Genomic DNA, 576,716 nt, shown 5'->3' with positions numbered 1-576,716 from the left:
TCTATATAATACTAATAATATCAGTGAGGAATGTTGGACTATAATGTATGTACAGATGTATTTTATCCAAATTGTTGTAGCAATCTTAAAAAAATATTTATTTTCAAAAGCATTCTTACATTTGCGTCTTTATTTTACGTGTCTACAAATATCTTAACACCTACTCACCCAGTTTGCATATGCAGTCAGTAATTCTTTTTGTAAGTATGCAAATTACATATGGATTGTGAGCCTTCCTTTTCGAAAATGTGGCTATTGAAGTCTAACGATTAGAGTTATAATTATCAGACTTCTGGGACTCAAACTTCTGTGTGATATAGAACGTTCAGCTATTACTAAGTAGAGGAAAAAGGCATGGCTCAGCTTCTAAATCTGTCATATGTAAAGGTAATAAATAGAATGAGCAAATGCAGCTACTTTAGAGAACAATTTCAGCTGCTGAAAAGCAGGTCAGATGGAGAAATTATTAATTTTTTATATGGCTGGATTACTGACTGACTTGATTTACAAACTGGGTATTAAAATGCTATTACACGATGTGAATTAGTCCCTCTTAATTTAAATCACAAGTTGATTAATAGTCCTAATCAGCCTGGAAACATCTTAAACCTAATCCAGATGCAATAATAGACTCCATAGCCCACCTTTATTTAAAATCTTTTTAATTTCTATGGACTGTAGCATATTGCAGCAGTTCTCAACCAGGGGTCCACAGCCCCATAAGAGTCCGCGAGCCCATTTAGTAGGGCCGTGGGGCCCGCGGCTGAAACCCAGTACCCCGAGCTCCAGCGCTGAAGCTGGGAGTGGTGTGGGGCTGAAGCTGGCACCTCTTGCCCCCTGCCAGGAGTGGCGCGGGGCTGAAGGTGGCACCCACACGAAGCTGGGAGTGGCGCAGGGCTGAAGGCAGCTGAAGCCCCAGCCTCCCCCTCCCCCGCCGCTGAAGCTGGGATCCGCACTGGGAGTCCCACCGCCTGTACACAGCCCCTAGCTACCCACCTTCCTGCACCCTGAGCTACATGCCTGCCCGCGCACAGCTTCTAGCTAGCCCCAGCCTGCACCCTGACCTACCCCCTGCCTGCACACAGCCCGTAGCTATCGCTTCCCTGCACACTGAGATACACCCCTCACTTCACACAGCCTCTAGCTACTCCCTCCCTGCACCCTGAGCAGTTTTCAAACTTTTTGAACTGAGTCCCCACTTTGAGTTATATTTTTTGATTGCGTCCCCCCTCAATCCCCTGTCCCACACACACAGCCCAGACAGGCTGGGTGGCCTCCTAAGTGAGTCAGGGGGTGGAGGTGGTGCTACCTCCCGAGACCTCGCTGTGCAGGGCTGGCTCGAGCCCCGCCAGCCTTTGCCCCCCCGCCAAATAGAAGTAAAACTATGACTATGCCCAAGGGTTCCCCCCCGGCCCGGAGCCCCGAGTTGCCTCCCCACCCCTGCTGGGCCCTGGAGTTTTTATAGCATGTTGAGGTGGGGCCTCAGAAAGAAACAGGTTGAGAACCCCTGGCGTATTGCATATTTGGATCATATGGCAACATCTTTAAAGTCTTTTTAAAATCAAAATGAAATTTCTACGTTGCAGATACAATCTTGACTTTCCCATATAGTCTTATAAGCTAGTACAGGGTTTTTTACAGCATAACTTCAATAATTTTAATAGTATGCAAGTTTTTGCTGTACTTCTGCACTTCAACATTTATAAGAAAATGGTAGAGACTACAAATGAAAAATATTTACCTTTCATCAATACCATAATTTAATAAAGGATTATCTGCTCTGTTTTGAGATTTTGTGTGTGTGTGTGGATGTGGGTGGGGGAGATGGGAACGGGACACAGGTGTAAGGCTCTGTGGTGTCAGAGCTGGGAAGGAGGATACTAAGGAAGGAAACTGGAATCATGCTTGCTGGAAGTTCACCCCAATAAACATCGAATTGTTTGCACCTTTGGACTTTGGGTATTGTTGCTCTCTGTTCATGCGAGAAGGACCAGGGAAGTAAGTGGATGAAGGAATAAGCCCCCTAACATCTTGGTGCCGGTGACTCGGATGTATCGCATTGGATAGGTGAGTGGCAGCCTGCAAGTCCCCCTCCCCAACAGTCCGCACAGCTGCTTGGAGGGGGTATCGCGAACTCTCGTGATGGTAGCTGCGGGTTCTGGCAAGCCAGGGTAAAGGATTTTTTGGATAAATGGATAAGGAAGAACCAGGGCCCATACAGGTGCAGGGGTCAACCTGGGATGAGATTAAAAAGGAAATCGGAGCAGTGTTAGGGGACCCAGAGGGGTGGGGGGTAGCTGTGGAGCCCACCCTCCTTGGTATATGGGTAGTGGAAGAAGGTCCCTGCCCATGGGGACTGAATGCCCTCCAGGGAAAGGAGGCACTTCAGTCTGCTTGTGAGAGGTTTGAAGTAAGGGCAGCATTATGGGAAGCTGCCAGGAATCTTTCAAGTTTGGTGCTGCTTCAGCAAGGGCTGCTGAAGGGTTGTAAGTTAGTTAGGGGTAGTGAAAGATGATTTGGCACAACAGGGTTTAAAGTCAAAAGCAGGGTTAACAGACCACCTTTAGAGACTGGAGCTGGGACTTGGTGCTGGGGGAGTGGAGAGAAAGAAGGGGAAGAAAAAAAAAGTTTCAAAGTGCAACCTGCCTTTCCACTCTTTTGTTTTTCTGAAGTTTTAATGGAGGGTACTTTGGATACTTATGTGAGATGTCAAGCAGGAAGTTTTTGTTTAATGATAAAACCCAGTTATATAAATGTAACTGTATGTGCAACTCTGTGCAGTCACATTGGATGGAAGCTTGGTAATTAAATTATCCAAGGGGGTCAGGTCGAGTGGCTACTACCACCGCTATGCTTCTGTCCCCAGAAGCCTTTACAGCTATTCTGAGGGAAAATGGGCCCTTTTCCCACAGACATGGTCTATAAGGGACTGCTGCAAGCAGAGAGAGAATCTGATCAAAATTATTTGACTATTGGGTAATGTAATCAAAATCACTAAAGGATGTAAGGGGTTTCTATTGGAACTTAACTTGGCTGCCCCTGGTTGTGTCTAGTTGTACAAGATGGAAGTGTAATCAGGGTACAGTTGTGTAAAAAAGAATAATCACAGTGCAAGAAATGTTAGGCAAAAGAGAATTTTGTGTGGTAAAAGGAAAAGGGGAGGAATGATGGGAACACTGAGCCTTGGGGTGGCTCTGGGGGATCAGATTGTTGCTTTGGTGGGTGTGCATGAAAACTCTGTGGGCATGGGGAGGCAGTTACACCTTGTGTAAAATTAATATGGCTAATATAATGTTATGGAGGTTAAACTATATGGAAGGAATGTGCATTTTCCCAGGATGTGTGCAGTGTATATTGGAGAAGGGGTAAAAGAAATGCAAATAAAACATGGTACTTAATTAAAATCCTATTAGAGCTCCAAAAGGGGCCACAATAGGTTGTGCTTTCTTTTTCACATCTCTGTGTGTTTTGGAGCAGGAGATGAAAGTGGAAAGTAATCAGAACTCTAGTGGAAGTGGAATGTTTCCCTTTTAAGACACTCTCTAAACTGCTAACAGCTTTGGATCCAAAAGCAAGCTAGTAAGCCTCTGTGTGTAAATGCAAATTACCTAGCTGATGGGCACAAAGGAGCTGCAAATAATGAATACATCTGGTCAGCAAACAAGCTACTAGAAGACTCAGATTATGGCCCTCCAGGAAAGGGAGGTAAAAAAACAAGTCAAGCCTGAAAATAAGGGGGACAGGTTAACCTTAAGGGGTGTGTGTGTGTACAGTGCTAAAGTCTGAAGCTGTGTCTCAGCTATTACCTGAGAATAAACTTAAAGCTTGGTACAGCAGAGAAACTATTGCAAACATGGTCTGTTGTACAAGAGGGCAAACTGAGGTACACCACCTCATGAATTTCATAAATGACCAGTGAGTGGGGTAATTCACTAGCCTGACTATAGAACAAAATAAGGACAGCCTGGAGGTAATTCTGTTTTTCCTGCAATTAGCAAGGAAATTTGTAAAAGAAAGTGGTATTATTATTAAGCAATAGTCTGTCCCCACCATGGGGGTGGAAATTGTTTCTTTTGTTTTTCAGACACTCTACAAGCAAGCTGGCGCCAGCGGGAAAAATAAACCAGAATACCATGGATCTGTGTTTTGTGTTTGTCTGTGGTGTTTGTCTTGTTGCTAGCATTGTCGTGTTTTAATGAACAGAAAACCTCATGACATGGGTGGGGGATGGCTTCAAAAGGCTGACCTTGGGGGGGAAGATGTGTATGGGAATGCAAAATGCTCAACTAGGAGGCTAGCACCTGTGTAATAGCTACCGTGGTACCTGGAAATGGAATGGCAACTAAGGTGGCCCCCACAAACCCTATGGAAATAATGAGAAGGGGAGGAGCTCACTGGGAGTCAATGGAGGGGTGTGTAAAATAGTGTAAATCAATAGAAGATGTTTGGATGTGCCCCTCTCCTATGACTATAGAGGAGCAGGATCAATGGCCTATGCAAGGGGTGGACAATTGGGTGTACTGTGTATAAGGTGCTTTGCTGGGAATGTACATATTACTGGGGGCACAATTACACCAGCCCATAACCAAACTACACACATCTACATGCTGCTATATGGACTTTGGTGCACAAATGGATCTGTGAATCTTATTGCTGTAAATAAGCCAGGGCCCACTGCCTGATTCCATACCAAGTGGTCAAGCTGGTTTGGACAATATCCTATTTCTCTGTGAACATTCAATGGATTTATGATATGGACAAAAGCAAGGAAAACCTGCAGGGGCAGCTTGTTGCAACTGCCAGCAACTGGACACATAAGATCGTGACCTTGTCGAAGGAGGAGAGGCAGTGTTTTGGGGGTTTCTCGGATGTTGGACCATACTGCAGTGGTCAGGACTCGGTGTTGCTGTGGATTTTGTATTGTTAACTGTACTTGTGTTACGGTGCATAGGGAGATAACCTATAAGTAATGTAATAAGCCCTCCAAACCCTGCAGTGTACTAGACAACCCGGACCCAACCTTCTCGGGCCCACTCTAATGGGAAGTCTGGAACACTAATTGGAATAGGTGTGGTATGCCCGTTCAAGAGAAGGTGCAGGGCACTATACTACACAAGGGGCAGTGCGACAAATGGAATATCGACACCTTCCACCTTGATGCCTGGCCCTATCAGGAAATGTGTCGCCATATGTCTTATGCTTTTCCAGGGATACCTAGGCAGGAGGATCCCAAAAGAAAAAGGGAAAAAAAGGGATGGAGTGTTAGGATATAGATATTCAGGCCTGTCTGTGAAGGCCTATACTCTAAGAATTTAGGTGTATTCTTATCACTTGGCTAGTTATAGAGATACAAAAGAAAGAATCAAAATCACTGTCTGCCGGTGTAAGGGCCTTCTCTTACTGTGACAGTTTGAGGCCCTGTGCTTAGGCTAAGGCCTTTGGCTAAGCAGCAGAGGCAGCCATAAGCTGGGAAGCGAATGGTCACATCCTCACATTCCAAACTAGTCACATTGAAATAATCGGGGGGAGGGATAGCTCAGTGGTTTGAGCATTGGCCTGCTAAACCCAGGGTTGTGAACTCAATCCTTGAGGGGGCCATTTAGGGATCTGGGGCAAAAACTGGGGACTGGTCCTGCTTTGAGCAGGGGGTTGGACTAGATGACCTCCGTCCCTTCCAACCCTGATATTCTATGATTAACCATGTATTCTATGATAAGGTGCTATTGGGCTGTTAGGAATACAATCCTGTCCTGATAATGCCTGTCACCTCCAGAGAAAGGGAAGTGCCTAGAAAATATAAAAGGAAACTTAGTTTGATAGCATCCTGTCTGGCAAGAACTCACTTATCAATAGCTGGGATGTGAAATCCTCACTTCTGTATTGTTTTGTCATTATAGTTCCCACTTTGCTATTGTTTGTCTGTATAATCTCTGTCTGGTTCTGTAATTGTTTCTGTCTGCTGTATAATTAATTTTGCTGGGTGTAAACTAATTAAGGTGGTGGGATATAATTGGTTACATAATCATGTTACAATATGTTAGGATTGATTAGTTAAATTTCAGGAAAATGATTGGTTAAGGTATAGCTAAGCAGAACTCAAGTTTTACTATATAGTCTGCAGTCAATCAGGAAGTGGGTGGGGGGGTGGAAATGGGAACAGAGAATGGGGGTCAGGAAATTGGAATCATGTTTTGCTAAAGGGGGAAATGGGAACAAGGAATGGGAGTAAGGAAATTGGAATCATGTTTTGCTAAGGGCAGGAATGGGAACAGGGACACAGGTGTAAGGCTCTGTGGTGTCAGAGCTGGGAAGGAGGATACTAAGGAAGGAAACTGGAATCATGCTTGCTGGAAGTTCACCCCAATAAACATCGAATTGTTTGCACCTTTGGACTTTGGGTATTGTTGCTCTCTGTTCATGCGAGAAGGACCAGGGAAGTAAGTGGGTGAAGGAATAAGCCCCCTAACAACTGCCGTATCTTCTAATGTGAGTTTTAACTGTATTGTCTCTTTATTAGGATGTAGGCTACTTTGGATAAGAACCATGCTTTGTTCAATGCTAAGCACACTGGCAGCAGCACTAATAATTACGGCATGTCGACACTGGCAGAGTTACAGCGCCACTCAGAGAGCACTGAAGGGAAACCGCTGTTGTGTGGTCACACAGTCAGCTGCCTACGCAATAGCGTGTTCACACTCGCAGCGGTATTCGGAGCGGTGCGCTCTGGGGAGCTGTCCCACAGAGCACCTTTTCCTCATCTGCTGATAAGAGTTGTGGGAAGACAGAGGGGGTCACGGGGCATCCTGGGTCCTGTCCCAATGCCCTGTGATGCATTGCTTCGTAGCCTAGCAAGCCGTGGCTTCCGCCCACATTTGGCACCATCTTTCCACGGTTTGTGTACTGCGTGCTCTGCCTCTTCAATCTGCAGGAATGGATCCTGAACTGTTGACCAATATTCTGCTCGCTCTGACCAACACGTCACAAGTGGCAGTGGACTTATTCCTTAAACGACAAAGGCAAGAGGAGTGCGACATTGATCTCGCCACGAGTACTAGCTATGACAAGAAAATTCTAGTGGCATTCACGGAGGTACTGAACACAGTGGAACACCGCTTTTGGGCTCAGGAAACAAGCACTGAGTGGTGGGATCACATCATCATTCCTGTCTGGGATGATGAGCAATGGCTGCAGAAATTTCACATGACGAAAGCCATATTCATGGGACTGTGTGATGAGCTCGCCGCAGCCCTGCGGCGCAAGGACACGAGAATGAGAGCTGTCCTGCCATTGGAAAGGTGTGTGGCGATTGCACTGTGGAAGCTGGCTACTCCAGACTGCTACCGATCAGTCGCTGACCAGTTCGGAGTGGGAAAGTCGACTGTTGAACTCGTGTTGACAGAAGTGTGCAGGGCCATTAATTGCATCCTGCTCCAAAAGACCGTGACTCTGGGCAACATGCGTAACATTGTGGATAGCTTTGCACAAATGGGCTTCCCTAACTGCGGAGGGGCAATAGATGGCACGTATATTCCAATTCTGGTACCAGACCACCTAACCACTGAGTACATTAATCACAAGGGGTATTTCTCAATGGTTCTCCAGGCACTTGCGGATCACCGTGGGCGTTTCACAGACATTAACGCAGGCTGGTCCGGAAAGATGCATGACGCATGTCTCTTTCAGAACACTGGCCTGTTCAGGAAGCTGCAAGCAGGGACTTTCTTCCCGGACTAGAAGATCACAGTAGGGGAAGTCAAAATGCCCACTGTGATCCTGGGAGACCCTGCCTACCCCTTAATGCTGTGGCTTATGAAGCCATACACGGGGCAACTTGACAGCAGCAAGGAGAGTTCAACAACAGGCTGGGCAAGTGCAGAATGACTGTTAAGTGTGCTTTTGTCCATTTAAAGGCCTGCTGGCTCTGCCGTTATGGGAAGCTGGACCTGGCCGATGACAATATTCCTATGCTTATACCCACATGCTGTATGCTCCGTAATATTTGTGAAGGGAATGGTGAAAGCTTCACTCAGGGCTGGACCACTGGGGCACAGCGCCTGGAGGCTGAGTTTGAACAACCAGAGACCAGGACTATTAGAGGGGTGCAGCGCAGGGCCATAAGGATCAGGGATTCCTTGAGGCAGCAATTTGAATCTGAAAGCCACTAATATTTGTTGCTATGCTCGGGAGTGCAGTGCTTGTAATGCTAGGAGGTGATTGTGATTGGTGCAGACAATGCAATATGAAGGTTTAACATAATTGTCTGTTGCTTTGCAGGGCTCTTTTTGCTTTCAATTAATAGAATAAAGATTGCTTTCAAACAAACACAATTCTTTTATTAAAAAACAACAACAACAAACAAACAAACAAAAAAACCCATCAACAGTGAGGGGGATGGGGGAAGGGAAGGTTCCAGGAGGAGGTAGGGACGCAGGACAGCTAAAGATTTGTGTATGGCCAGCGATTATATCCAATCTCCTCCTTTGGAGTACAATGCAGCGGGTACTGTACTTCAGCAGGGCCAAACTGCAGAGGGATGGGTGTTGAGTGCAGTAGGTAGTGGGAGTCCACAGTGCTGGACTGTGACAGGGAGGAGTGGAATGCCATGGGTACAGACTGGAGCCAGGAGGTTGATAACAGTGTGTTGGCGGTGTCTGGGGGAAGCATGAGAAAAGATTTTGCAACAGCAGCTGCAGGGGAGGGCGGGCGCGGAGCTGCTCAGTTTGAAGAGCTAGTATCACCTGGATTGTGTCCCTTGGCGCTCCATAACGTTTAAGAGCTGCTCCGTGGCTTCATTCTGGCATGCCACATTCTCCTTTCGGTCCTTCTTCTTGCTGTCCTGCCACTCCTTCAGTTTCCATTGTTTGGCCGCAGAGTGCATCATAACATCATGCAGAAAGCCCTCCTTAGTTCTTCCTGGCCACTTTCTAATTCTGCGCAGCCGTTGAGCCGGCGACAACAAAGAGGGAGGCTGGGCTCCCAAGGTAATCTCTGTGAAGTTTAAATGCAATATTTTACAGAAGCAGTATTGTTTGCAACACACAAAACACTGATTCGGTGGTTTAAAACAGCCAGTATTCACACACCTGTCACTAACTGGCTGACCCCAGGCAAGCACACATGAGCCAGAAGACCCACAAAATGGTGAGTAGCTGCAGGGGCCTGTGTACATCAATAGTCTCCGCCCCACCCACCCCGCCCTCCCCTCCTGGTGATGACACAGTGGCACGGGAAAGTTACCGTTAATAGGGCAAGAAACAAAGCAGCTCTGCCGAAGAACCTGTGCCAGCGGATTTCTCAGTATCTCCATGAGACTTTCCTGGAGATCTCTGAGCCCTGTTCTACACTAGGAGTTGAGGTCGAATTTGGCAGCGTTAAATCGATTTAACCCTGCACCCGTCCACACGACGAAGCTCTTTTTTCGACTTAAAGGGCTCTTAAAATTGATTTCCTTACTCCACCCCCAACAAGGGGATTAGCGCTGAAATCGGCCTTGCTGGGTCGAATTTAGGGTACTGTGGACACAATGAGACGGTATTGGCCTTTGTGAGCTATCCCAGAGTGCTCCATTGTGACCGCTCTGGACAGCACTCTCAACTCAGATGCACTGGCCACGTAGACAGGAAAAGGCCCGCAAACTTTTGAATTTCAATTTCCTGTTTGGCCAGCGTCACAAGCTGCAGGTGACCATGCAGAGCTCATCAGCAGAGGTGACCATGATGGAGTCCCAGAATCGCAAAAGAGCTCCAGCATGGATCAAACAGGAGGTACGGGATCTGATTGCTGTATGGGGAGAGGAATCTGTGCTATCAGAATGGCGTTCCAGTTTTCGAAATGCCAAAACATTTGTCAAAATCTCCCAGGTCATGAAGGACAGAGGCCATAACAGGGACCCGAAGCAGTGCCGCGTGAAACTTAAGGAGCTGAGGCAAGCCTACCAGAAAACCAGAGAGGCGAACGGCCGCTCCAGGTCAGAGCCCAAAACATGCTGCTTCTAGGATGAGCTGCATGCCATTTTAGGGGATTCAGCCACCACTACCCCAGCTGTGTTGTTTGACTCCTTCAATGGAGATGGAGGCAACACGGAAGCAGGTTTTGGGGACAAAGAAGATGTAGATAGTTCACAGCAAGCAAGCGGAGAAACCGGTTTTCCCGACAGCCAGGAACTGTTTCTCACCCTGGACCTGGAGCCAGTACCCCCCGAACCCACCCAAGGCTGCCTCCCGGACCCGCCAGGCGGAGAAGGGACCTCCGCTGAGTGTACCTTTTAAAATACTATACATGGTTTAAAAGCAAGCATGATTAATTTGCCCTGGCATTCGCGGCTCTCCTGGATGTACTCCCAAAGCCTTTGCAAAAGGTTTCTGGGGAGGGCAATCTTATTCCATCCACCATGGTAGGACACTTTACCACTCCAGGGCAGTAGCATGTACTCGGGAATCATTGTACAACAAAGCATTGCAGCGTATGTTCAGACAACATCCGTTCTTTATCTCTCTGTGTTATTCTCAGGAGAGTGATATCGTTCATGGTCACCTGGTTGAAATAGGATGCTTTTCTTAAGGGGACATTCAGAGGTGCCCGTTCCTGCTGGGCTGTTTGCCTGTGGCTGAACAGAAATGTTCCCCACTGTTAGCCACGGGGAGGGGGGAGGGGCTAGCCACGCGGTGGGGGGAGGCAAAATGCGACCTTGTAACGAAAGCACATGTGCTATGTATGTAATGTTAACAGCAAGGTTTACCGTGAAAGAGTGTACCCATTGTTCTATAAAATGTGTGTTTTTAAATACCATTGTCCCTTTTTTTTTTTCTCCACCAGCTGCATGTATTTCAAGGATCACAGGAGGTTCTCCTTCCCAGAGGCTAGTGAAGATTAGAAGGCAAAAAAAAAACGCACTCACAATGAAATGTTCTCTGAGCTCATGCTCACACTGACAGAGCACAGATGAATGCATGGAGGCAGACAATGTCAGAGTGCAGGAAAGCACAAAATGACCAGCAGGAGAGGTGGCGGGCTGAAAAGAGGGCTGAGGCGGAAAGGCGGCAGCGTGATGAGAGGAGGCAGGATTCAATGCTGAGGCTGCTGGAGGATCAAACTAATATGCTCCAGCGTATGGGTGAGCTGCAGGAAAGGCAGCTGGAGCACAGACCGCCACTACAGCCCTTGTGTAACCAACCGCCCTCCTTCCCAAGTTCCATAGCCTCCTCACCCAGATGCCCAAGAATGCAGTGGGGGGCCTCCGGCCACCCAGCCACTCCACCCCAGAGGATTGCCCAAGCAACAGAAGGCTGGCATTCAATAAGTTTTAAAGTTTTAAACTTTTGAAGTGCTGTGTGGCCTTGTCCTTCCCTCCTCCACCACCCCTCCTGGTGCTTCTCTCCTCCACCACCCCTCCTGGGCTACCTTGGTAGTTATCCCCTATTTGTGTGATGAATTAATAAAGAATGCATGAATGTGAAGCAACAATGACTTTATTGCTTCTGCAAGCGGTGTTCGAAGGGAGGAAGGGAGGGTGGTTAGCTTACAGGGAAGTAGAGTGAACCAAGGGGTGGGGGGGTTTCATCAAGCAGAAACAAACAGAACTGTCACACCGTAGCCTGGCCAGTCATGAAACTGGTTTTCAAAGCTTCTCTGATGCGCACCTCGCCCTCCTGTTCTCTTCTAACCGACCTGGTGTCTGGCTGTGCGTAACCAGCAGCCAGGCGATTTGCCTCAACCTCCCACCCCACCATAAATGTCTCCCCCTTACTCTCACAGATATTGTGGAGCGCACAGCAAGCAGTAACAATAGTAGGAATATTGGTTTTGCTGAGGTCTAACCGAGTCAGTAAACTGCGCCAGCGAGCTTTTAAACGTCCAAATGCACATTCTACCACCATTCTGCACTTGCTCAGCCTGTAGTTGAACAGCTCCTGACTACTGTCCAGTCTGCCTGTGTATGGCTTCATGAGCCATGGCATTAAGGGGTAGGCTGGGTCCCCAAGGATAACTATAGGCATTTCAACATCCCCAATGGTTATTTTCTGGTCTGGGAATAAAGTCCCTTCCTGCAGCTTTTGAAACAGACCAGAGTTCCTGAAGATGCGAGCGTCATGTACCTTTCCCGGCCATCCCACGTTGATGTTGGTGAAATGTCCCTTGTGATCCATCAGAGCTTGCAGCACTATTGAAAAGTACCCCTTGCGGTTTATGTACTCGCCGGCTTGGTGCTCCGGTGCCAAGATAGGGATATGGGTTCCCTCCATGGCCCCACTACAGTTAGGGAATCCCATTGCAGCAAAGCCATCCACTATGACCTGCGCATTTCCCAGGGTCACTACCCTTGATATCAGCAGATCTTTGATTGCATTGGCTACTTGCATCACAGCAGCCCCCACAGTAGATTTGCCCACTCCAAATTGATTCCCAACTGACCGGTAGCTGTCTGGCGTTGCAAGCTTCCACAGGGCTATCACCACTCGCTCCTCAACTGTGAGGGCTGCTCTCATCTTGGTATTATTGCACCTCAGGGCAGGGGAAAGCAAGTCACGAAGTTCCATGAAAGTGCCCTTACGCATGCGAAAGTTTCGCAGCCACTGGGAATCATCCCAGACCTGCAACACTGTGTGGTCCCACCAGTCTGTGCTTGTTTCCCGAGCCCAGAATCGGAGTTCCACTGCATGAAGCTGCCCCATTAGCACCATGATGCCCACATTGCCAGGGCCTGTGCTTTGAGAGAAGTCTGTGTCCATGTCCTCATAACTCTCATCACTGCGCTGACTTTCGCCTACTCGCCCGGTTTCGCTTTGCCAGGTTCTGGTGCTGCATATACTGCTGGATAATGCGCGTGATGTTTAATGTGCTCCTAATTGCCAAAGTGATCTGAGCGGGCTCCATGCTTGCAGTGGTATGGCGTCTGCACAGAAAAAAGGCGCGGAACGATTGTCTGCCGTTGCTATGACGGAGGGAGGGGCAACTGACAACATGGCTTACAGGGTTGGCTTACAGGGAATTAAAATCAACAAAGGGGGTGGCTTTGCGAGAAACTGAATGGCCCCCTCAAGGATAGAACTCAACACTGGGTTTAGCAGGCCGTTGATTTCACGGAGGGAGGAAGGAGAAAAAGAATACAAAAGAAATCTGGTCTATTTCTTGTGTTGAGCCACTTCATCTATCTTTCTACATCTTGCTGGCAGCAGACTGTGCAGTACGACCGCTAGCCATCGTCATCTCCTGGGTGCTCAGCAGAAGATGGTGCAGTATGACTGCTGGCCATCATCTTCTGCTGGCTGCTGATTAAAAGACAGTGCACTGCCGGTAGGACTGAATCACCATGAGACGAAACTTAAAAGGGAAATGACCTGGCTGAGTCACTCCCATGTTTGCCCAGGTGCCCCAACCTCATCGAGGTTGGTTAAAAGAGCACCCAGGACTACGTCGACAATGGCTACCAGTCATACTGCACTGTCTGCTGCCAAAAGGCAATAAACTGCTGCTGTGTAGCAATGCCGTACCGTGTCTGCCAGCACCCAGGAGACATACGGTGACGGTTAGCTGAGCGGGCTCCATGCTTGCGGTGATATGGCGTCTGCACAGGTAACTCAAGAAAAAAGGTGCAAAACGATTGTCTGCCCTTGCTTTCACGGAAGGAGGGAGGGAAGGGGGGCCTGACAATATGTACCCAGAACCACCCGCGACAATGTTTTAGCCCCATCAGGCACTGGGATTTCTACTCAGAATTCAAATGGGCGGCAGAGACTGCAGGAACTGTGGGATAGCTACCCACAGTGCAACGCTCCAGAAGTCGATGGTTGCCTCAGTAGTGTGGACACACTCCGCCGACTACATGCACTTAGAGCATTTGTGTGGGGACACACACAATCGACTGTATAAAAACGCTTTCTACAAAACCGACTTCTATAAATTTGACCTAATTTCATAGTGTAGACATACCCTCAGTCAGATTCCTGTGAAGTGAGGGAGTCAGGGAGTCAATCAACAGCCTGTTCCGCCACGCATAGTAGGCATATTGTGGGAGGCAAGCCTGCTTTCTGCAACCCTCCTGCCCCCCAACAACTCACTTCAGTGATTCCCAAAATCAAATCCACTTACTGGTGCCTCCTCTTCTGTTTGTGCTTGCCCAACATCGGACAGCTGTGACTGGCTAGGCTCCTCCAAGGCAGAAAAGAGCTCTTGGCTGCATGCATCTCTGACCTCTGAGTCATCTTCTGCCTCTGGTCCCCCTCCCCCTCCAAGATTTCCTCCTCCTGGCTTGCTTCACTCTCGACTGGCATGTGAACCAACGAAGTATCCAAAGGGACCTTCGCAGTGGAGGTGGGGTTGCCACCGAGTATCGCATCCAGCTCTTTGTAGAACCGGCAGCTCATGGTCGCAGCACCTGAGCGGCCGTTTACCTCCTGCGCCTTGTGGTAGGCGTTCCACAGCTCCTTCACTTTGACCCTGCACTGCAGTGTATCCTGGTCATGGCCTCTTTCTGTCATGCATCGTGAAATCTGTCCATAGGTATCATAATTCCTACAGCTGGAGCGCAGCTGTGAGTGAATAGCCTCCTCTCCCCAAATGCTGATGAGGTCCAGCACCTTGGCATTGCTCCAAGTGGGGAATAGCTTGGTGTGTGGAGCAGGCATGGCCACCTGGAAAGATGCGCTGAGACTACTGCAAGCATCACTGAGCAAACAGGAAGGGGACTTTCAAAATTCCAAAAGCAATTTACGGGGTGGGGATGACAGGATGACAGTTTGTCAAGTGAGGGCAGGGCAGTAGAGTTCAAACTGGTGACCAGAGAGGCGAGAGCAGGCATCGTGGGTCATCTCCCGGAGGCCAATCGCAGCGCTGTAACCAACCAGTGTACACTGGCACCGCAGCACTGTACCCCGGTGCAGAAAGCTGTATTTCTATTGTTGGGGTGGGTTTTTTTACAGCGCTGCAACTGTGCAGTTTCTGTGCACCAAGTGGCTTGGCAGGGTGTACACCTCAGGAGTTACAGCGCAGAAAGCTGCTTTACTGGGCAGAAACTTACCAGTGTAGACAGGGCCTATGAAGGCATCCTTTCTTTAAAGGGACTTAATCAGTTTAAAGTCAGCTGAAAATATTTACCTAAAATGACTGGAACTTTTTAAAAATAGGAAAAGATAAACTGAAAAAACAATAACTTTCTCTAATTTTTTTAGGCAAATGAAAAATGAGCAAGGTACTCTTATTCTGTGTGTCCACACATAACTGCTATTCCTGAATACTTCTAATTCCACATGTAGACATGTGTGAAAATTTAAGGTTCCAGGTTCAGACCCAGACAGAACCTTCTGGCAGGGCTGAATGTTATGGCACCTTTGTAGTTTCTTTTTTAAAAAAGTAACTTCATGCCTAAATTTACTAATTCCTTTCAACAAGAAACAAAGAGCAGGGCAGTTGGTTGCTTGTCCATGTGGGTATGTCTGAGATCTGGGAGTTTCAAGTCTTGGACAAGTATTTACACTGGTGGTAAAGATAAGAGTGTCTTTAAATACCGTGATACCTCCTCAGATTGTTTTGATACAAACTGCAACCCCAGTCAATTCAATCTGCCTTAGACAGCATCCAGAACAGGTATTACAAGTCATAGCTATGCATTTTGTGCACTTATTAGAAAGCTTAGGTTCTTTCCCTACTGGTAAGGCTGCTATTTTGTGGACTTTAAATTGTTCTGAGCTTTCAGAACAATGAACCTGACTAGATATGCATTGATATACACACACACAAAATAAAATGACATATATAGAAAAAGTAGCAAGGAGTTTCTCTCTTCTCATGGGATGGTAAATGATCACTTATCTCTAAGTGCAGATTTGTTTAAAAAACAAACCAACACCAACGTATAGAAACCAGGAATGAGAAAGAAATAGGAAGGAAGGAACACATAGTGAAAATGGACTTTCTATACAATAGAGTCCTCTTTTTTACTTGCTAACTGATTTCACCTAGTGCAGGAAAATTAAGATTCTCATTTATCAGTTTTTCTGTAGCCTGAAAGTTAATCTTTAATGAACTACATATTCACCAAGGCTAGAGTCCAAATCTTTAATGGTGGCAGAGATTATTACTTCTAGTGATGGAGGATTTTGGGAGAGGGGGGAACATAGAAGTGAATTTTAATGACTTGACCTCACAGCCTTAAAACCCCACAACATGAGTCCATAACGCCAGGTGTCCATGGCCATATTGTATGGCTTTATTTCATTCTAAAAGCCCCACATGGTTATTACTGGTCTGGTGCAACCAGGTTTATCACAGATGACGACATGACCACCACTAGTCAGTTCTTTTTGTATTATGTATAGACAGAGAAAGAGCCAGGGGTCCTCTCTCAGTAACTCAGATTAATTTCTTTGGTGGCTATTTTCCTCTCCCTTCCTCTCAGAGCCCTTCCCAGATCCATCCTCTTGTACTATCCCAGAGCACATGGACATTCGATTTCCACAGACTCATATGAGACCTCATGAATTTTTAAAGTGTGCACAAAACCTTTTGAGTTTTCACAAAAATAGACCTATTACATTAGATTAGTGGAAGGTGGGTGTGTAAGACAAAATTAAGCCACATTTGGGGTTTCTAGGTCTGAATAACAAGGGATATCTGTTATGAATATGATGTGTATCCATATGTGATTACTATAATGCTGTTTGCTACAAGGGTGCAGAGTTAACTCAGTCCAGGGTTGCTTTGCACATCTGTAGGAATGCAGACAATGCTTTAGATAACCCCAATTACTTATGTACTTAATACAGGGATCAATTGCTTTGAAAGTTTATCCCCACCACACTCTGACCAACAATCTGGCTGATAACTTGGGGCAGGGTGGAGAATCCAAGCAGGGAAACCTTAAAACAAAAAAATTTAGTAACTGTTAAACTCAGAGACAATCTGCAAAAAAGCAGACAGAACTCCAGTTCCATGAAGCAGCAGGGTACCTGGGACCTACCTAAACCTTGAGGGAAATGTCTAAACTTTCAATGAAGACAATAGACTTTTTGTTATTTTAACCCTTCTCTCCCTTGGATGTCTGTGTTCACACTGATAAACAGAACACTTTCTTTTGAAACTATTCAGTATCATTGTGTTTACCTCCTGTTTACAGTTCCTGAAGGGAAGCCTATAGCAGGGACCAAGCCCAGTTGGATGTACTGAGGAAAGAGTTGGTAAAGAGGGGTGCTGTAACTCAGGTCGTCTAAAAGTGGGGTGGAATGGAAGAATTCCATTCAGAAAAATGCAGGTGCTGGATGTGGCACTTGGAAGGGTGCCCACAGGGAGAGAGCATGAGGGGGTCAAAGATACAGTTTACCTTGGGATAATGACACTAGGCCAAGCTATTTTTTGAGATACAGTGTTAAAAAAAAAATGTTATTTTCAAAGTATGAAATACCTCTGATATTTCAAACTCCTCTCTTTACCACCAAACTGTCTCTAAAACTTTCCCCTTCTGAAGAGGAGCACAGAAGAATTCAAGTGGACTGGTTCAATGTTAAAAAAAAGTCAGGTAAGTCAAATGTAACTTTTAAACTAGTTACAACTAACTATGGAGATACTACAAAACAATGAGGAGTCCTTGTGGAACCTTAGAGACCAACACATTTATTTGGACATAAGCTTTTGTGGGCTAAAACCCACTTCATCAGATGCATGGAGTGAAAAATATAGTAAGCAGATATATATATGTATGTATCACAGAAAATGAAAAGATGGGAGTTGCCTTACCAAGTGCAGGAGTCAGTGCCAAGGAGGTCAATTAAATTAAGGTGGAAGTGGCCCATTCCCAACAGTTGACAAGAAGGTGTGAGTATCAGTGGAGGGAAAATTACTCTTTGTAGTGACCCATCCACTCCCAGTCTTTATTCAGGCCTAATTTAATGGTGTCCAGTTTTCAAATTAATTCCAGTTCTGCAGTTTCTCGTTGAAGTCTGATTTTAAGTTTTTTTGTTGAAGAATTGCCACTTTTAAATCGGTTATTGAGTGTCCAGGGAGATTGAAGTGCTCTCCCACTGGTTTCTGAATGTTACAATTCTTGATGTCTGATTTGTGTCCATTTATTCTTTTGCACAGAGACTGTCCGGTTTGGCCAATGTACGTGTCAGAGGGGCATTGCTGGCACATATCACATTGGTAGATGTGCAGGTGAACGAGCCCCTGATGGTGTGGCTGATGTGGTTAGGTCCCTTGAATAGATACGCAGACAGACTTGGCAACGGGGTGTGTTGCAAGGAGCGGTTCCTGGGCTAGTGTTTTTGTTGTGTAGTTGCTGGTGAGTATTTGCTAGTCCTCGCTTACAGACAGCCTCCCAACCTGAAGCAAATACTCACCAGCAATGTTACAGATTGTACGTTACAATTGATCTTGAACAAATGCAAGTTTAGTTACAAATATCCATAAAACATGAGACTCAAAAGTCAAGACCATACTTGCATAGTTCACCATTGGGAAATCCCAAGGACTTTGCTCCCTAATCCCAAATGTCTGCCAAGCTTCTTGACTGTTTTCAAAGTGTTCCCAGCTGGTATTGTGTGCAACTAAGCTTTGCAATATGTTCATGTAAGATCATGTGCCCTTTATAGCAATAAGGTAATACAGACCAGCAACTTAGGATACGTTAGGTTTAGCAAGAACAAGGAAGCAACTTACATTTTGGCAATAGCAAGACATCGGCAAACTTCAAAAAAGTTGATTTTTTTTGTATGACTTTTATTAAGTTAATATTTACAAAATATTGTAAATGCATAACATTCATTTAGTTTACACATATCAATGTTAAAAAACCCTGTCATGTCAGTGTTGAATTACAAAAACTTAATTACATAAAAGCATACCCTTTTGTCCAGTATACTTTCATTCAAGTAAATATACATATTACCTCAAAAAAACCCCCAAAAACTAGGTATTTGGTCCCCTTACTGTTCATGGATAAAAGGGACCACAATACATTTATCTCCATTTAGTTGCAGGGCACAACTCCTGTAGTGAGCGGTTTGATCTGACAGCTACAGAGCCTTTTATGTTTCCAAATTAAGTGTTTTTGGAGTGTTAAGAAACAATATTTTAAGAGACAGAGAAACAGCCCCTCTCTACAGAACAGGATGGAAGGGGAGCAGGAACATGAAAATGATCACAATTCAGGAATTGTGTCATTGCTGAAAAATAAAGATTCCTCCTCGAGGATGTTCTATATATTAAGAACTGCACACATTCTACTTATCTAATGTGGTTCTATACGCACCATTTAAGTTTTTTCCTATTGAGATTCTTACTGACCACTATATTTTAAAAAAAATGAAGGCAGTATTTAATGTGGTGTTGACAACATGATACACTAAAAATTTTACAAACGTGCATGGTATTATACAGCTATCCTCATAGAAAAGAGGATAAAATCGAGGTTTCTGCCATTTGACAAAAACTTTATAAAAATGTTACACACTTAAAACAAAAAAAAAAAATTTAATATTGTACACATTAATTACTGGTGGCATTTGCAGGTTCAGGAGATTGAAGAAATTCATAGGGGTCATGTACCATGTCTTGCTGTTCTCCTACACTCAGATGAGAAGGACTTCCTGTAGTAGAAGGAAAAAACCCAAACATTTAATAAGAGAAAAATCTAGCAGGTGGGCCTTAAAGACATAAAACAGCACTGGTATTTAATATGTTCTTTCCACCCTTGCTCCATGTCCTAGGGCAGGGGTAGGCAAACTTTTTGGCCCGAGGGCCACATCTGGGTGGGGAAATTGTATGCAGGGCCATGAATGTAGGGCTGGGGCAGAGGGTTGGGATATGGGAGAGAGTGCGGGGTGTGGGAGGGAGTGTGGTGTGCAGGAAGGGGCTCAGGGCAAGGGGTTAGGGCTCAGGGCATGGGGTGCAGCAGGGGGCTGAGGGCAGGGGGCTCAAGGCAAGGGTTCAGGGTGTAGGAGGGGTTTGAAGTGCGGGCTCCAGCCTGGCACCGCTTACCTCAAGTGGCTCCGGGGTGGCAGTGGCACGCAGTGGGGCTAAGGCAGGCTCCCTGCCTGCTCTGGCCCCACACTGCTCCGAGAAGTGGCCAGCATGTCCAGCAGCAGCTCCTGGGGGTGGGGTGGGGCGGGGCAGTCGGCCCCGGTGCGCGCTGCCTTTGCCTGCGGGTACCACCCCCAAAGCTCCCACTGGCCGGGAATAGGGAACCGCTGCCAATGGGAGCTTCGGGGGGGGGTGGGGTGGGGGGAGAGAGAATGCCTGCAGGCAAGGGCAGTGCATGGAGCCCTCTGCTCCCAGTCACCCAGGGGCCACAGGGACATGGTGCTGGCCGCTTCCAGGAGCGGCGCGGGGCTGGCAATCCCACAGGCCGGACTGAAAGCCCTGACGGGCCAGATCCAGCCCGTAGTTTGCCCTCCCCTGTCCTAGGGTAATATTTTCAAAAGTACCTAAGTCCTATTTTTAAAAGTGATTCAGTCTCTTAAAAGAATAAGTCACATCAAAAGTCAATGGGACTACAGTCTCCTTAACTTGTGAAATCAGAACTTAGGTGTTTTAGAAAAATATGCCTCTGTTCTATTACTCTAAATTGCTAAAATGATGTAATAAAATTATCCATGGAAGGTTCCTTATCCTCTTTTAAATAAAACTGCAGAAATGTATTAAAATGCTGTATCAGCATATGGCTCTCTGTCTTACCCCCTTGACCTTTAAAACTAACAATGGGGAGGTTATTACAGGGACCCAGCAGAAGTGAATTTCCTATGGACTAATGCTTAACTCAATGGAGGGACATGTAGCTGAAGGGAATGCTTGTCTGGTTTATGCTTATTTTGTTGCTAGCAGAGGCAATAAGAAATGACGTTTTGAGTGTTTGATAAAACATCACAAAAAGGAAGAAAATTAAAAATTAATATGCTGATGATTTGCAGTGGAAATGATGGTGGTAACGTGCAATATATTTAAGATTATTCTTGCTTAACTGAGGAAGTAAACAACATCAGCTCTGCTTCTTTAGCACTTGATGTAACCAAGTTATTTAAATAGTTAGTGCCTCGTCAAGTCTGATTTTTATTTTGTTTTTATTCAAGGGATTTTGCAAACTAGTGTGTGTTTAATTAGGTTTGATTATTTCACTTCCCATTACATACAATCAGATTCTGTTTTACGTACAAAACATTTTGGTTTGTCTGAGGGTGATTTGATTAATGTATCTCATTCATTAATAATAATTCCCCTTCCATTTCAATTCTAAAATGTCCATTTCTTATATGCATTTAATTGAAAACCACATATATAAATATTTTAATACTATGCACGCTATCATAAAAAGTTAAGTTTCTGTGTATGAGTCAAAATCCTGCGTTTGTGAACAACACAGGTCTAGACAATAAAAAAAGTTTTATTTGGATTCAGGTAGTATATTTTCTTAATTGTAATCTTATAAAACACTTTGCTTCAGCACAGTCCATTAGGTATGTAAAGAATCTATGTCATACCATTTTTAAAGACATAAAATTCAGGGGCGTGCTGTGAACGTTATTCAAACATCAGTTTGATCTATAGGTCATTCCACTCATGCTTAATCTGAAACTTGAGTAAGCAGAATTAATAAACTATTTTTAACCCTCAAGAATCCATAGGTTAATAAGAAGTATTTTAATATTCAGATACATATATAGACATTTTAGGATTAAACACAGTTATTGCAGTCTGCACACTGTGTGTTATCCAAGTCATATTTAAATAGCAATTTACATAATTAGAACACACATTTCCTGTAAGGGAGTCTCTTTTGTCCTAAAATTAGGAAATTTAAAATTAGAATGGTGATGTTGCAACTGTTGAAGTACAGTTAATGTTACCTAGGTGATGCTGATCTCTTTCAGAGGTGTTGGAGAGGGAGCTGAGGTTGGATGAAGGCCTGGATCCCACTCTGTCAGTTTGAGCCTCATGAAGGTCCTGCAATAGTTTAGTTGTCTCATCCAAATGTAAATGATTATCATCATGATCAAGCTCCTTCTTCACTTTCCCTAGGAACACCAAATACCCAAAATGAACAACAGGTACAGATTAAGCATATTCCCAAATGAACGGTCAGAAAAAGGTTAATTTTTAAGAAAAGAACCATTTCCCAGTTAAACTCATTTTTACAATAAAGCTAAAGAAAGTCACACTCTGAACCTGTTGAAAGAATAAGGCAATGAGTGTTCTATTTTTATCTGAGGGTTTCAAAGAGATTCCTGTTACACATTAAATAGGAGAAAATGAACTCACTCACTTCTCGTAAAACTGTGGACTGATACATTAGACTGACAACTTCCCCTATAAATGAGAAATGTGACACCAAAATCTCTGTACAGTTGGTAGATACTCTAGGACTACTGCACTTGACAGCAAGATAAACATCCAGAGGCCTTGAGACAAAAAAATTTTTCACTAGTTTAAGTTATGCAAAAAATACAGTTGTGTTAGAATAGGAGTGTATGTTGTTAAACTACTAGAAAAACGTTTAAATCTGTGGAGCAGTTATGATCAGAACTTGTCATTGCTTTCCCAAAGGCTATATCTTCTATAGAAAAAAACAGCAAAAGTCTGTAGGAAAGCATTCAGTCTACTTTTCTGGCCTTCTGCAGCCTTGATCCCACTTTTAATTATGAAACACAGGTAATCTTCTCATATTTAATTAACAGAACCTTAAAATTATAAACAGGACTTGTTTCAGTGACAATGATATGTTGGAAGAGATTCTACAGTCATTCTTTCAAAATATTTCATTTGTGGTCAACAGTAATGTACCTTGTTCATTTTTATATTTCTGTGGCATTTACTAAAGAATGGCTGTGAGCCATGCTTACAAGGAACTACATCCCTACACCCTGTGCAATTTTCCTACAAGAGAGACTGAATTATTTTTTATGCTACGTGGAAGTCTTTTAGATTCATCCTTGAACTCGAATCAGCATGAATATGTAATAACCAAAACCTTCTAACTTGTTAAGTATATATATTTTGTTTGATAAAGTGCAATAAAAAAAAAGCTGGGCCAGTGTGGGGTGAAGAAATGTCCAAACAAAAGGAAGATCAAGGCTGGATGAATCTCCTGTGCTGGACTAAGACCTCGTCTATGTAGACCACATTTTTAAAACTTTTCAAACACTTCAGCAAACCATGGTGTTACCCCAGCTAAATGGTTAGCTAAAACACCACAGAACGCTTAAATGACAATGGTATTAGATCACTTACCCAGTGAACTTAACATGGAAATATCAAGAGACACATCTGAATATGGTTTCACAGACAAAAAATCCAAAACAGAAGTGTTACTGTCTCCAATTGATTCTCCAACCTGATTAAAAATACAGTAAAGAGGAGAAAAAGGCTCAAATGAACTGTAGACGATATCATGACTAATTATCACAAGTGTGATTCTTCAAAGTGACTGCTTGCATGGATCCTCACTCTAGAAGTGTGCACTAATGTATGAGCGTAGCGCTTTCTGGACTGTCAGTCCGGTCTGGCCACACACCCTTTGTGTTGCCATGACTCCTTCACCTGAGGATATCCCCAGGGTGCAGCCTCAACCACCACCTTGTCCCTTCCATTACAAAATAATGGGGGAAGAAGGGCAGGGAACGTGGTTTCCAGGCAACCAATCATCCCAGACAACTGAAGTTACTATTGACGGTGACAGTTTTTTCTTCATTAAGCATCGTATACATGGATCCCCAACTTTAAGTGATTAACATGCAGCCCTAAAACCCAATAAAGGTTGATTTGAGAAGTCTCAATTGAAGAATTATCGCAGGCCTGCTCTCTCAAATTCAACATCTTATCTAGAAGCTAAGGGCTAGGCTACACTTTTGAGTTACAGCGCAATAAAGGAGCCCCAGGCGCACTAGCTCACTACCCGTCCACACTGGCAAGGCTCGTAGAGCGCCCTGACTCTGCGGCTACAGTGCTGCTGGTACTCCACCTCGGTGAGTGGAGTAACGTTTGCTGTGCCCCCGCTGGAGTGCCGCTGTGAACGAGGTGTTGCATTATTGCGCTCTGATTGACCTCTGGAAACGTCCCATAAGTCAAGTGGCCACTCTTGTCATTGTTTTGAACTCACTGTAGGAATGCGGATATGCCCTTTCAAAGCTCAGTTTCTGACAGCTGGCTGCTTATCTGCTCTGGGACAAAGGAACCATTACTGAGGAATGCTGCTTGCTTAGAGAGAGAGAGAGAGAGCGCGAGCGTGAGCGAGAGCGCGAGGGGAGGGGGATCTGCTGCTGTCTGAACTTACAAGACAGCCATGCTGACATGTTCTCAGCCCCCCCAAAACCCACTCACTCTCCCTCCACATACACACGCACACTCCCCATCACACTCCACCCCACCCTCCGCATTTGAAAAGCACGTTGCAGCCACTTGCATGCTGGGATAGCTATCACAATGCACTGCTCTTTGTGGCCTTGCAAGAGCGGCTAATGTGGCCACGCCAGTGTGCTTCCAACGGAGAGCGTAAACACTCGGCAGCGTTTTCCCTGCTGCAGTCTCCGAAGGCTGGTTTAGCTCCCAGCGCTCTACAACTGTAAGTGTAGCCATGCCCTAAGTTCAGGTACTAATGCTGTGTGAAGGCACAAACAGAATTCTTTGAGGTAGCAGTTTTGTATCTCACAATGACAAATGTTTCTGACACACAGTTGAGGCCATTTTAGGCTATGTCTACACTAGAAACTTCAAAGCACTGCCGCGAGAGCACTCCTGCAGCAGCCCTTTGAAGTGTGAGTGTGGTCACACATGAGTGCGGTCACATGTGAGCACTGGGAGAGAGCTCTCCCAGTGCTCCTGGTAATCCACCTCCGTGAGGGGAATAGCTCCCAGCGCTTGGAGCCTGTCCACACTAGCGCTTTAAAGTACTCAAACTTGCTGCGCTCAGGAGGCTGATTTTTCACACCCCTGAGCCAGCAAGGTACAGTGCTATGAAATGTAAGTGTAGACAAGCCCTTAGACTCAACAATATTGGAATCCCTGCTAGTTCATAGCAAGAGAGAATACATATAGTCTAAATCCACTTAAGCAACCTTTGAGTGGAAACTGACTGCCACCTTGTATTATCCCTGTGTGCTATGAACAACCTAAGAGTCCTACAGAATGGCTTAGTCCAGTTGAAATAGTAATTAAAAGCTATTTTTTAATATTCACAGAAGGCAGATCAGACTCCCTTGGTAACAAATGAATTCTAGTAAAAAATACAAGTGGGCAGATGGACTGACAGAGAAACCACTTTTGCTAAGAACTTGGGCTTCTAAGCACATCGTCACCTTATCTTTATGGCATTGTATACAGTGGATCAGCCATGAGTGTTCCTTCTGCATCCTCAGAAGGGAGATGAAAGGAAAAGGAGTGGAGCCCCAATGAACATTTATATCAGGAAAGCTCTGAGAGTGCACATTTCACCTACTCTGGGAATCATGGCATACAGCATTTCAAGACAGCCATTTCAACATTAATTTTGCAAATCTAATTAACAGGCAAGACTTGTATGAATTATATCGAGTGATCACAAGTGCAAACCTGTACATAGAATACATTCTAAAATTGATTACAGAAACTATTACCCTCAAATGAAATCCTTAGCCATGTCCTTCAGTGCTGACTGCCAAGGAATACAGCAATATTATTTGCTGTCACCATGGGTATGTCTACACTGCAACTGCGAACATGCTTCCCAGCATGTGCAGACAGACATGTGCTAGCTCTGCTTGAGCTAGCACGCTTGAAGTGAGCTGTAGCTCACGAAAGCTCATGCTCAAATAAACTGGTTAGTCTCTAAGGTGCCACAAGTACTCCTTTTCTTTTTTCTTTTTAAAAATAGCTGTGTGGCTGTTGGCATAACAGGCAGCAGCTTGAACTAGCCACCCGAGTACGTACCCAGGGGGTTGGGCTGCTGCTGCAGCCACACTGCTATTTTTTAAGCACGCTAGCTCAAACAGAACTAGCGTGTGTCTGGTCACGAGTGTTGGTCTGCAAACGTTGATTTTTTTAAAAAGGAAAATACACTTAGGCATGTGTTTGGAAAACACAAAGAATTACATGGATCCATTAGAAACTAAGGAACACATTACTGCAATTCCTGTTCCATTGATCCTTTTGACTGTTCTAAGTTTTCAAAAGCTAAAACAATTCAGTTCCCACTTTACTACAGCCCATGCACAACCCATACTGTCAGAACAGGTTAAGTACAGTGTTGCAAAGCTTGATTCTAATGCTGCTCTCTGGGAAGAGCTTTCACTGACTTCAGGCCAACGGGAGTACTGAGCCCAAAGCAGCTTCAGCATCTGGACCTCACAGAAGGTATGGGAATTATATATAGAAAGAGTCAAGTCCACATCTGAGTCTCCCATGTATAGTGCAATCAATCAAAAACTGCCAAAACATATTACAGGGTTTTGTGCAAATTTTTGGAGATCATAGAATCATAGAATATCAGGGTTGGAAGGGACCTCAGGAGGTCATCTAGTCCAACCCCCTGCTCAAAGCAGGACCAATCCCCAATTTTTGCCCCAGATCCCTAAATGGCCCCCTCAAGGATTAAACTCACAACCCTACATTTAGCAGGCCAATGCTCAAACCACTGAGCTATCCCTCCCCCGCCATCCTAGATAACCTCCTATGTAATTTAGAAAACCTACAATGCAAATTAATATATTAAAAGTTCAGCACACTTTTCAGCTGATGATCATGTATCAAATTCAAGATTTGGAGTTTATGTTCATATTGCATTTATCTGGTAAAGACTATGTTCTCTAATCTACCAAGCATATTCAATATTTCCACAAGATATTTAAAAAAAAAATATCATGATCCACAGTGTGAAAACTAAAATATCTACATGTTTTCATTGCTATAATGGGATGGAAACTCCATCATCATCCATCAGTGGCTGACCACCAAGATTTAAGTGCACAGACCAACAATCTTTATGAATGTAGTATTTGTGCTTATGGAATGTAAATTACATAACCATGATGTAAGTTTGGATGTTATTTATTGCATTCTTCTTATAGTAATTTCAGATGCCATAAATCTGAATTATAAAGTAAAGGCAGAATTGTAAGATATGACTGAAGTGAAACCAATCAAAATTCTCCCCCATTGAAGGGGTTTGGATTTTCTTATTTGCAAATACCTAGAATGTAATATAAATAATATATTTAAATCCCCTAAACACACAAACACACACACACACACACACACGGCATGGAGTAGAGAGAGTACTTAGCCCCACTCTCTTCTGCCCATATAAAATTTATAAAAGGGAAATGTAATCTTACCATAATCTGTTTGGAGGAATCTGGGCAGGTATTGCGCAATCTATGTTCTTCCTTTATGAGAACTGGCAGAACCTAAATCATCAAATCACAGTCAAGATGTTAACACTTTACAATTTAGCATTCTACTTCTTAAGCAGTCCATCAACTAGTCAATAACTTCACAGGGGTCAGGACTTGTGCCCCCACATAACATTCTAGCATTTTGTGATTTCGTTGGTAGGCACAATTTTTTAAAATCGTCAGGCTTCAACATTGCTCTAATAAGCGCGTACACACACGGCAAATGTAAGCCACTTTAGCAACAGCAGCAGCGTATAATAGCCCCTCCTCACAAAACACACTTTCCCTTTCTAGCTTGCTGTATATGGTTTGTTCAGCTTTATATTTATCAAAGAATGAATTTTGGGAGACAGGGGAATATTCCATTAAGTACTTTTCTAAATTACAGGTTGGAAATAACTGTTCTAAGGCCCCTACTATATAGTCTTCCAATAAATGTTTTTTAGCTGATTTCCCTGTAAGCTGCACAGCAGCCAATTTTTAGCACTGCTCAGGTGCTCGGGGGACCTGCCACATCCAGGGGAGGGGCGCCCCTCCCCTGGCCCCAAATCAGCCTTGGACCTGCTGTGGCCAGTGAGAGGGGGGGCGGGGGGGGCCAGCCCGAACCCAGCCCCGGCCCGGACCTGCCACAGCACCCCTCCCCTGGCCTGCCGCATCCCGGGGAGGGGCCCTATCTTCCCGCCATAGCCCTGGAGCCCCCTCCTGCACCCCAAACTCCTCATCCCCAGCCCCACCCCAAAGCCTGCACCCTGAGCCGAAGCCCTCACCCCCTGCACTCCAACCCTCTGCCACAGACCTAAGCTCCTCATCCCCAGCCCCACCCCAGAGCCTGCATCCCCACCAGAGACCTCACACCCCTGCACCCCAATCCTCTGCCCTAGCCCTGAGCCCCCTCCCACACTCGAAACCCCTCGGCCACACCCCCACCCCATAAATTTTGTTATGTGCATCAATATGAAGGAAATGTGTGTCACATCACCTCCATTTTGGTCCACATAAAATTCATTCTGCACATGTGTGGGGAAAAATTAGAGGGAACACTGGTTTTCACCTGTATCTCAGTATAACTTACTTTAACATCATCTGGTGGTTTCACTGGAATGTTTCTCCTCTGCAAACAAAGTTAAAAATTACATTCAGCACAGGCAGAGATTTTAGTGTACAATATTAGGTATGTCTAAACCCTTCAAAGAAAATGCGGATTAAGTAGTTTTAACGAGTATTTTTCACACACCTGCCGTAGCAGCTGGGTGCTTTACAATTTGTTAGTTTAATTATGATTGAATTCTTTTTATACCATTTCTCCTCCTCATATACAACTTCCATATGTATTTACATTTTATCCAATAATAAATCAGTCTGACTTTTGTAGTGTTAAACTGGAAAGAACTTCCTTCTTTTGTAATGCACAATAGCTACAACAGACTATTATATTAACATTTTTAAAGATATTAGTAGTATTAAAGCCGAATCCACTTGCACCAACATAGCTGAACTGTGTTTATAATGTAAACTGACCATTAAGAATAAGGGTTTAGCAATTCCAATTTGCAACAAGATTTCAACTTGATGTACAAGTTAATAGCTCAAAAGGACTTTTAAAGGCTTATATTGAACAGTTTCTTTTTATATGTAGAGAAAACATTTCTGGTCGGCTTTGCTTTAAAAAAATTGTTTCAGAAGCTAATTTTAAAAAATATTTGTATTTCCTCCCTCCTGGAGATCACGATCTATACATATACTAACTTTTCATAAGAGCTTTCTAGAATAGACAACACAAAGATATACAAAAAGATTCCTATGTCATACATTGGCAGACAGCCCCAGAAAAAAAGTTCTGTTTACCATTGTAATTATGGTTCTTTGAGAGGATTACCCACATGGATCCACAGTCTTGGGAAACGCACCCACAACGTGCAACCTGGGAAGCTTCGAACAAATAGTGCCCAGTATTGCCACTTGCCTCAATCCCCTCCCAGTTGGGTTCCAAGACAATGAATGGCAACGTGGCTCTAACCACCCTTCAATCACGTACAGTAATTCAGAAATCTTTAACTTGGGATTCAGAAGTAGGAAAGTTGGGCATGGAGTGTGGATCCATATGGTCAAGTCAGCTGAGAGAACAACAGATCCTATGATGTCTAACTGCTTTTCTTGTTCAAGAATTGTCTAAATAAATCCCCACTCTTGCAGGTTCTTATTATCTGTTGTACACATCTGCAGTGGTGTAGGCATCAAAACTGGGCGTTGTTTGTTTTTGCTTGTTCGTTAAAAAAACCCACACGCGCTATTACTCCTGAGGGAATTCTGTGCCACTACGCAATACAGAATTTGCACAGAATTAATGCTGTAGAGCTATTAGCCATCACTAGGGGCCACTGGACCCAGCAGAGCCCGGCTCTCCAGCTTGCAAATACAGGACACTGTCAGGGAGAAGTGGGAACAGGTGCTGGAGGGTTCCGGGCAACTGCGGTTTCTAGCATGTCCTGAAGGAAGGAGGCGGCGTGTAGGAAACTGCGTACAAGCCCAGGATCCAACATCTGGCTGTTTCTCTCTCTGTATCCCTGGGCTCGGGGGATGGGTGTCTGAGACTGGAGGGGCTCCAAGATGTGTTCAAGCTGGCACGTATGATACACCCAGACTGTAGGAGCAGGATTTTATAATTGCACTATAAGAATTAATGTATGATTTGATTTCATCCTGCTAGCCACCCTTTTTGAATAGCAGAAAGGAATGACCCTCTGGGACTATGAGATTCTGTTTTCCCATATGCATTACAAATTGGGCCCTCTTTAGTTTTTTGTTTTAAGGTTTAGTTAGTAAGAGACAGGATTCTGTACTGTGTCTATGTTAATGTAGATTAGAGGAACACTGAAGGCCTGGATCTCAATATAAATTGTCTTGGTTATAAAACTTAGCAAGGTTTTGCCTTTTTGCTCGATATAAAATACTACTGTTTGTATTCTCAAAGTGTCTGTAAAAGACTGTTTGGTCTCTGTAAAAGACTGGGTGAATGAGGAATGCATGCATCAGGAAAAGATAAGGTGTGAAGGCCATTGTTAACCAGAAGGTCAAGAAAGGAGGAGCGAAGACACTTATCGAGATTGGTTGACGCCAAAGAACCATCAATGCGCATCCATGACTGAGGAAGGGCAGATTGATGACCCTGAGGTGGAAGCTGGCACCCCTAAAGACAACTGATTAAACTGAAACCAGGAAAGGATGACCCTCTCAGAGGTGTTTTTGGAATGTTAATGACAAAAGATACACCACTTAAGGAGTAACCGGTCACAAACTAATACAGCAAAATCCATAGACTTCAATAGAGGAAAAAAAAAAACTATAAGAACAGGGTGCTTGGCCATGGGACTTTGGGTTCGTCTTGCCACACTCCAGGAGCATCGGATAGCGACCAGAGCCCTGCTCCCCTCTGCGACCAATCTGGCTGGCCACTAGATTGATCCAGACTCTGGACTGGTAACTATAAACATCACCTGGCAGGACTCTGGCTGTCTGTGTGTGACTGAAAAACATATGCTAACTGTTGTATTCTCAATAAATGTGGTGTGCTGCCTTCTTCCCTATAAAGATCCCGTGTGCTTCTTATAAGTATAACAAGACTGAGGCCCCAACAAAAGCATAACAGAGAAACAAGAGCTGGCTGTCATAGGGGTTTCTTTCACTCTACTCCTGGGGGAAACTTTTTTGTTGTCTGTATTGTTAAAGACATACTTGCTGACAGGCATTTTGAAATTGATCATCAAAATAACTGAAACCCGGGTGGATAAAAATCAATTTTTTTAAAATAAAAAAGTAGTATTTTTTTATTTAAATCAGATTTTTTTGATAAAATACTTTTTGAGGAAAAACCCATCTAAAGGTCGTTTTAATTAAGATACACTATAGCTCAAAGATATCCCATCATTGAATAGGGATTATAAATTCTAATTCTATAGTATGAGACAATATATTAAAGTAATGTTAAAGAAGTGTTTTGTAAATGAGTCCCAATAGGATTAGCAACCCAATCTTATGGGGTTCCAGGGGCTTCTGTATAAATTATTTAGGTTAATCTTTCTATCTACCCAATGGGACTCAGTGCTCAATCTAGAAGATACCATCAGAGATGCTTAGGTTTTGCAGTTTTCAAACTGTGGATTCTATGGATCTGTGTCTCCAGAGAGAACATGCTTGATAACAGCAAAAATGTTTTAAAATAAAATAAAATATATGGAGGTGAGAAACAACAGACCTCAACCGTATTGTCACTCTGCAAATTTGGGTACACAGAGTCAATCCCTTACCTCTCTCTAAAAGTCCAAAGTTTCAAAAAGTTCAATGAATAGAAGATTGTTGGGAGTGGAATAGATCTGGACAAGGAGAAGAAGTCTGGAGATAAATGTGAGAAGGGAGGGACAGGCAGTAGAAACAAAAGTGAAACTGTTTCAGCAGCATATTCCAGAAGTCTTGAGGTCTTTCTGAGTGTAGCCTTCATTGATTTGAGATCTACCATACCATTCTCTCACTAGAAGGAAAAACCTATAATGGCAGCAGGCCGTAAGAGACCCAGTTTGGGAATATTTTAAGGAAGTTCCTCTACCTGTGGGTAAGAGAGGCATGCGTGCAAAATGCAAGGCCTGGTTGCCCAAATGAAACAACACCATGAGAAATGTTCCTTCTTAGGAGGAAGCTGCGTTGAAGATGATGAAAAGAACATGTCTGAACATGCAGGATCTTCAGGTTGGTAAACTTTTTAATAACATACTTCTTTCTTAAGCACGGCCTGTCTTCCTTCTGGACTATTCTTGAATTCTCATGTTTGAGCAAAAAATATAGTTGTTACTCTATAGTACTATCATTTTAGATGCAGTTGTGATAAAAAATAAATAGCTGAAATAGGCAGGTCTTTCTTTTACAATTTCACCTTTGAAGTAGTACTGAGTGTCAGTGAATGCAATGAGTAATACTAAATGAGCAGTATTATGGTAATAATAATTAAATAACTGCATTGACTTATTTTGTTTCGGAGAATCCATCCTCAACATACAGGATTCTGAAAACTCTCCACCTTCAAGAGCACCATCATTTTCAGTAGTTTCAGAGTTATCTGTCAATGATACGGTTTCAGTCACATTATGTATGTCACATAGCCACAGTCTATCACCTGTAGCAAAAAGAAAAAAAAAACTCCATCATCCAGAAATAACCACAGATAAGTTTGTGATAAGAACCAGCAGATTACAAAAAGAGGTAATTGAAAAAATTGCCCTGTTTGCTTATACAACTTACTCTCCTTTCCGTATGATTGAGAACCCACACTTCATTAACATGGTTCAGTCATTATGACCAGGATACAGTCCACCCAACAGAGCAGATGTCATAGGCAAACTGCTTGGTAAAGTGTATGGAAGAGAAATTGGGCAGTGTGCAAAAGGTTTAGAAGGTAAAATTGTTAACCTGACTCTTGATGGGTGGAGCAATGTCCACAATGATTCTGTTGTATGTGCTTGTGTGACAACAGAAGAAGAGAATGTCTTCCTTACAGAAACAAATCGATACATCAGGAAATGCACACACAGCAGAATACTTACAAGAAGTAGCAGTAAAAGCTCTAACACTAAAAAAAAAGTCAAATGTCTATTATGCAGCTTGGTCACAGAAAATGCTGAAAATGTATCCAAGATGAGAAGAAATTATTTAGAAAAGGGTGAAGAGAGTCCCAAGCTAATAACATATGGCTGAAGTGCTCATTTGATGCACCCCCTAGCCAAAGACTTCAGTGTTCCAGAAAGAAAGGCTAATGTTGTTGAAATTGCAAAATACTTCCATAACAACCACTTTGTAGCAGCTGATCTGAAAAAAGCGGGAGGAACCAAGCTAACTCTCCCACAAGACGTGCGATGGAACTCAGCAGTGGACTGTTTTGAGCACTATAGCGAGAAATGGCCTAATCTGATGACAGTTTGTAAACAAAATGGAGAAAAAATAGATGGCACTGTCACAGCCAAAGTTCTCAACACTGGGCTTAAGAGAAATGTTGAACACATGCTGAGTACCCTGAAGCCTATTTCTGTAGCTTTGAACAAAATGCAGGGAAATTGCTGACGCTGTTGAAATTTGGAAAGAACTGAGTGAGATCTTAAAACGAGAAATAGGCAATGACAGAGATAAATTACAAGCATTAAAAATGAATGGGACAAGCACTATCTCCAGCTCATTTTCTTGCAAATATTCTCGATACTCGGTACCAGGGTCAAACCTTAACTGCTGAAGAAGAGAAGAGGAGTTGGCTATGACATGGACATCCAGCAATCATCCCTCCATAATGCCAACTACAATAAACTTTAGAGCTAAGGGTGAAACATTCAAGAAATATATGTTGGCTGATGATGTTTTAAAGAAAAAGTCACCAGTGAACTGGTGGAAGTCACTTAAGCACTTGGATTCAGAGACTGTTGAAGTGATAATCTCACTTTTAACAGCAGTAGCTTCTTCTGCTGGTGTAGAAAAAATATGTTCTTCCTTTGGATTAATTCATTCCAAATTGAGAAATCGTTTGGGACCTGAAAAAGCAGGAAAGCTTGTTTTTCTTTTCCAGATTATGAACAAACAGGAAAATGAAGGTGAAGATGACTGAGTTAGCCGTAGAAACCAATGTTTTACATTTTTCACGGTGACCTGTGTCGACCTGACACATTCATTTTTAAAAAATATTTCATTTAAATATTTTAATTAAAAACAATTTTCAGAAAAACAAGACTGAATGTAAAAAAACTTGAATGTTTAACTAAATTCAAAAATTCATATGCTTGTTTTGTTAAAATATTATATGTTTGCTGTTGAAGAAAAAAAATCCAGAATACATAATGTTGTTGTTTTAGTTAAATAAAGCAATTTAAACATCTGTCTGGTGATATTCTCTTTCTAATACAGCATGGCAAGAAAATCCTCCAAATATTAATGATTAACCTGTTGAATTGGAGATAGTTTACCTCCCAAAGACTTCATAAATATCTGCTTCAATTACCTTTGGTAAATGAAATAATCAAACAATCATTCATTTTCTGATATAGCTGTAAAACGAATCTGAAAAGTTTTCAAAATAAATCACTTTAAAAACATACAGTATGTACCTTCTAAAAATGAAACCTAAATCTATCTCTGAGTTGTGAAGAATATGTATTAAGGTTATAACAACCAACAAGAATGCACTTTTATGTAGAAATCCATGATTAAATCAAGTCTTCCTGACTAGTGATTTAAACCATGATTTAAATCAAATCCACCGTGTTTGAAACTGATGTGATTATTTAGTGTTATTTTGACAAATATATGCAAATTTTTAAAATACTGTGCACATAATTTTTAGTGCAGAATTCCCCCAGGAGTACAATATATACTATAGAGAAAACCAATGCTCAAATGAGCACAAAAGGGGAAGGAGGGGAGGAGAGAGAGATTAAAAAAAAAAAGAAAGAAATGATCAGGGAAGCATTGAAATCACTGCACTGGTTTTTCTGTGGCCAGGCAGGAATTGAAGGGTGTTTCAAGCCACACCTCTTTTTCAGTAGAGGGTCTCACACTTTATTACTTCTGTAGGCCAAACTCATTGCACATACTAGGGGCTCCTTACATTCCTCCATTCCCCCTGCCCCACCCTGCAAAAAAGCTCCCTGTGTGCTACCCTCCCACCTCCCTCTATTTCAGGGACTTTGTCTGCCCGCCACATACAGACACCCCTCCTCATGCCAGGAGGCTCTGTGTGCCCCCACATGCCAGGGTCCCCCATTTACTATCCCCATGCCAGGGGCTCTGTATGATCCCCCACTTCCCTGTTCTCATTTTCACCAAAAATCAACAGGGTTCTGCCCACTGACACCCAGAACGTTGTGTGAAATTTTGGAATTGATTAGATGCTGTGTTCAAAAGTTAGTACTTTACAGACCAATGAAGAAGTGCTCACTTTGTTTGGTCAATAACCTCAGATCTGGTGCTAGGAGTACGAGAGAGGAGGATTTCAATAAAGGCTGCTTGCTGGAAACATCTGTGCTTGCACACTAAAGATGTGCCTTTCTTAGAACACTGCATCCATATGGGCAATTCTTGAAAGCAGAGTGATTTTTAGAGTGTAGATAACAGGAAACAGTTTTGCAATTCCCTGTTAGACTGTTTTCTCATGGTTGTGTGACTGTTACTTCCTATTAATGTTATATGCACACAAAGAAAGAAGTGATCCCCAAATATGGTGAATTTGGAAGACAGCTGAAATTTCTTTAGACATTTCATGTTGCTTAAATATGGACATTGTAACCCTGGTAATACAGAGCCCAGCATTAACATGGTAATTTGTTTTCCAAACAGTTCCTTATACTGTTTTAACACTATGAATAACTAATTTTTCCCCAAAATATTATGTGTTTAAAACAGTTAAAAAATTTCCTGATCAATTAGAAACCTTATAATGATACTCAGAAGTGAATGTTTAGGGATGAGAATAGGACTATTCTTATGCTGATTAAACTGTTTGATTAACTTCACTTCTGCATAACCAGGACCTACCTGTTTTAGCTGATAAATGGTTTTGGAATGATCACCACCAGTAATCTGATCCAGAAGATCATCCACTATTTTCTTACTGTAACTTCCAGAATCTTTCACAAATTCCTGTAAGCTAAAGGAAATGAAGATAACGAATATTTAATCAGAAACTCAACATGGTTGCATTTACTAAGCTGAAGCTTGTGGCTTTTAAAAGGATTGTTTAATTGAAAGTAGCAGTTTCCCTCTCCAGAAAGTGATGGCTTTGCCACTGCTTCCCACGCAGACCATACAAACTTGAAATAAGAGTTTATCAAAAGATAAAAAAATTATAATTTGCTGTAACAGCATCAGAAACCTGATTAGGTCTGAGAGTAACATGCAATATTTTACATTTGGCTTCATTAAAGAAATATGCAAAACTGACTCACAACATATTTTCTGTATTTTTTTCTATGTACTTTTCTAGTAATAGAAGAAAGAACGAACAGTGATATTTAATGAATTATACCATTACTTTGCAAGATCACATGTACTACCACAGAATACATACGCCAGGCATTATTGACACCATGGGCTCAGAAATTTTGCCGTGATCTCTGGATGTTAGACGCTTCTCCCCAGCTACACAGGATTTACCAACCTTTAGTACAAACTGTTGTTAGAACTTTAAATATTTGTTCACTGAAAAATAATTTCTAGACCCCATTATTTTTGTCACAGAATTACCTGTCAGTTTGACCCTGTAAAGCTTTTTATATCTCAGCACCCAAACTAGCAAACTTTAACAATCTTTATCACTTTACATCTTCAAAATGTGGTCAAACCTTAAGTAAGCAGGCCTTCTAACAGCCCTGTAATGTAGGTTAATAATACCACCACTTTAAACTTGGGAAAATTTAGGCAGAGAGGCTTGCTCAAAGTTGCACAGTAAGCCAGTTTCAGAGCAATTACCAGAAATCCAGGAGTTCTGAGCTCCTACTTCTATGAATTAGTCTGCATTACCTCTCTGTAATTTGCTGTGAAAAAGCAATATGGAATATTATCTCTGCTAATCTAAGGAAAAATCTCTTTTCACAAAGGAAATAAGACAGGCTTAGATTTCCCTGTTAAAGAAATGCTTACCTTAAGGCACATTGTATCCCAGTTTCATCACCATATGCTGAATATAGCAGTTCCATTTCATCTGATTTCAGATCATGAAAGATAGAGTTGTTTTGCATTGAAAGTGCTGTACTAGCACTTGTAAGAAATGTGACTAGAATGAAAAAAAGGAGAAAAAGAAAAAGTTATCTTGAGTGTAAAAGCTCATCTGGAAAGAAAATAAATCCTGTTTCTTTCCTGAAGAAGGTATAGAATGTTACACTGGTCCAAGGTCCAGTTCTTTTATATCAAGTTCTGACCTAGACCAATGCCAAAAGGACAGTGTAAGACCACAGAACCAGTGTGACGATTTTAAAGTTTGATTTTTATGAACCACTGAGAAATCACAATTATGCCACTAGAAAGCAGGACATTTCTTACTATCCACGGGGATAAAACATTTATATTTAGGACTGGCCATTCATAAAATATACCACCTTAAAACCACATTCTGTTGATCACCTTGCTTTCTTTTGCGAATTTAATTCCAATATGATTTAGCTGAAACCAGTGTTTTTATTTAACAACCACAACTTCAATTCCAGACTTCAGCAAGAAAACAAAATATTATGAGGTGTTAGTTGCCAAATCATGGGAGACCGAAAACTATTGACAGGTTTTACAAAATTAACTTAAACAATAAACACTGAACCACCCCCACTTCTATACAGATTTAATAAACTGACACTTACATGTTGAATCCAATCTCCTATGATCTGTTGGGGCTAAACATTTTGGCAGACCACTACACATTTTTTCAGCATCAGTACATTTTATCCAAGCAATGCTATTTGCCAAATCATCAGAAAGAAGTTATTCATTTGGTGCAGTAATGATGGTTCTTCGAGATTTGTGTCCCCGTCGGTGCTCCACTGTAGGTGTGTCTGCGTCCCTGCGCTGCTGATCGGGAAACTCTGGTAGCAGTGTCTGCTGGGCTCGTGCATGCACCGTCTCTCCTTGTGCCTTGCCACGAGGCTAGCCAGCGCGTGGGCTAACCATCCTCAGTTCCTTCTCTACTGCTGAGTCATAAACGAGAACTCAGAAATAGAGGGGAGGAAGGCAGATTGTGGAGCACGCATAGGGACACACATCTCAAAGAATCATCACTACTGCACAAAGTGAGGAACTTCTTTGAGTAGGGTCCTTATGAATGCTCCACCGTAGGTGACTCCCGAGCAGTATGCCTTCTGGAGGGCTGGGACTTCTGAGTCGGGTCCGTTACAGATGACAGCACTGCAGAGCTGAAGGTGGCATCAGAGGCAGAGTCCCCAGTGATCACATAGCATTCTGCAAAGGTGTGGACTGACAGTCATTTTGCCGCTCTGCAGATCTCTCAGATAGGGACATCCTTAAGGGAAGCGACAGATGAGGAGATCAATCTTGTGGAACATGTACGTATCAAGTCTGGAGGGATCATGTTATGCAATTTGGTAGCACTATATGAATTAGAGACCGACTTGGAGAGTCTTTGGGCTAATATTGCTGAGCCCTTAGATCTTTCTGCCATAGAAAGGAAGAGCCTAGGGGACTTCCTGAAGGCTCTTGTCCTATCGAGTAGAATGCTAGATTTTAAGAGATCCCTAAGGTATGTAGCATGGCCTCCCTCTTGTCTTGGTGATGCTTGGGGTAGAAGATGGGAAGGTGAATTGACTGATTCATATGAAAAGAGGAGATTACCTTAAGAATAAACTTTGGATGCAGTCTGAGTGTAATCTTGTCTAGGAAAAATGCTGTGTTGGGGGGGATGTGCCATCAGAGCTGCTATCTCCTCTATTCTTCTAGCTGAGGTAATTGCTATCAGAAAGGCCATTTTTATTGATAGGTACGCAGCAAACAGGTGGCCATAAGTTTGAAGGGGATCTGGTCAGCCGTTTCAGTACCAGGTTTAGGTCCCTGCCTCCTCGTGGAAGTGGAGGTTGAAGGATGAGGTTTTATACCCTTAAAGAACCTTTTGGTGGTTGAATGCAATGGTACTGAATACCTCTCTACGGGTTGGTGAAACGCTGTAATGACTGCTAGGTTGACCCTGGGAGAGCTCAGGGACAACCCCAATTTTTTAAGGGTCAGAGCATAACACTGGAGAGATGTGCACCAAATCTGAAGCTGGACTACTTCCACAGATAAGTGTGTCATGTGGAGGACTTTCTACTGTGTAATAGAACTTCTTGTACTTCCTTTGAGCATGAGCTTTCTAGGTGCTGGAAACATGTGGGAGCCATGCTTTGATGCAGAGAATCCCCAAGTTGGGATGTATGGTTTGTCCTTTGTCCTGTGAGAGGTGGTGAGGAATGGTCAGAAGGAAGATCAGCAGACACATTGCGAGCTGCATCAGGTAAGGGTACCAGGTCTGCCTTGGCCATGTAAGAGCAAATCAGGATTATGTGAGCTCTGTCCCGCTTTACCTTTAGCAGGACCTTCAGCAGAAGAGGAAACAGAGGAAAGGCATAAAAACGGTCCTTGTCCTTGGGGAAAAGGAGTGCATGGCCCAGAGAGTGCTCTCCCATCTTGTTCTTGTAAATGCCGATCAGGTCTGTGGATGGTATTCCCCACCATATGAACAAGTCGTGAAGTACTGACAGGTGCATCTCCCACTCATGGTTGTGTGGGAATTTGCAGCTGAGCTTGTCCTGTATCCAGTTCTGCATACTCAGGAGGTAAGCGGCAGACAAGGTGACGTTATGAGAGATGCAGCAGTTCCATAGCTTCACTGCTTCTGTGCACAGAGAGGACGACTTGGTCCCTCCCTGGCAGTTGATATAGTACATATAGGTTATGTTGTCTGTTAGGATTTTCATATGTGATCCTGCTATCTGCGGAAGGAAATGGGCACTGGCATTCCAGACCACTCAACTCGAGGAGGTGGATGTGTAGGGATCTCTCTCAGCAGGTGATCATCTGCCTTGCGTCATGAGGCTGTTTAAATGTGTGCCCCATTCTATGATCGATGCATCAGGAGTAAGCAGCAACGATGGGGATGCCTGCAAGAAGGGAATCCCCTTTGCAAGCATTGGCTGGGTTCTTCCACTAGTCCAGGAAGTTTTTGATCCTGGTAGGTAATGACAGGGGTTTGTCCAGACTGTCCCTTTTCGGTCTGTAAAACAAACTGAACCATAGTTGTGGGCATCGCATGTGGAGTCTGGTGTGTGGTATCTCAGCTGTGCTCGCTGCCATATGCCACAGGACTTGGAGGCAAGAGTCTGGATGGTATTTGAAGACTGCATTTAGCTATGAGTAAGACCAGGGATAGGAACCTGTCTTGAGGTAGGAAGGCTTTGGCCTGTAGTATGTCTAGGTTGGCCTTGAGGGTTGACTTTTGGGTGTTGATCTGAATGCCTAGTTCTGTCAACAAGTGTATTGTGGCATCAGTGGGTCGCTCAGCCTCCTAGAGCGACCGGGCTCCGAGGAGACAATTGTCCAGGTAGATCATTATCTCTTGTGAGTGTAGATAAGCAGTTACCACAGAGAGAACTCTGGAAAATACTTTTGGGGTTAATGAAAGTCCAAAGGGGAGGACTCTCTAATGGTCATGTCCCAGAGTAAATCTGAAAAATCATCTGAGACCTGGTAGCATTGAAATATGAAAAGTAGGTGTCCTGTAGGTCGAGGGCCATTCTGTTCCAATGATGGAATGATTGCCAGTAAAGTGACAATCTTGAATTTCTGAGCCTTGACAAACTTGTTAAGAGCTCTGGGGGCCAGAATAAGCCTCCAACCTCCCTTCCTTTTGAGTATTAGTAAGTAACAAGAGAAGAATCCCTTGCCTCGTAGATATTGAGGTAATGGTTATATAGCTCCTAACTGCAGGAGTCCATCTATTTCATAACATAGTAGACTCTCGTGAGAAGGGTCCCGGAAGAGGGACAGGGAAGAGTATTGTGGAGGGGGTAGAAAGGTGAAGTGGATGGAGTATCCAGATAGGATAATCTCTAGGATCCATCTGTCCAATATTGTGTGCTCCAAGGCACTACGGAACGCTGCCAAATGGGTTCATGGTCACAGACAGTAGTGTGGAGTGGTGTTGCAGCACCACAACTTGCCTGTCAAAAGTGGTGTTTAGGGGCAGGGGGTTGGATGAAGATTGAGAACGAGAAGGTTGACATTTAGTAAATTCTCTCTTTCCTCTGGTGCTCATAGTGGCGCTGTGATGGGAATTGAGACAAATAGGGCCTCTGTTGGGATTGGGGGCTAAAACATCTCTTTTGCCCTGGTGTGTAGATTCCCAGTGACCTGAGGGTGGCCCTGGAATCCTTCAAGATGTGAAGAAAGGAGTCAGTCTTCTCAGAGGAGAGTTTCACACCCTCAAAAGGGATGTCCTCCACTGTCGTCTGCACCTCCTTTGGGAATCCCGACAGGTTGAGCCATGACACCAGTCTCCTCACCCCAGCCATGGAGATGGATCTGGCAGCTGTGCTGGTGGTATCAAGGGCCGACTGCAACAATGTTTTTGTCACCAGTTTTCCCTCCTGAATGATGGCCTTAAAAGGATTCCTGAGAACTCTCCAGCAACTTGTCAATAAAGTCATGTAATTTATTGTAATCCATGTAGTCATATTTTGTCCTGAGTGTCTGGTAACTGGCAATATGAAATTGTAAGATAAATGAGGAATACGCCTTCCTATCAAAGAGATCAAGGTGCTTCCAGTCTCTGTCATAGGGCAGGAATGGCCAACCTGTGGCTCCGGAGCCACATGCGGCTCTTCAGAAGTCAATATGTGGCTCCTTGTACAGGCACTACTCCGGGGCTGGAGCTACAGGCACCAACTTTCCAATATGCCAGGGGGAGCTCACTGCTCAACCCCTGGCTCTGCCATAGGCCCTGCCCCCACTCCTCCCCTTCCCGGCCCCTCCCCTGAGCCTGCTGTGCCCTCGCTCCTCCGCCTCCCCTCCCAGAGCCTCCTGCACGCCACGAAACAGCTGATCGGGAGGTGCAGGGAGGGAGAGGGAGGCGCTGATCGGCAGGCTGATGGGGGGCTGCTGTATACTGAATACTGTGGCTTTCTGGCAATGTACATTGGTAAATTCTGGCTCCTTCTCAGGCTCAGGTTGGCCACTCCTGTCATAGGGTGTTGTCCTGGAATGATGTTGTCAGCCATGACAGTTTAGAGCATCTACCACGATGGAACTGGATGGCGGGTAGGAGAAAAAGTAACTCTGATTCCTTTGTGGGGACATAATATTTCTTGTCTGCCCTTTTGTACGCTGGGGCTACAGATGCTGGGGTTTGCCACATCGTTTTAGCCGGGTCTAAGATCGCTTCGTTGATTGGGAGGGCAATTTTCAAGTAGGGCTAAGAGTGGAGTATGTTGATGAGCTGGTGATGCATGTCTTTGACCTGACCTTCTCAAATGGTATGTGGAGGGTATCCACTACACTTTTCACCAGCTCCTGAAACAGGCAGAAATAGTCTGCCATGGATGGTGGTGAAAGCATGACCTCTTCGTCCGGGGAAGAGGAAGATATGGCTTCAAGTGTTCTCATCCTCTGTGTCCTCTTCTTGCTCCTCAGTTTCTCAAGGCGCTAAGGCCCTTGATGCTGCAGATGAGGGGGCGTGCCTGGGGGGTTGTCAGGTGATGCTTGATGCTTGCAAGGCAGGCTATTGTGCCACCCAGGGGTCCCAGTATGGCCATTGTGGTGGCATATGGCCTGTGGAGGTGCCCAGGGGTGGCCATACCAAGATAGTGGTGGTGCCATCTGCTGGTACATTCCCGGACACTGTTGATCGTGGGTCCCATATGGAGCTTGAGAGGAGTACTGTTAAACTGCATCTGGCTCACTATCTGATCCCTCACTTGATAGTGAACGGGTATGACATGATTGCAGGGATATACCCTGTGCTACCAAAGTTACCTGATCAGCAGTGCAGGGATACAAACACCTACAGTGGACCACCCATAGGGACACTACTTGAAGAAGAAAAAATTTTTTAACTCCAAGAAAGCATCCAAATGTATGCAGCTTTAGAAACAAATTTCTATTGCAGAGGTTACAGTCAACTGAACAATAATGAAATCAACATAGCATTTTCATTAAGTTTGCTTTTTGTTTTGATAATTAACATTTGTATTCAGTTGCAAATGCAAATACTATAATTTCTAAAAATAGCTAACCGTACCAGACATTTGGAGACAGAAATAATCGGGAATTTGCTTTCTATAGTTTGATCAAGCACTTACTCTAAAGTTAAGCTATTTTCTTTCTACACATTTACCTTTGTTTCGTCGTTCATCTTTAAAGCCCAGTGTAGTGAAGCCAGGTAATAATTTGCTTGACAAAGAACTCAGATCCACTGGGTGAGTTTCTTCCTCTATAATAATTTGATTAAATAAAAAAATTCATATTATACATTTAACGATCTTTTCAAAATATCTTCGTATAAATTTCGTATGTTCCTACTTATGGAATTAAGATTAAATAATCTTATTGAGTATTTGGATACTTGTCACAATGATGGAAGATGCCACAAAGCTAAATAAAAGTAAAACATAATATTAAATGATATGCATGAAGTACAGCCACGACAATCCAAGTTCTTGTTCTAATTTTCAAATACATTCAATTCACTATAGCTAAATTTTAATCTTTTAACCAGAAGTTTGTTTTGTTTTATTGGGTTTTTTTAAGTGCACAGTATCATTTTAACACTTCCTCTTGCCACAAGAGCTGTAACAGCAAGGTATTACATCATGCTTCAACTTTTGCATGCGTCCAAAAAAAATAGAACCTGTAGAATGAATCATGTAAACAGTAATATGTTTATAGAGAACAAGGCTACAATGAAAAAAGAAGAATCCTAAATTAATGTACAAATTGTAACTGTGATTATGGGGACTTTACTTTATGCTAAAGTTGCATAAAAACTACTTCAACATCTCTTGTGCGGACTATTTTAATAAATGTGCACTGTTTCCATACTTCATGAAAAAACACATTATTATACTTACAATGACCTCACTTCAGATTAAGAGATTGGGACATTTGTCTGACTCGTCAGAGACGTGCTGCCCCTTTAAGGACTAGAGATTTACCAGAGTTACCAGCTACAACAGCTCCATACCACATCAGCATGGGTACCCTAACCCATCCTCCCCATCTATTCCAGTCACTTGGCGGGTGGATATTTATGCCCACATCTGTGCAGTAAAAGTCCTCTTTTTTACTTGGACCAGGCTGAGCAGCACCCATCCTCCTGCCCTCAGAAGTAGTTATCATAATCCACTGTGGGCAATTGCTAGTTGATCCTTTTTCAAAGAGGGGGTGGAAGAGGGCTGGGCAGGAATTTTTCCCTCACCACCAGATTGGCCAAGGTGAGGTGGGTTTTTTTTAACCTTCCTCACCGCAGGCTGGGGGTTTAGTGGGCAAAAATCAAAACGTTAGGCGATGACGACGCAACTTATTATGTAAGCTTGGGGCAGGAGTCCAATGCAGGTACTCCATAGGGTATGGATATGGTGATCAGATAGCATGGAGTGGGAAAGGATTTAAAGGAGGTATTCTTTAAAAGAACAGAAAAGGTGGTGGGGGGAGTTCAGGACTCCTATGATTGGTATGGCAGGGAAACCCCCTACCTTATACTTAATCCTCATTTGGAGTGTAGGGACAAGGTCCCAGCAGTGGCTTGGCTGGGGACCAGGATCAGTAAGGGGGGGGGGGGGGAAGAGGAGGAGGAGGAGGGCCTGCCAGCAACCTCCTGGGTATATGTAAATGATTATGGAATTACCTGCACTGTACAATTCTATCTGCTGGGTACTCCCAGATACTTAGGAATAAAGCTACAGCCTAATTAAACCACATTCAGTGTCTTCTGTCATTCCAGCACTGCCGGACAATGGCATTCTCCTTTACAGTGTCACAAAGATGTACAATAACGTATGGTCAATATTAGATTTTATAACCCATCAAACTACTGTAAGCAACTGTAAAATGTAGAATTTTTTGTAATAATTACAATGAGGAAAGATGAACTAAGTCACAGACTAACCAACGTAGCTATGCCATTCAACTTTTAAGTGCAGACCAGGACTAAGTCCCAAAACTAAAATCCAGATTTCCCCAGCACAGTCCAAACAGTAGATTCACTCTGAAGTCCCAACAGTCCATCAACACACCAAGTAAAGCTTTAGCCTCTCTCACCACACCTCACCCCTCAGGTACACTCCAGTGTCACTCACCACGGCTCATCAGTCAGGAATAATTCCAGCATCTCTCACCGTGCCTCATCTCAGCCCCTCTAGCTGTGGTACTTCTCCACCCTGCTTCCTTCCCACGTATGGTTCCAGCTCTTGCCTGGAGACATCAGTGAGCTCACCCCTCCATCATTCCCCAGCTGTCACCCCTCTCTGGCTTCATCTCTCCAGCTCACAGAGGCAGGAGGCATCTCCCTCTGTTGCTCTCAGCCTTCAGCCCTCTCTGGCCTCAGCTCTCTGTCTAGGGAAAGTTAGCAGATGACTCCCCGAATGCCTTCCTGCCTCCTGCTTTCACCAGTAGCCTGATCTGGCTCCACTGCTCACTAGCAAACTCTCACAGCTCCCTCCTTCTGGAGCTTCCCTTTCCTGAAGCTCTCAATCCAGCTCTGCTCTTCTGAGCTCTCTCCCCATTTCTGGACCCTGGATTCTGAACTCTCCCCAACCTTTGGGCTGTATCTCATTTATAACGCTCAAAGGCAGCTCTGCCCTTCTCATTGCACCAAACTAGGGTGCACCTGGACTGAAACAGGAAAGAGCTGGACCCTGTTTCATTTGAGAGGCCAGCTACCCTGTTACACCATAGTTATTAGAAATACACCGTTAAAAGAACAAAACACTTACCTTCTGCTTCCGGATCTGATGAATTAACCACACTGAATAATAAAGATCCATCTCCATTCTTTTTCAGATAACCCATCTGTAAATAGAAGCATATGGATAAAGGAGTGGCCCTTATAGTCACGGTTATAGCTCAGAAGAATCCAAATTTAAAACACCAAGATTTTAGTTTACACAGGCTTCTTTGAAAAAATTTCCTAGCTGACCTTGACTTCTCTTATACTGCACTTCTATAGTCCTTTTTCAGTCAAAAGGAATGTAGAGTCCTGGCTGTATAGTAATTTCCTTCTAATGAATGCTTCCAAGATTGAAGACTTCCTTTGGAACAAATGATCCTTTGTCCCTTATCTGACTTCTTATTCTTAACTCAGACCTAAAACTTGCTCCCCATGCAGGAAATCCCATATTAATTCTGGACCTCAGTTTCATTCGTTCCATTTTCTAACAATAAGGATTTTTAACTGTCAGCAAGAGAATGTAACTCCCTCCTTCAAAGAGCAGGGATTTAGAAAGCTCATGAAGTGTAAGAGTGAAATCCTGGCCCCACTGCAGACAATGGGAGTTTCACTAATGACTCCACAGGAGCCAAGATTTCACCCCATGCTGTCATGTCCATGCTGCCAAGGCTAGACTGCTCTTTGTTCCAGTAAAAGCGACCATCGTGCCCATCCTCCATCACATCCATTTCCAACCCAGTGTGAACTGCTTGTTTTCACATCTTTCCAACACTTGCTTCATCCTGTATCTGGGACATTACATCTTCCTGCTCCCTTGCCACTCACTTCACCCAACCTCTACAGAATCACAGGAATCAGATGAACTAATTCATCTTTGTGTCTCTAAGTCTACCCGCCCTGTAAATTTAGGACTTAAGTTCTCCTTCGGTTAAAGGAAACAGCAAACTTTCAATTACTTCAATGGGTGCTATATCAAGCCCTTAGGAAAAAAAACTCTAATCAGAGGATCAGGACTACTTGATCGCACATGTCTGACTGTCTAAAGACAAGCTATGATCAGGAAGAGGACTGAAATAGGATTTGCAGAGACACCACCACATTCTGATAACAGAGTAAAGCAGAAATTAAAGTACTACGCTCGATCTGAGCCAAAAGGCCAAAAAGCTGCCTCTTCCCAATATCTGAGGAATGGGTGCTCTTTCATTCTTCTACTTGGAACTTACCTGCTGCTATTACTTTAAATCTCACATTAAATATCCCTCTCTTTCTAGTTCATGATTTTCTTTCTTAAAGCACTTGACACTTCTCTTAAGAAGTGCCAAAGAGAAAATTACTTCTAAATAGTTTATTAAACTCCATATTACACACAATAAAATGGGTGATGCACATCTGGAAGGGGGAATGCACAAGAATGCAATACCTCCAGATCACAAAAGAGCAGCAACCAACACCAAGAGAGGGTTTGAGGGCGGGCCATCACTGGCTGCAGCCACCGGGTCTGTACTAGCCTGCATTAAAGCCTGGGCCTTAAAAGCTGCACATATGGAGCAATTTACTCCTTCTCCACAAGCTCATCCTCTCTTCTTGTGAGCTGGTTACATTCTGCATCAACTAGCCCTCTTCAGAGTTTGGCAACTGGCTGTTTCACACAGGACTGCTGCTGCATGTGGCTTTCAAAGGTCTGTTTGGAAGCTTCCAAAAGAGCCTCAATTCCCAGTATGCCCTTGTAGTGACACAATGAAGCAGAAGGTCCAGTAGGAAACTAAAGCTTCTCTCCTTTCCCCCCCCCTTGCTGAATCAACTGTGCTTACTGCAATTCCTCTTAACAGTCAGGGAGGTAAGATGCAGGAAAGTAAGCAGTTAAAGTTGCCAATTATGCCCTGATCCCCGCCATCCAAGCTCTCCAGCAAACCTTTCCCTTGCAATGACCACCAAATGCAGAGGAGCAAGACGGACTGGGACAGGGGATGGGGAATGCACATGCATCCTGGGCCTTTTCAGCTAAAGCAGTCTCTAGGAACTCCTGCCATCCTCCGACACGAGAGATGGGGGTGTGGAACGGAAAATGAAAATGAAGCTTTATTACAATGTTAAGTCTGCACATGATAAAATTAAACAGTTTCTGTAAACCTCAATGTCTGCCTCAATGGAGGACTGGAGCTACTCAGGACTCTGCTATAAGCAGAGAGTCCCGCAGACTTCAAAATTTCCCCAAGTTGCTATTTCCTACAGCACCCACACAACTCACAGCACAACCTTGAATAGTACAGCCCCCCCCCCCCCCAAAAACAGCTTGTCACACCTACTCCACCATCGATGGCTGTGGAAACTTGTCAAGGTCACAAAGCTGGGCTCACCATTTATGCTGGGCTTAGTGGCAGCTAATAAAGGAGACCCCCTAAATGATGTAGTTGACAACTATGCAGCCTGTAAGCGTACCCATGTATCCACATCTATGTTATAACTGAACCTTCTCTGGAGCCATGTTCAAGACAGTTTAGCCTGCTGTTAGTGCCCCAGGCTCACCAACACCCAGGTGCAGATGGCAGGGTATCTGTCTTCTTTATGTAGCATCACTCAAGAATGTGTTGTGTGGTGAGCAGTAGTCAGCAACTAGAGAACCAAAAAGAGTTGGGGGGCGGCGCACTGGGATCTCTACCTAAAGTACGAAGTCAGGAAAATGTAAAGATGAACTCCAAAGAGGGAAAAGAATTCCTAATAACCCTCAAATACATACATATGCAAATTTACCACCAGCTACCTGTTAACGTGGTAAACAAGAAGAGAATCCTGCCACTCTGTCACAGTCATCTCTAAGGGCAAGGACTCCAAGGCAGCTAACCTAACTACCTGACTATTTTCTCGTGGTGAAATTCCGCAGAGCTCTGACATGAGACCTACATGCCACTTAAGAGTCATAGATATTAAAGTCAGAAGGGACCATTATGATCATCTAGTCTGACCTCCTGCACAATGCAGGCCACAGAATCTCACCCACCCACTCCTGCGATAAACCTCTCACCTATGTCTGAGCTATTGAAGTCCTCAAATCATGGTTTAAAGACTTCAAGGAGCAGAGAATCCTCCAGCAAGTGACCGTGCCCCATGCTACAGAGGAAGGCGAAAAACCTCCAGGGCCTCTTCCAATCTGCCCTGGAGGAAAATTCCTTCCTGACCCCAAATATGGCGATCAGCTGAACCCTGAACATATGGACAAGATTCACCAGCCAAATACCCAGGAAAGAATTCTCTGTAGTAACTCAGATCCCACCCCATCTAACAGGCCATTGGGCCTATTTACCATGAATATTTAAAGATCAATTAATTGCCAAAATCATATTATCCCATCATACATCTCCTCCAGAAACTTATCGAGTTTAGTCTTAAGAGACACTGAACCCCTAATTAAATGGCTTAAATGGGACTTAAGTAATACAGTCCTTTTGCTGGCCTTCCATAAAAAGATGAATTTGACCCGCCATAGACTTCATGACACTCTGGAAATATAAGTAATATCCATAGAACTTATTTCCTGTGATGTGACAAATATTTACAAGTCAGACACTATATAAAATGGTAGACTTGACCATGTTGTAGACCTTGCTGTTTGGTAGATATCTGTTGATCCGGTCTCGAGCTTCATCTGCTGCATGCTCCACCAAGGCCAGGACATGTTCTTCAGCAGTGCTGTCTGTTAGACTGCATGCATTTCCTTCAGGTTCAAATATGCAACTAAAACAAAGTACAAGTTGTTCAAATAAAAATGGAACCAAACCCATTTTCAAAACAATAGCAAATTGAGTTTTGTGACTGCTAGCTAAGTAGTACCAACATTTTAAAAATCCACTCTTCTTCGTAGCGTCAATTTGTCTATATGTTTAAGTCTCGCATGTGATAAAAGTCCTACCATAACTCTGAAGTACTGAAACGACAACTGAGTAGACAAAAAACCAACTTCCTTCACGATTTTAGTCATTTCTATATTACTACGAACAAGTGAAACATCTAATGTTTCATATTAATCAACATCCATCACACATTCTTGTTTCTGATGGCAAGTGTGAATTTTAAACTTTACTTTTCAGTTGAACCCTTTTAACTAAAATAGCTACAAGCAGCTAAATACAAATGGAATCACAAACCATACATTAATGGAACAGGACACACAGTTTGAGCTACTTCATACATAAATGCAAAAAAGTATAGAAAGGGAATGTTGTGGAAGAACAGACAGAATGCATCATCTCTGTATTATATACATTTTAAAAGAATAATTTTCGGTCTAAGAGGCTTATGAATTATAAGGTCACTAGGCACCATGAGCCACTTCTCAGGTGCTATGTAAATTAGATTTCAGGGTGGATAAAAATAAATGATTTTTTAAAACAAATAAATCAATAAAATTGAATTTTTTAAATTTAAATTGGATTTTTTTGATAAAATGCTTTTTGAGGAAAAAACCTTATGAGGTACCAGGGGCTCCTGTGTAGATTATTTAGGTTAATCTTTTTATCTACCCAATGGGACTCAGTGCTCAGTCTAGAAGATACCAGAGATGCTTAGTTTTGCAGTTTTCAAATTGTGGATTTGTGTCTCCAGAGAGAACATACTTGTTAACAGCAAAAATGTTTGTTTGTTTATAAATAAACAAACAAATAAATAAGTAGAGGTGAGAAATAACAGACCTCAACCCTATTGTCCCTATGTAAATTTGGATACACAGAGTCAATCCCTTACCTCTCTCTAGAAGTCCAAAGTTTCAAAAAGTTCAATGAATAGAAGATTGTTGGGGACAGAACAGATCTGGATAAGGAGAAGAAGTCTGGAGATAAATGTGAGAAGGAAGGGACAGGCAGTTGAAACAAAAATGAAACTTGTTTCAGCAGCATATTCCAGAAGTCTTTCTGAGTGTAGCATTCATTGATTTGAGATCTACCATACCATCCTGTCACTAGAATGGAAAACCTATAATGGCAGCCAGCTGTAAGAGACCCAGTTTGGGAATACTTTAATGAAGTTCCTCTACCTGTGGGCAAGCCAGGCATGTGTGCAAAGTGAAAAGAGAGCAACAAAGAAATGCAAGGCCTGTTTACCCAAATGAAACAACATCATGAGAAGCGCTCCTTCGAGAGAAAGCTGTGTTGAAGATGATGAAAAGAACATGTCTGAACATGCAGGATCTTCAGGTTGGTAAATTTTTTTATTTCACACTTTTTTCTGAAGGACTGCCTGTCTTCCTTCTGGACTATTCTTGAATTCTCATGTTTGAGCAAAAAATATAGTTGTTACTCTATAGTACTATCATTTTAGATGCAGTTGTGATAAAAAATAAATAGCTGAAATAGGCAGATCTTCCTTTTATAATTTCACCTTTGAAGCAGTACTGAGTGTCAGTGAATGCAATGAGTAATACTAAATGGAGTAGTGTGGTAATAATAATTAAATAACTGCATTGACTTATTTTGTTTCGGAGAATCCATCCTCAACATACAGGATTCTGAAAACTATCCACCTTCAAGATCATCATCATTTTCTACAGTTTCAGAGTTATCTGCCAATGATAGTGTTTCAGTCACATCCTGTATGCCACATAGCCACAGTCTATCACCTGTAGCAAAAATAAATAAATAAATAAATAAAATAATAAAAAAAAAAATCTCCATCATCCAGAAACCACTAAAAGGTAAGTTTGTGATAAGAACCAGCAAATTACAAAAAGAGGTCATTGATGAAAAAATTGCCCAGTTTGTTTATGCAACTTACTCTCCTTTCCATATGATTGAGAACCCATACTTCATTAACATGGTTCAGTCATTAAGACCAGGATACAGTTCACCCAACAGAGCAGATGTCGCAGGCAAATTGCTGGATAAAGTGTATGAAAGAGAAACTGAGCAGTGTGCAAAAGGTTTAGAGGGTAAAGTTGTTAACATGAGTCTTGATGGGTGGAGCAATGTCCACAATGATCCTGTTGTAAGTGCTTGTGCTGTGTGTGCATTTCCTGATGTATCAGTTGTTTCTGTAAGGAAGACAACAGAAGAAGGAAATGTCTTCCTCACAGAAACAATTGATACATCAGGAAATGCACACACAGCAGAATACTTACAAGTAGCAGCAGTAAAAGCTCTAACAAACTGTGGAAAAAAATGTCAAATGTCTATTACGCAGCTTGGTCACAGAAAATGCTGCAAATGTGTCTAAGATGTGAAGAAATTTAGGAGAGAGTAAAGAGTCCTAAGCTAATAACATATGGTTGCAGTGCTCATTTGGTGCACCACCTAGCCAAAGACTTCAGTGTTCCGGAAAGAAAGGCTAATGTTGTTGAAATTGCAAAATACTTCCGTAACAACCACTTTGCAGCAGCTGCTCTGAAAAAAGCGGGAGGAACCAAGCTAACTCTCCCACAAGACGTGCGATGGAACTCAGCAGTGGACTGTTTTGAGCACTATAGCGAGAAATGGCCTAATCTGATGACAGTTTGTAAACAAACCGGAGAAAAAATAGATGGCACTGTCACAGCCAAAGTTCTCAACACTGGGCTTAAGAGAAACGTCGAACACATGCTGAGTACCCTAAAGCCTATTTCTGTAGCTTTGAACAAAATGCAGGGAAATTGCTGTTTTATTGCCGACGCTGTTGAAATTTGGAAGGAACTGAGTGAGGTCTTAAAACTAGAAATATGCAATGACAGAGATAAATTACAAGCATTACAAAAATGAATGGGACAAGCACTATCTCCAGCTCATTTTCTTACAAATATTCTCAATACTTGATACCAGGGCCAAACCTTAACTGCTGAAGAGGAGTTGGCTATGACATGGACATCCAGCAATCATCCCTCCATAATGCCAACTACAATAAACTTCAGAGCTAAGGGTGAACCATTCAAGAAATATATGTTGCCTGATGATGTTTTAAAGAAAGTCACACCAGTGAACTGGTGGAAGTCACTTAAACACTTGGATTCAGAGACTGTTCAAGTGATGATCTCACTTTTAACAGAAGTAGCTTCTTTTGCCGGTGTAGAAAGAGTAATTTCTTCCTTTGGACTAATTCATTCCAAATTGAGAAACTGTTTGGGACCTAGGAAAGCTTGTTTTTCTTTTCCAAATTATTAACAAACAGGAAAATGAAGGTGAAGACGACTGAGTTAGCTGCAGAAGCCAGTATTTTAAATTTCTCATGTTAACCTGGCTGACACAGTCGATTTGTTTTTTTTAAAAATATATTTCATTTAAATATTTTAGTTTAAAAGATTTTTAACAAAAACCTGATTTTAAAAAAAAACTTGAATGTTTAACTAAATTCAAAAATTCAGATGCTTGTTTTGTTAAAATATTATGTTTGCGATTGAAGAAAAAAAATCAAGAATACATAATGTTGTTGTTTTAGGTCAATTACCTTTGGTAAATGAAATAACCAAACAATCATTCATTTTCTGATATAGCTGTAAAACTAATCTGAAAAGTTTTCAAAATAAATCACTTTAAAAATGTATAGTGTGTTCCTTCTAAAAATGAAACCTACATCTGAGTTGTGAAGAATATGTATTAAGGTTATAACAAGAATGTACTTTTATGAAGAAATTCATGATTAAATAGAGTCTTACTGACTAGAGATTTAAATCATGATTTAAATCAAATCCACAGTTAGATTTCCTTACACCAATATTCATGTCATCCTACTTACACCAATCTTTTCTCCCTTCTGTGATCCTTCCAATCACTCAGCATGCAAGTTACATCAGTAGAGAATCCCTTAAACCTAGTGGCCCAAATTCAGATGGGATGTATAAAAGGCAAATATTCCAGAAGTCCCATTTATAGAAAAATGCAAAAGTTCACAGGTTCATACAATATTGAGCAAAATATCCTCGATTGTCTGATGATAATTAGGGCTGTCCATTAATTGCAGTTAACTCACGCGATTAACTCAAAAAAATTAATCGCAATTTTAATCGCACTGTTAAACAATAAAATACCAAATGAAATTTATTAAACATGTTGGATGTTTTTCTACATTTTTAATTATATTGATTTCAATTACAACACAGAATACAAAGTGTACAGTGCTCACTTTATTATTTTTATTACAAATGTTTGAACTGTAAAAATGATAGAAACAGTATTTTTCAATTCCCCTCATGCAAGTACCGTAGTGCAATCTCTTTATCATGAAAGTGCAACTTACAAATGTAAATTTTTTTGTTACATTGCTGCACTCAAAAACAAAGCCATGTAAAACTTTAGAGCCTTACAAGTCCACTCAGTCCTACTTCTTGTTCAGCCAATAGCTAAGAGAAACAAGTTTGTTTACATTTATAGGAGATAATGCTGCCCACTTCTTATTTACGTCACCTGAAAGTGAGAACAGACGTTCACATGGCACTTTTGTAGCCAGCATTGCAAGGTATTTACGTGCCAGACATGCTAAACATTCGTATTCCCCTTTATGCTTTGGCCACCATTCCAGAGGACAGGCTTCCATGCTGATGACACTCATTGAAAAAATAATGCGTTAATTAAATCTGTGACTGAACTCCTTCGGGGAGAATTATACGTCTCCTGCTCTGTGCTTTACCCACATTCTGCCATATATTTCCTTTTATAGCAGTTTCGGACGACGACCCAGCACATGTTGTTCGTTTTAAGAACACTTTCACTACAGATTTGACAAAATGCTACAAAGGTACCAATGTGAGATTTCTAAAGATAGCCACAGCATTTGACCCAAGATTTAAGAGTCTGAAGTGCCTTCAAAAATCTGATTGGGACGGGGTGTGGAGCTTTCAGAAGTCTTAAAAGAGCAACACTCCGATGCGGAAACTACAGAAGCCAAACCACCACGAAAAAAAAACAAAAAAAACAAACCATCAACCTTCTGCCAGTAGCATCTAACTCAGATGATGAAAATGAACATGCATTGGATCATTATTGAGCAGAACCCATCATCAGCATGGACGCTTGTCCTCTGGAATGGTGGCTGAAGCAAGAAGGGACATATGAATCTTTAGTGCATCTGGCACATAAATATCTTGCAATGTCAGCTACAACAGTGCCATGCGAATGCCTGTTCTCACTTTCAGGTGACACTGTAAACAAGAAGCGGGCAGCATTATCCCCTGCAAATGTAAACAAACTTGTTTGTCTCAGCGATTAGCTGAACCAGAAGTAGGACTGAGTGGGCTTGAAGGTTCTAAAGTTTTAAATTGTTTTATGTTTGAATGCAGGGGTTTTTTTGCACATAATTCTAGATTTGTAGGTTCAAATTTCATGATAAAGAGACTGCACTTCAGTACTTGTCCTGAGTGAATTGAAAAATTCTATTTTTTTTTATTTTTATAGTGCAAATATTAATAAAAAAAATAAATATAAAGTGAGCACAGTATCCTTTGTATCCTGTGTTGTAACGGAAATCAATATATTTGAAAAAATGGAAAACATCCAAAAATATTCATATAAATAGTATTCTATTATTGTTATCTTTTGTTATCTTGATATTGTATTCTTTTTAATCACTTGATAGCCCTAATGATGATAATATATCCCATTAACTAATAGTTTAAAAACATTAAAAGCTTAGGTCTCTCCGACTCCGTCCAATGTTGAGTGTGTCAAATTTCTACACTTCTGTTCAGGAAACTTGATCAGTGACATTTTCAAAAGTGACTCAGGCACTTAGGATTCTAAATGCTTAAATTACTTTTGAAAAATGGAACTTAAACTCCAAAGTAACTTACATTTTTTTAAAAAATTTTACTTCACAACATTCTACTGGAAAAAACCTAAAGGGTTCCCTCTCCCCTTTTTTATCATGAGTCATGGCTGTACAAACATGTACCTTTAGGTTCCGGTTTTGCTCCCATTGCAGAACTCCTGCTGACCTTAATGGTACACGATCAAGCCCTTCAGGTTGTGCAAGATGTAAGTTGGTAAATGAGTGTGAATCTAAGTAATTAAGCCCAAGGGAGTTATATAAACATTGAGGGGACCAGGAGAAGGTGCAAACCCACTTCAGAATTTGATCTCCTGGATGGAATTTGAGACTAGTAATTCAGTTATCTGAGTTTATACTTTGGTAGAGCACCAAAAGGAAGGATGGTCCAGTAGTCAAGGCATTAGCCTGGAACCTGGGAGACTCAATGCCCTGCTCTGCCATAGACTGCCTGTGTTTTGAGAAAAAGTAAATTAAAGACTACGAAGTCCTCAGATACTATGGTAATGGGGGCCGTAAGAATTAATCAGTATTTGGGCCCTATTGTGCCGGGCACTGTACAAACCTAAATGAAGGTGCTCCTCCTTATTTTGTATGTAAATGTTGAGTTTGTATTCCCATTAACAGAATTCTACTTCCCGTTTATTCTCCTCAATTCCATCAAGAAGCCCATGAAAAATAAACCAGTTTTATGAATGAAAGCACTAGCACTTACACTGTTGTACAACTCTCTCCCACTACAGTAGAACCTCAGAGTTACAAACACCTTGGGAATGGAGGTTGTTAATAACTATGAAATTTTCATAACTTTGAGCAAAACTTTATGGTAGTTCTTTTAAAAGTCTACAACTGAACATTAACTTAATACAGCTTTGAAACTTTACTAGGCAGAAGAAAAATGCTGCTTTTAACCATCTTAATTTAAATGAAACAAGCACAAAAACTGTTTCCTTACCTTGTCAAATCTTTTTTTAAAACTTTGCCTTTATTTTTTAGTAATTTACATTTAACACAGTTCTGTACAGCACTGAATTTGCTTTTTTTTTTTTTGTCTTGGCTGCTGCCTGATTGCATACTTCTGGTTCCAAAAGAGGTGTGTGGTTGATCGATCAGTTCGTAGCTCAGGTGCTCAGAACTCTGAGGTTCTACTGTATAATAATTCCAATCAATGCAAACACTCAAACATTTGAAGAGGTCTATTTTTAACCCCACACCTCTGTCTCTCTCTCAAACGCACACAGACAGAACTGCTAAATTAATCTCCTGTTTCTTCCATTAGACACTAACGATGATTATCAGAGCTGTCAATCACCAGGTCTGTTCCAAAAATCGCTGTGGCAGATTATATTCTAAATTTTTTTATATTTAAAGGGACACCATAAGCTTGGAAAAAAAGCAATAGTTGACTGGAAATTTTGAACCTAGTATAGTTACTAATCATAATAGGTAAGATTACCTTAACTGAAAAATGTTTGCAAAAAAGTTTACTATTTTTTCTAGTGTGTTTACTCTGATCATTTGACAAAACTGCTAGTTTTACTGTTTCCTTTGATAAAAAGACCCTTATAAACAACAAGAGGGGAAAAGAAAAAACCCTCATAAAACATGTTTAAAGGGATACACAAACCTTCAGTTTCAAAAAAACTGTACTATTTACTAATTTTGGACTTTTGTTTGCAACATCTATTTCATAACGTTGGTGTCAAAACAGTCATTTTAAAACTTTAAAAACTCACTTTAAAACTTGAAGTTCAAAATTTCTCAGTAGGTTTGACATTACTCACAGGAACTATTTCTGCAACTTCAAGAACTCTTGGGAAATGTGATGATAAAAAGTGACATAGGCTTTAAGCCACCATTAAAATAAAGTCAGATCTCAAATTTTAGAGCACGTAAAAGAGGAGGAGAAAATATTTATCTATGCATCAACAGCCACGTCAGGTTAGTTTGCAGAGGGAGGTATATTCAGCCTTAGAAGCAGTGTGGTTTGTTATAGATTTGGAATCATCAAGCTGTGAAACTACTGCATGATCAAATTTCATGTTAACATTGTATTACTTCAAGTATCAAAACACAAAACTGCAAAACCCTACTCCTTACCCAAGCCTGGCCTGCTGCATTGATCGAGAGTACAACAGCTGCCACAAAGCAGTATGCATTTCCATTAAGACCTTTACCTAATAACTTCTTTACTTGGCTTTTTGGATTTCTTGGTAGTCTCTACTTGTACAGGAACGACTTCAGGAACAGGTTCCTCAACAGCTGTGTCTTCATCACCCAAAAGAGCTGCCTGCTGAGAAAAATCCATGTCCTGCATAAACGACATGCTGCGCTTCAAAGCTAACAGCCGTTCCTAGAATCAGAAAGGACAGAGCGGCAGGGACTTTACCTTTCCCTCATAGCCAAGATGCTATGATAATGGGATGGGATGGGAATGGCCATGGCCTTATTTTGCTCCTATTGTCCAACTTCCAATGGTGATGCAACATGATTTGGTCATGGTAGCATGGCACCAGAATTTCTCAGCCCAACTATCAAGAAACAAGTAAGACCTACACATGTAGATACAGCTGCCTATTTTACATATAGACTTACCATAATTGAACTGCAACACACATGCAAGGTAGCCTATAAACACTAGTCCACATTAGCAACTATTTTAGAGTAATAGACATGGGAAAATTCCCTCAAATCCACTATCTTTTTACAGTCAAAACTTTTTAAAAAAGCTCAGCTCCTTTAAAATCAATAGGGTAAATGAAATTTGTTTCTCAAGTGAAACCTTGTGTCCAAAGTTTCAGCCTGAAACAAATTTTTATAGTTGGGTTATATAGATTTAGGCCCTGTTTCTGCTCCCATTAAAGTTAGTGGCAAAGCTCCCACTGATTTCAGTGGTGCATAATCAGGACCTAAAAGAAAGGGGGGTTATAATGGAAATGCCAACAAGCCCTTAAATATAGCAGCACAGGTGGGCACTGCTATAATTAATGACAGATGGATGAAATAATGTTTATCACTATGACTGATTATAGTCCTTGTCAGTTTAACCAATCTTTTCTGCTTTTTGTTTTTAATAGATCTCTTACTTTGCTCATCATCTTAAAGCCTGTGTGGAGTATCTTCTTGGCTAGCTTGTAGTACACAGTATCTGGTCTGTTGTACGTCATTGCATTATCACACATCAGTTTAAAATCTGCCTGAAAAACACAACACACAAGAGTTGCTAAAACTTCATACCTCCTTCAATAACTGAACATAAAAAAGAGCTCCAGATAACATCCTGTGAAGACAGCCACATTAAGAAGCATTCAATGCAAAGACATTTTGAGAACACCAAGAAGTGTTCAAGGACATTAAGTGAATATGAAGTAAAAGTGACTTGCAAAGGGTTGCACCTTTTTTGCTTCCTTATGATGTTCAGTGAAGTCCCAAAAGGTTAAATTTTATTTATTTTATGCACACACAACTTTTTCCTTGTTCATTTTTTAAACTCAGAAGCAGCTGGAATATAAAGTCTAGTTTTACTTGATTTTCCAGGTGGACTCACTGAGGGAATGGAGTAGTCACAGATCTGTATTGTGAGCTCTCTCACTCCTTAACTGAAGGTTTTTGTGTCACTGAATCTTTAAGACAGACATTTTTCCCCTCCCAATCATTTATTCCAATTTAAATGAAAACGATGTAAACAAAAGCATGCGACGAGGAATTTTAGAACAGCCTGAATAAAAATCACTTCTCTTAATCTGGTTTAATTGCATGACATCTCGGATGTTACTATTCCAGTTTTATAGTGTCTTTCGAGAGAAATAGGGTACAGAAGAACACAATTTCTAAAGTAAAAGCATTTTTGAAACTACCTTTCAGACATCCTTTAAACATAAAAATAAAAAAAAAGTAGAAAAGGCATAAACAAATTTTCTTCTTTTGCTTTCCATGTCCCCTTTAAAATCTGCTACTTCTTACTGCAGGACTGCTCTACAGGCATCAGTAACAAAGCCATATTCTGATATAAATTGGATAAGCCTTTTAAGTGTGCAATTCCTTTTCATGCACATTAAAAAAAGAATACTATTCATTATTATTCTCTCACAATAACCCAATGGAAAGTATTACTAACAGTTTTACATGAGATCCATGAACTATTTAAAAAAAATTCTTCTGTAGACTTGAAATGGATATGAAAGTTTCACAATTTTGCAAAGCAAGAATCAAAGCAAACACTGAAGTCCCTTGGCCCTCATTAAATTAGATCACGACATGATAAATTAGAGCTAGCTTGATAGCACTGGTTCCCAAAGGTGACTGTAACTCCCACTAACACTTAAATACTTAAAGGGTGGCTGTACAAACAACTAGATTTGAATGAGTCTCTGCACACAAATCAGGTAGCTACTCATGCAAATCATAATTTCTTGGTTTCAGAGTAACAGCCGTGTTAGTCTGCATTTGCAAAAAGAAAAGGAGTACTTGTGGCACCTTAGAGACTAATTTATTTGAGCATAAGCTTTCGTGAGCTACAGCTCGGTCACTTGTGCATGAACATACCCTATCTGTGCGTGCACTTTTGTGCAAGGAATTCTATGCGCCTCTCGAAAAACAAGCCTTTGGAGTTTATAGTCTCACGGCCAGATTTTCAAAGGTGTTTAGGCATTTTTAAATGCAGATTGGAGCCTAATGGGATTTAAAAAAGCCCCTAGGTGCCTATAATTGGAGTTAGGCATTTAGGTGCTTTTGAAAATCTCATTAAGTGCCTAACTGCATCTTTAAGTGGCTAAAGACCTTTGAAAATCTGGGCCTAAACTCCTAACCAGATTCTGATCTCGGAAGAAACTCTTTAAATTAGAATAAATCTTTCTTTTCTTAATTTCCTGTTTCAAGGCAGGGATTGGGAAAGTCCTGCTCTGATACCTAGGGCAAAAGCCATCAATACAATGCTAAAGAAGCAGAGGGGCACAGTCACAGCTGCTGTGACTACTTGAGGTTAAGTGATTTGCCTCAAGCCTCTTTGATTAAAGAGACAATTTGAGGGACAGAAATGGGGGACCGTGAACAAAGGCACGAGTGAAGGAGCAAACAAGGTAGGGAGTCTGGGATCTATGTGACATGACTCCTTCTGAAGAGCTGTATAGGGAGGACAAAAATCTTTTCCTAAGCTACTGGCCTTGGAATAAGCGCCACTCCTTGGCAACAAAGCTATCGCAGGCTCCCTCACCCATTCCCTTTCCTTAGTTGACGCGTATGTTTCTGAATGACTCTTGTCTTACACGGAAATATTTATTCAGGTCAAGTACCTCAGATAATCATAACTGGTGTAGCAGCAGTTAGAGATCACTCCTGTAAACAGAACTAGAATGAACATTTATGGCTTTACAGGTAAATCCCAACAGCACAAACGTCATCTCAAAATCAAATACGAGTCAGGGCTTATCATGGAATATTGGCGTAATGTGCTTTCTGTACACTTAATAAGGGAACCATCACATTTTGCACCAGCTACAATTTCCATTGGGACTATGCCCATAAGAAATATAGAATGCACTGCAACAAGCAACCTTCAGATGACAAAGTATGAACCACAGTGATGAAACCCACATCTGAAAGAAAAAGATGCAAACTCTTTGTCAAGTACAGGAGATGAGACACTTGGCAACCTCTACTCCCAGAGTATTCAGTAGAAACTGGAGCTACAAAAAGAAACACAGGTGAAGACTTCAGAAACAAACGAGACACAATCCTGTTAATAGGGGGCCATGATATAATTGCCATAATTTCTGGGGTGGCTTCCCCCCTGCCGACAACCACTATTTCAGTCTTGCCTGTGTTGAAACTCAGCCTTCCAACTCTCACCCACGTCTTGCTGTTAAGATTCTGAATAGCTCATTCCAATGAACCAGTGGAGTTGGGAGAGATAGAAACAAAAGGTAAGTGTTAGTACACTGAAAACACTGCAACCCAGACCTTTCTTACCAACTCCCATAATGGTCTCATACTTCACTGAACAAGAGAATACTTGTGCAACCCTGAATGAGAGCACCTTTGTGAAAGACAAGTAATTGTTTGCCCAATACCACCCTGACCTCTCAAAGCAAGGAACAGAACCACTCAACAGCCACACCACCAACCTCTATTAAGTTCTAAAGATGCATCAATACCACCTTATGAACAATGATATTTAAGGCAGTTGATGGATCTAAAAGAATCACTATGAACATCTTGTTTTCATCCATCACCAGTGGAGCAAGCAATCCCACCAATGTAGTTCCCGGTAACTAGAACCAAAATACACCCAATGGGAGTGAAACAGGCCATTTCCTCAAATCCCCTAAAACAAGCCATCAATAACCAAGAAACTGGTCCAATGCTAGCCGGCAATTTCAAACTGTAAATCCCTTGGAAAAGGCAATAATCAAAGAAAGAAACACTAACTGTACAAAAAGATTATACAAACTAAAAAATTATTCTTTGTCAGAGGGCAGGTCTACATTACTGCTTAAATCGACCTAACTTAAAAAAAAAGCCAGCCCCCTGAGCAACGCAAGTTACAGCACCCTAAGCGCTGTCCACACTAGCGCTGTGTTGGCAGATGCTCTCCCCCAACATAGGTTCTGCTTCTTGCAGAGTTGGAGAAATTATGCCAAAGGGAGAGCACTCTGCCGTCGGCATAGAGCGTCTTCATCAGACACGCTACAGCAGCGCAGCTGCACTGATGTAGCGCTTCTAGCGTAGACCTGCCCTTACATAAAGTATCTGCCAAAGAATTATGGAGATGCTAATAGCAGCTCTCTAGTTAAAGCGGAGCTGAAATTTTCACATACAGCACATTTCATTTCATTTATGTCAGAACATCACGATCATTTAACATAAGTCAAAGTGCCTCCAAAGGGCACCATCACCTTTTGGTCACTAATGAACGAATCTAGATTTAAACAAATCTAGAGTTCTCTAAAACGAGTCCTTCTCGAATGTTTTTTCTGAATGTTATCTCCTTGTAGCACTGAACTGCATACCACAGTAAGTTTATCGGTAGTACACATTCTTGGTCTGCAATAATCTTAGCAGTTGCCCTAGGACAGCAGGACAGATTATAGAGTATACAGTATACTCCCACTCCTACCAACAGGATATAAAAAAGTGTGATGAATTATTTATAAGTGAATGACATGTTAGAAGCCTGACTGACATGAATTAATTTCACCTAAAAATCTCACTCAAATTAAAGTTTTTTTATTGAAAATGTTTTGAAGGAACTAAATTCTTATCACTTCACCTTGAATTCAGTAACTGATTTGTACTCATTTGCTGCTATTTTGTCCTTCATAGTGCCAAAATCCATGGGATGTTTTATTATCATGGAATATCCAGGAGCAATGGCATCTGTGACTGGAAAAGCAAAAAACCCATGAGGATCTTTCCTAAAAATGGAATAAAAAGTATATATAATTATGCTAGGAAAGAAAATGATCACTACTCCTTATAACATATCATTTTATGTCATTAACACCAGTTGTCACTTAAAAAAAAAAAAGTATCTGCATCCATCTGCTGATATGGGAGAGAGAATTTTGACTTGATTTAAGAATATTTAGTCTGTTTGGAAATATTTTTATTAGGGCTGTCAATTAATTGCAGTTAACTCAAGCAATTAACAAAAAAATCAATCACAATTAAAGATATGTATCGCGATTAATCGCAGTTTTAATAGTACTGTTAAACAATTGAAATTTATTAAATATTTTTGGATGTTTTTCTTCATTATTAAATATATTGATTTCAATTACAACACAGTATACAAAGTTGACAGTGCTCACTTTATATCATCATTTTTATTACCAATATTTGCACTGTAAAAATGGCAAACAAAAGAAAGTATTTTTCAATTCACCTCATACAAGTACTGTACTGCAATCTCTTTACCCTGTAAATGCAACTTACAAATGTAGATTTTTATTTGTTACATAGCTGCACTCAAAAACAAAACAATGTAAAACTTTAGAGCTTACAAGTCCACTTAGTCCAACTTCTTGTTCAGCCAACCACTAAGACATCAAGTTTGTTTACATTTATGGGAGATAATGCTGCCCACTTCTTATTTACAAAGTCACCTGAAAGTGAGAATAGGCGTTCACATGGCACTTTTGTAGCTGGCATTGCAAAGTATTTATATGCCAGTTTTTCTAAACATTCGTACGCTCCTTCATGCTTTGGCCACAGTTCCAGAGGACATGCTTCCATGCTGATGCTTTTTAAAAAAATAATGCATTAATTAAATTTGTGACTGAGCTCCTTGGCGGACAATTGTATGTCTCCTGTTCTGTTTTACCAACATTCTGCCATATATTTCATGTTATAGCAGTCTTGGATGATGACCCAGCACATGTTGTTCGTTTTAAGAACACTTTCACTGCAGATTTGACAAAATGCAAAGAAGGTATCAAAGTGAGATTTCTAAGGATAGCTACAGCACTCGACCCAATGTTTTAGAATCTGAAGTGCCTTCCAAAATCTGATTGGAACGGGGTGTGGAGCATGATTTCAGAAGTCTTAAAAGAGTAACACTCCAATGCGGAAACTACAGAATCCAAACCACCAAAACGGAAAATCAAACTTCTGTTGGTGGCATCTGACTCAGATGATGAAAATGAACATGCGTCCGTCTACAGTGCTTTGGATGGTTATTGAGCAGAACATGTTATCAGCATGGACGCATGTCCTCTGGAATGGTGGCTGAAGTATGAAGGGACATATGAATCTTTAGCGTATCTGGCACATAAATATCTTGCAACGACGGCTACAACAGTGCCATGCAAATGCCTGTTCTCTCTTTCAGGTGACATTGTAAACAAGAAGCGGGCAGCATTATCTCCCGTAAATGTAAACAAACTTGTTTCTCTTAGCAATTGGCTGAACAAGAAGTAGGACTTAATGGATTTGTAGGCTCTAAAGTTTTAGATTGTTTTGTTTTTGAATGCAGGGGTTTTTTGTACATAATTCTACATTCGTAAGTTCAACTTTCATGATAAAGAGATTGCACTACAGTACTTGTATTAGGTGAATTGAAAAATACGATTTCTTTTGTTTTTTACAGTACAAATATTTGTAATAAAAAATATAAAGCGAGCACTGTACACTTTGTATTCTGTGTTGTAACTGAAATCAACTATATTTAAAAATGTAGAAAATATCCAAAACTCTTTAAATAAATGGTATTCTATTATTGTTTAACAGTGTGATTAATCGCAATTAATTTTTTTAATCGCTTGACAGCCCTAATTTTTATTTATAAGCCAGCGCTTGAAACTGTTTGTTTATTGATTTACTGGTATGCATTCTGCACTTCACTTGTATTAGTTTCCCTTAAACAACAAAAGATCAGTAGAAATTGTGGTCACAACACCTTGCAGGAGTAACTCTGGTTTTCATCTTTTTGATTAGGATTTTTCTTCTTTCTACTAAAGCAGTTAATTCAGAGTGGTGTTCCTGATCAACTAGTTTTAGAATTAATAGCTGATTAATAGTCTCAAATTTAAAATGTATAGTTTTATTACGAAGGAAGAAAAAAATAGGTTCTACTAGTGATTTTTCAAAGACTTGGACTGTACAGAGCTGATATCTTCCAAAAAAAATTATAAAATGAAAAAACCTCCCCCAACCAGTGAGTTATCAGCTCATTAATTATGAACTTTTATTTGAATCAAATAGAGAATAAACCATAAGATTTGACCAGAGATTATTCCATTTTATGGAACAAAAGTTTGCGGTTGGTTTCCGATCCCTAAAATAAGTAATTAATGTACATAAAGGGCCCTAGAGCAAAAATCAAATTACAAATGACAACGGAAACTTTAGTTCCTACTTTTCTAAATGCAATCAATCATGAATAGTTTCTCTTACTGGCTCCAGTAAGGTAGCAATGGCGATAAACCAAATTATAAATCAGTCTGAAATGATTCATCCCAAAATGAAGACCAAATTAGAAGATTCTAAAGCAGCATGTTAATAAGCATCAGTTACCATCTACCTATATAACATGTAGACCTACCTTTGCAACTGACGAAGGAAATGCTCTAATAATTGTTGGATGGGTGTGCTCTCATTTTCAGCTGCAATTTGAGAGTGAAATATATTTATAAAGTTCAGTTGAATGAAAGTATTTACTTCAGAACAAAGTTCATGTTTTATACCTAACCAAGTCTTTAATACGTAGCCCTACGGCCCGAACTCGCTCCAGAAGTCACTCAGTCTTTCATTTCAAGGGCAGCAAAAGCACATACAATAAATCTATTCCTGACATGCAATAAAGCTTTATTTCCTTATATGTTAGTTATTTAATTATATTAAATGAGAAATGTTCATGCAGAATAGAAGTAAAAGAAATACACACACTATGGTGCGTACAGCTACATCATCGTACATGCACACAACCTGCATATTTTAATGGCAAGTATTTAACAACAAGAAGTAATATATTCAGGCATCTGTGTAACAAGAAAATGATTTCATATGTGACACCTGACTGTGCAGATATTGCTGCAGAAGTGCTTATTTCTGCATTTCCTCACTTCATTTTATCAGTGCAACCTTAGTGTTCCATTTACAAAAATTTTTGCATTCAGTTTTCCTAAGATTTGGGTTAATTTTTAAAAAATTAAGACAAAGAACAAACACAGGAGCTAGAGACACAAGTATATTTTAATTACCGCACAGATGAATCTATGAAGTGCACACTGATCCCTTAATGATCGTGCACTTCAAGGAGGGTGCACAGATTTAGCAGTTGTAAGAATTAAACAAGCAATATTCTGAATTCTCCTGGAAAGCAGATTAAGACCCACTTCTCACCTGCGTAACAGAGACCCTCTCCCTTTTCCTCAACCAGAACAGGAAGGACAAATGAAATGTTTGGGGAAGCCACATCTCTAGACAGGTGAAAAAGAGCAGCCTACAGGACACATATCACAGTCATCTATTTCAAATTTGCCAGGCTTTCAGTGCCCCAGCGTGTTCAGAGGCAGTCAGTGTGAATTACCTGTAGGATTATGGCCCATCCTGACAGTAGGCTTACACCGTCAATTTAGGGAGCACCTATAACCTGCCAATTCCTCAATATTGATTTGCTCAGTTGATAAGTATAGTTCCAGTCTTTAATTTGCCCTGTCAACAACCATCGTTCTAATCTTATGAAGACTGAAATGAAGCCTACTAATTTTCATACAGGTCCAGATTTCTGCTAGACATTTACTGAAGTATCTTTCAAGGAAGCGGCCTAAGCAAAGTTAACAGGACACTCAGGAGTGAGATTCCTTTGTCCTGAAGTTTTTGTTAGTAAAGGATTTCAAAGAATTTAGAAGTCTGAAAGAATTTTAAAAAATGACTTATAAGAATTATCTAAATTTAATATTGAGCATTGGCTCCAGGATCTAATGGAATTTGTATAGTGAGAAGGGATAAAAACCACACATTACATGTGCATGCACTAGCTGCCTGTTGGCACCTGAAAAGGTTTTAAGGCGATATAAGCCAAATTAACAACTTAATGACTTAAGACCTGTGTACTTGAGAGCCTGCCACAAATAATATCAGGTAGGTGCTGAGCTGAAGCGTGACAATTTAGAAAAGAAAGCTTGCTGTTGGAGAGGCATTCTCCCTTACCTGTGGATTTGCTCCTGTACCGGTCCAAAATAGTGTGAATTTTCTGACACTTAGGGCATATTGCAAAGACCAATTTTTGTACAGGACACTGAGGGAAGGGTATGATTTAGAGGTGGAAGAGGGACTTGGGGAGAGCTTACAGACAGGGATTTTGTTATGTTTCCCGCTGAATCACTGCTTTAGTGTGGGATCTCTGGCTCTTTTGCTCCTCTTTGCATTTTGTTATTATAGGTTATATTTTCATGTCATGTTAGGAAGTTAGAGAAATGCACAGGTCCTTTATATGTTCAATCTAAATAATTAGATGTATCTGCAGTTCACCTTATTCTGGTGCACATACTGCAAACAGCAATACAGGAATGAAACTTAAATATCTTTTTTTAATACTTCAAACAGGCAAATGCGCTCTGATGTGAACTTGTGAAGAATTAACTGAAAATTTACTTCTAACTGGCACCTGGGAATGTACCCATCAAGCCCCAAAGGTGTTAAGAGCAATAACTGCTTTTCACAGAGCATCTTTCCAACCTGGAAAATCTGCTGAAATCCAAGGATTTCAGCAGAAATCTCTACATACTGCTTGAAAGCTTAATATCCTAGTATATTATCAGAAGTATTATTTTAACACTCAGTTATGAAAAATTTTAAAGAACATACTAGGAAATTTAAATTTTCCAGTTTTCCCATCTAGTCTTGGTCACTTACCTGGCTGAGTTCTGCAAGCTCTGACTGGGCGATCTGGAGGTGGCTCAACTTCCACTTTTTTCCCAGGATCAAAGTCATCCATTTCTCCCTCAGTGTCACACTGCTCTTTCTCCCTCTTTCTCTTCTTTTCTTCCTAATATAGCAATGATAGGAGATAGTTAAAACAAGATATTCACAAACGGCAGTTCGGGTTCAGATAAAATATTCATACAAAAGCCTTTTATTAAAATAAATACTAAGTATCCAAGTGACACCTATGAAAGTCAAGAAATTTAAAGAAAAATATATAGTTTCTTCAAATCCCCATGGGAAAAAAAACAAACAGACTTCTAGTGCTGAACTGTAAGGTGGACAATTATGGTTTAAAGCATAACCTTATACATACTTTCTTTAAAATGATTTCTGTTACTTACACCACCTGCCTGCAAATCATTTCCATTTCTGTATCTAGTCATCTACTTTTTTTGGTTGGTAGTTACTATGCTTCTGCTGAAAAAAATGGCATTAAAATGTGTACAAATAATTGCACAATGAAAGAGCACAGTTAACTGTAAAGTTCTGTAAGCCTTAACTGGTCAGCTGTGATACTTCATTCATAGTAACTATAAGATGAAGCAAGAAGCACGTAGCTTTGCCTTGTTCATTGCACATTTATTGTCTGGTGCAGTAAGTAGAAGACAGTATGCACTGATATGGAGTAAGTATGCTGAAACTCAAACTCCACAGTAGAGGCAACTGTTAGGATATAGATATTCAGGCCTGTCTGTAAAGGCCTGTACTTTAAGAATTTAGGGGTATTCTTATCACTTGGCTAGTTCTAGAAGTATAAAAGAAAGAATCAAAATCACTGTCTGCTGGTGTAAGGGCCTTCTCTTACTGTGACAGTCTGAGGCCCTGTGCTTAGGCTAAGGCCTTTGGCTAAGCAGCAGAGGCAGCCATAAGCTAGGAAGCGAACGGTCACATCCTCACATTCCAAACTAGTCACATTGAAATAAGGTGCTATTGGGCTGTTAGGAATACAATCCTGTCCTGAATACAATCCTGTCCTGATAATGCCTATCACCTCCAGAGAAAGGGAAGTGCCTAGAAAATGTAAAAGGAAACAGCATCCTGTCTGGCAAGAACTCACTTATCAATACTGGGATGTGAAATCCTCACTTCTGTATTGTTTTGTCATTATAGTTCCCAATTTGCTATTGTTTGTCTGTATAATCTCTGTCTGGTTCTGTGATTGTTCCTGTCTGCTGTATAATTAATTTTGCTGGGTGTAAACTAATTAAGGTGGTGGGATATAATTGGTTACATAATCATGTTACAATATGTTAGGATTGGTTAGTTAAATTTCAGGAAAATGATTGGTTAAGGTATAGCTAAGCAGAACTGAAGTTTTACTATATAATCTATAGTCAATGAGGAAGTGAGGGGGCCTTGGTGGGAGGGGGTGGGTGTGTGTGAGGGAGAGATGGGAACAGGGTATGGGGGTGGAGAAATTGGAACCATGTTTTGCTAAAGGGGGAAATGGGAACAGGGAATGAGGGTAAGGAAATTGGAACCATGTTTTGCTAAAGGGGGAAATGGGAACAGGGAATGGGAGTAAGGAAATTGGAACCATGTTTGGCTAAGGGCAGGAATGGGAACAGGGACACAGGTGTAAGACTCTGTGGTGTCAGAGCTGGGAAGGAGGATACTAAGGAAGGAAACTGGAATCATGCTTGCTGGAAGTTCACCCCAATAAACATCGAATTGTTTGCACCTTTGGACTTCGGGTATTGTTGCTCTCTGTTCATGCGAGAAGGACCAGGGAAGTGAGTGGGTGAAGGAATAAGCCCCCTAACAGCAACTACAAATGCTTTGCAAGATTGGAGACATTTGACAGATCTTCTCCTGTAAGCCTCCATAGCACATGAGCAATCTTGTATTGAATTAGGCGGCCTCACTCCCATTTTTTACTACAGTGCTTACCGATGCATGCTCAGTGCAGCCCTCTTTCATTTACAACATTTGGATCTATCACTGTTAAAAGGTTCTATAATTTTAGACTGCACATCTGCTAATTATGAAGGTCTGAAAATAGTGATTTAGCAAAGTAAAAAAAAACAAAAAACATTACAGAACACAACAACATACTTTTCTTCCCTAATGGCTGTTATTCTGTGCAATTTCAGTTTTTTAGTCCCAGGTAATTAGTGGTAACAGATGTTCAAAAATAAGTTGCAAAAATGTTTCTACAACAGAAACCATTTTTTCCCATTGCCTTGTTCAAGAATTTCTGACCCATTTTTGACCAAACTTTCCAGAAAAATTCACTCTCAGGCAGAAAACAAACGCTGAAGATAATTCAAGTCACCTTGCCTAATGCACTACTGGAAGGTTTTCAAATACTACAGGGATGAAGGCCCTATAAGAATCTAGGGAGAATGGAACTGAAAGGTAAAAGATTCAGAAAGATTTTAAGCAAATAAAAGAAGAATGCTTTGACACTACTTAACTACAGATGTTACTAACTTCACGCCCGTTTATGGAATACAGGACAGTCTCATCTTCTACAACATATACAGCTTTCAGTAGCACAAGTCTGGGGAAACCACAGTATTTACAACTAGCAAAGAAACAACTGAGAAATGCAGGTTATTGCAAATGAGGGCCAATAAAATCTTTATATCACACCAAACCATGGACTTTATGTACATTATAAAAGAGCTATTTTAGGAATGCTTTAAGGCGTTTTACAAAAAGTTATAATTTTTTTTTTTTTTTTAAATTCCTCTCCTTTTGGTAAAGCCAAGCGCCTTAGTTATCAAGGGTATCTGTGCAGGTCTCAAAGGGAGCCACAGAAACCTTTAAACATGATCTAAAATAGATTTTCTATATCTAAGGATGTTAGTTTTGAAGTCCGACATATCAGGAACTTCCAGGACAAGAATCACATGCTGGGTTCAGTTCAGAAGCTGGGACTCTCCCATTCTTAATGTAATAAAGCACCTGTTTCTAATTCCAATGAGATGTAACATATCAGATTTTAAAAATGCAACATTTTCAATTGTAGACAAGCTGTCATGAAGACTGATTAGTGGGTAATACAGTAAAAGATTTATAATAAAATCATTACGTTGTTCTGCAAATTATCATATGAATACCTTCCATATATGTGAGGAGCACACAGATGTTTCACAAGTTGTAAGAACACGCCCCTTCCTGTTGTCTCAGGGAACATTAAGATACTGGGAGCCTCTGGAAGGGTAATTAAATCTAAGGACTGTTAGCTGACCACATCACATATTTTGGCAAAGAACAGAAAGAACAGCAGTCACTAGGACCCAAACCACAAAGGTAGGCTTGGAAGGATTAGATTTTTTTAAACCAGTAAATATTTGTAAATGTTGATTTCATCATAAACAAACCAACAACAACAAAAAAAAAAGAGTCCATAAAAATAACTGAAATTTTCACATAGACAAAGAAAGATATATGCAGCTTGAGGACTTAAATCAAACTCTAATAAGGATATTTACTTTGTATATTTTGACATGTGATGTTGACAATTTATTTTTTAACAGTTTATAAAGTTAACTTTCTGAATCTCAATGTCTACTGTCATTAGTTATTGTCTGACTCCTCCCATAATTTCCTATAAATGTGAAAATTTAAACTGATAAAAATTGAAAAAATGGTGAAAAACAAACATTGATATCTGTCAAAACTATCAAACATTGAATTCTGCCAAACCCACATATATGGCGTTGTAGATGAAGAAACATCTTGAACTGCCCTCAGATGTTAACAGGGAGACAATGCAGTATCTGAAACTGTGGCTTAACAAGTATCCTGCACAACATTGTGCTAAGCAAGAGGGCTGTCCTATTCTGCACCAACTGAAGTGGTCTTTAAAGACAGTCCCACATACAACATATTAACTCATCCGACATGGAGGTGACAAAGACACAGATGATGATGGCAAGTGAAGAAATCAAAAAATAGTTACACTAGTTGTAGAGGACTTCAATGGGGCTACTCACATGAGTAAATTTAAAAACACATGCATAAGTATTTGCATAATTAGAGATTGAGTGATTATAAAATTTAGTCCTACTCCAACTTCCAAATGCAATTAATTTGGTGAAACAGAGCCCTCTCTTATTTAAGACAACAGAAAATTTGGACAAAAAACAAAAAAAAAGATTTTTTTTTTTAAGAATGAGATGAAAATGTACAAAAAGGACCCTCGTTGGATTAGAAGTGGTGGAAAGGAAGAAATAATACTGCTATGTTTTAGTTATGCAGCTCAGTCAACTGTATCTTAAACTGAAATGTGCATTTTCATGTGAGAAAGAGACACTTTTCAGATATGACAAGCAAATGTGAAAAGAATTTGTATCCCTGCATTCTCGAGCCATTGCTTACCTTTCTCTTCCTTCTCTCTTCATCATCAAGATGCTTTTCTTTCTCAGACTTTTTTTTCTTTTTCTTCTTCTTTTCTTTGTGTCGCTCTCGCTCATGGTCTGACCTGTCATCGTAATAACTTGAATCATGCCCTGATCCTGAGAGTTCAGTGACCTCGCTTCCTCCAACTTTAAGAACTAGCTTCAAGGGCTTTTCCAGGGGTTTATCCACATAATCTAAAATTAAAGCATAGTAAAAAAAATTCATAACACACACACAAAAGTTACACAGTGAACAATAATAGTTATCAGACCGTATCATTCTACTGAAAATTCCATTTGCAAACTCGCATATAGCGTAATTACTGTGAAACGTATATGAAGGAGTTTTAAAAGAAAAAATCCTAAATTGACAGATCTGAGGTAGGAAACAGCTGTACTAAACAGACAAAAATTTTGGTTTCCTTAAACTTGATCTTAGCCACTTTAACTTTATGATTTTTTATGAATCCTTATTCAAGAAAATAATCTGCTATGTTCTAGAAAACATCAGAAAAATTGTGTAATTGGGTACCAATCCTGAAAACACATTCACATATGCTTAGCTTTACTCACTTGAGTAAGGTAAAGTACAGGTATAAATGTTTGCAGGATCCAGGAATTTAACAGTTTCTAAAGTAAGAATCCCCACAATTCATTGTCTGACAAGAAATCAAATCAATCTTTTATATTAAAAACAAATATTGTGGCAACTATTTACAGACTGTTTTTTAGATCAGCATTTCAACTATTTGCTTAAGTAATTTCCTCTTGAACCACTAAACAGACAATATTTCATTATTCCTTTTTGTGCTATTGATGCCTGCCCCATAGATTATAACTTTCTAACAAATAAACTATGTTCATGTGAGGCCAAAAGAATTGAAAACATTTTTAAAGAACCAAGACTGTAAACTGCAGTTACCTGATTCTTTGTCAGATTAATTCAATTCACCATCTTATTTAAACTGACTCAGGACAGCAGAAATGAAAATGGTTCAGTTAATAACCCAAGAGAGAACTGGATAAAAAAGACTGGTGTCAAAAGCGTTTATATATCTTTAGTTTGTGCATTCCAGAGTTTTTATGGCTGTGTTCAATGGTCCATCTTCTCTTGAATCGCACATAATCATAACTCTAACACTTATGAAGTTTTTTGTTTTGAACTAATTGAAATCGATGACTTAAAAATAAAAAAAAAAACACTACATTTAATTTTGTTTTTAAAAATAAATTTAAAATTAAATTTGAAACTTTGATTACCTATATTAGGGCCTAAACTTACGATCTTATATTAATTTAAAATTAAATAAAATTAATATTAGGCAGCACATGTTTGCTACCAAAGTTTTAAAGAAAGTCAGCTCACTGAACTGCTGGAAGTGATTGGCTAAGCACCTAGAACCAGAGTTTGCTAAAGTGCTAAACCAGCTTTTGACAGCAAATATCCTTTTCTGCAGGTGCCAAGAGAATATTTTCCTTTCAGATTATTCAACTAGTTCAGTTAAATGACCAGTTCACTGAAACTTGAGAAACCAATTGGGAATTGAAAAAGCAGGAAAGCTTGTTTTCCTCTTCCAACCTATGAAAAAAAATTAAGTGAGAGAAGAGGAGAACTACTAGGACTTATCTACACTTAAAACGCTGCCGCTGTGCCACTGTAGCATTTAAGCATAGACACTACCTATACAGATGGGAGGATTTTACTATCAATGTAGGTAATCCACCTCCCCAAGAGGAGGTAGCTAGGTCAACAGAAGAAGTATTCCATTGCCTAGCACTGTTTACATGTAGATTTTCACACCTCTGACTGATGTAGTTAAACGGACCTAATTTTTTAGAGTAGACCAGGCCTTACTTCTAAAACAGTAGTTCTCAAACTTTTGTACTGGTGACCCCTTTCACATCGCAAGCCTCTGAGTGCGACCCCCCACCATAAATTAAAAACACTTTTTAGTATATTTAACACCATTATAAATGCGGGAGGCAAAGTGGGGGGGGGGGGGGAGGCTGACAGCTCGCGACCCCCAAGAGGTCCCGACCCCCAGGTTGAGAACCCCTGTTGTAAAATCTCGAAGAACAGTGACCAGACACAACCAGCTCAATTTACTAATTACTTCCTTTGTTTAATAAATAAGTGTTAAACGCAAAACATGTTTTACTAAAACATTTTTTCTTATATAATCAGCACATTTAAGACAATTTTTAAAATTAAAAAAATAAGATGCTTTTTGCGCATTTTAAAATGAATTCCAATATACATACCAGTATAGCCGGTCACAAATCACAAGTAAAAAGTTAATTTAGTAAATAAGAAATGCAACATTCACCATTTTCTAATAGAAAAAATGAAAAATCTGATTAAATGTATGCTAACCTATATGATTGCTTAAATATGAAAAGATGTAGCATGTTGTCCTAGCTAGCAAAACAAAGTACCAACTTTAGCGCAGAGCTATCTTTAGCTGTAAATCCATGTTTTAGTGGTTACCAAACCATGAGAATCAACATTTCTTCAGAAAAAGAACTAAAATTACCAATGCAAAAACACAATTAAGACCGATGATTTAAGCCGAGGTTCCTGCTTTCTGATGTAAAGCATGATTAAAATTGGTGATTTAAACTGCTCTGATTTAAATCAATCTACTTTGGAGTAATGCTACCCAATCTCTCCTTCCTTTCTTCAGGCTCTATCACCAATTAGTGCACCTGTTCTTTTAAATATAAAAGAATCCAAATATTTTATGAGAAACTATTTTTCTTTGACCGGTGCAGGTAACTCATCAGCTCCCGGCAGAGCTATGTATGGGCATCGAACACAGAGGGAAGCTGGGCTAAGCACCTGAATACACGAAGACAGGTTTCAGAGTAACAGTCCTGTTAGTCTGTATTCGCAAAAAGAAAACACAGCTCAGGAAAGCTTATGCTCAAATAAATCGGTTAGTCTCTAAGGTGCCACAAGTACTCCTTTTCTGAATGCACGAAGGCTTCACTTTGCCATGTTTGCGCTGAACCCGGGATGTTAGAGAGAGAGAAGGCGGGTGAGAAGAGGTTGCAGGGACACTCCGAAGAGTGCGTGCATGGGGTGCTGGGCTCTGCTAGGGCAGGGCGATGCAGGGCCCCGCGGGGCTCTCTCCCTAGCGCACCTGGTACCTGGGGAAGGTACAGTATTAGTCAGGCAGCTGAAGGCGACGCTCACCGCTTGGCTCCGCAGCCTGACGCGTGAGCTGGGCTCGGGGCTAGCGCCGGGGTCTTCAGCCCCGCCCGCCAGCTGCTGCCCTTCATCTGGCCCGTTTCTAGCCCTCCGTTTTCAGCCGCAAACCGCCCCCGGCGAGCAGGGCCGGCCAGCCTCCGCGCAGTCAGGGGAGAGCCCCAGCACCACCCGCTCGCCCCCGCCTCGGCCCGACCCCGCCATAAAACAGGCGCCGCGAGTCCCCGCCCGCCCCGGCGGGCAGCGACAACCGGGGCCGAACCCGCCGCGCCGCCCGCGGGCTGAGGGGGCAGCGAGGGGCCCCGCCACCGCTCCGTGCCGCCGGCTCTCACCGCTGTAGGCGGGGGGCGCGGCGGCCGATCGCCATTCCGCCTTCTCCGTCTTGTGCTTTTTGTGCTTCTTGCCCATGGCGGCCCCGCCGCGGCCGGACACAGCCGCCGCCGCCGCTCGGCCCCGCCGGAAGCGAGCCAGGAGAGGCACTTCCGGGGGGGGGCTGTTGGCCGGGAGCATGAACGTCCGGGGCAGGGGGCGGGGTTCCCCTCCCCGCGTTTTTCCAAAAGTAGCGACGACAGCTGCTTTTCCTGCCCCAGCCCCTCCTCGCAGCGGCGCGCGGCGCGGTACGTTGGGGGAGCGGGCGCCGGGGGATGGTCCGGGACGGTGGCTCCGGCTGCTGCCAGGCGCTCTCCGCGCTGGGGCCCGAACGGGCCCCCCGGAGCCGAGCGGCCCGGGGCCTATGGCGGGGCAGGGCAGCCCGGGCCGGCGCCTCCCTGAGAGAGCGGGTCAGGGGTGCGCGCAGGGTGGCGTGGCTCGGCTCGGCTGGGCCCGGCCCGGCTCGTCCCTACAGCGGCCTGTGCGGTGTCCTCAGGACCCGCCTGTGTAACCTGCCTCCGCGCCAGGCCCTGGGGCAGAGAGAGCATCGGGTTCGCACGTGGTGGTGCCTGGTCGGGTCAGCCCTAGCTTCCCGGCCAGGTAAGGCCGTCACTGCGTTGGCATGAAGGTCCTTGAGACTGGTACAGCTGGCCCAATAGAGGAGCTAACGCGGATTAAATAATAACCGATGTCTAAAGGCTGTAAAGCAACATTTTGCTGTTATAAGTGTGCCCACACAGGGGCTTTTAACGGGTTAATTATTTCAGTGAAAACCACACCCCTAACCATATTAGCTGTGCTGGTAAAACTGTTAAGCGTAGGCCAAGTTTCACACGGATTACAGTGCAGATTGTCCTGTTAAGGGAGGCAGAGATTAACATGTTAGCTAAATCGTTTGTAAATCGTCTTTTCCTTAATGCAGACAAGGCCAAAGGTGTCGCCTTTCTCGAGTTAATGGGCAATCTGTTCACTCAAGATGTAAAATCTAGGGAAGACAAAGACCTGAGTGGGTGTGAGTTCTACAGCAGAGTCTCCTGGTATCTGCTTCAAGCTGTGTCGTCTGACTGCTTTATTTGTAAGATATTCAGGGTTGTTTGTAGCCATGTTGGCCCCAAGGTATTAGAGAGACAAGGTGGGTGAGATAATATCTTTTATTGGATTCAGAGTAACAGCCGTGTTAGTCTGTATTCGCAAAAAGATAAGGAGTACTTGTGGCACCTTAGAGACTAACCAATTTATTTGAGCATAAGCTTTTGTGAGCTACAGCTCACTTCATCGGATGCATACTGTGGAAACTGTATGCATCCGATGAAGTGAGCTGTAGCTCACAAAAGCTTATGCTCAAATAAATTGGTTAGTCTCTAAGGTGCCACAAGTACTCCTTATCTTTTATTGGAGCAACTTCTGTTGGTGAAAGAGACAAGCTTTTGAGCTTACACAGACCTGAAGAAGAGCACTGGGGAAGCTCACAAGCTTCTCTTTCACCAACAGAAGTTGATCCAATAAAAGATTACCTCGTCCACCTAGTGTCTCATTTGTAAATCACCACAGAGTCCACGCCTGCATTGATTCAGTCTCACTGGGTGAGTCTACGCTGCATTTTAAAACCTCCGGCAGCGCGTCTACAGGGATAGACCAAGGAGCCCAAACTCCTGCCAGAGCCTGAATATCTACACTGCTGTTTTTTTAGCCTGAGCACAAGTCTACGGACTGTAGACTTGGACTCTGACATTCACTGATGTGAGTTTTACACAACAGTGTAGATGTACTCTCAGTACTGTTCTCAGATGTCCTCTTGCCAGATGCCATAGTTGGATTGTGCAGGGGTATGTCGTGGTGCTCTGAGTAGGAGCACAGGTATGGTATGCTTCAGCCGCAGCTGCTGGATGGGGCAGGTTATTTCCTCTTTCAACAACAGGGAGCAGCTTCTGTATTTGAAGAAGCTGCGGGTACTTGATGAGTCTGACAGAGGACACTGCTTGTCAGTGTAGATACAAATTGATAACCTAAAAAAATTGTCATTTTTATTTACACTTTTCCTTTTAAAAATTCATCTGTTTAAATCTGAAGTTATGACAATTTATGTTAAGGCCTAAACTTACTATAAGCTGTTACATTCATACAGAATATTTATTTAAATGATTTTATAAATTCTAATGAGTCCTAGGATACCGCTTTTAAATTATCTACAGCATCGGGGGGGAAACTTTTGAATTCAACCGAAGCTTTGTGTTAGTATCAACTTCTGCCTTAAGTATGTATCTCTATTATTTTTTAGTCTTTACAACAGAGCAAATGCTGGTATTTACGTTTTTCCATGTGTAAGAATTTTCAGTTTCTGTTGTGCAAAAAACAGTAACAAATGTTGATGGGAAAAGGTATGAAAGGGAGACAGACTAAATTAGTCGTACAAAAGGGCATACTGATCTAATTCAAGGACTGTGTTAAGATCATGCAAGGTAAACAAGAAAAGTGTAGAACCAGAAACTAGTGAACCGAAATTAACATGTTGTGAACTAGGCCTAATTGGTGGACAAAATAATGAGGGGATGGACTGTTCCACCCACCGCTCCGTTTTTGGGTCCTTAAAGAAAGAGACTTTAGTGGGGCCGGGGAGGAGGGATTCTGGCTACTGGAGCTGCATCTTGGCTGCATCCCCACCATCTCCTGGGACTCCGAACCTTCATCCTAATCCCGAGAGATGTCCTGGCTAGACTGGGCCAGAGAAACCTGATGACATCAACCTCAGCTGATTCCAACTGAATCACAAACACCACCTGGGATGAAACAGGATCAGACTTTAACAAAAGTTCCAGCCCATCTCAACTGACTTCTTTTCTCTTCCCTAATAGGACAGTTGTTACCATTTTTTTTTATATACCATCTTACAAGACTGTCAAACAATGGGAGTTTTCCTTCTGAAGGCATGGCTACACTGGAAACTTCAAAGCGCTGCCGCGGGAATGTTCCTGCAGCAGTGCTTTGAAGTGTGAGTGTGGTTTCGTGCGAGCGCTGGGAGAGAATTATCCCAGCGCTCCTGGTATTCCACCTCCACGAGGGGATTAGCTCCGAGCGTTGGGAGCGTGGCTCCCAGCACTCTGAGTCTGTCTACACTAGCACTTTAAAGTGCTCAGACTTGGTGCGCTCAGGGGGGTGATTTTTCACACCCCCTGAGCCAGCAAGGTAGAGAACTATAAAATGTAAGTGTAGACAAGCCCTAAAATTCCTTTCCAAATAAAGGGAAAGAGAACAAAAAAATGTTGTTAAATATGAAACCGTCACTTAATAATTTATATTTCAAATGCTTTAACTGTTTTTTTCTTTATCTTTAATAAAAGGTTAAAAGAATGTTAATGGTGTGTTTGCCATGGTACTAAGCAGGCTGAGGTGTCTGTTTCCTGAACCCCGTTTAACACTGTTTAATGTTGGACAGTGACTGGGTTATGCTAATATCTTTAACCCATATATTTCATCTAAATTAATGCAACAGAATGAGTTTATAGAGCAGTTTGTAGATGTGAATTGCTGAAAGCTAACGTAATTCACGTAGAGGTGTGGACTGTGGTATAGAAGTTTGTATATGTTTGCCTGAATTTGAGTATCACTGCTTGAACTGTTACCCCTCTGAAAACTGTTTCAGCTGTTGTTACAAAACCCCTGTATTTTTTAAACTTTCCATCACTTTTTTCAATTTATGATAAACAGCCCTCCTCCAGAAAGCATTATAGCCACAGATCCACATTCCCACTGGCGTTCCATAAGTATTAACTTGGCCTAATTATTATTAGAACGGGGGGCAAATTCTTTATCATTCTGATGTTTTCACAACTCTTCAAAGTAAAGGCCATTGGGGACACTTCTTTAGTAAACACTGTTGTATATTTTCTTTTTAGGATTGAATAAAATGGATGAGGCAGCTGGTGATTTAAAACAGGCACTTCCAAATTTGTGTGATTCTGTGCAGTTACATGTAGAAGTTCATCAGAAATCAAACAGGTTTGTTTTATAGTGTGACCATTTCAGAGGTATATGAATGAAGTCTAACATACGTCACAAGAACTTAGTAGGTTTTCCAAAACACAAACTTCATTTCAAAAACTAGTTAAAGGTGGTTAAATACGTGTGCTTACCTATCACACCACTAACAAAACCAATTCACTAACGAAAAATAAAAACTTGCACCAGCCGTATACAAAACTTCTTATTCTTTTCAAGAAATGTGCATTTCACCGACACAAACTTAACTTTGACCTTGGATTTTATTTAATATATTTTTATCTTGATATTACTGTCTGAATATTGACAGTATTGTGATCAGCTGCTAAATATCAACTATTAAGGATGTAAGTATTTTTTCATGAGAATAATATACATGTCTAATAACAAAAATCATGACATTGTCAGGGTGGTAAAATTACATATATGTAAACTTGCGTGTGAGGCTCGTTGTCTAAAGTGTTCATATATAATTTGATGGCTTTTTTTCTGGAAGAATGTTGTTTATTTTTTTAGAATAGTTATGATAGTCTATTTATTTTGGGTCAGAGTTAGTCTTAAATTGTGTTGAAATAGAACTTGGTTACCAAATAATATATTGTGTGGTCTGTGCAAGATTTATGCAGTCTATAACTATTCATTTCCTAGCTTTTAAGTGCTTTGGACTTAAGTTATGGGACAGAACATTGTTGCTTAATAACTTTAAAGGTTTTTTGAAACCAAGTGTTTTGGCATTCCAGTTTTTACAGCTTTCACTTTTTCTTGTGAAGGCAAATTAAGGTTATTTTCATTTTAAATAAAATGGGTTAACGGGTCATTAGATTATTAAATGAAAGGAGTAAGTAGTGTTGGGCAAGATAATTTCTGGAAACAGACATCCGTATTCCCTTAATTGTTCTGAAATTAGTGTTTTTAAAATCAATGAAAATGTACTGTCTACAAGGGAGACATCACCTTACTATGTTTATAAAGGACATGAAAGCAGTCCTTTGTTATGTACAAGCAATACATTATCTTAGTCTCTTTGCACTGATTTTTGAAGAATTTTTCTGTTCAGTATTGAAGAATTAATGTATGACTGGCTTCTAGACTACATTCACTGGCTTTTCATATTCTCAATCAGCTTCAGTAATGGAGAATCATGCTATGAATAATAACAGTTTAAAAAAATATTTTACTAGCCCTGCCCTGAAAAACTGCTTGTGTACAAGCAAATGTAATAACAAACCCAGAATTCTATATGAACAGACAGGAAGGGGCCAGATTGGATCTCCCGTGCCAAGAGGCAGTACTGCTTTTTTTTGTATCGCCAGTGCAATTCACCTTAAAGCCTCCCACATTCTCGGTGTCCAGATCAACCTGCTAGATTGTTTGAGCAGGTCTTTCACCAGTGACCACGAGTTGTCTCTGGCCAGATATAGACTTATTTTTCAAGCCTGTGGGGTTCACCCCGTAAACCTGTTTGCAACTCGACACAACAGGAATTGTCCTCAGTTTTGTTCATGTGCTGGTCATAGTCCAGGGTCTCTGGCGGATGCTTTCCTGTTGTCCTCGGAAGATAATCTCATGTATGCATCCTCTCTGGTTCTGCTCCTACCCAGAGTGTTGTTGAAAATCAAACGGGGTCATGCTTGCATGATCCTCGTAGCACTGGCATGGCCTCATCAGTGTTGATTTTCCACTCCGCTGATTCTCTCAAGCAGGGCTCCAGAACCAGACCTGATCTCCTTAGACCATGGTGCCCCTCCTTCATCACAATCCATGTGCTCTTAGCCGTATAGTGTGGATGCTCCATCATTAATAATTTGGAGGAGGTCTGTTCAAGGGATATTCAAAACATTCTCTTGAATAGCAGAAAACCTTCTTCTAGATGTATTTACCCATGAAGTGAAAATTATTTTCTTTGTGGTCTCAACAAAAAAGTGTTTGTCTCCTCCAGGCTCCAATATAACATGTGCTGGACTATTTGTTATACCTGAAACAGCAAGGTCTTGCCATTTGTTCCATCAGGGTGTACCTAGCTGCTCACTCTGCTTTCTACCTTCCATTTGATAATTATCCACTTTTCTCCAGTCCTACTTCACTCAGGTTTTTGAAGGGTTATATCTGGGCCAAGTTTATATCCCCAAGTAGAGGATCCTTGCCCCCCATGAACTTAAACATGGTGTTAACAAAACTAATGGATCCACCTTTGAACCTCTGTCTACCTGTTTTTTGCTGCATCTTTCAGTAAAGGTAGTCTTTTGGGTGGCAATTACCTTAGCAAGGAGAGTAGGAGAATTGATACCCCTGGTGTCTGATCGACCATATACAGTCTCTTACAAGGACAGGGTATACTTACACCTTCATCCAAAGTCCCTAACCTAAGTGGTTTCTCATTTCCACATTAATCAGGCAATGTATTTATCAACTTTCTTTCCTAACCCTCTTCCTCATCATGATGAAGAGAGATGCCACACAGATGTTAGGGAGTATTTGTATTTTTCTTGCATAAGACTAAACCATTTAGGTCATTCTCATAACTGTTCATAGCAACTGTGGACAGGATGTAGGGCCTTCCAGTCTCATCCCAAAGAACTTTGTTGTGCATTTCCTCCTGGATGTGTTTGTGCTACAGTATGGCCAGTGTAATTCCGACAAGCAGGGAGCTAGAATATTCAACAAGATCGCATGCAGCCTCTGTTGCTTTTCTCGCTAAAGTGCCTATACTGGACATTTGTAGAACTGCAACTTGGTCATCAGTACATATTTTTGCATGTCATGGTGCTATTTTTTTAAACAGTCTAGAGAGAGTGCCAGATTTGGATGCGTGTGTAGTCCTTCCATCATTATTTCGGTAAACTGTGATTCCCACCTTTTGGACTGAACTGCTTGTGAGTCACCTGAAGTGGAATGGATGTGGGCAATCACTCAAAGAAAACACGTTTACTAACCTGTAATTGATGCTCTTTGAGATGTGTTGTGTATGACCATTCCATGACCCACCCTCCTTCCCCTCTATATTGGAGTCTCTCCGGTAAGAAGGAACTCGGGAGGAGGGCGCGCGTGCGCTTTGGCCTTTATACCATTGTGTAGCAGCACGAGGCAGCAGAGAGCTCAGGAAGTGCCCTGATGGGTACTGGGAACAGAAAAATCTCCGGTGCTAGTGCACTGGGTGTGAATATACCTTAAGTGGAATAAACGTGAAACATAACTCAAAGAACAATAGTTACAGAACCGGTTATAGCAGTTTTTCTGTGGTATATGACCATTAAGTTTCACACAAAAGTGTAAACATGTGCTTGAAACCTGACTCATTACTCCTGGGGGAATTCTGTGCCACTGCACATACAGAATTTGTGCAGAAATTAATACCTTTGCACAGAATTTCCTTTTCCTCCTCAGAAATGGGCTGGAAAGCTGCTGGCCGCCACGAGGGGCCACTGGACTTGGCAGAGCACAGCTCGCAAATAGAAGACACTGCCAGGGGGTGTGGAAGGGAGCTGGAGGGTTCCTGTCAGCTGCAGTTTTTTAGTACATCCTGTATGGAGATTCCTGCATGCAGCCTACTTCCTTCAAGCCTGGGACTCGGCCTCAGGCTGTTGCTCCCTCTGGATTCTGGGGTGGAGGTGTGGGGGGCAAATGTCTTGGTTGGGGGGGGGGGGCGGCTGGGGTCTGGGTACCCCGTAGCTGGGCTCTGAGGGGTAGGTGGTGTGTGCAAGTGTCTAGGCTGGGGGTGCCCTGCAGCTGGGCTCTGGGGAGAGAGGGTATGGGTGTCTGGCTAGATTCTGGGAGGTGGGGGCAGAGAAACGAGAACTGGGTTGTCGTAAGGGTTTCCTTAACTCTCTCCTGGAGGAAGTTTTTTTTTTTTGTGTCCGTACTGCTACAGACATAGTTGCTGAAAGGTATTTTGAAATAAATTACCACAATAATTTAAACTGGTGTGATTATATAGTTAGTTTGACAAATGAAATATGCAGAATTTTAAAATATTGTGCACAGAATTCCCCCAGGAGTAACTCTTAGGTCAAGCTGTTTCAGTGTAGCTTCTGCTAGTACTTCCTGACAACTGATAGCTTAATTTTTGGCAAGTATTAGAACTAGGGCTGTCAAGCGATTAAAAAAATTGTGTGATCGCTCAATTAAACAATGATAGAATACTACTTATTTAAATATTTTTGGCTGTTTTCTACATTTTCAAATATATTGATTTCAATTAGAACACAGAATACCAAGTGTATAGTGCTCACTTTATATTTATTTTGGATTACAAATATTTGCACTGTTAAAAACAAAAGAAATAGTATTTTTCAATTTATCTCATACAAATACTGTAGTAGAGTTTCTTTATCATGAAAGTTGAATTTACAAATGTAGAATTATATACAAAAAACTGCATTGAAAAATAAAACAGTGTAAAACTTTAGAGACTACAAGTCCGCTCAGACAAACAAACTTGGTTACAATTTGCAGGCGATAATACTGCCTGCTTCTTGTTTACAGTGTCACCTGAAAGTGAGAACAGACATTTGCATGGCACTGTTGTAGCTGGCGTCACAAGATATTTATGTGCCAGATGTGCTAAAAATTCATATGTCGCTTCATCTTCAACCACCATTCCATAGGACATGCGTCCATGCTGATGAGGGGTTCTGCTCGATTACAATCCAAAGCACAGCGAACCAATGCAAGTTCATTTTCATTATCTGAGTCAGATGCCACCAGCAGAAGGTTGATTTACTTTTTTGGTCTTTCGGATTCCGTAATTTCTGCATCGGGGTGTTGCTCTTTTAAGACTTCTGAAAGCATGCTCCACACCTTATCCCTCTCAGATTTTGGAAGGCACTTCAGATTCTTAAACCTTGGATCGAGCGCTGTAGCTATTTTTGGAAATCTCACATTGGTATCTTCTTTGCGTTTCGTCAAATCTGCTGTGAAAGTGTTCTTAAAACAAACATGCTGGGTCATCATCTGAGACTGCTATAACATGAAATATATGGCAGAATGTGGATAAAACAGAGCCGAAGACGTACAGTTCTCCCCAAAGGAGTTCAGTCATAAGTTTAATTAACGCATTATTTTTAATGAGCATCATCAGCATGGAAGTATGTCCTCTGGAATGGTGGCTGAAGCACGAAGGGGCATACAAATATTTAGCATATCTGGCTCGTAAATACCTTGCAATGCTGGCTACGAAAGTGCCATGCAAATGCCTGTTCTCACTTTCAAGTGACATTGTAAATAAGAAGCCGGCAGCATTATCTCCCATAAATGTAAACAAACTTGTTTCTCTTAGCGATTGGCTGAATAAGAAGTAAGACTGAGTGGACTTGTAGGCTCTAAAGTTTTACATTGTTTTGTTTGTGAGAGCAGTTATGTAACAAAATCTACGTTTGTAAATTGCACTTTTATGATAGAGATTGCACTACAGTACTTGTATGAGGTGAACTGAAAAATATTATTTCTTTTATAATTTTTGCAGTGCAAATATTTGTAATAATATAAAGTGAGCAGTGTACATTGGTATTCTGTGTTGTAATAGAAATCAATATATTTGAAAATGTAGAAAAACATCTGAAAATATTTAATAAATTTCAATTGGCATTCTATTTAACAGTACAATTAATCACGATTAATTTTTTTTAGTTAATCGTGTGAGTTAACTGTGATTAATTGACAATCGTAATTAGTACACTTTTTATTCTAGAAAAAGTCAGTATTTTCCATGTTCTGTTTATAAGCCCTTTCGGGGAAAGACCTTTTAAAAAAAATATAAATAAAATCTCTTTGTAGGTGTATTAACCTTGCATGCTGCCAGGCATATCACTGGTGCTTAATAAATAATGTTGCTTCTCTTTTATTAGCACCTCAAAGAAAGAAGATATCAGGCTGAGTGTCCTAAAGCTGCTAAACAGACATAACATCGTTTTTGGTGATTACACATGGACTGAGTTTGATGATGGTTTTCTGAACAACAATGTGCAGTCAGTGTCAATTGTGGACACAGAGCTAAAACTGAAAGAAAGACAGGTAACCAAATTTTTGTAAAGATAAAAAGGATAAGATTTTTATAGAAAAATGTTTTCAATTTGCTATTAAATCAGATTAAATTATAGTAATCTGTTTAATCAACCTTACTCTTAGCTTTAGCCTCCTGTATTCTCAGTCAATTATTTCTCATATTGTATGTTTTATTTTTGTTTCTTTCAAAATGGTCATAATCTTGCATGCGTAAAACGTAAGTCAGGAACCAGTACAGCAGCAATCACTGCACTGCAAAAGATGGATACAAATTTCCAAGAATTGTTTCTTTTCTTCTTCACAATGTGGCAAACAAGTGTGTGTGCTGTTTTTACATAGGAGGTATATATCAACAGGCAAAAGACAGACATTGAGAGAAACTAGCAGAAAACCACACATTTTAGTTCATCTCCTGGTGATGCAGTATCAAGCGCTCATATTTTCAATTAAACAAATCTCTCTCTTTTGCTATGTAACACAAAATATAAGTGTTGCATGGCACAGCTGTTTTCAACATTTTCATTGGAGCAAAAATATGGGGAAAAATATGGAGTAATAAAAATAAATGTGTAATAAAAAGTGTAGTAACAAATCCTGAAAATACCCACACTTACAACCTGTTTTCCAAATTTAATTCTATGTGTCTGATTCTTTCATGAATTGACCAAAAAGTAGTATGATTCTTCAGGTGACAGACAAAATGTCTGATTTCAATAGGCAAAACTATATTTACCCTGTCACATAATACTAGAACAATGGAACACTAACAAAAATTAAAAGGCTGCCAAATTTAAAACTGGTAAATGGAAATACTTTTTATGCAATAGGTATTTAGCCTGTATAACTTATTTTCATAGGATGTTGTTGAGGGTAAAATGTGATGAGGATTCAAAAGAGTAGACATGTATATGAACAAGACTATTCATGATTACGATAGGTAGTATAAATCTTCCAAGGAGTCTAACCATCCTGCTGGAGCGTACGAGACAACCACTCTGCTTGGGGAGTCTCCTCCATTTAAGACTCTTTAGACTTTTTAAAATGTCATCTGTAGAAATTTAATATTTAAGTCAGGAGTGGGGAACCTACAGCCCACAGGCTGGATTAGATACCCTGCTTCATTTCATCTGGCCCACGGCAAGTCTCTGTGCTGCGAGCCAGAAGCCCCGAGCCTCGTCCCCCTGCAGTGCAGGAGCCGCGAGTGCTGGCTCGTCCCTCTGTGTGGGGAAGCTGGGGTTGCCAGGCCATTAAAAGTCCGGTCAGCTCCCAGAAGTGACCGACTTGTCCCTGCGGCCCCTAGGAGCAAGGGCGATCAGGGAAGCTCCACATGCTGCCCCTGCCCCAGTGCTGGCTTGGCAGCTTCCATTAGCTGGGAACCGTGGCTAATAGGAGCTGTGGGGGTGGCATCTGCGGGCAGCAGGTACTGTGCAGAGCCCACTGACATGGCGGCTGCTTCTGGGAGCCTCAGCGTCCTCCCCTGCTTCCTGCCCCCATTGCTCCTCAGCTGCGGAGGGGAGGGGTCACTGTACAGGGAGCTGCTCCCCCATCGGCCCATCCCCCATGCATCCGGACCTCCTATACCCAGACAACCCTGCCACGCCTCACCCCATACACCCAGAAACCCCCTAGTCCACCAGACCCCCTGCCTCCGGATCCTCACCCCTGCACCTAGACCAACGCCCACTGAGCTCCCTACACTCAAACCCCCCCACCCTTTGCATCACTCTAAGCCCACACATCCAGACCCCCACCTCCCCAAGTAGCTGCACCGAGACCCCCCCCGACACTCATATCCCTCTGCTGAGCCCCAACCATTTTCACCTGGAGCCCCTGCAGAGTCCCATTGCCCCTGTACCTGGAACCCCATTTCCCCCCCCCAACAAGCCTCTGTGCATCCAGATCCCCCCCACACCTAGACCCTCCCCCCCCAAGCTGCTTGCACCCAGATTGTCCCACGCAGAATGCTCTCACCCCACACCTGGGAAGTTGTATAACCCAATATAGAATAACTGTTCATTTAATGTTCATAGAATTGTTACAGATTACATATTAGTTCCATTTCTGTCACAGTTCCCCTTTAGCATTTCAAAAAGTTTGTTTCTCTGTGCAGTAAAGTTGCACCAAAATTAAAGACTAATAACCAAGTGGGATTTTACTAAGAAATAATTTGCCAAGAATTGAAGGGAAGTGCATCTAGCTTTGCAAACAGTGTAAAGGGGTAGGGGGAGCAACTGGTGAATTTACTTTCAGTGTTTTACTTTGTTTCATGTTTTTCCTAGTGTCTGTGATTTATAATTAGCTGCAGTAGTTTAAGGGTTTAAACTGGAAAATAAACTAAAAACCCTGGGCTTGGTAAGCTGGTCAGGTGACTGCCTATTTGACCACGGTCAGATATTGCTGTATGTTCAGCAAGAATACTCTAATTTAGGCATTGTCATACCTTTTTGATTTCATCATGGTACCATCTGTTTGCAAGTGTACTTCTATGTCTTGATCACTCACTTTACTACATATTAATAGCATCTGTTGGGAAAAAGGTGAGCTAATTGAAAGTTGAGCATCTTGATTGGCTGGAATCTTCTAGAACAGTGATACTCCAACTGTCTCCTGCAGCTCTTTGCAGCACAATATTAATATTCTCTGTGATTTTAATTATTAACCAACCAGGATGCTTTTACTATGTTACTAAGCGATTAAGTTGTCAGCTTACACTAAGTTATTAACTTATTTGCTGTGAGAATAATATAAACCAAATATTTCCCCTCACATTCACGCTACTGTGGCTCTTTTGGATAGTGCTGGTAGCTAATTTGGCTCCTGAACAACTCAGGTCTGAATATCACTGTTCTAGAACAAACATTGTAAATTTGCATATATTTGTATACAGGTCCTCAATGTACTTGGTGGTTTAAAAAGCACATTAAAGAAGTGTAAAAGTTATGGTCCCTGCTGTGAAGAGCTTATAGTCTAAAGTGACTAGACAAACATACCGCAATTAACTCAGAAGGAAGTGGTAGAGGGAGAGGAGGGTTCATGGTGGTTAAACCTCTTCCCCCGAACACAGAGAAAAGATGCACAGCCAGTAAGCCTCTCTCTTACAAACAAAAGTATCATGGCTGCTAACTCCTTCCATACTTCCCCCACCCTCAACCAAACAAACAACCCACATTTAATGCCCAAGTAGATAAACCCCCTCTCAAACATCCCTCTCATAACCTCTCCCCTGCCCACATGTATTACCAGCCAAACCTTGCTGATAATATTAAAAGTTCTATGCTAATGATGTGTGTGACATCATTTCTCTGTAGCGGTCCCTCCCTGACTCTTCTGTTCCCCCTCCTTGTGCTATTTATGAGTCCATTGTGTTTGATGCAGGGAGGAGGGGCTGCCAAAGCCCCTCCTCATCCGTGAGACTTGAGAGTCTGTATGGGTCCTGGGAGGAAGAGGGCAGCATGTCCAAAAATATTTTGATTGGCTGGAATCTTCTCGAACAGCAGCAGTTAGAAATAGAACTGAATGGCCACTGATTGATGGAAATAAAAGAGATACTTCATAACCTAGAGAGCATTCCATAAGTAGTAATCCATGAATAAAAGGGACCATAATACATTATGCAGAGTTAGGGAAAGCCAAAATCACTTTTATGGCAATTTTTTATTATACGTGAATGTGGAAAAACTGTTAAAGCAAAGAGCAAGTTCTTTTCTTTTGAGTATGTGACACATAGATGAAATGGTTGTGATGTCCAGCTACTGTCAAAGATAGATTATTGCAGTCAAACAGCAGGAAAGGGAAAACTGGTCTGGTTTAAAAAAAAAAAAAAAAAAAATTCTCTGAATTCTGCTTTCTTTGGCGACATCGTCAGGAAGCATAGAATTTTTTTGATGAAGATAGTTTTACTTTCACTGCCATTCATCTCACTAATTACATTTCTTCATCTTCTAATAAGAATTTTGGTACTCCGTCTGCTTCAGCATTGAAAACTCCTACTTCCTGAAAGTCTTCAGATGTTAATCAGACTCATCTGATGAAAGAGGATTGAGGATAGAATATCATGGTCAGAAAAAAAAACTTGACCATACGTTTGCTAGCAGTATTTATGCTAGCAGTACATTATTTCATATAATTAAAAATCCATATATGCTAGAATTTTTTCATAAATCATAGCCAATTTATAAAGGGCTAAATAGGAAACAGCTTGCAGAAAGTCTTCTGAATGCTGAAGCAGATGCCATGAAAGAGAGTTGGTGTGTTCTTATGTAAACTCCTCATGTGTGTCTACTGTCTGATGAATGGAGCGATACTCATAATGAGGGTGTTATCAATGTCATGGGAACAACTCTACAACTAGTGTTTTATTCCAATGCACAACTGAGCATTACCACACAGCCCAATATATTGCTGACCTGCTTAAAAATGTAACCAATGAATTGGGTCCTGGGCGGATTATTTTGGTTGACTGACAATGCAGCTAATATGAAAGCTGCTTGGTATGTGTTGATGAATGAATAGCCACCCTGTCTGTATATGGATATGCTGCCCATATGATGCAGCTTTATATTGGTGATGTTGGAGATCTGACAGCTTTCTCATCATGTGAAAAATGAAAAGCATTGTCAAGTTTTTCAAAAACAAAAGTCCCAAGAACCATTTTTCAGCATCATTTGGCACAGCACTTGGCTTCATCCACACTGAGTAAGCCTCATTGTACTTGATGGGCATCTTCCATTAAATATCTTCAGAGATCTTTAAAGATATGCAAAAATCTTCAGATATGCAACAAGGCTCTTCAATCAGCTGCTGTTGAAGAAGAGGTGGCCAGGTGTTGCCCCTAAGTAATCTTCACTGATATTCTTGATTGCTGTCTTTGGGTGCAAAATTCATTCCACTACTTGAAACTATAGTTCAGTCTTTTCAGAATGTGGAAAGTGATAATTCTACATTGTCTGATGCCAAGAACGAGTTCCTAAATACTAAGAAACATTTGTAAAAAGGCTGAATACAGTCCATTTGCAAAAGCTGAAGAGAAAGATAATGGACAAAATAATACCATGGAAAAATCAAGTGACCGCTCCCACACATCAGTGCTGCCTACATTCTTGAGCCCGGACTTTTCTGATAACTAACTTGATTCGGCTTGTGAACTCATAGTGGCTGTTGCAAATTTTAAGGGATATACAAATGAACAAATCTGACAGAGGCAGCAAATTATAAAGCAAGAAGCAGCCTGTTCAGTCATAAAACAATGTAGAGTAAAATACCAGTTTGCAGAGTACAAAACCGCTTGCTTTATCATGATGGAAAGCGTTGTCCTTGCACTGTAGTTACAATGGCAAAATTTACATCACTTCTGTGCACTAAATAAAATTGGTCAGCTTGGGGAATGGTCCAATCAGAAATAGACCGAAGACTTCCACTGCTGGGAAGCTAGTGACTGTCTCTAAGATTAGAGAAGAAAATTGCAGGTGAAAAACTTAGTGAGTATTCATCAGATTAAGAAGAAGAGGGAGATACTGATGAATTTGGTGACGACGACAAAGATCATAGATGAAGTGGTTGAAGCTGATAAAGAAAAAGATAATGTAAAGCGAGATGCTGCCTGTGACTGTGCCCCCCCCCATATGGCTTTATGGAAATATACTTATGAATGTATATATGGCATAACTAGAATGTGTTTTATGCTACATATGCCATGTAACATATCTCTGTAAAGGTAATGATATACCGAATCTATTAATCCTATTTATATGCATGTATCATTTTTGTATTTGAAGTTATGAATATTGGCTGCATACTTGTTTGATTCTGAGTAGGTTTTAGTGAAGCAGTTGGTCAGCTTCCTGAGAAAAGACTATTCTCAGTAAGTGCCCAATCAAGAAGCCCTTAAGCCAACACTGAACTTGGAGATTCCAATCCATATCTGAGCTTTCCCAGGAATGTGGTTTGGCTGGTAAGGAACTCAGCCATGCATGGACATGTGACTTGCCCAGGTGACTCCAAAACTCCATTTTGTAGCTGGACTTTGCATAGGAGAGAGGAGGGGGTGTCCACCCACAAGAGAGAGTCTATTTAAATCCCTGGGAGAGCCCTCCATTTTGTCTTCAGCTGGCTAAAGAGAGAGCCTCTCCACCCCCAAAGATACCTGAAAGAAACTGGAACTACATTTAACTACAGGGGGTGTGAGTGATTGCTGGACCCAGACTAGAAGGAGACTAGACTGTAAGAGAGCTTACTGGGTGAGGATTTTATCTGTATTCGGTTTTATTACTGTACTAAACTTAGACTTGCGTGTTTTATTTTATTTTGCTTGGTAGTTCACTTTGTTCTGTTTGTTGCTACTTAGAACCACCTAAATCCAACTTTTTGTATTTAATAAAATCACTTTTTAATTAACCCAGAGTATGTATTGATACCTGGAGGGGGCAAACAGCTGTGCATATCTCTCTATCAATGTTATAGAGGGCGAACAATTTGAGTTTACCCTGTATAAGCGTTATACAAGGTCAGACAGATTTATTTGGGGTTTGGACCCCACTGGGAGTTGGGCATCTGAGTGTTAAAGACAGGAACACTTCCGTAAGCTGCTCTCAGTTAAGCTTGCAGTTGGTGGGACGTGGTTCAGACTGGTGTGGGTTTGCAGCAGGCTAGTAGGTGTGGCTCAAACCAGGCAGGGCACTGAAGCCCTAAGGTGCCAGGGCAAGAAAGCAGGAGCAGAAGTAGTCTTGGCACATCAGGTGGCAGCCCCAAGGGGGTTTCTGTGATCCAACCCATCACACTGCCTACCTAACATAAGTTTATTAAATAACTTTTGTGAGTTTTTCTGTTTAATTTCATTTTTTCTCTTGTAACTGTTAAGTCTTGAATAAAGTTCACATTTAAATGCTAACCTAACATTGTTAAAAAAGGTAATTATTTTTTCATTATTGAACTTCATTTAATTTTCACATTTTTCTTAGTTAAAATAACTGAATTAAGTTTTTGTAATTGGGCATAAGTATCTATCTAAGGGTAAGCCTATTGTTAACCATCTTTTTTTGTTACTATTGTTCTAATAAATTAGTGCTTTGATACATATTTGACCATTTTTTATTTTGACCATATTTAATCAATATTTGATTGGACAATTGGGCCAGTAAAATGCCCAACCACATAAATCCCCCAAAAGTAAACTTCAGAATTCAGGTTGAGATTGATTGATTTTTGATTTTGATTTTCTTCAGGCAGGCTACTTCTTGATGATTTCATTGAAGAGCTGAATGAATATTTAGAAGAGGTTCGCGGGCAATAGACATCCTAATATCTTTGTTCCAGAGAGCTCTGCAGCTTCTAGTTTCTCTGATAAATAGTAGAAATGTGGAACGTTCAGTCTTCCATCTGCCACATTCAAAACAACCAAATGAATTGAAATAATGTAAGATGCACAGAAGGTGCCTGAATACCATCGCCTTCTCAGTATGATTTATTAGTGTGGGGGGGAATAATTGGACTAAAATTCAATCACTGGTTCTAAAAATACATAGCTCTTTACCCAAAAACCTCAGATTGCTTCTGTTTTTAGCTTAATTCTTAAACTTGTGCTAAAAAGAGAGCTTATTTAATACAAGCTACCAAAATGAGTTATTTGACTTATCAACTTATTTACTTATTTTATCAACTTATTGAAGCTGACTTTTTTTCTATCCATTGTAGCCCATTAACTTGAGCAAATGCAATCTCTCTATTCATATTTTTCATCTGAATGACGAAGGACCAAGCACTGAAAATCTAGAGGAAGAGAATGAGAACATTGTTGCAGCCAACCACTGGGTGCTGCCTACAGGTACTCTTCTTTGGTAGCCAGCTGGGATGGTCAGTGGGGGGTCCAGAGGAAAATCCGTGAATGGGAGGGGCCATGGTTGTTTGGCTATAGCTATAGGGCTGCTTGTTAAAGTTAATCTGTGTATGGGATGAAGCTTGGTTCCCAACAGGTGTGAGGAAGCAATGAATTAACAAATATTTTTGTTAGTCATCTCTTTTTTTGACTGAAACAATGCAAAAGATTCTGGGATATGGCACACAATTTTGAAGTACTAGGATGTGGAGGAAGTAAGTGTTTTTGTGGCCATGAGTGAAAATGCATGGTCTAAATGAATACTTATTTTACAAGAACATTTCACAGACTAAAAGCCTTCTGCTCTGGTACTTATAGTACATTCTAATTAACTTTTGGGCACCTATTCTTGCTCATACACTTAATATAATCTTATGTATGCTCACTCTTGTCTCACTGTATGTAGTGGACATAGGCAATATTAAATGGTGGTGTAATTAAGGGCTCTCAGGATGGCAGGCTTAATGAAAATATGCCATATTTTCAAGATCTGTTGGAGAGTTCTGACAGTCATCCAAATTACTGAAAAGGAGTAATTCATTGAATTCTTACTCTGGAAAAGTGAGGATCAGGGCCAGTAATTGGATCAGACAGTTATTATCCCATCTTGTCAAGTCATTCATTTAAGAAGGGGAAAAAAAATAAAACTGGGAGGAGGAGAGGAGTGTAGGGGCCTTGTTCGCAAAACAGGAGCAAGATTTGCCCCGGATGTATTGAAATAGGGCCTGATCCTCTCTGCTACTACCATGACTTCCAGGGAACCAGATTGGGCACTCGTGGGTTGGGGGAGACAGCAGTTCCATGGCATACGCTCCCTTTGACCAATCCTGTGGGAAAACCTGAGTACACCACATAGTTCCAGCTCCACTTCTTGGAAAGGGTTATGGATGGGAAGGTGGCTGTTCATTTTGGCATCATTTTGCCATGTATGGTAATATATTAGGGTGGTTCTTTCCCAGTCACCTTCTTAGCTTTCAGTTCCTACCTATGAAGATCTCCTGCTATGATTAAGAGGAAACTCGGCTTTTAAAACCTTTTAGTTTCCTTTCTAAAAGCTCTGAAACTTTTATTTATAAGATTTTAATTTTCCTATTTAAAAAAACACCACATAAATACAAACCAAAATCAAGCAGTTGATTTTTCACTTATTTTCTACAACTCCTTGTTTTTTGTGCCTTTCTCTCTTACATGCCGACAATAGTCTTGTAAACAAATTGAATTGTAAAACTGGCTTTTTTTAAGAAACAAATGTCCTGGCTTCCAATAGATTTTACTCTTAGGAAACTTGACATCTCGCTTTGACATTGTTAACATGGAAAATAAAATGATTGGGAATAAATTCTATTCAATTAATTTTTTTCCTGCCTATAGGTAAATGTTACTGGAAGTTGAAACCAGGAAATAATTTAACCCATACTTAACGTTGTTGAACAAATAGTGTTATGCGGTAGAAGTTGTAAAACTGTCTGATTCACTAATGAGTAAAGAACTTTCCTTTCAGGGCAACAAAATTAATGTTGGTTAATTTTTATCGTTCATAACTGCCTGCTGTTTGTTCCATATCTCTAATTATGGTTAAGCATTTTTCTTATTGCTGAAAATCTGTCCGCGTTACAATGTACTGTTAGATAACAGATCACTGGGTTTAACTGAGAGTTCTTAATTATTAATGCCATAGAATCATATATAATGGCTATAATATTGTTTTGCAGTTGAATTCCATGGTCTTTGGGAGAGCCTTGTATATGACACTGAAGTAAAATCGCATGTAAGTTGAATGACTGACCACTCTGTGGGCAGGGAGGTCTTGACAGGTAACCTATAGAAAGTGCTGCAGCTTGGGGAGAATCAGTCTTCAGAAATGAAACTTATTTTACATGGAATTGTATAAAGCCTTATTAAACTTTTGTGTTTGAGGAGAAATATGCTTACCTTCTTAGTATATTTCTAGTCAGCTAAAACAAAGACAAAACTTAGCAAAATGAGATTTATTTTTTGTTTGTTTATATATTTTACACAACAAAACGTTCTGGTAATCTCTGGATAAAAATAGATGAAAATGGGTATATTAAATGATGCACCCAAATAAGAGTTGTTTTTTAGCAGCCCTGCGCACTTGCATCTTGCATTGACTTCTGCAAAAGTGGTAGGTACTCTCAATTTCTGAAAAATAGGCACCCAGCATAAATTACTTTATTTCCAGGTACCCAAACTCAAGTTTTGTCCATAACACTTCATACAAAATAAAACTTTTTGTTTTACATTTTATGTGAATGAAAGGAGATCCTGAGGGATTGTGACTTAGCATATTCTTGGAAGCTGTATTGTGGACTATAGTAACTGCTCCATTGTTTGGCTTCATTGTTGGAGTTGTATTCAGATCTTGGGTGAAAGCAGGACTAAAACTCATTGATTTTACCATTTGTAGTTTGAATTTAGTCTGCAAAGTTTAGTGATGTTCTCATGTAAATGTTACAGAAAATACATAGCCCAGCTGACTTTTCCATAACATTTCATGATGATGATACACTGTCATAGTAACTATTTAAAGCTCAGACTTCAAAAAATGATCGTCGAACATTTTTTGAACTCCTCTAGCGGAAAAAACACAGCCTTAAGAAACTCAGAATTCTTCCATTGACCTAATTGTGTCTACAGTGGGGGTTAGGTCAACCTAACTTTGTTGCAAAAGGTGTGAAATTATTCAAAGCCCTTGAACGATGTTGTTAGTTTGACCTAAATTTTAGGTGTAGGCCAGAATTAAGGCATCTACATGCTTATTCTCTAATGCATTTCTTCATTAATGGTCCCCCGACCATGAGTGTCTGTTGTAGGAACTGAAGTCTGCTGGAGCAGCATTCTCCAGTAATGAAATAAAAGATCTTACAAGGGAGAAGCTCTTAGAGCTGAGTTAGTAGCTGTTAGGGCTGTCGATTAATCGCAGTTAACTCATGTGGTTAACTCAAAAAAATTAATTGCAGTTTTAATTGCACTGTTAAACAATAGAAATTTATTAATTATTTTGGATGTTTTTCTACATTTTCATATATATTATATTCTGTACTGTAATTGAATTCAAAATGTGTATTTTTTAGTACAAATATTTACACCGTAAAAATGATAAATAAAAGAAATAGTATTTTTCAATTCACTTCATACAAGTACCGTAGTGCAATGTCTTTGTCGTGAAAGTGCAGCTTAAAATGTAGATTTTTTTTTTTTCTTTTTTTGGTTACATAACTGCACTCAAAACCAAAATACTGTCAAACTGCAAAGCCCACAAGTCCACTCAGTCCTACTTCTTTTTCGGCCAATTGCTAAAACAAACAATTTGTTTCTATTTACAGGAGATAATGCTGCCCTCTTATTTACAATGTCACTATAAAATGAGAACAGGCATTTGCATGGCACTGTTGCAGCCGGCATTGCAAGGGACTTACGTGCCTGATATGCAAAACATTCATATGCCCCTTCGTGCTTCGGCCACAATTCCAGAGGACATGCTTCCATGTTGATGACGGTTGTTAAAAAAAAAAAAATGTGTTAATGAAATTTGTGACTGAACTCGTTGGGGGAGAATTGTATGTCCCCTGCTCTGTTTTACCTGCATTCTGCCGTATATTTCATGTTCTAGCAATCTTGGATGATGATCAGCATATGTTGTTCTTTTTTAAGAACGCTCACTGCAGATTTGACAAAATGCAACAAAAGTACCAATGTGAGATTTCTAAAGATAGCTACAGCACTCGACCCAGGGTTTAAGAATCTGAAGTGCCTTCCAAAATCTGAGAAGGATGAGGTGTGGAGCATGCTTTCAGAAGTCTTAAAAGAGCAACACTCTGATGCAGAAACTACAGAACTTAAACCACCAAAAAAGAAAATTTGCCTTCTGCTGGTGACATCTAATTCAGATATGAAAATGAACGTGCGTTGGCCCACACTGTTTTGGATTGTTATCAAGCAGAACCTGTCATCAGCATGGAATGGTGGTTGAAGCATGAAGAGGCATATGAATCTTTAGCTCATCTGGCATGCAAATATCTTGCAACGCCAGCTGCAACAGTGCCATGAGAATGCCTGTTTTCACTTTCAGATGACATTGTGAACAAGAAGCAGGCAGCATTATCTCCTGCAATTGTAAACAAACTTGTTTGTCTGAGCAATTGGCTGAACAAGAAGTAGGACTGAGTGGACTTGCAGGCTTTACAATTTTACATTGTTCTATTTTTGAATGCGTTTTTTTGTACATAATTCTACATTTGTAAGTTCAACTTTCATGATAGAGATTTCACTACAGTACTTGTATTAGGTGAATTGAAAAATGTTATTGCTTTTGGTTTTTACAGTGCAAATACTTGTATTAAAAATAAAGTGAGCACTGCACACTTTGTATTCTGTGTTATAATTGAAATCAATATATTTGAAAATATAGAAAACATCCAAAATATTTAAATAAATGATATTCTATTATTGTTTAACAGTGCAATTTTTTTTAATTGTAATTGGTTTTTGTTTAATTGTTTGATCTCCCTAGTAGCTGTGCTATTTAGAAGTAATCTTCAGGTGGGGTGAGAGGGTAGGGAAGGCTGATGGCCATTGTACTGATGAGTCCAGGTTAGAAGAGCTTATGTCTTCGGGTCAGCCATAGGGCAGTATACCTTACCTCCTAGTGTGCTTGCTTTTTAACTCGTTCCCCTATAATAAAACACAACCCCTGCTTTCCCATAAACTCAGCACAGAACAAGTGGTCTGATGAACTTTCCTTATTGTATTGCTCTCAAACAAAACAGTGATTTTAGCAGATGCCAGGGCTGCTTTGGTAACATAGCTCATAACTCCACTTTTCAGGGGACTTTAAATCTTCTCCCTCTACTTGTCGTGTTCAAGCCAGTCCATACTAATGAAAAACAACATGGGGCAAGACTGGGTTAGGAAGGGGTTGAAAATATAACTTCATATAAAACTATTAATGCCCTCTAGGCCATTGAAAGGTTTGCAACTTATCTTATGGGAGACATAGAATGTGACTAAGTTTTCCTGTTTTTCTAGAGGGCGAACTGGAAAAACAGTGGAAATTTGACACTCATAGGCTGGCTTAGTAACAAGAGCCTTTGAGTGCAGTTTTCAGTCTCTTGGTTCCCCATCTCATCTCATGAAAAATCAACTTTAGGGAGGAGTTGAAAATTGCAATAAACGTCCATTATTGAGGATGGCGCTCTGTGTGACAAATGTCTGGTTTGTCGTGAGGGTTGTCAAGTAAGTCACACCATTAGTGTTCACCAAAATAATGCGAAATGTGTCCCACGGTAATACACTCCTACCTTTTAATGGGCTCCCAGCATCTGAGAGAGGTGCTTAGAATAGCAGAGCTCCACACAAGCAATTGCCCCGTTACGAAGGTCCCATGCTTCATCAGAAGCTTGTAAAACGACAAAACCCTGCGCTACAGAGCATGCTCATTGAGACCATGGTAACGATTAGATGTTTAACTATAGAATTATTGGCGCTAAGTTAATCACTTTTTAAAAAAATGTTTCTTATTAATACTTTCAAAGAAAAACTTAAATATTTTCATAATTAAGTGAGCTAGTCCATGGATAACAAAACAGCATGTTGATAACATTTCAGATTGTCTTAGTTCCTGAGGAAAAGTGGAAATGTTCTTTAAGCCCTGATGCAGTTTCATTTAGAAACTGCACAGCGTCAATAAACGTATTAAAAGTATTATGCGTCTTTTAGAATTGTCTTCTGGTGGCTTGTTCACTTTCAGTAATGTCCCTTCTCTCTGCTACTGGGTCATCAATTGATTGTTCCTCTTATCCAGAGTGAAACTCATTCTAAAATCTTATGGTTTCTCCTTGACCCAATTCAGGCTACCCCTCCAGTGCTTTTCTCTACTGCATGCACTTCCTGTTGGTGATAGATATTCACCTCTGAAATGACCGTACTTTTAATCTAAATTAAAATTAGGCTATTGCATGGTACGTGAACTGTAAACTGGTATACTGAAAATAACAATAGGCACATGGACCAAACAGAATATTGAAAAATAAATATACATTATTATTGGTAAGAAGAGAGACACTAAATAATAACCATCAAACTAAACTTAACGACTAGAAAAATATTACTTTTCACTTACATGCCTATTTAAACTACGGATAGATGAATTGAAACTACTTCTCAGTGTTAGAAAACTAAAACACTTTGAAAAGCTGGAAAATACAAACAGTACTACTGTGTAATTGCAGAAATTCATAGATACTCCTGTTCACACACTCATTCCAATTTTAGAAAAGGAGTCCCGAAGAGAACTGTTGCAGAATAACAATATTGAGGACGTAATCAAGAGTGAAAAGACAGCTCAAGAATTAATATGTAATATGTGTTAAGAACATTTTCAAGTTCTCATAGTTTTTTTTTTTTTTTTTTAAAGTTTTGGTACAACATAAACTTTTTTGTTCTGTATAAAGACTGTACCTACAGGACTTATGGCGTGCAATATTGCAGGAATGTTACATTGACTTCTCGGTGAAAATTTAACATAAACGGAAATTGAGATATAGAAATTAAAGTATACTATTGGGTATTCCTATTCTAATTATAGATGAAGTCAGTATAAAGTTAAACCTCTTACCTTCAAGCAGGAAACTAAAAACTGAGGACAGTATTCTTTTTTGGAAGCAAACATTCTTTTGTCTGGAGAATTCCTACTATTTACATATGTCCTGAGTAAAGCAATTTACAAATTGCTTACAGTAGCAAATAAGCAGTTCCATAGGATGTGAAGAAAATTTGACTGGAAGTATTTACATATGATGGACTATCAGTATATATCAGAAGATACAGCATATGGTTAAATGTCAAATAGCATCAGGCATTATGACTAAGAAAAATATACATCTTCTAGAACATCTGAAAGTAAATATAATATGGATGTGATTGAAGCAGCTTTGTCATTATTCCAGACCAGCAACAAAATCCAGTTTTTGGTGTCAAAAATTAAATTATAAATACGAAAAGAACAATGACCAGTTTTCATCTAAAACATAGATTGGACAGCAACCCATTTTCAGAATGTATGATGCAAGTAGTTTTAAAAAAAGAGTTCATATTGAATTTGACAGTATAGAACAATATCACCAATTAAACACAGGTTCAATTGCATATCTTATGAGACCTTTTGGTAATTGGAAATCCATTTCCAATATTTGTGTCTATGCAATTTCCAATAATATTGGTAAAAATATTTTCAGAGGGAACTATGCTTATTTTATCTAGAGTAAAGGCACTAAAAATAAATGTCAGTTTGAGAAGCAAAAGCAGACCAGAATTTAATTTAAAAATGTTTTCACACCTCATTTAACCATGGTTTGTATCAAAGTGAGAAAAATATATAAAAGAAGAAAAAAGAAAAATTAATAGTACTAAGATAAGTAGAGGTTGTCAAAAAATGCAGCTTCGATGGGGCCTAGATGTTTGCCTTGTTCTATTCACTTCATAGTAGTGATGATGTTGTGTTATGTTCGCTCATTAATAATTTTGTTATAGTTTGTGTGTTAACTGTTCTTCTTTCCCTCCTCTTCTTGAACTAGCTACTTGACTATGTGATGACAACTTTACTGTTTTCTGACAAAAATGTTGACAGCAACCTGATATCCTGGAACAGAGTTGTCTTGCTGCATGGTAAAGTTTACAACTTCTAAATAAAGAGTAAATGTATTGATAATGAAGCCATTCTCTTGACTAAACTGTACTGCACTTCTGTGTGGTAGAATGTGGGTTCCTTTTCCCACTGGTTCTCTTGCCATATTCCCAGTACTGGAAGTAATCCCCCAGTGGCAGGAAATGCTTTGTCATTGAATGATGATCCCTCCGGATCAGGGGTTCTCAACCTGGGGGTTGGGACCCCTCAGGGGGTCGCAAGGTTATTACATGGGGGGTCGCGAGCTGTCAGCCTCTACCTCAAACCCCGCTTTGCCTCCAGCATTTATAATGGTGTTAAGATTTTTTAAAAAGTGTTTTTAATTGATAAGGGGGGGTCGCACTCAGAGATTTGCTATGTGAAAGGGGTCACCAGTACAAAAGTTTGAGAACTAGTGCTCTGGATAATCAGGGAGCAGCATTGACAGAGTTTCTCTAGGAGCTGTATCTAGTCTTCTTTGGGAAGAATGTAGTGGAACTCAAGGGAGCAGAGAAATAACCAAGCAATAACTAATTTTAAACAGATTAAATTGATTAATTTTTTAATAAACTAAGCAGTATAATTCCCTCCAAATACAATAACCATTATGTTTTCAGTTGTTAAGTGAATACTTATTGTGGTGTTTTCTTGTACAACGTACAAGATGGTTTTTGGACCGTCACTTAGTTGCTTTGGAAGGAATTATGCCATAAACAGGATTATGACTTCAACTGAACCATTATGTACCAAGTGGCAGTCCAGAATGAACTTCTGTGACCAATAGATGTTCTTAATGGAAATGCTGATTAATGGACATTCACTTAACCTTAGTAGAGCTACCATGAGATTTGCTAATAAATAGAGCAAATTAATAGAGAGCTCTCTTCTCCTCTTGGTTTATTTATAGGTCTAAATATAAAATGTTGTTGAAAGCTTCAAAACAATTCTGAAGAGAGAAATGGATCCTTTATATCGCTGGAATACTTGAGTCATAATGGATTTATTTAATGTTAGAATAGGAAAAAAGCAAAGAATATCAGAATCTGAAGGTTGGGGGTTTTTTGTTTTTGTTTTTTTTAAAGTAGCCACATTACAACGACAACATTGACTTTATGACCCATTGGAAGCATTGTCATCTTAGTTGGTTACAAATAACACAGTTAAGTTAGTGTCCACATATGAACTTTTTTGATGACGTTTGCATATTCACACTTCTCAGACTGGTTAAGCATGTTTGTGTTGGTGGATTCTTGGAAAATCTGGGCAGCTATCCTGGATGGGGTGGAGTGCCTGAAAGGCAAACCCAGAGTGTGTCATCAGTTGCACGCTGAGCAGAGCGCTCTGTGATGTCTTAATGTACAGATTGCTGGAAGGAAGGAGGGACTGGCCAAATGCAAGCGTGTTTAGCATTTCTGTTTATACAGTAGAAAACAAATATGCTGGATCAGGTGCAGGAAGACAACAATATGCCATCTTAAGCTAGCAATCTACATTATTTAAATAAAGAAAAAAGCACCGTTTGGGCAGTCTCACTGGTGGGAATGCTTGCATATGGGGGAGGGTGCAGGCATTTTAACCACCATGATGTCTGGATGTACTCCAAACAGGGTTAGATGGCATAGTAATAAAACACCTACTCCCAGTGCTTCCACTGTTAGTTGGTGGAGGTGCATTAGTGGTAATGCAGTTCTGATAGATTTTTTAAAATAATGCTAGTGCCCAGGGAGAAATGCTGTTCGCTGCCATGGGTTACTGAGAGTTTAACCATCTATCTGTGTGCAGACCACGTTTAGAGTCAACCGTGCCAGTAGCTGGTTACAATCTCCATTAACAGTTGCAGTGTAGACAGGGTGCAATTCTAGCACTAATGAAGATTTGGACCCAGTGAACAATCTGTATAACTGTGCAGAATTGGCAGCTATGGTAGTGTAGTGTGTTATTTTATACTGTTAAATGTAATTAGTGTTGTTTTTGGAATTCAGTAGCTAAGGAGATGTCAGGCCATATTAGCTATTATGTGTTCCTGTGTAAAGTATTATATGGATATGGTTTGAATATAGGTCCTCCAGGAACTGGTAAAACATCACTCTGCAAAGCATTGGCTCAGAAGCTGACCATTAGACTTTCATACAGGTAATTTTTGTTAATATTTTGGTTTAAAATACAGTTTACTTTGTTAAACATCTGTAACCCATTAAGGGTTTCTAAAATCTGCTACAAGTATGGCGGGTTTTCTTTCAGGCAGAGATTAGGTGCTGAGTGTTGTTCCTTATGTATCATCCCTGGCTTGTTGAATGGCAAATGCTCACATTTGTCATATCTGATACTGAAGACACTGGGCTCGATTCACCAATACCTTTCACTGTAGGCAGCTACTTACGCCAGTAGATGTAAAACACTACACATTTAGAATGATAGTGTATTTTGACTCCTTTGTACACTCATAAACTACTACAGAAGATAAGAGCAAGGCTGAATCAGGCCCATTGTTTTGCCTGCATACAAAATAGCCCACATTTTTAAGAATTAAACAAACAGCTTTAGAGCCAGATGTATTTGTTTTGTGGTGTTTGTGTTATAGATCAACACATCCTCCCTTACTCACCTTGTATATTCAGACAGACAAGTAATAACATTCAATTTAACACTGCAAATCTTAGTAAACTAGGTAACTTACTATTTTATAAATATTCAATTATAAATCATTATTACTCCAAGTAATGCAGTTTTTCGCACATAAGTGTGTAATAGACATGGATTATATACTCTTAAACTGAAATATTAACACATTTAATTCTAGGGTCAGCCATACATAATTTAGCATTCCTGGCAATGTCTTAAGAACTGATGAGAATTAGCTTGATACTTGTATTACTTTGGATTGTAAACAATTACCTGAAAATAAGAATGAGGTTACTGGCATGGTAGTCTATCCCTGAATTGTGCCTAAATAGAAGCCAGTGTCAAATCTTAGCTTTCTTTGACAAATTTGTGGAGAAGGTTAAGAGCAGTCATATGCTGACATAAAACTGAGATTGAAATTTAGTTTGCAATAGTTACATTTTATAATCAGATACTTGTTTTAGTAAGTACAAAGCACTAATGTTGAAAGAATTCTGACTCAGTTATGCTATAATGCCACAGTTCACAAAATTCTTTTTTTAAATATGAGAATGTAAGCTGTAGTTATTGATTCCTTTGCAATCAACAGTAGAATTAATTTTATAATATAATTGTTGATGATTTCTCCCATATTTTAGGTACAGGTATGGACAATTAATTGAGATAAACAGTCATAGCCTCTTCTCTAAGTGGTTTTCTGAGGTATGTGTTATCTAACTCATTACACAATTTTAGCTTTGTGGTACAGATAAACAAGATTTACTATGATCTACAACAGGTGTATCAGTTCGGGGAACCAACTTATATGTGGATACAATTAGAGTTGTAAACAGTAAACTAAGACTTGGAAAACTATGTAAAAATAGCCTAATATATTTGTATTTTCTTTTCAGAGTGGCAAACTTGTAACCAAGATGTTCCAGAAGATTCAAGAGTTAATTGACGATAAAGATGCTCTTGTATTTGTACTGATTGATGAGGTATGATTTCAATGACATTAAGATGTGCTATTCCTTTAATTTATGGGACTGTAAACTGGAATAAAAGATGATCACTTACAATTTTAGAGAAAATGTATAAGCATATTATGTGGCTCTACTGTGAGTAATCTAATTATATTTAACTGTGTGTATAAGAGTGGTGGAGGATATTTGAATTGCATCACTACAGCAGAGTGAGAGAAACATAGTTCGAATTCTCAGACAAAAATTTCCAGCTGCAGATGGAAGGGGAAGGAAAGTTCAGCTTCCTGTATTGGGCTCTGCTTTTGGTGACTGCTCCCTGCACACTTTTACATGTACATATTGTACCATTTTCTAAACTTTGAGCCCTAATTTTGTCTTACCAGTAAGAGAAGAATTTAGTAATAGAAATGGAAATTCTATTAATTTAGTAATAAGAATTTAGTAATAGAAATGGAAATGTGGTCTTAATCTGGTTTCACTATTAGATTTAGCTTACTACCTATATGATCTTTTGATAGACTTCTTATATGGGCAACTTAAGAGTTTGCACCTTATTAGAACTTTGTAATATTGAAGTCACATTCCTAAAGAATGTTTGCTTAGCTGTTCAATTTACTGATTATTCTAATACTCAGAATCATCACTTTCTAAAAAGAAATGTTTTCTCTGTGGAACTGATAAAAGACTGTCTTAGGCCTGGTCTACACTACCAAGTTAGATTGACATAAGCTGCTTGGCATGTGTCCACACTTAAATATGTTTCATGGTGATATAAGTTCTCTATTACACCAACACCACCTCTCCAAGCAGAGTTCAGCCATGGTCAATACTGAAGCCGATGTAGCGTGAGTGTAGACACTGTTATCTATGTTGATCCTAACGGTCCTCCAGCTTTTCCACCATGCCTGACACTGACCACTGTGGTCACAATTATGAACTCCACTGCCAAAGGATCATGTAGACCAGAAGCCCACCCCCTTAAAACCTCATGAATTCTTGAAATGCCTTTTCCTGATTGTCCAGCTTGGTGAGCACAGCTAGCAGATCTCCATTGTTGTGTGCAACTGCCCAGCTGACCATGCTGGCTATACACTCCAGACATACTCCTGCCTGGATTAGACAGGAGATATTGGATTTCCTGGGCCTGTTAGGAGAAGAGGTTATGCAAGCACAGCTATGGACCAGACTTAGAAACATGGACATCTACGAGCAGATTGCACTGGGGATGCAGGAGACGGGGTACGACAGGTCAGCAGCAGTGCCACGCAAAGGTAAAGGAACTGCATCAGGCATATCAGAAGGCTAGGGAGGCCAACAGTCAATCCAGTGCCAAGCCACAGACCTGAGGCTTTTACAAAGAGCTGTTAGACATGCTTCGCCGAGACCCTCACGACCACCCTGCAGACCACTGGGGATACCTCTGAGCCTGAGTTAGAGGTCTCTGGCATAAACAGCGAGGAGGAGGAGGGACAAGAGATGCGGAGGTCCAACTCTGCCACCAGACAGGACCTGTTTGAGACTCCACTGCAGTCCAGTCAGTCCCAGCAGTTGAGCATGGGCAAGCCTGATGTAGGATTTTCTTGTCCTAGGAGAGGTAGCAGTACAACAAAGAGAGAGAAGACGATCTGCTTTTCATTCCCCTGTGGAGTGAGGTGGGACAGCTATGTGGAGCAATTTGTTAATGTAAACAGGAATGTGCCTTGAATCCTCCTGAGATCTTGATGAAACTTTCATGGAGGTTCTTGGCTGTCCTCTCTCAAAGGTTTCTAGGGATAGCAGACTTACTGCTTCCTCTGCGTTAGGACACTTTTCCATGCCAGTTGGTGATAATTTCAGCAGACTCCATTCCAGTACACAGGCTAGCAGGCTATCGGCGGCTTTGGTACTCTTGCAGCAGCTGTGGTCTCTGAGCCTTTGTCAGTCTCAGGAGTAAGATATCAGCTAAGATCACTGCTGCTTGTGGGAAATGGTGCCAACATTCATTGCTATTGCCCTATACTCAGTTTCATGCAACCAAGCAATTCCCTTCTCATTTCCCTCGCCCCTAGTGGGCCACACTCACCAGGGCTGGGGCTGTGAGTGGCGCTGTGCGCGAGCATTCCCAAGCAGAAGTGTCAATAAGCAGATCTTGTTTAAAACTTTAGGGGAGCAAGTGAAAGGAGTTCTGAATCTTAACTTTTGCTTTCTGTTGTGACTACACTGAAAATGGTATCTGTGTTTTTTGCTGTCTTTGTGGCCTTAAGGACACCTGAGACAGATAAAGAGCAGAAAGTTGAGGACTAGGGAAGACCTGTTCAATGAGATCCTGCAAGACATTGCTGCTGCATCAGACCACGAACAGAGGGCTTGGAGGATGACTATTACAGACTGTATGGAGAAGGAACGAGCAGACGAGAGAGTCCCAGCAGGAAAAGGAGGGTTACATACCAGGACATAATGGGGCTTCTCCAGCAGTGAACACAAATGCTGCAGACTCTTGTGGATCTACAGGCTCGTCTCCCTTTATAGTTCATAGAGAGCGACATTACAGCTATTTCTTTGCACTGGTTTTGTTTGAACAATAATCTATTTGGAAAATAATTCATCTATTAGTTCACAACATACACTGCAGAGTGCCTAGCAGTTCAGGAAGCACCTGCCTACTTGTTACCGTGCAGTGTGACACAACTCACAGGATCAGTGACAAATAATGTAGTAATCATAAATGTACAGCAAGCACCTCAAAATTCATAGGTGCATTGACAGGGTTATATTCATAGATTTACATCAAGCACTACACAATTACTAACCGGTCCCAAAACATCAGGCCAAGGCAGAGCACAATGCATTATTGTGGCTCACTGTTCAAATGCTCTTTCAAAGCCTCCCTGGGCTGTATCGCTCTGCATAGAGCTCTTCTAATAGCCCCTGTATCTGGCTGTTCAAACTCAGCAAACGGCTGCTCCATCTCCACCCTCCACTCCAACAGCAACTTTCCCCCTTTGCTTCACAGATATGCAGGACACAGCAAGCAGCTATAATCATTGGGATTTTTTTTCCACTGAGATCCAATCTTATGAGTAAACAATTCCAGCATCCCTTCAATCTACCAAAAGTGCATTCAACTGTCATCCTGCACCTGCTGAGCCACTAGTTGAGTCTTTTCTTGGTGTTGTCGAGGTGGCTGGTATATGGCTTTGTGAGCCAGCAGAGCAAAAGGTGAGCTGGGTCACCTGAGATCACTTGGCATTTCAACATTGCTAATGGTAATCCACTGATCAAGAAAGTAAGTTTCTGCTTGTAGCTTTCTGAATAGTCCTGAGCTCCTAAAGATGAAAATATCATGCACCTTCTCTGACCAGCCAACATTGATGTCAATGAATTATCCCAAGTGATCCACCAACACTTGCATAACCATAGAAAAATAGCCCTTTCTGTTGTGTCAGGGTTGTCTGGTGCCAAAATGTACCATTTGTTGCTCCACCACAGTTTGGGAACCCCATTGCTGCAAATATATCTGCTATGTCCTGTGCATTGTTGAGAACCACAGACCTGCGTAGCAGGAGATGATTGATGTCTCTGCACACTTGCATGACAGTGGCCCCCCACAGTGGACTTTACATCTCAAAAGTGATTTCCCACGGACCGATAGTAATCTGGTGTTGCAAGTTTCCACAGAACAATCACCACTTGCTTCTCCACTGTCAGAGCATCTCTGATTTTGGTGTCCCTGCCCTGGAGGCCTGGGGCAAGCTTGGCCCACGGATTCAGGAATGTGGCCTTGCGCATCCAAAAGTTCTGCAGATGCTGCTCATCATCCCAAGCCTACATTGTGGTGTGAGCCCACCAGTCAGTGCTCATTTCTCGGGCCCAGAAGTGGTTCTCCATCATCTGCAACTGCTCTTTGAACTCCAACAACATCCTTGACTTGGCTCTCACTATGTCCCAAAGCAGTCTGCTCTCTAGGAAATGGTCATGTTCCCCGCGACTCTTGCTGCTCCGCAAATACTGGAGGATCCTGTGCTTGCAACAGTCCATGGCAATATGCAGAGCTGTGCAGGCTCTACGATTCTGTCAGAGATGGCAGACAGTGACAGGTCTCTCATTGGTTCGTGGGATTTTAAAAATAGGCGATGGCATTACGTGGTGGAGAAAGTTGCATGATGGGAACTTGACCCAATAGTCCCAATCACCCCTGTATGAGTCATTTTGTCCCATCATGCATTGCTGATGCTTCCCAAAAGGCAGTGTGCTGGATAGTGGTGAGTTGCATCCTGGGACATCTACCCATAGTACACTGCACTGTGCATTGAAACAAGCACTCCTGGTGAGTACACAGTGCAAATACAAGGAGTCTAGTGTGCCTGCACAGTGGAAATATACTAACTGCAGCGGCTTTATGCTGATGTAACTTTTGTTCATGAAATTTTGTAGTATAGACATGCTTTAGGCTGTGAGACAAAGGTTGGGGACAGTAATTATCATCTCTGCAGGTATTTCGGGCTAATTCTATTTTTGGACAGTTATATACCCCATTGGCATTCATACTTGCATTTCCAAGACTAAATAAAGAGTTGCTATAGAATAGAACAAGGTGGTGTAACTGGGCAAGGCCAGATGGCTATAGAAAAGTAGTGGGAGATAAATATATTCGCTCCAGGATAAACAAATCCCTGGTATCAGGTTAAGTGAAATGGAAGCTGCTCCAGGTCAATTAAGACAGGTTGACTGGGACACCTGAAGCCAATCAGGGGCTGGCTGAAACTAGTTAAAAGCCTACCAGTCAGTCAGGTGGGTGGGCATGTCAGGAGCTGTGGGAGGAAGTTGCGCTGTTGGAGAGGCTGAGTAGTACACACCATATCAGGCACAAGGAAGGAGGCCCTGAGGTAAGGGTGAAGTGGAGCTTGAGGAAGTGAGGGCTGCTGTGGGGGAAGTAGCCCAGGGAATTAGTACATGTCATGTTTCTAAAAGGTCAGCTACCATAGCTGATACTATTAGGGTCCCTGTGCTGGAGCCCAGAGTAGAGGGTGGGCCCGGGCTCCCCCCGCCCCCACCCACCTTTGCCCCCTGATTAATCACTGAGACTGGGAGACAACAGAGACTGTGCAAGGAAGGATAACTTCTCCTCACCTCCCTTGCTGGCTTATGATGAAAATGGCTCAGTAGACTGACCCTTGTCTCTAGAGAGAGAAGGGTTACGTGGAGGGTCACAGTGAGCCTCTGAGGCTAGTGAAATCCGCCAGGAAACGCGGGACCCACGGAGGCAAGGACAGAGCTTTGTCACAGTGGATAGAACAGATTTAACACAGAAGGCATAGTTCAGATTTTCTTCATAAATAAATTTAAATTAGTTTAGTCTTAACATGTTTGATAGGATGGTATATTTCAATTGATGTTGAGACTGTCTAGCCACAAGGTGGTGAACAGAGAGGTGGAAAAGTTTGTGGATGACCAGTTATTTACTAGTCAAGGCTAGAGAAGACAATGAGGTATTCTAGAGAGACAGGCAAATTACTTATTTGTATTCTAACAGTGCCTAGGAGACTCAGTCAGAATCGGAGGGAGAGGGGGTGTGCCCATTATTTATGGGGGTGTCAGAGGACAGGTGCTCAGTACCCTTGGGGAGAGAAGTACTGACCACATGGCAGCTGAAGAAGCCTTTTGCTCCCTGCAGCAGTTGGCTGGTCCGGTTGCTGGTATCCAGCTCCCTGCCTGTTTCACTCCCCACCTGTGCAGGTGAAGTAAATGGGTCTGTGTTGCAGGGCTTGGATCAGGAGGCGAGTGGAAGGCTGCACCCCATGAATACTGGCTCCCGCCCTCACCAGACAGAGCCCCCTCCTGGCCCCAGCCCTTCAGCGTGGTCCTGTGTGCTTCCCCTGTGCAGGTTCTGTCTGTCAGGGGAAGCCAGATGGGCTCTGTGTCCTGGGGTTGTGCTGAACAGTCAGCAGGAGGTTCTGTCCAGCAAGGAGTCAGTTATTGCAGGGTGCAGCCTTCAGCTCCACACTCCCTACTAGCCTCCCCAGCAGAGTAGAGTAACCCAACTAGCAGTTACATCTGTGGCAGTGGGGGAATGAGCGGGCAAGAAACTTGGTTCCAGCAGCCAAGACTGCCTGCATAGTCCCATCCACTTCCCTTGCTAAACAGCCCCTCTAAATCCCAGTCCTTCATTGTGCCCTAATAACCTCATTGAGCCCAACACTTTGAACATGTCTCTACCAGGACTGCACTGTCAAAACTTAGATTTTCAGGACAGATTGTCTTTTAATGTTACATTCTGAAATGCTAAATTATTGGGCAGCATGATGTCTACATTGACGTTTCTATATTAGTGCAAGGTAGAGGAAATTTGAAGGAGTATATTGAACTAATTTTATAATAGGCTGCCCAGAAGGAGGGATGAACGGGACAGTTTGCCCTGGGTGCCCCATTTGAGAGGGACCCCAAACTGCCATTGTGACCTGCACAAAGGGTTACAGCACTACTCAGGTTTGGCCCAGCCACCCATCCATCATGATGGAGGGGCAGCTGAGCCGAGCCTGAGTGTTACCATGACGTGCTGCGCTGGATCACAATACCCGGAGTGTGGGGCCAGGCCCAGCCCAGTGAGACATCGGTTGCTACTGTGGGGTGAGTGTAGGGCAGGCTCACTTTCAAAGTACCCTTCTCTCAGAGGTAACTTTTTTTGGAAGGATGGGGGGCGCCTTATTTTCAGATTTTTATCTCTGGCTCCCAAAAACCTCTGTACAGCCCTGATTGTACACCTTGATGGATTCTAAATTACACTAATAACTCAGTGCGAAGACCTAAGCATTGTTGTAGACAACTCAATGAAAACTTCTACGCAGTGCACAGTAGTGATAAATTGAAAGCCGAATGTTAAATATATAAGAACTTGGATAGTAAATAATTTTGAAATATCTTGCCATTATACAAATTGATTGTATGCCTCAAATACTTGTTCAGTTCTGGTCACCCCATCACAAAAATAACAGACATAAAGGCATTCGAAGCAAACATTAGAGACCTGGAGAAACTTTCATGCAGTGGGGAATTGAAAATATTAGCAGTTAGTTAAGGGAGGAGATGACTAACAGGGCTTATGATAGACGTGTATTATGAATGGTGTAGAGAATCTATCAGGGACTCTTATTTACTTTTTCTCATAGCCCAAACACAAGGGGGACATCCAATGAAACAAAGGTAATACATTTAAAAATGTCAAAAAGAAATGTTTCCTCATATAATGCACCTGTTGAATTCACTGCCACAAGGTATCAGTAAGACTAAGGCCACAATTATGTCAGGGAGGTCATGGAATCTGTGACTTCCAGAGACCTCCATGACATTTTCTGCTTCAGCCCTGAGGCAGCTCTCAGCTGCAGCTGGCTGTGGGCCCCCGCAGCTCCCAGCCGCTGTGCAGCAGGGGGCCCTGGAGCTCCCAGCTGCAATGGGAGGTGGGGGTCCACTGGAGTTCCCAGCTTCTGGGAAACAGGGACCCTGCAGCGCCCAGCTGCTGCAGGTGGCAGGGGGACCCCCCAAAGTTGCCTAGCCATGCCCCCGGAGATCCTAGCTGCTGCAGGCGGTGCCTCCCCTCCCCCCCCCCGAGCACAGCAGGGGGCTTCAGCAGGCAGTGGAGAGGGGGGACCCCAGAGCTCCCAGCCCCTGTAGGTGCTGGACCCTCCTCCCTCCCCATTTTGTCAGGGATATTTGTATTAAAAGTAAGGGACAGATCATGGGCTTCTGTGAATTTTTGGTTATTGCCTGTGACCTGTCCGTGACTTTTTTACTAAAAATATCCATGCTAAAATCTTAGCCTTAATTAAGACCAATGGCTTAATAGGGTTAAAAAAAAATAGTTGTATGGATAAGAATGTCTACAGTTAAATTTGGGAGGTTAAAAATTTAAACCTAAGTGCTTGAGAGCATGAATTAACCCACTAACTGAGCAGGATTAAGAAGAAACACTTAGGTTTAGCAGAAGAAACTACATCATTTGCTCAAGAAACTCCCTGAAAAAGCACAAGAACAAATCTGCACAGACACACTCCTAGAACCCCGACCAGGGGTATTTTATCTGCTATCCAAGATCCATAAACCTGGAAATCCTGGACGCCCCATCATCTCAGGCATTGGCACCCTGACAGCAGGATTGTCTGGCTATGTAGACTCCCTCCTCAGGCCCTACGCTACCAGCACTCCCAGCTATCTTTGAGACACCACTGACTTCCTGAGGAAACTACAATCCATCGGTGATCTTCCTGAAAACACCATCCTGGCCACTATGGATGTAGAAGCCCTCTACACCAACATTCCACACAAAGATGGACTACAAGCCGTCAGGAACAGTATCCCTGATAATGTCACGGCAAACCTGATGGCTGAACTTTGTGACTTTGTCCTCACCCATAACTATTTCACATTTGGGGACAATGTATACCTTCAAATCAGCAGCACTGCCATGGGTACCTCCATGCCCCCACAGTATGCCAACATTTTTATCGCTGACTTAGAATAACGCTTCCTCAGCTCTCGTCCCCTAATGTCTCTACTCGCGCTACATTGATGACATCATCATCTGGACCCATGGAAAAGAATCCCTTGAGGAATTCCACCTTGATTTCAACAATTTCCATCCCACCATCAACCTCCGCCTGAACCAGTCCATACGAGAGATCCACTTCCTGGGCACTAAGGCACTAATAAGCGATGGTCACATAAACACCACCCTATACCGGAAACCTACTGACCGCTATGCCTACCTACATGCCTCCAGCTTTCATCCAGACCACACCACAAGATCCATTGTCTACATCCAAGCTCTATGATACAACCGCATTTGCTCCAACCCCTCAGACAGAGACAAACACCTACAAGATCTCTATCAAGCGTTCTTACAACTACAGTACCCATCTCCTGAAGTGAAGAAACAGATGGACAGAGCCAGAAGAGTACCCAGAAGTTACCTACTACAGGACAGGCCCAACAAAGAAAATAACAGAACGCCACTAGCCATCACCTTCAGCCCCCAACTAAAACCTCTCCAACGCATCATCAAGGATCTACAACCTATCCTGAAGGACGACCCATCACTCTCACAGATCCTGGGAGACAGGCCAGTCCTTGCTTACAGGCAGCCCCCCAACCTGAAGCAAATACTCACCAGCAATCACACACCACACCACAGAACCACTAACCCAGGAACCTATCCTTGCAACAAAGCCCGTTGCCAACTGTGTCCACATATCTATTCAGGGGACACCATCATAGGGCCTAATCACATCAGCCACACTATCAGAGGCTCGTTCACTTGCACATCTACCAATGTGATATATGCCATCATGTGCCAGCAATGCCTCTCTGCCATGTACATTGGCCAAACTGGACAGTCTCTACGCAAAAGAATAAATGGACACAAATCTGACATCAGGAATCATAACATTCAAAAACCAGTCGGAGAACACTTCAGTCTCTTTGGTCAATCGATTACAGACCTAAAAGTGGCAATTCTTCAACAAAAAAAATTTCAAAACCAGACTCCAGCGAGAGACTGCTGAATTGGAATTTAATTTGCAAACTGGATACAATTAACTTAGGCTTGAATAAAGACTGGGAGTGGATGGGTCATTACACAAAGTAAAACTATTCCCCCCTCCGCCCCCCCCCCCACTGTTCCTCAGACATTCTTGTCAACTGCTGGAAATGGCCCACCTTGATTATCACTACAAAAGGTCCCCCCCCGCTCTCCTCCTGGTATTAGCTCATCTTAAGTGATCACTCTCCTTACAGTGTGTATAATAACACCCATTGGTTCATGTTCTCTGTGTATATAAATCTCTCCACTGTATTTTCCACTGCATGCATCCGATGAAGTGAGCTGTAGCTCACAAAAGCTTATGCTCAGATAAATTTGTTAGTCTCTGAGGTGCCACAAGTACTCCTTTTCTTTTTGCGGATACAGATTAACATGGCTGCTACTCTGAAACCTGTCATAAAATTCCAAGTTACTCCATGATTGTCCATTAATGGGTGTCTTGCACCTTCCTTGGAAAGTCTGGTACTCACCATTTCGACAGGATACTTAACTAGACAGAGCAGGGATCTCATTCAGTATGGCAATATCTATGTCCTAAGTACATTTCTCTGATGTCCTTCCTCCTTGATCCAATCTCCCTGAAAGCAGTGATCTCCGCAGCTTCCTTTCCCACATTCTACCCAGACCTCCCTGTTAACAGTCATCCTCCCTCTGCACAAGTTCTTATCCACAAAGAAAATTTCAGAGAAACTACTCCTGATGTCAGAGTAGATTCCCAGCGATTTTAAAATGTATTGCCTGGATCATTTCACCACCTCCTTATCACCAAAGTGCATTATAACAGCTCTCTAACGCTAACATTTTTTTTTTTTTTTGTGGGGCAGGTTGAAAGTCTCACAGCAGCTCGTAGTGCTTTCCGAGCAGGCACAGAGCCTTCAGATGCTATCCGTGTGGTGAATGCTGTATTGACACAAATAGATCAAATTAAAAGGTAACATTCATAGTAGCCATATTACCACAGCAAAACACCACTAGGAATTACCAAGTTGGGGTCTAATTTCAAAAATATTGAACATATGTAGATAAATGATTACAGATTCCGATATCTGGCTTTACGCAATTCTCATTCAGAACCTTAATCCAAAAATCTTTGACTAGTTAAATTGTGCTGAATTTTAAATTAGCCATGCCTACTGAGAAGAGGAGGAGTTGTGATGGACAGAACTAAGTGAGTAAAGCGTGGGTAGACAGTTAACTCCCATGAAAGTTAAGAGAAACAACTTCTGTTTGATGGTGACAACTGCTGCTTTAACTGAGAAAAAGTGCTTTTTTTTCTTGCTCTGAGACTTTGTCATTGGGTCATATTTTTGGATCCATAGCAGTTTCTGGTTGTAGATCTAAAAAACAGCCATAGCCAAGAATGCTTTTTCAATATTTCTTTGGCAAGACAAAGAGATGCTGACCTTTCCTGATTGATGTAGACACTGCCACACTTATCCTTGCATTTGCCAGCTATAGATTGGCTTATTGAGACTGCTTTTGAGACCACTCGCAGGTCTGCTAGTGCCTGCTTATTTAGCAGCTTATCCTATATAGAGCATATTGCACCAGTACTCTTTGATTGCACAGGCTTTCAGTTAGTTCCCAGGGTCGGTTCACATTCCTTTATGGTTTGGGCCCTGCTATTGTAGAGAGTGATTCTTATCCACACTCTGATTCAAAACCTGGGATGCTGACAGTCCCTAGATGTACATCCGGGAATAGGACAACCTTGATTTGCTAGTGAATCTTAGTTTGGGGGGGGGGGCACATCTACTTAGGTCCACCACAGTCCAACTTTGAGCTTGAGGTCAAGGAGCAAGCCCTATCTATACCTGCAGGATTTTTCTCTGTGGCTTGAGTGGAAGGAGAGTTTTTCCTTTTGGTAGAGTCATTAAGTAATTCTGACCTTTCCCATTTAGATTTTTTTTTTAAATGTCTGTTTCCTAGGGCTTATGAATAAATTTGAAGGACAAAAATGAATGGAAATGCAGAACATCTTGGGTGTTTGTATTGTGTGCTAGCCAAGTGAAGTATTTCAGTATTGTGTTTTTACTTGGGTTTAATAAAAACAGACATGCATAATTTTAAAACACAAATTCTATATTTGTGTGCATCCATGAGAAGTTGAGTAATTTTAATTATTATAATATAGAGCCGATTATAATCCATTTTTTGTTACTGCCTTACACTGTCTTACATGTGCAAGGCACCTTAAAACATGCTCAGGAGTGCTTAATTACCTTAAATTATTATTAATTGCTTTAAATTCTTTAAAAATGGAAAGGGTTTTTGGTGGTATCTGCATGAGTTCATGAGAAAGAAGGACGAAATATGCAGTAGCTAATTTTCTTATTTCACTATTAACTAAATTTAATCAATGGGTTTTGGATTAATACGCTGAGAATTGTGTAAAAGTAGATATCTCTATTCCATATTTCCTCAGCCTACCTGTGCTTTAGAAATCCTGGCTGGGCTGTGGAAGGAACATGGTATATGGAAGCAGCTGTCTTCCTTACCCAACAAATTAAAAACAAAATAAAAAAAAAAATCTAAATACATTTTTATTAAGAAATTCACTGAAAGTGGGAATTCTTTGTGGTAAAATTAACTAAAATATTACATAAGTCTAAATTTTTAAAAAGTTCATTATTCAATGTGGAGGCAAATTAGGGTAATTACCACTGGACTAAAAACAGAATATATACTAGAGAAAAAGTGCAAATTAAAAAGACTTGATTTTTTCTTTTCCAAGGAAAATTAGTATTTATAAAAATAGGCTTGATTCGATAGTACTGGAAACTGAAGTCCTGTCCCCCAAGCACAAGACAATGTGGGCAGCAGCAGTCCAAACTTCATCCCACCCGACTCTACCTCAGCACTATTTTGGAAGAGGTTCCTTTCCAGGCTAACATTCAATTCAGTCTTCAGGGGATCTCTAGAAAAATTGCTGACAAAGGTGGTTTTGTGTGGAATATGTTCACTATAAATTGAGACCTCCAGATCATTTCACTTAACATCTATCCAACAGTAACAACTTGGCCACTTCTGATATGGACCATATTTACAGTCATGACATAAAAGAGAAACACTCACTTTGCCGTGTCCCTGAGGAATGATTCTTATGTGTACATGATAGAAATGTCTCTTTTTTTCTGTGTTTTAAAGGTATCCCAATGTTGTTATCTTGACTACTTCAAATATTACAGAGAAAATTGACACGGCTTTTGTAGATAGGGCTGATATAAAGCAATATATTGGACCTCCGTCTGCTGCAGCAGTATTCAGAATATATTTTTCTTGCTTGGAAGAACTGATGAAGGTAAAATTTTGCAAGTAAGATTCTTAACTTAGATGTCCTATTTTAATAACTGCATAAATGCTAATGATAATAGTACACAAATGTTATCTTATTTCTCCTTCTTGAGACCACCTCTACTGAGCCACTCTGTAGTTCACACAGCCACATAACATTTTAAAGCCGTATCTATAGACACAGGGGCACATACAGACCCACTGCACTGACCACAGGTATAAATGCCACCCTTGGCCCCCATAATAGTTCCTCAGTCTGACTCTGCCAGCCAGTGTGGTAAACGAACTGTAACACACTCTGCTTTTCTGGTTCTGTGTTACTGCTGAAATCTGTAAGCAGTTATAAATCATTTAAAATTAAGGGTTGAGCTAGGATTAGTTAGGGAAAGTTGTTTGAAGTGTCCTTCTCTTAGCAGTGTAAAACACACAGAATTTGTCACTGTAGTCAGCAGTTATTCTGAAAACATACAGAGAGCAGAACTGTTGAGTAAGAAGTTGCCATTTTCATAGTCTCATTTCAGAATAGAACTGCAGTTTCTCCTTTAAAATATCATTTTTCTTTTTATTAGCGTCAGATAATATATCCTCGACAACAGCTGCTGACACTCAGAGAGTTAGAGATGATTGGTTATGTAGAAAATAATGTGTCACGGCTGAGTCTTGTATTAAAAGAAATTGCCAGGTAAGATTTATTGATTCATCCATTTTATGTACAAAGTGACCAACTCTGCTCAAGTGTGTGTGTGTAAAAGTACTTTTTGGAACTATTTCTAAAGGGAGTTGGATATATTAGCAACAGCTAGAGTTCTGAAACCTCCCAGTTTCTTAATTGTTGCAAATTCTCAAATTTGGTCAATTGTAAAATTTTTCAGTGTTCACCAATGACCGTGGGAATTTTTTTGCAAGTGCCATTTGCTTCTATCATCTGGGATCTCAAAATTTATCAAAAATTTGCATGATCTTTATGCCATCGCTGCCTCCTGCTTTGCTCTTTTAAGTTCCCATCGAATCCCCCTCTTGGGGTAGTGAGGTTCCTGAGGCTGTAGTGGCCACAGTTCAGCATGAACAGCTCTGGCCTTCATCCCATCTGAGGATGTTGAGAGATCGCAGTAGTTCAGGAAGTCACCTTTTGGAAGCACAAGTTAAGAAATGGGCAGAGGTGTGGGAGAGAAAGATGATGGATAGTTTTTTGCATTTACTTTGGTTTGATTTTTATTTCTTTTTTTGCTAAGAGGACTATAATGGGACAGATTTCACAACAATATGAAAATCTGTGGAATAATAAAAAGCAGATTAGTGTTTTCACACTAAGCAATTTTTGTCTGATTTTTTGGGGGGTCTTAACAGAGCTCAAACAAAATATCAGAGCAATAAAAGAGTTTGAAAGTGTACCCTTGCAGAAAGGTCAGAAAAGTGTTCCTTAAAGCAACAGTATATCTAGTATATAATGAATAGTGCCCTCTCAAACAGTGAACTATGGTGTTCAGAACACAATGGACTTGTCTGGGTTATTCCATAAAATGATAGACACAGTAACAGAAATTACCATTAACAAATGACAGCCTCTTGGTGTATGTCAACTGGGCATTTTTGAATAGCTGTTTGTGTGTTTAAGTAATACCCATGAAAGTAAAATATTTTGTAGGATTGTTAGATATAACAGGTAAAGAATGGATGAAAGATTTGTATTTTCCCTCTCAGTGGTACATAGTGCTAACTAGCAATAATTTGAGTTTATCTGTAGAGAGATTCCTGGCAGGACTACAGAAAGCAAACCTCTTAATTTCTGGAAGGGAGATCTAGCATTTAGCAAAATAATAGTATGCACATCTCTGCTTCATTGTAGGAAAAGTGAAGGACTTAGTGGCCGAGTCCTCAGGAAACTTCCTTTTCTAGCACATGCACTTTATATTCAAGTAAGTTTATTTTGCTTTCTATTTGGGTGTGTTGGGAAGCCACTTGGGTGGAAGCTCCTGACTGGGCCTATTTAAAAAAACATACAAACAAAAACCCTCTTAATTTGAAATACATTGGGTCTGCTCCTGGCTGGACTGCAATAATTTTGTGCTACCTCATTATTTAAAAAGAGGTTAAGAGAAACTATATATTTGCATATTTTGCAATTACGAAGGCAGGATTGATGTGGCCAGTAACTCCTATATCATGACACAACATCAATATTGCTTCTTTGTAACTTAATTTCCTTTAGTTGTTCTGTACGTTTTGATGCGTCTGTCACATTTTCATTCAATAATGTTGTTTGTTGGATTTTGGTGAAGTGAATTTACAGTCATGATATTGATTAAACCTCAAGAATTTTGCTCAGATTGGCCTACATTCCCATATGCTAACTGGTGCAGAATCCCATAGCTGTTGTACAGCATTTGGAAAATGCTAATAAACGTGGAGCTAATTTTTTCTCTCCTCTCAGGTGTTTTTGTCTGTAGAGCATTATGCCACCTACTGTTCTTTGAGACATCTGACAAAAAAAATTTTCTTTTTCACTTCTAGTGTCCTAACGTTACAATGGCAGTGTTTCTTCAGGCTCTTTCGCTTGTAGTGGATAAACAGTTTGAAGAAAGAAAGAAACTTGCAGACTGCTTTTGACATTCTTGTTACTGTTCCACAACTGTCTAGTTTCTATGATGTGTTTCTTGTTACCACCGAAAACCACATTCTTCACCACATCCCACGTACCTTTTGTTCCATGTATAAAGATTGACTGAATTTGGATTAAGAAACTCAGATCTAGTATTTTTTCAAAAACTTGATTTGTAAATATCAAGAATGTTTACAGTGCACCTGTTCAAAAGCTTTATTTCAAACTCCAGTCTTGGATACACTTCAAAATTGTTTAATTTCAAGAATGACCTTTTTACTCCTCCTTGTAATTATTAAAAATGTTTATCACAATTCTGTTTTGTTTCTTAACCATAAAAACTTTTATATGTGTGTATTCAGCATTCTTTTTCAGTTTTAATTCTTCTTTTTTTCAAACATAAAGAACGTAAATTATCAGGTCTCTGATTCTAATATGTAATGCAAAAATTTTTATTACTTGTACCTCTTTAAAAAAAAAAAAAAAAAAAAAGGGAACAGGAAAAATTTATGGGTAGGATTTTGAAAGCACTCAGTGGCAGCCATTGCTCACATTGAAACTGGCAACTATTCACATTGAAACAGCCATTGAGTTTTACCATTGACTTCATGAGAACAGAGACAAAACTTTTGAAAATCCTACTCTAAACGTTTTTTTTAAGATCATATATGGCAAGTTTTCATAGTTAGCCTATATCAGTGCAAAGAAGCTAATATTCTAAAAGACAACTAAAGTACACTGTATTTGCTGAAGACCACCTCGTGTGGAACTTAAGCAGATAGTTGTTTATAAACATGTAAAGGATTTGTTTTATGTACCTAAATCCCAAAATTTATGGGAAAGACATTTTGTTGTGCAAAAGCTAAGAAAAACATTGACTCCCTTTAGAAAGTGAAAAAATGTAAGAATTCTGTTTACCAAGTCGCTACATGTAATCTCTAATATTACTTTAATAGAGAAAAAAGTTCTTTTTTCAGTTCATTTTATGTATTTGTCAACACTTTAACTGATGTCGGGTGAAACAAATAATTTATTTGCAACTTTCACATAACAGGTGGAACAGGGAAACAAGGGCAGCTTTAGTACCTGGAAATTATTTTTAACTTTTTTAATTGACTAGATTTTAAGTTGACATTACCACTTTAACATACTTCATAACTACTGCTACCACAATATGGTTTGTTAATGACTGTATGTCATTCGTTTGTTTGTACATGTTTAATCAATGTTATACATTTCTCATGAGATGGATGAGTTACTCCATTGTCATGAATTGTTCATAATGATGAATGCTGTATGATGTAAACTCTGCATTAAACAATTGTACAGAACTTTTCAACCCAGGCTATATAAGAATTCAAAGTTGACTTTTTTTTGTTGATTAATGAGGATCACTACCCAGCTCAGGGTCTTCTGCATTTTCACAGATCATTGAGCAGTCAGACTGCAGGAAGAAGTCCTCTTTCCATCCTGGGTGTAGTTACCTTTGTTATCTCCCAAGCAGCTTTCTTACACTGTACTTGGACATTTCCCCCCCGGGGTGGCTATTATAGATCTGGCAGTGTACCACATCTGCTTTAGTGTCCCTACATCTGGCTGGAGTCTCAGCCATCGCTGCACTCTGTTCTGCTTCTGGGCCTTTGATAAGGGTAGTCAGAGAGCTTATTTCTCTGTTCAGGGCTTTAGAACGCAGAGAATTTCCTTTCAAGTCAATAGATCTTGTCCCATTCCTGGCTAAGGAGGTAGTTTCATCACTTCTTGCCTCAGGTAGTTGTCGGTATACACTGGGGATGTAACCTGATTTGTGCATAGGGGAGTTGCCACCCCTCCCTGTTAGCCCATGAGGTAATGCAAGGCTTAGTTGTCTACCATTGCCCCATCACAGAACTGTCAATGGAAAAGCATCAAAGACAACTGCAAACAATCAAAACCACTCTGGTTTAAAAAAACAAACCATTATAACAGATGGAATTGTTCTGTCTCTGAATAGACAAGACTGTTTCAGTATAATGCGGATTGGGGAAAGGCACTTTAGATCCATTCATGGAGGAACCAACTTGTTGAAGAGGGGTGTTTTTCCATGAAATATTGGATCCTGGTCTCTGGGAAGCCAGCCAGATCTGCAACTCACCTGGGAGAAACCTACTTTATTAGATTACTTTTCCTATTAACAAGTGTAGGCCCTAGTTCACATTTTCTGATATATATTTTTGTTGTTGTAATTATTGTATTGTTTCTATCCCTAGGGTGCCAGATGTCCTGTTTTTAAAGAGACAGTCCCGTATTTAAGCCGTCTTGCAGGTGTCCCAACTTTTTCTTTAAAACATGCAAATTGTCCTGTATTTTCTGTCTCTCTTCCCTGCTGTTTCTCCCATCAGTACTGGCAGGTTCTGTTGCTGGCTGGATCCCTGCTCACCAACTGCCCGCCCACCAGCAGTGAATGGGGGTTCAGTGGCCGCTGATGAGTGTGGGTGTACAAGGTTGGTGGCAGGGCAAAGACGCAGCGCGCAGGGCCGGCCGCTCTCCCTGCTGGTCCGTCAGCGCAGCCCCTGCTGCGTGCCGGCTCTTGAGCAGCAGGGCTCCATCCCCTGTCCCGTTTTTGGCTGGTGCTGGCTGCGAGCTGCAGAGGCTACTGTGTGTGGGAAGGTGCCAGGCAGCAGATGGTTTCATGTCGCCTCTGCTGTCCACTGATTATCCCTTTACATGCTCCCCCTCTTGTTGTCCTCTCCCTGCTTTGCCCCTTTGGTCTCCCAGCCCTGCTGTTCCTCTGTATTCTCTTTCTCCCCGACCCACCCCCGTGGGGCTCATCCCACTCCCAGCACGGTATGGAGAACCAGCCGCTGCTCAGAGCGCTCAGCTCACTAACAGCTTGGCCAGCAGGCTCCTTCCTTCCCCAATTGCCTCTGGCTGGGATGGCACTGCAAGAAAGCCCAAGACCCTCCAGGTTGGGGCACTGGTTAGGAGGAGTCGAGCCCTGCATCTGCCAAAGCCCCGCACAGCACTGGCATGGGGAAGCCACTCTACCCCTCAGCTAAGCTCTGGAGTGGTGAGGGGAGGGGGGGAAAAGCGATTTCCAGCCTATTCACACCCAACCCTGCAGGCTCCACAGCAGTCCTGCAGGCTCCATTAGCATCCTCTTCACCCATCCTGCCCTCCCCTTGCCCTGGGTCCTGCTCCCAGGGAGCACAGGGCTGCTCTGTCCCCACCTTCTGCTGAGCCACCTCTCTGACTGGGTTTGCTGAAGCCCCTGCAGTCAGGTTCCCTGGGCCCTGGTGTACAATGCATCCTTAGGGCTTAACCCCTTCCTACCCACTCTAGCCCAGGGACAGAAGGCCACTGGGTTATGTCAGTGGTCAGCAGCAGCCTGGAGGTGTTACCTGCTTTTCAACACTGTGCAGGCAGGAAGGAACAAGCTACTTCCAGCTGCACGGGTTCAGGGCGGTGGCTGGGGTGGGGGGGGAGGAGGGGGAGAGATGAGCTCTGCAATGACAGGGAGCAGGTCATACCTTCCCCCCATTCCCTGCGGCTGGAAGCAGCTCCTGTTACTTCCCTTCCACATAGAGCCAAAAGGCTGCTGCTGGCCACATTTTGGTGTGAACCCTGACAGAAATACGGGAAGTGGGGCATGTGATCTTGCATGCCCCCCTTCACATGTTACCTGGCAGTGCGTCTTCCCAAGGCAACAGGAGAGGCAGGTCCATCCCAGGGGTCCAGTCAGGCATGGAGGGCAGAGAGCACCGGACAAGGAGTGTCCAGTTGGTCAGTCATCCCCCCTGTGTGAAAGAGGTATACAGGAGTGTGTGTGGCGGATAGGGGTGCGCATCACACCTCCCCATATGAACCCTAAAGCCTTAAAGATAAGAAGGTAAATAAAAAGAAATACTGTGTAGTTGGATTCTTTTTAAGAGGGGCTCAGTCAACTTGATGTTAATTTGTACTGCATAGTTCTGATCAATTGCCATTGACCTTGCTTGAATACAAGTAATTTCACCATATGTCCCATATTCAGCATAGGGAAATATGCTCATACTCCCATGGAACCTAGGGGCTGTGGCCTGCGGCAGAAAGGAGCCAGGTGGTTGTTGGAGTGACTCTAGGAGGAATGCTATGGGATGGCTCTCTGATCACCTCTTCACTCTGCTTCTTCCCACCCCCACCTTAGGGGTAAGTCCATCACCTCCTCCTTAGCCCTCAGCTGCTGCATGTGGGCTGGAAACCAGATAGGGCAGTAGAGAGGTTGCCCACTCAGCCCACGTGCAGGAGAATCCATTGCAGCTCAAGTCCTCCTGATTGTCACAGCCCAGAGAAATGCATGACACTGAGCCTGGAATCTGTGACTGCATTAGTCTCCCACGAGAGCGTGGCAGGAGAGGACACGTGACATGTCTGCAAACACCTTCTTTTTGACTGCTGAGGTGGGGGAAGAGCGGCCAGATTCCATCAGGCTCCTTAGGAGCTCCCAGCCAGAGCAGGAGGTGGAAGTGCCCAGCCTTCTGGCGGAGGAAACCCACGCCCGGCGCAGGCGCTGAGGGGGAGAGGCCCCAGCCCGGCCAAAATGGAGCTTCCCAGGGTGCGGATGGGCAGGCAGGACCCAGCCCAGGAGGGGAGCCGGGCAAAGTGGCTCTGGGGCTTGTTGTGTGGGCAGCACCGGCCCCAGGAGCCCACCCCTGATTTCCAGCAGGAGGCATCGCCCTGCCCGGTCACTGGGGACCTTTCAGCCTCCCCAGGGCAGGAGGTGGAGGATCCCTGTCCCAGCACCAGCAGCTCGGCTGGGCTCAGGGAGGCGTGAGGAGGGGGCTGTGAACACCCTGGGCCCAGGCTGTCGACCAGTGCTATGGGGGCAGGTCCCCAACCCAGGTGTCTGGCCTGAGCCATGTGAACCCCACTGACACTAGATGCTGCCACTTTGGTCCTTGGTGCTCACAGGGAGTCCAGGACAGTGTGTGGGTGGGGGGGTCTCTTTGCTATGGGCTCCTGAAGGAGTTGGGGGCTGAAGGCATCACTGAGAGGCGGGAATGTGGGGCCCGATCTGCCCTAGATCCTGGAGGTGGGAAGGGGGCACATTGCCCCACCATGCCCCTGTCCTTCCCCCAAGTGTCAGCAGGAGTCACCCTGTCCCCTTCTCTCCCTGGTGCAGGGACCCCCAGGGACTCCGAGGAGGAGGAATGGGTGGATGTGGCCACAGAGGAAGCTGCTCTTGAAAACATCCGAGAACAACTCCAGGACTGAGAAAAGGTACAAATGTTCCTCAGCTGTCCTGGAACTGAGATTGTCCTTTCCTTTCCCAGCATCCCAATCCGCTGCAGAGGGTCTTGTCCCTCATGATCCACCACCCCTAATGGGGACCTTTCTCCTCCATGATCTGGGACCCCAAGATGGGGGTGTTTGTCACACACCAGCTGGGGTCTCCTCCCCCCACAGGCACTGTCCCAGTTCCTGACCATGCTTGTGTAGGAGTTGTGGGTGATTCGGACAGTGGGCGGGTCCCCACTATCCCCCATTCAGGCCTGTGTCCTGCAGCTGGTGTGGGTGGGGCAGGGAAGTCCCTAGCTAACTGGCTCTCTCTCCCCTAACCCCACTATTGGTGGGTGCAGGATGAGGCCCAGCAGCTCACGTTCCTGCATGCCATCCACCCTGCGTGTCTTGCTGCACAGCAGAGAGGGCAGGACACATTGGAGCCGCAGTGCTGCAAGGCGGCTGTGGTGGAAAGGATTGTGGTGAGCGAGACATGGCGGCCGGCAGCTGGAGGGAGGACAGAGACATGGGAGGGGCCGGGGTCTCCCTGGGCCAATGAATGGGGGGTGGCTGGTGCTGGAGGGGCAGCTGAGGACAGGGATTGCTGGGGCTGAAGATTGGGGAGAAGAGACAGGAGAAATTCTGAGATTGGTCACTAGTGGGCAGGAATGGGAGGAGCGGGAGGCAGGTGGGGGGATCCTGCTGGCTGTGTGGGGAGCTGGCTGTGTAATCTCCTCACTGGGAAGTGTCAGCGAGGCCCGAATCTCACACGCTCCTTTGGGTCTCACAGGAGCTCATTGAGGAGCTGCCTGATAACTCTCCACCCGGCGCTATCCTCGCTAACTTCCTGATTGCTGTGGGCAACCTCAGGTACCGAGACCCTCTTGCCCGGTTCCCCTAACCCCGGTGCTGCTCAGGCCCAGGGCTGGGAGTCACTGCCCCTCCCACTCCCAGGTCAACTCTCAAGGGTGGCTCCTCCAGCAGAGGTGATGGGAAGGTTCCCTCTCTCCTGCTGCACTGTACTTTTCACTCCCGTAACATTGCAATGGCTTTGGGGAGAGTTTCACTCCCAGGATCAGATACAGGAGGGGCAACAGGGGCCAGGGAACAGGCGCTATTCCTGCCCTGCCACTGTCTGTCTGGGAAACCTTGGCCTTATCATTCCCTGGCTCGGTGCCTCAGTTTCCATTCTCGCCAGCCTCTGCCTATTTCCCTGCAGTTTCACCTCCATGTTGGTGCCAGTCCCACCCCTGCACCTGCACTGCACAGTCTAATAATGGTTCCTCTCTGTTGTCAGCACCATGAAACCTGCCCTGGAGCCAGAGCCAGAGACCCACCTCCTGCGAGCTGCCCTCCATACAGTCTTCACCCTGGGCACGGAGAAGGATACCACCCAAGTCCAGGTAGATCATGCTAAAATCATGGATTGAAGAGCCAGCTGTCATCCTGCCATGAATCTTTGCTAATTGCCTGCAGTGGGATGTGAATGAGAGAGGCCAGGATATGAGTTTGGGGGTCTCACTGGTGCTTCCCAGAGACCCCTCTTCCCATCTTGTGGCAGGTGTAGCCCCAGTTTCCCTAACTCTGACCCATGGCTCTCCCTTGCTTTGCAGGATCTGCATAGGATCTTGCCAGACCTCCTGGATGCCATGCTGGGGAACCTGCCGGCAGAGTCCCCAGACACAGCCAGGCTCCACTACATCTTGGAGGTGAGCCCCATAAGAGAGGTGGGGGCAATTTTATCTTAACTCTTAGATCCATTTTCCAGTCGTTCTGCCTCTCTGGGCCCCCAGTGGGCCGTCCTTGGTCAGGGCAGTCAGTGCAATGCAGTGTCAGGTCCTTCCTCCTTGAAGGACAGAGGAAGGAGCTGGGACTTGAAGCCAGAGCTCTGCCTGGTTCTGTTGAGCACTAACCACAGGGCCCCTGGCCAGCCTGGGGAGTGAGAGTCTGAACCCCTCCTATGAGATCCAGAAAATGGTCCTCAGAAAAGACTCACAGGCTCCTTCCAAGAGAAACAGGAGGACCCCAGAGAATCAGCCCTTCTCTCCGATGGGCCCTGAGATTCCTGGGGGGATTGTGCTCACACTCAGTCCCTTCACCCAACCAAGGACTAGAGAGCCAAGGAGGGGTGAGGGGTCTGTCTCCTTCCTGGTGAGCTGTTCAGGAATCAGGAGTTCAGGGAGGATGGGACCAGCCCCGACACTGAGCACTGTCCCAATCTAGAGAGACAATAACAAGCTGTGACCTGCAGGGTACAAACATCGTCCTGGGGGCAACAATCCCCTTCTAAAGCTCTGCGATCAGTGAATCAGATATTCCACCCCCCACACAATGTCTCAGCCCCCTGGGGATGGGGAGGGGCTCATTTGCACAGCAAGTGCACCTGCCTATTGATTCTGACCTGCCTCCTTCCCCCACAGCACATTAACTACTGGATTGTGTCCAGGGTGCTGCAAGAGAGAGCCATTAGGAGCAGCATGGCCCTGCTCAGATCCACCATCACCCTCCCTGAGTTTGACATAAGTGGCCTCTGACCCCAGCTTCCTGACTCCAGGCGTGGGTGGACTGGCTCCGAGGGGCTGTAGGATCTGCTGCTGCAGGGGCTGTGGGTTAGGAGTGTTCCTCTTGGGGAGACAGAGTCAGAGCAGGGAATGAGCTAGGCTTGACTCAAGTTCTTCTTGTCCTGGTTAAGTGGTGACTCTGGGCTTTGAAGGGGACTATGCTCCAGGTTCATGCCTTCCTGTCATCCTGGAGCAGCTGGGGAAGCAAATCCAGGAGGGCTCTGCCCACATCCCTGTGCTTCAGGCTCCCTTGCGGGCAGACAAAATTAAGGGTCTAGCTCTAGCTCCTATCCTCTAGCATCTCCTGCAGAGGGGCTATGGGGAAGGAGAGTCCTGGCCCAGGGGGGACTGGGAGCTGACAGGAAAATGCTGATGGAGTCCCCTCTCCCTCTCCCTTCCATTAGAGCTCAGCAGAATTCCCCAGGATGGGTCACCTTGTGGCACAGCTGGTTGTGTTCATCAGTGACCCAGCCAATGACATCAGCAGGCAGGTCAGGGAGGGGGTTTACTGGCTCTACCAGCTGCTGCTGTAGCAGAGGGGTAAGGAACCCAGCTGGGAAATGGCACCCGATAGAAGAGTGAGACTGGGACCCCAGCCAATTTCTCTCAGACTGACCCTGGCTGGAGGATGAGTCTCTCTCTCTCTCTCTTTCTGTGTTCTGCACCACCCCCTGCAATTCTGTTGGGCCAGGCACGCAGCAAGGACTCTGCCCACTGTGCAGCCACCAATGGGATTGGAAGGACACAAGCACTGCAACTAGAATGACAAGTGTGTGTGTGTGCGCGCGCGCGCATGTGTCTCTTTCCCAAGGCTGACCATCCATGAGGCTGAAGACTTGTGGTGCTGGGACTGGTGCTGGGACTGGTACTGGGACAGCAGGCTCCATGGTGGGGGAGGTAAGGACACTCTGCCAGGGCATGAGACAGCTCAGGGAGTGGGGGTGGCTGGGTCCCCTGCAAGTGGCTGCCTCCTGGGGCCACTAGACGGAGATACCATTCTAGCCCCACAATTTGGAGCCTGGTTCTGGACAATCTGCTAATGCCTCACGTCCTGTTGGTTTGAGGTCTTCAGAAAGTTTTTCTCAGAGGGGCAAAGAAGATCCTTCCTCCGGATGGCAGTGCTGGCCATCCACAACCCCCTACTGTGTGTCTGCCAGGCAGGGCTGCTCCTCACCTACTCCTTCCTGGGGGAAGCCCAGCAGCTGATGGGGGACAAGGTAAGCAGCTGCATTAGACTCAGGAGGTTGAGGCGGGGCTCAGGCCTCATTCCCATCCAATGGCCATTGGCTGGCCTGGCAGCAAGGCGCCTGGTGGGGAATGAGAGTCAGAGCAGGTGCTACTGGGCAGGGATTTGAATTCCCCTCCATGAGCAGGAGGGAGCCAGCTTGTCCCCGGAGCAGGACCAATCCAGCTCTTTAGCAAGGCTAATTAATGACAAGCGTTACCTCCTCATGGACTTATGTTATTAGGACACGGTGCTATTGCTCTTGGGAAGGGCAGCAGAGTCTCCTAAATGCCCTCTGTGGGCCTCTCCTGTCCCACAGGATCGCACCCAGTTCCCGGTGGCCTAGTGTCCATGTCACCCAAGCCACCACCCAGAGTTGCTCCCATCACTGGCAGCCTGGGAGGCCAAGGACTGAGGGGTGATGGCGACTGACCAAGCAGGGCTGAGGCACATGGGCGGGGGAAGCTTGTCCTGCTGCTGGAAGGTCTGGACCCCCTCTAGAGAGATCGGGAGGATTCAGTGAGCAGGGGCTACTGATCTGTCCCATTCACCAGGGCTGCCATCCTGCAGCTTCAGCATTAGTGGCTGGGATGGCTTGGGAAGAGGTCTTAACTGCCCCACATCCCACTTCACTGCTGCCAGAATCCCTCCTGCTCCCCCTGCTAGAGCCCCCTCCCTGCCCAACTGGGGTGGGGGTGGAGGAGAAGGTTCTGAGAACTTGAGCTGTGGATTGGAGGTGGAACAGCTGTCAGGAGCACTGAGGGGGAGGTGGCAGGAGCTCACCCTACAAGGAGGAGGGTTGGCACTGGAGGTCACTAGAAAGGATAACAAGACTCCATTCTGGGGGTCAGGAGGGTGAATCCATTCCTCAGAGGTGGGCAGGTGCTGGGTGGAAATGCTGCTGGTTCCAGGTGCCCTTAATTCCTCCTGATTCCTCGGGGGCATCTGAGTCTCTCACAGGTTCTCCTTCCCTTGCAGCAGGAGGACGTCACGGCCAATGTGATGCGCCAGCTCCGCATCATCCGTCACTTGTACCAGGTGCCTGAGGCGCTGCCGGGGCTGTGCCTCTGAAGACACCAGCAACTCCTGCTCCCTGCTGCAGGTACTGCTCTGGCTCACTGTACATGGGGAGCTGGTGGAAGGGGGAATGGAGCCCCCTAGCACTCACAGAAACTCTCTCCCCTCTCTGTGGAGCAGGGTCCTTCCCTCTGCCCCCCAGATTCCTTCATCTAGGGCAGGAGCTCTTTCCTTCACACCCGTTGCCCTCCCCCCTTTCATGGTCTACCCCCATCCCATTCCCCCTGCCCCCAGGCAGAACTCTCACTGCCCCATATGGTGCAGAAGGGCTGTTGTGTCAGGGCCACAGCCCCTAGCCCCACTGAAGCTTGGGAAGCTCCACTTTTGAGGAGTGGGGGGGGGGTGGTGGAACAGGGCTAGCTTCCCCTCTGCTGTTTATTCTCCCTTTGGCCCTTCTATGGGGTCTCTGGGTGTGAAATGAATAGGAGCCTCCTTCCCAGCTGTCTTCCAGGCCCTGGGATCTGGCCCAGCCTCCCAGATGGGTGCATCCTGCAGCTGAGCCACCTCAGGGAGCAGTGGGGACAGGTCAGCTCGTCCCATTGAAGCAAGCCATGCTGGCTCCCAAAGAGGCTGAGATGGAAGACCCCGCTCCCTCCTGGAGGTAAGAGCCATTTACTCCTTGGGGCGTGTGAGTTTCCTCAGGGAGAAATGGGATCCCCGGTGTGTAGCCTGGCTGGGAGCTTCCCCCGTCCCTGGCTCCCAGCTCTGGGAAAGAGACGTCTCCATCATCGTACCACCCTGGTATTTTTCCTAGGAAGGGAATGTCCTCGAACCTGGACTTCTGAGAGCGTTTCCGAAAGGGGGCTCCAGCCCCGCGGGCATGAAGAGAGCATCAGGTTGTCTTGTTGACATGGCATCTCCAGTCTCCAGTTCCACTTCCCGTAGCAGGGCAAATGAACCCATCAGCTCCCAGAATCTCAACTCTTTGACCTCCTTCTGTTCAGTGGTGGGGTTTCTCCAGCCCCCTCACCACACCTGTCAGCCTCTGAATGATGAAGGGGCTGAATGTCAGAGTCACCAGAACAAACAAACTCCAGTTCCAGGCAGTGTGTACTCAGCCCCTCTGGAAACCAGGTCTGAAATGGGGAGCAAGGACCCCAGCCCAGTAACAGTAGGAGTGGACAGAGCAGGCCTGTAACAGGGTGCTTTCCCCTGGGCTGCACAGCCTGGGGCTTAGCCAAGCTGATTACAGAATGAGCCCGAACTGAGAGGCACCATGTACCTCCCCTTAAAGAGCCAGACTTCAGTGGTGATCCAGCCCAGCTGGGGTATCAACAGGAATGAGAATGAGGTAGGAAGTTCAGAGCAGCAAGGAAAGCCTAGAGGGGAACTTGAGAAGAGAGGTAGGAAGTGCCCAGGGAAAACTGCAGCAAAGAGAAAGGAGCAGACCAAGGACCTGGGCTGTTACCAACGTCAGGTTGGGACTGGGTTTCCCTACTGGCTCCAAAGAAGGGGGTGTACACACACCCAGAGAGGGTTACCAAGCCCAGGAGGGGGGCTGCAGGCTGAGCGAGAGCCCCAGCGATGGCAGAAGGACTTCTTTCTGTGGAAAGACCTCTTTGGACTTTTAGTGTGAGACAAGCTGGGCCCCAGAAGGGTGGACTAAAGGTGGTGACCTGGCTGGAGGGCTGAGTTACCAGGCAGAGAACCTGCCATGGTGCTGGAGTGACCATGGATGGGGGACGCTAGCCCAGTGAGAGGGCTGTGATGCTATGCCTGGCTTCCAGGGGGACACGTAATGATGAGTAGATTCATTTATGATTGGCAGCAGGGACGGAGGGGCTGCTCTGCTCCTTGGGAAGATGGCAGCTGCTTTCCTCAGGCTCTGGGGCCACCTGCAGAGCCTTCTTCCTGAACATCCTCAGGAGCCTGGCGATCCTGGAACCAAGTGGGGAGCAGGCATGAGTTTGGGGTCAAGGCAACCTCTCACTAACCAGCCTTTTTGGTCCCTCCCCATCCCTGCCCCAGCCAGAGCAGCTCCTCCTCCTCCCCCCACAGGGGTGCAGGGAGTGCAAGCTACACACACTGGCAGGAGTTCATTGCATGATCTGCTCCCAATGTTCCCCCTCGTCATCCCTTTAAATCACCCCCGAACTACCAGCTGCAGAGGCTGCTGGGAACCCCGGGGCTCGGGGGCGATTTAAAGGGCCCCTGGCTCCAACTGCCGCTACCGCAGTGGAGCCCCAGGCCCTTTAAATCACTGAGGAGCCCTGGGGGCTCCCGGCTGTCACTGCTACCCCAGTGCTCTGGGCTCTGGCAGAGCTTTAAAGGGCCTGAGGCTCTGCTGTGGTAGCGGCTGCTGGAGCCCCGAGCCTTTTACATTCCCGCCTGAGCCCTGTTGCCTGAGCCCTGGGGCTCCAGCTGCCGTTACTGCCCCGACCCTTTAAATCCAGTCTGGAGCCCTGCCACTGCTACCCGAGCACAAAAATATAAAAGCCATTAAGTGGCATAAACCAGTATGCGCTCTGCCACCTCACTGGCTTTGGAGACAGGGGTACATCTCTTGGAGAGAGGGGTTAGAGGATCCTGCTCTGAGACACAAAACTGTCTATCGTTGGGAACAGAAACCCCATCTGTAATTTTGCTCACTGGCCCTGCTGCAAACTCCACCCTCCAACCATTGTGAGCCAGGACCAGGAACACCATTCCACTGTCATAGTTACATGGACCTGCAGACATTGCAGCTGGCACATGCGCTGGTGCTGGCACTGTGATATGAGGTGGATGAACCACCCTGCTGGCTCCCATATCCAACATTCTCTCCCTGAGCAATGGGTCCTGCCAGGGGCGGCGAGTTATATACACTCATGGTGCCCGGGCTCCAGCAATATTCAGGGGCCAGGTCCCTCCCCCGGCCCTGCCTGCCGCACCTCCCCCGAATGTCCTCCGGCCCCCACTTGCTGCCCCCGCTCACCTCCCCCTGCCCTGGAGCCTGCAGCTCATGCTGACTCTGCTCTGCCAACTCCCCGCACCAACTGCTGCCGCAGGGTCCTAGTGTCCCCCATTCACTAATGGCAGGGCAGGCTGCCTTTACCCTGCCCTTCCGCCCTAGCCCTGAGCCTCTCCAATGCCCCAAACCCCTCAACCCCAGCCTCAGCGAGAACCCACATCCCCCCACACCCTAAACCTCTGCCCCAGCCCTGAGCCCCCTCCCACACCCCAAACCTCTCATCCTTAGCCCCACAGCCCTCACCCCTGCACCCCCTCCTATTCCCAAACTCCATCCCAGAGCCTGCACCCCCTTCCTCTGCACCCTCTCTGCCTCCAAACTCCCTCCCAGAGCCTGCACCCCTCACCTCCTCCTGCACCCCCACCCCTTGCCCCAGCCCAGAGCCTACACCCAAACTCCATCCCAGAGCCTGCACTCCTCATTCCCTCCTGCACCCCCACCCCCTGCCCCAGCCTGGAGTCTGCACCCAGCACCCAAAATCCATCCCAGAGCCTGCACCACAGACCCCCTCCCCAATTCAAACTCCCTCCCAGAGCCTGCACCCCTCCTGCACCCTAATCCCCAGCCCAGGGCCTGCACCCCAGACCTCCTCCCCCCACCCAAACTCCCTCCCAGAGCCTTAGGCAGGTGGGGGGGTGGAGTCTGGGGGCGGGAAGGTTCTGGGCACCACCAAAATTTCTACAAACCTGCCACCCCTGGGTCCTGCTCCCTGCTCTTCCGCCAGGAATCCCTGGAGCAGTTTCTCTTCATGGACCGTGTCCCTTTCCTCCTTGGCTCTTTTGAAAGCAAGGTGCTCCTTGTTCCTCCTTGCCCCTATCTCCAAAAGCTCCTGCATGGTCCTCCTCCTTCTGGCCCACTGCTGGCCACTTGTAGCACCCGCAGTCCCAGGCAGCAAGCTTGGCCCAGCAGGTGTGGAAGTGTCTTCCAATGGGATGAAACAGAGGCTATAGTCATTTTATTACCATGGGGAGGGGGAGAGAGAATCCCCCACTTTGCTTTCTGTCTGTCCACAAGGCCATGATTTGCAACATTGCTTCTATATCACTCTTTCAGAAATTCTCGTGTACAGTCCATCTCACTTCTGTCCTTGGAAGATTCAGACACGCACACCCTATGCAGGTGTGTGAGTAACACTGATTTTACTTTAAAACAGCACAAAAGAAATTTAGAGGCTAGATCTGGCTGATGCAGGATAGGCTGAAGTCATGTTTTGGGGGCATTTACCTATACTAACTTTGACTTTGTTTCATGCTCCATGAAAAACTTCCAAACATCGCCTTCCAGGAATGGAAGGAAATCAGGACCCAAAGTAACAAATGTTTGGATTAGCATGCAGCCTTCTGCAGGCAGCAGAGTGGATTCTCAACAATGCTTCTCCCAAATCCAGCAACAGAAAAGCCAGGACCACACAGGGCAAAAGAATGCCTGCTGCACAAAGCATCATCTAAAGTCACCTTCCAAGGAGTTAAGGAGAAGCCAGGATAAAAAAGGATTCAAAATTCACATTGTCACTGCTGGATGAGATGATAATTCAATACTGAAAATATGTATCTGTAGCATTAGATTGGCGTACCCAAGATAACAATAAGCTCCCCTTGCAAAAACAGACCCTCAGGCCTGCTGGGCCTGTTAGCCATTAACAGTATGGAAAGCTGTATCTTCAAGCTTTCCCCCCCTCTGTTTGGACATGTGATGGGGAATACAAACCCCACACTGGGGAACAAGAGGTTAAGGAGGTGCTCTGGCCTCAGCCAGCCCAGCTGCACCACACCTGCAGGGGATGCACAGACTGGACGAGGACTTGTGGGCAGACCAGGCAAGAGGAAGGACCTCTACCTTGCAGGTCCTGAGGGAAAGCAGGAGCTCTCCCTCAGCAACTGCCTGAAGGTCCCTCCCTGAGGGAAGGGGGGACCTGCTTCTTTTATATCCAGAGAGGGAGGCATTTTTCCTCTCATGCCTACTCACCAGTTTTTTGGTGACAGGTTTCAGAGTGGTAGCCATGTTAGTCTATATCAGCAAAAACAGTGAGGAGTCCTTGTGGCACCTTAGAGACTAACAAATTTATTTGGGCATAAGCTTTCATGGGCTAGAATGCACTTTACCAGATGCATGGAGTGGAAAATACAGGAGCAGGTATAAATACATGAAAAAATGGGAGTTGCCTTATCAAGTGTGAGGTCAGTCTAGCAAGATAATTCAATTAACAGCAGGATACCAAGGGAGGAAAAATAACGTTTGTAGTGATAATGAGAGTGGCCCATTTCAAACAGTTGACAAGAAGGTGTGAGTAACAGTAGGGGGAAATGACCCAACCACTCCCAATATTTATTCAGGCCTAATTTGATGATGTCCAGTTTTCAAATTAATTCCAGTTCAACAGTTTCACCTTGGAGTCTGTTTTTGAAGTATTTTTGTTAAAGAATTGCCACTTTTAAGTCTGTTATTGAGTGACCAGGTAGATTGAAGTGTTCTCCTACTGGTTTTTAAATGTTATAATTCCTGATGTCAAATTTGTTTCCATTTATTCTTTTGCGTAGAGACTGTCCGGTTTGGCCAATGTACATGGGAGAGGGGCATTGCTGGCACATGATGGCATATATCACATTGGTAGATGTGCAGGTGAATGAATCCCTGATGGTGTGTCTAGGTCCTACGATGGTGTCCCTTAAATAGATATGTGGACAGAGTTGGCACCTGGGTTTGTTGCAGGGTTTGGTTCCTGGGTTCGTGTTGTGTTGATTCCCTGGCTTTTGTTTATGGACTACCCCAGAAGGGGAGAGGCTTGGAACTGACCTGGCTGGAGGGCCAAGTCATGAGAGGAGGCAGCTACCACCCCAAGAGGGAGAAAGCTGCCATGCCCTGCCTGGCCATGAAGAGGTGCCAAGCAGTGAGTTGACACCCTCAGAGCCTCCTGTGATAGACTGTAAACTTTGGACAACAGCAGTGTGGTATGAAGTGGCCAGGGAGGGCAGCCTTATGGCACTCCTGGGCATCAGACCCTTGTGTTGCCCTCCGAGTGGCCTGGATCAGAGCCCAGTGGGAGGCCCTGGGCTCCTCTCCCATACCCCTCCCCCCCCATGTTGAAGGGCCAAAACCCTGACCACTAGCCAACAACCCCATGAGCAAAGACCATCACCAGCCATCCATCTTTGAAAATTTGCAGAGGATGAGGGAGCAGAAAGTGGAGAGAGGATGAGGGTGGCTCTTGGGGAGAGAGAGGGAGGAAGGGAGCCCTATGGGAATCTCTAGTGTACTGCCATCAACCCAATGATCACACCATTGAGGCCTAGAATGTTCCTTGAAATTTTGTAATTGATTGGATCTACAGTTTAAAATTGTTATCACATTTACAGATGGAGAAATGCCAGCGAGTTGAGTGGAAGGCCATTGCAAGCTCAGCTAAATATGCAATGTGGCTTTTGCCCCCATTTAACGAGCTCTTTAAACAATACTCCTAATTTTCATTCACATTGTTCTGTTTAGCGTTTTTCTCCAAAACACTTTCACTAATCATTTTGTTCAGCATTGGAAAGTTAGCCCTTTCAGTGCATCAAATATAAATATTGCTGGTTCGGACTGCCCTCTATTGGTCATGAGAACAGCCATACTGGGTCAGACCATTGGTCCATCCACCCCAGAGTCTTATCCTCCACAGTGGCCAATGCCAGGTGCTCCAGAGGTAATGAACAGAACAGGTAATCATCAAATGATCCATCCCCTGTTGCCCATTCCCAGCTTCTGGGAAGCAGAGGCTAGGGACACTTCAGAACATAGTTTTGTATCCCTGCCCATCTTGGCTAATAGCTATTGATGGACCTATTCACCATGAACTTATCTTGTTCTTTGTTCCATCATGTTTTAGTCTTCGCCTTCACAACATCCACTGGCGAAGTGTTTCCCCAGGTTGACTGTGCATTGTGTGAAGAAATACTTCCTTTTGTTTGTTTTAAACCTGCTGCCTATTAATTTCATTTGGTGACCCCTAATTCTTGTGTTATGAGAAAGAGTAAATAACACTTCGTTATTTACTTTCTCCACACCTGTCATGATTTTATAGCCGTCTACCGTGCCCCCCTTAGTCATCTCTTTTCCAAGTTGAAAACTCCCAGTTTTATTAATTTCTCCTCATATGGAAGCTGTTCCGTCCCCTTAATCATTTTGGTTGCCCTTTTCTGTACCTTTTCTAATTCCAATATATCTTTTTGAGATGGGGAGACCAGCACCAGTATTCAAGATGTGGGCATACCATGGATTTATAGAGAGGCAATATTATATTTCTGTCTTATTATCTATCCCTTTCCTAATAATTTCCCAACATTTTGTTAGCTTTTTTTACTGCCACTGCACATTGAGTGGATGTTTTCAGAGAACTATCCACAGTGACTCCAAGATCTCGTTCTTGAGTGGTAGCAGCTAATTTAGATTCCATCATTTTATATGTAGACTTGGGATTATGTTTTTCAATGTGCATTACTTTGCATTTATCAACATTGAATTTCATCTGCCATTTTGTTGCCCAGTCACCCAGTTTGGTGAGATCCCTTTGTCACACTTTGCACTCTCTTTGGGATTTAACTATCTTGAGTAGATTTGTATCATCTGCAAATTTTGCCACGTCACTGTTTTACCCCCTTTTCCAGATCACTTATGAATACGTTGAACAGTACTGGTCCCACTACAGACCCCTGGGGACACCACTATTTACCTCTCTCCATTCTGAAAACTGACCATTTAGTCAGACCCTTTCTTTCTTGCCTTTGAACCAGTTACGTATCCCAGAGAGGACCTTTCATCTTATCCCATTTTGCTTCAGAGCCTTTGAGAAGAGACCTTGTCAAAGGCTTTCTGAAAATCTAAGTACACTATATTCACTGGATGCCCTTTGTCCACATGCTTGTTGACACCGTCAAAGAATTCTAGTGGATTTGTGAGGCATGATTTCCCTTTACAAAAACCATGTTCACTCTTCCCCTACAAATTGTGTTTATCTGTGTGTCTAATAATTCTGCTCTTTACTATAATTTCACCCAATTTACCTGGTACTGTAGTTAGGCTTACTGGCCTGTAATTGCGGGGAGCATCTCTGGAAACTTTTTAAAAAATTGGTGTCATATTAGGTATCATCCAGTTATTTGTACAGAAGCTGATTTAAAGGAGAGGTTACATAGCACAGTTAGTTAGTAGGACTGCAATTTCACATTTGAGTTCCTTCAGAACTCTTGGGTGAATACCATCTGGTTCTGGTGACTTATTGCTGTTTAATTTATTAATTTGTTCCAAAACCTCCTTACTGGTCCTTACTGATTACAGTCAAGTCATGATCACTGGCCCCAGAGAAACCACAAACATGCAGTCCAGTGATCAGTTCATCTTTATCCACCACAAGAAGGCCCACAATAGAGTCACCCCTAGTTGGGTACAAAACTTTGTGTTAGAAAAATATCTATAATTTTTCAGAATCTCCAAGGATGATTTACTGCTGGCTACGTGAGACCTCCCTCGTCTGTCTGTCAATAGGAAGTCCCCCGTGCTAACCTACTTGTCTTCCCAAAAGTCACAGACAGGTGCTAAAGGAGAAACATCCCGTGCTCCCCGGGTTGGATTCAGCGAACTGTACCAGCCCCACATTGGTTCCCCTGCTGGGCTGTGTTAGTTAGCAGATTGATCCCCGTCCGTTCGAGGTCCTGGGGTTCTCAATAATCAAGAACATTAAACAGGTAATGATGTGTCTAATGCAGGGGTTCTCAAACTTCATTGCCGTCCAACCCTCTTCTGATAACAAAAATTATTACACGACCCCCGGAGGGGGGACCGAAACCTGAGCCTGCCCAAGCCCCACCACCCTGGGTGAGGGTGGGAGTGCCAAAGCCGAAGTCCGAGCCCCACTGCCCCAGGTGGGGAGGCCAAAAGTCTAAGCCAGCCCTGGCGACCCCATTAAAATGGGGTTGCAACCCACTTTTGGGTCCTGACCCACAGTTTGAGAACTGCTGGTCTAATGTAAAGTGCCACCCTGCCCACCAATTTTACTCTCTCTCCCATACCTAAATGGATTGTAACAGTGACACTAACGTTCCAGTCATACACATCGTCCCACCAGGTTCCCGCATTTTCCATCCTCAGTGAGAATTTCCAACTCCTCTTCCTTATTGCCCAGACTCCAGTGCTAATAGCAGTGTTGCTTCTCTTTACGTGTGAGTATCTTGCAAGGCACATACACCGCAGCACAGCATTCCCCTGAGTCCACACTTGTGTTACTGCAAGGATGGGTTATCTGTAAGCCAGGGAGAAACTCCAACTCACATGTCATGTTCTTCCCTCCACTGGAAGGTGCCATGGGAGAAAGATAATGTGTTCCTAGAGCCGCGGCAGCATGGGATTGCTGGTGTTGCAGCATGCTCTCCAGGAACCCTCAGGCCTTCCATATCAGCTCTGCAGCATCAGAACAACAGAGACTGGATTGGAGCAAGGGAAAGGCCTGTTTTCCCCAGAAACCTTCCCTCAGGGCCGGAGCATTTAGAGCAGAAATCCCCGTGAGAGTTAATGTTGCTCTAAACAGACCTGCCAAGGGGTGTGCAGCTTCTTGAAACACCATAGGAAGTGATCAGTTTGTAGAGAGGCACAAAGCCCTACACGGATTGCTCTGAGAGTATCCCCCAAGCAGCTGGGGGAGGCAGGACCTTATTCCTTACCTCTCATGACAGGGCTGTGTGAGAGCTTGTAGAGAGCCAGAGGCAGCTTTCTAGAGGGTTAATTCAGAAATTCCCATATCACTCAAGTGCTGTGTGCTACACAGGAGTAGTGGTTTGAGGTAAAACTGGTAAACTGGGGTAGGCTGCTTCGCTGGGAGCAAAGAATCTGGGATTCAGTGAGTAGCTAGTGCCAGGGGCTGGATATCACAGGAGAGTGCCTCAAGGGGACTCAGAAAGTGTGGTACACCTATTGCTATCCTGGAAGGCAAAGACAGGGCTGGTGTAGCCCAGAGGAGAGTGTTTGAGTGGCTGGAAGCCTGGTGGTGTTAGAGAATTCACACCCAGTTACTATAAACAAGATTCCCTCACACTGTAAGTGTGTGGGGGGGATAACAAGGTGATTCACAGGTCTGGGTATCTGTAAGTCTGTCACAATATCTACATTCCCCCCCAGTGGTTGCTTCACACACTGAGGCTTTTCCCACCATCTGCTGGGTATCATGAATTTGGCACTCTTTACTACCCAACATCTCCCTTGTTCAAGGGGAGGTCTGACACACATCACCTTTCCATTGTGACTCATTTTCCTTGCTCCCAGTGGAGTTCTGGCTCACAGCCTCTCCCAGCTGTACCAGCAGATTCTGGGTCACAGACACACTCAGCACTGACTTAGTTTTCCCTGGTGAGGATAGACAGCAAACTTATTACTGTGTCATGGAAAATCTCCCAGTACCCAAGAGGAATAGCCATCACTAAGTAAATCACACTGTGGTGACTCCATTTAACATTAAGACCAAAAGGGCATAGACTTAAATATAGTTATATTATTCCTTAAATATTACCCGTATTCCCATCACACCATGGTTATAAAGATTGATAAGTTGCAAGCTTTGGGTGTAGCCTGTTCCCCATTGCATGGAGGGGGAAGGGCCATGGTCCTGGATCTTCTTCACTCCCTCTAGAGCAGTATGCATCCCCTATGCAGTACTTGTACTTCTCTGTGCCCAGGAGCTGTGACTGTGACTGGCCTTTGCACATGGGTGTGGGAGAGTGTTCCTGCATCTTTCCCTTTCCCTCCATGTTCCTGCACAAAGTCCAGTCACAATCCAGTCATAAAGTACATCAAACAAATAGTACTTTCCCCAGGTGTGGAAGCAACTAATTAATTCCCAAATATAACGACAAAATGATAGACGTCAGCATTAAATCACAGCAAGCTCTTCACTGCCATCTGTAAATTGCTTCCGTTTCCGGTAGTAGCCACTAGGTGGCAAGCATGCATCCCCAAGTGCCAATGAGTGAACTAGCTGGGGGAAAAAAAGGCTAATTCTCAGCTCAAACATTGTTACAAAGACAGGTTACGTGGTTTGCTGTTGTGAAGCTGCCTCCAGGTGTATCCTGTTTGCTGTGCTGCAGAATGTATTTCTCTACAATTTACACTGGTGACCTTGGGAAATGTATATTTTGGGATAGAAAATTGTTTGACAAAATGCCTGTAGACATGTTATCCCCCACAAAGTATTTTTTTAAAAATTTTAATACAAGAAATGTTTTATAATATTTGATTGAAAGAAGCAAATTGGTCATGCCTTCCATATTACAACAACTGGGTATTAATCAGTTTTTATTACATAGTTTTGCCATCTAGTCCAACAAACTAGAGTCCCCTGGGTAACTTCTTGGTAAATTGGTGTGAGTTTGGTCAATATAAACATAGATCGTGAAATCCTGGCCCCACTGATGTCAATGAGAGTTTTGTCATTGGCTTCTATGAGGCAGGATTCCACTCGGAGTCCTTGTCTTTTTAACTGAGAGTGAGAGGTGGCCTTTCTTTATTTTTTAGGGATTATGTTTCATGTGCCCTGCTATAATAATAACAATCCCAAAATATGAGAGCCTTTTCTACTATGAAGATTAAATAAATAGATATATAGAGATATATATATTTAAATTGTGCTTTGCCCTAACAGTCAGCCAGTTATCTCACTACTTGATGGTTTTCTATCTACCTAGCTGAGTATATATTTGTTGTGTTCACTTTTCCATGGAACATTTTTTCTAGATTTTGTTATACCATGTGGATATAGAGGAGATCCTAGCAGCTATACGTTAAGGCAGGGGTGGGCAAACTTTTTGGCCCGAGGGCCACATCAGGGTGGTGAAACTGTATGGAGGGCCGGGTAGGGAAGGCTGTGCCTCCCCAAAGAGCCTGGCCCCCGCCCCCTATCCGCCCCCTCCCACTTCCCGCCCCCTGACTACCTCCCTGAGAACTCCCAACCCATCCAACCCCCCTGCTCCTTGTCCCCTAACCGCCCCCCGGGACCCCACCCCCTATCCAATCCCCCCTGCTCCCTGTCCCCTGACTGCACCGACCCCTGTCCACACCCCCACCCCCTGACAGCCCCCCCAGAACTCCCACGCCCATCCAACCGCCCCCTGCTCCCTGTCCCCGGACTGCCCCCCGGGACCCCATGCCCCTTATCCAACCTCCCCGCTCCCCACCCCCTTACCATGCTGCTCAGAGCAGCAGGAGCTTGCAGCCCCGCCGGAGCCAGCCCCCCTGCCTGTGCTGCCTGGCAGGAGTGGCGGGCCAGAGCGCTGGCAGCGCAGTGGCAGCGCTGCGGGGGAGGGGCCAGGCGAGAGCCTCCCTGGCTGGGAGCTCAGGGCCCAGGCAGGACAGTCCCGCGGGCTGGATGTGGCCCGCAGGCCGTAGTTTGCCCATCTCTGCATTAGGGTATTAAAGATTTGTGTTCTCTAAATGCTGAATCAATAAATGTCAATTCTAGTAAATTCACTAGGGTGTCTTTAGGTGAAATACACCATGTTATATTTCCTCATCTGGTTGGAAATTTTGATCCAAAATCTTTGTGCTGCTGGGCATCCGCACCAGATGTGTATAAAATATGGGTAAAATTTCCTTTCTCTCCAGGTTCCTTGAAACAGGGAACATTTGTGTTTTGGACATGTTTTGAGTCTTATCAGAGTTAAATTCCACTGATATAGCAATGTAAAAATAATTTAAATCTGAAATCCAAGGAAGCAAAGCCACTGGGTCAAAATCATACTCTGTTCATTCTCTGAGGTATTTCCATTGATATTATTTCTCCAGGTGACATAAATTAAGATCTCTGATCTTGAACTTTTATGTCATGGTTTGAGGGGAAAATGCTTTTATTATCCAATTCACCAGTTGCTAATGGGTCAAATGTAGTCATTTTTCTAAAATAATGTTGTTAAAAAGAACCTTTTAATTCATTTCAGCAAACTTAACCCTCCTTCACTGTCTATCTTCCTGCAGATACAAGCTATTTATCTTTCAGAAATAATTGCATACACATAGCACCTCTACAGTCCTTGTTGGGTGGGAGCCAGTTTTATCAGTCCAAATCCCACCCTGCACAAGGACTATAAAACTGTAACTTTGGGAGCCCAGGAGTAGCACAAATTTGACCTAAAAACTGGGACAGGAGATCATAACCTGTGATTGTTTTCCCCTTTGAAGGTAGAGTCCTGCTGGCCTGGAAGTGCAAGGATTGTGTAGAGGTCATGTGGACCAGGATTAGATTAGATGCTGTCATGCCTTGTGACACATGAGACAACCCAGTGTTTCCACCTCCGTCTGTTAAGTGCCACATTTCTTGCTCCATGATAGCAATATCTTTCTCAGTTTTCTTATGTCATCTGCTGTCCTCTTCTTTTCAGTCTTCCACTAAGCAGTATCCAGTAAAAAGTTTGTCTACGAATACCATTTTTTTCACAACAGTATGACATGACCAAACAACTTCAGTCTTCTTTCTCAAATCATTGCCTCTACAATCTGTTGGCCAGTCCTTTACAACACATCAGCATTAGTTACTTTAGTTACTTTCTCTCACCAGTGGAGACCAAATATTTTCCGCAAGCATTATGTTTCCTGTTGTGAGCTTCTAGCATTTGCAAATTTTCAGAAGCCTGAGATCTAGGTGTCCTTGCTGAGGGAAATACAGATGCAGTTGCCCTGAACAGTGACAACTAGTTTGATTCTAGTCTATTCTATAGCATCATGCAGAACGCTTTTTGGGTACAGAAAGTAATGTTATTCCTCATCAATTATCACACAGCAGTTGGTTGCCTTTCTTTGGTAATTTACAGATCACACCTTTCTTCCAAACCTCTGGGCAGAGTTCTTTCTCCCAAACTATATTACCAAGTTTATGTATTTCATGACCTCTCACTTCCTCATCAGCTTTAAACAGTTCAGCAGTGATCTTGTGTTCACCAGGCACTTTACCATTTTGTAGCTGCTTAATTGCTTTCCCTATTTCTGCTTCCAGAATGTCTAGAAGTTTAATTCTTCACCTTCTTTGCATCCATCAGTTGGAATTGTGGGATCTGACTGGTTGAGTACCTCATTAAAAATGTTCTCGCTATTGTTCCTTTTGCATTGCTTGTATTGTTAACAGTCTTCCATTTTTTTCTTTTATGATACCACTGTGACTCTGGAGCCATGCTGACAATTGTGTGGCTCTGGTTGGTTGAGTACTGCATTAAAATGTTCTCATCATCATTCGTTTTGCTCTGCTTCCATTGTTAACAGTCTTCCATTTTTTGCTTTTACAATACCACTTTGACTCTGGAACCATGATAACAGTTGCTTACACACCTGAAATTGTTCCTTAGTCACCTTTCACTGTTGCTTCTTTGGCTTCTCTTGTTTCTTTATCAAACCATTCTCTCTCATCTTTCCAAATCATTTCTTTACTTCTTTATCTTTCTCTATATGCTCCTGCTGCAGCGTGCATTGTTTTTGTCATGCCACTTCTGCTTGCCTCTTTTTTAAGGCTTTTCTTTCCTCAATCAATTTCTATATTTACGACTCTATCCACTCTTCTTTCCTTGATCCACTTGGTACAAGTGAAGTTGTGGCCATTTCTTGGCAGACATCTCTAAAGCAAGTCCATTTTTTCTCTATAGCATCATTCATTATCTGCCACTTTTGAAATCTATTTTAGAGCTGGATTTTAAAATATTGGCCAGGATGGGAAAGGTGAGATGGTGATGGTGCAGAACTTGTCTGAGAGGGGAGGGTTGGAGAGTATAGCTGGATGACTGAGAACAGGAGTATTGTTATGTAGCTGATATGAAAGGGATGTTTCATGGATGGAAAGGGAGCCAAGTCACGTGACTCTCTTGGTTGGGTAAGAGGAAAGAAAGGGCAAAACTCATGTGGACCTAGTGGGAAAGATGGGATCTGCGAAGATTGGAGTAAGCTTTGGATACATAACCATAGCCAGATTCTGGTCTCATTTACATCGGTTTAAATTTGGAATAGCTTTAAATCTGCAGTAACTCTACTGCTGTCAATATTATTGCTAATTATCTTTATAGTATGGCAATTTCCAGCACTGATAAAGATGTATTTCTTACCCCCAAAGAGTTGACAATCTAAATAAACAAAAATAAACCGGAAGAGTTGACAACACAGGAAGAGGTGGAAGAAGGAAAAGATGAGAGAGAATACAATATGAGTCTGTGTCTCTCAGGAAGCTAATGAAGGTTCTTCAAGATAGCAAAGATGTTTTTCTGTATTTTAGTTTTTATTTTTATGATTTGCATTTATTTATTTAAAGTCTATAAGGGCCAGATTTTTAAAGGTATATTGGTGCTAGTGGTCTTTTCAAAAGCATCTAATTGCTTAAAACACATTGATTTCAATGGGTGTTGGGTGTCTAGATGTATTTCAAAATCTGGTCCTAAAAGATAAATAAGATACTTGCATATTTAGGTGAGACAAGATGGACTGAAGTACCTAACTTGATGCAGCTAAATTTAAAAATTTGGAGCTATGTGTTTGTGAACTGGGTGTCATTCCTGCTACGTCTCTTTGCTAATATATCACCTCCAAAACTTAATGTTGATATTTACCAGCCAGTTATCTTGGGTTCCCTGAGGATGATCGTGGATGTTAAATGACAGAAAGGATGGAAAGTTAATTTGGGGAAGAATTTGTTTGCTCAATTTTGAGCCAGCTGATGTTATGCTTAGGATGCTACCAGTCCTTATTATAACAAAGATTGACGGCCTAGGGAAGGCATTTGAGGTCTGTCAACTTAACCCCGCCAAGCCACTTGAGCAGAAATAAGTATTTTATGTTACAATGTGGCTTTTTGCCCTTTAAGAGCAAGGAAATAAATACTTTGGTAAGATGATCTCTCTCTTTTTACCCGAAACCAGAAGGAATCATTTATGGTGTACAGAGAATTTGTGGAATCACACCAAAGTTTTAGCACTGATATTATCCCAGGCCATGTAAGGAAACTCTGAATGCTTAGCCTTGCTCTATCAAACCACTTAAGCTTTCTTTGCTGCAGTTTCCCCATCTACAGCAGACTTACCTACTCTTAAAGGTAATCAGCAGATTGGATAATCTGTGTCTATAAAGTGCTAACTGTTGCTATTATTTCCATCCCTTCTCTGCTGTCCCACATGGCTGCTTTTTAATTGTTAATAATTTCTTTACTTCTTTGGCTTTCTCTACATTCTCCTGTTGCAGCATGCAACATTTCTTTTTCTACGTTCTATCCTTCTGGTTTTGTTTTCAGCGTGGATTTGAAATAACCTTCTTGCATTGGCATCATGCCTTCTTTTTGGAGACCTTAGATATATATTCAAAGAGAACTGAACCATTTATGACAAGGAGTTGGATAGATCTGCCACTACTATAGCCACGATGAATTACAGCTTTAACCTCAGTCAATGGTGTCTTATTTGACGTAGCAAATCAGCATGAATTGAAAGTCCTGGATTCTGAAGTTTTGGACAAATAACCTCAGAATTAGCCAGATGTTTGCAATTTACAAATTCTCTTTCAGTGTGGAATTCTGAACTTGAGGAGGATTTGAGCAGGTCAATGGACTCATGCGCCCAACAGCAGATTAATTTGCCGTGCTGGAGGGGGGAGCCTCCTGTGTCTACCTCTCTTTCCCAGGATGGAGGTGGATGTCTATTTGTTCCTCTGCCTGCCAGGTAATAGAGGGAATGGGAGCCATGATGGGAGCCATTCTTGTCCCTCTTTGCAGCAAGACATTGGGGTGGGGCGGATACTTGATTTGACCCACCTGTCCTTAAACTGTCCTTAGGGGGCTTCTGTAGTACTGGTCCTCCCTGCCACTTCATCAGCTAGGCCGCCTCCTGCTGCTGCTGAGAGAGCCCTACAGCAGTGCAACTTTATAGTATCATATGCCATCCTTGTTCAGAGCAAGTGAGCTAAGGCTTTACCTTGACATGTGCTAGCTGATCATATGAATAGAGTTCCCATTAATGAATTAGTAGAATAGCTTTTTCTCCTTCACAAGTCTCATTGAGATGGATGAGTTTAAATGGAAAGTGGAATGCAATCTGTGATTTCCCTCCCCAGGGGCTCTCAAGTGAACAGGGAGGGTAGGCAGAAGCTCAAGGGAAGCTTCTGTTTTCTGCTAGCCACTTGCTGGCTCCTCCCTGGCTGCTCCCTAGTGGCTGGGCACAAGCAGGGGAGCACTGGGCATGTGGAGGAGATAGTTCCCTGCCCTCAGTGCCTGCACCACTGTAGCCCTGCTGATTCACGAACGTGATGTTAGCCGGAACTGGAGGGGGCTGCAAAAGGCAATCCCATTCAGTGTGGCATTTTCTTATTTTCCACACTGTAAATACAAATCTAGATGAGCACTGCAGACTCCATCCAGACACCATTCAGATCTCACCATTTTGCTCATGCCTTAAAAAATATCACTTTGAGCCAGACACCAACCCTGGAAAATTGTAGCCCAAAAGGTGACCGTGTCAAAAAGCAACAAGGAACTGAAACCAGTGGAGCCAGACACACGACTGAACTCTCGTTGCCTCTCCATGCATAATTCTCTTTGGCTGCAGTTAATGTGACAGGAGTTCACCTCTTGAAAGCATGTTACTAAAGTCCAATCACAATGGGCAGATCTGTTCACTCTCAGTAGCGGGCAAAACAAAAGCACGTTTGAATTGAAGCATGAGCTTCACTTCAAGTGGTTTCCTGCTTAACATTAAAAATGCACCAAGCAGTTTGTACCACTGTAAACTTGGGCATCCAGATTGCTGGACAAAGGAGTCAGGGAGTATGATAAGGGCAAGTGCTGAACGTATTTATGGGTCCTGAGAGAGAAACCCGTGAGAAGTGGGCTTACTGCAGAGAAAGTTTGTGGTCTAAGCCCAGCTTGTAGTGGCCTGATGGTCACATCACCAATCCACCTTCCCATTTGCCTGACAGTCTTGTTAACTGTCTCACAAGAGAGTCTAGAAATGCATGGAAACTGAAATGCTCAGCCATCTGTAGAAGTGGTCTCTCTGTTTCAAGAACATTCCTACAGCTATGTGGGGAAGTATGCACTGATGCTGCCCGTTTTGTTCCTGTTCTACAGATAAATGGAGGGCTTCATTTTAAAGGGCTATCAATTCAGTACCTTTTGTGAGCACTACATTCAATAAAAATTGAAGGAAAAAATGTAATCCTCCCCCAGTGTTTCAAAATAAATAAGCCCTGACAAATAGTGGTTAGCCTGAGGTTGGAGGAAAGTGCCATTTGGAGCCATTCTTAACAACCACTGAATTAGCAATCCATCAGGGGCAAGTGACATGTTAAAATCTGGTTCTGTGATCATTTCTCCACCCCTGGTAGATTATACCAATTGTTTTTCTCAGCACTTCTCCCCACTAGAGTATCCTAGATCCTATTCAATTTCATTTTTAATGGTTAGGTATGTATCCAAATCAATGTGTAAGCTCCAGAACTGCTTCACATTCCAATTCCAGTTCCATTCCAGCTGTGCCCCTCAGGCTTCCAACACACAGGAGCATCCTGATATGAGTCATCTGGATGTGAAAAGGACTGCATTGTTCTGTGGGAAACACAGACTCATAGCTAGAAAAGAAAATCTTCCTAATAATACACTTACACAATAACTAGTATACATAGATTTTAAAGCTCATGAAATTTCAGTTTCAAATCATATTAAGTTTTTGCATTTACAGTAAGTTTCTAAGCAAATACGAAAATTACAGTGTAGAGCAGCTCAGCTTGTAAATTTGAAATAAACAAATGTATGGTTAGGAAAGCAGAGCCTGAGGGCAAGTCTCCACTACTGCGCTACATCGGTGCAGCTGCCCTGGTGAAGATGCTCTATGCTGATGGGAGAGCGTCTCCCACCGACATAGAGCGGTGTGGACACTGCTTTAAGTTGACATAACTTATGTCATTCAGGGTGGTATCATTTTCACACCTCTGAACATAGGTGCTGGAACTAGGGGTGCTGTTACACCCCCTGGCTTGAAGTGGTTTCCATTATATACAGGGTTTACAGTTTGGTTCAATGGCTCTCAGCACCCCTATTATAAAAACTGTTCCAGCACCCCTGCCCCTGACCATCATCAGTTACATCAACTTAAGTCGTTGTGTAGATCAGGCCTGAAAAGCAAGTCAACATCACTCAGACGTGTACAAGCATATTGCAGAAAGGACTCCTAAAACTTGTGTAATGGGACTAGTAACATCTCACCATTGTTGTTAATAAACAACACATTGTTGTTGCATAAAGCCTGCATGTTGGGCATTTGAAATATTTGATAAAAAGATCAGAGGTTGCAAACGACTGCATCTTTTTAATTCTACAGGGCTGGCCTGAAGTCTTCTTGATTTCACAGGACGTTGAAAATCTGATATCTTCTCCTGCTTTGTTGATTTATTTTTCTATTACAGATAAAACAGTTTCCTGCTGATCTCAGTAGTGGAGCTTAGCCCTCACACCGTGCTTTTTATTCTTAAGGATGTAAATTGTCAAACAAAATCGGCCTTTTTGATTTTTGCATTGCTAATTTTATGGTGAGTCCCTCATGACTCAAAATATTTGCAACATCTTCTCAAACAAACAAAAAAGGATATTTCCCATGGCACAATATATGATCTTTTTGTTATACTATATTTAGAAAGAGTGGACATTCAATACCTCCCAGATAGCTTCCAAGCTATTAACCCCCTGAGTTAATCTTAAAAAACTATCAGAAGAAGTTATTTTTGTTTCCCTGTTTGAGGCCTTGAAAGCCAGTTGGGGATGTATGCTGTAATCTGTCAGAGTAACAGTCTGAATTTTGCAGCAAACTAATACAATCTGTAGTATATAGCAACCACAAATTATTCTTATTAAAGAACTGTAGGATTGGATCATGGATTTATGGCACAATCCTGCATTTTGAGCAGTGCAGGACCCCTGGCTCCTGAGGCAGGTGGAGGAGTGGTTACATTTCAGGAAGGTAGAACCCCTCTCCACGCTCTCTAATGTATATGGGAAGAATGCAGGCTGCACCAGCCTTGCAGGGGCTCTGTGAGGTATAGTTAAAATGTATATAATTTCTTTGAAAACATGTAGTGCTACATAAGTATTAATAGCATTGGGCCAGATTCTGCAACACTTACCTTGGCTAGCACTTTCTCACATGAGTAGTCCAATTCATTCCAGTGGCACTATTTGCATAAGAACTACTCAGCATGAATAAGGGCTACATAATTAGGTTGATTATTAGGGCTCCCATAGCCAACATTTGCTGCCATTCCTCAATCTAAACTCCACTGTGCCTTCCAGAGAGCACAGCGGTTCCAAAATAAAGGGGATGTGGATTGACAAAGGGAGTGTGGATGGGCAGGACCCGCTTCTGGTGGGTTAAACCAGGGATTTCCCTAGACCCCCCCTATGGGGGTGTTTACTCCCCCCCCGAATTTCCCCAACCCCCACCCCCCCAGTTTTGTGAACTAGTTACATGCAGTGTTGCCAATTTAGTGATTGCTTGGAAATTTGAATTGAACTTGAAACATATATAAAGTGTATCATTAAATATGTGTATCTGAAAAAGTATAATAGATTTGAAAAGTACGAACATAGGCTGGCTTCCTTATACAGCTGTTTATGACAATGTAAGTGCATTCATTTCGGTGATGTTGGCCAACCTAATAATTTCAAATTATGATTTGTAAGCAAAGTCTAAATGAGCTCTCCCTGACAGCTAGTGATGACCTGGGGCTGGGGGGAAAGGCTTCAGGACCAGATCGTATTTACATTCACACCTAATCTACCTAGGTATCCCACAAATAGAGCTGTGTTGCCCAAGTGATAGATTTTGGCTGGGGTTGGGTTACAAATCACTTGAATGCGGGGGGTAAAGAAATGTTGTTATTCTTATTGTATGAGTAAAGGGCAGTAGAACTGTATTTAGCCTCTGCTGATTGAAGGCATCGAGAGAGGGTGGGGACAGGTCTGCCTGAGTCACAAGTACTATTTGACCTGCCCCTCTCCACTGTTTAAAGACAGAGCTGATTAGGCTCCATAGATAGTCTTTTGTTGTGTTAAGTGATCACTGCAGCTGAAATCACTGAGAATCAGGTCTAAGTGCTTAGACCTGCTGTGGGACAGTGTTTCTGTGGAAGAGATGGCCCAGTCTGCTCAAGCAGTGAGGTTCCCCCACTGAGAGCTCAGCTGAAATCACTGAGACCTGGGTGGAACCTCAAGAGACCAACTTGCAGAGGTCACAGTGGCAGGTGGCAGCAGAAGGTGATGGCACAGGGCCATTGGCAACAGAGTGATGGAGTGAACGGTGGCACAATGAACAACGGTGGCCAGAGCGAACAGTGAGCAGCTGGAGGAACGAGCAAGGTGCTTTCTTGTCCCCCACCTGGGAGGTGAACTCATGTGAAAGCACCTCTGAACTCTGAGTCTCCACTGACCAAGGACAACACTGGTGAGTGTTAATGAGGCAGTTACACAACACAGTTCATGCGAACAAACATGTCTGTGGCATCATAGTTTCTATTTAGGCAAGAGATACCACACACTACAAACTGGAGGCCAATGTTAAGGGCATTGTCACTTGTTCATCCTGAAGTTGAACACTGGTTCCGAACAAGACCAGCAAATGCTCACTATCTTTCTGCAAGAAACTCAACTGACTGGCTACATGCATGTGGTGCAACAGTGAAAGACGCAACAGTTGAAAAAGTGAAGAACTCTCTTACCACATTCAAAAAGTTTGCATACATGGCTGATGAATGCACCAATGCAAATGGTCATCAAGTATTAAGTCATTATGTACGTTATCTTGATGTCAGTGGTAGGCCAGTACGTACATTTCTAGATGTTCAAGTTATAGAAGACAGATTGGCTGCATCTGTGACAACCCACATCTTAAAAGAGTTAAATGCTGGTCAATTGGACCCCAAACAGATGGCTGCTTGTGCATTTGATGGAGCTGCAAACTTCTCTGGAAGACATGGTGGAGCACAAGCTTTGCTCAGAGAAAAGTGTAACCCTAGTCTCTCCTATACACACTGCAGATGCCATCTATTCCAACTAGCACTAGTACGAGCTGCAGACTCTTCAAAAGACATTTAAAAAGCTACACATTTAATGTCTTCATTATATTCTTTTTTCAGCAAGAGTCCAAAAAGACTGAACATCTTGGAAAATATAGAAGATACACTGGGACTGAAGTTCAAATTAGTCCAACCTGGGAAAACCCTCTGGCTTTCTCAGAGCGATCCTTGGCTGTTGTCTTAAAATTACTCAAGACATTATTACTGGCTTTGGAAAGTATTTACCAAGATGGGACGGATCTAAGTAGTGAGGCTGGTGGATTACTTTTGCTACTACGTTCAGAGAAGACTATTGCCATTCTCTCTCTTGTAAGTCTACTGTTGAAACCACTTGGGTCATTAAACAATGCCATCCAGGCATCTGCTGCAACAGTAGTAGATCTTTGTCCAGCAATGGAAGCTATATTTGGACCAATCAGAGAGCTATCCATTGAAAAAGTACTGGAAGAAGCAAAGACTTCAGTCCAGAAGTTGAGTAATGAAGGCATTTATACTGAATCCTTAAGTGAAGAGGACAAGAAGTGTTTGTTAAGACAACTGAAAAAGTACACAGACTTGATTCTTAAAAATCTACAACAGCGACTTCTAGATTCTACTCAACCTCTACGCAGCTTTTACTGATCCCTGTCTTATAAAACACCGACAGTTCAGTGAAGTGAGGCACTACCAGCAATGGGGCTGCCATGTGCTCAGGACACAACAGAGAATTTGAACACAGAGTGGAATATCATACGACGAATGAATGAAGATTTGACTTCAACTTCTTTTTTATCATCACTAGTGGCTCGACCCGATCTTTGTGCTATGTTTCCTGGGATGAAAGAAGTAGAAATTCACCTCTTGCTACTCTCAGTCACAACAGCTACAGTTGAGCGTTCTTTTTAATAATTGAATAGAATTTTGTGTTTTGAAAGAAGTCGCCTTCTTCCTGATCATGTGAATGAACTAATGAGCATATCAGTTGAAGGAATGGAAGTACCGGACACACGAGAAGCTACCAAAGATGAATGCATTGCATTCAAGAAGTTCATTAACAGAGTTGTGCAAAATTATAACAAGAAACCAAGAAGGATGTAGATGTAGTGCTTCATAGAAGGCTTGAGTAGCCAACTTTAATTTGTGTGTTGATTTTAAAATCTAATGAAATGGTCATGAAACATTTTTCAGTTTTTACTGTGGTGCCATACAGCCCACCTTCACCCTCACAGTCTCACCCCTCATCGGCCCTGATCCCACCCCTGTAAATTTGAACACCCCTCCTAATTTCAATTCCTGGGGAAAACACTGGTTAAGGAAGAGGGTTTATTTTGGCGGTTGACTGACCAGAAGTCAGCAACCCTGAAACATTCTGATCTCTTTTTCTGAGGCCACAAAGCCAGGGAAGAAAGAAGAACTTGCCAGCTACTTGGTTATCACTTCCTTCAGCTTGTGCAGCAGCAGATTTTACACAATACTCCAAAATGTCAACTTGGGGGGGCTAAAGTAAATCTGTAGATAGCCATCTAATGAAGTGCCTGATTTTCAGTAGTGCTGAGCACCCAGAGCTTCCAAATGGAGTTATATATCTGAAAATCAAACCTCTTATTTAGATGCCTCATTTTAGGCACCTAAGTTGGCAACTGTTGGCCCTAAATGTCCCTCATCTTATGACCCGATAACCACAAACTAGACAAAGGATTAAAAATATTAGCTGACTTTTATCTTGGTTTTCAACATTCTTTGGACTCTGGATTGCCTTGGAAGAATCTTCCTTGTTTGTTGTTCAAATACGTACAAATTAAGATCTTTAGTATATCACATGTAGGCATAATCACATAAGATTAGGGTTGAAAGAGACCTCAGGAGGTCATCTAGTCCAACCCCCTGCTCAAAGCAGGACCAACCCCAACTACATCATCCCAGCCAGGGCTTTGTCAAGCCTGGCCTTAAAAACCTCTAAGGATGGAGGTTCTACCACCTCCCTAGGTAACCCATTCCAGTGCTTCATCACTCGCGTAGTGAAATAGTTTTTCCTTATATCCAACCTAGACCTCCCCCACTGCAACTTGAGACCATTGCTTCTTGTTCTGTTAAGATACAAACCTAGAAAAAACTCTTTACTTGGGGCCTGATCTTGTCCCACTGAAGACAAGGAAAGCTTTTACCAATGGAAGTCTCTTACAGACACTATGTCCATATGCTTTAATAAATAGGCAGCTTATTTACTGCATGTACACATAACTTATGAATATAATTGTTGGAAAAAAGATATGTAGCTGAAATAGGCAATCCTCTGAAGTATCTGAATACAATATAGCGATTACATATGCCTCTAAAATAACTGATATCTGCATCTACATGTATATGCAACAATGAATCCTGGCATAGATCCTCAATCTATATCAGCCCCATTTTAAAATGTTCATCTCTCAGACACTTTTGGAATCAGGTGCTTGATTTTGACCCTCACTCTCTGGGCATTCTCCAGGAGACTGAATTGCTGGTGATTATTCAAGTCTGGGGACTCGTGGATGTCATTAAAGTGGTTTTCAAGTCAGTTGCTCTCACAGACAAATGCCGAACTATAGTTCATTGGCTCATGCCACGACCTCCCTCCTGAGGATCTTACTTTGAGCCGTCCTTAAAACAGGAGCACATGAAAAATGGGACCACATCTATGGAAATGAAGAATAGGTTTTACACAAACGTGTCCATCATTTTAGAGTCTCTACCATCAATTTGCCAATATGTCGTGTTCAGGGCATGCTGTCTCATGGGCGAACAGCAGGGAGAAGCAGGTAGGGCCATGGCACTGGCATTCCCCCCTCTTCTCACCAGCCCATGGTGGAGTAAGCAAGCCTAGAGAGTGGGGAAGCCTGTGCAATTACTCTAGGTACTGGGTACTTCGGAGAGATTGTGCCTCTGAGACACACTCCTGTAGGACAGTGCATCTCAACCCTTCCCCCTCCTTGGGCCACTGCCTAAATGGCATGGTTTGGCCCTATATCTGTGTGAATATATTGCCCTCTATTGGCTAACTGTGGTTCATTAAGAGCATAAGGGTCTCTCTGTAGCTGACAATAACAATGCTGTTTTAGATAGAGAGGAGGGCTGGCTCAGAGGCAGATAGCAAGAGGGAACAGATAAAGGAGATATGGAGAAGTAAAATAATCATGGTACGAGCAAGGCATGCCAAACTTCACCTCAGTCATTTTGCTTATATGTTGTAACCTTTCTTAACCTCTGTCAGGGATCTGCCTTATTCTATGTCTGTGAGGCACCTAGCAAACTTATGGGCTCTAGAATAATATATAACTAGAGGGCACACACTTTATTGCTTCTGTAGACCGAGTTCATAGTACACACCAGGAGTTTCTTGCATCTCACCATTCCCACACAAAAGTTCTCTGTGTGCCACTCTCCCATCCCCCCTCTATTTCAGGGACTCCCTGAGTTCCTCATGCCAGGGATTCTGTGTGTCACCCAGCTCCTCCCATCTATAGACAATTACAGAGGTGGCTGACGGTGCTGGGTCTGCTAACCAGATGTCAAGGGCTCCATGTATCCTCCATTCCCCCGTTCTGGTTTTCCAGTTTTCATCCAGATCAACTGGGCTGTGTGTTCAGACCTAGAACTTGGGTCCTAGGGCCCGATCCAAAGCCCATAGAAGTCAACTCAAACACTCCCATTGACTTCAATGGGTTTTGGATGACACTGCAAGTTCTAACTTTGCATATATATGTGGTTTACTACAAAAAGGTGATAGTCTTTTCATAATGAAGGTTGAAACCTTGATCCTATTATAAGGTGATTTTGATTTCCCCACTAGCTTAAAAAAACCCTCATGCTTTCACTGTTTAGTGTTAGGTCTCAATGGCATTGGATAGTGTTCTGAACCTTGTAAATAAATTTGAGATGACAAGACTTTAAGATGGCTCCTTGTTAAAATGTTTGCAGTTTAATGTTTGTTTCTGTCCCTTGATCTATCCGACAAAATCACATTAAATCATGAAATTGTAAACAGATTTTGATATTGGCTTATGTAAGAGGCACCTTTCAAGGGCAAGTACAGGGCAATATTTAAGAAAGTACCATTATTTTATAAAAAGAGTAAAAACATGAAGGAAAAATATTTTCATCATCATTACTGAAATGACCTACTATAGAAAAGTCAAAGGAAGCTCTAAGGTTTGGTAAATGAAGCCTCCTTCTGACCAGCACAGAGGACTGCTCTGAAAGCAATGTGTACAAATTCTGAGTTCTCTTGCCCTGAGCTCACACACCCCTGAGCTATAAATCCCTGATCTCACACATTTCCACTCTCAGGTGTTAATCTGACCCCCGCCCTCCCAATTTCCTACATGAAATAATGGGCACAGATAATCTTCAGTTAGTGTAAATGAGCACATGTGCTAGCATAAATGAGCAAAGGGAGCTGCCTCAGTTTATAGAAGCTGAGGATCAGTTACAGAAAGTTTATGTGATTTGCTAAGGTAGCTTGCGGCAGAGTCATGAACAGGACACTAATTTATGCAGTACTAGACTCCATACTTTCCCCCACTAAGCCACGGTGCCTCTTACAAGCTGTTAAAATCTCTGTATTTAGGCCAACTGTAAAATTGAGTTAATGTTTATCCATCTCCGCAAAGTTCTGATGACAAAACAAGTATGTAAGAACAAAGAATCATAAACATTTCTTTCAGATGATGTAAATAATGCACAAAGCCTTCAGTGACCTGGTTGGGAGGCACTTGGGGTGAGTGGGTTAGTCATTGACTAAGGAACAAAAAGGTGTGAATTATAGTCTTGTGGAACCAGCGGTATTGTGATACCACTTTCTATCAGTGTTTGGGGTGAAGTGAGGTTGTGCAGTGAATGCATGTGAGGCTAAGTTAGTGTTGCCCCTTTTTGACCTGAGCAGCTCATCAAAGGTTGGGGTCTTGGGGATGTTCCAGTTGGGAGTGGAAATGGATGATGTTGACTAGTAGTTTCTTTTATGCACTCTTGTTTATTTACAAGCAATATACAAAGACCTGCTTCTCCAAATGCAGGAGGAACCAAAAAACAAAGGGGAGAGCTTCTTTGTGTACAGCCCCAATCCTCTTTCACCAGCACCAGACCCAGATCCTTCTTCTAGGCAGGTTTCTCAGGGTCACACTGCTCACAGGCTCAGGCTGCTGCTTGGCTTTCTTTCTGCCTCTGAGTCTTTCTCAGTTGTAAAAAGAAAAGGAGTACTTGTGGCACCTTAGAGACTAACCAATTTATTTGAGCATAAGCTTTCGTGAGCTACAGCTCACTTCATCGGATGCATACTGTGGAAAGTGTAGAAGATCTTTTTATACATACAAAGCATGAAAAAATACCTCCCCGCACCCCACTCTCCTTCTGGTAATAGCTTATCTAAAGTGACCACTCTCCTTACAATGTGTATGATAATCAAGGTGGGCCATTTCCAGCACAAATCCAGGGTTTAACAAGAACGTCTGGGGGTGGGGGGTAGGAAAAAACAAGGGGAAATAGGTTACCTTGCATAATGACTTAGCCACTCCCAGTCTCTATTTAAGCCTAAGTTAATTGTATCCAATTTGCAAATGAATTCCAATTCAACAGTTTCTCGCTGAAGTCTGGATTTGAAGTTTTTTTGTTGTAATATCGCAACTTTCATGTCTGTAATCGCGTGACCAGAGATTGAAGTGTTCTCCGACTGGTTTATGAATGTTATAATTCTTGACATCTGATTTGTGTCCATTTATTCTTTTACGTAGAGACTGTCCAGTTTGACCAATGTACATGGCAGAGGGGCATTGCTGGCACATGATGGCATATATCACATTGGTGGATGTGCAGGTGAACGAGCCTCTGATAGTGTGGCTGATGTTATTAGGCCCTGTGATGGTGTCCCCTGAATAGATATGTGGGCACAGTTGGCAACGGGCTTTGTTGCAAGGATAGGTTCCTGGGTTAGTGGTTCTGTTGTGTGGTATGTGGTTACTGGTGAGTATTTGCTTCAGGTTGGGGGGTTGTCTGTAGGCAAGGACTGGCCTGTCTCCCAAGATTTGTGAGAGTGTTGGGTCATCCTTTAGGGTACCCGCATGGCCCCACAGTATGCCAACATTTTTATGGCTGACTTAGAACAACGCTTCCTCAGCTCTCGTCCCCTAACGCCCCTACTCTACTTGCGCTATATTGATGACATCTTCATCATCTGGACCCATGGAAAAGAAGCCCTTGAGGAATTCCACCATGATTTCAACAATTTCCATCCCACCATCAACCTCAGCCCGGTCCAGTCCACACAAAAGATCCACTTCCTGGACACTACAGTGCTAATAAACGATGGTCACATAAACACCACCCTATACCGGAAACCTACTGACCGCTATTCCTACCTACATGCCTCCAGCTTTCACTCTGACCACACCACATGATCCATTGTCTACAGCCAAGCTCTGCGATACAACCGTATTTGCTCCAAGCCCTCAGACAGAGACAAACACCTACAAGATCTCTATCAAGCATTCTTACAACTATAATACCCACTTGCGGAAGTGAAGAAACAGACTGATAGAGCCAGAAGAGTTCCCAGAAGTCACCTACTACAGGACAGGCCTAACAAAGAAAATAACACCTTCAGCCCCCAACTAAAACCCCTCCAACGCATTATTAAGGATCTACAACCTATCCTGAAGGATGACCCAACACTCTCATAAATCTTGTGAGACAGGCCAGTCCTTGCCTACAGACAACCCCCCAACCTGAAGCAAATACTCACCAGTAACCACATACCACACAACAGAACCACTAACCCAGGAACCTATCCTTGCAACAAAGCCCGTTGCCAACTGTGTCCACATATCTATTCAGGGGACACCATCACAGGGCCTAATAACATCAGCCACACTATCAGAGGCTCGTTCACCTGCACATCCACCAATGTGATATATGCCATCATGTGCCAGCAATGCCCCTCTGCCATGTACATAGGTCAAACTGGACAGTCTCTACGTAAAAGAATAAATGGACACAAATCAGATGTCAAAAATTATAACATTCATAAACCAGTTGGAGAACACTTCAATCTCTCTGGTCACGCGATTACAGACATGAAAGTTGCGATATTACAACAAAAAAACTTCAAATCCAGACTCCAGCGAGAGACTGCTGAATTGGAATTCATTTGCAAATTGGATACAATTAACTTAGGTTACCTTGCATAATGACTTAGCCACTCCCAGTCTCTATTCAAGCCTATTTCCCCTTGTTTTTTCCTACCCCCCCCCCCAGACGTTCTTGTTAAACCCTGGATTTGTGCTGGAAATGGCCCACCTTGATTATCATACACATTGTAAGGAGAGTGGTCACTTTAGATAAGCTATTACCAACAGGAGAGTGGGTTTGTGTGTGTGTGTGTGGGGGGGGGGGGAGAAAACCTGGATTTGTGCTGGAAATGGCCCAACTTGATTATCATACACATTGTAAGGAGAGTGATCACTTTAGATAAGCTATTACCAGCAGGAGAGTGGGGTGGGGAGAGGTATTTTTTCATGCTTTGTGTGTATAAAAAGATCTTCTACACTTTCCACAGTATGCATCCGATGAAGTGAGCTGTAGCTCACGAAAGCTTATGCTCAAATAAATTGGTTAGTCTCTAAGGTGCCACAAGTACTCCTTTTCTTTTTGCGAATACAGACTAACACGGCTGTTACTCTGAAACCTTTCTCAGTTGTGTGTGTTCTGCATTCCCTCACCACCCACAGCCTTACCCAAACGACACTCAGCAAAACCCCTTGTCGAAATCATAGCCTCTTTGGTCTTCGGGGGTGGGGGGTTGTGATTAATTTATTCTGTCAGTTATATTAATTGAAGGGTATGTTCACACGCAGTCTCAAAGAGCTCTGTGACCTATGCAGTCACCAGTGCCACTCAGCATAAAATTAGCTATGGAGTGGATGTGTGTATCTCTTCAGGTCCCTACTGAAAGAGGCAAATTTCCACAGGAGATATGACCTGAGTCACTGCACACTTCACAAAGGGGTATGTCTACACTGGCAAAGTTACAGCGCTGGCAGTTTCAGAGAGCACTGAAGGGAAACCACTGTTGTGTTCACACTGTCAGCTGCCTGCGCAATAGCGTGTTCACACTCACGACACTTGCAGTGGTATTCAGAGCGGTGCACTCTGAGCAGCTATCCCACAGAGCACCTCTTTCTCTTCTGCCGCTAAGCATTGTGGGAAGGCAGAGGGGGGTTGCGGGGCATCCTGGATCTTGTCCCAATGCCCCATGATGCATTGCTTCGCATCCCAGCAATCTCTGTGCTTCCGTCCGCATTTAGTGCCATCTTTCAACAGTTTGTGTACTGCGGGCTCTGCATCTTTGGGCTGCAGGGATGGATCCCGAACTGCTGACCAGTCTGCTGCTCACTCTGACCAACACGTCAGAAGTAGCGGTGGAGTTATTCCTTAAACTACAAAGGCAAGAGGAGTGCGACACTGATCTCACTGCATGTAGTAGCTATGACACGAGATTGCTTGTGGCATTCATGGAGGTGCTGACCACAGTGGAAAGCTCCGGAAACAAGGCTCGGGAAACAAGCACTGAGTGGTGGGATCACATCATGGTGCATGTCTGGGATGACGAGCAGTGGCTGCAGAACTTTCGCATGAGGAAAGCCACATTCATGGGACTGTGTGATGAGCTCATCCCTGTTCTGCGGTGCAAGGACACGAGAATCAGAGCTGCCCTGCCGTTGGAGAAGCACGTGGCAATTACACTGTGGAAGCTGGCTACTCCAGACTGCTACCGATCGGTCGCTAACCAGTTCGGAGTGGGAAAGTCGACCATTGGACTCGTGTTGACAGAAGTGTGCAGGACCATTAATCGCATCCTGCTCCGAAAGACCGTGACTCTGGGCAACATGCGTAACATTGTGGATGGCTTTGCACAAATGGGCTTCCCTAATTGCGGGGGGGGGCGATAGATGACATTCATATTCCAATTCTGGCACCAGACCACCTAGTCACCGAGTACATTAATCGCAAGGAGTATTTCTCAGTGTTTCTCCAGGCACATATGGGTCACCGTGGGCATTTCACAGACATTAACACAGGCTGGTCTGGAAAGGTGCATGATGCATGCGTCTTTTGGAACACTGGCCTGTTCAGGAAGCTGAAAGCAGGGACTTTCTTCCCAGACTAGAAGATCACTGTAGGGCAAGGGTGGGCAAACTATGGCCCGTGGGCCAGATCTGGCCTGCCAGCCGTTTTAAGCCAGCCCTCGAGCTCCCTCTGGGGGGCAGGGTCTGGGGCTTGCCCCGCTGCAGCTGGGGAGCAGGTTCGGGGGGCCGCTCCATGCGGTTCTCAGAAGCCGTGGCATGGCCCCCCTCCAACTCCTACATGCTCCAATGGCCCTCTCTGGAGCTCCAACGGAGAAGGGACATGCCACTGCTTCTGGGAACCACTTGAGGTAAGCGCCGCCTGGAGCCTGCACCCCTGAGCTGCTCCCCTTGTCCCAAACCTCCTGCCCAAGCTCTGATCCCCCTCCAGGCTTACAAACCCCTTGATCCCAGCCTGGAGCATCCTCCTGCATCCCAAACCCCGAATCCCCAGCCCCAACCCAACCAGAGACCTCACCCCCCCTGCACCTCACTTCCCCACCCCAGGCTGGAGCCCCCTCCCACACCCTGAACTCCTCATTTCTGGCTCCAGCCTGGAGCCCGCAGCCCCAGCCAGAGCCCTCACCCCCTCCCGCACACCAACCCCAATTTTGTGAGCAGTCATGGCCCGCCATACAATTTCTATTCCGAGATGTGGCCCCCAGGCCAAAAAGTTTGCCCACCCCTGCTGTAGGGGAAGTTGATCCTGGGAGACCCCGCCTACCCATTAATGCTGTGGCTTATGAAGCCATACATGGGGCACCTTGACAGCAGCCAGGAGGCTGAACAAGTGCAGAATGACTGTTAAGTGTGCTTTTGGCCATTTAAAGGCCTGCTGGTGCTGCCTATATGGGAAGATGGCCTGGCCGATGACAATATTCCTTTGTTTATAGCCGCGTGCTGTACGCTCCACAATATTTGTGAAGGGAAGGGTGAAAGCTTCACTCAGGGCTGGACTGCTGAGGCTCAGCACCTGGAGGCTGAATTTGAACAGCCAGAGACCAGGGCTATTAGAGGGGCACAGCACAGGGCGATAAGGATCAGGGATCTCTTGAGGCAGCAATTTGAAGCTGAAAGCCACTAATATTTTTTGCTATGCTCAGGAGTGCAGTGCTTGTAACGCTAGGTGGCGACTATGATTGGTGCAGGCGATGCAATACGAAGGTTTAAGATAATTGTCTGTTGCTTTGCAGGGCTCTGTTTGCTTTCAATTAATAGAATAAAGATTGCTTTCAAAGCAACACAATTCTTTTATTAAAAAACAGCAACCAGAGGAGAGAGTAAAACAAAAAAACACATCAGCACTGACAGGGATGGGGGAAGGGAAGGTCCCAGGAGGAGGTGGGGTCCCGGGCTCGGTTAAAGATTTGTGTATGTCCAGGGAGCATATCCAACCTTCTCCTTTGGAGTATGATGCAGTGGGTGCTGTACTTCAGCAGGGCCAAACTGCAGAGGGATGGGTGTTGAGTGCAGTGGGTAGTGGGAGTCCGCAGTGCTGGACTGTGAGGAGGGAGGAGTGGAATGCAGTGGGTACAGACTGGAACCAGGAGGTTGATAAGGTGTTGGCAGTGTCTGGGGGGCGCATGGGAAAGAGTTTTGCAACAGCGGCTGCAGAGAAGGGCAGGCGTGGAGCTGCTCAGTTTGCAGTGCTAGTATCGCCTGGAGCCTGTCCGCTTGATGCTTCATAACATTTAAGAGCCACTCTGTGGCTTCATTCTGGTGTGCCATGTTCTCCTTTCGGTCCCTCTTCTCACTGTCCTGCCATTCCTTCAATTCCTGTTTTTCGGCGGTGGAGTACATCATAACGTCACGCAGAAAGTCATCCTTATTTCTCTGTGGCTGCTTTCTAATTCTGCGCAACCATTCAGCCGGCGATAACAACGAGGGAGGCTGGGCTCCCAAGGTCATCTCTGTGAAGCCAAAACGCAACATTTTACAGAAACAGTATTGTTTGCAACACACAGAACACTGATTCAGGGATTTAAAACAGCCACTATTCACATACCTGCCACTCACTGGCTGACCCCAGGCAAGCACAGATGAGCCACAAGACCCTCAAAATGGTGAGCAGCTGCAAGGGCAGGGTAAATCAGTGTTCCTGGACCTTACTGGAGAGAGCCAGCACTGTAGGGGGGACCTGATAATCATTCCTGTCCCCACATTTTCCACAGGCTGTGTTCATTATGGAAGATATCTCGCTGCTGAGGGTGAGCAGGGAATCAAGGGAGGATCTTCTCCAAGTCTGGTGCTTCCACCCTGGCCCTTATGCGGCTCACCTGTGTGCAGCAATTGCCCAATATCTCCACAAGAGTTTCCTGGAGATCTCGGAGGCAGATTCCTGTGAAGTGAGGGAGTCAATCAACAGCCTGTTCCACTGCTCAGACTAGGCATGTGGTGGTACACGCATCATACAGACACAAGCCTACTTTCTGCAACCCTCCTGCCACAACAACTTGCCTCAGCGATTCCCAAAATCAAATCCACTTACCAGGGGCCTCCTCTCCTGTTTGCGCTTTGCCAATATCTGACAGCTGTGACTAGCCAACCTCTTCCGGGGTAGAAAAGAGCTCCTGGCTGCATGCATCTCTGACCTCTGAGTCATCTTCTGCCCCTGTGTCCCCCACCTGCTCCACATCCTCATTCAATATTTCCTCTGTGATGGGTTGGGTCACAGAAACCCCCTTGGAACTGCCACCTGATGTGCTGAGACTACCTCTGACTCCATTTTCCCTGCCAACTTGGGACTTCAGGACCTTGTCTTGTTGAGCCAGACACTCTAGCCTGCTGCAAACACAGACCCATGTCTGGACCATGTCCCCCAAAAGCTGCAGACTTAACTAAAAACAGCTTAAGAAGTGCTCCTGTCTCTAGCACCCAGATACCTAGTTCCCAATGGGATCCAAACCCCAGAAAAATCCATTTTACTCTTTATAAAGGTTATACAGGGTAAACTCATAAATTGTCCACCCTCTATAACACTGATAGAGAGATATGCACAGCTGTTTGCTCCCCCAGATACTAATTACTTGCTCTGGGTCAATTAATAAGCAAAAAGCGATTTTATTAAGTATAAAAAGTAGGATTTCAGTGGTTCCAAGTAATAACAGACAGAACAAAGAAAATTACTAAGCAAAATAAGACAAAAACATGCAAGTCTAAGCCTAATACAGTAAGAAACTGATTACAGATGAAACCTCACCCTCAGAGATGTTCCAATAAGCTTCTTTCACAGACAAGGCTTCTTTCTAGTCTGGGCCCAATCCTTTCCCCGGTACAGTCCTTGTTCCAGCTCAGGTGGTAGCTAGGGGATTTCTCATGACTGCAGCCTCCTTTGTTCTGTTCCACCCCCTTTTATAGCTTTGGCACAAGGTGGGAATCTTTTATCTCTCTGGGTCTCCACCCCTCCTTCTAAATGGAAAAGCACCAGGTTTAAGATGGATTCCAGTACCAGGTGACATTGTCACATGTCCTGTGAGACCCCCCAAGCCTTCATTCTTCCTGGCCTGACTCACAGGAAGGCTTGCAAGTAAACAGAGCCATTACAACCAATTGTCCTAGTTGATGGGAGCCATCAAGATTCCAAACCGCCATTAATGGCCCACACTTTGCATAATTACAATAGGACCTCAGAGTTATATTTCATATTTCCAGTTTCAGATACAAGAATGATACATTTATACAAATAGGATGACCACAGTAAGTAGATTATAAGCTTTGTAATGATACCTTACAAAAGACCTTTTGTATAAAGCATATTCCAGTTACATTATATTCACACTTATTAGCAGATTTTCATAAAATCATATGGAGTGTAACGTCACATCCTCCTCCTGGCTTGATCCATTCTAGATTGGCACATGAGCCACCAAAGTATCCACAGTGGTCTTCACAGTGGAGGTGGCTTTGCCACTGAGTATCGCGTCCAGCTCTTTGTAGAACTGGCAGCTCATGGGTGCAGCACCGGAGTGGCGGTTTGCCTCCCACGCCTTGTGGTAGGTGTTCCGCAGCTCCTTCACTTTGACCCTGTACTACAGAGTGTGCTGGTCATGGCCTCTTTCTGTCATGCTTCATGAAATATGTCCATAGGTATCATAATTCCTACAGCTGGAGCGCAGCTGGGAGTGGACAACCTCCTCTCCCCAAATGCTAATGAGGTCCAGCAGCTCGGCATTGCTCCAAGCGGGGGATCGCCTGGTGCATGGAGCAGGCATGGCCACCTGAAAAGATGCGCTGAGACCACTGTACACATCACCGAGCAAACAGGAAGGGGACTTTCAAAATTCCAAAGGAATTTACGGGGTGGATGGGGATGACGGTTGGTCACCTGAGGGCAGGGCAGTAGCGTTCAAACCGATGACCAGAGAGGCAACAACAGGTATTGTGGGACACCTCCTGGAGGCCAGTAACAGCACTGTGATCGACCAGGGTGTCTATACTGGCACCGCGGTGTACAGCCTCTTGTCGGGGTGGTTTTTTTTACAGCGCTGCAACTGTGCAGTTTCTGCTCTCTAAGTGGCTTGGCAGTGTGTACACCTCAGGAGTTACAACCCAGAAAGCTGCTTTACTGCCCAGAAACTTGCCAGTGTAGGCAAAGCCTAAGGTATGTACGAAAAAGCATGTTGAGAAGCAATTCCAGAATATGGAATTTCTATTTTCTCTTTACTTTTTTTTTTTTTTTAAATAGGAGATTTAATACAAAATATATGTTAGGAGAACATTCTGGTATGGATAACCTTCTGGTATGGAACCTGAAACCTTCATCATAGAAAATATTTTCTTCTACGCTTGAGTTAAAAGAATTAGCTGGAAATGAATGGGAGAGTCCTATTTTCTGTGTGGAACACACGCTACACAGGATGACATTATTGCAAACAGTCAGCCAGTGGGTTACTAATTTAACCTGCGAGAGGAAGCTTGACCAAGTGACTGAAGTCCACAGGAGTTTAAGACCCCATAAGCACCACTATTTTGTAATGAACCTGCGCGAGGATATTAATGCAGCTAGAACTTGGGAGGATCTTCAGCAACCAAAAGTCACAAAGTCTTACCACTTGATCTTAAGGATCACCCTTACCCAAAGAAAGGAAGCAGCAGGCTCTTACAATCCAGGTGGTGCAGCCACTAAAGGGATACATGATCACACACAATTAGCCAGTGCGTTATGTTCAATAGTGGAGGACAGCTAATATAGTAGCATAATGAAAAGGAAACTAAAGATACACATTATCTGAGCTAAGGTATCCACAAGCAGCCCTTGTCTCAGTCTCCCTGCTTATCTTTCAAGCTGTACAACAGAGGCATGGCCTTTCCCATGTACCATTTAACGTCTCTGCAGGCAAGGAGCTCTGCTACTGCATACCTCCAAAAGTTGTACAAAAACCAGTGTCATATTATGGAGAGGCACCAGTCCCTCTACAGTTAAAATTGCAATCATTAAAGACATATTTTCATTCTTCTTATAAGGAAAAAAAGTTCTCATCTGATTCTGAGTTGAGTCTCATTGGCAAACAGAATTTGTTTGAATCCATTTATGAAATAAAAAGACAAAAATAGCTCCTTTTATTCCTGTTAAGTGGCTGATGTTTCTATGTGCCCCTCCTCTGGCCCAACAATACCACAAAACATACCTAGATTTTATACTACTGGCACTTAGCAACTTTAACTACTTTTTGAAATGCAGTGTTCTTTTGGTTGTAGATATGGCTGGGATAGAACTTAATGTGTTTTGAAAATCCAAATCTCAATAAAAAGATCAAACAAAAGAAGAAAGGATTCAGGAGTTCTTGGTTTATGGTCCTGTGCCTTCCCAGTAGGCTATGCTGCCTGTCATGAGAAACAGAAATGGGATTAGCCATGGGGGAGGTTAAAAGAGAGAAGAGTTAAGGGAAGAGGAGCAGAACTGAAAGGTAAAAAGGGTTAGAGGGAAGAAGATAAGAAAGAAGGATATCAGGGAAACAGAAAGTAGATTCTGATAGATTTAAGATCAGTTTTAGCAGCAATTATATTCTTAAAGCATTGACAATAAATTAATCTACTTGCAGCATTGCATTTTATGGCCCAATACTGCACCCACTGAAGTCAGCGGGAGTTTTGGCATTGATTTCAAAAGAGGCAAGAGCAGGCTGTAAATCTTCTTAAATGAGATTGCTTTAATTAGGTACTTACAGAAACTGTAAAAGACTACCCTTTGTTCATTCTTTTGTTGATATAACTGTAAACAGTTTGCTTAAAATGAGAAAAACATGGCACTGCAGAGACTCTGCAGGGAGGCCAGAGGTGATATTTGGTACTATCTGCCTGCAGGGTTGGGAATCAATTTGCTAACATCACAAAGAGGTTTGTAAACTGAGATATTCGAGGGCCGAGGAGGACAATTCATACCTAAAACATCACTCGTTCCACTTTTTTCTTACTAGGGCTGCACAAATGATTTTCAACAAATGACTTAATCAACAAATTTTAGCCTCCTTTTTCTGCCCATGGAATAAGCACTAGTTGCTGGTGATTTCTTCAGAAGTATTCTACTAATTATTATTTATTTATGTTGTGATTTTGTTTGAACTCAGTCAGTCAATTGCATTTGATATTTGTTCTTTGAGCTGAGTGGTTAGTTGTCAGATAAATCACATGTTGTTGTTTAAATGATTTTCTGAATTAGCGCCTCAGAGAAGAAAAACCAGTGTTTAATTTTAGTCGCATGTTTAAGTCCACAGGAAGTGATTAAGCAAACATTTTGTCTCAAAGTAAAGCACGTAAGTGTTTGAAGGACTTGGGCCTAAATTAGCATGTGGCTGTCATATCCCTGCAGCAAACTCTTTTCTCTGACCCATCTCAGTGTTTTGTGCACTTAAATCCTGATCTGGTGAAGTACTGAGTGCCTCCTGCGAACCTCTGAACATGCTTGTCCACCATTGAAGTCAAAGGGAGGAGTGAGAGCTCAGTGGAATGCTTTCCATACACAAAGAACCAAGAAGTAGTTTAAGTCTTGATGACTTTAATTTAAGACAACAACCACTAAAGATGGACCATATGTCTCCACAGGAGAATGCAAATTGTGAGTGTCTCCCTTCTTAAACTGTCTCACTTACACCCCTTTCGTCCTTACCAGAGAAGGATAGTGATAATTGGGGCCTGGGAGGCCTACCCTTCTTGTGAACCTAACTGTGGAAAAGTGGATAAAAGTTTATAAAATGTCAAAGTAACCTATAACAACAAATGCTGCTGGGAAAAGGGGCAAAAGGGAGACAGACAAACTGAATTCGTCTAAACAAAAAGGTTTATTGATATAATTCAAGGACTGTGTTGAGATCATGCCTGGTACACAAGAAAAATGTGGGACTGGAAATCAATGAACCAAAATTGGTGTGTCAGAAATTAGGTCTAATTGGTGGACGAAATAATGAAGGGCTGGGCTATTCCACTCATCACTCCCGTTTTGGGGTCTTCACGAAGAGATTTGGAGGGAAATTCGTGGATGTGGACAGGAATGCTGGCTGACTGAAAAGCAGGAGATCAGGAAGGAACAAACTTCACCAATATGACTTCCACCCCCACCATCTCTTGGGACCCAGCATAACATCCTGATCCTGAGAGATGACCAGACCAGGCCAGAGAGAGAGACTCAGATAGCACCACCTCCACCAGCTCTGGCTAAATCCCAACTGCCACCTGGGATGTGAGAGTCTGTCACATCCCCCTCCCCCAGCCCTTTTCTGTCCTTTTCCTTCCCCACCTTATTTTTTCTCTTTCCTATCTCACTCCTTTTTCCTTCTGTCTAATAAAAGTTTGGCTCAGCCGGCCAAGACTGTGAGCCTGTGACCAAAAGAGGCAGCTAAATGTAAAGCCCTAAACAGCCTGATGCTGGTAGGAGTTTTCCAGGTCTTGGAGTGGCTGATGGGACCACGTGCTATGACGATGTTTTCTAGCAGTGAGAGTGCTAGTGTAAGTCAACACTATAGACAGAAGCTGCATTTTCTATTTGCTGTTCTTTTCTTTCCCCTTTTGTGTGTTTTTTGTCTTATCTTTTAGAGATTAGACTTTAATAACAAGAGCTCCAGCCCACCTCAGCTAATCTTTTCTCTTTCCCCCCAACAGGACAGTTATTACAATTTTTGTACCACCTAAGACTGTCAAATGGGAGCAGGAGTGGGTGGGCAGTGTCCTAAGAATTCTTTCCATCTCAAGGGAAAGGAATAAGGGATGTTGTTAAGATAAAAGCCTTATTTAATACTTTACATTCTAAATGCTTTAACTTCTTTTTCTGTATCTTTAATAAAAGGTTAAAAGAATGTTTAATGATGTTGGCCATGGCAGTAAGGTGACCAGGTGACTGAAACACCCGGTCAAAAAAGGATTCTGGCCACTCCAGTTAGCACCGCTCACTGGACTATTGACTGTCCTGTTGGTGGCACTGCGTAGTGGGGCTGGCAGGCTCCCTGCTAGCCTCCGCTCTGCGCAGCTCCCAGGAAGCAGCTGCCATGCCCCCCTTCCAGCTCCTACGTGTAGGGGCAGCCAGAGGGCTATACACACTGCCCCTGCCCCAAACACCGGCCCCGCAGCTCCCATGGCTGGGAAATGTGGCCAATGGGAGCTGCAGGGTCGGCGCCTGCGGATGGAGCAACACGCAGAGCCGCCTGGTTGCGCCTCTGCATAGGGAGCTGCTTGAAGTAAGCGCCGTCCGGAGTCTGCACCTCTGAGCCCCCCCCACACCCCAACCCCTTGCCCCACCCCTGATCCCCCTCCCTCCCTGTGAACTCCTCGATCCCAGCCCGGAGCACCTTCCTGCATCTCAAACCCCTCATCCCCAACTTGACCTCAGAGTCTTCACCCCCAACCAGAGCCCCAGCCCACCCCAACCCCCTGCTCCAGCCAGAGCCTCCTCCTGCACCCTGAACCCCTCATTTCTGGCCCCACCCCAGAACCCGCACCCCCAGCTGGAGCCCTCACCCTCATCCCCTCCCACACCCCAGCCTCCTGAGCCAGCCTGGTGAAAATGAGCGAGTGAGGGAGGGGGGCATGGAGTGAGTGGGGGGAGGCCCCTCGGAGAAGGGGTGGGCATGGGCGGGGCCTTGGAGGAGGGGCGGGGTAGGGGGCAGGACAAGGGTGTTCAGTTTTTTGAGAGTAGAAAGTTGGCAACCCTAGTAAGCGGTCTGGGTTCTATGGATAGCGAACAAGAAACCCTTGTTTAAAACTGTTTAATGTTATACAGTTTCAGGGTCATGATAACATCTTTAACTCTTTTTGGGCCCATCTAAATTAGTACTACAGAAGTCACATAGTATTACATCAGTTCCTTTTTAGGACAAGAGTGTAAGCACTTCTTGTATTCCAATTTAAAATTCTGTTTTCAGCAATATTTGGGCCTGCAACTTTGAAGTTCAATTAGTGTGAACATTTTTGCCAGTAAACGTGATCACAGGAACATTCAAGGGAAGCCAATACAAAAAGGGCATGAGCATGGCTGAAGTGAAATCATTTAAATGTGTGTGAATATTTCCTGAGCACTTTTTGCAGTATTTGCTAAACTTTTGTGATTATACAGATTACACACCTAAACCAGACTGCAGGGAACTACATATCTAAGAAAAACTATGTACCACATCCCTGAAGACCACAGGCCAGATTTTAAAAATAATGCCTACACAATTCTCTCTCTGACTGGTGCAGATAAATACTTTGATTGCCTGTGCAAATCAGGAATTTGCACATGTAAATAGCCAGCTATGCAACCAACTGTCCATTTATATAAGCACCTACCTAATTTGCATGGTATCTGTGTTAACACAAATCAGACACACACATGTTCAGTGCTCCTTCCAACAACAAAGAGAATACAGCTAATTTGTTTAGGTTACTACTCATTGCTCTAAGCTTTAGATAATTATAACAGTTATCATGTCTGACTAAAGGCACTTGGAGACTTGACAGAAAACCAGCTGGACAGCAGGGCCAGAGTATTAGGAGAGATGATGTTATTACTTTGAGAGTTTTGTGTGGGTGTTTTCACATTTGTTCTGCCTTCCTCCTCTCTCTCAGGAACATAAAACTCTGAAATATTGGGTTGGTGCCCATGGGAACCAGAACAGCATTTGCTTCTCTGAAATACGGTTTTCACTGTTAACCTGTTGCCAATTATTGTTCTAACATTAAATTCTTGTTAGTAGATCCATGTAATAAATATAATGCACAGGGACATCTCTGAAACAAACGTAAAATTAACCAGGATATTCCACCCTCAATTAAATCATTGAATATTTGTTTGGGAGATATAGTTACAGTCCTCAGTCCAATAAATGACTGATATTTACTCATGCTTCTTACAAGCAGAGGAGTCATCAGCTTTGGCTTAACGACTGCTTAAATTTTTACCTAGGAAAGTTGCATCTCATCATGCAGGTCAGATGCTGCTATATACTAAAGAAAATAACTCTGCACAGGTGGTTTTTCTAACGAGAATACATAAAATAAGATATGCACAATTGATAGGTTAGCTTAAGATGTATTGATTTTCTACTAGTGGTGTTTGCATCATTCATACAGATAAGATAAAGTCAGCTACCAGCTTTAATTTACAAAATTTGCATTGTTACTATCTTCTTCTGAGAGGAGGATCTTTGTCCATTTTAATATGCTGCTTGCTTACTTCAATAGAGCAAACACACAGTATTAAGTACAGCATAATATGTGTGCCACAGCATGGCTAGCCCTTTTAAAGGGAGATGGGTCTCCGCTCACCTGTGCCAGAGCTGATTTGCCTCCCCAGATGAAGAGAATGTATCAAGAGAATCATGTGACAGATGGTCGTACGACTAGACCAGGCCTCTGTGTGTGTATGTATGTTTATGTAAAGAGCTCTGTAGCCAGCCAGGAGGAGATCACAGAGAGAAATTGTACAAGGGGGAGTCTTTTGCAACGCTTTGCGTGGAAGGGAGACTCAAGTTGGGAGTTCTGGCTGGGTAGAAAGGCCCATTGGGAAGTTTTGTTTTGTTTTCCTTTGGGGGAGAAGGTAAAGAAGGCAGGGCTGGCCTTGCATCATCTCCGACTGCTCAGAGAGCAGGAAGAGGCAGCACTCAGGTAGGAGGAGCTACGCCCAGCATAAAGCCAGGGTGGATGTCTATTTTTTGTTTACTTTAAACTTTGGGTTAATAAACCAGGTCCTAAAAAGGGCTGCTGTTGTTGAAGTGGTGAAAACCTTTTGTGTGGGGAATTTGGCGAAGAGCCTGGAAGAGGGGAAACTGAGGAAGGGTGCTACACAGGCACCCCTGGCTACCAGGGGGTGCCCAGGAGATGTCTGGACCTTTTACAATATGCCTGCCCATGACAGAGTATGTTAGAGGACTTCTAATTTGGTGAGATCTCTTATGGATTCTATTCTGGATTCTGCTATTCACTGCAGTGTAATATTTGACAAATAACTCCTCCATTGTGTGCATCGGTTTCCCCATCTGAAAAAGAGGATAGGCCTTGCCCCACTTTGTGCACTTGATCTGAAGCTAATACTTTTTCAGCTACCCACTGTTGAGATCTTTAGCTGAAAGGCTCTTTATAAGTACAAAATAGAACTGAGTCCAAAGGAATGCTGTGGTTTTGACACCCAGTTCAGAAGTTTGCAGTTCAAACCAGTCTCTAGGGCCAAGTATTCATTCCAAGTATTACTTTCTGAAGACCCATCTGAGCTCCTTTAGAATAAGGTAGAAGTAAGGGTTTAGGTCAAGAACCCCAAAGAGGTTTAGGTGCCTAATTGCCAGTTTGGACACCTAAGTCCAAAAATTAGAGACTCAAAACACCTGCTCAGCTGCAGCCTAACTTTGTAGGGGCCTAAGTTTCTGCCAGTAAAGTTGCCATGTCACCTAAATTTCTGCCAGTGGGCAGCTGCAGAGCTGCCCAGCACCTAAGCCCTAGCAGGAGTTCCAACACAGAAATCCCCCAGCGAATCTCCCCTGCAGGGCCTAGTCCAGTAGGTGTTCTCGGAGCGTTCCTGTGTTGCACAAAACATTGCACCAGCTGCACTGTCACACATTTAATAGCCCAGCGGCTAGGGCAGTCACTGGGAAGGTGGAAAACCCACCTTTAAATCCTGACTTGGCCTGATGTGGAATAGGGATTTGAAAGCAGGTCTCTTAGCATCTAGCCGAGTGCTCTAACCAGCTGGGCTACAAGTCATCCCCTGTCGAAGCTGTCCCACTTTACATCAAATACTCGGATGTTAATTTGAGTGGGGACTGGACCCTGGGTCTTGCAGATGAGTGGGCTAAGCACTTGGCTAGAGAGTCACTCTCTGGCCCAGTGAATAAAAGTGAAACATCATCAGCAGGAGTGAGTCCACACCAGAATACTGTGGAGCCCAGTGGTTAGGGTACCTCTGGTAGATGGTGGGAGACCTGGCTTCAAATTCCTGTTCCACTTCACGCAGAGGGAGGACTGTGAACCAGCATTGTTCCATCTCCTGAGTGCTCTAACTAGGGGGCTATTTGCATACAGGGGCCAGCTCTTCTTCAGCTGTCGCTGAGAGAGTCAGGCTAGGTGAGCTCTTTAACTCCAGGAGAGGATTCATGGTTGTGAATCCCAAAGGAAGCTAAGCGCCTCCCTCTAGCCCAGAGTTGGATGCTTAGCTCCCTTTGAAGGGCAGAGCTTAGGCCACTTCCCTTTTCTTGGTATTCGCAATTGGCTAGCATAGGTGGCTCCCTGCCTAGGGTGCTGGCTTTTGTGAATCCTGTCCACAGGTGCTCAGCTCTCCCTGTGTATTGATTGTATAGGGAGCCTCAGATGCCTAACTCCAGGCTGTGAATTCCACTGGGTAGCAGCGTGCCTACCCAATAAGCTTTGTAAGCCCCCGGGGTGGATCTAGCCCTTAATGTTAAAGTAAGTTTGATTTTTGGATATGCGAGCCTTGACAATGTCCCTTTAAATTCTTTTTATTAATTTATATTCAGCCAACGGTGCGCAACACACATAAGCGAAAGTTACTGCTAAGGGGCCAGACTAATCCCTGTAACTTCCCCCTAACAACAGGTATCCCTGAGACCCCCTCTCTTGGATGACAGTGCCCCACTGCAGGGTATCCTACAGAAAAAGGAAAGAGCTGGGGGCTGTATTATTTTTCCCAGGTAATCTCTACCAAAATTGTGGTGGGGGCAATGTGTTTCTCCTAGCTCTGGTCCTACCAGGCAGGAGCCAACTAATTTTCTGTCACTGGCAACTCTCAACCTGAAGGTGCTGGGAAAATGAGGAAATAGCTGTCTCCCTCCTCCTGTGTGGGAGGAGTATGATCTGCACATGGATCTAGGGTGCAAACTCTATCCTGAAATATCTATGATCCTTTCTAGTTCAAAGTATATTGGAAGCTCAGTACATTGCAGAATGGACTGTATCCCATCTAATGGCACATCCTCATTATAACCCATCAGTTTAATGGATTCTTCGATGTACTTTACATTACATTCAGATGCTGCATTTCAAAACGAAATCAAACATCCTAAATGTATTATTGTTTGCAAACTTGTGAACCCTGCAGCTTTGCAGCTGTTACAATAGTTTGAATAGTTTGACCTCTCTCCAATTTTAAAACTCCTCCACATATCTAACTGGATTTTGAAACTGCTGAATGGATTTAAAAGTGCTCACAAAAATGAGAGAAGCCAGGACTCCTTATCTTGTACGTGCCAGCTACAGTCATTTCACAGGAAGGATATTTTTCCCCTCCTACTTGCAATTTTACTTTTTCTTCCCTTCTCTAGGTTTTTTTTCTTCTTTTTTTTTCCCTCCTAGCTCAATCAATGTTGTTCCTTTACTTCAACATTATTTGTAACATGATTATTTGATATCTGGATGGACGTTCCATTACTTTTCTATCTTTTTGTTTACTCACATCCTTTAAATGGGGGAGGGTTAGGTTGGTATAGCTACATCTCTTAGGGAGGTGGATTTTTCACATATCTATGCAAACGTAATGGGCCCTCAGTGTTTTCCAAGTGCTTAGCGATCCTCCGATATAAGGTGCTAAATAAGTGCCAGTTACTATTGATATGGGCTGGGCATAACCACCACCCTTCCTTGTAGATAGTTTTAAGACGCCATTAAGCTCCTTTATGGAACCAGGTAGCTGAAACAATAGGACCCTCCACTCTAACACATGTACCTATCACCATCCAAAACAAAGGCACAAGGAGGTGGAGGGGTTTTACTAGATATTGTATTAGTAGGTGAGAGAGAGAGAGAGACAAAAACAGACTGAGGCCTGGTCTACACCAAAAACGTAGGTTAACCTAAGTACATGTCACTCAGGGGTGTGAGAAATGCACTGACCTAAGCCCTGGTGTGGACAGCTCTGTCTCCTGGGGAGGTGGGTTTACTACAGCAATGGAAGAACCCCTCCTGTTGCTGTACTACGGCTACACCGCTGTATTTCGAGTGCAGAGATACCCACAGAGAAGGAGCAGAAAGCCAAGGAAGCAGCCGAAACAAATGTGACCCTGAGAAAAGCCTAGGGATAAAGAGCTTTGGAGTAAAGTGCTGGTTGAAGGAAGCTTGAACCTGGGAGCAAAGAAATTGTCTCCTGCTGTTTGATTCCTCTTGTGTTCAGGGAAACAGGACTTTGTACATTCCTTGTAAATAAACAGGATTGCACCAAAGAAATACATGACTCATCATCAGTTTTTCCTTCTAATGGAAAAAGGTTGCAGGCCCCTACTTTTGGCTAGCTGCTCAGGTCAAAAAGCGGTAAAATGACAGTATTATTAAATATTGTTCCACTGTGGGTTTATGTATTAAAGACAAAAGCCCCATCAATAGAGATGAAAGCTGGACAGTTACAGCAGCTTCAATTCTACCTAGACCGCTAAATTGTATTTTGAGACCTACAAAGCTGATCTGTGCCTTTGCTTTCTTTGGTTTATTTTTCAAACATAAATTTGTTTTGGAATTTTTTTGTTTTCCTTTCTTTCCGGAAAGAAGCCAGCCATTCCACATGATGTTGCTTATGAACGTTTTTGTTGCTTTTGGAAATTCTTTTGCAATTCTGCAAGCAGGATATATTGTAGTAACATTTGCCTGCTGCTGCTTACCTTCCCCTTAGTCCTTTTTGTTGTTTGGCTGTGTTGAGAACTTTTCTATGCCCAATTTCTGTGACTGTGCTTCATTAAGAAAAGAGTTTGTCCAAATGCCTGTCTTTATTTTGCTTTTCGTGATTGCAAACATCTGTCGTAACTTTATTTTCTTAATCATGGGAAAATAATTTTTTCTCCGGGGTAATACAGTACAGAAGAAGGAAAAAGCTCAACTGTCTTTAATGTCTTTTTTTAAATTTATTATTATTGTTATTATTTTTTAAGTGTTGGCCCCTTCTTTATGCACAAGAGAACATGGGGTCAGCTATTGCTTTCTTCAAGACAAAATCCAATATCCATTCTCAGTAGTCACTGAGTTGGATAGACTGGGAGCTTTATTTCATTCTTAAACCAAATCTTATCCAGGTATTGGAGAGTTTGATTGACTGACTAGGAGTAGATTTTTTGGGTCAGTTTCGTCATCACCTTATCTTAGAACAGTGGTTCCCAACCATGGGTATGTTTGCCAGGACTTCAAGTTTTTTACCTGGTATCAGTCTTGACTGCAATTTCCCTCATTACTAGCACATTAAAGGAAACTGTAAGGAAAAAAATTCAGTTTGTGCCCCGCGTTTCTTTAGAATATAAAGAAAAACACACAAAAACGGTTTTGTTCTGCTTTTTGTTTACGTTGGAAATTCAGGTCCTGCAAGACTGTAAAGCAACTGAGACGTGATAGAATATTTGGAATTCACTTTTCCAACTTTGTGAGTGGTCACCTAGGACATATGGTGTTGATTCTGTTTTCTTGGTTGGATGGACTAGTCTATATAAATTATTTTTGCTGCTGTCGGAAATGACTGTGGTTTTGTCACTGAATTAATTTCATTTCTTGATTGAATGAATCTTACTCATGAGCCTGAAATTTTCTATTTGCAACTATGTGTAGGGACAAAACTCTGGTTGTCTGCAATTTGCTCGCTTGGTTTAGCCAATAGATAGCACTGCACAGAGGAAAGGGATGTAACCACACCAGCCTAGGAATAGCTGCCAAGTGTTTTTTTGGAGCTCCGTGTGTGGCATTCTTATACAAATTGTCTAACAGGTTAATTTGCATATTTGCAACTACTTCGCATATAACCCTGAACTGCAGCTAAAAACATTGTGTGGCTTAGTGCTTGGGAGCCCTGGTGAAAGAAGCCCTCTGTTTATTTACATGGCAGAAGCAGGGCAAGCTTCCCACACACATCGCCCCAACAGGAGCAGCTCATTCTCCATGGCTCATGGAGTTCTTGCCCTCTTTCGAGAGCCTGCCAGTTAGTGCGAAGAGTGGTGATGTTGGAGCTGGAACTGAGAGTCACTAAGCTCCTCTCAGAAGAGACCACCAAGAATCCATTGGATCAGAATAACTTGTAACTCCTATGGAGATGGGCTGGATTCAGATTGGTGATCTACAGGTAAAGGTCTCTGAGGCCCATTAGCAGTGCCCTAAGGCATTCAGCATCCGCTAAGAGCTAATGTTACACCCTTCAGAATGAGACTGTTCTTCTGGAAAGGCAAATTTTGACTTTTTTTGGAGTGTCCACATCCATTCTCTGCACACAGTGGCAACATCTCCCACACAATATTCTTCATCTTCTTCAGACAAACTCTATTATTAGCAGTAAGTAGAGTTGGTTGGGAATTCTTTGACTCAATTTGTTTTGTCAAAAAATGATGATTCATCAAAACTAAAACATCTTTGCGGGTTAGGTCTCTCACCTGGCTGTTGGCTATTCTTGGGGAGGTGTCTCTCTCTTACTCTTGTTTTTTCACAGCATTTTTTTGAAAGGTCTTGATTTTGTTCCAGTTAGAACAACACTCCTGCTAATACTGCCTAGAATGATGTTGCAAAGAAAAAAATGGAACAGTATTACATTGTTGACTCATTTAGTTTGTGATCCACTATAACCCCCAGAGCCTTTCCTGTAATACTTCCTTAGGTAGTCATTTTCCACTTTGTGTTTTTGCAATTGATCATTCCTTTCTAAAAGTAATACTTTACATTTGTCCTTTCTCAATTTCATCTTATTTATTTCAGATCACTTCTCCAGTTTGTCAAGATCATTTTGAATTCTAATACTGTCCTCCAAAGAGCTTGTAACCCCTCCCAGCTTGGTATTGCTTGCAAATTTTATAAGTTCTCTTTATGCCATTATCCAAATAACTTATGAAGATCTTGAACAGAACTAGACCCAGGACAGATCACTGCAGTACTCCACTCAATATACCCTTCCAGTGTGGCTGTGAACCACTGATAACTACTCTCTGAGTATGATTTTCCAACCAGTTGTGCACTACCTTATAATAGATTCATCTAAGCTATGTTTCCCTAGTTTGCTTATGAGAAGGTCGTGTGAGACAGTATCAAAAGCCCACTAAAGTCAAGTATATCACATCTGCATCCCTTCACCCACAAGGCTTGTTACCCTGTCCAGAAGAGTATCAGGTTGGTTTGACGTGATTTGCCCTTGACAAATCCATGTTGACTGTTACCTAGATACTTTAAAAATTGATTAATTTGCTCCATTGTCTTTCTGCGTATTGAAGTTAATCTGATTGGTCTGTAATCCCTGCTTATTCCCCTTTTGATAGGTGCTATATTGGCCCTTTTCAAGCCCTCTGGGATCTGTCCTGTCCTCCACAAGTTCTCAAAGATCATGGCTAATGGCTCAGAGATGGGTACGCTGCCGTTAAAAACCTGCAGCTGGCCCATGGCCGCTGTCTCAGGCTTGTGGGGCTTTGGCAGCGGGGCTGTTTTATTGATGTGTAGACTTCTGGGCTTGGGCTTCAGCCCAAGCTTTGGGACTCTCCCACCTCACAGGGTCCCAGAGCCTGGACTCCAGCCTGAGTCAGCTGGCTGGAACCAGCCAAGGGTTTTTAACTGCAGGGTAGACATACTCACAGAGATCTCCTCAGCCAGTTTCTTAAGCATTCTAGGGTGTATTTCATCAGGCCCTGCTGACTTGAAGACCTCTAACTTGTCTAAATAATTCTTAACTTGTTCTTTCCCCATTTTAGTCTCAGATCCTGCCCCATTTGCACTGATGTTCACTGTGTTAGTCGTCTGATCGCAGCTAACCTTTTTAGTGAAAACAAACACAAAAGGCATTTTAACACTTTGAACATTGCTGCGTTTTCTCCTTTCTTCCTCATTGAGTAACAGATCCTACCCTGTTCTTAGTTTTCTTCTTGCTTCTAATGTATTTGTAAAATCTTTTTTTGTTACCCTTTATGTCCCTACATAATTTAATCTTGTTTTGTGCCTTGGCCTCTCTAATTTTGTCCCTCCATGCTTGTATTGTGGTTTTATATTCATCCTTTGTAATTGGACCTAGTGTCCAGTTTTCATTTGGGTTTTGAGTTTCAGGTTGTTGAAGATCTCTGTTAATCTTGTCATACTTCCTATCTTTTCTATGTATTGGGATCATTTGCCAGGGTGGTCTCTTGTCATACTTCCTATCTTTTCTATGTATTGGGATCATTTGCTCTTGTGCCTGTAATAATGCCTCTTTAACAAACAACTGCCAACACTCCTGAACTCTTCTTTCCCTTAGAATTACTTCTAATATTACCCCCGGCTTCACACTCTTGACAACTGGAATGCAGGTACCTTCAGTTGAGGATATGGTCTGGGCCCCGGCTAGTGCTCCAAAGGGCTTTCCAATTCCTATCAGCATCAGCTCTATCTTCCCTAGGTTAAGTTTCAGCCAACTGTTTTTCAGCTCTCTGCTTATGGCTTGCAGGCACTGGGACATCTGCATGGCTGCTTTCATGGCACCAGCAGAGAATGAGATGTAAAGTTGGGTTTCCTCAGTGTATTGGTTACACTGCAGCCCACAGCATCCCATGAACTCTTCTAGGAATCTCTTGTATGTTACAAAGGTGAAGGCGACAGCATTAAACTTCACAGGGTTTTTCATATGGAGGCCCCTGAGGACTAGGTGTAGATGACCATTACCACTCTAACAGAGGTTCTGCTGACCTGTGTACAGGACCTAAAGACAAACATCAGCAGACCACAAGTCTTCTCTTTCCCTGAATAAGCTATGCAAGTCCTTGGCTCCTAATTTTTTTTTTTTTTTTAATCTGTCAGTAGGGAGTTTTGTGGCACTCCTGGATTCTGTTTGTATCTGGACTCCCCATCCCTCCATGCTCTAGAAGTTTTTGGGATTAATGGTGACTCAACACATCCTGGGTAGTTAAATGTCTATGGAGTATGGTTTCCCTCTGCGTGGCATCTGGGTCCTTGCTGCCCCCGTGGCTGGTCAGGAGAGGGTTGACCAGCTTCCATTAATCCCTAGAATTTTAATCTGAGCCTTTTCTGCCTAAATAGACTGTAGGCACAAACATGAATCTTGCTTGGGAAGATGGCAAAAACTAACTATTCGAAGCTGCATTCATGGAAAAATGTAATGGGATTTTTTATTCGAGATGGGTAAATCCAAAGTCACTCTGGGCCTTGTGAAGCCACTGACCATAGGCCCCTGGATTTGAGGGGACTAGAATCTCAGCTTTCATTTAAAACAAAGGAGGCTCACTTGCACCCAGAGTTGCTTAGTAGAGAAGAGAGGGTGAGTTGTCAGGGAGTCTGTTATGGGTCCCTAATTCTCTGCCCTGCACAACTGTACCCCCAGCTAGGCTATTCTAACCTGTGGGCTACAAGAGACCATCTGTCACACTCTGCTCTGGCAAGTCTCAGCTATTTCTGGCTGCCCCCTCTCCTGCCTCATGCTAGGGCCAGGAGCAGGTGCCACAGAAGCTGGCCTTGTCAGTTCTGTGCCAACGGAGAGAATTTCCAACTGGCCTCATATGGCCATATCTGGCGCTCTTGTGCTGCCTGAGTGGTACATAGGGAGTCAATCCAAGGAGAGGATCTAGCTCTGCATTTCTAGCTCCCTTCTCCTAGGCAATAGCATTGAAAACACAGAGCAGTCACCAGCAGCTTGGCTCTACTTCTGCAGCAAGAGGCTGAGGAGGGAGTGGAATCTAAAGATCCTTCCTACTCATTTAAAACAAAATAAATCAGGCAGTTAATTGCACACCGTTACTGCCCTCGCCCCCATCCTCCAAATCCTTAGGCTGACCATGTGGATAGTAGTGGTATGATGGCGGTGGACTGGAATTGGTTCCATTTTGGGGGAGAGAGGAGGAAGAAAAATGTTTCTGCCCAAAATGCTAGAGCTGGCTCTGCCACCTAATTTCTGTCTCCTGCAGACTTTGCTTAAATCTTTTTTGTTGTTTTCCTTAGTCAAAAATAGAGAGGCAGACTGAAAGCACAGGGCTGTTTATGTATAGAAAACAAACCAAATTCCCTAGTCCATCTCTTTGCCAATGCAAGTTAGTTCCCAACAGCACATTGTCTAATGTTTATTCAGGTTCTCCAATCATTTAAATAAAATTATAAGCTTATCAGGATTCCAACCCCCTACTTTTGAAATGCAAACCAGACAATTTTATCCACTAATTAATTAGCAGCCAAGAAAATGTAGAGCTCTTGAGCCAGATTTCTCTTCCAGCCAAGCTGTACTCAGTGCAGGGCAAGAAGAGGGGCCTGAGGGATTACCTGTAACTGGCTCTCTGATTCCAAGGTTTGGTCTGTGCTAGCTCAGCTCCAGCCCTGACATGAATTAGAGCAGCCTAGGAGCTGTGCCAATTACACCACTCGTCCCTTCCACATCCATAATATATCCTGTCTCTGTCAGCCCTCCACCCACAAGTGTGGTGAGGAGCAGGCACAGGAGGCAACTCGACATGGGGAGAGCTCCCTTTCACCAAGGGAATTCTCTGCTGGGTACTTACAGACTCTGGCCCCTTTGTGCTGACTGTGAACATACCAACAAAGAATTTGAAGAATACAGTGATGAACCAAGCCCATTAATTAATAACGTGGAATAGTCCAAGGTTAGTGCTGAAAATATCTGTTTGGTCTGTTAAACCTTGACAAGACACTCAAAAATGCATTCTAGAGACTGAGAGGGGACTCAATGGTATAAGAGCTTTGTCCTTGTCATAAACCTACAGCTAAGGGTAGCAGAAAATCCCTACTTTACCTGTAAAGGGTTTAGAAGCTCAGATAACCTGGTTGGTACTTGACCAAAAGGACCAATAAGGGGAGAAGATACTTTCAAATCTGTGGGGGAAGGTTTTGTTTTGGGTTTTGGTGTTCTCTCAGGAGACAAAGAGAGAGACCAAGCAAGTAATCTAGCTCCTACTGAATGATACATCTAAACTTACAGAAATGTTAAGTAATAGCAAGGAAATGCGTTAGAGTATCTTTTGTTTTAGCTTGTGAATTTTCCCTGTGCTGAGAGGGAGGTTTATCCCTGTTTTTGTAACTTTAAAGTTTTCCCTAGAGTGGAATCCTCTGTGTTTTGAATCTGATTACCCTGTAAAATTATCTTCCATCCTGATTTTACAGAGGTGCTTCTTTTATTTTGTTTTTATAATAAAGTTCTGTTTTTAAGAACCTGATTGGTTTTTAGTATCCTAAAAACCAAGGGTCTGGTCTGTGCTCACCTTGTTAACCTATTTGTTTTGGTATATTATTCTCAAGCCTCCCCAGGAAAGGGAGTGAAGGAGCTTGGGGGGATATTTTAGGGAAACAGGAACTCCAAGTGGTCCTTCTCCTGAATCTTTGTCTAACTCACTTGGTGGTGGCAGCAGTACCCATCCAAGGACAAGGAAGGATTTGTACCTTGGGGAAGTTTTTAACCTAAGTTGGTAGAAATAAGCTGAGGGGATCTTTCATGCGGGTCCCCACATCTGTACCCTAGAGTTCAGAGTGGGAAGGGAACTCTGACAGTCCTATTAATCTTCTACCAGAGGACTAAAATGAACTTTCCCTGAATTTCATTAAAAAAATTGAATACATCAGTTGGCAGGCAAACAAATTGAGAACCATTATTTTGTCCCTTCAAGGGTTCTTATTATATTAACTCAACAGAAATATTAGGCCTAGTTCATCACTGAATTGCCGATTATAAAACCAAAGTCGTTCCTCTAAAATCAGTGGAGTTGTGTAACCATAGAATTTCACTAATGCAGTAATGAAAAAAGCCAATTGGTTGACTGCTCCACAGTATAATAGCTAAGATTACTGGTAAAAACCTCAACCTTGGGACATTTTCAAGTTCTCTTTTTGTGTTTTTGAAATGTATTGTAGAGAGTGGATAGGGAGATGGATGAATGGGTCAAAAACTTTCTCATCTCTAATTTTGTCATGTACAAGTAAAACTAACTATGCCTTAATTTAATAGCAAAAAGTTGACTATGTGGGATAGAAAGTTCAAACAAAGTTCTCCCTAATTTATACCAAAATCTACATGCATGTTACATTACAATAAAATTAAACCTAGTGTTGTGGAAACATTGGTAGCAAATCCCTAATTAAGCTTGAATCTAGACTTCCATTCTAAGCCTTGTTTGCAATCTCCTCTAATTTTTGACCGAAATAAGCAATTTATTTGCAAATTGGGATGCCTTCAATAGTGCATGAGAATATTTTGTTTTTTTATAATTTAGGGAGTGACAGACTAAAGATGTTTGTATATGTAATCAAAAGACTCTGTGATGAAGCAGAGAAACTGCCCACCAGCATAGGAGAGGTCAAAGAGAGGCTTTGGGCCCAGGTAGCCCCTCCCCATTATACTTGCAGCCAGTGCTAGGCCTGGACTGGAGAGAACCTGGCTCAGTTCAGGGCTGGCTGGCGAAGAGGCGGGAGCTAGCTGCCTCCCTACCTGATGGGAAGGACCACTAGCCTTGGCACCAGCCAAGGCAACCACCAGAGCAGACTGAGGAAGAGACCTTGGAGCATGTGGCCGAAGCACTGAGATCTTGTGGGGTTCCGACCCTGCCAAAGATATGGCTGCCTATTTCAGAGGAACCTGCCATTGTAACGTTTCACTCCATATTCTTTATGAAAATATGCTTATGATATGAATACGACATAACTGAGATATACTTTATGCAAGATGGGTCTTGTAAGATATCATTGGAAAGGTTATGATTTACTGAATGTGATTATCCAATTTGCATGCCTGTACCATTTCTGTATCTAAAGTTAGAAATATGGACACTGTAACAATTACAACTGGGTGTGTATTGGGAAGACACCCACCAGACGACAGACCATCAAATTTGATGATCCATCAGGAAGGAACAACAGAACCATGAAGATACTAATCTCTCTCCCCTCCTGGGAGGTGTCCGGGGACCTAACTGTGATACTACTTGGTCAGGTGGTCTTGTCACCTGATACTAAACATTACCTGGGACTTCTTGAAACTTTCCACTGGAAGGGGGGGGGGGTCAAGTTTGGAAAACAAAGGATTCCCGCCTTATGTAAATCCTATTTAAGGGTGGGGTGGAAGGCAAATGAGACTCCTCCTCTACATGGCTTGTCTGCCCAAGAAGAAAGATGCAAAAGCTACCTGAAGGGAAGGCAAGGGGGGAGTCAAGATTGAGACAGGCATCCAGTCTGAAAAGGAATATAACTGGAACTCTGAACCACAGAAACTTTGCAACCTGCCTTAAGTCACATTTAGGGTGAGAAGTTACGTTTTGTAACCTGTTTCTTAAATCTATTGAGCTTTGCTTGCGTATTTTCCTTTATTTGGTCAGTAATCTGCTTTGTTCTGTCTGTTCTCTCTTATATTCACTTAGAATTCATTTTATGTAGTTGTTACTTATTTCTTGTTTATAATATAACCCAGTTCATGTAATTTCTAACTGGGGGGATGGGGAAGGGTAAGAAGTTGTGTGCATCTCCCTTCACATTGAGGGAGGGGGTAAATTTCATAAAACCTTTGGGTTTGTACCACTTAAAGGGAGTGGGCACTAGAGTGTTGGGGCAAGCCCCTAAGGCTGAATCTTTCCAGGGCGGATCTCTGTCTCTCTCTGCAGTTGGGTGTGGCCCTGCCTGTTTGTGTGTGCTGCAAGAGGCTGGAGAGCCTAATTCAGCAATGCAGGGAGCGGGAACCCAGGCTGATTGAGCACGGGAGGCTCAGTTAAACCCAGCACATCAGGTGGCATCCCAGAAGGTGGCATCCCATCACAGCCACCCAGGGTCCACGAGGGGGCACTACTGGAGAGAAGCCACCACCGCAACTTGGACTATAGGGGCCATGCCCCAAACCGAAGGGACAGTGATAGCAAGTAGCCGAAGGCAATGGATGTAGACTCCCCGCTGCCAGGTCCCCTACTCAGGGGATGACTTACACAGGGCCCTGGGCTGGGACCCGGGGGAGTGGAAGGGTTTGGGTCCGCCTGCCTACCCACCCCACCACCTAGCTTTAAAGACAAAGGCACTTCAAACAAGTAGGGGGCCTGAAATCAAGCACTCCGCTCACTAGGCTGCCTGGTCCTCCAAGCCCCCTGTTACAGACCCACAGTTTAATATTTTGTCTAGTGCTGCGTGCTTATTGGGCCCACATATTCTCACACTGGTAAACTTTTAGAGCGTTCTACTTTACACCCACGTTTTAATATGACCGCTTAGTATTACATGGCATTTTCCAAGAAGGAATTATTTAGGAATTTTAATTTTATAGACTGGAGCGAGACCCCTTATCCTGGAAAGCATTATGCCTCTCCTAGTGTGCTCTAGGATGCTTGAGGACTATAGGATGTGTGGATGCATATATAAAGGGACAGAAAAATAAGGCCTTCTCTCCATACCAACTTGCACTGGTTTTACTGAAGATATTTTTAAAAACAGATTTAGTTAAACCACTTTAAATCTCTGTGAGAGCACTCTTAAATCAATTCAAACCTGGGTTGTAATTAATTTGGTTACTGCTGCAACAGCCTTAACCATAACAGAGTTTCATGTCTGCGATCACAGGCTCTACTTTAGTTTACATTTAATTGTACGTTGGTCACATAAACTCTGGACATTGTACAGCCATACAATATCTGCCAAAAAAAATTGTACTTCCCAGCATGCTTTAGTAAGAGGAGCTTGACAGACAGGCTTCCTTCCCCCACTCTTCCAGAGGAGCCAGCCTGCTCTGCACCGACATCATGAGCCTATCTTTCAGTTATGGACAATATTTTCTGGGGGTTTGCTTCCTGTGGTTTTTTTTCTGCCTGAAATCAGACTACCCTAGTTTGGTAGCACTGGAAAAGCGAAAAAGGGAAGGGCTGATACACCCTCCTCATGAGGCATCAGCTTCGGCTCCTAACATACAAATAGAGAGAAGAAGTCTAACTTGTTCAAAAGTGTTCATTGACTGTTCTTTCCTCAGGCCCTTTTGTAACTTCTAAAGACAGCTTGCCATGTCTCAGCATCCTATATATGAGTCTATGCAAGCTGTACAAGTACAGTGTCTTCTGCCTGGATGGGCTGCCTCAGAGCCAGGTCTCCCAGATTCCCTGGCTCTGGGGCAGCCCAGGAGCTTTGGGGGCTTCTGCTCAAGAAGATTGAAACAATGTCATTTTTGACCTTTTTCTGAAGGAAAATTTTGGAACTCCTATACTATGACAAATTCTGAAACTTCAGTTTTTGTTCTGTTTCAGAACTTTTTTTTTTTTCTAATTTCAGAACTTCTCATGGAACGGGAGTTCCAGTTTCCAGCCAGCTCTAACAGTGGCTTTCCCAAAATGTTCACAGCACACTCTGTAAACTTCTTCAATCTCGTAGGAAAAATCCTAGAAGTCCAAAAAAAGGGCCTGATCCTGAAACCCTCAATTGTATGAATAAGAGTCTGAATGAGGTCCTAGACAAGAAAAATACAAAGCAGGAAAGACTGGAAACTGAGGGAAGAGTTAAGGTTGTTTGGGTGATCTTATTTTACACTTTCAAATATTTAAAGGTTCTTAAATTTAATTTTGAATTTCCTGGGTTTATAATGCTTTTTGGAAACTTATTTTTGTAAGATTTTTCTCTCCTTACATTGCTGATATATATATATTCAACCCCTACTCCCATTTAACAATTTTTTTTTTTAAATCTAGGATTATATTCTTGTTATATTTCATGATACTTTAGGGACCAAATTCAGGCCTCGTTTTTTCCAGTAGGTACATAGAAGAGAGAATGCAAAAGGGAGATACAACTTGTGCATTCTGCTCCCATTCCCTTCTATGCACTCCACTCTTTACAGTTTTCCTTGTCTTGAATGGCCTACTACTAGGTACAGGGGCTGTGCATAATTCCCAGTCCTCCGTGCACCTCCCTTGCTGGGATTAAATGTTCCTGAGATGAGTAATCTGTGCAAATGGTTGCACTTACACTGGGGAGTACTTTCACCATCGTAAATTTAAAAGAATGCTTTTTTTTTTAAAAAGGGGATTTAGGCCCTGATCCAGCAAAGCACTTAAGTGTGTATTTAACTTTTAAGCACATGAGCAGTCAATGAGACTACTAGTGTGCTTAAACAGAGATTTAGTGCTTTGCTGGATCAGGGCCTTCAGTGCTAGAAAAGTTAAGCTTTGATATTTAGGGTGGATCCCTATGTTACCACTAAATGAAAAGTTCATGGAAGATTCTTGTAGTACTGACAAAAGTGGTACTTTACTACCCATATATTGGTCTTTTTGCTTGTTGTTGTTGTTGTTGTTTGTTAAAAATATTGATTAAAATTCCTGCCAGGGACTGAGCCATTAGCTGTTTCATGGGATTAGCTTTGCAGAATAAGAACAGCATTCATGCCTAGATATCTAACTACATTCTTCAAAATTAAATAAAGGCTTTTAAATAGTTGATTTACATCATTGTATTAATATAATATTTTTGTGCATATTTTATTATCTCATACCATAGCAATGCCTGAGAAGAATGGAGCCCCTGTATGCAAAAATGTGATCTTCCTCCCCTTCTTGAGCAGCCCTGGGTGCTGCTGACATGTTTTCATGAAGCAATTCGTATCCAATCATGTGAATCCTCTCATGTGTCTGTGACAGTTATTTGCTCAGTACAGTTGTAACACTGTTGCTGCTGATAGGCGAAACATAATTATTTAGCAAATTTTCCATTTTAACCAACAGCATGCCATTTTCCACAGAAAATTGTAATTTAATCTGTAAACAAATATGTCAGCCTTCAGCAGCATATGGTGGGTTGCTTTTTGGGTCTTCACAGCAGTACGCTGTCTGAATCCTCCTGGACTGACCAAAATTAGTTGAGTTTACAAGACACTTCAAGTTCGCATCTGAATGTCAACATTTGATTGTTTATTTTCAGTGTCATTCCAAATGAGGAATATCCTTCTAAGTTTTTTGTTGGGAAATCAAAACCTAGTAAACGGAATCAAATTTTCATACAGTCTGCATTTATATAGGCTTTGGTATGACTAAGGCTGCGAGTCTGTCACGGATTCCATGACTTTCCGTGACTTCTGCAGCAGCTGGTGCTGGCTCAGGGGCTGCCCGAGCAGTTTGGGTGTGTGGAAGGGGGCTAGGGGCAGGAGGCTGGGGGGTGGCGTTTACCTGGGGGGCGGGCTCCCCGGCTCCCACTGGCATGGCTCCCCTGCAGCTCCTAGGCGGCAGAGGGGCCAGTGGGGTTCTCTGCGCCTTCAGGGCCTGCCCCCTCAGTTCCCATTGGCTGCGGTTCCCATCCAATGGGAGCTTCAGCATCCAGCACTTGTGCCGGGAGCAGCGGAGGAGCCCCTGCCTCCACGGCCTAGGAGCTGCAGGGATGTGGAACTGGGTAGGAAGCACCTGCCAGCCCTGCCGTGCCCCCCCAAAGCACCCGCGGCATCGCCGCCCAAGTTTTAGTCACAGCGGGTGTTTTTAGTAAAAGTCATGGACTGGTCACGGGTCTGTGAATTTTTGTTTATGGCCCGTGTCAAGGTTCCTCCCCCACTCTGAACTCTAGGGTACAGATGTGGGGACCTGCATGAAAAACCTCCTAAGCTTATCTTTACCAGCTTAGGTCAAAACTTCCCCAAGGTACAAAATATTCCACCCTTTTGTCCTTGGATTGGCCGCTACCACCACCAAACAAATACTGGTTACTGGGGAAGAGCTGTTTGGACACGTCTTTCCCCCCAAAATACTTCCCAAAAACCTTGCACCCTACTTCCTGGACAAGGTTTGGTAAAAAGCCTCACCAATTTGCCTAGGTGACTACAGACCCAGACCCTTGGATCTTAAGAACAATGAACAATCCTCCCAACACTTGCACCCTCCCTTTCCTGGGAAATGTTGGATAAAAAGCCTCACCAATTTGCATAGGTGACCACAGACCCAAACCCCTGGATCTGAGAACAATGAAAAAGCATTCAGTTTTCTTACAAGAAGACTTTTAATAAAAATAGAATTAGAAATAAGAAATCCCCCCTGTAAAATCAGGATGGTAAATACCTTACAGGGTAATTAGATTCAAAACATAGAGAACCCCTCTAGGCAAAAACCTTAAGTTACAAAAAAGATACACAGACAGAAATAGTTATTCTATTCAGCACAATTCTTTTCTCAGCCATTTAAAGAAATCATAATCTAACACATACCTAGCTAGATTACTTACTAAAAGTTCTAAGGCTTCATTCCTGGTCTATCCCCGGCAAAGACAAAATGTAGACAGACACACAAACCCTTTGTTTCTCTCCCTCCTACCAGCTTTTGAAAGTATCTTGTCTCCTCATTGGTCATGTTGGTCAGGTGCCAGCGAGGTTACCTTTAGCTTCTTAACCCTTTACAGGTGAGAGGAGATTTCCTCTGGCCAGGAGGGATTTTAAAGGGGTTTACCCTTCCCTTTCTATTTATGACACGCCCCCCAAATCTCAGCTAGGGTGAAACACTGGCTGGGATTTCTTCCTGGAGCTCTAGGAAAACAGAGTTAATAAGACACATGCATCTCTAAATATGCTACCAAGTACATAAAGACTAACAATATTTTCCACATCTCAAGGACGATTTTAACCAGTTGAGTCTGGGAAACTTTCACGTGAGAGTGCATCAGCCACTTTGTTAGAAGCTCCTGAGATGTGTTGGATGTCGAAATCAAAATCTTGGAGAGCTAAACTCCACCGAAGAAGTTTTTTGTTATTTTCTTTGACGGTGTGAAGCCACTTCAGTGCAGCATGGTCGGTTTGCAGGTGGAAACGCCGTCCCCAAACATATGGGCGTAGCTTTTCCAGAGCGTAGACAATGGCGTAACATTCTTTTTCAGTGATTGACCAGTTGCTTTCCCTCTCAGACAGTTTTTTGCTGAGGAAAACTACAGGGTGGAATTCTTGATCAGGTCCTTTCTGCATTAAAACTGCTCCCACACCACGCTCGGACGCATCTGTGGTTACTAGGAACGGTTTGTCAAAGTCTGGGGCCCTTAGTACAGGGTCAGACATGAGGGTCGCTTTTAGCTTGTTAAAGGCCTTCTGACACTTTTCGGTCCACTGAACAGCATTTGGCTGTTTCTTTTTGGTTAGGTCTGTCAGTGGGGCGGCGATTTGGCTGTAGTGCGGTACAAATCGTCTGTAATAACCGGCCAAGCCTAAGAAGGATTGAACCTGTTTCTTTGACTTTGGGACAGGCCACTTTTGGATAGCATCCACTTTGGCCTGTAGGGGGCTGATAGTTCCTTGACCCACCTGGTGTCCAAGGTAAGTCACTCTGTTTAGGCCTATTTGACACTTCTTAGCCTTAACAGTTAGTCCTGCCTCCCTTATGCGCTCAAGGACTTTTTGTAGATGTTCCAGGTGGTCTGCCCAGGAATCCGAAAATATGGCCACATCGTCAAGGTAGGCGACTGCATATTCTCCTAATCCCGCTAGGAGACCATCTACAAGTCTTTGGAAGGTGGCGGGTGCATTTCGCAGCCCGAAAGGGAGTACATTAAATTCATACAGCCCGAGATGTGTGGTGAAGGCTGACCTTTCCTTGGCAGATTCATCTAGCGGTACCTGCCAGTACCCCTTGGTTAAGTCCAAGGTAGAGATGAACTGGGCCCGTCCCAGTTTCTCTAATAGTTCATCTGTGCGTGGCATTGGATAGTTGTCTGGGCGAGTTACAGCATTTAGCTTACGGTAGTCCACGCAAAAACGTATTTCCCCATCTGGTTTGGGAACTAGAACCACTGGAGATGCCCATGCACTTTCAGAGGGGCGGATTACCCCCATCTGTAACATATCCCGGATCTCCCGTTCTATAGCAGTTTTAGCTTGAGGAGACACCCGGTAAGGTTGGACTCTAATTGGGCGAGCATTACCTGTGTCAATGGAGTGATATGCCCGTTCAGTCAGTCCTGGGGTGGCTGAGAACGTTGGCGCGTAGCTAGTGCACAGCTCCTGGATCTGCTGTCGCTGCATACGCCCAAGGGTCATGGAGAGGTTCACCTCTTCCACACCACCAGCACATTTCCCTTCGTAGTAGACACCTTCAGGCCACTCAGCGTCGTCTCCTCCCTGGGCTGTAAACTGACAAACCTTTAATTCTCTGGAATAAAAGGGCTTTAGAGAATTAATATGGTACACCTTAGGCTTTCGGTTGGAGGTGGGGAATGCTATGAGATAATTAACAGCTCCCAGGCGCTCCTGGACCGTGAATGGCCCTTCCCACGATGCTTCCATTTTATGGGGCTGGAGCGCCTTTAAGACCATGACCTGGTCCCCTACTTTGAAGGAACGCTCTCTGGCATGTTTATCATACCAGGCTTTTTGCTCTTTTTGAGCATCCTGTAAGTTTTCTTTAGCAAGGGCTAAAGAAGTTCGGAGGGTGTTTTGTAGGTTGGTTACAAAGTCCAGAATGTTAGTTCCTGGTGAAGGTGTAAATCCCTCCCATTGCTGCTTCACCAACTGCAATGGCCCCTTAACCTCACGGCCATATACAAGTTCAAATGGGGAAAACCCTAAACTGGGGTGTGGTACAGCTCTGTAGGCAAAGAGCAACTGCTGCAACACTAGGTCCCAATCATTGGAGTGCTCATTTACGAATTTACGTATCATGGCCCCCAAAGTTCCATTAAACTTCTCCACCATACCATTTGTTTGATGGTGGTAAGGAGTGGCAACCAAGTGATTTACCCCATGAGCTTCCCAAAGGTTTTTCATAGTTCCTGCCAGGAAATTAGTCCCTGCATCTGTGAGGATGTCGGAGGGCCAACCTACCCTGGCAAAAATGTCTGCTAGTGCCTGGCACACACTGTTAGCCCTGGTGTTGCTTAGAGCTACTGCTTCCGGCCATCGGGTGGCAAAATCCATGAAAGTCAGTATGTACTGCTTTCCTCTGGGTGTCTTTTTCGGAAAAGGACCCAGAATATCCACAGCTACTCGCTGAAATGGAACTTCAATGATGGGGAGTGGCTGGAGAGGGGCTTTGACCTGGTCTTGGGGCTTTCCCACTCTTTGGCACACCTCACAAGACTGGACATAGGTAGAAACATCCTTGCCCATTCCCTCCCAGTGGAATGACCCCCCCAAACGGTCTTTGGTCCTGTTCACCCCAGCATGGCCACTAGGGTGATCATGGGCTAAGCTCAAGAGCTTGGCCCGGTATTTAGTTGGAACTACCAACTGTCTCTGAGGATGCCAGTCTTCCTGGTGTCCACCAGAAAGAGTTTCCTTGTATAAAAGTCCTCTTTCTACAACAAACCTGGATCGATTAGAAGAGCTGAGAGGCGGTGGGTTGCTCCGTGCCGCCGTCCAAGCTCTCTGGAGGCTTTCATCTGCTTCCTGTTCGGTCTGGAACTGTTCCCTTGATGCTGGAGACATCAGTTCCTCATTGGATTGTGGACCTAGGCTTGGTCCCTCTGGAAGCGATATAGGGGATGGAGCTGTTTCTGTTGACTGTGAACCGCTCTCCGCTGGTGCACTATGTTGGGATTCAGGCTCCGGCTGAGCCTCTTGTGTCGGGTTATCGGCTGCTGCCAGTTCAGGGTCGGTGGGGCCCTCTGGTGTTGAGGTTGCAAGTACTGGATTCAGTGCTGGCAATGGGTCTGGTGTTGGTTGTTCGGCTGGTTCCGGTTCTGGGACTGGTTCCTTCTGGGTCTCTGGGACTGGATCCACTACTGCTGTTGCAGACATTGGTCTGGGGTCCGGGTCCATCACCTCTGACCGGGTCCCGATAGAAGTTTCCGGAACAGAGCCAGGCCTCACGGCTTGTTTAGCCTGGCTGCGGGTGACCGTTCCCACCCTCTTGGCCTGCTTCACATGATTGGCCAAGTCTTCCCCCAACAGCATGGGGATGGGATAATCATCATAGACTGCAAAAGTCCACGTTCCTGACCAGCCCTTGTACTGGACAGGCAACTTGGCTGTAGGCAAATCGAAAGAGTTGGACTTGAAGGGTTGAATCGTCACTTGGATCTCTGGGTTGATTAAATTGGGGTCCACTAAGGAAGCATGGATAGCTGACACTTGTGCTCCGGTGTCCCTCCACGCGGTGACCTTCTTCCCGCCCACACTCACAGTTTCCCTCCGCTCCAAGGGTATCTGGGAGGTATCTGGGCCTGTGGACCTCTGGTGTGATTCCAGTGCAATGAACTGTAATCTGTTGGGGTTCTTGGGGCAGTTGGCCTTTACATGCCCCAGCTCGTTACATTTAAAACATCGTCCAGCTGACGGGTCACTGGGGCGAGGAGGGTTGCTGGAGAACGGGGTGGTGGGACGATAAGGGGTCTGGAGGGTTCTTTGGGAGGTAGGTGGGGCTTTGGGCGGCCCCCGGTAATAGGGTGTGGCCTGGGGTTGTCCCTTCTGGTCTCCGCTCCAACTGCGACCAGTTTTTTTCTTCTCTGCCAACTCCACCCATCTGGCTCCAATCTCTCCTGCCTCGATTACAGTTTTGGGCTTCCCATCTAGGATGTACCTTTCTATTTCTTCAGGAACACCCTCTAAGAATTGTTCCATTTGCATTAGGAAGGGCAAATTTACTGGAGATTCAACACTTGCTCCGGATATCCAGGCATCCCAATGTTTCACAATGTGGTAGGCATGTCGGGTAAATGACACGTCTGGTTTCCACCTTAGGGCTCTGAACCTCTGACGAGACTGCTCGGGTGTTATCCCCATTCTGACTCTTGCCTTGGATTTAAACAGTTCATACTTGTTCATGTGTTCTTTAGGCATTTCAGCTGCCACCTCAGCTAAGGGTCCACTGAGCTGTGGCCTCAGCTCTACCATGTATTGGTCAGTAGAGATGTTGTACCCAAGGCAGGCCCTTTCGAAGTTTTCTAGGAAGGCCTCAGTATCATCGCCTGCCTTGTAGGTGGGGAACTTTCTGGGATGGGAAGTGGTACTTGGAGAAGGATTGCTAGGGTTTGTTGGGATATTCTGCTGAGCCTTTATCTTCTCTATCTCCTCCACATACTTCCTCTCTTTTTCCTTCTCCTCCAGTTCTTTGTCCCTTGCTTCCATAGCTCTCCTGTGAGCAGCCGCTTGGTGTTGTTCAGCCTCTTTTGCTGCCTCTTTCGCTGCCTCCCTTTCTTGTTCCTTCTCCTCCTTCTTCAGCCGCATGAGTTCTATCTGTCTTTCATGTTCCCTTTGTCTTTCCTCAGCCTGAAATCTGGCTAATTCCAGCTGTAGTCGAGCCGCGGATTTGGTCATTCTAACCTCTCTGTTTTTAACTAACTTTACACCCAAAGTTTAGAAATAAACAAACAAAACTTGGCTGTAAAATTTTGCTGTGCTGGAATAGAATACCTATTCTCTGATAGTGATTGTCAGCCTACAGAAAAAGACAATTCCCTTGTCTCTGCTCTGGGCCCAAATCAAAGCAAAAAACTTCCAACTACTTGGAAACCTGTTTACCCAGCCCAAAGAAAAAACAAGTTTCCTTTTTAAACTTGTGCTCCTTGTAAAAACTCAAAATCCAAAAAAAAAACAAAACCCTGCCACTTTTGTCTCCAGGCAAATGGGTAGAACACCCCCCCTTCTATTTACTTTTAGGGAAAAAAAAAAACTCTGGGTTGGAAGACTGTGAATTTCCCTGCAGGAGTTAAGTACCCTGCCTCCAGGCAAAGAAAACCTGCAATTCACAAAGATAATCCCCTTTTGTCTCTGCTTGGCCACAAAGCAGAGAAAAACAAGCTGCTTTCAGTTTCAGCTGCTTCTGGACTTCCTTTTTTTTAAAATCTGTATTTCTAGTTCAAAAAAATCTCAACTGGATCTCAAAATGATTTCAGGTTAATCCCACCACGCTGCCACCATGTCAAGGTTCCTCCCCCACTCTGAACTCTAGGGTACAGATGTGGGGACCTGCATGAAAAACCTCCTAAGCTTATCTTTACCAGCTTAGGTCAAAACTTCCCCAAGGTACAAAATATTCCACCCTTTTGTCCTTGGATTGGCCGCTACCACCACCAAACAAATACTGGTTACTGGGGAAGAGCTGTTTGGACACGTCTTTCCCCCCAAAATACTTCCCAAAAACCTTGCACCCTACTTCCTGGACAAGGTTTGGTAAAAAGCCTCACCAATTTGCCTAGGTGACTACAGACCCAGACCCTTGGATCTTAAGAACAATGAACAATCCTCCCAACACTTGCACCCTCCCTTTCCTGGGAAATGTTGGATAAAAAGCCTCACCAATTTGCATAGGTGACCACAGACCCAAACCCCTGGATCTGAGAACAATGAAAAAGCATTCAGTTTTCTTACAAGAAGACTTTTAATAAAAATAGAATTAGAAATAAGAAATCCCCCCTGTAAAATCAGGATGGTAAATACCTTACAGGGTAATTAGATTCAAAACATAGAGAACCCCTCTAGGCAAAAACCTTAAGTTACAAAAAAGATACACAGACAGAAATAGTTATTCTATTCAGCACAATTCTTTTCTCAGCCATTTAAAGAAATCATAATCTAACACATACCTAGCTAGATTACTTACTAAAAGTTCTAAGGCTTCATTCCTGGTCTATCCCCGGCAAAGACAAAATGTAGACAGACACACAAACCCTTTGTTTCTCTCCCTCCTACCAGCTTTTGAAAGTATCTTGTCTCCTCATTGGTCATGTTGGTCAGGTGCCAGCGAGGTTACCTTTAGCTTCTTAACCCTTTACAGGTGAGAGGAGATTTCCTCTGGCCAGGAGGGATTTTAAAGGGGTTTACCCTTCCCTTTCTATTTATGACAGCCCGTGACCTGTCCATGACTTTTACTAAAAATACCTGTGACTAAAATGTAGCCTTAGGTATGACCTATGGAATATGTTTACTGGCGTTTATAGCTGACTTTTTTTAATTGTCAAAATATTTCTAGTGCATCCATTGGACAACATGGCCAAAATAATGATCTAAATCTTCCAAAAGGAATCATCAATTGTATTTTATATCCTCAACTATTTTTGTGCTTCCAATTCAGTTGCAGGCACTGATCAGAATGCTGGCATATGTAAGTAACCCTTTATTTTTAAAAAAAAGTTCCTTGGATTGTTAAAACTTAAATTTAAAAAAAAATTTATTCAAGTTACTTATCACCATTTATGTTCTTTCTTTATTTTTGTCATTACATTCACTTTTCGCATTGAATCACAATGATTAGAATGAGTAGCATTCCCTAAATCTAGTCTCCATCTCTCTGGGCTTCACTGCAAAGCTTCTATTCAGAACCCACCCTATTCTATCCAGTGAACTTCCTACCACAGTTCTAAAGAAACAGTATGTATATCTTATATGGTCTGAAGCAAACTAAGGAGGAAGTAGACTTTGGGGCAAAGGATTTGTCAAATATTCTAGTCACATTTCATTTGTATATAAATGGAGCCATTTCCAAGTGATCCATGAATCAGTACGAATAAGGAGAGGTCTTACCCTGGCAGAAGAGAGAGGCCCTTGTGAAACCAGGGTTTTATCAGGACTGTCCCTCCAAAATGAGACAAATGCAGTAAATCATGTCCGGTCCATACACTGACTAACGCTGGCTGGGGATTTTATTTTTACCCTTTCCTCTCTTTTACTACTTCCATGTCAATTAGTGTGCATCATGTTGCCAACTCTTCTGATTTCATTGCGAGTCTCATAAATTTGATGCTTTTCTTAAAGTCTCGAATCCTGGAGTCATGTGATTGGGTGAGAATCTCAGCTGCTTTGAGTGCCGGTCCCTATGGGTATTCCATGTGGGTGGTGTGACGTTGCACTCTATATGATTTTATGAAATATGCTAATGAATGTGAATATAATGTAACTGGAATATGTTTCATGCAGAAGGTCTTCCTTGTAAGGTATCATTACAAAGCTTATAATCTACTGAGTGTGGTCATCCAATTTGTATGTATGTATGTATGTATCATTCTTGTATCTGAAACTAGAAATATGAAATATAACTCTGAGGGCCTATTGTAATTATGCAAAGTGTGGGCCATTAATGGTGGTCTGAAATTTTGATGGCTCCCATTAACCAGGACAATTGACAGTAGATGGCTCTGTTTACTTGTAACTATTCCTGTATACCTGTGTGCTGACAAGTGGGTAATGATCATGTCACCTGAACTGAAATCCATCTTTAACCTAGTGCTTTTCCATTTAGAAGGAGGGGTGGGAACCCAGAGAGGGATGAAGGATTCTCGCCTTGTGCAAAAGATATATAATGGGGTGGAACAGAACAAAGGAGGCTGCAGTCATGAGAAATCCTCTAGCTACTACCTGAGCTGGAACAAGGACTATATAGGGGAAAGGATTGCGCCCAGGCTAGGAAGGCATCCAGTCTGTGATAGAAGCTTATTGGAACATCTCTGAGGGTGAGATTTTATCTGTATTCAGTTTTCTTACTGTATTAGGCATAGGCTTGCGTGTTTTATTTTATTTGGCTTGGTAATTCACTTTGTTCTGTCTGTTATTACTTTGAACCACTTAAATCCTTCTTTTTGTATTTAATAAAATCACTTCTTACTTATTAATTAACCCAGAGTATGTATTAATACCTCGGGGGGCAAACAGCTGTACTTATCTCTCTATCAGTGGTATAGAGGGCAAACAATTTATGAGTTTACCCTGTATAAGCTTTATACAAACCTGATATAAGGATTTTGCAATCATTTGTATGCATATAATCTATTTATAACTCTCTTCTTTTTATCATTAAATCTTTAGTTAGTTACTAAGGAGTGGCTGACAGTGTGCTATTTGGGTAAGATCTGAGATTCATATTGACATGGGGATATGTGTCCGATCCTTTTGGATTAGAAAGAACCTCACATATGGGGAAATGGCTCCCATCCAGACAATCAAGTCCAATATAGTGAGCCATTACTGAAAACCCAAGGGCTGGAATGCCAAAAGGATTTGGCTGCTTGTTAACCAGTGTGGTGCTACAGAAGCTCTTTTGCTACTGGCTTGGTGAATCTAATTATAGAATAAACTATCAGCTTTGGGGATTGTCTGCCCTATTTCGTGCAGTCTGCCCTGAGTGAGGCATTCTTAGGGTGGCCCATCCCAAGCATCTGGTCACAGCCCCTTTGAGGGCTCCGCTCCTCAGCACGCATTCAGTTTCTAAGCCCAAAGTCTCTTCCTCCAGGGCTTACCATGAGAGGAAGGGACACACTCATGGGTCCAAGGTCAGATCCCCATCAAGGACTATCCATAAGAGACGTGTTACTTCCCTGAGCCCATCGAGATTGAGCAAGCCCTTACACACAGACCCTAAGGAACTGGATTCACAAAAACTCCCAGGGTGGAGGTTAAAGTGCATAGAAAGAAGGATCTGCCGCTTCCATCCACAAGTGTAGCTCTGAATTCTGCAGTACCAATGCATCCGCCAAAGAACTTATCACAACCAGGGATGCGCTGGTGCCATCGGCACTCCCAGCACACCAGGGCACACAGAGACCTACATGGTACTGGAGGATAACTTCCTCCCCTACCCGCAGTCTCTCCTCTTCTCTGGCCCAGCCAGAGGGACTGCTTTGGTGTCCCAAGAACCATCCCACTTACAACCCTCAGGCTGGATTGCCCTGGTACCAACAGCTCCGCCATTCCAACAGGAGCAATTTTAGGATTTGGAAAAATCCGATGAACTGTTGCCTCCATCATCCCCATAGAGAGAGCCAAACCTTGGACTGGTGACCCAGGACTTATGGTCACTACCTTTATGAACATGACCTCCCTAGGAACTGATGGTTTCCCCTGCCATGGGGTCCCTCTCAAACAGTTGGCCCCTCTTCTTGGCCCTGTTGGGGACCATGGGACCCCTATATCGCACATGCACAACCCACCCAGGAATCTTTCCACTCCTCTTGCTTGTGCCAACAGCTGGTTCCATTGGTGTATGAGGAGGAGCAGGATGTTGAACTGGAACTGCAGGTACGACGAGAATCTCCTCCTCTTCCCTGGATGAGGCAGTCTTTCCTTCTTCCTCATCCCCACCAGATTACCATAGGCAATACTGGAACTGATTATGAAGAGTAGGTAGTGATCTCCAGAGATCTTCTGAGGAAGTTCAAGACCCACACCACCAACTGTTACACATTCTGCAACTTTGGGGCCCAAGTAAGGTAGCTTTCCCAGTTACTGGAACCAGTGAGATTGGTCCTGCACCCCCACACCTAAGGGGGCTAAGAAGTGCTATTTCGTTTCAGTAAAGGGACCTGAATTCCTGTTCTCCCATCCTACTCCCTAGTGGTAAAGAATGTAATAAGTTTCTCAATACCTAAGGATCACCGCATCAGACAAAGGCTCCAACAGACTAGAACTTTTCTCCCCTGTGGGCTTGCAATTCCGCATTGCCAATTACTAGGCTCTGCTAGTTAAGTATGACTTTTTAATAACTACTCTCACCTGAAAGGCCACCAGCCTAAACTTTCCTCTGAGGACAGAGCCCCATTCTTCTCCCTTCTAGAGGAGGGCAAACTGGTGGGGAAAATGGCTCTTCAGGCTGCAGTTGATACAGCAACCAGAAGCTTGGCCACTGGTATTACTATGAGGAGGAATTCATGGTTGCAGTCCCTGGGCTTCTGTGGGGAGATACAAAATATTATCCAAGACCTTCCCTTTGAGTCCAACCTCTTTAGCGAAAAGACTGGTGATTCTCTCCACTTGTTAAAGGACTCAGTCTACCCTCTGCTCGCTGGGCATCTACACCCAAGCCCCAAACAGGAAGCAGAACTATAAACCAGAACTGCTGCCTCCTCATGTGTTCTTTTACCAGTGCCGGGAGGGGGGGTGCTCCCCTCTGGCCCCGGCCCCACCCCCACTCTGCCTCCTCCCACCCTGTTCCGCCCTCTCCCTTGAGCACGCTCTGCCCTTGCTCCTCCCCCTCAGCACCTCCTCCATGCTGCGGAACAGCTGATCGAAGTGGGCATGAAGGGGGGAGGAAGGGGGAGGTTCTGATCAGTGGGGCTGCTGGTCGGAGGCACTGCGGGGAGGGGGAGAAGCTGATGGGGGGCTGCTGGTGGGTGCTAAGCACCCACCATTTTTTTTTCCTGTGGGTGCTCTAGCCCTGGAGCACCCATGGAGTTGGTGCCTATGCTACCAGTGTCCTGCCAAGGCTCTTTGCAAGTGACAGCTCACGGGCCCTGCTTTTCAGCCCCCTCTTCCAACACAGCCACAACCCACTTCCAGCCCACTGCTAGGAGCCACCTTTTGATGTTTCAGTCAAGACATGCTTACCATCTCTGATGCCACCTGCCCCGTCTTCTGTCCCCCTTGGAGGTCATCTAACTCTGTTAGCCTACAAGTGGGAGCTAATCACGATGCATGGTTAGATCTTGGAAATTATCCATCAGGGTTACTACACAGAGTTCATCTCCCTCCTTCCCCACATACGCCATTCCCAGTACCCCTTTGGGGACCACTCTCCTGAGGCGATTGAAAGGAAGTGAAATCCCTATTGCATCAAGAGGAAACAGAGTGCGTCCTGCCTCAGTATCGAGGAAGGAGGGTTCTAGTCTTCATATTGCCTAATCCCCAAAAAAGGCACAGGTGGAGCCCATTCTGGATCTTCAGCAACTCCACATCTTTGTTCAGAAGTCAAAATTCCGAATGGTCATGTTGGCATCAATAATCCTCTCTTTCCAAGAAGGGATGTGTTTTGTGGCTCTTAACATGAAGACTGTATATTTTCATATTGACATTCACCCCTCCTACAGGAAGTTCCTGCAGTTTATGGTGGGCCAGGAGAACTTCCAATTAAGAGTCCTTCCTCTCTTCCCCCTTTTTAAAAAAAAAAAAAAAACCCTCATGATTTTAGGCCCGATTTCATGATTTTTGAATGCTCAGGGTTGGTAATACTGGGACATATTGTCTCATGTGACTATTGCTTGGTTGCCCGTGTGTCAGTACTAGTCAGACTGATGAGTACTGCTTCCATTTTTTCTCTCTTGGGTGGCACTGCAGAGGGGTTCTCCTTGTCTTACCAGCCAGGAGAGGGGCAGGGAAAGAGAGAACACCACAGCACAGGTGCCAGTCAGTGGCACTATTTTAGCCTGCAACAGGAAAATGAAATGCCTCTGAGCTGATCCCTCGTCGCCTCTAATTAAAGTCTTATAAAGTCAGGAAAGCAAAATAGTTTTCAGCTGCTCTAAATGAAGCTGCCTCCAAAACTCAAACAATACTGTCTTTATGGCCTGCCTGGATCAGATCCTTAATACTGTGTGGAAGCAAACCCAGGTACAGAGGTAAGGGGCTATTGCTGTTTATATGCTGACCTCCAGTTTAGTGGACTGATGTATTAATGAGAGGGTTACCCAGGGTATTATCGGATGGTGTCATGCTCCATCCCCCCCACCTCTTACTTCTTGTTTTTGGAGTAAATTCATCACTGCAGGAAGTGCAGTCAGCTGAATTCAGTTCTAGTGCATGCAATGTGGATGCTTAGAGGACTGCAGATGAAGTCCTGTTTGTTGACCCCTCCTGAGCTATGCCATTGTGTTAGCTCCCTGTGTGTATGATTAAATCAAATCAATGTCTTACATTCAGGATTCTCTCTTCCACCTGAGTTGCAGCAAAGAAGTCTGCTGGCAACCCAGTGGGGGGCGACACTCAGCTCTGCACTGTGAGTTGGGCCGGAAACTGGAGCAAAGCCACAAAAGAAAAGACAGGAGATGTAGGCCAAACTTCCCACAGGGAGAGGGTAGGAGCAAGGTACTGAGATGCAGACATGAAGAAGGGAAAACATCAACAAATAAGGGCGGTGAGGTGGAAGGGCAAAATGCATTTATCTGAGGGTGGGTGAATCTATTGATTATAGGTGGTGGGCTATAAAGGGACTACTGAGTGCAGGAAAAATAACACTTCAGTCACAGGACTGCAGGCTGGGAAACTTGCTGCTTTATTCAGCTGCATCACAACAAACTGAGTGGGTGGGGAATAAGTCCCCACAGCGAAACAGGAGGTAGGGAGGGGCAGAGCATAGCTCCATCCCCTAATTCTCTGGGTAATCCAATTAAACTCCTGATGACCACTGTACTACAAGGGGTGGGGAGAATGTTGACAAGGGCTTTCACGGTAGCAATGACAGGCAGCAATAGTGATTTCAAAAATATGGTCCTTACACCTGCCACCTATGTTTGAAGAGAAGATATAAGAGGCCAGGGAAGGCTGAGCCTCCCCTGGCGTCGCTGTGACCGCCGGTTGTGGGTTTGGCGGGGGAAGTTTTTGCTTATTATTTTGCCCCATGCAGGTTTGGAGGGGGGGCTGAAGAGGTGGTATGTGCTCCCTGGACTCCAGGGAGATTACTGATGAACCCAGGAAGCTGAGTAATACATACCGCCTCCTGAGCTGCCTTGGAACCTGCATAGGGGGGCATATCAGAAGCTCAGGTTCTTTGGCAAGAGACAAGCTTTTCCTGTGGGATGGCTTGGGATCTCAGGATGGGAGGTGCGGCGTGGCTGGGCAGGCTCTGGTGGCCTGGGGCTCCTCCAGCTATGGGAGGGCAGGGGGGATTTGGGGCTCCAGCTGGCTTGGGAGTCCTCCTGCCGTGCCGGGGGAGGAGGGGAGACTTAGGGCTCCAGCCATGTGTGTGTGGGGGGGTGTCACCATGCCTCCATGGTTCACAGCTGAGAATACCAAATTCAGGACAAACTGCTGAGAAATAGGGAAGACACACCCCAAAACTGGTGTTTATTCTTTTATAAGATATACCAAACCAGCAACAAAAGTAAACGTCTGTCTTGCCACATTGGCTAACATGAAGTCAGGAAAGTGGTCTCCTTAGGTATTCCAGCCCTTGTATTGCCACCAAAAATACTGACTTAATGAGTGGTTATTTAAAACCAGTTTCATCAACTAAAGGGTTCTTCTGATTCCCAAAGGACCAGCTACATACCCAGGTCATTATATAACTCAGATCTTACCCAATAATCACGCTGTTGCCAATTCTTTAGTATCTACTATCTGAAAGTTTATTTATAAAAAGAAAGAGAATTAAAATTTTATTTATTTATAAAAAGAAAGAGTTAAAATTGGTTAAAGGAATCAAATACATACAATAATTGCAAAGTTCTTGGATCAGGCTTGTAGCAGTGATGGAATAAACTGCTGGCTTGTTAAGTCTCTGGTTGCTTCCAAATCATTGGAAGGTCCTCAGTCCCTTGGTTAGAATGCTCCCATTAGTATAAGTCCATAGTCCAGAAGTTTGAGCAGAAAGAGGCAAGACGGAGATGTTTCCAGGGCCTTTTATAGCTTCTGCCAAGTGAAGGGAAACTCGTTCTAATTTGTGGAAAATTACAGGTAACAAAATGGGGTTTGGAGTCACATGAGCAAGTCACGTGCCCATGCATGCTTGGCTAAGTCATAGCAGAGGCCATTACCCAGACGTTAGTTAGAAAGTTCACATGAAAGTTCATTAGGTGTGGATAGGCTTCTTCCAGGGTCCATTGTGTTTGTTGATGAGCCATCAACTTGAATACTCCATTCACAATGTGCTGGCTAAATACCCTGTGGGTGTTACCACAGGAGCAAACATTTGAAATACAAGTACATAGTTAATATTCATAACTTTAGCTACAAAAATGATGCATGCATACAAATAGGATTGTCCTCTTCAGCACATCATAACTTTTCCGTAGACACCTTACTTGACACACTTCGTATAAGATTTATATTATGTAACATTATATAAGATTATATAACAGTGGTAGCATCAATGCTCTACATGGTCATATTTTAATCAAGTCACATGGGGGCTTGGGGCTTTTATGGGGGGGCCTCTGGCCATGGTGGAGTGGGGAGGAGCACAGGGGGGCTTCTCCTGCAGCCCATGTGTTCAGTACTACTTTCACTGTTTGTGGCAGTCATGGCTATGGCATAGTTAAGTCCTAAGACGGCCCTGAGGGCTTGAGAAATCTGCCTCAAAACCTGAATCTTGGGCCTAAATCTTGAGGTTTAGGCAGATCTGTTCCTTCTGCACATTTTTACAGATTGTTAGGATTCTAAGAAGCCTTCACAGAATTCTACTTCCCTCTCAGTTGTCCTCCTAGCCTTTAAAAGACCAGAAATTTTATTTTCTAACATAGTAGCAAGCAACTCTTGGTATCATAACACATAGCTGTTTGTTGTTATCTTGTAAATTAATCCTGCAACTACGATTGCATGAGTCAGTGTCAGATACTTTAATAAATTCTAATAATATTGCAGGACATCATTTTTATTCTATTTGTAAGCCATCTATTTATCAAAAGAAGGATGCACAGCAAGCTGGTCTCTTGGAAAAATCTAACTGTGTCATTTTCCACAAATTGAAAGAGGGGTGAGAAGGGAATTGGGATTTCCCCTCTCTCCCAATGGTAGAATACTAATGATACTGCTTTAGTCAGCTCCTACAAAATGAATCTCTTGTGACAGGGAGTGAACTGCCTTCAGTATCCTTTGGGGCTCTTAAAATGTTGGAAACTGAATTTGGTTCATATGTTCATGGTTCTCTCATTTAGAAGGTAATTTTTATTCTGCTCAAATCCCAAAATGTCAGATTCAGAGTGATACTGTAGGTCAAAGCCCCTAGTCAGTGTTTCCAAGAAGGATATTGTGATCTTGGAAAATTGATCTGGGAAGTCTAATTTAAGAGCTTTTAGACTTCAAGAGGGAGCGGAAGAAGGAAATAGAATTGAAAAAGTTCCCTCTTTCTGAATCAGTCTGAGATACAAAATTTGACATACTTTGAAATACTTGTTTATTTCTTTAAAATGTATTGCTCTGTGAAGTTCCCTGGAGGAGTCAAAAGAAAAGCTTTACAGGTATAGTTATGCGCTAATGATAACCTTTACCATAGACTATGTCTTCACTAGGAGCTGTGTACATTTCTACACCAGGAGGATGTGATTCTCATCTCCAGCAGACATGCTTGCACTAGCTCTCCTCGAACTAGTGTGCTAAGAATAATAGTATAGCCATGGCAGCCTGGGCCGTGGTGAATGGGCTACCTGCCCAGACCACATGGGTACATCCTCAGGCTGGCTAGCTGATGCCACCACTCACGGTAGCCCATGTTGTCTTTGCTATATTATTATTTTTAGCGTAGTGAGAGCTAGCATGAGAATGTCTGTGAGCTAGGAATCATACCCCTAGCTCCAAGGGTAGACATAGCCTTAGTTTTGGATCAGGAGGATGTTACACACAGAGTAGCCAAAGGAGTTACTTTCATTTCAAGGTCACATCAGGTTTGAATTTTTCAGAACCATAGAAGGAAATGCTTACCTTTGAAGGAAGAACTGACTGAACTTGGTGTGGGTAGTGTAGTATTGTTTCTTGAAAGTTTTCATGTGATCTAGAAAGATCAAAAATATATTGGATGTGATTTTTGATCATTATTATTTCCCACTTTAGAGAGATCCCTAACCTAAATGATACCACTACAGAATGTGTGTGTCTGGGTACATTTGGATTTCTTCTGTTTATATTCAACAGTGGGAAATTCTCCACGAGAATGCTGAAAATGATAACTGTGTGTCTAATTAACCTTTCAGTCCAAGGATACAGCTGTCCTGCTTGAGCCCCTACCCCCATTCTGGCTTCCCGGGGGTCTTCATGATCAAGGAGCAAAGTGGAATAACTGAAATTACACTTCTATCAGGGTAACAGGAAGAACTGAGTAGCAGGTCTGGCAAGGTTCCCTCCCCACTCTGAACTCTAGGGTACAGATGTGGGGAACCTGCATGAAAGACCCCCTAAGCTTATTTCTACCAACTTAGGTTAAAAACTTCCCCAAGGTACAAATCCTTCCTTGTCCTTGGATGGGTACTGCTGCCACCACCAAGTGAGTTAGACAAAGATTCAGGAAAAGGACCACTTGGAGTTCCTGTTTCCCTAAAATATCCCCCCAAGCCCCTTTACCCCATTTCCTGGGGAGGCTTGAGAATAATCTACCAACCAAATAGGTAAACCAGGTGGGAACAGACCAGACCCTTGGTTTTTAGGATACTAAAAACCAATCAGATTCTTAAACAGAACTTTATTATAAAGAAAAAAAAAAGTAGAAAAAACACCTCTGTAAAATCAGGATGGAAGGTAATTTTACAGGGTAATAAGATTCAAAATACAGAGGATTCCCCTCTAGGCAAAACTTTAAAGTTACAAAAAACAGGGATAAACCTCCCTCTTAGCACAGGGAAAATTCACAGGCTAAAACAAAAGATACTCCAATGCATTTCCTTGCTATTACTTACCATTTCTGTAAGTTTAGATGTATCATTCAGTAGGAGCTAGATTACTTGCTTGGTCTCTCTCTTTGTCTCAGAGAGAACACACACAAAGAGACAAAGCAAAAACCTCCCCCCCCCACAGATTTGAAAGTATCTTCTCCCCTTATTGGTCCTTTTGGTCAGGTGCCAACCAGGTTATCTGAGCTTCTTAACCCTTTACAGCTAAAGGAGGGATTTTCTGCTACCCTTAGCTGTAGGTTTATGACAAGGTCTGTGCGAGGACAGGCAAAGCCTAAGAGATAACAAGAAATTTTGAAGGCAAGGAAATGCCAGATTTCCCTTACTTTGACCTGATGAGCTTTTATAATGTATATTCACTCACACTTTTTTTCCTAAAAGTGCATTTGTAAATAGCCTATGAAGGGTTAATACATAATTAATAGAGGTTATAAGCATGTTGTAGATTTGAGTGATGCATTATAAACTCATGAGCAACCTATTGACCTGTGACTGTAACCATTAATAGTTTATTAAAACATCTATTCATTTATTCATCCTTTATGAAATATCTATCAATGTTCCCCATGTAAAATAATAAATGTGACCATATATTTCCAGGTTTTTGGAGTGCTGGAGAGATGTATTTTTACAACACAGCATAACTACTAGCCCTTAGGATGCTGGCTTTTTCCAGACTGCCAACCAATTGAGGGCCTAACCTTAACAAATTTGGACCCAGTGTGAATTTCCTGAAGATACTTTCCTGAAGAAATGTACATAATAATTGAGGCTAGCTGTCGATTTGCAAGTTTGAAGTTACTATCTTTAGCTGCCTCTGCATTGCAGGGTAGGCTTCACTATGGCCTGATCTACACTACAAAGTTATGTTGACCTAAGTCAACTTGTGTTGACTTAATTTTGCATGTGTTCCCACCTAAATTTGTCGTCTCCCAATATAGGCACCTCATTACACTGGCACAATAATATCACCTCCCCAGATGATGTAGGGTCAAAGTGACCTACTTCCATTGACTTAGTGCAAGTGTTGGCACTGTGTTGCCTTTGTCAACCCTAACAGTCCTCCAGGGGCTGTCCAGCAATGTCCTCGTTCCCATGACCGTGGGCATGCTGGTCATAATTTTTTGAACACTGTCCAGGTATCTAGATACTGGAAGCCTGCCCCCCCAGAACACCCAACCCTCCAGGATGTCTTGGAAGTGTCTTGTCATGGTTGCCTACCTTGGTGAGCATCCAGTCATGCCAGCTCAGCACTTACAGAGAGCTAAACCTAGACCTTGTGCTCCTGTCTGGAGCAGGACAAAGGGAAAGAGGCTGTGCAAGCTCAGCTAAGGGGCAGCTGAAGGAATATAAGATGCTATGTGTAGATTGCACAGGGGATGCTAAACCTGGGACAGGACATGGATGAGAATCAATGCCAGGGGAAAGCCAAGGAACTTCAGAAAGTGAGAGAGGGCAACAACAAATCTGGGGCATACAACATGAAGCAGTAACGATAGGAATGTTTTTGCCTTGCTGAGATCCAGCCTACCCATTAAGCACCACCAGGGAGCTTTGAGTCTACTAAATGCATTGAGAGTCACCCTGCACCTGCTCAACTGGTATTTGAATCTTTCTCTGGTTCTGTTGAGGTGGCAAGTGTACAGTTTAATGAGGCAGGGGTAGGCTGGGTCCCCCAGAATCACTGTTGGCATTTCAACATCACCACTGTAAATGTGCCAGTCAGGGAAGAATATCCCTGTTTGCAGCTTTTGAAAAAGTCCTGTATTCTTAAAGATGACTGTCATGCATTAGTTTGAGAGACGCAGCCCCAGTGATCTACTAGCACTTACATAACCATGGAAAAATACCCATTTTGGCTTATGTACTTGCTGGCAAGGTGGAGTGTTGCCAGAAGAGGGATATTCATGCCATCTATCACCCCACTGCAGTTTGTGCAGCCCAATGCTTCAGAACTATCCACTATTTCCCTGCACATTGCTGAGAGTCACAGTTCTGTGCAGAAGGAGAAGTTTAATGGCCCGCATACTTGGATGATAACCGCCTCCACTATGGATTTTCTAATTCTGAACTGATTCCTCACTGATGGATAGCAATCTGGCATTGCAAGCTTCCAGAGCGTGATTTCTACTGTCAATTAAGCTCTTATTCTGGTGTTCGTGCACTGGAAGTCCGGGGTGAGCTCAGCTGACTGATCCAGGAATGTGGTCTTTTGCATCCACTGCTCGTCATCCCAAATCTGCATGATGATGAGATCCCACTATTCGGTGTGCATTTCTTGAGCTCAGAAGCACCTATCTACCTTGTGGAATTGCTCCTTGAATGCCTGCAACTACCTGATATTTTTGTTCACCGGGTCCATCATCCATCCCTCATCCTTGGAAATGTCTCTCATTGTACCACCAGTTGTAGTAGACATTGAAATTATGCAGCTACCGGAGAACTGTGCATCCTGTATTAGCAACAGACATGAGAATTGCACTAAGTTGTGCAAGGTCTGTGCTTCTGCCAGAGCCTGAAAAATGGCATGTGGAACTGAGGGAATTTTTAAAAGGGCATAAAAATTTATCGGACAGAATAAGCATGATGGGATGGGGGAAATGGCATTGTGGAACTTGACCCCTCCTTCTCAGAAATCCTGTGCAAATTTCTGGTTTTATTTTGACTTCCCGCTTTTAGTTTGAGCTTTATTTTAGGCAAGTGCTACTTGCCTTTCCACAGGCCATTATGTTCTGCTGAATGACTGAGAAGAATATTTCATGACCTCAACTGGCACAACAATGTCCCACCACAGAGAATAAGTGGTGTTCATCTCCTAAGCCCCCGAAAATGCCATTTACCAGCTGGGAACACTCCACACTCATAACTAAGTACAGTCTACAAATGTAAGGGGACTGTTGGCCCCTTACTAAAACTCGGTGAGGGTTTTTGGTTGGCTAGGTCCCAGTACCAAAAGGAAGGGGAAGGGTCGATGGGAAACCAGGACCCTGAGACTGACAGTCCCCAGGGGCAATGGGGAGAGGCCAATGCTCCAAGTCAGCCTGATTGACAGGACAGACAGGTTAATGACAGTCAGGGGGTCAGAAAGGTTCAGGTGTGAGCTGGAATCACCCTGGGTCGGTCAGACAGAGTGGGGACGAGCTAAGGAGAGAGTAGACCCTGTGCTTGGAGCAGGGCTGAAGCCACAGAGCCAGAGGGGCCAGAGAAGCAGCCCAGAGGGCTGGAGGCAGAGCAGCAGCATCAGTGCTGAGGCAGAGTGGAGCTGGAGCTAAAACAGTGGAGCTGGAGCAGTCTGGAGCCGGGTGCGATGAGCAACTGGGGCCAGCCCAGGGGGAACCCTGGGCAAAGGGCCCAGCACAGAAAGACACCCCCAGCCAAGTGTCCTTGCAGGCCAGACTAGGAGGGGGATCTTAACCTGACTGGGGGCTGATGCTGGGAAGAAGGGTCCCACCACCCAAAGGTGGGAGGTGTGTGGCCACCACTAGAGCAAGTGTCCAACCCACAGCATCCCTGCAACACAGCCAGGGCCTGAGAAGGAGGCCTGGGACCTATAAGGAACAGACTGAACTGCCCTGACATTCCAGAGACACTGTTTGTGATGTTCCCTGCCACAGAGTGGGGTAATGTGTTTTCCTTTAACTATTCCCATTTTTCCTTATTCCTTCTTAAATTAATTGCTGATTAAATAAATTGTGTTTGCTTTAAATTGTATGTAATAATCAGTGGGTCAGGGAAGTATCCAGTGCAGAGAGAGCACCCCAGAGTGGGGACACCCTAGCTCCTGTCCTAGGTGACCACAGCAAGGTTGGGGGGTCAAGCCCCCCCAGGAATCCTGGGCCCAGCTTTGTTGGGGTTACAAGGACTCTGCCAGACAGGAGAGCGGAAGGAAAGTCCTCGAGGGCAGGAAGGCCTCTGGGTAAAGGGAGTGGGAGCGAGGACTCAGATCCTTCCACTAGCCTATTTCACTGGGGTAGTGCAGAAGCCAGGAAAGTTCCCCACAATAGCGAGACCATTACCCCGCTTACACAAAGGAAGCAAAATGATGTGAATTAAGGAGTCATTTAATTACCTTTGGAAAAGTCTACTCAGTAGTCTTTGTTGTAAAAGCCACACAAATGTCTTCATAACACCACCCTAAGGATTGATTGACATGCACATTCTGAAAAACGATGTAAAAGTTTCTTAAGGGAGCCAGAAAAACCTTGTTTTTACTGTTTAAAAATCAAATGTACAGAAATGTCTTGGATTCTGCTCAGAAATTCTCAGTTCTAACTATGTAAATCCAGAGTAACTTATTGAAATCAATAGTTAAGTTTTTTATCCGTGTAATTATGAACAGAATTTGGCTCTTAATGCTTAACAATTTCATTTGTTGTTCATTTGTTTTTTCTGTGGGGGGAGGGAATGTAAAATTTGGGGCCTTAAATTAGTTGACAGGATCCCTCTAGTACAGTTAACATTGAAGAGGGTCTCCTCCTAGACATTGGCATTAGCACTTCAGTGAGGACAATGGGGATGGAAGGCAGTGCCCATTTCTTTGCTACTGAAGTGGTCTGGCTGGAGACTTTTTTGCATGGCTTAGTTAACAATACATGTGGTTACTGTGGGAAGATTCATAATTTATATAATCATGTCTGCCCCTTTTTTGAAACTTACTGAGCTATTTACTTCATTCATACCCTGAGGCACTGAGTTCTGCGCATTACAAAATTATTGTCTTGTCTCTGTTTTTAATTTGTTGCCTTTTCATTCCATTGAGTACCCCTTTTGTTTTTGTACTATAGGACTGCTGGTTTGGCCTTCACTATGGCATTCGTTATTTTACATATCTTAATATTTTATAGTCTTCTGCTATTTGAGGTAAATGGCCAGCATCAATACAACTCTTGTACGTTTCTCTGTTCTCATTCCACCCATATATAACTCTAATCATGTCGATTGCTCTTCTCTGGAGTTCTACTTCTGCAAAAAAAAAGAAAAAAAATCCAGATCAAGGAGCAAAAGATTCAGTCAGCAAGGATTGATTGAAAAAAAAAAGTATTTTAAATTAACAACAATGCTTTAGAGTTAATATAGCACCTTACATCTTCAAATCATTTTACAGTTTAACTGATGGACTAACTAGTGCCCCCTAGTGGTGACTATCATGTGATCTATTGTGAAACTTACTAAAGGCAGCACATGGCTACTTTGCTGTATCCAAAATTCATGTACAGTAAAGACATTCTTAAGGCTGGTCTGGGGCCTTTTCAGACAGATTGTTCTGACTGTTATAGTAACTTTACTGGCAAAACAAAGTATACATTATACAAGTGTTGTCAAAGTTAATAAATCAAGTATCTCCATCTAGGAACAGATTTTGCATTGGTTGTACAGTTTTATTGTGTACCTCCATCTTCCATTGCTTGTCTGATTTGGTGGAAAATGATTCAATACAGGTTTTTCTTTTAAGTAGCAAATCTTTTTACTCTATCATGAGGAGTAAATTTCTTGTACCTTGAAGCTTGGGCAGTGATGAGAGAAATTTTCTCATACAATGTGAGAATAATAGCAGAGATTGGAGTTATTTGGTTTATAGCATGCCTTGTATTTCCCGGTTTCTATTTCCAGGTTGTGAGCATTGGTTTTTATACCCGAGAAGAGTCTATCTTTGTTTTCTCTAATTTGCTGCATCAAGTTGTCCTTCTAGAGAAAATTCTGTGCAGGGGGCTGGAGTACTCTAGCTTAAGTTTTTAATCTTTTTCTCCCAGTAAGTATACTACCTATTTTAAGTGTGATCTAGTGTCTTCACATTTATACCTGTTTTGAAGGTGGGTTTTTTTTTCTTTGTTTTGTTTTTTTTTAAACCATGGAGTTGATATTAATGTTAAGACCTTGAAGTGGTGACATTTAGGAGTGTATCTTGTTCAAGCTCTTTAAGGAATAGCTGGCATAGCTGGGCTAGGATCTTCTAGTCCTGACATCTTGGTTTTAAGATTTCCTTGTTAATTTGGGCTTTCAAGAGGGAATTGAGGAGGTTGAGATAGATTCATGAGATGCTTGAGGGAGCTCCTTGGAACCTCTTAAAATTTTGCACCAAGTGGAAGGGGAGGTTTGGATTTTTTTTTTTAATTTTTATTAAAGCTTAAATTCTACAGAAGTTGAAGGCATTGGTCTGTCCACTTACCAGAGGAAGCTTCCTACTCAGCAGCAGCAAATTGGAAAGTTGCCCTTGTTGCATAGGAAGTTCTGAAGCTACTCATGCAAAGTAGTCCTGTTGAAACCAATGGGAATATTCACATAACGAAGGATTACTCCTAGGAGTATGGGTTAACGGTATCAGGCCAGAATAAGTATAATCATTTCCAGCAATCTGCATTTAGTGGAAGTCGGTTTGTTTGACCAGTGGTGCTGCCCCTTCCTTAGCTATGATTAGGAGAAAACATTTTTCTTGAAATGGGAAAATAAATGAACAGAGTTTCATGGCTCGCCCCTCCCCTCTGCAGCCACATACACACTTGGAACGTGGGGTTTAATTCCAGGCTAAGGGAAAACATTTGGGGCGGAAGTCTCTTGTTAAAATCTTGGCAGCATATTACAGACAATGAAATACAAAGATGTTACAATTAGCCCACTGAAACAGCAATTTGCTTTGCTCGTGTACAGTATGTTCTATATTTTTATTTGCTATATAATTATTCATTTTACTTGAACTTACTGCAGTCAATGCTGAATATTATACACGTTTACATATGGGGTATATCCACATTTGAGCATTTGCCTGACACACAGCCCACTTCTTCATCGAGTCTGGGATTTCACTGTCTCATGAAAGGAACGAGCAAATTAGCTACAGACCAGCAAATGGATAATAAATGTCTGAGAAAAATGTTACTGTCAAAAGGAAGTTCATCAAAACACAGCTGGCAAGAGTGGAAAATAAAAATAAAGAAACATCTGTATTGGGTTACAGTGTTGCAGGAAAGCAAAAAGGGAAAAAGTAGCCTTTGCACTAAAGGCACTTTCGGTTAATCCAAGCTCTTCTGTTTCTTCCGGGCTTATACTTTCTTAGATCCAAAGACTCAAAGAACCCTCCATCTTCTTACTGCCTTCTTATTAGTAACCACAAATCAGTGCGCACACAGTCCCATTTTCTGTGTACAAATACGAAGGCTTCGCGACAGAAAAAAAGTGCAACACTACAGGTGTACACTTAGATGTCACTTTTTTGTCAACTTTGGACTTCGTATGTTGCTGCAGTGCTCCCCAGACAAGTTTACCAGAGTGGTCTCTGCAGACTCATCCTCTTCTGAAAGAGATGTCTTTGGTCACTTTTATATAAATTCATTTAAGACGATTGAGCCAAAAACTGATGGCCTTATTCAAAATAAAAAATTTTTTAAAAAGGATTCTTCAAACTGTGACTGACTGAAAACTTAAAGAAGTTTCTACTTCAACCTTTGTCTTCCACATGATTCCTAATATGCCCATCACTATGGTACGGTATCTGAGTGCAGTAAAAATCATAGTGTACACAAAGATATATTTCTCTTTCTTCCTGTCTGCAGGGACTGTACTGTGTGGTTCCCGCTCCCTTTTTTTATTTTTTTGGGTTTGTGTTATTGAGGGAAGGCTAAGCCAAAGAAGTGGCTTTTAGGCAGTTGGCTCTGTAAGTTGTGGTTTGTGGTCATTCTGGTCTCTTCTACAAGTGAGTGCAGATATGTAGGTCAGTCACCAAAAAAGCTCTGGAGAAATCTGTCTCCTGCATATGCAAGTCTCACTCTTGAGGATGGCAAACTTGTAAAGCAAATTTAGGTTTGTTGATTAAGAAAATGACTTAAATTAGAATTTCTTGAAAAATTATTCTGAGCAAAGAATCCGCATAGGAGCTCTCAGATGAAGGCTTGGAGTGGCCAGAGTTTTAGACAAAATATTGGATTTTAATTTCTATCACCCTTATCGGTAGAGAGCTTTTCCAGATAGAAGATTCAGTTTCTGCCAAATTGAAATTTTCCATGGGAAATTTTGATTTTTTTTGAGTGTGTGTGTGCTAGACTTATTTTTCTAGCAAAATAAAAAATTTCCCATGGAAAATTTCAGTTTGGCAGAAATTGAATTTTCTGTTGGAAAATCATTCCAACAGAAAATTCCTGACCAGGTCCTGAAATATTCTTTTCCCCACACAACACACAATTATCCTGTGGAACTCATTGCCACAGTGTAGCATAGTAGCCAAGGTTTAGCAGGATTCAAAAAGAGATTAGACATTTATTATATGTAGGGCATGTAGCACTGCCTAACACTTCCCATTATTAAGACTTGGAGCCAGTGAAGATGTGGTACATGGGGTCTGATTTGCAGAAGTGCTGAGCACTCAAAGCTACAACTGATGTCAGCAGTAACTGAGCTTTGAACATATGAAGTGCTATATACTGCTAAGAACTCTGACAAATCAGGTCCTAGGCATCTCCAAAATTAATGGAGATTTTTTTAAACTAATTTCTCTCTGCCTCGGTTCCCCACCTGTAAAATGGGTATAATACCACCCTTAGTTCACATGGGTGTTGTGGAAATAGATATTAAAGTGATGAGCACCATAAAAAAGCCCATGAGGAAATTGCTGATTCTGTCTACAAAGAAGGGTTTGAGTAGTGTGCAGTAAATAACACACATTGAACATTGTTGTAGTTAAAAATATTACACAAAGGGGCCCGAATTAAGGGTGCACAGATAACGTTAGTTTGGCATTTCCTAACTTTTGAGTGCTTCACTTTGCAACGTTAATAGTGTTCTAATTGTTTATATCACACACACAAAAACTACATTAAAAGAGCATCCAGAGTTATAATAGTAAATATTAAAAAAAAAAAAAAGAAGGATTTTAGAAAGGCTCATGCTTCAGGGTTAAGTCAACTCTAACTAATGGGGGTTAGGAAGAAACTTTCTGTGGGGACCGGTTATCCCAAGACTGCCTACTGGAGGGTCTTTAGCACCTTTCTGCAAAGCAGCTGGTCCTGGCCACTGTCTGTGACAGAATACTGGACTAGGTGGACCACAGGTCTGATACGTCATGGCAATGCCTATGTTACTTTTGGATACCAAGCACTGCATCCAGCAGTACGGTTTGCGGTGTCAGGATCTAAATTAAACCTTAATTGGTATCTCTTCCCTGCTTGATGAATTAAGTCTTGCTGTATCTCAAATGGCAAAGAGAATGGGCATTTTTTTCAGAAAAACAGTTTCCTGATATCTGGGGATAATCAGAGAAAGGTTTAAATATTATTTATTAATGCTTGCATTTGTAATGCTCAGAGCTGATGTATCCATAGTTTTCCGTACAAAGCTCTGAATTATTTTGGATGGCAATAAGTATGTTTCCTTAGCCTGTGAATAGGAGATTTTTGAACTGTACAATTCTACCATTCTAGGAACAAGAAGTTGAAGAGGATCCTCTGGTTGCACTGTTTGAGGGCAGTGGTGATGATGATGCACCTAGAGGGCCTGATCAGTGTTGAAAGCACTGTTGTGCAAGGCACTGTATGTACACATAATTAAGAGTCTCTGCTCCAAAGATATTCCCATCTTAGCGTATGATGAGAGACAACAGATGGCTCTTACAAACAAGTGGGAGTCTAGGGTTGGAGAAGCTAAGACAAAGTAACAGCAAAATGACTGTATTTGACGCAGCAGTCACAGCGCAGCAACTGTGATTTAACAAAAAGTGTATACCTCCCTCTCTCATGGGTAACGCTACGTGAACCTGCTCTGCCTCATCAGGTTTATTATTCATCTATTTTCTCCAATTCACAGAATGTGACCTTCAGACCATGTGATTATGCTATGGTTGCCATCCACAGATGCAAAGCTGGTCATGTTGGACCAAATCCTGGTTCCACTTAATTCAATGACAAATTTACTTGATTTAAAGAAAAGGAGGACTTGTGGCACCTTAGAGACTAACCAATTTATTTGAGCATGAGCTTTCGTGAGCTACAGCTCACTTCATCGAATGCATACTGTGGAAATTGCAGAAGACATTATATACACAGACACCATGAAACAATACCTCCTCCCACCCCACTCTCCTGCTGGTAATAGCTTATCTAAAGTGATCATCAAGTTGGGCCATTTCCAGCACAAATCCAGGTTTTCTCACCCTCCGCCCCCCCACAGACAAACTCACTCTCTTGCTGGTAATAGCCCATCCAAAGTGACCACTCTCTTCACAATGTGTATGATAATCAAGGTGGGCCATTTCCTGCAGAAATCCAGGTTCTCTCACCCCCTCACCCCCCTCCAAAAACCACACACACAAACTCACTCTCCTGCTGGTAATAGCCTATCCAAAGTGACCACTCTCCTTACAACCTGCATGAAAATCAAGGTGGGCCATTTCCAGCACAAATCCAGGTTTTCTCACTCCCCCACCCCCATACCCACACAAACTCACTCTCCTGCTGGTAATAGCTCATCCGAAGTGACCACTCCCCCTACAATGTGCATGATAATCAAGGTGGGCCATTTCCAGCACAAATCTAGGTTTTCTCACACACTCCCCCCCCCCCACACACACACAAACTGACTCTCCTGCTGGCAATAGCTCATCCAAACTGACCACTCTCCCCACACTGTGCATGACAATCAAGGTGGGCCACTTCCAGCATAAATCCAAGTTTAACCAGAACGTCTGGGGGGGGGGAAGGAAAAAACAAGGGGAAATAGGCTACCTTGCATAATGACTTAGCCACTCCCAGTCTCTATTTAAGCCTAAATTAATAGTATCCAATTTGCAAATGAATTCCAATTCAGCAGTTTCTCGCTGGACTCTGGATTTGAAGTTTTTTTGTTGTAAGATAGCGACCTTCATGTCTCTGATTGCGTGACCAGAGAGATTGAAGTGTTCTCCGACTGGTTTATGAATGTTATAATTCTTGACATCTGATTTGTGTCCATTTATTCTTTTACGTAGAGACTGTCCAGTTTGACCAATGTACATGGCAGAGGGGCATTGCTGGCACATGATGGCATATATCACATTGGTGGATGTGCAGGTGAACGAGCCTCTGATAGTGTGGCTGATGTTATTAGGCCCTGTGATGGTGTCCTCTGAATAGATATGTGGGCACAGTTGGCAACGGGCTTTGTTGCAAGGATAGGTTCCTGGGTTAGTGGTTCTGTTGTGTGGTATGTGGTTGTTGGTGAGTATTCGCTTCAGGTTGGGGGGTTGTCTGTAGGCAAGGACTGGCCTGTCTCCCAAGATTTGTGAGAGTGTTGGGTCATCCTTCAGGATAGGTTGTAGATCCTTAATAATGCGTTGGAGGGGTTTTAGTTGGGGGCTGAAGGTGACGGCTAGTGGCATTCTGTTATTTTCTTTGTTAGGCCTGTCCTGTAGTAGGTGACTTCTGGGAACTCTTCTGGCTCTATCAATCTGTTTCTTCACTTCACAGGTGGGTATTGTAGTTGTAAGACTGCTTGATAGAGATCTTGTAGGTGTTTGTCTCTGTCTGAGGGATTGGAGCAAATGCGGTTGTATCGCAGAGCTTGGCTGTAGACGATGGATCGTGTGGTGTGGTCAGGGTGAAAGCTGGAGGCATGTAGGTAGGAATAGCGGTCAGTAGGTTTCCGGTATAGGGTGGTGTTTATGTGACCATTGTTTATTAGCACTGTAGTGTCCAGGAAGTGGATCTCTTGTGTGGACTGGACCAGGCTGAGGTTGATGGTGGGATGGAAATTGTTGAAATCATGGTGGAATTCCTCACGGGCTTCTTTTCCATGGGTCCAGATGATGAAGATGTCATCAATATAGCGCAAGTAGAGTAGGGGCGTTAGGGGACGAGAGCTGAGGAAGCATTGTTCTAAATCAGCCATAAAAATGTTGGCATACTGTGGGGCCATGCGGGTACCCATAGCAGTGCCGCTGATCTGAAGGTATACATTGTCCCCAAATGTAAAATAGTTATGGGTAAGGACAAAGTCACAAAGTTCAGCCACCAGGTTAGCCGTGACAAGAACACTATCCCCGAAAATGTCACGGGGGAGTGTGTGAGAAAACCTAGATTTGTGCTGGAAATGGCCCACCTTGATTATCATGCACATTGTAGGGGGAGTGGTCACTTCGGATGAGCTATTACCAGCAGGAGAGTGAGTTTGTGTGGGTATGGGGGTGGGGGAGTGAGAACACCTGGATTTGTGCTGGAAATGGCCCACTTTGATTTTCATGCAGGTTGTAAGGAGAGTGGTCACTTTGGATAGGCTATTACCAGCAGGAGAGTGAGTTTGTGTGTGTGGTTTTTGGAGGGGGGTGAGGGGGTGAGAGAACCTGGATTTCTGCAGGAAATGGCCCACCTTGATTATCATACACATTGTGAAGAGAGTGGTCACTTTGGATGGGCTATTACCAGCAAGAGAGTGAGTTTGTCTGTGGGGGGGCGGAGGGTGAGAAAACCTGGATTTGTGCTGGAAATGGCCCAACTTGATGATCACTTTAGATAAGCTATTACCAGCAGGAGAGCGGGGTGGGAGGAGGTATTGTTTCATGGTGTCTGTGTATATAATAATGTCTTCTGCAATTTCCACAGTATGCATCCGATGAAGTGAGCTGTAGCTCACGAAAGCTCATGCTCAAATAAATTGGTTAGTCTCTCAGGTGCCACAAGTCCTCCTTTTCTTTTTGCGAATACAGACTAACACGGCTGTTACTCTGAAACCTTACTTGATTTAGTTTGTAAATAAATGGTGAAATTTTGGCTTCACTGAAGTCAAGGGCAAAACTCCCATTGACTTCAGTGGAGCTAGGAATTCACCCTTAGCGTTTCTAATGTTTCCTCTCCTTCCCTCTTCTCTTCTTTTACACCACAAACTGTGGACTGATGTGGTCTAGTGCAGGCGGACAGACTGTATGCTATTTGTTAAAAATGTATCAATAAAACTAGCACCAAAACCATTCAAACAAAATCGAAGCCCAAGAAGGTTTTAAAATAAATGAAAAAGTGGCATTAAAACACCTGTTAATATGGAATCTAACTGCTGCTGATGGTAGGAACAATTTTTCCCTACCTTTGTCCTCCACAAACCGAATGACTCCAAGGCAGCCCCACGTTCCTCCTTCCCCCAATGTGTCTGTAGCTTTAAAAGCCAAAATGTAGTGCCGATAGTGGAAATGAGGCTGGCATTGGTGTCTCTGAGAGCGTAGTGTTAGAAGGAAAACGCCTGGAGTGCCTTTGTGAATGCCATAGCAAGGTTAAGCCACTCATGCCAGTTTATTAAAAGTGATATTTTTTCCATCTGCTACAATTTTTTAAAAATGCATTGTGCAGTACGTTAGAAAAATATTGGGGTTTACTGTTAAGTCACACAATTTTGCTCAAGGTTTTTCTTTTCTTTTGCATGAAAAACTCAGTCTGACCTAAAAATCTGAACCCTGCAGATGCTCAGCGCTTGTTCTCTTTTATTTATAAGATGCACACTAACTGCGTTTTTAGGTTTTAGAATAAAAAAAAATCAGTTATGCTTTTGTTCACTAAGCCTCTATTCTTTCCACCTGGCCACTGTCATGCCTGTTGGTAAAATGTTTATTTCTGCTCTGTAGCTAGGTGGGTTCTAGCCTCTAGCAGGCCTGGGCAGCACATGCAGATTAAAGCTCTCTTTACTGCTGCCAGCATTGTTTGTGTGTTAGGGCATTATTAAAAAAGCATTAAGTTTGTTTATTAAATAACAGGTCACAGTACCTGTGGGTGATAGTTTTATTTTGGTCCTATGCTGAATCCTTCCTGAATAGACATTCCATGGTTCCTGGCCAGAAAATGGATGAAGGGAGGTTTGCGGGGGGGAGAAACAAAAACTTGTTTTGTAAAATAGGAAGGGAGCAGGTTGTGATGGGTTCCCCCTGGGGTGCCACCTGGAACTGAGGTAGCACTGAGCCCCCCTGACCCACCAGCCAGGGCTCCCTTTTACACTCTACTGCTGTGACAAGCTGCCAAGCCCTCCAGGCTTCCTCCTGTACTTTCACCAGCATACGTACTGGTAGGGACACACCCAGCTGCAGTTACATGCAGGCTCTCTGAACAGCCCCTGCATGGGAAGGCTACAGCTAGGGCAACTACCAGCTCCTCAGGCACGAAGCCCCTCTGGAGTATAAACCCAAAATTATACCGTCTTGTGCTGCACAGGGAACTGTACAGCATAAGCTCATAAAATTCGTCTCCTCCCTCAATGTGGAGAGGAATATGCAACAGCTTTTGCCCCTGAGTTATGATACCACACGCTGGCTTAGATAAAGCAAAAACAAGTTTATTAACTACAAAAGAGAGATTTTTTAAGTGATTATAAGTAATAGCAAACAGATCAAAGCAGATTACCTAGCAAATAAACAAAAACCGTAAACTTAATATACTAAACAGATTGGATATTGTGACAAAGTTCCTCCTCTGCCTTGGTGGGTCCTGCACTTACTGGCAGATTTGCTTGCCTCAGAGATTCACAGCAGCCCTCAGTTTGGGCACCTTTTGCTAGTGGCTCAAACCTGCCATTCACTCACCTAACCTCATCACTGGCCAGCATGGGGAAAATGAAGAACAATCCCCGCAGTCTCTGATGATCCACCTAGTGGGTCGGGGGACAGGCCAGGGACCTTCCCCTCTGGTGGGACCCACAGTCCAGTTCAACGCCTCCTGTATCCAATAGGGAGTTGGGGCTTGGGGGTGGAACCCAGGCCCGCCCTCTACTCTGGGTTCCAGCCCAGGGCCCTGTGGATCACAGCTGTCTACAGTGTTTCAGGTAACACCTGTGTGACAGCTACTGTGAGAAAGTAAATGCTACCCCTCTAAAGAGATACTTCATGAGTAAACTCTATGAAGGGAACTTTGTGGAGTTTTGCTTCCTTGTAGCCTCCTTCTTTGAGGTGTGGGAATCTGGCTTGAATTCTATTAGGAACAAACCTAAGGACAAACCTAAGGACAAGTTGAGTAATGAAACATACATCTTTGCTTACAGGATACAAAACAGTCAGGAAATCATGACTTTTCTTTTCAAATTGTAAAACAAAACAAAAAGAAGATGAACTTGTGTTAACAGACTGTTTAGGTCACTAAAGATTTAGGGTTGTAGACATTGTAAAAATGCAATTTATTTGCATCTTTTCTTCAGTATAGTAATCTGGAGGAAAGGCAGTTGGATTTATTCACTGTTAGGAGTTTTTCAAAGACAAAGTTTGAAGGTATGTAAGTGTGACTGTGTACTGGCCCTTCACTGGCCTCTGTTGGAGGCATCACTGCCTTGACACACCGACCCAAAGGGAAAGTATCACCTGGTAAAGAAGGGCAGTAAATGTAGACCTTCAAGCACTTCCTAGAGAGGTCACTCAGGTTCTGGTACTGGAAGAACCACCAAAACTTGGTCCTCCAGGGGGTTAGAAAGGCTGGGAGGAGGCAACAGTCAATCAGGTGAGACCATAGAATCATAGAATATCAGGGTTGGAAGGGACCTCAGGAGGTCATCTAGTCCAACCCCCTGCTCAAATCAGGACCAATCCCCAACTAAATCATCAGGTGAGATAAGAAGGCTTTCCTGCTTCTTCTAAGGGAGAGTGCTGGTTGAAGCTAGGGTTGCCAGTTTTGGTTGGATGTATTCCTGGAGGTTTCATCACATGACAATCTTTAATTAAAGATTAATCTTCAATTCCTGGAGACTCCAGGACAATTCCAGAGGGTTGGCAACTCTGGCTGAAGGTGGGGCAGGAGAGGAGCATAGTGGTCTTGACCAAAAACACCCAGGCCAGGTCAGGGCCTAAAAACCCAGTTGCACCTTCAGTTAAAGTGTGCAGCAAACTGTAATGTGGTGTGAGCAGTTTAAAAGCCCAGGTGGCCATTTTGAGTTGAATTTCAATTAACTATTACAGGACTAGCAAGGGGCATGCAGCATGAGATGCTTGCCAGGAGCCAGGCAGTGATAGTAAGTAACAAATGACTCATTCCACTCTCAGATGATGCTAGTTTTCCTTGATTATAACAAAATGTCCCCCAACATTAGGACAACTGGACCATTTTATTTTGGACTAGTCATGAAATACAGTCACTGAGTTTTAGACTGAATGAGTAATGTTGCTGGGTAACAATTATTTCAGAGTGATTCATGATACTGCCCTATGCAAGACGGCTTCTCTGAGAAGTGTAGGTTTTGTAGCATTTCTGAAGCAAACTTATCACAAGTATACTTGTGGCTATGCTGCCAACACCAGCAGCTTGTGCTCTCACTCCCAGGATCAGATCGCCAGCTGGTATAAAGTGGCATAGCTCTGTTGCAGTCAATGCAATAATGTCAGTTGACCCCAACTGAAGATCTGGTGCAGTATGTTTTTGAAGTTCAAGTGCTGCTGGCAGTGTGACTACCATTTCTCTCAGCTTGAATATGTGGGCATCTCCTGATAATACGTAACACTCTTTTTAGTTAAAGTCACCTGAATGCAGAATGGTTTTTAGTTTGACGTATTTGAATTTTCATCCTGATTTTCCATATTAGAAATGTTCTTAAAAATTTAAGAAGTCACTGCAAGTGCCCTCCTAGTATTATAACAAGGCAGAATTTTTTTCTTTGGTTATGTATATTTCTCATCTCAACATCAAATAAATAATATGAAGTAAAGCATTTAGATGACATAAATCCAGTTGTACAGGGTCCCACAATTATTGTGTCTAAAATAGGTGCACCAAGTCCTTTTTATAATGTTAAAAAGGTTTGGGAAAAAATCCTAGAATTTTTCTGATGCAATATATTTAAATATTCCGTGTAACAACTATGCTGGTATAAAACCGCTGTTTTAATTCAGAGTCTAGATTGATGCTTAGTTCACAGTCAAATATTTGACAATAAGTCTTTTGTTGCTTCACGGGAGCTCCAACAGCATCAGTCTTTCTAGCCACCAGCTTCTGGTATGAATGGTGCTTCTCTCTTTGGTTGTCTCAGAGCTGCATACTGCAGCCCACATACTCCATCATGTCCTTCATGCCCAAACCAAAAGAAAAACTATTCCCTGCAGCAAATCTGGCTGAGAGCTGTTACAATATGTAAGATTTTATAAGGTGCTTGAGCAGCTCCTTGCAGTCTGTGAATGTAAGCCACAATCATGACTGAAAACGGTTACTGTTCACTAGAGGAGGGAGCCATACTGCGCTCATATTATTCAGAAGTTACTGTGACCCCTTTTGACTTGAGCACTTAGGCAAAAATTCAGTGTCTTGGGCGTTGTTTCCGTTAAGAGGAGAAATTGGTGATGGAATCAAGCATTTCTTTGGTGCAATCCTGTTTATTTACAAAGAATGTACAAAGTTCTGTTTCCCTCAGTACAGCAGGAATCAAATAAAAAGAGAGAGAGAGAGAGAGCAGCATGTCTTTGCTTGTAGCTCAAAGCCCTTTTCCAGCCAGCACTCAGCCTAAAAGCTCTCTCTCTCAGCTTTTTCTGGGGGCCATGGTTCTGTGGCTGTGACCTGGGCTTTCTGATTTGTCTTTCTCTGTGTCTGTGGTGTTTCTCTCTCACATCCCCACATGTCTACCAAAGGAATACCCAGAGAAACACCCCTGCCCTATGCCTTGCACAGGTCTTTGTTTTGGGTGGAGGTGCCTATTGTTTCAGCTACCTGATTCCATACAATGGCTTCTTACAAGTATCTTCAATGAAGTGCTTTGGTTATGCCCAACTCATGACGAACCCCTCTCTTCCTTCAAATCCCTCCTCATGATCCACTTCTACTGTTATTCCTGAAGAGACTGCTAACTGATAATGGTTAGGTGGAGGCCTACTGAGGTTTGTGTTTATTTATTTCACCATTCATATAAGCTAAAAGTGTTGAAATTATCAATTTGTACACATAGCTAGCCTATGTAACAGCCTGTTCTTATTGCTGGAATCCTTATCCTCCTTTTTCCCTCCCACTTTTGTTTGTTATACCCACTTGTAGGTCATCTTTCATTTGATTACAAGATCTTTGGGATGGGGGCTGTATCTTCTTTTGGGTTTTATTGTGCCCAACCCAATGGAGCTCTGTTTCTGATTGGGACTCTTTGGGCACTACCATAATACAACTGCTAAATAATATGTTCATGAGTGAAAGAGTTTATAAATACTAGGTCTGGAGGAAAACAAGAACACTGTTTGGTACTACTGCCTAGCAATCAGGTGGCATGGCTGTGGCAGGCATTAGACTGGTATTAGTGATGGCCTAAATAAAATCTGTGAAAGAGTTGTATAGGGTTAAATCCTGTCCCCACTGGAGTCTGTGGGAGTTCAATGGGGCCAGGATTTCACCCATTATCTTTGTTGAAGCATTGGCACATATGATATATTTTTAATAAAGTATGAATATAGAGTCTGTCAACATTAAGTCATCCTGGGAAAATAAACATTTCACATCATTCTCATTAACTTAATGATGTTACTGAAGGTTTGACATCATAATGTTGTCTTGTCAGTGCTATGATTCTCCACTTTAAGAGATCCATAAATTAAGGTGTTAATCCTGCTAACCCTAACTTCCTTTAAGTCAAAAGGACTGCTCAAGAAAATAGGGACTACTTTCTGCTGTTTGCAGGATTGTGCCTTAAAGAGGCACAGTCATCCTGAGGCAGTTTGTAGAGACTGCCAATTGGGTCATTCCTTACGCTAAATTATATAAATGTTTTAAATAGAATTTGAAACCATATGAGTCAGATGATAGTGGAAAGAGGCATTCTGACGAAGTTGTCTTGTTTTCTAGACTCTGTGGCAAGCACCTTATGAGGAAGAAACTGGTTCTTCACCTCAGCTGAATATGTACATAGGCAGTGAAATTACTGCCTATTACCCTCTGTGGGTTTATTCATGCAGCAGGAATGTGTGACGTTTAGTCTGAATAGAGCCTTTCAATGTAATAAATGTTCTTAATACAGCAAAGATTTATATTCTAAGTCTATTTTAATGTGCCTTGTTAACAATTATTTTCCTATTTTTAATAGAGCTACACTGTCCATATTAAAATGTATGCATTTTCAGTTGCTTATAACTTTGCCAAACTAACTGTGCAAGTTGAAATTTTCTATGCCAGGAGTCTGCCTGAAGCTGAATTTTTCTGGAAAATTTCAGCCGAAATGGTAATGCTATTTCTGAGAACAAGGATGGGAAAATATCTTTTGTCCTTTTTAAAAAAATTCTTGAACCTTTTCTTTGAACTGCTCTAATGGCCACACGCGTCCAAGGAGGCCCTTGAAATTTGGCAGGGGGATGGGGGGATAGCTTTTGTGTCGGGTCTTTGTCCCTGGGGAAATCTGTCCACATGTGGCCAAGTTATAAAGCTTTGAAAAATCCAAGTTTGCACATGCTCAGTAGGTACTTCTTCAATGTTATCTCTGAGGATAAAATCTAAAATCTCTGAGGAGTCGAAGTGTGCTCCTGCCTCTCAGAGCCTCTAGTGCTGACCAGACTATGCAGGTTTCATCCCCACAGAGAGAATGAGCATGCTTCAGCCCAGGGCTACAGGGGTGAAACCAAATTTTCCCTGGAATGGCTGCTCTGGTGGGGCTGGACATCAGAACTTAACCCATGGAGCCTGTCTCTCCTGTGCTGTCACTGACCCTTGTGGCACCTGGGCAGCATGGAGGAGGAGGCAGTCTAATTTGAATGCAGTGGGGCCTGAATCTAGATGGGGGAGGTACAGGAGTAGATTGGGACAAGGAGTCTGGTGATACTGGGACTGGAGAGTGGGAGAGAGGGACTGGGACTGGTTTGGCAAAGAGACTGGGAGATGGGGGGTGGGGAAGTGGAGGCTGGGACTAGGAGTTGAGTAGGTGTTTGAATGGTTGGGACTGGTTGGGTGAGGAGACTGGAAGTGGAAGCCAGTGACGGAAATGGTGCTGCAGGGGGCACTGAGATTGGTTGAGGAGTCTGGGAGGGAGACTACGACTGGGAGCCAATGGAAGGGGGAGGAAAGAGACAAATTGGATGAGGACTCGGGAGGTTGAGCTGGGACAGGGACTGGCTGTGGGGAGGAGGAGAGACTGTGGACTGAGTGGAGAAGAAGACTGGGATGGGAATGAGAGTCCTGGGGAGTGGAGACTGGGACAGGACAGGTGTCGACCTACAAACCCCTCATGCCAACTGATAAGGTGGGTTACAAAAATATCCTGATCGTGGCACATACATTCTAGTTCACCAAAGGGGGACTTGTGAGGTCTCTAATAAAAGCTTGTATCATACTGATCCTCATAATTGTGATGTTTAAGAAGTTGTGTATATGTATTGACAATATGTTTTAAAGTCTGTCGCCAATCCAAAGAGAAAAACAGGTTTCTTCCAGACAGGAGGTAAGATGTGTATCTTTCTGTCAAATGTACATTAAACATTATAAGCGAACACTACGGAAGCCCCATTCACATATGGAGTCAACAGGAAAGGAGCACACAGGGGAAAAAAACAAGCCATAGGGGTTAGCCTTGCTCTGTGCAAGGCCAATGAACTTTGGGGTGGGGTATATGTCAGAGACAAAGAAGGCACCTCTTTATCCTACACCTAGGAGGTAATCGTGCAGTGTGATTACATTAATGAGGACAGGATCTCAGCCAGGTTGGCTGAAAACGCTGCCAGATAAGAACTTTAACAGACTACTGTCTGGAGCATTAAGTTTAATCTCTCGAAAGTGTGCATGGATTTTGTTTTATATATAACTCTTCTATTTCCATTATTATCTTCTTATCCTACCTCACTATCTCTTAAATCTTGATCTTTGATAATAACCTTATGATTGTTTTCAGTATACATTATCTCAGCACAGTGGTGCTATATCAGGACCTGGTTCTGAGTTGAATCAAACAAGCTGTTCCCGTAGGACAGCAGACCCAGTATTGCTGTGAGTGGTCAGTGGATAAGAGGCTGAACACTGTAGAGAAGTGCTTCAAAGGGGCTCAGGGACTGGGGTGCACCCATTTATTGTTAACCTGCATGGCAAAATCAGGGCTGGCATAGCCCAGAGGAGAATGGGTGGCTAACAGACTGGAGATGTCAGGGAGCTGACACTCAGTTATGCACAAGCAGGTCTTCCTCTTGTTGGAGGCGGGGGGGTAACAAGATGATTCACTGTCCTGGGTAGCCTGAGAACCATTATAGTAGGAAAGAAGAATGGGACTGGAGCAAGGATCTTGGAGGAGAAGGAAGAGGCTGGATTGAGACAGGGACACGTTGGAGACTAGAGTATGGAACAGAGGGGGTCAAGCTTGCAGGGAACAGGGAGTTGAGCTTCAGTCCACAGAGCACACTCCCCATGAGAGCCTGGAATAGAATCACAGAGTATTAGGGTTGAAAGGGACCTCAGGAGGTCATCTAGTCCAACCCCCTGCTCAAAGCAGGACCAATCCCCAACTAAATCATCCCTGCCAGGGCTTTGTCAAGCCTGACCTTAAAAACTTCAAAGGAAGGAGATTCCATCACCTCCCTAGGTAACGCATTTGAGTGCTTCACCACCCTCCTAGTGAAAAAGTTTTTTCCTAACATCCAACCTAAACCTCCCCCACTACAAGTTGAGACCATTACTCCACATTCTGTCATCTGCTACCACTGAGAACAGTCGAGATCCATCCTCTTTGGAGCCCCGTTTCAGGTAGTTGAAGGCTGCTATGAAATCCCCCCTCATTCTTCTCTTCTGCAGACTGAACAATCCCAGTTCCCTCAGCCTCTCTTCATAAGTCATGTGTTCCAGTCCCCTAATCATTTTTGTTCCCCTCTGCTGGACGCTTTCCAATTTTTTTCACATCCTTCTTGCAGCGTGGGACCCAAAACTGGACACAGTACTCCAGATGAGGCCTCACCAATGTCGAATAGTGGGGAACAATCACGTCCCTCGATCTGCTGGCAATGCCCCTACTTACACATGCCAAAATGCCATTGGCCTTCTTGGCAACAAGGGCACACTATTGACTCATATCCAGCTTCTCGTCCACTGTAACGCCTAGGTCCTTTTCTGCAGAACGGCTGCCTAGCCATTCGGTCCCTAGTCTGTAGCGGTGCATGGGATTGTTCCGTCCTAAGTGCAGGACTCTGCACTTGTCCTTATTGAACCTCATCAGATTTCAGATGGCCCAATCCTCTCATTTGTCTAGGTCCCTCTGTATCCTATCCCTACCCTCCAGCGTATCTACCTCTCCCCCCAGTTTAGTGTCATCGGCAAACTTGCTGAGGGTGCAATCCACGCCATTAATGAAGATATTGAACAAAACTGGCCCCAGGACCGATCCTTAGGGCACTCCGCTTGACTGGCTGCCAACTAGACATGAAGCCATTGATCACTACCTGTTGAGCCCGATGATCTATCCACCTTATAGTCCATTCATCCAGCCCATACTTCTTTAACTTGCTGGCAAGAATACTGTGGGAGCCCGTGTCAAAAGCTTTGCTAAAGTCAAGGAATAACACATCCACTGCTTTCCCCTCATCCACAGAGCCAGTTATCTCGTCCTAGAAGGCAATTAGATTAATCAGGCATGACTTGCCCTTGGTGAATCCATGCTGACTGTTCCTGATCACTTTCCTCTCCTCTAAGTGCTTCAGAATTGATTCCTTGAGGACCTGCTCCATGATTTTCCAAAGTGAGGTGAGACTGACTGGCCTGTAGTTCCCCGGTTCCTCCTTCTTCCCTTTTTTAAAGATGGGCACTACATTAGCCTTTTTCCAGTCGTCCGGGACTTCCCCCGATTGCCATGAGTTTTCAAAGATAATGGCCAATGGCTCTGCAATCACATCCGCCAACTCCTTTAGCACTCTCGGATTCAGCGCATCTGGCCCCATGGACTTGTGCTCATCCAGCTTTTCTAAATGGTCCCGAAGCACTTCTTTCTCCACAGAGGGCTGGTCACCTCCTCCCCATGCTGTGCTGCCCAGTGCAGTAGTCTGGGAGCTGACCTCGTTCGTGAAGACGGAGGCAAAAAAAGCATTGAGCACATTAGCTTTTTTCTACATCCTCTGTCACTGCCTCCCTCATTCAGTAAGGGGCCCATACTTTCCTTGACTTTCTTCTTGTTGCTAACATACCTGAAGAAACCCTTCTTGTTGCTCTTAACATCTCTTGCTAGCTGCAACTCCAAGTGTGATTTGACCTTCCTGATTTCACTCCTGCATGCCTGAGCAATATTTTTATACTCCTCCCTGGTCATCTGTCCAATCTTCCACTTCTTGTAAGCTTCTTTTTTGTGTTTAAGATCAGCAAGGATTTCACTGTTAAGCCAAGCTGGTCACCTGCCATATTTACAAAAAGAAAAGGAGTACTTGTGGCACCTTAGAGACTAACCAATTTATTTGAGCATGAGCTTTCGTGAGCTACAGCTCACTTCATCGGATGCATACTGTGGAAATTGCAGAAGACATTATATACACAGACACCATGAAACAATACCTCCTCCCACCCCACTCTCCTGCTGGTAATAGCTTATCTAAAGTGATCATCAAGTTGGGCCATTTCCAGCACAAATCCAGGTTTTCTCACCCTCCGCCCCCCCACAGACAAACTCACTCTCTTGCTGGTAATAGCCCATCCAAAGTGACCACTCTCTTCACAATGTGTATGATAATCAAGGTGGGCCATTTCCTGCAGAAATCCAGGTTCTCTCACCCCCTCACCCCCCTCCAAAAACCACACACACAAACTCACTCTCCTGCTGGTAATAGCCTATCCAAAGTGACCACTCTCCTTACAACCTGCATGAAAATCAAGGTGGGCCATTTCCAGCACAAATACAGGTTTTCTCACTCCCCCACCCCCATACACACACAAACTCACTCTCCTGCTGGCAATAGCTCATCCAAACTGACCACTCTCCCCACAATGTGCATGACAATCAAGGTGGGCCACTTCCAGCATAAATCCAAGTTTAACCCCTTGTTTTTTCCTACCCCCCCCCCAGACGTTCTGGTTATACTTGGATTTATGCTGGAAGTGGTCCACCTTGATTGTCTTTGCCCTGCCTATCCTTCCTGAACAGTTTATATCCATCCGTGACAGTACTCCAGTCATGTGAGTTATCCCACCAAGTCTCTGTTATTCCAATCACATCATAATTCCTTGACTGTGCCAGGACTTCCAGTTCTCCCTGCTTGTTTCCCAGGCTTCTTGCATTTGTGTATAGGCACTTGAGATAACTCGCTGATCATCCCTTTTTCTCAGTATGAGGCAGGAGCCCTCCCCTCTTGCACTTTCCTGCTTGTGCTTCCTCCCAGTATCCCACTTCCCCACTTACTTCAGGGCTTTGGTCTCCTTCCCCCAGTGAACCTAGTTTAAAGCCCTCCTCACTAGGTTAGCTAGCCTGCTTGCGAAGATGCTCTTCCCTCTCTTCATTAGGTGGAGCCCGTCTCTGCCTGGCACTCCTCTTTCTTGGAACACCATCCCATGGTCAAAGAATCCAAAGCCTTATCCAAATAGAAACCAAGATTCTTGAGTCTTGCTATTCCTCTGCTGGTAATGTGTGTGACCCATCCCCTTCTATGTGCTGGTCCACAAAGAGAACGATACCCAACCACTGCTTTCACTAACTCTGTTAGCTCAAGCGGCAGAGGTCTGTGTGCTGAATCTGTGTTCCAACCCTGTTGATGACCCACGTGCGTGACTGTGATGGGGTGGAGTAGGCCCAAAAGCTCCCTTGCTGGAGGCCTCAAGGTTCCACCATATCCATCCCAGGAAAGGAGCAGTGGAGAGGTCCTGCAAGTGGCCTAGAGTGGTTGCGAGGAAGCAATCAATCAGAGGGGCTGCTGGATTGGCCAGTCAGGGCCAGGAGCTGGAGCTGGCAAAGAAAGGACCGTGTGCCTGGTTGAAAGAGCAGCAGGATCAAAGACAGTCTGCTGGCTGGGACTGGGAGAGCGAGAGGCTTCTGGCTGCTAGGACTGAGCCTAAGACAGTTTTCTGGCAGGGACCAGGGAACATTGGGGGAGCTGCTGGCTGGCTGTAGGTACTGAGCCCAGGGAGGGCTGCAGAAAGATAGTGTCTCCAGGGAGGAAGCCCTGGAGATATGGGCCTATACCAGGGCTGGGACTACTTACTGAAAGTATGCAAATACACCCAGCCAGAAGGAGCGCTTGTGAGAGGTGGATGCTGACCACATTACAGTGACAATCTGATGCTATGTGATGAAATTTCTTGTTTTTCAGTTTGCTTTGTTTGAAAACCTACAGAATTACTTACACATGCATGCACACAAACTATTTTAAAAGAACATTATTACACTGGCAAAGTCAAATACTCAAAAGTTAGGAAATGCCAGAATCAAGACATTAAGAATTTGTGTATGCATTATGATACAGTCTTCAATTACATGACCACATACTGTTTTTTTTCCACAGAGCTATGTATATCATAAAAACAAGGCAGCATTTATAATTAGGCTGCCTTCTTTTTATGGGTGTTTGATTACATTTTTCTGAATGCCACTTTTGTTTAAAAACAAATAGGAAAAAAAAAACATTCAGAGCATGGGCAAGGTTGTATTTTCAGAGGATCCAGAGTTAAAAATGGGGAAAACATATTGAAAACACATCCTATAACTGTTAAATATCAGCAAAACTGTCTGAAATTAAATAGTGAGAGGAGTACAGCAGTCAGCCAAAGACTTTTCAGCTAACGTTCTACCACTATGGTGGAAGGGGACCATGGAGCAGCATGGCATCATTTTAAAAAAAAAGTTAGTCAGAATGATTTCAGTAACTATGTAACAAATATGCGTCCAGACCTGAATCCTGCCCTGACACAATGGCATGATTGTGATTCTATATGCAGGGCAGAAGTCTGCACCCCCGGTGTACCATAAAGAAAACTTCCATGGGGACTCCCAGCACAGCTGGGCGCTGTAGATCTTTGGGAGTGGGGACAGAAATAGGACCAGAAGGGATGTGTGGTACAAGGGCCACTGATACTTCTGTAGCCTTTAGGCTGGAGTAGTAGCAGCGCCCAGCCTGGGCAGGGAGAGGATTTCTCTCTCCTTGCCTTTACACAGAGCTTCAGATCCCAGCCTAACTCATCCAGTTCCTTGGGCTGGATTGGGCGGGGAGGGGGCAGGATCTAAGGCTAGATGAGTTATATGGCATCAACGATAATTGGTCCAGTTTTGCTCTTGGTTACACTAAGGTAAATTCCATTAAAGTGAATGAGTCAAATTAATCCCTGGTTTAACTTCACTGAAGTCAATACAGTTTACACCAGGGATGAATTTGACTTATTGGAGTTACTGAGCATTGACCACACCAGTGTACTTCAGAGCAGAATTGGATCCATAACAATTAAACTTGAGTTACACTATGATATGCAGTTTTTAATAAAGCAGTATTTAGTGTATCCCAAAATCTAATAACGCCTGTGACAGGGTACTGGGCAAAGGGTTGCAAATTCAGCCCTCTGCTGTGCCCGCTCCTCATTAGAGGAACAAATTAGAGCGGGTTGGAGGTAACTTGGCCCTAACTGGGGAGGTGGAGACAGCTGCTACCTAATTAGCCTGGGGCTACGTAAAAGCCTCAGGGGATGGAAGCCAGCCAGGGGAGAGCAGGAGGAAAGGGAAAAAGCAGGGAATGGAAGCAGGGAGGTAGCTCTCCCCGCCCGCCCGCAAACGGTGAAGGGTTACTTGTATGGTGAAACAGTGGTGGGAACGAGCCTGAGAAAAAAGCGCACCAGTGGTTACTAAACCCAGGGTCTCCGAGTGACTTTGTGAACCTAGCAGAGGCAGAAGCCAAGGGGAGTCCTGCCACACTCTGCTAGACACTTAAGTAATCAAACACTTTTCCTGTAGACTGTAGATCAAAGCACATGATATTCTGTATCTTAGAAAACCAGGACAGTCCATATTGCTCTTCTTCCCCTATTTCTACATCGAGAGAGATCAGCCAACTGGTCTCTTGAACAATATGGTATTTGCTTTTTTTTTTTTTAATTTAAAGGCACAGTACTTGTGAGAAGCTTTTATCATCTCCTCTGGGCAGATCCTGATCTTAAAACCATATTGTGCCTTAACAGCATAGGTGGTGAGTTTTAAAGGCCAGGGGAGGCTAAGCCCAGGGGCGGCCGCCGAATTGCCGCTGTGGGACACAGACTGCCGCCCCATTCTAATTGTCGCCCCAAGCACCTGCTTGGAAAGCTGGTGCCTGGAGCCGGCCCTGACTAAGCCTCTCCAAACAGCTGCCAACCCACTACCTTTGAGAGTGCAGACACCTGGGCTATTGCTCCACCTGGGCTGTGCCCCAAAGTCCCACTCCCACTCTTCCCCGTGGCCCTGCCCTCGCTCTGCCCCTTCCCATCCCCACTCCGCCCCCTTCCCCAGGGACTCCACCACCTGCCGAGTCGCTCCTCTCCTTCCCCCTCACAGCAGAGAAGAGGAGCAAGGATGAGCGGCCAGTGGCGGGGGGGGGGGAGCTGAGTGGGAGGGGGGCTTGGGTTGGCGTGTGGGAGGAGCATGGGCAGGGCCTCGGGTGGGGGAGGCTAAGCAGGGGTGGGCGTCGGGGTGAAGCCACGGTCCAGGGCAGGCACCGGGGGAGCTTCTGATGCTCATGCCAGCCTCCCCAAATGCCCGAGCCATGCGCCACCCTTGCTTAACTGTATATAACATTTCTTCTTCATAAAATGTTCTCCAATCTTAAAGGCTGTTTTTATGGTAGATGAATGCATTGACCATTCTTTATATATATAAAATTGCCTCTATCCATCACTAAATTCCATTTGCTTTTCCTGTTATGAATCTAACTCTGCATTTCACTGTACAGAGAAGTTTGAGTGTCTGTCAGACTTCATAATGAACATACAATTACTAGGTAATACTGAAAAAAAGTCAAGTGATTATAGGTATTACAGGTAGCAACACCTATCGTTAAGCTTCCTTGAAACTTCCCGTTATAAAACTCTGTTTTCAGTTGAGGGGCACATGGGCAGAAGTTAGGGGGAAGGAACAGGAATAGAAGGGAGGAGGGAAATGACAGGAATAGAGGAGGGGACAGGAGTCAGGGGCAGAGAGACTGGGGCAGGAGCTGAGGAGGAGGGGATAAGGACTGAAGGGTCTGTAACCATTGGAGAACACTTCCCTACAGAACCTGGAATTGAACCCAGGAGTCCTGAGACTCAAAAGGTCTTTGCTGTCTAGGAAATAGCGATGAAACCTACTGGTAAAGTGTCTGTCTCCTTCCTCCCTCCCCAGTGGCTGGTTTACATATTCTTTGACAAACTGTTGTTGTTATCAGTTACTCCATTAGCTCGGGTGGCGGAAGACTGTGCTGTGGATCTAAACATCCTAACCCTGCTGATGACCCAAGTTGGGGATTATTGTGATTCCAGATGATGAAATTTGTTTTTCCAGCTTGCTTTTTAAACCATTTAGGAAATTACATCCCAAAAAATGATGAAAAGGTTGCAAAGTCAAGCCCTCAAAAATTAGGAAATGCCAGAGTAAAGTTGCATGTGTACCCTTAATTCAGCTCCCATATGATAGTCTTTAATTGCATGATTACATGGTTTCATTACATCCTATCAGTCTACAGTAATTCAGTCTGGTCAGTCTGGTTTTCCGAGGTGACGAGATACCTGACGGGGTTAGTAGTTTGTAGCTGTAGTTCCCATTCGCCCTCCCGTTCTTTTTTTTTTTTTTTCTATTAGTGTGAATTATGTGCACTTTGGCAGTGGCAGGAATAGGCCATTGCCAGAAGTTTGTGCAAAAGCTGGTAACACCATGCACACACACAAAGAAAACATCACAGAGCCCCAATCCTGCATTAAAGTTCATGTAAGCAGACCCTGACACTTGCGTGGAATACCACTGAAGTTAACGGCTCAGTGCAGGTAACAGGTGTGTTTCTGTGCAGAGCCAGTTGCAGGATTAGGGACTCAAAAATGGTAACTGCATCACAAGAGTCAGAGAACACTGATGATGAGTTGTTTACCTTACAGATATGCAGGACAGTCGGAGCAGAAATTACCAGACACTGTACAACTATTTTGGACTCAAAGTTTCCCAAACTGGAAGCTAAAATGGATAATACATTGGGAGAAATAAGCACTGCAATAGCAGTATTAAGGTTGCTGGCTCAGAGATGAAAACAGATCACTACCCTGGAAGATTGGTCAAAAGAGACAGATAATCAGCAGAGTAAATAAAAGTATTGCCTGACAAACTGCGAGACCTTGAGAACCATGGCAGGAGGAAAAATCTAATCGAGATTGGACTTTGAGAAAGAATGGAAGGAAAGAAATCTGTATCCTCCTCCAAACAATGAATTCCTGCTGGGTTTAAAATGGAAGTGAAAAATGGCCACACTAAAAGTGAGTGGACACACAGAATTGGATTATTGCCCTCAGGGGAGATTGAGAGACTCAGAAGAGCTATTTATATTCCATAGTCATGGAGACCACTAAAGAACCCGAAGCTGCAAGAAATCCCAAGGTCCTACAGGAAGGAGATAATAAGCTATTCATATTTACAAATTTCTCCATTGTCACTAGTGAAGGCCAGTGGAATTCACAGAGGTCGGGAGAATGCTTCACTGAAAACAATTTTAGATTCACTTTCCTCTACCTGGCAACTCTAAAAACAATCAGCATTGGTTAGACGTCCACCTTTAAACGTCCAACAGAAATTAAAGACATTCTCAGCAGTATTTCATATAGTTCATTGATGTGAACTATGCTGCTGCTATGTAAGAAGTAGATCTGTATATTCCCTATTGTATAGACTTTCTGTAAAATAACCTCCTGGCATATTGGATATTAACTTACAAAATTGGCTACTAATGCCATATAATTAATTTTTTTTTAACCTCTTCCCCACTTGATTTGAAATTGTCTGTCTGATTTAACAGAAGCAGGAGGTTTAGGGAACTTAAAAAGTAAAGAGAACTCAATCGCTTGTGCTTGTTTTACTCTGCTGGAATGGAGATTCCCTAGACATGGTTTATCACATAATCTGTGTATTTACTTTTTGCCCTTCTGAACGTATACCATTGAGGATTGCTTCCCCTCCCCGTATGCCAAGCATTTTACAGATATGGAGAGTCACTAAAAAAAAAAATCAAACAAAATGTTCTCTTTCAGGCTATCAACACTATTTAATTCATTTCCCTGTAAAAAATATTTCATAAAAGAAAAACCCAGAGGACCATACCCAACAGAGAAAATGATAGAGTATTGGGGAAAATTGTTTGTTATAGCATTTTTTAAAAAGAAATTACCTAACCAGTATATACACTTGATTAAAAAAGGCAAAAACTCTCATTATACTAATAATGCTAGAAAAAAAGAGAAACTATTTAAAGCAACATATACTTTTATAATAAATGACAATATTTAGTAAATAGTTATGAACAGTCTAGAATGTGTACATAGACTATATATCTCTCCATATCTTTAATACTTTTCACTTAGTTATACTCATCATATGCAAGAAACATAATGCAGAGATACCAAACTTGATGCACTCAATATGGCAAGCTGCATGATCCATTTATACTAGACAAAAAATCTCCCCATTATGGTGTATATTTTTAGGTAGTCTTTCCTCCGGGTAAAAAAAAAGGTTGCACAAACTTTTTTATTTCCTAATATGCATTAGTAAAGAAGGATTTTAAAAAGGTATAACAACACTATCAATAATTCCTATTAGCTACTGCCAAAGATATATTGCAGAACGGAGTGACTGACCCAGGCTCCTGTACAGTATCTGGCTCTTTTTAAAAGCAATATTAACCTGTGGATAGCAGGGAGAAGTACTACTGTCGCACTACTGGTGGCAGGAACAGTGGGAAATCTAAAGGGTGGGAAAAGTAGTGTAGACAATCCCATAGGAGGGTGAATGAAGAGGGGGGATGTGCTCTCTCTAGCCCAGTGTTGTATCATGGATCAAGGGGGATGTGGTCTCTAGACCACATGTGAAGGGTGAAAACAAAGTGAGAGTGAGTGTGTGGTTTGTAGTGGGAACATAGACTGAAAAGAAAATTAAGTCTCTGGCCTATAAGCTGGTGGATGTTTCTCTTGCCAATGCATGAAAAGTGGATGGGGGATAGTGATGATCTTTGGCTATATTAAAAATGCAGGGCAGGCGAAATGGGCAAGGTAAACCTGCTAGCCTGTAAATGGAGTCTGGGGCAGATTTAAGGTGGTGGTGGTGATTGAAAGCGTATCTGTGAATTTCTGGTTTTTTCCAGCACATCGGTTATCCAAAAACTAATTATTAATGCCTGTTGATGTATAGTTGTTTTTAAGGTTTAGAATACACAGCACTTAACTCTGTCTAAAGAATGTTTGACTGGGATTGTCCCTAACTTTCATTTAAGTGGAAAAAAATTACTTCTTTTGGGGTAAAATTATGTTCACATCCCAGCTCAGGTCTTCCCAAGCCCCCATCAGCTCCTTCCAGCCTAACCTCCACACGACACTTTTCAGACTCAGAATACTCATCCCCGGGGCGGGTCAGGGCCCTTCTCCCTCCTACCCTTTTCAAACCAGGACAAGCGAGCCCTTTTTTCAAAGTTTTATAACTCGGAACAAGTTTTATAACTCTGATTAACTTCCAACTTTTTTCAAATAATTTTTCTTTGGGGAGGGACCTACACATAAGAAACTGTGTGGAAAAAGCATTTTTCAGAAAGTTAGACGGGTGGGGCAAATTCACACTTATAATGGAAACTTAAAAACCCTTAGCTATGGAGTCACTATTGTAAATACATACACATGTATTATAGACATGGATATAGACACAGACTCTGAACTATATACTGTGGGTGTAAATCTTTATAAACAGGAATATTATAAATACAGGACATGCCAGAGATAAGAATGTGATTAGAAATTTCTCTGTGATGACCATACCACTTATAGTCCTGTTAACTTGGACATATATTGCAGTTGATGGTGGGGGGGGGCTTCCTGTTTTGTTATTTGCTTTAAAACTTGCTTATTTATAGGTTGGCTAATCTTATCTGGTTGGAGAAGTGTTGAATACCATACAAAGATGCCTAGTTTTGGCTATACTGGATGGAAGGATGTTGGAAGTAATATTTTATTGGGTAAGGGAGTGGAGGTGGTGAGTGGTGGAAGGGAGAGGGTGTGGAGAAACTCTACTGATATGTGTTAGTGTATGTATGCTGTAGTTAGAGGCAAGAGTGGATAATGATAGTAATGGAAGGAGGTGCAGCAAAAGAGGGTCTCCGTTAATAAGGTAGGGAATAAGGTTAAGGAGTTTAAGGCAGTGGTCTGAAAGGAAAATCTAGAAGGAGTCAGATTTCAGTGTTGGAGCACTCATTGCAATGAGTCACTGAGAGAGCCTGAGAGCTGCCTTTGTTTCACTCGTGTCTGAACGTTGGAGGAGACAACAGACTCCAATTTTTAGTAACTTTTTCTTTTCAGAAGTAAAAATTCATGTTCTCCGAACATTTTTCCCACTTAAGGTCTTTCAACAAACTTTAAAAAAAAAATGCTCTCAAGGTAAGAGTGCTAACTTTTTACTTTTTTCTTGTATTTCTGCCTTTTAACTTTTAGTCTTATCTTTTTTCTTTTTTTTTTCTCCCTCTTCTTGGCAAATTTGCTCCAGGCATTGCTGGTGGCCCTGGAATTTGCTACTACTGCACTGGGGTTCATTTCTCCCTGTTGTTTTAGCGGCTCAGGTCATAGAAGGTAAGAAACTCCCCAGATCACTTATTTAACTTGAGGTGAAGGGTTTCTTTTGAAAGCCACATTCCTAATATGGAAAGTAGTTGTGCACTTCAAATTTCTAATGTATTTGCTGACTGCTGTTCTCAGCTTCACTTGGAGAGGTTGCTGCTAGTTAAGAGCTATAATTGCCATTCATTCTGGAAGGGTGGGGGGCTAAAATACATCAATTGGTCCCCAAAAGTAAGAGAGCATATGATGTGTTCTCTCGACATTATTTGAGAGTGCAATAAGAAAAAAATAACTTCATGTGTTATATGGTGTATATAAACTACACTTGGATTTACAGAGATGCAGAAGGGTAGTAGGAAGCAGTTAGATGGGTATAGAGCTGTCATTCTGGTGTTAACAGGAGCAAGTGCTAAGTGTGGTGTGATCTCTAAGGCATTATGTGATGCTGCTTCTGGGTGTTATGAATTTGTGCTCCAGAATGCCTGAGCACATTGTGCCTTTCAGATCTCTTCAGTTATTTTTGACTAGCATGCTGAAATGAAAATCTAACCAGTTTACTTTTGTGAATGAAAATCCCGCCCCCCTATAAATATAATGCATGCTTTGTAACCTGGTCAATACCAGTCAATACCTTGCAGTTTGTACAGATGATATAACTTTCCAGCATATTTTAAAAGATACTGTATTGATTTAGAAGTTTACATACTATTGAAGAAAAAGCAAATAGAGATTGAAATGTTAGGTTTGCAGCACGGACGATAATATACCTTAAAAAGAGTTTAGCTCCTTCTTCAAATGGAATTAATTGTGGATCTTAATTATGTAGGCAGCACCTAGATTCTATAGTTATGGGAGCATTAAAAAGGTACTGCATAGAAAAATACAGACTGGAGATAGAGATTTGAGTATTCTTCAAACCCCCCCTCCCCTTTTTTTTTTCTTTTTTTTTCCTTTTCAACTGCAGCATGCTGCCCAATGTGTGGCAATGTCACAGCCAAAACTCCAGCTAGTTATTCCTTTCATTTCACTGGGAGGTATGCCACATGTCAGCAAATGCTAACTGCAAGATTTTTACATATTGGCCAAGTATGTTACATTGCTGGACTACGTGTAATTTATGAATGCTACCGTTAGGAACAAGCTATGAGAAAGAGGGGCAAACATTACATGTATTTCATTTTCTGACCGTACAGAGTACGATGCGTATACTATTTGGATCAAACTTGCAGCATCATATGAAGATTTATTTCTCATGTAAAGCTAAATACAGCAATACAATGACGAAAATGTTTATCTTGGACTGGACAGTCAAATGAAGACCTATAGTACATAAAAACACAAGTAGAAACCCACATGTGGCCATAACTATATGGGTCATACATTGGTAATACTTCGAATAAGCATGAAGCTCTTGCAAGAGATCGATCTAGCACACAGATCTGCCACCAGAGACAGAGCAGTCAATGATATAAATTACATTCAGTCCTGTAAGATGCTGATTGTCTTCACCTACAACTGACTTGAACGTGAGTTCAGAGTGCCCAGTATCTTGGAGGTTTGAGCCCATAGATCTTTGACTACTTATCTCATTTTTTTGCACATATATCTTTGTGCAAAACGGTAGGCTGATATAGACCAGTAGTTCAGCAAACTGGAAACTACTCTCCCATTAATGTGTAGAGTATTTTTGCAGGTAATTCAGTAATTATCCGGATAAATGCACATCTTCCCATGTGTGATTTTACTGCTTGTTTCTGAAAGGAGATTAGAGTTCTGTCAATTTTTAAGCTTTCTAACTAGCTGCTACTGCTGACACCATACCTGTGGTCAGTCAACCCAAGAAATATATTGGCCTGACTTTTTTGTTCTCTTTAATATTTCCATTTCCTAAACACTAATAAACTCTAAGCAGACTATGTCTACAAGTCTCTTTCATCATTATTGATTTCCAGGTTTCTCCTAGCCTTTGATTATCTGGGTATTGCTTCCTACTGCTACTTGGCTTCTCCTCTCTCTCCCCCCACCAGGCAGCCGTGGCTTACAGCTACAATTTGGCCCTGTCTCAAGTACTTTATTTTACAAGCTGCTGTGTTATATCTTATTTCTTAGTGGTGATTTGTCACCCTGTAGCTGTAAATGTGTATCTTTTCTTTGCTACAAATTACTCTGTATAAAGTGATTCTGCCCAAGGAGATGAAAGAAGGTAAAGCTTGGAAATATTGGCATTGCCTGCCCATCTATTGGAGGGCACTGAACTTTCAAATGAGTAATGTAGAGCCCAGTGCAGGGGGGCTACCAGTGGTGGTGGGGCGAATGCTACTCCAGCTGAGTAAGGGTGACAGAATAAGCCCCATATAAGTATTCTTGTTAATCAGGGAAGACTTAGTAGATTATGAAAGTCTCCACATATTGTAAGCAAGATATGAAACATCGTTTGGTGGCATCAATAATTGGGAGGATAAATATGTCATCCTTCCATGATACTAGTAATTGGTCAGTCCTGCTACTTGTCTGTCCAGCCAGCCTGTGCCTGGACCTTATGCAGATACACAGGGGAAAGTGTAAGTTGCCTTCCCCATTTGCATGATCCATGGAAGGGCCAAGTAAAGTTGCAGCCTCTGGTCCAGATCCACAAAAAGACTTAAGATCCCAACCTCCCACATTAGGTGCCTAAGTTAAAAATTTAGGTGTCACTGAGCCTCAAAACCTCCACTTGGCTGCTTTCTAACCCTGGAGGTGCCTAGAATCACTCAGTGCCGATATTTTTTGCTGTAGAAGTCCCCTAGCCTAGATGCTTGTTTCTCCCTCCAGGCATGCACAGTGCTGCCTTAGACAGGAGTCCTGCTGCCTAACTCCCACTGAAGCCACAGTGTGGTCCTCGAACCAGGTACAAATCGGCGTTCTCCCAGCTATCTCCCCAGCATGCCTAACTCCACACAAAATCAGGCTTTGAGCATGCCTAACTCCACACAAAATCATTGGGGGACAGCAGCAGCCTCCCATATAGCCTTTAGCCCTATGTACTCACCCCCCGATAAGGAGAAGGGATTTGAACAGGGGTCTCTCACCTCTCAGGTGAGTGGCCTAATCACTGAACTATAGATAGTCTGATGTGGGCTCTCTGTCTCTGCAGCTGAAGTTGTTCCACTGTGTATAGATAATTAAATTTGCATTGGGCCAAAGAGAGAGTGTGAGTGACTCTATAGTCCAGTTACCTTAGGGTACTGGTCAGGTGACCGGGACAAGGGAAGTCTAGCCTGGTGGTCAGAGCAGTCGTCGGGAACTAAGGACTAGGGTCAGAGCTGGAATCGGTTGTCAAAAGCTGGAGCCAAGGGTTAGACCGGAGGGCAGGAACTGGATACAAGAGCCAGACTAGCATCTGTAGTCAGAAGAAGCAGAGCTGGAGGTCAGGACCTGGGTCGAGCAGTGTATCAGGCAAGGTGGAGTTCAAGGTAGGTGCAGGATAGAGGCAAAGCTGGGGGCAAAGCAGGAGCAGCAGGACCAAGGTAACACAGGAGCAGTCACAGGGGTGGGTATGAGCACTGAGCAGCCAGCAGAACTGCTGCTGCTGGCCCCTGCAGCCACTCAGGTGCTGTGGCTCATCAGACAGCCTGCTGCAGGCCAGCTGTACTGATGAGGTTGCCTGGAGACTAGCTCTGCTCCAGAACCTGATTCCTAGTAGCACCTTACCTGAGAGGTGGGAAACTCAAGTTCAAATCCCTGCTCATCAGATAGAGAGTGGAACTGAACCAGAATCTCTGCAATTGCAGGTGAGTTCCCTAAGCACTGGGTGAAAGATAATAAGGGAAGTGACCACCCCCTGGCCATTTTGTGTGGAGTCAAGTGTGCACTGGCACTGTTGCAAGAAACAACACAGGTGCCTGGCTCCAGGAATGGAGTTCCCAGCTGTGGATTCCAGGCTCTGGGTTCCAAGCAGAGTTAGGATCTTCTCTCTAGCCTGGACCTAGGTGCCTAAATCCCAGTGAGGGGTGGGGCTTAGGACACACCCTTCTATTGGCTATCTTAGGTGGCTCCTTGCTTAGCATCCTGGCTTTTTTAGCTCCATTCTTGGGCACCTATCTCTCTCCATACATTATACCGAGAGCCTAGGCATCTAACGCAGGCTTCATAGATTCCACGGGGTGGCAAGGCACCTAAAATTTAGGCACTGCAATGCTAAGAATAAATCCACAAAATGCCTCTGTGGATTTGTGTCTCTGTTCTTTGGGGACTGCAGGAATGACTCCCTTCCCCACCCACCCCCATGCTCCATCCCTATGCCCCTGTAGGCTTATGTCACCTCAAAGTGGGTGGAGAGAAGATGAGGCCACGCCAGAGGGGGGAGTATGCTATACCCCACAAAGGGGTATAGCAGTGAGTATGCAGCCCATGTGTGCCCAGGAATTCCAGGAAGTATTCTGCCCTGCTAAGCCAGAAAGCCTGCAGTGTTCTTCCTGACATGGTGGCCTGTATCCCCTCATTGTGGACTCTGCTTAAATGGCATAATCAAGTCCCTAATGATCAAGCAACTGTTTTTAACACACCAGCAAATCCAACTGCTCTGTTTTGTTGTCCAGCCAAAATACAGAATTAGTCGCTGTTATATACATTGCATTTCACAATTGCACGGTTTTCCACGTGACACATTGCCTTATTTTAATTTAGCAACTAGAGCATGTGGTTATAATACCTCCAGAGCTGTTTTCATTGTTCCAGGAGCTAAGGGTCAGTCAAAAGTGTTTTTTGACGGGTAGTGTAGATCGTTTCCCTGGATCATAACACAGAGTGTATGCAAGGCAGCTGAGTGTCTGATTAAACTTGGGATATTTGGCAGCTAGTTAAATAGATTAAATTGTTCACCAATTCATGGAAAAAAACCTCACCTCCAGTGAATGATTTATTTGGGGCTAGATTGTGCCACACAGACAAAGCCCTGGTGCTCAGAGGCACCCCCTTCTGCATCACTCTGCTTGTTGGTACATGGGTGGGTCAACCATGGCCCTTCCCCCTCTTTGCCCCCGACAGGTGATATGCACCCAAGAGGGAGCAGAGTGGGAGAAATCCCTGCACTCCCCAGAGTGGGCTCATAAGGGGTGGGAAGATCCTTAGCCCTTTCCACTGCACCCTCCCACTGCACACCCTCAAAAGGGGCAGGCAGAATCTGGCCACTGAACGTTATGGAGCCTGTCTAATTGTGGAAACCTTTGTAATTACAATAGATGAAAATTGCATCAAATAGTACCTTATTCTGTTTGTACAGAGAGGTGTCAGAGCCTATTAAGGGGAAGTGATGGAGCTGATTTACTTACATTAGTGATTGTCATTTGAACTATTTAGGTGCACATTGTTAGAATTTCTTCCTCTAGTTGTGATAATGCCTCATGTTTGGCCATTTAATAATTAGGTCCCCTACCTTCTCTTTGATGTCAGTGCATGGCATTGGTTACTAAAGGCCTCATTGTGCAAGGTGCTGAGCACCTTCCACTGCTCTTAAAGTCAATGGGAGTTGAGGGTGCCTGTCATTCTCCAGGACTGTGATGTATTCCCAATTGTGGCATCAGATTTGGAATTGTAGAGTGTGAGTGCTGAAGCTGAGGCGGGGTGAAACTTGGAACGGTGGGAGCCTCTTTGATGATCATCTTGCTCTCAAAATGTCCCATTCATTCTTCTAGATGTCAAAATATCTCAACGCTTATTAGTGTGGGCTGCAGTTCTTGACAGCCAGAGCAACGCTGTTGCACGTTTTCATACTTTGTTCCAAAAGAAGGTGGGCTTGTTTAAATTATCTATGTGACTTGCAAACGTGGAACCATATACTGTATCTAAATATTTTAGGTCTGAGTCCTCTTACTTTTAAAGAGCTTTAAAGCTTTCCCATCAACATCTGGGTTCTATTATTAGCAAAGCTACCCAGTGCCGGGTCTGCTGTAAATAATATGCTCAGCAACAGTTCACAGAAAGTAAATATTTGTCTTTTTTCCTTGAATCTGTGTGTACAGAATGGCTGTCATTAGGTTGTTGACACAAACTTTGTGCTTAGTGGCCCCTTGGTTCTAATGAAACCGTTCCAAATTATTGACTCACATTGACTGTTGGCCACCTTCCTGGAATTCAGATATGTAGGCAGATTTGTATTTCTACTCACAATGTGCCAATGCAGTGGGTGTAGAAAAGAATGCACGTAAATAGTAATTATATGTGTGAAACAGGCTCATTATCCACCACGATGGTGATGGCAATGTTGACAGGAATGGTCTGTTCCTTTCAATTCTCTTCCAAGAAAGGAAACAATGACTACAGTAAAGCTTGACTGTACAGAGCACAATGTTTCGCAGATAATGCAGATGCCTCTAATCTTGTTACAGCTCCAAAGTGAACATTTGGACATTGTCAAATTGCACTGCAGTCTAAATTAAACAAGTCACTTCATATCTTTAAAATGTGTCTTCAGGGTGTTAGCAGCTGTGCAAGTTCTTAATATACAGTCTGTCCTGATTTCATAGCTGTTAAAATGCCTTCGTTATCAAAACAGAGCCAGTTTACTTAGAGAAAATTGATGAGGGTAATCTGTATAAATAGTTGAAGGATCTGGTAACACCTGTGGAACAAATTTGCTACCTCAGACTTGTCCTATCATTTGCTGTTCTAAATAGATTAGTGTACCTGGTGCTGCATTTTGTCCAATAGCTCTTCAGGACAATAACTGGCTATTTGGTAACTTGCTCTGCTGAGCAGCTAAAGGTTCCCAAGGCCTCTTGAGGGGAAACAAGTAGGGGTGCAAGTGTCTATAATTAGTATAGTGGCTGTGTTCATTTCCACTCGTCTCCACAGTTACCAGAATGGATACGCTTCAGATGGAAAGTCATTTTAATGTTCCAAGCTAAATTTCATGATTTTGTAAGTGATATCTTTATATGTATGCCACTGATGCTGCTTCGGTGAGTTGCTGTGCTAGAATAGATTGAAATCTTCATCGCAATGGACTGGCAGAGCTGCAGGCACTGCAACACAGGAAATGTCATTTAAGCAGCCTGAGTGGTGCAACATCCTTTGAGTGTTTAAGTACATGTGCATCTGCTCATGCACTCATGAGTTTGTCAGGGCTTTACGCTAAAGCGAGGGTTCCACTGTGAGGTGGAGATCCTCCGCAAGAAATACCTCCTGTGTGCCAGCACTGACACTTTTACACCACATACCAAATGACAACTCCTCACTGCTCCTACCATGGATAAATTGGTAGAAACGTGCCTGTTATGGAGGAAAGGGAAGTACAGGCAAAGGATTTGCAAGAGGTATGAATTTGGCCCACTGTATTGCCGTGCTCTTCTGGCAAAACCAGAGGATCTCTTGAGGAGCCAGAATTCATGCATGAGAAAGGCACTGCCACAGGCCTGGTGTGCAAAGAAGGTAACAGAATGGCACAAGGGAGCATGGGATCAGGAATTGTCTGTAAATCACAAATGAGGCCAAAACAGAAACTTCGGATTTGCTTCATGCAGTGACCCACCATTTGAAAGGACTGAATCCATGTTGTCAGTAATATGGTCTGGCATGAGGCACAAAAACAAAGACTTTGTATACATTCGTTTTGCCTGAGCTTAATGCAAAATAAGAGAGTGACACTGGTAGACCAGGTACCAGCTCATGCCAAAGCCCCAGGCCTCACTGAACACTTACAAATGCTGGAAGAAGAGCTCTGTGTGGCTCGAAAGCTTCTCTTTCTCACCAGCAGAAGTTGGTCCAATAAAAAAATATTACCTCACCCACTTTGTCTCTCTAATATCCTGGGACTGACACAGCTACAGTTACATTGCACATATGAGGAAGCCAGGCCAATTCCCTTGTGGATTAGTATAGATCAAAGAGATAGCTAAATGTATAAGAATGTATTTGGTGTTTAAACTCCATGCAAACTAATGGGATGCTGCATGCATTGTTTTCACTTATCTGTATCCTGTTATAATGTAATTGCAAACATTTAATCAGTGCAGGGGACTGGACTAGATGACCTCTCAAGGTCCCTTCGAGTTCTATGATTTACATTGTATATACCCTGTTACTAAATAACCCATCAAATAAGAAAGAAGTTAGAATTTTAACAGGGAAGTGCTAATTCTTGCACATTTCAAAGCAAGAGGGTAATGATTGGAGATGAAAGACTCTAAACGCATTCCTTTCTCCATCCTCAAAGAAATAGCCTGTGTGAGTAGTGACACTGTCAACTTGTTTTCTGTGAGAAAAAGAAGCTAGAAGTATGGATGCAAAGAAAAATTCTTCATCTCTGGACAGTGTGGATTTAACAGAGCAGAATAACTGAATGAGAAGACGGAGATCCCCAGAGTTTTTCTGGGTAGCCCTGAGAGACTTTTGGGAAACTGGCAGAACACTACATCTCTGCTACCATTTGGAATTGTAGACTGTGACTCACCCGTACATATAATTTTACCTGCTTTAACCTCTCAATAACGCTCATTCTTTTTTTGTTAGCTAATAAACCTTTAGTTAGTTCACTGTAGAACTGGCTACCAGTGTTGTTGTCTTTGGTGTGAGATCTAGGATGCAAATCGACTTGGGTGAGTGACTGGTCTCTTGGGACTGGGTGTAACCTGGAATATTTTTGTGATTTTTGGTATAAGTGACCATTTATCACATAGCCCAGCTTGCCTGGGTGACCAGATAGACTGGAGTGTCTAACGGGTCTGTCTGTGATTCCATTATAAGACTACTGCTGCAGTACTTGGGGAGTTCACATGTCGTACAGGGGTGGTGAAATCTAATTATAGAACATACCATCAGTTTGGGGTGTCTGCCCTGCTTTTGACAGTTTGCCCTGAGGTTGGTACTCATGGTTGTGAGCCACTCTGGATAGTGTGACAAAGAGTACCTGAATTAACACCATGAGAAGAAATATATTGGAGCCATCCTAATCGGTAAGCTTGAACAAGTGGGACAGTATAAGTGACTGGCCGGAAAAGGGGGATGCCAAAAATGCATTGGGTTTGGCACAGGTAATCTCAGAGATCCTTCACCTGTGTTGTGCTCTCTGAGCATATTTAATTGAGTAGTTCTGAGGTCTGCAGTCTATTGGCAAGAGAGTAGCTGTGGCTTCATCAGGACACACAGATGAAGGCAGACAGACACACCAGGATGGATTTAAATGGCAGGTTGCACCTTTGCTAATGTAACACTGAGGACTGGCGCTATAGGCCCAATCCACCTCTCACATAACAGCCATTCAGATATGTGGGGCGACATGGGCTCCCACCATATAACCAATACCTCAGGGTAGACCTTCCTCAGGCTACCCCTAGAACTCAGCTCACTTCTGAATCCTCTTCGCCTCCCACCCCACGAGGGGGTAGAGGGTGCCAAGGGAGTACCTTGGTCTGCAAGGTCTTCAGGTCTCCCCTTCTTACAGGAACAGGGTCCACCAGTGAAATCTTGGGTCTCATTTACATCTGGGAGCTGGGCCTTTTTAGCCTTTATCTGCACTGGATTCTTGCTGCAAGTTGCAACGCAATGAACTAACGTTCCTGTATATTTCTAGTATTATACTTCCAAGCCATGCCCCTTTCAACTTCACTGTATCTCCACCATGCTGTGAGGAAGGTGAGAAAACCCACCAGATCTCTGCCAGTTGGGTCTAGTGGAAAAAATTCCTTCCAGACGCCCAAATAGACAATTAGTTAGACCCACAGTGCCCTGAAAAAACCCAGCTCCTACACTACAACTACAATGAGGAGGGGGCAGGGGAGCTAAAGAGAATAGGAGGTCCCTAAAGTGTGGGAAAAGGTTTAAATTAATGGGAGAGTGAAAGGCAGGGGGTGGGAATCAATCCTTTTTTGCTCTCTCTGGCAGAGAGCCAGAGAAGGAGGGGCCCAGGCTGGGCATCTTCAGGCAGGCTCTCTCCTCCTCACCTCTGGGCAGCTGTTCAACTCTGCTGCCCTCCCAGCCCTACCCCGCCCCGTAAAGCAAGGAAGCATTCTTCACCTTAAAAAGAAAAGGAGTACTTGTGGCACCTTAGAGACTAACCAATTTATTTGAGCATGAGCTTTCGTGAGCTACAGCTCACTTCATCGGATGCATACTGTGGAAACTGCAGAAGACATTAGGTGCCACAAGTACTCCTTTTCTTTTTGCGAATACAGACTAACACGGCTGTTACTCTGAAACCATTCTTCACCTTGTGAGCGCCAAGGAGCAGTAATGAGTGGGCTTCTGAGTGAGGATCATGCTAAATACGATGGCAGCCAGAGAAGCCCACATAGACTCCACCACTGAAACCATTGAAATGGAATTTTAGTGAGGCTAGAATCCTTGGAAAGAGAGAGAGGCACTTTTCCCATCTTGTTATAATTCTGTGGTATGGTCAATTCTACCTAAAATATAATCAGCTTGGATAAAAATTAGTCAGCAGGTCCAAAATCCTTTGACTAGGATGTGAGTCATTTGCACTTTATTTATTTATTCGTTTGCTTGCAGCATAAAACATTTTAATACAACTTTTCCAGTGTTCTTGGCAGAGTTCACAGGAAGACCTTTATCTTGTGAGCTTTTTCCGGCTACATTAGAACAAAAAAAGTCCCTGGCTGTGCATTACTCTAATCCAGGCTGTTTAATACCAAGTTTGTGTTTTGGTCCCTGGTTCAGTGTTTACTAAAATGTGTATTGTAACACATTTGTAAATATATTGTAACACCGTCAAAGACTCCTCCAATAGACACTGATGCCCATTGATGTACGAGCATGCTAACGTATGGTTTAAGTTGCGTCTTTTCACATATTAGTGTATACATCTCCATGAGATTTAAAAACTCGTTTAATTAAGACATTGGCACACACAGCTTTAAAAAAGAGTGTTCTAATCTCTGTAGTCTGTATGTTTGGAGTCCAGATCCTCAACAGTATGATTTCAATGGGGTTTAGGTGCCTAAATACCTTTATGGATCTGGGCCAGGATGACTATTCAAGATTTTTTTTTTTTTTAATTCAAAGCAGCATACCTCTTCCTGCCATAAACATTCTGGAAGCAAAATATTCATGTTTTGATTCAATTTACATAGTAAGGCTTTACTTTTTATATCTAGCTACATAACTATAACATAGAAAAAGTAAGATAAATAACACTTAAACTCTGACTCACATTCAATGGAACTTCAGCAAATTCACAGTTAAAGGATTTGTTTTCTCCACCCACTGTTTGCAGCATTAGTATTGCCAAATGCTTGTACTAGTTTTCTCCAGCTCTCCAGGCTCGTCAAGTATACTATGGAGGACTGAGCAGGGGTCACAAGTTCCTGCCAAGTGCTCCAGGGCGTGTAGGCTTTTTGCGGGGAGGGATAGCTCAGTGGTTTGAGCATTGGCCTGCTAAACCCAGGGCTGTGAGTTCAATCCTTGAGGGGGTCATTTAGGGATCTGGGGCAACTATGGGGGATTGGTCCTGCTTTGAGCAGGAGGTTGGACTAGATGACCTCCTGAGGTCCCTTCCAACCCTGATATTCTATGATTCTAAGATATATTCAGTAATGCTGAACTCTAATCATTTCCGAGAGGATTCTTACAAATCATTCAATGCTTTAATGTGAGAGTAGGGAAAACCGACTCAGTAATAGACAAGCACTGAGCAAGTGCATATTTGTGACTCAAAAAGCAATCTTTGGCCTATTAAAGCAATTGACAGAATCCCTTAAAGTGAAATCAGGTTAAATGTTTTAAAATACTTAAGCAAATTTTATTTTAAAAATTATTAATTCCTTGCAAGTGCCTTAGTGATCCTTGTCCATTGGCTGTGTTTGTTGGTGTGGAAAAGTCACTGATTTCTTAAAAGAGAGAATCAACAAACAGTACTCATCCTCAGAGAAATTAATCACAGAGGGCCATCTATTATGCTGTATGCATAAAATCACACCGAATATCTGGGAGCAGGAAATTCCATGAGTTAAAACCCACAGACTTTCCTTCAGATTCCCCTGTCAGGAGGTGATCTCCTTAATCCTTAATCATACTGCTGCTCTACTGGGGACCCAGATCATCCAAACCCAGGTAGGGAACAGTAAGAATATCCTTTTAAAGGTCTTATAGTGGAATTGTTGCATCCCTGGTAACTTCCTATGCTGGAATGTGGAAAAGTCAGAGAGATTACTTAAAACAAATTGGAGGAAAAACAGAGTTCTGATTAAGGATGAATGGATTCGTTTTGTGTACTTTTTGAAGGGCTCACACAGCATGGGTATCAAAGTTTGACTCTGACACAAAATCCAGTATTATTTGGTTCCCATTCTGGCAGAGCTACCTGGGGGGGGGATGTGCAAAAGAGGCAGTTTGCCCTGTCTCCATGGTAATTGTTTTGGAAGGGCATGGGGGGGAAGGATTAAAAAGGGAGAAGAAAGAGGGTACATATGCATGGCTGTTAAGGGAATGTCTGTCATTAGATGAATTTTGAATTACAATCTGATAACTGCAAAACTTGGGCTCAGCCTGGTCTCCGGAGCTAATGAAGTGCCTTCCATTCAGTCAGCAGGCTCTCTGAGTTTGAAAAGTGCAATGTACATGAGATACCTCAGATGGTTCATTCTGGCCTTTGAAGATAAGGGCTGTGACTTGTCCCTGGGATCAGTTAGGCAATCAGTGCAGAGGATGGAATATTGGCATTATATTGCTCCTGTCTGTTCATTCTGCAGAGCTGGCAGGCTGACACACATTGGAGTTGCAGGAAAATACCCTGGGGCCTTGTACGGTTAACGCTCCACTGCCTGTTGGCTGGATAGGAAGTACTTAATAAGATTCAGCCATGTAATCACCTTCTTACCAGCAGCTTTATCCTTAGAAAAAAGAAAAGGAGTACTTGTGGCACCTTAGAGACTAACCAATTTATTTGAGCATAAGCTTTCGTGAGCTACAGCTCACTTCATTGGATGCATACTGTGGAAAATACAGAAGATGTTTTTATACACACAGACCATGAAAAAATGGGTGTTTATCACTACAAAAGGTTTTCTCTCCCCCCACCCCACTCTCCTGCTGGTAACAGCTTATCTAAAGTGATCACTCTCCTTACAATGTGTATGATAATCAAGGTGGGCCATTTCCAGCACAAATCCAGGGTTTAACAAGAACGTCTGAGGAACAGTGGCGGGGGGGGGGGGAGGAATAAACAAGGGGAAATAGGTTACTTTTTATAATGAATCAACCATTCCCAGTCTCTATTCAAGCCTAAGTTAATTGTATCCAATTTGCAAATTAATTCCAATTCAGCAGTCTCTCGTTGGAGTCTGTTTTTGAAGTTTTTTTGTTGAAGGATAGTCACTTTGAGATCAGAAATCGAGTGACCAGAGAGATTGAAGTGTTCTCCGACTGGTTTATGAATGTTATCATTCTTGTCTGTGTGTATAAAAACATCTTCTGTATTTTCCACAGTATGCATCATATGAAGTGAGCTGTAGCTCACGAAAGCTTATGCTCAAATAAATTGGTTAGTCTCTAAGGTGCCACAAGTACTCCTTTTCTTTTTGCGAATACAGCCTAACACAGCTGTTACTCTGAAATTTATCCTTAGAGTTCTCTTTTTCTGGACAGGTCTGTAAGCATGTGATCCAGCTCATTTTATGCCATACCCCATGCTGCCTTTTCACATACATACACACAGAATGGGAGAATGTACTTGTCAAAACCCATTGCCCTCTTGATTCAGTTTTACCACATCCTTCCCCTGGAACTGCAGACTCAGACATTGCAGAACTGGCAAGGGATTGGATATCACATCTACATTTAGGATGGAATGCCACAGAAAATGAAGATAAACCCCTGTAGATCTCAGGCCATATACTGGTGTATCAGCTGCTGCCACCCATTCCCCAGCCACCCACTCCCAAAGCATTGGCAATATAGTTCCAGGGTTTTCTGCATTTGGCTTCTCCTCTCCATTCAATTCACTCTTGATAGGATCACAGAGTGGTAGGTAATGGTGCTCAGAGTAGCAGTAATTTACAGTCCTATTTTGGCATAGTTTACAATGAATTGCAAGATACTTATGTTCTAGAAGTAGAACATTTCCCGATTTTTTTTTCTTTGCTCTTTTGCCAAACCAAATACCTCCTTCTGCTGCATTAGTGGCTCTGATGGGTAAATTCTGCAGAGGGGCCAGTGGTGCCATGGGGTCACCTGTGAATAGCCTAGGCCCACCACATTTTACGACCATCTTACTCTTGGCACACCAACTAATGTAAGGAGAACAGAACACACTTAGAACTCAATTTCTTTTTCATTGCCAGCTATGTGTATGTTAATGAAACTCAGGAGGAAAGAACCCAGTCGAATTTGTCAACAACTCCAAGCAATGCTTCAAACATCCTTGTATGTGGTGGCTGTATTGTGATAGTTTTCTGAAGAGCTGCAACTGTAGTTTGCTGCAAAAACTATTCCAGAACCATGGTTTGTCTAGCTGTTCTGGTGTGACTCATTTCTGGTGATGTAATTCTGATAATTTCAAATGACTGAACCCAGATTCAGTGGAGGTCTTGTTCCACAAACGGAAAGTATCCCCATAAAATTGAGAACAGTCTTAGCAAACTATAAACACCACATGGCTGGACTATTTTTTTTCTTTTTTCCTCTAATAATGACAAACTAAGTACCTGGCCTGCCTTGTAGAGAGATGTTTGTGCAAGACTATAATTGAAAGAGGTTTCCTCATAAGCGACAGTATAATGAATATAGGATTTTTGAGATGTGCCCTGGAAGCAGGGGTTGAGAACACACTGTAGCTGTGTCCAACAGTTCACCGCAGAGGCTCTCTAGTTTGTTTTTAATAAATGTTTTATTCATTTCTCACTCACTGCTTTGTTGTTTAATGAACCCCAAGATTATTAATCTCCTGTGCAGGAAATTGTGGGGTGAGATGTTGGTGAGTCCCTGACATTTAAAAACAAAAGCCTCACAAAGTTCTGATGCCCTAATCCAAGCCCCTTGGTTACTTCTTCGTCTCAGATTTGATAAATGTTGCTAGGTACAATTGAGGTTTTCAAAATCAAGAAAAGGAAGTATAAGGGAAGTTGCCTTATGATTATTCCAAATTATAATTGCTTACGATGCAGTGTTTGGGGGGAAAAAACGCCAGTTAAAACAGTTCAAGAATAATGGAAAAAGGAATTAATAGTAGGGATGGGTCAAGAATACCATTTTTGGATTCGACTGGGTAACTGTAGGTTTCAGTGCCATCGCATACTTAATAGATTTTATATTACTGGGGTAGGAGTGCCCTGCATCCAGGGCCAGGTAGCAGATGACAGACTGCATTAGGAGGAAATGGATGGGAGAAATCTGGGCTTTGGAAGTGTGTAGTGGGAAAGACCTGGTGGGAAGACTTTGGGGCTAGGCTGGGGTTGCAAGAGGCAGGCCCTAGCAGGTGGTTGTGGGTGGGGAATTTGGGGGTTGGAGTGGAAGGGGTAGGCTGGGCAGCAGCAAGGATGCATCCCAGGTGTGTCTGCCTAGGTAGGCAGGCCAGGCATACTGTATTTTTCTCTTCCTGCCACACACACAGCCCTCTGCTGGGCTGATGTTGGTGGGGTGCCAGAACAGTAGTTCTTGGCATTAACAATCATTGCGATAAGTGAGGCAGTTCACACTTCTCAGAGGCATTATTTCAGGCTGTCAGCAGACTCAGGATGAGGTTGTTGCATAAGTCAGGTCAGGTTGTCAAACTTTTCTTGGGGGACTAGAAGCTATCAGAGATTCTGCCATAATCACAGGACTCCAGGAGCTGTGGCCCTAGCTATAATATGGCAGCTACTTCTGAAGTAGAAAGCAACAGGAGGTGGTGGGCCAAAAAAGGCCCAGAATTTGTAACATGCAGAATAATGACCAACTACTGTACAGTAAAGCCAGTTCCTGCTCTTCCCCAAAATGCCATGTGATATTGTATGCCCACACAGAGTAGACCAGATGGCAGTTTGTAAAGTGTCATCTCAAAGACAGACAGACAGACAGACACAGACACACATCCACCTGGAACTCAGTTTGTCAAAGGATGAGAGGTCAAATCAACACTACCGTCTAACTACTCCAAACCTAACGATCATAGACCACAAGATATGTACTGTTTCAGAGTAGCAGCCGTGTTAGTCTGTATCCGCAAAAAGAAAAGGAGGACTTGTAGCACCTTGGAGACTAACAAATTTATTGGAGCATAAGCTTTCGTGAGCTACAGCTCACTTCATCGGATGCATTCAGTGGAAAATACAGTGGGGAGATTTATATACACAGAGAACATGAAACAAAGGGTGTTACCATATACATTGTAATGAGAGTGATCAGGTAAGGTGAGCTATTACCAGCAGGAGAGTGGAGGAGAAACCTTTTGTAGTGATAGTCAAGGTGGGCCATTACCAGCAGTTGACAAGAACGTCTGAGGAACAGTGGGGGGGGGGGGGGGCGGAGGGGGGAGGAATAAACATGGGGAAATAGTTTTACTTTCTGTAATGACCCATCCACTCCCAGTCTTTATTCAAGCCTAAGTTAATTGTATCCAGTTTGCAAATTAATTCCAATTCAGCAGTCTCTCATTGGAGTCTGTTTTTGAAGTTTTTTTGTTGAAGAATTGCCACTTTTAGGTCTGTAATCGAGTGACCAAAGAGATTGAAGTGTTCTCCGACTGGTTTTTGAATGTTAATTCTTGACGTCTGATTTGTGTCCATTTATTCTTTTACGTAGAGACTGTCCAGTTTGGCCAATGTACATGGCAGAGGGGCACTGCTGGCACAATTGCCTGACCAGGGGTATTCTATCTGCTACCCAAGATCCATAAACCTGGAAATCCTGGACGCCCCATCATCTCAGGCATTGGCACCCTGACAGCAGGATTGTCTGTCTATGTAGACTCCCTCCTCAGGCCCTACGCTACCAGCACTCCCAGCTATCTTCGAGACACCACTGACTTCCTGAGGAAACTATAATCCATCGGTGATCTTCCTGAAAACACCATCCTAGCCCCTATGGATGTAGAAGCCCTCTACACCAACATTCCACACAAAGATGGACTACAAGCCGTCAGGAACAGTATTCCCAATAATGTCACGGCAAACCTGGTGGCTGAACTTTGTGACTTTCTCCTCACCCATAACTATTTCACATTTGGGGACAATGTATACCTTCAAATCAGCGGCACTGCTATGGGTACCCGCATGGCCCCACAGTATGCCAACATTTTTATGGCTGACTTAGAACAACGCTTCCTCAGCTCTCGTCCCCTAATGCCCCTACTCTACTTGTGCTACATTGATGACGTCTTCATCATCATCTGGACCCATGGAAAAGAAGCCCTTGAGGAATTCCACCATGATTTCAACAATTTCCATCCCACCATCAACCTCTGCATGGACCAGTCCACACGAGAGATCACTTCCTGGACACTAAGGCGCTAATAAGCGATGGTCACATAAACACCACCCTATACCGGAAACCTACGGACCACTATGCCTACCTACACGCCTCCAGCTTTCATCCAGACCACACCACATGATCCATTGTCTACATCCAAGCTCTACGATACAATCGCATTTGCTCCAACCCCTCAGACAGAGACAAACACCTACAAGATCTCTATCAAGCGTTCTTACAACTACAGTACAAATCTCCTGAAGTGAAGAAACAGACTGACAGAGCCAGAAGAGTACCCAGAAGTTACCTACTACAGGACAGGCCCAACAAAGAAAATAACAGAATGCCACTAGTCATCACCTTCAGCCCCCAACTAAAACCTCTCCAAGGCATCATCAAGGATCTACAACCTATCCCGAAGGACGACCCATCACTCTCACAGATCCTGGGAGACAGGCCAGTCTTTGCTTACAGACAGCCCCCCAACTTGAAGCAAATACTCACCAGCAACCACACAACAGAACCACTAACCCAGGAACCTATTCTTGCAACAAAGCCTGTTGCCAACTGTGTCCATATATCTATTCAGGGGACACCATCATAGGGCCTAATCACATCAGCCACACTATCAGAGGCTCGTTTAGTTGCACGTCTACCAATGTGATATATGCCATCGTGTGCCAGCAATGCCCCTCTGCCATGTACATTGGCCAAACTGGACAGTCCCTACGTAAAAGAATAAATGGACACAAATCAGTCCTCAAGAATTATAACATTCAAAAACCAGTCGGAGAACACTTCAATCTCTTTGGTCACTCGATTACAGACCTAAAAGTGGCAATTCTTCAACAAAAAAACTTCAAAAACAGACTCCAACGAGAGACTGCTGAATTGGAATTAATTTGCAAACTGGATACAATTAACTTAGGCTTGAATAAAGACTGGGAGTGGATGGGTCATTACACAAAGTAAAACTATTTCCCCATGTTTATTCCCTCCCCCTCCCCCACTGTTCCTCAGACGTTCTTGTCAACTGCTAGAAATGGCCCACCTTGATTATCACTACAAGAGGGTTCCCCTCCCCCCACCCCCACTCCTCTCCTGCTCGTAATAACTCACCTTACCTGATCACTCTCGTTACAGTATGTATGGTAACACCCATTGGTTCATGTTCTCTGTGTATATAAATCTCCCCACTGTGTTTTCCACTGAATGCATCCGATGAAGTGAGCTGTAGCTCACGAAAGCTTATGCTCAAATAAATTTGTTAGTCTCTAAGGTGCCACAAGTCCTCCTTTTCTTTTTGAAGATATGTACTGTCTTCTTCAACAACTTTCTTATACCCTGCTATTGAGCCTGAACGTGTGAGGTGATGAGTCATCCCTGAACTAGAGCCTGATTAAGCCACATGTGGTGATGACTCATTCCTGTGGTAGGCTTCAACCAATCCACAAGGAGCTGGTCTGGTGACTCTCAGGGCCGGTATATAAGCTTCACAGGAAGAACTGCAGCTTAGACTGCACAATGTCACTTCATGGCTTAGAACTCTCCCAGCCGTAATAGCGATGACAGACTATACAGGCTTTAGTCTGCTCCAGCCTTGTTCCCAGTCCTGCTCTGTGCCCGGCCCTTGCACCAGACCAGCTCCCAGCCCTATGCTTGCCACCTTCTGACCGTGCTTTTGACTCCTGATTCTGGCTTTGACCTCTGGTTCCTGGCCTAACTGCCACTGCACAAACTATTAGATCTGACCATCCACACATTGGTTTCTGTTAGTGCAGGCCCAAGCATAAGACCATAGTTACTCAGTCAGCCACTTACCCTGGGTAAAATGTACCTCTGTTTAAAAACTGCCTGTACTGATGCTGAATATAGAGATTCAGAAGCATTCTTGTGTGATGTTCAGTGTTCTCCTAGGCATGACAATAGCCAGAAAGCTCTTCTGGCAATAGGGGCTGAGCTCCAGGACAGACTGAAAGCTGTGCTTTTGGATGCATGGAATTCTTTTGTGTTTCTAAGTAACTGCAAATGTTAACAGCTGAAAACAGTTTAAACAAGCTAGTCTCGGCAGCTGGGACGTGGGGATGGCTAGTGAACTGCTCTGTGACATCATCACCTGCATTTCTATTTTAGGAAAGCTGTGTTAAATTGTTCCACCAGTGGAGTGAGCCCAATGAACTAACAGGCTTGTGTGATTCTTAGGGCCTCATCCCACAAGCCGTTACTCGTGGCAGTAATCTTATTGACATCAGTGGAGCTATTTGCGCTAGTAAAGACAACTTGCATGAGTAAGATTTTCCAGGATTGGGCCTTTAATTTCTATGGTAGCACAAGTCCCCAGATAGAATACAGGACTTCTGTTGAAACAGGTTCATTTTTATCATTGTAGGAACTTGGTGCAGAAGGTTACCTGATCTAGCCCAAGTGGTGAGCTGGAGCCAGTTCACACCGGTTCGCACGAACTGGTTGTTAAATTTTGAAGCCAGTTTAGAACCGGTTGTTAAAGGGGTGGGCAAACTCCGGCTCGCGGGCCACATCCGGCCCATGGGACCGATCTGTCCGTCCCACCTGAGCTCTCGGCTGGGGAGGCTCCCCTGTGAATTTTTACTCACCAGGCAGCACTTTGGCGGTGGGTCCTTCAGTGCCGCTGAAGACCCAGAGCGACTGAAGGAACCGGTTCTTCAGCTTCTGGCAGCTCATCACTGTCTAGCTCCATACCAAAACCTTGAGTCACCTATGTTACGCTTCTGTCTGCATCAACAATTGCTTCATGCACAGAGGAAGGTTGTATGTTCAGTGCTAGACTGTACCCAGCCTTACGTCAGCGTGCAAATGGAGCAAGGACTAAATACAATCTGGACCTTGTGCTCTTCTGAGTGAAAGGCTCTGTGGCTAGTGCCACTGTCACCACTGTCTTCTGAGGTGGGCTGGGGCCATGGTCCAGTCCCCCTCCTCACCTATCTACAGAGCTAGCTCTGTGTAGTGGGAAGGACACATTGCACCTGTCAAGACACAGGGCCTGCATCACAGCCAGTCTCCAAGCAACCTGATAAGTGCAGCTGGCCTCAGGTAGGCTGCCTGATTGGCTACACTGCCTAACTGGTGGGAAGAGTCAGCAGAACGGCTGTTAAGCACTAGCACTACTACTCCTTCAGTGGCTGCTCAAAGCATTTATCCATGGCTGTGACAGCGCCTACTTGTGCTGGTCCTGCTCCCGCCTTGTTCATCAAGGTAACATGGATCTGACCCACGGCGCTGACTCCTGATCTCTGACTGGCTCGGACCCTTGGCTTTGGCACCTGGGGTCTGACTCCAGCTTTGGCCTTGGGCTCTGATTCCTGACTACTGACTCAGATTCTAACCACTAAGCCAGACATCTGCTCTGATCATTAGGCCTGACTCCTGCTGTAACCACTAGGAATGGCCAGCCATGGCCCAGTCACGTGACAGCACCATGGCAAAGTGTGGCACAAGGTCAGTGCTCCCCCTCGCTCCATGTAACTCCAGGAAGTTGTGGGTCTGCTTCAAGCACAATACTCTGGGAGCTCCTGCTGGGCTGGTGTGGCGGTGTACCACCCTTAGTGCAGCATTGTGACTTAAAGATAAAATATACCCCTTATTATTTGTATTACCGTAGTGCCTAGGCATGCCATTGATAGCCCAGGACCCCACTGTGCTAGGTGCTGTACAAAAGCAGAGCAAAAAGATGGTCCTTGCCTCCAATGTGCTTGCAGTCTGAGATGAGATGACAGATGGATGAGACAGACCAATAGGCAAGTACAAGGAAACAGTGAGACAGCATTGCTCAGCATGACAGGCAGTGGGCTCAGCACCAGCAGCCTAACCATTGTCAAGCTTTTTGTAGGCATTACAGCAAAGGAGAGCTTTGGGATTGACTGTCAGGGGCCTTGAAAGTGATAGAGAAGCAGGAGCTAGTGGAGGGATTCCAAGAGCGGAGTGACATGGTCAAGTGATGGGCTTGTAAAATGATCTTTGCAGCATTCTGAATGAAGTGCGCAGGGCCAGAGTTCATTCGTCAAGGCCGGAGAGAAGGATGTTGCAGTAATCAAGATGTGAGATGAGGAGGGGAGAGTTTAGCTGTGTGGATGGTAGGAAACATCATATCATAGAGATGTGATGCAGAAAGAATCAGCAAGATTTAGGCCTCATCTACACTACAGAATTTTGTTGACAAAAGTTATGACACTTTACTTAAAGCGCTGTTGCATGTCCACACTATGCTCCTTGTGTTGGCAGGGCACATCCACGCTAGCAACTCCTGCATCAACACTGAGATTAGTGCACTGTGGGTAGCTATCCCACTGTGCAACTGGCTTCAGGGTGCTTTGGGAAGGGTTTGCAATCCTCATTGGCGGGTACAGCGTCACATGATGCAGGTTTTTCAGTCCCATATTTCCTACTAGATTGCCAGCCGCTTTTCAACTGAAGTGTAAGGGGTGGTGGGAGAGGACAGGAGCGTGTGTGATAGGGAGTGTGTGTATGTGGGAGAGACAGAAACAGTCTGTGTTTGGGGGGAGTATGTGAAAGATTGTGTATGGGTGCAGTGTTTTCCCCAGGAATTGAAATTGGAGGGAGGGTGTTCAAATTTACAGGGGGGGCGGGTCAGGGCCAATGAGAGGGGAGAGCATGAGGGTGAAGGTGGGCTTTATGGCACCATAGTAAAAACTGAAAAATGTTTCATGACCATTTTATTAGATTTTAAAATCATCACACAAATTAAAGTTGGCTACTCAAGCCTTCTATGAAGCACTACATCTACATCCTTCTTGGTTTCTTGTTATAATTTTGCACAACTCTGTTAATGAACTTCTTGAATGCAATGCATTCATCTTTGGTGGCTTCTCGTGTGTCCGGTACTTCCATTCCTTCAACTGATATGCTCATTAGTTCACTCACATGATCAGGAAGAAGGCGACTTCTTTCAAAACACAAAATTCTATTCATTTATGAAAAAGAACGCTCAACTGTAGCTGTTGTGACTGAGAGTAGAAAGAGGTGAATTTCTACTTCTTTCATCCCAGGAAACATAGCACAAAGATCAGGTCGAGCCACTAGTGATGATAAAAAAGAAGCTGAAGTCAAATCTTCATTCATTCGTTGTATGATATTCCACTCTGTGTTCAAATTCTCTATTCTGTCCTGAGCACATGGCAGCCCCATTGCTGGTAGTGCCTCACTCCACTCAACTGTCGGTATTTTATAAGACAGGGATCAGTAAAAGCAGCGTAGAGGTTGAGTAAAATCTAGAAGTCGCTGTTGTAGATTTTTAAGAATCAAGTCTGTGTACTTTTTCAGTTGTCTTAACAAACACTTCTTGTCCTCTTCACTTAAGGATTCAATATAAATGCCTTCATTAGACAACTTCTGGACTGAAATCTTTGCTTCTTCTAGTACTTTTTGAATGGATAGCTCTCTGATTGGTCCAAATGTAGCTTCTATTGCTAGACAAAAATCTACTACTGTTGAAGCAGATGCCTGGATGGCATTGTTTAATGACCCAAGTGGTTTCAACAGTAGACTTACAAGAGAGAGAATGGCAATAGTCTTCTCTGAACGTAGTAGCAAAAGTAATCCACCAGCCTCACTACTTAGATCCGTCCCATCTTGGTAAATACTTTCCAAAGCCAGTAATAATGTCTTGAGTAATTTTAAGACAACAGCCAAGGATCGCTCTGAGAAAGCCAGAGGGTTTTCCCAGGTTGGACTAATTTGAACTTCAGTCCCAGTGTATCTTCTATATTTTCCAAGATGTTCAGTCTTTTTGGACTCTTGCTGAAAAAAGAATATAATGAAGACATTAAATGTGTAGCTTTTTAAATGTCTTTTGAAGAGTCTGCAGCTCGTACTAGTGCTAGTTGGAATAGATGGCCTCTGCAGTGTGTATAGGAGAGACTAGGGTTACACTTTTCTCTGAGCAAAGCTTGTGCTCCACCATGTCTTCCAGAGAAGTTTGCAGCTCCATCAAATGCACAAGCAGCCATCTGTTTGGGGTCCAATTGACCAGCATTTAACTCTTTTAAGATGTGGGTTGTCACAGATGCAGCTGATGTGTCTTCTATAACTTGAACATCTAGAAATGCATGTACTGGCCTACCACTGACATCAAGATAATTTACATAATGACTTAATACTCGATGACCATTTGCATTGGTGCATTCATCAGCCATGTATGCAAACTTTTTGAATGTGGTAAGAGAGTTCTTCACTTTTTCAACTGTTGCGTCTTTCACTGTTGCACCACATGCATGTAGCCAGTCAGTTGAGTTTCTTGCAGAAAGAGAGTGAGCATTTGCTGGTCTTGTTCGGAACGAGTGTTCAACTTCAGGATGAACAAGTGACAATGCCCTTAACATTGGCCTCCAGTTTGTAGTGTGTGGTATCTCTTGCCTAAATAGAAACTATGATGCCACAGACATGTTTGTTCGCATGAACTGTGTTGTGTCTCCAGCATTCTTAACAGCCTCATAAACACTCATCGGTGTTGTCCTTGGTGAGTGGAGACTCAGAGTTCAGAGGTGCTTTCACATGAGTTCACCTCCCAGGTGGGGGACAAGAAGGCACCTTGCTCGTTCCTCCAGCTGCTCACTGTTCGCTCTGGCCACCGTTGTTCATTGTGCCACCGTTCACTCCATCACTCTGTTGCCAATGGCCCTGTGCCATCACCTTCTGCTGCCACCTGCCACTGTGTCCTCTGCAAGTTGGTCTCTTGAGGTTCCACCCAGCTCTCAGTGATTTCAGCTGAGCTCTCAGTGGGGGAACCTCACTGCTAGTGCAGGCTGGGCCATCTCTTCCACAGAAACACTGTCCCACAGCAGGTCTAAGCACTTAGACCTGATTCTCAGTGATTTCAGCTGTAGTGGTCATTTAACACAACAAAAGACTATCTATGGAGCCTAATCAGCTCTGTCTTTAAACGGTGGAGAGGGGCAGGTCAAATAGTACTTGTGACTCAGGCAGACCTGTCCCCACCCTCTCTCTCTTGATGCCTTCAATCAGCAGAGGCTAAGTACAGTTCTTTTGCCCTTTACTCATACAATAAGAATAACAGCATTTCTTTACCCCCCGCATTCAAGTGTTTTGTAGCCCAACCCCAGCCAAAATCTATCACTTGGGCAACACAGCTCATCACTAGCTGTCAGGGAGAGCTCATTTAGACTTTGCTTACAAATCATAATTTGAAATTATTAGGTTGGCCAACATCACCGAAATGAATGCACTGACATGGTCATAAAAACAACAGCTGTATAAGGAAGCTAGTCTCTGTTCGTACTTTTCAAATCTATTATACTTTTTCAGATACACATATTTAATGATACACTTTATATGCTTTTAAAGTGTGTATTAATGTTTCAAGTTCAATTCAAATTTCCAAGCAATCACTAAATTGGCAACATTGCATGTAACTAGTTCACAAAACTGGGCGGGGGGAGGGGTTGGGGAAATTCAGGGGGGGGTAAACACCCCTATAGGGGGGTGTAGGGAAATCCCTGTGAGCGTATATATAAGAGAGACAGAGCGTGTGTTGGGGGAAGTGTGTGTGTTGGGGGAGAGTGTGTCGGCATGCTGTGTGTCAGACAGCAGCCTGAACAACCAATGCTGGGGGAGGGGGACATTCCCCCCCCACATCAGCCCCCGGCTCTGCACAGCAGTCTCTTCCTCCATCCCCCTTGCAGCAGCAGTCCACTCTGCCTGCCTCCCTATGGTTCTGTGATTCCCTCTGAGTTCTCCCACAGCCGTCTCTGCTACCGGGAGCAGCATCCTCAGCAGCTCTGTGAGCTCTCGGTGCTGAGAGATGTCAAAGCTTCCAGGAGCTGTGAAAGGGGAGGGGCGCTTGCGTGCAGGGAAGCCGAGTTCAAAACAGTGAGCAGAGTGGTCATGGTGGGCATTGTGGGATACTGGGGGAGGCCAGTTATGTCACTGATGCTTTGTCGCTTTACCTTTGCCACAAAAAGCTCTCTGCCTCTCATCGAGGTGGTTTTATTTTGTCGGCAAAACAGCAGAGTTTTGCCGTCAAAAGTAGCTTTGTAGTGTGTACACCTCCCCTGTTTTGTCAGCAAAAGCTCCCTTGGGGAGGGGGAGAATTAGGAGCTCTGCTTTGCCCTTGTTTAGCTTAAACTGGTGGCTACACTCCCACTAGGAGATGTCAGAGAGACATGAGGCTTGGTCTTTTGGTGCCTGTTTAAGAGGACTTTACAACCCTGCTGCTTCCCCGCCTCCAGGGTGCCCCTACGAGGATGTCTGACTAAGCCAGATTGTGTTTTGAAAGTCAGTTCCCAGTTCAAGTACAAGAATTGGCTAAAAGGAGCCAGTCTGGGAGCTAATTAGGTGCATCTGAGTCTATTCAGGCTCAGCACCCTAAGTAAAGAAGGGTTAGTCTTAAAAGCAATCAGGGAGCTTGAGAGAAATAGAAGAACTACCTCACTTCCTTGGTATGTTTATGATTTTGTGAAGGGTTTGGGGTGTTTACTGCAGTGGTTTTCAAACTTTTTTTTTCCGGTGACCCAGGTGCAGGACGGGGGTCCGGGTGGGGGCGCGCTCAGGGATGGGGCAGGGGACTGTGGCATGGACTTACCTCTGGCAGCTCCTGGTCAGGGGTGCAGCTGGGGTGCAGAGGCAGGTTTCCTGGCTGTCCTGGCACCGCAGACTGCCCTGCGGCCCGCCCCAGAAGTGGCCAGCAGGTCCAGCTCCTAGGCAGAGGCACGCAAAGAGCTCCATGCAGCTCTTGCTCGCAGGCAAGCCCCCCCAGCTCAGCCAATGGGAGTGTGGAGCCAGTGCTTGGGGTGGGGGCAGCGCACAGAGCCCCATCGCCCCCCTGCTTATGAGCTGAACCTGCTGCTGGCCGCTTCCGGGGCAGCGCGGTGTCAGAACAGGTAGGGACTACTAATTTTTACTGGCTAGGTCCCTGGGTGCTGAGCAAGGTGACCCAGTGCCTTGCATTCCGTGACCCAGTACTGGGTGGCAACCCAAACTTTGAAAAGCTACTGGTTTACTGCATGTAAAGATGCATGTGAGGAACACAGCTAGAGACCGTTGCAAACTGTGTAGCATTTTGGTTAAACCAGAACCCTTGAAATAAACCCAAACCTCCAAAGAGGGTTGTTTGTGTTTCAACCTAATTTTCCAGAGACCCCACAAGAAAGTTTAAATTCAAATAAAGCCGATATTAGAAAGACTTTCCTTTACAGACAAGGGGCCAGTGTGGAGAACACCAGAGAGACTTGTTTAATTATTATGTATACAGCCCTGTGTGCATCGTGTTTTATAGCCCAAAATATGTAGGACAGAAATCTGGGGATAACTGGAAAAAAGTCCTACAAAATCTGCCTGTTTCTAGGAATACTCTGAGATTTGAAGTTGTCAGGAACTATAACCCTGCACACCTGCCACATTGGTGCATATTGTAGTATGCCATATATCTTCCTTCCTAACTTTGTCACCTGTGAGCCAGCCTGCTACATTGAACTGCTTCTGTTGAACATAGTGCTTTGCTTTCACAGATGGATGAGCTCTTTTGAACCTCCTTGATTTTCTTCCTTCCACCTGCTATGCCAAATAATATTTGTCTTCATCTGCTAGGGCTTTGTCACTCTTAAATATGGATTGCAATGACAAACCATTGACCTACAGTGAATGCTCCACACAAGTGCTGACCTGCCAGTTTGGATATTTTCCCCCCAAAATCCTGACAGGATAGCGCTGCAGAAAGATTTTAGAGATGTTGTTGTGACAACTTTTGAATGCCTGTTGTATGGAAATGCCATGTTATGGAGAACTGTCTTCATGCCTTCTGGGATTGTCCCAAATTGAAAGCCTTCTGGTGGGATGTTAGAAATTTGAAGCCAGAGTTATTTCAGGGATCTTTACTTCAATTGCCTGTTGTTGTTGTTACGGACTTAATGATAAGTAACTACTATAGGTTTTAAAACCTATTTTAACTCATTTTCCTCCCTCTGTTCTGCTCTTTCTTTTACTCTTCATGTACTTCTGTACCAACCACTTGCCAAAATAATCTGGAATCAACAGTACTTAAACATAAAGAAGTCAGTGACGCTCATTAACAATGTAATCAAGTAACTTCTGCTTCTCTGGACAGGTTGCATAAACCCTAAGCCATTACCAAGGGTGATTCCTAAAGTTTGTTAGAACTGACTTCGATAGTACTGGGTTATTTTACAATAATTCTGTCATTTGGACTAGAACAAAGCTATTCAATTAAAATAACTGTATTAATAACTGGTATTGCACAATCTCAGAGCACATTGTCTCTTCACTCTATTCCGTGAGAGAGGAGTGTCCTGTGAGAATGGAGAAGTCTCATTTTGAGGATTCTGAGTACATTCTAAGCTTCTAGCTGATACACCAGGGCAGGGCAACAGGCCATCCCAGAGGGAGATTGCTGAGTGAGAACGGGCCATCTGGAACGGATGTTTGATCCAGTGTCCACTGAAGTCAAGATAAGTCTTTCTATTGACTCCAGTGAGCTTGAGTCAAGCCCTCTTTAGCAGGTGGATTATTGTTTTTTGTTTCATTCAATTAATATTTGTATTCATAGAATCATAGAATATCAGGGTTGGAAGGGACCTCAGGAGACCATCTAGTCCAACCCCCTGCTCAAAGCAGGGCTGATCCCCAATTAAATCATCCCAGCCAGGGCTTTGTCAAGCCTGACCTTAAAAACTTCTAAGGAAGGAGATTCCACCACCTCCCTAGATAACACATTCCAGTGTTTCACCGCCCTCCTAGTGAAAAAGTTTTTCCTAATATCCAACCTAAATCTCCCCTACTGCAACTTGAGACCATTACTCCTTGTTCTGTCATCTGCTACCACTGAGAACAGTCTAGAGCCATCCTTTTTGGAACCCCCTTTCAGATAGTTGAAAGCAGCTATCAAATCCCCCCTCATTCTTCTCTTCCGTAGACTAAACATCCCCAGTTCCCTCAGCCTCTCCTCATAACTCATGTGTTCCAGTCCCCTAATAATTTTTGTTGCCCTTCGCTGGATTCTTTCCAATTTTTCCACATCCTTCTTGTAGTGTGGGGCCCAAAACTGGACACAGTACTCCAGATGAGGCCTCACCAGTGTCAAATAGAGGGGAACGATCACGTCCCTCAATCTGCTGGCAATGCCCCTACTTATACATTCCAAAATGCCATTGGCCTTCTTGGCAACAAGGGCACACTGTTGACTCATATCCAGCTTCTTGTCCACTGTAACCCCTAGGTCCTTTTCTGCAGAACTGCTGCCTAGCCATTCGGTCCCTAGTCCGTAGCGGTGCATTGGATTCTTCACTCTGCCCTTGTCCTTGTTGAACCTCATCAGATTTCTTTTGGCCCAATCCTCCAATTTGTCTAGGTCCCTCTGTATCCTATCCCTACCCTCCAGCGTATCCACCTCTCCTCCCAGTTTAGTGTCATCTGCAAACTTGCTGAGGGTGCAATCCACACCATCCTCCAGATCATTTATGAAGATATTGAACAAAACTGGCCCCAGGATCGACCCTTGGGGCACTTCACTTGATACCGGCTGCCAACTAGACATGGAGCCATTGATCACTACCCGTTGAGCCCGACAATCTAGCCAGCTTTCTATCCACCTTAGAGTCCATTCATCCAGCCCATACTTCTTTAACTTGCTGGCAAGAATAGTGTGGGAGACAGTGTCAAAAGCTTTGCTAAAGTCAAGGAACAACATGTCCACTGCTTTCCCTTCATCCACAGAACCAGTTATCTCGTCATATTTCATATTCACTGAAATAACACTATAAGCTCATGGGAGAGCTTATACTCAGTCTCTGCCCATGTATAGCATCCATGATAAAGAAGGCCCCTGTCTTAACTGGAGCCTCTGGGTGCTGCAATAATATAAATATTAAGTAACACGAAGACTGAAGTAGTTGATTAAAAATATTTGTTGTAAAAACAGATGTCACCATGGAAAATTGGATAAATCTTCTATGCAGAGTCAACAATATTGATGATATATTCTTCGATATAGTACATACAGTATGCACAACTCATGAAAGCATGATTGTATTTATTTTATTTTTTTGCGTTGTCTAGGGGCGTGGTGAAAGAATATCATCTTTGTCCAATTCAAAGATAGCTTGTTAGTGGGAAGTACTTCAGGTTTCGTGATTGCTGCTGCTATTTTTCTTTCTGCCACTTTGATCAAACCAAACTGAGTTGCTACATAACAAATGTGGAGGGTGTTTCCATGAGCCTTATGGTCTGGCTTGACTTTCTGTCCTACATGTGGCCTGGCACAGAGTATGCCACATCTGCTAACTCTTGTTATATTTCTGTATTGTTCCTCCTACATGTTGAAGCCTGTCATGGAAAATAAATAGCACATTAGGGTTGAAATTATTTGTATTTTTCAGACTAAATTTGAGGAAATATTGTTCAAGGCTCTGATCCTGCTAGCACTGATGTCCATGCTTAGTTTCCAGCAGGTGAGCAGTCCCACTGAGCTTAGCAGGACTATTCATCTGCTTAAAATTAAGTGCAGGCTTGGGGGTCAGGCTAGCCAGGCACAATGCTAGAGATGACAAGAATATACTTCAAGTATCAGAAGGGTAGCCGTATTAGTCTGGATCTGTAAAAGCGGCAAAGAGTCCTGTGGCACCTTATAGACAAACAGACGTATTGGAGCATAAGCTTTCGTGGGTGAATACCCACTTTGTTGGATGCAAGAATATACTTGCTCTTCAGTTGACTACAAGTTCACATCCTCTAAATATGGATAGCACAGGTGCTCACTTATAGTTCAAACTGATAAAAAATTAGCAATACACACAGTTTGATGTAGCTTTACATGGCCAATTTAAAATATGTTGCCTAATCTAAACATTAACAGAGAGGTCTTGTGTTAATCTTATTTGTGTTATTCAATTTACTCTGATACAGTCCCCTCGTGTGTAGGGCTTTATTAGGCATATTTACATTTTTTAAAAGTGTGCAAAAATTGTATTAATAATTTAGTGTGCGTGTGTGTGTGTGTGTATATATATCACCTAGTGCTTGCCACCTATACTTAGACTCCGCAACTATGTTGAAAACTGAATTTAAAAAAAACAACAATGCCATGAACAGTCACTTACTGTATCAGTGTACTAAGATATGATACAGTTCAGATTTTTTTTATATAAACTGGATTTTCTGACATCTAATACACAGAGGTATTTTTTCCTTTTCTCCACTTAGAAATCTTTTGGTTAATAGGTCCTTCTGCAGAGCGCTTATGTTAAGAAAATTCCATGATGACTGACTTTGAAACATCTGATGTTTATAAAGTAATGGATTTGGTCTTGTTCTATTTGAATGGACATACTGTGGCTACAATCTTTAGGGTAAGAATAGTCATGTTTAGGCAGTAGACTGGGGCTCAGGAGTTTGGGGTTAAGTCCAGGCCCGGCCACAGACTCCCTGTGCCCTTTGGCCAAATCATTAAGGCCCCCAACTTGTAAACACTTAATGCAAGTGCTTAACTTTATGCAAGTAAGTAGCCCCATTGAATTCAATGACATTTCTTGTATATTTAAAGTTAAGCACTTGCATTAAGTGTTTGCAAGAGGTGGGGTTCAGTCATCTGTGCCTCTATCCCCATTTTACCGATGGAGAATCATAATACTTCCCAACCCTGTTGTGGGGATAAATACCTAAATAAATAAAAGGTGCTCAGATTCTAATATTCTATGGTGAACTGTGGCTTGATCTTTTATTTGGAGGTAGTATTGTGCCTAGCTGGCCTGGTGACGTAGATTTATGAGCATCCCCTGGTCACTTTTACTGCAGTCAAGGAGATTGCATCGCCTAATGATAAGGCTATGCACTGAAAAGAAAATAAGTTATTTGGTATCATTTTTTTCAAATGGGATTGAAATCCTGGCTTACTTTGCCATTGTGTGTACCTATTCTATCAGTTGCACACAAAATGATAATGCAAATGAATTGTGTGTGCAAATACTTGAATACAAAGTTAAAGACCATGTTCTTAGGAGCTGGCTCTTAGCACTAAATCTCTAGCAGGAGGGTGTGAGGTCAGTGGAACTGATGCAGTACAGGTGTGCTAAGTGGGGACAGGATGCTAGGTGGCCACAAAAGGGTTATACGCCTGTATGGCACAAACAGAGCTCCATGGCAGCAAGTATATGTTATTCTCCAGACCCTATTTAAGCTATTCGTACAAAAACTAAAATGGCAAAATAAATTATGGTGTATAGAAAATAGGAATCTGGCTCCCACGGGTATTTTCAACAAAATAGGCTGGTAATGATATTGGGGTGATGACTGGGCTTCAGAACATGAACTGTTGTCTACCATGAGAATACCATTTTGCTTTCTCATTAGCATAGATTCTCCTTGATTCTTGCTATAATTTTGGCTACTTTAAGGTTGTCACTTTGATATGGTCAGTAGAGAAAATTCAAGGAACGGAATGGCTTGTCCTTACTGCTGCTTTCCTTCCTGGACAGTGGGTTTTATATTTTCATGGCTGTGCACCTGATAGAGCCCAGCAGCTCTGAGTGTGCAAATCCTGAAGTTGTTCAGAGGTCAGTGTCTTCTGTGTGACAACAGAATGTGTTGGTTCTGTGCCAAAGGACTGACCAGATCCACTATAATTTTCACGTACTAAATTCTAAGTTTAAAAATCACTTGTTATGACGTCCAAATTTTTATCGTTTATACCAGTGCGTTCCCAAACTTGTTCCGCCGCTTGTGCGGGGAAAGCCCCTGGCGGGCCGGGCCAGTTGGTTTACCTGCCGCCTCTGCAGGTTCGGCCGATCACGGCTCCCAGTGGCCGCAATTTGCTGCTCCAGGCCAATAGGAGCTGCTGGAAGGAGCAGCCAGTATGTCCCTCGGCCTAGCAGCTCCCATTGGCCTGGAGCAGCGAACCGCAGACACTGGGAGCCGTGATCGGCCGAACCCGCGGACGTGGCAGGTAAACAAACCGGCCTGGCCCGCCAGGGGCTTTCCCTGCACAAGCGGCGGAATAAGTCTGGGAACCACCTGGTTTATACAATAGTCAGCTCCAGCCTGCTTCTTTACATTTGAGCTTAAACGCATAGACCAGCTGTTTAAACATTTGTGTATAAGCTGTAACGCTTCTGTGCAACATTTGGTTTTAAAGTTTGGATCATTTCAAAAGAGACTACTTCCTCCACCTACTGAATGCCATGCCAACGCAGATACGTTTTTCTTTTGATCGTTTTCAATGACAACCTGATGTAATATGGCCAATATAAATTTATATATATATGCATATCCCCATATGTCCAACAGCTTATAATTATTTTTGGTTACAGTAAATAGTAGTCTCTAACTATAGCTGGCTGGAAATGCATACTGTACATTAATGGCTGCTTAGTTTCTAAACCTCATCCATATTAAAACCTCACCATTTCATTTTAAAATGCATGTATATTGAATACTAACATGAATGAATAAATTGAGGTAAAGGTTTGGATAGAGTAGGTCAAAAAAGGATTGGATGATTATATGGCTGCTGAGAATATAGCCAGTTTGTTAGGTGGGAACAACTTAAACTAAAATCTAGTGACAATGTTTGGGAGGTACACACACCCCACAAGCCAGCCTGGTATAGCTACACTTACAGTGGAGTACAGGCACTGTATGCCCCCTTGGCACCGGTATAAATAGCAGTTTAGACAGTGAAATGCTGCTTAGGCAAGCAAGAACATGCCAGAATCTTAGGGTACATACCCTACATAGCTCTCCACATTCCCAAGCAGTGCCTCCTATGTCTATGATGCTATTTTGAGTAGTATAGTATCCCACGGCCGGAGCCTTTCCCTGCCACAGTGAAAGACTCCCACAGCCAGGAAAGGCTCCAGCAATTCCCTGCTGCCAGAATGGTTCCTTACTGCTTCCCCCTTCCTGGAGCCTGTCACTGCGGCGTGTAGCTACACGTACCCTGCAGGCCGCAGCAAGTGTAGACCGGGCCTGAGGGACAGTTAGGAAGATGTTAGGTTCCCCTATGGGCAGGTTATTCCATAAATGCCTACTACAGCAATTCTTGCACCTTCCTTGGAAACATCAGGTTCTAGCCACTTTTGGAGACAAGATACTGGATTGATGGATCGCTGGTTGGGTCTGGTATGGCAATTCCTATGTAAGTGATAAAGAATGATTAGGGGTTTGTGGGGATGATCTAGGAGAAAGTTGCTGTTTGCTTAGGATTTTTGTTTGCTTTCTTTCCCCATCCTTTCCAACTGAGATGGGTCTATAATTACTGCTGGATATATCCCTGTGACGTGTTAGCCTCTGAAGTAATGCCAAGGCCCAGAAAAGTCTGCTGTGATTAAATATCTTTTCTTTAGCTTTGCATCTGAGACTTTGTCTTGAAAGGCACAGGCTTGCCTCACTAAAGGTCTGACACCAGCCCAAGATTCCAGTGGGAGAGATTACAGAAGAGATACGGCCATAGAGCTAGCCGTCTAAATTGGAGTTGTGCATTTGTAGAACTTGGGCTCTTACATATGGTGATACGCTCTCTGCCTTGACAAAGTTATAAATATTATAATAAAAATGGAGAATCAAGAACTTGGGCTGGACTGAGTGCAAACTCTATGCCACTCTCTGTTGGAGTGGTCCCTAGTGCAGTGCCCAGCAGTGACAAGCCTGCAAGGGATAGAGCAGTACAAGGTAGCCAAAAAAACCCATTCTTCATCAGAGAGAACCTATAGAGACCCAGTACAGCCCCCCCACAATGGGCAGCGATGGCTGAGAAGGGGACCTGGTCAGCTGGCGGGGGATGTGCTGATTCAGTGCATTCTTACAACTGCTTCCATCCCTGCCAGACAGAAATCCTGGGGTAGGGTGATTTTTGTAGTCTCATTGCTTGCTCTCTGAGAATGAGTCTTACGAGGGCGCACAGGGTCAGGCTGGTGCAGGGAGGTGTAAACTGTAGCTTACTAATGGATCAGCCCTTTTTGGCTTTTATTGGGAATGTTTAAGGGACCTACTACTGGGAATGTCAAGAAATTGCTTGAAAGATGGCTGGAGACCTTATTGGAGTGAAGACTGTTTCTATATGTTCCTCCAGAAGATTTGCAAGTACTGCATAAAGTCTGTTGATATGGTAGCTGAAATAATATTACTTGTATGTGAATCATTTGGTGCACAAAACAAATTTTGAAGATGGTTAGATCTGTGAGAAATCTGTCTACTTCAAAGAAAGATATTGGAATATAATGGATTACACTCCCCTGCAGTCCTGTTGAAGTGAAAATGGGTTTTGCAGAGGCTCTGTGCCACAGGAATTAATTTTCCATGGTTTATGCAGTAATACTGTGCAGTGGATTCAGGTCACATTTGTATCTTCAGAAGTCCTGATAGAGTGGACAATGTTTTTTCACCAAATAAAAACATATTCTGTAGAAAAAGGCTGGGAATGTAAATATTGAAGGGGATTATAACTCACATTTGATTTGGGAATAGAATGGGGTCAGGCTTAATTATTTCTATTCGTTACCTACAGTGAAGAGCAAAAGGTTTTATTCAAGTTGCCCTTTAAGTGCGCTTGTTGTGGTTGACTCCCCTTACATGATGATCAAGAGACACTTAGGTGGTGATTGTGGTAATTTGCTTGACTGGGGTAATAGTGTGGAAATTGTTTGCACATCAGCGAGTTTACATTTTGTTTTGATTATTAAACTTGAATAACAGGGAAAGTTCTATGTACCCGTCACTCCAAATAGACAATATTTATTGTTATTTTATTTATTATAGTTGTGACCAAATATCCCAATCAAAATTTGGGGCCCCATTGTGTTTGGTACTGGACAAGCACATTCAAGTAAATAGTTCCTGGAAGAGGGCACAATCTATTAATACAAGTGACATACAAATAGTGGACGAAGAGAAATATAATAAGAATTTAGATATATCTAGAGAGAGAGATTAATATATATAAGCTTTACATATTAATATACATAAGCAGATTAATATACATAAGCTTTCTTGAGCTACAGCTCACTTCATCGGATGCATCCGATGAAGTGAGCTGTAGCTCAAGAAAGCTTATGCTCAAATAAATTGGTTAGTCTCTAAGGTGCCACAAGTACTCCTTTTCTTTTTGCGACTACAGACTAACACGGCTGCTGCTCTGAAACCTTTAATATCTCTGTATCCCTTGCTCGCTCTTGTCTTTTTGGGAAGGTTTAGCCTCTGATCCACTAAGGGTAACTTCTTTTCAATTAAATTGTATTAATATCTGGTCTTATGTGGAGTGACGGATTGGGGAGGAAGTTGGAAATTGATGTAGCTGGGCACCAGTTAATCAAAGCACAAGGATTTGCATAATCTATTTACAGTAAGTGAAACACACAATGACTTGCAATTCTCTGTGCCAACTGTCTAATGATGGCCTTCTGGCCATCAGAGTACTGGGAATTGAATAATTAAGACATATGTGTGCAGTTGTGGGTTCGTAATTGTCTCAGCCAGAGTGCAGGGATTTTGTACAGTCTCATTTCAGAACAATAACAATTACCGATAAACTTTCTTAGAAGTTTCACATATTGTATGGCTTCCCTCAGGGATTGAGGCCATTGGTGATGGGTCTTGCAGACTGTTTGCCAGGCCCAATCTTTACTTTGTAAAATGATTGGTACGCTTAACTCATATACTGTGAAAGTACTTCTGATTCTTGAGTATCTGGTATACGTAATTGTTCACAGCAGCATTATACTGGGCTTTTAAATTTGGGACTTGCAAATTGCAAATTTAACAGTATATTTTGTAAGGCCATTGCCTTTCTAGAATCCTTGTCTTCAGCTCCTCCCCTTACACTTTCCCCACCTCATTCAACCTTGTTTCCAATAACTAAACTTGTAGAGGTCTCAGGAATTTTTAACTGTATATTAAGTTTGTTACAAAACTCTCTTATCCTTTGAGAGGTGGTAGAACTTTCTAAATTTTGCAGCTTGAGACTGTTTCTGTAAATCATTGCTCAGATGGTGATTTATGGTATGTTTTTTTTTATACTGATCCAGGGAAAAAATGTACTATACATAGCAAATGAGTCACTGACTCCGAAAGGTTACCAATAACATAGAATAACACTAAATTTTACTTTTAGTCCTTCCAGAACAGTTGTATCTGCAAGAGAGAAAAGTTAACAAAAGTGCTTTTAGTATCCATCATTAATTCCTCTGCATCATTCTGTATTCTGTTATTAACATTGCTTATAATTAGTATATTTTATGACTGAAAAGGTAAGAACATCCTTGTTCATACCCTAATATTGAATTGCAATGGAATCACTGATACTAATTGTTCATACCATAATTACACTTCCTAAACTATATGATCACTGATAATAGCACACTTGCAGAACTTGTCTTGTCTGTTGATTTTGGTTAAGTCTCCATCTGCATGAAGACTCTGGATAAATAGTCTGTAGGAAGCAGACTACAGGGTACTCTGATTATTTCTATTCTGCAGAAATAGACAAACTAGCTGTGTGTAAGTAACATCTGTCCTAGTAACTCTTCATACAAAGATGTTTTGTCTTTCTGTTCACACAAATAACCTTTTAGTCAGCAGGCTTACTTTGCAGGCATCTGACATTACCTTTCAGTAAAACTTTTGTTGACTTTACACTGATACTATTGTGCAGGACTATTTTCAAAGCCCATCAAAAGATGTGGGGAGATGTAAATTCAGCATGGTCTTCAAGCAAACAGCATGCTGCCATGAGTGGTGTATAGTGCACCATTTAATAGAGATGCATCTTTTCTCATTTTCCTACAGGCAGAGAAAGATTTGGCTATCCAAACTATATTATTTTGATTATATTTATCACACTAGCTCACTGACAAAGGTTTTTGTTTCACACTACTTCATTAATACTGAGATGCTTGGGTTGAAGGTGCTATGACCACTATTCAGGACCACTATTTATTGCTGTATAGTGCCCTGAGTGCTTTTGGTGGAGTAATGAGGGGAAGGTGCTTTTAAGATAAAATTATTAGTGTTTTTGGAGAGAGAGAGCAATATCTAGTTTTAAGTTACTGCTGTATGAATAAAAACACACTCTGATATTGTCATTGGTACCCTAAAACAATTATTCTTCTGTGATAGAATGTCTTGAAGGTATACTGAAGTGTAGCATTTAGAATAGAACATATTGTAACATAGTTGATAAAATCCACATCACATAAATATAGCATAGTTATTAGATAATAAATCTAAAAAGCTGTTTTGCCCTCTTATTTGCACATGCCCTCTTATTACCCCTGTCATGCTGGAGATAAATGAAGAGGCACACACAAAACATTGTAGAAACACTGCAGTTATTGAAATTCTTAGGCTTGCACCTAGACAAACATCTTTTCACAAGCTCAGAATCCAAACGGCTTCATTTCAAACAGTGACGCCATTGATCAATGTATGGAGTGAAACACATTCCTATGGAATATAGGAAAACCTGCAAAGTGAACAGGAGTAATTAGAGCTGTCTATGTGAAGAAAATAGGCAGTGGGTGCTTGGAAACTCTTTGAATTCTTTAATAACTCTCTTTCTCCAGACCCTGCCATTTTTTGTTGTCTCTACCAGACTCCTATTTTGAAGGCTGCTGCACATATCTTGTCAAAAAATGAATTTGATACAGAAGGCCAAGTGGTAACTTTTTCATTTTCTGCTCTGAGACAGAGTCTAAAATGGAAATATTCACACTACTGGGCAAACTTTTCTGCTGTACTGTTATAAATATGTATGATAGAAGTATAAAGGCATGAAAGCTAAAGTGGAGAAGGGTCATGTTGGGCATACTCAGTGAAATGAATTTGCTCCCTTTTCCAACTAGAGATTTTTATGGAAATTAGATAGAAAATCATGACAAACACTTAAACGTATTTCCATTTCCATTTTCCTGCCCTCAGAGTTCCAAAAGTTAAAGTACACATTGTTACAGTTTTACTTCTGCTTTAGAATGGAAGAAATTTAATTCTCTTAGAGTGGCTCTTACATTTAAACAGCATCAACAGGTAAATGATGGATGGGTGTGTACCATATGTGTGTAAAAAGAAAAGGAGTACTTGTGGCACTTTAGAGACTAACAAATTTATTTGAGCATGAAAGCGTATGCTCAAATAAAATTGTTAGTCTCTAAGGTGCCACAAGTACTCCTTTTCTTTTTGCGGATACAGACTAACACGGCTGCTACTCTGAAACCTGTCGTGTGTAGTTTCTCTCGACTGATTTAGGCTTTACTGTTTTCCACATCATAATGATAAAGATGAAATGAAAGATTAAAAGAATATCAACTGGTTAAATAACGTCTGCAAGTAGGATCCAATCCTGCCTCCACTGAAGTCAATGACAAAACTCCCATTGATTTTAGTAGGAGTTGACTCTTGGGTAACATAAAATATGATTGTGAAAATGAGGACTAACAAAAGTATGTTTGCACAGCTGAAAAAATTCTATATAATAAAGATGGTTTACTCAAAATGCTTGAAACTATACAGAACCCTAACATCAAATTGAGAACAATAGTGGTCTTATCTTGGAGATGTATAAATTCCACCTCTGTATGAATTAAAGCACGTCATACGGGCGTTTCTGATATCGAATGAATGGTCTGCAAAGAGAAACTCAGTAAATGTGGCACCCACTTGTTCTGGCAGAATTGAACAACTTATGCAATCTTGTAAAGTATCTTAAAAATAAACCTTAGAAGCACGATAATTAAAGATACCATCTTCACTCTTTCCCTCCCTCCCACAAATATGTTTCATCTTCTCTCTTGTCACAAAGGAATAGTTGATTACATTTGCAATGCTACAGTCCAAATTGGAAGGCTAAAATGTTTCAGCTGCTAAGATGATTTAACTAGCTATGCCTTCACTGGTATGATAACTAAACCATCAGCTTAGACTGCTTACTTGTAAAGGTCAGTCGGGGACAAGTATTTGGATTGCTGCATGGTTGGTATTTGGACTAAACCTGGTATATTTCAAATGGTTTATAATATGGGATTGAGAAATCAAGGGCATTATACATTGTTGCATTATTTAAATGTTTATTATGAAAGGGGGAATCCGATTGGCTTGTGAGGATTCAGTTTGACTGGTTTGGTTACACCAGATAGCAGCAAAATTGGAAGGACTGATGGATCTGGGAGAAGAGGAAGAATGCCGAATTATTTTGTTTTTAAATGGGGGAGTAGACTGAGTATGAAATTGATAGATCTTTTTGGGGTGGGAAGAGTATTTGACCCAGGAAGGTCATATGTATCAATAAGTGTGATTGAAAAAATGTTTGAGGGAGTCCCTTTGTTAAAATTCTGGCAGCGCATTTCTGGCCTCTTAATAGTGTAGTAGGGATGTTGCCATGTAATTAGAATAGAGCAGCACAGGGGATTGTTACTGCAGGAACTTCTAACCATCATCAAGGATAGTTATCCAAACAGGCACATTTGTATAACACCATAGGAATAAGCGCAGTACCAGCTATCTAATCTCTAAGATAACGCATATTGGCACACATTTTACCTGTCTGAAGTATGCACTTCTGTTAACAGAAATAATTGACCTCCCTAATAATTCTGTTAGTGTTTTCAAGGGTTATTCATAAGAATTAAGTGCATGTAAGTTTCTAATATTAAAGAATCATCATGGAGCAAACACATTTTGAATACACTAAAAGAACTAGAATGTTCTCATGCAGTTCGACGCACTTGTGACATAACTTAGTCCTTGGTCCATACAAAGTGTTCTTTCTGTTTTAACGTGGCTCAGTGTTATTTCATTAGGGATCAGTTATGGGTGGTAAGCAAATATCATGGAGTCTAGTCCGTGATCAGTCAGTAAAATAAACTTACATCCCCGAAGGGAAATGCACTATTTTTCTTTTGCCCAGATATAGGCCAGGGCTTCCTCTTCTGAGGGCCCAACGCTACTGCTTTGATCCTTTGTGTAGTCATTTATATCCATGCAAAGGGGATGTAGAACACTTTCATTCTGATTTGGTAGGGTTTTACACCCACTTTACACTCTGTTTGCTTGGATGAACAAGTTGGAGGAGAATTAGACCTATACTACTACTATTCTATCTCAATTAGCGTCCTTAATACAAATACAACTGTTTGTTTCAGCCTTGTGATGATGAGTGATCGGTGCACCCAAGGTATTGTCTGAAACAGCTGTGGTTCCTATCATAAGCAAAGTAGGAACAAACAGTGAAAGGTCTAGCTTTCTGCAAACAGTTCTTTAACGGCGTCAAAACTAAACTGAGCAGCATTTGTCCAGGAAAAACCAGTTACCACATACTGTTAGAATCCCCCTGGACATTATACAATGGTTGCATAATTTTGGAATTAATTTGGCATGCTTTTTCATCTCTGCTCACATAGCCTCAGAAAGAAAAGTTTTGCCATTCTAAAGAGACACTTTGAAAAATTTCAGTTTGAAAATAAAATATCTTTTTAGCACTAACTGACAACAGAGTATGTATTTGTAGATTAATGGTGCATCTGTTCAGGATAATGTTTAACAACCTGAGGAATTTACCAGTAACCAATTAATGCGTACACTGCTTATTGGTTTTAGGCTCTGTCTCCTTTAATTTTATATTTCACATAAAAATAAAACAGTTGTGTGGAGGTACAGCCAATGTATCTTTCCACTTTGAAAAGTATTTTCTAGTAAAAGGATAGGAAAAGATTATATATTTTCCCTATTAACACTTTTCTCTACCATTGGGAATGTAGTCACAGATCATTTTTTCTGACCATCTCTCTCTCTCGCATGGGACTTCATAAGAACTTTGGTCTGACCGACTATGAGCATTTTTATGTTCCATTTAGCCCAGTATCTTCCAACAGTGGCCAGTGCCAGATGCTTCAGAGGGAATGAACAGAACAGGGCAATTATCGAGTGATCCATCCCCTGTCTTCCAGTCCCAACTGCTGGCAGTTAGAGGTTCAGGGATGCCCAGGGCATGGGGTGACAATTTTGGCTAATAGCCATTGATGGACCTATCCTCCATGAACTTAGATCTAATTTTTTTTCTTTGAACCCAGTTATAGTTTTGGCTTTCACAACATCCCTTGGCAATGAGTTCCACAGGTTGACAGTGTGTTGTGCATACTTAAGCCAGTTTTACCCTTTACTGGCTCCTGAAAATATAGCTGTCCTTTCTGCATAAACTTTTGACTCAGACACTTTCAATTTATTTTCTTCTGTAAAAGCTAAGGCCTAGATTGTACCCTTAAAACTAGGCCTATCAAGCCATTAAAAAAAATTGTGTTTAATCGCACTGTTAAACAATAATAGAATACCATTTATTTAAATAGTTTTGGATGTTTTCTACATTTTCAAATATATTGATTTCAATTACAACACAGAATACAAAGTGTACAGTGCTCACTTTTTATATTTTTTATTACAAATATTTGCACTGTAAAAAACAAAAGAAATACTATATTTCAGTTCACCTAATACAAGTACTATAGTTCAATCTCTTTATAATGAAAGTTGAACTTATAAATATAGAATTATGTACAAAAAATAACTGCATTCAAAAATAAAATAATGTAAAATTTTAGAACTTACAAGTCCACTCAGTCCTACTTCAGCCAATCGCTCAGACAAATAAGTTTGGTTACAATTTGTAGGAGCTAATGCTGCCCACGTCTCGTTTACAATGTCACCTGAAAGTGAGAACAGGCATTCGCATGGCACTGTTGTAGCCGGCATTGCAAGATATTTATGTATCAGATGCGCTAAAAATTCATACATCCCTTCATGCTTCAACCACCATTCCAGAGGACATGCGTCCATGCTGATGACGGGTTCTGCTCGATAATAATCCAAAGCAGAGCAGACCGACACATGTTCATTTTCATCATCTGAGTCAGATGCCACCAGCAGAAGGTTGATTTTCTTTTTTTGGTGGTTCAGGTTCTGTAGTTTCTGCATCGGAGTGTTGCTCTTTTAAGACATCTGAAAGCATTCACCACACCTCGTCCCTCTCAGATTTTGGTACCTTCTTTGTGTTTTGTCAAACCTGCTGTTAAACCTGTTCTTAAAATGAACATGTGCTGGGTCATCATCCGAGACTGCTATAACACGAAATATATAGCAGAATGCAGGTAAAACAGAACAGGAGACATACAATTCTCCCCCAAGGAGTTCAGTCAAAATTTAATTAACGCATTATTTTTTTAATGAGCACCATCAGCATGGAAGCATGTCCTCTGGAATGGTGGCCGAAGCATGAAGGTGCATATGAATGTTTAGCATAACTGGCATGTAAATACCTTGCAACACCGGCTACAAAAGTGCCATGTTGAATGCCTGTTCTCACTTTCAGGTGACATTATAAATAAGAGGAGGGCAGCATTATCTCCTGTAAATGTAAACAAACTTGTTTGTCTTAGCAATTGGCTGAACAAGAAGTAGGACTGAGTGGACTTGTAGGCTCTGAAATTTTACATTGTTTTGTTTTTGAGTGCAGTTATATAACAAAAAAAAATCTACATTTCTAAGTTACACTTTCACAATAAAGAGATTGCACTACAGTACTTATATGAGGTGAATTGAAAAATACTATTTCTTCTGTTTATCATTTTTACAGTGCAAATATTTGTAATCAAATAATATAAAGTACACTTTCTATTCTGTGTTGTAATAGAAATCAATATATTTGAAAATGTAGAAAAACATCCACAAATATTTAATAAATTTCAATTGGCATTCTATTGTTTAACAGTGTGATTAATCATAATTAATTTTTTTAATTGCCGTTAATTTTTTTGAGTTAATTGCACGAGTTAACTGTGATTAATTGACAGCCCTACTTAAAACCTGTCTTGAGTGCAGGAGAGGGGTTAAAAAGGTAGCTTTGTCATTGTTGTGGTCCGCTCTCCTCATGGGGCCTCACAGGTCTTGTTGTCCAAGCAACATCTAACAGCCTTTACAGGCTGCTCTAAACTGCATTAGATGCAGTAGCCCCAAGAGGCTGTTCCTGAAGTCAGGGATCACAAATGGTATAAGGGAGTCTCTAGCCATGTTCTCTTTTCTCCAGTGATGACATCTGTGCCTGCAGGTATGGGGAGAGGTGGAGTAGGACCTAATGCAGCTGCTGTTTGGAAGCCAGGGATCCTCCTACACAGGACGAATCCTCTGGAAACTGGATCCACTGAGTTAAGGGCAGAATGGTGCAAAGTAGCCTTAAAGGAGCTGATTTGGGGGCTCAAGTTTATAAAGGGCAGTACAGGCACATCAGGGCAAGGCAGAAATGCAAGAGGAGGTAAAGTATGAAATCAGCCATCCTATCTGTCAGAATGTAATACATTGTCATTCAAATATTACAGCACCTTAAACAGGCTTTTTGTTCTTTATTAGCTACTATTGGGGCTGTTAATTTATTATTGAGACATTCAATTTAATAACCACTAAAAATAATTCTAAATTACAAAACCTAGTTAGGCACGTTTCTTGACAGGGACATGAATTCGGTGACAGACTAACTTTTCTGCTAAATAGTTCAGATCTTGGCTTAGAGGAAAGGTGTAGGCTTCTAATGTTCACCTTTAGACTGGACACTTTCGTCCAATGGTGCTGGAACAATTTGTATAGTGAAGGGCCTGAGAGCCGTTGAACCAAACTGTAAACCCTGTATGTGATGGAAACCACGTCAAGCTGGGGGGTGCAGCAGCACCCGTAGTTTCAGCATCTATGCTTTCGTCTGGATTGAGCACTAAATCTATAGGGACAGATTTTCAGACACTTGCCTCAATTTTTGTGCTTGTCTTTATTTGCAGGCTCAGTATAAGGTCGCTTAGATGTCCAAACACCTGATCTGAGCACACAGTAAGATATTTAGATGGCTAAGTGGCCTAACTTGTGTCTACATAATAATTGGACCACAAAATTTCAGTTTCAGAAAGAGGTGTCCAGTTAAGCCTGAGCTGAACAACTAGCCTATTAAAATCTAAAATCAAATTGCTGTTGCATTTTGTAAATAAAAAGCACTTGATGATTATTTTCTTTACTTTAAAATAACATAACAAACCCAGACAGGACCCCCAAACTGTTTCAGGCTACAGTTCACCATCATTCCAAACCAAGATGTGCAGACTGCCGAACGGATCACTGGAAATTGACCTCGCTCAGGAAGAGGCTAATCTTTACAGAAAACTGACATTCTGGAAAAGAGGCCAAGTTTTTTTTCTGATGAGTGAAGCACTGAAAACGTAAATCGCTGGGTAAACTCAAGGGAGAAGCAGCTTTATAATTGTATATTCAGTTACAATAAATACACAACGTTATAATTTAAATGATAAATATGTTCTGTAAACATGAGTAGGATGGATGAATCCCAAGAAGTGGAGTTTGCATTCTGCTCTTGACCACAAGTTTCCACAGTTGTAGGATCCAGGTCCAGACTGTGGGGCACCTTAGCTGGTGTAAATTGCCATGGTTCTATTGAAGTCTGTGGGGCTATGACCATTTATTCCAGTGGAAGATTTGCTCCTTTTTCTGACAACTCTAGAGGGTCAGGGCTGGCTTTTGAGACCTGAGAAACCAATGAATGACAGGCGTGCCCCTCCCTCAGCCCCAAATTGCACAACAGCCTCAGATTTAATTTAAGGCTCGATTGCTGTTTGAGCGTTATTGATTGATGCTCTGTTAGCTCTGCCTAGTCTCTGGGTATGTCTGTACTGCAATCCAGAGGTGTGACTGAAGGATGTGTAGACATAGCTAGATCAAACCTAGTTCAGGTAACTCAAAAAACAATAGCTGTGAAACTGGCAGTCCGGGCTATACAGCCCCCCTGCCCCTTCTATCCCTGGGTACGTATTTGAACAGCTAACCTGTGCTGCTACTTATGCTGTCGTGGCTTCAGTGCTGCTGCTGTTCAAACTAGATACCCAAACTAGCTTTGACTTAAGTCTACACGTGCTGCAGTCACATCTCTGATTGCAGTGTAGCCATATCCTTAGCTAATTAGGAGGCAAGGTTGAAGGGATGATGGCCATAAATATCCATAAATAAGCTTGTTGGGCACCTGTAACTTTCCTAAAACTAGCCCTTCTGGGGGATGAAGCCCCTGAATGCTGGGCTCTCCCTGGCCAGCTGCTTCACATTCCAACAAGGCCTTGTAACCTGGGCCTGACTCTTATCTCTCACTGCTGTAATGAAACTATCCTAGCATAAACACAATGTGAAATAGTAATGAGGCTCAAATATCTGGGGCACTAGCCCTGTTTAGTTTTGGTTCAGCAGATTCCAATAGGATGGATTCAGGCAAACTTAGAGTTTTCCACTTGCCTGACTCTGGTCATAATCTTTTTCCTATTCCTAACCTTTCATTAGAGGTACATTTTCCAAGCAATTTGGTGATTTGAGCATGCAGTTCACATTAAAGTAGTTAATCTGACCAGATCCAGTTATCATTGTTTGTATTTTTTTTTTAAAAGACAAATCCTCTTCCATCCTCCTCCTGCAGAAGTCAGGCTTTCAATATTACCTTAATTCAATCTACTTCAAATCGCATAACACTGTTTCCCCCCGCCCCTAAAGTAAGTTTTTATTTTAAACAATACAAATCCCATATTATGAAGCAGGGGAACCTACTCCAGGTATGAAATGGAAATGTACTTCTCAGGTGCTGAAAAAACTTGGGGCCAGATCATCAGTTCTTGTAAATCAGTTTTGCTCCATTGATTTCAATGAAGTTATGCCTGTTTACAGCTGCTGAGAATCTGGTCCATGAGCTTCACCAACAAACAGTGGTCAGTATCTCCCTTACTCCCTCCTGCCCCTGCCCCGGCCCCGCTAAAGTGAGCAACAAGATAATGAAAGAATGATCAGTGATGAGGGGGAACCGTTAGAGCCTTGAACCCTTTATCTCTCCTTGCTCACAGATGTTCTGTACTGTTAGAGAACGAGGACAGGAGGGGACAAGGGTGTGGGAGATTACTGCAGCATTTTCTTATTGGGGCTAACAAGGAAGAATGACAACATGGAGTCAGGAGGAGAAAGGGAGAACCTGATCCCCCATCTCTAGTCTCAAGTCTTGCAGCAGTTTGATGCACAACATATGCCTCCAAACAATGCCCTGCCCTCCAGGTGGGATTAAGGTACAGGCAACGTAGGGCCTAATTTGTTGGCGGTGGGGTGGAAAGCAACCTGAGTGTACCAAGTCACAATGCTGTTCATGCTAATTTGGCCCTGCTGCCCCACTGTCATGACTGAGTAGCAGCAGGGCCAAACCTGAGTGGGCAGTGGGGTGGCCAGTGCTGCTTCCCCTCACCACTGCTATGGGGCTAGCTCCTGCACTAATACCTTAGCTAGACCAGCTGGAGCTTTTCTGCCATCATCCTATTACTAGATGGGGAGCTGTGATGAATGCTTGCATGGGGAAGCCAGCCAAGAGAGAGGTGTTGGGGAACCTATGGGGGTAGGCAGGAGGGAGTTAATAAGGGCAGTGTCTGTGAAGCAGGAGCCAGTCAGACTGACCTGGATAGGAGAGGGTTAACTTAACCCTCTCCTATCCAGGTCAGCCAACGTCTGGGTCCCACTGCCTGGAACTAAGCAACATGTGGATGTGCTGGAGTGAATCGATAGTAGCATAGCTATGTTGTTCAGGACAGAGTTAATATAAATACCACGGCACTGTGGGAACATCTAGTTTAGCTGGTCAGTAGAGGGGCCCAGAAGTGTATGTTTGCCTAGGGCCTAGTGATGGGTTGATCTGGTGTTGCCTGCCTGGCCCTGCCAGAAAAGGACTGCAACGGTAGAGAGGATATTTTCAAAAGTGCCTCTAGGATTTTGAGGAGTCCTTCCTGCAGTTGCAACATTGTGCAGCAGATAGCCAGTGCTTAGTTTTGAATGAAGGAGGTGCCGGAGCTCAAGCAATATTTCTTACTTTCTTACTTACTGATGCAGCAAGTCCCAAGGTACTGGGGCTATGAACTGCCAAGCGTAGATGTGCTGGGGCTCAGCCCTGGCAAACCCTGGCAAAATTAAGCACTGCAGGTAGCATACTTTTGTGTGCCTCATACAGGAAGCTGCTGTGGGACTTCAGAGGAGATCATGCGGCAGAGGAAAAGAGCGCAAAAGGGTGAGGGGAAAACAAGTGGCTGATAACTGAATTTTGAGGATGTTGGGTTCTACAGCTGCAATCATAGATGGGGAGGCTTAGCCCGTGTAACTTGCACAGTGCTCATAATTCCCATGACCCAAAGACTTCTGCTTCATAGCCACAGCACGTCAAAATGTCTGCTTGGACTTTAACTCATGTCCTGTTATGCGGGGTTAATAATACAGATCTAAGTTTTACATAAGATGTCATCAATCCTTCTTTTACAGCATGAATATGGGGGGGAGGGTTGAAGCAGAGAGTAAGGCTGTGTGCAACAGTATGATGAGAGCAGAATGAACATATTATTTACTGTTTGTATTGCATAGCTTTTTAGTTTGATTGTTAAATGGTTAAGTCCAAAGAATATTAGCTAAAGGCACAATAACTTGAATGGTTTTTTGTCACAAAGAAGATGATCAAAGTAGGAAAATAGCCTTTGAAATTCCTGCCAAAAGACCACTTGAGTAACAAAGCAAGATTTGTCAGCTACCCTCTTAAGATGAGCAACTGAATACAATGTTGCTTTAAACATTTAGAAACATCTAGACCCCTGTAAAGCTGCCATGTACTTCAAGTAAGGTCTAAAGTGTATTTAAAATTTAATGAAGAAAGTCGTTCAATCCATAAATCCAGCATTCTGATTAGAAACTGAGTATAGTAGTATTTACTTTTAATCTGCCTTTCGACAGTGTGATCAAGTGCTATTTGGCTGAAATAAAAGAATGCCACATCACCAAATAAAATACTGCACTTAACATCCAAGCACTCCGGGGAAAAAAACCTGTTCTTTTCCTGTACAAAGTGTCATGTTCTATTCATAATCACATTGGATTTATTCCAGATTTATGCCAATGTAGGCAATTAAATTATTCCATATTAATAATCTAGGATTATTAAGAGCAGCATTAGGCCATGTTGTAGCTAACTAATGAAGAGCTTTTCCTGGGTACTCAGAAATGGCAATACAATGACTAGATGAAACACTTAATTTGCTTAATAATTAAATGCAGCAATGTGTCAGTTAAAATGATTGTTAGCATGTTGGAAAATATGTTGTATACTATTTTCTTTATGGAACTGGTGAGTCAGTGACGAAAGTCATGGTGATTAATTTATAACAGTTGCTTTGGCATATATTATATAATATTTGCTTTGCATTCTATCCAACATGATGTACATCCTGATTAAATATTTTATCTGCACTGGACCTCCAGGATCATTATTTTTGTTTCTTTGGAACAAACTGCCAAAGGCAGCAATAGAAGCTGTAGCTGTGAATCTATTAAAAATGAGAGGGCGGGGGAATGAAGAAGAAGAAAATCTTTGAAGATCTAGAGGTTACGAGCACCACATTAGTTCAGCTCTGCCTAACTAGACAGGCATTATGAAACAGTTCAGGTAGCCAAGTCATTTCCTCTTTCTGAAAGGAACTCTACAATAGTGTTAACTTCTACACAAAACTGCTGCATTATTGAAGCTAGTTTGAGAATCACTGTGTAAACTTACAAAAGTTAAAAAATGCAAAACTGAGGTTCCAGAGTAACAGTAACCCACCCACACGGAAGACCCGTAACATTCTGTGTTACCATATATACCCAAGTACAGTAAGTGGCTTGTGTGCTCTAGTGGCTAGAGCAGTGGACTAGGATGGTGGTGACCTGGGTTTTACTCCCAGTTCTGCTACTGGTTAGCTGGATAACATTGGGTGAGTCACTTCAGTTAGTTTCAATAAGTGCTAGGTGGTGGTATTCTTCTTCTTCTGTTGACTGGAATTAGAATTTCTCATGTGTGTGTCAGAGGACTTATTCTGTTAAAAACCAGTTGCAGTTCTACCTGAGCTCAAGTGCTCTGTGTGTGGGGGGGGGAGGGAGGGGAGAGGAGGGAGAGATGATTTCAGAATTGGAAGATATTAGTTCTGTCCACACTGAAGCCATAAGATGTTGATTACTCTTGGTGTGAAGCATAATGAAAACCATGAAGTCCTACAATAGTGCCCAGATGACTTTTCACAATATTAACTCTGAGGCCTTAATATAGACGCTGTATAAAATTAGGTGTTCAGATTGCTTCGACTGTTTTAAATTTAATGAGTTTCGTGCATTTAATTGTTGAACTGTAAGTTGCATTAGCACGGTTCTTTTACATGGAGTTCCCTTTGCTTTCAACTTATCTGAGAAAAAAATTGAACTTGCTCACACCTTTAGTTTTACATTTTTGCAATAGGAGGCCTGACTGCACTAAGCCTCCTTCACACAGCTCTGGCAGTGTAAAGGTACATTAGGTGTGTCTACACGGCCGTCTGAGGCGTGATTGCAGGTTGGGTAGATATACCTGTGCTAGCTTTAAACTAGCTGGCACAGACTTCAGTGTGGGCTGTATAAACCCACTCAGGACCCTGGGTACATACGTGTGTCACTAGGCTGTACTGAAGCCTCTGCTGCTGCGCCTTCTCTGCTATTTTAGTGCGCTAGGAGATTACAACTAGCGAGTGTGTGCATGCGTGTGTGCGCGCACACGCCTACCTAAGCTGCAATCACATCACTAATGTGTGGCCTTTTTAATAATAATAATAATAATAAACTTATTGCACACTTGAGCCAGTGCACTACAGGTAGGATTCATTCATGGTGTGACAGTCTTCAAATGGTTGGATTTATTTCAGTGATGAATGTGACCATAAGTGTTTGTTTCAGTAATGTTCTTATGTGCGTATGCAAGATGATGTTCAAATAAACACATTTGAATATGGAAGCATTGAAATAAATGCAGCTGTGTTTTTCAGTGTGCATGTTTATACATGAAAGGGCACACTTGATAACCTACATTTTCCTGTGCAAGTACAAAGAAAAAGTAATACAAGCTTACTAATAGGTAGTTGTTAGATCAGCTTTTATGCAGGTCAAACAACTAATTCATTGAAACCAAAAGGTAGCAGCAATCAAGTATTTTATAAACTGCCATGTGAGCCTCAGTACTGTATACTGGAAAGTCAAATGAGTCAGCATAAACAAGAACTTATTTTACAATGCAACGTTTAAGCTACATACAAGAAAGTTTAGCAAAGACAACCAACAATTCATTAGTGTGTCTAGGGAAAAGCATGTGTGGGATTCGATGAGGAAAAAATAAATGACAAAACTTGCTAGTAACTGTCATGTCTATTCTCCAATTCCACAGCCATGAAATTTTCCGCATTTACTGCCTTGTGCCAGAAACGTGCTCCAAAATCTAATCTTTCATTTTAAAAAGGATTTGGGGGATGAGGGGAAGAGCCTCAGCTGGTATAACTTCTTGTAGCATAGTTGGCTTCAGTGGAGCTACCCAATGGAGCTTAAATTGTGTTTACGGGTGCTTTTGTCACTGGAGTGCACAAAACAGTCAGAACATAGTGGTGAGTCTGGCCTAGAATTTCTAAATCCAGGAGAACATTGTAAACAAGATCTGTAGTGCATGACTGGCTGCAGCCTTCCCTTCCCCCATTGTGTTTTTTGCACAGGGACCAAGGATAACTGCAGTCTCTGTGTGTTCTATCTTTGCACCAAGGGGGTGAAGAGGAGTAAAGTGCAGACTTTCAACCCCATTGTGCAGGTGGTATTTTGTACTTTGGAGGGTGGGACTAAAATTCTCTGACTTCTCCACAAGCAGGGCAGTGTTGGTGACATAGTTTTAGTCAGTAAACGCTTCTTGACCAACCTTGATTCAAGTGGATCTCCATCTAGCAAATTAACAAGACCTATCATATTAAGAACAGAGATGTGGCAATTTTGTATAAGGAAATAGTTTGTATTTCACCTCTAAAGGTTTGTAGCTCAGATAATCTGTTATGGAAGTATACGCGGTACCAAAGAAAGATAGAGATTTGAGTTTCCTCCTCTTTTAATGTGTGGATCCACCTATCAGTCTTCTGTCTTTATACTTTGACATTATTTCCTTGTTCCTCTCTTTCTGGCTTTGGCTCTTTACTTTGTTTTGATTCTTCTTTTCCCATTTCTTTTATCTGGGGCTGGATTCTGTTCCTTCTTTAGGATCAGACTGCCCATAGTAGAAGAGCAGCACTATGCTCCAGCACTGACACTCTGCATCCTTGGCTTGTGTTGCGAGTCAGTCTAGATAAAATGCTTCAATGCTAATGCATGCTGCTACTCTTCTTTTCCAGCCATTAGCATGGGCAGACATCTGGTGGGAAAAAATGTGGGTGGAGATTAGTGTGTGGCCCTACTTTACAAATCTCTGGTGACTCTCTGCCTAAGAGCCACTGCTGTGGAAGCATTAGCTAAGCCAGATATCTCATACATGATATCCAGTTACTGCTCCTTAGTTTTATGGTAAACAAAGAGTGTGGGTGTTACTTAAATTCCCTTTCTATTGTTATATATATTTCTTTTGAAGAGTTCTTCAAGTTTGAGTTAATGAAGATAATTGCTAAGAGTTCTGCTAACAAGTGTATGTGTTTGACAGAGTATATAGAACCTACTTCATGTACTTATCTTAATTAGTTCCATACTACATGTCTGCCAGTTTGAACCTCATCTGTGGTGGCTTATAGTTACACCTGGGAAACCAAAAGAGATCCTCCTCAGGGGCTATGACTGCCTCAGCTGGAAGCACGTTAGGTATGTGTAGAGGTTTTTTGGAATGAGGCCACCAGCGGTCTTCCCCTCCCATGGAGGTAAGATCATGGCAGAAAGTGGCTGGTGGGCCTCTCCCTTGCAAACAGAGCAAGGTGGTGAGGGAGGATGCTGGACAGTTCCCGCCTCTGGAAATAATAGACTCAGGGGGACTTCCCTCTTTTCACTGCCAGCCTAATTTAGGACTAAATTGAACTAAACTCAAAATAACAGTATTTGAAGTGATGTCAAAACATAACAGAAGCTTTACCAATTGTGATCTGAATAATGGCCCTTTTATATTTCTTTGTTTGGGAGGGATTTCCTCTTAAGGTGAAAGAACAGTTACAAAGGAATCAGTCCTGAGGTGACATGCACAATAAGCAGCACTTCTTACCTCTGTCCTAGGTACCAGTTTTAATAGCCAATGTAGAGTGATTTTTGAAGTACCTACATAATAAGATGTATAGTTTTTGTTTTATAGTGATTTTCTTACCTCTCTAATAAGGGGCAGCATTATTTGAAGCCTAAAGGATAGAAAAGGAGTACTTGTGGCACCTTAGAGACTAACCAATTTATTTGAGCATAAGCTTTCGTGAGCTACAGCTCACTTCATCGGATGCATACTGTGGAAAGTGTAGAAGATCTTATTATATACACACAAAGCATGAAAAAATGCAGGAGAGTGGGGTGGGAGGAGGTATTTTTTCATGCTTTGTGTGTATATAATAAGATCTTCTACACTTTCCACAGTATGCATCCGATGAAGTGAGCTGTAGCTCACGAAAGCTTATGCTCAAATAAATTGGTTAGTCTCTAAGGTGCCACAAGTACTCCTTTTCTTTTTGCCAATACAGACTAACATGGCTGTTACTCTGAAACCTAAAGGATAGAGTTTCAAGTTATGATCAGAAAGATTGTTCCAGGGCAGGTTATGCTAGTCACTAGTTAGAAAAAACGTCCTATACCATAAATAGAAGCAAATGTTATATAATGGGAAGCCTGCTTCATATTGTATGAAAGCACTCATAGAAAAATCTAGCAGAAGCATGTCAGTCTTTTTTGCCAAGAGTGTTTAAGACTGCTCTTTGCTTTCCAGATTAAGTCCCAGTATCTGAAACTTTTTATTTCGTGATTGTTATACAATCTGGCAAGAATCTTATGCAGAGGTATAATAAGCAGAGCTGATTCATGGACTCAGAGAATCAGAAATTAGAAAAGGAAAAGACAACTGAATATTTATGAATAAGGTCCACTCTGCTCTTTCATGTGAGGAGAAAAACATGTCTAAAAAAGCTGTGTGAGAACTTAGTGATAGTGCTGTCAGTCCCCTCCTGAATAGCACTGATAAGGGTCAGAAACAGAGAGTGGATGGAAAACTACATACAAGCTTCTCTACAAACTCCACTAATGCACATCATGCCTGTCCTTGAACACTCAGTACAGTCTTGGAACTCTGTGTAACAGTGTGGTGTGGAGAACAACCATCTATACGAAGGAGTAGGTTGAAAACAAGAAGTTCTTTCACTTGTGACTTGAGCCAAGATTTTTACCCATTTTTTTTAAACCAAAGGTGAAAGGCTAGTGCATTAATATCCCCATCTAGTCCCCAGAGAATAAAAGAATTTGAATGTAATGAAAGCTTGTATGATTTGCGCCAACCAGCACCCAGAATATGAAGAATATAAATCATGAGAGGGAAGAGAAAAATTAACAGAATCCATTTACAAAAATTCAACAGGGCTCTGAAGCCATAAAACTTTTTATTTAGATAATAGAAACATTGCCAACCAAATGCACAAGAAATAGTAATCAATATGAAATGGATTCCATAGTCTTTATTGTTGTTTCCTCTACCTCACTTTTTGTTCCAGCCTTTTTGGAATCTGAAACCTACCAGATATTAAAGATACCTATAAAATAGGTGAGAAATAAAAAAGGAAGACTCCACAGACCAATAAAAATCAATACAAAGTGTTACATGAACTGGAAGGCATTAACAAAGACAATGGTGCTTTGGAGTGACAGCATAATGACTTATTCTGGCTTGGTGTCGGGGTGGCTGGGTTGCGTTCAGTGGTCTGTGGTATGGAGGCGGTCAGATTAGATGATCTGGTGGCATCAGAGTCTGGGATGTGGGTGGTCATGCCTAGTAGTTGGAGCAGGAGTTGGTAGCCAAGAGTAGGAGCCCAGGGCCAGAGTCGGAAGTCAGGAATCAGAGCCAAGGTTTAAAACCAGGTTAGGCAGAGGAAGGCAAGGCTGGGAACAGGTAGGCACAAGAGCTATCACAGCCCTGGCTGAATGCTACAAGCAGCCCCTGAACTGTTGCTGGGTTTAAGGGTCTGTCTGCTGACTCTTAAAACTGGCTACAGCCCCTGACTAATCAGGCAGCCTACTATAGGCCAGCTGTGCTCATTAGGCTGCCTGGAGATTGGCTCTGCTGCAGGCCCTGATTCCTGACAGTTCCTTCTGGCCTTAACTCTGACTCTCCTCGTGGGTCATCAGGATTTGAACCCAGGACCTTTAGCATCTGACCGCTATCGCTTGAGCTAAAAGAATGTGAGACAATGGAAAATAAGTCTATTCCTGCTCTGTCGATTCTCCACTATAGGAGGAGGCCACACCTATTTTTACAAGAATGTCACAATGGTACGAGTCATTTAGTAACAGGAGGGGTAGATACTGTTAATTTCCTTGTATTCAGTTTATGAAAAAGCTGTTAAGAATTCTCAAATTTCATGCTAAGGCCTATTGCTCCAAACATTTGCTGTTTGTTACGTTATCCCTGTTAGAAACTGGAATCATGAAATTACTCTCTCTCTGTATGAGCCAGGTCTCAGATTGCCATGTTATAGTCAAGGATCCACCAACAGGCTCATTGCCCAAAGTCAAACCGAATAGAAAGGAAACCTTTTGCTACACTATTCTTATGCTGCTCACCTGACCCACCCAGAAATTAAGCAGGATTTACCATTCAGATTGCGAGAGTAAAAAGGCTCATGAGTTCAGATAAGATTTACGTAAAGTTTTGAGGTTATCAGAAACACACTGCTGAACAAATAGTGTCCAGTTAGTGGAGACTGAGGGGCAAATCTGACCCCCTTGTGTGAGCACACAAACCTGCTGTGCTTCCATTGCATGGACAATGTGTCAGACCATGAGGGAGCCACGCAGACCCACGCTGCCTCCTTGCCTTGCACTGGATTTGCGAGCCTGGTGTCTACCTCGGCACAATTATACAGAGGCTGGTCATAAGAGCAGTGAGTCCATGAACTATAAAGTTCTACAGGACAAAATCCTGTGGTGCACATAAGCTGCTAGCACAGATCGAAGGCAGCAGTGGTAATTTGAGAGTAGCTGGGCGGCTGCTCTGTATCCTGGCTTTCTCTCAGTCCCTTTATATGGGATGAGAATGTGTATATAGGTCAGTGTGCCAAGTTGTTTTCAACGTTTGTAAGTAGGCCTCAGTTTTTCCACATTTGGGCAGGGTTTCTCTGCTTGCGTATACAACCATTAAATCTGGGAGGCTGTCTGAGTTCTTCTCCAACATTCTAAAATAAAACTGGCTTCAGCAGTTTAGGAATACGTATTCTAGCAATGAGGAAGTTTATAATGAACCTGCTAACATCTTGTGAGACTTTATTGCTTTTAGAGTTCACACCCACAAAAAAAAAAAGGGAAATGTAACAAAAATACAATTTCTAGGGGAGATGGAAGATATATTTAGTTTTTCAAGTATTCTTCCAAGAAAATCCCACTGAGCTGTAGCATCTGATTTCCAAGGGTGGCATGCAACAGAAAAGAGTAGGTAATAATTCACATTTTTATCACAGAAGTCCTCTAAATTCAAATATATGCTGTATTAAAAACAGTAATCACACACAGCAGCTCTGATGCTGGTGATCCAATAAGTGGCATTCTTTCCTCTGAACCAATGTTCCAGCCTGACTTGCGAAAAGAGTGATGCTGCCTTTTGGCTGAGATGTGAAACCAAGGTCTTGACCACTTGTGCTAATTAAAGATCCCATGGCACTCTTTTCTAGAATGGTGATGCTAACCCCTGTGTATCCTTGCTATATTTCACTTGATGTAATTACATTCCGCAGACCTACATTCCCAAGTTGTTAAAACGTGCTGGTGCATGCTATTAAACAGCTGCTCTGCTTTTGTGCCGGCACAGCAATTCTTATATATTCTCGCCCCTTTGGGTTGGCTACAATTCTGGGCTTTGCAGGTTTGTTTCTGTTGGGAAGAGAAATTGATTATGCGAGTCAGGTGTGTTCTTTGATGCAGTCCTATTTTATTTAGAAACTATAGGTACACACAGAGTCCTGGTTTCCTGAGCACAGTAGAAAACAGCAGCAGGCCGTTTCTTTGCTCTGAAATCTCCCCAAGCCTCTCTTTCCAGAACGTTCAGTACCTCAGTAAGCTCTGTTCGTTTGCTTCCTGTCAGTCATGCTTGTGGTTGCTTCTCTTGCTGCATGCTGGCTTTTTGCTGTGTGTTTTGTTTGTTTTTTGGCTCTCTCACACACAGCTTGCCAAACAATTCCTTTCCCCCTACATTTGCAATCAGGCAACCCCTTGATCCACATGGTATAACTTTGGATCAGGCCTTGCCATGCAGCTCATTGCCTTGGGCAGCAGCTTCTATTGTTTCCATCTATCTCATGGCATAAGAAGCTTAATTGCTCGTTCCACTGAGCCCAAAAGAAGGGTCTTAGTGCACCCAGCAGCTTTAACCAGATCTGCAATTGTTGATACATTAGAGATCCTCTTGGTGGAAGCCATTCACACCTTCCAATACAATAATATATAAACAGCTCAGTTTTGCCCAGCCCTTTCTGGGAGGGTAGGTGAGGAAGAGGATTCCAGAAGCCTGCCTCCCGTCTTTGTGAATCTGAACAGGGGCTGGCTACAATAGCAATCTTCATGTTCTTTGGAGTATAAGGACTGTTCCTGTTTAGTGCTGGTGCTAAAGTTAACTTCCCCAGAGGGAGTGGGAAGTGGTGGCAAGTAACATTAGGCCAGTCTGTGCCACCCCTTCCATGCTAGATAGTGGAGCTGGTTATGTGTCAGGGAACTTGAGCTGCACCCAGGAGATGTAGTACAGGAGCCATACTTCCCCTCCACTCCTGGAGGTGAGAGTATGTGTGGCTTATGCATATGCTGCCAGGAGTTCCAGTTTGCAGGGTTCACGCTGTCTCCTACCCCTGGCTGTGGTAGAATACACAGTTGAGCCACAGTTTGTTCTGTTGGTAAACTTTTTAAAGCACTTTGGGTCCATATATCTCAAAGGAACTATATAAATATAAGATCAGTACAGGCAAACTTGAATTTTACAAGACTCGGGAGAAAAGCAAAACCTTCAGAAAATCAGGCCAAGGGATCTTAAAATAATTGAAACTAGTTATTTTACAATTGCTGTAACTATTGTGACAAATGCAGCAATGATTTTCTACAGGTCTCTACAAACTGTGCTTCGTGGATTTCTCTTTGCATGCTAGCCTGTTGCATAGAAAGTATTATAAACAATATCATGCTTTTAAAGGTAAGGTTAAGATGCAATGAGAATAACCAGTAACTCAGAAAAATGTACGAATGGTTGATGGAGCTTTACTCTCAATGTCCTGTAACAAGGAAAAGGCATAAAGCTCAAGTGTCAGGAAAATTTCTCAGCTATTAACAAAAATCTAAAAGTAACTTGGGAACTTAACCATAAATCCAGGTACTTAAATTCATCAGTCATCTCAAAGAATCATCAAAGGAAAAATGTTTTAGAAGATCATGTTATGCTTGCCAGACTTGGTCTAGGGCCAAAAAGCACTGCACTTGTTTTCCTTCATGCTTCTTAAAGGTAATTTGTTATCTGTAAAACAATACTGTATATATGTAAGTTAGGTAAATCTCACAAAGCACTGTTGCTACTCTAGTAAGCAATATTTGAGTAAAAATGGAAATTAGACTATTTAAAAGCAGGATGCCCATGAAAATTAATCCTACCTATTACAGTCAATTCAATCCCTCTCAGGCCAGTTGCCAAGAATGTCAGAGGTTTGTCTAATTACTGAGCAAATTGCTTTCTTTTGGATGGGGGGAAAAAACCTAAGAGGAGATGTCCAAGACTGTGGTCATGATCATGCAAGATGCTAAGTGTGGGTTCTTGCAAAAGGGACATAGGGGCTGTGATACCCAGCGTTGCATAGCCTAACTTTTAGATGGTTAGGCAATCACAGGAACAATACTGCAACCCACCAAGTTAAGTGGGAGACCCAGGTTCAATTCCTCCCTCTCCACCGTGGGGGAGAGGGGATTTGAATAGGCATCTCTGACATCTCAGGAGAGTGCTGTAACCACTGAGCTATGGGATATCCCGATAGGGGTTGGAGGCTCCTCCTGTCTCTCTGGTTGAAGCTGTTCCACTCAGGGTTGCCAACCCTCCAGGATTGGCCTGGCGTCTCCCAGAATTGGCATCAATCTCCCAGTGACTATTGAAAGCAATCCAGGAGATTTTAATAGGATATTTTAAGAAAATATTACATCATGTTGGGGAAAAAAAATCTCCTGGAATAGCTTCATCAGAGTTGGTAAGCCTAGTTTCACTGTGGCTAAACAATGAAAGAGGGACTGGAGCAGGGGGATGGGACCTAGGGTCTCCCACCTCCCAGGTAGGTTCCCTAATAACTGGATTATGGAATCATTCCCACTCGTTCACTCTCTCTCTCCAGCCCAGTGGCTATTTTAGTAGTTATCTACAGGGAAGCAGCTCCAACAGGGGAGACTGAGGGAGCGTCCCCCCCATCAGAATATTCCATAGCTCAGTGGTCACAGCACTCTCCTGAGAGGTAGGAGACCCCAGTTCAAACCCTTTTCCCCGCCTCTGGCAGAGAGTTGGGAATTGAATCTGGGTCTCCCACATCCCAGTCAAGCATCTACGCACAGGACTCAAAGTTATGAGGGTGGCTGCGGTTGTTTCTGGATTTTGAATGGGGTACGATCTGATAGACAACCTCTGAGCACACCTGTCAGGTCTGGTCCCGCATGCAACCTAGGCGGCTGAATGTCTATCTTCCCCAGCTTTGTGAATTACCGTGGGGCTTTGGCAGGATGTCCAGGTGCCTAGAAGGAGCCAGGGGTGCACATGCTCAGAGGCTGAAATGTAGGCACCGAGTCAGTTTAGGGGGCTACAGGGTTCATGGGAGTTTTGTGGGATCACAGTGAAGCCAAATCTGGAATATAGGTGCATAAGGCTAAGAATTAGCACCTAAGTCTGGGATTTAGTCATTTATGCATCTTTATGGATCTCTCTCTGAGTGCCTACGAAGAGGTGCTGGGTATCCTCAACCCCCAACATTAATGGCACTCAGCACCTTTTAGAATCAGGCCTCAGATGTCAAAGATTTTTCCAGAATCTTTGAATGGCTAGATACCACAGTGGTGAATGGGCACAATATAAAAACTACAGAAACTGGTAAAGTAGCAAAACAAATTGAGAGAGAATTCCAGGAGAGATTTGGCCCAGTATATATTGGTGTATACTGATGCTATACAGTACAGCAGTAGTGATTGGGTCTTAAACCTGTGTGGAACTGTAGCAGAAAACTGAGACAGGTACTGCATATTCTATGGAGTCTATTTGTATGTATTCCTTTAGTTGCTCAGAGACATATTTCTGAGGGATTTTTGGCAGCAAGGTTAAATGGAAATAAGGTTTTAATGTGAGGTTGGATTCTGCACTCTCTTCATTGGCTTCAAAGGCATCCAGAATCAGGCCTTGGTGGAAGATCTAACAGTCCCATATTTTAATAGAGTATTTGTAGTGATTTTTTTCATAAATTTGTTGTCCTGCCAGTCAGTATCTATTGAAAATTTAAACAGTGAAAGCAACACATTTATTACAGGCAAGCATAGCTAATGGATCAATGCTGGTTCCTTAAAGATCTGTATGGGTTTATCAGTGAAATGTGTGTTTTTTCAGTACTGAAATAGCATGGACAGTAACAGCATGGACCTAAGCACATTTAAGCCATTAGGCTAGGGAATTGGCAGTAGTGATGTGCTGCCAATATTTTGACAAGGAGCTTACACACAATCTTTCAGTTGCCAATGATAAACAATGCACCTCAGCAGTGCAGGTCTGGAGCATCTAATAATCTGTTTTCTCATTTAAACAAAAATCCTAGCCAAAAAGTGGGCAATAGCACTGGACAAACTAACTCACCTGTGCTAATTTCCATCCCCCGAAAACTATTCTGAGTGTTAGAGCTGAAAAGATGATTAACAACTAATAACTCAAGCTGATGGAATGTCCCTGTGCAGATTGAAATTTCCTCATATTAGATACATTTTTAAAGTGCTTTTTAATTCTGTGAGTTTGTTGTTTGCAAATTGCTGCAAACATTTAATACGCAATATTTAAAACTCAAACTGTGAAACATTGGTGCATGGGGCAGAGAGAGTTGAGGTGCACTCCCTATGGTCTCTTCACTCTCTGTGGTGCCTGTTATGAGAGAGATTGCTGTATATAAATAGTCTGCTAACAGATGAAGTCCTAGTAGCTGGTATTCAAGAACACCTAGCATCGTTCCTAGTTTTTGTAGGATCAAGAGAACTTGTCATGCACTGCAAATGACTGTGTGTGCAGTTGTTTACATGGAATTCTTAGCAATGCCTGTATAACAGTGCCAAAATGGTCTCACTGGGGTTCAGGCTTTGTCCACATAGAGGGAAGGAAGGGGTGTGTGGAATTGCACCTTAAGAAAATATAGGGTGAATATTTGCACAGAGTTTGGTTACTATATAGACATAGAGCATAAGTAAAAGCCATTCTTCTATATAGTTTCAGAAAGAAATTCTGGTTGATAGAAAATATATTGTGGTATAAACTGCATGCTAATTCAAAGTGGGATTGACCTAAATATAATTAACTTCTCTTTATATGCGATGTGTCCCTCTGATACAAGATATTTGCACAGCAAGCATTCTTTAAACTTGCAATGGTATGTTTTAGTTTTTGTCCTTGGAGGATTTACTGACCTAATTACCCTGCTTTTCTTCTGCTGTCTGTGCTGGGTGCACAGCTGGATAATGCTCATGCTGTGGACAGACACAGCATGGGATGCACAGCTGCAGACTGTCCAGCTGCACTGGCTGGCCAAGTACAGGCAAATTGAGAAAAATAAAGGATCTTCCCCAACCCCCCAGTCCTTGTAGGAAACAGAAGGCCAATTGATAAAGCCAAGGGGTTGCAGACACCATCAGCTTGAAAGCTAAGGTCAGTTAGAAAGACAAGAATCAGAGCCAAAGTAATTAAAATGATAAACTCATGATGTGACAGGCGGAAAATATTTGAGCAGGCCTCTTGTTAGGGCACTGGCAGCGGTTCACAAAGTATGTCATACCAATGGACAGAGAATCAATAGCAAACATAGGCCAAACACAGAGTGCTCAGGCATACAAAAATCTCCCCTGGGAGAGAAGTAGGGTTGTTAACCTCCTCTGCCCTGCTCTTCCCCCCAAGGTCCTGCCCTGCCCATCTCTTCCCCCGAGACCCTGCCCCATCCAATCCTCTTCTCCCCTCTACCTGTTGCTCACTGCTTTCCCCCTCCCTTCCCCCCTGCAACCCCTGCTGCCTGGATCAGGAGGGGCTTGCTTGCAGAGCCAGGGCTGGGAGCTGCAGCTGCCTGATGAAGGTAAGAGGTGGCCCCGGCTGAGTAGGGGCAGGAGTGGGCAATGACCTGGCACCTCCCCTGCTTCTTTTCCCTTCCCTCCCCACCTCACTGTAACTGGACTTTGGGTGTCTAGTCATTTGATCTGACTAGACACTGTCAGGTCCCTTTTCAATCAGACTTTCCGGTTGAAAACCAGGCACCTGGCCACCCTAGAGAGGGTCATTGAAATCCCTGTCAGTTCTTAGATCTCTATTGTTCCTAATCTTTTAAAATGTAATGAACAAAGGAATCAGCTGTGTGGCTAAGATGCAAACAGTGCGAGGACAGTGACCCTAGCTCCCAGTTATACCATACTATGTCCCAGTGTCTGAGGAACTTCTTTCAGGACACCTGAAATGTCCCAGTTTTTCAAACATTTAATCAAAATGTTATTTTGTAATTTTATATCTGTTCAAGATGACTTGCTATACTAAAGATAATTTGTTCTGTGTTTACCAGAAACAAAAAGTCCAGTGGAATGAATGTTTGGTGTGATGAACAGTGAAGAGAAAAGCTGAATGAATGTAGAAACAGCTGTTCATCTGCTCAACGTGAATTTTAATTATGATAAACTCATTCAGAACATAAATTACTGGAAAAAATCCTCCATTTTGAGAATATGCACATGTTGTTGTTGAGTAAGAAACTGGCAACAGTGACACCATCACACATTAAAAGAAAAAAGGGTACTTCTGCCTTTGTCTTATCGTTCTGTGACCCTAAAAAATGCATCACAAAAGTGTCCTAATGATTTACTTTGAAAATATGGTCACCGTCATTTAAGAGCATATGGAAAGTGCCATCACACTGAGAGGTCTCCATTGTCCAAAGCGTTCAGTTGTCTGTAACCTCTTCACAAAAAAGAGGAAATAAAAACTGCCTCTTCCTTTCTTCTGTGACCAAACTGTTCTGCTGGCATAATGAAATGACATAGTATATGGTATGCCGCATGAAACGGTCTGACTGCATACGTCTCCAAATTATTAAGTACATCCTAGGAAGTGAGATAACTGACTATCTGGCAAGCAAAAGACTTTGATGCTAATACCATATGCTGACAAAATGAACTATAAATGGTTGATGTGTTTAATTTCTATGATTAAGATACTGAGATGCTATTACGCTTTGGGTGCCTAGAATAATGGTATGACTTCTGTAGTAACGGGCTGTTTCAAAGTCACTTATTTTGGGAGTGCAAGCAGCAACTATTGCAACATTGCAGATATATTTGAAGACTTTTTAATGTTTAATTCCAGAGTAACTTATGCTCTAATGGCTGTTTGTTTTTTTACTTGGGATAAGAATTCCTGTGAGTCTGTCTTTCCTCTCCTCTCTGCACCCCACTCTACTTGCAGGTCTTTGGAACTACAAAGCTTTCCACTGGATCTTTCACCTTATGCAAAGATGCTTTTTGTGTAAAGCCTTAGGCACATCTCTTTCTAAATGTGTACTACTGTAGCACCTACAAAAGTGCACTATTTCTAGACCCGAAGGAGGAAGGACCTTAATAGGAAATTAGTTCAGCATCTGTGCTATATTTGAATTTCCTGATTTCTGTGGGTAATACATTTTATACATAAGCATAAATTTTTGTAGTTGAGTAGTGATACAGTGGAAGCCACATAAAAGACGACTTGCTTAATACATTGAAATGAGCATCCTAACTACAGTGTGCACAAAATATATGGAAGCCCTTCTATGTAAACAGCTGGCAAAGAAATCAACCTGATAAAAGGACAAGTCATGATTCCACTGGCGGGGGGGGGGACTGGACAATTAAGCTGTTCCATGAAGAGATCTGTTAAATGATTTTATTTTCTGTTTTCTAGCCTGAATGTATGTAAGGAAATAATGGAGCCCTCCAATGATGCACATAAACACACTAAGTGAAAGAACATGGTTTTCTGCATCATATATGTTATAGAAGGTAGTAACTGTATTCTGCTATGTAAATGAAATATATTTCTGTCCAGCAGAGGGTAGGCTAATAATGATGAAAAAGGCATTAGCAAAAAAAAAAAAAAAAAAAAGAAAAATTAGAAAACAGTTATAAAAAAGTTAGACCTGATTTTCAGAAGAGGCAAACACCTGCAGTATCATTTTGTGGGTGTGCAGCACTGCTGAAATGAAGTCCCTTGTGTATTAGATCTTCCTTTGGCTTTGGGGAAAAGACTACAGGTTCTTGCTTCTTTCTCTTATTTCAAAGAATATCTTGGTTGCCGTTTCAAACTGGGTACATGGAGCAGATGCTGTTTTTGCTGGGAATTGCAGCAACAGGGAAATCACTTTCTACTTTATTCACCTAGCTCAGTGGTTCCCAGCCAGGGGTATGTGTACCCCCGGGGATATGCAGAGATGTTCCAGGGGGTACAGCAACTCATCTAGTTTTGCTGAGTTTTACAACAGGCTACATAAAAAGCACTAGTGAAATCAGTACAAAGTAAAATTTCATTGTTTATATACTGATCTATATATTATAGACTGACATGCAAATACAATATTTATATTTCAATTGATTTATTTTATAATTAGATGGTAAAAATGAGAAAGTGAGTGATTTCTCAGTACTAGTGTGCTGTGACACTTCTTTGTATTTTTGTAAGCAAGTAGTTTTTAGTGAGGTGAAACTTGGGATATGTAAGACTCCTGAAAGGGACACAGTAGTCTGGAAAGGTTGAGAGCCACTGACCTAGCCAATTCAGTACTATGTGGACTTCAAAGCAGGCCATTTCCCTTGTGATTCTCTTTAGATGATTTACTTACATTTTGGGGAGTGAAGGAAGGCCCTGGCTGTGCTCTTTGGCTGCAGCTACAGAGAGCTGTGGGAAACCTTTGCACTGTGCTAAGGTAAACATCTTTGTTGAAGAAGAAGAAATTTCTGACTGCACATCAAAGGTAACAGCTGAGTTTTATTTGTGAAGTGATGGGGTACAGCAGTTATGAAATCCCATGGAATACAGAATTACTGTGTTTTGAAATAATGGAGATTGCGTAAGATTTGCATCACATGCATTGTAGTATATGGTTTACCTGCTCCCATATAAAGGGAGCGCTGAGTCTTATTTGTCTTGGTTACGTGAGCTGGGAATGGGCAAAGGAGGAAAGAATGTTGCTTGGTAATGATGTAAGGCGAGGAAGAGCCTGACGTCAACTGTTTTTGAAGCCATTAGCTTGTTATTTTTAATGTCTTTGTCGGATGTGGTTCCTGTCATCTAACTAGGTCTGTCTCAGTGGGCATCTAAAGAGCCATTGAAAGGCTGCTCTTTAGCCCTTCCACTAGAGCACAAACTGAAAACAATGGATGTGTTCTATATTAGCAAGGCATTCATGGACAGACAAAAGAGCGAGCTACTCGGAAACATATTTGGCAATGGAGATACAAGCATGGGCTGTCATTGTGAACATTAGATGGTGCAGGGGGGAGAAGAGAGAGTGAGAAAACAAATAAATAAAGCTGAGTTATGAATACAAAGCAGTGTGAAAATAATTTCATGCAAGGAAGATCTAATACATCATAACTTCATCCAAGCTTTCCTTTCTCTCTGCTGCAAGGACTCCAGGCCCTTTCCTCAGCTTGAGAACTGTGACGATGGGTATGTCTCTACTCTCACTGACAGGTGGAATTTCCACCTCAAGCAGACATTTGTGCTAGCTCTGCTTAAACTAACACATTAAAAATAGAAATGTAGCCCCAGCAGCATGGGCAGCAAGAAGGGCTAGTTGCCAGAGTATGGACCTATGGTCTCGGATGGGATTGTACTTGGGGCGGGTAGCTCTTCCTGCTGCTTGCACCACCGTGGCTACCCTTCTATTTTTTAGTGTGCTAGCTCAATTAGAGCTGGCATGGGTATGTCTCCTGCTCCAGTGTAGACATACTCTGTCAGATTTGGTGCAGAATGTTGGGTTTCCTGTGTTGCTGTTTAACAATTATCTGTTTGTTTGGTTACAGGACTATTAATATATGCTATATGGACAGTTTAATGTACAGCAGGGGCCTCCCTCTCCTCTCATTGAGTTAAATTGGAACAGAATCTTCATATTGAGCTAATGAGTAAACAAATAATCATGTCATCAAAAACCATTTGGTTTAAAAAAATAAAAGGAGGTGGGGAGTTGACTAAACCAGTCAGCCCTATATAACATTTGTGCTTAAATAGTTGTAAAGCTTTCAAAGCTCAAGTTGCATTATGTATCATCCTCCAGACCTAGCCTCTCGTAGTAGCCCAACAGAGAACAGCAATACATTTGTTCTGCTGTCATGGCAGTGATTAGCTTCACATCACATGGAGCAAATCTTACTCCCCTTTACCAGAAAGAAATTCCAGCAATATTTCTTCTCTCATGTCCCAAATTTGGGCCTTTGCAATTGTGTTTCATGGAGTCAGGCTAAAAGAATTTGGTCTTTAAAGTCATTCTCTCGGCATGCTGGAGGCATATTTTGCTCATTTTCAAGAGATGAAACAGTTGGCAGGAAGAAGCTGCTGCACAGTCTCTTTGTCAGTAGCCCAGCTGTCTCTGCCTGTGCGGGGCAGGTTTCTGAAGTCTATCGATTTATACAATCTTTTCCCCCCTTAGAAGAGCAGTGTAGCAAGGCAAAGACGCACCGGTGCACACCTCCTGCTGGTAGTCTTGGGACTTAGCTCTCCAGCATACAGAGCGCCTCCTCCTGGCCATTGTCTCGCCTGCCACTGGAACCCGTGTCCCTCCCAGACCCCAGTGCCCTTTACCTCAGGATTCTGCCCCAGCAGTACCCCCTTGCTCTGGGTCTCCCCACCTTGCCTCAGTGGTTACTGCTAGTCATCATCTAGCCCCCACTCACTGGGGCAGACTGCAGTCTGTCATGGCCACTCATCATTGGCAAGGAGGTTGGACCAGCTGCCTCTGCCTATCTCTGAGCTGCACCTCCCTGCCCCAGTACCTGCACAGGCCTTTACTTAGGTCTCAGCCTGGGGAGCTGCCAGGCTGGAGCTCCCCAGCCCTGCTCCACTCCAGGTACCATTTTCTCCCAGGCAGCTAAGTCCTTCTCTCTCTACAGCTAGCAAAAGACTGACTCAGCTCCTGGCTCACAGCCCTTTTATAGGGCCAGCTGTGGCCTGATTGGGGTGTGGCCCCAGCTGTGGCTGCTTCTCTAATCAGCCTAGCCTTTCATAGGAGCAGGGATGGGGGGGTGGGGGGGGGAACTGCCCCACTACAAGCAGCTCCAATGGAGTGCTTTATAATAGTTGGAAAATGGTTGCTTGAACTCAGGATTTTATCCGATTTTCTTTCTGTGCACATACTAAACAGTGGGAAAGTACAAATGCTTTAATCCAGATGTCTGAATATTATTGGTTCTGCTGTTCCTAGTTTAATTTTAAACTGCTATCCAGAGTCCACTCAAAAGTTTCCAGAAAAGCTGTGTGTATTCACCATTGAGCTATATGCAGTTAAAAACAGGGAAACAAATGCAGCCCTGGTAATGGAGTTGCATCCACTTACACCAGGGCTACCTTTGGCCCACCAATATTATTAGGAATGGATGAATTAGCAAGATTAAGACTGGTGTGGTTAAGGTACTGGTCACCTGATCCAAAGCCCACTGAAGTCACTGGAAGTTGTTGAGGCAGAGTTAGGCTCAGGCTGTATTTTTCCACACGGTCAACTCCATCCCAGATCACCTACCTTTCTCTTGGGTTACTGGTGCAATCCCAATAAACAGTGGTCTAAAAAAAGCTTGACGTTTAAGGCATCACTAATTTGCTTCACATAAGTAGAGACATCTTAATAATAACTTAAATTTCTATTCACAGCCGCTTCCAAAGCAGTTCAAACCCCCTGTGTACAGTACACTCAAGATCTGCTAAAGATCTTGGATGAAACTCCAGCTTTTTTTGGAAATCACTCTCCCATTCCTGCATCCCAGCGGTGACATTTTTAGAGGAAATCTCCCATTGAAACAATTTGCCCAATCCGGAAAGTCCCATGGTTTTTACTCAGGTTACGTCTTTTAAGAAAGAGCACTCCCGTCAAAACACATGCAGCTGCAATGACATTACACGCGCAGTGGTTATATTATTTTTAATCGGGTGTTCACTGTGGTTTTAATCAGATATTTAACCAACTCACAGCCCTAATTACAAGTTTTTAGGTGAGGGCTCACAAGTGAACACTTCAAACGCCTCTCAGAGGTGATGAAATTCACTGTTGCACATTTACAAGTGAGAATATGTGCACATATCCAAAGAGTTTTATGGGTGCCATCCATGACTCTAGATATGTGCTATAGAGCCATAAAACAGTGAAGGGATTCATTAGTCTGGAGGAGAGCAGGTCTGAGAGAACCTACTTTAGGAACTAAAAATATGAAAACAAGTGAACCCTACCCACCCCAAACCCAAAGTAGTCTGAGTCCAGAAACAAGTTGTAAATTGATGTGTAGGTACATGCCTTACAACATGTTATTTCCAGATGGGTCTCAGAAGGTAGACTGCAACCAAAGACTGGAATTAGACAGGAAGAGAGCACATGAAGGGAAGTTTGTCAACATATTTACTGTCGTTTTTGTACCCATTATGTATTTATTTTGCCCATCTGTTCAACAGTGGTATGGTTCAAATGTTAGATGTCACGTTGTTTCCAGTTTATAAAGACAGTCTTATGTAGTGTAGGACCAAAATCTAAATGGACCCAAAGTGGAACCCAGAACTGGAACACACTTATATTTCAGTTCCAGATCAGTACTTTGCAGTTTGGACAGATCTCTACTTTAAACTATTACAGTCTGGTAGAAAATCATCTCTGGATTGTTTTGGCCAACAACTGTTCTTTTAGATAAACACATGCATCTCCCAAGAAATCAGTGAGCGTTGCATCTGAATATTTAAAGGCAGAATTTGGCCCTATGCATGCATATAATAAACTCATTCCTGTCACTGAAGGGGAGGGGTGAAACCCTGACCTTTAAAACAATAAACCACAATTTTTGTGTGGCCAGTGATGTGATTCTCCCTGCTGTTTTTTCAGCACAATAAGTAGTAACTGTCTTCCAAAGCCTCTTATGGCATGGTAGGTAATTATAAAGCTCAAGCAAGGTGGGGAAGAGAGCCCTGATCCTCTGAGTTCCATTTAGAAGCAGGGATGGGGAGGGAGGTTTATTTACCAGATGGAAAAGAAGAAAATGGGGAAAAGAAGAAACTTTATTTTGTAGATTTTATTGTATGCAATGGGGAGTTGCTATACAAAACTTAAAATTTAAATCTATTTTAAAGTACATAACCATTTTCTTTTGAGGTAGGATATAGCTAGTAAAGGAAATTAGAAGAGAGAGCCCCAAACTGAAGTTTCAGAGTAGCAGCCATGTTAGTCTGTATCTGCAAAAAGAACAGGAGTACTTGTGGCACCTTAGAGACAAACACATTTATTAGAGCATAAGCTTTCGTGAGCTGCAGCTCACTTCATCGGATGCATAGAATGGAACATATAGTAAGATATATATATATACAGATAAGTTGGAAGTTACCATACAAACTGTGAGAGGCTAATTAGTTAAGATGAGCTATTATCTCTATCAAGCATTCTTAAAACTACAATACCTACCTGCTGAAGTGAAAAAACAGATTGACAGAGCCAGAAGAGTACCCAGAAGTCACCTACTACAGGACAGGCCCAACAAAGAAAATAACAGAACGCCACTAGCCATCACCTTCAGCCCCCAACTAAAACCTCTCCAGCGCATCATCAAAGATTTACAACCTATTCTGAAAAATGATCCCTCTCTCTCACAGATCTTGGGAGACAGACCAGTCTTCGCTTACAGACAGCCCCCCCAACCTGAAGCAAATACTCACCAGCAACCACACAACAAAAACACTAACCCAGGAACCTATCCTTGCAACAAAGCCCGATGCCAGCTCTGTCCACATATTTATTCAAGTGACACCATCATAGGACCTAATCATATTAGCCACGCCATCAGGGGCTCGTTCACCTGCACATTTACTGATGTGATATATGCCATCATGTGCCAGCAATGCTCCTCTGCCATGTACATTGGCCAAACTGGACAGTCTCTACGCAAAAGAATAAATGGACACAAATCTGACATCAGGAATCATAACATTCAAAAACCGGTAGGAGAACACTTCAACCTCTGGCCACTCAGTAAAAGATCTAAGGGTGGCAATTTTGCAACAGAAAAGCTTCAAAAACAGACTCCAAGGAGAAACTGCTGAGCTTGAATTAATATGCAAACTAGATACCATTAACTTGGGTTTGAATAGAGACTGGGAGTGGCTGGGTCATTACACATATTGAATCTATTTCCTTAAGCTAAGTATCCTCACACCTTCTTGTCAACTGTCTAAATGGACCATCTTGATTATCACTACAAAAGTTTTTTTCTCCTGCTGATAATAGCTCATCTTAACTAATTAGCCTCTCACAGTTTGTATGGTAACTTCCAACTTACCTGTATGTGTGTGTATATATATCTATATCTATATCTTACTATATGTTCCATTCTATGCATCCGATGAAGTGAGCTGTAGCTCACGAAAGCTTATGCTCTAATAAATTTGTTAGTCTCTAAGGTGCCACAAGTCCTCCTGTTCTTTTTCCAAACTGAAGTGCAAGAATAGCATTAGGAGGCATAATGAAGGAAACAAATGCTTAGGGCTTGTTTACAAACTGTGTTTATACTGCTTTAGCTATATGGCTATGAAACCAGTATACTTAAAGAGAAGTAACCCCCTAATGTGGACACAATTATACTGGTATACCAGTTTAAGCACTGGTGTAGCTTATTCACATAAATTTGGGAGAATACACTGGACCAGTGGGAAGCTTTATACTGGTATAACTGCATCTACATTAGGGAGTATACTGATATAAATATTTTAGTTTAAAAAAATGTTTTGGTTAGAGATGTGTTTTTTTAAAAATGTGGATACACTATGCCTAAGTTCCATGTACAGTTCTTGGGTATACGTGCCCAAGATTCTAATGAGATTCTTCAGATTCTAATGAGCCTGATGGGAGCTGGATGGGAGCATCTATGGACAGAATTTGGCCTGAAGTCTCTTGCATTGCTCTTCTGCAGTAGACGTGTATGTCTAGCAAAGACAGAATTCTGCCCTAGCATCAGTAGAGTTCTGACATTTGCTCAGCTTTCACATTTCTGTTTTACCAGCATGGCAGTTATTACATGCTTTCTTGCAGTGTTTTCCCAACACCACTTCTATATAGTTGAATACGTTTAAATGTATATGTGGAAAACAGCTAATAATTCTGGTCTCAGTATGCTGCAGCTTGATTAACTGTGCTTCAGTTAGGCTGTCCTGCAATTCCACACGTTGTTTCTCCAGAGCACATACTAAACATACTTTTAATGTGTAACTGCCCATCTGAAGTAGTGCCGTTATGTCCCAGAAAGCTCTGCTTCTGTCAGTTACAACAGGAAATGTTGTCTGTACTGTTTCTTTCAAACTGTAGCAGGAAGCCAGGTATCATGGTGCTGGGGAGGTTCTAGGTGGCAGCTCCACCATAGTGAAGTAGTAAAAGAAACAGAGTTGCTTTTGGGATAATACTGTTTTCCTTATACTAACAAAGTTCCTTGTTCAGTGTGGAAGTGATGCTTTTTGTGATTCTTTCCCATTGTTGAAATTCATCTCCACTGCACAAGGATCTTTGCAGTCTTTAGCCTCATTTCAGATTTTAATGTGGGCTTAAGGGGTGCAGAGAGAGTGAAGCAGGCTTTTGGCTCCAGAATTAATTTTAGCTCAAATATTCTGTGGAGCGTAACAGGATATTTGTAGACAAATTCAGAATGGGAACCCGTTCAGGAGCAATGGAGACATAAACAGAAGGTCTGGACCGTGGAGGACTTGAGGGTTGTAGACAAATCTGTTTGGAGCTTGGTGGGATTTGATGTATGCTCTAAGGAAATAAGAGTTGCACTGGGAAGAGGTAAACTCTCTCCCATGAGATGATTACAGCTGGGTCACTTTCTTATTTAGATGTTCATGCAAATTAGAAAATTGAGTTTCTACTTCTTTATGCTTAGATTCTGCAGATGCTAATGAAGCTCATGTGGGGAAGTCATCCCTCTACCCCAGCTTGCTTGGATCCATGGCAATCTAGAAAGCCCCTGCTTCATCCCATGACCTTCCTCCCTTTGATCTTCCCAGAACACCCTTTGTACATTTGTTCATCCTATTGCAGCAGCTCTTCTGCCACTACTCAGTCCAAGTGTTGCGCTCTTCAGGAGCTCATAATCCTGGGGCTTGCAGGAGTTTATTAAAGGCTTATTGTTTCGGAAAACAAGGATCTGGTTGAGGGCTGCAGTCAAACTGGGGAGTTACTGCATAGGTTTCCCTTGCTTTTCTCTAGTCTATAAAATGTTACAAGAAAGATGAATATGCAGAAACATTGACCTTTGGTATGAGAGCTCCATAAAAAACATGGTGTGGTTCTCCCTCCCCCCCCCCCCCCGCCGCTGCAAACTCCTTGCAATATTTTAAAAATATATGACTCGCAGTACAGAAAAATGGAATAAAACTATAAACAAGTTTGTGTTCTGTTCACATCACAAGCCACTCTGGGTTTGTTTAATTAGAACCACAGTATTAGTCATTGCACAAGGATTAATTTTTAACACAGCACTGAACCTATCACCAGGGAGATCTATGTAACAAAAGATTCTTCATTTGTTGTAGCTGCTTATGAGACAAGGGTTTTTGTTGTATGTGTTTGGTTTTTTTTTTTTTTTTTAGGGAAGGGGGGTGTCTAGTACTTTGATTGGTGTAGATGAGAAACTTCTCCTAAAGCTTGCTCGTATGCACTTCTTTTCCATTAGAAAAGAAGTCTGGTAACTAACTGGCTTCAGAGCTACATTACATAAGGACACAAATGGTTAGTAAGAAATATTTAGGCTGTAAGTTAGACACCTAAGATCACAAAACACGTTTGAAGGTGGCTTATGAAGTCTGGCAGCAATGTAAAACAACTTTCAACAGTTTTTAGGATGACGTCATTTCTTCTTCACTTTTACTAGCTGTAAAAATTGGAGCCAGCAATCAAGCAATTGGAGAGGGAAGTTTGAGGCTTGATTTGTTGTCTGCAGCACTGAAAGATGTTCAGCAAACTAGCCTGGATTATTTTCCTAATGCAGTCTGGGTTTATAGAAGGGCAATGGTGGTGGCAACAGCTGTGGGGCACCACACAAACAACTACTTCTCCTGTAGCCACAACTGTCAACACTATCACTTTAAACGTAAGTGTGCCTAAGGGCTACGTAACAAAAGGAGTTTCACGGAGTCGGACTACAGTTAGCACAAGGGCTCCTGCAGGGAGCATCACTTCTACTGTATCTTCAGGTGCCACTGGAGTTTCTTCTGAATCTACTTTGCCAGGTGGAGAAGCAGTAACTAATTTTTCCAAGGAAAAAGCTCTCTCAGAACTGGAGTTAAAGACAGGAAAGAAAATAAGTCAGGGGAAACAAAAGAAAACAGGTAATACTAGCTATAAAATAATAAACTACTACAACAAAGCAAATTTCAGTGTTGTGTTTTTTAACACTTCATATGGCAGAAAAATATGAGTGTGTGTTTATATATCCTTAGAGAGTAACTGCCAGAGCATATCACAGGGGCTTCTGTAATCATCTTAAAATTGAAATGATACCACGCAGAGACAGTTGGAAATAATTGCCATGTGATTGTAGTATCTTTCCTTGTGCATGCTGGAAGTGGATGTTGGCAGTAACAAAGCAGTATCTATCTTTAGTGTCACACTGCTGCAAATGAAAGTCAAGATTTTAGTTCATGATATTGACTTTCACTGTAAGTAGTCGGTACTTAACAGCAAGAAAAATGTCAGAAGACTGTATCTGCTGGGACTAGACTGTACACCTACAACTCTGCATGTAAAAGTATCAAAACTCTTCATGCTGTCTAAATGTATTTGACTTTAGCAAGTAACTGGCAGAAGCACTGACCAAAAAATGCTGTCATAATTGAGGTATTAGTTTTTTTCTTGAATAGATAAGACACCAATTCCCTGATGATTTCCCACCAAAAATAGGGAGAAATCAGAAATCTGTTAATGACTCTCCCATACAGTACAAGGTTGTATGACTATCACACAAATATAGATATGAGCAAAACAATAAAGGGGCATGTTTTCGCCTTATAGAGACTTGTGCAGCTAAAACTCCATAGACGAGTTTGAAAATGTAAGGATTAGCAGCATTGCAATGTGAAATTCCTTTGTTGCAAATTAAAATTTTATGCTGGTAATTAATAAGGCACATTTGGGACTGTCTCCTGGGGATCTTAAGTTAATTGTTATATTCATCCTGTTATATAATATCAGACAGACACACACTGGAGAGCTGCTTTCAAAAGGAAAGAAAGTGAAAACAGAGATGTTAGAAACCAACATGCACAGAAAGTAAATAGACTTATTTTGCTTTTTATTTATTTGAGCTGTGTCCTTGAATTCTGGGCTTAATGGACTTCTCTGACTGAGTCTAAGCTAACTATCACCGCAAATAGCACAGTGCAGACATGAATACAACACACTGAGCATGGGGCTGGCAGGCATTGTCAAAATTTATACACCATTTACCACTAGTAGAAATGGAAATAATAGCAGCTATCTCTGTGAAATATCAGCAACATACGTGAATACAGTTAGATAATTAGTCAGGGACTTGAGGCCAAATTATCCTCTCAGAATTGACACCAGAAACACTCCTCTGAAATCAAGAGGGTTACACAGGTGTGTCAGAAGGAGAATTTGGCCACCAGTCTTGAATCCATTGGCCAAATTCTCCTTCTCCTCCTGATGCAAGTAATCCCACTGGCACAGGAGGTGGTCTGTTTTACTTTACAGTACCTTGTACTTTCCAGTTACATTTTCTGCTACATCCCTTTCGTCCAGTTGCTCAATACAGGTATTGTACATGTTTAGACTCTTTAGACTCGGAAGGTCAAATTCAGCAGTGCTGTTGTAAAGGGTGCAAGTCAGACATCTGCAAAAGGATGTGAGTCTAAAGAGAATCTGGGTCTAAATCTGAGTCTAAACTGGTGGAATTTACATGCTGAGGATAAGCAGGTACATTTTATGATTTTAAACTCCCCTTTGAATCTGGCCCATTGAATCAGGTTGGAGGAAGGTGTGAACATGAGAATCACTGAACCTTAAATGTTTGGGTACCTAATTGGAATGGAGTTGGACCACTTTGTCTTGTATTATCTCCTCTATCCCAGGTACTAAGTATTAGAGGTAAATTTAAGCAGCGTTAGTTTCGGTTCTGCAACTGTGGGATTAACCGCCTGACATGCAAAAAGGTTAATTTACAGCTGACTATATATGAGTGAAATCCTGGCTCCACTGAAGTCAATGGCAGAACTCCCATTGGCGTCACTGGGGCCAGGATTTCACCCTAGGAGTCTAGGTTAAAGAATAGTTCCTCCACTGTCACGTATCCTCAGACTTCAGCTCTGTTTTCCAGGCCATAGAAGTGAAGTACAATGAGCCCTGCTATTATTATTTTTTTATTTGGTTTGGCTAACTTTCAGTACTTTTTTTTCCCCTTAAAAATGTAATCTCCTGCCAGACAGCTGAACAACATAGAAAAAAGAAAAATTAGGGATGCATACCAGAACCAACATTGGGCCCCAAATATTATTTGGATAGAGCTGCTCTCCACCACCCCAAACCTACATTTTCTCTTCTTTATCCCCTCCCTAGTGTGAGGGGCATCGCCCCTCTTCTCTCCAGTCTTGACAGAGAAGGCCAGCACGCCATAATCCTCTACCCCTACCATGTATAGGTTCTGGGGGTTAGCACTAGCATCCTATTCTCATGCGTTGCTAGCGTGTTGGCTGGCCCTTCACGCTGTTTTTAGCTGCACTAGCTAGATTAAAGCTAGCATGGGTATGCCAACCTGAGGTGCAATCATACCTCAGATTGCAGCATGGTCATACCCTGAGGCAGTGGTTCCCAAACTTTAACAACCTGTGAACCCCTTTCACTAAAATGTCAAGTCTTGTGAACCTCGTCCTAAAAATGAATATTTCCAGGGATTTTCTCCTTTTTCTGAGTATAAATTATAAAAGCGGTGATCTTGGAAATATAAAATTTGTTTTTATGACATGCTTATTACACACTATTTATTATTATTATTTATCATTACAGTATTTTTATTACATTATGAAAATGGCAACACTCTTCCAAGATCTCACTTTCGTAGCTTGTATCACTTTGAATAAGCCAGTTATAAGACAAGGCTCCTATGTTTCATCAAGGCATATCAAATGTAAAACAGCATGAAGGTATTTAAGAAGCCAACTCAAAGCTTCTTAAACTCGTACACAAGCATTCAAGTCTTGAGCAGTCCAGGCAAACTAACAAAGCTTAAACTTGTTCATAATAATTTAAAAACAACACTAGCAGCCTATTTAACTTTAAAAACAGCAAAAAATATCCACCTCCATTTCCATTTCTTATAAGGAGTCCTGAAGTTTAAATCTCCTTAGTGTGATAGGTATGCTTGCTTTGATCAGCTTAGCTCTTGGAAGTCCAGGGGCTCCAGGCTGCTGGCCCCATGCTGCCGGCCCCATGCTGCCTGGGGTCCCTTGGGACGGCTCTGTCCGCCATTAGGGAATTTTTTCCCCAAGAAACCCCTGTAACATTTTGCGAACCCTCAGGGGTTCACAAACCCCAGTTTGGGAACCACTGCCCTGAGGGAAGCCCTTGCAAGCCTTTTTGTTCTGACTTAGCTGTGGCAAGAAGCCTGAGGAATTGGTATGTGATCCTGGAATCTTTCTCTGGAAGGGGATCTTCACTCTAACTCCCTCTGACCAACCACCCCAAAGACTAGGCAAGGGATGTAGAAGATTCAGTGCCCGAATAGCAGCATCTTTTGTGCTAACAGGCATTCAAAGATTCAGGATTTGCGCATCCTTAGAAAAGAGGTATAGGTCATATTGTCCATTTCTCCCTTCTTCTCCTCAGTTTAAACTGCAAGTTGCCCGTTTAAGTTGTGTTTTTTGTTCGTTTGGTTTTTTTTGGTTTAAAATGGCACTGGGTAAAATTAGAAGGTTTGTTTCTTTTAAAGTCAACGATTTTTTTGGTTGTTTCAAAACTGTTGGCATAAAGGAAGGGGTGCAGGGAGTGACACTGGAAAATCCGTCCTGTAATTTCCTGCTCCTCCGAATAGTCCATGTTCATCACAGCTTGTCTAGAGTACTGGCTTCTTTTTTGTTTGTGTATATAGAAATAGTGCGTGATAACATACTTGACCCTATTTTTAAACGCCAGTTAGCATATATAAGTGCCTGGAGTTGTTTTTGCTTTGGAGCTGGGGGGGTCTCTGATGCTTCTTTACTCCTCCTTATCCCAGAGGGGAGAAATTGCCCATCTACCATGTTGAACCAGCAGAATGTAAAAAAAGATTTTTGTTTTTCGTTTTTTTTGGTCAGACCTCTTATAGCTAATTTCATGATAAATTTCCCTACAATGACTATAGTATTCTTGGAATAAATTCCAGAAATTAAGTCACTCCGTCAAAATTCTGTACAGGAATCAGCTTTTAATGAAACTACTGTAATTCCACAAATTTCATTTTCGCAAACATCTTACAGAGTAAACCCATACAATTTTCACAGAGCTTCATATCAAAACTTATATCTAAAATCAAAATCTCACTTACTGTTTTCATTATTTTTCTTAAAACATCTGTATTAATTTATGGGCTAAATGAAACTCATTTAAAGTAACAATCTGGAATGAAAACTTTCTTTTGTTCTTTGCCTGACAGCTTGTACTTTCATTATTTTGAAACTATGCAGGCAATCTAGATCACATGTTCAGAAGATTAAGAAAAATCCCTTCTATAGAGTCAAAGAGATTAGCCTCTGCTTTAGTGTATTGTGGTCTCTGTAAATTTAAAGAAAGGAAACACTGTAATTATTGTATATGACAAATCATACACAAGAATGTGATAGCAACTGATTTAGGGCCAGTTTCAATAGAAACTCCATCCAATGTTTTGTTTAAGGCCATTCAAATTCCCCTAAATCATTTTTTTACAGGGCTTGTACAAGATTATACATCACTAAAGCTAATGAGTTTGTATAATAAAATTGGACTTTATATAATTTAAAATTAATAGGGCTGTTTTCCTTCCTGTTTGGTACAGTAGGTTTTTGACTCTTACGGTGTAAATTAATTATGTGTTTATCTGTTGGTCTTTCTAGGTATTTATGTAGCACTCACCATTATGGTATTTGAGTTGTGGGTGCATTTGTGACCATAGTGATTATATATAGCTAAGTTTTGGTTTATAAGCTATTTGTTGTTAAAAATTGTAACAAAGACTTAATATTAAAAGAAATGTGAGTTGCTGGATAACATGGCAGTTGCTGCTGTTGGTATATCATAGAATCATAGAATCATAGAATATCAGGGTTGGAAGGGACCTCAGGAGGTCATCTAGTCCAACCTCCTGCTCAAAGCAGGACCAATCCCCAATCAAATCATCCCAGCCAAGGCTTTGTCAAGCCGGGCCTTAAAAACTTCTAAGGAAGGAGATTCTACCACCTCCCTAGGTAACGCATTCCAGTGTTTCACCACCCTCCTGGTGAAAAAGTTTTTCCTAATATCCAACCTAAACCTCCCCCACTGCAACTTGAGACCATTACTCCTTGTCCTGTCCTCTTCTACCACTGAGAATAGTCTAGAACCATCCTCTCTGGAACCACCTCTCAGGTAGTTGAAAGCAGCTATCAAATCCCCCCTCATTCTTCTCTTCTGCAGACTAAACAATCCCAGTTCCCTCAGCCTCTCCTCATAAGTCATGTGTTCCAGACCCCTAATCATTTTTGTTGCCCTTCGCTGGACTCTCTCCAATTTATCCACATCCTTCTTGTAGTGTGGGGCCCAAAACTGGACACAGTACTCCAGATGAGGCCTCACCAATGTCGAATAGAGGGGAACGATCACGTCCCTCGATCTGCTCGCTATGCCCCTACTTATACATCCCAAAATGCCATTGGCCTTCTTGGCAACAAGGGCACACTGCTGACTCATATCCAGCTTCTCGTCCACTGTAACCCCTAGGTCCTTTTCCGCAGAATTGCTGCCTAGCCATTCGGTCCCTAGTCTGTAGCTGTGCATTGGGTTCTTCCGTCCTAAGTGCAGGACCCTGCACTTATCCTTATTGAATCTCATCAGATTTCTTTTGGCCCAATCCTCCAATTTGTCTAGGTCCCTCTGTATCCTATCTCTGCCCTCCAGCGTATCTACCACTCCTCCCAGTTTAGTATCATCCGCAAATTTGCTGAGAGTGCAATCCACACCATCCTCCAGATCATTTACCATGGTGTGGTGCTTGCAGGTACGAGGGCAGTGTGCCGAGCCTCCCTGGAGACCCATGTATCTAGGGGCCTCAGGGACCTGGCGGCTGCTTCCTGGGAGCCATGGTAAGTGCCACCAGGACCCCGCACCCCAACCTCCTGCCCCATCCTGGAGTCCCCTCCTGCACCCAAACTCCCTCCCGGAGCTTGCACTCCCCCACATCCCAATCCCCTGCCCCCTCCTGCATATACTTAATCCTGCCTCAGCATGTGGGGATGGACTAGATCAGTGCTACTCAAAGTGGTGGTCCGTGAACCGGTGCCAGTCCACGAGCCATCGGCTGCCAGTCTGTGCGCACATTGGAAAAAAAATTACTCGTCCCCCACATCAGATAGCTTGAGAAGCACTGGACTAGATTACCTCTCAAGGTCACTTCCAGCCCCACATTTCTAGGACTCTATGGACATGCATTTTCTTTCAGGAGCAGACAATCAGTTTTGAGTCACACTGAAGCTTAGTGCTAGGGTTGACAGGCATCCGGTTTTCGACTGGAACACCTGGTTGAAAAGGGACCCTGGCAGCTCCGGTCAGCAGCGCAGTGGGGGCCCGGGCTAAGGCAGGCTTCCTGCTTGCCCTGACTCCCCGCAACTCCCAGAAGTGGCTCTCAGGTCCCTGCAGCCCCATGGCACACGGGCAGCCAGGGAGGCTTCGTGTGCTGCCCCCTCCATGAGTGCCGGCTCTGCAGCTCCCATTGGCCAGGAACTGCGACCAATGGGAGCTGCGGGTGTGGTGCCTGCAGGTACGAGGGCAGTGTGCCGAGCCTCCCTGGAGACCCATGTATCTAGGGGCCTCAGGGACCTGGCGGCCGCTTCCTGGGAGCCATGGTAAGTGCCACCAGGACCCCGCACCCCAACCTCCTGCCCCATCCTGGAGTCCCCTCCTGCACCCAAACTCCCTCCCGGAGCTTGCACTCCCCCACATCCCAATCCCCTGCCCCCTCCTGCACCCCCAGCCGGACCCCTCACCCCCCCTCATCCCAACCTCCTGCCACAGCCCTGAGCTCCCTCTTGCACCCCAAACCCCTCATCCCCAGCCCCACACCAGAGCCTGCACCCCCAGCCAGAACCCTGACCCCCTCCCACACCCCAACTCCCTGCCCCAGCCCAGTGAAAGTGAGTAAGGGTGGGAGAGAGTGAGCAACAGACGGAGAGGGTATGGAGCGAGCAGGGATAGGGCCTCGGAGAAGGGGTGGGACGGGGCAGTGCCTTGGGGAGGGGGCGGAGCAAGGGTGTTCAGTTTTGTGCGATTAGAAAGTTGGCAACCCTATTTGGTCCATGCTTATATAGTGCCTGGTCTAGCGCCCACTGAATTCTATTGGAGTTTTGCCATTGGCTTCCATGGCTGGAGGATCAGGCCCAAAGTCTGTTAAACTCCGAATAGCTACATAGGTTTGCAGCTACATAGGTTTGCAGCTACAGGATGTTATGAATCCACTTTTCTGTGGGCTTGGATAACATGTATTGTCTATTACATATATCAGACACCAGCTACGACAATAACGGAATAAAGACACAAGTGAGGCATTTTGTATGGAGTCACTGAAAGTTGTATAATCTTGACTGATTCCTTACAAAATGCCTCACTTGCCTCCATGTACAAAATAACCCTCTGCATTATTTAGGTTGTACAGTCACGCACTTGAAAGTTGGGGAATGTCAGATTTACAGTTGCCCATCCATACGCATCTTTCCTGTGTGTTGACCGAGATATGCGTATCTGTGTGTTGACTGGATATGGTGGGTGAGGTAAAACCTTTTATTGGACCAATTTCTGTTGGTGAGAGAGAGAGAGAAGCTTTTGAGCTACACAGAGCTCTCTCAGCTCTGGGAAAAGTACTCAGAGTGTGTCAGCTGAAACAAATTGTTAAGCATAGGTAGCTAACACATATGCTAAGGGACCATTCTAGGGGAAGTGTCCTGTTAACAGTCTTTCAGTTGTAAGACAAAAAAAGGGGATGGTGTGTGGGTTACATATTGTTGTAATAAGCCATAAAACCAGTGTCTTGATTAAGTCCATGATTTTTAGTATCTAGCAAAGTATCTAGCAAAGTATCTAGTATCTCCCAAGCTTATCTTTTGAAGGTATTGTTCAGATTTCCTTTGAAATTGAGAATTGAGAGGTCAGATATGGAGTGATCCGTTTGTGAGAAGTAATATGGTGTGATACGGTGTTTTTTGTCTTATTTTTCTGTGTGAGCTCGTTTGAGATCATAGTAATTGTCTATCTGGTCTCACCTACGTAGTTGTTGTTGGGGCATTTAGTGCACTGGATGAGGTACACCACATGTTGTGATAGGCATGAATAGGACCTATGGATCTTGAAAGGTATGTTGTGGGGCGTGTTGATCATTGTAGCAGTGGAGATATGTTTACAGGTTTTGCATCTGGTGCTGCTTAAAATTGGATGTGTCCTGCTCTGTGGGGAGCTTTCTTCTGCGGATGAGTGTGGCAAGTTTGGGAGGGTTCAGGAAAGATTTTTTTTTCTTTTCAGGATGTGGTCCCCATAAAGTATGGACTGTAGTTGTATTAACTACTTTTGCTGAATAATCTGTTCCACCTTGTACTTAACTCTGACACTCGTAGGATCTTTCCCAGATGTGAAGAAGAGCTCTGTGTAGCTCCAAAGCTTGTCTCTTTCACCAACAGAAGTTTGGTCCAATTACCTTACCCATCTTGTCTCTCTTATCCTGGGATCAACATGGCTACAACAACACTGCAAGCAGAGAAGAATACTCTAAGAACCCATATATTTTTTTCATCACATAAAGGTAGCAACTGGAAAACCCAATTCCACCTGCTCATGATCTTCCAGCGAGGCCTAATTCCACTTGTGAGCTGTAGAGTTTGACAATAGTGCAAAAGGAATGTTGAAAATGGCTGACTGCTTTCTGGTTGATGGCAATCAAGAGGGCCACAGATGTTGTTTTAACAAAGTGGTGTTAGTGCAGAGCATGATCAGGACACCCCGAACTGACACACTAGTCACTGAAAACTTTCATTATGTTAAAAGCATTGTTCTGGAACACTATGTCAACACTTTCCTTGGCAACCTGCCATTTACAGAACATGTTCAGAAAAGCATTTGATGGTAGTCCTGTTTGCAAAATGAGAAAACCCTCACAAAAGAGAATCACCATTCTGCCTCTGAGACACTTGCTGATTCAGTAGTTATTGAGACCAAGAAAAGACTAGGTAATGTGACTCCAGATCAATGTTTCTGCTGTAAAATCAATACTGATAATGAGTTTTCAACATCATTATACTCTGGAAGTAAACTTGGTGACCTGGCTCAGGGATTCACAGGGAGCTTGCATTCCAAAATATTTCCTTCAGGATAATATCGATTTTACTAGTCTCTGGAGAATATTTTCCCTCGCCCCTGTGGCCTCTTCTGGGCCGAACACTTTGTAATTCTCAATGAGGCACAAGGACAAGATTTTGAAAATTAGGGCCTAACCGGGCCACACATTGAATAGTGCTGAACAATAAAACTAATCATTTTATTGATAAAGCACACTCCCCTCTGAAAAAACTCTTGGGGTACTGAACAAAAATAGTAAAAACAATTTCTCCTTCATTTATAAAAGAACACCTCGACCTCAACAAAATTAGAGACCAGAGGGGTGAACAAAACAACAGTAGCGCTGATTTCAAAACACCTCTGCAAAAACAATTTTAAGGTTTTTTTTGTTTGTTTTTTTTTTAAAAGTGGGGCAAGATTAAATGAGCCTGGTTTCAGGAGGGAGCAAATGTGGCTGCCAAGGCAGAAGCTCTGTTGCCTACTGATTTCAGACACAATGGTGGAACCTCTAAACAGTGGGTGGTGTGTGAGTGCAAAAAAACAATACGAGGAATACTCAAGGAGGAGGTTATATAATATATATATTACCAATATAACCAATATATACGAATATAACCAATCAACAGGAACTGCTGGATGCTGAAAATGAGAAAATGAGGTCAGTTAATCAGGTGCATAAGTATGGATTTAGGAAACTAATCTCAGGATCCCATTTTGAAGCCCTTGGCCTACATGTTTGGAATTTAAAGGAAATCCTGAAAATGCCCCCCTTGCGCATTAGCTCTTTTGAGGATTGCTTTATAAATATCAGGATGCCTGACTTCTTATGGCTGTTGTGGAATATCTAGGTATTATGTTGTCATGAGAAATGTCACCACTCTAAAAACTACACTATGACTGGGTCAGTATCATTGTCTAAGGACAAAAGCTTATTTTTTTTTCACTCAGACATATACTGGCACAAAATTGAGGCCTTGCACTGTATGCTGCATGACCGGCTACACTAGAAGATGATTAGCCAGTCAATGCCTTAGGTATGTGCATGTGATTCTCTGCTCCTCCATTTTTTTTCAGGGTCACGAAGTGATTCTGTATGCAACTTGATCTTCCCCTGTCCCAAACTCCCTGTTACAAGGTTGGTCTGTTACCCTTTTGGTCTGGTTCCCATCCTACAAATAATTCCCGCAAGTATCCAACTCCCCGTTGTTCTAACTTAGTGTCCCCCATGAAATTTTGGGGGCTGGATTTGTGGAGTGTATAAATCAGATCGGAATCAGGTAGTTGTCACATTCCTATTGCAAATACAGTGATGTGTGCCATTGTCAAATGCTTACATACAATGACTAAAAGTATCAATTTTGTTCAAATATCTTGAATGACTTACTAATTAGGCATTAATGCTACAGTATTAGTTCCTGTCAGGCTTCTCTCCCAGACACATCAGATATGGGTAATTAATATGTTAATGACTACACAGCTCTAAACACAGCATGGTGAAGCGTGAGAAATGGGGTTTGCAGTACAAAATGATTAGTTACAAATTATAAGATTTTGTGAAAATGTTCTTGTGGATGTGACTTCTTTGTTGACGGTCAGACTAAGTCTTTGTCTACACTAGCACTTCTGTCATCAAAACTTTTGTTTGTTAGTGGTGTGAAAAAATGCCTTCCTGACAACATAAATTTCACTGATAAAAGAGTCCGTGTGGACAGCGTTATGACCACTATTGGGGGTGGTTTAATTATGCCGGCAGGAGAGCTCTCTCCCACTGGCATAAAGCGGCTACACAGGCAACCTTACAGCATGTAGTGTAGACACATGTGTGATTTCCACAGCCCATCAGAGAAATAACGAACAAAAGCTTGTCTGACTGGATGGATTTCCCTAATAACTATTAGATTATACCAGTTGATAGTGGAAAACCTGAAAAGACATCAACTGCTCAAACATGCTACAGTTTGTTAGAGGATAATGCAAAGTGAATTTTAAAACGGGGACAAAATAATTCTTACTATGGGTTTGAGAGCAATTAACAACAATCAGCTGTTAAGTATTAAGCTAGTCTCAACCTTAACTTGAGGAGGTGCTACCACCATCTCTCTATAATTTTTTACTTTCACTATTTTTATTCAGTCATCTTATTAACTATAGAACCCTCTGACAGTCTTTCCACCCCACACTCCCTTTATCCACAGATCAACAGTAACTGGTGGTTCACTCCAACTTAAATGCACATTTGTACATTGCAATGAATTGAGACCATATCAGGCTTGCAATCCCATTCGTTTTAAATTGTGTTTAATTCCATTTAGTTATGCCTCAGATTCTGCCTCCAGCATCTTGTCTGAATAGGCAAGGCATTGGGAAATTCCATGTGAGCAAGGTGGGTTCTCAGTCACCTGGTGCTCCACTATCACTATTCCTCCTAAGAGCTGGAGTAGCTTGCGTAGCCTTTGTACATCCTCATCAACTGAGGTGGGGGACGGTGGGGACAGGGGACTAGAGGATAATCATGTCGTGATGGAACCTCCAACTATGGTACCAAAGAGTTGTTTGTACGCTGCCATGCCAGGAGTCCCTGCAGAATTGGGCGGTGTGGGCTCCTGGTTATCCCATATAGAAGAACTGAAGTCATTCTGCTGTGTCATGGGGCCTCTAGATCTACAAAGACAGGGGCAGGATATGGGCCTATGTGCTGCTTCACTGCTACACTCCCCTCGCTCATACACTGATTTACCCTCTTGCTTTCTTTTTTCTCAACACCAGATACTTAAACTTCTCTATGAAAACTTTTTAAATTACATTTTTTATTCTCCCCTCCCTTTGCAGTACCAAGATGCCAAGTTCCATTATTATATTCACCACAACACTGATTGGAAAGCCCTTGAAATGTATAGCTCTAAAAGCTTATCTGACTTTACTTTCACCTCTTTTAGAATTGCAGACTTTCCATTTGATGCCTCACTCTGACACTGCTTTATATAACGAGTTCCCTGGGAGAAGGTCATACTTTCTCTGTAACTATAATTCTTATTGTGATAAAACTTTGATCTTAAAGTGTTGTAGTAAATCTGGTACACATTGTTCTGGGTATTTGTGTGGGAGCCTTTGACTTAAAAGTAAAAGTGTGTGTTAATCACTGTATTCTGGAGTGTGCACATATCGGCCGTGACACACATAATCTTGAACTCCTACACAGAGCTCTTTGTCATTCTTAGCTGCTAATGTGGCCTTCAGATGTAAGGAGGTGAGACATTTCAGTATGCAGGGCCAAAGATGAGTTGATTAAACTCTGATTTTAAAAGCTTTGGTTTTAAATAGGGGTGTCAGAATGGCACAGCTCCAGTGGGCTTAAATGATGGTGTCAAATGGGCTGGATATCTAAATTGTAGCCTTTTTCCTTGCAAAAGCAGACCTCATCTGTGGCAGGTGTCATAGGCCAGGGGAGGCTAAGCTAACCCAAGCCGTGGCCCCACCCATGCTCTGCCCCAAGGCCCCGTCCTTGCTCCCCCTCTCCCCTGAAGCACAAGGGGGCTCAGCTTCAGCCAGTGGCCTGGATCTTGGAGCTCGGGCCCGCTGGTGACCAGGGGCTGCGGTGGCAATGGGCGGCTTGGGCCGGCCCGACCCTCCGGCCGGCGCTTGGGCTGCCTGGTGGTTTGGGGTGACTGGTGCGGGTGGGCGGGGGCTCCTCCAGCTGCGGGGGAGGAGGGGAGCTTGGGGCTCTGGTGGGGGGCGGGGCCTCAGGAGGAAGGGGCAGGGTCGGTAGGCTAGCCTTCCCAAAGAGGGTGGGGGTCACACGCCGCCCATGGCAGACCTCAAAATGTAAGCTAATTCCTAGAGAAATCTGTCAATGAATTCATCTGACATGCTGTTTGCAAATTAAGACTTTTTTTAAAAAAGGGGTTGTCACCATGGCTAGAAAACATTTCTAATTCTTTTTGGCAGGTCCTTTATTGAGAGTGGGTGACCAAGTTTAAATTGATTAGATTAGTCTGATTGATGGAAGGACTCTTCCTTGTCCCACTCCAAATTCCTCATATACTTGTTGCTGGCCACATGACCCCTCTTCTGCTACCTCTTGAGGCAGATCCTCACTTCCCTGGGACCTTAACAAGTAGTTTGGCTTCCTACCGTCCATGTGAATTTCCATATTCTCTAATTTTTTGGGTTTCCCATAAGGTTAACCTTAATACCAAATTTCCTGGCCTTTGTTTCCCCTCCCACTAACAGTAGTGTTTATGTATGGACTCTTATTCTTAAATTACTGATTGTTTACTTCTAAGGTTAGCTTCACCTTATAAAGTTTTTTATCTAGAAATATTCAGGTTTGTTCTGCTTGGTACCCAGACCAGAATTATCCAGTTTTCAAGAAAGCAAGAAGAGGCTAAATCAACCATTCTGGTTTATTAGAGAGAGTAAAAATAATACTAGCAAAACCCCAAGTCTTTATAAAATTGGAAAAGCAGGTGAAGACTAAGTTCATAGAGTGCTCCAGGGTCTGTAAGAGAATATATGTTGAAGCTAAAGTTGAAAAAGAGAGAATGCTCATTAGTTTTGATTAAATTATTTTGTAAGCTCTTCAGGGCACATGGAGAGTCTTTCCATGTGTTTGTACAGCACCTAGCACAATCGGGAATGCTAGGGCAGAATAGAGCACAAAGAAGGTGACTGCAGTATGCATAATAAATGTATTACAAAAATAGCATTGTGATTAATCAGACAAGGAAGGACAAGAAGTCCTTTTGAAACTGTAAATATATGAATAAATAGGTGAAAGTTACTAGCATCATTTCAGCCGAGGCCTCTTCCTGTGAAATTTCCTCTGGCTGTTCACCAGAACCAATTTGCTAGTCCTGCTTCAGTGTACAGTGCAAGATGCATTTATTCCACCAGGCTTTTAACTGAAGCTTTTAACTAAGGCTTTTAATTTAATCTTGTCTGCAGCAGTGAGGCACAGCTCTGTAGCTTTTGCACAGCTATTAGGTTGGATAAACCCTATCATATGTAGGTGGTATGGTTATGTTAATTTAACATGCTGTTGCTACAGCAATGGGCACTGTATTATATATATATATATATATATATATATATATATATATATATATATATATATATATATATAAATAAATAAGTACAATAAAAGGCGCTGGTGGAAGATTCAGACAATCATAGAACCTTGAGATTGAAAAGGCTGTTTGGTTATCAAATGCATCATCTTCCATGGATTATTCCCTACAGTGCATTTACTATTGTTTTGTGCAGTTTTAATTTTGAATTCTGAAGATGTGGGGATTTAATTATCTCTTTTGAGAGAAGATTCTATAGGCTAATAAATGTCCTGTCAAGAAGATTTTCCTGAGATTCAGTTTATTTTATCCATTTCTTAATTTCATGTCATTAGTCTTAGGCCTTTAAAAGTTGGGTTGACATAGCTACGGCGCTCAGGGCTGTGGATTTTTCACACCCGAGTGCCATAGCTATGCCGACCTAATGCCCTGTGTAGACGCAACTAGGACTACAGAAGATTGCTTCTGTTAGCATCGCTACTGTCACTCAGGGAGGTTGAGCTCCTACAGCAACAGGAAAAACCCCTTCCGTTGCTGTAGTCTGCGTCTATACTATGGGGGATGCTGGCATAGCTTTGAGCTTTGCTGCTACAGTGCCTGTAATATAGAGTTGGCCCTAATTGTACAGTAATGCACTGGCTTCCTGTGGGTATTTCTTTTAGGACTGTAGATTAATTGCAGTTAACTCATGCGATTAACTCAAAAAAATGATTCACAGTTAAAAAAATGAATCGCGATTAATCGCACTGTTAAACAATAGAATACCAATTGAAATTTCTTAAGTATTTTTGGATTTTTTCTACATTTTCAAACATATTGATTTCAATTACAACACAGAATACAAAGTGTACAGTGCCCACTTTGTATTATTATTTTTGATTACAAATATTTGCACTGTAAAAATAGCAAACAAAAGAAATAGTATTTTTCATTTCACCTCAGACAAGTACTGTAGTGCGATCTTATCATGTAAGTGCAACTTATAAATGTAGATTTTTTTTGTTACATAACTTCACTCAAAAACAAAACAATGTAAAACTTTAGAGCCTACAAGTCCACTCAGTTCTACTTCTTGTCCAGCCAATCGCTAAGAGAAACAAGTTTGTTTACATTTACGGGAGATACTGCTGCCCGCTTCTTATTTATAATGTCACCTGAAAGTAAGAACAGGCATTTGCATGGCAGTTTTGTAGCCAGCATTGCAAGGTATTTAGGTGTTAGATATGCTGAACATTCGTATGTTCCTTCATGCTTTGGCCACCATTCTAGAGGATATGTTTCCATGCTGATGATGCTCATTAAAAAATTAATGCATTAATTAAATTTGTGACTGAACTCCATGGGGGAGAATTATATGCCTCCTGCTCTGTTTTACCCACAGCCTGCCATATATTTCATGTTATAGCAGTCTTGGACCATGATCCAGCACATGTTGTTCGTTTTAAGAACGCTTTCACGGCAGATCTGACAAAACACAAAGATGATACCAAAGTGAGATTTCTAAAGATAGCTGCAGCACTCAACCCAAGTTTAACAGTGTGAAGTGCCTTCCAAAATCTGAGAGGGACGAAGTGTAGAGCAGAGGTGGGCAAACTACGGCCCACGGGACCGTCCTGCCCGGCCCCTCTCCCACAGCCTCAGCTCGCCGTGCCATCAGCACTCTGGGCAGCGGGGCTGCAAGCTCCTGCTGGGCAGCATGGCTGCAAGACCCGGTGGGTGTAGTGTATTAAATTGGTCCCTGTAGGAATTGAAAAATACTATTTCTTTTGTTTCTTTTTTACAGTGCAAATACTTGTAATTACAAGTAAATATAAACTGAGCACTGTAAAGTTTGTATTCTGTGTTGTAATTGAAATCAATATATTTGAAAATATAGAAAACATACAAAAATATTTAAATAAATGGTATTCTATTGTTGTTTAACAGTGCGATTAATCATGCGATTAATGTTTTTAATTGCTTGGCAGCCCTAATTTATTTCAAATTTGTAAAACAGCTAATGGGCAACCCTCGTGTCATGTTCTGAGTTCTCCCCACCACATATTTTAATTAGCAGTTAACAAAACCAGATAATCAATTACTGTGATTGAATACGATGTCCTTCAGTGACTAGCCCAACAGAGAAGTCATTTGCAACTGCTACCCACTAAAAGAGCTCTTCTTTGGCTCAAGTTGTACGGTTATGTCTTGGAGCTGAATGGTAAGGATTTGAGTATGTGATTTATGTATATTTATTTCTGTTATCTGCAGAATTTAAACTTTTTGTGACACCCTCTTTTGTGAGGGTAAAGAATTCCCCTCCCCCCCCATTCTTAATATCTTTCTTTGTAAGTCAGTTGCTTCCTATCTATTTTTTGTTTTTCTCTGAACACCATCCAATATGTTAATATTTATCTGGTAATGAGGTACCCAGAACTGAACACAGTATTCAAGATGAGGCTGAGCCAGAGTTGGAGAGAGAGAATGGGTATGTGTTACCTCCCTGTCATGCCATCTAAAGCCATAAAATGTACTGCAGAACCATTAAAAATTACATATGAAGAAACCTTGATTTAGGATATGAGTGACTGAGCAGCAGAAAAAGTCTTTCTCAAAAATATTCACCTTAGAGGATAAATACTGGAAAAGGATGCTGGCTCCTTATAGTGATTAGTACTCAGGTTCTGTTGTGGACTGGAGGCAATTTGGGATGATGAAGCTTTTCACCACCATGGTATGCTTTAGGCATGCTTTTAGAGCCACTATGGAGGGGGAGAAGGAGGAACGCTTTGCCTGTAATACAACCTTGGCATGCTCATGTAGAGCATTTTGGTAGTTGTCTGTCTGCCTCAGCCCTTCTTTTCCACCACCAATACTATGCTTTCGATCCTTCTGTTTTCATCTGATGGAAGTCCTCCAAGAACTGGGGAGACCTGTGTGCATGATGAAATAAAAGGGGGCTTTCTGAGAACCATTGTGTGGTTGGTTCCTTGAAAGTGGTCTTGCCGACTCATCACAACAGTTCTTCTTCGAGTGCTTGCTCATATCACCTCCAGTTAGGTGTGCATGCGTGCCACATGCACGGATGTTGGAAACTTTTTTTCCCTAGCAGCTACCCGTTGGGCCGGCTGTGGAGCCCCCTGGAGTGGTGCCGATATGGTGCTCTATATATGACCCTGCTGGCCCGACCCCCCTTCAGTTCCTTCTTACCACCAGTGATGGTTGTTGGAACAGTGGTGTCTTGTTCGCAAGTGCTCCACTACTCCGTGGCTACTCTACTTATCTCTATTGTTAGTTAAGTTTTAGTTATCTGTTATATTTAGTGTTAAGTATAGTTGTTAATGCTTGAAGGGGTTTCCCCCTTCAACGAGTGCCCTATGGGGCTACGGGGCATGCCATCCCAGGGCTTCAAACCTTGCAGCTCCTGTGGCAAGCCTATGCCCATGGGCGACCCCCACGACTCCTGTCTTCATCGGTGTCTGGGAGAGGCCCATCAGGCAGATAAGTGGCAGGATTTGCAAAGCGTTTAAACCTCGCACTAGAAAGGAGAGTAACATTAGACTCAAACAACTCCTCATGGAGTCTGCTCTCTGTCCACCACAACATTCTGCCCAGAGCGCCTCGGTGCGGCGTGCTCCTCCAGCGGTGCTGTTTGCAGTGCCGAAAAAGGACTCGGCACACCCCTCTAGGGCCCGGCGGTCTCCTGGGGCCCAAAAGCGCATTCCCTGGCACCGTTTTCACTCCCCGGCCACCTGTAAAAAGCAGGTCACAGAGAAGCCCCCACAAAGGCCTGAGGTGGCCTCCATGGTGTGGAGCAGGGACCTTCCAGTACGCCTCGTCCTCCATGAGCGTCCGCCTCCATGAGAAGCCCCATACCGCCGGACTCCCTGCAGCTGCAGGTGGAGGAGGTCACGCTGCTTTGCACACCCGACACCTTTGAGGCCACCAGAGGGCTCATTGAGATGATGGTGCCCAACTCTCCGGTCTTGAGGCCTACACCATCTCGAGCCCTGGCACCGTCAAGAGGCAAACCAGCAATCTTTGGGCTGTCTGCCCCCAGACCAGCATCTCCGCGCTGCTCTGAGTCCTGGCACTGCTCTGAGTTCCGGCACTGCACCCATGCTCCGCGCCAGTCCGACTCGCGGCACTGCTCTCGCAGCCCCGATCCTCGGAGCCACTCCTGCTCGAGGTGGTCATCAGCTGACAGGTCGTGGTCCCGCTCAAGGTCTAGGTCAAAGTCTGAGACCCTGCGGCACCGCTCGAACCGACACTGGTCCGCACAGCGGCACCTCTCCCTGTCACAGCACCGCACCTTTCCGCAACACCGTTAGTGACACCGCTCTCCATTGTGGCACTGTTCCCTGGCACAGCACTGCTCTCCACTGCAGCGCTGCTTTCCACCGCGGCACCATTCCCCGGCACAGCACTGGTCATGGTTGCACTCCCGTGGCCGCTCTCCACCGAGGCAAAGTCCAACATCTCGGTGCTGGTCGATCTCCTGGTACCGCTCTCCACAACGGCACCGCGGATCACTGTCTGAATCTCGCCATTCTCCACGGTACACATTCTGCCCATTGGGGGACGCGGAACCGCCCCTCCCAGCACAGCGTACTGCCCCTCCTTGGCCATCCTACTCTCAGTCACCCTCCCCCAGGTCGGGTAGGGCATCAGGAGCATTGGAGGCACCCCGATCAGGTCCAGGCAGTCTCAGACAGTATGCTTCAGTGCCCCACTGGCCACCCCAGTGGCAGTTCTGGACTCCCTGGGCGTACCACCAAGCCCAGGGTGCCATTCCAGGCGTCCCTCTGCCATCTCGTTCTGGGTCCTGTATTCCTGAGGCAACCATTAGTCGTCCTCCTCCGGACCCCGCACAAACCCTGGATCCAGCCCCCCCCCGCCGTGGAGGCTACCCCCAGTGCCCAGGAGGAACTGGAACCAGTGGACCAAGGGGCTGTCTCGAGCCCAATTCTGCCGGTCGCCGCCTCCTCGTCTTCTCCTGATGAGGCAGAGGCGGGTACATCTGCATCCGGCCCCCCACCCATGGACTACTGGGCCCTACAGAAACTCCTACGGCAAGTGACCTTAAACATGAATCTCCAGGTGGAGGAGGTCGTAGAAGAAGAGGACCCCATGGTGGACATTCTGACACTAGAAGGACTCTCTAGGGTGGCGCTGCCCATTATGAAGACCATTCAGTCAAATGCCAAAACAATCTGGCAAACTCTAGCCTCCATTCCCCCCTCGGTCAAAGGGGCCAAAAGAAAGTACTTTGTCCCTACTAAGGGGTACGAATACCTTTTTACCCATCCCCACCCATGCTCCCTGGTGGTGGATGTGGTAAACGAAAAAGAAAGACAGGGTCAGCCCCTAAATCAAGAGATGTGAAACGTCTGGACCTCTTTGGGGGAGAGGTTTATTCTGCCGGTGGCCTCTCCCTATGGATCGCTAATCAGCTCGTGATCCTTAGCAGATACCACTATAATTTCTGGTCTGCTATTCAAAAGTTCAAAGAGCTCCTCCAATCTGATTCTCGGCAGGAGCTGAGAGCCATTGCTGAGGAGGGCAGACTAGTGGCCCAGACTGCTCTTCAAGGCTCCCTGGATGCCACGGACGCAGCAGCGTGTACACTGGCATCTGGTATCACCATGCGGTGTAATGCCTGGGTTCAGTCCTCGGGTCTCCTGCCGGAAGTTCAGCAAACTATCCAAGACCTTCTGTTTGACAGTCAGGGGCTCTTCGCTGAACAGACCAACTCTAGGCTGCATGGCCTGAAAGATTCAAGGAACCCGATTAAGTCTCTAGGCATGCATACCCCAGCGACTGAAAGAAAGCCGTTTAAGCACCAGCCAACCCAGCAGCAGTCTTTCCCTGCTAGGCCCAGGCAGGACTTCTCCTGCAGGAGGAGTAGATACACCAGGTGCAGACCATCGCGTCCTCCCTCTGATCAGGGCCAGGGACAGTCCAAGCCCCCTCCGGGCCCTAAGCGCCCATTTTGAAGATGCGTGTGAGGACAGATTACCAGTCCATATCCTGGCCAGTTATCCTCCCTTCCTGAACCGTCTATCCTGCTTCTACTATGCATGGTCCCTTATTACATCAGACCAATGGGTCCTCCGCATGGTAGAGATGGGCTATTCTATTCACTTCTGCTCCTTTCCGCCCTCCCAACCCCATTGCCCATCCCTCTTCAGGGACCCCTCTCACGAGCAACTCCTGGTCCAGGCGGTCCAGGCCCTCCTCGCTCTAGGAGCAGTGGAAGAGGTACCTCAGGAGCTCAGAGGCAAGGGTTTCTACTCTTGCTACTTTCTCATTCCCAAGGCAAAGGGGGGTCTAAGGCCCATTCTGGACCAAAGGGAACTCAACAAGCACATCGTCAACTCAAAGTTCCGCACGGTCTCCTTGAGCACGATCATCCCCTCCCTGGATTCGGGAGACTGGTATGCTGCCCTCGAAATGAAGGACGCTTATTATCACGTTTCAATCAACCCGTCTTGCAGGTGTTTTCTCTGTTTCATAATAGACAAGGCACATTATCAGTTCATGGCTCTCCCGTTTGGCCTGTGCATGGCTCCCCATGTCTTCACCAAAAGCATGGCAGTCATGGCAGCCTTTCTTCACCGCCATCATGTGCATGTTTACCCATACCTAGACGACTGGCTTATATGAGGCTGGTCTCACCAGCAGGTAGAATCACAGGTATAATTGGTCAGGGACACGTTCAACCACTTAGGCATTATTCTGAATGTCAACAAGTCTGTTCTCACCCCAGCACAAACAATAGAGTTCATTGAGGTAGTCCTGGATGCAAACCAGAGGCCCATCATCTAGCCCTTGCGCATGTAATCACTGGCCTGTAACTTTCCCACCACCATGGTGAGACAGTGCCTCAAGCTGCTGGGTCACATGGCATCCTGCACCTACGTGGTGCAGCATGCCAGGTTGCGGCTCAGGCCCCTGCGGGCGTGGCTTGCGTCTGTGTATCGCCTGGGTCGCGACACTCTGGACATGGAGCTGACCATTCTGGGACATACTCTCAATTCCCTACAATGGTGGCTGGACCCCTGCATGGTAAGCACCAGGGTACTGTTCCACCCCCACCAGCCCACTCTGACATTGGTAACGGATGCGTCGGCGCTCGACTGGGGAGCACGACAAGTCAGGGCCTATGGCAAGTAGAGGAACTGGCTCTGCATTTCAACATCAAAGAGCTCAGGGCAATCTGCCTCGCGTGCCAGGCGTTCCTGTCCCGCTTGCAGGGCTACTGTGTAGCGGTACTGACGGACAATACCACAGCCATGTTTTACATAAACAAGCAAGGTGGAGCCTGGTCTGCTCTGCTCTGCCAGGAAGCTCTCCTCCTATGGGAATTTTGTTTAGCCCACTCCATCCTTCTCCAAGCCTCATACCTGCCGGGCGTTCAGAACGTACTGCCGGACAGCTTGAGCAGGCGGTTCTTCACACAGGAATGGTCAATTCGGCCGAATATCATCCATGCCATCTTCTACAGCTGGGGGTTTCCCCGAATTGACCTGTTTGCCACATGGGCCAATAGGAAGTGCCCAACCTTTTGCTCTTTCCGGGCTCACAGCCTGGGCTCGATTGCGAATGCCTTCCTGAACTCATGGTCCGGTCAACTACTATATGCCTTTCCACCATTTCCTCTCATCCACAAGGTGCTTCTCAAGGTTTGCAGGGACAAGGCGGACGTCATCCTGGTGGCCCCAGCTTGGCCTCTCCAGTGCTGGTACCCCACCCTCATGGAACTATCGATCCGGTCACCGATTCATCTACCTCTCATTTCCGACCTCATCTCACAGAATCACAGTCGCCTCCTCCACCCGGACCTCCAGTCACTTCACCTCATGGCCTGGAGCAGTGGTCCCCAACCTTTCTTGTGGGAATAGTATATTGCTATTCCCAGAAGACTGTGGCGGGCGCCAGGCACCCTGCTGCCGAAATGCCATCGCCAAAAAGTGGCAACGGCAAGAAGTGTCGCTGCTGAAATGCTGCCGAGAAACAGCAAAGCTTCTTGGCGGCAATGCTTCTCGGAGGCATTTCGGCGGCGGGGTTTCCTGTGGGCGCACAAAAATGCCCTAGTGGGCACCATGGCACCCGTGGGCACCGTGTTGGGGACCTCTGGCCTGGAGGATCCATGGTTGAACCAAGCAGAGCTTGCCTGTTTGGACCCGGTAAGGCAGGTGCTCCTGGAAAGCTGCAAGCCTTCTACCAGAACCACTTACAAAGCAGAGTGGAAAAGGTTTTCTATCTGGTGGGCCCAAAGGCAGGTACTCCCACTCCAGGCTTCAATCCCATGCATCCTGGACTATTTGGTGCACCTGAAAGATCAGTGCCTGGCATTCGGTTCTCTTAAGGTTCACCTTGTGGCTATTTCAGCATTTCACCAGGGCGTGTCCGGGCACTCAGTGTTTGCACACCCTATCGTGGGACATTTCCTAAAAGAACTAGAAAAGATCCATCCCCCAATGGAGCTCCCTGTCCCTGCCTGGGACTTCAATTTAGTCCTGTCTCGTCTCATGGGTCCTCCCTTTGAGCCGCTAGCTTCATCCTCGCTCCTCTACCTCTTCTGGAAGGTTGCCTTCCTAGTGGCCATCACTTCAGCACGACATGTTTCTGAACTACTAGCCCTCAGATGTGAGCCCCCATATACCATCTTTCATAAGGGCAAGGTGCAGCTTAGGCCTCACCGGCCTTCCTACCAAAAGTCGTGTTCCGCTTCCATGTCAGCCAGGATATTTTCCTGCCGGTTTTCTATCCGAAGCTGCATGCCACCCTCTGTGAGCAGCAGCTGCATTCTCTGGACGTTAGAAGGGCGCTCACCTTCTACATAGACCGAACAAAGCCGTTCCGCAAAACAAACCAGTTGTTGGTCGCTCTAGCGGAGCGGATGAAAGGTTTGCCGGTCTCTTCCCAGCAGATATCCTCCTGGATCACGGCGTGTATTCGTACTTGTTATGACTTAGCAAAGGTCTCTCCGCCTGTTGTCACGGCTCATTCCTTGTCAGCAGCCTTCCTGGCACACGTACCCCTCAAGGAAATCTGCAGGGCTGCCACATGGGCTTCGGTGCATATCTTCACATCGCATTACGCCATCGTCCACCAATCACATGACGACGCGGCCTTCGGCAGGGCAATTCTCTAGTCTGCAATTCCTTGACTCTGACCCCACCTCTGAGGTAAGGCTTGGGAGTCACCTAACTGGAATTGATATGAGCAAGCGCTTGAAGAAGAAAAAACGGTTACTCACCTTTTTGTAACTGTTGTTCTTCGAGATGTGTTGCTCATATCTATTCCATTCCCCCCCCCCCACCTGCCCCTCTGTTGGAGTAGCCGGCAAGAAGGAACTGAAGGGGGGTCGGGCTGGCAGGGTCATATATAGAGCACCATATCGGCGCCACTCCAGGGGGCTCCACAGCCAGCCCGACGGGAAGCTGCTAGGAAAAATGTTTCTGACATCTGTGCATGCGGTGCGCGCACACACCTAACTGGAATAGATAATGAGCAACACACCTTGAAGAACAACAGTTACAAAAAGGTGAGTAGCCGTTTTTTGCTTCTCTCTCTCTTGGTAAACTGTTGTTGCCGCTTGAGTAAGTTTTGGAATTTGGTGGGGTTGGTCCTGGCCTTTGACTGGCTGAGGTGATGGCCTATTCTGTGTGTTGGCTGGTGTCACGCTGTCTGGAGTGGCTCACGACTGTGAGTGCCCACCTCAGGGCAGACTGTCAGAAAACAGGGCAGACACCCCAAACTGATGGTGTGTTCTGTAATTAGATTTCACTAAGCCAGTAACAAATGTGAACTCCTGGATCACTATATCACTCTTACAATTGAGTCACAGACAGTCCCCTTAGACTCTCCAGTCTATCTTGCCACCCAGGCAAACTGAACTTTGTGATAAAAGGATCACTTACATAAAAAATCACATCAAATTTAGATTGCTTCCAGTCCCAAGAGACCAGTCACTTACCCCAAATCAATTGGTACTCTGGATTTTGCACCGAAGACAACTCTGGCAGCCAATTCTCTTGTAAACTAACTAAAGGTTTATTAGCTAATAAAAGGAAATGAGAATTATTGAGAGGTTAAAGCAAGTAAAATATATGCACAGGTGAGTCACAGTTTGTAATTCCAAATGGTGGCAATGATGTAATAAGCTGCTGGTTTCCCAAATCTTTTCAAGGTACCCAAATTGTCTCTGGGAATCTCCATTCTGCATCTGGTAAGCTTCCCTGTAAGGGTCCAAGCAGTCCAGAGATGCAGGATCTTTCCTTGAATCCATACTTATAGCTTCTTCTCACCAAAACCAAGCTGATAGGGTCACTACCCATGTGGGCTTTGCATTTGATGTCAGAGTGAGGAATGCATTTTGAGTCTTAGACTTCTGATCATGACACACAATGACTATTTGCTTTGAAATTAGCACTTTTCTGTTGAAGTTCTTCATTTTCATTCCACAAAGCTTCTTTCTCATTTGATGGGTTATTTAATAACAAAGTATTTACAATGTAAATGTTTGATACTACATTATAACGGGATACAGATAAGTGAAAATGCAAGTAGCATCCCATTAGTTTTCATGAAGTTTAAACACCAAATACACTTATACATTTAACAATCACTTTGATCTGTACTAATACAAGCGAATTGGCCTAGGGCTCTGGCATGAGCTGGCACCTGGTTTGTTATGTCCTCCATGCCCACATGTAGTCTGAATCATGAAGTGACTTAGTCAGAAGTGAATGTCTATGGGGAATTATTGAAAATACTATTAATACTTTAAGTGACAATAGAGGTAGATCATCTTCAGAAACAGGTTAAGGAGATGGTCTTAGAAATGCAGCTCATTCCTCTGAGTATACGAAATGTTCAGTGAAAGTAAGATCTACTACTTCAGCTTAGCGTATCATTCCTTTTTGCTTCTAAATGATCCTGTTCAAATACTAATCTAAACTACAGAAGCCCGATTAACCATTTCACACTGCCTTTTCATTTTAAGGTACTATTATTACACCGTAAAGAAGGAAAAAAGAAAGAAACACACAGGAATCACTGCTTTCCCCCTTCAGTCTGACAAGAAACTGGATCCCTTTCCTGTTCTATGACCCTAAGGACTTCTCTGCACTTACAGTGCTGCAGCAGCACCAGTGAAGCTGTACCGCTGTAGTGCTTAGTGAAGATGCTATCTATGCCAATGGGAAAGCTGTTCCCGTCAGCGTAGGTACTCCACCTCCCTGATCAACAGTACTTATGTCAATGGGAGAAGCCCTCCTGTCGACATAGCACTGTCTACGGGAGGGGTTAGGCTGGTATAATTATGTTACTCAGGGGGGTGGATTTTCCACATCCCCAAGTGATGTAGTTATACAAACATAGACTTGGTCTATACTACCAGTTTAAGTGAACTCTACCTCTGTTACCACCTGCTGCAGCTCCTGGGTTATTACAGATTCCCCTTTGCTAGCAGCATGCAGCTATGTAGGTAGAGTGCACTCAACCACTTTGGCTGAGACACATATTATCCTGGCTGTCACATTAGCAAATATTAAATGAAGTCAGGTATCAGAGGGTTAGCCGTGTTAGTCTGGATCTGTAAAAACGGCAAAGAGTCCTGTGGCACCTTATAGACTAACAGACGTATTGGAGCATAAGCTTTCATGGGTGAATACCCACTTCATCAGATGCATGCAGTGGAAATTTCCAGAGGCAGGTATAAATATGCAAGCAAGAATCAGGCTAGGGATAATGAGGTTAGTTCAATCAGGGAGGATGAGGCCTTCTTCTAGCAGTTGCGGTGTGAACACCAAGGGAGGAGAAACTGATTTTGTAGTTGGTTAGCCATTCACAGTCTTTGTTCATCCTGAGCTGATGGTGTCAAATTTGCAAATGAACTGAAGCTCAGCAGTTTCTCTTTGAACTCTGGTCCTGAAGTTTTTTTGCTGCAGGATGGCTACCTTTAAATCTGCTATTGTGTGTCCAGGGAGGCTGAAGTGTTCTCCTACAGGTTTTTGTATATTGCCATTCCTAATATCTGATTTGTGTCCATTTATCCTTTTACATAGAATGAAGGTTCATTTTGGGGTCTAAAAATTGTAAAATAATATATATTGTTTCACAAACAACAGGAATATAGAGTATGCCAGTATATACTTGATCATTAAAGTAATTTAAGTATTCAAGTTAGTCGTAACAGAGATAGGGACACATCTTTCATGTACAGTTTTAGAAAGACAACAGTATCTGAGGATTTATTAATTGGAGTGTTACATTCAAGACAAGAGAAAATATTTTAATATTGTGCATGGATGTTAAGAAACATCCATGCACAAGACTTTTGTCTCTCCTACCTCTATGAAGTTTAAAACTTCTGGAGGGGGTTCTGATAAGCATTGATCAAAGGTATGGAGAGTTTTAGCTACAATGATATCTTAAATTTTTCAGGATAAGAGGAGGCTATGGAGCTGAAGGAGGAGGAGTGTATGATCTTATTGCTATATACAAATACATAAAACAGGATAATCAAGACTTAGATTCTAATTAAGCCACATGTGGAATTAGCCAGACATTCCTGGTTGTTAAAAATGCTATAATATTTTTAGTGTTTTATTTCTCAGAAGGTGATAGGCATTTGGAAGTCTCTGTTCTTGGAAGTATTGGTAGAATATACCTTACAAGGAATCTGGAAAATGTGAATAAAAATGGGATTAGATGCTCAATGCTGGTCATACTTACTCAGATGTAAAACTGACTACCAAGGAGGAGTTTTCTCCCAGGGCATATTTTCAGGGACCATTACTTCTGGGTATGTTACGGAATAGAAATTCCCTGATTTCAAACTGAGATTTAACGTCTGAAGAATGTTTTTCTATACAAAGAAACCATGGAAGAAAGCATTCCTTGAACTGACAAAAGTGGTGTAAAATGAAAACTGAAATCCTTGTAATATGTGTTTGAGCAAAGTTTTAGTGTTGCCAACTTTCTGACTGAAGAAAATGGAACACCCCTGCCCCACCCCTAGACCCCACCCCTTGTCCAAGGCCCCATCCCCAGCTCACTCCATCCCCTACCCTCGCTCATTCGCTCATTTTCACTGGGCTGGGGCAGGGCTTTGGGGTGTTAGAGTGGGTGAGAGCTCCAGCTGGGGCTGGGGATGGGGGCTCTGGGGTGGGGCTGGGGATGAGAGGTTTGGGATCCAGGCGGGGGCTCCAGGGCTGGAGTGTGTGGCCCAGGGGTTCAGAGTGTGGGAGGGGACTCCATCTGGGACATGGGGTTAGGGTGAGGGAGGGAATGAGGGCTCCATCTGGAGGTGCGAGCTCTGGTGTGGGGCCAGGCATGAGGGATTTGCGGTGCAGGAGGGGGCTTTTTAAAAAAAAGGAAGCTTTGAAACAAAATATAATTTTGAACCATAAACACTGAAATGTTTCATTTAAAAAATGTCAAAATAAAAGATCCCAGCGTTTGTTTGTTTTTTTCCCAGGTTGCTTTTCATCCAAAACAATCTGGTAAAACTGACATGAAGTCACAAAACATTTTGATGTTGCCAACTCTCATTTTTCACTACAAAAAAGTTTCATACAAAAAAATTCTCCCAGCTCAGCTTGTAGCCTTATCCTGAATTTGTAAAACTCCACTGCATTGTTTGTGCCAAGTTGTTGCTTCCTCCCTTCATCATGGCTATGTTACAATATCTTTGTTTATTTGAGAAAACAAAGGAATAAATTATCCATTCTCTCATCTCCTCTCTGCAAGTACATGTAACTCGTGGTTTATGAAAGGCTAAAGGAGAACATTTTTGTAGGAGCTTCCTGCAGAAGAACTGGTTCCCCAGCTCACTTAAACGTGTGCCTAACTTTAAACATGTGAGTAGTACCGTCAGTCAATGAGATTTCTTATGTGCTTAAAGTTAGGCATGTGCTCAAGAACCTTGCTGAATAGGCGTTTCAAATATTAGCACATTAGTCGTATTGTAACTTCATTAAGCCATATAATGTTAAATGAAACATAGACTCTGGAGTAAATAACATATTTTTGTCTCATACTACAGAACGAGGATCAAAGGGTCATCTTGATCTGACAGAGCTGATAGGAGTTCCACTCCCTCTTTCTGTCTCCTTTATCACTGGCTACGGAGGGTTTCCAGCTTACAGTTTTGGACCAGATGCTAACATCGGCCGTTTGACAAGCACTTTAATACCACAGACCTTCTATAGTGATTTTGCTATCATAGTTACAGTAAAACCAAACAGCGATGATGGAGGTGTACTATTTGCAATAACGGATGCCTTTCAGAAAACTATATACTTGGGAATGAGACTATCACCAGTTGATGATGGCACCCAGAGAATAATCATGTACTACACAGAGCCTGGTTCCTACATCTCCCGAGAGGCCGCTTCATTTAAAGTTCCAGTGATGACTAATAAATGGAATCGGTTTACAGTGACTGTTCAGGGAAATGACATTGTTCTGTTCATGGACTGTGAAGAATATAACAGAGTTCAGTTTCAGAGGTCATCTCAGGCCTTGCAATTTGAATCCAACTCTGGTATATTTGTTGGAAATGCAGGAGCAACAGGATTGGAAAAATTCACAGTAAGTACAGTATGATGGATTCTAAATGTTTTTGATAGATGTTTCCTTTCAAAGAAGTTCTGAGTGCAATGGCTAAGCATGAAGATAAGTCACATCTGAAATATCCTGTATTTTCCATACACATGGAGCAAAACATATACTTTAGTCTAGACTGCTGTTATTTTGGGGTAATTAACAAAGAAAGTACAAGTATAACATCTCCACGAGAGAAAGCAGAGTGTGCCTTTCATTCTATAAGCTCCTCTGTCTTGAATTGCCCTCGCAGCATTGCCCCATAGCAAGCACAAAAACCAGAATGACATCTACATACACCACAGGACACATACTTTTTTTCTATTAAATAAGGTAATATTTTGATTTCAAGGTTATTCCACTGAGTTGGTTCTGAAAGAAAATGCTGCTCACCTTTTATTTAATGGATATCACCACACATGTATTTACACGTACAGATACATGAAAAAGCTATGATGATATGGTTTGGAGTGACAATTTTATTGGCACGAACTGGGAATGACTTCATTACTCACTAGGCCTGGATGATATGGATATGGCAGATGAGGTGGTCAAAGAGGCATGTGTGTTTTGTAGCTAAGTTTGCAAAGTCATGCACTAAAAATATAGGAAATGCTAGAATTAAGTCAATGCAATCTTAATTCTCTCCACTAGTGTGTTTACATTATGAAATGGTCTTTAATTATGTGATTACATGCTAACATTTACATAGGACTTCTACATTATAAAGGGTTGAGGGTGGATGGTGCTCAGGGAGTGAATCAGAGTTGTGTAAGGAATGAGGCTGTTGTCCGCAGGCCCTCTTGCTGTAGAAGTTGGAATGTGGGCAGATAAAGGATGGTCTTGTGGTTAAGGCAGGTAAATGTCACACAGGAGAATTCATTTCTATCTCTGGCTCTGCTACAGTGTTCCTATGGGATACTGAGCAAGTAACTAAAGCCCAAATTGCCACAAGTAGCCATTAGTTGTGTTCCTCATTTTGAGAGCCCGAATGGAGACAACAGTGGTCTGATTTGCAGCAGTGCCGTGCACTCAACTACAGACGAAGTCAGTAGAAGCTGTGGATGGTTGGTACCTCTGACAAAGACAGTGTGGTTTGAAGGAAGAAGCATGAGATTGAGAATCAGGATGCCACGAATTCTTATTTTGGCTCTGCTGTTCAATCACATCAGCCTTCTTTCTTAGTGTGCCCATCTGTAAAATGAGGGTAAGAAAATGTATTCCTCCTCAAATGAGGGGGTTGTTAGGATTAATTAATGTTTGTACAATACTGTGATTGTATACAGTGATGTAAAAACGCTAAGTACTTTGAAAAATCAGCCCCTAGGTGTCTTCAGTCAGGTGCCCAATCACCGAGAAAACCAAAATTAGTGGACTCTAATCAGTTGGCAAATTTTGGTCTATGCGCTCAGTTCACCCTCTGTAAACTAGCAATAGTCGTACATTCCCACTTCACAAGGGAGCTGTGAAGGTAAATTTGTTAATATTTGTGAGGATCAGATGCTACAATGATAAGAACTATAGAAAAGCTATTGAGGAAATTATTAATTCCTTATTTGGTACAATGGTTGGATGGTGTGCAGTAATTAAGGCACAGGGCCATAGGTGCTGGAAGTAGGTTTCTTGAAGTGGTTTCTATTATATACAGGGCTAACAGTTTTGGTTAAATGGCTCTCAGCACCCCCACTATAAAAATTGTTCCAGCACCCATGCACAGGGCCACAAACTGAATGATGAAAATAGAAAGAAATATTGAGCCGCCTTATTTGCTGTAGCTCACCCAACACGTGCCTGGATCGAGGCAGGGGTCCTGTAGAAAACTTAGTATATGATCATATCAGTTAAAATTGTATCAAAATGCACTTGCACAGTGGGCAAAATTAGGGTTGCCCAGGCAACCTTAATTTGGGCATTTCTTGATTGCTGAGTGTTTGACTTTACAACCTTCATAACTTTTTGGTTTTTTATGTGACTTCCTAGTATTTTTTTAAAAAGGAAAACAAATTCTGTCATCTTCAGATGTAACATTAACGTTTACACTCTGTGTGTGTGTGTGTGTAGAGTCACATGAGTGTGTGTTTGTGTGTGTACACAATACTCAATATAAAGGGAGAGAGATTGAATACTGAATGAGACTCTATAGATCTTTTGGTATATTTCATGCGAGAGTCACAGTGTGAATAGACTAGAAATGTGGCGGGAGACAACATTAATGTATTCATGATCATTTTGGTCAGCTCTAGATGTCTATGACCATTGCAGGATTTGGTTCACAGAGGGTTTGCAACACGGATTCTGCAAGTCCAGTTGACAGAACTGGAAGCAAAGGAAGACTGCAGTTTTTCTTGGAGTTTTGGATCTAATGAGCTTGAATTTCCAAAGGGAGAATCTCCTAGGAATCTCCTAGGTTAGGGGAGTGGAGAGTTTTTTGGAAGAGGTAAGGAAAGGTGGCTAGTTGGGGTTTGTAAGGAGCAAATATATAAAAGAGTGCAACTTTTTCTAGACCATGATCTGATGTTTGCCAACAATTCAACATCGAACTCCAGGCTTATCTCTTAAGGCTCAATGTAAATATACCATGAGGCTTCCTGTGCCCTTTGTAATTAGGTTTGGTTTAGAGCATTGGTTTGTTTCACTTTTTCTAAGTGTATCATTTTAATGCTGTAACAGCATTTTTAACTGTGATTTGCTGAACACACTTATTCCCCGCTAACCATTAGCAACAGACTGATCATGTAAGTTACATGACCACCAGCCCAGGGGATAGTTTCAATGCAAGATGTAAGCTGTGTCTACGGTTGATATACTGCTAGAACCTTATGTTGTGGTTCAGTGACATGGAATAGACCTAAACATTAGCACGAGGTTTCCATGCCTCATCAGCCTGATTAAAAACAGCTTCCTGCTGGGACTAGCTTGGAATTCTCAGCCTGTCAACTTCCAAACTGAAATCGGTCAAAATGTAAAAGCCTGACTCGGCACCCAGTCAAAATGAAAACATCAGGTTTTTTGTTTTGTCTTCTTTTTACGTCTCCAGTTACTTCAAGTGGTGCATAATAATTTGGGAGAGTAATATCTTTCCCAATAAACTAATTAAGCAACAGTGCCAATTTTCATTGAAGTTTTTGCTTCAGAAAAACAGGAAATACCTTCCTAAACCCATTGGTAGTAGCAGATCTTGAGCTCCATCTGGTAAGCAATAGGAAGATGCACTTGTACTTAGAATCAGAACATTTCAACTTCAGACAACAAAAATTACAATTTAAGGGGCAGCATAGTCTTCCCTCAAAACATGCATGCGACTCTAGTTAAGGTTAGCAAGCATTGCCCCTGCACTTCTAGCGCTACATTTATCTCTCGTTATTTATTCTTTTTCACTAGCTAGTGACCAAATAATAGTTTATTAATAATAATAGCTGTTCTTTTGATCATCCAGTGCTAGTATCTAGGGTAATTTATCCACTTATCATCGCCATGGACTTAATCCAGTACTCATCGAAGTCAATGGGAGTCTTTGCATTGACTTCAAATGGGCATTGAATCAGACTTTGGAGGGATCTCATTAATGCATTAATTTGTACTAGAGATCTCTATAGATCTAATGCACCTTTAAAAATATAAATCTATATAAATCTGAGTACCAAATTTCACTGTCATGGCTCATGCAACCAGTCCCATTAAGTCGGTTTGAACTATGGGAGTCCAGCAAAATCAGGCTACTTTGCTTAAGGTCCCTAGCTTTAGGCACCCGAGTTTGAAAGGTTAGGCAAAGATTGAGTTGGTGATTTCCACAGTACAGTAGTTTGTATCTATGCTCAATAGAAATTTATAATGGGTTACACGTGGGGGCATCTTTTCCATAAAAATACGCAGTTGCACACTGTTTTGTCATGTAATTATGGTAAAACAACATGAAACAAACTTAGGCTTATGTGAATTTCAGCAGATATCCTGATTACTTTGGTATCGCATTTGTGAACTTGACTATGGAAGTACAGGTTAGCATGGGCCATAAAACGCCTTTCGTCCTCAACTTCTTTTTCACGCTGAATGTTGTCGTTCCATTTGAGTTGCACACCTTGCTGAAGCTGGAAAAAAGAAGGTGGTGGTTCTCTCCCTCACTCTGGGCACAAGCCAGTTTCCATCCTCTTGAGATGCTGAAATCAGACACCACTCACGGCAGATGATGCAAATGTTCAAAATATGATCCCTTATGCTCTGTGGGCCTCCTCAGACTTGTTTACCCCTCAGAGGGATTCAGATCCATGATGGGCACAACAGACATGTGTCTAGGGCTCCAGAGATGTGTGATGAGATCAAAATCTCAGCTCTCATGGGAACAATTGTTTCTGGCCTTCATGATTGCAAAGAAAAGCTTGAAAACATGAGCTGAGTGTAACTGATGCGGTGATGTCTGCCTGAGTCTGCAGAAGGGCTGCAGCAGATGTGGGAGCTGCAACCTTTAGCGCCAAGGAGGAAACTGCCTGGCCCCACACTCTCCACTGAGGCAGACCTGCCACCACTCCCCAGGCTGGGCAACTTGGCTGGAGGTAGTGGCTAGGCTCTGCAGAATTGACTTCATTTTGGGAGGGCTCAACTTTGCTCCCCTGGCCTTTTGGTTCCAGAGGTCAGATGCGGGGAGGGAAATGGTGGTATCTGCCAAACAACTTCCAGTCATGGCACCAGAATGAGAGGCTGCTCTTGATAGAGTGTGCAGGTGTGTGATCCTCCCTCTCTTTTCTTACATGAGTCACAATGAAAGAGTAAATAATCACTGGATAGCTGAACTGCCCATCATCAGGCAGTGAGAGGAATGGGAGAGGTCGCACATCTCTGAGCTATTGTTTCAGGCCTCTGCAAATTGCTGCGCTGGTTGCACTTGTTTCACCTTGGTAAGGTTTCCTTTGAAACTATAAGGGCTAGGGACTTTAACAAACAAATACCGCCCCCCCTCCCCACCCCTCAGATGCTAGAAGCATCCTCAAAAGAGTGCTGGATCACTGATTCAGCCCAGTTCAAATCCTGGTTGCATCCACTCCCATTTTACCAAGCCAAAACTTCTGCTCAGTAGTGAGGTACCCTGGGCATATGCATGTATTTTTGATGCTCCACTGTGTTAGCCCTACTGTTGCAAGGCATGCTGTGGGAGAAGCTGAAAAGCCTAGTGGAGAGTGCTTGACCTATCCTGGCATATGCATTGTGTATACACACAGCACTGTCCCTTGTTGCTATTCCCAAAAAGAGCATAGTACACTACCCCCACCCACCCTCCAGCGCCCGCTGTCAACATCAACATGCATGCAGGGAGTTTTCAACGACTCCACCTTCTCTCTCCCTGCCAACCAACACACATGTCAAACCACTCTCTCCTGCTGCTCCCATCTCTCTCAACACTATTACTTAGTACCTCCATTTATCTAGTGTTCCCACTGCTCACGATGGCAGCCAACAGAAACAGTACTTTGGAAAGCTTTCCCTTAAGTATACTCCTATCTCACCATGGGAGCAGAAGCACAGAGGGAACAGTGGGCTGGAAGCTCAGAGGCAGCATAGTATAGACATGTGTAGACTCCTACCCTGGAGTCTGCATGTATTGTTATATAACAACAAGAGCAATACATAATGCTCAGCCTACGGTTTCTACTGATCTCAGGTCTTCATGAAGTTTTTTTCTCAGCAAGACCCCTCTGTTCCTGCTCCTAGCTCTCTGTTCTCCGAGAGGCACTTGGAGCTACTGTAACAGGACTCGGCTGATTGGATATTAGAGTGAGTCAGCAAAAATAACTTCCTCTCTCTAGCTTCCCCTGAGTGACTCATAAGTAGAGCCTTATATTACTGCATGGAGAGCCCTAGAACCTGCTGTGCCCTTACTGGCATCTTGTAAGGCTACCAATTAGCAACTCAGATCCTTGCTCTTCACAAAGTATACGAAGAGTGGAGAGATGAATCAAGAGACCCTCTGCCCCCCCTAGGCAGACCCAAGGTTTGTAGGAAAGGAGACCGCAAGATACTGGTGGTTGTGTATTAGCAAAGGTGGGGAGTGGGGAGCAAAAGGCAGGAGAACTTGTACATCCTTCATTGCGGCTGCCATTTTGAGCAAAGGGTGGGGGAACAAAAGCTCAGGTGGCAAAGTGATTGTAGACAAATATGGCGGCACCCTTATGGTACCTGGAACTAGGTTGCTTAAAACCCCTTTCCCATAAACTTTTTTATAAAAATATCTTACAATACTTACTAGATGTGTCTCCCTTTCCCCCTGCAATTTGGTTCTCCTCCTGTGGATGCTGTGACTGTGATTTGGTCAACTTCTGGGGTCTCCAGGACTGGGTCTACTTCTGTCCCGCAAGGCGATAAGAAGTGAGGGTTAAGTCCTCATGCTTGGTGTCCTGGTCACTGCTTGGTGGTATCCACACAATGCAATGGCTCAGTGGTGGCATCTTTCCCAAATACACAGTCCAGCCCTGCATTGTAGCCACAGACCCTGAGAGCTCTCCTAGAGGTACTATTATTGTCCTTTTTGCTCTTATAACCCGTCTGGAGCTCCTTTCCCTTAGTGCGGCACAGGATTGGGTCTCAGTTGTGCCCCCTCACCTTCATTTGTCCAGATAACTGCTGGAATATTTGTACGTTGTGGTGGCTAACTTTCAGATGTTTCTGTACTGTGACAAAGTCAGGCCGGACGGCTGCAAGAGGGTCTGGGAAAACAGGTATGTTAGCCCTAGAATGGTAAAGGCCCTTTTCCCTACAAGCTGGGAAGAGGTTACTTCAGGTCAATTAGGGACACCTGAGTCCAATTAAGGGCTACCTGAAACTTGTTAAAATCTCTCTCCTAGGGGTTGCGGGGGAAGAGAGACAAACTGCTGCAAGCCTGGAGGCAGCAGGGAGATAGGCTTCTCCACTGTGAGAGACTGCGCTCCTCCCTCTAGGGGAGACACCCAAAATCCAGTGTTTGCTTTGCTGTCTTCCAAAGGGTAGAAATGGGCTGAAATAACAGTTCTTCAGGCTTCTAAGTGTACAATAGGGCCCCATATCCAAACTTAGCTGCCTGGCTTTAGGAACCCAAATGAGTGGCCTGATTTTTAGAGGTGTGGGTGCTTAATTTGAAACCTCCAGGTTTGAAAATGTGATCTAATTTTCTTTAAAGGTAGTTTTAATGTAATGTAAACTGTTAAGGTTAAGTATTTTGAATATATAGCACACCACTGCGTGTACTTGTAGGGAGCATAATATATTTTTTAAATACTGTCTCAGAAGTTGCCCAGTTGCATACTCTTTCTGAACCCAAAACTAGAGTGCAGAGGAATATTGTGCACGTTTCCATGAAGCGTTTAACATAGTTGTTAGACTTCTGCACCGTTTCCTTTGCTTTGTGCACACATTTTACATGTCTTCATATATTCAAATTAAGTACTTAAGTATACCTTTTGAATGGATTTTTCTATTAGAGCATGTATGTTACTGCATGTTCTCTTTCTTAACCCATCTTTCAGCAGCTCATAAATTTTGGCAAGCATATTTCTTTTGAGCGGAAGTTTTCCATGCTTGCTTTCAGTCCAAAGGGACATTTGTTTGGAAAGTTTTTGAGGAAAATATGGTTCAGCTGTTTTTGAGTATTGCATGTGCTAAAGAAATACACTTTTCCCATTTCCCACTGTTGTTAGTAACTCACATTGCTGTGCTATCTCTGGGTTGCTACTGCTTTAAAACCAGATTACGTTTTGTTGGTAAAATTAGACAAGCTATTTGATTTGTTTATAATTTACAATATTAAAATATATGTAAAATGTATTATTCTAATGATTTAAAGTGACCGATTAAATGCCAGGATGAGTTATTGAAGAGAAATCTGAATAAATCTGTGGCAGTTCGGCCATTTTTCCTCAACATTTCACAAGGCGTATAATGCAACTCACACAGATCCACTATTATCCTAGTAACAAACTCATAAATTATATAACAAATTTTATAAACTGAATGGGATATTGAAATATGGTTTAAGTAATCTAGCCAATGTACTGGGAATTAATTCTCTGGAAGCGCTGTATACATACCAATGGAAACTGCACCACCAATAACAATTCCTTAATTTTTTTTAAATTTTCACCATCTATTAGCAATAATAATCTCAGCAGAGGGCATTTTTTTTTTAGAGATTGCTATCCGGCTTAATTAATGACCCTTCGGGTTACGTTTTGGGCCATCAAGCTCCTTACAGCTGATGAGGATCTCCAACAACTTCCCAGCTTCTGTGGTGGAGGTTGTTAATATTTAAGGCCATGTGTGTTCCTAGCCAAACTTCATGCTTTAGATAATTTTCCAAAATAAACAGGGTCCAGTCTGTCCTTTTCCCCACAATGCTTTCATAAAGGTCATTTGAAGAGAACACTTCCTTGAACTGCTTTTGTTATTTATTGTAGGGGTCGATTCAACAACTAATGATCAAACCTGACCCAAGGGCTACTGAAGACCAATGTGAAGATGATGACCCATATGTGAGTACTTACACGCACACCTCTCCATCTGTTTTCAGTGGTTCTGTGCCAAGGATTTGAATTACAATAGCACTTTTTTAACAAAACTGTCAGGAGCTGGGATCTAGGCAGTCTTTCTTAGTGGTCAGAGAGCAGATGTCAGGTCTAGTGGGCAGAGTAGGTGTCCAGGTCAGGGAGCAGAAGCAGAAGTCAGAGCTGGAATCAACTGCCAAATACGGGAGCTAGGGGGTCCAGCCAGAGTCAGGACCGGAAATCGAAGCTGAGAATCGAAGCCAAGGCCAGATACCAAATGACAGACCCAAGGGTTAAACCAGAGTTGGAGTCAGAAGTCAGAGCTGGAGGTCAGCTAGGTTTGGTAGCCAATGGTCATGAGCAAAGTGAAAAGGCAGAAATCAGAGAGAGGCAGGGATCAGGCATGGAATAGGAGAAAAGTGGGAGCTAGGAATGAGGAACAGGTCTGCAGCAAAGCAGGACTCAGGAACAGGGTTAGATACAGATTGCAGGAGGCAGGCAAGAGTAGAGTGAAATGTGGCAGAAGCAGCAGAAAGTTTGCACAGTTGCTTGGACTGTCCTCCCAGCTCACTTCCTAGCTTAAATAGCGGGTGTGAGCCAGTCAGGTAGCTGTAGGCGTTGGGAGCTCCGACTGGACTTCCTATGGGGCCTGGCCTTTCAAGTTTAGAGAGTTGCTGCTTCATCCAGCTCCCTTGGTGGCAAAAAGGGAGTGTCAGAGATCCAGGGTCCCCTACAGCCCAATATTCTAGACCTGTACCCTTGGATCCTTAAAAAAACAAATGGTGGTCTCTCTTCTTTGGAACACACTGAAATGCTTGAAAGTGCTTTGTTGGTGTTCTTTGTTCTGTGCTGTGCCCCTTGGAAGCCAGAATCTTCAAGGAATTTCCCAATCTTTAGTCTCCATCACCTTTGAGTCCTTGAGTGGTGATATTCATTTTGCTAATATACTCATCTCCATACTCCACTTTAAATACTGAAATAAGTTACTTCATAATAATACTGGAGCTAAGTTGCTGAGAAATACCTATAACTAATTTTCCCCACATAACTACAAGTGAAAAGTGAAGTACAAAAGAATCTGAAGAGCTATTTCATGCTAGAACATAACATTCTGACTCTGGAATTTTCTAAACTCACCCTAATTTGCTTTTGTGTAGGCATCAGGAGATTCTAGTGGCACTGGTAGCATTCAAGAGCAGGAAGGAGTTCCTGAGACACAAGAAGTCATTGCATCTTCTCAAACCCTAGTAAGTGTCAGCAATTATTCAACTTTACCGTTCTGCATTACCAGTACTTTAAGTAGTGAGGTGCAAATGCTGCCATTGGATACTCATTTGCAGCACCCTCTGAAGCCAATCAGAGTGACGTATCCTACCAAAGGCAGAATTTGGCCTTGGAAATCCAGCTTCCTTCGGGCTTGATAGTGAATTAACAAATTTGCCCCAAGCTAAGGTTAGCACATTGTTATGCTGCTCCTGGAGCAGCCCATGTGGAAGGAGTGTGACTTAGTGACTTTTTTCTCTGAAGTTTTCTTATCATATAGGTTTACAAGACAGTATTGCAGGATCCTATCCTCATTTTCCCCTCATGCCCTTTTTTTAAGTGTCTCCACAACATTGCATAACCCACTTTGATGCCAGGTGATAAGTGGCTGACCTAATGTGGTTTGTTTCAGTACTTTTAAAATCTATCTTGACTGTTCAGTGAGTGGACTCCTGCCTTGTTCACTTACTACATGCTGCCTATCTTGTCAACATACGGCTCAGATCTTTTTTCATTTACACCAGCATAAATCTGGATTTAGTCCAGAATTGCACTGTAGTAGCTGAATATAGACCATGGCCAAAATTCGGCATAGATCTGCAGGATTTATATCATTCACTGTGTATCCCTACCTCATTCACAGTACACTGTATAGCCTTCCACCCCTAGCGCTCCTTATTCCACCCTCTACTCTTTGGGAGACCTGATGAAAGAAGGAATGTATTTCCTGCCCGTATTAAGGCACCCTATAATTCATTAAAAAGAATTAATATAAGAAGGGTGGTCAAATGTCCTGAGGGCCCCCACTCCCCCATGTTACTCTGGCCATATCAGGAGCTTGATGAGATGCAGAGTATCACAAAGCATGAGTTGCAAAGGTGATTCTTTCTTTGATTCAGTTTAATTTCTTCCTGAAAACACAGAATAAAGGTATCCTTCTTTGTCTGCAACACAAGAGGACAAGGAGTGCCTGAGACCCAGGGATCTGGCTTAGGTATAGAATTAACCAGAATGTTCAGAAAAGTTATTTCTTGTATAAGAAAAACAGAACATTTTTCCCGTACTAAGCTATACTGTTTTTGTAGACTGTCCTATGTATTACCTTGACTTTTCCATTATCACTTCCAAGTTTCCACAGAACACACCATTTTGCAGATCATATGCGTGCTACTTCTTTAAAGGAGTAATTTGGCCTGGCATTAAACCAAGTGGAAGGTTTTGGCTACCACTTGTGCTTCAGGGGGAGTTTTGGTAGAATAGTGACTTCCATGCTGCAGTGCTATGGCATGGAAACATCTCTTGCCAGTAGATTGTTGTTGTTTTTTTCTGGGTAACCCGTAGCAATATGTGTCAGGTGACATGTCTAAAAATAACCTGTTAAAAAGGCAAAGATGATGTACTGTCCTTACTAAGTAAAAGGAAGGTAGTTTGTATATACTTTTAAGGAACAGGTAAAGAGTTTGCATTCTCCCCTTGAGTAGAAAGTTGCAGTTTAAGATGTGCTCGCAATGTAATTCTAACTTATATCATAAGAGGGGAACTAGAAGTCAAATGGTTGCTACCCATGGGTCAAGTATATGCCCACGTTCACAAATTTATCAAGCAGCCAAACTGTGACCTACTCCCTTGTACCACGCTTCTGAGACCTCCACTGCACTAGACAGGAAACCTCTGTGGAAAGATCATGTCAAGGTTTAACATTGTCAGAGTAGTACAGGAATGTCATATCTTCTAATGTAGTGTGTGATTTTTTGAATGCTCTGTAGCCTGTCCTGCAATAAACTAGAAGCTGGTAATTAAGAATCAGTGTTAAGGGAAGTGACAATTCCAGCACTACTGGGCTGTATTATAGGAATGATGAAGCTGTAGTTGGTATTAACTGGGGGAGAGGGAGCAAACTATTTCACTTTCCTGTGGGCCTCTTCGGGACAGCAACACACATGGGCACAACTAAACTATTGCAAACCTTTTCAATATATCTCTAATTTACTTGTTTCAGAGTAACAGCCATGTTAGTCTGTATTCGCAAAAAGAAAAGGAGTACTTGTGGCACCTTAGAGACTAACCAATTTATTTGAGCATAAGCTTTCGTGAGCTACAGCTCACTTCATCCGATGCTTATGCTCAAATAAATTGGTTAGTCTCTAAGGTGCCACAAGTACTCCTTTTCTAATTTACTTGTCACTCTTTCAATTTTTCCACAAATCCGTCTCCATAAAACACTCACATGCACTGATAGTCTGTTATTTATTTCTGTTGTTCTAAAAGTGGTTTGTACACTGGAAAGATAACTGAGGCTAAGAGAAAATATTTTTTTAGAATTGCAAAGCTGCTGCTTTCTCTTCAGATGGAAATATTATGCTAATATAGCAAACATGGAGAATGAATCTTCAGAAGGATTTTGTTTAAAACCTTAAAAGCAAGCAACATCTATACAATCTGTATTCATTTTACATTCACTTTTTCAGTAATGGTTTGTCTTTTTTAGTGTGCCTTGAAACAAAGAGAGTCTGTGTGAAGTCCTAGTTACAGCTACAGTAAGGCTCTTTGTATGAGATAATCACCCCATGTTTTACGTTGCATAGGTTTCTGAGCCAAACAATCATAATCCTGGAGGGCTTATAAATGTTCATTTCCCTTAAACTGTAAGAATTCACGTGAATGTTCTTTCTTAGGCAACATACATAACTTAGTGTTTTTTAAAATGTGTTACAATAATGTCATTAAACTTCAAAAAGGAAGCACTAGTGTATCACTAACTTGTAAGCTTTATGTTGCCTTTAAAAAAAGCTATGGGTTTTTGCCAAATGTGAAATGTCTAAATGTGACTCGTTGGATATGTATGCTTTCCAGTGTGAATGTCCATGGATTTGTAATGTGCCTTTTTTTTTTAGAAATATTAAAGAAGGGACATAAAGAGACTAATAACAATATAATAATCAATACAGTCACTAATAGATGCTTCTGAAAAAGTATGTATTCATGTAATGCTATTACAAATTGCCAAGCAAACTCTCCAAGATCAGAAGTTCAAAGTACATTCCCAGGCTAGTCTGGAATGAAAAAAGTCCAGGGTCATAACTGACAATATAGCTGCTGATTGAAGAATCTTATTTGTGCCAAGGATGCATAATCTAGTAGTCTGCTAAATTCTACTGTACTATGCAGTAACAACAGATTGAACTGTTTGGGATATTTCAGTACATTTCCATTCATCAGCTTGCACATAGTTTTTCAGCATAGGGAATCATCAGGAAAGAGAGATGGCTCATTTCTAGAAGAGCTGCCACTCTGAAAGGAGTTAATTATGGATACCCTGGTATAATTTACTCAATGAGTGACCAGCATTGGCAGAATTTATCTGTGGGAATCATGGGGGGAAGGGAGGGGAGTCCCTAAAACTAATAATTAAATGCTGCCAAATGTGAGAATGGGATTGAAGGAAATGGAAGGAATATTAGGGATCATTATTTTTTGATTGGATTCATTTCTATTTTTGTACTATATAATTTTAGATAATCAGTTAGTTTTCTAGATACTTTCCATTTACGCTTTAATGCTGGGCCTAACTTGTTGGCTCTTCCCTGTTCTGATACTATTCACTCTCTTTTCTTAAATTCAAAGCCATAAGAATTTAAAATGTAGAAACAAATGCTCCAAATGTGTTTTGCCAACTTTACAATTCATTTCTTGTAATCAAAACGCTCATAAACAGAAACGTAAATGATGATGATCAATTCAGGGCTCATAAAATATACATTGGGCCATGTGTATGTGTAATACTTGACAGCCTGTAGTGGATTGTCCTATTTAATCAGGAATACAATGCATAATCTACTAAAAGGCATTTTCTTTAAGGAAAACAACAACAATAGCAACATAGCTATTGTAATTAGAGACTTAGGGCAAGATTGTGACAAGGGGACATAAGTGCCATGCACGTGCACACACTTACCTGAATTGCCACTCTGTGCACTGGGGGAGAGCAGGCTGTGCTGCGCCATTGCTTTCTTCTCTCCCTCCAGCTCACATGCAGGTGGGCAAGAAGTGGGACGGAGTGCCAGTAGTGGGTAGAGAATTGGCTGGTGCAAAGGAAGAGTCTGTTGCATCCTTTAAAATGCCTTAGTAAAATTACTCTTCCCCAGGTGCAGCTTCCCTGAGTCACAGTTCCTTCCTGGGGCAGGGATGTAAAGCTTCAGTCTAGTCCTTAGGAAGTAGTATTGAAGGTGGCAAAAAATAAATTCCAGAAATGCCTTTGTCTCGTGGGGAAAATGTACTATAGTTCTGAACAAGGATTAAATAAATCCTAGAGTTTAGAGCTGGAAAAGACCTGCTGGGCATCTAGTCCATCTCCCTGACAATGCAGGATTTTTCCCGACAGCACATTCTCTAGAGTCCTGTCTACTCTCATTTCAAATACACCATCCACCACTTTCCTTGGGAATTAGTTATACAGCCTAACAAATGGGCAGAAGTCAGGGTGCTTGGAGCACTTAACGCTAGTGTTGACAGGGAGTGTAAATGAGAATAATGGGATGAAGTAAGGAAACAGAATATTTAGGTTGAATATCATTGTAAGCTCCCTCACCAGCCCAGGAAAAACCTATTGCCACATCTCAGTCTCTTTCAGGCCATTGCCTGAGGGCATGGTTTATTAATTGAAACACAAACTCTCAATTCACACAAAACAAAGCTATTCCCTTGATCAGCACAGGCTACAGGAGCTCAGAAGCCTTTCCCCTGGCACCTTCTTTCTTCCCTCCACCCCTCCCCCCACTTCAGGGCCTGCTACAGGACCCCACTTGTTTCCTGTAGCTCTCTTCTCCACCTGAGCTCTCTCAGCCCTTTATAGGGACCACTTGTCCCATTCCTGCTGTGTCTGATAACTGAAGAGGGCTGAATGCTCCCTGGGCACCTAAGGCCCCAGGCCCGTACACCCTGTTACAGTCATGAAATATTTCTTTCTATGTTGCATTCTCCCAAGGGAAGTGTTGGAAACCCTATTACTTGGCACATTGACATCTGGACCCTCTTCTGTGAGGTGCTGAGCAATGCCTTCTGAACTTAATTGGGAGAGGAGAGTCCTCAGCACACCTCACTTGAGGTGCCCATTACCTTGTAGATTTGGGTCCTAAATGTGCAATAACAAACCATTCTGGACTGGCAGAGAGGTGAGCTAGATGACCTAACAGGCCTTTTCCTTCTCTACATTCTAAAGGCCAGAAAACCTCCTCCCACAGAGAAACTCGTGCGTGAGTTTCCAGAGACAGAAAACTGTGAGCTCATGGAGTTTCCTGGGAATCACCCCTCCAGACGGAGAGTTTTGTAGGGCTGTGGAGCTTTGCTGTGAGTGAGATCTCCCAACCACAGAGATCCTGGAGATCCACTTTGAAGGGACCCAAGCAGAAGGCGTGGGCACAGGATCTGTCCAAGCATGGCTGCCCTTCCACACAGCTCCTGTAGTTTCTCTCCCGCTGCAGCAGCCAGGTTGCTATTGCCTTTGCCTGTCCTCTTTGGCTGCCTGCTTAGTAGGAGCCACAGAGGGAGTTAACCCAGCTCCAACCTCTGTTGACTTCTGTCCAGATTTATACATGGAAATTCATTGGGTCTGCAGGGAATGCAGCTCATGCTCTGCTGCAACCACTCCCACCCTTTCCTCCATATCCCCACAGAACACATACAGAGGGGCTGCCTTCTGTTCCATCTATGTGCCTCCCGAAAAAGCGATCCCTCTTCCCTGTACTTGGGTAGAGTGCATGTATGCAGAGGGAATATATGATTCTAACACACAGATCCATGTGACCCACACCATACACCTCCTCCCAGAGGTAGTATATTGCTCTTTATCATTAACCTTTTGCATACAGTTCTTCAGCCAGTTTTCTTTTTACTTGACAGTGCTCCTGTGTGGATTAATTTTGAGAGATTTCATGGGCGATTGTTAAATGCTTTGCTAAAATCCAATCAGAGTATATTTGGTTTACTGTTTATCTACTAATCCCTGTAATTCTATCAAGTAATCAAATTTACGTGGCATGATTTTATTTTTATTAACATGCAATGTGCTGCTTACTGCTCACTGTTCTATTATCTTTTGCATGTGTAGCCATTTTTTCCCCTCAGTATTTTTCCCATTATCTTTCTCGGGAAGGAAGTGAGATTTTGGAGCGGAATTACCACGATCACTTTCTTTTCCTTTTATTAAAGGTTATCTATTATTTAACATTAGTAAAAGGAAACGTTTTATGTAAATCTTTCCTCTGCTTAATTTGTCTTCACATTAATATAAAACATTTGATACCAATAATTGAACAAAGCCAGGGATTGTCCTTTTCTATCTGTTGTTTCTGTGTAGTATTGGTTATACAGAAGCAGAAGAGGAAAGTCACTGGAGACTGTATTTAGAGGAAAAAATATCTGCCCCTTTTGCAGGAGGCATAGGCATCAAGATCCAGGATTATTAAAGGATTTATATACACAAAGTCCTGTACTGCATGTTAAAACATGGCAAAGCTTAATAGTCTAGGTTTATTATAATTCCAATCAACAGATTATATTTAAGGGTGCTTTTAGCTGTTGGCTTCAATGAATAGTTGGAGTATATCACAAAAAAGGTATACAAAAGTAAAGGAAAAGAGAAGATAAGGAGCAAACACAAATTTATGTAATATGTTAGAGCGAAGGTGTTTGAAATCCAGTGTAATCAATGGAAAGACACCTGTCGACTTCATTGGGAGTTGGATCTGGCCCACAGTGAACAAGACTTCAGTTACCCTTTGTTCTTTAAACTTTGAAAGAAATTGCAAGTCAGAATTGACTTCCTAAAACAAATATGGGTATGTCTACACTGCAGTTAGACACCTGTGACTGGGCTATGCCAGCTGACTTGGGCTAAGGGGCTGTTTAAGTGCACTGTAGACATTCAGGCTCTGGGACCCTCCCGCCATACAGGGTCCCAGAGCCCAGGCTCCAACCCAAACCTGAACAGCCCCTTAGCCCAAGCCCCACAAGCCTGAGTCAACTGGCACAGGCCAGCCACGGGTTTTTAATTGTAGTGTAGACATACCCTATGTTTCCTCAGAGCTTTACAAGTAACTGCAGTGAAGCCATGATGCCTTCAATAGCAATTTTTTTTATTTTATTTTTTTACCATCAGTAGCAAGATTCAAATCTGGAAATAGCAGAATCTGCACCCACCAATCATAATTGTGATTTGTATTGTGATAGCCCAATGGGGACTAGAGTACCTATGTGCTAGGTGCTGTACAAACATAGAACAAAAACAGTCCCTGCCCCCAGGGCTTAGTATTCAGTCCTCCTCTCTGTGCTGTCACTGTCCTTCTTTTTAAAATGAGGACAGTATCATAGTGCATATTGAACTTGAAGCATGTGCTTAGTTTCCATTGATTTCAATGAGACCTGAGAACATGCTTAAGTGCTATCTTGAATAGGGATGCTTTCCTGGATAAGGGCCTTAAACCTTATTTCTAGTGTTCTATTATGAAACACAGCAAACTTCTTTGAAAGGTTTTCCCTCTTGTATATACATAAAAACAGAAGGATAATATCAGGCTAAAGATGTTCTAGGCATAATTCCATTCTTTACACGTGTAGCAAAATATGTTAAAATTCCTTATTACCATTGTGTGCATCGCTGCCAGATTCTTTGGTCCACTGCATGTGCTCCATGTTGCTATGGCAACACAAATCACATTTAAACCTTGCTTAATTGGCCAGTGGAGGACAGAGTAGGGCAATCCTCTGGTGGCACAGAGCCAGCTCTGTCTCAAGCCTCTGTGAACAGTTAGTGCATGGCAAGCTGAGGTGTAACTCTACCTCACACTAATATGCCATGCACAAACTGTCCACGTGGACCTTGCTGCCATGCGCTAAAGTTCTATAATGCCCTTTGGTCTACTCCCATTATAAAGTGTGTAGATTAAAGTGTACTAAGGAAATTTTAGTCATGTCAGCAGGGTCCACACAGACAGTTAGTGCATGGCAAGGTAGATTTACATCCCAGCTTGCCACAAATTAACCGTTTGTATAGACAAGCCCTGTGTATGTGGTATGGCAGGTGTGCTCCTACATATACCTGACCCCATGGGCAGCCAGCGGAAGGCAGAGCAGACTGCCAGCTCTGTGGATAGGGCTGGCACTTGCCAGCTCCAGGACCAAGAGGCCACTATGGTGGCTTCATGCCACCTGTGCCCTCTCCAGACTTGTGCCAAATTTCTCTTCCCGAGCCCAGAGGATCTGGATTTCAAATCTGTTTCCTAGCCTTTCAGGAGAACTTAGTTGAAACTTTCATACATCTTATATGAAATTCATATTAAAACCATATTGCTATAAATTAGTGAGATGGTTCCTGCCAAACAGAAATGAGGTATTTAAGAAAGAACAGCAGTTAAAGAGAAAAAAGCTTGATTGTAATGTACCCATGTGCAAATACTGCTTGTTAGTAAATGTTAATTTTATTGTTACCTGCCTTTTAGCAGTAACTGGAAACGCATTCGAAAGAATTAGGCATTATTAGGAACAAGTGCACAAAAAAGTACTATTTGGAAGAAAACCAAGACTCTAGTTGCAATTCATAAATATAACAGGTTTGTTTCTGCTCTGAAGTAGAACAAACCTATTGATTCATTTTATATGGTGAGACTTTTCTCAGAAATAATGATCAAATATGGCTGCTTTACTTCCTTGCTAAGCAATTGTTTGGGAATTTATTTTGTTTTTAGCCTGAAGAAAGAACAGCTGAACCTGTAGGAGCACCTCCAACGGTGTCAGCTCAATCAGAAGAAATGGATTTCTCAGGACATCATATATTAGATGAAACAACTGAACCACCTACAATCAAAGAACAAGGCACTATATGCTACCCTTTTTTATTTCTATGCTCTCCAGGGCCGGGCCTATATTTTCTCTGTATGGAAAGCATGTGGCACATTTTAGGTGCTACTTGAAATATACTCTGTTTATTATGATGGGCATCTCCTCAGTACTGAACGTGTTGAGCCTTCTGCAGGGTAAAATACATTTTCCAAACAGTTTCACTTTGAATTTTTCAAGCTGGTCAATTGTAACAGTGGTTATAGGTAGAGACTGCAACCCCTCCTGAGCCCCTTTTCGCTAACTATGGGGCCCACAGATCATTTAACCACACCTTGGGCAAAAAAGATCCATAGTTCTTAGATGTACAAAGAGCAGGCGTACCCCCATCAACAAAGATGAGTCCCAATCATAGCTGCATTTAAATAAACTGTAGTTTATTTGAGAGGAAAAACAGATAAAACAAAGAATTAAAATAAATTCTTGGTCTGTATGAATCTCAGTGAACAGTAATGCAAGCCAGCGGAGATGCATACCCACCAGTTCTGGTGTCTCACAGTTGTGTACCTGGTCAACCGTGCAGTATTATATGTAGGAAGGATTTTTACTTCTCTAACTTCTGCTTAGATCAGCTGATGCCTGGGATCATGAAGTGTCACTACCCCATTTTAGAATGTATAAATATAAATATTATTGGCTCTAAAATTATCCAGCCCCTTTTAAAAATTTAGCTCCAGTATTTAATTCTGTGATCTCTTATGGTAATGAATTCTGCATACTTAACAGCACTGTTATCCATCACAGTAATGTCTGAGTACCACATAGACAAATGTATCTTTGTCACACCCTGTGAGGTAGGGGAGTATTATCCCCAGTTTACAGTGGAGAAACAGGCACAGAGAGATTAAGGACCAGATTCTCAAAGGTCTTTAGGCACCTAAAGGTACAGAGAAGTGCCTAGTGGGATTTTCAGAAGTGCTTAGACACCTAAACATACATTGATTTCAGTGGGAGTTAATTGTCTAGGCACTTTTGAAAATTAAACTTTGTTCCTATCTGCATCTTTAGGCACCTAAATACCTTTAAAAATCTGTCCCGAAGTGACCTGGTCAAGGTCAAACAAGAAGTCTGTGACAGAGCCAAGAATTGAACCCAGACCTCTTGAGCTCCAGCCTACTGTCTTAGCAACAGGGTCACTTAACTGTCATTCATTGGATGGTCATGGTGATGAAAAGTGAGAAACTGTGAGGGGTACAAAATCTAAAATGTGAGGCACCATTTTCCCAATGTGTATAGAGTACTATGTAGTGCAGGTATGGAACATTTAATGTGTAAGTGCCAGGTACAAAGTACAAAGCAGGACACGAAGCACAGAGGAACCCAGTTCTCCAATAGTGAGAAAATTGCAGCACACAAACACATTACTAGAGCAGGGGTCAGCAATAGGAGTAAGGCCAAAGAGGATACTGCATAACTAATTACCTCACTCTTAAGCCAACGGCTCCTCAAACAAACCTTGCAGGGCACATCCCTCATTTTTAAATCTGCACAGTTGAAAGTTAGGCAGTGGGAAGGCAAAGGGTTGAAGCAAGAAGATCATCCAATGCACTCTCCTTATCTCACCTATCTCACAGTATATCCTCTCTTTTGTAGCTATCATCTCTCTTTTTGCACTTTTAAAAAAAAAATTCCCCTGACCATCTTTCAAAGTTTTTGAAATAACTAAATGTTTTTATTTAACTCCATCCTTCTCTATTACAGAAAGATTTTATTTTTGCCTTGAGTTTTGGGGGTTTCTCTTCTTCTTTCCCAGTTTCATCTTCTGTTTGTGTATTTTTGTCAAATACCAATTATTTTCTTTCTTTTTGCCTTACTGTATATTTGCTCTCTTCCCTGATAAATGTCTTCTAGTGTGTTTTCTCTTATTTTATTTTATTTAAGGTTCAACAAATGCTGGAAATCAACATGAAAGTGACACCATTACAGTAGCCCAGGAAATACTAAAACCAGAAGCTGGTTCTGGTGCTATTGTTTTGCAAGGAGTGAGCAGAGAAAAGGTTAGTATAGATGGCTTACTATGTAGCTCCTCATTGTGGCTCTGATTCAGGAAAGCACTTACGCATATAATTAAATGCTTTCCTGAATTAGTGCCTTTATCCTTTCCAGCCTACTAATAACATTTATGGTGATCAGTTATTTGTATACTTAAGCAAGTATGGCATCTCATGGCAACATCGTATCCAAACCCACTTGAACTGTTGGTTTCGGAGTAGCAGCCGTGTTAGTCTGTATTAGCAAAAAGAAAAGGAGTACTTGTGGCACCTTAGAGACTAACAAATTTATTTGAGCATAAGCTTAAGCATAAGCTTATGCTCAAATAAATTTGTTAGTCTCTAAGGTGCCACAAGTACTCCTTTTCTTTGAACTGTTGGGCAGTTCAGATCTAGATCCAAACTTTCCAGTTCAGACTGAGCCATAGTCAGAGCAAATCTGTACTTTTGATGTGGACTACTTTTACTTTATTTAAAGAAGCAATGAAGAAGGAAAAGAACTACTATAGATCCTCAAAGTGAGAGCCTGGAGTTTGTTGTTCATTTTATAACAGGCATCTTGAACTAACTTGTAGAGACAGCCTTGCAGACTAGGGGGCTACTTTATTCTTAAAGTAAAGCCCCTGGTGCATGTTATGTAATTTAAAATCTGTTTGGTATGCTACACAACATGCACCAGGGCTCCTTCTTTATCAGATGGATAGAGCAGTTGAGCCCAAAGTCCTTGAATTTTGGAGCAGTTCATTTCTGAAATTTGTATCTGTGGCTCATCTCTAGAACTGAATAAACAATACCACCTCCCTCAAAATTTGAGGGGCTGATCCTACAGTCTTTACCCAGAATTCATTGGGAGTTTTGCCTGAGTAATGGCAGCTGGGCACGGCCCTGAGTACTTTGATAAAAAAGCACACAGTGTTAGAACATAAGAAAAGCCTTCAGACCAGTGGTACAACTAGCCCAGTATCCTGTCTTCCAACAGTGGCCAATGCCACATACTTCAGACAGAATGAACAGAACAGTGCAATTATTGAGGGATCCATCCCCTGTGATCCACTCTCAGCTTCTGGCAACCAGAGTCAAGGGACTCCCAGAGCATGGGGTTGCATCCCTGACCATTTTGGCTAATAGCCATTAATGGATCTGTCCTCCATGAATTTATCTAAATCTTTTTTGAACCCAGTTATAGTTTTGGCCTTCACAATGTCCCCTGGCAATGAGTTCCACAGGTTTGACTGTGTGTTGTGTGCAGAGTACTTTCTTTTGTTCGTTTTGAACCTGCTGTCTATTAATTTCATTGGATGACACCTGGTGCTTGTATTATGTGAAGGAGTAAATAACACTTCCATATTCACTTTCTCCATGACCTTTGTGATTTTATAGACCTCTATCAGATCCCCCCTTAGTTGTGTCTTTTCCAAATTGAAGAGTCAGTCTTTTTAATGTTTCCTCGTGTGGGAGCTGTTCCATGCCCTTAATCATTTTTGTTGCCCTTCTCTGTACCTTTTCCAATTCTAATATATCTTTTTTTGTGATGTAGCAACCAGAACTGCACATAGTATTCAAAGTGTGGGCATACATGGATTTAAATAGAGGAAATATATTTACTGTCTTATTATCTGTCCCTTTCCTAATGGTTCCTAACATTCTGTTAGTTTTTTAAACTGCTGCTGCACACTGAGCAGATGTTTTCAGAGAACTATCCACAATCACTCCAAGATCTTTCTTGAGTGGTAGCAGCTAATTTAGACCCCATCATTTTGTATGTATAGTTGGGATTACGTTTTCCAAAGTGCATTAATTTGCATTTATTAACATGGAATTTCATCTGCCATTTTGTTGCCCAGATCCCCTTGGATTTTGTGAGATCCCCTTGGATTTACCTATCTTGAGTAACTTTGTATTGTCTGCAAATTTTCCCACCTCACTGTTTACCCCACTTTTGAGATCATTTATGAATATGTTGAACAGTATTGGTCCCACTCCACACCATAGAATCATAGAAGATTAGGGTTTGAGGAGACCTCAGGAGGTCATCTAGTCAACCCCCTGCTCAAAGCAGGACCAACGCCAACTAAATCATCCCAGCCAGGGCTTTGTCAAGCTGGACCTTAAAAACCTCTAAGGATGGAGATTCCGCCACCTCCCTAGGTAACCCATTCCAGTGCTTCATAGAATCATAGAACTGGAAGGGACCTCGAGAGGTCATTTCGTCCAGTCCCCTGCACTCAAGGCAGAACTAAGTATTATCTAGACCATCCCTGACAGGTGTTTGTCCAACCGTCTCTTAAAAATCCCCAAGGATGGAGATTCCACAACCTCCCAAGGCAATTTATTCCAGTGCTTAACCACTTTGACAGTTAGGAAGTTTTTCCTAATGTCCAACTTAAACTGCCCTTGCTGCAATTTAAATCCATTGCTTCTTGTCCTATCCTCACAGGTTAACAAGAACATTTTTTCTCCCTCCTCCTTGTAACAACCTTTTATGTACTTGAAAACTGTTATCATGTCCCCTCTCAGTCTTCTCTTCTCCAGACTAAACAAACCCAATTTTTTTCAATCTTCCGTCATAGGTCATGTTTTCTAGACCTTTAATCATTTTTGTCGCTCTTCTCTGGACTTTCTCCAATTTGTCCACATCTTTTCTGAAATGTGGCATCCAGAACTGGACACAATACTCCAGCTGAGGCCTAATCAGCGTGGAGTAGAGTGCAAGAATTACTTCTTGTGTCTTGCTTACAATACTCCTGCTAATACATCCCAGAATGATGTTCACTTTTTTTGCAACAGCATTACACTGCTGACTCATATTTAGCTTGTGATCCACTGTGACCCCCGGATCCCTTTCTGCAGTACTCCTTCCTAGGCAGTCGTTTCCCATTTTGTATGTGAACAACTGATTGTTCCTTCCTAAGTGGAGTACTTTGAATTTGTCCTTATTGAATTTCATCATATTTACTTCAGACCATTTCTCCAGTTTGTCCAGATCATTTTGAATTTTAATCCTATCCTCCAAAGCACTTGCAACCCCTCCCAGCTTGGTATTGTCGACAAACTTTATAAGTGTACTCTCTCTATGCCATTATCTAAATATCTTGATGAAGACATTGAACAGAACCAAACCCAGAACCGACCCCTATGGGACCCCACTCGTTATGTCCTTCCAGCATGACTGTGAACCACAGATAACTACTCTCTTGGAATGATTTTCCAACCAGTTATGCACCCACCTTATAGTAGCTCCATCTAGGTTATATTTCCCTAGTTTGTTTATGAGAAGACAGTATCAAAAGCCTTACTAAAGTCAAGATATACCACATCTTCCACATGTACACCCCATCCACAAGGCTTGTTACCCTGTCAAAGAAAGCTATCAGGTTGGTTTGACACGAAATAGTTTTTCCTAATATCCAACTAAGACCTCCCCCACTGCAACTTGAGACCATTGCTCCTTGTTATGTCATCTGCCACCACTGAGAACAGCCTTGCTCCATCCTCTTTTGACCCCCCCCCTTTCAGGTAGTTGAAGGCTGCTATCAAATCCCCCGCTCACTCTTCTCTTCTGCAGACTAAATAAGCCCAGTTCCCTCAGTCTCTCCTCATAAGTCATGTGCCCCAGCCCTAATCGTTTTCGTTGCCCTCAGCTGGACTCTCTGCAATTTGTCCATATCCTTTCTGTAGTGGGGGCCCCAAAACTGGACACAATACTCTGCGTATGGCCTCACCAGTGCAGATCCCTGCAGGACACCACTATTTACCTCTTTTCATTCTGAAAACTGACCATTTATTCCTACCCTATCTTTTAACTAGTTACTAATCCATGAGAGGACCTTCCATCTTATCCCATGACTGCTTACTTTGCTTAACAACCTTGTCAAAGACTTTCTGAAAGTCCAAATAAATGATATCCACTGGATCAGACTTTGTGCACTTATTTGTTGACCCCCTCAAACAATTCTAATACATTGTGAGGCATGATTTTCCTTTACAAAAGCTGCATTGACTCTTCCCTAACAAATTGAGTTCATCTATGTGTCTGCAAATTCTGTTCTTTACTATAGTTTTAAACCAATTTGACTGGTATTGAAGTTAGGCTTACCAGTTTATAATTGCCAAGATAGCCTCAGGAGTCTCTCTTAAAAATTGGCATCACATTAAGTTATCTTCCAGTCAATGTTCCCTCTAATTTTTGACAGGCCATGTGTGCAAAAAATTTCTTCTGTGCAAATTTTTGAAGCAGAGTTCAAATTTGTGCACCATGAGGCAAATGCGCCCAAGCGAGTAAAATGCTTATACATTTAAAAAATTTTAATTTGCAATTTGTGTCAATTTATATGGGTTTTCAGATAGAGACGTCATAAGTAAAAAAAAAAAAAAAAAAAAAAGAAAAACAAAAGTTTGTGTTTTTAAATTTAAAATTTTCCTAAAAAATATCAATAAATGATTATCAGCCAAGAATAAGAAATGTAATTACAAATGCATTTTAATTTCCTTATTGGTCAAAATATCAAAGACTGCTAAACTAACTTTACTGTTTTTCCCTGTGATCTTTTTCGTTTGCCCATTCAATATAAACTCTGTCCAGATCTATCCGTCCTCCATCCAGCTGGTAACTCTTAATACACATCAGCATGTCCAAATTATCTACTTGTAAACGATTATGTAGTTTGTTTTTTAGAGTGTTCATTAAGCTAAAGCCACACTCACAGTCTGCACTTGATGCTAGGAATGTTCCTCCAATATCCATCAACTTTGCAAGATCCTGAAATTGTTCATTCTGGTGAGCAAATGTCACCATATCTGGGAAACTTAAAACCAATTGGCTTTTGATTCTTTTGGCTACTGCAAACTTGAAGTCATTGTACTGACTGACTACAACAATCTCTTCAGCAAGAAAGTCTTTATATTTTGAACATAGGGATTTGACCTGATGAATTCCAAAATTGAAGTCACACTTAACTATTGCTGCACAATCAAAAGCGGACCACTCCTGGACTTCATCCTCTGGAAACCTGTCTGCCAAATGTGCACACAAGATGTTTATGAAAGTTATTATGGAACTGGTATCAATTTCATTATTTTCTTGAGAGCTCATATCTAAGAGAGCCTTAACTTTGTCACTCCATAAGACTGAATCTCCAAGGTACTGTCTTCTGATCTTGTTCAGTTTACCTCGGGCAAGGTGAAATGCTTCAAGAAGTGTAAGGCCCTGTTTCTGGAGCAGTGTGGATAGTGAAGCCAGCTCTGACAAAACATCGTTCAAAACTTCTAATGTTATTCGGTATTCCATGGTATTCAGTTTCTTGTGGCAGTATTTAGAAACTGGATCAGTATCTTTGTCTTGCTCAAAATATTCCAGAAGAGGATTATAGTTGCAAATAATTGCTCGAAGTGCAAAGATAACCAGCACACTTCACTGAGTGGCCTGAAAGCCACTGACTAGCATTCAGAAGCATCCACTATTTCCTGAAATTTGCATTTTCTCCTGGATGACCGACAGAACACCGTATAGGCAGTTCTCATTAAGGTTTCGATATCTCTTATCAGCTTGACCTCTTTCCATGCATCGGAAATCCCCAAGTCTTCCCAGTGTGCAATGCAGTGTTGCTTGACTAAGTGTGGAATATCACGTTTCAGCTGAGCCGCCACACCATTGAGTTTGCCCAACATCACAGAGGCACCATCAGATGTGTACATCACCATTTTCAATCTGTCATTTTCATTAGATCAAGCTGGTGTTTTTTATAAACACTATTGAAACAGCATCACATTCTTGCAATCGTAATAGTCCACCAAACAAAGTTTTATAGTCTGCAGAATTTGTGGATCTATATTTAAAGTAGAGCATCAAGTATCTGTTAATGGATATATCAGTGCTTTCATCAACAGCTAGAGTATGAAACATTGCCAGTGCTATTTCATGCATGAGGTCATTTTGGACAATGCAGTTGCTAATTTCAAGAAATTCAAAAGCATAATTTTTACTTCTCCAGCTCGCTGGTATGCGCACATACTTTTCCATATGGTCATTAATATCCTGAACAGAAAGCACTGAGCTGTTCATTTTAATAGCCAACAACACATTGTCAATAAGTACCTTGATGTCTTCTGTGTTTCAGCGCTTGCATTCAAGATTAATTTGCCTCCTCTGCTTTTCAACTGGACTTTCAAGAATCATGCTAAACAATCCGCTCCGTAAGGAAGGGTTTTTGTTTCTAAGCCTTGTTACACCATCTATATGAGGCTTATTTGACAGATGATGCTTTAAGAAATCCAACTTCCATACATCATTCCACATTCTTCCTGTTGAAAATTCTCCCGGATCTCTGGCATCTCGACAATATACACAAACCACTCCGTTGTCCTCATCATATGTGAATATTTCATGAAGTTTAACAGGCATTACACTATGTGACTTTGGTGTGACTCTCTATAGTCTCATCCAGATTTAAATGAAGTCGCTGTTCTTTTATGGTTTAGACCTCTAGACAGTGACATTTTGGGATTGATTTTTTACCAGATTGGTTTATTTAAAATTAATACTTTTATTATATGGCTACTATTTCAACAGCATGACTCGACAAAAGGGCAAATGGGAGATCATTCAGATCATGATACTGGAAGTTTGTGCATAGCTCTGATCACGTCCATGTATCTGTGGCAAAAAAATGCCGGAAAATGGTAAAACATCACGAGTAAATGTATAAAGTCCAATGCCTTTGAAAGATTTCAGTCACGAAAACAACACTTACCTTTGTTCATTTCTGGGAAATCTTTGCGGTTCCTTAGCAACTACAGCCAGGCATTTTGGTTTATTCGCACGTACTTGAGTTTGTATACAGCCAAATGAACAGACCACAAGGAGATGTGTGGGTCCCCCCTCCCGACCGTCCCAACGTGATCAACGTTCCACGTTTGAAATGCTGGCGGGGAGGGTATGATTCATTGCCCTCCTTCCCTTTCCCCCCCTTGCCAGCTAGTAGAATCTGGCTGTGTTGATAGATGGCGGGCGAACAATGTCAAAACTCGCCTGTAAATAGGGTGACCGGATCGCAAAAGTGAAATATCAGGACATATTGGGTGAGCGGGGGCGGGGAGAGAAGAGAGCCACACAGCTCCCCTGCCCTGCACCCCCTGAACCCACTATGCCCACAACCCCCCCACATCTGACACAAATGCACAGTGCTGTGCACACCACCACCCCTGCCCAGCACCCCCCGCCCACAGCCCCACCACAGCTGCTCAGCATCCCACACAGAACACCCCCACTCGCTAGTTTCCCAATACACACAGATTTCTCCTCCCTCCCTCCCTCCCAGTGCCCCTCCCCACAGCCCCTCCACCACAACTAAACAATGCCCCACACAGACCCCACTGCCCAGCGCCCTGACACACGCACATCTCCCCCACCGCCCAGCACCCCCCAACAGGCCCCCACTGCCCAGCACCCCCCAACAGGCCCCCACTGCCTAGCACTCCAAAACGCACAAACTTCCCCCACTGCCCAGCGCCCTCCACACACGCACACAGCTTAGAGGGAACAGTGCTTCCAATCATTTGGTACAGAGGCTGATTTAAACAATAAGTTACATAGCACAGTTAGGAGCTCTGCAATTTCATATCTGAGTTTGTTCAGAACTCTTTGATTAATACCATCTGATCCTGGTAACTTATTACTGTTTAATTTATCAATTTCTTCTGAAACCTCCTCTATTGACACCTCAGTCTGGGACAGTTCCTCAGATTTGTCACCTAAAAAGATAGGGTCAGGTGTAGGAATCTTCTTCATCCTCTTCAGTGAAGACCAATGCAAAGAATTCATTTAACTTCTCTGCAACGGCCTTATCGTCCTTGAGTGCTCCTTTAGCACTTTGTTCGTCCGTGATTGTTTGGCAGGCTTCTTGCTTTCCATGTACTTACACATTTTTTTTGCTGTTAGTTTTTGAGTCTTTTGCTAGTTGCTCTTCAAATTCGTTTTTGACCTGACTAATTATACTTTTACACTTGACTTGCCAACGTTTATGCTCCTTTCTATTTTCCTCAGTAGGATTTGACTTCCAATTTTTAAAGGATGCCTTTTTGCCTCTATCCCCACTCCATTCACTTTGTTGTTTAGCCATTGTGGCACTTTTTTGGTCTTCTTACTATGTTTTTTAATTTGGAGTATACATTTAATTTGAGCCTCTCTTATAGTGTTTATAGTGAGATGCTTTAGATAATTTAATGGCAAATTGGGGACCAGAAATATCTGTAAATTCCTTGAATGCTGTGTTGTAGTTCTGTTGGTCCCAGGATATTATAGAGACAAGGTGGGTGAGGTAATATCTTTTATTGACCCAACAATTTCCCAGCCCTGAAGCAGAGCTCTGTGTAAACTCAAAGCTTCTTTCTCTCACCAACATAAGTTGGTCCAATAAAAGATATTACCTCACCCACCTTGTCTCTGTAAATCCCTTGTAAAGCACTGGGAATAATCACACAATTATTGGGAATAATCACACAATCAATCAGTCATAACAACTGGCAAAAAGAATCCCTTTTTGGGCAGAAACTTTCAGGGCTGGATTGCACCTGACCCCGCAGAGGAAGATAAGGGGGAATAGAGTACAAGGATCCTTCCTCTCACCTCTTTGTGGCTCAGGTAAGGCCAGGAACAATGACAGCCCTGACTATCCCCTGAACACAAGGACTGCTCCAGCCTAAAACCGCTGCTAATGCTAGCTTCCCCAAAGGAGACAGGGCCTTGACTACGTGTGGCAGAGCTGATCCCTCATGATGGGGAGGAATGAACATATTATACCCAGTCTTGGACTGTGGCAGCTGTTGTGCTCACACAAGGCCTTGTGCCTGCTTGATTTGTATGCAATTATGTTGCTTCAAATATCATGTAAAGCTGGAAATCAAATAGGGTGCTCTTAGCCTAAAATGCCATGAATCAGAAGGATATTTCATCCTCTAGTTGACCCGTGTAGCTGGTTACCTGCAAGTCCTCTTCAACATACTGACAAATATTCACATATCCTTAGTAGCTTTATTAATCACCAAACCCTTACCCATTAGATTAATATTGTTCCTTTCCTTGTACTTACCTTTGTAGCTCCAACTTTAAGTTCTCCGCTTCATTCTTACTTTGCTCTGTCATGATTTGAAATTGCAGTACATCAGTGCTGATCTCAGCTGCCAGCAAAACACGCAGAGTGGAAGTTTAATCTTGAAGTTGTGTGTTTCAGTTGGACATTTACCATTGCTAAGGCTAAGATTTTGTCATGGTTATTTTTAGTAAAAGTCACGCACAGGTCACGGACAATAAACAAAAGTTCTCAGACGCCGTGTCCTCTCTGTGACGCCCCCAGCCGCTTGCCCAAGGCATTCCCCTTCCCCCACATAAGGCTGTCGCCCGTTGCTGGAACCTTGCAGGGGGCCCCCTGTCGCAGGAACCCTGCGAGGGCACCGCTGGCTGCCAGCTCCAGAGTCCTGCCCTCCCTGGGGTTGAAGCAGAGAATGTCACAGAGGTCTCTGGAGGTCATGGATTCTGTGACTTCCATGACTCCCATGACATAAATGTAGCCTTAACCATTGCCTTTTATGCTTTTACATGTTCTTCATGTCAGTCCTAGTGCTTGTTGTGACCGATTATAATGAACGGTGAAAGAGGAGCATGACAATAGGCAATGCAAGCCGGGTACATGGATTTACATAAGGTTTAGAATTTATTTAAGAACTTACAAATATAATTCCTCCAAAACTTTCACTTCCTATGACTCAAACGGTATATACAACTTCTAATTCATAGACTTTAGGACCAGAAGGGATAATTGTGTCTGACCTCTTGCATAACACTAGTCATAGAACCTCACACATAATCTCTGCAGCAAGTCCCTAATGTCTAGAATATCTTTTAAAACTATATATCCTTTCTTGATTTGAAAAAATGTGATGAAGCTTCTTAAGCCTCTCACTGTAATGCATCTTTGCCAGATTGCAGGTAATTCTTGTAGCCTTTGTTTACTCTTTCCAATTTTTAAACATCCTTTTTTATGTGTGAACACCAGAACTGGACCCAGGATTCCAGTAATGGTCTCACTAATGCTGCATACAAAGGTAATGCCATCTCCCTACTTCTAATGATATACCCCTGCTTATAGATCCAAGGATTGTGTTCACCCTTTTAGCTACAGGATCACACTGGAAGCTCATGTTCATCTTTTATATACCATCCCCGCCTAATTCCTTGCCAGAACACACTCCCTCATCCTATAAAAGTGACCTACATTTTTAGTTCCTAGATGTATAACCTTCAATTTGGCTGTTTTAGAACACATGATGTTCCAGTAAGCCTACCTTACCAAGCCATCCAGGTCAGCCTGTATAACTGATCTCTCTCCGCTGTTATTTTTTGTGTTACCTGCAAATGTTACTAGTAGTGAGATATATTTTCTTCTAGAGCAGTGAGAAAGATATTGAACAGCACTGGGCTGAGAACAGATCCCTGCAGGATCCAACTAGAAGGGCCTTCCTTGGATGGCAATTCCATATTTACAATTATGTTTTGCAGTCTATCAGTTAAACAGTTTTTAATTGATTTAATGTGGGCTACATTGGGTTTTATGAAGGTCATGTGGGACTAAGTCAAAAGCCTTAGTTACCAACAAACTTGTAATCTCATTCAAAAACAAAGTAAAGTTTGTCCAAGAGGATTTATTTTCCATAAAATCATGCTGATTGGTATTAATTATGCTACCATCTTTTAATCCTTTACTGATTACATCCCCTATCAGCATTTCCATGATTTTGTCCAGGACTTATGTCAGGCTAATCTGTCTGTAGTTTCCTGAGTCTTCCCATTTACCCTTTTAAAATATTGGCATGGCATTAGCTCTTTTCTAGTCCTGTAGTACATCCTTAGTCTTCCAAGATCTGTTAAAAGTCAATGCTAATGGTTCAGAGAGTTGCTTGGCCAATTCTTTTAATACTCTTTGACATGACTTATCTGGTCTTATAGATTTTTAAAATTTTAACTAGTTGTTGTTTAACATCCTCCCTAGTTACTGAGAGAACAGAAAGATATGCTTACATCATCCTGCTTTTTTCCAAATATAGAACAAAAATAATTATTGAATACTTCTGCCTTTTCTATTGCATGATTGACAGTTTTACCATTCATCTGGTTTTGGACCAATACCACTGGTAGGATTTAGTTTTTTTCTGATATGTGTAAAGAACTAGTTTTTATTTTCTGTGAGAGGGTGTTCTCGTGCTTTGTGGGGTATATACTTTAGGAGAGGATTCTATATTTTATACAACTCATTGTTTTGTGTGTGGTGTGATTAGGGGAGTGAAGGTGATACAAATGGAATATGAAAGATCATCTTGTCTTGTGGGGGACATTTTATTTTTCTGTGTGAGCTGCAGCATTTGGTTTGTGTGTGTGTTTTTGTTTGTTTGAATTCCATTCTGGTTCTCTTTTGGGAATCAAAAGGGCATCAAAGATTCCTGACACCTGGGAATCAGTTGGATTGCCTTAACCACCAATTGGCCGGAAAGACAGGGACTAATTGTCCTGGTTTAAGCCTCACCTGACCTCTAACGAAAGCAGAGTCTAGAGCCAATCAGGAACAGAGAGGGGCCAGATAATAGTTCTCCTGTCCGTGAAAGGGGGCAATTCAAATATTGGAAGCTATTAGCTTCCTGCTTCTGGATGGTGGGGCTAAAACCTTGGAAGATTGCGGGCTAGAAAACCCCAGCTAGGGAACTGAATTCTGCCTTTGTTTGTTTTGGTACATGTCCTCCCAGCTTAGGGGAGGACAAATAAAACTCTTATTCCACCTTTAAGAGGGAGATAGAGCATGCCTATGACTTTTTTTTAAATAGAAGCTAGACCCACTGCTTTGGATGTTCTTTTGATATTGTCCTTTACCCCGCTGGTCATTGATGCCTTTAGCCTCCCTTATCAATTATCTGTATTTATTAACTGCTGATTTGTACTCATTACTATCAGCTTCCTACTTTTTTCCATATATGTGATAATGACTGCTTTCACTTCACTTCACTTACCTGGTTGATTTTTTTTTAACCAAAGAAGCCTTATTTTATGACCGCTGAACTGTGTGTGAGGTGAGGCAAGGGTGTTGGATTTTTTTGGGGTGCCTAACAGAGCATTCTTAAATAACTGCCCATTATTATTAACATTTTTATGTTTAAATTCTCCTCCCACTCAGTTTTGTGTGGGAAACTGGCTTTTTTAAAGCACCAAATGTATATGTTGCTGGTTGGGGACTATATTCTGTCTGCACATAACTGGTGAAATTAGGTCATGACCACTTGTACCCAGGCAATCATCCCATTTTAGTTGAATGATCAATTCATCTTGATTAGTCAGAACAAGGTTTAATACCCTGAGTTGGTTGTAATATATGTTTGTACAGTGCCTAGCACAGTGGGGCCCCAAACTGGTGTGAGGCCTGTAGATACAATGGCAATATGTTAAAATAATAGAAAGAAAATAATAAAATCTATTATTGTATATTTTACATTCTTAGGGTCAAAAAGGTGAGAGAGGCGAAAAAGGAGAGCAAGGGCCACGAGGGCCACCAGGAAAGTCAGAACTAGAAGAAATGCAGACAGGGATTCAAGGACCCCCTGGGCCCCTAGGAAAACCTGGGCGAGACGGTGAACCTGTGAGTACTGCATCTCTGTTGAAGCCACAAAAATCATCTAGAGAGACCAATATTCATTTATCACACACAGGTGAAGGGCTGATTCTCTACTGCCTTGCACCCTGTGTAGTCAAAGTGGGTGTCTAATCATACCACATCAAAATGGTAGTCCTTTGAACATGTGTCAATGGTTCTACAAGGTGCCTGACCATGGCGATTCCGGCCCAAAGGCTGTAAAACAGCACAACTGCTGAGGCATCAGCCAAGCTCCTCAAGGATGGCACTTGCATTTTGAGAAATGTTGGATGGACAGGTTGTGTAGCTCCCAAGAAGCATGGTTTATGTATCCCCTGTAGGCTGCAGTTTCTGGATACACAGAGTGTGTTATACTTCACTCTCTCCTTGATCACAAATACATGCCCCCAATTAAATACATATACAAAATAGTGTACATGGTAACACAATACAGATCCCAATTCTGTTTTGATATTTTGTCACAGCATGAAATGCTGGCCATTAAGATGCAGTTACTTGTTTTTATCCCCCTTCTTCTACTTTATACATGTTCTATGTACCTTTCTAAAATGGGTGTTTTCTTTTAGGGCATTCCTGGTAAAGATGGCTTGCCAGTAAGTACCTTTTTCATGCATATTTTAGTTCATTGAAGAGAAAGAAACCTAGCATGTCTTTGCCAGACTGACACTCAGCTAAGTTTGATCTTAAGCTATACAATGCTGTTTTGCAACCCTGTTCTCAGGAGGCAGCTTTGGTAAACTGCTGCACTACGTTATAATAAAAAGCAAGAAGACTGTAATGTTTCAAAGTGCATCACAGGTATTTGGAACAGACCCCTACCAGACAGGTGACCAGCCTTGACTGATCACGGGTCTGTTTCACATGTACATTACCATGTTTCTAAAGTGATAGATTTCAGAAGTCCTGGAATCTTTCTTCTGTTTTGTGAATACTGTTTAAGGTTGGCAAATAGCTTGAACTAACTCCTTCACCATGACTTATGGCTGTAAAGCTGTGTTTGTAACCATTATGTAAACAAAGGGATGCATTGCAGCCTTCAGTTTCCCAGCTGCTTCTCCCTTCAGTCCCTTTCTTCTAGGCCTTAATAGGGTGTCAGCCTACAGGATCTTGTGTAGCTAGTGATGAAGGGCTCACCTGCTGATTCACGCTGGCTGCCAGACCAGGTGGGCACTTTGTGCTCCAACCCAGGTTTATACAAGAGCTCTCTCAAGGGAGAGGGAACTAGAGGGAAGAAGAGAGGAGCCCTGCATAGACCAACCCTTTGAGAAGCCAAGCTCTGGCAGGAAGTTGTGTTTGCTGCTATTTAAGTTAGTACAAAGGAAACCCTAAGAAGAGGATATACTTGGACCCTTTTCAGTGTATGTACTGTGTTAAGAGCAAGGTGAGAACAACATCTGATTACCCACCCTAAACTACTGCACTCACCCAACTCCCAGCTGCTTCCCCATCTCCTATTCCTAACCTCAGCTGGTACAATCCTTCCTCCACAGCTTCCATCTGCCTTCCCCACCCCCATTCCTCTGTGTCCTCAACTCTGTCACATTAACTGACCCACACCACCTGCCCTCACTCCCTGGCTCCACCCTGCCCACAGCTACCACATACTCCTGATCACCACTGCTCCTCTGTCCATTTCCCACCTCCTCAGTTGCCCTGTTGCTCCTCCCTCCCCTGACTCAAACCTGCCTCCCAGCTCCTGAAACCCACCCAGCCCACTCCCACATTACATTGTCCTAGTGCATTTTTCATCTGCTGTTGTTTGGTGTGATCTTCTTCCATGCTCAGGTGTTCCCCAATGGCTTCTCACCTGTGTCATTCTGTCAACCTTCTCCCGTGCTCCCAGGTCTCTGGCTTCTCTCCTAGCTGCCACATTCTATCCACTCTCCCAGAGTCAAGAGTCCCCCAACTCTCTTCTCAGCTGCTGTGACCCATGTGCCCTCTGCAATGCTCTAGTTTGATGCATCTTCTAGCTACACTACCTACGTGACTTTTCTATTTTCCCACTCCCCACCCTCTTGCTGTATTTTCCCTACTTCCTCCCATCTGGGTGGGGATATCATCTACCTTATGCACCCCTGTCCCCTTCCAGAAATCCCCCACACAAATGCTAAAAACTTTGTCTGTTCCTGCCCTCTGTAAACACTCCTCAGGGGAGGGTCACATTTTTATAATAGTCAATACAAATAATCCAGTGGTGAGGGAGTTAATTATTCAGCCCAACAGGCAAGCAAAATGCTTCATCTATCCACAAATCTCTGTTCATACTCCATGCTCAAAGAAATCTAGTTATTATTGCACAAGGTCAATTCATATTTCGGAGAAATGATTTCTCATTAGAAAAGCTGTACCAGCAGAAGAAGCTGACCTTTTCAGCTTTGCACTATGCTTTCTTGCTCTTAGCATTTTAACTGTAAGCAGAACACATTTTTTAAACAAAAGCCATGACAAAATGTTCTGTGGAAAATGCTTCAATTATATAAAGTAATTAAGAATTTTATTTCTGAGGGAGCAACACTTTAAACACTCTGCATGTTTGGATATGTCTTTCTTTTATAGTTCTCTGTGGTATAAAGAGTCGTATTTCCTCCTTTAGCAATCTTGTTGCAGCTTTACTTATGTTCTGAAACCATTTTTTCTGTGTGCAGTTAGGCCCCTATCCTGCTAATACTTTCACACACGCTCAACTATGCTACTATGATCAATCACATTGAAATCAATGTACCATTCGCAGTAGTGCAGGAAAGCCCATGTGCAAGTGTTTTCAGGGTTGGGGCCTGAATGCGTAAAAAGCATTTTGCCATAACTATTTAATCACCTGAGAAATCAGTATTAATCACAAAGAAAAAAAATGAAATCCTGTGCGTACATTTGATTCTTACTGCATCTAGTTCATGGGTCTTTACAGTTAGCACAGTGCTATCATGGTTAGACTCTGACAGTGGATACGATTAACACACACCATTGTCCAGATTCCTTGGAGAAAAAGGTCACAAATAAACATAAATCTGAGCTTCATTTTCCTCTGGATTTCGTTCCAGAATCTTAGGTTAGCTGGCTAATTCATTGCACTTGATAGCCTTATCCTGCCCCACTTAAAATCAATGGGAACTTTGTTATAGACTTCAATGAGCAAAGGCTCAAGCCTTATATAGAACACAGAATCTGCATATTGTACTGGGGGGAAAATACACCATGGGATAGGAGAGTTAGTTGGGGTTTGGGAGTTGACATTTATTAGAACTCTGAGGGTTAAAAGGAAACTTGAGGCCTAATACTGCAAGGTACTATTAGAATACTGCAAGGTACTACATAGTTTCCGTGAGACACTTAGCACCCATTGAACTCAATGGAAATTGAGGGTGCTCAGCATCTTGCAGGATGGGGCTCTAATGATTCCAGTAGGAGATGAGAGCAGTCAGCACCTCATGTTGAGGCATGATGTGTGGCACCTCGAATAGCAGCTTACAGCAGTATATTACTTAAGTATTTCCACAGGAAAATATCCAACTGTCCTCTTCCCTACTGCCCATTACCTTGATGTGAAATTGAAACTGGTGACCTTCCAATGTCCATTTTGGAAATGAATAATTTAGATCAGGTGAAGACAAAATGTCAGCCTGGAATCTGCCTACTATTATCACATTGAGGAAATGCAGAACAAATAGAGAACTATTCCAAGAGTTCAGGTAATCCTCTACTGTCTTATAAAAGGTCCGCTAATATATTAATCAATCACAGATACATGGGAAAAATCAGGTGAGAACTTTTCACACTCTAGCTTCCTTCCAAATAGACTATAGCAACTTTCCTATGGGCACTTTTTGGTTTTCTAAATATCCATTTATAGGAATGATATTTTAATGGAAAGAAAATATTGAATAAAAATGTCTTTTTAGGGTGAAAGAGGACTTCAGGGATTGCCAGGGTTGAAGGGAGAGGACGGCCTTAAAGGAGAAAAGGTACGTGTCCTATCAGTGTTTAAGAACCAATTGGATTAGCTACCATTCATCTTTTGCTTTTGTGTTAATTTGATATGTTCTGAAAAGAAATAAAATACAGAAAACACAAGAAGAATTTATGCACCCTTTTCCCCCGCCATGCTTCTATTCAAAAGTAAGTCACAATAAAGCCCTAAGGATTTTGCCAGAAGATGTATAAATATAGCTTATATAAATAGTAAAGCTTTCACAGGAATATGTTAGAGTTGGAGAAGATAAATGTGTAACTCTTAGTAAAAGAAACAAGACACAGTTGGAAAAATTGCAGTGTTATGTGTGCAAGGCCCTTCCTTTTCAGGTTTTACTGATTTCTACCAAAAAAATTCCTGTTTTGTTACTAATTTTCACCTGAATTTTGGAATACTCAAGTACATGAAAATACTGATTATGTTAAGAAAATCCAGTGCATTACATTAGGTAGATATGTTTATGTTCATACTTTAGTCCAAGTGTAAATATGAGGCTGTCAAATAAGTTAATATAGTAGAAGATACACACACGCACGCGCGCGTATGTGTTTGTACTGTTAATGTACTATTCATGAAGTAAACCAGGGCATTAAACTGCTTTTACTTTCAATACTCTTACTTTTCTCTTTGTTGCTTTTTCTCTCTCCTCCGATCCTCCAATTTTAACCCCAATATTTACCCAGAAGTTAATATTTTGTGCCAATTTTCACCCACTTTAAATTTTTCATAATAAACACCAATACATTTCTGAGAAATATTAAACAAAAAATGAAGGGCCTTGTATGTGTGACTGTGACTACACTCTGCCAGATAAACTATGTAGGAGATTAGAGTACAGTCCTATTTTAACCTTGCAGAGTAGACAAAATCAATGTTCACATTTTGAAGTGACTACTCCTGTCTCTGCTGAGCTGAGGGTAGCTAGTGCAGGTGAATCAATTGCTGCATTCCACTTGAAAAATTCAGCCAGCAATTTAGACAAATGGACAAATGAATCATTAATGTTAACTGGTCAGTGTTTCATTAGCAAAGTGTGAAGCTGAACGCAGGTTAAGTTGAACAAGTGGAACTTTATTAAATCCTGTGCATTGCTTTGTCCACATGGCTGCATTACTTCCAGCCTAACTCCCCACCTTTACTGTTTTCGTAGTGTCCTTCAATAGGGTGACCAATTGTCCGGTTTTTGACGGGAACACCCGGTCGAAAAGGGACCCTGGCGGCTCCGGTCAGCACTGCCAACGGGGCCATTTAAAAATCGAGTTGGCAGTGCTGTGGAGCTAAGGCAGGCTAGTCCCTACCTCTCCGGGCACTGTGCTGCGCCCTGGAAGCGGCCAGCAGGTCCGGCTCCTAGGCAGGGGGGCCATGGGGCTCTGCGCACTGCCCCCACCCTGAGCATCGGCTCTGCACTCCCATTGGCCAGGAACCGCGTCCAATGGGAGCTGCGGGGGCAATGCCTGCGGGCGAGAGCAGCTTGCAGAGCTGCCTGCTGCGCCTCCGGCTAGGAGCCGGACCTGCTGGCCACTTCCAGGGTGCAGTGCAGAATCAGGACAGGCAGGAAGCCTGCCTTTGCCCCCCACCCCCGCTGTGCCGCTGACCAGGAGCTGCCAGAGGTAAGCCCGTGCCCCAACCCTGATCCCCAATCCCCTGCCCCAGCCCTAAGCCCCTGCAAACCTGGAGCCCCCTCCTACACCACAAACCCCTCATCCCTGGCCCCAGCCCAGAGCCCCCTCCCACACCCTGAAGCCCTCTGCCTCAGCCTGGAACCTCTTCCTGCACCCCAAACCCCTCATCCCTGGCCCCAGCCCAGAGCCCACACCCCCAGATGGAGCCCTCACCCACTCCTAAACCCCAGCCCTTCTGCCCCAGCCCACACCCCAGCCCTCTGCCCCAGCCCAGTGAAGGTGTGGGAGAGCGAGCCACCGAGGGAGGGAGAATGTAGTGGGGGGGGGCAGGGCCGCGGGGCAGGGGGCTTGGCCTTGGGGAAGAGGCGGGGCTAGAGTGTTCGGTTTTGTGCGATTAGAAAGTTGGCAACCCTGCCCTTCAATAACATGGTGTCCCTGGATTCCAATTCCATTGATCATGATACAGTTACAAAAACAAGTCAAACTTCCTAAATCCCTGATGTGAAATACATTCAGACTCAACTCAGGTGGAGTCCAGAGCACTTAAAAAGATGAAATTCACCCCTGACAATGCAGAGCAGGGTGTAGAGCTCCTGGTACCCCCTTCTCCCCCTGTGGCCATTATTCCAGTCTGGGAGCTAGAATTGCAGCCCCTCCAGGTCGGGGATGCTGGATCTGTGTGAATGCAGATCTCACTGGATCTGTGTGAATGCAGATCTCTTCTCCTCCTCCCAGACCTCCTCGGTGTGCTGGAGCAGAGACCTTTTCTGCTTCAGGCTTTTGTTTCGACCTTCTATTGCTGGAAGCTGACAAAATACCTACAGGCACATTATCACTTGCAAGTTAAATCTAACTCTGTTGGCAAAAGCCAAATACTTTAATACTCCCATGTGCTGAATCGGCTGCTGAGCAGTCACAGGTCAGCAGAAGCCAATGGAATGAATCTGCTGAATGGCAAATCTGCGGCGCTCTCTCTCTCCTGCTCTGGCTGGGCAGAGGCTAGCTGCAGAAAGGGCAAGCCTCCAAACTGTTGGGAGTATGGCTGGGGAGGAGCTGGTAGCTGGGTGTCCTGCAGAAGTGTGGTATTTGGAGGCTCTGGGTGAAATACTTTTGGGTCCCACTAGGTGCTAGAGCCCACAGGGCCTTGCAGCTGAGGCACCTTCAGCACATGCCCCTGAGTCACGGTGCACCTACCACGCTATGAAGCACTGAACCAGAACAAAGATGGGTGACCTCAGTGGCCCCACGAGGTGGCAATGATTACATAGTTACAATGGGTGACATTCATCGCTCCCTCCTCACCCACTGTCTGTTGCAGAAAGCCTGAGAAAATGGTCTTTGAGCAAGGGCGTACATGGAGGTAGGGGTGAACAGAATTCCCCTCACAACCTCCCACAACAACTCTGGAGCCACTCCGCAACCTCATATCAGTTTCTGGGCTGGAACAGTGGCTGTGACCCTGACCCATCTCCTATGCAGTGGTTTGTGGCTATTGGATTCATGTAATTCTGGACACAATGGGCCATCCATATTTGCTGATGCAGAGCTAGTGCAGGGCCCAGCTGCACCACATGCAAAGATCCCTGCATGGCCACTCTGCAGGAGCTCTTGTGGTTCTCCACTGGGGAACTTCTGTAGCCCCTCTGCTGATGGGTGAATTTCACCTGTTTACATTCTGTGTCAGAAAACCTCAAGTCTATATATCCTTCTCAGCTTGGAAAGCTGATTCACGAGTTTCCAGCAAACTAGCTTTAATCACACACATTCCATCTTCAGTTCTTTCCGTGATTCCCAATACAAATATTCAGATGTAGATACTCACCCTGAAGCCAGTCAACCTGTTTTTAGTTAGAATGGTACAAATACAGTAGTAGATTGTTTTAAGATCAAACACCACACATTGTGGCTGTTTACAGTATGCTCCAAGTGAGAGTAATGCGTAACTAAAGGCAAAATAATCCAGCACTGCAACTGCGTTGGTTGGGACTGCTGCTGAGTAGCCATTGTGGCTTTTGTCCATAAGAGCTGAACATCTTAGTAGCTGCAGAGGTAGTGGTCTAAATACAGATCTGAAAGAAAAGGACACCTTCATCTATTCCTCTATTCATCTATTCCTCAGCCTCAGTCAAAATACTTAACTTTCCTGCCTTTGTTTCCCATCCGTAGCATAGGGATAATACTTACACATAGTACCTCACAGAAGTGTTAGCGGATGTTAGTTAATTAGCTGATGTTCATAAGGCATTGTTTTACAAGTGCAAAAAATACTCGGAACATACTGAAAAGCATCCAGAAGCCCTAAGACCCTTTTCTGGAGAATTGCTCCTTGGATTTTAATTTTTTTTTTTTAATGTTGGCAGCTAAGTACAGCCTCCAGCATAAGCAGCTAGTCACCCTACCTGCAGCAAAAGGCTGGAAGGATAGGAGATTGTTCCCACTCCCTTTTATATGCAATGAGTTAGTTTTAAGTTTAAAAGTTGCACCAAAAAACCATCTCACTAACCCTGCCCTGTCCAAATTGATATGATTGACTGATTCCTTTCCACGATATGTTTATGGGGTAGGAATGGCCTAAAAATTGTTTTCCTGGTTTACACAAAAATTGCTAAGACTAGCTGTAGCCTAGGAAGGTGGTCAGCATCTCTTAGCTTCTGAGTATGCTTTTAAGGGTGAGTACAGGCTGCAGGATCTATCGGCAAGTCTATTGGCAAGTCTGTTTGCTGCCATTGTTGTAGAACGGGAAGCCAGGAATTGCTGCATCCTAGAGCAGGCTGGAGAATTGACTGCCCTGCTGGTGGGTTATCAATTGGTTTTGTAACCTTTGGGCAATGAATAGATAAAGCTGTGAGAGGCACTTCAGAAATGCTTACAAATAGTAGGCTCCTATATAGAACTATGTTCCAGATTTGAGAATTTGTGGGGGTGGGGAGTTGCCCACCCCTCATGGTTGTACAGTGGTAAAAACTGCACAAAACCAAATACAAACATTGGCTCGTGCTAATACTGTAAGCTTTGTTTAAAAAGAGCATATGGCATCAGAGCAAATAAACAGGAGCTGTAAGAGTGCATGGCTGCAAACAATGAGAATAGCCCCAAACTAATTATATACTGGCACTATGGATATGAATATGGTAAAAAGAAATGAAAGGTGTATATGGGAAAGAACATTTGAAGAGTATCCCTATAGAAAGCACTTGACAAAACTGTGTAGAAGCAAAGAAACAAATGAATAAATGCATTTAGTGACAGGTCAAAAACAGCCAACCTCTTTGCTTTGTTGTGACTGTGATGCAGTTGAAATTCTGATTCCTGACATATGATTCTCCTAATTAATAAAAACATAGCTAAGTTCACAATAGAAATGGGAGCAGAGGGAAATGCAATTCCAGATGACGATTCAGAATAATTAAAGAAAAGCTCAGAACACTAGGGCTTGGCTGTCTGAGATTATGGGGCATCTAACTGCTGTGTCTACTTCTTGAAGAACACTTGCTGACAGTAGGAGCATTTTTCCTACTTCTGCTACAGCATATGAAGGCAGATCACATCCTGCAGCCCCATAGAGTCAGAATGGGTGGGCAGTGGCACATATGATATAGCCCCCACAAAAAACTCATAGAGAGAAGTGGGCGCATACACTTATTATCTCACAAAAGGCAGTGTGGCCTAGTAGGCAGGAGCACTGGATTTTGGGACTCAGAAGACCTGGGTGTCTATTCCCAGCTTGGCCGCTGGTCTGCTGGGTGTCCTTGGAAAGTCACTTTTCCCAAACTGAGCCTACATTTTCCCATCTGTCAAATGGGGGATAATGATACTAACTTTCTTTGTAAAGCACTTTGAGATTTACTGATGAAAAGGCTAGATAAGAGCAAGCTTTTATTCAGGGCCGTTCCTCAGTCATATGCAGCTGCATAGGGCACCCGAAAATTTGGGGCACCCCTGGGTCTTAGTGTCCACCAGCCTCCCTCTTCCTATCCTGTTCTGACCCCTCCTGCAGGCTCCCACAGCTAGCTGCTTGCAGCCTGGTGAGTCTTCCTCTGTAGGGGATCTAGTCACTTAAAAGTGGAAAAAGCCTTCCAACCTATTTGCACAACACTGAAACTGTTAAAGAGCCATTCAAGTGGTAATGAAGCCATTTAACAGGCATTTGCCAACCCCAGGTATATACTGTCAGTTTCTGAATTTACTGACAAAAACAGTCGTGCATTAATGTAATATTTACTCCGAACATGTTAGTCTACAGGACCTTAGTTTAAAATTTGCTTTAAAAATATTTCATTAGTGTATTGCTGAAGATTATAAAATCACTTGCATAGATTTTTAGATGCACAATCTGAGTATACATCTTTAGCCTTAAATGCTTGGATCTTCAGACATATAGTTTTTTAAATAAATCCTTCAAAAGACCACTCTTATCTAGAATACACATTTTAATTACTATAGTACAAAAAACTTGCTTCCAAAGTCATCTTGTCCTTTCTGTCCATCCCTTTGTCCCTTCACCTCCCTGTTGAAGACAGCCCTTAAAGGGAAAACACCCCTTCCCTGTCAGATAGCTGGACAAACAAGTTTCCCTTTCTTTACTTCTGACTATTTGATGAACTAGTTTCAAGAGGTTTCAGAGTAGTAGCCATGTTAGTCTGTATTCGCAAAAAAGAAAAGGAGGACTTGTGGCACCTTAGAGACTAACCAATTTATTTGAGCATGAGCTTTCGTGAGCTACAGCTACTTTAGTAAGATACAAAATCCTTTGTTATGCCTAAAATCTTTGGAAACATATGTTTTAAAGTTGGTGAAATTTCATAAATATGTCTATTGTTATGGAGATCGCACAAAATATTTTTTTTTCTAAAAGCAGTGAACATTGTTATGAACACACTAAACCTCTGTGACTGATTAATTTAAAATAATATCTTTTGTTTCAGTGAGTTAAATATGTAGTAATCTGGAATGATTACTTTATTAAGGCTTAAGAGTACATTTAAAATATAAAATCAGCTTAGAAATACTGATTAAGAAAATGTAAAACAGAGAAGAGCTGCGTCATGTATTCCCTAATATTTAATGTTGTATTCAGCAGGACAGCTAACTTGCCCTTACTACAAAGTTTTGCAAATAAATCTCTGACAAACTTCAGGGTGTATCAAAAAAAACTGTGACTGACATTTTTTATTCCCAAATTTAGTGCTTTTAATTAGGTACCTTCTGCATGTCCAGTCTTCACCTTCTGGCATGCGGTGGAAAACACGCTCCATTTTCTTTAGAAAGAAATTGCAGAAGAGTGTTTTTTTCAAATGTCGTTTGCTTCATTTGGGTTCAGGGATTTGGCTGAAAGGGTGTGTTCAGGGAGGGGGAGAGAAGAGAGGAGGGAGACAGTGGGGAGGAGGTGGGGCCTGGGCAGAGTGGGGGCGGGGCCAGGGGCAGAGCTGGGGTGGAGTATGGGCAGGGCCACAGGGAGAAGAGGATATGTCTGCGCCGCACATTCTGTGTGAGGGAGAGGGTATGGGGGGTCTCTGCGGGCAACTGTGACTCTCTGCCGCCGTGAGGTGGGCCGGGCGGCTCGGTATCCTTTTCTGCCTTGTCCATCCCCCCGACCCCACCCCACCCCAGGCTGCGAGGCCGGGCTGCTGTCGGGCATAGGGGCAGCAGTTTAATAATACTGCATAAATCCTAAGGACGGCCCTGGTTTTATTATTATTAGACGTTGAGATGGACCTCCCAGGAGCGGAGAAAGAGGGTGACAGACCGTCAGCTTCCCTTACACATACACACACATCAGCAATAACAAGTAGATAGCAAGGCCAAACTCGTATGGGAACCTCAACCCATGCACTTGTGCTTTTAGGGACCGTAGGTTTGGGTTCATGAATGCAACAAATTTCAAAGCCAAGCACAGTTTGAGTGAATATGAGGTTCAAAGTGAATATTTCATATTCCTCCATCTACCTCAGCATTTTCAATGTGTCAGTCCACATAGTACATAGACACCAGTGAAAGGCAAGTGTATATTACCTGCAGTCACAAACAAGGGGTGTGTAAGACTCCTACAACTGACATAAATGGAGAGCTAATATTTGGCCTAAAAAACTGTACCTCAAGTATTCTTAACATTGAAATTGATTGCTTGAATCTGGACTATGTAATTTTCAGTTATTATAACATGATGTTTTTCAAACACTGATAAAGACACATTCTTCTCCCCAAAGAATTCATAATCCAAAGGCCAAATCCTGCTCACTTCTGTGAAATACAAGGCAAGAGTGGAGAAGCAGGGAAAGATAAATTATGAAAGGCTTTCAATTTGTAGTAGAAGCTGTGAAGAAAGGGGAGCCAGTGGAGGGATGGAGGTTCTGGTATGATCATAACAGGCCAGGAAGAGGATCTTAGCAGCTGTACTTTGAATGGGCCTCAGGGAAGGGTGAGGTGCGTGTTAGCAAGGCCAGAGAGGAGCAGGAGGGGAAATGGTAAGGGCCTGAACAGGAGCTTTAGCTGTGTGGGCAGTGGGAAAAAGTACATTTAGATAAATCACAAGACTGTAATTTTGGAAAGGCTGTGGAGGAGAGTAGTAATGTTGAGAAGGGAGGTATCTCCCCTTTTTGCATATGATATGCATAAAGAATGAAATTGATGCTAAAATATACTTTTGATAAAGAATTAAACCCCTGTCTCACAATTGGCACTGCTAATACAATTGTAAATTTGTTTGTGAAGCTAGAGATGGAAAAGACCTTTCATGACATCCTCTCTCTGCCAATGCAGGGTTATTTCCTAGAGTACATTGCCAAGTGCTTTGTTCAGTCTTAGTAGTTTTACTTTACCATAATGATCATTTCTCTTGGGAGTTTATTTCACAAATTAATACATCTCACATCCCTTTCTAGCATTTAAACAATAGTCTTGTGTTAGTTTTTGTTTCTATAAACTTGAAAAATACAGTTAGGTCTAAGGAAGCTAGCTACGGCAAACCAAGCTAACACAGTGTCATGAAACATGCTAAAATGTGGTCTGAAATATTCACTGCTTCATATTTGTTCTTCTTCTAGGGTGAGCCCGGTGTGGGACTGCCAGGACCACCAGGACTTCCAGGCCCTCCTGGCCCATCCGCTCCATTCAGAGGATTTGTGAGTTTCTGAGGCTATCTGAGATTTAGCTCTGCTTGTCTTGTCCCTTAGCACAGAGTGAGGTAAAACTTAACAACGAGGGGCAGTCTGGGGAAATAACCATGTAGCCAATGTGTATAAATGGTCAAAAAGTGTACACACAATAAAGCAAACACACTTTAATACATAACTGACTTAGGCCTGTATCCCAATCAGCACATACCCATTACATGCCTAAGTTGGAAGTGGGCAAATGTGCGCTTGTTCTTTTGCAAAAGCATTTCTAAAGATGTGAGCCATAATACTTAAAAGAAAATATAAATGAGATGTTCTCAAAAGACACCTGTATTAGATATTTTAAAATTTGAAAAAAGAAAAGGAGTATTTGTGGCACCTTAGAGACGAACCAATTTATTTGAGCATAAGCTTTCGTGAGCTTTAAAATTTGAATTGCTCATTTCCTCCCATGCCCTAACACAGGGGTGTTTTGACAATCATTTGTATTTGCTGTTAAATAGAAAAGCATATGTTCTTAGGATAGTGAAGTTCTCTTTTTCAGTACTCAGGAACGAGGAAGTACAAAAGAGTGATCCAGATTGCACTCTCATCTGTACGCATGCCTCTCCTATAGGTCTCACAGAAAGTCATGCACATGCTGCCAAAGAGCGAATTAGGCCCAAGGTTTTGATTGCACTGGCAGTAACTGGTTTCACCCAGAGATAAAGCTAGTTGTGGTTTCCATTGATTTCAATGGAAGTTCTGTGTTTACAAGATATCATGTCTGTTAAGATAAAACTGGGCCCATTGTGTATTAAATTTTGTATTTAACAATATAATTTGTAAAATATGTTATAAGAACCTTAACTTTTGGATTGCCTGGCCCAGAGCCTGGCTGTGGGTAAGGAGCACACAGAGCAACTCAGGAAGTGGTCACAAAAGTGACACCAAGCCATCTTTGTGCTCACCTGACCTTGGGCCTACTGCATACCAACTCATTTCTCTGGCATGAGACAGAGCAGCTCAAGAGTTACTCAAATGTACCCCAGCTGATGACAACCCCAAAGGACTGATAATGCTGCTGGGGATCACTAGGGCATGGTGACGCCCCAGGCCATTCCTTTTCCCCCAGATTGGCCTCAGCAAACAGGGTGCCCTATGTGTGCTATGTAGGCTCTTCATCTCAAGAGGATCACCCTTGATCCTCATATTGCCTGCTACAATATCTTTCTGGCCATTTTATGCTGGGGTGCAGTGCAAAGAGGCTGGAGTGGATCCAGAATCTGCACCCCCGACTTCTGAGTATTTACATAGTAAGTTTGCCATTATATTAACATCAACATTTATATCTGAGACACAAGGTAGGTGAGGTAATATCTTTTATTGGACAAATTTTGTTGGTGAGAGAGATAAGCTTTTGGGCCTCACAGAGCTCTTCTTCAGGTCTGGGAAATGTACTCAGTGTCACAGCTAAATGTAAGCAGGGGAATAGTCCCGCACTTGTGGGGAACTTTCCTGGTTTCTGCACTACCCCGGTGAAGTGGGCTAGCGAAAGGATCTGAGTCCTCGCTCCCACTTCCTTTACCCAGTGGCCTCCCTGCCCTTGAGGACTCCCCTTCCACTCTGCTGTCTGGCAGAGTCCTCGTAACCCCAACAAGGCTGGGCCCAGGATTCCTGGGGGGCTCGACCCCCAACCCTGCTGTGGTCACCTGGGACAGGGGCTAGGGTGTCCCCTTTCCGGGGTACTCTCTCTGCACTGGGCACTTCTCTGACCCACTGACGATTACATACAAGTTAAAGCAAATGCAAGTTATTTAATCAACAATTAATTTTAAAAAGAATAAGGAAAAATGGGAAAGGTTAAAGGAAACACATCGCCCCGCTCTGTGGCAGGGAACATCACAAACAGCGTCTCTGGAATGCCAGGGCAGTTCAGTCTGTTCCTTGTAAGTCCCAGGCCTTCTTCTCAGGCCCTGGCTGTGCTGCAGGGATGCTGGAGGTTGGACACTTGCTCTGGTGGTGGCCACACGCTCTCAGGCTCTAAGTGGTAGGACCCTTCTTCCCAGTGTCGCCCCCGCCCTGTCGGGGTTACAATCCAAGCCTGGCCTGCAGAGCCCCTTGGCTGAGGTGTCTCCCTGTGCTGGGCCCACTGCCCAGGGTCCCCCTCGCTCTCCCCAGCTGCTCCCCGCACCCAGCTCCGGACTGCTCCAGCCCCAGCTGCACCACTCGGTCTCTGCGCTGCTGCTGCTCTGCCTCCAGCTCCCTGGGCTGCTTCTTTGGCCCCTCTGGCTCTGGTTGCTGCAGCTCTGCTCCCAGGACAGGTCTGCTCTGCAGGCTGCTTCTGTGACTCTGCTCCCAGCACTGACCTGCTTCGTGGGCTGCTTTTCTGGCCCCTCTGGCTCTGGTTGCTGCAGCTCTGCTCCCAGGGCAAGTCTGCTCTCTCTGGGCTGTGCCTCTGGCTTTGGGGCTGCAGCTCTGCTCCCAGGACAGGGGCTGCTCTCTCTGGGCTGCTTTTCTGGTCCCTCTGGATCTGGCACAGCTCTGCTCCCCAGCTCAGCTTGGGCCCCTGCTTTCTCCTTAGCTCGGCCCCACCCTGTCTGACCCAGGCAAAATCCAGCTCACACAGAGGACGGGACCTTCCTGGCCTCCTGACTCCCTGATTAGCCTGCTCGCCCTGTCATTCAGGCTGACCTGCAGCATTGGCCTCTCCCCATTGTTCCTGGGGGCTGTCAATCTCAGGGTCCTGATTCCCCATCGACCCTTCCCCCTTTTTAGTACTGGGAGCTAGCAACTAAAACACCCCCACTGAATGTTAGTAAGGGGGCAACCGTCCCCTTACATAAATACAAGGTGGAACAGATTGTTTAGAATAAGTAGTTAGCACATTTCAAGGGACCATTCAAGATTAAGTTGCCAGTTAACCGCTCTTCAGTCATTAGGGGGAAAGGAAGGGAAAAAAAACTGGGGGGCAGGATTAGTGGGTTATGGATTGTTGTAATAAGGCATAATTCCAGTGTGTCTGTGCAATCCATGATCTTTAGTGTCTAGCAAAGTTATGAATTTAAGCTCCCAGGCTTGTTTTTTGAACGTGTTGTGCAGGTTTCCTTTGAGGATGAGGGCTGATAGTTCAGATGTAGAGGTAATCACTTTGTAAGAAGTGTTCACCTACAGGTAATATGATATTTTTGTCTTTTGTCATTTTTGTGTATGAGCTTATTCAAGAGCATTCAAGAGTCTGGTTTCACCCACATAGTTGTCATGGGGCATATAGTGCACTGGATGAGGTACACCACATGTTTATGTGTGGGATCCATGGATCTTGAAAGATGTGTTGTGGAGGGTGTGGGTCATTGTAGCAGTGGAGATATGTCTGCAGGTTTTGCATCTGTTCTGACAGGGTCTGGTGCTGTTTTGAGTTGATGTGTCCTGGTCTATGAGGAGCTTGCTTCTGCTACTGAGCCTGGAGAGTTGTTTGCCAGAAGAGGGTGTTCAGGAAATCTTTCTTTGAGGATGTGGTCCCCAAGGACTATGGGTTGTAATTGTTTAATGGTACCCTGTATGGGTTCCAGTGTGGGGTGGTAGGTGACAACTAGATCTGTGCAGTTGGAGTGTTTTATTTCTGTATCGAAGCAGATTATCTCTCATAAATACAAAAAGTGGAACCAACAACCACTCCCCAACCCACAGAACATCACCTCTAGGAGAAACCATGACACCGGGACTACCAAATGGACACCATACAACATTCCAACATCACCAATTTATCAAGAATACCCATAACCGAAGGTGAATTATCTGTACTCTCTAAGGTACTGAACTTCTGCCCCCTCGCAGAACCTGATACCATCCTAACATATGGAGAACCACAAGAATTCTTCCACCAACTCCACCAAAATAATTCTTTTGCAACAATGACGATACCACCCACAATTGCCATGTTCCCACTGAGAGTCATGAGAACAAAGAATAATCTGACTGGACACCCCACAGCAGTTGAGACCACACTCTTGATCATTATGTGAATTGCTTCAGGAAAAAAAATGGACTGTGAAATCCTTAACAAACATAATTTCTCCACTGCTGAGAGGGCAGTTATATAGTCACTGAAATCCAACCACCAGATCAAATCAGCAGAGAAAGGGGGTGCTTTCGTAGTCCTCAACTGTGATAACTACACCACCTACTGCAAAGGACTCAAATAAGACTCCATACAACCATTTACCCAGTAATTTAAGGTTATCATTAAATCCTTCCCCAAACAACTCCAAAAGAAACTCTACAACCTCATCCCCCCCAAAACCCACCCCAGGGACCTTCTACATGCTTTTCAAGATACATAAACAAGGGAACCCAGGCAGAGACCCATCATATCTGGCCATGGCACTCTTACTGAAGAAATATCAGGACTCTTAGACTCTTAAACCACTCAGCACACAAAGGGCTCGCTTCCTCCAGGACACAACCAACTTCCTCCAGAAGCTGCTACTTTAACAACCTCCCTCAGAACACCACCTATGCCACCATGGATGGCACCTCCCTATACACCAACACCCCTGACAATGACAGCATTGCTTCCTGCCTCAAATATCTACAAAACAATGGATGACCCTCGGTTATCCACCTCATACATGTCTCCAAACTCCTCCATTTCATCCACACCCCTAACAATTTTACATTCAACAGCATACACTTTGTCCAAACCAAAGGAACAGCCACAGCCCCACTCTTCTGGCCTTCAAACAGCCACCCAACCTCTCCACGCTCATCATCAGAAGCAAGCTTCCCACAGACCAGGATACACGAACTCAAAGTGGCTCCAGAATAACAGATGCAAAACCTGCAGACATCTCTATTGCTAGGATGATCAACACCCCCCACAACACACCTTTCAAGACCCATGGGTCCTACATATGCCTAGCACAACGGGTGGTGTACCTCATCTAGTGCACTAAATGCCTCGATAACAACTATATGGGTGAAACCAATCACTATCTCTTGCATGACTTTGAACAAAAAAATAAGACAAAAATATCATATCACTTGTGGGTGAATGCTTCACAAAGCGATCACTCTATATCTGACCTCTCAATTCTCATCCTCAAAGGAAACCTGTATATACGGTGACCAGATGTCCTGATTTATAGGGACAGTCCCAATATTCAGGGCTTTGTCTTATATAAGCGCCTGTTACCGCCTACTCCCTGTTCCGATTTTTCACACTTGTTATCTGGTCACCCTACCTGCATACTATGTTCAAAAGACAAGCCTAGCAGCTTAAATTCATAACTTTGCTAGACACTAAAAATCATGATCTGAATAGCAACACTGGATTTATAGCTTATTACAACAATCTATAACCCACTAACCCCAGCCCCCAATTTCCCCTCTCTTTTTCTCCCTATGAGTGGAGCAGTGTTAACTGGCAACTTCACCTTGAGTGGTCCCTTGAAATAAGTGTTAACTACTTATTCTAAACAATCTGTTCCACCGTGTATTTAGGTGTGATACTACTCCCACTACGTTTCCCAGACCTGAAGAAGAGTTCTGTGTAAGCTTGAAAGCTTCTCTCTCACCAACAGAAGTGGTCCAATAAAAGATATAACCTCACCCACCTTGCCTTTCTAATATGCTTGGAACAACTCAGCTACAGCAACACAGCATATAAAAATTAATGTGTAATTTATTTTTAAAAATGATTAAAGCTTAACTCTCTACTGACTTCAATATGCACTTCCATAGTTTCACTTGTAAATATTGAGGCTGCTCAGTGCTGAAGTACTCCAAGCTCCTAAGGTGCCGGTAGCAAGCCGGGTGGATCGTGACTTAGAGGCAATCACTGTAGGTGTTTCAGCAGCCAGGCCTTGTAGGTGCTAGCCCTGGTGGGTCCCAGTGACTACTCAGACACATGGTTAAGTGAAAGGGTAGTTTACTAAGGCTGGCAGGAAAAGGAAATGTTGCAAATATCCTAGGTACAGAGGCTTAAATGGTTATAGTTCAAGGTGAGCAATAGTTGTTATTGTTAGGGACCCCGAAGCAGTCCGATCAACAACCAGGGCTCTTCAGGCCTAGTGCTTGGGTGACCTCTCCAGTCCAGTTTCTATTCAGAGAAATAGGAGCCTGCAGGTTTCCAGGCCAGGCTCAATTAATTACTCTTATTAGGGTCCCTCTGCACTGGTTCAATGCCCAGCCACTACTGCTCCCTCTGTAAGACCCACATAGATCTGCACCTAGTTGTGATGTCTGGCACTCACAGTACGGGAACTGTGTGGGCAGAGAGGCCATGCCTCCCTGCTTTTAACAAAAGAAACAAGGGAAGAATTCATGTCCCCTGTAGAATTTTTTTTCCTCAGTAGAATAATAGATTCTGCCAGGGAGGTGCTGTAGTTACACCTTTTGCCCACCAGGGGCTGCTGTGGCACCAGAAGAGTGGGCAGCTGGCTCACCACCAGAGCAGCCAGCTGCAGAGGAAGGGGGCACTTTGGCCTTGGTCCCCGCACTTCTACAAAGGTTCTAGCACCCTTGACTCCCAGCCTGTTCCACACACTGCTCTGCATATGGTTTCTGGGCAATTCTCTCTGCGTTCATTCTCACTGTAATTCCTGACTTGCCATGTGGCCTCTACATCCAATTTCTTTGCAGCTCCTAACTAGCCATGTGGCCAGCTACTGCTTCCAATTCCAAACAATGCCCAGCTACTCTTACCTGGCCAGGGGAAGGAGAAGTATAGTGGGGAGGGAGCTGGTAAGATTTGTAGTCCCCTGCTTTGCAGATCCATGACACAAAGAGTTTGTCTACACATACAGCACTCAGCAGCACAGCTGCAGTGTGACTGGTGAAGATGCTTTCTGCTGATCTCTCCTGTTGGCGTAATAAAACCACCTCTGCAAGCGGCAGAAGCTATGATGGTGGGAGAAGCTCTCCCACTGACATAGCGCTGTACACACTGGTGCTCATGTCTGTGTGACTTATGTTGCTCCGGGGTGTAAATAAACCACCCCTCTGAGTGACATAGGTTACCCCAACATAAGCTGTAGTGTAGACGTAGCCATAGTCAAAACCTGACACAGCTGTAGAACTCCAGAGTGAACGAGCAGTGAAAAAACTCCTATGTAACTAACTTCAGTACAATGAATAGACATTATGCCATAGTCCCATAATGTTAAATGTAGTGTAAATTATTTACATGTGTGAAACTGATATTTCAGTTGCTAATAACTCCTATTCATGTTTAATGTTTATACAAGTAGCAAGAAAGCTTCAGCTTTTTCAGGTTTCTTATGCATCAAACACTCTCCAATAATTCAAAAAATGGATGACTAGATTTCTTTTGAACTACTCTAAAACTTCATCTTCATGAGACCATGCATGGAAAATGTCTCTTGGGGAAGAAATAAGATTCTTTCAGAAAATTTTGATCTTTAAAAATATGGGGGCTTGGAAATCTGAGCATAATCTTCAGTAGCGCTTTCGATGTCAATGGCCTGGAGGAAAGAGTTTGGACTCCTGTATTTACCGCCAAAAATGCACAAATCGGAACTAAGCAGCCTTTCACCAATCATAGCATGACTCAGTTTCCAAATAGATTGTTTTAATTAATAGCAATGCAAATAATTTAATGTTTTTAGTTTCTCTACAAAAATGCCTCTGCAGATCCCCACAGCAGAATCTTCATCCTATGCCTTATGAGTCACAGACCTTTGCAGGAAGTTAGTAGCTAATCGCTATAGATGTATTTTGGGGGATACCCAAGTGTGACAGGTATATTTAGAAATTTAAAGCTGAATGTAAATATTTATTCCATCTCATCTCCAATGATCTTACATAAGGGTGCAACTTCTGGGTATCCTTGTCAATGGAATAGAACAGTATTTGTAGGTGAATACAGAACTGAATAACTAATACAGTTAACTGGTATGAAACTCCTCCAAAGCACCTGATTAAAATGCTGGTGGTGCATTTAGATATAAAAAATATCAATGAGAGTTTAAGAATATATTTTATTTCATAGACAGCTTTCTGCTATTGAGATGCCAGCCATAATGAGATTAACAGAAGCACAAATGGTATTTTTATATATCAGTCTTCCATCTCTTCATTAGAAACAACATTTTAAAATGAATTCTCTTGACTTCAGAGTAGACTGGAACCTGAAGGATCTGGATCTGGTGACCTTGACCGAGACAATGAGGTTTTAAGAGTAAGTATGTACTAATGTTTGCTAATTTTGTGCAGTAAATAGCTTTATCTTTTATCTGTATTTTAAATGATTACAGCATTTGAATAATTATGAATCAATGATCATATGGTTACATAGTGCAAAACATGGTTTTTATTTAGATAGCATCCTTAATACAAAACATCACAAAAAACTTTGCAAGGAGAGTTTATTTGATCCAAAGAGTAGAGGAAGCTTTGCAGTCAGATTTTAAGAGAAAAAGTGAGTTGGAAGCTTGGTTAGAGGCAAAAAAGTGCAGAAAAATGGGGCAGCACAATTAAAAATTCAGCTGTCACTAGCACTCTCCCACGATTGTGGAGCATTTGGGGAAGGGACAGAGGAGGCTCGGATTGCGGGAGTGTCACTGGTGGTGGAGTGGGAGAAAAAGCTGGGAGTATGAGATGGGAGAAACAGAGTGAAGAAATCATGGAGAGGTTTTTGTTTGTTTGTTTTAAAGAAAGTCCCTTTTGATTCTGAGATGATTAGAAGCCAGTGAAGATGAGTGGATGGTATTATTCATTGCTTGCTTCAGCTTTGGGCACCTATTCTGTTAATAAGGTGTACAACTATATGGGGCTGTTAATTCACACTAATTCCTTCTGTCAGCCTTGAGTGTCCTCTCTGTCTTCTGCCTGTATCCAAACCTTTGCAAAGGCCAGGATTAGTGCTGTACTTTTATTAAATCAAAACTGGAGATCTTTCTAAAAAGATATGCTTTAGCTCAAACAAAAATTATGGTCTTGATCAGTGGTGAGCTGGAGCCGGTTCACACCGGTTTGCTAGAACCGGTTGTTAAATTTAGAAGCCCTTTTAGAACCGCTTGTTCCGCGAGGACAACTGGTTCTAAAAGGGCTTCTAAATTTAACCAGCCAAAAATGGCGCCTTAGGCGCCGACTCCATGGGTGCTCCAGCCCTGGAGCACCCGTGGGGAAAATTTGGTGGGTGCAGAGCACCCACCGGCAGCTCCCCACCCCACCCCCGGCCCCAGCTCACCTCCGCTCCACCTCCTCCCCTGAACGTGCCACCCTGCTGTGCTTCTCTGCCCCCCCCCCCCCAGGCTTCCTGCAAATCAGCTGTTCACGCAGGAAGCTGGGGCAGGCTGAGAAGCAGGCGGTGGCTTCCCGCTCAGACCCATGGAGGTGGAGTGGAGGTGAGCTGGGGGGGGGGGGCGCGAGGAGGGCCGTCCGCGCCGCAGCAGGTAATCCGGGGGGGCGGGGTGCAGGGGAACCGCTTCCTGCCCCAGCTCACCTCCGCCACCCTTGGCCTGAGCGGGAAGCCACCACCTGCTTCTCTGCCCTCCCTGGCTTCCTGCCGAACAGCTGATTCGCGGGAAGCCGGGGGAGGGGGCGGAGAAGCAGAGTGGGGCACCGCGTTCAGGGGAGGAGGCGGAGCGGAGGTGAGGTGATCTGGGGCCGGGCGTGGGGCGGGGAGCTGCCGGTAGGTGCTCTGCACCCACCAAATTTTCCCCATGGGTGCTCCAGCCCCGGAGCACCCAGGGAGTCGGCGCCTTAGGTGCCACTTTTGATGTGATCAGTGGGGGAGTGGTCGCTCCCCCTGCTCCCCCCCAGCTATGCTCCCCCGCCCCTAGGAGCCAGAGGGACCTGCCGGATGTTTCCTGGGAGCTGCCCCAGGTAAGCACCTCCAGGACTCCCCACCTTGCCCCCCGGCAGGTGCCTCTGGCTCTTAGGGGTGGGCACCCACTATGGTGGCCCACGAGACCCTCCTGCCTGGTTCTGGGGGCAATCAGGGGACAGGGGAGGGGGATAGATGGGGCAAGGGTCCTGGGGGGGCATCAAGGAACGCGGGGAGGGTTGGATGGGGCAGGAGTCCTGGGGGGCGGGGGTGAGCAACGACCCCCTCGTGGGGTAAGGAGGGAACCCGTTGTTAAGATTTTGGCAGCTCATCACTGGTCTTGATATCGAGATTACTATGCAGGAGGTCAGACTAGATTATCATAATAGTCCCTTCTGGATTTTGGATCACGTGGTGATTTGCCTGTTCTGTTCATTCCCTCTGGAGCACCTGTCATTGGCCACTGTTGGAAGACAGGATACTGGGCTGGATGGACCTTTGATCTGACCCAGTATGGCCGTTCTTATGACTTAAAATCTATGAATCATACTTTCCCAGTATTGAATTCATCAAAGGCTGATGCGCTATTTATAATTAAAATGTTCCTTTGGACCCATGTTTCTGACACTACTGCCATTAGATGGAATTCATCCTGTGTACTATCTGCGTCTCAATTAAGCCCTATTTTAGGGATTTATATGTGAATTAAGGGGTTTTTAGCCTTGTGCTGGTACTTGCAGGGGTGTGTGTGTGAATTTCTTAAGATGCAGTGTGGTCTAGCGCAGTGCTACTCAAAGTGGTGGTCCGTGGACCAGTGCCGGTCCGTGAGCCATCGGCGGCCGGTCTGCGTGCACATTGGAAAAAAAAATTGCCAGTCCCCTACATCAGATAGTTTGAGAAGCACTGCTCTAGCAGACAAGGCGCTCGATTAGAATCAGGAGACTTCCATTGTATTCCTGGCTCCTCCTCTGACCTGCTGTCCCTTCACCTCTCAGTCCCTTTGTATCCCTTCCACCTTGTCTCCATTGTTTAGATTATAAACTTCTCCTCAGGGCAGAGACAGTTTTGCTGTGTGTTTATATAGCACAATGGGATGCCTGCCTAGGGATGAATCATCAGCTTTAACTCAAACTTTCACTTTGCTACCAAGGTAAAGTTTGGAGTTTTCCTTGACCCTGAGCTATTTTTTTCTTCCTACATGTCTGAACAGCCAGCCAAATCCAGCCTTACCTTGCTCCTGCTGAAATGCTGAATAACGAAATGCAGCAACAATAATCCCATAAAACTCCGATCTCCAAGCATTACTTTGTATATAATGTTGCACTTAACTGGGCTTAATGCCCAGAGAATCAGCCAGAAACACAGTAAAGGTGTGTGTGTGGGGGGGAGTCTTACAAAGAGAAAGAGCTGGTAGTCAAATGGTCAAAGGTGAACAAACCTAATACAAAGGTATTGTATTGATCATTATTGACAGCCAGAGAGAGAAACTACCATACACCTTTGGGATGGGCCTGTCATCTGTATTGAAATTTTCTGTTTTATAATCTTCCTAAATCTCTCTTTTCTAAACTTCAACAAGTCCAGGATGCCATATCCAGGAAGCCTGGTCATATAGTATAGCCCCTGTCCTGCAGCATCTTCACTGACATCCTATCCATCTCTCAGTCCAGTTCAAAATTGCTCTCCTAGGACTCAGTGTTGTGAGGTGCTGAGAAACTTATCTTCAGCCAAGTGTTCCTTCAGTGGGACTCTTCATGTGCATAAAGTTAAGCATGTGATTGTGTTTTTCTGGATCGAGGCCAAAGTGCTCATCACCTTACAGGGTAAAGCCCGTAATTTTCAAAATTCTCCATTACCTTTTTCCGTAAATATACAGGATCAGTAATACAAGGTAAAGCATTAAAGATTAACTTTTATTTAAGAGAGAGTAATTTTCAAATGTATATTTCTTAAATATGAAAACAACTTGGTTCCTTCCATGGATCATTCATTTTATGCGGTTTAATGTCATTGTGCTATCAGAGCCACGTCTTTGGGGCAGGAATCACCTGTTTGTTGTGTTTGTACAGCGCCTAGCACAATGGATTTAACATGTCCATGACTAGGGCTCCTTGGTGCTATGGTAATACAACTAGTAGTAATAATCCTGCTCCCTCTGAAATTAATAGCAGAAGTCCCTTTGGCTTCTATCTATCCTGATTGCTTCGGAATGAAGACGATGTTGATCACTGGAGTATCCCTGGGTGTCTTACACAAAGTAAACACAGTAGATTTTCATTTTTAACTATCTTCCATTGTTGCAGATTAAAGGTGATGGTGGAGGCATACCTCCCAGAGCAAGGGAAGAGTGACCTTCTGTGACACTGCTAGGGAGAGAGGGGGATCAATGGGAGCAAGATTGACCCCTAATGAAAAGAAAGGGAAGTGTTTGCCCAAGTTCAGTGGTATAGAGTTTTATGAATTCTATTTAAGAATGCTGGTTCTCTTTAAGAATGCTGCATGGACCTGGCTGGGGTGGGGATGAAAACAAATGACAATGTTTTCTAACAGTATTTCTGATTTCTCAAGGGTCTCCCTGGGCCACCAGGCCCTCCAGGATTACCCGGAGCACCAGGAAAACCTGATTCAAATGCAGGATCCCCTGGATCACCAGGGAAAGACGGGAAAGATGGACCTTCTGGTGAGCCAGGCCCTCCAGTGAGTATCACTCATGCGTAGACATTAGTGCTATACTTCAGCTATAATTTCCTACACAGAGAACTTGCATGTTTTTTAAGCCTTGTCTACACTGCCACTTTACAGCGCTGAAACTTTCTCGCTCAGGGATGTGAACCCCCACCCCCACCCTGTGAGCGCTGCAAGTTTCAGCGCTGTAAAGTGGCAGTGTAGACAGCACCACCGCTGGGAGCTACTCCCCCCTCGTGGAGGTGGGGTTTTTTTACAGCACTGGGAGAGCTCTCTCCCAGCGCTGGTGCTGCGACTACACAGCCATGTTAAAGCAAAGTGAAGACAAACTCTTAGAATGCTGACTGTTGTTGGTATTTTAGGATGGGCGCTACTAGATGAGCCCAGGATTTGATGGAGTTTGCAATTTTTTGCCAGATTCTTATGAAAGGCACAAAAGCCAAATGGCCATATTCTCTGGAACAGCTAGCTGTATTGCTTCATTCCAGAGCAGTGGAAAGCAGCCAAAGAATACAGGTGAATGTGGACCAGGCTGAAGAATGAAGGATGCTTTTACTGAAGTTTAATGAGACTGTTTGTTTGTTTTTCCCTGACATTTTCAGGAAAATAAAGCTGGGAAGCAGTTACATAATTCAAAGGGAATTTATAACTTAAAGCTACCATTGGACTTTCATCTCTTTGGGCTTTCTCCCTTCATTGTAGCTCACCCAGAGATGAAAATTTACCCTTTAGTCCTAAGGAACACTTGAAGTGCAGTCCTACTTTGAAAGATGATAGTAGAAATGGTGTCATGGGGTTGTATATTTATTGTATGTCAATACATGTTAAATAAGCTCAGCTAACAAGAAAAATAGTAACTACTAGCTCTGTAAACTTAGTCTGGAATCTGAGAGTCAAGGTGGGTTCTTTCCTTCTCATGCATCACCACTGGCAACAGAAGTTGAGGCCCAAATCTGACCCACTGCAATCCCACTATCTTCAAATTATTCTCTGTGACCCCAATGCTTTCAGTGGATTTGCACAGGTGTAACTGGCACTTTGTGTAAAAAAACAAACAAAAAACCCCCACTCCTTTCTCTCTGTCCCAGTTGCGTTGGTTTTTCAGGGCTAACATGAGTAAAAACATAGTGCCTAGAGTCAGCAGACATGATTCTGATTACATCATGCAAGAAAGTGATTACTGAATGTAACCACTTTTCAGAGTAGAGTAGAAGGACACTTTGGGCTGGTCTCCACTACGGGGAGATTGATGCTGCCGCAATTGATGCAGCAGGAATCGATTTAGCGGGTCTAGTGAAGATCCACTAAATCGATGGCAGAGCGCTCTCTGGTCAACCTTGGTACTCCAGCTCTCTGAGAAGAGTAAGGGAAGTCGACCGGCGAGCATCCCCCAGTGACTCAGTACCGTGAAGACACTGGGGTAAGTCGACATAGCTGGAGTAGTTTAACTTAGGTCACCTTACCCCAGTAGCGAAGACAAACCCTTAGAAAGGCCCAGTCCCACTCGTGTTGACTTCAGCTGAAGCAAGATTGACCCCACCAAAGAATTGGTGCCCAGATTAGCTACAGTGTTGTTTTTCTTTCTTTTTCTCAAGCAAAGACAATTATACTTGGAATGCCCTAATGAATCTTAGCTCAGAACATACATCTTCTCAAAAATCTTTGAAGCTAAATACATTATTTTTAAAATATCAATTTATCTGATTAATTTTGTTTGTTTAAGTCATAGGATGAATTGTAAGTCTTTCATTCCTTGAGATCTTTCCTCATGTCCTGAAGGACCTGTTCCTTGAAGCCCTTCAGAAGGTGGCTCCAAGGACATGAAACTTGGACACTTCATTCTACCACCTGTGAATAAATGAGGGGAATGATTACGATAGCGTCAACTGATTGTACTACTTGTTTAAACTAAAATAGGAAAAACAAGCTGTTTGGGAGCAAACATTTATTGTACTTACTGTAAATGTAAGTGCCACAATAAGAGGATCATCCCACTCTGAGTTAAAATAAATAACTACAGTTTTAAGTGACTCCTTTTAAATAGTATCAAAAGGCAACCAAATAAAGGGCAATAATACATCTGCCTTAAATGACATAATATAAATACTTACTTTCTATAGGGCGGAAGAAAAGTGCTAGAATGAACAAAATGGGGTCCCCAAAGTCATTTAATGTATTTTTGTTTCCTAATCAAAAAAGGCTGCCAAGTTTGCAGAAGGTAGGAAGGACAGTTTAAAGAACTGTGTCTGTTTGAGTCAACTAATCTTGGTCAGACCAGAAATTTTATGAAACCTAGGATTTCAATCCTGTAAACCCTTTCTCATATTGTTTCATATAGTCAGTATCCATATACAGCAGCTGCTGCTGCCAACTCAAGCTGGTTAAGGACAAACCTAAATAATATAAAAGACAATTGAAATAGAAATGATTCACCCCCATCCCCAAAGCCTGCCCTTTCTGTGGTGTGAGGGTGACTCTGGCGCACGTGTATCTTCAGTGCACCAAATTGCAGTGCCTCTTGTTTGGTGGAGGATCAACCCTTTACAACCTTCAGGCCTACCCTTAAAGTAACAACCAAGGGAGCACAGAAGGGGGAAGGCAAACCCTGCCATCAGTGGGGCTGATTACCCCAGGCCCACCATCGCCAGAGGGGTAAGCACTAAAATCTGGCAGGATGAAGGAGGTGCCTTGTCACAGTTGTCAGAGGCTATCCTCACATTTCCCTTAGCAAAAGTGTGAACATTTTCAGTGTTGGATTGTAGGGTTTCTACACAGTCCATGGTTCAACTCCCTGTGTTCTTCTTCAGGGACTCTATATAAAAAGTTTGCTGGGACCCCTTATCTCCTGCCCAGATGTGAAAAGTGCTGGGATACCCTTTGTAGTCTCACTGACTGCTGTCCTATAAGCCATCAAAAGGAATGGGATATGCTGGTCTCAGTCCCTTTGACGCTGTTCTACAAAGGAATTCCTAGAGTCCTATTGAACCTTTTCACCATCCCATCAGATTGGGGTGGGGTGGTGGTGGGAGCTCTGCAATCTCTAGAATCTCACAAATGTGTTGGAACACTTTGGATTCTGATTTTCTCCTTTCATCTTTGTTTAACTCATCTGGGACCCCAAATCTGGTGAAGAATTCATTTACTAAGACCTCTCCTACTGTCCCAGCATCTTGATGTCTTAGTGTGTTAGCCTCAGGCCATTTTGTAAAGTAGTCCAGAACCACCAGCAAATACTTATTGTCAGCCTCTGTCTCAGCCAAGGTCCCAAGAACATCAATGGCAGCATGCTTCATTGGTGCCCCCCACAAGATAATGCCGCAAAGGGAATGTCCCAGTTTTAAAGGGACCCCCCTTTATAATGCAGGCATCACATTTCCTTTATCAATTTTCCACATCCTGCCTAAATTTTACCCAATAGAAATTTTCTTTAGGTTGGCTCAGGTTTTTGCAGTCCCCAAAATGTCCAGTAGTTTTAAAATCATGACGTAACCTCAGAACTTCTTTTTTAATGTATCCGGTACAACCAGCTGGTGTCTGGATCCATCACTTGCTGGTTTCTCCCCACTCCTATACAATATTTCCTCTTTAAACTCAAAGCTTTCCCACAGTGACCCGAAAGCCTTTAGTGTGGTGTTATCGGGGGGACACTATGTTCCACGGTGGCTGCATACGCAAATTGATTTTCCAGTCACACACAATCCTGATATCAGGATCCTCTCTTCGGGAAGTTTTGACTTGTTCTGGGGTCCATTCCTGCAACCCCATCCTCATCATTCCAGTTGATGAACTAGGAACATGGGCACTTGTGTGAATTAGAGGAAGTGAGCCGCCCCCAATTCCCTTGAGCAACTAATTCTTTGCTCTCCTGTTTGGGGCAGGGTTTGCAATTAGACTCCCAACAGAGTTGTCTGGACAAAGTATCAGCGTTACTATGCTTATCGCCAGACTTATGTGTGATTGTGAAATCCTAGCACTGCAGTTTCTCCAAGCATCTGGAAAGCTGTCCCTTAGGATTCTTGAATCTAAAGAGCCATTGCAGGGAAGCATGGTCTGTCCTGACCACAAACTTCCTCTCATACAAATACCAACGAAAATGTTCTACAGATTTAACCACTGCTACAAGTTCCTTTCGGGTGGTGCAATAAATAACTTAGACTTTTGCTGTAATAAGCAGCCAGCCTCTCAAGTCCTTTGTGTTCCTGTGTCAGTACTGTCCCCAGACCATAAGCGCTAGCATCTGTGACCAATATGAAAAGGGGGTTTTGAAACAAAGTTAGGCCAAGACAGGAGCAGTCACCAGAGCCTTTTTTAACTCTGAAAATGCTACAAGCTGTGCAAACCCACGAACAAACCTTCTGAGCCCTATAAAACTCTGCACATATGTAAATGTCTAGGGAGTGGGCCAGGTCTGTACAGCCTCCATTTTCTTTTTGTCAGGGGAAATGCCCTCCTTGCTAATTGTGAGCCCAAGGTATGTTACCCCTTTTTGAAACAACTCAGATTTCTTTGGGTTCAGTTTCAAGTTGGCTGCCTTCAGTTTATCACCGACCATTTGTAAATGTTTGGTTCTGGCTCAAATGTGTTAGCATGCACCAGGATATCATCTAGATATATCAGCCAGGCCGAGAGGGGAATGCTATGTGTAATACCCTTTCCATTAGCCTCTCTAATGTGGCTGGGTATATTGCACAAGCCAAAAGCCAAAAGAAGAGGAGGACTTGTGGCACCTTAGAGACTAACCAATTTAGCCACAAGTCCTCCTTTTCTTTTTGCGAATACAGACTAACACGGCTGTTACTCTGAAACCAAAAGCCATCACTTTAAATTGCACAAGCCATGTCCTGCTGTGACAGCACTTTTCCCGCCCTGTCTCTTGGACCCTTTTCTGCTTGCCAATACCCACTTCTAAGGTCTAGTGTGAAAAACCATACTAAATCTGCTACAGCACCCAGGGTGTCATATATTTGTGGTAATGGATAAGAATCTTTTGAAGTGACTTCGTTTAATTTTCTATACAGAATCTGGTGTCACCATCCTTTTTCTTAACCAGAATTATGGGTGAGGCCCAAAGGCTAGTCAAAGGCTCAGTTATGCCTTCCCGATGGTCTGTGGTGTCTCTTCGCTTTTTGCTACTGGTAACCAGTAAGATGGCTGTTCAATGGGTCGTTTTCACCAGTTGTGGGACCAATGCAGTACAACCTGTATCTCTGTTGGATCAGGAGAACAACTCTTCTGCTAGATGACCCTTGTGGTCCCTTCTAACCCTATGGTTCTATGATTCTTCAGATGCAGTTTCCCAGGTTTGGGCCATGTGCCCTGCCCTGTCACTGTCTCCATTCAACACCAATTAGGTGGTTCAGTTTTGGATCCCCTGTTCGCTTAGACCAGACATGCTCGAAAAGGCCAATAACCATTATGTTTTAGCCTGTGCCAACTATCCTTATACTCAGCCCAATCCTATTAGAAAGTCAATAGGCAAACTCCCATTATTGTAGCTGCCCAGGTCTAAGCAAAACCTGTAGGGCTGATCCTTGTGCCTTCACCAAGCTTTGCTCCTTCAATTTGGTGATCACCCATTTCCCAGACTGGGAAAGAGGCTTTCACAGGACACCTCGGACAGTCTGTCTTGCCCTGCCTTAAATTTATAACAATCCTTTTAGTGGTCAATTTTATTTAACTGAACTATTTCCTTTAATTTTGGCATTATTGCCAATTTCCCTTGTTTTACAAATCAAATTTAACAGTTTTTCTAATAATTCTCTTTCTCCTGCAGATGTTGCTTTGATTCAGAAAAAGAACAAATCAAGTCTTTTTTAAAATTCTTTTGTGAAGCCTCCAGCTCCTATTTTAGGTCTTGTTTTAAATCCCACTGGCCGGTTTTGAATTCTGCAAATGCCTCCATTATTTGTTCCATCTTGGTTCAGCAGGAATACCGGGTCACAATCTCTCCTCTTAGAAACTGGTTCCCGCTCCTGACACCAGTGTTACCCCTTTTTGACTCGAGCAGCAAGTCAAAGTTTGGGGCGCTGGGGATATTCCAGTTGGAAATGAGAAGCTGGGTATGAGTCAGCAGTGTGCCCTCGTTGCCAAGAAAGCCAGTGGCATATTGGGCTGTATAAGTAGGAGCATTGCCAGCAGATCGAGGGAAGTGATGATTATTCCCCTCTATTCGGCACTGGTGAGGCCACACCTGGAGTATTGCTTCCAGTTTTGGTCCCCACACTACAGAAGAGATGTGGACAAATTGGAGAGAGTGCAGCAGAGGTCAATGAAAATGATTAGGGGGCTGGGGCACATGACTTACAAGGAGAGGCTGTGGGAACTGGGGTTATTTAGTCTGCAGAAGAGAAGAGGTGAGGGGGATTTGATAGTAGCCTTCAACTACCTGAAGGGGGGTTCCAAAGAGGATGGAGCTAGGCTGTTCTTAGTGGTGCCAGATGACAGAACAAGAAGCAATGGTCTCATGTTGCAGTGTGAGACGTTTAGGTTGGATATTAGGAAACACTATTTCACTAGGAGGGTGATGAAGCACTGGAATGGGTTACTTAGGGAGGTGGTGGAATCTCCATCTTTAGAGGTTTTTAAGGCCCAGCTTGACAAAGCCTTGGCTGGGATGATTTAGTTGGGGACTGGTCCTGCTTTGAGCAGGGGGTTGGACTAGATGACCTCCTGAGGTCCCTTCCAACCCTGATATTCTATGATTCTATGAAACAGAAATTGATGGAGTCTGTTTTTTCTTTGATGCAATCTTGTTTATTACCAAGAAATGTGCAAAGTCCTGTGTCTCTAAATGCAGAAGTAACCAAGAACAAAAGGAGCAGTTTCTTAGCTTGCAGCCCCCAAGACTTTTTAACCAACACCAGACCCCAAAGCACACACTCTAGCTATGTCCAGGGTCACACAATGCTTATAGACTCTTGTTTGGCTTTCTTGCCTCTCCCTCTTTCTCTATTCTTGTCTGTTGTCACTTTTTGTGTGATCTGTCTACCCACATATACCCCTCTGTTTTAGGTGGGGCTTGTGCTTAAAGTTATGTTAGGTGTGAACTTACCTTTCAATTATCAGTCTCATTGTGGTTTTAACTCAACTCATAACTAGATTTCACCCAGCTCATAATATGAGGAATAGACCTGTCTTTCAAATGAATATTACAGTATGACGATCCTTACATAACCACCTGCCTTACAGCACTTTTGTAACAGAACTTTCCAAAAGCATTCATTCTGCTCCAGAGATAAACAGTGTGTGTACTGATTTGTCTAATGCAAATCTGTGATAACTAGAGCACAGTAGGTTTACTTAAACATGAATTATTCTATTGTTAAACAGCACACAGCTTGTCTACATGGGGACATTCAGGAGAGTTAATCTGAATTAACTGAAGGTGTGAATTAAAAGAGGATTAGTTAAATTGCATTAAACTCCTGGGTGGATACTCTAATTCAGAATTAAAATGACCTTAATTTGGTTTATCTTAATTCACTGTAGGACACTGTAATTCAAATTAAGGCCACTTTTAGGCAGTTTAACTAATTGACTTTTAATTAACCCCTATTTCAATTAATTTTCCTCAGTGTCCTTGTGTAGACAGGCCCAGAGAGTTTAAAAGTTTGCTAAAATGTATATTTTAAAGGTGGTGTGTAGTGTGCTATATGTAACTTTTATTTCTGCACTGAAATATTCTTTGGTTTTACAATTTACAGGTGTCTGATGAGGAAATTAATGGTTCTGGCATGGTGATAAGATGTTTCAATAGGGTCAAATAAGGTGGTCCTACAAATGTGGGCTCAAAAGGCAGTATTTCCCCTCCAAGCTGTTTTATCAATATGTTTCAGAAACGGCCTTGTTCACGTACACAATAGAACCTTGAGAATAATGTTGGTGTCCCTAGCCTCTGCTTGCCAGAAGCTGGGATTGGGCGACAGGGGATGGATCACTTGACGATTACCTGTTCCGTTCATTCCCTCTGAAGCACCTGGCATTGGCCACTGTCAGAAGACAGGATACTGGGCTAGATGGACCCTTGGTCTGACCCAGTATGGATGTTCTTATGTTTGATTAATTAGCACAATAAATAGTTGCAATCAAGATGTAATTGACTTCCATTTTGAAGCAAATTCTAAGTATTTGGTAAACAAAATAATGTGTATATCTGGCCTTTTCCTCTGTTATCCTACAGATAGGTTTGTAGCATTTGTCAATGGGTTTTAAAATGCTTTACATAGTTGTCCATAGCAACAATATTATGTTATGTGCTTACCAACATTTTGCTTTGAGTAATATTTGCAGAACTAGGTTCTGACACTGCAAGAGGATCTACATGGGCAGATTCTTAAATCTGCCTGGAGTCCCAATTATTTCAGCCTCATGGAGTCTTCAGAAAGCACAGCATTGGGGCTAGGGTGACTTTAAACCTCTTGGTGCCTTCCCAGTCCCCACCTGCTCCAGGGGCTGGAGAGGTCCTGGTTTAATTTAAAACAGCCCTGGGGGCCTTTAAATTACATCAGCCTTCCAGTGCTGCATGCTGTGGCCATGCCCCAATATGTCCCTCCCTCCTTTAGCCCTGCCCCTCCCCCTCGCCCCCAGTTTGTTTCCGGGGTGTAACCTGGACTGTGGGACCGCTGAGCCTTCTGTCCCACTAACCTGGGCTGCCTCTCACACTGATCCTGTTGGCAAGCTACAGTCCTCTGGCAGATACTGCACTTACACAGCCATCTATAGGGAGGAACATACCTAACTGTGTTACACATGAATAATCTCCCAGCCACTCATGAAAAATCAATAGAGAGGCTCCTGCCAATTTCCCCCTCCCCCGCAACTCCCTAGTCTTGCACCCCAGAACTGTACCATATTGCACTAGTCAGAAGCCTGGCCAGTGTAAGTTCATTATCTAGTCTGCCTCTCCCTCGATGTGGAGAGGACACACTCTAGCCTTTGTAACCTGAGCTGAGATTTCTCAAGCACTTCAACCAAACCATACTGTTTTAGGTAAACATAAAACAGATTTATTAACTCCGGAAAGATAGATTTTAAGTGATTATAAGTATCAAGCATAGAGATCAAAGGTGGTTACTTAAGAAATAAAAGAAATTCACAGTCTAAGTTCTACAACCTCAACGGGATTTGAATCAAGCAGTGCCTCACCCTGACGGATGGTACAAGCAGGTTACCGATCCTCGGTCCACAGGCTTGGACTCTTGTCGAGCCTGAGACCTCCCTCCCCCAGTTCAAAGTCTTTGTCCTCCAGATGTTCCTCCAGGTATTGAACTGGGGGGGTGGGGAGTAATGGTGTCACTTCCTCTCTTTTATATTTTCTTCAAGCTTGCTGGAAAGATCTTTGCTGTGACGTGGGGATCAGGCAGTTCCCATTGGTCAAGCAGTCTCCATAGTCTACGTGCTCTCTCTGAAAAGTCTCTGGGATAGTGGATTCTTTTCTTGATGGGCGTTGAGGAGCCATTAAAGCTTTCTGGATACTCCACTGTTGTACTTGAAATGCTGGTTGTGGGTGTTCCCAACTGCACAACATATTTCAGTAACACTTCATAACCTTACGTATAATGATTGTACATAACACTCCAACAGGATATTAATGTTCAGCAGATCAAAACTTTTAAAATGATGCCTCACAGGGCATGCTTTGTACAAAACATATCATAATCCAATCACAGTGGTTAATATGGGGGTTCCAGGGTGCTGCTTTCTCACAGTGGGTCCTTGTATGCTAGCCTTTCAGCTGGTTTCTGCTGTGTCTGCACTGGGTGAAATCCTACTCCATCTGGTCCAGACCTTCTGGACCTCTTTTACAGCACTTTGGCTCTTTGAACTGGAATAAAGGGGCTGGAGTGGGGGGTGGGAGCATCTCATCCAGAGTTTATCTTACTCTTGGGCCAGATTAGATAGCCATGGAATGGATTGCTGATTATACTACAGCATCACTACCATCCCCCACCATTCAAAAATTGAGTCAGCCCCCTCCCCCCCCAAAATCATGCAATTGGCTGAAAAGTCATGAGATTTAAAATATAAATATATCTACTCTGGTGTTTGAACTTTAATGTGTTATTTCAGTCACATTCTCAAGCTTTTCTCTGCAATCACACTGGCCAAAAAACTTTTTTAAAGAAATCTAAGATTCTTACCTAAGCACATGACTCTGGGAGCTGGAGCTTAAAGAAACACACCAAATATCATGAGACATGCAATAAAAATGGTAAGAGTTAACAACATTGCTACAGGACATTAAAGATCCTATTCTTCAAATACTTACTACTGGGCATAGCCCTATTACCATGAATAGTTCCCATTTGGAAATTCATAAGTGCTACACCAAGTAGTAAGAGTTTACAGTAGCAGGCCCTAAGGCCCTGACTCTGCAAGGACATAAGCACGTGCTTAAAGATATGCACTATGAGCATTTTAAGCCTGTGCATAAGACTCAGGACTGGTGCCTAAGAATGTAACTATGCAAAGAAGTTTCATTTTATTACTTAAATCCAGTACTTAGATACTTTTTCCTTGTTCTCATACTATACCATCCTTTAAATTGGTTTAAGTTTTATTTGAATTGCTTTTTATGGAGAAGACAAAGTGGAGTTATTTATAGTTATGTGGTTGTGTCACTGCCACTTCACTGACTTGAATTCAAAATCTTGATTCTTCCCAGAGCTTGAAATTAAAGCACTTGTTATAAGAGTTTTGTGTTAGATATCATCATGAAAGTTCATTTGGCATTGTTTCTCGGAACAAAATATGCCAAGAGAGATGGTAGAGATTCCTGTCAATATTTTCTTTAATACTGTCAAGTGGTTTTCTCAAGGTGAGATGTTCCACGTATAAATTTATTGTGAAATGATAATGATCCCGTTTGAGTCTAGGATCTCTTTAGCATTGCTAAAATTTAAAAAAACCTCAGTTTGTGATCTAAACAGTAGGAATCTTTTTTTTATATACAAAAGTTTTCCTTTTTATTTTTTAAATAAAATAAAGATTTTTTTAAAGATTACCCACTTCGTTAAGATAGTCTTCCATAATAAGGTCAACCAGGAGGAGAGGGAGGGAGAGAAGAGGAGAGGAACAGCTACAAAAAGAGAGAGAATCATTTCTGACCAGTAAGAAATTCAGCCATGGTATCGAATATGATAGCAGCTACAGTCCATGAAATATTATCAAGAAAATTGTATAATTTGGAAAATAAGAAATTTTGGAAAGAGGAAAATCATTAAAGTGCTTCAAGTGTTTTGGCCTCACTTAAGAATGATTCAGCAAGTTCTGGAGGTACAAAACCTTTGAGCTTCATTCAAGTCCCCAAACCATTTTTCTCACTAAGTGATACATTGTTGTTGATACATTCCTTCACTGTAGCAAGAATCTAAGCCTACTAGATATGGTGGGGTTTTCTTTATAAACTCACAGGGCAGATTCAGGCATAGTCTATATCAATTCATGATCATGGGAGTCCAGTCCTGCATGATGCTGAGTGCCTCCTGAGATTCTAAGACTATGTCTACACTACATCATTTACGGCGGCACAGCTGCACTGATGCAGTTGCACCACTATAGCACTTCTTGTGAAGACGCTCTAAGCTGACAGAAGAGACCTCTCCCGTCGGCTTAATAACTCTTGCCTCCGCAAGAGGCAGTAGCTATTTGAGCGGGAGAGCTGTCTACACTGGAGCTTACGTTGGTATAACTTATGTTGCTCGGAAGGGTGGCTTATTCACACCCCTGAGCGACATAAGTTATACCGAAGTAATTTGTAGTGTAGACATAGCCTCAGACACTGATTCAGCAGTAAGGCCAGATTCAGCAAAGCGCTTGAGTGCATGCTTTTGTGAATAGGGAAAGTTTTAAGTACATACTTTGGGCCTCATCCAAAGCCATTGAAATCAGTGGAAGTTTTTTCAGATAAGACATTGTTGAGACCAGAAGTCACTACCCACTCTGCAATGTCTTGCATGCTGGACCCTCTTGTTAAATTCCATTTCAAGTGGCCTCTCTCTGAGTCAACTCACTACTATGGCAGCTGTTGCAGTATCATCAGAGGAATCTACATAACTAGGCTCCCCTCCCCCAACTGTTTCCTGTGAGCCGGGCTTCGACCATAGCTTTGACATAATTTGTGAGAAGTTGTCACTCGAGTCCACCACAGAGTTGTGCTCTTTAGCTTCCAATTTCCTTCCCTCTCCTTTTCACAACCCCTGCACCAGAACCACATTGGTTCTGCATCCGTCAGAAACCTCTGAAGCCAGAGACGGGACTCAGGATATTGCCCTACAATAAAAAACAAAACATTATAATTCTTGTTGCAGTGCTGCTCAGAAGTCATGTAGCTGTGATATTCTGAACAAAATATTGTCTAACATCACATCCCAAACCAGGTCAGACTTCCTGGTGAGTATTACTGCAAGTTTGAGGAATTTCACTGAAAAATCTTGCAAGACAATCTGTTGCCGTAGTCCATTATTTCCTGCATTTATGTACTGCTGTTGCAAGTTTTGCTTTAGAAAGTGCTTTGCAATGCTTTTGTGTGTTAAAATTGATTTTCAGTGTCTTGAGTGTTGCTGTTTTACATCTAAAGAAGGAAAAGTAGATACAAAGATATGGCCTGGAAATGAACATAACCAAAACTTACTGAAAAATGTTACAAATTCACTCTGGGAGATTAAAAGAAAGTGAAGGAATATATATTCTTTACATACATATTTAGACTTCAGAAGTGAACTTTTAACCTTTGGCATAATGTCGGATTTCATGAACTTTAATTTTAAACTGCCTTTTACTATACAATACAAAAAAACTAGATGCCACAATACACAATGTACACTTCCATTTGGATGATGCCTTAGAGATCTATTGATTACAAAACAGAAATAAGTCAAATGTGCCTCTGCCTAATGAAATAAGTTTGCAGAGGATTTCTGCATGTGAAAAGTAGACAGTACGACTATCTGTGCAAGGAGTGTCCAACTATTGATGGTACACGCAGTACTGCTTTATGGCTGCTGTGAAGATGGAATGTGGCAATAGCTCCAGTCCTTCAAAGTGTATAACTTTACTCTGAATCGTCCCATTGACTTTGATGGTCACAATGTAAAGTTAAGCGTAAACCTTTGAAGGTTTCAAGGCCTGTGGTCTCAATCCTGTAAAACCTTTACCCTTGTGAGTAGTCCCATTGTGACCGCTGACTAAAAGGGTAAAGCCTATTTATATGAGTAAGGGTGTCAGGATTGGGACCTATGGATCTCATCTTGATCACACTGAAATCAATGGTAACTCTCCCATTGTGATTAATGGCCCAGGATGCCTGAACATCTGAGGCAATGAGCACTGTCCACACCCATTGAAGTCCTTGAAGTGCAGGGTGCTCAACTCCTCACAGTACTGGTCTCTGTGTGGTCACTAATATAGATCCAGTTATACCAGCACTATAGGTTGTGAACCCTTCCATTTATGCTCCACTGTCATCTGATGGCTGTGTTCGTGTGTTCCACAATTTGTAAAAACTGCTTAATTGTGGGCGTATACTTAGCTGAATAGCTTAGACTAAGCTATTCATCTTCCTTATTTTAATATACTTTAGTTTCTTCCAAAATCAAGGAATTTGAAGGCCTTTTAGAGAAATTGATCTGACTAAAGTTTTGCAGATTTCATGACTCTTCGACATGCTGTATAAATCTAGGGGTCAATGATAGAATCAATCCTTTTTAGGATAAAATAATTAATATTAAAAATCCTGATTCTAAAATCAGGCTGTTAAAGTGAACATGGGTCTCGTTCTCCACTTGCAAATGGATTTTCACACCAAGATCATTCCACTGGTTTCAGTGTAGCTATTCCAGAGTTACACTGATGTACGTAAGAGGAAAATCGGGCCTGGCCCTCTGTAATTTACATGTGTAACATAAGTGGCTTCTTCATCCACTCAGCAATTTCAGGATTTAGGCTCTGATTCAGCACGGCACTGAAGCACGTGTTTATAGGATTGCCAACTTTCTAATTGCAGAAAACCAAACACCCCTGCCCCGAGGCCCCACACCCCCCTCGTTTATCCCCCTCCCTCTGTCGCTGGCTCTCCCCCCATCCTCACTCACTTTCACTGGGCTTGAGCAGGGGGTTGGGGTGCAGGAGGTGGGTGAGGGCTCCAGCTGGTGGTGCGGGCTCTGGGGTGGGGCCGGGGATGAGGGGTTTGGGGTGCAGGAGGGGGCTGGGGCAGGGTGTTGGGATGTTGCGGTGGGGGGTGGGCTCCGGGAGGGAGTTTGGGTGCAGGAGGCGATTCCCAGCTGGGGCTGGAGGAGGGGGTTCAGGGTACAGGATCCTAGTGGCGCTTACCGCAGCTCCTGGGAAGCGGCTGCCAGGTCCCTGCAGCCTCTAGATGCATGAGCAGCCAGGGAGGCTCCACACACTGCCCTCGTGCCCGCAGCTCCCATTGGTTGTGATTCCCAGCCAGTGGGATCTGTGGAGCCAACCCGCAGGACAGGGGCTGTGCATGGAGCCTCCCTGGCCACCCATGTGTCTAGGGGCTGCAGGGATCTGGCTACTGCTTCTGGGTGCCGCAGGGAGGTAGGGCAGGCAGGGAGCCTGCCTTAGCCCCAGGCCCCCGCTGCGCTGCCGACCGGACTTTTAACAGCCCGGTCGGGGGGTCGACCAGCGTTCTGGTTGAAAACTGGATGCCTGGCAACCCTACCAACCCTACCTGTGTAACATAAACATGTGAGTAGTCTTGATTCCCGTGGGACTGCTCATCTGTTTAAAGTTAAGCCTATGCCTAAGTACCTGGCTGAATCAAGGACTTAATTATTTAACAGCTCTCTTATTGGAAACATGTCTTGAAAAGGCTTGGATTAAAAACTGCCTTTTGTAACTGGAAATATCGCTTTTACTAACTGCTTTAAATAGCATCTGTTGTTGATGTGATTACATAGTTTTGTTTGTTAAATATACATGAAGGTGAAATAGCTCATTGCAACTTTTGTCAGCACTGTTGTGGTTACATTTCTTGAAAAAATGGTTTTCATGTGCAATTTTGTAAAGACCAGTGATGCAGAAGAATTTAAATGTAAAGTAATAGTGTACTTGAGGCTACTCCAAAGCTATAAAGCACATCTGCAGCCATATGACGATAAGACTTTAGATCATTGTACACTGCATGAGTAATAATCATAATCATGAATAATTAATTACAATTTTAATGCTAATTCAACCCTCCCAGCCAAAATATTCACTGTATAATATAAAATAGACCTAAAACGTAATGAAAATCATTCCAATTTTGTTAATGTTAAAAATGTATACCGTATCAACTATAGTGGGTCCAGGAGGTAAAAATGGAAAGTGAGGCGAGAAGGGTGGTAAATGTGAGGCCAGTAGTGGTCGTCCTAAAAAGCACCAGACAAATGTAATAACATTTGGGGTGCAGGACCTCATTCGTTTGTTGCTGACAACGCCCTCCATGATGCAGTGTTACATTTGGAAACCACCTGCCACATTTTGTGCTCTATCACAATCTCAATTCCCTGTACAGGCTGCCGCTTGAAATGCTGCCCAACTGGGGTGCTCCTCAGCAGTGACTGTAGCAGGCTCATCAATCTCTACATATGGCCCAGCCACCACTAGAAGGGGACAGAGCCACCCTGATTGCGAGCACCAGAGAGACAGTCTCCCTGCGCTGAGTTCTGTTGCCCAGCACCACAGTGGCCTGCAGCAGCCATAAAGAGGAATTATAGGGAAATTACTGCTCACTTCTGCAGCCCTGGGCTTGAACACGCTCACTACAGACAGAATCTCTGGGGAGTTTAGCTACCAAACTCTTAAGAACATAAGAACGGCCGTACTGGGTCAGACCAAAGGTCCATCCAGACCAGTATCCTGTCTACCGACAGTGGCCAATGCCAGGTGCTCCAGAGGGAGTGAACCTAACAGGTAATGATCAAGTGATCTCTCTCCTGCCATCCATCTCCACCCTCTGACAAACAGAGGCTAGGGACACCATTCCTTACCCGTCCTGGCTAATAGCCGTTAATGGACTTAACCTCCATGAATTTATCCAGTTCTCTTTTAAACCCTGTTATAGTCCTAGCCTTCACAACCTCCTCAGGCAAGGAGTTCCACAGGCTGACTGTGCGCTGAGTGAAGAAGAACTTCCTTTTATTTGTTTTAAACCTGCTACCCATTAATTTCATTTGGTGGCCCCTAGTTCTTATATTATGGGAACAAGTAAATAACTTTTCCTTATTCACTTTCTCCACACCACTCATGATTTTATATACCTCTAGCATATCCCCCCTTAGTCTCCTCTTTTCCAAGCTGAAAAGTCCTAGTCTCTTTAATCTCTCCTCATATGGGACCCTTTCCAAACCCCTAATCATTTTAGTTGCCTTTCTCTGAACCTTTTCTAATGCCAGTATATCTTTTTTGAGATGAGGGGACCACATCTGTAAGCAATATTCAAGATGTGGGCATACTATTGATTTATATAAGGGCAATAAGATATTCTCCATCTTATTCTCTATCCCTTTTTTAATGATTCCTAACATCCCGTTTGCTTTTTTGACTGCCGCTGCACACTGCGTGGACGTCTTCAGAGAACTATCCACGATGACTCCAAGATCTTTCTCCTGATTAGTTGTAGCTAAATTAGCCCCCATCATATTGTATGTGTAGTTGGGGTTATTTTTTCCAACATGCATTACTTTACATTTATCCACATTACATTTCATTTGCCGTTTTGTTGTCCAATCACTTAGTTTTGTGAGATCTTTTTGAAGTTCTTCACAGTCTGCTTTGGTCTTGACTATCTTGAGCAGTTTAGTATCATCTGCAAACTTTGCCACCTCACTGTTTACCCCTTTCTCCAGATCATTTATGAATAAGTTGAATAAGATTGGTCCTAGGACTGACCCTTGGGGAATACCACTAGTTACCCCTCTCCATTCTGAAAATTTACCATTTATTCCTACCCTTTGTTCCCTGTCTTTTAACCAGTTCTCAATCCATGAAAGAATCTTCCCTCTTATCCCATGACAATTTAATTTAGGTTAGAGCCTTTGGTGAGGGACCTTGTCAAAAGCTTTCTGGAAATCTAAGTACACTATGTCCACTGGATCCCCCTTGTCCTCATGTTTGTTGACCCCCTCAAAGAACTCTAATAGATTAGTAAGGCATGATCTCCCTTTACAGAAACCATGTTGACTTTTGCACAACAATTTATGTTCTTTTATGTGTCTGACAACTTTATTCTTTCCTATTGTTTCAACTAATTTGCCTGGTACTGACGTTAGACTTACCGGTCTATAATTGCCTGGATCACCTCGAGAGTCCTTCTTAAATATTGGCATTACATTAGCTATCTTCCAGTCATTGGGTACAGTAGCTGATTTAAAGGACAGGTTACAATCCATAGTTAATAGTTCCACAATTTCACATTTGAGTTCTTTCAGAACTCTTGGGTGAATGCCATCTGGTCCTGGGGACTTGTTACTGTTAAGTTTCTCAATTCCAAAACCTCCTCTAGTGACACTTCAATCTGTGACAATTCCTCAGATTTGTCACCTACAAAAGGTGGCTCAGGTTTGGGAATCTCCCTAACATCTGTAGCCGTGAAGACTGAAGTAAAGAATTCATTTAGTTTCTCTGCGATGACTTTACCGTCTTTAAGTGCTCCTTTTGTATCTCGATCGTCCAGCGGCCCCACTGGTTGTTTAGCAGGCTTCCTGCTTCTGATGTACTTAAAAAACATTTTGTTATTGCCTTTTGAGTTTTTGGCTAGCTGTTCTTCAAACTCCTTTTTGGCTTTTCTTATTACATTTTCACATTTAATTTGACAGTGTGGCTGAGTTCCCCTTTTTTTTCCTGTTCTCTTTTGTTCTCTTTGTTTCTTCTTTCCTCTCCCCACAGTTCTTCCTGTGTCTCAGTCCCATTCACAAGGGCCCCAAAATTCCCTTCCCCATTCTTCTTTCTTCCTTTCTCCAGGAGCCCCCTCCAGTTTCACTTAACATGTGTTGGGCCTGTCTGTGGGAACTGTCAGACAGCTCCTTGCAGGACTGGGGGTTGGGAACAGGGAAAAGGGCTTAAGGGAGGCTCTAAATTATATTGGCTAGAATGGTCACTCCTCCAGCTGGAGATGGCTAGAGTGTTGCACGCTTCAGCCCCATCCTCTTCCACTGTGGCCACAGCCACGGTCCATCTCAGGAATGCTGCTTATGGGTTTTTTTCTGTCCAATGTCCTATATAAAAAAAAAAATTGTAAATGGGCTTTTTACCAGTTCCGTGCCATCCAACGATTCCCTGACGTCAGGGGAATCCCTAAGTGCCCTGTTAGGGTGGCTCTCCACCCTGTTGGCACTGTCACTATGGTGCAAAGGGGTAAGAGTTGGAGTCCAGGATCTGGCCTGTGAAGTAGAGATGCCAACATTTCCAAGTAGACAGAAGACTGGATCCTGCACTCCTCAAACACTTAAACCTCTTGCTGATTGCATGAAAAGCAGAATCAGGACTATAATAGCAAGCAATATCAGTCCTTACATGAAAGTTTTTTCTCATTAAGTATTAGTGTCATTCTTCAATTGCATACAGACCAACACATCATAAATGAAAACTCAGAAATACAAATCACTAGAATAGGACGTGACTAAGGCATATTAGAGTTTATTTTTTTAAGTTGTATTAGTTCAAATAAATTCATTTGGGCAGGGTATTTTGTTTGTGATTGGGGCAGGTGCTTATATCTACTGTCATTTGCAGGGACCCCCAGGACATCCTGGACTTGATGGAATGGTTGGCCCTCCTGGAAAGAAAGGAGAAAAAGTAAGTTTAAAATCTAATGGCTCAGTTCTGTGTAAAATCTTTGTCGCTTCTGAGCTGCAGGAAGCCCTGAACAGTTGACTGAATCCAGCTCCTAATGCTTGGTAAAACGTCTGAAATGGATGTTTGAACAACCTTATAATGTCCTGTTGCATCTAGTCCTATTTTATTCAATAGATAATGTTCAAAAATTCCATGTAATTCATCCACAGAAAGGCAGAGTAATAATTGGGTTTATGCAAGTAAAGTACATGGGGCAGGTGAAATCCACCCCTCCAGCCAAGAGTGGCCTATAGCTGCAGCACAGCTCCCTGCTGCAGATTTTCCACTGCATTTTTGTGGGGCGCTAGATCACTGGAACTACTTAATTGTGGATTCTATAGTCCATTCTCATCTTCACCTTCTGCCCTGGCCTATGTGAGGGCAGGTGTAAACCACCTATATGGTGCCAATGTTGCCTACATTTGCAATTTTGTCATGAGTGTTGCAGTATTTGGTGTTTTCTTAAAGCTGGTGCTCCTGGAGCAGAGGTGGGCAAACTACGGCCCACGGGCCACATCTGGCCCGCGGTTCCATCCTGCCCGGCCCCTGAGCTCCAGGCCAGGGAGGCTAGCCCCTGGCCCCTTCCCCGCTGTCTCCCTTCCCCGCTGTCTCCCTTCCCCGCTGTCTCCCTTCCCCTGCAGCCTCAGCGCGCCGCGCCGCCAGCACTCTGGCCCGCCACTCCTGCCGGGCAGTGCAGGCAGTGTGGCTGGCTCCAGCCAGGTGGTGGGGCTGCAAGCTCCCGCTGCTCTGAGCAGCATGGTAAAGGGGCAGGAAGGGGTTGGATAAGGGGCAGCAGGTCCCGGAGGGCAGTCAGGGGACAGGGAGCAGGGGGCGATTGGATGGGGTGGAGGTTCTGGGGGGGGGCAGTCAGGGGACGGGGAACAGGGGGCATTGGATAGGCGTGGGAATCCCAGGGGAGCTGTCAGGGGGCGGGGGTATGGATAGGGGGCGGGGCAGTCAGAGGACAGGGAGCAGAGGCGGGGGTTGGATAGGGGGTGGGGTCCCGGGGGACTTTAGGGGCGGGGGTCCCGGGAGGGGGGGTCATGGGACAAGGAGCGTTGGATGGGTCGGGGATTCTGAGGAGGGCAGTCAGGGGGCAGGGAATGGGAGGGGCGGATAGGGGGCAGTGGCCAGGCTGTTTGGGGAGGCACAGACTTCCCTACTGGGCCCTCCGCACAGTTTCGCAACGCCAATGTGGCTCTCAGGCCAAAAAGTTTGCCCACCCCTGTCCTGGAGTCAAGTGATTGCATGAGAATCTCTGTTTTCATTAAAATCAAGTAAGTTTCTGTCCCTTATTGTTGCAGAGAAAATCTGGAAAATGGGACCTAAGTGCACCATAAAGGCTCAAAAAACAGAAGGCAAAGAAAAAGAACCCCAATATTTTCTTTAAAAAATCTCAGGATATTTAAGCCAGTCTCATGATTTTGTTGAGGCTGAATCATGAGTTTTGAATATTTAGGGTTGGCAATACTGTGGTACACATGGGGTGCTCTGGCCCCCTCTGTGTGGCTACTCCAGTAATCCCCACACCAAGCCAACATGGACCAGAGAGAGTTAAAATAAGTTCCTTGTTCCAGAGCTCAGGCATCTTTGGCTTGATCTTGTGTCCTTTGTAGTCAATGGCAAAGTTCCGGTTGACTTCAGTAGGGCAAGATCAGTTCCTGTGGGAGGGTCCTGAGAAGAATAAAGATGCCTGGTTACAGTAAATTAAATTAACCTGCATCTCAGATTGTCGGGTGAAAGTCTGGAGGGGAGAGGGGTTACTTGGAAGAATGCCATTTTCATTCAGAGCACGTTCCTCAGAAAGAGGGATAAAGCCAGTTGGCTTGTCTTTCGGAGCCTATTTTCCTCACTGTATGAATTTGATAAGAATTAAATTATAAATGAAGCTCTCTGCACGCTACAGTTGCTCAAAGAACAGTCAGTGCACAGCAGCAGCATCGAGTCTGCCAAATCCATTCCCATCTGTCGAGAGTAGTTTTACATGCTTCCTGTCATTCCTTTTTCTAACAACTCATTCTTTATTTGTCTGCTGTTGTTTTACCATTGGTGCTTACTCTATCGGTTGAGTGCTCATATGGTCAAAATTCCCATTGTCTGTTTGTGTAGGGCCTATAGTATTTGGCCAGACATTATATGTATTGCTATTAACTCAGCGATTTTTTCCATTCACACTAACTGTTTTCATACTCTGGGTTTCTGCCTATTCTGTAAACTGAATAGGAAGAGAATGGCAGGGAAAAGAGATGGAGTGTGAGAGAGGCTTCAGCAAAAGCTGAGTGCGGGAGAAGAACAGATGGATGTCAGTCCATTGTAGAGTACATAGGTAGGCTGACATTTGCAGTGTCTGACCTGTGCCATTCAGAGAACACCGAATACAGGAACTCTGCTTGTGTATTAAGGTTCCTATATCCCTTGTCAAACAGAGATCTGTCACAGATCGTGTGTGTATCAGAAAATCAGGTTGCTAGATTACCACAGTGGAACCATAAAAACATCTGTAGCAGTGTTAACACTCTGTGACTGGGCCATACTAACAATTTGATTGGGATCAAATCCTGCTCCCATTGCATTCAATCAGAATGTTCCCATTGACTTCAATGGGGTGAGGATTTCACCCTTGATATTTGATTCTGTGTGGTCCAAACCTCTAAAACCTGCTGCAATAATCAAAATACTAGATTGCTTCCTGTCTGCAAACCACGCTGGAAGTGCTAGTCATTTGCAGATGTAACTACTCAACTGAAGGTTGTTTTTTTTAACCAGCAGCTTTAATGCTTATTATAAACCAGCATTGTGACCTCAATAAATTCAATAACAAAGGTATTCACTGAAACCTGAATTAAGCAGAACATATATCTGTGTTCTCTATGCCTAAATCATTTAATCCTGCTTAATTAACTGGCACTGTTTTTATTTTACAGGGTGATCAAGGTCTTCCTGGTGCAGTTGGCCCAAAGGTAAAAGGATCAGACTTTGTTTATTTTGAAGTATAGCATAACAACATCCTTCAGGTATAGTGTGTCACCCATAGTTTGCATTGTATTCTGCCTATCAAAAGTTTCCTGAAAACAGTTGAAAGAAAGCAAAGATAAAGCAGATTAACAAAATGAAAATATTTGTAATATTTCAATATTTTTTTGCCCAGGGCTTGAGAATCAGGGGACTTGGGTTCTGTTCCCAGCTCTGGCTACTGACCTGCTTTGTTGGGGCAAATGACTTCAGCTCTCATTGTCTCCATTTCCCATTTATAAAATGAGGCAAAACCTACATCACAAGGATGTTGCAAATCTTAATTCAATAATTTTTGAAAAGTGCTTTGAGATCCTTGGCTGGAAGAAGTCCAGAAGATTATTATTCTGCAGCCTAATTAAATCAGTGAACATAATTTTCAGTCAAACAAATCCTGTAATTATATCTACTTGTTATAAATGTTCAGTAAAATCATATGTTGTTGCCCTTTTGCTTTAGGGAGATGCTGGAGATATTGGATCACCAGGCCCAGAAGGCCAGGCAGGTGCTGATGGGCAGCCTGGAAAGCCTGGGCCTCAAGGACCACCAGGACCACCGGGGCCACCTGGCCCAGGCTATGGGTTTGGATTTGAGGTGCTCTTCTACTAAAAGAGTTAATTGTATATACAAAGTTATTGGTTTCAATGGAAGGACAGCATACTCATTAACGCTTTTCATGTCTAACTATCTTTAAGACAAATTTGATCACACTGAATACTGTCTATAAAGTTTCTCTTCAGGTTTACTTTATTTTCTCCCAATCTACAGATAAGTTGTTCACTGTTTTTTATCTCAGTGGAACTTAGCCCTCTATTTGGCAGTAATTATTGTTCATTGGTAATTGCTTTCTTTAACTTACTTTTATACAAATATTCAGTGATCTTAATACCAACATCAGAATTGTTGTTGTGCTATAAGCTAAAGCTCTTATCACACAATTTTCACAACCACTTTAGTAGTTTATTTTAGTGTGTAAATAATTTATAGTGTAGACTTAAATATATGATGACAGCTGCTGTTGTGCATTAAACCTGAGCTTCGGGTTCTGCTTTAACATGCCAGTTTTCACATGCTATCATTTTAGAGGCCATAAGTTTGGTGTAGGCGGGTCAGTTAGGCAAGCCTAAAAGGCACAAAATACAGAAATTTGGTAGTGACCTCATGCAGTGTAATCCTGAATAGGAACATTTTCTCACAAAACCAAACAAATGAAAATTGAGACATTACATTTTATTTATGCATATAGTGCCTCCTCTGTTTTAAAATTTGAACTCACCTAGGGCTCAGTTCAGTCCTTTATCTGAAAACAGTTCATAGTGCAGAAAAATATCTGAATCTCAGCACTGTGAGTGAAACACACTGAGGTAAATTCTGTCTTCCCTTTATGGCCGACTTGGGGTAGAGGATCAGGCTGTGGTAGGGTTTCATCCATATTTTTGCTAAGGTTAAAAGGTTGGCATTTAACCTCCATCTATGCCTATGTATGGGTCACCCTCTCTCTCCCTGTTTATTTGGCTGTTCAGTTCAAGAAAGGCTCTCTAGCTAAATTTTTTTCTGTATAGGACATAATATACATCAGACCAGTAACCAAGATTAACTTTATATGAGGAATAAACAATGTTTGGCTGACAATTTGCAAACATCTTATCCAGGATAGAGTGAGGACCTTTAGAACTTGTCAGTTTTATCTGAGATATATAAATGTGGTTCCCTCAGTGTTTGCATTGTTCCTTTATACTTCCCTATACTTACTCTAGGAAATACATTGAATATGCTAAATACGGAGGTTATGTCCTTATTTAAGGACAAATTCTGATACTCTTATTCATACCTTACTCCCCAAGTAATTCTATTGAAGTCAATGGAACTATTAATGGACTAAAGCGCTACTAAACCAGAATAAAGATACCAGAATCTGGCCAGAAGATATCTCAGGCAATTCATTAGTTTTTAAGGAGCACCACTGTATTTGTTACCAGGGAACCACTTGGTTCAGGATGGGATGAGGACAGTTAGGATCCAGTTATGGCCATCCATGGTCCAAACCCCAACATAAGTCAGAGCCCCTACAGGGGGCTATGCCTTATGCCAGGTAATTAGGAACTCCAGCTAGGAACTAGGACCATCGACCCCTTGAGAGCTGGTGAAGTTTGAGAGTGCTCTGTCTCAATCCCCACATGGCCCCTGGGAAGTTGACATAGACGCCAGCTTTGCCCCTCTAGCCCAACTGAGAGGTCTCTTGTGCAGAGGGAATTTGCAGCTGGCTAATTAGGGCCAAATTTTGCCTTTTTCCTCCCCCTAAGTCTGAGTGGTGTGAAGTTGCCAGAATTGCAGGAGATAATCAGGATTGGGGCCCCATTGCATTGGCACCATACAGAGGTGTAGGAAGGGCTGGTTCCAACAACATAAATTGGCCAGCCAGCTCTGAGCTGGAATAGCAGAACTGTATTTGTTTAATCATAAGCCAGGAAGATCAGGATGATTGTCCTTTCCCCATGTCTAGCTGGAAATCCCATCTAGGAATAGACTTGCTGATCCTGCATGATCATTTTGATTCCTCCTTCTGCCATCTGAAGACAATGCTGTGCCTGTTCTCAAGTTGGTATGCCAGTTTCATTAGGGCAATGCTAGCATTTGGTTGGCAATCTGTTTATTGCCCTAAGCATGTCTCTTCTGCAAAGCACTGCTTTCAGCACTTGATAGCAGCTGTTATTAATTATGTGCCAAAACTGAGCTGCACTGGGGAAAGAAAGAGACAGGGTTTGCTGGCCCTTGTGCTTGCCAAAAGAACAGTCTGTATTGCAGAAGGTACCTGGTAAACCTAATAAAAACACATGAGTCTCAAAAATGACAGTGTGTTATATAAAATAGGCATTAGGCACGGTCTTCGATGGAAAAATATTGCCACAAGGAGACCAATTAAAGCGCAATGGAGGCCAGGCGAAGGAACGTGCAGCACAAGTGCATTCACCTTGGGAAGTGAGCAAACAGCTAAACAGTTCAAAGCTCATCATCTCAACAGAGATTTCATTTGGTATTTGATGCCCTTTGACTTACAGTTTGTGGAAAGAAGGAAAAAAGGGCTCCGCAGCATTCAGCTTTACTTTTCTGCCCTGATGCTGTGGAGTATAAGTGAGGTAGAAACAGACTGAGAAAAAGTGTTGCAGTCTCCCCTGTTGCAAAATTGGCACGTATCTAAAGAAAATGCACATTTCCTCGTAATAGAGATCTGCCCTCTGCTTCAGAGAGCCTTTCTCCATGTATGGACATTGCTGTTCTCTCAGCTCATGCTCATTTCAGTGAGCCATGTGAATCGCCTTTTGCATCCACAGTAATTGCAGGCAGGAGCCCAATGTTCAATTGTGAGAGGAAGAAATAACTTTAGTTCTTGAATCATAATTAGGCTGCTTGGCAAAATGCCTCCAGAGCCTCCTTTGCCAGAACAGATATAAATGTTTAAGCAATTTAGCTTTGAAAATTAATTACAATACGCACAGCTATACAAAGCAGCATAATGCTTTGAGATAGTTAAATGACAAAACACAAATCCTACACCAGAATTTAAAGTATTACAAAGTACTCTTGAAAATGGAAAGTTGCTTTCACTCCATTCTCCTGTTTTTTTCAATGTGAAATAATGCGGAAGGTTGATAAAGTGACAAACCTATCACTCTGCGAGGTTCTCAGTTGACACAAAGGATCACTGTGCTGTTCCCACATTTGAATATAGCTCACCTCTAATACTTAACAATGAACTGACAGAAAAATGGTTTTGGAGAAAAATTTAAAGTATATTTGTTTTTTCTTCAATGTCTTTGCTTTTTAAGATTCAAGTGAAAGTCCTGATGTAAAATGGATGTGAGGGTAAAATATAACATTTATTTATTTTTATTCTTTCCTCTTTCATGATAGGACATGGAAGGGTCAGGGAGCATCAGTTTGTTGAGTGAACCCAGAGTTCCAGGATCAAGAGGGCCAAATGTAAGGTTTTTGGCTTGGTTTTTTATTTAGTTTTCAAAACAAAAAAAAAATCATTTGAAATATACTCCTCCCATTTTATATTCTGTCTGTCTGGAAGACTGGAAGACTTTGGGTATTTTAACTAGTCCATCCATATTATATTATTCTGAAATATGCAGAGCCAGTCTATTCTTTCTGTCTTAAGAAAAATGTGGAGTAGAGGACCCCGATCTGTCTCTCACAGGTGAAATCTGGAGTGATTCTACTGGTTTTGATTGAGTAGCTCTAGATTTATGTTGCACTAAATTATCAAGGTTGTTGCCCAGAAAATCTGTATAGTTTTCATGTAATTTTTTGGGACAGTTGATTAGTTTATATATTTTCTGATCTGTTACAGTTTTAAAAGTTTATGGGATAAAGTGCAGGATTTTTTTCACTATCTCCTTATCTGCTCCTTTCCGTTAGCCTTAATACATACTTTTTTCTTACTGAAACATTTTAAAAAACCCAAAATACTTCTCCTTCCTCCCTTTTTTTCCGCCAGCCCCACTATTCAAGCTGCCTAGTTATGCAACCTTGATTTTTAAATTAACAAACTTTTCAGGAGAAAGAATTATTGTGTAAAGGTCAGTGAAAGGGTCTGCTCAAAGTGTAGGAGCTGTCAAAATAAAAATAAAAAATAAAAAACCCCAAACAAACAGTGTTAGGCTGTATAGAGAATGAGAGAGGAAATAATACTGAAGATTATTATAATGCCATTACTCAAATCTATGTGTGTCCACACTTAGAATACTCCTATCAGATCTGGTCATCCTGTCTCAAAAAAGAGGTATTCAAAAGAAAGGGGTCCAGAGATGGGCAATAAAAAGGATTAGAGGCCGGGAGAAGGTTCTGCATGAGGAGAGATTGAAAAGATTGAGAGTGCTTAGTTTAGTGAGGAGATGAATAAGAGTATACATGACAGTGAAGTATACAAAATAACGAGGAGAAGGTAAATATACCCAGTTTCATAACTCAACGTTAAGGGAACAGTCAGTGAAGTTGAAAGGCAACACATTTAAAACAGAGAAGAAAATAATCATTTTACACAATGTATAGCCAACCTGTGGAACTCACTGCCACAAGAGTGAAGTCAAAATATGGTCAGGATTCAGAGTGATTGGACATTTATACAGATAATAAAAACATCTCTAATTACATTAGCTAGGATACAATCCTTTTTTAGAATGAATGTGACACTCTTATGTATCCTGGCATAAGCCAACCTGTGACTGATTTCCCCTCTGGGTTGTTTATTCCACAACTGTCCACTAATGTGTTTCCTGCACCTTCTTTGAAACATCTGGAACGGCCCACTGTCCGTAACAGGATACTGAACTAGACAGACCACTGCTCTGGTCTGGAATTTCAATTTCTATGTTCTTCTTCTAACTCCCCATGTATCTCCTATAATTTAGCTTTTACCCCCTCTATTCCATTTAAATTTGTTTTACAGAGGTCTCGAATGACCAAGTGCTGATTGTCTAAAAGCCTCTTCTTCTGTCTCATACTCCTTTATCCTTTTTACTCTGCAGCCTTTGACATTGTAGACTTCAGTATCCAGGGTCACTGTCTGCCTACTGTGACCACTTCTTGTTCATAATCTCCAAGATACAAACTCGGGGAGTTTGTGAAAACTCTCCTACTCCCTCTTCCATACCCCACAGGCTGGATTCCTTTATTTTCCAAAATTGCTTTCCTGACTTCTAATACTTTTTTGCTGTTGTGCTGTTCTGTAAACTCTGTGAATTCAAAATGAACAATTAAATGAAATTGACACAAATTCACTGTTTCACTAATGTTCAGGAGCAGACTCAGACATGCTTTCCATAGTGAAATGAAAGTAAGTTTTTAAAAGGGCAGTTCAGTGCACCACCATATGTGGTACCTCAGCTATGATTGGCAGACCTGTGAAACACACCACTTGGAATGACACACTGGGTTAATGTTCTAGCCTTTCACTCTCAGAGACCTAGCTATAAATTCTGAGTTGTAGGTCACGTAGAATAATTAATCAGGGCATTTGTTTATATCACAAAGCCATCATGTGTTTGGGCATAATAGGATGTTTCTGCTTAAAAACAGTTGAAGACTTGAAGAGTAGGGGATATTGCAGGTGGGGACTGAAGTGGACTGAGAATGCTGCACATACCTGCCCTCCCTGTGCTTGGTTTCACAGCTGTGTTAGTTGCTCAGTTTCATGAGCATTGCACCAATAAAAACAAACACGGGACCTAGCGGTTATGTAGGCTTTTTCCCATTCTGATGTAAGCTGTAGAGTTCTGCACAGAGTTCACATCACAGACAGTTGGGGTTTTTCGGCATATTTGAGCCAGATTCACTCTGCCTAGAGCAGGAAAGTACCAAATGCCCCTTACTGAGCCAGTCAGGGCTGGAGCATGGTATTGTTTCCTCCATCACTCTCCCTAGAATTTTTGCCAGTCTGAGCAACTCTAAAATCTATCAGGGACTCCACTGGAGTGCTCTCAGTCGGGGTGCACTGATCAATGTGTTCCCAGCCACCTTGGTCATGCCTTCATTATAGCAGTGCCACCCACGATTAACACTGTGCTACCTGGTGGAGGGCAGGTTTCTGCCATTTCCCACCACCACAGCTGCCCTCTTTGCAGACTTTGCTCCTGTGCATTCTCTCTGTCCGAAGCCAGCATAACTATGGGGGAAGGGACCTGGCCCCCCAGCCTGGAGAGATTGCTGAATGCTGGAGCCAACCCTGTGTCAGGGGCCAGTTTTAAAAGCCAGTGGCTGAAATGATCTGATGCTTCACTGATGATGCTGAAACATCACTTGACCCAGGTTTCATTTTAAGAGAGTGCATCATCTCTTTATATTCTGTTTTAAACAATAAGAGTAGCCAAAACTATCGTATTTCAAAAATAAAAGCCGCAGCCAGACAGCTGAAATAAGCAAGCAGCCAAAACTTGCCCCTTCTGAATTGCCTACATGACACCTTTACTCGAGTTGCTTTCGGTGCAGGTGCTATTTCCAAGTTAGTCTGCTGTAGCCAACAGATAACATGTTTTATTGATTTTGAACAAAACTCTGAAAGTTTGCTTTCCCTGTTGTCCACATTTGCTTTCCATGCCTTGGGTCAATAAAGCAGACACCCACTTCCTTCTAATCATGAAAATGATTTCAGATATTTGCTAATACTGCAGAAAAGCTTTGCCATCGTGAGCTACTTACATCCTATAAAACCGCTAGAGGTTTCTGCCTGTGTTAAAAAGAAGATTGTCTGCTTCTAAGAGGATTTTAATTAAAACAAGCTATTAGGAGGTACATTGGGTTTGTTTGTACCTCATCTGTTCTGTCACAATCTCTTTAGATGGGATTGTAATTTCTGAAAGAGACATTGAACAAAAGATTCATATTATCATTTTGTGTGTAATTTATAGCAATAATTATAAAACAGTGACAATCTGCTGTATAGTTTATATAAATCTTTAATTCAACCTTGTATTAAGAATTGGTAGTTCTGTTTAAAGCGGTGGTGCCAAGTATATGTGGTGAAGAGGGCTGAATTCTGTTTTTAATTATAGTCCGTGGGCTAGGCTATAATTTTAGGGCTCTCTACTCTTCCCTCCCACGCCCAATATTAAGGGTTGAATATAGCTTTTATGTAGTACTTAAATATTTAATTAGGGTTGTCGATTAATCACAGTTAACTCACGCAATTATCTCAAAAAAATTAATTGCAATTAATCGCAGTTTTAATCATACTGTTAAACAATAGAATACCAATTGAAATGTATTAAATATTTTGGATGTTTTTCTACATTTTCATATATATTGTATTCTGTGTTGTAATTGAAATCAAAGTGTATGTTATTTTTATGACAAATATTTGTACTGTAAAAATGATAAAAGAAATAGTATTTTTCAATTCACCTCATACAAGTCGTGTAGTGCAATCTCTTTGTCTTGAAATTGCAACTTACAAAAGTAGATTTTTTTTTTTGTTACGTAACTGCACTCAAAACAAAACAATGTAAAACTTGTCTGAGGGTTTGGCTGAACAAGAAGTAGGACTGAGTAGACTTGCAGGCTCCAAAATTTTACCTTGTTTTATTTTTGAATGCAAGTTTTTTTTACATAATTCTACATTTGCAAGTTCAACTTTCATGATAAAGAGATTGTACTACAGATTGCACTACAGTACTTGTATTAGGTGAATTGAAAAATACAATTTCTTTTATGTTTTTACAGTGCAAATACTTGTAATCAAAAATAAATATAAAGTGAGCACTGAACACTTTGTATTCCGTGTTGTAATTGAAATCACTATATTTGAAAATGTAGAAAACATCCGAAAATATTTAAATAAATGGTGTTCTATTATTGTTTAACAGTGCGATTAATCACAATGTTTTTAATCGCTTGACAGCCCTATATTTAATTGTTATTTGTTCAGTGCCTTGTTATCATATTCAACTTCACTTTCTTCACTCTGACCCCTTCTCCATTGTATCTGCTCAAATGATCAACAGTGGGACAGTTAATGTTGACATCCAAGTGTCATCATTGGGCTGTAAAGCTGACACCCCATTGAGATTAAGAGGCAGGGGAGTTCACGCCTCTGAGTCATTGTTTCAGTCTGTCTGCAGACTCAGAAACACAGCACTGCATTGGTTATACCTGCAAGGGCAGCTCTGCATTCAGAACGTTAACAAAAGCAGCTGTATCTGTAAATGTTAAGTCAGAGAACCCTCTGTCTCCAAAGTGTCTCAGGATACTATCCCCAATTCTATGTGACTCTGTGAGATTTCACTCCACCTCAAGTACGTTCCACAGCCTTTTGTAAGAACGTGAGCTTTGACTGTCACTCAGTCACCAGCTGGAAGTAGGTGTTACTCAAAAACTCCTTGGGTTTGACTCCCTACCATATGTCTGTAAATCTGGTTTAAGGAAAACATAACCGTATTTTAATCTGTTCCATTCAGAAGGAACTTCTTTTGAGACAGTAGATGATCTAGTGTGGATCAGGACTGTATTGTAAAGCATACATGAACAGGAACTGAGTTAGGGCCGTGCTGGCAACCTTAACTTGATCATTTCCTGACTTTTGCGTGTCTCACTTTGCAACCTTGGAATTCTTTTGTATTTAATTTTGTGCATTCTTGACAAAGGAAAATGAAACAACAAAGACTTTGTGCTATGTTTATCTATTTGCTAGACACCAGTGGAAAGCTCTGTAATGCATAATATGTGCAGTCGGTGAGAAAGGTGCTCCTGCCTTATTTCATGGACTCCTTTCTATGGGCTTATCTACACTTGAAATCCTACAGTATCACAGCTGCACTGCCTACGCTGACGGGAGGGGTTCTTCCCTCAGGGCAAGTCTACATTAGAAACTTGCATCGGCACCTACACTTGCACTCTAGAGCTTCTGGTGAAGATGCTCTAAGCCGATGGAAGAGAGCTCTCCCATCAGTTTCATAACTCCAGCTCCATGAGAGGAGGTAGCTATGTCATCAGGAAAGGCTCTCCTGAGCTGTCCACACCAGCACTTAGGTCGGTATAACTATGTCACTCGGGGGTGGATTATTCACACCCCTGAGTAATGTAGTTATACTGATGTAATTCTGTAGTGTAGACCAGGGCTCAGCGTAGCTAATCCAGCTCTCCACGAGGTGGTAGCTAGGTTGATGGAAGAATTATTCCTTCTACACTATGAGTTAGGTTTGCTTAACTATGCTGCTCTGGGAGTGGATTTTTCACACCCCTGTTGGAAGTAGTTAAATCAACTTAATTTTCTAGTGTAGACCAGGCCTCTTTCAATTGGAAGAAGGCTGCACTCTTTTGGCATCAATACTTATCGCACTGAAGAAGGCAGTGCAACCTCACTAACTCAAGAGAAACTGCCTAGGAACTTTCCTAATCTTAGTCCAGGTCTATACTAGAAAATTAGATCATATAACTACATCCAACAGGGGTGTGAAAAATGCACACCCTTCAGTGACACAGTTAAACCAACCTAATCCATCGTGTAGACAGCACTCGGTCTATGGGAGAATTCTCCTTTCAACCTAGCTATCGCCTCTCGGGGAGGTGGATTACCTGCACTGACAAGAGAACCCCTCCCCTTGGCGTAGGTAGTGTCTTCACTGAAGCACTAATTGAGTGCAGATGCACTGCTGCTGAGGTATTTTAAAAGTAGACCTGCCCTAAGCATTCAGAGACAGCAAAAACAAACAACCAATGGCAGTTTAAGTGGTTGCATTACAAAAATTCAGTGCATATGCACAAAGTAGGGTTTTTTAAATGTTTATAATGTTGACAAATCATAAGCAGTTTTCACCAGAACACCAAAAGTCACCTCTGCAAGATAGGGAATACTGTCACTTCCTGCCAAATTTTACATTTTACCATCTAACACCACTTCCAGCCCCGGGCTGCTCAAAAAAAGGATCACAAAGATATGTTTTATAATGGGGAAAGTATATTTCTTTTTATTCTCCCCAATCTTAAAAATGGCAACATCATTTTGATTTAAACTTTTCAAAAATACTGCTCCCAGGCTGAGAACATACCTCCAGAATTTCAGCCAGTTAGGTAAGTGATTGAAAAAAATTATAAGCAACTCCTTAGAATGGAAACACTTGGGCAACTTTAAATATAACTATCACTATGTACTCTGCCTATTACAAGAAAATATTAAACAGATAGACTTCAAAATATCTTTAAAAAATTTGCATTTTAATTCTTTCTGTTGAAACTGCTACTAAAAGACTTTTCTATGGTTGTGATTGTTAGCTTGTTTGTTACTGAGAAAAAATTAATATGAAATTATATATTGATATATCAGTAAACTCAGAATACTTTGTAGGGTCCTGTTGGGGAGACTGGACAGCGTGGGCCAATGGGACCAAAGGTAACTGATATAACAAACTACATTTGAAAACCAGCGTATTTTTGTATTTTCCATTTTCGACTTTGGTTTGCCATATTTAGAGTAATTCAGGTCACTTTTGCTTTTGTTCTTTTGCACCAAAGCTTTCTCTTTTTAAAAAACAAACAAAAAAAGTGCTTTCTGACCAACATTGACATGTCCTACATACCATGGGCCAAATTTTTCTTTCAATAGCAAGGACGTAATTTTGGGGTTTGCTTTAATGGCGTTATTCCACATTTACACCAGAGTAGTGAGAGCAGTATTTTGCCCTGCGTGCTTTGCTAAACATGTAGTTAAATGCTATATGTAAGGCCTTTCATTTCCAAATTGTATTTATTTATTAATTTTCCAGGAATTTATCAGTTTTTATTTCAAGAATTTAAAAACGGGTGAAAATCAATGCAAAAAATTAACATCATGGTTTTCCAGGTAAATATCAGGTTTAGTATTGGGGTTGGGAGGGCAGAAAGAAAGCAACAATTAGGCTATGTCTACACTACCACTTATATTGGCAAAATTTATGTCACTCAGGAGTGTGAATATTCCACTCCCCTGAGCGACATTAGTTACCCCAACATAAGCGCTAGTGTGCACAGAGCTACACCGATGGGAGAGCTGTCTCCTATCGGCACAGAGCGTCTTCACCACACCAGCTGTACTGGTACAGCTGCGGCGCTGCACATGTATACTTGCCCTTAGAGGAACATGAGTTTATTGTTTATGAAACCATTATATCCCCATTGCAAAAAACCTTCGTTTTTACAAAACAGTTTACTGTTGACTTGAGCAGTTACACTTGATATAAGGTCTTCAGTGTGAATTCCAAAAGTCCCGGCTCACGTAGACTCCCAGCAGCTCTTTCAAAGAGTCTCAGCACTTCTCAGCTCACTCCCTCGTCCCATGGGGGGATTGGTGTGGTCTCTTCCTAGCCCAGGGACAGGAGGGGGCTCTGTCCAGCTGGTGAAGTGGACCCAGCTCTGTGCCCTGGGGTTCCTCTCTGAGTAGTAACATGTTTCTAAGCTCAGCTGCTCACAGCGGCCATCTTGGGGAAGCAGGTGCCTATTGGGGAACGGGTTGCCTGATACACTTGCAATGGGTGGGAGGGAGATGGGTGGAAAGGGGTGCCCTGCAAGATAGGGTGGAGGGAAGGGGACGAGACTGTATGCCCTGGGGCCACGCTGACGGGCTGGGATCAGGAGGGGCCAGTGCTCAGGGGTACAGCTTTCCTCTCCTTGTGGCCTGTCACTACAGCAGTTGGTGGTCTCCACAGTCTCCCTGCCATTCTTGCTCCCCCCCACTGTGCAGCTGAGATAGCCACCAACTGGCAGTTGTTCTCCTCTGCACAGGCATGCTGAGGAGGCCAGCAAAGAGTCAGTGAGGGTGGGAGCTGGATCTGGGGAATTTGAGCAGCTGAAAAATCCAAATACTGATTTTTTCAAAACCCAGGAATTTTTTGGAAGTTTTCAGTAAAAACTGAAAGCCAAGGGTCCTAGTTATATGGTACATATTGTACAATATCACAATAAATAAACACCAAGGCCAAAACATTCTAACTTGAGAGCCTATGGGTAGGCACCTAAGTCTATATTTAGGCACCTGCGTAAGTAGCCTGATTACAGAGATGCTGCACACACACACAATTCCTATGGAAGTCAAAGAAAGCTGCAGGGGCTCACCACCTCTGCAAATTGGGATACTCAGGGACAGATCATGCTCATACCCTGTAAGGTCAGTCTGAATAGGACTTAGGAAACAACATGAGGTTCCCTTTGCAGAGTTTCCTCTGAACTCTTCAGTCAGAGCATCCAGCCTTGCTTATCCTGACTAGCAATCACCACAAATCCAGTTCAGGATGTCTTAAAGCTACACTTGTTGGATAAGGAAAGAGAGGAATCATAATGCAAACATGCTAGAATAATATCACTAAAAATATCACTAGATGGGCAATAATAGGTGTTTTTGGTTGGAAGGATTGGTTATAGTATGGCAGGAGAAATTCATTGTTTTATCCCATTGTGTTTTGGCTCAGTGCAATCCCTCTTTGTCCTTTGTTAGCTCAAGGTTACATGTTACAGCTCCCAAAATGTGTGGGTGTCTAAGTTCCAGGAAGTGACTCTGTGCTTTATAGAAAAACCTGCCTTTTTGTCTTCCAAAAGACCCACCCCTTGTAACCACAGTGACAGAAGCAAGGTAGGATGGTCTGTGGTGAAAGACCTGGCATGGGATTTACAAGATATTTCCAGCTCTGCCACAGATTTCCTATGTGGCCTTGGGAAAGTTACTTAATCTCTCTATGCCTCACCTCCCTATCTGTAAAATGGGGATAATGGTTGCCTCACAAGGGTGTTGTTAGGATAAATTCATTTATTTGTGAGGCACTCAGGCCCAGATCCTCAAAGGTATTTAGATGCCTAATTTCCATGGAGCTAGACACCTAAATATCTTTGAGGATCTGGGCCTCAGATACTAATGGGATGTGCGTAGAATCCTGTGAATCACTTTATGGATTTTAACACATTGACTATTACCCCCCATTTATAACAAGCCTTTTGTTGGCAGCTCTTGAGTGATTCCTGCCCAGACAATGAAAGGGCCTGATTTTTCCATTGCCTTGTATCTCATGAAGTAATTTACTCCAGTGCAAAGTGGGTATAAAGTGGATGTACAATGTCACCATTCTGAGCCAGTTGTAGGGTTTTGCACCCACTTTTCACAGATGAAACTGATTTTCATTACCATGTGAAGCCAGAAGAAAAATTCAGTTTTCTCCTACTCTGAGTGACAAAAGGCTCTAGAAATCCAACTAGAAATCACATGGAGTTTAATGTCCAACTAAGTGATAAGTTTAGTACAACATAACTCATCATATTTTTAGATAGAGCTATCCATCCCAGATCAATGATGTGACTTTAATTCATAGCACAGGTGCGGTCATCTACCACAGTGACCTTAGTGTTCTGTTTCCAGCTGATAAATACATATCTAAAATCTGTGTTTATGGATAATGAGATCATTGATTATTACGAAAAACTTCTTTTTCCACCAGAAGCCAGTGAAGTCTAATTATCATGAGTAAAACCATTTCCTAAAAGAATATTTTTGGAAGACTTTTCAGCAAACAAACTCATTATGTCTTGGGCTTGATTCATCAATGCAATGGGGGAGGGATAGCTCAGTGGTTTGAGCATTGGCCTGCTAAATGTAGGGTTGTGAGTTTAATCCTTGAGGGGGCCATTTAGGGATCTGGGGCAAAAATTGGGGATTGGTCCTGCTTTGAGCAGGGGGTTGGACTAGATGACCTCCTGAGGTCCCTTCCAACCCTGATATTCTATGATTATTTCTATTTTAAACTGGTGTAACTTTGTTGAAATCAACGTATTTCCATTCTCTCTGTAAGGAAAGAGGAGTTACACCACCATAAAGCTGTAGTAATGCAGAGCTGAAGAGAGCACTTTATTTAATTCTAAACAAGCAAGGGTTTTTTTTTAATCACTGTAGTTGTACTGCATTTTGATATTTAACATGACCTATGTATCTGCATTTCAGGGAGAAAAAGGGGATACTGGTCCACCAGGTATAGCAGGTTTAAAGGTGGGGAACTCATTTAACTTGATTTACAAATGCATTGTTTTTTCTGCCTAGTTATTCTCTTGATGTACTAAAATGATGGTAAATGTTGATTATATTGGCAGAATTCTAATTATACACGTACACACAATTCCCAGGGATGTTTTGAAGTACCTGAGTTGAATTATTGTTGTCTGTAAACTGTGTGATGTGTTGACTGATATGTGATGTTTAAAATATTCTGGGTCTGATTCACTATTGAGTTACTCCAGTTGTACAGTACACCAGTATGACTCCAGTGTAATCAACAGAGTTACAGTGGTGGAAAACTGGATTAAAGCAATGACTAATATGAACCTCTGTTTGCTTAACTTTTATCACAGTTTTATCATAACACACCTGCTTGTTTTAATTTTAATAAAACAACATAATGTAGTGGCTGCTGCTTGTTATAAATTCCATCTGCTGTACATATTTTGAATTTGCAGCAATCTGTATGGAGGTGTCATTTCTGTGCAATCAGAGAATACATTTCTTAAAAACACATTTCACTAAGACATTTGCCAGCATGCTAATTAAAGACAATGTACTGATGTGTAGGCAAGTTGTCTTGAGCTCTTTTGATTTCTTCAAGGATCTAACTCATTCCCTTGTGTGAACAATTGTTGAAGAAAGTGTTCTGCTTTATGGCCCTTCCTCCAGTAATTATTACTGAATGATGTTATGCGGTTGTGATAAATAGTGTTTTAAAGCATATTTCTAAAGGGCATAACTATTGTGAATGAGGTGACTGCAAAGCTACTTAAAAAATAAGCTATCGGAATCAATTGGTTCAGTCCATAAATAATAAAACTACCTTGGCAGATAACTCGTCCTCTTAGAGCTGAATAACGTACAGTTCTGGAACCTTAAAATTTTGCCCATTAGGAATGAAAGAAGTATGTGTTTGTGTGTGTCGGGGGGGGAGGGGTGTTGGTATTTTTATTTTATTTTCATTTGTTTACAGGGACTGAGTTTTCAAGTGTCCAGTAAGACAAGCAGAAATAAAAAACTAGAGGACACCGAACGAATGCTGGTTTCAGGAGTGATATAATGTTTGGCTTTGTCTACACTAATACTTTTTTTGGCAAAACTTTTGTCGGTCACAGATGTGAAAAAACACACCCCTGACCAACATAAGTTTCACTGACAAAAGTGCTGGTGTGGAGAGCACTATGTTGGCAGGAGAGGCTATCCCACCGACATAGCTACCACCGCTCATTGGGGGTGGTTTAATTATGCCGGCAGGAGAGCTCTCTCCTACTGGCATAGAGTGGCTACGTGGGAGACCTTATAGCAGCAATAAGGTCTGTAGTGTAAACATAGCCTAAAAAATGTTAAGATATGAATAATGTTAAAAAATGAGACATGGCCATACTGCACTATTTACAGTGTGAATTATGTTAACTAAAATCATGTCTTTCTTTCCCAGTTAAACTTGAGTAAGAAAAACGGTGAAATTATTGAACATTTGTTCCAACAAGAAGTGAATTAGCAGCTCTTAGTCCTAACTATTAGTCCTCTTAGTCCTAACCCATTTCATCTGCACATGGGTGAAACTCACCCTGTTGAGGAGGTCCCCAAGACCCTCTGTTCTGTCTCAACCTTACGGTTGGTGAGTCACTGATAAAGCACCACCATGCAGCTGTATAGCACCCTTCATGTACGCTGGGTAACAGCCTACAGACATCCGCAAGCTGTGGAGGAAGTCCTGTTCACCCCATATAGGCTGGTGCAGTAGGTAGAGAAGGGAGCTAGCCTGTGGAGATTCCCTGAGATCTGTGATTACAGAAATGCAGTTACACACAAATGATAGGGAAGGACTTCTGCAGGTTTTTCGTCCAACCCTGCCCCCCGGTGTTTCACACACTTCGCGCATACAAAACCTGCTTGGGCTTTCCAGAGATGACGTGAATTTCACTAACAAATAGGAAATGGGCTACAGACTCTTTTCTCATTTGTAGAATTGCTAAAACGTTATTGAACCAGTTTGTACAGTTTTAGAGAAGTTTACCTCATGTGGCTACTTAAGAGAAAATGGGTAACATTTTCAGAAGTACCTAAGGTTACATCTGCACTGCAAAGAAACAAACAAAAACAAAACCCCAGAGCAGCGAGTCTCAGAGTCCAAGTCAGCTGACTAGGCTCTCCTTACAGGGCTAAAAATAGCAGTGTAGATGTTCATGCTCAAGCTGGAGTTGAGCTCTGAGACCCAGTGAGTGGTGGGAGGGGCTCAGAGCTCGAGCTTCAGCCCCAGCAGGAAAGTCTACACTGCTATTTTTAGCTCCGTCACTCAAACCCCTTGATCTAGGCTCTGAGACTTGCTGCCATGGGGCAGGTGGGTGGGTTGGTTGGTACAGTGTCGGCACCTAAGCCCCATTGATCTTCAATGAGATTTAGCCTCCCAAGCACCATTTTGAAAATGGAACGTGGGCTCCTAAGTCACTTGGGTTCTTTTGAAAACTTTACCCACCGTTAATGAAGTGCCCATTTGTTCTTCAGTAACATACTCTGCTGGTGGCAGAGGAAAGGTGAGGTGATAAAAGGGTAGAAACTGTTCTTAATGAAGCAGAAACTTCAATACTATTAAGGTTATTGGTGCTGTGCCAAGAAAAATGGAGATTTCAAATTTTATAAACTATCATCTTTAAGTCCTTCTATTGCGTAGAGAATCCAGGATGGCAGCCACAACCAGGGTCATCTGGCAGATTTAGAACCTTTACAACTTTGTTTTTCTTTTAAGAGGTTTTGTTGAGCATAATACTGTAAATGCATAAAAATTCCTTCAAAAAAGCAAAACTACATTTTAAAACTACAGTGCCACCTCCTTCACTGAGGGAATCTCACATATTGGCTGCTATGTGTGGTGATTCTTGTCTCCCCTGAAACAATGTGGCCAAACATAAAGAAACAAATGCAGAAAGTACAGCTCTATTTATGTCTGCTGCTTTCTTAATTGCTTTATTAGCTGATTGATTTTTTTTTAAATGACTGGTTACTGTGTGATGTTTAAAACTTTTCCAATGGAATAATTGAGCAGCTTTCTACAAAGCTGATAGAATACCATGGATGCTGCATTGAATTTAAAATTAATAATAGAATATGTATTTCTGTTTTGATAGGGTGAGCAAGGTGCAGATGGAAAACCTGGATTTCCCGGTGTTGCTGGACGTCCTGGAGATGTAGTGAGTTGTACCACCATACTCTTTCTTTGTGTGATCACATAGCACAGTTGTTCCCAAACTAGTCCAGGGACTACCAGTAACTCCCAGAGCACATGCTAGTGGTCCATGGAGAGATGGCTGGTCACATTGTGCTGGCTCTCATCCATGTATCCAGCTGCACCAGAAGCTTGAAAAGACACGTGATGCTTTCCTGCTGTTGCGTTACCATGTAGACAATTAACTGTAATTGAAACAGTTGGCAATTGTATCACCAATGGGAAGGGTGGTGTCCACAAAGCAATCTGTATAGTAGGACATGATCCACACTATGAAAAAATTGGAGACTCTTTGGTATAACACATTTTTAAATGTATTGGTAAGTTCCTGCTTCTAGAGAAATCTGCAAGCACCAATATTGTTAAGCATTTCTATTGTAAACTGGCAATTAATTCACTCTGTATTGAAACTTGGCAGAAAAGATGTTGGCCTACGAATGCTTTTTTGGTTTGCATACATTCTGAAATAAAGTGTCATTTTTTAAATTAGAAGAGGAGAAAAATAGAAGCTTGCAGGTTTTAAACGTTCATATGTGTTTAACTCAGTAACCCAACAGGTGAAAGTGAAATGTTAGAAACCATTTGCTCATAGTTGTTAAAAAATGTGGATTGGTTGCTTTCTGTTTTTAAGAAAAATTTAAACCAGCCAAATTATAAATCAATCAGCCAGCTCAGGCCTAGCAGCAAGGAGAGGACTTACGGATCCTTGGGAAACTTTCCAGCACAAGAGAGCTAGAGAGAGGCAGAAATTGCCAGATGGCTAGTTGGCCATTGGAAGGGAAGTTATAGAGGTTGAAGGAGGAGCTGACCTGCCCCAAACCCTGCACCTCATGCACATCCCTACTCTGGATTACTTTAAGCCATTACAGCAGTGCTTGTTTCTTTTCTCTACATGGTCATGAGTGACACTTTGTGTTCACTGTTGAGAGTTGCAGTGCTCATGGTACAAAGTGTCATTAACTGGGGTTATTCTGTGTTAAATGTAGGAACAACTGAGTAAATTAACTCTAAATTTCCTGGCTTATGTTAGTTTAAGTTAGCAATGTCACCCTAGTTCAATAGAATTTATTATTCAGTGAAATATTTACATATTTGTGTCAGGGGCATATGTAATCTTGTTGATTGAAGACAGGGCTGGGAAACAGGAAATCTGATTCTGACCCTAGTTTTCTCTTTAATCTGGGACATGTCACTTAAACCTCTTTGTCTCTCACATTATCTGGGCTGGAACTCCAGTTGGTGTAAATCCATGCTGATTTTCACCAACTGTAGGTTTGGCTCCCTTGTCTATAAAGTGCTACCCACCTTTGTAAATAACTCTGAGGTATAGAAATCAAGTACCATGTAACTGCAAAGCGTTATGTTTTTATTACCAATGGAAAAAGCATTATAAACTCTAACAAAAAGTAAGGTTTTTGGTTTACTCTTTTTAATACATCAGCTTTCTGTTAAAATATAATTTTTAGGGTCATAAAAATGCATAATAAATCAGCATGAGACCCACCTGTGAACCCTTCAATAAATCTAATGCTTGGATTCTCTTAGGAAAAAAATACAGTGCTATATGTGAAAAATACTAGCTCTCTCTGTTTCCTTCCTCTCTGTTCTCTCAACCCTCTATCATACTTTTATACTGTCAAAGGCAGTAGAAATTACTAAAAACATTCAGAACCAATATACGCTTAGGGCCTGATCCAAACCCATTGCAAACCAGAGTCTTTCCATCCACTTCATTGCACTTTGGATCGAGCCCTTCATGAACATTATTCTCTCATGGTGGGAGGGAAAGTATTATCACAACTTTCCCTTGTAAATTGTTAACACTCCTTTATTAAATTGCATGCAGGGTCCAAAAGGGGACAAGGGTGACACAGGATCCAAGGTAAGGTGGGATCAATTTCTTTCTAATTGAATTTTTACTGGGGATTTGGTGTTTAATAAATGGCCTTTCCATCTATACTACTATTGAAATAGGGTGAACCAGGACGGGATGGTGCCAGTATTGTTGGACCACCAGGGCCACCAGGACCACCAGGGCCAATCATAGCAGTACCGCAGGTAAGTGTCTTTGTAAAGCGTTAAGAACTTTACTGTCCTTAAAATGTATCTGGAGTTACATGGCAGTGAAGAACAACTGGTATTGGTGTTGATGTTCCGGTCATAGATACAGCCCTGAAAGAGAAAAATCTGCAATGAATGTCTACACCTAATCCCCCTCCACATACACACATTTGTCCAATCATAGTTTTAAGTCATGACCCATGTGTCTCAAACCCAGCCTGTAGGATTATGGGAACAGCCACACTCCAACCCTCCGCCTCACAGCCTGCTGACAATGGATTACCTGGGACGCAGGAAACCTAGCTCCACTGTTAGGCTCTGCCCCAATGTCTGATTGGCAGAGTGCCAGAGCAGCTGATTGGCCCACTGGCCCTACTTAAGCCATCAGCTGGAACAGGAAGCTGTCTGAACAACTGGATTTCACCCTGCTTTGGACTGTGTGCCTCCTGCAGCTTGCCTCCTGGCATCTTACTTGTGGCTCCTGACCTCCAGTTTAGTTCCTGCCTCTGAGCCTCTGGTATCCTGGCCCGGCCTGACTCTGGTTCCCAACTCGTGGTTCTGATCTCCAGTTTGGCTCCTTCTTTTGACTTCCCACTATCCTGACCCAGCTGACTCCACTTCTGTCTTGTGACTGTGGACTCTGGCTCCCATTACTACGTCTGGTCACCCATGACCTTGCCATGACAAAAAGATGAAAAAGGGCAGTAAAATGAGTGAAGACTCTAACAGAACAGTGTTTGCTTCTCTTAGCGTGTGCAGGTGACTCTGCAGAAGCCATAAAAATGAAGAAAAATTAATTAGGGAATACAGAATAGAGGAAGTATAAAGTAAAGGGGCCTCTGTGGGCATGTCTACACTACACTGCATTTAGACACCGATGGCTGGCCCATGCCAGCTGACTTGGACTCGTGAGGATCAGGCTAAGGGTCTGTTTAATTTTGGTGTAGCTGTTAGGGCTTGGGCTGCAGCCTGAGCTCAGGGAACCTTCCACCTCACAGGGACCTGGAGCCTGGGCTCCCACCAGAGCCTGAATGTCTACACCGCAATTAAACAGACCCTTAGCCCGAGCCCCGCAAGCCTGAGTCAGCTGGGACGGGCCAGCCGCAGGTGTCTTAATTGCAGTATAGGCACACCCTGTGACTCCAGCAATGCCTGGAATCAAACTGCAGTAGTGCCTAGACTCCACCATGCTTTCTACCAGGTGTATACCGTACAAACTGAAGAAATAGCTCTTGTGCTGAAGTAGTATCAGCAAGTGTCAAAGAGCATGCTGGTGAAAGGTGGTTCAGAGAGCTGCACATCCTTTCACACCACACACATTTTCAATGGGGTTTGCTTAGTGTGTTTCAGGCTTTTAGGTTATAGATAATACTAGTAGGAAAAAAGAAGCCTGGAAGTTTAGATGAACCAAATTGCAAACTTATTACAAAAGTCTGTGTAGTCAATTTGGTATGACACTGGGAATTGGAGAAGCTATGAGTGGCTACAGGAACCTTGTTCACTCAGGAGAGCCATGTAATCTTACCCTCTGAAGGATTCTGTTTGTTTGAGAGAAGTCAGGTGGTTAGCTGCAGTCTGCCAAGGCTTGTAATCAGAGGTGAGGAATCTGCATGATAGGAGCTAGGCAATAACAAAGTCAGAAAGCTAACTAGACTTTACATTTTATATTGACTAAAGCAACGAGGTTCTGACAGTGATAATAATTGTCGCAGAAAGTGGGTCCCTAATGATGGCAACCAAAGCCCCAAAGGAGTTTGGGTAGCTTCTTTGCAGGACGAAAATGAGCATGTTATCTTGAAAGTGGCTCAAAAACCCTGGGTGAATGAAGGAATTAATGCTGTGTGTTTCATCCAGTTTCTGCTTTAATTTTTGGCAGCTTTTTAATAGCCTTCAGGTAAAAGGATGATCTGGTGGTATAGGCCTCGGATTGAAACTCAGGAGATCTAAGGTCTCTTCCTAGCTCTGCCACAGTGCTTCTGGGTGACCTTCTTAGGCAAGACGTTTAACATCTTTTGCCTTTGTTTGATAACCATGCCCCCTTGAGATGGATATTTTGAGGTTCAGTTTGTTAATGTTTGTAAAGGATTATGAGATCGTCAGGTGGAAGGCACTTATGTGTGAGTGAAGTGCGGAGCATCCCTGAAGCTGACACAGATCACAATGTTAGCATGCTGGAGGCCAAGCAGCTTCTCCACACACTTCACAATTGCCACACATTAATACGGTGATTAACTACTGCCGAGGAAATGTATTGTGTGTCCTCTCTATTGTCCAAGATTCCTGTATCAAATACCTTCACTATATATTACAGTAGTGTCCAGGGGCCCCATGGTCAATTGGGGCCGCATTATGCTAAGTGCTGTTCAGATACATATATACAAAAACCTAGCTTCTGCCCCAGAGACCTTGTAGTTTAGGAAGACAAATGACATATGAGATGAAAGAGCGGGTTAAAAATAAATGTATTCAACTGTCTATGCATTTGCAACAAACTGTTATTATAAATAGACAAAGTAAGTGATAACTGTCCCCATTTAGCTCTCAACCTATCCACTATTAGTTGTCTGATTATTATTTTTTTGAGGCATTGAAAGCACAGTGAATTTGGAGGAGGTTGATTCTATAAGATGATGTAGGGGAGAGACCAGGTGGGGCTTGATCTGATAATAGCCGGTGTATTTATGCAAGACGTATTAACTTTGCTCTATAGAGGTTTTCTTAGCTAGAGAGTTATAGCGTCCCTGTACATTTTGCTATTTCAGCCTCACAGGAAAACATCCAGAAGCATCAGTAGCACTGGACACACAGCAGACCTAATGCAAGCAGACATGCCAGCACCGTGCCACTTTCTGTCAGTCAGTTTGGCAATTTAAACCATCGTGCTAGAGCAACATCACAATAGCATTCTTTTTCTATATTTGAAACTTTATTATTTGTGTAGTAGACAGATATTACTGGGTAGACAATAGATGAAGGAAATTGGGCTCTGGTCTTGAAATTGATAATACACGAGCGTCATTCACCTCAGTCACTGCAGTCTTTGCAGGTTGCAGCATTGGAGCCTTAGATTGCAATCAATTCAGGGAAGGACCTGTGTGTGTTTGTGTAGTGCCCAGCACAATAGGGCTTCAAATTGTTGTGATTGGAGCCCAGGTGAGTTACTGCAACAGAAATTCATCATCATCTCCCAAAGAGAGTCTCAGTTGTTCAGACATTCCTTTCTTCTGAATTCTGTTCGACATTCACCACACATTGTCAATCCAAAGCCCAATACTAAAGGGTTTTTTTCTCCCAGTTTGTTGTAATTTGCTGATATGAAATGCTAAAATGTGATCAGATTAAATCATTTAGGCTATTTTGCTCTGGGAACTTTTATATTTTGGTCATTTTGAAGGGCCAGTAAGTCACACTTGTCCTTTGGTAGAACATTTATACCATTTGTCTTTTCAGTGTAAAACTGTAATTGATGCTTTACTGAAATCCCCTACTCCCCCCTCCCCCTTTCCCCACCGTAAAGTTCAGTAGAAACCAATGCGGGGGAAAGTGAGCAGCAAACTTTCTTTTTCAGTCATTGATCCATCATATTTAATGTCCAAAAAACTAATGAGGAAGGAATGGAGAGAGTCTGATCCAGGAAATAGAAAAGAAATTTAAGTGATTTTTGCATTATGTTCTTTTAGCAATTCTGCCTCTAGTGTTTTAATGTCCCATGGGATGAGCAGTTGAAAGCTCCACACATAATGTACTTAAAATCCAAGAATCCATTAACCAGTAAAGCTAACGAATATTATTGTTACTTCAACATATTAGTAAAAAAAGAAAGTCCCATGTTTTAGGCAGCACTCGCGGCCCAGGATATGGTTTCAAAAGGCTGACGTGAAGTGGCGAGCGGTCTCATTGCTGCATTTATCACTGTGAAAGTTGCTTGCAAAACAAACAAACCAAAAAAAACAGGGCAAATGGCTACACTTGGAGTGGAATGGACAGACGAGGAGCCTGCTATGTGATAGGCATCTCTGTACTCTGTATTTTCATATAGCTATAGAATTGCTTAAAATGTGTGTGCTTGCCTGACACACATATAGTCTAATTGAGGCTTGAGGCTACAGATCGTTTACACTGTACACAAATTGTCTGGTCCAAAGCAGGTTGAAATCAATGGGAGTTTTTCCATTGACTTCAGTAGTCTCTAGATCAGCCCCAAAGTGAATGGTTAAATACTGAGTAATTCAAAAGGATTGTGTAACCTCAGGGCTCCTGGAATTCTGCCACCAACTGAAGATATGGCAGAACAATTGCAACAGCAGAATGCTTTTATTACTATAATTGAAGTAATTAGCACACATTTTGCCCCCTGTCTGGAGGGACACAGAGCCTGGAATACAGTGGAACCAATGTGATTCTGCTACACTGGAAGCCAGGCCACAGCAAACTGCACAGGGGTCTGATGCTGCTCTCCTCAGGGGCAGAGTGCTGACACATGAACCTCAAATAGGTTTCCAGGTGCCTACATACGAATTTCAGCTCCTAATATTTGGCACCCATCTTTGCACATATTGTGGCATATGAAGAAAAAGGAGGCAGGTAGCAGCATCCAGCAAAGAACAACATCCTTTAGGAGGCTGCACCACACCTGGAGGGAAGTGAATCTGGAGTGTGCCCAATTCATTGTACGTATTAGTGCTCAGTGGCTATAAATGTCCCCTGATGCGATGGTCGAAGGAGATTTTTCTTCTGCTTTTCCTTTTCTGACCCACCCTCTTGCAAACAGCAGTTTTCAAAACATTGTGTCTGTAGCCGGTATAGCAAGGGATGTGGTTTGGAGTTCAAGTGCTGGTATTACACAGGATGTGTTTTACGACATACGCAATCTGAGTCTGGAGTGGATAGAGTTGCTTGCTTAGATGAAAGAATGATATACAAATCAGAAGACAAATTGGACAAGTTAAAGTCTGTGTGAAGACATATTTGAGATCAAAGGAGGGATATGTTTTTTAAAGCAAATGGGACTATCAGGAAGAAAGTGAAAGAAATGAAGCAATCAGGAAAAACTGAATAAGGATGAGTTAGAGGGTTTCTTCTATGTAAAAGGCATATATGGATAGTTTACAAAATCAAGCTGTCACCATCCTGCTGTACTGTAATGTCTGACTGCATTATACACTATGGGGGAAATAATTTCAATCTGTAAAGAAGCGGTCCGAAACCAAAATGAAATAGGAACAAAATGTCATTAGAGCCTGAATCCTGCAATGAGATGTGCACAGTGAGGGCTTGGCTGCACTTGCAAGTTAAAGCACATTAAATCAGCCCCGGGCGCCCTAACTCCTGAGGTGTCCACACTGGCAAGGCACGTAGAGCACCTGAACTCCGCGGCTGGAGCACCCCTGGTAATCCCCTCCACGAGAAGCATAGAGCTTGCTGCGCCCTGGCTGAAATGCTCAGGCGTCAGTGTGGATGACGTGTTGCATTACTGCACTGTGATTGGCCTCCGGAAACATCCCATAATCCCTTTAAATCAAGTGGCCGTCCTGGTCATTGTACTCAGCTGCAGGCATGTGGATATCCCCTTTCAGAGCTCCATTTCTGACAGTTGGCATGCTTATCTGCTCCGGGACACAAAGCAAAACATTAGTATGGAATGCGCCTGTTGCAGAGGCAGGCGTTTGTGCGTGTGTGTGTGTGAGAGAGAGGCAGGGGGTGGGGGCTTATGTCAAGGGTTTCCCCCTTCCCCCTGCTGCTGTCTGAACTTACAAGACAGCATGGTGACACACTCTGCCCCCCAAAACACACTGTCTCCCCCCACATACACACAACACACTCCCTGTCACACTCCACCCCCCCCCCCCCGCATTTGAAAAGCACGCTGCAGCCACTTGCACACTGGGATAGCCACCACAATGCATTTCTCTCTGTGGCATTGCAAGAGCTGCCAATGTGGCCATGCCACTGCGCTTGCAGCTCACAGTGTGAACACACAGCAGCACTTTCCCTGCTGCTGTCTCCGAGGGCTGGTTTAACTCCTAGCGCTCTACATCTGCAAGTGTAGCCATAGCCTCAGACTCCAACACCCACTCAGCATTGAAGCATGGGGTCTAAAGCACTTATTTTAATCTTCAACCTATAGAGAAAATATGATCTCAAGTCACAACCCCTCTGTGTCTGTTTCCTCATCTGTAACGTAGGGTTTCCTACCTCACAGGGACATAGATACTCAGCTCTGTAATGTTTGCAAAGCACTCTGAGATCGTTACACGTAAGGTGTAATAAAAATGCGAAGTAGTGGCATTCCAAATGCATGACACCAAAGGAAAAAGCAAAGAATGTTCCCAATAGCCTGGTCTACATTCTCTATCTCCACAGTTATTACAGGATGTTGTAAGCTGTCTGTGCATTTCTAGAAATGTGTCTACCCCAGAGAACCAATTAAATATTTGAGATACTCTGTTCTTTGTCCTTATTTTTTAGCTACTTCTCAATGATACGGATGGAATTTCTAATTTTACGGGAATTAAAGGACTGCTTGGGCCTTCAGTGAGTATATTCTGCCTTATTAAATGCAAGAATTTGTTTCATACTTCAGTGCTTCTCTTTAAGTACTATGCAAAGCCCACCTCCCTGTTCTTCAGACATACGCACACACACACACACACTCCTTACTGACTTCTGTGGGACATGTAGAGAGACATGTTCTGAGAACAGAACTGGATCCTGTGTTGGTAAATTAACTTCCCTATATTTGTGTAAAATGTATTATAAAGAAAAGAATTAGAGATGGGCCAAACTCTGACCCTGAACGACAGATGTCTGCCTAACTGGAAGAGGAGAATTGGTGCAGAAAAAAATAAAAGCCTACTAAGTTTGCATCCATTTCTAGGACCAGATATTTTGTTTGCTTGTTAGTTTGTTTTTAGGGTCCTGAAGTGTTCTGATAAGATTTTGTTCATTTCTGCCTGACGCTGGAACCAGAAATCCTGAACTACTGCAAATGAGGCTGTTCTCATGGCATTTCTAGCTGTGACTGAAAGAGATGGAAATCTTATGAGACAACTATTGATACAAGATTTTGGGCTTGTTTTTTTCAGCCAGGAGTTTAGGAGAGTTCAGTTAAACATCTGAAATTCTGGATGCTTCTCTGAACTGATTCCAAGCTCCAACGGCTAGATTCACCAGTATGCTCAGGCTTCTTTGCACCACTGCTTTTATACAAAGCAAAGCAGACTTGATTTAAGGTTACGTTTTTGGATTTGCTCATTGCTATTCCCTGCAGGTCCCGCCCCCTTTGATAACTAAGCTTCATGTGAATAATGGCTGGGAATCATTTAAGAACCCCTTACTAGTTGTCCCAAAAGACACATTTGAGGAAGAAGGCTGTGCTGGGGTGGGTTTTTTGTTTTTGTTTTGTTTGTTTTTTGCTTGGTGTTTTTGTTGTTGTTGTTTTTTGGTTTTTTGCTTTTTGATTAAAAAAACTGGTCTAGAGGAGAAGTCAAGACAGCACATTCATTTTCTATTGACTTCAGTGGGAGCTGTATGGATGCATATGAGGGTAGAATTTGGCCCACTTGTCTTATGGATTTGAGTAGCTCACCTTTACAAACCTCATGGGCAGTGTGTATAAGAGGCTTGGGGGCTAAGTCTTCCCAAATGGGGCAAGAAATGCCAGATGCTCAGAGTATCCTGTTAGAACAATTTATCTGACATGAACAAACTGTATCTTTTATTATTTTCATTGCGTGTGTTGGTAGCTCCTGTTACCAAAGTAAATGTTTAATTCTTGTTTTGAACACAGTTGATTTTTTTTTAATTGGAGCAAGGGGCAAACTTCTGTCCACCCGTGAAGCAGATTAAGGCTGAATCCTTTCTGACATTCTGGAAAGTTCTGTTTCGGACTTTGTTAGCCCTTTCTCTGCAACCTGTCATTTGTGGTCTCTTAGCCTTTTTCTGCTCACCCCATCCAGTGGCCCCTATAATTTTGGCAGTAGCTCTTTGTGCAGTCTAGCATTTCTCACAATAGCAGATTCTAACCGCTGTGTAACTTGCATCTTCCATATTGTGCAGCAAAAATGCATGCTAGGCAGTGTATATAATGCATATCATGTTATATTTCAATTACAGGTCTGGAGGAGGCATGCTGGGAATCTGGTGGGCCATACTGCATCACTGACAGGGTTGCAGAGAGAAGGAGAACCTTGGGCTTCCCACCCAAGAATCTCCATGGCTACCTGTAGTGGACAGCCAGGCTTTAGACCTTTCCCTAAAAAGGAAGGAGAGCCAACAGGGGGAGTAGTAGACTGCCAAGCTCACCATGACTAAGAAGACAATACAGATGACTCTTCACACACAGCACAGCCATTCAGCCTTAAATTTGACCCCCTGGGGATGGCAAGAGGAACTGGGATGATAACAGTACCTTACTTCCCTCAACAAATCTGTCATTTCCTCTGTGCCCAGCACAAATCCCAATCAGGTCTCCTATTCACAGTGCAACGGGCCCTTGCTGTGCTCTGTGCAACACCACAGATCCATGAGCTATTTGCTGCAGGCTAGCAGAGGCTGAAGAAGGAGTAAAGTACCATGATGTCATTAGGACAGAGATCAGAGAGGGCAGAGTTAAGATATTATGTGGCTGTACTGTGAGGGAAATGTCACCTAAACTCTCTGCATTTCCTGGGTTTTCCAACATTTGAGAATTAATCTCTAATGCTCTGGAGAGAGCATAGGACAGTGCTGCATGTCTGCAACTTTAACACCACCTTAATGAAGTATTTTGCATGTGAATACCATTAAAAATAGTTAATGTTCACAAACTAGGAGAGACATAGAAACTGCACAATCCACTTTACAAGTCTATAATATGTACTTGTGGGTTTTTTGTGTTTTACAGGGGCCAGACGGCAGGCCCGGTTTACCAGGATTTCCTGTAAGCATTATGTTCTAAGGTTTTAAGTCAGTTTTAAATATGGAAATGAGCTCATTAATGTTTCAGCATTTGGAATCATACAAAATTGATACAAAGCCTGACAAATTCTCAAAGCTCATAAATGTCAAATTGGAGAATAAAACTAGACAGAAATGAGTAAAACTAGACAGAATATTACAAATACTGTAGAAATAAACACTTGTTCAATGGCAGTCAAAAGATGCATCATCCATTTTGGTACATAAATTGTATCATATTTATACCTAACATTTGACTTAATTCAGTTTAGCGCCATATTTTAAATCTGTAACTAGGTCTGATAAGTGTTTAGTCCCTATAGAAAAGCCCTACAGAATTTAATAGGGATGAAATCAATAGGGTATTAAAGAAATTACCTTCAAAGCTATAGCATTTAATGGAGAATTATATCCTTTCTATAGTTTTTTTTGGCCCATCCTATAACATTCTATAAGAGGGACACAATACCCTGTTTAAATTCTATAGGATGATACAAAGAACTCTGCAAAATTATTTCTCATTAAATGTTACAGGACTTCTCCAAAATGATATAATACCAAAGTCCCAGCACCTTAGTGTCATGCTGGCTGTCTATTGTGATCAAATTGTAACTCCCTACCAATTTTATTTAGTTTATGGATTCAAATATAAGAATTTTTCAAAAGTTTCAAAAGCCACTGATGGTTTCAAAGTGTAGGTTTGGATACAGGATCCCAGGCTCCATAGTCCATAGGAAGAATAATCTAGGCAAAAGGTAGGTCTGGGTTTTGTGGGCTGCATGGAAATGGATAAAATGAATGGACAAGCTTTTAAAAATTAATGTAACAAGCTGTATAAGATCCCTAATTGTTACTAGAATAATTGTGAAGACTTAAATGTCACTCTCATCCTGCTTTAGCTGTCAGTTTTGTTCTTTACTGATGCAGAAGAAACACAGAAACTGGAATTCAGCTTTTGCACGGTAAAAAAAGGTTTTCAGTGCACTTTTAAGGGAAATCTGCAACACAAAATGCAAGCCAACCTTTCTCCACAGAACAACTGTAGGGAATAGTTTCTGTAATTAAGTGATGCAGATAGCAGTGGCCTTAGACAAGGGAAAGGAGATTCCTGGGACAATTAAAACTGGAGTGATTCAAAGTTTCAGATCTCCAACTATAAGAAATTAAATTGATCAAAATGTGCTTCCTTATTCTCAACTGATATCTGAAAAGCTCTTATCCAAACCAGTTATAAAAGACTTTTATTTTTACCCTTTTAGGGCCCAAGGGGACCAAAAGGTAACATTGGACTGACTGGATTACAAGGACCAAAAGGACAACAGGTAAGAAGGAATGAGTAGCATCCCATGTGCACTAGAGAGATGAATATGCTCAGAAATGGGTTAAACCATTTACGTCTGGTGGCATTACTCTGTTGCTTTTATGGTTTTCATTTTGCTCTCCACAGGGATATTAATGAGTTGGTACTAGAGTTTCAAAAGAGATGTCAGTGGAAATCAGCACTATTAAACAAAATACCTTGAAATTCTCTTGGGGACTAATATACAGACTCTGATGCTAAAACTCTACATTTCATTTTGCACAATTGTCAGAATGACTCTGCGTAAACATTAAACATTTTGGGTGTGAGGTGACCTTTTTCTGTAAACTGATCATCCATGCCAATGGCATAGGAAGGAAAAAGGAATCACAGCAAAAAGGCTATGTAAATTATAGAAGGACAAATCTTGCTCCCTCCTCCATGGGCGCAGAGGACCCTGCCTGTAGCAGAACCCCACTACACAGAATGAGCAGGATTTGAGGACTCTAGTTCTGTGAGGTTTGGGATTGTGGCATTGTTAGGAGAGGAATGGGAGCAGGAAGCAGGTGGTCAGGAACAACTGGGGTACTGCAGCCTTGGAGAAGAGAAGAGAAAAAGGAAAGCAAAAGACCACTCTTCTGATCCTTTGCTTTCTTAAGTAGCTCATACAACTGTTTTGTTGATTTCTTGTCAGTTAATGTGATGGTGTAGATACTGTTTAATTAAAGTCTGAAATAGGTTCCCAGAGCGGAGCAAAACTAGCACTCTTAACTGTGAAATTACATGCCAGTGAATGAAAGATGGCATGCTGATCTTCTGGCATGTGTTTGACCACAGCGTCAATGATCTTCCAATGATCCTGAGCCAAGAATGGCAGCTGTTTTTAAGGCTACTGATCTCAGGCTTCAGAACTGAAAGACCCCTGGGAGTGTGGGCCATTGAATATATATTTGGGGAAATACTTCCTTTAGAGGTCCCTGGGGTACTTTCCTCACGGCTCTGAGTCCATAGTACTGAACAGGAGATGGGGTCAGTGATGCATCAAGGCAAGCCTTCTTGTGAGCCCAAGTATGAATAACTCAAACATTTCTAAAGCTTCGGGGAAGATGCAATAGAATGGCAGTGCACTGAGCTGACTATTCAGCAGAGTCACTGTGGTGAGCGGGGCAGTGGTTGGTGTCAAGCCAGAGGCCAAATTTCTTCACTTTGAGGTTGTGGGACCAGGTCGTTCAGGATGCCTTGGCTGCAGTAGGGTGGGTGATGGCAGCTACTAGGGCCACACTGGGAACCACTTATTCCCACTGCGGAGCAGTTATTCATGTGATTGGTCCCATTGAATTGAATTGGAGCCCTCCTTGCAGTAGCAGCTTACTAGTGAAACTAAGGGGTTCACAGCCCAGCTCTTGGTGACTAAAGTTTATTGGCTAGAGGTAATAGGACAGCATCATGCTCCAAATGTTTAGAAGAAAAGACCTCTGCTTTGATGACAGCCAGGGAGCTATTGAGGTTTCATGTTACACTTTCAGTTAGGGGCACTAGCTGAGGGAAGGCTTGTTGTATTATTTTGGTTCTCTTTCAGGGTTTTTAGGAGCAGGATGTTTTTGTTTTATTGTACCATGGTTAAAAAAGAAACAACCCTCATCTCCCCCCCCCAATTAAAATCCACCCTAGTCACATTTTTGTAGTTGCCACCTCTCCCACCAGCCTGTCACTACTTTGAACCAACAAAAATGTTGCTGCACTGACCTTTTGAAGCTGTCTGGTCTGTGCAAGTAAAGCTTTGTTTAGAACTGTTGTATAAACATCACAAAATGATTATGTGAACTGTAGGGTGAAAAGGGAGAACCAGGAGTTATCATATCTGCAGATGGATCTCTAAGAGAACTTACAGGACGACAAGGGCAGAAGGTAGGCTAATACTGTTACCAAGTTCTTTTGGGACACTTGCACTCCATTACTAACCAGGCCAACAAGACATTAGAGTTTCTCTTCATCACTAATATGAATGTCTCTCTCACAGGGTGAGCATGGGGCAGTGGGACCACCAGGGCCTATGGTAAGATATTTGCTATTTTTTAATGTATTTGTACTTTTTGATTTTACAGAGATTACCTCAACTTAGTCAATTAGCTTTAGTTTTTCAGTACCATTCAGCAAAGATGAAGCATAATTTTCAGACCCACAGACAGCAATGTCTTCGAAGTATTTGTCTTTGGTATACAGTACTGCAAATTGTTCCTGTTTTGGTTTAGAATTTAACAAGTGATAGCACATATGTATCATTTGATTATTAAAAAACAGAGGCCAAATTTTTCAAAACTTGTTCCCAAAACTAGAAACCTAAACCCATATTCAGGCATCTATATAAGTCTGACCTGATTTTCACAGGTGCTGAATTATGTTCAGCTCCCTTGCCTTCAGTGGAAGCTGCAGACTGGACATGAAAATGAGGCCATTTATTAAAGTACCTAAATATAGCTTTAGATGCTTTGCTTTAGGCTCCCTAGGTTTGAAATGTTTTGACTCTACAAGGAATGCTGCTCCCAAAGCTTGAAACTTAATAACTCGAAAATAGTTGAACGATAAAGACTAGTTGGCCAAATTCAATGAAGTCACAGCAGCGATGAATTTGGTACAATCAGTCGCAGTGAGTTCCAGATTTGATTATTTTAATCCCTTTACCTTGGAACGCACCAGTTTTTTGTCAGATTTAAAAAAACTCCCTGGGCTAGAAGAGGGGAGTGGCCTTCTTGACCACATGCATTTTGGGGCCAAATTCATCCTTTGTGTAACTCCGCTGATTTCAGTGGAAAAGGGGGACTTGTGGCACCTTAGACACGAACGCATTTATTGGAGCATAAGCTTTCCACTGCATGCATGCTTTACCTCACATATGAATCTGGCATGTCTGAATTTTAGGAAGATATCAGCTCTTAATTCCTGTCCCCAAATTATGATACAACATGACCCCTGCTTATTTCAATTCCCACAGTTTTAATGAGCATTTTATCTGTTCCTTTTACAGCTATAATAGTCTCAGTGTGGAAAATGCAATCCTGAAAATTGTGTGTAAAAGTGATGTACAGTAAGTTTAAAATACAGCAGGTCAGATTTTCAAATTTAGGCACATGTGATTGCACACATGGCTAAACTATGAATGTAAATGCCCAATGGGTGTATCTGCATCAGGTATTTACATGGTTACTTGCTAGTTGGGTGCCAAGCTGACTAAGTTCATGCACAAATACTCACTTTATACATACACATCACATCTGTGATCATAAATTATATGCATACAATTCTAAGTGCACAGCTGCAAGCATCTACATTGGAAAATTTGTTCCAGCATTTAAAGTGAGTGTCCTGGAGTGACAAAGTGAGATCCTGCTGTGATTCAAAGGCAAATTACACCAGGTGAATTTGTGGTTTAACTCTAGCTGGCTAGAAAAATTGACAGAGCAGGCAGTTTGCTTTTAGCAGATTGACAAAGGCTACAGGATCTATAGCACTAATGACATTAATGAAAGGTTGGGAGCATCTGTAAAGATGGCAGGCAGGAATGCAGTAGAGAAATTTCTGAAATATCATCCTATGCCATACCTATGATGGTGGCACAGATTGACTGGCAATGCTTTGGTTGCCTCTGGTGCATGCTTGTGTGTTAGGTTCGCATCCTTTTGGGAACCTATGATTTGTTTGCCCTCCTGCTGATGCCATTTGTTATGTGCCGAAGTTGATGTTTCTTGTGCTGTGTCTGTTTGCATCAGCTTTCTTTTTTTGCCATGTTCCCTGGTGACCTGCTGGGTTGATAGACTATGAAATATTATGCAGTGGTTTAAACCACTTCCTTTTAACGGTTGGCTATCGCCTGGCTTCAGCTTTTGATATAATATGGCCAAGGATGCCCTGTGCCAGATGGCAAATTTCAGCAAAGGGGATTTTTGACACACAGTAATTATGGTGTTCTGGGTACCTTGTCAGTACCTGTTGTTTTACTGAAGTCTTTTTTGAGGGGCTGGTTGGATGTGTTGCATGCCACTTCTGTTGGTTGCTTTGGTGCAAATGTATCTTGGGAGGGCTGCTCTAACTTACATCATCGCCTTAAGTTCCCTTCCCGCCCCCTTAAATCACTTTGGGATGAGCTGATCTTGCCTTTTGACTTAGACACATGGCCTTTCTGACAGGACATGTCCCTTTTCTGACCTAGCCTCTCCACCCCCACTGAAGAGCACTCAGGATCCTTTTATACCACCACAGGGTGCTCAAGTAGCTCAGGGTACACATGTTGTACCACGTGAATGCCTTAGGCCTGCCTGACACTAGAATATTAGGTTGACCCAGCTAAAATCCACATCCTGAGTGACATAAACTAACCTAAGACTCTCCATGTAGACAGTTTTAGGTCAACAGAGGAATTCTTCCATCCACCTAGCTACTGCCTTTCAGGGAGGTGGATTTCTTCAGCCAGCAGGGCAACCTGACACTGCAGCTGTGCCGCTGTAGTGTGTTAAGTGTAGACAAGCCCTTACTGACAGTTGCCTAAATGGCTACACTTCATTCGAATTTGACACATTTATGCTGTCTCAGGATTTGGTCCAGTCTTTCTATGCCTAGAATCATCCAGTTCCTCCCTCATTCCCATTCCGTTGCTTTATAACATCCTAATGCAAAATATATCGATTGTAATAATGTCTGAAGGCAAGGCAAGCAGTTTGTGAGATTGAAGCCTGAGCACTTCATCACCGAAGGACTCTTTGTGGTGATAGCAGAAGTATCTCCTACAAATTACGCTATAGTAAAAAGGAAATGAATAAAAAAATAAGACCTTTAAAAATGATAGGATGACATAATTATGTCTTCTCACTAAAAACAAGGGAGTCTAGAGATAAGCCTGACCCTCTTCTAATTCACCTCAGTAGATGTGACAAATTATCTCTTCTTCCACAATTCACTCTGAGGGAACTCCAGAAACGCAAGGAGTTTATTTTGTGTACGTATGTAGTTGTTTGTTTGTGACTATCCAGGGTTCTGGGCCCATGTGAAATTTGTATTTTAAAAAATTAGATAATAGGACCAATTTTTATGTTCAAAAATGAACCCTCCCAAATTCCCCCTCCCAGAATGGTCATTCCCCCTCCCTCTTATGAGTTTAGTACTCTTCTTTGAAGCAGTAAGTGATGCAGCATGACAAGAAAGTAAAAAAAAAAAAAAAATCAGGCTTTGGCAAATCAACTGGGGAAGTAAATTTCAGAGTCAATGACCCATCCCTCAAAAATCCCATTTCCCTCCCCATTAGGGATCAGATTGTCACCTTGCAATCTATCCTGAGGAAGGGGCAGCACAGCTATGGAGTAGGAGCTTCAGAGAGTCATGAATCTGCCTCTGTTTCTTCGTCTCTGCCTGCTCAGCTCTGCTGGCCATAGCATCGTGAGGGGAGTGTGAAGTCAAGGCTCCATCCACCAATGCAGGAGGCTGTGCAGGATCTGGCAATATAGGTACGCTGTGCAGGGAACATAAGAGGAGGCTCCAGATGCCCCTTAAACTCTGGTGCAGTTGCACAGCCAACCTGACAACTGAACTGAAGTCAAGGGGCTTTTATCTCAAGAGCCTCACCTGATCTCAACTGCAGCAGAATGACTTGAGGTCCTCAAAGTAGATGGGACCTTTGTGGGCCTTCAAGGTTGATTATTTATGATGCCTGGGGTGTGATCAGCTGAGGGGCAGGCTCCCAAGAAGCCTGTTACAGATGTAAGAGAATTGTCCCACCTACTGCTTCCCTGCTTTTCAAGGCTCCAGAAGGACAGCAGGGAGGGTGAGGAATAGCAGCAGTTTTGGATATAGGGCACTAAGTAAGTAGTAGCAGCTGCTTGGGGGCTGAGATGCCAGTACAAATTCCAGCAGCAGGTCAAGAGTGACGGCATTCTTACGAGGCCAGCATGGCTGACAACAAAAGCAGAAAATATGCACTAAAACCAACCCTCTGCTAGAGTGAGGGTCAAGTTAGCACCTTTGATCTGCTTCCTTGCACTGGTGATGCCCCCAGGGAGTTGGCTCTCCCTTGGTAATGATAGCTTGGCCCTCCCAAGGTGGTACGGAGGATTAGGGAGAACTGGCTCCCTGAAAGAAGCACATCAAAGCGCTAACCGTACCCTCTCCCTATCAGAGGGTCCAATTTACCCTCCCTACCCTGCCATTGATGGCAGAATGCCTCTCTTCCTGTAAGCCCCATGCTTACAGGCTGTTTCACTTGCTTCTTTCACCCCCTTGCTGCTGCAAGTGGTGGTAACTTGCCTTCCGCTCCCTCTCCAAGTTACTGATACTCATCATGGAGGGGCCAGAGCTGGAATCGTGAAGCAGGAAATAATGAGGGAGTTGCCAACTCTAATGATCTTATTGAGAGTCTCACACTATTTGATGTTTTACTTAAAACCCCAGCACCTGGAGACTTGGTATTATGTGAGAATCTCACCTATTTTTGATGGTTTATATCTCTAGCCCTCATGGATGCAGCTTGATCCAAGTGTTCTTTAAAGGCTCTAAAACCAGAAGGGACAGAAAAGGAGCCCATAATTTATTTATTTTTAAACCTCATGATTTTGGGGGGCCTGACCCATGATTTTTGAACATTTGAGGTGGCAATCTTGTGGTTCTTTCACATCCCTGAGAACCTGCCTGTCAGCTGCTGTCTGTTCCTACCCTAGACTTCAGCTGACATCACTCAGGCACAATCTGACTACAAACAGGAAGTGAAAGAAGAGTCTGAAATCCCCTGTAACATGTCGCAATTTTATTATTAAATAGCAGATTTGGATGCCAGTATTGATGGGCTTTTCAGATTCTTGAAGTTTCTGTTATTGTTCAGTAACACTCCCCTATATTACTAATTGTAAAAGTTCTCTTTTAATTTACTTATGTTTGGGCAGGAGAGAAGTATACGTGATGGTACTAGATGGATGACACAACTTGAAAATATTCCAACGTTAATCATATTTTTGCTTAGGAATTATCCTGTGGTGAATTCTTTTCTTTTTTAAGTTGGCTGCTTACACAGTGAATTACTATATGTGAGTCACAAACTATAGTTTGACACATTAATCATCAGATAGATGATGGGTTAGGCCTCTCCATGAATATGCATTATTGCTGTTAGAAAACAGCAAAGGACAAATGGTTGCCAATTTGGAATGAGAGGAGAAGGTAGTTGACAGTCCATCAATTTGGAGATCAGTCTCTTAGTTTGGAGTAGGGATTGGTGAACAGACTGTTATTCAGACAATATCAGTATTTCAGATCTTATTAATCAGATGATATGTGGACCCCCGAGGGCGAATATCATCCAAATACAGCTATAAAGCTAAGCTTTCATGGCACCCTGCTGGCTCCTAAATAGGCCTCCAGGCTGCCTACACCACTTGACATCGAGAGGCAGCACAGATAGAAGGTCAGACTAGGAATGACAAGACCCAGGTTCTACTCCCAGCTGTGCTACCAACTCACTGTGTGACTGCGAGCTGTCACTTCACCTCTCTGTTCCTTGCTTTTTCCACATGTACAATGGAGAACATTATAGATACTTTTGTGAAGTGCTTTGGGGTCTCTGGGTAAAAAAGTCACTATATGAATGCCCAGGATCGGAATAGCCTTCTAGGGTGAGTGGGAATGAGGACAGAGAACTGGCCTTATATGCCCTGCTTACCTCCAGCATCTTTGAGGGTAGCCGGCAGACCCTGCACCTTAGGCTCATCTCCAGTTTTCTGGGGTGCTGATAAGGCCGTCTGCATCCTCAGCCAAAAGGGATGCCTTCCCATTCCCCTGCTGTACGGCAGAGGCATAGGACAGTGCTCCCATTGCCACTGCTACTGGACTGAGCCTTGAGCCTGATTTGCCCCAGAGAGCCCTTTGCATAGTAACTAGGGAAGCCTTTGGGGTCTGATGGGCTTAGGAGAGAGGCCCTATCGTGTGGGCATTGTCCCACTCAGAAACGTGGGAAAATACAAAGTAAAATGAATGTGCCTTCATCCCAGTGCTATATGCACCAGTCACAGCTATGAATGGAACACAACTCTTCCAGCTGAGGCAGCTACCCCAGTGCCCCAGCTTTATTAGTGGATCTGTGCTCTAAAGCAGTAGCAGCAGGACTTGGCTGAATAGCAAACACAGCAGGGCAATGAGGGGAACACTTTCCAAATGAACTGATCTGCACCTCCTTGTAGGAAGCTGCAGCAGTCGCAAGACTTCATTGAACAGCCTGTCAGAGACAACACAACACTGAGAAGCGCTTTCAAAAGGGCTCTTAATTATCAGGCACATTCTGAGCTAAGGCACGTTGCAGTTCCTCATCGACAATTTGAACTTAGAGGTGTAATTTGGACTTAGTGTCATGGAGGTAGAAGCTGCTGCCTTCTGTCCTGTGAGAGCAGGGGCTTGTGAAGCCCAAGGAAACAGTAATTGCAATAGATGATACAGGATGTGAGGAAGACTTGAATAAGGATTTCTGGCCTTGGAAGCAGATCTAAGGAGAGCAATTGAATAATGTGCTGGGTGTCTCTCTGACCTCATTCTCTCTAGAGGCATTCAGAACATTTCTGCAGCTTTACCATCCTTAAAAACACTACTTTGCAGGTCACCTCTCAACACTGCTTTTGTCCCCTGCTTTCCTTATTTCTTCCCTTTCTAGCTCTCCCATTTTCACTCCATTATTCATTTATCTCATTTGTTACAATTACTCTGTTTTCATATCTTCAGTCTAATTTCTTTTAACTCTTCTTTCTTTTTGTGTTATTCAGCTTCTCTTCCTCCTTCATCCCTAAACCCCATGCTCCTGACTGAACCATTGGAACCATTTTACCAAGGATCGTGGTGGATTCTCCATCACTGGCAACTTTTAAATCAAGATTGGATGTTTTTTCTAAAAAATATTCTGTGGGGACTTAATCATAGAATATCAGGGTTGGAAGGGACCTCAGGAGGTCATCTAGTCCAACCCCCTGCTCAAAGCAGGACCAATACCCAACTAAATCATCCCAAACAGGGCTTTGTCAAGCCTGACCTTAAAAATATCTAAGGAAGGAGATTCCACCACCTCCCTAGGTAACGCATTCCAGTGTTTCACCACCCTCCTAGTGAAAAAGTTTTTCCTAATATCCAACCTAAACCTCCCCCACTGCAACTTGAGACCATTACTCCTTGTTCTGTCATCAGCTACCACTGAGAACAGTCTAGATCCATCCTCTTTGGAACCCCCTTTCAGGTAGTTGAAAGCAGCTATCAAATCCCCGCTCATTATTCTCTTCTGAAGACTAAACATCCCCAGTTCCCTCAGCCTCTCCTCATAAGTCATGTGTTCCAGTCCCCTAATCATTTTTGTTGCCCTCCGCTGGACTCTTTCCAATTTTTCCACATCCTTCTTGTAGTGTGGGGCCCAAAACTGGACACAGTACTCCACATGAGGCCTCACCAATGTCGAATAGAGGGGAACGATCACGTCCGTCGACCTACTGGCAATGCCCCTACATATACATCCCAAAATGCCATTGGCCTTCTTGGCAACAAGGGCATGCTGTTGTCTCATATCCAGCTTCTCGTCCACTGTAACCCCTAGGTCCTTTTCTGCAGAACTGCTGCCGAGCCATTCGGTCCCTAGTCTGTAGCAGTGCATGGGGTTCTTCCGTCCTAAGTGCAGGACTCTGCACTTGTCCTTGTTGAACCTCATCAGATTTCTTTTGGCCCAATCCTCTAATTTGTCTAGGTCCCTCTGTATCCTATCCCTACCCTCCAGCGTATCTACTTCTCCTCCCAGTTTAGTGTCATCTGCAAACTTGCTGAGGGTGCAATCCACACCATCCTCCAGATCATTTATGAAGATATTGAACAAAACCGGCCCGAGGACCGAGTCTTGGGGCACTCCCTTGATACCGGCTGCCAACTAGACATGGATCCATTGATCACTACACGTTGAGCCCGACAATCTAGCCAACTTTCTATCCACCTTAGAGTCCATTCATCCAGCCCATACTTCTTTAACTTGCTGGCAAGAATACTCTGGGAGACCATGTCAAAAGCTTTGCTAAAGTCAAGGAACAACACGTCCACTGCTTTCCCCTCCTCCACAGAGCCAGTTATCTCATCATAGAAGGCAATTAGATTAGTCAGGCATGACTTCCCCTTGGTGAATCTATGCTGACTGTTCCTGATCACTTTCTTCTCCTCTAAGTGCTTCAGACTTGATTCCTTGAGGACCTGCTCCATGATTTTTCCAGGGACTTTTTCAGGGAAGTTCCATGGCTTGTGTTCTACCTGAGGTCAGACTAGACGATCCCAATGGTCCCTTCTGGCCTTGGAATCTGTGAATCATGAGCAATAGAATGGAATGATGTGTCAGTCATATTATTTACCATCAGTTTCATCAGAGACCAGTACTGGTTGCTGTGAATCAGACTCTTTATCCATTACAGCTTTAAATGTGCAAAATAACTGTAGGGCTAGGTTGTGGCATTTCATCACAGCCCACAGTAAGGAATGGTATGGGGCCATGCCACCCCAGGGGGAGTACTGGAGGCAGCCTGCCTCAGTGAGGCAAATACTTCCCAAATCACTCATTGCCCTGGAAGGAGCATGCATGGCATAGGAGAGACCGTCATGGCTCTGCCTGCTCTAAGCCCCCTTTCAGACAAGTTGCTCTGGGGGATGCATCTCAGAAGCAGCTCCTGTTCTCTCTCCACTACCAGGGCTGCAGTTCTGGTTGGCTACACAACCTGCATGAGGGGAATCTGCTCACTCCTTCCTACCCCACTGCAGCCACTTAAGGACCAGCTACATTCTAGCCCTGAGCAAGTAAAACAGAATATAGTTCCCGGTCTGGCCCTAGTGACATCAATAAGACCACTTGTGTGAGTAATATGACTTATGTGGGAAAGTGTTTGCAGGATCAGGGCAAAAAAATGTATTCTAAGAAATCTGCCTTTGCTACCTCTGTGTCGGGTGCAAAACAAGAACATTGATGCAGATTGTGTTTGTACAGTGCCTAACGCAGTGGGGGCTGATCCCTGTTGGAGTCTTTGGGCACTCCTGCAATGTAAACAACCATCTAATCAAGCATTTTGTAGGAGCATTTTTGGCTCCTACAAAACTGACATCAGGATGAAATGATATCAAAAACCCATTGAATTTTTGTAATAGAAAATTCTAACAGTACATACAGTACACAGCACTGACTGTTTTGCCCAGACAATATTGAGAGTTACTGCCTCAAAGAAAAATAATATTCTTGGGTTTGACTTGGTCAATTTTTACATTGGGGTTCAATAAAGGGAGACACTCTTAAATCATACAGTATGCAGAAAAGCTGCTGAAAGCCTTCAAGTCTGAATCTGTCTGTTCTGTGCAAGCAGTATAGACATTATTGGGTGGAAAAGGTCAACCTTTAGGTTGACCAGTGGCTATGCATCACCCCAGACTCCTAATGATTCTGGAGTCTACATTGCTCACTGAAAGAAGGGATCAATGTACAGAAGTCAACTTTCCCTCAAAACGCAACAATGTTCCTACCTGAGCACCAGATACGGAGGAGTATAGAGCAGTTCTACAAACCACCACTAGGTGGTTCTGAACCCTGATGTCTGAGGAAAAAACATCCAAACCACACAGGTTTCTAATTTTACATGTTTTATTGCCTGAACAACTAAACAAAACCATAAAATAAAATACAAATAAACAAATCAAATTAGAATAAAGTGGGTTTCTAGAATCATCAAATTATGAGATTGGTTAAACCACCTCAAATAAACCAACAATTCCTTACATGCTCTATGTAACTTAAGAAGACAGTAGTCTTTTTAGCTATCAGTCCCCAGAGTAACAGAACATTGTCAATTTCAGTGCCATTTTATATATTTATGTTCCAACAAAATATGTGATACAGGATGGGGGGTGTCAAATCACTCGCTGACTGAAGCTAATTTTGGGACTACAGCTCTGATGCCAATTAAGGCAGCCTGCCCAAATTACTGGTGGTTAGGAAATAGCTTGTCTCCTTATCCCCCAATATAAGGTTATAAGAAACATTCAAGATGACACAACTTGTTAAATTTGTCGTTTGTATTTTAAATGAAGGTGAAAATAACAAGTTTTCTCAAGATTAAACATATAACTCCTTTTGAAACTTGTATTAAGGCAAAGTTACAATAAAACATTAACATGGTATGTCATATATTTCTTATTCAGGATCAGGTTATTTTTCACAGTACCTGGCTAAAGATTCTGGCTTACTGGCTGGGGAGCCCTCCTCTGAGTTTGCTAAAAAGGGTGACCAAATTTATAAGTATCTATCCTCTTTTTGGTGCATCTCTTGTGTACGTACTGGATATGAAAGCTTTTCCATTGCAAGGACTGTACCACAATTCCATAAGAGGAAGAGTCACATTTTTCCAATACAAAGTCTAGCAGCTAACAATAAAAAGAAATTAATTTGTTGTTCTCTTTAAAATGCAGATCCTTTACTGGAGCATTAAGCAAGCCGGTCAGGGATCTCTGGGAAACCAGCCAGCATTTTGTCATACAATGAATCTCTTTAATAATTTCCTCCCAAAACCATCTAATTCCTGAGTGCAATCACCACATGTGCAAGTATCTTTCCCCTTTCCCTACAACCCCTCCATAGGAATACCTCTCTCATAACAAAAAATATGATGGCGCTTAACTGGAGTCAGTTGTCATCTATACAGTAGTTTATAAAAAAAATTCCTTATGGGCCACACAAATTGAGGATGTATATCCCTTTTCCTATATGGAGACACTCTTAGCCAGATCAATTTCTTTGTCCAAGTCTGTCTCCCATCTTTTCATCTGGATTGTTTTCCTAACATCTTTCTCAGTCAAATTTGTATATATCTTAGAAATTAAACCTTTTGTTCTAGCTTGTTCCTCTTCCAATGTGGCTAAAGGTCTAGAAAGAGCTGCCACATATCCAGATTCCACAATAAAATGTTTTACTTGTAAATACTGAAAATGTGGGATCTTTATATTATTACATACCTCTTGGTATGATTTAAAATCAGGACCCAGGAGCAATTGTCAATATTGACAGAAAGAAAAGGAGTACTTGTGGCACCTTAGAGACTAACAAATTTATTAGAGCATAAGCTTTCGTGAGCTTCATGCATCCGATGAGGTGAGCTGTAACTCACGAAAGCTTATGCTCAAATAAATTTGTTTGTCTCTAAGGTGCCACAAGTACTCCTTTTCTTTTTGCGGATACAGACTAACACGGCTGCTACTCTGAAACCTGTCAATGTTGAGTAATCCTGGCTCTTGCCCACAACAAATTGATATTTTCAGGGACAAATTTCTAATTATCATTTAAATTAGCTAAGGAAGAGGGCCTCGGCAACAGGAATTTAGAAAATTTGTCTAAAACTACTAAGGTGGTCTGGATGAATGGGTGATTGTATTTTTTATTTTTGGCAACAACCCCTAATGCATGATATATAGGCCTGTGTGATCTTTAGACAGCACCATTGTTAATGTAGGGCTGTTGGGTATTGGAGGAACTACTCTAGAGATACCTGTGGCACCCCATATTCACCACTGTCATATAATAATGATATATTTTGTACAAAGTATGCCTTGTGAGGTATCATTCTGAAAGTCTTGATCTGCTAGACATTAATATCTTGCTGGATTGTATGTGCTATCATTGTATGTGAAGTTATGAAGTCTGGCTTCGTATGTGCTACTGAACCATGTTGTGAGGTTGAGAACACCCATAAGCAGCCTTTCAGGTACAACGATAAAAAGGTCAAACAATGTTAATGGCTTATTGAGGAATGTAGCAGGGCTTCAGCCCTGAAAGGGTTAAAAGCCAGCCCTTGGAGAGAGCTGGGGCTCAGAGCCAATAAGAAAAGGCTGGGAGGCAGCCAATCAGGGCCAGGCTGGGCCTATAAAAGAGCTGCCGGGCCAGAAGGCAGGCAGTCTCTCTCTAGCTTTGGAAAGAGATGGACCTAGCTGCCTGGGAGAAAAGGGTACCTGAAACAGAGCAGCGCTGGGGGAGGGCTAAAGGAGCTGGGGAGCTCCAGCCTGGCAACTCCCCAGGCTGAGGCCTTGGTAAAGGCCTAAGGAGGTACTGGGACTGAAGAGGTGCAGCCCAGGGATAGGCAGAGGCAGCTGGTCCAACCCCCTCGTCAGTGATGAATGGCCATTACACACTGCAGTCTGCCCCAGAGAAAGGGGGCTAGATGATGACTGGCAGTAGCCACTGAGGCAAGGTGGGCATAGGGGGAGGGGATTCCCTTGGGAAGGGAGACCCAGCATGTGGGGGCACTGCCCCCAAGGTAAAGGGCACCGGAGTCCGGGAGGGACACGGGGGGGCCTGAGGCAAGTGAGACACTGGCCAGCAGGAGGCGCTCTGAGGCTGGAAAGAGCTAATTCCCAGACTGACCAGCAGGAGGCGCTGCAGCGGTGAGTGCTCTATCTGCTACAAGGAAATACACATAACCATAAGGATTACCCCAGGAACTGTGTACAATAGAAACCTTTCAGAGATAGAACTACACAATGGGAACTTTTTGACACAGGCAACAGCAAAAGAGCTTTCCAGCAAGTGGGAAGAAGATATAAAAGGGGGAAATGACATCATGACCGGACCTTACTTTCCCTACAACAACAACACCTGAAAGTACCGGAGGAAAAAGACTGAACTGGGTGGGAAGTGTTGGTCCCAGGCAGGAAAGAAAGAAGTCTGCCTGTGTATGTAAAAGCTAACCTGCTTGTACTATCTAACTGGGTGAGACACTGCTTGATTCAAATACTAACTAGTACATTAAGTTTAGATTATGGTTTTGTTTTATTTCTTATGGTAATCTACTTAGATCTGTTTGCTGTCATTTAAGAGCTATCTTTCTGCGGTTAATAAGTCTATTTTATATTGTACCTAAAACACTGTGTGTTGTTTGAAGTGCAAACGGGATAAATCTCAGCTCATGAACAAGAGTTGATGCTCTCCACTTTCCTTTGTAGAAGTGGCAGATTGGATAATAAATTCAGACTGGTTGGGTTTTGACCAGGGCAGGACAGTATAGCTCTGGGGTCTAGGATGGGGAGCTGGGAGTACTTTGGTTGTAGCTTCTTTATTGTGGGTTCATGAGTGGCTGGCCAGAGCATTTATGAACACAGCTGGGTGTGGCCCCAGCCTGTGGATGTTGGTGTGAGTGCAAGCTTGGAGGGCTTTGCAGCTTGTCACAATGTCACAGTGCAAGAGGGAACCCAGATTGGTGAGACAGAGGTCTCAGCTGTACCTCAGTTCCAGGTGGCACACCGGGGACGGGGACCCATCTCAGCACCATTCTCAGATTCTGTGGGTTCTATCCACACACACTCACACTCACTACCAGCCACCTGCTGGAGTTAAAAACGTTGCAAGAATGCTAAGGCAGAGGTGTCCCTCTGCTAATACAAATTGGAAAAGAAAAGAAAATCCAAAAGTTACTACATATACAGAATGGTGGTGGTTACTCTTGTGGTTTCATTCAGCCTGGTTGAAAAAGGTTAGCCTGTGGTCTTCTCAGTTCTGCTGTTTTATGTGGATGGACTTGTTGCTGGCTAGAGGTTTTTACTTGTGGAAGTTGACACTTAAGAGTCCAGCAATATGCACCTTCTACAGCTGGGAGTGTGGAGGAAGCATGGGTTTCTTTGTCAGGCATTATGACATCACCTGGCCAGTGTTCAGCAATCATCAGCAGCCATGGTCACCAGGGTCCAATTAGGTCATCTTTATGTAAATAAAGATTCTCCTCATTCCAGGAGTTTTGCACTTGGAAAGTCCACAGATTGAAAAATATATCCAGTCAAGAGGTCTATGGGTTTTTTGGAGACATTTGAGGTCAGTCTAGACATTTTCTCAATCATCCTAAAAAGTCCCCACTCAAAAATAATTTAAAAAATGCAAGACTAGCAGAAAGTTGGCATAGAAATCACAGCAATCACACGTTCATTCAGGCATGCAGAGAAAGACAGTTCCTGTTCTATAGACAGATGCTTATAAGTTCCCCTTTATACTTGGCAGCTCAGCTTTGGACACTTTGGACACACAAAATCTGGGTGAAATTTAGACTTTGACAGTAAGAGCAAAGAATCTTTTCCTCCAAAGATCACAATCTTGGGGTTCCGTTTTTATATGCAGGACTATCTGCCTCACATCTGTACTCTCAGAATAGTTGTTGAAGGGAATTAGTCTGCAGACAGGGAACCTTTTTTAAAAACACATTGATGTGCGTTCAAAATAACCAAAACATGAGTCACTATCATGTTCCATATAGAAAGTTTTAAATTTTGCTCCTTTTCTCAGCTAATCACGCTCTTTCTATTTTCTCTCCAGGGACCAGTAGGACCTTCTGGACCTAAGGGAGAACTTGGTATTCCTGGACGACCTGTACGTGTTAGGGTCTTTCAGATGTAATGAAAATAGCAGTTTACTTCTGTACAGACACTGAAACATTTCCCTTCATTTCAGGGCCGCCCAGGATTGAATGGACTGAAAGGTGTAAAAGGTGAACGGGGTGTAACATTATATGTAAGTTCTGCAGTGGTACTGAAATTTCTTGTAAACAAGAATATAATCCCGTGTTGAGGCTAATATATATGAATCTATTCTAGGAATAAAACCAGCTTGCAATACCTAGAAATGCTAACATGATCATTCTGTTTCTCCTGATAAACAATAATTCAGCCCTAATTTCTGTAATCCTAACTCCAGTTGAGTAGTACGTACTTGTGTGAATAGTTCTGTTGACTTCAGTGAGATACTCACGTAAGTGCTACTCATAGTAAGTAAGTGTGGCTCAGTTAGGCCCATCTTGGGCTTCATCTTTCAAACACTTCCTACCTGGTAGTGCTTGCTGCCACAAGTTGTCAGGGGGGACACTACACAGATAAATGTGTGCAGGATTGGGCCCTATAGGACTTTCATGCTAAATATTCTATGGTTTGTGACGGGGCAAGGCCAGATAGATATATTAGCTCCAGGCTAAACAAATCCCTGGTACCAGGATAAGTGAAATGGCAGCTGCTCCAGGTCGATTAAGACACCTGGGGCCAATTAAGAACTTTCCAGAAGGCAGGGAGAATGCTAGGTTGATTGGGACACCTGAAGCCAATCAGGGGCTGGCTGAAACTAGTTAAAAGCCTCCCAGTCAGTCAGGTGGGTGTGCATGTCAGGAGCTGTGGGAGGAAGTTGTGCTGTTGGAGAGGCTGAGTAGTACACACCATATCAGGCATAAGGAAGGAGGCCCTGAGGTAAGGGTGAAGTGGAGCTTGAGGAAGTGAGGGCTGCTGTGGGGGAAGTAGCCCAGGGAATTGTACATGTCATGTTTCTAAAAAGTCAGCTACCACAGATGATACTATTAGGGTCCCTGGGCTGGAGCCCGGAGTAGAGGGTGGGCCCGGGCTCCCCCCCGCCCCCTTTGCCCCCTGATTAATCACTGAGACTGGGAGACAACAGAGACTGTGCAAGGAAGGATAACTTCTCCTCACCTCCCTCGCTGGCTTATGATGAAAATGGCTCAGTAGAGAGAGAGAAGGGTTACGTGGAGGGTCACGGTGAGCCTTTGAGGCTAGCAAAATCCGCCAGGAAACGCGGGACCCACGGAGGCAAGGACACAGGTTGTTGTCACAGGTTGTTGAATTCAAAAATGCTTTTGAGCTTGGTAAACAAAAGTCCTGATTCTGCAACCCTGATTGACACTGGGTAGCACTCATGCAAGTAGTCCATCAGCAAGTGCTACTCAGCTTAAGTAAAAGTTCCAGAATAGCATTTTCCATTTCCATAGAACATCTGGCATAGTAATTCATATCAGAGTTCTTGTACCATCTTAGGATGTGTCTTTGCTAGAAAAATTGATATTGGTACATGTATTACTTTAGGACCAACAACAGTGCAGCTGCTTCAGTACTATGCTATTAGGGAAGACAAGGTGCAGGTATTCCACCCTGCCCACTCTGAGCTTTGTGTACACCACCAGCTACACTGTTGCTTTACTAGAGAAATCAGTACCAATATTGTATAAAAGACCTTATGATTACGTTCACATCAGAAATAGTATCCCGGTTCATACACTGCTGGTGGAATCTTTTATATTTCAATTGACTGTACTGTAAATGAGTTGTATTGTATTTATGAAGTGCCCTTTTGGAGTGACTTGTTTTTAAAAAATATTCCACACCAAGTTGAAAGCACAAGTGTGAATCCTTCACAGTAGATATGAGTATAGATGATGTTAATGTCTTAGCTTGTCAAAAAGAAGACAGAGAAGTGACTTGATTAGTGTACCGTCCTGGGGAGAAAATACCAGATACCAAAGAGCTTTTTCATCAAGCAAAGAAAGGCAAAACAAGAACCAGTTGCTGGAAGCTGAAGCCAGACAAATTCAAATTAGAAATTAGGCACAAATCTCTTACAGTGAGAGTGATTGATTAACTACCAAAGGGAAGTGGTGGATTCTCCATCTCTTGAAATCTTTGTCAAGACTGGATGCCTTTCTGGAAAACATCCTTTAGCTAAACATAAGTTAATGGGCTCAATACAGGGGTTACTGGGTGAAATTCTATAGCCAGTGATATATAGGACATCAGACTACATGACCTAATAGTCCCTTCTGGCTTTAAATTCTATGAATTTGTTCCATTTCTGTCAGATGAGAGGATCTCATTACCAGGTGCAACTGTTCTAAATAATTTGATTTCTCATGTGTTAGCCAACATAATCAAAGTGTTGTTCATTTGGATGGAAAGAGAAGTCAGCTATAGCAGCAGACAGCTATCCGTCAGGGACCAGCCCCAGTGTGTGGACACAGGGCCTCCACATGGATATAGCATTCAATGTTATAGGTTGGGCTAGATTCCACATTCAGTTATGGTGGTGTAAGTCCAGAATAAATCCATTGATGTCAGTGCAGTAACCCATTGTTCCCACTGTGCAGTTCCTGAGTGTGTAGTGTGCTGATTGTAGTCAATGATCTTAGTTTATTATTCATTTATTGTGTAATGTTATGATTGATTAATATGTGATATTACATATATTCATTTTATGTTAATTAGAATGAATTTGTAGGATTATAAAAGTCTAAAATAGATCAGTATTTAAAGGAACCAAGTATTAGACATAAGTAAGACAAACTAAAACCTGTAGGTTGAGGCCTGCAAGACTTTAGCTTATCTATTTTAGACCTTGGAAACAAGTAATAACTCAAGCCAATGACCAAAAAATAACCCAATGCCCTAAAATTATGGAAAAAGTGATACCAAGTGGTAATGTTGTGCAAAATTACCCAAAAGATTAATATTAGATCATAAAAATACCGTAAAGGCGCATCTGTCTCTGACATGTGTCTTAAACCATTAGACCCAGATTGTGCGTCAATGCTAATAAAAACAAAGGGAACTTACACAGCCTATAGAAAATTGGGGTCTCTTAAGTTTCCAGGGAACACAGACCAATAAAAGAAAAGAGGGTTGACACTTTTATGAACACACACAGAATGTAGGCATAAACAGAATCGCATTATAAAAAGGGGATGCCCAAAATGGGAAAATTGACTCCCTATGGGAGACTCCAGCAGGAACTATCCCTCTACTAATGATCAAGCATGAGAGACCCATCAAACCCTAACACTATTGTTAAAAATGTAAGTATAACTATATTTGTAACTTGTGCATATGTCTGTATAGAATTTCTATATTCGTGGGTAATCATAACTTACTTATAAACTAAACTTTGTACTGATAAATGTGTGTGTGGTCACTACCCTTGGTCTTTGTGTTCCTAAAAACTCTAACTCTAAAGCAAGTAGCAAAGGTAACTTTCACTCTAAGTGTAAAACTGTAGCTGCCAGAGCCAAACCCATGGTAGCGTAATACCACATTACAAAATTCACTTTAAATAACATAAAAGGGTACATGACTGAATGATTCAGAATCTCTCTCCTTAGGGCTAGGATTTATGTTACAGATGTTCTGCATTTAAATGTCCAATTGTCTGATTGGCATTTGAACAGTGTAATTGTATATGTCTCAGCAGTTTGGATAATCCAAAAAGAGAGTTTTCTGGGGAACAAATAGAGCTCTTTTTATATAACTCTGTGTTTTGTTTGTTCTGAAAGCAAAAGCCTCTGGCAATTCTCCTGTCTATGAAATATTGTGGGTCAAATCTTAGAATCCACATTTTCTTTTTACACGTAAAAATTTGTACATGCAAGAAAATGCTCAACCTCCCTTCAGGCCAGTTAGCACAAGGCTCCATGTTCAAATTAGCTCATGCCCTTTTTCTGTCAGCTGGCACTGCAGTCTGAAAGGTTCTAACTAATGTCTTTTCCCCCTTGTTTTGCCTTCCCAGGGTCCCCCTGGCTTGCCTGGGCCCCCGGGGCCTCCTGGACCTCCAGGGGCTATAATTCACATCAAAGGAGTAAGTACCTAGAGGGATTATTTGTTGGTCTGTGGGACCCTGCTGCCATTGCAGTAATGCACAGCTCTTGAAATCGGATGTAAGGTGAAACCTTTAAATTGTTTCAGATCGCACAGGTTTGCAGGCAGATTTCCAGCTTGTGTATATAGGGCAGAACCTCCTAAATACAGATGTTGAAAGCACTCTATTTAAGGGGTTTGCCCCTTCCACACGGGCCAGCACCTGCTGGCAGAACTATACCACCCAAGAGTGTTCTTAACATATGACCCAGGAAATCCATTCAGATGAGTAGATTTTTGTGTTGAGGACAGGTCCTTTGCCTGTCATCTTCTATTAAATCTGAATATTTAGTTGCTGTATTATTATCATCATTTACTGAATTCATTTTCCTCCACATTTTGATTAGACAGTTTTCCCAATTTCTCCCAGACCTCACTGCAAAATGCCAGTAAGTTATATACAGACCCTGCTTTTACCAAATTACATTGATATATGTAAGTGCATGGCCATGAGAACAAGTGACACAAACATAACTCTGTGCACGTTTTAGCTCTCTTCAGTCTATACTTCTGCTTTGCCATCTGCCTTGGTAATGTCATATGTCCAATGTACACCATGAAGTAGGACCAAGCTTTTAAGATAACAGAGTATTTTATATGCTCAACAATGAATGCCTTGTAGAATGTGTGAGAGGTATAAACAACTTTCTAAACGTTTGGCTTAAAGCTTTGTAACATTGTTCTTTTGTTTTTTGAACAAAGATTAGAGCCAAAGGGAGTTTTAAAAAAAAAAGAATTGTCCTTGGAAAGATGTGTTTTTTTTAAAGGGGGCGGGTGGTACTTTTATTTCTTGTACAATACATCTCAGTCCCCAATCAGAATAAAATTGTCTAGTCCTTTTGAATGCCAGGACATGCAGAGCATACATCAAACAAACAAAATCTCTTTTGCCCTACTTAGGCTTACATTCCAATTGTTCCATTCATATGCTGTGACTTCTTGCTCAAGTCACCCAGAACTGTGAGCCAGAGTGTTACTTGTTCTGTCTCAGCAAGAGTGAGCTTTGCTGTTGCCGAGCTGTGTGCCAGCTCCTGGACGCGCCAGCTTGTCTGCTTTGCCAGCAAAATTTTCAGGACTCTGCCAGTCTAAGCCTTCCCTTGCAGGTAATAGTGAAGACCAGTTCCCAAGAGACGTCTCCTTGCAGTGTCCAGTCCCTCTCACTGGACAGTCCCAGAAGTTAAGTTTGCTGTATGCAAAGTGACAGAGCCCCCATCAGCTGGTTAGGTTACCTGAAGACTCACACTTCACTTTCATACACAGCACTGAGATAGTTTTGTAATAAAACAAGAGTAAGTTTATTAACAAAGAACACAGGTTTGAGTGATTTCAGGTAAGAGAGAGAGAGACATGAAAGATTACGTACAAAACAAACCACACTTCCTAGTGACTAAAACTAACTTCAAGTTACACTCTTTGTCTAAGCAGGTTTCTCACCTATAATCTGTTCCCAGAGACTTCAGTCCACTTGGTTGTAGGATCCATCTTTCTCGATTTTCAAGAGCTCTGCCCTCAGATGATGGATGCCAAAATGACTTTCTATTTCTGCTTTTATTTCCCAAAGTCCATTGTCTCTCTTTCAAGGGCCAGGAAGTCGTCTTTGGGGTACAGCCTCCATCCCCCATTGTGATTTTTTCCATTGTGTGGTCATCTCCCCGTCTTGCTAGTTTGGTGGCTCTGTTTACCTTATATCTAAATACAGTACCATTGTTTCTGTCCTCACCTTGCTCAATTTACATTGGAGAGACAGTCAAGTAGGTGAAACAACATTCCTTTGTCTAGAACAGGCTAGGCTTATTCACTGCTTGCCAAACACATTTGAAGAAGATATTTCTATCACACATCTATAATTCTTTACACTCCGCCTGTACTTACACCATGAAGTAATATTAACGACCAGCGTGTTACCAGTTTGCATATGACACCTTTAGGTGACATAGTAGCAGGTCGAGCACTCACCGCCACAGCGCCTTCTGCTGATCGTCCAGGAATTAGCTCAGTTCCAGCCTCGGAGCGCCCCCTTCTGGCCGGTGTCTCTCCTGCCTCAGGCCCCGTGTCCCTCCCGGACCCCAGTGTCCTCTTATCTTGGGGTTCTGCCCCACAGCAGTCCCACGCTCTGGGTCTCCCCTCCCGGGGGACCCCCCCCAACCCTCTATGCCCACCTTGCCTCAGTGGCTACTGCCAGTTGTCATCTAGCCCCCTTTCTCTGAGGCAGACTTCAGTCTGTCATCGCCACTCATCACTGGCAAGGGGGTTGGACCAGCTGCCCCTGCCTATCCCCGGGCTTCCCCTCTGCAGCCCCAGTACCTACTTAAGCCTTTAACAAGGCTTCAGCCTGGGGAGTTGCCAGGCTGAAGCTCCCCAACTCCTCTTGCCCTTTCCCAGCACTGTTCTGCCCCAGGTACCCTTTGCTCCGAGGCAGCTAGGTCCTTCCTATTCCATGGCTGGAGTGAGACTGACCCAGCTCCTCCCTTAGTCTTTCTTATACTAGCCCAGCCGGGCCCTGATTGGCTGCCTCAAGTTTGCTCATGGTTTGCTCCCCAGGGCAGCCCTTTCCTAGGGCTGTTTTTAAGCCCCTCCAATTGGGAGCGGGGTGACCACTCCGCTACAGACACCTTTCAGAATCAGATTGACAACAGTGAGTTGGGGCTATTAGTGTATCAGGCCTTATGTGAGTTACACTATGGTGTGCCCTCTGCCAGCCGGCACTGAGGGGTTCCCTGGGTCACACATACCGACTGTTATTGCCTTATAAAACTCAAGGAGTGACATCCTGGACCCACTGAAGTCAATTGCAAAACTTCCATCGACTTCAATGAGGCTGGGATTTCACGCAGGATGTCTGGGGAGCTGATGTGGCACTAAGGTTTAGAGGACCTCAGAGGGCTTTTAATTTAGTAAATCACAGAAATTACTTCTCTCAATAAACTGTGAACAGGCCTGAGTCACGCTAGAGTTTTCCTAAGGGCCATATTGTGGCATACAGTCAGTGGGCAGAGTAGGTGAGCAATGTGGGACTTGGGAAAGGATTGTGCCTCAAGGTATTTCTACACTGCAGTTAAACACCAGTGGCTGACTCGTATCAGCTGACTCTGCTCACAGGGCTTGGGCTATTTAATTGAGGTGTAGACATTCGCACTGGGGCTCTGGGACCCTCCCCCATCCTGGAGTTCCAGAGCCTGGGCTCCAGCCTGAGCCCAAACACCTACACTGCAATTAAACAGACCCATAGTCCAAGCCCCACAAGCCCGAGTCAGCTGACATGGGCCCGAGTCCGTTGATACAGGTGTTTAACTGCAGAATAGACATATTGTTAGAGAGCCATTATGCTTTCCCCCATCAGCCTGATGTGCAGGAGAGCCGCATCATTCGTCTGCTACTGTACATCATATTATAACTCAACACTATACAGTGGGTCCAGTTCTCATTTCACTTACCCCGGTTTACTTACGTTGATTTTGGAGGAGAGACTGCGGATCTATACTGGTATAAATACAATGAGAATCAGTATCAATAAGAATAAAATAAGAAAATAATCTCTCTCCTGCCTTTAAAGAAAAATATATTTACTGGTTTTATAAATCTTTCCATATTAGCTTTACTTATGAACTCAGACACAGAATAATGACCACAAGATGTTTTTATGTTTCTATGAGACTTTAACTACTTGTTTTAGGAATTTTATTCTTATCTCCTTTCAATCCATCTATAAATTCTCCATTTTATGAATAACTTTATTATAAGAAATTATTGTCACTAGATCTGCTAGGAATTGCTCTATGGATTTGCCAACTTTCTCACCAATGCCTTGCAATTATTTTCTGTGCAACCATTAAAATGACAGAAACCCACTTAGAGCAAGAATAGTTCATTCACACAGAGGTTAAAAATCAGTGAACAGTAACAAGAGCTCTGAAAATATTTTAATTGCACTAATGACTGCCCAGATAAAAGAAATGTGTGGTTCTAAGTGCCTCTCCGTGCATCTTAATATTCAGGATAGCTTTGCCCTACATTTGTGAATGACATAAAACTGTCCCAATTTGTACATACAAATACTCCGCTCTACACATCTGTATAAGTGAGTATTCATAAGGAACTATGGATTGAATCCTGCAAGCATTCCTCATGCAAACAGACCCACTGAAATTCACTCCTAACAGTGAGTGTTGCAGGACTGGATCTTTTCATGCAGTAGCTGCACGGTGGAATGTTTAATATGTGAATAGGGTGCAATTCATATTAATAGTTATAATTAGCATTATGTAATGTTTTATCCATTGACAGCATTGTACCAACATTAATTAATCCTCTCAATATCTTTAGGAGGTAGGTTATTTCGTCCCTGTTTTACAGTCAGGCAATAAGTTTGTGACATACTCAAGACCACAGCAGGAATTAGGGTCAGAGCCAGGAATAAAATTAGGGAGTTCCTGGCTCCCCGTCTCATGCTTGGATCACACTTTCCTTTCTCTTGAGTGCTTGTTATGCACGTGGAAGCTGCAGATAAACATCCATTGATTTGTGTTAATAGTTGATGAAAAGCACTGCAGCCACAATCTGTTATCTTAAAAATCAAATTCTGCTCTCAATTGCACTGATGTAAATCCAGAGTAATTCTAGGGACTTGAATTGAGTTACCCTGGATTTATACTAGCATAATTGAAAGCAGAATTTGGTTGATGTTGCAAAAATGCATGTTTTACATCCCTGTGAAAGCATGCTGCATGCTGAAGAACGCACAATACTGAGTAAGTCTTAACTGGCTAATATTTGGACATTGGCAAGTTGACTAATACAGCTTAAGCTATTAATTATATGTACTGTGGTAACACACAAAAGCTCTAGCCAAAATCAGAGCCCTTTTATGCTAAGTGCTGTATAAATATAAGTTAATTTGTATAGATGATAATCTGAATATATTTCTTTATGTGTAGGTTGGCACTGCTCATCCTGGAAACCAAGATGCTAACATTCATGGTAAACTATTGGGTTTTTTTACTTCTTGTAGACTTGTATTGGATCAAATATGACCCTAGTTGGCTGAGACTTTTGGTCACTACATCTCTTGGCTATTAGGCGACCTACACTATAAGAAATGATTTGGTGGTTTCAATCATGTTCTTATTAAACTACTGTCCACATCCCAAAACCCACCAAAACTGTTGGTACAAATTAGCACTGTGTTGGCAGTGTTCAGCATAGAGACCAAGGAGTGAATGAGCCATGGGACTGAACTATCCTTTCTCTCAGAGCTGGTATCTCTTGGCCAGGTATAAGACACATAGATGTGGCAATGTGGGGTGAGGCTGCAGTCCCATTGTTATGTGTTCTCTGTCATAGTCGGCTATAGAACTGTATGGAATATGCAGTCACACAATCAGTGCTCCTGTGCTCTGGGAACACATCTCAACAGCAAACTCGAAGGGTAGCTTGAAATTACTCCTATGGGAAGAAAACTGGATCGGTTGATTCCCAATTCAGCCAGTCCAGAAGAGCCCCAACTCCTGCGTGATGAGTGCTGGTCCCACTGCTCTCACAGGTGACTGTGTGTGTATTCTGAACGGCACAGAACATTCCCTTGGGTCAGCCAGTCAGAGTGGGAAGCTCCTGCCTATGATCAGAGCTCCAGTCCCATTGCTTGGTCGTCAACGGTGCAATCCATGAAGGTACTTAGGTACCTAAGTCCGGTTTTTAGGCACCACTCTGAGCCATAGAACTCCCGCTCAGCTGCCACCAGATCCCGTAGGTGCCTGAACTCACTCGACATCTAAGTTTTTTGCCTCTGGGCATACCCACTGCTGTCTCACTCTAGGCACCTATCTCCCACCTAAGCCTGGGAGTGATCCACATACTGGACGAAGAGAGGTGTTGGGTCTCCTAAGTCACATGTGGGACCCAACCTGGTAGGCAACCTCTGATCATGTCTGCCGGATCAGGCCCCTCAAGTGAGTTCCTCCTCCTCCTCCCCCACAGCTGGGTGTGGGAGGAGAGGGGGAAAGGACCTTTCTTTATAACCCTTGGCCCAGGGGTCAGAGTACTTATCCAGGATGTGGGAGACCCCCAGTTCAAGTCCCACCCTCTTTCTGAGGGTGAGAAGGGATTTGAACAGAGACCTGCCACCTCTCAGGTATGTGCCCTCACCACTGGGCTCTAGTTATTCTAATGCTATCTCTGGGCCAATTAATATTTAATTATTTAATTAAAGTGGAACAACTTCAATAGGAGAGATTGAAGGAACCCCATATCAGAATAGTTCATAGCCTTGTGGTTAGAGAACTCACAGGCAGAGGGGGCACTTGAACCAAGGTGTATCTATCTCCATGAGAGGGAGGGACTCAGCACATATCCCTCTGGTCAGCATCTCCCACTGGCTAGCTGAAGCAGCTCCCCACCTAGCCTGCTGGATTTGTGGATCGCTGTTTGAAGTGTCTCTCTCTCCCCATTCAGTATATTGGGAACACAGACACCTAGCTCGGGCTACTTCTACACTACTGCCTATGTCGGCAAAACTTATGTCGCTCAGGGGTGTGAATATTCCACCTCCCTAAACGCCATAAGTTACACCGACATAAGTGGTAGTGTGCCCAGCACTGTGTCAGTGGGAGAACTTCTCCAGCTGACATAGCTTATGCTGCTCTCTCTCCTGTCGGCAGAGACAGTCTTCACCAGATGCGCTGCAGCAGCACAGCTGTATCGGAGCAGCTGCAGCAATGTATGTGTAGACATGGCCTCAAGCTTTGTGGATTGCAGTGTTTTTCCTGTGACTTTTCTAAGCACCTAAAAGTTAGGTGTGGCAACACCTAAGTCCCTTTGTGGATCTGGGCCAAAGTAAATATCATAGACAGGATCAACCCCTCCTTAGAGCAGGAATCATTGCAAATTACCCCTGAAGAGATTTTTGAAAAGGAGAGATCAAACCACCAAAACCTCTTTCACTTGCAAGGGAAAGAGTGTTTGAACCTTTCTGAGGAGACAGAAGAAATTCTCCCCTTCCCTTTACTCTGTAGGAGGATGAGGTGAGAGCTATTGAAGAGAAGATAATTTTCCAAGGCGCAGAGAGAGAGAAAAGTGACAGAGGGTACGTCTACACTGCAAACAGAAGTGTGACTGCAGCAGGTGTAGCCATACCTTAGCTAACTTTGATCTAGCTAGCTTGAATAACAATAGCCGTGAATCCACAGCAGCATGGGCCAGGTCATACAATCTCATGTGGGACCCTAGGTAGGTACTTGAGCAGCTAACATGTTGCTGCCACAGCTTCACGGTTATTATTATTTGAGCTAACTAAATCAAAGCTAGCTTGGCTGTGTCTATACAATGTAGACATCCTCAGGGAGAGAAACAATGGTGAAGGGAGACAGATTGACAGGGAGGGAATGGGACATATCTCACCCTCCGGCAGAAATGCCCTTGGGAGGGCGACATTAGGCCAGGAAGCTCTGCAAGCATCACAGGTAGGGGATTCCTTTAATTGCTTCCCCTTAGTGGAGAGGGATTTCAGGGATAATGGAGGAGGAAGGAATGCCAAACCTGTAGAGTCCAGCAATGAACAGGAAACCATGCAACAGTCTTTAGTCTCTGGGCCTACGCCCCTTCCAGCCACATTGCTGGCCCTACTCCCTCTTGGCAGCAGAGTGGGGCCTTGTACTTGGAGAACTGTTAAACATTCCACTGAGTCAGTTCCCATCCCTTCCATCTCGGCTCCCAAAAAGAGCCTCAACTCTTGTCCCCCATGGCATTTTATATTGCTAATCTGATCTTTAGATCTTGCACACCATATGTGTAACTAAAAATAGCCATTAATTGTGCCCAATTGTGGCCAATAGTCCATTAATTGTGTCCAATAGACATTAAAATTGGTCCAAATCATAATATAAACCCCCAAAGGCTGAGAGCCACACTCCCCGCAGACTGTCTCAAGGGGATGAATATTCCCATAAAGGGAAGGCATTGGGATACATTTTCCTCACCAGCCCCTGCAGTGATTCCTCAATCCCCATTAAACACTACTCTGGGTGTGCATGGGAAGAGGGCATTGGTGCAGCCATGCAGGCAGGGCCCAAGCGACACAGAGATGGTTTCTGCACCAGCCTTAGATACAGATGCAATGTGTGTAAATTATAAAAGAGGCCATGGGATCTGTGTTAATATGAATCCAATGGCACTAATACACTACACAACTGGAGTGTAGGGTTTCAACGGCCACTCCAGCTCATAAACTGGAACTGTGAAGAGTGGCCATGGAGAGGACTGCAGTGTATCCCCATGCCTTATCCCTGGATTTCAGGAGTGAACTTCACTGCCATACCTCCTGCCTGTCACTCAGCATAGGAACTCTGCACTTTGCACCTGTTTAGCCATTTACACCTGGCAAAGTAGCTGTAAAATGCAACCACATGAGAATGGAGTTATTTGACACCCACTTTGCTCAGGTGTAAATGACTATACTAGGGGCACTGTGGTGGGGAATCAAGCTTGAAAAGTCCAGTTATGTGGGAGTGAATGTCACCCACAGGTATCAGATCTATTGAGTAAGAAGAGTGCCATGTTTACCTAGTCACCTGACAGAGCAGAACTGCACTTGAAACTGGAGGTGGGGAGCAAATACATGGAAAAGAGGATGTAAATTCAAAATTGATTTGGGTGCACGTCTTCCCCCTCCCCCACACACTCCCCTGCCCCACCTGGTAAGGAAATCTTGCTAAATCTTTATATTCTCTGAAAGAATATTGTTGTTGTTGTTGTTTTCCATTAGTCACACTCACTTATCATGGGCAATAAATTATACATAGTTTTGTTGGCCTCAACAGAAGTCATAATTTATTGCTCTGTGATAAGAAATTCAAGTGCCAGAGTGATTAAGCCTGCTGGAAATACACCTCTGCCCTTTGATAGTGCTTTCTCTACAGTACTCTTAGGATGGAATCCTAGAATATCAGGGTTGGAAGGACCTCAGGAGGTCATCTAGTCCAACTGCCTGCTCAAAGCAGGACCAATCCTACATCAAGACTACATCAAGAAGGTATCTCAGCTTGGGCGCTTTCTGGCTCGGGTTTACTTCAGGCAGGCCCGGGTCACTCAAGCGGGGGAGAGATCTGAAGACAGAGACAGCCTTGCAGAGGAGTTATTTCAGGTTCTTGAGGCAAAGAGGAAATGGCAGTCCTTTTGAAATGTCATGGGAAGGGAGAAGGCATCAGTGGCTATTAAACATTTATGGGGAAAGCTGGAGAAGCTCGTAACAAGGGGAAAGAGCCTCTAAGTTTGAATAAACAGCCTTGTGTTTAGAATCCTTTCCCAGAACTTTTGTGGTTTGTCCATCACTAACACAGTATCTGTTGCACCATATTTGAAAATTATACTTTGCAATAACTCTCATTTGCTAAGAATGCATTTCATTTTTTGGCAATATTTTTATGGCAGGTATAAAAGGCGAGCCAGGCTCCTGGGGACTGCATGGCCCACCAGGCTTAAAAGGTGAAAAAGGAGAGAGAGGCTCACCTGGACTACCAGGTATTATGAATATGATTGTAGAGCACTATATGTGCTTTTCAAGTGGGTTTATTTTAAGAAATACAAAATATCTAATACATTTTAAGTCGTATTTATTTCCTGTACCAAACCAGGTGTTTAAATTAATCACAGTTTATTAAGGCCCTGATTCTGCAGAGTACTTAAGTACATTGCTAACTTTAATCACTGGCATAGTCGCACAGCTGTTTGAAGTTAGGCATGTACTTAGATTCCTTGCTGAATTTGGGTATAAATCAATAAACCCTATAATATTATGGGAAACATCATCTGATTTGTGATTTTTTTTTCCTTCAAATAAATGTTTAGAACTATCTGGCTTGTCACAATGTGTTACACTGTTCTGAAGGACACCAAGTCCTTTTAGTCGCCTGGCATTGTCAGCCAATTCTGATGAAGTCTAGTGCCACATAATAATTGACATCTGTGTTCAGTACAAATGTTTATTTGTCTTGATTATCGAAACTATTGACACTGATAGCAGTTAATGGGGCCTGGAAACATCCTAACAGGAGTTGCCCACTGAGGATTTAGTTTTTATGGGAGAATTTGATATACATAGCTAATACATATAAATTAGGTGAGTTAGACTGTTGTAAGCCTCTTGGGGCAGGGACTGTCATTTTGTTCTATGTGCCACATACTGTACAAACAATGTGGTCTTCGTCTAGGGCTCATATGTGAACCTTTTCAGCCAACGTTGCTGTTGTATTTCATAAATTCTTCCTGTTTGTGCAAGTTTTAATTACTAGCTAGTTAGAAAAAAGTCAAAAAATGGCAAAGTTATATTGATGGACATTAGAAATAGTGAAACATAAAAGGAGCACTATAACAATTAATACATATTTTCATGTGTGGTACTTACAATATTTCAGGCCTTCAATCCAGAGCTTTAGTTTTGTGACTTAAAATAAGTTTACAGTTATCTTCCAGAGTGCAGCTCTTCATACTAAACTTCTATTTTGACTTTTTGCCCTTCACACTAATCTTTCTGCTGATCTGTATCAGATGCTTCTAAAAAGTATTTTTGGAGGGGCTCCCCAAACATCAGCCAGGTTTAAAATGCAGGAATTGGGTACTTCAAAGGAAAACTAAGAAAAAATCCTGTTTTATGAGCTACCATGCTCACACTACTTCTCATACCCACATTTTATTAAATTCATTATTGTTTTGCAAGTGCCGATGACTGACAATCATGATGATATCATGTTCCACACACTTGTGATGTGTTTTTGGACTCTCAATGGAGATAAAGGGGGGTTTACTTCATTATGGTCAGGATATCACTTCCTCTAGTCTGAAGACAGAGTTCATCTTTTTTCTCTAAAGAACAGAAGTCTATTTACTTAGTCTGCATAGAGAATCTGATTGACCCTGTTGGGTTTCAGATTTTGCTAAAGGAAAGCGCCACACAGTTGGTGGCCCATTCTGTTGTTTTCCTAGTAGAACATTACCATCACTTTTTGTTCTTGATCATTATATCAGCCTAAGTATCCTCTCCCTATAAGTCATCCTTCGAGGTCATATTGGTGTGACAGATGAAGTGCATGAGGTAGAGTTTAAGGGTATGTCTCCACTACGAAATTAGGTCGAATTTATAGAATTCAATTTTTAGGAAGCGATTTTATACAGTCAATTGTGTGTGTCCCCACTAAGCACATGAAGTCAGCAGAGTGCGTCCACAGTATCGTGGCTAGCATTGACTTTCGGAGCGCTGCACTGTAGGTAGTTATCCCACAGTTCCCGCAGTCTCCGCTGCCCATTGGAATTCTGGGTTGAGCTCCCAATGCCTGATGGGGTAAAAACATTGTCGCGGGTGGTTTTGGGTACATGTCGTCAATCGCCCCTCCCTCCGTGAAAGCAACGGCAGACAATCGTTTTGCGCCTTTTTTCCGTGCAGACACCACACTGCTGTCAGCAGACGGTGCAGTAGGTCTGCTAACCGTCGTCAGCCACCACTTCTGCTGCAACTCTGCTCTCCTGGCGCCATGAATCCACATCGCAGTTTCTCTCGTCGTTCTGTATAAATATCTATTCTCATGGCATCTGTAGCCATATACCGCTTCCGATGCAACTCTGCTTTCCTGCAGACGCCATACCACGGCAAGCATGGAGCCCATTCAGCTCACCACTGCTGTTGTGAGCATTGTGTGCATTATCCGCAGTATGTGCAGAACCTGCAAAAGCAGGCGAGGAGGCGACAACAGCGCAATCACGATAGTGAGGAGGACATGGACACAGACTTCTCTCAAAGCATGGGCCCTGGCAATTTGGTGGTAATGGGGCAGATTCATGCCATGGAACGCCAATTCTGGGCCCGGGAAACAAGCACAGACTGGTGGGACCGCATAGTGTTGCAGGTCTGGGATGATTCCCAGTGGCTGCGAAACTTTTGCATGTGTAACGGCACTTTCATGGAACTTTGTGACTTGCTTTCCCCTGCCCTGAAGCATAAGAATACCAAGATAAGAGCAGCCCTCACAGTTGAGAAGCGAGTGGCGATAGCCCTCTGGAAGCTTGCAACGCCAGACAGCTACCAGTCAGTCGGTAATCAATTTGGAATGGGTAAATCTACTGTGGGGGCTGCTGTGATCCAAGCAGCCAACACAATCACTGAGCTGCTGCTATCAAGGGTAGTGACCCTGGAAAATGTGCAAGTCATAGTGACTGGCTTTGCTGCAATGGGGTTCCCTAACTGTGGTGGGGCGATAGACAGAATGCACATCCCTATCTTGGGACCGGACCACCTTGACAGCCAGTAGATAAACTGCAAGGGGTACTTTTCAATGGTGCTGCAACCACTGGTGGATCACAATGGATGTTTCACCGACATCAGCGTGCGATGGCTGAGAAAGGTGCATGACGCTTGCATCTTCAGGAACTCTGGTCTGTTTGAACAGCTGCAGGAAGGAACTTACTTCCCAGATGAGAAAATTACCATTGGGGATGTTGAAATGCCTATAGTTATCCTTGGGAACCCAGCCTACCCCTTAATGCCATGGCTTATGAAGCCATACACAGGCACCCTGGAGCAGCTCAACTATAGGCTGAGCAAGTGCGGAATGGTGGTAGAATGTGCATTTGGACATTTAAAAGCTCGCTGGTACAGTTTACTGACTAGGTTAGACCTCAGCGAAACCAATATTCCCATTGTTATTGCTGCTTGCTCTGTGCTCCACAATATCTGTGAGAGTAAGGGGGAGATGTTTATGGCGGGGTGGAATGTTGAGGCAAATCATCTGGAGGCCGATTATACACAGCCAGACACCAGGGGGATTAGAAGAGCACAGCTGGGCGCCCTGCGCATCAGAGAAGCTTAAAAACCAGTTTCATGACTGGCCAGGCTACGGTGTGACAGTTCTGTTTGTTTCTCCTTGATGAAAACCTGCCCCCTTGGTTGACTCTACTTCCCGGTAAGCCAACCTCCCCCCTTCGATCACCGCTTTCAGAGGCAATAAATTCATTGTTTCAAAATTATGCATTCTTTATTAATTCATCCCACAAATAGGAGGAAAACTTGCAAGGTAGCCCAGGTGGGATGGGTGAGGAGGGAAGCACTGGGTGGAGTGGTGGAGGAGGGAAGGACAAGGCCACACTACAGTTCAAAACTTATTGAATGCCAGCCTTTTGTTACTAGGGCAATCCATTGGGGTGGAGTGGCTGGGTGCCCGTAGCCTCCCCCCCCCTCGCATTCTTGGGCATCTGGGTGAGGAGGATATGGAACTTGGGGAGGAGGGCAGGCGGTTATAGGGGGCTGCAGTGGCGGTCTGTGCTCCTGCTGCCTTTCCTGCAGCTCCACCAGACACCTGAGCATGTCAGTTTGCTCCCCCATTAGGCTCAGCATTGCATCCTCTCAGCATGCTCCTCCCTCTTCTCATCGCATTCATTTAACGCTTTCCTGGACTCTGCCATTGTTTGCTTCCACGCATTCTGCTGAGCTCTTTCAGTGCAGGAGGACTGCATGAGCTCTGAGAACATGTCATCGTGAATGTGGTTTTTTTTTTTTTTTGCCTTCTAATCTGCGCTAGCCTCTGGCACAGAGATGATATGGGGAGCGTAGAAACATTTGCAGCTGCGGGAGAAAAAAAGGGAGAGTAGTGTTTAAAAAGTTACATTTTAGAGAACAAAGGGAAGACTATTTCACACTGAATCAAGCGATTCACATTTTAATAGCACATGTGCTTCACGCCCCCCCCCCCAACCACCGCGTGGCTAGTATCAGGGAAGATCCCTCTCAGCCAAACGCGAACAGCTCAGCATGAACGAGCCTCCCCCCACCGCGTGGCAAAGGCTTTTAGAGTACCTCAGGAGACCATCATGGACATGTCCCTGGAGGATTTCCGCTCCATCCCCAGACACATTAAGAGACTTTTCCAGTAGCTATACTGGCCGCAAATGCATCCTAAGTCTTCAGGGCAAATTAATCATTAAACACACTTGCTTTTAACCCTGTATTATATTTACAAAGGTACATTCACCAGAGGTGCCTTCTCCGGCTTCATGGTCCAGGAGCCCACCTTGGGAGGGTATTGGCTCCAGGGTGATGAATGTTCCTGGCTGCTAGGGAGAAGGGATTTCCGCTTGCCTGCTGTGCGCTATCCTCAACCTCCTCCTCCTCCTCTTCCTCATCCCTGTTTCATGAGACTCTCCCATTGCAGGTGTCCACAGACAGTGGTGGGGTAGTGGTAGGGGCCCTCCCTAGAATTGCATGCAGCTCATCATAGAAGCGGCAGGTCTGGGGCTCTGACCCGGAGCAACCATTTGCATCCTTTGTTTTTTGGTAGGCTTGCCTCAGCTCCTTAACTTTCACTCGGCACTGCTGTGTGTCCCTGTTGTAGCCTCTGTCCATCATGCCCTTGGAGATTTTGGCAAATATATTGGCATTTCGTCTTTTGGAACGGCGTTCTGCCTGCATGGATTCTTCTCCCGATACAGCGATCAGATCCAGTACCTCCTGTTCGGTCCATGCTGAAGCTCTTTTGCGATTCTGGGACTCCATGGTCACCTGTGCTGATCAGCTCGCCACACTGGCCAAACAGGAAATGAAATTCAAACGTTCCCGGGGCTTTTCATGTCTACCTTGCCAGTGCATCTGAATTGAAAGTGCTGTCCAGAGCGGTCACAATGGAGCACTCTGGGGTAGCTCCCAGAGGCCAATACCGTCAAATTGCATCCACACTACCCCAAATTCGATCCAGTGAGGTTGATTTTAGCACTAAACCCCTCGCCGGGGTGGAGTACAGAAATCAATTTTAAGAGCCCTTTAAGTCGACAAAACCGGCTTGGTCGTGTGGATGGGTTCAGGGTTAAATTGACCTAACGCTGCTAAATTTGACCTAAACTCGTAGTGTAGACCAGAGCTAAGAGTGATGATGGTGGAACTCGTGCTGTGAGTTAGCTCAGTTGCAGCACAGAGAATTTTCAAAGCTTTAGCAATGGCACAGACAATTGTAGCTCTTCCACTGTAGCATCTTCAGAGCTCCAAACATGACAAGCGCACTGTGAATCATGGCTTTGTTTGCTCAGAAATGTTGTGAAAAAATTTCTGTCTAACTTAATCCAATAGATTTTGTTTGTGAATTCCAGTCTGGCTGCCTTCATACTTGCAGATACGTGTTTGGAGGGGACAAAAGCTACATCTATATGATATGAATGAATTTACAAAAAACAACAAGACTGACAGATTTATTTCGCCATAAGCTTTCGTGGGTAAAAAACCCACTTCTTTTTTCACTTCTGTTTTTCACTTCTGTTTTCACTCCATGCATCTGAAGAAGTGGGTGTGACGGGTTGGATCACAGAAAACCCCTTGGGAACTGTCAGCTGATGTGCTGAGACTACCCCTGAGCCTGTTTCCCCTGGTAGCTTGGGACTTCAGTGCCCTGCCTGGTTTGAGCCAAACCCACTAGTCTGCTGCAAACCCAGACCCAGGTCTGAATTACATCCCCCAACAACTGCAGGCTTAACTGAAAACAGCTTAAGAAGTGTTCCTGTCTCCAACACTCAGATGCCCAGCTCCCAATGGGGTCCAAACCCCAAATAAATCCGTTTTACCCTGTATAAAGCTTATACAGGATAAACTCATAAATTGTTCGCCCTCTATAACACTGTTAGAGAGATATGCACAGCTGTTTGCTTCCCCCCCCCAGGTATTAGTACATACTCTGGGTTAATTAATAAGTAAAAAATGATTTTATTAAATACAAGAAGTAGGATTTAAGTGGTTCCAAGTAATAACAGACAGAACAAAGTGAATTACCAAGTAAAATAAAATAAAACACCCAAGCCTATGCCTAATGCAGTAAGAAGCTGAATACAGATAAAATCTCACCCTCAGAGATGTTCCAATAAGCCTCTTTTACAGACTAGCCTCCTTCTAGTCTGGGTCCAGCAATCACTCACACCCCCGTGGTTACTGTTCTCTGTTCCAGTGTCTTTCAGATATCCTTTGGGGGTGGAGAGGCTATCTCTTGAGCCAGCTGAAGACAAAATGGAGGGGTTTCCAGGGGTTTAAATAGACTTCCTCTTGTGGGTGGACACCCCCCCCCCCCCGTGTAGAATCCCAGCTACAAGGTGGAGTTTTGGAGTCACATGGGCAAGTCACATGTCCATGCATGACTCAGTTCCTTACAAGTGGAAGCTATTGTTTACATGCTACCTTGAACATCCTCAGGTAGACTTCTCATGTGGATTGGAGTCTTCCAAGATCCATTGTCAGTTAAGTCTTTCTTGACTGGGCACTTAATTTGCACATTCCTTTCTCAAGAAGCTGACCAAATGCTTTATGAAGGCTACTTAAACTCAAACAAGTACACAGCCAATATTCATAACTTTGAATACAAAAATGACACATGCATACAAATAGGATGAATATATTCAATAGATCATAATCTTTGCAGAGATATGTTACACGGCATATGTAGCATAAAACATATTCTAGTTACATCATTATACATTCATAAGCATATTTCCATAAAGCATTATGGGGTGCAATATCGCAGTGGGTCTTTTACCCACGAAAGTTTATGCCCAAATAAATCTGTTAGTCTTTAAGGTGCCACTGGACTCCTCATTGTTTTTGTGGATACAGACTAACACAGCTACCCCTCTGATACATGAATGAATTTGACTTTGTCTCGCTGAAATTCCAGATGTGCTGTGGAACCCAATAGCTCTCATCGTGCCTGATCCAAAGCCCACAGAAGTCTATGGGAGCCTTTCAATTTACTTCAGTGGACTTTGTGTCGGTCCCCTGGGTGTTAAAATCAAGCGGAGTATTGATTTTGTATTCGGTGTATGTTTAGCAGAGAACATTAGTGCTTCCTCATTGGAAAACAAGGTGCCAGCTTCCCTCACACGAGTAGTTGTTAAGCCTTTTCTCAAAAGAGATCCGGAGAGGTACTTTTACTGCGTTTTTGAAGTGCGGTATATTTTAATGTATGAATGAATAACTAGATGGTGCCATATTTTCCATTAGGATTTGATTGAATACACTTCCCTGCAATTTGTTTGAATTCAATTAATCTTCTAAACTGTTAGCCCTAATTTAAACTGATTACAATACATCAGGGAATTCTAAGTATCTCTTTGAGACAAGTCCATCATGTTGCTATTGAGCACTGTAAAAAAAAAAGTTATTTCTCAAACCTACACAAAAACAGCAGAGCGAGAGCATGAAAAACAAAATACTGACTCTGTAGCCTCAGGTTATCTAACCATCACCAGAGCATAAACACAATCCCACTGACACCAGCCCATCAAAGATGCTGGCATACAGACCATATGTTGGCTTTTGCTACAGTAAAACAGAGAGGAAACAAATGTTTGCCGCATTAAAAAGGTCAAGATGATTATGTAGAAGAGTTATATTTTAAACTTCTAGAATAATACAGATAATGGCCTTCTAAAATGGAAATTATGGATAATTTAGCCCATCTAAATGGAAAGTACAGATGATTTTTGCACTAAAATAATGTATTTGATTTTTCAGGTCCTCCTCTGCCTTCACCATATTTCAACCACTTTGTTAATAGCATGAAGGTAATTACTTCCCATTTGTATCTTAAGGCTGAATGGAACTTTTAACCCTATATTTTAACATGCATTAAATATAAGACAAATATTAACATATAAGGTGGAATACACACAATAATTGATTTATACCAGAAATTACAAATTGATGTATTATGCAATTATTCAAATTAATAGGTGAATAAACAAGTTATCATATACTATATAATATACTAAATGTAAACAAAGGACGTTACTAACATACAAAATATTATCTAGGTTTTACTACTAAGTATTTTCTTTTCACAAATTGTATTAAAATGAATCATACTTTGTCATTATCTACTTTAAATCTCCTCTATATTTCTCAAACTCTTTCATACCAACAATGGAGTGAGAGAACTTTTGCTTTCAAAAAGACTGTCGGAGCAAATTTAGCTATATTTAATACATGAACAATCAGTTTTTGTACAGACTTCCCGTTATTCCTTCTCCCAGACTAGCTGATGGTTTTCTCTGTGGGATAGGAGAAGTACTAGGAAAAGTCAGTGCTGATAATTCTGTGTTGTCTCTTCTTCCATCCTACCTCCTTCCCTTTCTCTCCCCCCATAGGCAGTAACCCTTGCTCTTCTACACTCCTTCAAATATCTGCTCTACTTTTGTGAAATTTGAAGTCTTCTTTTTCAGTGACTGCAGGAAAGGGGATGGAGCCAGTACAAATCATTTTACAGACTTAATAAAATAAAGGATCTGTTGGGAGCCAATAGTTCTGCCTCCCTTTATTTGTTCTCCAAAATGGCTAATTAAGAAAACCATCTGACCCACACAGCCCTGTTTCAGAAGTCATCTGTCCTCCCACTATGGATTACTTTAAGTGTTGGAATTGAATATGAATGGAATATTAATTTTAAATGCTTTTATTTTGCTCTAACTGAATTAGAGCTATTATATCCTGTCTTGTATCAAAATAAGATTTCTAGTGTAATGTAAACAGAATATTGCATAGTGATATCTCCAGAAGACATTAAATCAAAATGTTATGTAATGGTATAACCAAACCCCTTGAAAGATTGTTCATCAGATTTTCTTCCTGCTCAACCATTTATATTTTCTTTGGTGTAATGTGTAGCCTGCATCAACTCAAAGAGAGAAATTTCCCCCTTGGATAGGATGTGGTTTATTTGATTTAACAGAATAATATCTCCACCTTAAACAGATGCTTTCATCTATAAAGTGCTGTTTTGGCATTTGTCCCCCCATCTACAGAATGAGATGCCATACAGCAAGCTTTACAACTCCATTTACCAGGAAGCAAGAGGGAAAATCTGTCAATCACAAAAGCTATACAGAACCAGGCTCCTCACCCCTCTTCTTGAGTCTGTTTTGCCACCTGTCCTGGGATTGAATAATTCTTGCTCAGTCTTCTGCTGCTTCTATTTACAATCTTGTTTCTCAGAAGGAAGAAATAAGGAAGACAAAGAGGAGGGTAGAGAGAAAACAAGCATCTTACAGAACTACAGAAAGAAAATAATGAGAGACTGGAACTTCTGTTGATGTGGTTCTTATGCAGCAGGCCAGGGAGAACAACAACTCTGTATTTCAAGGCTCCTCTTCTCATTCCTTCTCTCGGACTCACTGATGATCTTCTCTGTAGGATGGGAGAAGAGAAGTACAAGAGAAAATCACGTGCCAATATTTTGTGTGTCATCTCTTCTCCCATCCTACCTCCTTCACTTTCTCTCTACCCGTCTACAGTAATCCTTGCTTTCCTACACATCTTTAAATATCAGCTCTGTTTGTGTGACATCTGTAGTCTGCTTTTTCAGGGACCGAAGGAAAGGGGGTGGAGCCCGGCTCTTTGCCCTCCTGTGACTTTTGCCTCCAGCTTTCTGGTGGATGAAGGTATAATTGCAGTATGGAATCTTGTTTTGGAGGGTAGGAGAAGGAGAACTACAATAAACACAATTTTCCCTACCTAATTTTCTCCTCTCTCTGTGAGAGAAGTCCTGCCCTTGCAGGCAGCATAGGGAAATAAATTATTTCTTTCTTTTATATGTCATTGGGGAAGGGAGTGATATCAAAAAGCAGATTTTAAGATCACTGTATCCTGTATTGAGATTTTTAGTGTAAATTTACGGGATCAATGTCCGGTTCCAATCCTGTTTCAACTTAATTTTTTTAAATGCTTTCTCTTCTAAGGGTGAGAAAGGCGACAATGGAGAAACTGGCTTCAAAGGGGAAAAAGGTGAACCAAGTGGAGGATTTTTTATGTCAGGGCCTCCTGGACCCGCTGGACCTCCTGGAAGACCAGGACTAGTTGTAAGTGGTGTGGTCTCTCTTGCAATAGAAATGTACTTGGGCATTTTCTCATTCCAGTAAGAACTAAATAAACACAAAAAACAAACGAGGGAAATGTGGTCTACATGAAATTACTATAAGATGGGTGCATGACTAGTTGAAAGAATGTACTCAGAGTAATTATCAATGGTCCACTGTCAACCTGGGAGGGCCTATCTCATGGGATCCCACAGGAGTCCGTCCTGAGTCCAGTACTATTCAATATTTTCATTAATAACTTGGATAATGGAGTGGAGAGTATGTTTATAAAATTTGTGGATAACACCAAGCTGGAAGGGGTTGCAAGCACTTTGATGGAAAGGATTAGAATTCAAAATGACCCTGATAAATTGGAGAATTGATCTGACTTCAACAAGATGACATTTTAAAAAAAGACAGTGCAAAGTACTTCACTTAGGAAGGAAACATCCAGTGCACAACTACAGAATGAGGAATAATTGGCTCGGTGGTAGTACTGCTGAAAAGGGTCTTAGGGTTATAGTGGATCACAGGCTGAATATGAGTCAACAATATGATGCAGTTACAGAAAAGGTTAATATTCTGGGTGTATTAAGAGGAGCACTATATGTAAGACATACTCTCCCCCCAAACCCCCAAACCCACTCTCCTGTTGGTAATAGCTTATCTAAAGTGATCACTCTCCTTACAATGTGTATGATAATCAAGGTGGGCCATTTCCAGCACAAATCCAGGGTTTAATAAGAACGTCTGAGGAACGGGGGGGGGGGGGGGGGGGAATAAACAAGGGGAAATAGGTTACTTTTTATAATGAATCAACCATTCCCAGTCTCTATTCAAGCCTAAGTTAATTGTATCCAATTTACAAATTAATTCCAATTCAGCAGTCTCTCGTTGGAGTCTGTTTTCAAAGTTTTTTTGTTGAAGGATAGTCACTTTGAGATCAGAAATTGAGTGACCAGAGAGGTTGGGGGGGAGGGAGGGGAGAAAACCTGAATTTGTGCTGGAAATGGCCCACCTTGTTTATCATACACATTGTAAGGAGAGTGATCACTTTACATAAGCTATTACCAGCAGGAGAGTGGGGTGGGGGGAGAGAAAACATTTTGTAGTGATAAACACCCATTTTTTCATGGTCTGTGTGTATAAAAACATCTTCTGTGTTTTCCACAGTATGCATCCGATGAAGTGAGCTGTAGCTCACGAAAGCTTATGCTCAAATAAATTGGTTAGTCTCTAAGGTGCCACAAGTACTCCTTTTCTTTTTGCAAATACAGATTAACACGGCTGTTACTCTAAAACCTTTCAGTACACTGTATGAATTTACAATGACTCTTTTGGGCACAGTGACCAATAAAGGGTAAGAAAATAAAAATATATAGTAATCTGCCAGTGGCAGCATTCCCAGCAGAAGTCCTTCAGCTTTGGAGCTGGTCAGAGAGAGCCTTCGTTACACACTGCAAGAGCTACTTGTTTGTTTAGGTTTTTCGTTGAAAGATGGCTGGGGGAGTGTTTTGTTTGGAAGCTGTCGTTCTAGGTTGTAAAATCACACTATACCATGTGTGATTTTATATTTCTGTACATATGCCTAAATGTGTATAGCTATGTGTATTTTAGAAGTTTAAAAATAAAGACAAATGAAATTAGTATGACTTGCACATAGGATTAATTCACAATGTTAAATATACACATTTTAATATCATGTGTGGTAATTAAGTTGCCAAGAAAAACAGATTTAACATTTTGCTCTGTTGCCTGAATTAGCTACATCAATAAGTAGATTCATAATACCAATAACACAAATTAAGATACCTATGATGTTACTGGCTATATCCTCATAAAGGTCAAAATAATCAGTACAGAAATTATATAGTGTCCATATTGAAAAATGTTGACCATCTAGTTAACTAACATTTGCTAACATAACTAACATCCAGTGCTCCAAAAACATTAATGAAAAATCCCATGTGTATCAGTCTGAACAGTTCCTATAAAATTCAGCTGCTTTGTAATCTGTCTAGTTTTTTATCCTGTGTTAATCACCATAAAAATCAGCTTTAGAAGCAGTTTTGCTAATCCCTGGGAAATCAGCTAATCCCCAGGTGGATGGCACCTGTTAATTGGCTAATGTATGGAGTTTGCTAGGTTCCATTTGTGATGACTGTGCCAGAAAAGAAGGAAGGTCTGTGGCAACTGGGAAGTAGTGCAAGGATAGGACCCTTGCCTGCAGTGAGTCCTGAATTATCCCACTTGACTCTACTGGGAACTGCCCCCTCTGCACCAGTCTGTTGTCTGGCAGAGAAATGCTTTGCCTGAAGAACAGCAGAGACTGGGTGACACATCAGCTGCAGCAGACAATGACCAGGCATTTTAGACAAATGGCCCCGACCTGTTCCATATATGCAGGCTGGCCTGAAGGGTGTGATCGGAGGGGCTGAAGATACATGGGGATCATGAAGCTCCCTGCCAAATTGCAGGGTTCCCTATTCTGGCACTCATAAATTGGGAGGCTAGGTAGATAGGGTCTGTTTTTTTTAAAAGAAGGGAGAGGGCAAGGTGAGGAATGGGGTAGAAGGCTGGGATATTGTTGCAATGCGGGAGGCACTCAGGATGAGTCATGTATCCTTGGGGCTAAAACCTTCTCACAGGCATCATGAGACAATCTTGACACCATTTTAAGTATATCAAACATGGAGTGACCTTAGTTGTGCAGTGGAGGTTCAGCTGCATGGTGAATAGTGTACAGCATTAGGGGGGAAATCAGACACTCGGAGCAGATCCAAACACCTGGGTCAAGATTTTCAGAAAGCGTTGCAAAAAATTAGGCTCTAAATCCATAGTTTAGGCACCTAAATAGTAAGATTTTCATTTTCTGTTGTCTTCAGTGAGAACTTCTGAGTGCTCGGCATTTCTGAAAATCAGAACTACCATCTAAATTACGCCCAAATATGAGTTTGGGAAGCTAACTTCAGGATCTCGCTATTGAGATCAGGGTTCTTAAGTCATTGCTCACTCAGGCTGCTGCATGTGTATCATTTTTGTGTTTAAACAATAGTCTCCTGCCTTGACAGGGGCCAAAGGGGGATTCGATTGTTGGGCCAAGAGGGCCCCCTGGGTTACCTGGCCTACCTGGATCTCCAGGGTATGGAATAGTTGGACCTCCCGGCCCACCAGGCCCTCCTGGACCCCCAGGACCCCCAGCGATATATGGCTCAGGTGAGGGAGCTCTGAACCTGCTTTTTCCTCTGAGTGTGTGTGTGTGTGTGTGTGTGCGCGCGCATGCTGTGAATGCCTGCATCCCATCTTAGCCAGCCATAGTCTCCCACAACCTACCCTGTCCCCATCCCACCCATCTGCCTACCCTGTCCCTGTAACCCCATCTGCTGTTCAACAGAATTATCAGACACAGATAAACACAACTTGTTGGGAAAGAGTCAACACAGTTTTTGTAAAGAAAAGCCCTGCCTCCCTAATCTGTTAAAATTATCTGCAGGGGTCAACAAGCATGTAGATAAGGATGATCCCCTTGGTATTATGTACTTGGATTTTCAGAAAGCCTTTGACAAGGTCCTGTACCACAGGCTCTTAAGAAAATTAAGTAGCCATGAGATAAGAGAGAAGGTCCTCTCATGGATCATTAACTGGTTGAGAGATAAGAGACAAAGGGTGGAAATAAATGGTCAGTTTTCACAATGGAGAGAAATGAATGGTGGGGTCACTAAGGAGCTGTACTGGGCAGTACAGAGGGATCTCTCAAACCTGGGTGACTGGGCAGCAAAATGGCAGAGGAATGTCAACATTTAAAGTGCAAAGTAATGCGCACTGGGAAAAAATAATCCCAACTGTACCTATACAATGATGGGTTCTAAAGCAGCTGTTACCACCCAAGAAAGAGATCTTGGAGTCACCCTGGATCGTTCTCTGTGCATAGGAGTGGTCAAAAAGACTATCTGCATTTTAGGAACTATAAGGAAAGGGATAAAAAATAAGACAGAAAAAATCATAATGCCACTATATAAATCCATGGTATGCCCATACCTTGAATATTGTGTACAGTTCTGGTCACCGCATCTCAAAAAGGATATGCTGGAACTGGAAAAGGTTCAGAGAAAGGCAAAGGGTAATCATGGGGATGGAACAACTTCAGTCTGAGGAGGGACTAAAAAATGAGGGCTGTTCAGTTTAGGAAAGAGACAACGAAAGGGCGGTATGATGGAAGTCTATAAAATCATGCATGGTATGGAAACGTCAATAGCAAAGTGTTATTTACCTTTTCACATGTACAAAAACTAGGGGTCACCAACTGAAATACACAGCCAGCAGATTTAATACAAACAAGGGGAAGTACTTTTTCACGCAATGCACAACTAATGTGGAACTCCTTGCCATGGGATGTTGTGATGGCCAAGGTATAACTGGGTTAAAAAAAGAACTGGTTAGGTTCATGCAAGGTAGGTCCATCAATGGCTATTATCCAAGATGGTCAGGGATACAGCCCCATGCTCAGGGCCACCCTAAACCTCTGGTTACCAAAAAATGGGAGTGGAAGACATGAGTGGATTACTCCACAATTGCTCCGTTCTGTGCACTCCCCCTGAAGCTCTGGTACAGGCCACTGTCAGAGACAGGATGTTGGGTCATGGTCTGACCCAGCATGGAAGCTCTTACATTCTTCTGCATTTGAGACAGGCTGCTTCCTTCTCCTCCACTCTGCCTGAGCTCCAGCAGGGGGAGGGTGACATGGAGAGCACAGCAGAGAGGGTCACTCTGCTCTCCATTCCACTGCCTGGTTCCATAGCAGCTCCATACGTTTTCCGGGGGAACTTCAGGGAAATTCTGCTCAGTCCAGGGCTGGAGCATAGTCAGCTAGTTCGGTACTGGCAGGGCATGCTCAGTGGAAATGGAATATTTGGAGAATTTTTTGTCAAACATCTACTGGAAACTTTCATAGGCTTTGTAATATGGCAGATTTTCACAGAGCCAGAAAAGGTACATCTCTGATACCAGGATGATGCCTTCTGCCAAATTTAAAGTTCCAGCTCATAAGCATGGAGGCACTACAGCTTCTGAGCAAATCAGTTGTAAGAATTTTTTAACATAGGCAAAACCCAAACATTTTCAGTTTTCACATCTTTTTTGAGTTTGAGTGTACTAGATTAGCACAGGGACAAAATGTGGCCCATATATTCACACATGAGGGAGGAGTTTTGTAAACCACTTAAGACTGCAGCTCTGTAACTCCAAACTTGCGGAAGTACTTCCTTAGGGGTTTTATTGCCTGAATGTTGAGAATGCATTGCTGTAACCAAGTGTGATGGTTCGGGGCTGGTTGAACTTTTGACCCCTCTAAAGTGTCTTTGAACGTACAGTCTGCTCGCTTATATCTATTCTGAGGTGGTATCCTGCCAGACTGGGTCCTGTACCGTGTTCACTGACTATGACTCCTCAGCAGGCCTGACTGGGCTTGAGTCATGCCATTCTTCTCTTTCAGAGCTGTAACTAGTGTGTGAATATGAGCCAAACCAGCCTTTTAAACCACCAGGCATTGTTTAGTCTCAACAGATGGAACACAGCATAACAAGAGCAAAGGGTTAGTAACACAACAACCAGCCTCCACACATATCTTTCTTACCCAAAGCTTATGTAGGCCTAATTTATCCAGACAACCCAGCATCTGGGGGCTGGGATTCACCCCTTTTCCTCTCGTCTCTCACCCCTTCTTCAGAGGCAGACCTTTTACTGAACCTGGTCACGCCAATTTATGCAGCCCAGCAGGGAATCAGGGATAGACTTCCAAGCAGTTGGCTCTCTGAATTGCAATATAGCTGTCTGTAGATGGGTGGCTATCAGAAGTGTTTGTCTGCTTTCCTGTCTGAATTAACCCTTAGTAAGATAGCAAATACTATATCAAACACCCCGAGATAAACAATATTCATAAAATATTACAGGCAGCTACCATGTCCTCCACATCACGCACTTCTCAAAATTGCTTAAGACCCAGTCAAACTAAACAAAACGTTCCAGACGATTGTTCGGTGTGTTCCGTCCCTAGACTGTCCTGCCACTGACCTCAGTCTCCCTCCTACGCATCCTCTTCTTTGCTTTATTAAGCAAACTGATGTATGTCCATTTAGTAAATCTGAATGGAGCCCAGCCATGAGTTTGTCTCCTTTCAGTTAGGCTCCTGGTTAGCTGTGTCAAAATCCCCACATTCTGTAGTGTGGGAGACAGAAAAGTCTGAACTACTGAATGCTGGCTTTGAATCAAGCCTCCGTCCCCTGCCACAGGCACATAACAGCTGGTCTAAAAAGATACCCACAAGTGCACCAGAATGATGACTCTGTAGTTTGGAAAGATGGTTCCAAGGTTACATGAGATTTAATGAAAAACATATTTTGGAAATGTTAATGGCACTAAACTGCAACAGGGGATGCTTTGTTCTTCCATTAACACGCCATCATCACATGCCACCATACACTAATACAACAAGCCCTGGAGCATGTTAATGCGCTGGTGATATGGCTTTCTGAATCTTAGGGGTTTTTTTTAAACTACCTTTTAAAAATGTTTTTATGATGTTACATTTAGCACAAACTAGTTCAGACTGGATGGATACAAGAATATAGTAGAAACAAGACATTAATGACTTTAATACATATTTGTAATTTTTAACTTTTTTTTCTTGATTAACTTATACCCCTCTTCCTTCACTGTGGGCCTGATCCCTGTCCCACTGAAGTCAGCAGAAGCAGGATTGGGCCCTTTCCTCTGTGCCTTTTCTTTTGTTCTTCCTCCAATGTAATAGCAGAGACACTCCGTAAACCTTCCGGGGGGCTGTGGATGAACAAACAGGAGTGGGACATTGTATTAAGTGCAGCCACCTACCCTCACCAGATCTTCTCAAAGAGACAATCGTCAGAAAAAATTATTGCATAATGTTTCTCCTTCAGCTTGTAAACACCATGTGCCGACATTGTGCACGTTGCATACGTTTGCAGAGTTGCCAGCATTTGGAAAAAAAATGCAAGCTACAGATTTCCAAATAAGCTGGGGCAGGGTATCTGGGAGCTGCTGCTGGTCTTTGTATGCATTCTGAGAAGTGCTGAGAACATAAGTGAAATTGTCACCAGAGTGCCTGGGAGTGCCAGGCTTCCAGACACTCAGATTAATCTGGAAAACTGTCCCTTGACTATAAAAGTTACTCCTTCCCACCTCATTCCATCCCTCCGCATAATTGTGCTCCCCACTACACCACTTATCCTCCCCACTTTTCCCTCCCCACATCACCCCTATCATGCTCTCCCTTGGTCCCCCTCAACCTTTCTTTGTCCTTCCTCTCTCACTTGTTTTATCCTTTCCAAGGAGGCTCCTACCTCTGATTATAGGATCTTTTTAATACTGTGGTTTGTGACCATCCTAGATCATGGATTCTCCAGTTCAGACACCTTCATCTCAGCTTCAGTGGATGGAGCTGCCTTGAGCTCCCACTGGGAACCACTGACACACAGCCCGCAGGGATTATTTTGTAGCCTTCCAAACCTCTGGGCAACTTCAAACAACCACTAATATATGATTAACCTGCCAGAGAAATATTTCCTCCTTTCTCTCCTACATGTGGAATTGTCACTCCAAAATACACTGGCCCAAGGCTCAGGGTAAACAAACCTCAGTTCTGGAGTAGTGACAAGTTTAAGACTTCTCACAACCCAACAATATTAGAAATGAAGGTTCATATCATTGTAAAAGAGATTCCCAGCTCTCCCATAGGTGGTACCAGTTTCTTCTAAACATTAAAAGTAATGAGATAGGTGACCTTGAAGTTGTGAACCTTTTTTGTAAAGAAAAGTTATTTTAGGTTATTTTTAGGGGATTTTATGATCCCTTGCAGATTGTACAGAGGATAACTGAGTCCTTGAGTCTGCAAACACAAACCTGCTTAGCTTCAAGCATGGAAGTAGTCTCACTGATTTAAATATTAGTCGCATGCTTAAAGTTAAACATGTGCAGAAGAGCTTGCAGGAACACACAATCAGAGAAAGGATGACTTAGATGACTATCCACCCAGATGAAAGGATACAAGAAAAATAGTCCCCAAATCATTGCAAATAGATTTTCTGTAGCTTGTGAGAACACACTCACTCAGGACATCGGTGCATGTGAGTACTGTAGTTGTCACAAACTCATGCCAATAAAACCTTTATCCTACACAACATTATCAAGTATTTCCTCTCACCTTCTCAAGCTCTTTCTCTCAAAAAAGAGACATGAAGTATATTTTTGTTTTATTTTAGCAGCTGCAGTTCCAGGGCCACCAGGTCCTCCCGGGGAGCCAGGGTTACCAGGAACCAGGAACCTGGTAAGAGAAGAAAACTTAAGTTTGCCATTTTCAGAGCATGAGTCAATTCCCATGAATGTCAATGGAAACACTCCATTAAAAGGCCACTACTGCATCACTTCCCTTCTCTATATAATAAGTTTTCAGAAAAAGCTCAGTTTGGTGGCTTATTAGTAGCATCTTATGCAAATAATTCAAAAGGATGGATAGGATTCTAAATAAGTGGAGGTGCTGCATGTTGCAGATACAGATCTGTACCTCTGAAGGAGTATGCAAAATGACAACATGTTATGTGATTAGAATAAATAATACTGAGTCCAGTCTTTCTTCCAAGGAAACTAGGTACCCAAGTAGAATAAAACCCAGTAATTCCGGTCAATATTTTCAACAGACTTTGCTCCTAAGACAAAAGCTTCAACTATTGTCCCTGTAGGTGCTCCACTTTAGGTGTGCATGTGTCCCCTGTGCCTTTGATCAGAGACTTCTGATAACAATGCTCAGTCACGTCCCAGCTGTCCTCATGCCCTGAACCGAGGGTATATAGGACAGCAATAGACAAACCACCCACCGTTCCTTCTCAATGGCCTCAGCCTGAGATGGAGCATCTTGCGGTGCTTAATTCTTTGCTAGTCTGCCTTGAGAGCAAGATTTTCCTCTAGTTTAGTAATTAGTTAGGTATCTAGCATCCTTTGTTTTATTTTGGTTAGTTTTGTGGGGATTTCTTTTGGAGAGACCTTTCATCTTTCCCACCTCACCTCCCTGAGACATTACTCCTTTCTTCAAAAGAAGTTATTTTTCATCCTTGGGTTATGTGCGGATCTCCAAGTTTTAAGCACTGCCTAACTTGCCAGAAGTCTATCCCAGTTAGTGACAGCCACTCTAGCTACCTCCACTGTTTAAAGGACATTCCTAGGATTTGCTCAGGTTCAACACCAGATCTACAAGAAGTGTCCCATCAATCTCTGCAGCCCACTCAGGAGAAGTCTGTGGGGGACACCTGTAAGACTTCTCAAAAGAGCAGCTCTGGATCCCTCAGAGAAGTCAGTGCTAGGAAGCCCACCTCCGAGACCTGCCACTTTGGAGACCTCGCATCCTAAAAAGTGTAATGCTGAGGCACCTCGATCTCCCAGTACCATAGGTTCTATGAAAGTAGCAGGTATCTACTCACAGTACCCCTCAGTGTTCAGTATCTAAGCCAGACTCATACCATCCAAGCAGGATTGCACCTCTGGAGACTCTAAGCATTCTGCATCAACTAGACCAGTACCAACTTCAGTGTTGATAACTCCTGCAGTGCCAGTAGTTCCCCAAACTGCACAGCACCAGACAGTACCCTTGAAATTGAGGTCATTCTTAGTGCCACCTGCCTCCAGCTTTGAAGCCCATTCGGTAACTGCACAGCTTCCTCTGGTACTGCAGAAGTTCAGATTCTCTAAGGACTTGGTCATTTCAGACACACCAGAGACACCTCTACTGATGGGTGCTGAAAGACGCTTGGTACCTTGCTGGTTACCACACCATTCCCTGGCACAGACACACGCTCCGGTACCCTCTTGAATGGACAGACTCCCAGTCTCAATTTCACCAGCTTCCCCCATCTGGACGACAATGAGGGCAGCTCCTCTGACTCCCAGATTTCGGTTCAAGGTTCACTCAATTACCAGCCCAAAGCTGCCTCTCTCAACACCCTCTATAATGGAATCCTCAAGGCACAGATGTACACGGGATGCCCCAGGCTCCCCCTGGTATGAGTATTCACGGGTGCCCCATCCCCCCCCATATGGACCTCCCCACTGGTCATTCTGGGTTGTATGGGCTGCATATAGGGAACAATTCTCCAGAGCTTCTAGCTAAACTCACAGGAAGTGTCAGGGGCAACACCCTCCTACTCATTCAGCTTTTCCATGTCAGTCGCCTCCCCAGGAGGAATCTTTTGAGTATCCGGAGAGAAGGGCTGTTGAGGAAGCTTTGCTTTAGACTAATAGCTCTTCTCCTCACCTGATGAGGCAGTGATGCCTCCTGTCCCTCCTCCTCCATACACAGATGATTTAAAACAATTTCTGGATCTCATGAGAAGAATTGCAGGTTCTCCCCAGATCCCACTGGAGGAGGTTCAGGAGACTCAACACAGATTGATTGATATTCTTCATACTGCCGCCTCTGGTAGTATAGCTCTGCCTATAAACAAGGCTCTGTTTGAACTGCAAATTTGGCAGACTCCTGCTACCATAATCCCCTCCCTGCAAGAGAGCAGATAAGAAGTACTATGTTCCTGCTAAGGGGTCAGAGTTCCTATTTTCACACCCAACCCCAAACTCCTTCATCGTTGATGCAGTCAATGAATGTAACAGGCAACTACCAGTCCAGATCCACCTTTCATGTTAAGGGCCAAAAGAAGTGGATGCCACATAAACAAAATTGGGTGAAATGAGCTAATACAGGCTTTATAAATATTTACTGTACAGAAAGTCTATTTTCATTTCTATGACTACTTCTGCTAATTTCCAGTTCAAAGAAAGACTTAATTTTATCTGCAATTTCTGATTCTGTTTCCTTGTTATTTGACAGGTTACAACATTCAGAAATATTGACAGCATGTTGCAAAAGGTTCATTTAGTGGCAGAAGGTACATTAATCTACCTGAGTGAAAGTAGCGAGGTGTTTATCCGTGTTCGAGGAGGATGGAGAAGATTGCAGGTATTGCTGCATCATGTAGCCTGCTTTTCAGCTCTTCTCCTTCAATTGTTTTGTTGTAAATATTCTTTAAGGGGAGAGTGTGGGTACTAAGATTATCCTTTGGCACAGTTTAAAAAAATATAATTCATTCATGTATATGTTTTTGTTTGTCTCTTCATTTTGTGTTCTTCCAGCTTGGGGAATTAATTCCCATCCCAGCTGACAGCCCTCCACCTCCGGCAATTTCAGGCTATGTAAGTGCAAAACTGTTCGTGGCTTGTGAAAAATTGCATCGAAATATTATAAATGGGGAAAATGTTTTGCAGATAGGCTCCCTCTCAACAGGATTTTTCTCTACTGTGGGTGGCCTGTCAGCTCTGTGCATTTGTCACATCACTACGTTCAGCTCCCTAATTTGTTCTTACTAGCCATTGGCCAGCATATTTCTGTTATTTCATGAGGCTCTCCACACTGCAGAGATAAAACAGCCTCTCCAAAGCAGTGTACAAAAAGTCAGTGCTCTGTTTTATAATACTGAAATAAGTCCTATTGAGTCCAGGGTTTCTTCCAAAGAAACAGAGTACATAAGTAGACTAAGGTCCTGAACCTTCGGACCATATCATCATCAGTGGCTTGGCTACTGAGAGTAAGGGTATGGAAATGTTGTATTTACACCCCACCTGTAACTTATACCACCAGTTACATCGTCACTGGTGAATGTGGGCCAAGGTATTTGCCTAGGCCTATTCTAAAACCTGCCTTATTTATTTATACAGCACTCCATTGTGCTGGGCATCTTACAAACATTCAGGAAGATGTGATCCTTGGCCCAAAGAATCCACAATGTAAAATAGACAAAAATAAAGGGGAGGAGGAGGGAGATACAATGTGCAAGGAGAGTGATTAGGCTGGTGATAGACTCACCTCTTATCTTTCATGTTAGCTGATTGTGTAATTATAAGGTAAGCATGGAATGAGAGAGCATGCCAGGAGAGGAAGGAAAGGAGAATGGAGAAGAACTGTGAGGAAGAGGGGTGGGAGGAAGTTGAAGCCAATAGCCAATCAGCAAATGGGGAAAAATGTCCCGAGCTCAGATTGTAAAAGACAGTCTGCAGACTTTCCAGGTCATGTTAAATTTTTCGGTAAAAGTGGTCCTCAGCTGGAGCTCTCTCTGCCCCACCACTGCTACTCCCACGGCTCCTGGGGAAGATCTGCTGTTCCTGGGGCTGGCTAGACCTACCTCTCTGCTTCCCACAACCATGTGTTTGGGGAATGGGAGGGCTGCTGAGGCCTAGTGAGGTCTACCTCCTCTAGTGTACTGGATTTTCTGTCTTGTCTCACTCTGTTTTTCATTTTTAATCCATCCCAACCATGTTATCTTCATACTCAGCACTGTCTGTTGCTGTGCGTACATTCAAGTGCCTTCTGGAATTGATGCAGTCTTAGGCAGATTAGTGTTAGTATTGTAGACCCACATTCAGGAAAGCATCCCTATTCAAGACAGCATGTAAGTACATGCTTGAGTGACTTTCTAAATCAGGACCTTAGCGTGTCTGGATTTAAAGTTTGGGGATGTTATACTCAGAGTTATATAACTTCATATTCTATGTGGGTTAATTCTTATTTCACTACAAAAGAATTCTGCAGTATTCCCAACAAGAAGCTGGAGTAAGAAAGTTGTTTTTTTTCCCATGATTTGAGCATTGTATTTTAACTCTGATTTATTTCTGTATGTTGAACTACTAGGGATTTCAGTCTCTTCCAGCACTAAGACCAGTTTCAACTATTAATCATGGAAAACCAACAGTAAGTAGAAGAATTACATTAGAGGCACTATTACAGCTGCATACCTGAGATTTGGGCTTAAAGCCGGGATTAAACCTTTGTTTGAATTTTTAAATGTACCCCCTCTGAATTTATAGCAATTACTCTGAGAATTTTCAGTTACGTCTTTTAGTTAGTTTAGAAGCTATGAAAAATTTTAAATATCTTCTTTAAGAATTGTTTTTGTTATTCTAACCTTTCTTCGTGTCCTCTAGCAAATACATTCCTGATTTCTGAGCTATGAATATGGACTCACTTCTATACTGTAACAAAATCTAGGGCACAGGCTATGTTTAAAGTTCATTAATGTTGATTTTTATTAACATTAATATGTTTAACATATTTTAGTCATAGCTGTTCCTATTTTTGCCATGAGGACTATTGGTGGATGTTAGTTGTTAAATGGGTGTTTCAGAATCTAAACTTTCCTCTATAAAAATTGTTTAAATATTTAGATAAAGTCAAGATAACAGAATTACTGCATCTGAAAGAATAACATATGATCAGAGTTCAGGTTCTTATACTGTGATTAAAAAATGCTTTTCTTTGTGGTTGATTACAATGAATTTTTGTGTCCATTGCTTGGCTTTGTCCTTAACTGTATTTATTTCCTTGTAAATGTTTGGGTTTTATAAACAATGTGACAGTAACTGTGTTTAGCAAATCTTAACTGTTGTTTAAAAATGAAGTTTTTAGGTTTTGAAATGATTTTATGGTTGTCCAAGTATTTGAAGATCACATATTGCTAGTGTGGGCTGGCCTGTGGCTCATCAAGCTGAACATGACTTCTTTAAGAAGTGTGATGTAATGGTGGCAAATATATCTTCATCGCAAAAGGTTAATCTAAATAGTCTTCTTTGTAATGTATTAACTATTATGCTCAGCTATTTGTCTTTCTGCTTTTCTCAAGGGCACATTTTCCTTATCAGGGAGGAGGCGGATTAATTACTTAATAGATGTTATAACTTAAACCTGAAATCAGTGTGGGTTTTTCCTTATTTTCCAGCTGCATTTGGTGGCTTTGAACTTGCCATTTTCTGGTGCCATGCGAGCTGATTATCAATGCTTTCAACAAGCCCGAGCAGCTGGTTTAATGTCAACATACAGAGCTTTCCTGTCATCCCATTTGCAAGATCTGTCTACAGTTGTGAGAAAATCAGACAGATACAATCTACCAATAGTTAATCTTAAGGTAAAAATAAATGCTTTATTTGCTGTATAAAGGTGGTCTCCAGCAATCCAAAAATCTTGGAAGCCAACTGAGGTAACAGACTTTTTCTTGCTTGCTTCTTGGCTCTGAGCTGTTTGGTCAAAGTGTCTTATAAAGAAAAAGCCTCGTTTTTCCCATCTGTATCCTTATGATAAGCGTAGCTATGCAATGTCTCACACTTAGGCTATAAGCAGCTGCATCTTCAGAGTTTCTTTTTCAACACTATAAGGCTAATGGTAGAAACAAAGCAATGAGAATGTTTGGCTTACAGTGAACTGATACGAAGGCAATGGTATAGTATGTAACTTGTTAGATGTTTCTCTTTCAATAATCCTGTTTTGGAAACAACCTTAGAATTCTTACCCCCAAGGCGAGTCTGTTTCTCAAGGCCATATGCTAGCCTATGCTTTCTAGTCTGCCTGAAGAGCTTAATAGACTAAGGTGACCACATGTCCCATCTTTAATGATAGTGGGCCATATTCACCTCTTTAGCAATAGTTAAACTGGATTTATACCACGGTAACTGAGCAGAATCTCCCTTTTTCTAGAATCTGAGTCATCTTGTGGCATCTTACACATACACACGCACACCAAAGCACAGCTCTGAAATACTGTCTGGCTCCCAGCACTAGCTAACAGCCCAATTGACTTGCAAGAGTGATACCTGACCTCCCAGCTCTCAGAAGGTTGGAGGGTCCCATTCCGAAACCCCATGCGATTCAGAACTCTGGGAGGAGACGTCTCCAAAATACAAATGGATCCTGTTGTGATTGGGATGAGAAATGAATACTCAAACGCAGTTCAAAAATACCATCAGCTTGTATTACAATTAACCAGTTGTAATGGCCCTAGCACAATTTTGGTTTTACCAGAATCTGCATTAACCATTAAAAATTGTTTTCAGCTTTCTCTTCAGGAAGAAGTCAGATTTTATTAGGAATGTGAGAATTTTCAAATAACCTTTTGGACCATCACAGGGATGAGGGAAATTGATCCCCCCCTCTGACTTTGCCTACTACAGTTGCAGCTCTTTAACTCCACTTGTCTAGTTTAGTCATTCCAGCTATAAGAAAAATGATTGTCCTGCAGACACAGACACAGGTGCACTCAGCATGAGATCAGGGCAGGAGGGTAGCAAAAAGAGTAGAGCAGAGAGGGGAGGTATGCAGGAACTAACGTGTACAAGGCCTTTCAAACAAGAAGCTTTACATTTGGTGAAGGAGAGAGAAGAGTCGAAAGTTACTCTGAGATCGTGAGCTAAGGAGGACGGGAGAGGTGTCGATGATAAAGGAAAAGTGTTGGAATGTGAGTCAGGCAGAGACAATTGTGAAAGGAAAGAGAGCGGCCTGGGACAGAGAGGTAGAGCTGAGAGCTAGCAGTATAAGGGTGGTAGTTTGAAATGAGGTCTCCTAGAAATAAAGTGTAGAGATTGGCATGAAGGATCATGCTGATGGAATCGTGAGTAAGGCTAAGATTTAGTCATGGCAGTCACGGATTCCGTGACTTTACCAGACCTCCATGACATCTAGGGCTTCAGGACGAGGAGGAGGGACACTGTGCCAAAGCCCTGCAACTGGTGCTGGCTGGAACCAGGACCATGCAGCCCCAGCCCCCTGCTTCCTCTGGGGGACCACAGCCAGGGTCAGGAGCTGCAGCTGGGACCATGCACCCCATAGCTGTGTCCTCCGGGGCTTGGTGGGGGCTACAGACGGGGCCGTGTGCCCCAGCCTGTGGGGGCTGCACACCCCTGTCCCGCAGCTGGGAGAGCTCTGGAGCAGGGGCTGTGTGCCCCCTGCGGCTGTACCCCCTGCGGCAGCCACTGAAGTCGGAGCTCAGCCTGTCAGTCCCCCCTCTGGGACTCCATTCCTTCCCTCTACCTAGCCCTGCCCCTGGTTATTTGTAGTAAAGTCACGGACAAGTCACAGGCTCAGTGAATTTTTGTTTACTGCCCGTGACCTGTTCGTAACCATGAAAAAACCTTAGCCTTAATCATGTGTATTTTGAGAGGTAGAAGAGATTTTGGATTTATAGACTACCTCTAGCATTTCATAATATGATAAAAACCTTGGTAAAAGATGGTGTTTAAAATTTCAACAGGGAGAAATACTCTTCAACAACTGGGAGTCTGTGTTTACTGGCAGCGGGGGACAGTTCAACATCCAGATTCCAATATACTCCTTTGATGGAAGAAATGTCATGACAGATCCATCTTGGTGAGTTCACACTGTATTTTCTGTATTACATGAAATGTAGTTTTATTCGCTGGTAAGCATCAAAATTCCCTGGGCTGCTAGAAATGTGACAAAGGTTAACTGCCCCCTTCTCCTCTCATCCCTTCCGTTCCTTCTCCTCTATTCCCCTCTTCTCCCATTCCCACTCTCCTCTTGAGAGAAAAAGAGGGAATGGAATACCTCTGATGTCCCAATTTCCTCTCTTCCCATCCATATCTTTGGCCTCGCTTTGCTTTCTACACTCTGATTGCTTCAAGTGAATTTACAGCAGGGGTGCAGAGACACAGGCTGTTATAGATTTAGGCATAAGATTTAATGTACAGATAAAGGATTCTTTCAGGAAAATAACTTTAAACATTACTGTTTAGGCCACAAAAAATCATATGGCACGGGTCAACTGCAAACGGGATCCGGCTAGTTCGCAACTACTGTGAAGCTTGGCGGACAGCTGACATGGCAGTCATGGGACAAGCATCACCACTGACCTCTGGGAAACTTCTGGAGCAAAAGCCTTACAGCTGCAGCAATAAGTTTATTGTTCTGTGCATTGAAAACAGTTTCATAGCCGATATCCGAAGAAAATAATTCATCTGTTGCACGTAGAAAACATTTGAATTTTATTTCATAAAACATTGACACTGAAATTTAATTTTTAATGGTGTAAATATTCTATTTTTTTATTGCACATTTACAAATAAAACCAAAGAGAGCATACCTCAAGACAGAATATTCCAGCAGGGTGGAATTCAGGCATGGTTTAGAGGGCTGGCAGACAGCCTTTGGTACCACTTAAACCCCATATAGGGGCTGCATGGGGAGTCAGCCGGCTGAGCAACCATGCAGACATGCCTGTTAATCCCTGGTGTGCTGTGGATCTGGTCTCCATGTTGGCCTATGCGGGGCTGGGGCTGGGGCTGGGGCTGGGGCTGAAGATGACTTTGGGGACGGGCCAAGTGTGATCTGAGAGCAAGACCAAGGGAAGGCCCACAAATCCATGTTTGTTCAGATCTGGTGGCTCTGGTACCACAATCAACCAACACAAAAGGGCTGCTACTGCTACTCCAGCCCATAGCAGCCGTCCACCCTGGCTGTAGATTGTAGGGGATGAATTTCATCTCCCCTTAGTCCCTCTTTCCACCTGAATACTCAGATCAGGATTATTTTTAAAAAATGAGACCTAAAGTTATGCTCCTAAATTCTGTAGTGCTGGGAGTTTTGACGGAACTGGCTGCCCCATTTCAGTGGAAGCTAGCTATGAGCCTGACAGCCTGGCTTCAGGCTCCCATTTTGTAAAATCTGGCATCGGGCTTTGTGGGAGGACTGAATTTCACTCACAGTGAAGGCAAACTCTGACCCATACTTTGGTGCTACTATTGTCAGGAAGCCCGAAGCAATGTTTCCAGAAAACGTCCTGACAGTACGAATTGGTTTTACCGCCACAGCTGAGCACAGCAAATGCAGGCACAAGAACCATCTGAACTTTATTCATTCCACTGCATCGTAGAGGAAGCTGTTTCTTAGTGTAACAGGCACTGCTGAGTGACAGACACCTGTCATGTTTTCTTTCAAATAGGGTTTAGACAATGTTATCCCATTAAGTTATATGTAAAGTGACTGCCTTGGTCCCCCCCATGGTGAGACTGTCGCTTTTTCACTGCTATTATGCTTGTTAATATGAACTAATCTGTACTTATAGAAATGATCAGTAAATATTAATGTCTCACACAAACAGTATTACCGTAACATTTGTAGGTTTTATCTGTATTTCCCTACAGTATATTTTAATTTAAGGTATTTACTTATTGCCATCATCTAACAGACTATAACTGTAAAAGATGAACTTCCACATTATCATTTTGTAAGTATAAGCTAGAGGCTAGGTAGGAAATGGCTATTCTTTTTAGAAGATTTTGTGACTCATTTGCCATCAAATCAGTAATTTAATACTCCAGTAGCTACTTTCATTCCAGTGAAGATTTCCATCCATATGGCTTTTATTATTATAAATGCATTGGTTTTTATATGATGTAAAAATATGAAATCCAGTTTTATTTTTCCATTTTAAGTAATACAAAAGCATCTTTCCTGGGCTATCTGAGTCACCTGTTTGCTTTCTCGCTGTAAATGTCAATTTCATTGCTATAATGTACTAATGAGGCAATGCTGCTTTTTTATCACACTTAACTCTGTTTTGAACAACGATTCACTATGCTCATACAGGCTTCACGCCTGCAGAAGGCTGAGCATGCCTGTGATGTGCTGGGCACCTTCAACCCCAAACTTGGGGCTGAGGCTCCTGCAAGGTGCTGAACCTCAAGTGCCCTGATCCTGCCAGGCAATCCAGGCTGGGTCCCACTGAGGTCTGTGAGACTTCACATGGGTGCAAGGGTCTGCCTGCAGGGACTGTTTGCAAGACTGGGGCCTTAGCAATGTATTCAGCTAGCAGTCCCTCTCCTGCTGAAAAGTGAGATTGTTAGTGGCACCGACAGGATGCTAGAGCAATGCTAGTGATTTCACTCTATTAGCGGTTTCTCACCTTAATAAGAGATCCTTATATAAGGACATATTGCATTCTCTCCAGGTATTACTCTACTTTAATAATTAGAAAAACTTTACTGAGGCTACATCTGTACTTCCACTTATGTTGGCTTCTCCTGCTGACATAGGCCATGTCTACACTACAAAGTTAAGTCGACTTTATGTAAGTCGACATTGAGCCTCCAAATGTCAATCTTGCACGTCCACACTCCACTCATTGTGTCGGCGGAGTGCATCCTCACTAGCAGGGCTTGCATCGAAGCATGGAGCACTGCACTGTGGGAAGCTATCCCATAGTGCACCTCGCTTAGTGGAATTTTGGGTTGGGCTTGCAGTGCCTTATAGGACCAAAACATTGGCGCGTGTGGTTATGGAAACATGGCGTTAGTCTCCCATGATGCACTTACCTCCCTCCCTCCCTGAAATCAACGGCAAACAAACCAAGCCTTTTTCACGCCTTTTTTCATAAGCCTGGGTTACCCGCACAGGTGCCATAGCACAATAAGCATGGACCCCGCTCAGCTATACACTGTTGTTGTGAGCATTACAAACACCTCACACCTTATCCTGCAGTATTTACGCAGCCAGGAGCTGCCGTGCAGAACCATGTGATGCCACGCAAGCAGCCCTGGTGGAAGACATAGAGCAGAGCAATTTGCAGTTGCTGGTGATAGTCATGCATCACCTTGACACTGTTGAGTGCCATTTTTGGGCCTGGGAAACAAGCACTGAGTGGTGGGACCACATCATTATGCAGCTCTGGGATGATGAGCAGTGGCTGTAGAACTTTCAGATGCATATGGCCACGTTCCAGGAACTGTGTGCAGAGCTTTCCCCAGCCCTGAAGCATAGCAATACTGAAATGAGAGCTGCTCTGACAGTGGAGAAGTGAGTGGCAATCGCTCTGTGGACACTTGCAATGTCAGACTGCTACCGGTCAGTGGGGCATCAATTTGGAGTGGGTAAATCTACCGTGGGATCTGTTGTGATCCAAGTTTGCAAGGCCATTAACAGACTTCTGCTAAGAAGGGTAGTGACTCTGGGCAACATTCAGGACATAGTGGATGGTTTTGCCACAATGGGGTTCCCTAACTGCAGTGGAGCGATAGAACGCAAATCCCTATCTTGGCACCAGACCACCTTGCCAAAGAGTACATAACCGAAAGGGGTACTTCTCAATGGTATCGCAAGCACTGGTGGATCACAGGGGCCGTTTCACTGACATCAACATGGGATGGTTGGGAAAGGTGCATGACGCGCACATCTTTAGGAACTCCGGTCCATTCAGAAAGGGTCAAAGAGGGACTTTCTTTCCAGATTGCAAAATAATCATTGGTGATGTTGAAATGCTAATCCTGATCCTGGGAGACCCAGCCTTACCCTTGCGCTCATGGCTCATGAAGCTGCACACAGGCAGCTTGGTCAGCAGTGAGGACCAGTTCAACCATAGGCTGAGCAAGTACAGAATGGTGGTGGAATGTGCCTATGGATGTTTAAAAGGTCGCTGGTGCTGTTTGCTTACTAGGTTAGACCTCAGTGAAAGCAATATCCCCATTGTTATTACTGCCTGCTGTGTGCTTGCTCCATAATAACTGGGAAACAAAGGGAGAAAAGTTTCCGCTGAGGTGGGGGGGGTTAAGGCAGATCACCTGGCAGCCAGTTTTGAGAAGCCATACACCAGGGTAATAAGAAAAGCACATCGAGGGGCTCTGCGTCTTTGTGGGGCTTTGAAAACTAGTTTCAGCAATGAGTCAGAGTAATGTGACATTGTGTTGTTCCTTACCAAACTGTTCCCTCCAGTGCATTTTCTCCCCTGTAAGCGCCACCTCCACCAACCACCATGTGTTTAATGAATAAAGAGCCTTTTCTTCTCCATCCGTTAAGTTTTGTTATGCACACAAACACACAGAGACAGCAAAGAAAAGTAAGATAACCTGGGGCAAAAGGGCTAATAACACTCTGGGGGGAGAAACAAAGAAAGCTTGCTTACAGATGTACTGCAATAACAATCAGAGGTGTGGGAATGGGCGCCTTCTGGTCCTAGTACCCTCCCCTGGTGTTGAGTGCAAGGGATGTCGAGCTTCCCGCTTTCTCCCACCTCATAGGACATGTCGGGGAGGAGGATGTAGAACTGGGTGATGATGGCAGCAGGTTCAGCAAAGGCTGCAGAGGAACTCTAGAATCCAGCTGCCTTTCTTGAACCTCAGCCAGATGCCTCAACATGTCTGATTGCTCCTTCATAATCCAGAGCATCTCTTCCTGCATGACACGCTCTTGTTCCCTGCATGATCTCCTGTCCGTGTCCAGGTTCTTGGACAGTGTGATCCTCCATGCTCTGAGCTCCGTCTTGTCACTCTCGGAGGCGCACATTAACTCACTGAACATGTCCTCCCGAGTCATCTTTTTCCACTTTCTAATCTGGGGACGTCAATGTCCTGGTGTGGAGGATGCACCGACAGACCAGGTTTCAGCTGCAAGGAATGCAAAGCACAAGGGTAACATTAACAGTGCATACATTGTTTCTGGTGCAGGGTTATTTTTTATTTTATTTTTTTATAAAAAACACCCCTCAATACACTTCACTGCAAGCCACAATGTAATCACAACCTGTGGCTACTACAAGAGTCGGTTTGCTGCTCCAGCCATGGTGAGTAAGGCCACGAGGCATGGGCCAGAGGTCTTGTCCTGCTGCTTTTGTGAAGACATCCTTAGGATCACAGGTTGGAACTTGAGAAAAGCTCCCTTTCCCCTAGCAACCTGGATGGTGCTTGAGGACAGGCACCAGTGTAAAGCCCCCCAAATAGTTTGGTTTTTACAAAAGCAGCACTGGGTCATGGAGGAAGGGAGACAAACAGGAAGCTGCCACCCCCACACCCCCATTTTTTCCAGTGCTCCTTGCAATACATGGTGATCCCTTCCAACCACAACTACGGCACGTTTGGGAAAGCATGGTTGTTTGACCCAGATGTCACCAGATGGGGATTACTTGTTGGATTGGATTACAGATGGATTACTTGTGGAATTGTTTGCAGTTTAAAGGCTAGCATTGAAAACTTCCCCCATTTCCCTCTAGGTGACCCTATGCAACATCACTCTCCTGAGGGTAACAGAGGTAGCAAGGGAGCAGATTCTGCAAGTGGTCTGGGTACAGATCTGGTCCTTATGCTGCAATGCTGTGTGCTGCAATGATGCCAGCAGAGTTAATACTGGAGTGGTGCAGGAAAGTGTCCTATCATGGTGGATGAAATAAGGCAGCCCTTCCCAGAAACCTTCTGCAAAGGATGAAAGCTTCCTAGAGATCCCCATGGAGGATTCCCAGGCCACCCTCATGCAAATAAACAGTCTTTTTCAGAGAGCACCCTCTGCGTAGCTGGGTGGCCACTGATACCCACTACACCTACTTTTTTGTTCAGATTAAACATAAAAGGTAATAGCATGTCACCCCTACAGTTTGATTGGAACTGTGGACTCACTGGAGGTGCCTTCCCCGGCATCACGCTCCGCTGCCAACTGGGCCAGTGAAGGGATGGGCTCCCGGGTTAAAAACAGTCCTTGGCTGTCAGGGAGAATGGATCCTCTGCTTGCCTGCTTCCCATTCTCCTACTCCTCCTCCTCCTCTTCCTCATCAACAATGACTTCCTCGTTGTTGCTCGAGGTCGCCTGGCCCTCCTAGGAAGTATCCATGGAGCGTTTTGTGGTAGTGGCGGGGTCATCACCGAGAATCACATGCAGCTCCTTGATATCATAAAAGCAGCATGTTTGTGGGGCAGAACCAGAATGACAGTTTGCCTTCCTTGTCTTCCATTATGCTTGCTGAAGCGCCTTTATTTTCACATGGCACTGCTGCATGTCCCTGGTGTAGCCCTTTTCCCCCATACCCCATGCTATCTTGGCATAAATGTCAGCGTTTCTGCTGCTGGATTGGAGTTCTGCCTGCACGGACTCTTCTCCCCACACAACAATAAGATCGACCACCTCCTGTGTACTCCATGCTGGAGCATATTTGCAGCCTTGAGTCTCCATGATCAACTGTACTGGAGAGCTCTCCACGCTGATCAAACAGGAAATGAACATTCAAAAGTTCCCGGGGCTTTAATGGGACCAGCTGTTTCCTGTGTACGGTGGCTGATGTGCAGTGGAATTGAAAATGCTCTCCAGAGCGGTCACAGCGGAGCACCTCCTGGAGGTCAATTCATTCAAATTACACATGCAGTGTCTACACTATCCCCGTGTCAACCCATGAATGTCGAATCAAGTGCTACGCCTCTCACAGAGGCGGAATACAGAAGTCGACTTTACAGGCCACTTAGGTCGGCAGAAGGGACTCAGTAGCGTAGACGCATTATTAGATCGACTTAATGCGGCTCATGTCAACCTAAGTTTGTAGTGTAGACCAGGCCACAGCTTCTGCTACTCGAGGGGATGGGCTTTTTTATGCCGATGGGAGAGCATAGAGCAGTGGTTCTCAACCTATTTACCACCGTGAGCCACATATGCAGCTCTCTATGTGTTGTGTGACTGGCAGCCACACACAATATATATACTATCTGTATGGCTCTGAGGATGTCACTTGGGCCACAGCTGTGTGCTGATTGGGCCGTGGGTTGAGAACCACTAGCATAGAGCCACTTCGCCACATGCACTGAAGCGGCGCTGCTGCTGAACCGGTACAGCTGCGCGGCTGCAGCGTGCTAAATGCAGACATGCCCTAAGTAAACTTTACACAGTAACAGCTTTCTCACTTTTAACCTCTTTGGGGTACAGAAGGCAGACTCCTGTGCTGAAGAAAATTTAATTGTACTGAGGATGTTACTCTCACTTACTCACTATGGGTCAGCACAAAGTATATGCCCCATATAAGTCACAATTAAACCCTCAAAATAGGATTTACAAGGGTCCTAGACCTTGTGTCAGAGGGGTAGCCATGTTTGTCTGTATCAGCAAAAACAACGAGGAGTCCTTGTGGCACCTTAGAGACTAATGCATTTATTTGGGCATAAGCTTTCGTGGGCTAAAACCCACTTCATCAGATGCATGGAGTGGAAAATACAGTAGCAGGTATATTTATACATAGTACATGAAAAGATGGGAGTTGCCTTACCAGGTGGGGGGGTCAGTCTAATGAGACAATTCAATTAAGTGTAGGATACCAAGGGAGGAAAAATCACTTTTGTAGTGGTAATGAGGGTGACCCATTTCAAATGGTTGACAAGAAGGTGTGAGTAACAGTATGGGGAAATTAGATTGACATTCACTCCAGTACACTGGACCACTACAAAGATGAGTCATTACAAAACCTGTCTGTAAAGCAATCAGAAGACTGGGACTGCAGGAGGGATGGGATAGCGAATGATCCAAAACCTAAATATAGGAAGGCCAATATGTCAGTGGTAGACCATCACATGGAATACAGCATTCAGTTATGGTCACTTCATCTAAAAAAAGTAATAGAAGAAACTGACCAATTCAGGGGACAAGATAAGAATATGCAAAATAATGAATGATATTGAGAAGGGAGAGCAGAAATGTCTGCACACCCTCTCTCATACTACACCATGAGGCCGTTTAAGAGCAGACATATGCACCCCTCCATGCCTGGGCATATACATGGCAGGGTGTTGTATCCACCAGGCAAGGTACTAACAAGCTTCAACAGGACTTTATTTTCAAAGTGGAAACCTCTTTACTAAGCTGCTGCTGCACCCTCGGTAGCTTTCTCCCAACCTCTCAACTCTTCCCCTCTCATTCCTGTTTCCTGTCCTTTCAGACTCCCAACAGTCAGTGCTCCCAAGTCTAGTAATTACAAGCAACATCTAAACACCACACAGGGCTGCTCTTTGACAGATGTTCAAGTAAACACATTGTGCCAAATTTCGACCTGATATAAGCAGGTGAAACAGTTGCCCTTTAATCTGGTACACCATGCTGAGAAATAAGTTAACAAAATTAACAGTTATTAGTAATTTTTAATTACTGCAGAGAAAGATTGTACCGTGGTTAGGGTACTAGCCTGGAATGCAAGAGAGCTCAGGTTCAATTTGCAGTTCTGCTAAACACTTTCTGTGTCACCCAGGGCAAGTCACTTAAACTTTCTCTGGCACAGCTCCCCATAGGTAAAACGGGCATAATAGCATAATCACTATCTCACAGGATTTAAGCTTTGCTGATTTGATTGGTCTGATTTGTTTATTTCCCAAGGCTCACTGGGTGGCACAAAGTGAGTGTATTGTCTCTCTGTTGGTCATGGCTATTCACTAAGCCCAGAACTAACTGCCTTCCCTTACCTGGCAGAAGCAGCAACCATTGGCAGGACATGATCCATACATCAGTGCAGTACATAGGCTGCTGTTGCATTGGGCAGGACTGGTTTTAGATGCAGGTGAGCAGAGCGGTCATCCTGGCTTCCAGCTTGTTGGTGGGCACCATGCTACTGTGCCACTTGGCCCTTCTTTTTTTATTTTTATTTTTTTGGTTCTAGCACTCCGGTGCACTGCCAAAAATGTTTCCACCCTGGCAGGCAAAATGCCTAGGGCCAGCCCTGGTGTAGGGGCACCTGCTGTTCCCACAGATCAGCAAAGGCGCTAATGTCAACAGTGTAAACCCCCTGCCAAAATGGTGAGAGTACCAGTTTTGGAAAGCTGATTGTAACCAGCAGATATCAGGGAAAGAAATCACTAATTTTAATTAAAAATAGCACCCCAGTGTCTATTGTCATTTACATCTGTCCAACCCAGCAAAGACCAGAAGGTTGCCCAAGACTGTAATACAGCAGAATTTAACTCAATATTTTCAAATAAATTAACATACACAGATGTCAAAATCTCCCCACCTTATCTTTAACAAGGCCTCATTGAGGCAATTGTTTTGCATTTGGGGCTGGCCCCTGCAAAAAAGCCAGGCATAACTTTGTGGAGAATATATAAAATCATGACTGGTGTCGAGAAAGTAGATAAAGAAGTGTTGTTTACTACTTCTCATAACACAAGGACTGGGGGTGGGGGGGTGGTCACCAAATGAAATGAATAGGCAGCAGGTTTAAAACAAATAAAAGGAAGTATTTCTTCACACAATGACCAGTCAACCTGAGGAACTCCTTGCCAGAGGATGTTGTGAAGGCCAAGATCATAACAGGGCTCCAAAAAGAACTAGATAAATTCGTGGAGGATAGGTCCATCAATGGCTATTAGCCAGGATGGGCAGGAATGGTGTCCCTAGCCTCTGTTTGCCAGAAGATGGGAACGAGCGACAGGGGATGGATCATTTGATGATTACCTGTTCTGTTCATTCCCTCTGGGGCACCTGGCACTGGCCACTGTCGGAAGACAGGATGCTGGGCTATAGGGACCTTTGGTCTGACCCAGTAGGGTCGTTCTTATGTATTGGGGAGGCCAATGATAGTTCAAATAAGCACTTGGACGTTAAACTGTAGTGGATGGTAAACTGAATGAGTCAACCACAGTACAGCAGAAGAGATGCTGTTTAACATAACATTTCAAAAGAGACCCATGCTACATTGTCTGGAATGAATGAGATTGTGTAGAACACACAAGATTATCCCTCTCCTCTAAACTGGTCAGGCTTTGTTTGAAGGGGTTCAAAAGGGAGCTAGATAGATTCATGGACGATAGGTCCACCAATGGCTATTAGTCAGGATGGGCAGGAATGGTGTCCCTAGCCTCTGTTTGCCAGAAGCTGAGATTGAGTGACAGGGCATGGATCACTTGATGATAACCTGTCTGTTCATTCCCTTTGGGGCACCTGCCATTGGCCACTGTCAGAGGACAGGATACTGGGCTAGATGGACCTTTGGTCTGACCGAATAGGGCCGTTCTTATGTTCTTATGAACTGCCTTGTATTTAGGGTGCAAATGCACTTTAAAAAGAGACCCTGACAACTTGGAAGAAGTTCAAAGAAAAGCAACAGAGAAGTAAAAATAAGCTATTGGGTAACTGAGACATGATTGCCACAAGTTGCATTGGTTTAATTAAAGGTGTTACTTTAAACAAATTTAATCCACTGCAACTGTTATAAAATCAAATTTAAGATGATACATTGGTTTAGTTTGTCCTTATAAATGGAGAATTGAGCACATTCATTTTAGAAAAAAATGTTCATATGTGTCTCTTTATAAAGGGAGGTGACAAAATGGGGTGGCTCACAAAAGTCAAATGTGTCAGAAGCAGGGTCAATGACATCAGAAATGTAACCTTCATCTGGATTGAGTGACTGCACCAACAGTACCTTGTGGAGTCACAAAGGTATATTTTTAATCATCTGTTGAATGCGAGAGCAGGGTCCTTGTGTGGCAATGATTTGCAGCTCTTTAGTCCATTTGTGTCACCTACCTTCAAATAGTACAAAAGTTAAGGTGGTGGTGACTATTTTTAAGGGTTTATTTGACATTTTAACATGGTTTATTACAGACTTAACTGGCCAAAGAAAAGAATCGTGCGGGACAATAAAATAAAGAAAGGAGAAGAAAGATTATCTAAGCCACAGTTAAAGGGGAAAAAAGAAGATGCCTGGAAACAGATAGACATTTCATGGCCTGAACTCCCACTTTCAAAGCTATCAATATCTAAATTACTGCACATAGTAATTAATCTATTTAATCACTTTAGGCGTACATTGTTAAGTCACATTGGAACTTATATTTTTTTAACAGAGAAGGTAATCATCTTCGGGGGAGATACCCTTAAGGTGAATTATTATGACAGCAGATAATAAGGGTATCACATAAGGAAATATGGAAATCAGAGTGATTGGTTAAATCCTTTACTGCATTATCCACAGAAGTATTTTCTTTGGCCTCAAGATCACAGACAGAAGTTGTTTTCTGATTGAGGAGCCCTCTCACTTACTCAAAGCCTTGCCCCTCTAGATTGAAGGAGGGCTCTTCCTGGCTTACTGTACTACAAGCACATTTCCCGGGAAGCCACAGGGCTCTGAGACCCTCCAATCAGTGGTAGATCCCACTGACCTAAGAATCTAAGCCCTAGATGGTAAGGATCCTATGACTCAAACTCAAGAGTCACAGATTCATCAAGTGGGGAGACTCCCCATTAGAGTGGAACCAAGAGGCATTTTCTTCTTTTCAAGGGTTCTTTCCCTCAGGATGCTGCAAAATACTATGTGGTTTCTTGTTGTACTGTTGATCATTAGTAATGCACCACTGTACCACTACCTTTCCTGGATGCACCATACCGAGATGTGAGTGGTCTTGTCCCAACAGTGGCTCGCCTAACATTCCTCTTTCCACTTCCATACAGAATTGAGCTGTTCATTTCTAATACAGTTTACAAAACTTCCTGTAAGCTATCCCTAGCTCAGCGCCTTCGGAACCTTCCTGGGCCCTGAGCACCCAGTGATTTCTGGACTAGAAACTACTTTCTAAGCATGAGGGATTTTTTTTTTTAATCAAGGCCCTCAACATGGCTTTTTCGCTTCCTGCTTTTGTTTTCAGACTGTGACAAGTTGACTTTGCTATGGCTCAACAAACCTGATTTGTGCCTGCCATTGGTCCCAGCCCAGCTAAAAGCCCAAACACTTTTAGGTTCCAGTCCTTCTGCCATACTTCTGATAGCTGCATATACAGCAGGAGACTTCAAAGTAGTTCCTACAGAAAAGTTAGACCAGCTTGCAAGGGCAAGCCAAAGTTCAACAGAAGTCTTCTAGTGTCCATTTGATTCTGCCTGAAAAAACTGCCAGGGTATGCAGCTGTCCCGGTTTGTCAGGAACCTTCCTTTTTAGGATGTCACACTTAACACAGCCAAACGGCCGATATGCAGCGATGGGTCACTTGAGTGTACCAAACAGTAAAGATAAAAAAAAAAACTTTAAACATCACTTAAGACATGTTTAAAACATGGAAAAGCAAATGCTATTGCAAACCATACACGTGCAAAACACTGTCACTCACCTAGGGCATCAGCTAAAGCCCACTGAAGGCAAAAGACAAACTCCCATTCACTTCAATGGGCTTTGGAGTAGGCACCTAGGGAATTGTTTCATTAGGTCAGCCCTGTCTCCTCCAAGGTTCCACCCTTTCACAGCTACCCAACCAACAAGAAACTTTGGCCCAGATCCTCAAAACGTATTTAGATGGTTAACTCCCATTGACTTCAATGTGAGTTAAGCACCTATAATACTGATCTGAACCTTTGTTACTATAGGTAGCAACTAAAACTCCCTGCTAAACATGACTAGCAGGCGGGCGAGGTAGTGTATTTTATTGGACCAACTTCTGTTGGTGAGAGAGACGAGCTTTTGAGCTACACTGGAGGAGAGCTCTGTGTGAAGCTCGAAAGCTTGTCTCTTTTACCAACAGAAGTTGGTCCAATAAAAGATATTACCTCGCCAACCTTGTCTTTAATCTCCTGGGACCAATACGGCTACACCAATATTGCAAACTTCTAGCAGTGGCAGTTCACAGCTGCCACTAGGTTTGGAAGGATTTCATTGATTTTAATATTTCATTAATTTTGACCCAGGATATGAACTGATGTTTGTTTTGCAGGTGAGGGAGGAGGGTCCCCCCCCCCATACACACACACACAGCCTCTTTTAGACCTCATTCACAGTGCCCTTTACATCATGGGCATGGGTCACAGCTCACTCTCTCAGACCCATTGAAGTGCACAGGAAGGGGCTACCCAGCAAAGCCAAGCCAAATAATTCAAAATCATGGAATTTCTCTTTTTTTAAAAAAACAAATTAGTAAATTTTCTACCAAAAATCTGTATATGATGCGAACATCACATTTTGCAGGATTAAGCACTCAAAAGTCACAAAATGCCAGCGTTAAGATTGCACATACAAGCTTAATACTGCCACCTTGTATGTATGCATTAAAATCCAGCCTTTTATTACATGATAGCATCCAAATTTTACCATAACTATAGGTGGTATGCATGCAATGAACCCACCTACAGGCAAAGACTCTGGAGCTCTAGCAGGAAAAGCACAAGACCCCACCGCGTGGGCTGAAATAATTACAGTTATATTGTAACTCAGAGTTACAAACACCCAGGGAATGGAGGTTGTTCGTAACGCTGAACAAAACAGTTTGGTGTTTCTTTCAAAAGTTTACAATTAAACATTGACATAATACAGCTTTGAAACTTTACTAAGCAGAAGAAAAATGCTGCTTTTAACTTCCTTAATTTAAATGAAACAAGCACAGAAACTGTTTCCTTACCTTGTCAAATCTTGTTTTTAAACTTGCCCTTTATATTTTTAGTAGTTTACGTTTAACACAGTACTGTATTTGTGAGATTTTCGTTTTGTTTTTGTCTCTGCTGCTGCCTGATTGCGTACTTCCGGTTCCAAATGAGGTGTGTGGTTGACCGGTCAGTTTGTAATTCTGGTGTTCGTACCTCTGAGGTTCTCCTGTACTTCCTGAGCTGCAGGATTAATCTATTTGGGCCAACCATTGAGAGTACATCTACACCATACATTACGGTGTGATAGTAGCACGGTTATGCCTACCCACACTCAGGGGCGACGAGTTATATGAGCCCGTGGTGCCCATGCTCCAGCAAATTCAGGACCCCGGGGGCCCTGTTCCACCAATGTTTGGGGCTGGGTCTCTCCCCCGACCCCGCCTCCTGCCCCTGCGTGTCTCCCCCAGGGCTTCCTGCCACCCCCGTGTGCGAGCGTTCCTGCTCACCTGCACCCTGGGCAGTGGGCGGCTGCCCCCTGCAGCTCTGCCCTGCGCTCCCCCGCTGGCTGCTTCCAGCTAAGGAAGTGGCACTGGCAGCAGGCTGACTGCTGCACCTGCTGAGGGAGGAGGCCCAACAGCCTGGCAGCCCCCCCACCCCCGGCAGGTGACTCCGAGGGGGCTTATCCTGTCTGGATCTCCTGAGCAGCAGCCTAGGGGTGGGGAGTGTCATGCCGGTGGGGAAGGGGAGGAGGGGGGCCCTCCCCTGGAGCTCGCTGCTGCCGGCGGGGAGAGGGCTGGGGGGAGTCCTCCTCTCTGGCCCCAGCCCCAGGGAGCCTGCCTGCTGCACCCCAAAGTTTCAACTCCTCATCCCCGGCCCAGCCCCACCCCAGAGCCCACACCCCCAGCCAGAGCCCTCACCCCCCCTGCACCCCAACCCTCTACCCCAGCCCTGAGCCCCCTCCTGCACCGTGACCCCCTCATCCCTGGCCCCACCCCACAGCCCTCACCCCCACATGCCAACCCTCTGCCCTAGCCCTGAGCCCCCTCTGGCACCCCAAATCCCTCATCCCCAGCCCCATCCCAGAGCCCGCACCACCAACCAGAGCCTTCACCCCCCTGCACCCTAACCCCTCTGCCCCAGCCCTGAACCCCCTCCTAGATCATGAACCCTGCATCCCTGGCACCATTCTTTGTTTAGGAGTTGGCATTTCTTTCCTTTGTTCTTTATAAGTGGTTCTTAGGGGTGCATTGCTGTGGGTGCTAGACTGTCTGACTTGTCTGTCCTGGGTTATTTTACACCAACATAGCTGCATTTGTGCAAGCCGCTAGTGTAGACAATCCATGCCCATTTAACCATGACTTTGCCGGCACAGTTTATCTCAGTGTGAAAGCCCGGTGTGCACAAGCCCTTAGCAAAGGGACAACTCCGCTTTATCTAAAAAATTCGTTTTATAAAAACAAACTCTTAAGACCCACAGAAAAATATTCCCCCTGTTATTTTTTTAAGTTCCATTGAAAACACTGTTTTTACAGCAAGGACAAATTTCCATCAAGTGTTCGCAACCCAAGTGTTACAGCATTGAGAACTTGGAAGAACCTTAACTGATTTTCATTGTCCAAGATAAGAGATGCGCAGACTATGAGCAAGTCATAAATAGGTACAGAAATACTTGTTTACAATATATGGCTTTCAGGCTGGCCATGTCCCCAATAATAGCGTTTCGCATTAACCTCCCTGTGCACATTAATGAAAATTTACCCTTTTAGACTCCTTTCATCTTGGTTCCTAAGCTGAAATATTTATATAATAGTTACAACAAATCCAGTTAAATCAGTGTACATCCCCAGTCAGAATGCTCTGAACAGCCATGGCAATAATCCAGTTCTGCCTGCCCTCCAACCTGGGAGAAGAAAGGAATGTCTTACCCCTCATCTCCACCCCTACCCCCACCCCAGAGCCCGCACCCCCAGCCAGAGTCCTCACCCCACTGCACCCCAACCCTCTGCTCCAGCCCTAAGCCCCCTCCCACACCCCAAACCCCTCATCCCTAGCCCCACCCCAGAGCCCTCACCCCTGCACCCCAACCCTCTGCCCTATCCATAGCCTCCTCCCACACTCCAAACCCCTCAGCCCAACCCCATTAATTTTGTTTAATAATAATCAACAATGGATAAATTCTTAATAAAGTTACCCAGAGAAAAAGAACAAAAGGGTAATTCATCAAGTGACAGCCTGAGTTCGACACCCAGCTTGCAAACTAAAGTTATACAAAAGAAAGATGCGGCAATCTAAAAGATAAGAAAGGGAGTTTTCATCAATCTTGGCTAACAAGATTTACGTAGTTGGAGTACAATAGTGAATTAGACCTAGCTTTTTGCTTTTGTGGGTTATTGATCCAAGAGTGCTTGGTTATTTCCGTATTCAGAAGAGTATTAATAAAGTTGATATTCTTAGTTAAATACATTTTTCTTACGATAGTGATATTGTGCAATATAGGGAAATGGCTAAACGTTTACTGTTTCCAGTCCATTTATACATTATTTTTAAAAATATATATCAGTTTACAAGGCAGGTGTGTGTGTGTGTTGGGGGGGCAGGGGTAGGACTTGGACCCATTCTGGGCGCCACCAAAAATTATACAAACCTGCCGCCATGACCCACACTAGGTTTAATCTAACAAGTGCAGGTAACAGTACTAGAAAAGATGTGGTGGAATGGACTTCAGCAGAGGTAATAACTTGAATATGGTTCCCAGGGTCCCTAGATGGGCTTACACAAGCCCATGCCCCCAGATCTTCATTAATCTAGCAGGCCTGGGTAACACTAGTAAAGCTAGCATGGGCATGCCTACCTGCACTGCAATTACACCTTAGTTTGTGGGGTTGCTGTACCTGAGAGAGCAAGGGAGATGATCACACACTTAAAGCTATATTGTGAATGACCCTAACCCAGCTGGCCCTGGCCACTGAACTTGCATACCAAATACAAGTGCCACCCACAGCTGCAACCCCTGAACTTGGAGTAGCTCAGAAACTGCTCCTGGGGCACAGGATATCGGCCCAAAGGGGACAAGGGATCTGGAGAAGTCAGGGCCATCCTTAAACTCCATTGCCTGATTTAGGGTACATCCTTTGGCTTATACCTGGATATCCAATTAAAAGTACAGCTGGATGAAAGTTTTAGAAATACTGAAAATCATTCATTCAAGCTCCCATTATTTGGAATTTAAACTGTGGAGGGCATCCACTGCTCATTCTGATGCTTTACATAAAGAGGTATGATCTCTTTCCACTTAGTCTTCTCTGCCTTGGCAGTATTCAGCATTGGCCTTGGAAATACTCATTGTCCTTACATAACTGTGATTAGAAACACAGCATTAAAAGTGCACATATTCTCAATGCTTGTTTGGCTGAGATAGACACTTCCAGAGGAAAAAAATTAATTAGGTTTAAGGTGATTTCTCACAGGTTCATCAACAAAACCCACAGAAGTGTCAGCAATCCACTGGTTGATCAAACGAAGTCTAGCCCAAACAGTGCCTGGAAGAGGAAGTACACAACTGCACTAAAGAAGTGGCATGGTCACCCTGCTCAGAATGGCATGCACTTTGCCGAGGAAGTGGCTTTCATCCTGCTTCATGAGCCTATCGACACTTCAGCCAAATACAAATTTTACAAGTTTAATTTTTAGCAATACCGATGCCTGGTTTACAAATTTATACCTTTTTGCAAAGATTTTCAACAAACAATCCAGCAACCCAATATGCTTTTTCTTATGCCAGAAGTGCAGAGAGGCTGGGTGACAAGGGTATATTTTCTTCTGGCTGCGTGACTCTGACTTCAGTAGAGTTATTGTAGCATTTAGACATAGTTAATGCAACTGTGCATCATTGCTTTAGTTCTCAGTGCAATGCCCTTAATTGTATTTTAGGACCCAACATAGATGGCTCCTGTAACTATTAGGGTTGCTCAGGGCCAGAATATACCAAACCCTTAGTCACCCGCCAGCTGTAGTGCAACTTGGAGGCTGGCACTGTAGGTGCTTCAGCGCTAGGCCTTGTAGGCACTAGCCCTGGTAACCAGTAACCACTCAGACACACGGCTAAGGGAAAGGACACTTTACTAGAGCTGGCAGGAAAGATTGAAGATACCCTAGGTACAGAGGCTTGAACAGTTAAAGGTGAGTAACAGTGGTAAATGTTTGGGCCACTGGAACAGTCTGACTGAGAGTCAGGGCTCTTCAGGCCTAGTGCCTGGGGTGCCCACTCCAGTCCAGTCTCTAGTCAAGCTTTCAGGCTTCCAGCCAGGCTCAGTTTGTGCCTGTCATTGGCCTCTCTGCCCTGGCTCCCTGCCCAGCAGGTCCCACACAGAGCTGCACCCAGCTGAGATGTCATAGAATATCAGAGTTGGAAGGGACCTCAGGAGGTCAGCTAGTCCAACCCCCTGCTCAAAGCAGGACCAATACCCAACTAAATCATCCCAGACTGGGCTTTGTCAAGCCTGACCTTAAAAACTTCTAAGGAAGGAGATTCTACCACCTCCCTAGGTAACGCATTCCAGTGTTTCACCACCCTCCTAGTGAAAAAGTTTTTCCTAATATCCAACCTAAACCTCCCCCACTGCAACTTGAGACCATTACTCCTTGTTCTGTCATCAGCTACCACTGAGAACAGTCTAGATCCATCCTCTTTGGAACCCCCTTTCAGGTAGTTGAAAGCAGCTATCAAATCCCCCCCTCATTCTTCTCTTCCACAGACTAAACAATCCCAGTTCCCTCAGCCTCTCCTCATAAGTCATGTGTTCCAGTCCCCTAATCATTTTTGTTGCCCTCCGCTGGACTCTTTCCAATTTTTCCACATCCTTCTTGTAGTGTGGGGCCCAAAACTGGACACAGTACTCCAGATGAGGCCTCACCAATGTCGAATAGAGGGGAACGATCACATCCCTCGATCTGCTGGCAATGCCCCTACTTATACATCCCAAAATGCCATTGGCCTTCTTGGCAACAAGGGCACACTGTTGACTCATATCCAGCTTCTCGTCCGCTGTAACCCCTAGGTTCTTTTCTGCAGAACTGCTGCCTAGCCATTCGGTCCCTAGTCTGTAGCGGTGCATTGGATTGTTCCGTTCTAAGTGCAGGACTCTGCACTTGTCCTTGTTGAACCTCATCAGATTTCTTTTGGCCCAATCCTCTAATTTGTCTAGGGCCCTCTGTATCCTATCCCTACCCTCCAGCGTATCTACCTCTCCTCCCAGTTTAGTGTCATCTGCAAACTTGCTGAGGGTGCAATCCACACCATCCTCCAGATCATTTATGAAGATATTGAACAAAACCGGCCCGAGGATCGACCCTTGGGGCACTCCACTTGATACCGGCTGCCAACTAGACATGGAGCCATTGATCACTACCCGTTGAGCCTGACAATCTAGCCAACTTTCTGTCCACCTTAGAGTCCATTCATCCAGCCCATACTTCTTTAACTTGCTGGCAAGAATACTGTGGGAGACCGTGTCAAAAGCTTTGCTAAAGTCAAGGAACAACACGTCCACCGCTTTCCCCTCATCCACAGAGCCAGCTATCTCGTCATAGAAGGCAATTAGATTAGTCAGGCATGACTTGCCCTTGGTGAATCCATGCTGACTCTTCCTGATCACTTTCCTCTCCTCTAAGTGCTTCAGAATTGATTCCTTGAGGACCTACTCCATGTTTTTTCCAGGGACTGAGGTGAGGCTGACTGGCCTGTAGTTCCCAGGATCCTCCTTCTTCCCTTTTTTAAAGATGGGCACTACATGAGCCTTTTTCCAGTCGTCCGGGACTTCCCCCGATCGCCATGAGTTTTTAAAGATAATGGCCAATGGCTCTGCAATCACATCCGCCAACTCCTTTAGCACTCTCGGATGCAGCGCATCCGGCCCCATGGACTTGTGCATGTCCAGCTTTTCTAAATAGTCCCGAAGCACTTCTTTCTCCACAGAGGGCTGGTCACCTCCTCCCCATGCTGTGCTGCCCAGTGCAGTAGTCTGGGAGCTGACCTTGTTCATGAAGACAGAGGCAAAAAAAGCATTGAGTACATTAGCTTTTTCCACATCCTCTGTCACTAGGTTACCTCCCTCATTCAGTAAGGGGCCTACACTTTCCTTGATTTTCTTCTTGTTGCTAACATACCTGAAGAAACCCTTCTTGTTACTCTTAACATCTCTTGCTAGCTGCAACTCCAGGTGTGATTTGGCCTTCCTGATTTCACTCCTGCATGCCCAAGCAATATTTTTGTAGTCTTCCCTGGTCATTTGTCCAATCTTCCACTTCTTGTAAGCTTCTTTTTTGTGTTTAAGATCAGCAAGGATTTCACTGTTAAGCCAAGCTAGTCGCCTGCCGTATTTACTATTCTTTCTATACATCGGGATGGTTTGTCCCTGTAACCTCAATAAGGATTCTTTAAAATACAGCCAACTCTCCTGGACTCCTTTCCCGCTCATGTTATTCTCCCAGGGGATCCTGCCCATCAGTTCCCTGAGGGAGTCAAAGTCTGCTTTTCTGAAGTCCAGGGTCCGTATTCTGGTGCTCTCCTTTCTTCCCTGTGTCAGGATCCTGAACTCGACCACCTCATGGTCACTGCCTCCCAGGTTCCCATCCACTTTTGCTTCCCCTACTAATTCTTCCTGGTTTGTGAGCAGCAGGTCAAGAAGAGCTCTGCCCCTAGTTGGTTCCTTCAGCACTTGCACCAGGAAATTGTCCCCTACACTTTCCAAAAACTTTCTGGATTGTCTGTGCACTGCTGCATTGCTCTCCCAGCAGATATCAGGGTGATTGAAGTCTCCCATGAGAACCAGGGCCTGCGATCCAGTAACTTCCATGAGTTGCCGGAAGAAAGCCTCGTCCACCTCATCCCCCTGGTCCAGTGGTCTACAGCAGACTCCCACCACGATATCACCCTTGTTGCTCACACTTCTAAACTTAATCCAGAGACTCTCAGGTTTTTCTGCAGTTTCATACTTGAGCTCTGAGCAGTCATACTGCTCCCTTACATACAATGCAACTCCCCCACCTTTTCTGCCCTGCCTGTCCTTCCTGAACAATTTATATCCATCCATGACAGTACTCCAGTCATGTGAGTTATCCCACCAAGTCTCTGTTATTCCAATCACATCATAATTCCTTGACTGTGCCAGGTCTTCCAGTTCTCCCTGCTTGTTTCCCAGGCTTCTTGCATTTGTGCATAGGCACTTGAGATAACTCGCTGATCGTCCCTTTTTCTCAGTATGAGGCAGGAGCCCTCCCCTCTTGCGCGCTCCTGCTTGAGCTTCCTCCCGGTATCCCACTTCCCCACTTACCTCAGCGCTTTGGTCTCCTTCCCCCGGTGAACTTAGTTTAAAGCCCTCCTCACTATGTTAGCCAGCCTGCTTGCAAAGATGCTCTTCCGTCTCTTCATTAGGTGGAGCCCATCTCTGCCTAGCACTCCTCCTTCTTGGAACACCATCCCATGGTCAAAGAATCCAAAGCCTTCTCTCCGACACCGCCTGCGTAGCCATTGGTTGACTTCCACGATTTGACGGTCTCTACCCAGGCCTTTTCCTTCCACGGGGAGGATGGACGAGAAGACCAGTTGCAACTCAAACTCCTTTATCCTTCTTCCCAGAGCCATGTAGTCTGCAGTGATCCACTCAAGGTCATTCTTGGCAGTATCATTGGTGCCCACATGGAGAAGCAGGAAGGGGTAGCAATCCCAGGGCTTGATGAGTCTTGGCAGTCTCTCCGTCACATCGTGAATCCTAGCTCCTGGCAAGCAGCAGACTTCTCGGTTTTCCCGGTCGGGGCAGCAGATAGATGACTCAGTCCCCCTGAGGAGAGAGTCCCCGACCACCACCACCCGCCTCCTTCTCTTGGGAGTGGTGGTCGTGGAACCCCCAACCCTAGGACAGTGCATCTCATGCCTTCCAATCGGCGGAGTCTCCTTCTGTTCCCTTCCCTCAGATGTATCATCTAGTCCACTCTCCGCATTAGTACCTGTGGAGAGAACATGAAGATGGTTACTTACCTGTATCTGTGTTGCTGGTACATGGACGCTCCTCTTTCTTCTTCTGGAGGTCACATGCTGCCAAATTTCTTCACCGTCCTCCTGTCCCCGCAGTGCAGTCTGCTCTGAATTTTCAGGACGTTGTGTCTGTAGAAGCATATCCTGATGTCTGTCCAGGAAATCTTCAGTTTCTCTTATGCAACGCAGGGTTGATACCTGTTGCTCCAGACCTTGAACCTTCTCTTCCAATATGGAGACCAGCTTTCACTTTGTACAGACAAAGTAGCTTCTGTCCTGTGGAAGAAAGACAAACATGGCACATCCAGTGCAGGTCACAACAGCTGAACACTCCCCATCCATATTACCTTCCTTCTACGAGCTTCCTCAGGAGTTGTCCAGCAGTCACAGCCTGTTCCACATGCGATTCTGCACACCATTCCTGGGAATTTCTATCTCCAACTTCTCTGCAGGTCCTGGCTCACCACTGCTTCCAAACAGGCCAGCGACTTCTTCATTCAGGACTCCCTACCCCTTCCTGGCCAGGGGGAAAGGAAGTGCAGTGGGAAGGGGGGTTGATGGGAGTTGTAGCTCCCTGCTTAGCAGGTCCATCGCAGCCCTCAGACATTTGAAATTAACACCTACTTTTTTTGTAAAAACCTTAGCCTATAAACAGACTCAAATCTGAGTTCATGAATGTATCATAAATGTTTCCCACTTAGCGATGAAAATGATTGAACTTTCCTTTAACTCTGCTGCTGACCATATAATCGAAGTAGCATTAGAAAATCAGCTAAAGGCAGACACGTCTTCTGACAGCCAATGAAATTCTGTACATCCCAAAGGAAAAAAAATAAGGATTAGATCATTCCCCTCCCCGGGAAAACCTATAGGAGGGAACTAAAGTGGGTGGGAGGAGGGAAAACGCCACAAAATTCCCTTGCTGAGTTCTCTCCAGTCATTACACTGAAATAAACCGCCGTTGCGTCCCAAGCCTTGTGGATCTCCTGGGTTCTAAGCAGTTCTCATGTGCTCCCACAGAATTCAGGACCAGCTGTACAGATGCCCTATGACCCATGAGCTATGGGACCCCAATAACCCTTCCACTTCGGAGAGTCACACTATCAGGGCCTCTCCTGGTTGCAGCTACTGAGGGGACTCCCTTTTAAAGGGGATGCCCCAAAGTAGAAGGGCAGGTCCCAGAAAAGATTGTGGGGGGTTCTTGTTCTTTGAATTATATATACAAAGTGCCACACATAGTGGCAACGCCTCAGTTTTGGGAGGAGGGCACAGGGCTTTAGAATAGCTAGTTCTAAACCACCGAAAAGTACAGACTAGTCTTTACTTAGATCTAAGAAAACGTTGGCTCATCAAGTAGTAACTATTACTGAGTCATTATAAGAGCCCATCCCTGACTTTAGACATCCTAATAGCGTTTAAAATGTATATTCCCACACCAGTATAACAATGATAAACCAAATACTATTCATCCTAGCACAAATTCACCATAACCCCAACCACCCCATCTCTTCCCCAAATGCCTGTGGGGACAGATGGGCCTTCCAACATGTTAGGAAGCTTAACAAATCTGGGCTCTTGATGGCCAGGCAGGAATCGGGACAGGTTAGCGGGAACAGGGTAGAAGGACTCATGCTTCAGGGGAAAAGAGCAGAAGAATCTGTGCCCTCCAAAGCACAAACCCCTGCAAAGCTTGGAATAGAACCCAAGATACCTGAGTTACACCATTCCTTTGCTGTCAGCAATGGCTTGTGAAACCCACTGGCAACTACTGTGTTTCATTCCTCTCTAGTGTGGGCCACATCAAGGATGACAACCTACTACTGCTAGCACTTACTCCACTAGCTCATGTGGCAGAGGTATGTGCTCTGAAGCTCACAACCCCACTGATGTAATGCCACATGATGAAAATTTGTTGTTGTTTTTTTAGTTTGCTTTTTTAAAAACCTAGGAAATTACACACTAAAAAGTTACATTAAAAGAACATTTAGGTGGCAAAGTCAAGCACTCAGAAAGTTAGGAAATGCCAGCATAAAGATTGCCTGTGCACATGCATTATGATGCAGTCTTTAATTACAAAATCACATACCACACCATAATACCTCTGCCTTATGTAGTGTGTAAGATGCTCCAGCTCTGGGGATGAATCAGCATGTGTAGTAAAGAAGGCATTTGTCTGTATGACCTCTGCCTCATTCATTGTAGAAGCTGGCAGATATATAGTGGCTGAAATGGGATTGCAGGAAGAGAAAAGGTGATCTAATGGTTAAGGCAGCTGAATGCTACCTTGGTGAAATGGATTCTATCCCTGCCTCCGCCACAGATTTCCTATGTGATACTGGGCAGATCACTTAAAATCAGAATTTTCACAGGTGGTCACTAATTATGTGTTCCTCATTTTCTGGGTGCCTCATTTTCTGGGAGACCGTGCGGGTCTGACTTACAGAAGTACTGAGTACACACAACTGCAACTGAAGGGATATAGTGGATCACAAAGTGATTATGAGTCAACAATGTGCTACAGATGCAAAAGAGGGAAATATTCTGGCTATATTAACAGGCGGGTTGTGTGAAAGACACAGGAGGTAACTGCTCTACTCTGCTCAACACTGGTGAGGTCTCACCTGTAGTATTGTTCCCAGTCTTAGGCACCACACTTTAAGAAAGATGGAGACAAATCAGAGAGACTCCAGAGGAGAACATCAAAAATGATAAAAAAAATTTAGAAAATACAATGGTCAAGAGGTTCACTGACCGCTATGGGGCACCTCCTTGTGGCCATGTCTGGGGATTAGCCCCACTCAGGTCTGGAAGCCCCTTCCTGACACTATGGCCCCTTGTTCTCCAGGACTCAGGGTCTGTATGATCCCTTCCCTTCCAGGATAACAAATTCTCTCCAGACCAGCTGTCTGGTTAGCACCTCCAACACTCCCGTGTCACTACCTCATGGCTAGTATGAGAGCCCAGGCTGGCCAGCTACACCAGGTTCCGGCCCAGGAACCCTATAACCAGCAACCAAGGTCTACACAGTCCTACCCCTTGCTGCTGTTTCCCTGAGCTAATTCCTACTTAGTCCTCTCAGGGTTCCTTTCCGCACAGCTTCTCTGGGGCTAGAACCCCGGGACTTATTCTCCCTCCGCTCTGCTCCCAGAGAGTGACTGTAGACTCTCTCGCTACAGCCACTTTCTACTGCAAACTTCCTGGGTTCATAATCCAGCCTATTCTGGCTGAGATGAGCCTCTTGTTCACTGAAGCCTGGCTCTCCCTCCAGATGCAGCCAGGTACTCTAACAGGCCCCTCAGAGGTATGCACCCCATCACAATGACCTACGAGGAAAGGTTTAAAAAAACCAGCTTCCCCCACCTGATAACAGTTTTAATTGTTCTTCATGTCCACTGAAGGTAAGACAAGAAATAATGGCCTTACTCTTCTGAAATGGAGATTTAGGTTAGATATTAGAAAAAAAATTCTTTAAATACTGGAACAGGTTACTAAGGGAGATTGTGGAATTGCTATCAATGGAGATTTTAAAAATCAGATTAGACAAGTATCTGACAGGAATAATCTAGGTCCTGCTTCAGCACAGGGAGCCGGACTAGAGCAGTGGTTCTCAAACTTTTTTGGGCTTAGCACCCATTTATAAATGTTTATGGCCTGTTGTGACCCAATAAATAGTCCGGGGGTGGAGGACCTCTGGGTTGGTTTCAGTCAGATCCTGTCCTCTGGGTTGGGGTGGAGTGTCCTGCCAGGCATGCACCCCACAGTGGTGGCTCCTGCAGCCCCTGTGCTGGGGGGCTGGCTGGGCTTGGCTTGGTTCTCTGCTCTGAGTGTTACAACCTCTGGGGTTGCAGCGCCACTCAGGTTTGGCTGCTGACTGGACCAAATTTATGTGAGTGGAGTTGTGACCTGGCTCATTGGGTTGCAGTGCTACTCACTCAGATTTGGCCTACCCACACTCCCGTCATCATGCTGGCTGGGCCAAACCTGAGTGGCGCTGGGACCCCAGAGGTTGCAGGGCCTAGAGCAAGGAGGCGAGCCCAGCCAGCCTCATAGGACAGGAGCTGCCATGCGACCCTTTGAAACATTCTGGCAACCCAATTTTTGGTCCCAACCCATAGGCTGAAAAATCCTGCACTAGATAATTTCTCCTGAGCTCGTCTAGCTCTGCATTTCTGTTAGTCCATGGGGGTGTGGGCTTATAAAGTATTTTATACTGCTATGTATTTTGAAAAAACAGGTCCTAGTTGGCTCAACGTGGGCTCCCTAAATTAGTGGACACTTTTGATCTTAATTTCTCTGTGCTTCAGTTCCCCCATCTGAAAAATGTTGTGGAAGCAGAGGTGTTGTGGAAATAAATTAACCAATGCTTGTGAAGCTCTCAGTGCCATAGAAAAATCTATGTTTTTCTTATGTTTTAGTTTTTCTTAGCAACGCTCATCTTTCACTGTGGGCTGGACTATGTCACCATTTACCCTCGAGAAGTGTTTGTACACCAGCCTAGCTATGTGAAATGATAAATGTAATAAGTAGTATAAGGGTCCTACCATCAATCAAACCCCGACCCCGCCCCTTGACCCTTAGCCCCGCCCCTTGACCCCTTAGCCCCGCCCCTTGACCTCTTAGCCCCACCCACCGGAAGTCCCGCCCCATGGGTTATTACTTCCGGGGTCAAGGCTGCCACATGACCGGAAAGCAAGGTGTGTCATGTGACACCCACCCCACCCCTTGACCCCTTTAACCCCACCCCTTGACCTCTGCCCCCCCCCCACCGGAAGTCCTGCCCCATGGGGTATTACTTCCAGGGTCAAGGCTGCCACGTGACCGGAAGCAAGGTATGTCATGTGAACCCTCTAACAACTCCTCCCACTGCCCTCTACCAATCAGGATGGGTTTCGCCCCGTAGGACTTCCCCCCCAAGAGGAGCTTTGACCAATCAGGGCGAGTTCCGGAGCGGGGTGTCCTCTCCGGAAGTGGGTCTTGTGACCCCTCTAACAACTCCTCCCCCCCCCACCCTCTACCAATCAGGATGGGTTTTGCCCCGTAGGACCTCCCAGAGAGGAGCTTTGACCAATCAGGGCGAGTTCCGGGGTGGGGGTGTCCTCTCTGGAAGTGGGTCTTGTGACCCCTCTAACAACTCCTCCCCCCACCCCGCTACCAATCAGGAGGGGTTTTGTTCCGATAGGACCAAGAGGAGATTTGACCAATTAGGATGAGTTCCGGGGGCGGGGTGACCCGTCCGGAAATGATTCGTGTGACCCCTCTAACAACTCCTCCCACCAACCTCTACCAATCAGGCCGGCCCGAGAGCAGATTTGACCAAAATAGGGCAGGTTCTGGGATGGGGTGAACCACCCAGAAGAGGGGCGTATGACCCCTCTGCCAATCAGAGCGCAGCACCATCACCCCATAAGGCCCAGCGTCGGGCAGAAGAGGCTGTCTTTTACCAAGAGCGCGTGTTTTAGAAATCGTGGAAACATGGACTCCTTCACCACCCCCGTGAGAACTTCGGACTTTGTTTTAGCCCCGAGGGCCTTTGGACTTGTATGGAGAAAGTGCTACATCAGCGAGAGTTCTGAGGAGGACCCTTTGGCCCAGCCGTTGATGGACACACCGGAAACCGACCCCGAAACCCGGCTGCTTGTGAGGCCCCACGATGAGCGTGATGGCCTCTTGTTGTCCACCCCCCGAGAGGTGGAAGGTGATCGCGGCTTGGGGGAGTTACGGGCGGACAAGGTGAATGAAAAAGACGTGGCTCAGGTAAATGAATGTTTAAGAAGTGACGGTCGGGGTGGGGGTGTGTAATGGGGGTCGGGGGGGAGGGCTAGGAACCAGGGATTGTGTAAATCAAAAACCAAGCAGTGGTGTGCTTACGCTGTTTCCTTTTTGAAAAAAAAATCTCTCAACAGCTCGATGATGCCTTTCTGGAGGCCTTTGAGAACTTACACATCGGTAGCCCTGTGGGAGTAAATGTATCATCCGTCAGCTGTTTTTGCTCATGTCTGAGACACAGATCTCAAGAGGAAAAGGACAAAATGGAAGAATGAACCAACACAGACACCCTCATGTTAGGAGTCATGGCGTCCATTTTTACAGGCGGTTGTAAAAGGTTGTGTTAAGCCAGGCGATTAATAAAACTTATTTAAACGTGTTAATATGAATGTTGTCCCCCACCCACACTTGTGTTAGTAAAAGATGGTACCAGTAACAGTCATGTCTCCACAGGCGGCTCTGTTAAAGAAAATATATTACACCCCCGGGGAAGTTGGGAGCTTTGGCGGGGTGAACCCTCTTTTTCAAGTGGCCAAAAAGCATAGTAAAACTTTAAATAGAAGACAAGTAACAGCTTGGCTTTCAGACCAGGATGCTTATACTTTACACAAACCGGCTCGAATACGTTTTAAAAGAAACAAGACCATTGTTTCAGATGTGGATGCGCAATGGCAGGCAGATTTGGTGGATATGCACCAGTTCTCCAAACAGAACAGCAATTTTAAGTACATCTTAACAGTGGTAGACATTCTATCCAAATATGCCTGGGCCTTAGGCCTAAGGGACAAGACGAGTGGTGAGGTATGCAAGGCCTTTAAAGCTATTTTTAGCGAAGGGCGTGTGCCTCAAAAATTACAAACCGATCGGGGGAAAGAATTTTTAAACAAACCCTTAAGCAGATTGTTAAAACGGCATGGCATTCACCATTTTGTTACTAATAATGAAGTCAAAGCAGGGGTTGTGGAGCGGTTTAACAGAACTTTAAAAACTAGGATGTGGAGATATTTTACAGCCCATAACACCTTTCGCTACATCGATGTGTTACCTGACTTTATAAAGAGTTACAACCAGAGCTTTCACAGAACTATACATACCAGACCCGCTGATGTTAACCCTTCAAATTCTCTGAAGGTATGGAAAATGGTTTATGGAGATGATTTTAAAATAAAACCGGTTGTTGCCCCTTTTCGAAAAGGCGACCACGTGAGACTATCTAAAACCAAAGGAGCTTTCGAAAAAGGTTATGAACAGACATTTACCGATGAGATATTCATAGTGGATGAAGCCTTAACCAGGGGTCACAGACCTGTATACCGATTAAAAGACTACGAGGGTGAGACAGTTACTGGATCTTTTTACCCTGAAGAATTACAAAAAGTAAACCCCAAACGAGACAGGATTTACAGGGTTGAAAAAGTTCTAGCGGAGAAAGGAAAAGGGAGAAAAAAGCAACTACTGGTAAAATGGTTGGGGTGGCCTGATAAGTTTAACAGCTGGGTGAAAGCTTCTCAACTCTGTGACATTTAGACGCAAACAACAAACAAACAAAAGTTATTCCTCCCCGCAAAGTCAGAGAAGATGAGCGACGGCGGGTTTTACATTACTTTGCCCAGCAACGCCAGCTCTGCAGTTTTTCCCCAAAACACCAGCTCGAACTTTACAATACGGCTAATTAAGCCCTTGGATCTCCGGGGTGCCTGGGAGGTGGGGTTAGTGGAAATACAATACCCGCACAGCTGGAACACTATCAACGAAGACACCCCTTTTGAAGTCACCTTTGGAGATATGGCATGGAGCTTCATCCTACGACGAGGTTATTATGCATCCATACCCGAATTACTGGATCATATGAACAGTATCATAGCTCGTCACCCCGGACCGCCTGAGATGGTCATGAACTATGACCCTGTGGGTAGAAAAATTAGACTTAAATCCGCCGCTTTTACTTATATGTTTTCTACCAGCGGGGAGCTAGCTAACATTCTGGGCTTGGGCCCCAAACACAGCGTCCAAAAATTCCCTTTCTCGGCAGACATTACAGGGGGTTTTAATTCCTTGTATCTGTACACAGATATCGTAGAACATCAGTTTGTGGGGGATTTTTCTGTTCCCCTGTTACGTTGTGTCCCCGTCCAAGGAAGGAACAACGAGTTTGTCACCATCACCTACAATAAACCTCATTACGTCCCTATCAGTAAACACCACATCGACACAATTACCATTGAAATAAAGACAGATCAGAACAAAAGCGTCTCATTTCGCTTTGGCAAGGTGATCATCAAGCTACACCTGCGCCCCCGGAGAGAGCGAGTTTTCTAAAAAAGCAAAACAGTATTATGGCGATCCTAAAAAATTACGGCGACCCCAACGTCTACAGAAACTATTACAAAGCCCAGGCGGGATACGCCCTTCCCGGATATCATGGGGCCCCCGTGATGTATGGGGCAGGCGTGGGTGGAATATTCCGTAGCCTCTTTCGAAAAGCCGTACCACTTTTGAGGAGGGGGCTAGAGATTATTAAACCCCACGTAAAAACCGCCGCTCAAAACATAGCTAAAGACATGGTAGGTCACGTCTCCCGCGCTGTTCTGGAGAAGGTGGGGAACTCAGCTTCACAGGAAGGATCGGGGCTGATGTACATTAAAAGGAGGAAGAAGAGAAAGAGAAATGCGTCATACCCGCGACGCGCAGGTCCCCCGAAACCCTTTAAAAGAAGGGCTTTGACCCGCAGGGTCGGCCATAAGCGAAAGTCCAAGAGGAAGCCTGGGCGTAAGAGGAAACACTCGCCGGCTGATACGAGAGATATATTTTAATCAACATGGCTTTCGTTCACTGCGGGTCTGAAGAATGCACCAAATCCGAACTAGACTTGTTCCAAATAGCCCCTACGCAGACCAGCATTGAGAAAAGCATCTACATCGAGGTGCCACCTCTGTCGGCCGTTACGGAGTCTGCCCCCATTGACTTCTTTATAGCAGGGAATGGCGTAGATTATATGGATTTAAACAACACACTGCTGTACCTGTGTTGCAAGATTGTAAAAGGAGATGGAACTGAACTCAACGCGGGTGCCGAGGTGGGCCTGGTGAATTACCCAGTGGCCTCTATTTTTAGTCAGCTGGATGTCACGCTCGGAGACCGTCTTGTAAGCCAAAGCAACAACTGTTACCCTTACAGGGCCTTTATAGAATCGGTGCTCAATTACAGCAACGACACCCTCGCCACGCAATTTTCCGCTGGCCTCTTTTACAAAGACACTGCCGGACAACAGGAAGACACAGACTTGGATGGCGAGAATCTAGGGTTTGTGAGGCGTGCAAAGCTGACCGCTCAAAGCAGAACAGTAGAGCTTCTGGGTCATCTACACAGCGACCTGTTTTTTCAAGAAAAACTATTGTTGAACGGAGTGGATGTGAAAATTAAACTGACGCGCAGTAAAGATCCTTTCTGTTTAATGGGCAGCGGAACCGAAGGCTTTAAACTGCGCATTCTATCAGCATCCCTTTTTGTGAAGAAAGTACGTGTGGCCCCGAGCGTTCGTCTGGGGCACGCCGAGGCCCTGCTTACCGCTAATGCCAAATACCCCGTGGACCGTGTGGGAATGAAAGTGTTTAGCATCCCTGCGGGCAGCAGGGTCAGTAACCAGGAGAACCTGTTCTTGGGACAGTTGCCCAAAATGCTTGTCCTGGGGTTCGTGGATAACGATGCCTTTAGCGGAAGTTACGCTAAAAATCCCTTTCATTTTAAGCATTACGATATTAATTTTGTGGCCTTGTATGTGGATGGTGAGCAGATACCGACCAAGCCTCTGCAACCAGACTTCGAGGCAGGACGCTGCATGAGAGAATACATGAATCTGGTACAGACGGCCGGTAAACACGTGAAAGATCGTTCTCTGTTAATCGACCGTGAGGAGTTTGCACAGGGTTACACCATGTTTGCCTTTGACCTGTCCCCCGACCAGGAATGCGCCGATCACTATTCCCTGATTAAAACCGGGAACCTGAGAGCAGAAATTCGTTTTGGGAAGGCTTTAACCATTACCGTCAATATGATCGTGTATGGGGTTTTTGACAACGTCATAGAGATAAATCAGAGGAGAAATGTTCTGTTTGACTACATGTGAACATGGACACCGTGCAGCTCTCACGTGTCTTATCAACAGACCCTTACACGAAAAAGAATTTCTTAGACGTGTTTCTCTGCGATTGGCTCCCTGGCAGCAAGCTGTCTCAGAGACCCCTAGGTTTGGTGGTCAACACACATCCACACAGCCGACCGGGTGAACACTGGCTTGCCGTGTATCTGGTGGAGCGTAACCTTGGAGAGTTTTTTGACTCATACGGGCATCCCCCGAACAGTGTGTTCTTTCCTAAAAGCATTATGAAATTTTTAAACAAAAACGCCACAGACATTGTGTTTCACAACAGACAATTACAAGACCCCAGCTCCGTTGCCTGCGGCTATCACTGCGTGTTTTTCTTACACCATCGTAGCAAGGGTTTATCTTTTGACCGGATTTTAAAATTGTATTCTAATGACTTAGTGCAAAACGACCGGATGGTGATGAATTTTGTAAAAAATAAATTTAAATACTTGGCCATGCCTAGCCTTGCTCAAAGCATGTTTCAACAAGCCCAGACATGCGTATCTTGCAACGATTTTCATAGTCATGTTACCCAATAAAGCACCCCAGGTGGGGAGTTTAAAGACAATCGATGTTTGGCGTGGTTTTTTAAAAAAAAAACAAAACATAATGACCCAATTCAGAAATGTTTTATTTAAAGCAAAACATTACCAGTTTTTAAAAAAAAAATAGAACGTGAAAAAGATCACAAACTGAGCCATTCGGCTCTTTTAGCCTATTTTCGTTTTTTAGATGGCAAAAAAGGGGTCACTGTTTCTTGGTCCACACCGGTGTTGGCGATTGAGGCCTTGAGGCGTTCCAAAAGATCTCTGTTGGTCGCGTTGCCCATGATGGAAGATGGCATGTTCAGTTCCGCCATGGCATTCATAAACACATCCCATCCTTTAGGTACATGTCTGCTAGGAACAGAGCGCGTCTGGGTGACGGCCCTGACTAAGTCGAGCATGTTAGAACCATTAACCACAGAGCCTTTGTACACAAAAGACCCTTTATCGGTCCATGAAGAAATGTTTTTATCTTGGTCCAGCTTATTTAGCAATACTGATGCATTTTTCTTATAACGCTTATTCACGTTATCCAACACCTCCTGAGCAACAGAGTCTGAGGTCTTTGGTGTTTCGGAGGGTTTGGCAGTCACACTCTGTTCCTGTTCTGGTAGAAACAGACTTAGTTTTCCTTTGTCCACATCGCTCTGCTTCACGTACGTTAGGTACCTTTGAAGCACGGTGCTGTAAAGTTTAGCCTTTTCATATTCACCTAAGTCAGTTCTTTGAAGAACAGATTTCATTTCAGCATCCAGTAAGCGAGTTGCAGTCGTTCTGATATTTTCCTCTGCCGGAGGGGGAGCACTTAATTGCTCCAACTGCCGGCTGGGCACCAGGTACATTTTTTCTGCATACTCCATTATCGATTAGTTAAAAGCCCCGTTATCAGAGGGATAGCAAAACTTAACAGGGGTCCTATAAACCCCCCAGACTGCTTCACCAGACGCTTCTTTCTTTTAAGTGAAACCCTTTTATTACACAAAGTTTTTATAAGCGTGTGTTTCTTTTTCAGCACACGCACTTGCTTCGGTGTTAAAGGTACGTTTCCTTTTAAGGTGTTGAGCGCTATTTCTGAGATGGCTGCTACTAGATCGTCAGAGGCCGAGCACAGTATAGCCCTCCTTTGCTGTGGGGACGATTTGCTAAGTAATTTTAAAAGGCCCAGGTTTCTTTTCACGCAGCTAGACATGTTTTCAGTCAGCAACCCCGGCTGCTAAAAAGGGGCCTGCCAATAATTCATCTCTTTTTATACAGGGCTGTTGTTCTTTTTAAAGTATAAACTGCCGGCCAGTCTGGAGGGAAAAGACCAGTTCTTAGCCTATAAGCTTCTGGTGTGGAAGCATTTAAATCCACCACCAGGTAGCCATAAGGCCTTTTGGTAGCATCCTCAAAAGCTTCTAGAAAGAACTGAGCTTTGCCGGGGTACATTTGCCGAGCGAGTGTAGCAATTTGTAATCTGTCCCTGGGGTTTTTGAACAGAACCATGTATTTTGTGTTTAGGTTAATAGTGTGACTCTTTTTTCCCTGGCAAAATACGTTCTGAACTATATACATAATGCTCAGGTTCCTGTGATGCACGTACTTGGTAAAGGCTTTCTCGATTTCATCGCTTTCACAAGCGGAGTTCATCAGATCGTCTATGATAATCATGTTCACTTTATTGGTAGGAAACAAACGGTCATCGTCAAAAGCATCAGGCAGACCCTCCACAAAATTGATAAAGGGGTATTTACAGAGCAGTTCTTTATACAAGGGTTGCCAACAACTGTAACACCACACAATATTCTCAGGCGTAACAGACAATGTTTGTTTGGCATTATCCAATACATTTTTTATAAAGTAACTTTTCCCGCAGTTGCTAGGCCCCGCGAGAATTGCAGAAAAGGGGTGTCTCCACCTCGTATCCATTTTTCAAAAACCGTAGGGCAGGGTTTTAAACCCTTCTCCTAGGACCCTCTTGTTGTAAACGACTTTCTGTGTTTTTTTAAGGGTTTTTGTCTCTATTTGCCACTGATTTTTGTTTCTTACAATAGAGGGTTGCTGCACCTCTATCTTTTTTGAGGGGTTCTCTCGCAGACCCGTGCAATAGTCCAGGACTAGATCTTTCAAACTGTCAAAGTTGATCTTTTCACAGTTTGCTACGTTCAGGGTAATACCTTTGACCTTCATACAAGCCTTTCCTCCCGACAGTTTGTACCCGTATGTTTTTGGGCCTGCCGACACAAACTCGGTGATGTGTTGATCTGGTGGGATCTCGCTCGTGAGGTCCCCTAAATAATCCCCCAGAGGGGGATTCCAGGCCCCCTCCCTTTTCACAAATATCACAGAGTCAGTGTCGTGGTACAGGCACCGCTCTTGCAATCCGTCTAGGAGGTTGTATAGTTCTAAGTGGGCATAAGCGGTGGTGAAACAGGCTATGAAAACATTGGTATTGCCAGAGACAGAATAACGGTCTTTTGCGTGCTTCCAAGATACGCACGCTGTTTCATCGTCGATAAACTCACAGGATGAAACCTCGTAGTTGGGGGAAAATAGGTACTGAAAGAGTTCGTCGGGGTCTCTCACGATGCTGGTATTGGGTAGGTTGGTTCTTTGGCCGAATTTACCCCACAGAGAATTTAAAAACAGTTTAGCAATTTGGCGTTTAGCGGGGTTTAGCCTGATCTCGTGTCGGCGTAAAAGCACGCCTTCTTTCTGGTAGAAATCGTTAACATACTTATTTTGTTTGTCTTCGTCTGTGCACCAGCTGGGATACCCTGAAGCCTCTTGTTTCTGGCGGAGGTGTAATTTTATGTACTCCGAAAAGAGTTTATCAGATTTTTCATTAAAATGCCAGATTTCATAGATTTTAGCCACCACGTACCCCTTCGCTATGGCTGCGTTCAATTCCACAGTGCACCAAGTCCCCAGGATGGCCCTCTCCTCGTCAGTGTGGGTGCACGTCTCCCGCTGCACGGTTTCCGCGCAGGTTCGGCATAGCGGGAACATAAGCTTGCCGCCCACTCTGACAGGTAACAATGGGAAAAAGAGGCCTCGTGGGGGGTACACTTTAACTTTTGCAATTCCAAAATAATTTGCAAGGGGTCCAAATTTGTCATAAACTATATCGGGGTGCCCGATAGGGTAGTCTTTCGTTTTGTTTACAAAAGGGTACAAGCTGGTAAAATCATAATAGTGGATTTCTTCCCCGGGCTTAGGTTTATAATATAGACGGATGGCGTTCGTCCTTCCCCCAAAAAGAGCATCCCTAGGCATGAGAGGCTGGGGTAACTGGGCTCGGTTTAAAAAGCTCGCAAGCTCCCTGTCTGTTTCTTTCATCACCACCCACTCGTGCTCCCAAAGAGTCCTCACTACAAAACCAAGCCGTTTTAGATAGTCGGTCTTGAGCTGCGTCTTGTAATAAAGAAACCCAAAAGTTGTACCCATCATAGGGTATTGTGCTTTTTCACAATGACAGGCGACACAGCCGTGAAAAAAACACCCATTAAACTCAAAGGCTGTGTGTACCCCGTCAATATTGGCATAACCGTCTAAAAAGTAGGGGCCTACCTGTAGTTCCCCACCCTGTAAAGCGTGCCGTATTTGTATATGTTCTTTTTGAGAGATATACAACAGCCACTGGATAGATGGGGTCGAATATCTCTTTTTCTGTCTGTGATAGTTGTCTGGAGGGAGAAGAGCTACCGTGTTAGGCTCCAAAAACATAAACCTGTACATAGCCATGCAGACGGATGCCAGCGTTATGTACCGGAACGGATCTATACACAGTTTTATCTCAGTGAATTTACCGGGTTCTCTCTCTACTAGATCGACCTTCTCCGTCATATTCATAATTTCTTTTCTGTATAGGATACAAGCCTGTCTCAAAATTTTTACATCCTGCTGGCAGTAATACGCAAGCTCTTTCTGCAGGTCAAAAGTCTCAGAGCTGTGGTCTTGATACCAGTCGAGAAACTCTGCTTTTTCCCTGGGCATCATGCTTTCTACACCGTAGTGCTCCACACCGGGCATAGGCCCCACATAATTTTGATTTTCTAAAGTGTTAAAAAAATGTGGAAAATACCCTTTGCAACCTTCAAACCCCATCGCCTGTGGGAGCTTGCTAAGCTTCATGGGCAAGAAGTTTAAAGAGTCTATAAAACGAATGCCAAGGGCCTTAACTTCCACACACATTAGTTTACTGCCCTGAGTGATCAGTTCTATGCACATCTTTTCCTTCAGTAACTGTCTAACGCAGAAATACGCATCATAACCTTTGGAATTGTGTGCTAGGAACGTGTAGTCCCGGAACTCTTTGCCAATAAAGGTCTTAACAAACATAGAAAGACATTCGTCACCCTTAAATTCCCAGGATTTTTCCGGCTTTAGGGACATTGCAAAAATATAATTGGGAGTGTGCAACCCAGTCTCCTGCATGCATTCAAAATCATAAAAAATATACTTTTCTGATGATTCGGGCTTTCTAAGGCTGTCCATAAAACAGAGGTGAATGTCTACATCTCCAACAATCAAACCCTGACACTGCTTACAGCGCCTCCCTTTACACCTGTGCTGCTTGTCCACGTACGCCTGACACTTACCGCACAAAGTTTTAGACAGGCATTCAACTTGGTTTTTTGACGCACAGTTGACATGTCTGTCTAAACACTCTTTGGACCGACAATACAGTTTACAGCTAGGACACCTCAGCTGCACACCCATGTTGTCAGAGCATGTTGCGCTCAAGCAGAGACGGCAACGATACCTGCAAGAATGGTCGTGACTGTACACCGTGTGGCAAAACTCACAGTAATTTTTTGCTCCGAACAACTTTTTCACATCCAGAACCCCATAGTAATGTTCATTGTGCAACAGGATGAAATAAGTCTTAGGGTACACGGGGCCCCCCGTTTTAAAAAAAACCCAGCCACCTTTCACCGCATACAGCACCACCTGTATGTTAACTCCTAAATGCTGTTCAAACTTTGCTACATCAGTGAGCATAACCTTTTTTTGATCTGACCACCCCAGTTTCTCGTGCAACTTTCTCGCCTCTGCTAACAATTCTGCATCTGTAGGTTTATGACCGGCCATGACAGCCAAGAGCCCTCCCGCAAAACATAGATTGGTACCGGTGTAAGTCAGGTCTACTAAACATTGTCTCTTTTTATGAATAATCTGACTACTAAGGATAGAATTTAAAACTCTTCGAGCGCCCCCACCCCTATTTTTTACAACTGTCACAACAAGGCGCAACGTCCCATCGAAATGCAATTCTCTATTGCTCTGAAGCAGCTTTGAGGTCTGGTTCAAGAAATCCTCAGCGGACAGCTCATCCCTAGTTCTTCTGACTGAAAACAAAGGGTTAGTTAAACGACGGCTCTCTAAACGTAACTGTACGTAATCATCAGGGCCTACCCTACCATTAACATCATCAAGAACTAGCTGTATCCCTCTGTGTATGGCTTCAACAGCCTGTTGAGCTGAATTTATTTGCTCAAGATGGACAAAACGAAACTCCTCACAATACACCGACCCCCCAAATCTAGGTAATTCACGTTGCCAACTTCTCACTCTCTCCATATACACCTCTGCATTTTCAGGGTTACTTGGGGGTTCCTCTACGGAACCATCAGTGGCATCTTCTACATCCAATACTAATTGAGAGTCAGACTCTGAGACGCCTCCGTGAGGGACATTGGGAGTCGATGGGACTCCGTCTAGAGAGCACTCTGGGGAATTTTCTAAACCAGAGTCTGATTTCGCCTCCCCATTTTCAGACATGCCAGTTTGAGAGCCTCTGGTAGGGGGCATCTCTTTTTGTTTTTTTTCCCTCATTACCTCTTTAGCCCTTTTTAAAATTTTTACAGAGACCCTGGCCTGGAATTTTTTGGCAGCCATCTGTTTATCCCCCAAGCGCCGTCCGCCCTTTTGTTTACACACGAGCTGATGTGCACCCTTGAGGGTACCCCTTTCCACACCTAGTCATGCCTGATCAGAGCCACCCTTTCCAGCCCCCTTTCTTTTAGGCCCCCTGAGGATTCAGCGTCCATCAGTTTTCTGAACAAAGCGTCGTATTTTTTCCAAATCTTTTTAGAATGCCGTAGTTTTAGACTCCCCGAAGATACAGCGTCCATCAGTTTTCTGAATGAAGCATCAAACTCTTCCCAAATACTAGAATATGGGGGATCTTTGTCAGTCCTTAGTTTTTTACTCACAACCCCTAGAGTGCCTGCTCTGGGTTTGTGAATGTGTGTGTTTCTGCACACATTCAGAGCCCCTAGAGTGCCTACTCCGGGTTTGTGAATGTGGACGTTTTCGCTCACAGTTTTCTCAGGGCTTGGTGCGGCGGTGGCCACTGAGGAACTGGAGTTGTGTTTGCATGGTTGCAATACCTTGGCATCGCAGGTGTTTTCAATCCTTGGTTTTTTATTCACAATCCCTAGAGCGCCTGTTCCGGGTTTGTGAATGTGGGCGTTTTCGCTCACAGTTTTCTCAGGGCTTGGTGTGGCGGTGGCCGCTGAGGAACTGGAGTTGTCTTTGCATGGATGTTTTTTACCAGAGTGTTTTGTTTTGTCCTTGGGTTTGACGTAAATGAGGTTTGGACTGGGCTGATGCTTCATCTGCACTCTTGTGCTGTTTTGCGTTGTTAAAGGTCTCAAAGCAGATTCCTGGTTCTTTGGTGGTTCTCGGGGAGGGGTCCTTGTAGCTCCCACTACAGCCTTGTCAGAAGGGCTGCATATGCCTGCTTGGGGCAGGAGGGGGGAAAAAAAGCATTTTACAAAAATGTAACTTTGCCAGCTTTCTCACCCACACCTATGTATGTACTTAAAATACAAAACCTCATAAATTAACCAGACTAATAAGCAAAATATATTTACCCGGCTTCATCCATCCATCTGTCACTGATACTTGTGAATTTTTCTTTTCAATTGTCTCTTTCCTTTTTCTTTTGAGCATTTTTACCCGCTCAAGTTTTGACCGTGCTGTAAAGCAAACAACATTCTAATAAAACACATGAAACTGTCTAGTAAACTTTAAAATAAAATAAAATAATATCCATTAGAGTGTTTTTTCTATTTAAAAAAGTCATAGCTTTAAAACAAAATAATCCATTTCAGGCTGTACAACAATCACAGGTTTTGAGTTTATTTCTACCACTTTGAAAACAACCCCCACAAATATTTTTTTTTTTTAAAATACATCTCATTTTGCAAAGTAAAAACCCTGTTAATTGGAAACACACCATCACCATCAGTTTGTAGACATATACTTTTTAAAAACCGCCTATGTTTTACACACACACACACACACACACACACACACACACACACACAGAGTTTAAAACACTGTTTGCAACAAAATACTTTTCAATAAACCCACATGCTTTTAAAAAGATCCCTGGTTGTTCTGGCCCCCGCCCTGCCCCAGCCATGTGTGCTTGGGGTCTTTGGGGTAAGAAAAACAAGCCAAAATGTTAGTTAGTATTAGCTCCCAAATCCCTATTCAACCTATGTAATACCTGAAGTTATTAAGCACAACTACAGTTAAAAATGGTTTTTACCTTGGCCTGGTGATGAACTGCAACTTAAAGTTACTGGCTCCATGCTAAACCGATCACACTGCAATACAGATATGCACCATTATTTACTAAGATAGCATGGCCAAAAAATGGCATTATATAATATATATATATTTTCAGAGTTAAAAAAAAAAACCAGGGAACATACCTCCACTTGCAGCCCAGCAGCAATTCAAGAGAGTTTCTGTTGAAAGAGACAGTCTCCAAGCTACCTGAGGTTTTGTTGTTTTTTTTTACACCATCCTAACTCTTTTGTTTCAAAATAGTTAGCAGGTTGATTGGATCACCCCTCCCTAGCATTCCCTTTTGTGATCGGGGGTGGGGAATAAGTTTTTCTGCACAATTGGGCTGCTTTTCTTTTTTAAGTTCAAATACTTTTTGTTCCCCCCACCCTGTAGGGCCTTCTTACAGTAACCATTTCAAGTGAGGGGCCCTTTGCAGATATCAATGAATGTCTTGGGGCTTGTTTTTGTTTTTAAAAACATGTTCTTTCATGCTTAAAGTTTGGTGGGACGGGGGGTGATTTCTAGAAAAAGTGCCCCGTGGCCTTCAACCAACTCCTGGGCCATATTTAAACTGGCCTATAGCGTTCCACCAACTCCAGGGGTTATATTTAAACTGCCCAATAGCATCTGCAAACTCCTGAGGTTTTATTTCATTCATATTAATCAGAACTCACCATCCTCACCCACCCACCTCCCTTACTATGGGTGCACCCCCATCAAAATTAACCCTATGGCAACAAGGGTGAGTAATCACAGTCACCCTGGCTATTCAGTGAGGGGGGGGGGGGTGGTTAAACCCGTTCAGTTCAACAGAATAAGTCAACTCTATTGTACTCAACCACATGTCTGAACCATCCCCGTTTGTTTTATTGTAAACACATTTTTAGGGTATTTTTCCCCCTCCCACAACATATATTTCAGCTTTTTTTTTTTTGCTGTAAATGGGTCTCTCTTACACAAAAGACACAAGAGCTAGGTTCTCACAAACAATTTTTTTTTATTTAAAAGACATACAGCTCCTTCAAAACAAACCAAGATGCTCCATTAAAAAAAGAAAGAAAGAAAAAAAGACTTTAAGCTCCCTTAAGGGCCAGAGACCTTTTAACAGAAATACAAATAGTCACAAAGCCCTTTTCAATAGATTTTTTTTTTAAATTTACAGCTACCAAGTTTTATATCGCATGTTTGGCACCTCACCATTTTGTAACTTAATCCTTTTAGATTTCTTACAAATAGCCTTTTTCTTAAGCAGGGTTCTGTAACTTTTTGTGCGGACCAGACGGTCAATATAACGCTCTAAGCAGGCATCTTCCGGTTTGGTCATTTTCTTTAAAACATGGTCAGGGTCTCCACTGAATTGCACAGCATTTATCAAGGTCACCCCTTGTGCTAAATGTTCTTGGGTTAGGCATAGACATTGCATAGCATAACCTATGGCAATCACAGTGTTTAATAAGCTTTCCAAACACAGCTCAGCACACAGGCCCCGGAGCTTGCAGTTTATATCCACTGAAGTCCAAGTCACACAGTCATGGTGCCGCTGGCCTGGTGCATCTATGACACAGCCCTCACAATCTTCAAAAAGCTTTTCCCTAAGACAGTGATTAAGAACAGAATAAACAGCAACACGTACAATAGTCCGCATGACTTTGTTACGCTCACGACGTGGCACTGGCTCAGTCAGTTCCATGCCAAGCCTCCTCCTAAACTCCTCATAGCCGTCATCCTCGGAGTCCTCTTCAACATTTTGTATTGGCGTTGAGCAAAAACAAGGTGGGCCCGGTTCATCTTCGCTGCTTGGTGCAACGCTGTCCAGAGTCTCCGGGTCCTCTAGAAAGGCATCATTGAGCTGTTGAGAGATTTTTTTCAAAAAAGAAACAGCGTAAGCACCCCACTGCTCGGTTTTTGATTTACACAATCCCTGGTTCCTAGCCCCGTTACAACCCCATCCCGACCGTCACTTCTTAAGCATTCATTTACCTGAGCGTTCATCTTGTCCACTAGTGACTTCCCCGAGCTGCGATCACCTTCCTCCTCCCGGGGGGTGGCCAACAAGAGGCCATCATGCTCATCGTGGGGCCCCACAAGCGGCTGGGTTTCAGGGTCCGGGGTATCCATCAATGGCTGGGCCAAAGGGCTCCCCTCAATTGCCCCCTCCTCCTCCTCGGAACTGTCGCTGATGTAGCGCTTTCTCCGCGGTTTGTTGAAGGCCCTCGGGGCTAAAACAAAGTCCGAAGTTCTCACGGGGGTGGTGAAGGAGTCCATGTTTCCACGATTTCTAAAACACGCGCTCTTGGTAAAAGACAGCCTCTTCTGCCCGACGCTGGGCCTTATGGGGTGATGGTGCTGCGCTCTGATTGGCAGAGGGGTCATACGCCCCTCTTCTGGGTGGTTCACCCCATCCCAGAACCTGCCCTATTTTGGTCAAATCTGCTCTCGGGCCGGCCTGATTGGTAGAGGTTGGTGGGAGGAGTTGTTAGAGGGGTCACACGAATCATTTCCGGACGGGTCACCCCGCCCCCGGAACTCATCCTAATTGGTCAAATCTCCTCTTGGTCCTATCGGAACAAAACCCCTCCTGATTGGTAGCGGGGTGGGGGGAGGAGTTGTTAGAGGGGTCACAAGACCCACTTCCAGAGAGGACACCCCCACCCCGGAACTCGCCCTGATTGGTCAAAGCTCCTCTCTGGGAGGTCCTACGGGGCAAAACCCATCCTGATTGGTAGAGGGTGGGGGGGGAGGAGTTGTTAGAGGGGTCACAAGACCCACTTCCGGAGAGGACACCCCGCTCCGGAACTCGCCCTGATTGGTCAAAGCTCCTCTTGGGGGGGAAGTCCTACGGGGCGAAACCCATCCTGATTGGTAGAGGGCAGTGGGAGGAGTTGTTAGAGGGTTCACATGACATACCTTGCTTCCGGTCACGTGGCAGCCTTGACCCTGGAAGTAATACCCCATGGGGCAGGACTTCCGGTGGGGGGGGGGGCAGAGGTCAAGGGGTGGGGTTAAAGGGGTCAAGGGGTGGGGTGGGTGTCACATGACACACCTTGCTTTCCGGTCATGTGGCAGCCTTGACCCCGGAAGTAATAACCCATGGGGCGGGACTTCCGGTGGGTGGGGCTAAGAGGTCAAGGGGCGGGGCTAAGGGGTCAAGGGGCGGGGTCAGGGCTTGATTGATGCTAGGGCCCTTATACTACTGTAATACATCTGAAGCATTTTTCTATGAAAATACGTAAAATATTACTATTTTCCTTGACAACAAGCATCTATTCCTCAGCGCCAACACACACACACATCACAAACCTTTTGACAGGAATCCCCCAGTATATGACATTTTTCTCAGCTATTTATAAGTGACAGCTTATCTGGTTTGGTATGGATTTTATTTTCTTATTCAAATCCAGTGTTGGTTTTGAATTACAGGAATTGCTGTTGGCCCTGTAGCGCTTATTCCCAAGGTAAAATACATTTTTATTTCCCAGTCTGACAATTACAGCAGCTTTCTCATCCGATGTGTCATCATCGTGAATGGCAGGTTCAGCAGCTTTTTTTGACAGTGTTCTCGCACTTCTGACACTTACAAAAGCCTGTGCAGGAAAGCCCAGCAGTAAGACAGGGACACCTCCCTGTTTGACATTTCACATGCTTGCAATGCACTCCCTGCAACATGCTATCTTATGCTGGACTTCTTGCATCCAGGTGATGGCAAGCTCCTTGTTTTCTAAATGCCATCCCTGGCCCACAGGGAAAGAAGCATTCATCCTGTCAACAAGAAAGGGCCTCATTATAGCAGCCTGGTAATTTGCCTACTTGCTGTGTTGGTGCAGAGCATCACATGCTGGTGTAATGCTCTGTTCAGGCAGTCAAGATTATGCTAGGCAGAACACCTTCTATTGGGCATCATTGACATCCTGTGATGAAGCCTGGCCATACAGATGACACACAAATTTCTCAGGCACAAGGAATGTTGAGTCTTGAATTATGAAGTCTTTCCCAAAGTCTGTGAAAGCATCAAGGATCTATTTGCTCTCAGAGGCCATAGCAAATGCCTTTTTCTTTCCCTTCCTATAGCAGACACTTGTAGAATCACATCTTGTGAATGTATGGAGCCAATAAGACCTTTGGGCCTACAGTTGAAGTGACTTTCTCCACTTCATGAAGTGGCTTTGATTCCCAACACAAGTGAAGAAATGCAAGTTGGCTGGCAGTTGTGACTTAAGACTGATGCCTATGACTGCAACATCTGCAGCTGGGCTCCTAATGATCACATTCTGTTAGTCCTTGACATCATGTTTCACATGAAGAAATCTATGTGTGTCACATTCTTCATGGTCTCAACTTAATTAATCAACAGCTGTGACTGTACTGAACCCATGGGCTATGTAGAGAGTGATATCCTTGCCCACAGCTTGCAAATCTGCATCCCTCCACACGGTGCACACACATTTTTGAATTGCTTCCTGATTGTTACCATCAGAAAGAAACTTGTTCCACTGACTACAGATTTTCTAGTCCTTTCCATAAATTTGTACAGTTTGGCAGCCACCAGGTGCTTGGCATGACTATTCCACATTTTTTGATGCTCACATCAGGATACTGATCTGTGACAAAATCCAAATGAGTACATTTGTACTATCTTGCACGCCTAATCATGTACACTAAACTGGAGTCTGCAAACTCAACAAATGTTGCAGGAACATCATGTAGTGCTTGGATGACAGCCATTCCATCAAAGATTATTGCACCATTCTCTGTCAGCACTAGCAAGAGGGTAGGAAACTTCTCTCAGATGGTAGAACAAGTTTTCCCTGAGATCAATTTACCTACTTTGACCGAATACAAGAAGTCTTGCCAAGAGTCTGTTCTTGTTATAAAGAATCACATCTTTGCCAGCTACTTTTGCTTTTCTTTTGGGTTTGACTTGATCACTGAATGTTTTCAGTTTCTGGCTTTTGATAGGAGAAAAAATGTTCTGAGTAGCAGAAAGCAGTCCCTCGTTCAAGATTTCTATTAGTGCAATTTTCACCGTTCTCTTGAGCAGCAAGCAAGTAATTTGTAATCTCACTGGTGGAAACAACACCTGAATTTAAACACACTTGTCCATCTTGAGGCATATCAAAAGGACTGATCATGCATTCAGTAGTGCATAAAATGCTCATTATGGCTGTCTCATCATTCTGAATTCTAGTTCTGTCAAGATTCTTGTGTTTTCTTGGAGTCATGCCTGCCACACTTCATACTGTCTTGTTAGAGCAGCTCTCTCAGGTTGTGACAAGATCCAGTGATAAACCGGTGACTGATTTTGTGTCAATCCAATCAAACCACCTTTTGTTTTTGAATCTTTTATTGCAGGTTTGTTTAATTGCCTTGTCACATACAATTGAAGAGAATCCACATTCATTTTGACATTGGACTGCCCACTGTCCTTGAGCACTAAGTTCTGTGTAACATTCTGGGGTGTAAGGTGTGATGGGCAGTTTCATCACTTCCAGCCAACATGAAGGAAGATACTTGGCATAGTTCTCCTGATTGTAAGAGAAGAACCAGGGCATCATGAAGTGGATAGCTGAAAGGTGCAATTCCTTGTCTCATGGGTTACTCTCACAAAAAGGGGCAAGATTTGCACCATGGTGATGTAAGAACTCCAGAAGGCAAATGTTGTGTTCTCTTTGCTCTTCCTCAGCACAAAGACTTCATATTTTATGACCACCAAGACGACATGCTTAATTTCAAGATGATCATTTGTATCAATACTTTGTTTTGGAATAGTGTAGATAGTAAACATCTCTCTTGTGGTGCCCCAGTGATTAGAAAATAATGGATAGCTGACTTCTCCAGAGTACAATCACATTGCAGAGATGTATGAAAACCCCTCCAGCTAGGAAATGTACATGAGTCATCTTAGAGAGCCTTGATAAAAATGTATGCCAGTTCTGTTCTCAGCGCTAATTCCAGTTTTGTTCAGCACTTGTAAGCCTCTAATAGGACATCTGCATCGTGACTCAGATTCCGTAGGATCTTGCCTCTTGTTCTGACAGTAATGGTCTAGCACAAAACCAGGAGGTGCTTTAAGAGAACACACTGCTTTTGGCAGTGGCATTCTGCCTAATGTTGGGATTGATTCAGTGATGTGTCTCTGTGGCATTGTTCCATTTGTATGGTGGGTGGTGCCTTGCCTTTATAGGGTTTCTTCTCCAAAAGCAATGTTTTCCCATACTAGAGCTGTTGGAGGCTTCTTTGCAAAGCCCAGTGGAACCTCATCAGAACCTTTAATAAGATGTAGCTAAGCAAGGTCTGTGTCATGGCTAATTACTGTATTACAAGATGCACAGTGTCCCAGTTTGTTTGGTATGGAGACCACTTGAGATGATCCTGCTAAATGACTAATTGTCAATCCAAGACAAGGGGATTTACGTATCTGTTTTTGACCCCTGGATGCAAAGTAAACAATGTCTTGGCAAAGTGATATGAATTTAAGATTCACATCATTTGGAAGATCAACATAGCCAGCAGTGTTCATGCTCCAGTAATCGAGGCCATCAAATTGTAAAGTTCAACTGGAACAACAGACTTTGCAGCATCAACAGTTAAATTAATTGAAGGTGGCCAGGGGCAACTCATTCCAGGACTGTCATCCAATGAGCTCTTGATGATCAGTGTGGTATTGTACAGAATCCTCCATGACTGCACATCAGGAGCTGGTGTACTTACTGTTGGTGATCTATGTGGTGGTAGATCAGCTTGTGGTTGAGAATGAATTCACTCCTCTTCACTCTGAGTTGTTTCTGTATCTGTTCATACCTCTGATTGATAAGGAATTCTATTATTGACAGCGTGTCAGTGTACACCATCTCACTAACATTCTTGCAGTGTGGTGTATGAAAGGTGAACTGAGAGAAATCATGTTTCAGATGATATTTCAGACTGTCACCTCTGTAACACAAAAATATTCAGGATTTCTAAAAACAGGCTTCTCTATAGTAACATTGATTGTAGCTGTAAGGCATGAGTCTTGGAAAAACGCTGCGATGTGTAAATTTCCATTTGTCTCTACCATAATTGTGCCCAGATGATTATTAAAATGTCTGCCTATACAGAGTGGGTGATGCTGGTAAACCAAGTGCCAACTCTGTCCAAGGCAGTAGGCGTTAGCTAATAACTGACAAACTTATACATGGAACCAAACCAGCTCACCGGTATTTCAGTTTTATTCATAATAGGTATTAGTCTTATAAGAATGTACTTATTGTTCAGACTCTATGAAATGCTTGTAAGCTGCTGCATGCATTTATCTCACTTGTAATGTCTGTATTCCAAGCTATAAGGAAATATGTAAGTTTTGCCTTATAACTTTGAAAATGTTTGGTCTGAATTTGTAAACTCAGACTCTGGAATTGTCCCATCCCCCATTAAGAAGGGCTATTGAGATTAAATGGGCCATTAAGGAACATCAAGATACAAAGGATGAGGGAATGGCCCTATCACACCTTGGCAATGCTATGTGCAAGGGAGCTCATCTCCTGAACTGAAAGGCTAAATGTAAAAGATTAAAAGGGGGCCACAAGAAAATGTGTCATCCCTTAGCTGTTTGAACTCTTGTGGTGCCAGAGACATTAAACTAGGGCAGGTTTCAGAGTAACAGCCGTGTTAGTCTGTATTCGCAAAAAGAAAGGGAGTACTTGTGGCACCTTAGAGACTAACCAATTTATTTGAGCATGAGCTTTCGTGAGCTACAGCTCACTTCATCGGATGCTCAAAGCTTATGCTCAAATAAATTGGTTAGTCTCTAAGGTGCCACAAGTACTCCCTTTCTTTAAACCAGGGCAGAGATCCCCAGGGGTTACCCCTGAGTCCATCCTGAAAGACATTTTGAAATGACAGATTACTATATCTCTGTCATCTTTAGGAACCATAGATGGTAACTCATTTGTGTTTTTATGCTTGCTTGCTTTAACCTGTGAGACGGGGCAAGGCCAGATGGCTATAGGAAAGTAGTGAGAAACAGGTATGTTAGCCCCAGGCTAAACAAATCTCTGTTACCATGGTAACCAAATGGCAGTTGCTCCAGGTTAATCAAGACACCTGGGTCCAATTAAGATCCTTCTAGAAAGCAGTGGAGACAGGTAGGTTGATTGGGACACCTGAAGCCAATCAAGGGCTGGCTGGAACTAGTTAAAAGCCTCCCAGTTAGTCAGTTAGAGGTATGTGTCAGGAGCTGTAGGGGGAAGCCATGCTGCTGGAGAAACTGCTGGAGAAATTGGGCAGTACAAACTCTAACAGTTACAAGGAAAGAGGCCCTGAGGTAAGGGTGAACTAGATGTTGGATGCGGGGGGGGGGCTGCTGTGGGGAAGTGGCCCAGGAAATTGTACTCATCCTGTTCCAAAAAGTCAGCTACCAATAGCTGCTACTATTAGGGTCTGTGGGCTGGAGCCTGGAGTAGAGGGCGGGCCCGGACTCCCTCACCCCCCTCTCCCCGATTAATCACAGAGACTGTGAGACAACAGACACTGTGTGAGGGAGGGTTGCTTCTTCCCACCTCCCTTGCTGGCATATGATGAAAATGGCTCAGTAGGCTGTGACCCTTGCCTCTAGAGAGAGCAGGGCTACATGGAGAGTAACAGTGAGCCTCTGAGGCTAGCGTAGTCTGCCTGGAAGTTCGGGACCCACTGAGACAAGGTTGGAGCTTTGTCACACCTGTAAATAACTCCCTCTTATTTCTTTTTCCTAGTTAATAAACCTTTAGTTAGTTTATTACAGAACTGACTATAGCCGGTGTCTTTGGTGTAAGATTTAAGATACAAATTGATCTGGGGTAAGTGACTGTTCTCTTGGGACTAGAAGCAATTTGACTATTTTGTGATTTTTGGTGTATCACTAAGGGTATGTCTAAACTGGCAGAGTTACAGCAACGGCAGTTCCAGCGCCGCTCAGAGAACGCTGAAGGGAAACTGCTGTTGTGTTCATATTGTCAGCTGCCTGTGCAATAGCACGTTCACACTTGCAGCACTTGCAGCGGTATTCAGAGCAATGCACTCTGGGCAGCTATCCCACAGAGCACCTCTTCCTCTTCTGCCGCTAAGAGTTGTGGGAAGGTGGAGAGGGTCAGGGCAGCCTGGGTCCTGTCCCAATGACCCTGTGATGCATTGTTTCGCATCCCAGCAATCCCTGTGCTTCTGTCCACATTTGGCGCCATCTTTCAATGGTTTGTGTACTGCGCATTCTGCTGTGCCTCTTCATTCTGCAGGAATGGATCCTGCACTGTTGACCAATATGCTGCTCACTTTCACTAACACGTCACGAGTGGCAGTGGAGTTATTCCTTAAACTACAAAGGAAGGAGCAGTTCGATATTGATCTTGCCATGTTTAGTAGCTATGATACGAGATTGCTTGTGGCATTCACGGAGGTGCTGACCACAGTGGAAAGCTGCTTTTGGGCTTGGAAACAAGCACTGAGTGGTGGCATCACATCGTGATGCACTGGGATGATGAGCAGTGGCTGCAGAACTTTCGGATGAGGAAAGTCACATTATGGGACTGTGTGATGAGCTCGCCCCAACCCTGCACCTGGAGAAGCACATGGCAATTGCACTGTGGAAGCTGGCTACTCCAGACTGCTACCGATCGGTTGCTAACCAGTTCGGAGTGGGAAAGTCGACCGTTGGACTTGTGTTGACAGAAGAGTGCAGGGCCGTTAATTGCATCCTGCTCCGAAAGACCATGACTCTGGGCAACGTGCATGACATTGTGGATGGCTTTGCACAAATGGGCGTCCCTAACTGTGGAGGGGCAATAGATGGCATACGTAATCCAATTCTGACATCAGACCACCTAGCCACTGAGTACATTAATCAGAAGGGGTATTTCTCAATGGTTCTCCAGGCGCCTGTGGATCACCGTGGGCATTTCACAGACATTAACGCAGGCTGGTCCGGAAAGGTGCATGACGCACGCATCTTTCGGAACACTGGCCTGTTCAGGAAGCTGCAAGCCGGGACTTTCTTCCCAGACCAGAAGATCACTGTAGGGGAAGTCAAAATGTCCATTGTGATCCTGGGAGACCCCGCCTACCCCTTAATGACATGGCTTTTGAAGCCATACACAGGGCACCTTGACAGCAGCAAGGAGCGGTTTAAAAACAGGCGGAGCAAGTGCAGAATGACTGTGGAGTGTGCTTTTGGACATTTAAAGGCACGCTGGTGCTGCCTATATGGGAGGCTGGACCTAGTGGATGACAATATTCCTATGCTTATACCCAAATGCTGTACGCTCCATAATATTTGTGAAGGGAAGGGTGAAAGCTTCACTCAAGGCTGGACCACTGAGGCTCAGCACCTGGAGGCTGAATTTGAACAGCCAGAGACCAGGGCTATTACAGGGGTGCAGCGCAGGACCATAAGGATCAGGGATGCCTTGAGGCAGCAATTTGAAGCTGAAAGCCACTAATATTTATTGCTATGCTCGGGAGTGCAGTGCTTGTAATGCTAGGAGGTGATTGTGATTGGTGCAGACAATGCACTATGAAGGTTTAAGAAAATTGCCTGTTGCTTTGCAGGGCTCTGTTTGTTTTCAATTAATGGACTAAAGGTTGCTTTCAAACAAAAACAATTCTTTTATTAAAAAACAACTGGAGGAGAGAGACAAACAAAAAAACACATCAGCACTGAGGGGGATGGGGGAAGGCGGAAGGGCAGGTCCCAGGAGGAGGAGGGTCCTGGGATGGTTAAAGATTTGTGTATGTCCAGGTATCATAACCAACCTTCTCCTTTGGAGTACAGTGCAGAGGGTACAGTACTTCAGCAGGATCAGACTGCAGAGGGATGGGTGTTGAGTGCAGTGAGTATTGGGAGTCAAAAGTGCTGGACTGTGATGGGGGAGGAGTGGAATGCCACGGGTACAGACTGGAGCCAGGAGGTTTATCAAAGTGTGTTGGCGGTGTCTGGGGGGTTCATGGGAAAGAGTTTTGCGACAGCGGCTGCAGGGGAGCACGGGCCCAGAGCTGCTCGGTTTGGAATGCTAGTAGCGCCTGGAGCATGTCCCCTTGGTGCTCCATAATGTTTAAGACCTGCTCTGTGGCTTTATTCAGGTGTGCCACGTTCTTCGTTGGGTCTCTCTTCTCGCTGTCCTGCCACTGCTTCAATTCTTGGTTTTGGCCGCGGAGTGCATCATGACATCATGCAGAAAGTCCTCTTTAGTTCTTCGTGTCCACTTTCTAATGCTGTGCAGCCATTCAGCTGGCGATAACAAAGAGGGAGGCTGGGCTCCCAAGGTCGTATCTGTGAAGCCAAAATGCAACATTTTATAGAATCAATATTGTTTGCAATTCAGACCACTGATTCAGTGATTTTAAAACACAGCCCCTATTCACATACCCAATCAAGAACTGGCTGACCCCAGGCAAGCACACATGAGCCACAAGACCCCCCAAATGGTGAGTAATCATTGTATTACCATTCCTGTCCCCACATTTTCCACAGGCTGTGTTCATTATGGAAAATATCTCATCGCTGTGGGTGAGCAGGGAATCAAGGGAGGTTCTTCTCCAAGACTGTAGCTTCCGCTCTGGCCTTATGCGACTTGCCTGTGTACAGCAATGATCCCCTTCCCCCTCACCGTGACAGCAGAGTGGCATGGGAAAGTTACCCTTAATGGGGCAAGAAACAGAGCAGCTCTGCCAAAGAACCTGTGGCAGCGGATTGCCCAGTATCTCCATGAGAGTTTCGTGGAGATCTGAGACAGATACCTGTGAAGTGAGGGAGTCAGTCTACATCCTGTTCTGCTGCTCAGACTAGGCATGTAGTGGTATGCGCATCATACAGACACAAGCCTGCTTTCTGCAACCCTCCTGCCCCCAACAACTCGCTTTAGCGATTCCCAAAATCAAACCCACTCATGAGGGGCTTCCTCTCCTGTTTGGTCTCCAACAGCTGTGACTGGCTAGTCTCCTTCAGGGTACAGAAGAGCTTCTGGCTGCATGCATCTCGGACCTCCGAGTCATCCTCTGCCTCTGGGTCCCCCTCCCCCTCCACATCCTCGCCAAGATTTCCTACTCCTGGCTTGGTCCACTCTTGACTGGCATGCAAGCCAACGAAGTATCCACAGTCACCTTCACAGTGGAGGTGGGGTCGCTGCCAAGTATCACATCCAGCTCTTTGTAGAACGTCTTGTGGGAGGTGTTCCACAGCTCCTTCACTTTGACCCTGCAATGCAGTGTGTTCCAGTCATGGCCCTTTTCTATCATGCATTGTGAAATCTGTCCATGGGTATCATAATTCGTATGGCTGGAGCACAGCTGGGACTGGACAGCCTCCCCTCCCCAAATGCTGATGAGGTCCAGCAGCTCGGCATTGCTCCAAGCGGGGGATCGCCTGGTGCATGGAGCATGGTCACCTGGAAAGATGCGCTGAGACCACTGCACGCGGCACCAAGCAAACAGGAAGGGGACTTTCAAAATTCGGAGGGAATTTAAAGGGTGGGGCTCATGGTTGGTCACCTGAGGGCAGGGCAGTAGAGTTCAAACTGATGACCAGAGAGGCAAGAACAGGCATTGTGGGACACCTCCTGGAGGCCAATCACAGTGCTGTAATCAACCCGGGTGTCTACTACAAAAAGCTGTACGCCTCTAGTTGGAGTGTTTTGTTTTTTTTTACAGTGCTGCAACTGTGCAGTTTCTGCACACGAAGTGGCTTGGCAGTGTGTACACCTCAGGAGATACAACGCAGAAAGCTGCTTTACTGCGCAGAAACTTGCCAGTGTAGACAAGGCCTAAGTCCAATTTGGACAAGTGGCAAGATAGACTGGACAGCCTAAGCCTTAAGGGTACTGTCTGTGACTCCATGATAAGACTGGTTATAGTGATCCAGGAGTTCACATTTATTACTGGGTTCATGAAATCTAATTATAAAACGTATAGGCGCCGATTCCATGGAAGCTCCAGGGCTGGAGCACCCATGGGAGAAAAAAATTAGCAGGTGCTTAGCACCCACCGATAGCCAAGCTCCCCTCCCGCCCACCTGCAGCCCCCACCAATTAACTCCTCCTCCACTCTCAGAAGGCTCCAACTTCAACAGTGCAGGAGGTGCTGGGAGGGAGAGGGTGGAGTGGGGACGGGGCACGCTCAGGGGAGGGGGCGTTGGGGGAAGGAGCAGAGTGGGGAGAGGATGGGGGTGGGGTGGGAAGAGGTGGGGCGGGGATTGGGGCTTGAGGGAAGGGGTGGATTGGGGATGAGGCCTGGTACTGCGTGGGGGTTGAGTACCCCCACAGAAAATTAGAAGCCAGGAGCTGCGATAGAACATACCACTAGTTTGAGGCGTCTGTCCTGTTTTTGGCAGTCTGCTCTGAGGTAGGCACTCACAGTCATGAGCCATACCAGGCAGCATGATCCTCAAGACCCTTATGATTTTTTACAAGCTCAATGAAAATCTGGATCAATCTTGTCATCCACAAAACGTCCTGGTCTACAATGAGCCTCTGTTGGATGACAGTGGCTCAGAAAATCTTGTAGGCTTTCCTGTACATCTGCTCAGCACAGATAGGCTTATCCTTATCTGCTGACTTTGTCAAAAATCTTGTGTAGTCTCTGTAACATGTTTTATGGTGCCAGACTTCAACTGTCACGTAATCTCGTCTTTGTATGTGAATGGCAATGCTTTGATCTTCTTTAACTCAGCATCTCTTTTTAATTTTCCTGCACAGGCAACCTTAATTCTGGCATTTCCTAATTCCTGAATGCTTGACTTTGCAAATGTAATGTTTTTAATGTAGTTTTTGTATTTGTAACTTATAAATATTTTAACTATATACATTGCTCTTTATACGTCCACAAACTTTTTAGATCTTATCTACTCCCATTTCACAGTAACCTGCTCCAAAATATTAAAAGTCATTTCTCCTCAGCAAGGCAAACAAAACAATTTGGGTGTTTCTAGTTCTAGCCATTTTGGAGAGCTGAGGAATTAAAAAATAAAACATATTAGAATAATTTTGAAAAAAATACATTACAGCTACATTTGCAAAATACCATAAATTTAAAACTCTTTGTCTGATCTTTACCAAAGTTCCCAGAAAAAAACTACGCTGGGATGAGATGCAGTAGTCAACATCTCAGGAAGATCAATTTCTTATTTAGGAGAAGTAAGAGGAGTATTGAAAGTTGTACTTTTAATGAGCTAGCTTCAACTTTAGATATGGACTGGCTACTGTCACTCTATAATGTTAAACAAAGGTGCCCCTAGAATGGAACCTGAGGACACCCAATCGTTAACCTTTTGCCATAATGAAAATTGACCATTTATTCCTACTCTTTGTTTTTGGTCTCATAATCACTTCTAATCCATGACAAAACTCATGCCAAGACTACTAGAGTTCCTCAATCAAATGAAAGCTATACAAATGGAAAAGATATATTCGATCATACACTTGCACTTTATCGCCTTGCCTGTGAAGGAGTTTCCCCTACATTTTAAAATCTTTTGTCAGATCTGGTTTTAAAAGTCCCAGATGATGGCATTTCCACCACTTCCTTTGGGAGACTAATTCTATTTTTTTTTTATAGTCAGTTAAAATTTTCCATTTCTTGATTTCATCCTAAAACTTCTAAACCCTCTCTACATGACTTAAGTGACCCATTTTCAGCAATGGCTCCCACTGAATTAATGCTGAAAACCGTTTATTCACTAGTATGGATGTGATGAAAACATTTTCAGCACTGTTGCAGGAAGAACTCTTGACACTCGTTTCCACTGATGTTGGACTTGGTTCCAAAGTTTCATGGACATATTTCTATTGGTTTTAGGTTATGTAAAGATCTTGTTTTAGCAACATTTAAGACTGGAGCCAGGTTTAAGTTGACAGTGTCTCTAACTTCACTGGTCAGTTGTTGCACTTCTTCAGTGTGGAACAGGAAATACTTATGGCAGCAGCAGCAGCAGGAGACTTCAACATCCTTTCAGACTTTATTGGGAGAGGAAATCACAACCAAAGTATAAATGTCAACATTTCCTGAAGTTTGTGATTGATGAGAAGTTTGACATAAACAGTAGTTAACATTCAAAAATAAAAATACTAAAAAAAAAAAAATATAAAAGGTGACACCCATGTTTTGAGTTCCAATGTTTCATGATTTGCCATGATAAAGAATTATTACAGTAGACCAGTACAAATGACTTCAGGATCTGTAATCTTCCAAGCACCACCTTCACCCAGTGCCCACCTGCACTCAGTAGCCATAAGCCATGGAGTGATATGGCTTCCAATAAGGCCATTGATTTTGACCTGTGTATCAAAAGCTATCAAGTCACTGAGCAATAAAGTCATGATGCAACTGCACCTGGAATATTACATTCAACTTTAGCCACCATGGCCAAGATACTCAAAGATATGTAGGTGGCAAACTCAAATTGATTTCAGTGGTAGCTGGAGGCTAAATGCCTTTGAGGATCTGAACCCATCTTACCAGAAAAATATTGACAAACTGGAGGAAGTTCACCAACAAAAATTATGATGGGGGTGAAGGGACTGATTTATGGTGGGAAGTTACACAAGTATAACTTCCCCAGGAGATGATTAAACGAATGGAGGATATGATAAAAATACACAAATAGCTAAAGGGTATTAATACCAAGGAGGGTGAGGGGTTATTTGTTGTGATACACAGAGTAAAACTAAGGTTTCATCTAAACAAGCAAAAGGACAAGTTTCCGACAACAGTTGTCCGCAATGGGTCCTGCTGAACTGATTTGAAAATGGTTTGACAAAATATTTTCAGCACCATGACAGAAAATATTGAGACTATTTTTGGTGTTATTTGCTGCTCGTGTCAAATGCATTTCCTTTTTTTTTTTACATCCAAGGAGCTAGAGCTGCTGAGAAAAGTTAAAAGTATATTTGTCAAGTCAAATTTGCCCAAAATGCAGTTGCAACCTATATGGTGCAGAATTGGGAACCTGAAAGTAAATCTAACTACAAACAAAAGTGAAGCTGCCTTCAAAGATTTTCATTGCCCAAGCTCTGAGAAATGAAAGAAGGAAACAAAAATCATAAATAGGCACAAGAACATGGGATTTTAAAATCTTTCCGTTTTAATAATCTAAGCCCTCAATCCTACACTGAGCTCTATGTTGTCAGACACTAGATTCTTGCAGAGCCCGTCTGAAACCTTAGTGCCACTCATTTACATGACCACACAGTTTTTCCCCCTACTTGGGCAGTCAGCAGAGTTTGAACTCAGAAGCTTCAGAGGTACAGCACTGATCTTGTCTACTTGAGCTGAATAAACAACTTGCCGGGGAAGTAGGCTGTTAATCTTTGTGTAGGAATAGAGAGATTATTTTACCTCTATTTGGCACTGGTGCAACTGCTGCTGGAATACTGTGTCCAGTTGTGGTGTCTACAGTTCAAGAAGGATAATCATAAATTGGAGAGAGTTCAGAGAAGACCTTGAGAATAATTAAAGGATTAGAAAGCATGCCTTCTAATGATAGACTGAAGTTGCTCAATCTATTTATTTAAAAAAAAAAAAGATTAAGGGGCAACTTGATTACAGTTTACAAGTACCTACATGGAGAACAAATATTTGATAATGGACTCTTGAATCTATCAGAGAAAGGTGTAACGTGATCCAGTGCCTGGAAGTTGAAGCTAGACAAATTCAGACTGGAAATAAAACATACATTTTTAACAGTGAGGGAAATTAACCAGTAGAACAATTTACCAAGTGTTGTGGTGCATTCTCTGTTACTGGCAATTTTAAAATTAATAATAGTGGTTGTTTTTCTAAAAGATATGCTCTAGATGGCTCCTTTCTGGCCCTTGAATCTAAGTGGACAAGCCACTAAAGGTCACATACCATATGCTTCCTCACGGAATTACAAAACTATTTGTGAGACAGCAGGGGGATGTTGAGTATCCAGATTCTTGGGGGTTTGTTCCTGGCTCTGGGAGCTGGTCTTGTGGGGTCAACACTAGCTATAGAGATTATAACCAAACACACAGGTTTGGCATATCTAGCCTGAAAAGCAGTGGGGGTGAGAGTTGAGTCTATCATATTAGATTCCTGTATTCTAATCCCAGCTGTGCTTGAAATGACCTTTTGCAACCTTTTAGTCACTTCATTATTTGTAAAAAGGAAGCAATGATAGTTGCCTGCCTCCTAGAGTAAGGATTTGAAGCCCTGGTTAGTAATCAAAGTTGTGAATTGTACAGAAATAGTAAATGCACTCAGTAAAACAGGGTGAGAGCAGAGCCCCTTATTTCTTAGCTCCCACCCTCAAACACCATTCTCTGTGTCAAAGGGTATTCTATGGGGAAAGGATCTTTTTCAGATACATGCATGAGATTTTATCCGATCTGTGGGTGTAATGGGGTAGCGTGCCCCCTTTCAAGGCTAGAGGCTTGGAGCCAACCAGTACTGTCCAATGAGCCCTGCCTGCCACACCTGGCTTAGGGTGCATGGTTTAATTAGTAGAACCAGCTGGATACTGAGGAGATGATTGCCCTATAAAGAGCAGCAGGATCACCTAGGGAAGTTATTGCTCAGGGAGGGAGATGACTAGAGTCAAGTAGGGATATAAGACTATAGAAGGGGACTCTGAGGGTTTTTGGGAGAGGGCTTTAAGTAGGGAAGACCTGGATAGGGATTTGAGAACTTTGGGAATGATTTGGTTTATTGTAATGAAGTCCGGCCCCAAGGTAGAATTCCTGATGATGAATATCATTGGATGAATCCCTGGTTGTTCACAAAATATCATATTTTAAAGTAATCACTGGTTTTTGGTACCAGACAGAAATGTAGGTTAGGATGCTTTCAACATCCAAAGCATTCTAGCTCAGACAAATCCTGCTCCATTTTGATCTTGGTCCGAGCTGTTACAACCTGGATATGTTGTGTGCAAAGTGACTCAATACTAAGCAATGCCTGCTGAAGGATGTTTGTACACTAAGGAAATTAGGACTCAGCCCTTTGTCCCAGCCATACTGGAGAAATGCCAGGTAGGAACAATTTCACTCTAGCCTCAAAATACTCTAGTCCTTATAGTAAGAATGCAAGTTAGATGTCTTGTATGTGTGTATTACAGTAGCTGTTGCTCATTTTGAAAAGCCTTTCTTCATTTATTTTCTAGGGCTATGATTTAAAAAATATTCCAAATGCTTACGGTAAAATTATATAATAAACATGTATGAATATACCTTTTTACAGAAGAATGAAAAGACAGTCCCTACCAGAGACCCTTGCTCTCCACCACAACAACTAATAAATTTGGGATCCATCTGTTGGAAGCAACTTCTAGATTTGAGACACCACCTCACAAATATTCTATCACTAACTTGCCTCTGCAAGTTTAATCTCCTCCATTTGCCTACCTCCTTGTTAGCTTCAGCATTGTAGAACCTTTTAATTACTGTAGTAAATCACAGAAAATAGATTTGTTAAACAGCCGGGACTGAAGTCCTATAGGGCTTTATAGACTAAAGCAGTATTTTGAATTACACCCAGAACCAAACAAATAGAAAACTAGTGTTGCTGAAATACTGTAGCAATATGTTCTCATTGATAAATAACATGTAACAGGTAGGCAGCCTCACTCTGAGCCAGCTGTAGATTCTGAAGGGTCTTCAAGAAATGCACCAGGTAGAACACATTGCAGCAATCCAATCTAAAAATAACAGCATGGTTTACTGTCATGAAATTTAGGGATAAAGGTACTCTTTGCTACTGGAGAAGAAAAGGATCTGAGTGTACCCCCTCAATTTATGTACTTGAGGAAAAGGTAGGGTACCCTAAAAATTGGTGCAGAACAAACTACCCCTATTATAATTTTAATATCCTTCCCCTTACCAATTAACTTCACCCCATTTTCTCCAAAAAGCACTTTAATCAGCTTGAACTTATCTAAATTTTATTCTTGACTAGGTATTGGGTAAACACAGGCACCTCACTATTTGGGTTGGATGAAAATGAGAAACCATGCTGAGTATCAACAACACCTAAACTCAGATCAACTTGCCCTCTCCTACAGAGGTATCATGTACACACAAAATGGAAAGGGTGACACAACAGACCTTTCCAGAACCCCACACAAGAAATCCATCATGAGCAATTGCCCAAAAACAGTCTGTGACCTCTGAAAGCACAGAACCACTGAAGAGCAATACTACCAAACCTAGCTAGCGTTTGCAGACAAGTTAACAAAACCTTATGGATAGTAGTAACAAAAGTTGTTGACATATGTAAAAATTTCAGAAAAGGATTTTGGCCCAGATTCTCAAAGGTATTTAGGCACCTACATCCTATTGAGTTCAGTGGGAGTTTAAATATGTTTGAGGATCTGGGCCTGTCCTAGGGTTGGCTGGGAGAGAGTTAATGTTCACTCTGTGGGTAGAAGAATAAGCACAGCTGCATGTCTTGAGTGCAGAGATTGCAGGGTAGCAGGGCTAGGACAGCTGTGGTGAATTAGATATTTTTGCCAATTTCCAAGTTATAGGATTAGTTAGCTGTCATTAGGAGGCAGTGCTGATGGTAGGTGAATGCATCCTTCTTCCCTCCATATATATAGCTGTACAAAATGTTGTTGTTAAAGTCCTTTAGAAAACAGGCTGAAGGAAGTTTTTAAAAAAACAAAAACAAAACAAAAAACACCGCAATGTAAAAAAACAACAAACCTCTGATGTTGATCAGGGTTGATTGCTGGTTCTGCTCTAGCTCTAAAAAGCTGAGATGCATCAATCAGACTTCAGGACCTTGCAATATTAGTCCCAAACCTGACTATGGCTTGTTGGAGATACAGATACAGGCTCCTGGATAATGTCCAGTCCAGAATTTAGGGGTTTAATGTAATAGGGGCTGTGCATGATCTTTCCTATGAGCCACTCTGGTTCTGCTCCCTTTCAGCCAGAGATCTCCCTGTGTTCTGCACTTGATTTATTGAAACTTGCTGCCATGGAAGGAGAACTTAAAATTGAATAAGCTTGCCAAATGCAAGAAAGGTGTTCTGTTCTCTGATTGTGGGCCTGGTTATTCTTACTGGGGAACGTATGAACTGTGCTGCTGAAAGGACTGAACCCAAAAGGATGTTTTAAATTCTTGTAAGATGTACCCACTGCTGTTGGATCTTCAGAAATTCTAAAATCATAGTCAGGTCTAATCTGAAGCTATTAGAAGAGTGTGGGAAAACTACCTGTCTGGCCTTGAAAACTGCGTTTCCAGCATTGACCTGGTATTGAGCCAGGCAGTCTGGTAACCTGGTACTGAGATTGCTTTTGACTGGATGGTAATCCAGACTGCTTATAAACTATATTCCATAGGACAGAAAGTGTCCCCTCTTGGATAGAAGCCACTTATTCGAAGAAGGTTCCCCTTCGCCATGGTCAGAATTGAGCTATTAGTGCAATCTCAGGGTTACGGTAGCCACATAAACCCTACAAATGGATAGCTAGAATCAGACCCCAAGCACTTCCAACCCTCCTTGAGCTCACCATATTAGTCTGTCTCCACTACTCCTCCACATGCTAACTGGCCGTTTTGATTACTCCTATGATTTGGAGTCCACTCCGGGTAGATGTTGTACCTACACTGGAATAAACTGGAACTGTAATTTACTGCTAGCAGTAACAATGGTGGAAGCAAAACACTTGGGCCCTGGCTATGCTAAAGCTTTCCACCTTGCTACTACCAGGAGAGTGACAACCAATACTGATTTTAAAACTTGTAATTCCTACTTTCAGTGGTATAAAGCATTACACTTGGATACAGTGCATGTGCACATGCAGGTATCAATCTCTACAGTAGTTTGGTTATAGGAATTTACAAGCTCAAAGCTGAAACAGAACCCTGTAAGCTTGAATGGCTTAATAGCTATAGAGCAAGGGTCATTGTGGGTTGTAAATACAGCAAGCTGCTTAGCAGCAGACTAAGGAACTTATAGCATCTTAATAGCTTCACAAATCCATTAGCTTGGAGTAAGGAGATTGCTAGCTGTAGATGCCAAAGGACTGTGCAAGGAGGGAAAACCTCGAAAGGTCTGGCTCATTCTATATGAAAGAACTGATAGTTTGCTGGGGGAAATGATGGAGACACTTATCTGAGCAGCCCAGTTAGTAATTCTGAACTAAGGACCTGAGAAAATTCAGACCAATGTTCTCTGAAGGACTTGAATTTCAGTCCAACCTTGGGACATATTTGACCGTCCAGTAACTCAGAGCTTTGATTAAGCAGACTTTGGGTGATTCAGATCTGACTATAGTTTTAGGCACTAATGTGACAAATCAGGTAGTGTTCATAAACTTTGCAAAGTCAAATAATTATGGATTTTTCTTTTATAAAGCAATGGAGTTAATGCAAAAAAAAGAGCATTGATGTAAAATTAATTTGGCAAAATCAAGCACCCAAAACACTATATATTCAGAAACTTGGTTTCTCCTGTTAACTTGGCCACATTGGACATGTAGGGGACAGACAGCTGACTGTGACCCGACATCATCATGACCGACGCAGAAAAGAAGAAGGTCCTCATGGTAGATGTGTCAGTGCCATTTGAAAACAGGTCACAGGCCTTTCACGAGGCCCGAGCACGGAAGGCGCTGAAGTACACCCCGCTGGCCGATACCCTGAGAGCCCAGGGCTACAAGGTGCAGATCCACACCCTGGGAGCATGGGACCCCCACAACAAGCCGGTACTGAGAGTGTGTGGAGTTGGTCAACACTACGCCTGGCTCATGAGATAGCTCATGGTGTCCAACGCCATCAGGTGGTCCAGAGACTTCTATACGGAACACATCATAGGACACCAACAGTACCAGGTTGAGCAACTGAGAATGCCGACCAGGGAAATAACCCATTTCCTTCCTTGACGAACCAATAACACACCCCACCCATGTACTTATTCTCTACACCAATACTGACTTGGACTCTTAATACATTCCATGGGTGGCGTACCCAAGCCCACTTATACACTGACGCTTTAAAAACTCCCACACCCTAATCGGGATCTATGCTGGTTATGTGATATGTATGTACCTCATGAACCTTGTAACCGATACTTGCAATCCCCCATAACCCAAACCCGACCCCAGATGTACAGTACCTTCCCTCTTAACTTGTGTAAATTTGATTTTAAACATTAACTTTAATAAAATTTTCTCTTCCTGTATTTCTTGTTAAATACAATTTTTATGCATTAATCAATTATCAATGCATCATATAAAATAGGATGTACAACAAAGCCAATTAACATTGCAGGGGAAATTTTACTTGAGATTTTCTTAATTTAGAGTGCTTGGTTTCATGATACTAATGCCCTCTTGCTCTGATGCTAAATGTGCAGGCCTTATCTTTGGAAGGTGAATTCTGCATCTTGCAGTCAAGTTGACTTTTCAGAATTCTCTGAGTCAACACACACCCTGATATCTACCATACATAGGTATCATTTTGTAGTTTTCAGTGTCCAGAGTTAGTTAAATTTCCTGCTCTCTTGGGTTTCCTTAGTCCTACATTCTTAAAGCCAAGAGAGAAAAATGTTGAGTGTTTGTATTTTAAAGAAAGCAACCCAGAAAAGGATTTTTTAAATAATATCTTTGATCTGAGTCCATCAGTACCAAGCAGCCTGAACGGTCTTTCTTATCTTTTTTCCCCCCTACATTGTCACATTGATTCTTTCCACAGTTGGTTGTAATTTAAAGTCATGTGAACTTCCTTACTATACCCTTTCCTGAGCTAATTTCTTCAACCAGAATTGAATCTTTTATATGGAACTGAAGTCAAATTCTTTCTTCTCTATCTGCTGGTAAGAGGTACCCAATGTCAAAAATTGATAATAGGGACTAGGGAGAAACCAAATTAGTGGTAAGTAAAATTCAGTGGTAATGAATTCAAAATTACCATGAATCTTCCCTGTTAACATGTGAATGAGAAAAATAGGGAAGCTACTAGAAGCCAGTAGAAATTTACCACAAGATAGTACTGGAGTCTCTGATTACATGGTGTCTCTGAAACAATTGGCATTGAATCTTGGAAAAGGACTTTCCTCTTTCTATTAGAATAATTTCCAGAGCCCGATAGCAAAATATTGGCATAAATAGCTGACCAATTTTCTTGTGTAGCATATCTTGTTTTTGCCATTTTGCTTTACTAGTCATGTTGTGTGTTCAATTATTTTTTTAGGTTGAGACTTACATTTCTGATTCCTATTTGGACCAAATGCAAGCCACTGATCTTGCTTCCAAAAAAACTTGTAAGTTTTCTCTCTCTCCTCAGGTTTTAATTGCACTAGCAGATGATGAAACCAATCACATCATCCTGTAACTAGCATTAGTTTATTTATACTAAACTTGTTTAGAATTAGGATAATAGGTGCTGGAACTAGGGGTGCTACCGCACCCCCTAGCTTGAAGTGGTTTCCATCATATACAGAGTTTACCGTTTAGTTCAATGACTCTCAGCACCCCACTATACAAATTGTTCCAGCACCCCTGATTAGTATGCTCTTGAAGTGATTACAGTTCCTATATAGCATCCTTAACGCACAGTATCACACCGCATTATTCAGAATCAAGCATAAGCTAAAGAGAGGATGAAAGACTGAAAGATTAAATTTAGAGGAAGTGGCTTAGAGAGAACTTTTCCATGAAGATGCTACAGCACAATATTTATTACTCCAGGTGAAGAAGTGCTATGTAACCTTCTGAAGGTGAGAAGTTTATGCATTCTTAAAGTTTTCATTTGATTTAACTTTAGAAATTGCATAAATGTATTGTATCTCAATGCCATGTTTTGGCAAAAACAAAATTCAAGTAGATTTGCATCATTCTTTAAGTTTCAAAATAAAGTGGTTGATCGTACCAGTCCTAAATGAGAGAAGTGATTTACAGAACACCTCTAATATCAGGACTGCCAGCTGTATAAGTTTTATCCATAGACTACATGTTTACAGGCCATCCTATAGGTCTGTGAAAAAGACTTCTTAATCTATAAAGAACTGCTGTGGTTGGCGGTCTTTCCTCACACCCCTGCCTTCTGAGGAAAGGCAAATAACCAGAACTGCTGTACATGGCTAGGAGCTTTTTTTCTCCCTTACAAGCATGACTCCCCTGCCCTGCCTACCCACAGAAGGGTCAGTCATGTGCGGGCTGTGAAGGGTTACCCAGCTAGACATTAAGCTCCTCCTCTCTGGTTTTAATGCTGCCCCTCTCCCAGAGCTGTGGTGAAGACTCCTTCCTGCTCCCCACCTACACCTGAGGGAGATGAGACTCCCAGCTTCTCTCCTCAGTTACCAAAAGGGGAATGAGGGAGCAGGGCAGCTGAGGAAAAAACGGAAGCCCAGAATCTTAAGGGGTGTGTTTAGGATGGACATAATTTGTTTGGGTTGTATGGGGGGAGCAAGTTAATTCATTGTGAGGAGCCTGTGTGTGTAGCCAGGCATAGCAATTAACTGGAAATTGGAGAACTGGCTGATGGTACTCCTCTCCCTTGGTGTGGGTCCCAAGTAGTATGGGAAGAGCCCACTAGGCTCAGGGCCCTTGCACCATCAACCAACCATTCTTATGCCTTGTTTAGATTGGGGATTTGCCCCAGTTACAGCTATTGGTGTAGCTGCATTGCTGCAACCCTTGGTGTAGATGAGCAAAGCCACTACTTACACCAGTGGTGATGTGAAGGAATTGGAGCACTGGATTGATGGCTAAGTTGGATAAGAGGAACAGAAATGAGAAAATTTATGCCACAGTAATGTGGAAGGGGAAAACCTGTTGAGTGCTGGAATAGTGGTGGATGGAAGATAATGGAGAAATAAAGGGTGTGAGTGCTGCAGTAGCCATAGAGTGGGAGAGGCTAGGGTGTTGTCCTGACAAAATCCTGAAACAATGGTTCTAAACCTTGCAGTAAGAACAAGCTGTAATGTTGCAGTGTCCATTTTGCAAAACACATTAAGGGTCGAGACCCCATTACTGTCAATCTTTTCCTTCTACATCCTTAGCCCTAATGGTGACAAAGGGCTTCAGAGCATGAGAAACTTTTCTGTTGGCAGTGATTACCTGAAAGGGACGAGCATGTGGTCAATGTTCTGGCACAGTGGTTCTCAAACTTTTGTACTGGTGACCCCTTTCACACAGCAAGCCTCTGAGTGTGAACCCCCCCATATATATATATATATATATATATATATATATATAAAATTAATTATAATTTAACACCATTATAAATGCTGGAGGCAAAGTGGGGTTTGGGGTGGAGGATGACAGCTCACGACGCCCCATGCAATAACCTTGCGCCCGACCCCCAGCTTGAGAACCTCTGTTCTGGAGGGAATGGTGGTGATTGGTAAAACTATTGCTTCACCCGCAGGCAGCATTTATTTTTTAGGAATGTTCATGTTGGTGAGATGTATCTTACTGCTCCACTTTATTTATTCATTTTTTGGCTATCAACCAAAAATTAGAGTCATGAGGTTATCACAAACAGGGAAGCACATCATGATAGAATTGGGACCACCTGCGGGGGGAATCAGAGTTAGAGATGCCGTTCTAACAAGTTCTAGTTTGCATTCCCCCTCGCACCCCATTTCAATCTTAGTGGACCTCTTATCTCCAGAAGAACCATGAAGGGACAGTGAAAGGAGAAGCATGAAGAGTAATGCAAAGAGCTTTGAAAGTATTAATAATACCTAGATGTTAGATAGCACTTTTCATCAGTAGATCTCAAAATGCTTTATGGAGGTCAGTACCATTATCTCCAGGCACAGAGGGGTAAAGTGACTTGGCTAAGGTCATCCAGCAGGGAGTGGTGGAGCCAGGAATAGAACTCAGGTCTCCTGAATCGCTCTCCTGTGCTCTATCCATTAGGGAACACTGTCTCCCCAACTTAAGGTTAGTAAAAATTACTAACTTAATTTCCATAATAAAACTTTGTTACAGTTCAGGCTGCTAAGTGCAATTAAAGAGAAGCCACAAGATTCAAGCTATCTTAACTGTGCCCTGCCATTTCTTACTAATATTAGTCTTTCATTTTACTTTAATAGGGGGTCAACCAATTCCTTATATATGTCTAACATTTGGACAACTGAATGTATTTTGTAGTATCAAATTTGATCATTATGTACAGTTCATGTTTGAATGTAATGGGCTTATTATAACTTATGTCAGATCGTAAAGATGTTGGCTAACTTTTCTCTTTAATGATATTAAGTGTACAAAGAATTTTGCTCAGCAAAAAAAAAAAATTCAATGTATATGTTTATATCCTATGGTGATGGTTGCTATGAAAGAAGGGGAAGGGGAAAGAAGGAATGAATAAATATTGCATAGTCTTACATTGTTAATGTAGTCATTATTTTGTGCAGAATGTTTGTATGCTTCCTACCACCAGAGAGGTTGTAAGAAAATGTAGAATGCCAAAACAACGATTTGAATGAGTCATCTAGTTCAGCGTTTCTCAGAGTTAGGGTCACGACCCAGTACTGAGTTGTGGCATGTCAGGCACTGGGTCGCTCTGCTCAGCACCACCGACCGGATGTTAAAAGTCCTGTTGCAAGTGGTGCCCAGCTAAGGCAGGCTAGTGCCCTCCTGTTCCAACACTGTGCTGTGCCCCAGAAACGGCCAGCAGCAGGTCTGGCTTCTAGGCAAGGGGGACATGGGGCTCCACATGCTGCCCCTGCCGTGAGCACCGGCTCTGCACTCCCATTGGCTGGGAACTAGGGGGGCAGGTGGTGCCTGCGGGCGAGAATCGCGTGGAGCCACTTGCGCGCCTCCACCTAGGAGCCGGACCTGCTGCTGGCTGCTTCCAGGGTGCAGTGTGGTCCACGGTGCCAGGACAGGCACAAAGCCTGCCTCTGCACCCCAGCTGCGCCGCTGAGCGGGAGCTGCTGGAGGTAAGTCCGCACCCCAACCCCGTGCCCCAATCCCAAGCCCCAGCCATGAGTCCCCCCCACCAAACCCGGAACCCCTTCCTGCACCAAATCCCTCATCCCTGGCCCCACCACAGAGCCTGCACCCCCAGCCCAGAGCCCTCTCCCACACCCTGAACCCTTCATTTCTGGCCCCACACTGCAGCCCTCACCCCCACCCTCTGCCCCAGCCCTGAGCCCCTCCCATACCCCAAACCCCTCATCCCCAGCTCTGTTGGGTCACAAGCACCAACAATTTTCTTCAACTGGGTCCCCAGAAAAAAAGTTTGAAAACCAGTGATCTAGTTCATTTAGGGTATATCTGCTGCAGAGTTACCTGGAGTTAGTCTAGTGCAGTGGTTCTCAAACTGTGGGTTGGGACCCCAAAGTGGGTCACGACCCCTTTTTAATGGGGTCCACCAGGGCTGGCATTAGACTTGCTGGGGCCGGGGCCGAAGCCCGAGCCCACCACCCAGAGCCAAAGCTCAAGCCTAAGCCCCACCGCCTGAGGCCAGAGCCCAAGAGCTTTAGCCCTGGGTGGCAGGGCTCAGGTTACAGGTTCCTACCTGGGGCTGAAGGCCTTGGGCTTTGGTTTTAGTCCCCCTGCCTGGGGTGCTAGGCTCAGGCTTTGGCTTTGGCCCTCCCGCCTGGGGCTGTGGGAGTTGGGCAGGCTCAAGCTTTGGTTCCCCTCTTCCCCCGGGGTCGTGTAGTAACTCTTGTTGTTAGAAGTGGGTCATGGTACAATGAAGTTTGAGAACCCCTGGTCTAGCATGAGCAAAAACAGCGATATTGAAATAATACTTGAGCTGCTGTGTCCTTGCTGGTGGCACTGTTCACTTGTATATGGAGCATATACCACGGTTCTTTGTGTTGCAGTAAATTAGGTGGATGTATGAATTCTTCCCCAGTGATTTGTGGGAGAACTTGTCTGTCCTTTCTGGGTGAACTGGAGGCAGGGGTGGAGTTTGGAGAAGGAAATGGAGGACTCGCAGCATCGGAGTGGTGCTAGA

General features: G+C 43.2%; 3 protein-coding genes, 1 long non-coding RNA gene and 2 pseudogenes across 14 annotated transcripts; 2 read left to right on the top strand and 4 right to left on the bottom strand.

Moving 5' to 3' along the window:
• Positions 1–18,798: 18,798 nt before the first annotated feature.
• Positions 18,799–75,983, bottom strand: BRD9 (bromodomain containing 9). 6 transcript variants are annotated; one of them, XM_074945148.1, is made up of 17 exons: positions 75,816–75,983; positions 72,256–72,470; positions 67,855–67,987; positions 65,540–65,600; positions 62,768–62,912; positions 58,587–58,697; positions 57,678–57,853; positions 49,374–49,518; positions 45,833–45,908; positions 43,237–43,332; positions 37,011–37,143; positions 35,907–36,018; positions 28,420–28,458; positions 27,288–27,359; positions 23,212–23,314; positions 21,831–21,998; positions 18,799–19,577 (listed from the first exon to the last, which is right to left on the bottom strand). In XM_074945148.1, exons 1-17 carry the CDS (start codon positions 75,889–75,891, stop codon positions 19,477–19,479), a joined length of 1,962 nt encoding a protein of 653 aa, XP_074801249.1. In that variant the 5' UTR covers positions 75,892–75,983; the 3' UTR covers positions 18,799–19,476. The 6 variants fall into 6 exon arrangements, with proteins under 6 accessions (XP_074801249.1, XP_074801250.1, XP_074801252.1 ...); XM_074945149.1 differs by having other exon boundaries at positions 18,800–19,577; positions 49,386–49,518; positions 75,816–75,982; XM_074945151.1 differs by having other exon boundaries at positions 18,800–19,577; positions 57,678–57,790; positions 75,816–75,982.
• Position 75,984: 1 nt separating this feature from the next.
• TRIP13 (thyroid hormone receptor interactor 13) lies at positions 75,985–121,794 on the top strand. Of its 2 annotated transcripts, none has more exons than XR_012638222.1 (14): positions 75,985–76,100; positions 79,746–79,848; positions 85,692–85,857; positions 93,538–93,667; positions 95,431–95,486; positions 101,314–101,404; positions 103,463–103,535; positions 104,663–104,726; positions 104,918–105,004; positions 115,385–115,491; positions 117,708–117,861; positions 118,424–118,536; positions 119,676–119,770; positions 120,366–120,387. XR_012638222.1 is itself a non-coding variant. In XM_074945154.1 (14 exons), exons 1-14 carry the CDS (start codon positions 75,992–75,994, stop codon positions 120,459–120,461), a joined length of 1,419 nt encoding a protein of 472 aa, XP_074801255.1. In that variant the 5' UTR covers positions 75,985–75,991; the 3' UTR covers positions 120,462–121,794. The 2 variants fall into 2 exon arrangements, 1 of the variants encoding a protein (XP_074801255.1); XM_074945154.1 differs by having other exon boundaries at positions 119,701–119,770; positions 120,366–121,794.
• A 90,117-nt stretch (positions 121,795–211,911) lies between these two features.
• LOC141982791 (uncharacterized) lies at positions 211,912–251,185 on the bottom strand. The gene is made up of 3 exons (XR_012638221.1): positions 251,014–251,185; positions 213,434–213,520; positions 211,912–212,229 (listed from the first exon to the last, which is right to left on the bottom strand). It is a non-coding gene; the product is annotated as an uncharacterized LOC141982791 (long non-coding RNA).
• On the top strand, positions 239,335–509,732 carry COL15A1 (collagen type XV alpha 1 chain). 5 transcript variants are annotated; one of them, XM_074945147.1, is made up of 43 exons: positions 239,335–239,693; positions 239,800–239,882; positions 341,504–342,051; positions 350,481–350,555; positions 351,725–351,814; positions 360,572–360,698; positions 362,604–362,719; positions 375,250–375,387; positions 375,969–375,995; positions 379,299–379,361; positions 388,035–388,112; positions 396,223–396,285; positions 400,444–400,572; positions 419,299–419,361; positions 422,325–422,360; positions 422,872–423,006; positions 426,325–426,393; positions 433,256–433,300; positions 436,868–436,912; positions 440,050–440,112; positions 441,994–442,029; positions 442,122–442,205; positions 448,677–448,742; positions 451,093–451,128; positions 452,405–452,467; positions 454,276–454,353; positions 454,466–454,501; positions 468,815–468,868; positions 468,950–469,009; positions 472,826–472,894; positions 473,301–473,342; positions 477,888–477,930; positions 482,374–482,463; positions 490,472–490,521; positions 492,691–492,810; positions 495,879–496,023; positions 501,099–501,163; positions 503,711–503,839; positions 504,013–504,072; positions 505,565–505,624; positions 506,649–506,834; positions 508,950–509,065; positions 509,452–509,732. In XM_074945147.1, exons 1-43 carry the CDS (start codon positions 239,683–239,685, stop codon positions 509,666–509,668), a joined length of 3,909 nt encoding a protein of 1,302 aa, XP_074801248.1. In that variant the 5' UTR covers positions 239,335–239,682; the 3' UTR covers positions 509,669–509,732. The 5 variants fall into 5 exon arrangements, with proteins under 5 accessions (XP_074801248.1, XP_074801247.1, XP_074801245.1 ...); XM_074945144.1 differs by lacking the exons at positions 239,335–239,693; positions 239,800–239,882 and adding an exon at positions 312,516–313,185 and having other exon boundaries at positions 501,102–501,163; XM_074945143.1 differs by lacking the exons at positions 239,335–239,693; positions 239,800–239,882 and adding an exon at positions 312,517–313,185.
• LOC141983484 (E3 SUMO-protein ligase KIAA1586-like) lies at positions 367,239–369,181 on the bottom strand (annotated as a pseudogene).
• A 5,333-nt stretch (positions 509,733–515,065) lies between the features above and the next one.
• Positions 515,066–515,644, bottom strand: LOC141981884 (myb/SANT-like DNA-binding domain-containing protein 7; annotated as a pseudogene).
• Positions 515,645–576,716: the final 61,072 nt, after the last annotated feature.

This window comes from Natator depressus, chromosome 2, assembly GCF_965152275.1.
Source record: "Natator depressus isolate rNatDep1 chromosome 2, rNatDep2.hap1, whole genome shotgun sequence".
Taxonomy (NCBI): domain Eukaryota; kingdom Metazoa; phylum Chordata; order Testudines; family Cheloniidae; genus Natator; species Natator depressus.
This window is presented reverse-complemented; position numbering and strand designations above follow the sequence as displayed.

Excerpts from the sequence above, each read along its gene's own strand:
- BRD9 (XM_074945148.1), bottom strand. The coding sequence starts at position 75,891 with ATGGGCAAGAAGCACAAAAAGCACAAGACGGAGAAGGCGGAATGGCGA. Across the intron at positions 72,471-75,815 it reads CGCGCCCCCCGCCTACAGCG|ATTATGTGGATAAACCCCTG; the intron begins GTGAGAGCCGGC and ends CTTTAATTTTAG. Across the intron at positions 43,333-45,832 it reads ATCAGATCCGGAAGCAGAAG|AGGAAGAAACTCACCCAGTG; the intron begins GTAAGTGTTTTG and ends AAATTATTATAG.
- TRIP13 (XM_074945154.1), top strand. The coding sequence starts at position 75,992 with ATGAACGTCCGGGGCAGGGGGCGGGGTTCCCCTCCCCGCGTTTTTCCA. Across the intron at positions 85,858-93,537 it reads TAAAACTGAAAGAAAGACAG|CCCATTAACTTGAGCAAATG; the intron begins GTAACCAAATTT and ends TATCCATTGTAG. Across the intron at positions 104,727-104,917 it reads TCTCTAAGTGGTTTTCTGAG|AGTGGCAAACTTGTAACCAA; the intron begins GTATGTGTTATC and ends TTTTCTTTTCAG.
- COL15A1 (XM_074945143.1), top strand. The coding sequence starts at position 312,807 with ATGTTCAGCAAACTAGCCTGGATTATTTTCCTAATGCAGTCTGGGTTT. Across the intron at positions 423,007-426,324 it reads GCTATGGGTTTGGATTTGAG|GACATGGAAGGGTCAGGGAG; the intron begins GTGCTCTTCTAC and ends CTTTCATGATAG. Across the intron at positions 440,113-441,993 it reads CTGGACGTCCTGGAGATGTA|GGTCCAAAAGGGGACAAGGG; the intron begins GTGAGTTGTACC and ends AATTGCATGCAG.